The sequence below is a fragment of the Alligator mississippiensis genome, chromosome 3 (genome assembly GCF_030867095.1).
Source record: "Alligator mississippiensis isolate rAllMis1 chromosome 3, rAllMis1, whole genome shotgun sequence".
NCBI lineage: Eukaryota > Metazoa > Chordata > Crocodylia > Alligatoridae > Alligator > Alligator mississippiensis.
Window position 1 is genome coordinate 9,716,366 of NC_081826.1, and position 576,716 is coordinate 10,293,081.

Sequence of the window (576,716 nt, forward strand, 5' to 3'; positions counted from 1 at the left end):
GGTGAGCCCTGGGGAAGGGAGGTGGTGCGCAGGGGACATGGCACTTGGAAGTTGAGTTCTGGAGTCTGGGAGAAGGACAGGATTGAGCCTTGAGGGCCAGGGGTGGAGATTGGGGGTGGCAGGTGAGGACTGGGGTCAGCTAGGGGGAGTCCTCAGGGCTGTGGAGAAACTGGGCAAGTGGGGAGTGAGCCTTGAGCGTTAGGGGGGAGCTGATGGAGGGAAAGGGGGGACACGGCATCTCCTAGCCATCTCTTAGCCACATCCTTCCTCCCCAGCTCTCCAGCAACAAGTCTGAGCTGTGGGTAATGTGACCATCTGGACAACAGTCTAATTTTAACATCTCTGTGCCTTAGCAGGTCCTAACTATAAGGTGCAACAACATCCTTAGTCATGGCGGAAGTAGGTGTAAGACCCTTTAAACCTCAGAAGACTTTAGCATGGCATATAGGTTTTCTTTATGGATACCGCTGACTTTTCAATGGCTTTTCTTTTTAGTACGTGATGTCAAGCCATTTAATTCTTTTTTCATTGCAAAGCAAATAGCAAGTCTGACAAGACAGATGCTATATTTAAGGAAACCGGGGTTGGATACCTGGAACAAGTCCAGTCTGTTGTTTATTAGAAGTGGCCTTTAATTAAAGGTCTTCCTAAACTGGGCTGGAAAACCCAGGAGTGCAATAAAAGCACAGGTTAAAATATAACACTGCACACCGGAGATGGCGTTTGCGTTTACCTGAAGGCATACATAAAAGTGAGAGAATGCTTGTTGTTAACAGCAGTACAGTTTGTTTTAGAAGTGACTTGCATTATCCCAAATGCTATGTGAATGTCTTGGACTCCAATGTCTTGGGTGCAGACCGAAGGCTTGAAGACACCTATGTAAAACTGCCCCATTACAGGGTGGTAAAAGATAGCAGTAATAACGTAGGTGTTTTGGTCATAACTTCTTGATGGCTGTAGCAATGGGGAACAAAACCCAAGCATCACTGAAGAGACGTTAGGATTATGCAGGTTTGAGATGATGTAGAGTGCTCAATGAGCTGGGAAAGTGATATGCTGCCTGCAAACAAGTCTGGGAACCTTTCTGTCTCACGGTGATGACTTCAGGAAATTGTTTTTAACTCCAGGTACCTTAGTCTACCATTATAAATGGGGATAACAGTCCTTGCATCATAAGAATATTGTGAAGATGATTGTCTTGGCATGTGTGAAACCACTTGGAACTCGAAAATAAATGCCATCAAGCCTGCAAGATGCTTCCACAGAGGCAATGGACTTCTGGAAAATTAGTTATATTTCAGTTTGGTTTTTCTGGGATGCTTCACCTGTCTAGAAATTGGGTTGCTCTACCTCTTCTCTGAGCCATTTTTTTTTTCTGTCAAGACAGCAAAAGTGGTCCAGGAATGACTCACTGCTTATTAAATTAAGCACTGTTGTAACAGATTGCATTAGGCAGGACTGGAGAGTAGGGTGAGGAGAGGGGAAGGAAGGGGAGGTACAGGCTGGAGAGAATAAATGAAGTGGAGGAGGTGGATGGGGAAGGGAATAGAAGATACTATTTCATTAAAGTAAAATCAGTCTTTCATTGACCTTCTGAATTCATGCCAGGTTATAGCTTGAGCTGTTGGAGAGGAGTGCAAAGGGTCACACAAGAGCAGGAACCTCTTATACAAATTGCTGGGTGTCCCCCAGGCAAGTCTTACTGGAATCAAGTTCAGCTCTAATCTATATTTTACAGGGATTATTTTTATATAGGAAATTGTGTTTTCCCACATAGTTGATTTCTCCCCTCCCGCCCACCCATTTCCCCCCCTTTTTTTTTTTTTAAAGATATGAGTAGTAAGATGGTTTCCAACATAGGAGTACTGATGTCTAATGTCATTAGAGCTGGTTTGGGAACAAAGGTATTATCCTGCCAAAAATGTCACTGAAAAAAGTCAACTGAAATTTTCAATAGGAATCTAAAACATTTTAACAAAAAATGGAAAAATGTACCATGAAAATAGCTACTTAGCTATAATGCCATCTTCGATGGAAAATGTTTTTGTGTTGTGACTTTTCACCATCCACTTTATGGCCAAGGATTTAAGAAGCGACTCCAGAAAGGGAACAGATGAATTGTTTCATTATACGCGTCTATTTTCCACTCCCTTCTGCTCCTTATCTTTTATTTCTCTGTGGAATGGGTAAAACGGTGCTGACACACACAATACAAATCTTATCACAAACAGATACGTAATGGTTCTAGGCTACGGGCAGCTCTTAGGAGGTGGTTGCCTGCAGTAAGTGCTATTACAGCATCTAACCTCACTAGGGGTAGAGAAGTAGGAAATTGTGTTGGACAAAGGCTAACTCAGAATGAAGCTGATGAGAGCTGTCAAGGCAGGATGTGAACACTGGGGTAATCCACTTGGGTGTACACTTACTCCTGACTTCGATGGGTGACTTTACCCTGCAGCAGAGGGCAATGGTGGCCTTAGGGCTGTTGGGGCCCTGGGCAAGAAAGTCATTTGAGTCCCCTTACAGGTGCTCAGGTAAATATTAACCTACCACAGTTGTATAGTAGATCTTTCTAATATTCTTTGGATGCATTTGATAAATAGTCGAGTGTTAAAATGCAAACAGAGCCACTTCCTTGAAAAAATGTCACCCCCCCCCCCAAAAAAACCCCACATTGTTGCAAAATTTTGGGGCCCCCTAATGTGTAGGGCCCCAAGTGGTCGCCCAGTTTGCCCTCCCCTAAGGTTGCTATTGCAGAGGGACTCATTTATGGTTGCATGTTGTGTGCCTGTTTATACTGCTATAAAGGCAGTTGACACTGATGTAAAGTGTCATATGTCTGCACCCTTAGATTCCTACTATCTACAGTCTTGTAATGCTACTCCTTGCCTCCCTTATTCTCCTCTTTTCATGAGATCGTTGCCAGGGAAGGGGGATATTATGGGCCCTGGGTACTAGTGTCCCATGGTGACACTTGACTGTAGGTCATTAATTCCAGTGATGCAATCCTTGTGAGGGTATCCCAAAGCAGGAAGCAATTAGGAGACTTAAGCACAGTTCATAGTTAACCCAAGAAAAATGTAAGCGATCTACGGGAGAAGTTCTAGGAAACTGGACTTGAACTTGCTGTGCTAATGACTGAGAATATCAATGTGCCAGCTAGGACCCTGGACTGTGTCCACAAAGTACCTTCCACAGAAGGCACTGAAAACTATTAAACAGCAATGTCTTTCTGTTGCCATCTACCTGGACTTAGATATGAACTAGCATCCTCATTCCAAATCCTTCCCTTCCACAGATTTACTCTCAGCCTGTACGCTGCTGTGTCTTTTGGTGCCTGGCTCCAGCACTGATCTTTTTTTAGTTCAAGGGCTGTAGCTCAATGCAGAAGAGTCGCTGATATAGTGGGGAGCACTGTTCACATGAAAATGCATACTAGCATTATCTGGTAACACTAAAAACACCCACAAAAGCACAGGCATCTAGATCCCACCCCTGTTTTGGCTCAGACAAATATGTCCGTGGGTATTATTGTGGCTCTTAATGAATCAGCTACTTCTTCCGGTATAGGGAAAGGGCCAGGACTCACTCTTTCCTGGGGAGAAGCAGCATGGAGAAACCTGAGGAGCTGATGTTGAGACAGCAGGATTGTGGTTAGATTAAGGGCTACTACACCCTTGCTCAAGTGGCACAGAAGGAGGATGTTTCTCTTCAGCTGAAGCAGAGGAATTGTTGTGTAATTGCTGCCTAACCGCAATTCTTTTTTCATTTTATTTTATTTTGTCCTGCCCTGGAATAAATCGCAAATGTGTGCGTGCATGCAGATTCAGGATTTTTTTTGTCCAGATGCACGGCGATCCCAACTTGATCTACAATGGCAGATTTTAAAATAACCATAGCTGCATTTACTCTTACAATTCCTCATGTATTGCACACTTAGAGTAACTGTTCGTAAATAATTAAAAAACCCAAAGACATGGCCCAGAGAAACCATTTAAAAATATTTTTTTAGGGAAATAATATAAGCCTCAAATATATTTTGAATCCATTCAGAAATGCATCCAGCATTTGTTATTTGTGTCATGGTGATGTCTAGGCACCCCATTTGAGGACCAGAGCCTCATTTTGCTGGGTGCTATAAGAGAAGACAAAGCAACTAAAGCAAAAAGCCCTGCACTCTTTAAGGGAACTGGGGTTGTTTGTAGACTAGAGGATGAACGGCCATGTGGAGTGAAACTGCCTCTAAGTCTTTGCTTAGGGAGGCAGGACATATAGGAACAGGCTCAGATAAGGGAATTGGCTAAATTTATCTAGGTCGCTCTGAATCCTAGCCCTACCCTCCAGCGTATCTACCACTCCTCCCAGCTTGGTGTCATCTGCAAACTTGCTGAGGGTGCGCTCTGTGCCATCTTCCAGGTTGCTGATGAAGACATTGAACAAAACTGGCCCCAGGATGGATCTCTAGGGCACTCCACTTGATACAGGCTGCCAACTAGGCATCAAACCATTGATTATGACCCTTTGAGCCTGAAGATCCAGCCAGTTTTACTTTCTACCTTACATTTCCATTGTACAATCCATACTCCCTTAGCTTTCTTGTGAGAAGGCTGTGGGAGACTGTGTCAAAAGCCTTGCTAAAGTCAAGGTAGATCACATGCACTGGTCTCCCAGCATCTGCAGAGCCAGTCACCTCATCATAGTCTGGTTGGTCAGGCATGACTTGCCCTTGGTGAATCCATGCTGACTGTTCCTAATCACCTTCTTCTCCTCCAAGTGCTTAGAAATGGATTGTTTGAGCACCTGGTCCATGATTTTTCCAGAGGCTGACAGGTCTATACTTCTCTGTATCCTCCTTTTTCCCTTTCTTGAAGATTTGCCCTTTTCTAAACACCCTGGACTTCTCCAAACCACCACAAGTTTGCAAAGATAATGGCCAGTGGCTCTGCTCTGCAATCCCATCTGCAAACTCCCTCAGTCCCCTTGGGTGCACCACATCTGGCCCCATGGACTTGTATACATCCCATTTTTCTAAATAGTCCCTAACCTGTTCTTTTACCACTGCTGGCTGCTCACCTCCTTACCAAACTGTAGTCTGGGAGCTGACCTTGCCTGTGAAAATTGAGGTAAAAAAGTACTTTGAGTACTTCAGCCTTTTTTTCACATCATGTATCACTAGGTTGCCTCCCCCAACTCAGTGAGGGACCCACACTTTCCCTGAGCTTTCTCTCGTTGCTGACATACTTGTAGAAACCTGTGTTACTCTTCATGTCCCTTGCTAGATGCAACTCCAGTTGTTGTCCTGCCTGATTTCATTCCTGCATGCCTGAGTACTACTCTTATCCTCTTCCCTAGTTGTTTGTTCAAGTTTCCTTTTGGTGTTTTAGCTAACTGAAGACTTCCCCGCTAAGCCAAGCTGGTCTTCTGTTATACTTGCTAGTTTTCCTGTGCTTCAGGATGGCTTGTTCCTGTGCCCCCAGTAAGGTCTCTTTAAAGCATAACCAGCTCCCCTGGGCAATATCCTCGCCCTCAGACTGGCCTCCCAGGGATTCCTGCCCATCAGTGCCTTGAGTATTTTTCTGTGCTCAGAAAAGTCTGTTTTTCTGAAGTCCAGAGTCCTTACTCTGCTGTTCTCCTTCCTTCCTTTCATCAGGATCATGGATTCAATCATCTTGTAGTTGCTGCTGCCCAAGTTGCCAACTACTACTACAAATATTTCCTTGTTTGTGAGCGGCAGGTCAAGAAGAGCACAGCTCCTAGTTGGCCTCTCCAACATTTGCACCAGGAAGTTGTCCCCAACTCTCTTAAATAATTTCCTGGGGTGCCTGTGCCTGGATTGGCTCTGCTCTTTGTTGGGGCTTTTATCAGGCACAGGCAGCAATCACTCGGCTAGCAGCGCACCCCATTTCTCAGAGCACAAGCCCAAATGCACAGCCCACCAAAGAGACACTGAGCAAGCCAAACACATACGCAGTCCTGGAAAGGAGGTTGCTTTGTTTTTCTGATGGCTTTTACTAGTTACTGATGTTAAAAATGATCCTGCAGCAATGTTATTTGACTCGCCTGGTTTCAGAGACTAGTCAGTGCAACCAGGAATCAAATGCGGCACCTAATAGATGCCTCTAATTCTTAAATGTTCAAAAACCTCATTTCATTTTGAGAGCTTTTGGTGGCCATTTCCTTTTTTTTCCCTTCCTTTTTGCCTTGCTGTATAATATTGAAACCTACTTCTGCACCTATCTAGCAAGTTTTCCCAACCTTCCAAGCCCAAACATCAAGGGCATTTTTTATACACTCATTTGGGCTCTGCAGATCACACCCAACGTTAAAAGGGTCATCAAGCAAAGGGGTCTTGTGAAACAAGCATCTGTCGTATTGTGTGATCACAGGCTGTTGGATTGTCATCCCCTGGGGCTGATTCTCCCCTGAGTTGCATGGTGCGTGCACTTAGTATAACACATAGTAATTATATAATAATTGCTGCATTACAGCCGTGACAGGGGAATTAGGTCTGACTCTTTCCATTCATTTGTTAACAAGAGGAAAGACAGAGCAACCTCTTTTTTTTTTTCTTTAATCTTAGGACGAAACCCCATAATGTTATATTAATTTATCATACTGAAGCTCAGGTAGTGTCCATGTCCAATTATATTTTCATCACTTCTGAAGACTTAGGGTTTTTTTATGAGTCTAATTTGATACAAGCTCTAGGCTGTGTTCAGCTGGAGGCTTACCCAACTTGACTTGTAAGAGACCTGGAGACCAGGTGTATGATATCCTGTGGTGGTTCCCAAAATGGTGATCCTGTGGATTACTGCTGGTCTGTGAGTCTGTGAGAATTGCTCCTCAAGTTACCTCTGATTCTTTCCTTCCCTTTTCAATTAAATGATTTCAAGTGTCCATGGTTGTCTGTGAAGAGCTTTGAGGGTTGACCGTGGGGTCTTGATCCCAAATGTTTGGGAAGTAGGGATCCATTGACTTCACCTCCTTGTCATTCTAGTAAATTGCCCCCCCCCCCCCAGCTTTCTGTGCTATCTTTCTCGTGTGGTTTTGAGGAGTTGGGGCTGTGACCATGCTAAAATTCCCAGTGTGGCCTCTCCTGGCTAGAAAGAAATAAGGAATCACTAACACACCACTCATGAGAGTTAGTTGGCATCAGTTTTTCCTTCTCTTGACTCCAAGGCCCTCAGTTTAGAAATGTTAATAGCACTTGACTGCCCTGTTTGTTGACCATTTAATATTTTTGCCACTTTAATTGCATCTTGATTGGTGTGGAATACAAATCTTTTACTGTGGAAAACATAAATCTATACATAATTTAATCTCCTGATACTAAATTGCCTATAAATAAGTCGCCTTGTCCAGTGGCAAAAAACCAGAAATGCCGATACCAGGTTTCCTTCCTGTTGCAATATTTAGCATCTGGTTTTCTCAAAAGAGGTGCTCATTTTCATGAATAAATGCATGACACTGAGCATCTTTCTACACACCTTGAATTCCAGTTTTGTCTTGGTTGTTTGCCACAAACCTACCTGGGAATCTGAACAGTGCAGGGATGACTGGCGGCTAATTAATGTATCATTGCATGAGATTTCCAAGTGCTCTGTTGCCATGATCTTTTTTCTGCCTTTAACGTAGTCTTTTCAGGTGACCAAAACAAGTTGGTTAACTAACTTACCTGTGTTCTACTCTAAATGGTTCTCCATAGCCATGCGTTGTGAGACTTAATGAGCTAATGTAGACCAAGTGCTTTTGAAAACTTTATGTGCAAACATGTGTTTGAAGGCAAAGTGGTATAGTTATAGACATGCCAACTGAGATCTTAGATTACCGACTATAAAAAGTGGTTATCTTCCCCCCATCCCTCCATTTGTTCTTTAAAAAGCAGTACATTTGGCTTCTCAGTAAATGAATAAGTATTGCAGGAGGGGCTGGTAGCAATGTCCGTTATTTTGCCCCTCGCTTCGATTAAAATATTCCATTTTTAGTTGTTTCTGTAAATTTGCAAAACTAACTGTTAGGGTTGGAATCCAGCATTCAAGATACATGTCTCAGACCCAATTTAGTTTTGGTAATTGGACAAAGCATGTCAGGTGTTTCCAAGAAATGAGGCTAAGGAAAAGAATACATTTGTTTTGCTCCTAGTATAAAAAAATAATAATTCTGATTGCTCTTACATTGGGTGGTCCTCTGTGCTCAGAAGCAGAGTTGAAATTTGGTGAAAGGGGGTGACCTTTGCATGGGGAGATATGGGATTTTGAAAAGGGAGTGGTCACATATAACAAAACACTTTTTTTCCTCCGGTTAAAGAGAAACTAGAAGATGTACCAATATACTGGGGGCTTGATGCTATATTATCCAGATGAAGATCCATGCAAAAATAAAAGTAACTATTGGAAAGTGCACTCATATGCTAGCTTAATATATTAAGTTTAAAGACACAAACTAGACAATGATTATCTAAAGATGTTGTTTTATTAGTCTTGTACTCTTTGTATTTAAATGTACACCTTATTCAGAGTCATAAAAGAAAATCTAGTCATTTTGAACATCTCGACAGTGCATCCGACACTTCACAGTCATTTCCATACCTGAGTTGATGTTCATCTGAGTTAATAATATCACCTTTGAGCCAAGGTTTTTATCTAGAACTAAAAAAAAATTCGGCATGGCTGTGAAACAGAAAAGAGAGAGTACCAGGGATAGCTAACAGGCAGCAAAATTACAGAAGAGTATGTAGTTTGATTAATGGAACATCAAGACCATTAAAAAAAGAAAGAGGGTCATTAACACCTGTGGTATGAAAAGCAATTAGAGGGAATTGGGTGCATTATAATGAGCCATGAATTCAATGGACTCCCTCAGTGTTGCTTGCATAGAAATCCTGCTGCCTCTCCTGGGCAATTGGTTTTAATGTTTGGGTGGAACAGGAATCAAAGGGGTGGAGGTTGCAACCACACCTCTGCACACCCCTCCACCTCTGCTCCTGGGCCTGTGTTAAGGATGCACGGTTTGCCATCCTCATCAAAATCTACCTTGGGTTGGCTGAGCTGCAAGTCTATGAAAAATTGAAGTTGCAAAAAATTACTAGAGATTTCCATGGATTATAGCACTCAGTTTCCCAAAGACTCCAGCCATACTGGGTATGCTGTAGTTCAGGGTTTAGCTCAACTTTCTCCCCATTTGCTGCTCTTGACTGCTTCCGGTTGTCAAATCTGGGTACACAAAATAGTGCAATGCGCTGCCGCCCAGTGATGACCCCAAGCAGTATGGGTGGAAGAAGTCTCCTCATTTGGAAGGCAAAGGAGATGAGAGCTGGACCTGAAAGGAAAGGGAGGGAGGGAGGAGATGGGGACATGAAGTACGTTTGGTGGTAGACTGAGCTGGACGGCTGCTAGGGTAGGGTGAGGGACAGTTGGACTAGGAATTGGGATAGACTGCAGGGGAGGAACTGATTTGAGAGAGAGACTGGGACTGGAAGCTGTGCATAGAAAGGGTGGACAGGGAGCCAACAGAGAGGAGAGAGGATTGGAAAGGATGAGGAGCCTGGGGGGAGATGGAGACTGCCTAGATAAGAGAACGGGGATTGAAAGCCTGTAGAAAAAGGAGGCGGCTGATCTAATTTCAGCACGCGGTAGGTACCTAGGATCTTATAGGCATCTCCAAAGGATCCTGTCTGCATCCTTAGGCACATACATACCTTTTAAAATCTCTGCCTCAGTTTTCCATACATAAAATCAAGATAATAAATAGCCTCTTATCTCAAAGGAGTATTGGGGAAATAAATTAATGGACATCTGTGGAGCACTTGGATCCTGCCCTGAGGAACACCCTCAGAAAGTCCTTGAGGAGCTAATAATTCTGTCTTCACAGTGAGGTCTAAATCACCGCCATCATCATTCTTCATGTCCTATCTCCAGAAATAAGGCAGGAGTTGTGACACCAACCATTCCTATCCTAGATTCATTTCCCCAACCCCATGTCTTTTATGTTCAGATATAATTATGGCCTTTTATTCATATACTAAGAACGGGGCCTTTTACTTTGTTTAAATGACCTATTATCAGGTGGTCTTAAACAATACCCCAAATATGTTCATGCCTCTCTACTATTCATATTAGGGTAGCTGTTCTCATTTGAGGACCTTTGCATTACTTATTCTATCAGTCCATTTTACCTTGAATATTTCAGGTAGGCTTCTGTATGGAAAGCTGTTAAATTTGCATTTGGGTAGATTTATTATCTTATTATTTTCCCAGGACTCTGTTCTGCATAGGAGGATGCTTAAGACGTTGTTGTTAAGATCTTCATTTTATTTTTTGGTTATTCCCACTGGACTTCCTATAGTGTGTTAAGCGTTTGAAATACCGCACCAAACATGCAACCTCCAGCATTGTGAATTTCATGCATTTATTAATGGTTTTCAAGGCTTCTCTATCCAAGCAAATTAAATTATTGGGAGGTAAATGAATGCCCCTACTTCTTCCTATGTTTTATTAAAGCTGGGACCCGTCTCTGCATAATGAAGAAGGCATGAATCCATGTGTTGAACATTGAGGAGGATGGATAAAAAAAACAAGCACCTGCTTCGTAGGTGAGTGCTGAATAAGACAGGGCATCTGTGAGGATACATTATGAGACTGCATAATTAAAAATTGTATCATGAGGCATATATGCAGGGAGGGCTACCTTAAGGTCACATGGCCAGCTTTCAATTTAGCTTCTGAGTGCTTATTTGCCATCTGAATTCTGTCTTGGGTGTAATAATAATATAGGTTGTCAAATGGTAATTTGTTGTTACTCTTCCCTTTGGTAGCAATGGGGCCAAGTGGTTCAAGCACCTGTTTTTGCCTACCAGAAGTGAACAAATAACAGTAGTGCGGCAGACACCTGGCTTTCTGGTTGCTGTGACCCCTCCTGTCCCATTCTTTCCTACTGTTTAAGGGTTTCTTTGCTGTATCAGGTGTGAAATGAGATTGGGTCAGAGACCAGGTGATTATTTTTCGGCACTACAAGTTGCTTGGCTATACAGGATGCTTTAAAACTATTCTGGGCTTTTGAAGCTTTAATTTACCTAAGCCTGTGGCTGAGTAACGGTGTGTATATCTGTTGGAGTAGCACACAGAGAAACCAGCTCAGACCAAGGCTCTGTGATCCTAGGTGCTGGACATTAGGGCTGTGCAAAACAGCACCATTTTCATTTCGACTTCTGTTTCGACATTTTGACAGGACAGTGTTTCGTTTTGAAAGCGCTATTCTGTTTTGTTTAGTCGAAACTGTTTCGCTGTTTCGACATTTTGCCCAAAGGCTGTAATGGGGAGGCACAAAACTGCCTATAATTTTGTCATTTCTTGCCTGATATGGATGAAACTTGCCGGGGTGATGGCCCCTACTGAGGCCGCAAAGCCTGCCAAGTGTCAAGGAGATCAGTGCAGGGGTTTCTGGGAAACTGCACCTCAGGCTGCTGACAGGCAGAACTCATGACACGGGTGACTGTGTCTGTGTGTCTGACTGTTAAGGCACAGGGAGGTAAAAAGTGCAGGGATGGTAGCTCTTGCTGAGGCCACAAAGCCTGCACAGTTTCAAGGAGATAGAGCCCTTCATTTCACTTCAATTTTGCTGTTTCAAGCTCAAAACAAGTTGAAACAAAACAGCTGCAAAATTTCGCACAGCCCTATGGACATGCCTCAAGCAGGCTGCAGCCTAGCAGAACTTACCATCCGAATAAGGTGAAGGAAATGAATATCCCACTAAGTACCAGAAGTAGGAAAGCAGAGGATTAAGGCAGAGCCAGGAACAAGACTCAAATTCAGTTGACCCACTGTTGATGCATGTTTCTTTGGGCCTTGCTAGACGTTCATTTTGGTGGCTCCTGGAGCTCTTAACCACTGGATTGCCTGTATAGTAACAAGTTTAAGTGGTTTAAAATGCCTGTTATACAGCTCAAAATAATGCCAGTCCAGGGCAGGATTATCTCTGGATCTGCACAACCCAGCTCCTGATCCATTAGGGTGTGGGCGCTCCCCCCAGATGTGCCGCTCAACGTGAAGGCATGACTGCAAGCTAGCACTAAGCCATTCAACTTCCCATGAAGTCTCTTGTTAACTATCCTCAGTGCTTCTGATCGGTTTTAGTGTCTGTGTTTTATCCTGATCTCCAGGTAGGTTTTTCTACCCTCTGTAATACCTGCTCCTGAAGGTTAATGCTATGCTGTGGATGTACTGCTAAGCACTGACAAGTCTGTTGAGGACTAGAGCCCTAACCCAAAAGCTACCCAAGTCCCTGTTGATTTTGATGAGAGTTTAGGCACTGTAACTAGGGGTTAGACACCTAAATGTACGGTTTGGTGTTGGCCGTAGAATTGCAGAAAGACTCAGTGCTGCAGTGTCTAGTTCCTGGGCATCTGATGAACGCCAAGGGAAAGACAGCCATGATGATGGGATTCATAAATATCAGGAGGTTAAGCAGGGGCCCAGCTAAGGCATCCCATAGTGCAAAGGAAATCAACCTTTTTTGGAAGGTATGCCACAAATTAAGCCCTGCACCCTCCTGGAGCACCACTCAAATCTCCTTCCTTTGCCTGCTCTGCTGCTTTGCTTTCTGTTCCCTGCCCTATCTGTCCATCTCCAATCTGCGGCATGCCATGCTCAGAGGCTGTGTGCACCCCATAGGAAATACCGAGGAGACGGCTGTAACCTATGCTTGATCTCTCAGAGCGATTTACTCACCGCTCTCTGCTCAGCAGTTACAGCACTAAAGTGTCTCCTGGACGTAGATGTGAAAGGCAGGTCCATGCTCTCTTCCACAAGATGCAGCTGGAGGAGAAGCTTATTCCAAACCTAGTGGATAAAGTACTCATTTAGGATGTGAAGGGCATGGGGTCCAATCCCTCTTCTCCCTGCAGTGTTCAAACACCCTATTTGAGAAGAGTGCCCTGACCATCAGACTACAGGCAGTGGTGGTATAGAGTGAGGTTCTCATCATCTGCCCTATTGAAGTGGTTTCATTTTTCATGGGAAATTGAAGTGATCAATGGAAGAGAGAGCTGTGAACTGACTAGGCTGCAGTCATCTGCTGCAGTTCTGGCTGGGAACTATTTCATCAGCCTATGCAAATAGAGCAGCTCCAACACCCAGAAAAGAAAACCCCACCCAGAAAAGTTTATGGCCAGTGGGTTAGGGCACGTGTCTGAGATATGGGAAATAAGTCTACAGAAGGCAAGACTGAGGGGGGATTTAATAGGAGCCTTCAACTCCCTGCAGGGGGGTTGCAAAGAGGATGGAGCTGGACTGTTCTCCGTGGTGGCAGATGACAGAACAAGGAGCAGTGGTCTCGATGTGCAGCTAGGGAAGTTTAGGTTAGATATTAGGATGAACCTTCTCACTAGGAGGGTAGTAAAACACTGGACAGGTTACCCAGAGAGGTGGTGGAAGCTCCATCCTTAAAGGTTTTCAGAACGTGGCTAGACAAAGCTTTGGTTGGGATGATTTAGTTGGAGATGATCCTGCTCTGATCAGGAGGTTGGACTAGATGACCTCCTGAGGTCTCTTCAAACCCTAACTTTCTATGACACTAAATGTGGGCTCTAATCTCTGGAAAGAGAGGAGGGATTTGATCCTGAGCTTCCTGAATCCCAGGTGAGTGCAGAAATCATGCCCCTTTTCAGTAGAAGAGGGGATGCTCTTCCCTGGTTTTGTGTTTGTGTGAGGCATGATCTGATGGGCATGGCCTAAGCATTGCCATTGCATTGTGCCCTGCAAATGACCTAGGAAGGGGAAGAGCTGGTTTGTGGTTCCCAATGAGGCTTTAAGCACCTGGCTGTTTGACATGGTCACTATACAAGCAGAAGTTTAGGCACCTTAAACTGGCAAAATCTAAGGCTTCTGGGGCAGTCAGTTGTGACTAAGTGGGGATTCTCAGCATCTACATTTTGGATATAGATGCCCAAAGCAGCAGCAAGGTGCTTAGACCTGAAATGTAGGTGCCTAAAGCAGTGGGAGTTGGCAACTGAATATCTTGAGGACCTAGGTCCAAAGTCCTTTTGCAAATCTAGCCCAGTTCTAACACTTAATTCGACTCCTCCCTCAACTCTTCCCTCTGGGGGACAATTTTGGATTATGGGGTCATATGCTACTTCTCAAATACAGCTAGTGTGCGAATTTTGTTCAAAGCACAGAAACAGAGGCCTGGTTTTGTTTTGTTTTTTCACTCCTTTTTAACTTTGTGGAGATTCATTTACACCTGTGATATAAACTGCTGCCACCAGTGTGATTGAGGAAAGCTGCTTTCCTCACATTTTGCTCCCTGAACACAGGCAAGCGGGGTCATGTAGAAAATGAGATGCCTTGACATCAGTGGGATTGCTTGTATCAATAAAAGCAGAAGAATTTGCCTTGCACACTTGGGAGGGAATGGAGGAGGCAAACTTTCAGCTGCTTGATATTGTGGCACTATTGAAGCCAATGGATTCAATATTCATCAAGGCACCCCCGGGGGTTACAAGAAATAATGGCCACAAGCTAGCAGACAGCAGATTTAGATTGGACATTAGGAAGAACTTCTTCACAGTTCGAGTGGCCAAGGTCTGGAACGAGCTCCCAAGGGAGGTGGTGCTCTCCCCTACCCTGGGGGTCTTCAAGAGGAGGTTGGATATCCATCTAGCTGGGGTCATCTAGACCCAGCGCTCTTTCCTGCCTATGCAGGGGGTCGGGCTCGATGATCTATTGAGGTCCCTTCCAGCCCTAACATCTATGTATCTATGGATCTACAATTATTGAAATCAGCTGAGGTCACCTGGGTGAAGGTGCTGTGTTCAGGAGCTTCTTCCTATTCCCCCAAATGTTCCCGTGTCCTTCAAGGATGCAAGTTAAGATAAAGCTCATCTGAACAGTCTTGAAGTATGTCCTTCACTTGTTCTCTGCACCTGGTCTCTCTCTCTTTCTCCCTCCCTCTCAACACTCTTGACTTTAGGCAAAATAAGAATCATGCTGTCCATTGATACCCTTCTTTGAGAAATTGCTCTTGATGTTGTGGGTGCTCACACAGGATATCAACCTTTTAAAAACACAGCCTAGAAGGCATATTTCTTGAAAAGGCTTGATACTGGGCCAGAGCAAATGGCTGTACACAGAAGTCTCTTGGTTTTATAGCTGTGTCCTCTCTCCAGGTCCTTAATACTTTACAGCAGTTGCTGCAGGTTTCTGATGCATGCAGCAGTCCCGCAGCTTCAAGGGGGCTCCAGTCGCTGTGTGTGTGTCTGAGCTGAGGACACTAGAAAGCCTATGTGGTTCTCTGCAAAGTCTTCACAAAGCCTTCAATGGCAACCACACTCACCTGGGCTGGCTCAGGTGACGGGGAATGCTAACCTGGCCTTGTTCTAATCTAAGTCTCCTTGAGCCACAAGCCCTGTCTGCATGTATGGGGATGGGGGCTAAATACAGACCATCAAAGAACCTGAGGCTGAATTGTTTCAGTCTTCACATGTTAGTCTAAGCTGCATACATTTGTCTGCTTTAAGCAAGTGAACAGACATTCACTTTTGATTCAGGAAATGCAGTCAGATGCCTGCAGTGGCTCAGGCCAGCCGCCAGGTGGTGCTAGAGCACGGCTCTGTAGTCTGCTGGAGCAGACGGCTGGGGCCAAGGCTAGCTGTCCCACCCTGCGAGCGGGGGTGGTTTGCAGGACAGATGCCAGGGGACTGAGAGTTGACATGAATCTGGAGGGGATCCGGGACAGAAGTTCATAAAGTGATTCAATCTTTCTCTGTCTCCCCATGGATGTTCCTTTCTCTTCTTTCTTTCCCTTGTTCGTGAGACTGGCAAAATCACCTTCTTTCTGCGCTCTCTGAGTTTGTGCCTGTTTAAGATCTTAAAATGTGAGGAAGGTCATAGATCTTAATAGTAATAATATCAGCATGTGTTAATGCAACTTGCTTGACTCACCCAGGTTTTTCCATGGCTACAGATGACAGTGCAGTCTAGTGGTCAGGGAAGGGTACAAGGACTCATGAGACCTGGCTTTAATTTCCAGCTCTGCTACTGACCTTCTCTCTGACCACGACAAGTCTCTTCATTGCACTATTCCCTTTTACACCCTTTGCATGTCTACCTAGAATGGAAAGTCTTTTGAGGCAGGGGCTGTTTCTTACTATGCATGTCTACTTGAGGCAGGGGCTATGCATGTCTCAAGACATGCATGTCTACTTGAGGCAGGGGCTGTTTCTTACTATGTGTGTAGGTGCAGTAATGAGTGAGCATGCCACAGGCTCGGTTTTATTCAGAGTCTAGGTCCTGCCTAAGAATACAAAATAAAGGCTGGTGGAAATGTGTTCTGTGCACCACCGTACAAAATAGTAAAGCAGACAATAAGAAAACAGGGATGCTCTAGAGGCTAGTCTGGGTCTCAAAAACCTGGGGCATTTGTACGTGCAACATTTTTTGCCCTTTCCTGTGCTTTAACTGCATGACTGTGTACACAGACGGGATTTCCTAATACTTTAAAAGTAAAACTCCTTGGCTGGAGTCAATTCCTTGCTCTGCTCAAGGTTTCTGGCAAGATACTTCGCTTTCCTGTGCCTCGCTGGAGTGCTGTGAGGACAAATGCACTAGTAACTGGGTCTCGCACAGATATTAATGTGTACCCTACTGGAAGACAAATTCTAGATAGCACATTTTTAAGAGCTTCTGTAACTTAAAACCTTGGGGTTTTTTTTGTTTTTTGTTGTTGTTTTTTTTGTCTCCACCCCGACAAGCTGACTATTAATGACTTCTGTTCTTACCTTTCTGCAACTCTCTGAGGCCACAATAACCTTTCTTTGAGAAGTAATCTCCCTGGACTCTGGCACTGCAGTTTCAGAGTTCATTATGAAGTGATACAAAGTACTTCCAGTCTTCCTGCCGCGGGTGATTGCTGCTCCCTCAACTTCTGAGCCAATCTGTTCTTCTCCCTACAAAGAGATTTTATGCTCAGGAGGATGGCCACCTGATGGTTTAAGACTCGGTCCTGAGGACAGGTCTTTCTTATGCCACCAGTCCCTGTCACTCCAACACAGAGTAAAGCCTATTCAGCGATTTGCTTTTTTTTTTCCAGCAGGGTTACCCAGCGGGGAGGGTTTTGCAGGATTGCCTGTTTAGATTGGCTACAAGAGAATTCGATTTTTGTTTTTGGAATAAGTTTTTTTCCTGAATACAATTTAGGATGTGATCTTACTGTTTTTTGACCAATTTAGGTTTAAAAAATGGTTAAGGCTTAAAAGATTTAGGTTTAAAAGATCACACCCTCTACTTAGAGGGGAGTTGCCCTCAATCTAGGCACTCCCTCCCAGGGCTCCTGAAGGCTTAGTAACGTCAATAGACACAACCCCATGCACGTCCTCCTTGGACCTTGTGCTTCTTGATCCAATCATAGCTTCAGGACTGTTGGAGAGAGGAGTGTAAATCCCCCCCTTAGAGTTCCTCCCAGCAACTTTCCTTTTTCAACAGGATTTTCTCAGATACTTCCCACATGGTGCAAATACCACCAGGTCTTTTAAGGACAGCTTACAAGTCTTGTGAGTCATCACATTGACCTCTTTTGATGCATTTGATTGCTGTGACCTTGCCTCGTTTTGGGATGTTCTTTTCTTTTTGTGACGGAGCTCCATAATATGTGTGTAGTATAGGGAAACAGCAACCGGTTGGCCTGATGCCATGCTCCCCTTGCATTTCAGACCTCCGTCTTGCTAAGGAAGTCTCCAATAGGTTGTCCAGCCAATTGAGTGCTTTTCCCACTTTGTTCTTGTGATTTCTGGAAGAGAGCAAAAGCACACTGTTTGACTGAAATCTTATGTAAGCATTTTAGTGTTTGGTTCTACAAAAAAAAGATCACTCCAGACACCCCCAAATGCTCTGGCCCCTGTTTTATGGAAGAAAGCGGTTACTTCTTTCATAAGGAGCCTGCAAGACTTCTTTTTGGGCAAAGTCAGTCTTCAGTGTCATTGCCTTCCTTATTTTGGCCGCGTCCACTTGGAAAAACTGGTCTGTTTTTGCACTGAAGCACGACCCTTCTTTTAGGACAGGTCCATTTTTTAATTGATTACAATGACACAGAAACCCCCCAGAAGAGAAATCCTGGCCTTGAAGACTATAGCAGAGTTTCACTGACTTCAGTGGAGCTGAGGTTTCTCCCTTGAAGTCGAAAAGGCTTTGCATTGGGGAACAAATATTTCGGGCATCCTCAACCCTCCCGTTTGTTCCCTGCTGTCGGACCCTCCGTAATGCATCATCAGGGCTCGGAGAAATTCTCCCTGATGCTCTTCACTGCCGTCTCTCTGGGAAGCTGCTGGAGATGCATTGCTCTTGGGTCTTTTTTTTTTTGAGTCTCCCTTCTGCTCCGTCCCCACCTGCGGCTGCTGCCACTGTTGCTTTAATCCACGTAGTGCCTTGCCGAAACATGGGCTGGCTCAAGCATGGCAATCATTAACCTGATCACAGAGCCAGAGTGCTGGGCCCCGCTCCACGCAAGTGGTGGCAGCGGCATCATAACGAGGAGAGCAGAGAAGGTGAGCGGTGGAGAAAAAAGGAGGGAGAAGGGTACATTTATTATTGTTGTTGTTCCCAGCTCTGCCACAGCCTGTGTCTGAAAGAATCGGGAGCTGGAGCAGCTGTTGCACTGAGCGGTGCTGCTGCTGATTTTGGTCACCATAGCAACAGCATCACCACCAGCATCCTCCTCCTCTTCACTCACTCTCCTCCTCCTTAGCATCATCAGTACCAGGAGCAGCAGCAGCAGCCCTGCCAGGAGCCAGAGCCCAGCCGTGGGGACTGCAATCAGCTAGCTGCTTTTCTGTCCCTGCTCTCACCACCACCACCACCGGACCAGCAGCCACCACAGCCTCACTTCTTACTGGGGGAAGGAGCGGCAGCAAGTTGAGGGAGGTGCACTGCAGAGGGACCCAGAAAGACCCAGGTAAGATCGGCCGCGCTGCTTGCAAACTCTCCCCTCGATCGATGCAGTTTGGAGATGTGTGTGTTGCTAGTTTGCTGGCTCTCTTCTTCCAAAGGCATTCAAATGACATTTCAACCCTGCATGTTTCCCAAGGTATTTCTGGCCATCTCTGCCATCTGGCCCCTCTCTCCCACCCTGGCAGGAGCAAAATAACACATCCTTGCCATAGACCAGCGAGACTGCTTAGAAATGGGGTGATCAGGGGAGCCCAACGTGATCAGAGTACGAATGACTTGAGCTGTGGACTTCCAAATAAAAGTGAAAAGTAGCGACGAAGCAACGGCTGACATCATTTGTAACCCTTAAAAAAAAAAAAATCAAGAAAATCCATACAACAGTGCATTTCCTTCTGCCCACTCGAGAAAACACATCTCTAATCCGATCCAGGAGGGAGATAGAGGTTTGTACACAGTCTGGAGAGGAAACCTCCTTGTCATTTGTAGCTGAAAGGCTACTGGTCTGTGCTTTCGAACAGCAATACATACAGCAGCTACAGTTCATTTAATGGCTCTTTAATTATCATTTAGAAATATTTACAGAGTTATACATTCTTTAAAAAAAAAATCTCTGGTTATACTGATAGTAACAGCTGAGAGATTAGGGAAACTCACTTTCTCGGTGTCTAGGAAAAACATTGTGGGTTCATTTAAAGGCTGTAAAGAGCATCAGAAATGCAAAGGTGGATATGCATAAGAATCATTTAAAACTAAGTGAGCTGTACGTTGTCCATGTAAAAGGCTCTGTGTGTGTGTGTGTGTGTGTGTGTGTGTGGAGCCGGTAGAAGTAAGTTGAAGCCAAGTGGTAACTGTTCGCTATGTAATCACTGCAGAGAACTCCTTCTCTCGTAACGTAACTAGTATCTTTTCTCAGCAGTAGAGACGTCAGCAGCAGCTATCTCCTTCCTCAACCTCCCTCCCCCCAGTGATCGTTGCCTGCATGGCTGGAAATGCACCTAGCTGTAATGGCAATCAGCATTTCAATAAAAAGGGTTCCAGATGCTGCTGAATCTCGCCCTGTGCAAAGTCAAAATGATAACCCTGTTTCTGTTCGGGTTTACTTTGCGGAGGCAGTCTGGATGTGGCTGACTTTGGGTGTTGTACCCTAGACTAATGGGCATAATTGTTTCTGTTGCAAGATGACCCAAAATGAGTGCCCTGGGCCCAATCCACTGGAGCTGGAAGATGCTGTCACCCGTCAGAAGGTGCTGCACATGTTGCAGGATCAGGCTCCTTATTTCTCTGAAATGAAATACACTTACTGTTCATACAAGCTACAGGGAAACAGCATATTTGCAGGCAGTATTGTACAGCTCTTCCGTATGGAAGAGTAGTAGAGTAATGAAGAGAACTGCATCCCTCGTATAGAAGTCGACTGGAAAGGTTTAAAAAATGTCATAGGAAGATGAACACCGCATTCATAGATTAGTGGAACAATTTCCCAAGACCCTGTTTGGTATTCTCTTTACTAAAATCTCTAAAACTTCCCCAGACAAGGTTGCCTGGCCTATATTAAGATCCTTTCCAAATGTGAAAGGGGAATTGGAAGGGGCTCTTTTCTGGTCTTGATTCCCCATAAGCCTAAGCACCACAAGACCATGTTTTCCCAAAAGATGTACACTGCACAATCCTGGTCATGTGCATAATATAACTTTGGGTAGGTTCACTTTTTCCTGCTTTAATGCTAGAGAAACATCTACAATTTGGAAATCCTTTTTGGAAATCTTGTAGGGCAGGGCAGGGCAATTCAGTCAAAGGAATTTGAAGCTGATAATCAGCGCTGATCAGTCAATCGCAGCATTTTAATTTGTTTTGTACATGGTGCAGGGATATTAAGCACATAATCAAGGGCCACTGTTGGAAAAAAAATAGAGCAGAGAAGCTTTCATCAGTACAAACAAATGATTAAAGGTCAAGGGGCTTTGGGATTACACACACATAACATCTCCCAAATATTATTGTGAATTATTACTTTGCTGTTGGCTGGAGGCGTATGCTTGCCTAGAAGCTAATACAATATATTCACTGGCTTGATTATGACGGGGCTGCAAAAGTCCCCTAAAATGGCTCTGGGAAAGTCAGGAAATTAGTGTGTGTTTCATAAAATAGTTTAGCAGAATGAGGGATGCCACTTCATGTAAAGGCTGTCCAGTGGTGGTAGCTGTCGTGGGATTATCACACATGTAAAACAACTGATTTTGAATGTTCAATGCCACTAACTTTCACCAGCATCTGCATCCGGGTTCAAAAAGGGCTTGGACAAATTCTTGAAGGAAAGGGGCAGCAGTAGCTATTGAGCATGGGAGTTAGCAGGGCAGTCTCTGAATCAGAACTTCCTAGACCTGAAATGCTGGAGGCTGCAAGTAAGAGAGGAAGAGTAGGGAAAACCCCCCAAACCCTGGCTGTACCCAGTTTGTTCTCCCTTTCAGTGCCCACTCTCTGCCATTATGTGATGCATGATACTAGGCAAGATGGACCCATGGTCTGACCCACTCAATGGCAATTCTTACCTTCTTAGCCAACAACGATCTCCCCTGCACACAAAATTAAAGCTTAAGAAGTCCTCCCCCCCCCCCCCCCAAATTCATCCAATGGCTTTATTATATTGTCATTTCAAATTAATTTGAAAGATCACAATCTCTTTCACTTTGAGCTACAGTCGATGGTTTTTCTCTTGCTGTCTATTTAGTATTGGAGAGTGGAAGTAGAGGAAACAAAAACACTAGTTTTGTACCTGAAGCTATGAAATATCATTTAAGAATGCAGCTGCTTACTTTTACTGGTCACCCCCTGTGTGTCTCTCTGCTTAAAAAAAAAAATGAAGCTTGCATGGTATTAGTTGGCCATTTCAAAGTCTACACTTGCCAACAGGTTGAACCTAGAGTTCAGGACACTGCAGCTCAGCTCCTATCAGCATAGGTGAAGCTGCAGTCTTCTTGAGCTCGCTGTGCAACCAGCATGGACAAGTGAAGCTTTGTTGATGGCAAACACTGTATCATATTAATTTAGATATTGAAAATTTATCTTCACTTTACTGAGAGGCTTTGTGGTTGTTTTTTTAACTCAATAGAATAGCCCTGTGTGTTTTCTTTCTCTTCTCACAATAGCATTAAAGTTAAAGTTCCTTCACTATATCCTTCAATTAGGTAACAGTTGACATCTTAATAAAATGTTGCAATTAGTCGGGGAGGAAGCTTGCAAGAAGTGATCTTACGGAAGATCTTGGCAGATGCTGAGCATTACAGCAGTGCCTTGGGAAGCGATGGGAGCTGCAAACGCTCAGCACCTCGGGAGATCAACAGCCCCCTGCCCCTGCAATCTGTCTTCCCGCTAAGGGATGGGTGCTCCCCACAAGATCGGAGACCCAACCACGTATTCTTTAGTGAAGTATGACCCGTGGTAGTGCAACACTGATCTGTCTTCCTCTAGTGAGCATCTGGGACAGGTTTTGAGGGATGTAGCTGCTCACACTTCTAGCTGTGTAGAGTCCTCAGTTTTGCCCCAGTGGCTCCAACCCATTTGCAGCTAATAACAAAACCCCTTCTCCCAGCGCCAGGTGAATTTGGATCTGGACCTATGCTTCATGGCCAGAGCTCACCCCTTTTCTTTTGCTGTATATACTGCCATGCTTGCCCTGATCTATACAGCCTGTGAATGACCCACCTTTTATATCTGTTGTTTCGCATGTATTTCCTGCAGTCTAACTGGAACGGGGTCCCCTGTCCCAGCTCTCCCCTCCCTGTCTTGTCCACTGGTACTTCACAATATACCCTTCATGGAGAAGCAGGGCCCACTTTCCAGAGAGACCTTTTATGATGCTGCTCCAGGAAGGTAATGCACCTTGGCTACTCGAAGGGTGGTTGCAGTTGCTAGGCTGATTTGAGCCCTGGCGCAGAAGGTCAACTCCATCAGCTCGGTGACATGTCTGATTCTCAACCAGCCCAGCGAGTGAGTCACAGGTTGGCTTCTTCCAAACATAAATCCAAAGGATATAATTTTATTCTCTCTCTTATCCTATCATTAGTGCCTGCAATGTTAGTGAGACTATTATGCAGCAGTTTTACTTCTCTGCTGTCTGACTGCAGCAGGCTATGCTTCCTAAGGAAGTGGAAGGAGGGCAATCCTGTTCCTTTCTTTGGGCCATGCTGCTGATGTTGATTAGCTCAAGTTAGGGTTGGAGTCATCTTTTTTTTTCTTTTTTTTAAAACTGGGTTTCACCACAAAGGTTACATGGTCATGGCTAAATACTGTCTGAACTTAGTGGCTCATCTGGCTAAATGTTATGCCATTGCTTTAGCCAGCAGCACGTTGTATCGTGTCCCTGCATCACTGACTCCCGAGTCTGTTTTTCCAGGTATCCATTTAGCTTTCAGCCCATGTGTGGAGCAGGGCTTATGGTCACACCTGTGAAGCAGTGCTGAGATGCTTTAGTCACTCTGCTATCACATCCCTTCCACAGTGAAGCCACTTACAAAAGTCTTCTCTTGTGCACTTCCTTCCCAGGAGGTGCATCTTCCACCTGGTTACCGCTCTCCCATTCCAGAGGCGCCCGGGGTTCAGTACTGAACTGATTGCTTTCTGTATACATAGAGCACAATCTCTCTTCTGTTAAGATCTGCAGCAGCAGCCTTGTTCATTAAAAACACACTGAGCCTGATAACTGGTAAAGCAGTCAAGACTTGCTCAGGTGACAGGCACTAGATATACAAATGCACAAGCCAGGGGTTTGGGTTTTTTTGGTGGTTTTCTACGTCTGGCATCTGGTTGAGTCGACTAATCCCTGAAACCTTAGGATTGTAGGTTTAGGATGGTAGGGTGTGCCTCAGCTGGGCTTTTGGACAGTAGTGGGGTTTGTTCTTGTAATTCTTGCATCAATACTTTTTAATATGTTCGCTGTCAACAAAGACACAAATAAGTATATATTATTTTTATTAGTTACTGATGACAGAGGTTGCAATGGACTGGCTATTGTGTATGTGTATAATGGCTGTATAATGCTCATCTGTATGACGCAGCTAAGGGTTAACAAAGCCTCCTTATCTGAAGTGGTACAGATCTCTGCTTCTGTTACTCGAGGATCATAGCTCTATCCCTTCTGTGCCCATGAGATTTCCAAGAAGTTGTTGCATGCAGTGAAATGGAGACGTGAAGTTCTTCTCCAGCTTGATCTTGGGAGGGACAAAGTGTTCCCTGCATTCTCTCAGTCCGTTGCATGCTAAAACTATTACGTTGTTCATCTTGTTGCCTCACTGAACTCCTGTGTGATCTTTCCATTGAAACCGCTCATGCATGACTTGGGAAAGGCTAGCTTTTGCTAGATTGTTTTAAGCACGTCCTTGCTGTTTAACCTGCAGCTTTCACTGACTGCTATGTATGCAGCAAGAAACAGGTTGCTCTGCTTTGCTGCTGCATAGAAGGAGCTGCATATTTATCGGGTGCGATGCATCAAGCATAACACTCTTCTGAGTCCGTGTCAATATATTGTCACAGACTGTCATAAATGTGTATTTGCAAAGTGTGAATGATAGGAAAATCAAGCTTCCTTCCAAGAGCTGTTTTGTAAAGAGCCAGAGCTAACGTACTGGAATTTGCTGCTTCTGAGTCTTCGACACTATTACCTTGTCGTCTTCTGCATTTTGTTTATATCCTTCTGTCACCTCTCATCATATGCTAAGATGGCATGCTCTTTGAGTAGAGGCTGTTTTAGTTTATTGCAAGGAGCTAGGATCCCTAGCTACAGATTGAGGGTTGTAGAGTCTATCCTGGTATATACTGTAATATGTATGAAATGCGATACAAGAAAGATGTCATAGGATTAATTTTATTCTGGCCTTCGTGGTTTGGAATCGGGTCCCAATAAAAGTGATCGTAGAATCGTAGGGTTGGCATGTCCCTCAAGGGTTGTCTGGTGCAACCCCCTGCATGAATACAGGAATTAAGCTGGTATCACAATTCATTAAGTTCAGGAAGCATTTAATTCCTCACAAGTGGCTATGGGAAAATCATATGATTAATCCCATTTCGGATATTAAGCTTGCATTCCCTGAATGCCATGCTGGGCTTATTTGGGCGTACTTGTTTTCTTTAGCTAAATGGACCAGGACAGTGATTCTGGAGGCGGGTAGACATTTTCAAGCTATATTGTCTCGATGAATTCTCTCTGATAACAGTGACAAAGACATAGGCAGGAAGATGAAGTGAGTCTGGTCATGCCCACTGGAATAGGGTGGGGCGTCATCAGCTTTCCTCTTTATATGCACTCCTCTGCAGAACGGTACACGATTGTCTTGTGGGGTTGATGCCCACATGGAGGAAAGTCAGGGACTGGGGAAGTCCAAAGGGCCTCGTATACTATCTGACAATCCTGTGGAGACGTGTTAGAAAGCAATTCAGTCTTGGGCTGTAGTGTGTTCCCCTAGTTGGTCCTTTTATACTAAGAGTCGACTGTTAAGGAAAATCTCAGAGCCAGTAGCATTAGAGAGACCAAATGTGTGTGGAGGCTAGGGCCTCTCCAAGCCCCCAAAGTAAGGATGGTTTTGATAGGCCTGCATTATGGCAATGATTTCGGCAAGCTCAGGGGTTGAATCTCATGCTTCCAAAGACGCTTGAGCTGAAGAGTTGGATTTCATAAATGATAGCCATAAAAGACTCGCTTCCTTTATGGGCTGAGCATGGAGTAGGAGAAGTTACATGTACCACCTGGAAATTACACCTGTACAAATCACGTCCTTCCTTCATCGCAGGAAGGGAGCCACAATTACGAAGTCAAATGGACTCAGATCTTCCTCATCCGACTGACTTGGATAGGGCCATGGAGGTCGATTGAGCTGCACAGACGTTTGTGCTCCCTGTCAGCAGGACTTGTCACAGAAGTTTATGGTCTGTATTGTATTGTGTAAATGTATTTTGCATCAAGAAAAAATAGTCACATTTATTTCCTTTGTCTCACCATCTCAGTTGCAAAACATCCCTTTTGTCTCTCTCTCAGCATTATTTTCTCTTCAGTTCTCTTCCCCTTTGCAGCTGTGTTTAAGCAAAACTCAGTGTAAGGGTGCAGTTTTGCTGGACAGAAGCTACAGAAAATAAAGTGACAATGTGTCAGGTCTCATACTTGCCTTCATGCACAATGGGCATGACCTTGCACTGCTACAATTAATAGGGTGCTTGCCACTGACAGGATTGAGTTGAGTATTGCTAAAGATTTAGGGGAAAAGGCACAATTAAGGAGCAAAAATAGTTTGGAAAGTGACTCTGTTTATAGGGGGAGGACTAGGGAAGCCCTGTCCAAAATCCATTCAGTCACTGGAAAAGCTTCCATAGGCTGCAGTGGACAGGGGAACCAGCCTACAAGAGTTGGGTGGCAAGTTCACCCGGCAGCTGGTGCAGCGTGGTGGCCAGAGTGATCTCTCAACTTTGTGCGGAGAGATGAGTCGGCAGGGTCTACAGGTCAGAGAGGTGGTGTGAAGTGACTTTAATTAGGCTATTTTTGCTTGTGCATGACCAACTATTACTAAGCAACTATCAGAGGGTAAAAAAGGGAGTACAGTAATTAAAATTGACTTTGCTGAAAAAAAATCTTTAGCTCTACTCTGCAATGGGGGCCAGGGAACAAGAACCCAGAATGCTTTGATAAGTTGGACGTATTTTTTTCTGTTTATGGAAGGAATAAGAGATCTTTGGAGCCAACTACTGGGAAATTAGTAGCATGGCTCCTGCTGCTTTTTTGCCAATACTACCGTAGCCAAGCATTGTTTCACCGTAGGTGACTTGCGTTGGTAGCGAGTGACATTAGCACTTTAATAAACTTGCATTGCTGAATGCATTGTCTCTGCTCAGCTAATAATAACACCTTAAATGAGAGACAGAAGGTGGGATAAATCAGCATCGCAATTCAGAATGCAGAAATAGTTGCTGCTAGAGGAACTAAAAATATACAGCTGTATAACCCTCCCACCTACAGCAGCATGTGCTCAGTTGAAAATGTGCTGGACTTGGCAGGGGAAAAAGGTGACTTGTCTTACCGTCTTCAGCACCCACTGGGTCAGCCGCAGCATGCAGTCATGTGAGGATGCATGAACTTACTTTCAAGAAGGCTGGTATACAAAGTCTGAATAGCAGATAAACTGGCATACAAAGTCTGAATAGCAGATAAACAGCGGTCACAGGGCAGCTCTGAGAATCGCAGTGCCTCTCGGGGCAGTGCTACTCGACTGTCCTCACAACACATGATGAGAATGATCCAGCTGAGAAGCAAAATCGTAATCTGGTAGGTCCATAACCACACAGATCTACTACCTGACTCTTTCTGGGTTAAGTACTGGCAGTCAAAAAGCCTGAGGCTGAATCGATTCAAACTTTGCAGGTTAATTTAAACTGTGCAGATGGAACCAATTAGCAAATGAACAGACATTCACTTTTGAATCTGGAAATGCAATCGCTTGCCTGCAGTGGCCCAGGCCAGCAGCCGGGGGCGCTGGGTACACTTCCCCGCTCGGCCGGAGCAGACAGGCTGGGCCAAGGCTAGCCTGCCCACCGTGTGAGGGGCGGTGGGGTGGGGGGTGTTTGCAGGGGAGGTGCAAAACATCCTGGGATGCTGGGAGACGGAGTTAACTCAAATCTGGGGGGGATCTGGGACAGATGTTCAATTAACTTAAATCAATGAAGTCTGATACTGCATCCAGCCAGGTTTATCTTAAATCAGTTTATTAGAAAGCAGTTTGTGTCCTGATCTTCTGTTGTGTTACTGATCTGAACCAGTTTCCGATCTCATACTGGTTTATGCGTAATGTCTACCCCTAGCCCTGTAGGCCAGAAGCTTGTGGTTTACAGCAGGGGTTGTCAACCGGGGATATACATACCCCCCAGGGGTAGTTGGGAAGGCCTTAGTGGATGGGCAGGCAGGGAAGGAGTGCCTCCGCACTATCCCACCCTGCCATGAAGGTGCCACCTGCTCGGCCGGATGCAGGGGGCAGGGGAAGGTTGCACATGGCGGCCACTCCTGGTCTGCATTTGACCGCATACCCCACCCTCCCCAAACTCAGTGTCTGGCTGCATGCCACCCCTCCCCTCTTGCTTGATGGCTGGGGGTTTCAAAAAGGATGAAAATCTCTGGTTTATAGGTTGAGGTAGTATATGGTTGAAGTGATGCTCCCAGTGAGGGGCTTCTGGCTTTATCCAGGGGAGAAAGATTTAATGCATACACAACTCTGTAAACATACTTTTGTTTAAAAACAAATTAAAAAAAATTAAAAAAAAAGCAAGGGCCTGGCCTGGAACAGCTAAGACCTATTGAACTACAAAGGTGATGAATGCTCCAGGAGTACATGAGCTAGCCGTCCATGGAAAGTTTCGGTGTCTGGAAAACACCAGCATGAGAGTTTGCTGCAGTCCCAGGAAATACATCAGGGGAGGGAAGGCTTTGCCAAGGAGGAAGGAATCTGGGGGAGGAGTGCGAGGGTGCTCAGCACAGGGAATATTCCTGGCAGAGGGAACAGGGTGGAAAACTGAAAGAGTAGACATGAGACAAAAGTGGCTGATTGCAACGGGATGAATTCTGAGACCAAACTTTTGCGAAGCCTTGACCCTTATGAAAGTATCTAGCAGGACAAGGGGGTGAAGGTGCTGGTGACTGTGTGAAAAGGGCTACCTCGCTACATCCAGACCTGGGGCTAGTCTGTCTCTGCTATTCGGGAGGTGGTGAGACAAAGATCCTCCATACGTTGAGAGCCTGTTTACAGGATCGGGCTCTACTAAGCCGTGCAAACTGTACTTGGAAATGTCAGGAGCTGGTGAAGAGCACAGAGCTGTATCTGTACAAGTCTACATGTCCAGGGATGTGTCCCATTCTCCAGTGCCAGGCTAATTGCAAATGGCTCTGGACTGAAGGAAGGCCCTGACTTTGTGTAGCCTGGAATCTATTCCTCTGTGCACACCCATTCATCCCTCCAAACAGTCTGCCTTTTTGACTACTGTAGTGCTAACCAATCCAGAAAAGTGTGAATATGGGGGGCCTGAGCAATGGTCTTTTTAGACTCAAGGCACCCCTCAGTTCTGAGCTTTTATCCAGTCCTTGATTGTGGAAAAATAAGAGCTACTCTTCTGTTGCAAAGAACTTGAAACGTCCGGACCAGGTCAGAGTGGTTTTTTGGCACTTTGGATAGCTATTTAAAATTTCTGATTTGATCTTGTGAATCGTGTGCAGGTGTTTGCATACCTAACTGTACTAGTATTGTGCAGCGTCCTATGGCATCCTTAAAAGGATCTCTCAGCACCCCAGGCTGCTGTGACCACCCAATTTTTTTTTATTTTTTTTTAAGAATTGCTGCTTTATACATTGAAGTCGCAGAGTTCAGCGTTGGACCCATGGCAGGGAAGGCACAGGGCTTGATTTTCCTGCCACAGTTACCTCTCAGTGGGGTGCTAACAGCCATCTAAGGGGAGAACTGGACCCACTGAGTTTCCTTTTCCTTTCCCTTCTTTAAGTAGAGTTCATCTCCTTCCTTCTCTCTGCTGTGTTGAAAAAAATAAAAAAGCCCAAATCCTTTCACTGATGTAATGCAGAGCAGGGTTGTCCCATAAGAGCTGCTGCTGCGTGCGAAGCCAGTGTCAGTAGGGACAGCAAGGGGGGAGCATACAGGGTCTATACGGAGGCAGGGAGAGCATTGCTGTGGAAAGCCTTGAAGAGGAGGGCAAGCAGTGACACTGGAGAGGCAGGCACGAAGCCATCGAAAAGCTTCTTGGAGGTGTACAGTGCTTGGAGCATGCTGGGATAGGAAAATAAGTGTAGAGATATAGTGTTGAGAAGTGGAACGAAGGCAGAGAGGCCTGCTAAGATGGGCTCTCTGAGCGTGAATAGTTTCCTCTGGGCAGATAAGTGTAGGATGATGAGTGTGTGCTCTCTCCTGGCTTGATTAATGCTGCACAATTAGATTAGATCTGTCCCATTTGATGCCTGACAGGTGCACTCTCTACAAGGAGATGCTGCTTGGTTGTCCCTTACAGTCGGCTGAAGGATAGCTATGGCTCCTCTCACCTTACCCGAGAGGCCTCTGGTTCACAAAGCGTGAAGGGTGGCCTTTGAAATTTTGACCCAGTGGAAACAAATGATGACTGATTTCAGAAAAGGGCTTTTGTGTTGGCATTAACCTAACTGGCTCTCACTCTCCAGTCCTAGGCTGTCTTCCTGCACACAATGCAAGGGCTGTGCTCTTTTAGATGAGAGCAAATGACATTTAGTCCATTTGGATCATAATCACAAGCTAGGGACTCTGCCTTCTACTGCAAGAAATAATGTCAAATAATAATTAATCCAGAGTCTAGCAAAATAGTGTTTAGCAAGCCAAAATCCATCTTGGTCTCAGAGGGATCTATCTTGTAAAATTTCCTGTGATAGGCGCTGTTAAAATAGCTGCCATGTTGCATCCCTGAGCTGGCTGTAGTTCAGAGGTGTATAATATAGACTCGATTTATTGATAGGCTCCTGATCCATATTGAAGTTGATGAAAAATACCGTCTCGACTTCTTTTCTCTCTGGCATATTCTCCATTCATCAGGACTTTTTATTGCCAGTCCCAGTTTTCCACCATCTCCCTGCCTGCACCCCTGTCACTGCCACAAACCCATTTCACATGTGCTTGGGCACACATTAAGCAATATTGTTGGCTCAGGACTACATTGAATGTCTGCTGAGCTTCAGCCAGCAAAGATTGTTCTAAGGTCTCCAAATTAGCCAAATGTGTGTGGCTTGTCATGGGGATGACGCAAGACGCATCCATAACCAAAGGCCATCTCCTGCCAAATTTCATGTTGCTTTCCAAAGCATGAAGGGTACTCATGCCCCTCAAAGAAAAGGTTTTCACAAGTGGCTTTTAATTTTTTTTTTTTAATATTGCATGACAGTATGGTTTTCTGTAGCTGGAAATGGTTGAACTCTTTTGGCAGTGAAATGATCAAAAAATAATAATAATAAAAAGGGAAAAAAATTACCCCGAGGCAAAAATGTTGCAAGTAAATTTCTGCCAAAATTATTAAAATTAGCAAAGATTAAGCAACTGAAAAAGGAGCCGTATAATGGGAAGCGATGAGCAATTTTAATACCCTGTGCTCCCAGCCCTGTCAGTAGTCCAAGTCCCTTAATCATCTGCCTATTTAAAATGAATTCAAAAGGAGCAGTATTGTGACTGAAGGGGTAGCCCTGTGTTTGTGGCGTGCTCTGATCATTATGGGGAGAGGCTTTATATCAATGCATTTTTTTTTTAATAAATTATTTAAGCTTCAAGGGAAATATTTTTTCTGTATCTGAATAAAGCACCAAATAGGCTCTCGGTGATTTCCAAGGAAATAAGCTCAGTTGTGTTTATTTGCTTTCTCCCAATGTTGGGATTGAATTTTTTGGGTTGTCACAAGGGGAGGGTCCTTCAGGACTGGACTATACCAGACAAATAGTATGTCAAGGTGGCTTCTGCAGTGACAAAAAAAGCATTTTGAAAAAATGTAGGTAGTCGGTAATAAAACAGTTTACTCTCTGATGGAGACATGCAGAAGGAAGGTTTTATATTCTTGCACTTTTTTTCCCCATGAGGGTTCAGAGAGGACTGCTTTCATGGCACGGAAGGAGCAAATGCAGAAGCTCGTGCTGCGTGGACCAGGCTCTCGGAGACCACGTCTTGCATTTTGCTGCTAGACTCTCTGGAGGCTGGCTTGCTTTCTGTGTTCAGATAACTCTCTTTCCGATTCTGTTGAAGATGTGACTTCCAGAACAACACAAAACAACAAGCTGGCATGGTCTAGCTGATTTTCCTGTCAAGATAAACATCAAGTCAAACCCGAGACATATGCCTTGGGCGTGTGTGTGTAATTTTATAGGAACTACTGTATGTTGCAGTTGGCAATCGAATCCCAGTTTATCCTGACTGCAAAGCTGGAGAGAGACGTGATTCTTCACAGCCCAAAGACATGCACAGGCTCATTTCAATACGTATCTTTAGACTGGGTGAATCTTTATTATTGAGTAGTTTCTATCGAGTTTTTTCTTCTTCTTATCAGTCTCTTTAGTGGTCATTTAAATGCTTTGTCTTAGACTTCTTCATCTGCTTGTTGAATCTGCAGTTTCTGTGTCCAGACTGTCTGCAGGGCAGTGCGGTCCTGTCCCTGTCTGCGTAGACAATACGGGAGAAAGCAGCTATATAGTTACCGTGCGCTAGTAATAATGAAGTGGCATTGCTTGAACAAGTGGTGTGGATTGGGTTGCGATTGCTTGGTATTCTCCGGTTACTGGATGCATTGCGAGGAGTCGGCTTTACAGGTGAAGCCGTTTTCGTGACACGCGGCTCTGCGGTTATCTCTGTTCCATGTCTGGGTTGCATTGCCGACAGGGCGCAGGACACGGACACCTTCTGTGCAAATAAAACAGTCCCAGATTGTGACCTGCATGATGTGTCTGCACTGGGACAGCAAGCTGTCCTCTTCCCCTCCTGTTCCACCCTGCCCTACCATATTGTTGGAGGGAGAAAGCCGCCTCCATGGGGCTATAATATCCTCTTCAGTCCATAATACCTCCCTGCTCCATTCCCACAACTGCGTCGGCTAGTACAGCAAAGCCGTTGAGGAGGAGGAATGAAATGTTCTATCAGAGATGGGGCTGATGAGATGACAACCTGCCCTAGACCCAAGGGAGGAGGGAGATGCCATCTGACTGTAGCTCACAGATGTGCCATCTAGCCTCATTTCTGTTTCTGGGGCAAAAGTATCCTATCGTGTTAGGGACTTGTGGCAGTGCTGCTATCTAGCTGGTTCATCCATCTCCAAGGATCTCGGAGTGTTTTACAAAGGCAGGAAAATGTAATGATCACTAGTCTGTGCTAGAGGAAATGGAGACACAAGGAATCTGAGTGACCTGCCTAAGGCCAGCACTGAATCATTGCCAGGGGCAGGATCTGAGGGCTGGTTTCCTGACTGCTGCAGACATTGCTGCCTCTTCTTCCGTAGGATGTCTTGGATGCTTAGAGCCGGTGAATCATCCTGCTGAAGGAGTATAGTTTATATTCAGGGAGATTTGGAGGGAAGTGTAGGTTTCTATCATTTGTCTTTTAATATTTCCCTTTTGTTCTGGCATGGCACAACAGCCTTTCCACTGATCTAGTGACCAACTTCTTCTCTCATTTGTCTTTTGATATTTCCCTTTTGTTCTGGCATGGCATAACGCAGTGATCTAGTGACCAAATTATTGAGTTAACTTACAGTCTAATGTTGACTGCCGCATTACCATGGAGAGCTATAGAATAGACGAGCTCTTTTACGTGGTTAAATTGAATTTCTGCACTGTGAGAATGGCACTTTAATCCTATCCCAATTATTGAGAGAGAACTGCATTCTGGATAGTTATGCTATATTTCATAGCAAAGCTATATATTTTGTTTTGGCCAGAGTTCAGCATGTGTTCAAAACAAGACATGCTCTCCCAATAGAGAGATCTCTGTGGATACTGTACTCCACATAGCTTTCCTTAGTATTAGTAACAGTTGCACACATGCCATTAAGATAGAGATTTTGCATGGCATATTTCTGGTATCCACTTGTTTGTGTGTGTTCTCTGGAGACTCTGCGCTCTAAAGTTGTGAATAGCATATTTTTGCTATGATGATTTTGGGTTTCTTTCTAAGGCTCTGATTCCCAAAGGGATGGGATTTTACCTGCAAATAATACATAAACTTCCTTGTGAGAGGATTTAACTCTCAAGGCCCAACTCCTACAGTGTGAGCAGTCTGTGCCCAGACTGAGCCCCTCTGACTTCAGTGAAGTTCCAGTTGGTTGAATCGCTCCGTCTGCCGCGCACGGACGGCTGCCAGGTTTGGGTGCTTCTGTTTTCCCAGTTTGGGATATATGGAGGCCAAGTATCTCTGACCCCGAGTGAATTCAGTGAGAGTTTTGGATGCTCGGCAACACAATGTTGCAAGTAGAACACTGAAAATATGAAGTGCACCAAAACTATAAGTACTTCTGAAAATCATGTAGTCCTATATTTTTCAAATATCCAGTACTTCTGAAAACCATATAGTCCTATATTTTTGTCAAATATCCAGTACTACTAATACTAATGGTGCTCCTTGAATTTTCAAGGATTACAGTATGCTAGCGGTCATCCGGTGTGCAGGATGCTAGATTGCTGCATAGATTCAGGCAGATTATGGTACTAGAGTGATGCCATTTTTTTGAAGCCAATGTCATTGGTATTTGAAATGAGACTATTTTTTGTTCCTAGGTTAGGACGTTGGGAAGTTCATTTAAACAGTTGCTTCCTTTTCATATAATGCCATGTATGGTGTCTCGTCTTGCACAACTGCTTTACTGCATGAGCAATCATATTCACTTCAGTGGCTATCTTAGGGTTTGGGTGCATGGCATATTTACTCTGCTATAAGCAACCTTAGCACAATGGATGTATGATGCACACCCGTACCTATGGACATATGATGCACACCCATACACGAAAAACGGTTAGAATCTAGTATAGAGTCACCCCAGGAAAAATAAGCATCAAACTACATCAGTACATGTGACACTGGTACAGGCATCGTGTGTGCATTTCTATCCTGTGAAAGCTGTTGGTTCCCTGCTACCAGTAGTGAGGGGCTATACCTGTATCTACCATAGTAGCTACCCAAGGAGAGCCGGTCCTTTGTCTGCTCTGTATACCAGTATGGTTCATATCAATGCATAAAACCAGTGCAAGTTATACCAGTATTAGTTGGTCATGTGTCCAGGCCCTTACTCTTGAAAAGAAGGTTGCAGGATGAGGCACAGGAATGAGTGCCAGTAGCTGAAAAACCAATATTTCTCCAGAAATGAATCTCTGTTCCCTCCACTTGTAGCATGTAATACTACAACCAGTTGCAGAACAGTCAGCTTCTTTTAATTTTCTTCAATGTTGCGTGTCGCATGCAATGAATCATTTTTTATCCAATTCCAGCCAATCTGGTACTAGATCAAAAATGCTCTTAAATATATTAAGCAACCATCTGGAGGATGGCTGAAGAACAAGGGGGTACGCAATGGGAGACAGCAACATGATTTAGTTTAGTCAAGGCTGCAGGAGCCTAGCAAAGGGAGATGAAGGAAAAGGGAATGCTTTGTTGACGACTGCAAAGGAATATACGATGAAAGGAATAATCGAATAACTCGTAGCCATGGTTCGGGTCTACAGAACTGCTGATGCTCAGAAGAAACCACTGGCTGTATTACAGTTAGAGCCAGAAGTGGAACTGGCTGGGCAGTGGTAGGGCACAGTGCAGGAAAAGCAGCTGGGGGGTTGCTGCTGCAGGGGAGGAGGCAGCCTTTTTTTTCCCACTGACATGCATCGAGTTGCCATTTAAGCAGTGATTTTCGGTGGCAAAAAAGGAGGTGAAATCTACCCCTGCAGCAGTGAACCTCTGGCTCCTGCTCATACATTATGCACCACTGCTGCTTTGCTGCCATCTCTGCTGCTGACCCTGGAGTTGGACTTGCTGCAGGAAAGGTGCAGGGTGTGCGATTGGGGGAGTGAGGTCTTTCTCCCTTTGGATTCTTTCCCCCGCCAATTGTAGTGATCCCTTCTCAGTATTGCAATCAGAAATGTTGTCAGAATATGTCAGAAAACGGTGATTCATCAACATTGGCACATTCCCATGGAAAAAAAGTTTTATTTCAATGACATTTTGCTTTTGCAGTGGGGAGGGGATTGAAACGAACTATTTCTATGGTAAATCGGAACGTGACAATTTTTGTTAGTTTTGAAATGACTTTTCCTGCTGAATTTTATTTTTTATTACAAATTGTATTATAAATTGCAAAGAGGAGGAAAACGATAGCATCAAATAGAACAATATAAAAGGCTAAATCCCTATGAAACGTTTTGATTTATTGAAATAAATTGTTTCTGTTCACCTCAAACTTTAAAGCCAGAATTCATCTATTCTCCCCCCCCCCCCCCCCAAAATACTTATTGGGAAGAAAAACAATTTCAAAAGTGTGAAATTTTCCCCCCACCAGGGAATCTCCCCAGCCCCAGGGAAACAATGTTATCATGCCTTTGTACTGATCAGAGGTGAGGCCTTGCTTAGAAAAGTGTACTTGGCTCTGGTCACTGGGGGCACTTACAGAAGCTGTTGATCACATTGTAACTTGAAGCACTTTACAGAAAGTGCTTGAAGTCACGGCAGGCTCCTATAGAGGTGCAGCGAGGATGCTCCGACATGCTGTAAATGCAGTGCGTTAGAGCAGACCTGATTTAATTAATGCGCTCCAGCAGCCGCCAGCATCATGTGCATCAGTGTCTCGGGGCTGAAAAATGAGGTGGGGCACTTTGAACTAAAGCTGGTTCGATGAGCTTTAGTTCAAAGTGCCCCACTGCCATTTTTCAGCTTGATGCTCTGGATGCTTTTAATTAGCGCAGCTTGCTAATTAAAGACCCCCCCCCCTCCCTCCACCACCCAGAGCATGTCTATAAATGCCTGACATTGTCAAAACCTAATGCAGGGGTGGCTCCTGTGCATGGGGGCTCAGTGCCTCCAAGCACTGACAGAGGCCAGGTGGCAGGGGGTGCGGTTGCCTGCTTTGTTGGCTGGCCAGGTGGAGGCCATTTGGGGGCCTCTGCACCCCTAGAGCTGGTGCCAGTGGGCACTGGGGACCCTCTCCCTAGGGTGGGGACCCTGCCAGGGCCCTCTGTTCTGATCGCTGACTTGATCGCCACCCCCTTCTGTCCGCATGGATGCAGGCAGCCAGCCAAAGAGCCAGTCCACTCCTTCCCTGGCTGCACGGGGAGGAGACTCTCTGCCTCCTCTCCATGGCAGACCAGGGGCATAGCAGATAACCCTGGTGGGGAACTGTACACAAGTTCCCCAAAGTGCTCTAATTTAGCACACATTGTTAAGACCTGTTACGTTGCGAATACTTCTGGAAAGCAGAAGAGACAGTTCTTGGTTGTTCCTTTGCTCTTTTTCTTCCTTCATTTTCTCTCGATTTCAAATGGCCTCCTTAGGGTTTTTCTCTTCCACCCCCTTGATTCTGTACCCTCTCTGACCTTGCTGTCACCAGACTAGACCACCTGAAGGATGACTGAGGATTATGTAAAAGTAGCTCTCAATATAATGGCCTCTTAATAGCTCTCAGGTCTGCTTCTTATCTTCCGATTTGCATTCTGCAGAGCACCTCAGAAATGAGTAGACGAGGCTGTTTCAGAAATGAGTCACACTACCAGGGGTTGGTAACCGTTTCCAGGCTAATTTTCCAAATTGCCTTACTTTTTCAGACAAATAGATCAAGTAGGGAAGGGTCAGCATTCTCCAGGAGTGCTCAGCACCTACTGAGGCCTGGTGCCTTGCTCTCTAAATCCTCAGGCACCCAACTGGCCTTCGCTTGGTCCCAAATTTCCCTTTGCTCCTCTTGTCTTGTCACTTAGCATAACTCCTCCAGCAGAGGTGGGAACATTTCTGTTTGCTCACTGCCAATAGCAGACATCATCGTTTGGATTTTGGAGGTCTCTATGTACTCTGCTTCACACTTCTAGCTCTCTCTTAGATGCCTTTCTCAAAGGGTTTACTAGCCTCTTTTCTCTCCTTGGGTTTTGAAGTATGGAAGGAATTGAGGTTGATGCATAGCCTTGTGTGTCTGTTCATTTTGGATGGGCGACTGGATCATTGAAAATAGGAAATGAATTGGCACAGTATACTTTGTTCCATAGCTTACCGTTAAAACAGGACTGGGGTTCAGGGTTTTCAGTGCTCAGTGTGCTTGGTCAGATGGGATGGGCCAAATGGAAATGCAATAAGTCCCTTTTTGGGGGTAATTGGCTTCTCTTCCAACAACAGTGATGTCCTTCTCTTCACCCTACAACCAGTTGCTCCAGACTCCTCTTTTTCTTCATTCTACCCCAAACTTGGGACCATTCCTATAGGACCATCTTCCTTTCTGTTCACTTCCTGGATTCTTTAATGCTGTCTTGGGTCATTCACAATATCTAGGATTTGGAAGAAGGCTCCCAGGAGGAGGAGGTTCCCTGCCCAAATTCCCACCCCTTTATGTAAAAGACTGGGGATTGGACTACTGCAGGGAGGTAAGAAGAGGAAATGGTTCTCTCTAAAATAAATACTTTCTAAATGGTATCAACTAATTATTAGGGCTGCCACTGCCATGCGACAGTTAATAAACTCCATGAACTGGTCTCTGAAGCTTGTCTTAGGGAATGAGTCATAGGTTACACTGGCTGATTGAATGCCAATGAGTGGATGGCTGGGAGGGGCACAGGCCTCCTACTTTGTACTGGAAAGGTATGGCTACCGAGCTAGCAACAGGCATTCAGAGTGGACCCTGATGAATTTGGGCTTATAGCATTTTGGCATGGGAAAGCAGATGCATTGTGTGGGGAGTAAAACCCTGAGCTTTTTAAGTTAAGTCCTTTTAAAAATGACCTAGCCTAGCTGGTGGTAGTAAGGGATCATCGGTTAGGTTGTGAGAGTCCCCAGTTTACTTCACAGCATTGAGTTTATAGTGCTATGCCTTGTGGGCAAGCAGCTGTGCACAGACAGCTCCTGGAACAGGGATGTTTTCAAGTGGAATTCACCCAAGTGCTGAGCAAATCTAGGAACTAGTTCAAGCTGCCAACTTCGAGTCTGGAGTAAGAGCTTCTCCAAAATCAGCTCTTTTGGATTCCTTGTTTATTTTGGCCTGTTACAGACAGAGACCCAAGCTGTGAAATTTAGATGCAGATCTAAATTTTGCTGAGACTTGGAGTTAGGGGTTTGGACCATTTCCTAGTACAAAAGCATGCTGAATCAGGAATATAGCATTATAGGACAGTAGAGCTGGAAGGGACCTCATGAGGTCATTTAGTTCAACCCCTTGCTCAGAGCAGCATCGTCCCTGACTAACTCATCAGACTGAATTAATTCATCGTTTTTGTATGAGATTTGCTGCAGACCTGCACTTTTGGTTTTATTTGTTTTTTGAGTTTGGCTTTGCTTGAACACAGAGTTCAACATGAAGGTTGTGGCATTGGGGGTGTGGAACCACATGGACTGAAACCAAGGAAATGATTGCACACACCCCACTGGAGCAAAACAACTGTGTTTCTGCTCTGCTGCCGCTCTGCCCTCCATGAGGCTGTGAGCACCTTGGAAGTAGGGCGGAATGGGATTGTCAATATGATAGGGCTGAGTTACGTATGCTGTTACTTTCAGGGCCTCTAGGAGAAATGCCATCTGCTCTGGTGACAACTTCTGCAAGGATTTTTCAAGTGATGGATGAAGCTGTTCCTAGGTCACAAAAGCATTCATTGGCACTACATAGTCCACTGCAAAAAAAATCTCTCTTTTTTTGTTTTGTTTTGAAAGATTTAGGAGTATATGGATATGTGCGGCCAAAAAAAACCCAAAAAGTTTTAGGTTTATGGGCAGTTATTTTAGTAGCAAGAGCACAATCTGAATGTTAAAGCATGCGAGTGGGATTCAGTAGTTTCAGGTCTTAGACAGTGTCTCTGATGCACAGAGTATGATCCGAGATAAGTCACTCATCCGCTCTGTGACCCGGTTTCCCAACTAGATACTGGTACTATGGTAAGAAAAAAATTCTTACCATACAGATTGCATACAGTTCCTTTAGGGTTCCTTGAAGTAATGGTATGCTTTCCCTTCCTACCCACTGCCCCATCTGGCTTGGGGTTTTAAAGACACCATTTAGCAGTGTATGCGCATGTGGGCATTCTTGCCCGACGGTGGTACTGTACTGCATCATGTACAGAGCAGGATGCTGCGGTGATGAGGTGGGCAGTACTAGAGGGGGACTATAATTGGCCATGGTGTGGCACTGGCTGTACCTCTGCTACAAAAGAAATGTGAAGACACCCTAATAGCAATTACCCTTTCTACTCTGAGACCGAGTACAACTACTGTTTCTATGCCAGGGTCTGTTCCTGCTTCCAGGCATCCAGCTGCTTCTCTCCCGAGGGCCCAATGCCATCCCAGCTGTGTCAACAAAGCGTAAGGACTTTTGTGCTGCCAAGAAAGAAGTCTGATAACACCTGTGCAGAGTCCAGGCTTTGTTTTTCTGGGTTGCATCAGGGAGGTTGTTCCGCTGTCAAACAATTATGGTAGGGCTCTGACTTAACTCTTCCACTACCAAAAGACTTTCAAAATATCAGCTTCCACTCTCCTCTTCTGTTTGGAGGGGAAGGGGAGCAAAAGGGAAATTATCTTTGAGGATAGGTTTATACCATGCTTTTAAATGCTTTTGTATGGTCCCCTTTGGTGGCGGATTGAGGAGGAGGCCTAATGTGCCAGAATGCGTTGTTGTTTTCATTCTAATGCCCTCAGTAAAAGGAGGGAAATAGTCTTCAGAAATGGGCTGCATGTTAAATAAATTCATGTTATTAGTACTGCATGCTCTATAATAGCTTTTGCTTAAAAACAATCCCATAGACAAGGAATAAAGCATTCAAAGTCCAAGCTAATTGAAATGTTTTGGTTCAAAACTTTCTACAGGAAAATGCAAGTATTTAGTCAAACTTGAACAAAGACATTTGAGTAAAATCTCTCTCGAGTGTCGGCTCCTAAATTCCACCCCTACATACAGCACACAAGACTGAAACGTGGTCCCTTGGGACATGGGCTACCACAACATCCTATGTGCTGTGTATAGCTTGTGGCTGCAGAGAGTCCAGGAAGACTCCAAGTGGCCTGTTTGGAGAAACAAAAAAGCCCCAATGAAGATATTACAAATTCAGCCAAGCGCATCATCAATAGCTGATTATTTGCAGCTCAATTCCAGACTTTTGACTGGTGCTTTGTACTTTAATTAAAACAAAGGTATCTTTATCAATAAACTATGGCAAGTATGTGCCGGCATATTTTGCAAACATAATCCCTGACTCCCTTTTGATTTAGTAAATGGGCTTACGTTAACATTGATCCTCCTCCCATGGTCCATTTGTGCTCAGTTTCTGCATTGAATTACATATCTGGCCCTGTGCCAAGCAGTGCTCCCCCATCGGGATGATGAAATCTCAGCTGCAGTGATGCTCATTTATGTTTTACAGTGTGCCATCTACTTATTACAATGGGCTCAGGAGACTTAACGCTTTGGTGAGATGTTATCTGAGGATTCAGATTGCTGTCAAACCCTATTATGCTGTCTTTGGTTCACTTCTCACATGGCTGGCTTTTGAAGGGACAATGGTAAGGGGAACCAATCCAGGTTAAATGGTGCAAGCCAGTTATGATGAGAGATTTCCCCAAGCATTGGGCTCAATTTTAGGATGAGATTCACCTGGAATTTGTCAGCTTGATCCTGTCAGATAACTTCAGGGTAAGAATTCAGAGTGGTTGGCGTTTTACCCATTCCTCTCCAAATCAGCCCCCCCTGTATCCCATTTGTGTTTTTGGGAAGTTGATTTCTGAATGAGGGCTTTTTTCATTTTGTTGAACGTCCATTCAGGGCACTAACAGATGTGCAGCTCCCTGTTGTAACTCATGGTGCTTTACACGAAGTGCCATGAGTTACAGCAATTCCCCTGACGCAACAGAAGTTCTCTTTTGGGTCCAGGGGGTTGGGGGATCAAGCTCCAGTTTGGAGCCAACTGTGTATTTGCAACCTCTCTCCCCTATCCTCCCCCCAGCTCTGGTGCTATCTTCAGGAGGGGAGGGGTGGGGAGGGAAGGGAGGGAGCTTGGTTTGGGGTTTTTCCAGCCTGTGCTGGATTGGGGGGGGGAGGGGGTGTTCAATCCACCCCACCCCACCCCACCCCACTCCAGCACAGGGTGGGCAAACCACAGATGGAAGTCCCTCCCCTCATACCTCTCCTCCCATCCTGAACACAGCACCCGCTCACCGTGCGAATTAACTGCAGTTAATTAAAGCAGTTTACTTCTGCAGCACTTTCATCTGAACCCTCATAAAATGAGGGTTCATTTGTTGAATGATCGGTCACCTTTAAAGCATTCTGCAGCCATTCCCTTCTGTCAGGGCATAGCTGTAGAGTCCTTTTGGGGCCAATCACGTGACAAAACGTCACTTCTGTCAGCGCCCTCGTTGCTAGACTGCATCAAAGAGCGAATAGACTGGGAGTAGGCCCAAACCAAAAGAAAAATAAAACTGAACCAAGAGAATTTGCTTTGTTTGTTTTTTATATCATGATTTATAAATCAAGAGTAATTAAAGTCAGGAATAATCCTTCTTGGGAAGAACGAGAGGGCTGCATACAAAGGATCGGTGAAGTGCCACTGACATTTTGAGAAGCATGTGAGCTGGGCTGCTCTCTGTTTAATTCCCTCCCACCTTCTCCATCTGTAGATCTTGTTATCAGTCAGCAAGCCAGGCAGGAGTGTGTGATAGCTAAGTGGCATGCAATCCCTCTAGGTTCACGATTACATCTTCCGTTTTCATCCGAGGTACTTTAACAGACAATTGCTTTACAAAGTGCACTGTGTTCTCTAGCTTAGGTAGTGGGGATCTGGAAACTATATCCCAACACCTGACCTGTTTGGTGGCTTTTAGAGATATGAGGCTGCTCATGAGCGTGTGATCTGATCTCTTGACTTGCTGTGTGCATGTGAGACTGCCAAGAGCCTAACGTGTGATAGAAAAATATCGTTCAGGCAAAAAACATAAAGCATTCTGGGGGCGCGTCCACATGTGCAGTTAATGTGACTGAATAAACTCCGGTGCAGTTTGTACTGGAGTTTATTGCTCCCGAGTGCTTCATTTACATGTGCACCCGGGACTGCAGCATGTTGAGCTGGGTCGAAGCAGCTTGAGCTGGCAGTGGACCCAGGGGGCCTGGGGCTGCTCCGATCTGGCTCAGCAGGTTGCAGAAGGGTTGGATGGGGCATGAGAGTGTTTCATTGCTGGGCTAGCTGGCAGGCAGCCAGTGTCTACACATGCATTACGGCGCACTAAATAGTGCCGCTGTAGGATAGTACTTGCATTGCCAAATACTATCTTACGGCAGCTTTTATTAGTTTACTGTGGTCTAATAGGACTGCATGTGTAGACACTGAGACTTTACGGCAGAGCTAATTAAACGTCTCCTGTAGACATGACCTAGGACTCCTTCCTGTGGTGGAAATAACATTCAGTTTTGCCTCACTCCCATGATTCTGCATGCCTGGCATAAATAGCATTGAACAACGACAGAAGTGAGGGGATGCCACCTCTGTGTGCGGTGTGGTAAGACAGGAGCTAAGATGAGGAAGATTCTTTGAAAGGAGGGACTTAAAAATGAGATAACTTGCTGGGTGGTGTGGTAGCCCATTGTCCTTCTTTTCTGAAAACAGCCCAAAGTTCCCCGACAGGCTTTGAACAAAGAAGAGGCATCTTGCTGTTCTCTTCTTTCAACACCTGGTCATTTTTCCCTGCAAAAAAGTCATTAGTCGGCTTTATTTTGTATCCTTTATTCTTCAAATACCTTGGAGCAGGCCGTACCTGAGAAGGGGGACAGAAGCAGCTTCGGTGTCCCCCACTGCAGTGAGCTCGGTGTAGTTAAGTGTCACCTTGACTGCAAAAGCAAAAAGGTTTTTTCTGCCAGTGATATCCAGCTCAGGCAGCTGATTATCTGTGATCCATATGCTGTATCTAGCTGTTCAGCTGCAAAACCTGCCTGCCCAAGTGCATTAACTGTTAGGCAACCCAAGTAAATTAGGAGCTAAACAAACTGTATGTGTCAAGGTTTGCAGATGCTAAATTTTTGTTGTATTCAGGATGCTTCCACTTGTGGGAAAAAAAAAAACCACAGCATTAATTAGGTCGGTAGTCTGAGCGTTGAGCTTTTGCTAAATTGATAAAAAGAAAAGAATAATCCAACCACAGCAAAATTATGTTAATTGCTATTGTAACTAGTTTAGAGCAAAGAATGTAGTGGAGGGCATAATATATCGGAACTTGAACTGTATCAAAAGCCTTTCTTGCTATTTTCCTATGCATAAGCTGTGTGAGAGAATTACCATTGGCTGGGGACATCATTGGTTGAACAGCCACAAGAAAGGGTGACTGGAAATGGATCTGTGTAAAAATGGCAGGAGGGCTAGGATCCCATGGAGTCTCTTCTGGGGCTAATGGTACTTAATATTTTTTATCAGTGCAGGACTAGGGAGCTTCCTGACCAAGTTTGCAGGTGGCACAACCCTGGGAGGATTTGAAAGCACCTTGGAGAACAGAGGCAGAGTTCAACAGTGTCTTAAGAAATCGGAGACGTGAGCTGTAGATGACAATAGGAAGTTCAGCAAAGGCAAAGGTGAAGTGCTGCAGCTGCATGTAAAATAAATGCATTTGTACAGAACGGGGGTTAACTGGCTAGACACTAGCACTGCCGAGGAGGGTCTGGGGGTTATGGTGGATAACAAAGTCAAGATGACTCAACAGTGCAATGCTTACCTCTACATGTGCACACATAGCAAAGGCGCTTTGGGACTATATTACCAGAGGTATTGTGTGCAAGACAGGGGAAATGCTAGAGTTGGTCTACTCGGTGTCAGTTGAGCTTTAGCTGGAATACTTTGTCCAGTTCTGGGTAGAAACTGGATGATTTAGGGACAGTACGGGGTGGGGTGGGAGGAACCTGTAGCACACGTGCCTCAAGTGTCACGAGCAGCATCTGTATTGCACACGGCAGATTGGGGAAGAGACACAAGGCACAGTGGCAGCCAGGGCAGGGAACACAACGCAGAGCAGGAGATCAGACAGAGGCCATGGGGCAGAAAGCAGATGGCAGAGCAGGTAGAGGAATGGGATCAGAGTGGCACTTGGTGTAAAGGGCAGTTTGTGGCATGCTTGCCAAAAAGCATGGCCCTGACTGGGATAGCACACCCTACAACCATATGATTGTATGAATATTCAGCCAGGTTTTCTACTTTAATGTATAGAAAGCAGAAAAAAGGCATTTCTGGCAAAAACATACAAATCTGATACAAACAAGGTGAACCTTCAGCGCTGAACCCCCTCCAACCCCCCACAGTTGGCTTCCTTATTGCAATGCGTGTAGAAAGCTCTGGGGACCTCAAATGATTTGGCTTTCTTGGTTTCACATGGACACCTGCAGGGTTGAAATCTGATTCCCCCCCCCCCCCCCATTTATTTATTCTTTTTTGTTGTGTTTTTTTTTTTTTTTTTTGCTAAATCAGGCCCTTTGCAGTATATCCAGAGTCTCCAAAGAGTCCTGTAAGGTAGATGTGGCTTCTCTCTGGCACAACATCACCTGACTGTGCAGGATATTTCTCTTAGTTTCCTATTGCCTGACAGTAGAGGACAGGGCAGAGCGCGGAGAAAGGAACCTTTCTCTCGCCTTCTTAAATGTTCTCTTGCATTTTGAAGTGACACTCAGGCTTGATTTGGCTGAATCTCTGTATGAAAATCACCTTTTTCACTGTTTCTGATGAGACCCATACAGTCGTCTCCAGACTAATACAAGAAGAGTGTCCCTTTATTTCTCATTTTGCATTTGTTTAGCAGCCCATCCTGCCCCAAGCAATAGAAGGTAGCTCTCTGTTCTGGTCTCTTTGAGGTCTCTGTATTTTTTCACGTACCCTAAGGCTCCACACACTTTGTGTTGGAAGGCATAATAAAAAGTATTTTTCCAGTCATGGCTGACTGCCGGTTACATGGAGCAGAAGCAGACTTTCAAAGCCCCTTGTCCCTTGCCAAAAGCTGGAGTTTTAACCCCGCAGGAGCCACTGCCGAATTGGGAGCAACTTTTGGCTGAGCACCTACTACAGAAATCCCTTGTGTTGTAAACTTGGGTGGCAGCTGTGTCAGGATTCAACTTCTAGTATTTGTCTGAGCAGCGAGGGGAGTGTGAATGATGCTGAGGAGTGAACTCCACCCCTCCTGCATGCAACTAGGAGGGCAATACAGTGCCCAGAAGCCCCTCCAGCATCCCAATGCTTTCGTTCTGGGACAGACATCCCTTTCATTTCCCTCCTACCACCCCTGATTTGGGACGGCTATTTTGGGGGGGAAGACGTGAGTGGGGTTTGTGAGTAGAAATGGTAATTGAAGTCTACTGAGGTGAGAATTCAATGCAATTCTATACAGTTACTCAGAGGGCTGGATCCTACCCCACCTATGAAGCCTAAATGCAATGCTGCTGTCTTATTTTTGAGTCCCTGAACATCCATTAAAATCCATCTATTTTTGCATTGTGCTTTCATCTTAGCCTTAAGGCTAAGACGTAGAGGAGCCACAAAGAGAATAAGGACTCGCCCACCCTTCTGTATTTCCAGATATTCAGAGACTCCAGCTAAGTGGAGTGGAGTTGCGTTTAGGTGCCTAACTGGTGGAACAGGATCTGGCCTGTAGTATTCAAAGGCTAAAACACTGAGCGTTTTAAGTCTCAGGTGCGTAATACTTGTAGGAAATTTTTGTCCTGTGGCCACTGACTTTAGGGGAACCATATTTTCATGGCCCAGGTCTTGAAAAGCAAGTCTTTTCAGATATGTCTGGTTCAGTATTACCAGTCATCCACAGATGCAAGCCTCATTCTCTATAAAAAATGCAGAAGTGACATTTATTTTTTAATTGGTTCATTATCAGTTACCAGTAGTTACTTACCTAATTGTATTATATGGCAGTTAGAGCTCATCAAAGCATTGGACAATTATTAACTAATTAGTTGAAGTCTTATTGTCATGTGAAAGGTCCTGTTGGTTTTCCTATTACCTAGGCTTTATTATCTGGGAAGAGTTGTATTGGTTACAGACTAGAAAACTCAGATAATATGTAGCTAGCCAGCATATTGTGGACACCCATGCTGAAGCTTTGTATGGCACAACCTATAAAATTTTATTTTCTGATTCTTGCATCAAGCCCTATAACTTGGGGAGGGTAGAAAAGAAAAAAAAAAAAACCTCGATGATCAGCATTTTCCTATATCTGTCCAAATCAAGGGAGGAGACTTCTGTGCATATGAGACTGGGTTGGTTGTGAGGTTTAGGAATGGTGTTTTTTGTAACCTCATCCAGATTGTGAGAATGGAAAGAGTACTGATAAACGACTCTGAGTTACATGTAAGTGTTATGTACTGCTTACAAAGTCTACCAATTTCAAATGCAGATGCTGTTCACGTTTAAACGTATTTATCATTTTTGGCCTTTTTAAGGGTTTCCCCAGGTGATCTGCCTGAGTTCTTCTAGGGGTGTGTGTTTTGTATGGGGTGCTAAGCTTTGTGGGAAACTGCACAGGTTGGTGGAATGAATGGGCAGTGTTCCCACTGGTCGCTCTCTATACGTCCCTTTGTGTATGGGGTATGCATGGGTGGTGTGCAATTTAAATTCCCAAGGGCTTGGGCTGTAATTAATGACTGCTTTGGGGAAGTTGTTCCTGCACACCTGAGATACAGAGTTCCCTTAAAACTTGTTGGCTGCAGTGGCAATGGAAGAGCATAGTACAGCCTGGGCTGAGCCCCTTCCAGAGCAGTCTGTTGCATTGGACCCAAGCCTTGGCTCCTGTACAGTGCCAAACCAACTGGGCCTGAGTTGTGCCCAGACACTGTTTCTCATCCAAGCCTCTCAAGAACACTTTTTGGGGGCAGTTTCTCTGTCTGGCACCTCTCTGTCAATCATGGGCCTGGCTGCCCCATGGCCAGTGCTGAACCCCCGCATTTCCTTAATAGCTTATGCATATTCTTCTAAAAACTCCACCCTCATGGGCACTCCAGGTTACCTTTTTACCCTTCAGACAGACACCATGTGGTGGTTGAATCAAGGAAAACATTGGCTGGGCAAAAGACCTTCTTAGAGATGTGTTTGCAATGGTAAAAAGCATAAGAGAAGTACAGACGTGGGTTAAAAATAAACACCTGCATATGCAGTTCTCTCCTTTTGGCTTCCCAACACTCTTGAGAGCCCATGGGGTCTTAGTTCATGCCCTTGAAGGACTACAGGTCCCTTTTGCCTCTCCTGATGAATGCTCTGGTTCTGTGGTGGTGGTTCCCATTGCTGGAAAGCGTCTCTTTAAAAATGGGCTGTAATACTTCTGCTGTCTTCTCTATGGGGGGTTCCCATGCCCTAGCCCTGCCTTGAGGGGTCTCTGAAACAGAACTGTTATTTCCTGGAGCACCTCGGTCAGCAGCCCCTTTTTCAGGACAGTGGGAGGCTAGTCCATGGTGGCAGGCCTCGACCGCAATTCAGCACGATGGCTACAGCTCAGGAGAAAAAGTCGGCCTCATGGATGTGCTCAGCAGGGAAGTGGAGATGCACTGGGTTCTTTCACAATACAACAATGGTGGGCATGGACATAACCCTAAAATTGGCCCAGATGTACTTATTATCACCTTACAGAATTGAGCCATACAGTATGGAAAGGCTCAGGAAAATGCAGCGGTCAGACAAGAAGGGTGTGTTTTGAGTCATTGTTTTGGATTCTCCCACAGATGCATCCTGGCCCCTGGTGCAAAGCACGTGGATGTTTTTTTTGCCGATCCAGTCATGCTGCAAAGTATAAGAGCCATTTCGGCATCTGCTTGAGTTGGAGAGCTTCCCAGGGCAGGGCAGGGCAGGGCAGGGCAGGGCAGGGCAGAGTTCAAGGTCGCGAAAGGCCGTAGAGATTTACTTTCAAAGGTGCTAAACACTAAGAGCTCCAAAGGAAGTCACAGGGAACTGCATAAGCTCAGCTTCTCTGAATATTAGATGCACTGGTTGATGTGCAAAGTTTGTTCACATGCAATGCAAAGATCATACATGAAAAATAAAGCATAGACTTTGCATGATCTGGTTATTAAGCCTTGCTCACTGAGCATTTTGTCTCATTCACTGGTGACTCCTAGGCACTGTTGCTGGTCTGGGGGTTCATTCATGTTGCGATCTGCGTTTCAGAGCATCTATGCCCCTGCAGCCAGCAATATCTAGGCTAATAGGTGGGGAAGAAGATCGTGAAATCATAGAGAAGCAGGGCTGGACGGGTACTCCCTAGGTCATCTAGTCCAACTGCTCTTGATCATTCCTATCCCATCCAAACCATCTCAGTCAAATCCATAATCTAAACTCTTAGTAAAACCATAGTCAACCCTGACACACTACAGGACATAACACCCTAACCTCCCATAGGTAAAGCAGGGGGACTATGGCAGCCAACATCCTGCTTCTGTAAAAGGTTGTTAATATTTGCTGAAGAAATCCCAGGAAGAGGGCTACAGAGGAAGGCAAAACCTCCCACAGTCCACACCAGTCTGAGGATGGGTAAAATTCCTTCTTGACCCCAAATATTGGGATCTGTTCGATCCTGAGCAGAGGGGCAAGACATGGATTAGCATGTGACCCTTTAGTAGTATGGCTTATGATATCATGTAGTCACTGTTATATCAAGCCTTGGGATCTCAAGGACTGAAAGTATAAAGGGTTTCAGCTAAAGGAGTAAGCTTTCCTGCTTGGTAGCTGTGGTTGTCTTATAATCTTTGTGGATCAGCCAACAGAGAGAATGGGTTGTATATAGTAAACAGCAGTTATTTGCCTAAGTACAAATAACAGTGCTCATTTGGTGTGTACGATTCAGGACCCAATTTTAGGGGAGGAGAGAAAAAGCCCCTGAACTCTGAGTTTGCCCTAAAATATTTGAACAGATCATTTAGATGTTGTTTTTTTTTGTTATTTTCTTCTCCAAGAGATGAGTGTGGAGCTGTTGATTAAATGGTGCAGAATATCCTCCTTATATAACCCTTCTGCTGGGCTGGGTTCCAGCTTTTCTTGATTTCCTATGTTTCGTACCTCTGCAAAAGATATTAATTCCATGTTAATTATCATATTGGGGTCAACTGAGACAACAGATTTGCTGTGTGATTTTTATATGACTTTTATAGCACATTCCCTGCTACTCATTTAATATTTAATACTTATTTCTACAAATCCAGAAGGAACGAAGGCTAACCTGGTTACACTTATGTCTATAAAATTAAATACCTTAATAAGTGGCTTCGTTTTCAGCTGGACAACATAAGCAGAAACTAGAGAATATCAATAGGGAGGAAGGGTTAAGTCGTTGTACAGCCTTATTGAGTTTATTACCGGATCCTGGGTCCAGACTTCAAAAAGGTGGTTGCAGAATTGGAAAGGTTAGAAAATTGCTGCAGAATTATTCAAGGTGTGGAAAATAGTGAACAGCTTAAACTCCATCTCTTTCATTTATTGAAGAAGAGGTTAAGAGGGAATTGGGTCATGGCTCTACTGTCTGAAAGAAGGTATAAAAATGAGATTGCACTGAAATCATTTCATAAAAGAAGTGTAACCCAGCAGCTAGGTATCTGGGGCAGCAGTGATGCATAGTGTGGTGGTGACTGGGGTGCTGGTGGTGAGGCCATTTGGCAGCACTGGCAGGTGTTGTTTTTCTCCACAACCCCCAATACCCCTAAGTCATCACTGGGGTTTGCTTCCCCAGTTACCCTGCCTTAGTTATGCCACTGTGTTACACCATACCATGAATGATCAGTGGCCTGGGAGATGAGTCTTATGAGGAAAGGCTCAAAGAAGTTGGATTATTTAGCCTGCAGAAGACTAATGGAGGATTTGATAACAGTCTTCAAATACCTTAAGAATTAAATACAGGATGGAGATGGGCTTTGCTCTATGGCTGTAGGGGACAGGGATCAGTGACAGCCTCAAGCTGAAGCAGGGGAAATTCAGGCTGGAGATTAGGGGGAATTTTTTGGCTATCAGGCATTGGAACAGGCTCCCTGGAGAAGCAGTGGAGTCTCCATGCTTGACAACTTTCAAAAGCAGGTTAGACAGACACTTGGCTGGGATGGTTTAGTTGCGGATGCTCCTAACTTGAGCAGGTGGCTGGGTTAGATGACTTTGAGGTCCCTTCTAGCCCTACTTTCCTATGGTCCTATGAAAACTGCATTGAAGGAAACAACGCTGGTAAAATCTGCCCCAGACCCACCCCTTCTGTAAGCAACCATCACCCCATCTCTTTAACCCCCTGAAAACATTTCTTTTTACACCACCATTTTTTTTTTTACAGCCTTGGTAAGAACATACAAATTTGGTACCAATTTCTTGAAATTCAGGAGGATTTGACCAACCTTTCATTTTTATATGGCACTACTCCTAGTGAGGTATTTTTGGACGCATGTAGGGAGAGAGCACGTTCTCTACCTGGACCAGTGTGATGAGAGCATGAGATTAAATGGTGATGGTGGAGAGAGTTGCAACATAGCAGCGAAGAAGTTGGGCTCTTCAGTCTGGCATGCGTCTTGCTAATTCCACGGGTGCCCATTTAGTGAATTAATATAGGAGAGATAAAGGGTATGTGAGTGAGGTTGGGAAGGTTTGGATGGCATGTAAGCCACTGCAGATCTTCCCCTCCACCCTATGACCTACAGGCCAGATCTGGGCATGAAGAGATTGGATCCATCCCACAGCATCAGGGATCAGTGGCATGCAGTAGCAGAGGCACCTTCTCCACCCTATGCTGTGCATCTCTCTGCTGCATACTGCTCTCTCACCTCCCTATTTCAGACCTCATTTACTCCTACTGCTGAATTTTCCATTCCTCATCAGTGCTGCTGCCAGAACTCAGTTGCATTTGATGGTGAGAGTAAGCAGGGCAGCAGTAGGGGCCATGAGAGTGAGAGAGCAGCCCTCAGCATGGAGCAGGAAGGGCTTGGCAGCTTACAGCAGCTGCTGGGTTGCAAGGCCTGCTGTTCTTAAAGGTTACCTTTTCATTGACTTGCCCCAGATCACAGGGGAGATCTGTGCCACAAGATGAGTTTTCTGCATCTGGAGATCTCTGGCTAGTCATCCTTGCATCCTGGCATGTGAGCCCAGTTTAACGCCCCCAGAACCAACTCTGGTCTGGTCTCACTCATAACCTTGAGGAAGTCAAGCTTCCCAAGGAATGAGATTGGAAATGCATGGAAGATAAACTTGAGAGCTGGGTGAGGGCGCTGAGCTTAGAAAACAGCCCAGCTGCAGCCCAAGCCGGGGAGATGAGTTGAGCGGTGCTAGCAGTAACATCTGCTTTTTCCTTGGCTGGTTGGGGCCCGCTCATTTTGTATACCCCCTGGGCTCTGACTCTTGTCTGACACCTCTTCAGCAGCTGGGGTCTGAGCACTTTCTGAGCCATGCTCTGTTGTGCTGTTTTTGTCCTGGCTAGTGCTTTCCAGTCTCGGTGAAAAGGGTGCAATGACCTACATAGAGAAGACTAATTTTAGCAGCTTGCTTCCAGGCACTGGGTGACAGGCTGAATCCACAGGCTGAATCTTTGGTACTTCTTGGTGAGCCACATGCATTTTCCTCCTGTACTGAGACTCCAGGCCAATCATGAAGGGGACAGTGCACCTGTAGTGGGCTTTTCCATTACTCTGGCTCCCATAGTTTTTCTCCTATATGCTGGCATAAGACATTAAAATGCATGTTGGCATTATTAGCATTATCCAAAACAACATCCATAGCAATATTCCGGATAAAACCAAGTCTTAGGATATGGTCATGGACTTCATGGTTTAAGCTCTACAAATGAGCTCGTAGTCTAATGGAGCAATCTAACAACTCACTGCCATATCAAGGGTTCCTGTCCTTCCCTTGAATATCTTCCCCTGAATATCTTTTACCAGCTACAATGGGAGAGGGGTATCAGCTCATTTGTCTAAACAGACAGGGTCCAGATCCGTTTTCTCCAGCCAAAGGTAGAATTGAAAAATCCTTTGGGAGTTACCTACTGTGTTTGGTTTTAGTAATTCTAAACCAAAAACCATGAGGCAGCTACTTTTGTTACCTAGTAGAGAGCTCTGGTGCCCACACCTGACTGAAAGCTAGTGAAAATGGGCTTGTTTGCTATTCATGTTATGTGATTCCAGCATACTGCCGAGATTGTTAAGGGAACCAGATATAACCCTAATGAAATGCCTCCAGATAGCAAAGCAAAGGGTAGGCTTCTCGGCCAAAAGGATCAATTCTTTTCTCCAGTCTTTTATTATAGCTACATACAACCATGAGATGAACTGGCCAGGTGATGTGGGCCCGAATGCCAACAACAGGCATATCCGATACGATTCTACCAATTCTTCTTTGCACCCAGCCACACCACCATTGCTACAGCACTACCATTATCAGTGGATTCATTCAGATCATTGGTGGAAAATAGATGGTAGTAAATGAACTAGAGAATTTGGAACAACTTGAATTTGTGCTTTGACTTCCTTTCCCATTTCCTTTGATTAAAAGTATGTACCTCCAGCTGGTCAGTTTGGTGACTACTTTGGGATGACTCTTTGATTCCTTGCTAATGCTCAGTTCTCACATAGCATCATCTGTGAGCAAAGCATAATCCTTTCTGGCTGGCTAAGAGAATCCCTCCTATCCTGGCAGGTGATGGCCTCACCTCAGTTACTTAAGCCCTTGGCACTTCCCAGTAGGACTATGGCAAGGAAATGTAATGCCTGAATGCATAGGAATAAATAGCTTGTATAAAATGCTGTAGTATGCCTCCTCCATGGCAAATGCAAGCAAATGAAATCTATCCTTTGCTTGAGGAAAAACAAATTGTGCTTAACATTTCAGTCTTTATCTGCAAAGCTCTCTGTAGCTTTGGCTCAGGATATCAGAGAGTTTGCCTGAAGGTCCAGGGTGAAGAGCATGGTTGGTGGATTGATTCTGTGAAAAAAGGGTTGGACCTCTTCTGTGTGGGCACCAGAGGAGGAAGGCCAGCCCAAGACTTGGACATGAAGCTGGGGTGGGGAGGAGGCAGCAATGTTGAACAGTTACAAATGTCCAACTCGGGATCCTTAAAATTCTAGTTTATTAGGCGGATTGAAACACTGTAATCATAAACCTTGGGGCTGGTCCATACACACACACACACACAGTAGCAGGCTACAGAGTCAGGTATACCTATCCTACAAGCGCTGGAGTCTGTCGTTGAGGCTTCTTTCAGTGTGGTGTTATCTTCCAGAAGGGGGTCGCTGGCTGGTCCTTCTGGCTGGACAGGTCTGGTCGAGTTGGAGATCAAGAGGGCACCACTGAGGGTCACTTTTCACTGCCTTTTATCTGTCCCTGGCAGACTTTGGTGACTCCCCAGTTTTGTGGTTTGCCCAATCCAGGGGTCATTGACCCTCGTGGGACTTCCCCTCCCCGGTGGCTACCGGACAGCATCTGTCATCCCCAGAGGTCGTCCGCATGTACGTGCAGGTTTTGGAGTCCGTTGATGAATTTAGAATAGGGCTCTGGGAGTGGTCAATCTGGAGATATTCAGCCCAAAAGTTGGTCTCTGGTGTTGATTAAGTCAGGCCAGGGCTTCTAGCCCTTGATCAGTGAGGTATAGAGATTTCCGGGTTGTTACACTGTCTTCTATTGAGTTCAGCTTCCAGGTGATAATTGTTGCCTGCTTCCATGTTACACAGTCAACCACTGATTCACTCACTCTTTCAGAGGCCAGCCTGATACAGGGAAGGGCAGTTTGATTCCTGCCTTTGTTAACAATGTTACAATGTATAACTTACTAAAACACATTTAGTTCAAAGTTGAAAGGTGAGGAGTATAAAATATAAGCTACAAATGCCATGGCACACAAATAGATAAAAATACCAAACTACAAGGGGAGATACAAAATGCACACATACAAATTTTAAAATACAATTCCTTATCTTAAAGTGAAAGAGAGAGGAAGGAAGAAAAGGTAGAAAAAGAGAAACATATCCAAAGAGGGGAAAGCAAATGCAGGCAAGAGGAAAAGGGGGCTTTCTGCTACATTAGAGGAAAAGGGGGCTTTCTGCTACAGCAAGAGATGGCCAATGGGCATGGACATGCATAACACTTCAAAAAGCCTAAATGTAGTTTAAACCTGAAAAGGACTGATGTACAAGCCTGTTAAACCTACTAAAAGCTGCCTGGCAGGGTTCAAAAGTGGGGATGGGAAATCAAGTACTGTTTTGAATCAGTTCACTGTGAATCCATTTAGTATTATGTGCAGCCACCAAGCATTCTGCAACTTGGGTCTAGCTGGCTCCTCAGGCCTCCATGCTGTATTGCACCTTGCCCCATGAACAACTGGTGCCTCCCAAGACTGGGGGGGGGGGGGGGTACCATTTGTAGGCAGCAGCATTGGTGGCAAGTGGCAACCACCTGCAGACACCGGTGGTGGCAAGGGGAGGTGGGGGTGGTGAGCAGGCACCACCCTTAGATGCCAGTGGTGGTGACCAGTGACTGCCTGCAGAAGCTGGCAGCAGTGTTGGCTAATCTCAGGGCGGGGCATGTGCCCCACCATGCCTCCCCTATGAGTCACCTATGCCTCACCCCTCTTCCCCAATAGCTATACGTATCCTCTCTGGTATTCAGCCAGAACCTGCATGCTCCCCCTTACACTCCTTTTACCTTTTGTTGGCACTTTTTATCAATGAACTCCCTTGCTCAATAACAGTTATCTTTCTAATAACCAGCTGTGTCCATGTTCTCTACTTGACCACAGACTTCATCATGCATCCCCCACCCTCATAAGCCCAAAAGTGTGAGTCCAAATTGTCCCTCCCCCTCACCAGAAAGTCAGACAAGCACACTACAGACTTCGGTCAATTGGAGACTTGGCATTTACTGAATTCATGTTCAGGAGAGAAGGGAGATCCCCAAGCCAAAGATCACCCACCCCCTGGGACGTCCAAAGCATGGGGGCAAACACCCCCCCACCCCACCCCCTATCTCGTACCCTGCAAGGTATGCTGGGCTGGGTGTTCGCTCCCCACAGGGGCATGAGAGCCAGGGCACTTCTCACAACTGTGAACCACTTCCAATCAGTGACATCTGGGAACAGTTCAGTTGCATCCATCCATCCCCAGGTGTGTGTGTGACTGAACCACTAGCTGCAGCACCTCTGCAAAGAGTTCTCCTAATAAGGAGCCTGTTTCATGTTGCTGGAGTCCTGCCTGTTATCATCCAACACACAGCTCATGAAAAAAATGGTCAGGGCTGAAGCCAGGCAATGCAAGTTTTTCTCTCATCCCTTTGCAGGGGATGTTTTGTGCCCTGAAGAGCTCTTAGGGCTTTATGTAGGTTAGCACTGTGCCAGCATTTGTATGTGGACCCCCAAATATGCATGGGACTGCAGAAAAGCAGTCCTTGCTTATTTTAAAGTCCATTCACTCACGGCTCCAGCAGGATTGGACATTTGAAGCCATATTTAACATTGATTTTGCCCTGACTCAGAAGCTCAGGTCTTTGACCTTTTCCAGTTGCAGAGTGGAGAGATCCCTAGCTCAAAATTCATCTCTGCACTTTTTATTCTGCATTACAGTTTGAGTTTAGAAATGGCCATTCCTAAGAGCTTTCTACTGGTTGGAACCTAGTCTCATGTCTCTTTGGTTATGTTAAATTATCATATTCTGGCCCTGATTGGGCCTCTTTCCAGAACTTAAAACGGAGCAGAAATGTAAGGTGATGCTACAGACCTCCTCCTTGATCCATGTTTTTACATTCCTTGTTTTGGCACCGTTCCCCTTTGCCAGGATTGTGCCGTTATTAAACGGGAAGATGCCCACCTTTTTTTCCCCTATGCCACCTGTTCACAACAGTGCTATCCAGGTGCAAGCACCAAAACCTGATGCACCGAGAGACGAGACGACGACAGCAGAGAAGAGTGGCTGCAATTTGAAGCACTTTCAGCACAAATGACAAAAACAGTTTTAAAACTGCAGGGTCTGCTTTTCAATGTTGACATGCAGTTGGCATGTTTGTACAAGTCTTCATTCACCCTCTTGCTGCTTAGATTAAGCACTCAGGATATTTTCAGACACTGTTTGCTAGAGGATGTGCCGGGATATGAAAAGACGGACTATTTTCAGCCTTGTTGCTGGGCTTGCTAGCCAGATACATGAGTGAGAGGAATAGTCACCTCTCAGGGCTCAAGACTTTTGGCTTTCCTATCAGGCTTCGTTGTCTTAGGGACAAGGGACTCGGAATTTAAATAATCAGGGTTTGAATTATAGGGGAGCTTGGGGGCGCTGAGGCTCCCCATAAAAGATGAGAAACCCCCCTGCAGACCAGTCAACACCCTTCCTCCCACCCCCAGCAACAGCCACTGTGCATGGCCCCCGGCTCACCCTGTGCCTTTCTAAGCTGCCACCATCTCTGGCCCCAGCCCCGCGGTACTGGTGGAGACCCATGTGCCCAGTCCTGACCCCTGCCAATTTTTTTGCAGACCCACCCCCCATGAGTCAAAGTGTCATTCAAACCCTGTAAATAATAGAATTATTTGCTATGTGCTTGTGGTGCATAATACACTGTGTATATATTTGTCATCATAGCTCCTATAATGAGTCAAATTTTGATGGAGTGTGGGACTTAATGGGGTAGAGCGTGCATGCATTTGCACGTGTCCCTCTGTGTCCGCACTTACGACAGACAGCGTGTTGTTTTTGCAACTCCTTAAAACTTTCTCTTTTTTTTTTCCTTCAGGCACGAATGACAAAATACTGTTTCTCCTTCAGTGGTTGAGCCAGCTTTTTGTCATGACAAAACATTTTTTGCTCTTGAGAATTAGAGTGGAATTGAGGACAAGCTGACTTCATGAGATGCACATCTCTTATGTGCGCTCCTTGGCGCAATAAAGTGCAACAAAGCATTTGAAATGCTTGCATGGCTCAAATGGGACTTTTTTTATCTCAGCAAAAGGGGAGGCCTGTATTACAGTTTGTAAAAGCTGCCCGCACATAGATTAAGAATTAATCGAATTCTTAAGGTAGCTAAAATAGAATGACTTTCCGACCTCATATTTAAGGTTGCTTCCCAGTCTCCAGGGTTGTGGCTGTGATGGATAACATTGTAAGTATAGTTGGCTATGTTAACGTTAGGTGACATAATGGTAAAACCTCCAGAACCCTTTACAAGCTGCATCTTTCATTGCTACCCGGCTACAGCTATACTGGTGGTGGTTTTATTTTTCGGGATTCATGTTTGAAGATTGCTATGATCGATGATATTGGCCTCTTTTGTCCAAAATTAAACATTGGGTGAACAAATTCATCCAGAAATGCTTTGTGTAGGGAGTGCTTTCAATAGCTTATGGACGCCACCAAAAATTGCATTTACTTATAGGGTTTTATCATGAAAAATCGTTGGGGGTTTATCATAGCTTTTAATCCTGGTCTCCTTTAACCAGAAGGCTGCTGGATGAGCAGAAAGCCAATAATGCAACTTGCGGGTAGGCTGACTCCCTCAATACCCAGGTGAAAGAGGCACAATACCTCCTAGGCGTGCACTTAAACTTTGAATCTGGCCAGCCTTACATCTATAAACTCATCTTTGCCTTACTTGAAGCTGTGGGTTGATATCTCTTGACCGTGAGCTTTTGAAATGGGCTATAGAAAGGGGCCTGTTAACTTAAAAGTCATACTTCTACCTGAAATGAATGTCCCTGTTGAGGTGACAAGTAGCAATCTAATGACCAGAACTGAAGCATGCAATCTTGGTGACTTTGTGCTCGGTTTGTACAATCTGCTTCACTGTTTCCCCTCGGTAGTCAGCCATGCAATCAGTTCCTTGCTTGGGTAGCTGGGTCTCTGCCAGCGTAACAGAGGAGGGGAAGAGAAGCATCTTGTAAAAAAACAGTTTTCTTCTACTGCCAATCCACAAAGTTTGGCAGAGGCACTCAAAGGTAGCTGTTATACTTGAAAAAGAATCTCTTTCATTAATGGACTAGATTCCCAGTTGTTCTCTCTTCAGAGAGCTAAGAAAAAAAAATCTTCTCTCTTTAATTCTATACTTATTCATTTTGTTATCATAATACATAGACATAATGTTCATTCTGTAGGCTTCCAATAATTTATATCCGAAACCAGGTCTTGGAAGCACGTAACTCCTGTATTGACCTCAGTGGGTGTCGCATTCAGTATCAGATTGCAAAATCTGTCTCTGAACCTGAGCGTGGGGGGGGAAGGTCTTATGTGTTTTAATGGTATCTACTAAAGTTTCATCCATTTCTTTTTTATTCATTAAATGGGAGAACAAAAAAAAAAAAAAAAAAAAAAAAAAGATAAAAATCCTCTGTTTAAAAGCTTTTTAACTGAATGTGGTCTGACTGGAATGCCAGGTTAGCATTTTTCTAGGATATAAAATATATATATAGATTCTGATTTGATTAAAAAGGTAGCTTTCAAATATTGGCACGTGGCACAATGTTTGATCTGTGTGAGAAGAAGCAGTTTCAGCACTTTGCTCAGCAGTCTCCAGCTATTAGCACTTTGGTGTCCAATAATGATTGTTAATAAGCAAGAAGCAGACTGCTTACATATCCCGAGGGAAGGCTTGGCTTTCTGACCACAGCCCGGGTACATTAGATACAGGTAAATGAATAAACACCTTAGCATTCAGACCTCTTTTATGGAGACTTCTCTTTCAATAGCCATCAAAATATGTTAGGAAATAAATAACGCAGGTGGAGAATTTATGGGATATAACTTTAAACTACAAGATTTTGAAAATGTGGCCTGTCTTGTTACGTGGGCAGATTGAACCAGTCCAAAGTACACAGATAAACTGTTACTCCGCACGTAGTCATGCCATGTTTAAGACGGAACTACTGTGACTGCATATGAATTAGGCCAGCAGCTGCCCATGCCCATGTTGGCACCCGTTTAAAAATGATTGCATATTAATTAGTTGATACTATTTGACACTGACTTACTAACTTCACTCTGAGGCTAGGGACAGAAGTTGCACACAAACCAGTTTAAGTGATCAGAAACTGGTTTAAAGCTGTAACAGAACAGAAGCTCAGTGCACATAAACCATTTTCAAAATGGCTGAAACTGGTTTAAGAAATACCTGGCTGAATATAGTATCGGACTTAACTGATTCGGGTCAAACTGGTTTATGAAACTTCTGTCCCAGACCCCTTCCTGGTTCAAGTTAAATCACAGTCCTCTGCAGCCCTGGGCTGGGCTGTGCTGTCCGCTCCAAAGAGCAGGGCTGGCCCTGCCCCTCTGCTCCCTAGCTGGAGCAGTGAGGGCTGGCTGACCAGGGGATGAGGGGGCAAGCCTGGCTGGGGATGCAACCTAGTCTGCAGGGAGTGGGTGGGTGAGGGTACTGCCTTCCCCCCCAGACAAACCCCAGCTGTGGTCTGGGGCAGGGGAGTGGGGGTTAAATCCTCCTTCTCTTGTTCAAACTTACTGCTGGCTGTGACTGTGGACTACAAATCTCAGAGACACCTAGAAGCAGGGAAAAAAAGGGATGAGTAATCCTGCAGAGTCCTGTTGTTGTGATTCTGGACTGCAAATCACAGAGCTTTAGGGCAGCAGGAGAAGGAAGCAAACGCACAGCCCATGCTGGCTATGTGGCAGAGCCATGCTCCAGCACCCCCCAGCTTCTGGTCTGAGCCACTGCAGGCATGTGGCTGCATTCCCTGGATCAAAGATAAAGGTGTGTTCACGTATGTCTCAATTTAATCTTTGTGGTTTAGACTAACCTGCAAAAATGGAATCAGTTCAGTCTCGGGCTTTTTGACTGTCTGTACTTAGCCTGACAGTGCGTTGATGTGATTGGTGGTGGCATACTTCACTGAAATGGACCAGGTGACTTTGAGTCATTGAAATAGGATTTGGAGGTCCTTTCCAGCTCTACTTCTCTATGATTCTGTGATTGATTTCACAATGACCAAAAGCTTCCATTGCATCCACTTGAGAGAATGGGCTTTCATTAAAATGCTAATCTCTATCATGTACACAACTGGCAACCAGCTCTGTTGAGCTCCTCTTAGCATCAGTGAACTATTTCTCAACTTACTCCAATACTTACTTTAACCTCTGCCTGTTACAAACATTCTTTCTTTTTTCTTTTTTTTTCCCTAAGTGGTATTTGTTCTGCAAATAGTCTTTGTGTGATAGTTGTCTGGAAAAAAAACAAATACACAGATGGTGCATTGAGCTAAACCAGGTGCTGAAAAGGTTAGGCAGTTGCTGCTTGGTACACACATAAGTTATTAATAAGCATTGCATGAAAGTTTTGTATAGGGAGTTTGCAAAGTTTAATAATAGACCATGAACCAAGTCACCATCATTAAAGGGTGCTTGTATATGTACAGGGAGGCTGCTGTGAGATGCTGTATTTATGTGTTGGAGCAGACTTGATTAACAGTCTGCTGGAGCGTGGTAATTACACTGCTCCAGCAGACTCCAGCATCGCTTGTATTAGTGTACCTGCACTGAAAAATGGCAGTGGGGGCACTTTAACTAAAGCTTATTCAACGTGATGCCTATACGTGTGATGCTGATACACATGATGCTCTGGGTGCTTTAATTAGAGCAGCTCTCACTGACACTCTAATTAAAGTGCCCCTCCCGCCCCAAGCAGATTTATACATGTCCAAAGTGAAACAGCAGCTCATTTTACTCTATTTTATGGTTTGGTGCCTTGATGAATGTTTTTGTAGCTGGGGGCAGGGGAAGGAACTAGATTCACAAGGGCAGTTGGTGACTCTTGACAAAATAGGAGGATGTGATAGAGTCTGTATGCTTTAAAGCCAGGTGATTCCTAATTCGGGGATGTGGGAAAGTGGAGTCTGTCACTTCTCCAGGGCAGGTGATAGGACAGCTTCAAAGAGCTGGACCAAGTGTGCTCCATGTAGGATGTAGCTAAGAACAAGTTCTGTATACCAATCTATGCCGCTGCTCTGACAGGGCACCAAAAACCTCAATCATAGGTGTTTCTAATCTAGAAAGGGTCCTAATGGATTAATCCCTGGAATTAAAGTTTTCTTATTTGAACAAGATTAGGCTTGGAAGCATTGCTAATGATTACTTCTGGTGCAGGTGTGTAGTAGCTCCAGACAAGACCAGAGCTCTGGTGTGTTAAGTGCTTTACAGCTAAGGTAGGTAGAACACAAAGCAGGTTGCATGTGAAGTTTCTAAGGGATCTGCAGTGCAGCTGTTAGCCTTACTGTCACTCCTTGTACGACCACAGGACATGTAAAAGGCAGTCCTTGCCTGAAAAGTGAATTCTTCCTCCAGAGAAGGCAGGCAAAATCATCAGCCACCTTGTCCTCCTCTGAGCCCAATAACTTCCTGCTCATGTCAGGGGACTGGACTTAATGATTTTGCGGGTCCCTTACAGTTCTATGATTCTATGATTCATTTTACCAATGGGAATTGAGGTGCACAGAATAGGGAGGGACTCAAAATTCATAGAAAGTTAGTGGAATTCTGTCCATTGCGAAATTTTGGCGGGTGTTTTGTTTCAAAGCTGTTTCGATGTGTTTCAAGCTTGGAACAGCAAAACGGAAATGAAACAAAAGCCTTTGAAACAGCTTCAAAATGAACCAAGGGCACTTGCAACATTTCAAATGTTTCAAAAGCAAGCTTATTTGGCTTCAGTGTTGGTCCCAGATGGCAGCAGCAGGCTCCTGTCATCCGGCACAGGTCCGGAAGCTGCGCCACCTGGGAGGATTCTGGCACAGCCCCCAGTCCTCCTGGGGTTGTGGGACCCCAGATCTGCATGCCGGATGACAGCATGCTGTCGCTGCTGGCTGGGGCCAGTGGCAGCACCAATCTTCCCAGTGCTCAGCATTGGTAGTGCCCAGTGCCAGTCCCAGCTGGCAGCAGCAGCCTCCTGTCATCCAGCAGGGGGATTGGGGGCCTGCCTGCACCCCCAGGAGTGCTACGGGGCTGTGCTGGATGCCTCCTGGGTGTGCAGGCCCCCAATCTGCCTGCCAGGTGACAGGAGGTTGGTGCTGTCACCTGGGAGCAGTGCTGGCTGCAGCCCACACCCAGTGCTGGGAAGATTGGTGCTGCTGCTGGCCCCAGGAGGCAGAACCAGGCTCCTGTCATCTGGCAGGCAGCGCGGGGGCCTGCAACCCTGGAAGGAATCCAGCACAGCCCCCATAGCACCTCCAGGGGTGCAGGCATGCCCCTGATTTGCCTGCTGGATGACAGGAGGCTGCTACTTCTGCCTGGGGTCAGCTGCAGCACCAGTCTTCCCGGCACTGGGTGCAGGCTGTGCCCATCACCGGTTCCAGCTGGCAGCAGCAGCCTTATGTCATCCAGCAGATCAGGGGCCCACCTGCACAGGAGGAGTCCACCACAACCCCACAGCCCTTCTGGGGGTACAGGCCCCCAGATCTGCAGGCTGGATGACAGGAGGCTGCAGCTGCCAGCAAGTGACAGGAGTTTTGCTTATCAAGAACATGAGGTGCACTTTCCCATAAACCTCTGCACCAATCTCCTTGAAACTTGGCTGGCTTCATGCCCTCAGAAGGGGCTACCATCCCGGAAAGTTTCATCTGAATCAGGCAAAAAATGCCAACGTTTTAGGCATTTTCATGATTCACCATTATAGCCTATGGGCAAAACGTTAAAACAGTGAAACAGTTTCGACTAAACAAAACGGAACAGTGCTTTTGAAATGAAACTCGAAATGAAACACTGTTCTGTTGAAATGGATGTCGAAGTGGAACGGTGCTGTTTTACAGAGCCCTATAAGCCAGATCTCTTCCCTGTGACTGTGAGGCTACTTTTTCTGCATGTAGTGCTTAAAGTGCGCCCAAGTTTAACTCCTGGAATTTTTCTGGTACACAATCTGCTATTGCTGTCTCTCCCCTCCTGCCCATGTGTAGAATAGTGTCTTGGTGCCTTGATGCAGTGAAAGGAACAGATTGACGCTGTTTTCCAGTCCTTATAAAGTGGTTAAATGTGCATAGTCATGGGTTCTTCTAAATTAGCATCTGCTTTGGTATTGATGTGAAGGCTCATCAAACACTGCAGAGCTGCAGCTGCCTTCTTCTCAAGCATCCACCTTAGCTGGCTATTGCTTCCCTAATTTGTTGCAGGTTCTAGACTGAACCTACTGTTCTGGTAGCTCCCAATTCTACGGAATTCATGGAGGTGAACTTTAACCCTCTAGGTTGTCATTTGGATGTCCTTTTGATGTGAATTGATTCCTAATGCTTCTAACCAACATGCTGGAGGAATCAGATCAAAATTGCTCAGAAATATTTCTGCTATTTAAACAAAACCCAAACACCTACAAACTTTCATAGCCTGTGGCCTAATTGTGATCATGCGCCAGATACAAATAGTACTGATGGGTTTGAAAATGTGCCTGGATCATTGCTTATACTGTGGCATGCTGGCCAGACAGCTGCTCTCCCCTTCCGCTCCTGTTTTGGCATCATAGGGAGTCTACAGATGTTTAGGGTCCTGCTCTAAGTTAATCATGCTTTATATAAAGCACCATGAGTTAGACCTCACCCAAGAAAACAGATGTTTGCCTGTTGGGGTGGGGTGGGGGGTGACTTAGCCTGCCTGCAGGGGTACTCTAGCAGCCTCCAAGGAGGCTGCTGAACCACCCCCTCTCCTCCCTGCCCCCCCCCCCCAGGTCTGGGGCTGTCATTGGGGGGGGGGGAGGGGAAGGGGAAGGGGAGGTAGCAGCCAGCACAGAGCTGCTAGCTACTTTGCCTGGGCAGACCTTGGGTTGGAAGGAGGGGGGGGAGGTATGTGCGTGGAATAAATCTCCCTTACCTTGTGCCCCCCCACCCCCCAGCTCCCCTGGCTGGGGTATTGGGTAAAGTCAGGCTGGGCCTGCTAGATGAGGAGGCTTTGTTCCACTCCCTTCCTCCCCACCCTCTCCAGCTGTAGCAAAGCAACTGGCAGCTCTGCTGTCAAGGAGCCTGTGTTGGGGGTGGGAAAGGCAGGAGGTCAAGAAGTTTTAATTTGGCTCTACTGCAACTCATCCATCCATATGTTAGAGGGATACTTCTTGAGCCTTTTTAAGGAGTCATGCTACCTGTCAACCTAAAATGACCACACTGTAGTGGACACTTGGCCACCTGAGCTGTACTGTGTAGATATTTTGATGAAATCAGTTAAGATGGGGGCTGTGATAAGGTGATTCTTGCATATTGCCTCAGACTTTCCAACAGATTGGGTAATACTTTCAGAGAGCTGAGGCTTGTAAGAAGGCTAAGGCTTCGGTATGGAGGATTTAAATGACCTAGTTTGTAATCCTGAGGATGCTGGACCACGCTTGTGGATGCTAGGCATGCTTGATTCTCATCAACTTCATGCGGAGTGTCAGTTGTTCAGCATCTCACAAGGTTTTGACCATGAGGGTCAGGGTAGCAACCAGTGAGAGGCTTTGAGTGTAGAATTGGTGCAGGATCACCCCTTATCACTTGTGCAGTGACTGATGCTATCAGAATCTATCCTGGTCTTAATTCCTAGACAATGAGCCAAGAAAGGCTAATAAATAGGGTTGCAATTGTGGGGCAGGAGGACTCTAGAGATTTAAAGTATCATGTAATCCAAAATACTCAGGTGAGCAGTGGGGGAATTGACCACAAATGTTTGACTTCCTGGAAGCTGGCCAAAGGAATGAAAAATCTCGCTGAAAAAGGTCACAGTGGGTGTTTTTTTTTTCTTTTTTAATAAATACAGCTGAACGATATCAAGAATGTCACATCATGTTACAGGCCAGATTCCTAGTTGATGTCAAGTGACATTGCTTCAGTGTAGCTCCACTACGTTGTGCTAGCGGGGAGGTGTATCCCTTTTGATTCAGTATTAGCTCTACAGCTGGGCAGGTGTCTCACGTGCGGTGCAGGAAACAAAATGAACGGAGCAAGTTTTTTTTATGGGGATATTTTTTTTTCCCACTGAAATCACTATTGTGGCCAGATCAAAGTTTTCTGTGAGAACCTGCTTGCTAGCATGACATTTTTTTTTTTTTTTCAGAATAAAATCAATAATGCCAAAAAATTCTGTTTTGGCATTTTTGGTATGGCTGCAGAGGGCAGGTTACAGAGCAGTGGCTTTAAATGGCAGCAAAGTAGATTTAGATTAAATTTTGGGGGAAAAAACCTTCTTTTCTGTTAGAAATGTAAGGCAGGAGAATAGGCCGCCCAGGGAAGCTGTAGAATGTCCTTTATTGGAGCCTTTCAAGAGGCGGGAGGGTGGGCATGCATGATTTAGGAGGGGATTTAGAAGAAGCAGGCCTTTGTTCAAGTAGGAAGTTGGGCTTGATGATCTCTGAGATCCTTTCCAACCCTTTAATTTGATGTTTCGGTTTGGGTTTGTTTCCACATGCCATTCCGTTTTGAAATGCTGTTATGTATTGTATTGTATTGTATTGTATTGTATTGTATTGTATTGTATTGTATTGTATTGTGCGTGTGTTGTTAAATGTTGGCGTTTAAAGCCAACATGTAAAGAAACTGTTACAGTTGCCCAGAAACATTTTCCTAACATTTGTTTGGTAGAAAATTTCAAAATGTAATGTTTTGTCAGGCTCAGAACAAGAGGTTTACCCAATTCCCTGCATGTGCTTTAATCAGGATTCATTCATGAATGGTGCAGTCTACAAGCATGTCCAGCACACCAAGCCAGAAAAGTATTGGAGGATTTCAGTGTGGCAACTTGTGTAAAAAGCAGTGGGTGAATAAGGGTTTGAAGAACACTCCCCATATTAATGTCCCACCTGAAGAATCACTCTTTACTTCATAATCTTATGCTGGAACCCGTAAAATACAAGATTGGCTTAAAGAAAAAAAAAAGATTTTTATGTGTAAGTGATGGCAAATGCAAGAAATCCAAATACATATGTCTGTGTCACATTATAGACGCACACCTTTTTTGAGTGTGTGTATCACACGTGCACTTTTTTGAGTGCCTAATTTTTGAGCCTTTGCAGACCACAGCTGTATGACGCATCTTTTTAATTGAAAACCACATTTTTTTTAATGGATTCACCTGACTCCAAAGCTGGAACTTAAATAAACCCACCAAATACTGGGAAACTGGATAAGAGAAAGATTTGACAAGGCTGCAACATTTCTTTTTCTTACAATCTGATGTGTACTGCTGGAATGTTTTCCACCTAGCAGTATAACAAGGGAAGTTAAATTTGTAAGTTAAAGATGTAGAAAGAAGACACTGCTAGTGCCCTTAGATCAGTGGTTGTTACAAGGAAAGACGAGCTAGCACTTTTCTTTAATTTTCAAACTCAAGCTCGGCATTAAATCAAGCAGGGCGGTTACAAAGCAGATTGGATCCTTCAGACTATTTGGCCAAGTACAGTCAGTCAAAAAGCCCAAGGATGAATTGATTCAGTCTTCCCAGGTTAGTCTAAGCTGAGTATATTGCACTGAGAAGCAAGTGAACAGACATTAATTTTTTGTTCTGGAAATGCAGCCACATTCCTGTAGTGGCTCAGGCCAGAAGTTGGAGGGTGCTAGAGCACGCTTCCCTGCTTGCCTGGAGCAGACGGCTTGGACCAAAGCTAGCCAACCCACCCTGCAAGGGGAAGGGGGGGATTTGCAGGGGAGGAGACAAAACATCCTGGGATTTTGGGGGACTATGTGTTAACTTGAATCTCAAGGGGATCTGGGACAGAAGTTCAATAAACTGATTTAACCTGAATAAGTGAAGTCTGATACTACATCCATCCAGGTTTACCTTAAACTGGTTTCAGCCATTTTGAAAGTGGTTTATGTGCACTGAACTTCTGTTGTGTTACAGATTTGAACTGGTTTCCAATCACCGATACTGGTTTGTGTAATTTCTGTCCCTAGTAGGGGTGTGCGAAGCAAGTGCAATTAAATTCGGATTCAGATTCGGCCCGGATCAGGGACAGTGAATCAATTTGTTGATTTGGATCACTGTCCCTGATTCGATTCAGCCAAATCCGAATCTGAAGATTTGATGCTGATTCAGAGAATCAGTGATTCGGCCATAGACAGAGCTGAATACTGCAATGGTGGGGCGGATGGAGCGTCCCACAGGAATGAGGGGGGGCTGGGGCAGTCTTCCGGGTCTGCCAGTGAGAACACTGCCCCTCACCCTCTGTGCGCCCCCAGCTCTGCAATCAGTCATGGGGAGACCCATAGTGCCCCCCTGAGACCCAGGAGGCACCACTCGCTGAGCCGGGGGGACGCCCCCCTTGTGCACTCTCTGGCAGACCCAATAGTGGACCGGAAGTGCGACCCAGCATCACAGCATTCACGAGCCACTTAGTACCTTGAGGTATGTAAAGAAAACATTTAAAGTTGTGTCTGTCCGAATCACCGAATCTCTCTGAATCGATTTCAGAGGGCTCAGATTTGATTCAAAGAGATTCAAGGGTCCTCTGATTAGATTTGGATTCGGAGAGTCAGTCACCGAATCAGGCCAAATATCCACTGAATTGAATCAGGGACCTAAGTTTCACACAGCCCTAGTCCATAGCCCTTGAGACAAAGGGTTTTGCTGTCTCATTATGGTTTTCTAACACCTTAGATAAATATTTAAAGCTACTTGATTAAAAATTAATATTGCATATACCCTTGGTGAAAATAAACCATTGGCACCTTAGATGCCATCATAATGGACCTAATTATAATAATATCAGAGAAATAGAGACAAAAGGGAAAAATAAAAGTTCTAATATTGGCTCCAAAGCACACTATAATCCATTGCTTTTGTGGCATTTTGATCTCTTTACTCTGCTACTCTACAAATCTAAAGAGCCAGTTGGATACTCGGGAAACAGCAGAGCTGATTGTCAATTTTTTATTGAAATCAGGTATTTGGTCAAAAGAAGTTTTTAATGGGAAGGGTATCATTTGTGGAGTGATTATCCTTTTTCCGTCAAAGAGGATGGATTTGGTATTGGTTTGGGGTGGTGGACTGTTTCTTTTGACAAGGCAGTTTTTCTCTGGGTTTGGAGGGAGCCGTTTTCCACATCTGAGGAGTTGGGCCTACGGGTTGTTTTATAGTTCTGTATGCCATCCATCCAACCTGGAAAACTTTGCACAGGTTATGGAAGACATCCAGCCCTTATTTCCAGTTCTATAAACCATGGACAACCCCCGAGCAGAGTAGATGATAAGTAGCCTTGTGTTCAGGTTTATAGATGCATAGTCGTCCAACATACTATCTGAGTCTCAACTTTAATTTCTCTAACCTCCGTCTCCGGTGAGCATTAGGACTGGCTTTACATCCCCTCTGAAATATTTCTGTGATGGTGTTACCCATTTTACACCACCAGCTGAAGATGTGTTGGCCTTGGTGTCCCCATTGTAACCGAAGAGTGTTATCTCTCAGGGGCGCCGTAGTCTCTCCTTCATCACATGCTACTACATGATAGTGCAAACCAGCAATTGCATTTGCCCTCTGGAGCAGTTTCAGTACAATGGATACTCTGCATTTTTAAATGCAACACTCCCGTCGTGTTTGGGAATGGGCGAGGCTAGGAAATGTCCAGTTAGAGGCTGAAACTTTTTCTTTAGTCTTTTTTTTCTCAGTTCGAAGGTCCCTCAACAATTGGTGCCCAACGTGAGTGAGAACTACTGAATGTCTTGCAAAACATAGCTCCGCAAGCTGCCCGTCTGTCACTGTAATGATTTCCTTTGGCTGCACTGTGGCAGTTTGGAGAGAGGCATCTCCCCCTCCTTGTGTAATTGGGGAAGATAGGAGAGTGACTTTAATCAGCGAGAGAGAGCTCTTGGCTCCCCTTCCTACCCTCTCAGCTTTTTCTGTGGTGGCAACAATCCAGCTAGACAATCTGTTAAATATAGTCTGGATATTGGAAGGATAATTGAACGTTGGTTATAGTGAATGAGGCAATAAACATCTGAGGCTTTGATGAGCAGAAAAGTCAAGATATTTATCAGATTGCCACAGGAAATGTCTTTGCCAAACGTTCAGTAATGAACTTCCAATGATCATTTTTCTGCTCTGTGTGTGTGGTGCTGAGGCAGCTCCTCCCGCCCCATCTGATTTCCTTGTTCAAGTCCGGTGAGAGGTGAAGCTTGCTGTGCAAAGTGTGTGTAAAGATACATGACCGGCGTGCTTTTTGTTTTCAAATTGAGAGATTTTCTTTTTTCCTAATCCAGGATTAGCTGACCTGTATACTGATATTGAGGATTTTAATATAATCCCCTATATAGCTCTTTGAAAAGTGATTACTTTGGGATTCGCAAATATGATTCAAGTGACTTTGTCTTCCTCTCCCAATACTATCCCTCTGCCACAGTCTGAATTCAGTGACGGTAGCCCTGCCACCTTCGTTGTCCTTGTCTTGCTGCCGCAAGAACTGTGCTCTTCCTGTGGCTGAATGCAAGTGTGCATCAAGAGTTGAAACACAAGTGCCACCCTCACCCAGGTCTCCCATATACAGTTTAAATACCCAAATTATAACCAGAGCTGTCTGGAAATAGTCATGTAAAGGGTACAACTACAGTAACATCTTTGACTTTAAAGCTGATTTATTTTAACCAGTTTAACGTCTATGAGCAGACAAGGCTTCATTGCACTGTGTGGTGCATTCATATTTGATTGCATGCAAGCTCCTTCACTTGCATGTCTCCCCACTCCAGACCTTATGGCCTCCTGTCTTGCTGTTTTATCCTTGAAGACCCTTAGCTACTGTCTCCCTTTTTCTCTTTTATAGCGTTTCCACTGCGTCCTTCTCCACCAGCAGTTTTGAATGAACACTGCTGATGTCACTGTGCTTTGAGGTGCTTGCTTCTGTTAGTGTGCGTTTGGTAGGCTGAGAGCACGCTTACTATATTGGACTCACCAGGGGACTTAAGTAGAGGAACAGCTAGGGTAAGGATCCCTGCGAGGTTCAGGCATGAGATGGATGCTGAGCCATCTGACCCACACATAGTGGCAGGAAGTCTGGGCTGGGAGGAGCAATTTTTTAGGTATATTGGTAATTTTACTTGGAAAAAAAAACAAACAAAAACTTAGGCACCTATGGACTTTAAGGGCATTTATAGACATGTACCAGGAGGCAGGGGTTGTGGGAGCACTTTAATTAGTGCAGCTCCACGAGCTGCGCTAATTAAAAGCACCCAGAGTGGCATGTGTATCAGCATCCCCATGCTGAAAAATGGTGGTGGAGCACTTTGAACTAAAGCTCATTGAACAAACTTTAGTTTAAAGCACCCTGCTGCCACTTTTTGGCACGAGGGGAGTGCTGATGCATGTGGCACTGGGCACTGCTGGAGCGCGGTAATTCCCATACTTCAACGGGCTCGATTAATCAAGTCTGCTCCCACACACTGGAATTACAGCATCTCAGAACAGCCTCCCTGATTGTGTGCAAGTGTGCAAGGGGTTGATCACATACTTTAACCATTACACTTGGATTTACCTAAGTTCTAGCTAAGCCTTAGATGCTCCCATGAGCCAACTTAGTCAGCAACCAGTCAGTGACTGGGGGGAAGGGGGTACCCCCATGGCCAATCTTGCGAAACTGGGCCAATCGCGCTGACCGGGAGGTGGCTCCCACTCCCTGGCCGGTGCCCCCTGCCCATTGCCTAAGCAGGGAGTGTGGCCTCTCAGGGGGTGCACCAGCACTCTCAGGGGGTGCATATGTACCCCCGTGCACCCTCTGTGCATCGCCGCTGGATGCTGCTGTGGATCTGGGCATAGATGCTCAAGAATTTTAAACATTTGATTAGGCATTAAAAAGCCTATTTGCAATTGGGGGGGTTGTTTGTTTGTTTGTAAAAGAAAACATCCCATAAATAGCCTGGAGTCCTGACTCTGAGCCAAGCGTGATTTCTTTTCTTCAAAGCAGGCTTGTAGATTAATACGGTTGTTAAAGCGTACTGATTGTTGAATGAAGTTCCCCGGTTTACCAGCATTGAGTGTCACCGTGTATCTGTACAAGGCTTACCAGAATGGGGTGTCAGCCTTGGTTTGAGGTTCGAGGCTTGTCAGAATACAAATGATTATCATTACAGCGAGGGATTGACAACTGGGAATACATCGACATTTTTGCAAAATAGGTATTTGAAACAAAACCTGGTCTCCTTTCTTCTATTTCTCGTGTAAGCTCCAGTGGACATAATCATCCATTGCTCTATTTTTAGGATGGTTTGGTCCCTTTGCTCTGCTGCACAGAACATGTAAACAGCCAAGGCAGGTTTGCTGTTTCTTCCAGCACACAATTTAAAACTTGCTTAGAGCTGAAAGGGTCAAAAATAAACTCTAGTTCCAACTGAATCCTTTGATGCTCTGCTAGTGAAATCCACTGGTATGTTGGAGATATTTTTATCTTGCAGAAACTTACTTTGCTGATATAATGATTTATAATATGAGGAAAAAAACAAGAGAAAAGGGTCTTTTAAAAAATCAACCGGGGAAGCTCTTTAGCTGGGATAGATTGGTAAAACCCAGTGAATGATCTCATTGGAGCTGCACCAGTTTACATCAGCGGAGGCTCTGGCTAAGATAAATATACCTAATATCTTGTTGTTCAAAATCCCTGCTGCTTTTTAATTAATGCTCCTGGTAGTATCAACCCACAAACACCTTCAGTTTGGCAGATTCGTGAGTGCAAGCTTTATCATTGTTCCCACGTGGTTTGCATGCTCTTTTCTGACACTGCCATGCATTTAAGCTTCTTAAACAGAAACCCTGTGTCTTTCACTGTGAACTGAAGCCTTTTTTGTGGTTGGCTGTGAACGGAAACCTTTTTTGTGTGTAGGTTTCAAATAGCCTTGGGTTTCCCTTGATGGTCTAAAAATGATGACCGTATTTGAATATTTTGGATTTGGTTGGTAGAGCTTGACCTATTTTTCACTTACATCAATGCAGACACATTCTTGGCTTTATGTGAACAATGATATGCACAACATTGGGATGTTAAGGTCAGTGAGCCGGTTTTGCTATGAATGCCCCCCTCTGGCTGAGCATATTGCTGTCTTGAACATAAAATTGGTGACACATGTATCTGCTAGCACACTTATAGGAAAGGCACTTCTCCACCCACAGCTTGCAAATTCACTGCAGCCAAATCAAATGAACCCAGCTGACATTGTTGCATTGTTCATACATACAGTAATGATCCGCCCTTCTGCTCCCTCATCATCCTAAAAAGATGAACTGTGTCAAACACATCATTTTGTCTGAAAATACCTTAATTCTACTAATATATAAAAACTGTTTGTGAATTGCACAAACACGATGCCACTTTTTTCCTGACATTTCAGACACCTTGAATCAAATTGATGCGAGGGGTTTGCCCCAGAACTGATAACCTTCCTTGTCATCCTTTTCATACAGTTTTGTCATTGATGAAATATTAACTTTGGCTTCAAACGTAGCATCTGATGATATGACAGAGCAGCTGAATAGAGTCCTATATACTTTCTCACTTCTATTGAATTTCTGTGGAGTCAAGTGTTTAGTGCTTACCAGTAGAGACAAAATAAGATCCTGATTCAACCAGTGCCAGTGGGAGGTTAGCTGTTGATGGGGGCAAGCATTTTACCCAGTCTGTTGCTCTTAGTAAGATGAATATTTTCCCACCAGTTAGGGAGATAGTAGCATTTGTGTGGAGCTATATTTGCTTCTGCGCAGAGTACGTAAGTGGACCATTTGTGCATTTAAACTTGGGGCCAGACATAATGGGTAGGGAGGAACCTGAGCAGCCTGCAACAGGCTGGGTCCTGCATTGTCAAGTAAGTAGAAAAAACTCCCATTGGCTCCAATTGTGATTGATGTATGGTGTATGATGTATGGTGGCCATGTTAGTCTACCTTGCAGCAGAAGTGAGGCCAAAGAGGCAGCATGTAACTAAGTGCCTTGTTTGCTTCCTGAGGATCTTTGTGCAGCCCATATGTCCCAAAATGAGCCTCACAAGGGTATTATGAATGCATCTCACTGCTTAAAAATAAGGACCTCCATGGCAGGATACAGAGGCTGTGTTGCCAGAACTAGCCACAGCCACCTGCTTGGAGAGCTGGCTTGAAGAAAAGCCCCAGGGCAAGGAAATACTCCAGCTCCATCCTCTCCAATGTGTTAGCCTTTCAAACCTTGTGTCTCACCTATTTTTATTCCATTTTATATGTATATGATCCCACTTCAGGATGACTTGGGTTTTGAAAGCATGGGAGCATATGGTTTCAAGCCAAGAAATGCATAAGCTACTAGGTTTTTCTTTTTAATTGTATGGCAGGAAGAGAAATGAAATGTCATGCAAAAAAAGGAATAATCAGGAAAAAAGAGGAAAGCACTCAGGAAACATGAAAATGAACATGGTAACCCTGATATTTTGTTAACTGATAATCATTTTGTTTAGCACGCTTAGAGACTGAATCATAGTGCGGGGGTGGAAGAGGTAGTCTTCCACAATCAGCCTTCCACATTACTCACAGCCTGAGATGCACCCTTCTGCATCTTCCTCATTTGTTTTCTGCGAACATGGAGCTTACCTAGATGTGCATTCATACTTCAGAAGGAAATTCTGCAACTTAATTTGCTTCAAATGCATCTGCATCCCAATTTTAGTCAGCAAATTTACTGACAGGGACGTGTGCTAAATCGTGAAATGTCAAGTGAATATTGAGGAATCTTTGCAGAAAGATTTTCACTTGTCAACACACAGAAATGTGATTCTAGGAGTGACTTATGTTCAGAAGACTGGCTCATCTGACCTATTCGTGTCCGCCAGAACAGTTGGAGTTTAGAAGCGTCAAACCTGAGCACTTGCCTGTGACTTCATATGATTAGCTGAACACACTTTTGAATAGCACATTTTAGAGAATCGTAATGCTTTGGGACAATATCCAAATAGAAGAAGGAGAGGGGCAAAGCAGCAAATACATTGTTACTTTTGTCTCTGCTCTGAAAATGGCCACATCTTGGTGGTGAACTTCAGTATTACCAGGCATTATGTGAGGTCAGTGGTCCCCAACTTTCTTAAGAGATTGTGCCAGTAGAATACTTGATCTTGCATACGCTAATGGATTTGCTTAACATTAACTGTATAATTAGCCCCACTGAAATCAGTGGGACTGTTCATGTGCTTGAATGTAAGCACGTAGTCAGCATCAACAAGATCACGGCCTTATATTTGGTTTTCCAATAGTGTTGCATATGGTCTAGCCGTCAATTCATTTTACAGCTGAATCGCAGAATCCTAGAAAAGTAGGGCAGGAACTGATGTTCAGAGGTCATCTAGTCCAAACCCCTGCTGGACGTAGGCCATCCCTATCTAAAGCATCCTATGCAAACTCGTTGTCTTACTTGTTAATAAAACTACAGTCAACACTGATACAACCACAAGGCATACCATCCTAGTCTGCTGTAGGTATGGCGAGGGGGCATGGTGGCCCATGTCTCGCTGCTGTGAGGTTTGTTAAAATATGTTCAAGAGATCCAGGGAAGAATCTCTGCACTATGAAGAAAGGCAGGAAGGCAGAAAACCCCACAGTCTGCATCAATCTGGCCAGGAGGGAAAATTCCTTCCTGACCCCAAAATATAGCAATCGGTCTGACCCTGAGCAGAGAGGCAAGACCCTCTCGCTGGGCTGCGGGCGCCTGTAGAGATGCTTATTCACGTTCTAATTGGAGTGTGTCGAAGCAGACTCAATTCATGACGTCCGCTCTGTGTTTTAATGAAAATGCTCCAGTGTTGCCTCACTGCCATGTGCATTAAGCCTCCATGCATTTCAAAATGATCGTGGGGTGCTTAATCTAAAATGCATCAAATGAGCTTTAGATAAAGCCTCCCACGGCCATTTTGAAACACGTGGGGGCTTAATACACATGACGGTGATCCGTTTGAATTCAAGCAGCTGTCTGGGAGCTGCTCTAATTAAAATGGCCCCACCCCCGAGCACATGTATAAGCAGCTCTCAAGTTTAAGGCTCACCAGGAGCACTGGCACACCCCAGTCAAAATCTACAGCACTGGTGGCAGCCAATATCCATGCCTGAATATGTAAATGTATGATCAAAACTCTACTTTTATGACTACAGTCTGTTTCCTGTTCAGGAGGATAAAAAAAAAATCTGTTCACCATTTTCTGTTTCTGCAATGAAAGACAGCTAAGGTATTTCTATGGTATGTTCTTTCTGCCAACAGGATGCAAGTAAATTTACCTCTCTCTCTCAGTCTGCTTTGCAGTGATATTTATTTCAGTTCAAAAGAACAGAACACTTTGCAATTCCCCTTTTTTGCCCTGCTGGAGTCCTGTGTTTGCCAACATAGTATTCTGCCTGTTTTGTTACAATTTTCACGTAGCGTTGAAGATTATTTCATAGACATCCAAGTCTCCTAAAAAGGGGCAAAAATCAGAAATCAAGGCGGTGCATTTGCTCTGTACAAATATGGTGACAATTCTGGGGGCTTTGGTGTGAGTTTACTCTTTGATTTTTCACTTCAGCAGTTTTTAGGGAAGGGCTTTTTGGCTCTGCTCTGTCAGTACCCAGCTTGTTTTTAGACACCGAGTATTGATTAGAATAATAGTAGGAAGTAGTAGTAGAAGGAATCTATCTGTCTTGCAACAATAGACTTGTGCTGAGTGAGGCATCAGCTTATTGAACATCTGCAGGTGTGACTGCAGAGCCCAACTCTTGAGTGATTTTTTTTCCTGGTGCAGTGATGCAATTGCTTTTTGAGTTTCTGCTTAGCTCCAAGTGCCCATTGGAGTAGGCAGACCATGGCAAATCACACCTTACTGGTTGGGGCTGCCCAGCTATAGGCGGGTGATAGCTAATCAATGAGTTGCAATCATTTCTCCCACAAGTAGAGGCAACCCATAGCACCCCTTTCTTCACTGAATAAGCTGGATGTATAACTTGTAAATTCTGCCTCCTGTGTTGAACCCTTGCTCAAAAGATCAAGTGAAGCTGGAATGACCTCTCTGGGGTGCAAAAGCCTGGGAAGTGTCTATGAAGACACTGAGCTGTCCACACACCAGTGTTCCCCTCCCAGCCTTGCTGGTTTAAGCCAAAGGAAAGGCAGCTGCCAGTATGTTTGGAACCTGTTTGGCTGCAGAAGCTGCCGACACAAAGGAGATCATCCATTTGTCCATCTATTGGGACTTCGTTCCTCCTGCGTTCGTAGACTGGTTGCCAACCAAGGTTAAAGAGTCCAGTCTACCCTATCATGCAGTGGACTTCAGTCCCACAACCATTTGTCTGCATTTCCTCTGCCAGGGATGAAAGTAGTACCTCCCTCTAAGATGTTCTTCTGCCCATAGCCATTGGCACCCTAGAGGTTATTTAACTGCTGCCCATCACACAGCATTGAGTCACAGGTAGTACTGTATCTACTGTAAATGATGGTAGCAGGTGAACTTGACCTGAGCTGGTTATAAAATTGAGAAAATAAGCTCTTTTAAATTTTCTGACCAAAAATAATGTGCCAGCTCTTGAAAGAAAAGTGATGGTGGCTTTGTTATAACCAAAATTTACTGTTCTAGTGCATCTTTCACCCCAAATGGGTACCAAGTGCTTTCCAGCTTATGCAATTGTCGAACCCTTGCTTACCAAGTGCTTTCCAGCTTATGCATTCATCATTTCACCTATGACAGAGGTGAAGCCACCCATGCACTAGAAGGGGAAACTGTCCTGGAGCAAGAGCACTGTGAAATAAGTTGTATTGGGAGAAGTGAAGAGTGACTTCAGAATATTTATTAAGGCCTGAGTGTAAAGGGCAGCGTTGCTGCCCTGGTGCTGTATGGCATCTTCACCCACGAGTCATCAAAGCCTCTGTTTCATCCCCTTTACTTCTACATAATACCTGTCCATCCCAGAGAGGTGCTGTGAGAAATAGTAAATGTTTTTGTGCTAGCACTAGAAGTGCAAAGCCGTACGTAAGTACAAATATTCCGTATTGGTAGGTGATCCAATTTTCATATTTGAGTACCTAAAATTAAGCTTCTAGATCCATATTTAGATTTAAACATCTTTTTCCCTTTCTTTAGATGCATAAAAGTTGTTTTAGTCCCTCAAACCTGCAATTTGTTGGCCAAATACGGAGTTAGGTACATACTATTAGACGTCCTATGCTACTCATTTATTGTGTGTTACTGTATTTCTTTCCAGAGGTGGATTTGTTGGAAGACTGGTTAGGTTTAACCATTTTAAGACCAGATTTTCAAAAGTAGGTAACCCGTTCTGGTGTTTCACCACCCTAGACTTTTTCCAGCCTAAACCTCCCTTGCAACTTGATGCTCCTGGGCAAACCTGTTCCAAGTCATTGACTTTAGATAGCACCTACGTGCAACAGAAGCGAAACAAGGAAGAGGGATTTTCTCGTCAGATTTTGGACATGGCATCGCAGCACTTAACACTGTATTGTCACATCGCATTGCATTGTGTGCTGGAGTTACACAGTGGTCTTTCCCAATGTCCTGTGGCAATAATTGCATTCCTAATGCCATGATTTTAAAACTGAAGCTGTTCTGTCTAGCAAGTGAAAAAAAGCTTTTTGCTTTGAAATACTAGAGGTGACTCATCAGTACAATTTCCAACAGCCAGACTACAAAAATTCCCCAGGAATCGGTCATTTCATTAAATGTGCCTGCCTTGAATCATGCGATGGAGACTTTTGCAGAGATGCTGATGAATTTATTTGGATTTGTAACTTTGCAAATGGATTCCTTTTGGGTATAACCTTATCCCTACCCGAGGCCATTCCTAGAGGAGAGAGGGAGTGTCTGGTCGTTGGAGGTGGATAATAAAGATGGGTCTTGCAGAACATGTTAACTTGTACTGTGAGAGCTGACAGGCTTCACACACTACCAGTGTAGTCATGTGTTGTTTCTGAGGTTTCATGTATGAAAATGACATTTTTGACTGGTTCATATTTTTAAGTACTAATTTTGCTGTGTGCAAAATGATAGTTTTTCAGTGCAACTCTTTCAAAGGTTAGCCTGAGCTGCTGGCTGTGATTAGCTGTATAGGTCATGCGGTATTGGTTCAGTTCCTGGATTTACCCTGGTATGGTCAGAGAGGTTATCAGGGTCATTTTGACTCCTTTTCTTTGGTAGAGTATGGCAGATACTTACTCTGCTTTGAGACTCTGAAATAACTTTGCCAACAGTAGGGAAGGTCATCCAGGATCTGAGGCTGAACAATGACTTTTTCTTCTGTATGCTTAGTTGGGCGACCAGGAAATCCACTAAGGATACCCAAAGGGGTAACAGGCTACCATGAACAGTACGGCTAAGGGACATTTCTCCCTAGCATCCAACCTTTTGATATTTGGCCAGTGTGGGTTTTTTTTTCCATGTCATTTGGCTGTGTTTGTGCTAGTGCTTATAATGAGATGAGTTTTTTGGTTCCTGCATATTGAGAGCGTACATCCTCAGCAATGCTTTGGATGCGCAGCCTGGTGTTCATCTGCTGGTGGAAATGGCGTGTGTATGCGTTTGTGTATGAAACAACTAGAGATCAGACGCTTCCAGTAGTGACCTCGGGTGAACCAGAAAAGTTGTGGCATTTAACATAATGCATTAAACTACCTGTGGCTTTACAGAAAATGGTTAGAGAACTGCAAGAGCACTCAGGCACTGACAAGGAGCATATGGCAGGGGCTGTTGAGCGTGCTAATGAAATGCTCCCCTGGCTTTCTAATGACAAGGCTTGCGTTGATGCGAGACACAATATGCCGTGCTGATGTATCTCTCTCCAGAGACGGGCAGCTTTAGTAGGAGGTTATTTAAAAAAAAAAAAAAAATGCCTCGCTCATCCTCCTGGTCAGGAACCACAGCGTAACGGCACGTGGGATGCCATGTGGTTAGAGAAAGACTCCACTGAGGCATCACAAAGGTGCTTGGAGGCCTCCATAGGTAAAAATGGCAATTGGGTCCATCTGTCAGCTGCTGCTCATGGAGATTTCTCTCCAGTTGTCCCACCAGGACATCAGTGGCCCTTGGTTAACAGGCCTCACAGATTGCTCTGCTCCTTGCCTGGGCTCTGCAGCCAACGGTGCCACAGGACCCCCCGCTCCCAAGGTGTAATCCCTGAATAGATGTATAATTGTTAGGTGCTGGAAGGGACCTCTCGAGATCATCCAGTCCAGCCCCTCCATGCTTGGGCAGGAAAGCCCGCTGGGGTCAGAGGATCCCAGCAAGGTGTGTGTCCAGATGTTTTTTGATGATATCCAGAGTAGGTGATTGTGCCACCTTTGTGGGGAGCTATTCCAGACACTGGGCACTTGAGTTGTAAAGAAGTTTTTCCTTAGGTCTAATCAAAAGTGATCTTCTAGCAATTTATGACCATTAGTCCTCGTCTTCCCCTGGGTTGCCCTGGTGAACAGGCGTTCTCCCAGTCCCTGTTGTGGGCCCCTAATGTACATATAGGCTGCCACCAAGTCCCCTCAATTGAAAGAGCGCAATGGAAAGATAATGGCCAGGGGTGTGATAGCTTTCTGCCCTGTTGCAGAGCCCATTGAAGGAAGACTGGATTCATGCCTCAAGTCCTTGCTCTGTCCCTGACCCCATTTCTCTCCTGATTCTCTCTCTCTCTCTCTCTTTGCATGGTCTTGAAGCCAGATGACCCACTGGGGAGGGAATAGTGCCTAGACAGGCCCCTCCATTCATTGATCTGTGAGAGGCAACAGGCATACAGTTAGCAAACAGCCCTCAATGTGGAAAACTGGCGGTGACAGTTCGGGGGCAGATTCTCATGCCTTTACTCCCTGTTGGTCCTACCGAAGTCTAATGGAGTGAGGCACTTCTTTACCAGAAGGGTATCAGATCTGGCCTGTAGGATTATTTACCGCTGCAGCAGAAGAACAGCTAGGCTCTGGGAGCAGCCGTCCTCAAATATAGCCAAATTCCCCTGCAAGAAATAACAGCCTCCAGAGTCTGCTTGAAAAGAGAACATTTCTATCTGGACCACGAGCCGCCCACAGCCAGGTTTGCAAGTCTTACATGGACGTATCTGTGTTCAGCAGTGCCCTTGTCTCTCCTGCTTTGGCAAGCAGTCACCTGTGATATTCTCCTCCTCCTGCCACCAGCTGGGTATGTTTTCCCTGCAGTCATGCCATGCTTTCCCTTGGAAGCCCCCTGCCCAAAGGCTGACCAGCCAGGCCCTGTGACCCCACATACCTACTCAGTTGTGGTAAGTGTTTGAAAAGGAGAGGGAAGTCAAGCATAGCTTTGTAGGAAGCAGTGCTACTGGCTGCTGGTGCTCACTCGCCGTGTGTGAACCATCCTGTTGGCCTCCTTGTGCTCACACCGGGTATTCCACAGGCTTTTGGGGAAGTGCTATTTTAAAACTGCGAGCAAATGAGTGAAACCACATAGAGGAAACAAAGGCAAGGGACATCTCTGCCAAGGGACTGCTGAGGTGCACAGACTCATCAACCAGCTTGGCTGGGTGTTATTGGGCTGTCTCTGAATAGGCAGGAAATTTGCAGACCCAGAGGGCAAACCCAGATGCCTGCACTCAGCTAGCTTAACAGGAACACTCCTCCAGCCCCGGCAATGCAGCTCTTTGCACCATACGTGCAGTGTTTGATGTGTCCATGTAACTCTTCCTGGGGAGATCAGCTTGCTTTTGTAGTGGATATAGTGTGAGTTCTCATGCAGAGAGGCCAGCGATGTAGGAGGAGATGGTTTCTCCTACAGTAGAAGTCGCATGCCAGCGAAGTGGAGTTGGACCTGCCTGTACTGATTAGGTGATTCCCCCAAAACACTGGGGATGGCTCCTGCAATCCAGTACTAGCTGAAGGAGTGGCATCCACTTTGTTGAATGATTAACCCTGGGTTGTAGAAGCTGACCTGGTGCCAACAAGCTGGCATTCTCCTGCCTAGAAAGGAAGCACCGGCCTTCAAGGTGCCTGTTTGTGATTACTATCTCTGGCAGTCCAATATGTTATGTCCCAAGCATGGGAAGTTAATACGGTTCTGAACTGATGCCCTGAAATCGAGTTGTTATAGCAATCAGCTGCACATCAGGACCTTGGTGTTGGTCCCAGGCCTAGCCACGGCCTCCTCTGAGCTGTTGCAGGCAGGGAAAGACGAAGAGGTGAGTATGCAAAATAGGTGTCAGCCGTTTATGTTGTTTGTAAACGATTTAATTTGCCCCTCACTACACAGAGCAATTATTTATGTCAGTGTGGTCCACAATCTGATTATGGCTCAGTATATGTTATTGCCTGAACTTGCATTGCAGCACTGAAAATGAAAATGGGTCTGTGAATTGTTTCCAGCGTCTGTGCAATTGAGTGCCATTTGGAACACCACTCGTGTTGCAAGGTGCAAAGGCTCTTTTCTCAAGTCTTTTCAAATCCATTTTCAGTTTCTTCTATTGATTCTCATGGCATCCTGAAAAGTGATCTTTCTCTGCATATGTGGTTCTTTCCCATTTCACAAATATTAATGCGGTTTACATTTAAGCACTAGCTACGCAGGACCCCAAAATAAAGGACAGCCCTTCCCTCAAATATCCCACAGTATTTCATGCTAGAAAGGTTGCAGTAATCTGGGTGACCACAGCTGGCTACTCATCTGAGTTCTCTTCTTATTCAGAGCCAGGGGACATAATATTGGTTGACATGCAAGATGCTTTACTTACTCAGATATTTTGGATAATGCATAAGTCAATGATACAACTCGTGGTCCAGATGTTGTCTATTGCTTACGTTACAGCAAAGTTGGTTATCTGCATATTAGTTAAGCAAATATACAGTATAGGAATTCTTTGGCCTTACTGTTTGCTTTATAATGCATTTTTATTCTGATCAACTGCTTTGTTGGTGAAATGGACTGGGGGAGATCAGCGTCAAGACATCTTAAAGGGATCTGGATCTGACAAGGTCTTGTCAATATTACACCTGCCATTGGAGGCATAAGGAGCCTGAATGAGATGCAGAGAACTTGATCAGTGCTGTTCCTGCAGTGAACAAGAGCTGCTTACACTGAATGTGGATAGGTGCGTGCTCCCCTACATGCACAGTCTCTTTAAGTCCTGAGGCTATGATCTTAAACGGGGTGCACTGTAGTATAATCGTTGGTTCCCATGCTGCAAACATGTCATGCTGGATAGGGGGCTCTCTGGAATTAGCCCCATTGGGCACAACCAGATAAGCACGGATGTGCACAATGTTGTGCTGCAGACCCACAATTATTAGTACTGCATGTGCAGGTGTTCCCTGCACTGCTGATTTGTAGCATGGGGAAGGGGAGGGAGTTTGACACCAGGATCCTGGTGTCAAAAAAAAACACCCCTTGAAGTGGAGTAGTGCATGTGGAGGCAGCATGCACCACTGGAAACTGGAGCCTGGCCAGCTAGAGCCACGCTCCAGCTGTCAGCCAGGCTTCATGCTGCCAGATTGCCACAGGGGCCCTCAGAACCCAAAGGTAAGGCTGCTAGGGCCAGCCTAGGTACTGGTTCTAGCCTCCTCTACCCCATCCAGGGCAGCATGCCATGCACTAGAGCACACATGCACAAGCGTTTCCTGGGAGACAAACAGCAGTGGCACATATTGTGCCGCTGCTGTTTGTCCCCAGGGAAATGCATGTTCCCTCTCTTGGGGATGCATCCACTGACTGCAAAGAAATCACTTGGCCTGAGTGCTGCAGGGTAGGCTGGGGTTAGTAAATATAAGATGCAGCTACTCCTTGCTTAACGTCATACTTCCATACTTGAAAATTGCGACTTCTAGCGAAATGATGTTAAGTAAATCCAATTACATCGTAGTAGTTACTAACTAGCAGGCAACAACCAAACAACGTGATAACCGAACATTGCATGACTTTAAACGAGCATGTTGGCAAAGCCAAGCGCACCTTGTCGTGCATCCATAGGTGCTTCACTAACAGGTCCAGGGAAGTGATTCTCCCCCTCTGTGCAGCACTGGTCAGACAGCAGCTGGAGTACTGTGTCTAGTTCTGGACGCCGCAGTTCAAGCGGGATGCGGACAACCTGGAGAGTGTACAAAGAAGGGCCACTTGCCTGATTAGAGGCCTGCAGGGAAGGCCCTATGAGGAAAGGCTAAGGGACCTTAACCTCTTCATCCTCTCCAAGAGAAGGCTGAGAGGGGACCTTGTGGCGGCGTACAAATTCACAAGGGGAGAGCAACACGAAGTAGGCGACGATCTGTTCACCAGGGCACCCCCTGGAACGACCAGGAACAATGGCCATAAGCTATCGGAGAGAAGGTTTAGGCTGGATATTAGGAGACAGTTCTTCATGGTCAGGGCTGCCAGAATCTGGAATGGGCTCCCAAGGGAGGTGGCGCTCACCCCATCCTTGGGGGTCTTCAAGAGGAGACTGGACAGGCACCAGGCTGGGATCACATGACCCCAGGGTTGGTGAATCTTTTCTTGCCTGCCAGGGGCAGGGTGTCAGACTAGATGCCCCACTGAGGTCTCTTCCGACTCTATGAATGTATGTTCTCTAATAGATCAGTGATGTATAGGGCTGTCCTGGATGGAGAAGAGCAGGGGGTGGAGAATCAGGGTGACTGCCCCGGGCCCCGCGCTTTGGGGGGCCCTGCAGAGCTGGGCAGAGTGGCCGTGGCGTCTCTGCGCTGCTGCCACCTGCTTAGTGTCTGGCTGCTTGCTACCTCTCCCCCTCCCCAATGGCAGGTGCTGGCAGCTTCTTTGCATCCAGGGCATACGGGATCGGGGCAGGAGTGAGTCCCTGCATGAGCTGATTTGCTCTGGGCCTCGCACCCTCCTCAGGTTGGCTCTGGCAATGTAATAATGAAAATGTTAACCGGGACAGCGTTAAGTGAGGAGTATGTGTAGACTGGCTGACTTGGATTGAGAGAAGTTTCCTTGTATTTACTGTGGGACAAGTGTGTGCACAAGAGCAATTACCACAGAGTAGCTGCTGCTCTGTAAGTTCATACCCTAGCTTATCTTGTGATGCCTTATTTATATGCCTATACCCCTAGACTAGTAAATAGAGCAATCAGTGGTAAATGTGTACTACATTTATCTCTCTATTAACTTATTTTGTGTGTATTAAGCATAAACGCCCCTGCATAAAATTGTTATTAGGATTGAAAAGGCAGGTATTAAAAAGATAAGAAAAAGCAAAGGCAGGGGAAATCTAATTCTCCATGAAAGCATTCACTGCCTTAGCCAAAAGACTGTCCTTTCTGCACCTGCAATTCCCTGCTTTATTCATTGTCCCCATCTCAATCCCAGAACCACTAAAACACTTGCTTTGCCAGAGATCTGTAATTCATTTCAGAGCAGATCCCATCTTACCCACTGGAAGAAATAAATGTTGTAAAAAAAAAAATAGTATGGATCTGTAATTGTGTAATTCAAGACTGTACTGTAATGTAGATGCAGAAGGAGAGAATTAGGGCTTTACAGGCAAATTCTGAATGGTTGACTTTGCCGCTTCTGTGGTCTCTTAACTCTTGCTTTGCATTTAGATGGCATGGGTTTTTAGATTTAGACAAACCAAGACAAACTGAAAAAAAGGCATCCCATCCTGTTTTGTATCTGTACTTAGATCTGGAATCTGTAGGTCCAGTAAGTAAATCTGTCTCTTGAGCTAATGGAGTAATGAACAGCCATTGTAGGCTGTGATTCTCCATGGATGAATGCTAACGGGGGCTGATAATTTGCCCTTAGGTTTTAGAGCTGTACTAATATTAGCATGTGGAAAGTGAAACTCAGAAATTGTGGATTCCATTCAAGGCTGTATTCCAGTAGCTGAATATTCCCATTCTCCTTTGTCTCCCTCTCTCCCTCCCCACCAAGGTTGACTTTCTTTTCTATACACTTCAACTATACCCATCTCTCCCAAGCCTCTGGCTGTTCTTCCCAGTGCCATTGACTTCATCTTGCAAAGCTCCAGATTTTTCTCATGCAAGTCCATCTTCCATGTCCAACTTTTCATCTGTATCATCCTGTGAGCCTACCCATTGGCTTACTAGCCACTCCTATTTTCTTCCTCATTTCTTTAAGTCCAAACCTCTTTCCCAGAACTCCAAATCCTTGCCCCCATCCCCAACCTTAGTTTCACTCTCAGTCCTATAGACTGTCTCAAACTGCTTCCCCATCTCTAAATCAGGTATTATTCTAAACCATAGGCACCTGGCAGGGTGATGCAACTGAATGTGCAAGAGCAGCTCTCTATTTTCTGTCCCAATGTTGAGCATCTCCCTGATATAGCCTGCAGCAACCTCGAGGAAGAACAGCATGGGTATTCTTACTCATGCTTGGACTCTGCTAAGTCCAGTGCTTATGTAACGCTGTCAACCTCACCTGTGATAACATATAACAATGATGTGCATACATGTGCGCACAAACACACACACGCACACTCATGAGTGTTTTTACAAATAAAGGAACGACGCTGGTGATGCCAACAAAATTGGTAGCATGAATTCTACTAGTGCTTGTAGGGAGGCAGTTAGGCAGGCCAAAGCTACCATGGAGCTGAGGATGGCAACCCAAGTAAAGGACAACAAGAAATTGTTTTTTAGATATATTGGGAGTAAAAAGAAGGCCCAGGGAGGAATAGGACCCCTGCTAAATGGGCAGCAGCAATTGGTGACAGATAGAGGGGACAAGGCTGAACTCCTCAACGAGTTCTTTGCCTCAGTGTTCCTAAGTGAGGGGCACGACAAGTCTCTCACTGGGGTTGTAGAGAGGCAGCAGTAAGGCGCCAGACTTCCATGCGTAGACCCTGAGGTGGTGCAGAGTCATTTGGAAGAACTGGATGCCTTTAAGTCGGCAGGCCCGGATGGGCTCCATCCGAGGGTGCTGAAGGCACTGGCCGACGTCATTGCAGAGCCACTGGCGGGAATATTCGAATGCTCGTGGCGCACGGGCCAAGTCCCGGAGGACTGGAAAAGGGCTAACGTGGTCCCCATTTTCAAAAAGGGGAGGAAGGAGGACCCGGGCAACTATAGGCCAGTCAGTCTCACCTCCATCCTTGGTAAAGTATTTGAAAAAATTATCAAGGCTCACATTTGTGAGAGCCCGGCAGGGCAAATTATGCTGAGGGGAAACCAGCATGGGTTTGTGGCGGGCAGATCGTGCCTGACCAACCTAGTCTCTTTCTATGACCAGGTTACGAAACGCCTGGACACAGGAGGAGGGGTGGATGTCGTATACCTGGACTTCAGGAAGGCCTTCGATACGGTATCCCACCCCATACTGGTGAACAAATTAAGAGGCTGTGATGTGGATGACTGCACAGTCCGGTGGGTGGCGAATTGGCTAGAGGGTCGCACCCAAAGAGTCGTGGTAGATGGGTCGGTCTCGACCTGGAAGGGTGTGGGCAGTGGGGTCCCGCAGGGTTCGGTCCTTGGACCGATACTCTTTAATGTCTTCATCAGCGACTTGGACGTGGGAGTCAAATGTACTCTGTCCAAGTTTGCAGATGACACAAAGCTGTGGGGAGAAGTGTACACGCCGGAGGGCAGGGAACAGCTGCAGGCAGACCTGGATAGGCTGGACAAGTGGGCAGAAAACAACAGGATGCAGTTCAACAAGGAGAAATGCAAAGTGCTGCACCTAGGGAGGAAAAATGTCCAGCACACCTACAGCCTAGGGAATGACCTGCTGGGTGGCACGGAGGTGGAAAGGGATCTTGGAGTCCTAGTGGACTCCAAGTTGAACATGAGCCGGCAGTGTGATGAAGCCATCAGAAAAGCCAATGGCACTTTATCATGCATCAGCAGATGCATGACAAATAGGTCCAGGGAGGTGATACTTCCCCTCTATCGGGCGCTGGTCAGACCGCAGTTGGAGTACTGCGTGCAATTCTGGGCGCCGCACTTCAAGAAGGATGCGGATAACCTGGAGAGGGTACAGCGAAGGGCAACTCGTATGGTCAAGGGCCTGCAGACCAAGCCCTACGAGGAGAGACTAGTGAAACTGGACCTTTTCAGCCTCCGCAAGAGAAGGTTGAGAGGCGACCTTGTGGCTGCCTATAAGTTCATCACGGGGGCACAGAAGGGAATTGGTGAGGATTTATTCACCAAGGCGCCCCCGGGGGTTACAAGAAACAATGGCCACAAGCTAGCAGAGAGCAGATTTAGGTTGGACATTAGGAAGAACTTCTTCACAGTTCGAGTGGCCAAGGTCTGGAACGGGCTCCCAAGGGAGGTGGTGCTCTCCCCTACCCTGGGGGTCTTCAAGAGGAGGTTAGACGAGTATCTAGCTGGGGTCATTTAGACCCAGCACTCTTTCCTGCTTATGCAGGGGGTCGGACTTGATGATCTATTGAGGTCCCTTCCGACCCTAACATCTATGAACCTATGAACTATGAACCTAGTTTACTTGGTGTCATCTAATATTACTTGGATGGCTGTATCTGCAGGGCCAGAGCCAAACCATCAGAGGGTCATATAAGAATTAAATCTGAGCCTTTTTCATTATTGACTGTCTGACTTGTCTTTTGAATATGCAGCGACAGAGCCTTGCTATTGAATATATTTCATAGATTTCATAGACATTAGGGCTGGAAGGGACCTCGGAAGATCATCAAGTCCAGCCCCCTGCCCCAGGGGCAGGAAGTCAGCTGGGGTCATGATCCCAGCAAGATAAACAACCAAATTTCAGTTGAAGACATTTGAAGTAGTTGCTTGAACCACCTCCTGCAGTAGGTTATTCCAGACCTTGGGGGCTTGGACAGTAAAGAAGTTCTTCCTCATGTGCAGCCTGAAACGGTCTTGCAGGAGCTTATAACCATTCGACCTTGTCATCCCTTGGGGCGCTCTGGTGAACAAACGTTCCACCAGATCCTGGTGGACACCCCTGATAAACTTATAGGTGGCCACCAGATCACCCCTGAGCCTGTGCTTTTCCAGGCTAAAGAGCCCCATAGCTCTCAGCCTGTCGTCATAAGATCTGTTTTCCTGACCTCTGATCATGCGCATGGATCTTCTCTGCACCCTTTCAAACTTCTCCACAACCTTTTTGAATTGTGGAGCCCAAAACTGGACGCAGTACTCCAGCTGCGGCCTCACCAAGGCCAAGTACAAGGGAGAATGACGTCCTGGGATTTTCTTGAGAAGCATCTATGGATGCAAGCCAGTGTCTTGTTTGCTTTACTAGCCGCAGCATCACATTGAAGGCTCATGTTCATCTTGTGGTCAATCCTGAACCCAAGTCCCTTTCATCCATAGTGCTAGACAGCGTAGCACTGCCAAGCCTATAAGGATGCTGCCTGTTTTTCCTCCCAAGGTGGAGAACCTTGCACTTTTTGGTGTTAAACACCATCAGGTTTTCATCTGCCCATTTCCTAAGCCTCTCAAGGTCAGCCTGGATTGCCCCCCTGTCCTGTATGGATGCTTTACCCCAAGGTTTGGTATCATCAGCAAACTTGGCCAGTCCACTTTTGACTCCAGTGTCCACATCATTAATAAAGAGGTTGAACAAAATAGGTCCAAGGACAGAGCCTTGGGGGATCCCACTGGTCACAGGGCACCATGACGATTGACTTCCATCAACCACCACCCTCTGGGTCCATCCATGGAGTCAATTCCCCAGCCAGCGGATCATGGTGGACCCAAGGCCACAGTTGGCCAGGTTTGCCAAGAGGTGATCAGGGATACCAGATGGAAGGCTTTTTTAAAGTCAAGATATATGACATCAATCTCTTCCCCCTAGTCCAGATGGTAGGTGCACAACATCATCTTCCTCTCATTTCATGCAATCCTATCAACATCATTACACCAAGACAAGAGAATTATTTAGAATCCAGGTGCATATTCCTCAAAATAGTTTAACAATTTAAAGCAGTTAACATGGTGAACCTAACCGTTTCACCTCCACTGTACTATATACATTGCAGATGCAACAGAGAGCCCTAAAAAGCTTACAATCTGTGTAGAAGATGAGGCAATTCATAAATGCAAAGAGCTGGATAGGAAGCACTGGGCTAAATCGAGGATAACTATTTCCTTCTTTGAGAAGTTCTCTTAGACGGTGTCCAAAATATACTGCAAATGATAGCAAACCTCTTGCTAATATATATTGCAGTCCTAAGATTGATCACAGGAATGCTAGAAAAAAGATACCCTTTCTATAGAGGTACAGCAAGAATGGGATATAGCGGTAAGTGAAGCTCTAGGATTAGGTCGCTCATTTTCTGAATTTAGAAAGGGACACTTCCACCTCTTCAGCACACTCAGCCATCTCTGAATTCAGATCCCAGCTAAGCATGCTGTATGGCTGTGTGGGCACGGGGACCTCTAGGATGCTAGAAGAACAACAACCCCCTATCATACCACCTGGCTGGAGAGCACTGCCTCCACTACTTCATTCCCGCTGAACATGGGACAAAAGTGACCAAACAGATGGGAAGCCAGGAACAAGCATTTAAAACTGGACTGACCCAGCAAACATGGGCTGTATATCCACCCTGTCTAGTATAGGCATGTGCTCAGCAGCTCTGAAAGTCGGACTTTGGATTTTCAAATATCACTTTGCACATAAAGGTTTGGGGGCGGGTTTTTAAGGGTATTTTCTTTTTCGGGGCAGGAAGAGGTATATAAGGGGAAGGGGAAGGCAAGGTCACATGGCAGTGGGGATCCTAGTCTAGGTGAAGGTTTGTGTTCTCTTTCTTCTCCTTAAGTTGCTCCATTGCCTCCTGCGGTGACTCTCCTGTCCCTGCCCATTCCACTATGTGAGCAATAGCAGCAGCCTATTAATATTCAGCTACTAGAAGAAGAGAGGGTCTTCTGCAGAGCTGATCTCAAGATTGCTGTCCTGACACGCACTAACTACAGCCAAACTAGATTTGGTATTTGCTCTTGATGGCCGGTGGTCTGGGCTCAATTTGCATGGCTCTGACTCTACTGAATCCTTCTAATATCGTTGGGGCTATGTATCTTGTAATAACCCAATACTGACTCTTGACAAACTCTGACACTGGTTCACAACTGATCTGCCAACCCTCTGGCAGAACCCTTGTTCTTGGAAATATGCCTCCTCCATCAGATTGCTGACCTTTTGGGATAATGCAGGTCATGGATTCTCAAGAAAAATGGTCCCAAGCAAGTTTCAGGACACCATGATCACCTTCCCTTGCTTTACTGCTAGATGCAAGCATTTGTTACATGCTAATGACATGGAATGGGTTGGCTGGGAACCTCTGACCCAGGCTGTAACTAGGATCTTGTGGATTCCAAATGGGTTGGGAGAGGCAAAAATTAGAGGAGTTTTTTAATAATGAAGGTAGACGTAGACCAAAAAAATGGCTTTCTTATAAAATAAATATACTTGTTGGCTTGTAAATCCCTATATCCTCTTTTCTCAGGGCTGTCTACAGATAGATATCAACAAACCTTGAAAAACTATTGAGTTATTTTTGCTATATATTATAGATATGGTTTCCATAGCAGTTTCCCAAGAAGGACAAAAAACCAAAACATTTGTTTAAAATATCTGAAATACTCCGAAGCTTATTTTGAAGGCTCACCTCTAGATTGCATTGGGCTTTAGGAATGCAAAAGCAAACCCCTTTTAATGTTAACTAAGCTGAAGCGCGCAAACGAGCATATTTCCTAAATGATACAGATGGTTAAAGACATGGTCTTTGCGTTCATTTATGCTTACAGTATTGCTCTACATCTTTGCTTGCAAATTAAGGAGAGAATTTAAGGGCGTATGATGAGATGGAAACTCAACCAAAGCGCTGCGATCACTGTAGGCAGCTTGTACTCTGAACCTGTTGCATTCACAAATCATGCGGGGTGATGCAAAGGGGCTGTAAGCAGAGTAGCCCTACAAGGTAATCCCCAGTGATTGAGAGACAGTGTTGAAAATTAGCAGGCACCTGGCAGCCAGGGAGATATAAAAGACCTAAATAGTTATGGAGATTTTTAAAAGAGTTATTTTTCTGTAAAGAGAAAAGTTGTTAAGTCTTCTATCTTTGATGCATTCTAAATTAACCCTGCCCCTCGTTGGTTTGATGGCAAAATTCATTTCTTCATCTCGATAATCATTGCTGTGTACTGTCAGACTGCTGCATTTCACCCAAAAGATGCCTGCATTTCAGTAGATACGTAAAACTGGATTTTCTGGTTTTTGCAACAGCGATGCCTGCAGTCAGAGTCCTGCCTAGACAATCCTCTGTTCTTAATGTTATTACTCAGGATTTCTAACTTAAAGGAGCCTGTAACTAAACCACCAGCTGCTGCCCAATCCACCATTGCATGGCCCAGCTCTTCTCCCTGTGCCTCCAAAGCAGCAATTTAGAGACTTCAGTACATGAATAAATCTCTTTGTGGGATTGGGACCCTAGGGTTCAGTGGCCATACCAGGGATGGCTCCTGAATTGAAGGGGAAATTGCTGATTCAATGCTTTACATTTACCTCTGGGCAGGAAACACCCTTTTGTGGGATGAAACTGAGATCTTTAAACATGACTGAGAGCAAGACAAGCCAATAGCTCAGGGGATAGGGCACTCTTATGGAGAGCCAGGTTCTGGACTCTTGTTCTGCTTGCTTTGGAGCAGGGCCTGGAGAATGGGGCTCTGACATCCCCAGTGAGCTTCTGGAAGAGGTACTCTGTCCTGTTTAAGCTTTGGGTTTGGGGACATCCCTCTCCTTGTCCCATGATGCGGCCCCTTTCAGTGACTTGAAGTCTGGATGAACAGTAGACAGCTAGAAAATAGAGACCAGGTGCAGATCAGTTTGCTGCCTGTATACCCTGACCCTTCCCACATGCGCACCTGTGAGCCGGCTCTCGGAAGAAAGTATTTGTCAGCTGCTGTTTGAGAGATAGCTGATAGGGGGAAAAGAATAAGAGGAGGGTTGGGCTGCAACAATCCTTAGGTTGTGAATGGAGGTCAGAGGGCAAAAGAACTAAAGGAATTAAAAGTAATACAGGACCACATCACTTCTCTACATAGTTGTAAGCAACGGGTGCATTCAGCAATGTCCATAATGTTCCCCACTGCTGTGTCATTCGCACCCATTGCACATACAATGGGTGTATTTCAAAGTTTCTGTTACTTTCTAAAATACCCTTAGACTTCACACTGAGATTCATAGATGTTTGGGTCAAAAGGGACCTCAGTAGGTCATCGAGTCTGACCCCCTGCCCTAGGCAGGTAAGAGCGCGGGGCTCAGACAACCCCTGCTAGGTGCTTGTCCAGTCTCCTCTTGAAGACCGCCAAGGTAGACTCTTAGATGGAGAGTTGCGGTGCCTTAGGCCTGGAGCACTTTACTTGTATTGACTTTTGTAATTAGTAAAATATGTGCCTTGGGGTGTTTCAGATCTTGAGAGTATAAGTACGTGCCCAGCATCTTTTGTAGCGGTAACATGGTATTTTACCAACAATAAATCACCACAGTATGAAAGGTCTCACCTTCTCCATTCTCTTAATGCCCTTGCAAAGCAAAGCGGCTGGACTCACAAAGAGGAGAATGGCTAAGAAGAGCGGTGCAATAAAAGCACCTCCTGTTCTTTGTGATTGCTTTGACTTAAGGGAGCTCACTTGCATTTAAGGCTTCTCAATGCAATTGTGATTTTAAGATTAAGTTGGATCTGTTTGGGCTCAAAAAAAGGCAAATTGCAGAAGCATTTCAAGGACCAAAAGAGATTTTTTTTTTTTTTATTAATAACTTAGCTCTCTTTCCATTCTAGCAGTTGCTTTCCCTCTGAATCTCCAATGCCGTTTCTTCAGACACTGGTTTTTATTTTGCTTCTCTACCCTGACTCTATTGATTGCTATGCTAGGAGCAGACAGGTATAGAGAAGAGAACAATGACATTTCATTGGGACTATGTTTTATACACGTAATTTGTGAATGTAAAAACAAAATTTACCCTCCCTCCCCCCCCAATTTAATAGCACGTTTTGGCCACCTAGAAAATCCACAGTAACATGCAGGCTGCTCTGTACGCAGGAATGGTGGGACTGCATTTCGGAGGCTCGTTTCCAAGATCTGTTTTGCTTCCTGAGAAACAGCTTGCTGCTTTTTTCTTATGCTTGTACTAAGTGAATGTTTCAAGGTTTTATGAGTCATTGTTCTTTAGCAAAGGATGTTTTATTTTCCTCCCTGGCTCCTGATTTTTTTTTTTTTTTTTTTTTGATGAAGTCTGTGATGGAAAACAGACATGTATGGCAAAAACACTGAGGCAATTCCAGGCTATGTACCCTTTGATTTATAGTCTGCTGGGGCAGGTAAACATGTTTTATATTACTGTAGAACAGCTTCTGAGAAGAAATCACAGCTGCCGAGCCCAAACCTGCTGCCCCAACCCCGGTGACCAACGCTGGCAGGTGAACTGAAATCTTGGTCATGTAAACCCTATGTGGCTTTACAGAGATATGGGACAACTTTGTTCTCATTTGCACTCAGTGTATCCCCTTTGGTTGCTAGAACATTGATTGTGAACTAGAAATTCAACTAGAAATGCAATAACCAGGTGATTTTCATAGTTTCTAGGGTCAGAAGGGATCTGAAGAGATCATCAAGTCTGTCTCCCTGTCCTGGGAGGAAAGAGTGCCGGGAGGTTTTGTTTTTTAATATCTCTGAGTGTACTTATGTGTGTAAGTACCAAATCGCCCCAATCATATGAAAGAGCACAGGTTAGCTGGTGAGTCGCCACTAAAATGAACTCCATTGACCCAAAGACAGTGAGCTATTGAAGGTGGTGCATGGCAGTAGCAAATGAAAATGAAGAGAAGCATCAAACTTTGGCCAAGAGGCTTCAGCTTAAACAACCACTCCATGCCCTATCGGCAGCAAAAGAAAATAACACAAGTACTATTTAACAAATGTAAATGAGGTAAACAAGGTTCTTTAGATAAATGTGATGTCTTTTATTAGACCAGCTAAAATAGTTGGAAAAAAATTCTTCTTTGCACGCTTTTGGGTACAAACACCCTTCTTCAGGCAAAGGGAGACTTCTTCAGGCAGATGCTCCCTCTCCCTGAAGAAGGGTGTTTGCACCCAAAAGCTTGCAAAGAAGAATTGTTTCCAACTATTTGAGTAGGTCTAATAAACGGTATCAGATTTATTCAAAGAAACTTGTCTGCCTACGTCCTTAGACCAACGCAGCTACCACCAGCACCTCTGATAAATGAGCTGTGCTCTGGATTCAGTCCATGGACCCAACCCCGTATCCTTCATGTGGCCCCAGCGCCAGAGGAGTTGAGCCGCACTGTATTCATCCAACAAGTGTGATTCAGCTGGGGGCCTGCAAGCCCTCTCACTTGGGGGAACTGCTCCTTTGTAAGGCAGCTAGTGTTTCTAAAGCTCCTTCTTCGAGCGGAAGCAGTATTTCATCACTCACTGACGGTACAAAAGGGACCAAAGAAAGGTAAATGAAATAAGGGCCTGTACACATTTTTCTCTTTACCTAACCCTTCACATTTCTTCAGCTTAACCTATCTCCACTTCTGGTTGGGAAAACCAGACTGTCTTCCTCTGCTGCTCCCATCCATTTGGATGTCAGCCCTGGTCTGCTGACAACCCGCTTATGCCCTTCTCCTTTATACCCACTATCTTTCACAGTTTAGTACCCACTTTGAACATAGTCTTTTATTCTGGGAAGCGTACTCCTCGCCAGATTGTGTAGCTGGCCAGCAGCAATTCCCGCAACTAATGGCTTCCCTATTATATCCTCAAGTTTATTATAGCAACTTATTATTGCCACTGCCTAGTTATTTTAGTGTATCCTTTCCCCGTTTATGGCCTCCTTTGACTTACCCTACTTGATTGCAGGGAGTTAGCATTGTGCAGATAACCTCAAGGGGGGAGGGAAATGGTACAAATGACATGAGCTTGGCCAGATAGCAGCATTTGAGTTTACCTTTGTCATTTCAGAATTGTAATAGAAATCATAACGGTGTGAAACCTGAATTCATTTTAACAAAAGTTTGGTTCCGTATATTAGAGTTCATGTATTTAATATGAATAAAACAAGTAGATCAGCAGTTATTTCCCATATATACAGTATCTGCATCTGTGCATTTTTCAACCTGTGTATGCATGCATGCACGCACGCATGCACATGTGAACAAATATATATATAAAAGGATGTGGCTTTATATATATATGTATGCATAAAGTATGTACATGTACTTGTGTATAAAAGGTATATATGTATGTATGCATAATATATGCATATACCTACAAGCACAGATGTATGGTATGGTGATAGATGTAGTATGGCTAATATATATAAAATATAAAAATACGCTTAAAACTTCATGCTGCAGAACCTGTCATTCTTGAATCCCAGTCTGCAATGCGTGCGTTTTCCATCAGTGGAAAAAAAAAAAGGGACGTGAGCTGCTTTTGAAAAATGAGACTGTATGAGAAGGACAACCATTAAAAAAAAGAAAGAAAAAAAAAAACACAACTGTGTTTAAATCTTGTGGAATAAATAAACCAGTCACTTGGGAAACGTATAGTCAGGAGTGGGCAAATAGACTTATCAGGCAGCTACAGTGCATTGCTTGTTTGACAAATGTGCATGTAATGAACCATCAGAATCCTGCTTTGCCTTGCACGGATGTCAAGCGCCTACCACACTTCTGGCTGTGACGGGAACAAGAGTCATGCGCAGGCATACCCTCTCCCATTGCAGAGGTAGGGCAGGATTGCAGATAAGAGCTGCTCTAACTTCTAAATGGGGAACTTGTTAATGCACTTGTTCACAGTCCATGGCCTCAGGGAATCGGGCACTCTTACCCTCGCTTCCCTGTCCTGTTAAGGAAGAAGAGCTCAAACGGAGGCTTTTGAGGCATCCTTCTCCACACTCATACAAGAGTTTTATATGGAGGGGAGTAGAGTGCATGATTCGATTAAATTGGGTCTGCCACGTTTTGTCTGCGATATCCTTGGTATCATTCAGACTGCCTCTAAGAGCTGGCAGTCCGTTACTGGCAGTCTTGGGAGGATGCAGGGAGTAATAAACTCTTAATTGGCCAAAGACCCTGATAAACCCTTAGCTTGGACCTGCTGCCACACTGCAGAATTGAAGAGCGCGGTTGTGGGTGTTGGGTTTTACTTCCTGAAATGAACACTGGCAGAGCTTTTTTGGGGAAGAGACAAAATATTATCACTCTCTAACCTTAGCCCCACCATAACCGTATCTGAGTGGCATTGAATCCCTTGCTGAGGGAAGTCAACATTACTGAAAGCAGCAATCCTTTCCTTTCATTATTTTGGAATTATTTCTCTTCCCAGAAAACCTTCCCTCTCTTTTCTTGGGTAAGTGTCTTGGTAGGAGAGGGTAAAGAAGACAGGGGGAAGAGAATCATATTATTCCACTGGCTTTTGGCTGGGAACTCCAGATTTTTGGCCTATATTTTATTCACTGTGTCAACCTCTGCTGTCTTTGGCCATCGGATTCTGTAAAATGGGAATAATATTGTCTATCTCCCTCACAGGACGGTGATTATAATAGTTAAGCAGAGTTTGGCTAGTGCTGTGAGAACTTGCACTAATTCTGGTATATGTTTCAATTATTATGATTCAGTCCTATGCAGCAGTGTTGTTCTGTCCTCAGGTCAAGTTTGACTTGAATGTATCATTATTGTCCTTTGGTACGATTCTTATCAAGTCCAAGTCGAGAAGACCCTTCTCCCAAAGAAAGGCTTCCATTGACTTCAGTGGGCTTTGTATGAATCCCAAAGTGCTGACCCAAAAAGGAGTGATTGATGTGAATTTGTTAAGCAAAATATTCAGAGTGCTTAAACTACCTATATATGTGTCGTTTAGGTGATGACCTGAAAAAATCATGTCTGAGGTACAGGGAACGGTCGAGTTTTCTGTGGAACTACACAAATTCCATAATGTGGATCTCTTCCAGCGAGGGTGAGTTTGGCATTTCTACTAGTTTTTAGCTGTTTTCCTAAGAACCATTTATGGAAAAGAGCTAGTTTTTAAAACAAGTTGCTTCCTGCCAAATGCATTTGTACTTCATCTCATCTCTTGAGGGGTGGCGGGAGGGAGATCATTCATCTTTCATTGCTGTTAAAGATGATGGGCATGTTATTTCCATTTATCGTTAAGTCAGAGGGACTGAATTATTCAAATGATGCCATATAAAATCAGACTAAAGGCATTTAACCACCTGCCTAGGCTTAGGCACAGTGACCGCTTTAACTCATCTGAGTTAGCAGTGTTGCTCTGATATGAAAGACAGCTGCTTTGCACTCCCTGTTAAACAATGTCTGTTTTGGGGTCAGTCAGAAGGCAAGGCAGATATGCATCTTTATAGACTAAGCAGATGAAGAATAGCGCATGTATATACACATGTACATGCATCTGTGTATGGGTATATGTAGAAAGAGTGAGTGTGCACAGGTGTGTATACACACACACACACACACACACACACACAAATGAAAGGAGGTGCATGCTGTCTCTCTCTCCCTCGCTTTCTCGTTATATATACAATTTATTTAGTCTATAAAGGTGCACATGTAACCTGTCTTCTAATTGACTTCAGGCTAACCCAGCTAATGTCCGGTCTATTTTGAGGTTATATTATATACATTTTCCTATTTAATGGACTTCTGTTGATTCAGAGACATTTAGAACTGAAACAATGAATATTATTTGCTACATCCGAAACCTGTGTTTAGAGCATCTGTGATTTTCTTAACCCCTGTATAATATATACTGAGGCCCAACCCCTATTGATTGTCTACTGTTGTTACTTCTAAGTGACAAATTCCACTTCCTTACCTAGTCCTTGCCTGGCAGTGAGGAGGTGCGACACTCCTGGGGTTATTAGATGAGGGGAGCCTTTAACAAAGTCGAATGAATGTTACTCTGTTTCTGTCGCTTTTTGACCCCAGGGATGTCCCGTGATTCTTGTAATCAAGGCAAGAACCTATTTTGATGGTCTACTCAAAGAGGCTGTGAAGGTGCATATGTTCAGGAGTCTTTGGGAGTGTATTTTTTTTGGCGTAGTCTGGTGGGATTTTGTCTTTTGTTCACAAGCATCCATTGGTTGATTCCTAAATACCCTCTATCCCATTTCACCCTGGCATCTCAGTTGTTAGAGATGTCTTGGATCTCCAGGTAACTGCTGCGTAAACTTTGGAACCGTTCGGGTGCTGGGATAATTCAGCGACTCCGAGCTGCCACCACTTGGAAATGGGGTGTAGTTTTTTGGGGGTTTTCTAACTGTGATGGACTGTGAAATGTATTGTGCATCTGGTGGGAAAAGGTCTGTGTTCATGAGACTGCTCTGAGAAGTGGAATGACCAAGTCTCGATGACAAAATTAAATGACAGCATGAAATAGGAGTGTAAGAGCTTCTAAAACAGAAACATGAACCCTGGGATTCGCATCTAGTTTAGATATGAACCAGAAATACTCTTCTTTTTAATTTGCTCCTCAGAAATGCTCCACCTCTCCAAAAGATGTAAGCCAAATGTAGATCCAATGACTTCAGGGAGATTGAGATGTGGACTAGACCCATGGCTTGTAGCTAAAATGATGACATATGATGTATTCTGTGAATGCAGTCATAGCTGAACTACTATATATGCGTGTCCATTGTTTCTATTTGCCGGTTGTAAATAAGCCTGTAACTCAACCTAATGTCTTGAATATGAATTAATTTTCCTAGGAGTAAAATATGATCATGAGAATGTGATTAAACAAACAGATTAAATAAATTTCCCATTTTACTATAAAGTCACTTATGTTTTTGTGGCATAGTAAATATTTAAATTGGTTTTGAGGTTTTTTAAAATTTATTTTCTTAAAAAAAAAAAAAAATTGGTACCTGGATTCAGAGAAGGCAACTACCTGTTGCTCTGTGTTGGTGCTACTACTTTTTTTTTTGATAAATACTCTCTAATAATTGTTCATATTGCCATAGTTTGGAACGAGGCTGTATGCCTGTTGTCTGCAAGGACTCTCAAGGAAACCAAATTGATACGTCGCAAGGTGCATGCATGTATTTAAATAAACAGAAACTTGGAATTATGGACCTTGCTGTGCCCACACAGAAAACAGTAACTATTCATACCACAATGAAGACACTGATGATGAAAAATGCAATATTTTGCTTGCCCATCCTCAAGGATTGTTTGTGCTGCGGATGAGTAGAAACTTTCACTGCTGATAGGTGAACGTCTCGAGCGGCGGTTCTCAACTGGGCTGCCGAGCCATCGTTTCATCGTTGCCACAGCCACGTGGAGCTGCCCTCTGTGCCTCTGTTTCCAGGTGGCCCAGGTTGGGGTGGATGCAGAAGTGGCTGCAAAAGGGACACTGCTTCCCAATCCAGCCTGACACGTGCCTCCTGGAAACAGTCACCTAGGGCAGGTACACCTGGCCATGGAGGCAGCGGCAGTGTGAGAACCACTTGCCAATGGATTTATCTCCAGGCTGCCATTCCCAGGTGGAGCTGACCTGTGCATCTCTGATTCAAGGAGGTGCTTGTGGGGCCAGACCAGGAAGTGGTTGTGGGAAGAGGGGTTGCTCCTGCTTGCATTACATTTACCTGGTCAATAGGCTGAGGCAGTACAAAAGTAGCTTTTAACTGGGATGTCATTAAACTCCAAATGGAGGCATGCTTTGAGCCTAAAATGGTTGAAAACTACTGGTCTCAACTTGATTTTCAAGCAATAGGTGATTTATTTGAAAATCCCAGCTGTGTGCTACCTAGAGCGACATGAAAAGAGTCCTTGGGCTGTGCAATAAAAGACCTGTTGTTACTGCCTGACAGAGTTGAAAGTACACAATATCCTGTATGATGGCTAACAGCATGAAGCTGTAGCCAGGTTTTCTGCATTTATTTCTGCAGCCATTCTGATTCAGTATAAAAACTGAGGAAGGGGGGAGCGGGGGATAAAAAGGGCCTTTATGCATCTTATAGATGGAGTTCAGATCCTAGAAAGCTCTGAAAAGGATGCAAAATTATTTGAACCCTACAGAAAGTTCCTATTGGCTTTTGTGGGTTTGGGATAAAGTTTTCTGAAAACCATTTTTTTTTCTTTTTAAATGAATGAGGAGGCATTATGGTTGCATTGGGTGCTTTAGTTGACTCTGAATTGGCTTTCTTCTTTAGTACAGGACAAATGCATTGCTTTCCTATAAAATAGATGCTTATTTCACCGGCCTGAGATCAGCCTCAGCCTCAATACATTGCAGGGACGGATGTGAAAGGAGAATTATGGCATTACTCAATCCAGTCCTCTCCACAGGATACAGAGAGCACAGTAATATTTCTTTCCGACCAGCTGACACCTGTCACTTTCTCTGTGGCCCAACAATTAATATCTAGCATCCTTAGTTTTGAAAGAAGCCTGGCTACACCATATAAAAATATTAGGAAGGCAGAGCACAAACCTTTAACAAAGGCACTTGATTCGTTTTATTGCCAGAAACAGTTGTAATTCCAAACAGAGAGCATTCTGACTTTTTCATCTCTTTCTATGGCAGGGATAGGCAATTCTTAGGGCTGGAGGGGCACTTGGGGAGTTTCGGTGAGCTGTTGCAATGCCAAGCCAGTGCCACTGCCCCTCTACCCACAACAGCTCATCAAAACTCCCAAAGTGGTAGATCACTAGACCGGTCTGGGGCATTGGGCAAACAAGGTCTTCATAGAGTGGGGAGGGCGTGCTCAGCCAGGTGGATGAAATGGGGCCATGGGTAGGCGGGGAGTGGCATCAGGGAACAGGGCAGGGCTGGGGCTGGGATGGCGTGGTGGTCACACCATGGGGGTGGGACTTGGAGCAGAGCTGTGATCTGCTCCCAGCACAGCCTCATGCTGTCACCGCCCAGTGATCCCAGCCCCTGCCCTGTCCCTGCACACCCATCCCACTCCTGGACGCTCCTTCTCACCTGCGGCCCCATCCCATCCATCCATCGGCCTGTGCCGATCTACTTGGAAACCCTGCCTGCCTGCCCGCTCTGTTCAGCACCCCAGTGGTGGGTGTGGGGCAGATGGGCTGGGGTGCCTGGGCAGCGGGATCGGGTATGGTGCAGCAATGACACTGGCAGTGGCAGCCAGAAGGAGCTGCCACCACTGAGACTGCAAGGAAGAAAGTCTGGCTGCCATGTCACCCCAGCCCTGCAGTGCTCCTGGGGCAGGGAGGACTGGCTGCATGTACCACAGCTCAAGGTGCTCCCTGCCACCACAGGCTGGATAAAATCCCTTAATGAGCTGGATCTGGCCCACAGGCTGTATTTTGCCCACCCCTGCTTTATGGAGACCCGGGGAGGCAGGCATTGCTCTGGAGGTTGGGCTTCTCCCTTTGAACACTTGCAGTAATACAGTAGAAAACTAACCAACCTCATCAGCTGGGACTAATCCCTGTGCGCTTGTTAAAATGTGTTGTTGATTGGGAACTGCCAGGCATAATTACTACAGTTGCATACAACAGCATTGCAGCTAAAATCCTGTTTTGTTCAGGATTAAATTTACAGGAACTCGGTTCATTTGCAGAGGTAACAGTTACAGTGTAAAAACTGATGCAGGCTCCCAAGCTACAAACCCTCATTCCCAAACACTGCATTTTCAAGAACTTGAACATATAAGAGCATCTAGGAAGATATTTGCTCAAGCATTCACAAATAGCAAAAGACGTCTCAATCAGAGGAGTAAGATCTCCTTAGAGAGCTGTAAAAGGAGGAAAAAAACTGGATTGTGGAAACTACTAGTCAGGCTGAGCTCGTCTGGAGTCTGGTTGTTCAGCCTTATATTGCTTAGGTTGCAAATGAGTTTGGGTGCAGGAAGCAGGAGTTTGTAAGGTGGTTCAGAAATCTTCCTGTTTCTTGAGGTGAGCGCAGAGGAGTTCTCACTTTGTCGCAGGAGACCGCCAGCCTAGTCTGAACTCGGTAATTTCTGCACAGCGCCTTGGCTCTGACATTCGCATCAGATCTTTTGGTGCGGGGGCAAATCTGCCGCTCCTTGTTACCGTAATGAGTTTCTAATTACCCTTGCATCTTTTTATTTTGGTGCTTATCCAGTTTTGCTGATTAATATTCCAAACATATGCTACCGATAGGTGATACTGAATTAATTTGTTTGCAGTCATTATTCTTCCTGTCTACACCCTGCATAATGATCTGAAGTTTCCTTCCCTTCCCCGATCTGGCATTTGTATCTTCACTTTTTAAACTCTTTATCCTTCCTATAGAGTTGGCATCCTTCTGGATGATTATATCTAGTTATTTAATGGCTTCTACCCTTGTGATAACTGATTATATATCAAGTATTAATGAATTAGCTCTCACACTCTCCTAGTGACGTTATGCCAGAATGGTGGGAAGTGGAACCAGAGAGGAGCTTGACTAAAAAGTGAAACTCTTCAAGAACATGAAATGTAAAAAGGAATCGTACAACATTAGAAACTTGCCCATGTTGCTAAGCATGAGTATTGGCAGTATAGGGCAGACATATAGGGAGAAAATCAGGAAGGTCAAGGCAAAAACTGAGATATAGGTAGAAAGGAATAAAAATGGTAACAAAACTCTTCCTGTCATAGTATTAGAAGTATTATGTCCCTTTCTATACAGGAAGAGGAAGCTAATAATTAATAATGAAATGCTTTAATGCCTTTTTTACTTCAGTCTTCTCAGAAAAGGTCAATTATCAGGTGAGAAGGACAGTTGCTGGCAAGGAAAGAGGAGCAGATATTTAGTCTTGGATAAAGATCATTTAGACAAGCTGGATGCTTTCAGTTCAGCAGGGCTGGATGGGGCACCGTATTTACTCGAATTGAAGATACCCCTGATTATAAGATGACCCTCCAATAATTAGATTCTATATAAGGAAAAATTATAAATTTGTTATAATTTTCAGGTAGAGAATCTAATTATTGCAGGTTTTGCCTTGAATTTGTCCCCTTCCCCTTGCTACAGCAGGGAAAGTAAATCTGGGAGGTCATGTAGCCCCTTTCTCTTTCTCCTGGTAGCACCTTCCCCCTCTCCTTACTATCAGATCCTGTTCTCCTGAGCACATAAAAGGGAGAAACAAAGAATAATCTTAAAATTAAAATACTGTAGCAATTTGCGTATAGTACCCATAAACTTAGTTCATCCCAAATTGATGTATACTATCTTTTTTTTAAACTGCTGCATGTTTTAGCACAGGTACTCCATAAGCACACTTTTGAGCAGCACATTTTACCTATGTTTGATAGTATGTGTGATATTAGTCCAAAGCCAAAGGAGGATTAAGCCAAAGCCAAGTAACCAGGAGGTGGAAAGTGAAATAAAGAGCCGAAAAGAAAGTCTAGAGATAGATACAGAGTGGACAAAGGTGGAGAAGCAGAGAAGAAAGATGACAAAGAAGATGGGAGCAACAATGGAGACAGATGAGTCAGCAAAGAAGATGGCAGGAAGAGAAACAAGGCCACTGATGGGATGCAAACGGGATCAATGATGGACAGATCTCAGTTCATAGAAAAAGTACTATTTGAGATATTGGAGGTGCGGGTGGAACATCTCACCAGCTTGATTGCTTTCCAAGGCAGAGAGACTTGGGGGTTTACTTACTGGAACAGTGAGTGTATGAAAACTACAGAAGATGATAGTCCTTGACTGTGTGGGATTGCCAAAGAGGAAGCCAGGAGTCCCTAAGATGCAGTAGCATTGGTGGGGAGAGACGCCTATTCTGCAAGGGTCCCAAAGCCTGTGCAAGAAAGGTCAGACCCCCTGAGGAACATTGTGCATCAGAAAGAGAGAGTGGGGAAGAAGAGGAGGGTGAGAGTGAAGGGGAAAGGATGGAGGAGACCCCACAGGAGGAAGGAAAGGAGAAAAAGGGGAGTACAACTAAGGAGTCTCAAGAAGAAAGAGGGGAAGGATAGTGGGGAGCAAGAGTGAGCTTAGACATAGAGGTGGGGGGGGGTAAGGAAGAAATCAAACAAGCAGAAGAAACAGAGATGGAACAAATAGAAGAGCCCAGGAGCTAGAGAGAGAAAAGGAAGAAAACACAAGGGAAGCAAATGAGGAAAAAGAAACCTGAAAAGGAGGGAATGAGCCAAAGTCAGTCAGAGAGCAACTTCCTGCCATTAACTTATTTGTGCTCCAGCCTGGAGGGGCAAGCTAGAGATGAGGAATAGTAGGAAGGTGGTAAAATGGCAGCCTTCCTGAATGCAATGGCAGTCAGGCAGCTTGCAGAAGTGAGGGGTATGAAAGCCGGGAGAGGGAGGAGTCTACCGCAGTACATGCCTATGGCTGCCAGGCAGCTTGGAGAGCAGCTTCTGCAAGTAAGTCTGGTGGGAGGGGAGGACGCAGGGATTGAGGCCCCTGTAGGGAGGGAGGGAGTTGGGCAGTGTTGGGGCTACTGCCCAGCTCAGGCACTGCTTGGGGCCTAAATGCATGGCCACAGGGCTCAGGAGGGGGAGTGGCACGGGGTGATGGGTAGCTCCCCTGGGGGGCTGAGTGTGGGCTGGCTCTTCACTGCTGTGCACACTCTTGGGGGGGAGGGCAGTGGAGGCACATGCACCCCAGATTTGATAGTGGATCTTGATTACATATTCAAAGTGCTAGGAAAAATAGGGTTCCTTGAAAAATACATATGTTGGATAAGGTTATTGTAGAGAGAAGCAGTCGAGTCCAAATTAATAGGCATCTAAGCAGGGCTTTAGAAAACCATATGGGGTGAGACAAGGGTGACCCCTGCCGCCACTGGTATTTATGTGCAGCATTGAACCATTAGCACAAAGAATAAGAAAAGACAAGGTCATAAACAGAGTAAAGATACTGGGAGGGGGAGAGGTAAAATGTGTATGATACATGGATGATATAAATGTAGTAACTGGAGATAGACTTTGAATGGTAAGGGTGCTAAAGCATATATCAGAGTATGGAAAAATGACAGGGACTAAACTAAATACATCAAAAAGCACCATAATGGGAGTGGGAAACTGGAGGCATTCGGAGAAGATGGGCCTTCAAATAAGAGAGAAATCAGGATGCTAGCAATCCAGATGGATGCCTAGGAGAAAGGTAATACAGCATGGGAAAAGGTGACAGAAAGGATGCAGCAAATACTTAGGTTATGATCTAGAAGGGCGCTGTCCTTTCCTGGAAAAGTGGCAGTAGTTAAAGTTATTCTATGTATGAGAATTGCCAATCCCATATATATCTATATCTGCCAATTTATTCTATATATAGGAATTGTATTCCCACCAACGTGGCACCAGATAGCTAGCAAAATTACAGAGGGAAATGTGTATTCTTCTGCAATGCTAAAAGAGAGCGGTTGGCTAGATCTGAACTCTACAAAGCTGGAGGGATGGGGAGTCTGCCGGACTTGGGATTGTTCATCTTTGTGAACTATGTAAGTGTGTTATGCAGACCATAACAGAAAGAGAGGAGAAAGCAGCATGTGGCACTTGATGTCCTGCAGCTGCAATTTTGAGGAAAAGGGGTCTATATCAGACTTCTTTGAAGGCTTCTTGGGCATGGCAACCGCCAGTTCATCGCATCAAGATAGAAGGTTTGATGCAGAGGTATAAAATAGGGAAGGTAGGGTTGGAGGTCCTGAAGGATGATAAGAAATTGAAGAGAGTGGGAAAGCAGAGAGACAGGATGGTGCCGGTGTGAAACGTCACAAGAGGACAAGTGAAGAAGGTGTGGGGAGCGGCTGGTGGGTAAACCATTAAAAGGGGAAACATGTCGATGTAGCATGTACGGTAGTAAGAAATATCTTGCCAGTGATCAAGGTGCAACACAGATGGAGCTTGCTTATCAAGGTGCCCAAGGGAGAGATGCAGGGGAGAAGAAATGGGATGTTTTGGGAGTGTACGTATATAAAATGGGTGCGGGAAAGGGTCTGCCACTTTCTGAGCATCACCAAAATAAACCTGTTATTCATGTGAGGGATGATACTATATGGACTCATACCAAAGGGACTGGAGTAAAAGTTAAGGACTTGACTAGCATGTGTTAAAACTAATTTATGGTGCGTAAGAAGCCTCTGGATTTTGAAAGGGTTGGCTTTCCCTGAAAGAGAGTGCCTGAACTTGGAGCTGCACAAACTGAAATACTACATTGAGTGGGACAAGGAAGAGATCGGAGAAGAAGAGGTGAAGGAGGAGTGGAGGAAAAAGGAAAGGACACGCTCATTTCACTGAACGAAGAGAGGACTGATGGGAGGGGTGGGGAGATTCTGGTGGTTGCTGAGATAATGGTTTTTCATCAGGTCCTGTATGAAGAAAAAGAGCTCTAAGGCTTTTTGTGGCAAGTTGATGTATGTTGTTTAAGGGTTTACTATATGTAGTTGTAAGTTTGGATATGTAGTTGATTTTGTGATAGGAAGTCTTGTTAAAACGAAGGTGCTCAATATGGGTGTCTGTACGTGAGCAGGGAGGCTGCTCTGACGCTCTGTAATTACAGCGTGTCGGAGCAGCCTCGATTATTAGAGTTTGCTGGGACATGGTAATTACCTCGCCCCAGCAGCCTCTTGGGTCTTGCGTATTGGCCTTCCCACACTTAAAAATGGTGGCAGGGGCACTTGAACAAAAGCTCATTTGACGAGCTTTAGTTCAAGCACATCCGCTGCTATTTTTAAGCACGGGGACACTGATACATGAGATGCTGCAGTGCTTTAATTGGAGCAGCTCTTGGAACCGCTCTAATTAAGGCACCACCCCCCTAATCTCAGCGCACGTGTAAAAGTGCCCTTTGTGAGGCTTTGTAAGTGTAGGGTGATGTGTGTTTTAAATAAATAAGGTTCTCATCTGCATTGTTGCCCACTATGGGCCATGTGTTTTATAGTCATGCTCGGTAGTGGCTGCATTTAATCCACTTCATCGTTGGTTTTCAGCGCTGAGCACGTGTTTAGTGATAGACAATGTATTGAATGAGATTTCCTTGCATGCAATTATGAGACAAGGAGCTTTCTCCACATTGCCAATTGTGGAAAACAACCTCGTCTTGTAGTTGAGTAAATATGTTACATGTAGTGGTAATTGGATGAAGTAATTGCAAAGCCATTGGCTACTACCTTTGAGAACTTGCAGAGATTGCATGAAGTCCTAGAAGACTGAACAAGGGGCAAATGCAGTACCTATCTATTTTTTATTTTATTTTTTTTGGTAATAGGAATAAGGAGGATACAGGAAATTACAAACCAGTCAGTCCAACCTAGGTAACCAGTGTGATTATTTAACATATCATCAAGGAATCTATCTCTTTAGTATCATGAGGACAAGATGATAAGGAAGTGCCAGAATAGATTTATCAAGAGCAAGCCTTGCTTCACACACCTGATTACCACCTCCCATGACAAAATGCCAGGCTTTGCAGATGCTGGGAGAGCGGTAGATGTGATGCAACTCAATTTTGGCCAGATTCAGAAGTGCCGTCTCCCATGACGTTTTCATAAGCAAGCTAAGGAAATGTGGTCTAGATGAAACTGCTATAAGATAGGTATATAACTGGTTGGAAAAATGATACTTCTAGTCTATTCAGCACTGGTAAAGCTTCACCAGACACGCTGTGTTCATTTTTCTACATCACACTTCGTGAAAGAAGTGGACCCATTGGAGACTCCAGAGGTGCAGAACAAAGAGTATTAAAAGTCTAGAAAATGTAACATCTAAGAAAAGATTGGAAGAACTGCAATGATATAGCTGAAGGAGGAGAAGACTAAAGAGGGTAGGGATGAGAGGGATTTCATATTTGTTTTCAAGTATGAGAAGGATGTGGATAAAAGAGGACAGTGATCTGCTGTTCAGCGCTTCCACAGGAGGCAGAATGAGTAATAGGCTGCAATTGCAACACGGGGAATTTAGTCTGACTGTTGGGAAGAACTTTAATTATGAGGGTAGTTAAAGACTGGGATGAGTTATCTAGAGAGGCTGTAGAGAACTTTTTAGAGTGCAGGTTAGGCAAATGCATATATTCTTAGGTGGTTTAGAAAGGGATGATCCTGTTTCGAGCAAGGGGTTGGATTAGATGACTGCCTGGGTTGCCCTCCAGTCTTCCCCCCCCCCCCACATCTATATGGGCAGGTAGTAATGATAAACAGTGTCAAGCTTTTATATAACTTTTGCCATCACTGGATCTCAACGCACTTAACAAAGAGAGAGTCAGTTTTAGTGTCTCTATTTTTGACTTTGGGAAACTGAGGCTGAGTGAGGTGAAATAGCTTGTCTAAGATGACACAGAAGGACCGTGGAGGGCAGGGAATAGACTGAGGCCTGAGTAAGCACCAAATATCCTATGGGTTTTTTTTTTTTACTTTTCATTCTGTTTTGGAACAAAACCCCCCCAGCAAAAGCTGTTCAATGTTTCTGGTTTGCAGGAAGTTTGTAAGAGGGAGTAGTGTGTGTTCAGCAAAATGGAAGCATTTCCTCTTCATTTCAACTTTTAAAGCCATTTTATTTAAAATGCTATTTTTGGTTGTTGTTTTTTTTTTTTTAATATTTTAAAACAACAGTAACATGAAGAAATGCTCCATCATGAGTACCTTAGAACAGATGATTTGCTGTTGTTATATGCATTTTTTTCCCAATCAGCTTTTAGGAGAATTAGTCTCTCCTCCATATTTTATACCCTATGCCTGGGTTAGAGATGGAGGAGAATAGAACTTAAATTATTTTGTAACGTATGTTTGTGCTTACAGTATGCACTGAAGAGAAGATTTTCAAAAACAAAAAGAGCAGTTAAGACTTATCAGAAGTTTTCCTATTGACTTGAGTAGCTTTGAATCAAGCGCTAAGGTCTTCTCTCGTTGAAAGTCATTGAACTAGGGGCTCTTTTCTGCGTGTGCTTTTGAAAATCCTTCTCATGCCGCAGTGTGGATGTCTCCTGATACGTACTCTGTAAATCTAAAGAAATAAGGGTGGGGTTTTCACAGTATGAGCAGAGTTAAGCCAGCAATGAGCATTTGGAAACCATACTCTAAGCACATAAAATAAAATAGACAAAGGGAAATGAGATGATCCTGGTAAAACCATTCGGAGAAGTTCTAAGGGATTCATTAACAAACCTGATTAATGGGCAATAAAAAAAAATGGATAATATTTATTAAATAATTTATTTATGATCATAGTGATGGGGATTGTTATATATTAAAGTTGTTCTATATTATAATTAAAGATTGATGAATGTATTGATCATATTCAAAATTGCCTCGTGGAGCTAAGACAATCGAGAGAATTTCTTTAAATGAAAAATATTTGGGTATTTTTTATTAATTTGCAGTCTTCATTCCAGGCCGGTGTAGTAGGAGTAGGTTCCAGTAACTTGCATGTTTCAAGCAGTGTTTCATGCTGGATAATTGTTATCAATGTTAACAAGTGCTTATTCTGAAGCGCAAACTCAACAGTGTCACTATTTATAGACATCAAAGGTTAAACGTTGTAGAAAATACGATAGGGACAAAAATAGCCATTTGAAAGCAGTGCAAGCGTGCTGCTATTTGATGCTCAAGTGCTAAGGGTTGAAAAATAAGTAATGCAATTTCTGGAAGGAAAAACAGTTTTCATTTGCTCCCTCCAAATTCTTTCCAACATGTGCAGCTTAATAACTGGTGACAGGTATTTTCTCTAGTGAAATTAGCTAACTGATCCTGATATTCTTTAATAGAGTAGGAAATAAAATTATCCCTGACTGTCAGAGATCAATTAATTGATTTGTCTGGCTCTGTCAGGAGCAATTCTTTGGCACCTTTATTCTTAAAATAGTTCAAAATACATTTGGTGGACTTCTATATTAAAAAAACAAACAAACAAAACCCACACAGATAATAGCAGCTAGCCGGCGCACGGGGTAAATAACTTTTTTGAGTGATTTGATCAGGAAGGTAAAGGTCACAAGAAAGGCAAATCAGTGCCCTAATAATAGGATTCTGACTTAGAGGTATTTTAAACACAGAGAACGTGGTGAGGAATAGGCAGAGGTGAATCTTGACACTCAGGAGAGATGAGTGAATTAATGCACAGTCAATCCCTTAGCTCCTAAACTTCAAAGTGAATGCCTCGGAAACAGAAAAAGTTTTGGCAATGTATTTAATTCTGCTTTCTGTGGAGCCAATGCAAAATGGTAGCCTTATATAATTACCGTGGTGACCTGTGAACTGCCGTCCTGGGTTAGACCCATGGGCCATCCTTTCAAGCGTCTTTCTCTTCAACAGTGGCAAGTACCAGACAACAGTAAGTCATTCCATCGTCTCTGGCTAGCTATATCCCATCTCAGACAATGACTTGGCAGTGTAACATTTGTCTTGGTAGTCTACCAGCCACACGGATGACTTGACAGGAAAGACTCCTAAACTTCCAAAGATCAGCAGCATTTTGCTTAGACACCAATGATTTAGGGAGGCTGTGAACTCTTATTGTTGTGAGTTGCATTTGATCATCCATAGTGGCTCCCAAATGGTCATCTGTCCCCCTGTCCCAATTGGCCACATACATCTCTGGTTTTTGGTCACTCTGTGCCAGATGGAGAGATGGAAACTTGAGTGCCAGTAATGGAAAATCAAAGGTTGTTACAGATGGGAGAAAGCACAAATTCATCTAAGCCTGCGGCAAGAAAACCTTTGGATTTAGCCTCCACTGAAGCTGTCAACTTGAGCCCAAAGGACTTATCCATGATTGTGAACAGCTTCAACAACTCTGGGTGCCAATATCCTGCATGAGAACAGAGATGTAAATGCTGTGAAGAACTCAACTTTTCTGAACAGCTTATATGCATTCAGGAAGGCTTCTCACTAGTCTACTTCCAGGCCTCCTAAACCCACCCCCAATAACCCACTGGCCTTCCTGCAGTTCAAACCATTTGTTCATCAAGATGATCTGTGCAATCCTGAAAGAGTCTCATCCCAAGACTTATGAACCCAGCTCAGGCCCTCCTCGCAAGTAGTACCACTCATGGCTGAACTCTTTACATCCTTTACTAGAGAAGGACCGTTCTTCAAATGAGCAATATTTCAACATGTAAGAAACCTTTCCTGGATCCATCAGTTCCAGCCGGCTACTGCCTACGGTCAAACCTTCTGTTCCTGAGCATAGTCATGGAGATGATAATCAAAGGCCAACTTCAAGTTCCTCTATTAGAAGTCAGTGTTGTAGACTGAAACATTCACAATTCAGGCCAGGTCAAGTATCTGAAGCCATTTTGATGGCACTGGATAATTGTCTGCTATTAGTGGACAGTGTTGACGTGTAGGATCATTGTCCTTGAGTTCTATGCAGCGTTCAACATTGTTCACCCTAAAATACTATTGTTTAATAGGATACTTGGAACACTTATAAAAGGTCTGGAGTGGTGTATCCAAAGAGAAGTAATTGAAAATTGCTCCTCCTCAGATAGCCTTCTTGCATGTAAAGTCCCCCAATAATCTTTTTTTTTTTCCTGTTCCTTTACAATGACTATATCAGGACTGATCAACCTGCAGCACGTGTGTCATTAATGGCACATAAGGTCTCTGTGTGTGGCAGGTAGCACAGGAAGCATGCTGGTGAGAGAAAGCAGTGCAGTAGATCTGGGAGGGGAAAGGGACCAGTGTGACACTCGGGCAGAGTGCAGGTCTAACTGGTGTCATGCCTGCCAAAAAGTTTGGCCCCCGCTGCTCTTTCTATAGCCACTTTTTGAGCTGGTCAGACAATTAAGTGCCAGCAATATGCAGATGACTAACACTTTGTACTTACCCGTCCCCACTTATGGCCGTATCACTGCCACTGAGATGACTCTTTACTGGGACAACATCACCTCCGGGGCGGAGAACTCGTCGTGCTCTGAATCTTTGTTAAGCAGACTAGTAAGGACTGATTCAAAACCCATTGGCTACAGTGAAAGATTTTCCAAAGACTAAATCAACTTCAGATCAGCCTCCTGGTTTAGGGGTCTGAGTAGCATGTCTGAACTTGAGTGCCTTCAAGTGACTAAGAAGTGGCTACAATGTAGCAAAGAGATGCTTGAGCAAACTTTTATTTTGATTTCCTGTATGATTTTGGGGTTGCCATAACTTGTCTGGGACCCTGCATTTCTATCTGTAAAATGGAAACAAGGCTTACTCTAGAGGCCTTCAAGCAGGTGGGAGGAGAGTGGCAGCATGGATACTGATGGCAATCTTGATAGGGCTGCAGGGAACTAAACTTTACCACGTCAAGTTTGAAGCTAGCTCCGTATCATACTGCAGTCACAGACATGACATCCCTAAACGCACAGCTGGGCAGCTGTACCTGGGCTCACCCATTTCAGTGGTATTGAATCTTAGATTTTGAATATAGGTCTTCCGACCTGTAGTACATTTCTTAAAGCCCCAGTGCTTGGAGTAAGGTGAATGTGTTAGAGCCTCAGCTTGCTTTCTCTTTTTTTTAAAGTAAATTTTTAACACTGCTGCAAAATGAGCCCTGAAAAGGTGAACCAGTCCACAATAAAATGAAAAGAACTCGAGATTTAATACTTAAAAAAATATATATTCCCTTCCTGCCCCCTCAAGAGAGTTTCATGATTTTTTTTTTTTTTTTTTTTTGAAGGCCTGGCTCTTGTGTTTGAACTTTTTGGACTGGTAGTAGTAGTGCCGGTTCGTGAGGCTGAATAAGTGGTTTGTGAAGTGTTTTCTGATCTTTTTCATGAAGTTTGCAAATTAATGTTTTTTTTGTTAAATATTCTCTCATTGGTAACAAATGCCTCCTGGAAAAGCTAAATGTTGTCTTACTGTCTTAAAGGCTCTTTGCTATGTATGCTCTCCTTTAAGAAAGCCAGATCACTGTTGTTATTGGCTGGCCAGAGGGCAAACCTCTGCTCCTTAAACAGCATGCATGCCCCTCTTCTAAAGAAAGAAAACGCCACACAACCTAAGTGACATTTGCATTGCTGCTGTGATGACCTTCCACATGAATTATGTCCAACGGCAGCTACAGATTCACCTAACATGATCTACATTTGTACAGTTGCACTTTGAACATTTGCTCTAGTTCCTAATTCACAGAGTTACAGGAGCAGAGATGTCCACAGCCGGCGATAGTTCTGCATGTATAAGGTAGTGGGGGAAAGTGAATTCAAGCAGTAGACTTATAATGTGACACGCATTTATGTGGTTTAGCATCTTGTTACTTAAAAAAAAATAAAATAAAATTGAATGAGCCTTTTTTTAAGCACTGGCTTTAATCGAGAACAAGCTGGAAATGCGACATCAGCACAAGCAGTTGATGCACTTCCTCTAAACGAAAAGAGAAATAGTACCAAGGATATATTAACTAAATGAGCATCTCTGATTGTGAAATAACGATGATATTCATCAGAGAACTCCTTGGTTCCTCATAAGTGACTGTGATGGGATTTGAGGCTATTCTTAGCATTTTCCTGCAATGGTAATAGTGCTGCCTAGCACTTTTTTTTTTTTTCTCCCTTTCCAAAGCACTTCAGCAAATGATAGCTAATTGAGGCACACGACGTTATCTGCCCTCGGAACGTGTTATCACGTTGTTGCACACTCTGTGCATCTCTAGAGGGAAAGGCATAACCACCCACAGCAAATACGACATTGAAATATAGGTTGAAGTGATAGGGAAAACAGCCAGCCAAGTCTTGAGTTGTGGATCCTTTATGTTCCTATAACCATACAAAGAGTACAGGGCTCATTCCTAGGAGAGCGTCCAAAGAGTGTCCCTGCACCGGGGAAATCTTGGGGGTAGCATGAAGCCAGCATAGACGCGCTATACGATCACTCTAACCCTATGGGTCTTGCCTATGTGGCCCAGGAGAACATGAGGCCAGTGCACTGTTTCATTCATCTACAGCCATTCAAGTGGTCACTAGGGATCCCCTCCAGCCTCCTCGAATGGCAGAGAGGCTTGGCAGAGGATGAGGGGAGCCAAAAGGTAGACAAGTCTTATCTTCTTCAACAAATACCCTGGTGATCCTGTACCAAGCACACCTTTATTCTTCCCTGGTCCCAGTTGTGGGTTGTGTGCATCCTTTTACATGTCCTGAAAGTAAATGCCGCCCTTAAAATACTTCTAGCATCCAGGAAAACAAAATCCAATTCTTTTGGTGATATTTTTCTTCCTCTATGGTATTTGATAACATGAATAACCCAAAGTCAAAATTGTATTAGGTGTCTGAAGACAGACGCCTAAAAATGTTGTGTTTGGTCCAAAGTAAAGTGCCTGATAAGCGGTATCTAAGAGCACCCATTAATTGCATAGATTCCCTTAATCTGTTCCAACTGAAACTTTCCCGAAAGGTGTACATTCTTGGTACATCAAATGAAAGCCTACGCTTTCTTGAATTGAAAGCTTGATCAACTTTTTGATAGTGATCAAAGCTACTCTGATATTCCTGAGCATAATAAGTTTAATTTAAAACCCTCTGCCTGCAATATTTTCAGAAAGCTTTTCATTTTCTGAATTGTATTAATAAGAAAGCATAAAACACCTTCCAATTAAATGCCAACTGCTTTGAAGAACGTCTTGTAATGATCAGTTGCTAGTGATATGGGCTGGTCGAATAAACTGATGTTTGGATGAATGACTAGCGAGCATTAAAAAGCTTTAGCTAAACTCCAAAGGGTGTTGTTTTTTCCTGTTTTGTTTTGTTTTTTTCCTAGGCCATATCCAAAAGTTATCATCCGATGGCTCTTACTTATCATTCCACTTCCTGAAAAGATCTGGTTCTTTGTGACCATTTGCCTTTTCCCTCACCTAACGTTGTCGATCTGGCTCTCCACAATCCAATGTACTGTATTTTAGTGTAGCTTTCCATAATGCACACAATTTCTTGACTCTTGCTGCCTTTGTAGCCTCAGTTCTGTGACTTCTGAAGCTTACTTGAAACATCCTCTAGGTAACATGAGAGCCCTTGGTATGAACTGAGCTCTGTAAGAGTGATCACACTTTTCCTCCTAGGAATTCAAATCTCTTCATATTTGCTACTTACTCTTCAAACTCTCCTCTCACACCCATGAGTGCCTGTAGTAAAACATTTTTTTTTCCCAATTTATACATGGAAAACCTGAGTCTGGGATGTTACAACAAGCCCAGAATAGCACAAAAAATCAAAATGAAAGTTTGGGGTACAGTTGATCCACTGGATCATGAGAGACAAGTGAAAATAAAGGAAAGCATTCTGCTGCTCTATTGAGCACCGGTGAGGCCTCACCTGGAGTCCTAGGTCCTGTTTTGGTCCCCACACTTTGGGAGATGTGGACAAATTAGAAAGAGTACAGCAAAAGAGGCCTGACAAACCCAAAGGAAATATGAAAGAAGAAGATTATTTAGTCTGGAGAAGAGAAGATTGAGTGTGGATTTGATACATTTCTTAAAATACCAGAAGGGCAATTATACAAAGGCTGGCGATAGCTAGCCTTTTCTCTGTGACCGTAAGGGACAGGATTAGAAACCATGGCCTTAAATTACAGCAGAGGATATGTCAGTTGGAGTTTAGGAAAGTGGTTAAGCAATGAAATATTATCCACCCCTGGACATTTTCAAGAGCAGGTTGGACAGCCGCTTGACTTGTATGGTTTGGTCAGGGTTGATCTTGTCTTGAGCACAAGGCTGGACTAGGTGACTTTGTGAGGTCCCTTCCCTGATGGTGCCTGCCATGCCTATTTTATACAGAGGATCAGAATCACTTGCCTGATTTGCCAGAGGTCACACTGGGTTTGCTGGGAGACAAATCCCAACTATCTCCTGTTTTAAAGGCTGCAGAGGACTCTAGTCTTTCTTTAATCACTCAACAACTCTCTAATAAACTTGCATGTTCAAGCAAAATGAGTTGAACATACTGATAGTCTGCAGTTCCTGCAGTGAGATGAGCAGATTTCTTTTCCTCACTCTGTCACTCAGCCCTGAGTCTTTGGTATATAGTCTTCCAGATCAAAAAGTCAGTGAAACTATACCAGCCCAGGGCTCAGGACTGGAGCAGGACAACTGTCTATGTGGCCCAGGTGGGTGAGGAGTAATATGACAATCCACCATGGTCTAAAGCTAACTTCCAATTTCTAAGCCACATGTGTGATTGAGATAACCGTGTTCTCCAAAAGTTTTCCCTTCTGCTATTACAGAAGCCTAATTTCAACCTTCTGCCCATCTTAAAGTTGTCTGGAACTGTTTCCAGTATGAATAAAAATGGCCTTTGTCCCTATATTGTGGAACTCATCTCATCTCTTCAACTTCACGGTAGGGTATGAACCAGAACTGAGGAGCCACCAAAAAACTCTCTCTCTCTCTCATGTACTCAAAACTATGATTTTGCTATTCAGAGAGGAAAGGATCATTTGGTGGTTGGAGTATTTATCTGAGATAGTGGACTTCTAGTCAAATCTCTTCAATAGATGTGAACTAATTAGTCTTTGCTTCAGTTCCCCCACTACAAAATGCCAAGCATGCCCCTACCTCAGAAAAGTGCTATGGAGAATAAATAGAGGTCTCCCTCACTTAATGCGGGTTCTGCATGTGCGAATTCACTCTTACACGATGACCCTTTTTATACCAAAAATTCATTGTATGCGAGGTAAATTCATTCTTATGTGATTGGTGTGGTGGAAGCCTGCAGTCAGCTGCTTTGTGCAGTGCATCGTGGGAGTGATATGTGCCAAAATATAGTCTTCTGCAAAGTATAGTCTCCAGTGTGGATCTGTGCTTCTTGGTCATTGTCTACGACGTTTTTCTGTAGTTGCTATCCCCATTATGGCATCTAAGTGCCCCATAGGTTTATCTCCTACCCCTCTCCCTGACCCTTCAATGAAGCCTTCACCACCCTCTCTTCACACCAGCTAAGCATTCACCACCACCCTGTGCTTGTGTGCTGCTGTAGGTGAGTACCAAAAATTGCCTTGTAAAAGTGGTAGAAACTTGTCTGGGGGTCAGTACAGTTGAGGTTTTGGAAGGTATCCCTATTTGTTACATTGTAAAATAGGTTCCCTTTATGCGAATTCGAGTTACGCGCCGTTTTCCAGGAACACATGTACAGCATAAAGCGAGGGGAAACCTGTACACTGAAAGATTGTGGGGTGCTTAGGCACAACCAGATATGTACAATAGATAATGCCTACCCAATGATGTCTTGGGTCCACATTGTCAAGAGTGAGCATGGCTCTTGGATAAGAGGTTACCTTGAAATTTGAGGCATGCTGGAGACTGACTTTACATTAAGTGATTTTTTTTTTTCAGGCCTTTTTGGAAATTGGATCCCTTGTAGGTATCTCAGGTTAGTCATTCAAAATCCCTACTCACTTCAGAAAATATATATTTTTTTTAGTTACGCTAGAGTGAAAACCTCTTGTGCAACAGTTAGAGTTTAATTTGAGGAGGCTTGAGAAGGAATCAAGCTGTTTGGTATGCATGCTGCAAGCAAAAATTGGAGGCACAAATGAAAAGAAAGGTCCTTTGTCCTTGTATTGTGGAGCTTGAATGTACAACATGTCTAGATAGAAGACCTCTTTTAGCAGTTTAATTACTTAAAGTGCTTGCTGCCGTGGCAGTACGTTAACAAATGCAGATCAGTTCTTCCATCAATCCATGTCTGTTTTGTTATTTGAGAACATCCATTCATCTGTGGGGATAACATCTGTCAAGAAAAGGTATTACACATAAAAAGCAACTGAAAAATGAATTGTTCTTGGTAATCTCATACCCATTTGGCTGTGCATGATAAATCTTTATGATGATGGTCTGGAAGAAATGAGAAGTTAGTTTACAATGGAACGGAAAATGTAACTCCCCAAGATTGCAGCCAGTCGGCAACAGAAATGCTGAGGATGTTACATTTTATTTTCATTTATTTTATTTTTTTTGCTGACTGGTTTGGTATCAGCTCCTTGGTTTCTTGGGGTGTACATTTTCCGCTCACGGACTAAACATTATAGAGCAGCAGAGGGAAGTACTTTCAATACGATTACTAAAAAACACAGTGAATTGAATTTATGGGAAGATTATGAGGATTAGGGCAGCCTTGCATAGACAGTGGGTGAGTAAGGAAAAAGGGTACATGTTTAAAGAAGACCAGCACTCGGGCTCTAACCAGTAATGGCGAAGTATTTAACATCATGTGCATAATTGAGAATTCAGTTTTGGTGGATATTGCTAAAAATTACACCTAACTAAAAATGATCTTGGTTCTGTTTGAATGCAGACTTCAGCCTTTATGCATGCTTGCCAGTATGTCTGCATGAACCAAATTGGAGCAATTCCCCTATCACAGGGGTGCTGTGAGGATATAGTCATTAGAAAACTGAGGTGCTCAGTTACTACAGTAATGGGAGCCATATAACAAGTTAATGAAGGGATAATAATCAAGAAAATTATTTTGGAGGAGCTAATTAATCAGCCTAATTTTCTCTTCATGGAATATCTGGTCTTGGACCGAGCTTTCTTAAATATTATCACTGAATTTTTTAACAAGTTTATTGCTCAGTCTCGCTGGTCCTTTTTTCACAGTCATTAGACTGTCTGAAATTTGGGCCACCCTCTGTATGGATATTGCTTGCAATATGTTGCATCTCTTCTCTGTGCAGAAGAATTTAGCTCTGATAATCAGTAAGTGTTGGAAAAAGCCACTGTAGCTATGACTTCAGGGAAAGGGCCTGGTTTAGGGAAGTGTAAGGGGAAATTAGATGATTTCTGTCTGGATAAAGTAACCCTTGAGACTCTAGTAGCCTAATAGATTAGACTAGGTTTTGAATCAGTGGCTAAATGAGGGTTTTAAAAGCAGCATTCTATTTGATCCTGCTCTTCTGTGGACCAAATAGATTTGGTCAAAATTGCCTCTGTCCAGTGATGTTAGCTCTGTGTTCAAATATGGCACAGGTATGCTGATTACTTTTATATCATCAGCATAGGAAGTCGTAGGGTTGGAAGGGACTTCAAGGGTAACCTAGATGAACTCCCAGTACTGATACAGTGTTTGTTAATCTGCTATAATCCTCAGACTGCCTTGGCAATGTGAGTATCTAGCCAGTTACTATGTAGTTTGCATTTGATTTTTCTTCCCTAGGTTTATCACCTTACATCTGTCCTTTGTGGAGTTTCAATTTGTCATCTGTATCTCAGTCGTCCAAAGCATAAACATTTCTTTGAATTTTTAAACTATCCTTCAAAGCATTCTCAGCCCTGCTTCCAGTTTGGGTTTTTTGTTTTGTTTTGTTTTGTTTTGTTTTATAAATTTGAACATTATATGTTCTATTTCTGCATCCAAATTATCAATAAATTATGAAACATTGGACCTGGAATAGACCCCACTTGAGACCTCCTCCAGTCTGATGTTGAGCTATTAGTAGTTAGTCTTTGCAGCTCCTAGCTGAGTGTCATAATCACAAGGCTACAAAGTGGTGTTCACTCTTTTCCTCTGCATATGTCTGTGTGTGTGTAGAGACAGAGAGAGACAGAGCAACCAGTTTAAACTTACATGTTTAGGGTATGTGTAACATTCATACATCTAACATATAGCTATATGCGTCTATCATATCTATCTGTATGTATTTAAGATAGATATGTGTTAAACACATATATTTATGTATGGTACAGCCGCATAGATAGATGGATAGATTCACTCTCTCCCCCCACCTCTCCATACACCAGTTAAAACATATAGATATGTTACACATGTATACATATGTAGCCCTGGTCCACCATGCCGGGGGCAGGCCCACTGCCTGTTTTGGATCCCTGGGGTGCCAATGGCATTGGTCTGTGTCCCAGTCCACCAAATAACTGGTAGTAGCCGAGCAGCAGGGTACTCTGAGATCCCTTCATCCAGTGGCAGATGAGATACAAACTGACATTCTCTATATATAAATGCTGTAGCCTGTCTGTCCCTAATGCTTTATTCACACTGATTAGCTGACTGAAGCAACCAATCAGAGTGCTCAGAGAGGGTTCAGACAGGAGGCTGCGGCGTAGTGGAGTGACATCATGATGGTGAGGACAAAGGGAATGGAGCAGGGGGGCGGCATGGCCAGCGCTGCTAGCCTTGCCCCTCTCCCCACCCCCATCGCCCCTGTTCCCTGCAGGCAGCAGTGATGGAGCAGTGGGGTGGGGAGGCAATGCCAGTGGTGCTGCCCTTGGCCCCACTCCCTCCCCCACCCTGGTCCTGCTGCTTGCAGGCAGTGGTAATGGAACACAGGGCTGGACATGGGGTGTGGGAGGGTGCATGGATCTGGAGGTGGATCCTGCCTTGTCACCGTATCTCAGGGGAGAACAGGGCTGGATGCAAAGCGGGTTAAGGCTGGACACGGCTCCATCCTGGGCCAGTCCCAAACCCCAACCCCTGTGACAGTGAAGACTGAGGGCCTGGAGTGGGTGGGTGAGGCCAGTGCTGCTGGCCTCACTCCCCCCCCCCCCCCCCTGTTTTGGTGCATGGGTCTGAACACAGGGCATAGGGGAGGTACACAGGGATGAAGGAGGATCCAGCCCCACTGCAGCATCCAACAGATGCAAAAGGAAAAAAAAAAAAGCCAAAAGCACAAAAAAATACAACATTGGCCTTGCCCCTGCTCCTTAGAGGAAGAGGGGAGCAGTGGGGACAGACTGGTATGGTGGAGCACCTCCATGATCGCAGGGAATGGACAGGATAGAGCAATGAGGCAATGCCATCAGCAGATGGGAGGGGGGGTGCATGGAGCTGGATGCAGTGGGAGGGGTGTGGGGGAGCCCAAGGAAGAGCAGCAGCAGCATGGGGCATTGGGAGGCGGTGCTCCATCCCCGACCCCACCCCCCCAAATTCATTGTTGACTGGCAATTGGCTAGTGTGTGTGTGTGTGTGTGTGTGTGATATATAAACTGCAGTACAGAACAGATATATACCCAAGCGGGGAATAGGGGGAGGAAGGGGGGAGCAGAGTCAAACCTGATTTGGGGGGGAGGAAGGTGTGGCACAAGGCCAGAAGTGGCACTCCATCCCCGTCCGGTCCCCTGTTCCCCCGTCATTCTTGAAGGGCAATTTGCTAGTGTATATGTATACAGTAGGCCCCCAATTTAAGTGAGTATTGTGTTCCGAGGGAATTTCATGCAAGTCGAATTCACGTAAGTCGGGATGACTTTCCACATAGGAAATAATAATAGAATAGTGCAGGGTTGCGTACCCCAGACATACCGTAGCCATAGCTCTTATCCCCCTTTTCTCAGCAGTATCACCTTTAGGAGGCATGTCTAGCATCTCACTTATGCATCTTGAGATGTTGCTACCACAATGGTGGCACAGCTCTGCTTGATTCTACCTGCAAATCTTGTGAGGCGTTCACATACATACGTGAATTTCATGACCGTTCATGTAGATATTTGAATGATGTGCATCTCGAGGGGCATTTCCCAGTCTGGGCCCTAATAAAAAATTGCGTAAATGCAAGACACGTGCAAGTCAAAATCATGTAAATGGGGGGTCTACTGTATATAACTGGTCTATGGAGAGGGAAATATCACTTTTTAGCCTCATGATAGGTCACTTGGGTTAGCAAGATCAGGATTTTAGTCTTTGGCTCAACAATTGCTGAATATCAAATATGATATTATAAACTTATAATATGAAATGCTATTGACCCGCTGAAAATTAAATTATTCCATTTAGTGTAGAACAGCCTAAACAGGGAGAATTGAGAGAGCCAACCCAGAATACCCTGAAGCTTCATGGCTGGAACATTGATGTGGAAATGAAGCTTGCAGTTTCAGGCAAAAGAAGGAATTGAACTTGGGCCTTATAAATCCTGGGTATGGGGTGGACCACCCCGCTCCCCATTCTTTCCCTCCAATCCTATCTAGGTCACTTACTAGTATGTTTAAACCTCAGATTCTGTGAATAATTGTGCCTGTGAGTATGCAGTTCAGATATTTGTGGTTGCTCAGAAGCTCCAATATTTCAGGAAATGAAGCAGAAGGGGTGTGATCACAACCAACACAGACTAATTTTATGTGTGTGAGCAGATCTGTCACAAGGGGAGGTGTGGCATTCACCTAGTTCTGCTTTGGAAAACCATCTTTGTATTTCAATGACATTTGGTAGTGCCAGTCCGTAAAGGGCAACGGCCTGCCACTTTCAGTAAACGGAGCAGCGCTGAACTAGAACGAGCCTACTACAGAGTAAATGGGTTTGTCTGCAAAGTAAAGTACTGTACACTGTATGGGTGACTGGTGCCTCCTGAGTCTGGGGGGGCACTGGATAGCCGATGGGGGGGGGGGTGTCCCCCAGTGGCCGATCGCTGAGCCAGTGGCAAAGCTGGAATGCACTTCTTGTTTTGCCGCTGGTGCTTCCAGGGGTGCATGTGCACCCCCTATGCATTGCCAGTGGTCCACTGTGAGGAATGGAGGGGGAGAGAGGAAGCGGAAGAGTAGAACCGAACCCTGGGGATGCTGTTCTCTCTGAATTGAGGGGAATTCACCATGGGATGCCGTTCACTCCAGAGAGAAGACTTTTGATTATTGCTGGAGGTGGTTAGGTTCAGGAGTCTGTCTTGCACATAATCTTAGTTGCCAAAATGTCCCTCCTCACACCCATCAGCCATGCGTACTTAAACACCATCTTCTGCTCTTGGTTCTCAGTTACTTTTTTGAGAACGGCAGGAGAGGGGGAATATGAATGGAAAGCAGTGTGGAGCCATGCTCTATGCTACTCCGTAGGGTTGGGCGTTGAGAAAAGGGAACCCTGAACTCACTCAGAAGGCAATGGGCATGCACTGTAATGATCTTTGTGAAAGGGCTGGTGATGGGGTATCGTTCAACAGCCTGTGTAGAAGGGTCTTGTTTAGTGCTAGTCAGGGAGGGAGGTCACATGTCAGTCGTTTCCATTCATGTGTTACAAGTTCTTCTGTTTAAAACAAGTGACTTGTGGCCCTGTAAAATGGGGGCGGGATATTTTGTCTTATTTTATTACACTATTCTCTCTCTCCATCCCCCCTTTAATCAAGGGGCGATGTTAAAATTTTCTTTCTTGGTACTCCCAACGACATAGACTGAAAGAGATTTCAACATGTAAACTTGGGGAAGTGATATTTATTTATAAATAGAGAAGGTAAGAAATGCCATGGGATTAGACAAAACCTGCTGTTTCCCATTGCCTCACCTCTGCGTGAGGAATCTTAGGGGACATTTGGGAACAATATTAAACTCAGATTTGCTGCAATGAGCTCAATTACCATTAACACTCAATCGATTAGTTACCATGATGAAGGAAATGCAGAAAGACTTCCACTTGAGTCCGTTGTTGAGAATTGCTTCTTGTAGCTACTGGGGCCCTTTCACAGGAGCGATCTACAGATGTACAAATACAGCTTTAAGAATGGGTGATTAAATGAGTGGTGTCTGGGTGATAAAGGGAATTGTTTAATTGGACAGGCAGCTTGGTTATCTTTGAGTCCTTGGTTGGAATTGTATCTGTGTCATCGAGGCTGTATGATGGAGATTGAGGACATTTGAAATGGGGTGCTGATCTGTCTGTACTTGTACAAGGTCAGCCACATGACAGAAATGACACTCCCAGCTAGGCCACCATGCCAGGGATCTAAGTTTGGGCATAGAAAGAAAGAAATGTGATATCCTGTAGTTTCACCTGATGAGACCAGTCTTGCAGTGGGCACAGTACCAGACTCTGTGGATTTGGAACAGAGAAAGTGCAGGTAATACATGCTAACCACTAAGCATAACACAGTAACCTTAGTATAACACTCTAAGGGCAACACCAGATGTCACCAAACCAAGTGGATCAAACCTCCAAGCCCAGCTGATACCCTTTGTTGGGTGAAATGCATGTTGCCCATTGTCCCCCATTGGGTTGGGGCCTGATGTGGAACAGTGGGTGATGTGTTTCTCTTACCTGGGGATCCCTGCATCCCATGCCTCTTTGTCAGGACCTGCATCCTACACCAACCCATGCCTCATATGGAGGTGTGGGTTGGTGTGGGTCCTGACATAAGGCAATACAGGACCTGGGGGATCTCTGGCATCTTGTGCTTCCATGCTGGGACCCGCACTGCCCAATGCTTTTGTGCGAAGCACAGATTGGTGCAAATCTCAGCAAAGAGGAATGGGGTGGCATAGGACCTGGGGAATCTGTTGGATCCAAACCCATGCCTCTATGTGAAGCACAGGTCAGCATGGGACCCAGTGCAGGTTCCAGCATGGAGGTGCACAGGGCACCAGACCTTGGGAGACCTGATCATGTAAGGAGATTCCTGGGGGTGCCAGTGATGGCTCCTACCCTGGGGGTCTTTAAGAGGAGGCTTGATGTCTAGCTGACTGGGGTCATTTGAGCCAAGTTTTCTCTCTTGCCCAGGGCAGGGGGTTGGATTTGATGATCTACAAGGTCCCGTCTGACCCTACTTCTATGAATCTATGAGTGATACTGCCTAAAACATTTTTAATATCTCAGTAGAAGCCATGTGTTGAATAGGTCTCTGAGATGAAGTGCCTCTCTCAAATCCTTCAAAGGGACACCTGTAAATCAGAGCAAAGATCTGCTCCAAAACCCACTTGGAAAATGTCAGTTCTAATTAGAACTGGTAAGAAATTATACCAGGATGATTTCCTTTCTCTTTTTTTCTGTTTTTTTTTTTAATGGGAAATTTGCAGAAACTTCCTTTTTCCATTTAGGGACATTTCAGGTTTGCCATCTTTTCAATTTTTTTTCCCAAAAAATGGAACTGAAATGATTTTGCATAGGCTGACATGATCTGAACTGGACTATTTTGCTTCATTGAACAGACCCCACAAGATTCATTTTCTGTCAGTTAAAAAATAAAAGCAAACTTCATTTCCCCAGCACACGACCACATGGAGCTATAGTCTGGGCCCGCTTTGAATCCTCTGACCCAGGTGTCCTGGAAGACTGCATTGCCCTGATACATCTGTGCATATTGCACTGTGTATGAGGATCAGTCAGCTGGACCAACATCACACTCAAGGGCACGGGGACCTCCAGGGAGCTGGGCTCACAGAAGCTAATGGAAATCCCAACTAATGAGCAGTAAGCCAGGGAAATGCAGTTCAATGCTGATCTCATTCAAAAGAAAGAGAACTTTTCAGCTTAATTCAGTTAAATGACGCATTTTGATTGCAGGGAAGCCAGAATATTCGGTTTGAGTCCGAAATGCTGAAACACAATGTTTTGACATTTCTGAATTGAATTTTGCTTGGAATTTTCCTTTCATGACGAAAATTAATATTTCAATTGTATCCACCTTAGGATGAAAAAAAATGTTGGACTATGCCATGGGCTGCACATGGGAAATTGTGCTCTGCTCTAACAGGTCAGGTTGTTCTGATGTTCATTACCATTGCATCGAGACTTTGTAGGGTTACACTATGCACTCATGTCCCATATTCTGTTCTCCATCTATGTTTGAAACCTCCTGAGGCTCAGAGCCAGGCTGATGCCATTCAGTGGGATTTCACAGCTCTCGGTAGAGAAAAATGTATGCCTATGTAAGCGGCAAGTGCAGCAAGTCACATTTAGCTTTCAGCCCCTGGGACTCCAGTAAAAGCCTAGGCATTCTCCACATTTCACCAGGAGAACAGGAATTTCCTGATTATTGCTTTCCTTCAGAAACTGTCCCTTTGCTTCTGTGCCCATGAATGTGAAACTGTGGGCAAGCCTCCATCTGTTTGTTTGGATTTTTTTACTTCTGTATTGGTTTTAATGCATAAACATTTCAATAACACTATGGGAATCTAATAAGCCATCATACATATTGTCTTGTGACACAGGAGATCTATACATCTATTGATGAAAACAAACCATTAGAGCAAGGAAACTGAAGTGTGAAAATATGAATTGGGAGAAAAAAGAATTACTAACCTGCAGCATTATTTCAATCCCTTATGCATTTCATAGCTAACTGCTTTGCATTTCTTCAGACCAACTCATTGGTTAGAGATGATATCTTTTATTAGAACAAAATAGTTGCAGATAAGTTGTTAATAGAATCATAGCAATTAAGGGCTGGAAGGGACCTTAAAAGATTGAGTCCAACCCCCCTGGTCTGGGCAGGAATACTGCTGAGATCAAACAATCCCAGCAAGGTGTCTGTCCAGTCCCTTCTTGACCATTTCCAAGCTTGGGGACTGCACCACATCCTTGGGAAGTCTACTCCAGATTCTGGTCGCCCTTACTGTACAGAAGGTCTTCCTTACGTCCAACCTGAAACCACCCTCCAACAGTTTATGGCCATTGCTCCTTGTCAAGCACCTCTGCCTAACTGGCTGATTTCCCTGCTCTGCAATGGATAGCGAGTTCTATCATCTCACAATCAATCTTCCAGATTACCCTCAATCCTCAGATCCCCCACCACGTCATCCCATTTGGCTAGACCCAAATCCAACAAAGCCTTCCCCCGATCCTCCTGTTCACCTCTTCTACTAAACACAGTTCTTCCTCAGAGGTCAAAAACCTACGTGACTGGTCAGATCTGAAAAGAACAACTTTTTGCAACTATTTAGTGGTAGGGCTGTGCAGAACGGCACCGTTTCATTTCGACTTGCATTTTGCTGTTTTGATGGAACAGCATTTTATTTCGAATTTTGTTTTGATTCGAAACCACTGTTCCATTTAGTTTCGCTGTTTCGACACTGTTTCAATGTTTTGCCCATAGGCTATAATGGGGAAGTGCAAAACAGCCTATAACTTAGTCATTTCTGGCCTGATTTGGATGAACCATGCAAGAACGGTTGCCCTTTCTGAGGGCATGAAGCCTGACAAGTTTCATGAAGATAGGTGGAGGGGTTTTGGGAAAACTGCACCTCAAAATCTTGAAAGCAAAACTCATGTCATGTGTATATATATATTAAGCCATGGTGGGGTCAAAACTGGCTTGTGACTCTGCTGAGTCCACAAAGCCTGCCAAGTTTCAAGGAGATAGGTAGAGGGGTTTGGGGGAAATTGCACCTCAAGCTGTGGACAAGCAACACTTGTGACATGTGTGACACTGTGTGTGTTAAAACACAGCAGGGTGAAAGCTGCAGACCTGCTAGCCCCTGCTGCAGCCACGAAGCCTGCCAGCTGTCAAGGAGGTAGGTGCAGGGAGGTTCTGGGGCCCTGCACCTCTAGCTGCTGACAGACAACTCATAACATGGGTGGGTGACACTACGTGTGTGTTAAGGTGCGCCTTCACTCAACTGACACCAAGGCAGAAAGCAGGGCACTTCAAACAATGCTGCCTTTTATGCAGTTTTTCCATGCCTCCCCCAGAGCACTGGGATTGGAAGGGACCTCAGGGAAGGATGACAGTCATTGGTCAGCTACACAGTCAATAATGAGAGCACTCCTTCCACCTGCTTCCCCTCCCTCTCCTTACTTTAGCTATTTTGAAGCCCTCTGTTTCATTTCAATTTCGCTGTTTCGAGCTCGAAACAAGTCGAAACAAAACTGCTGGCGAAATTTCGCACATCCCTCTTAGTTGGTTTAATAAAAGATATCACCTCTACCCAAAGAGTGTGTCTGCCTTTGTGCTTAGGCCAATACGGCTATAGCCAAGAACCCTCAAACATGGAAGATACTGCATTTCTTCTAGTTTCTACACTACTGGAGAGTTAGGATTGCAACTCTTTTTCAAGTTTATAGTCCCCTATGACTTTAAGAGCCTTGGACTAGATGAACATGTGGGTCCCTTCTGGACCTCTATGACGTTGAGGCCCATATAATGGCAGAATGTATCTGATCCTTTCCTGCTTGTGTGTGAGACTGTTAGACTGTGTTACCAAGGTCAAGGTTATACGTTTCCTCCGAGTCAAGGGTTTTAGCATCTATGCCCAGGTCATACTGAGGTCCTCGTGTTTCTGTCCTTTCCTTTTATAATCCCTCTCTTGGCCCCGAATGTCTCTCCCAACAGTCACTCTGCTCTTCTGCTTCCCCTACTAACTTGACTTCTTTGTACATTCTGCCTTGCTAAGCAACCTGAAGGGGATGTAAAGGGCAAACTGCTTCAGGAGCATAGACGTGGGACCAAATAAAAGGCAGGCATTACTACCTTGGTGGGCAGAAAAGGGCAAGGGCTCCTGAGGAGAGCATAAAAGGAGATGTAAAGAGAGCCTGTCGGTATAATTGTCAGCAAGCGGCAGGAGATTAAAGGGCTGGTGTTTTTATAGCCTTCAGAATTGCAAGCTTCTGTGGGAGAGAGAAAAATTTGATGAAAAGGTGCAAGGGGTGGAAGAATAAAAATGATCAAGGTTGTGGTTACCTGGATCCAAATTAAAGCCTAGCCTCAAATGCACTAAGTGCTCTGCTACGAAGTGCCGAGCCCTGGCTCCGGTCCAGCAAAGCACTCAAGCAGAAGAGTTTTCCTGTTGCCTGCAGTGTTTGTGTGCTGAACATTGCTTAAATCTTTCCTGCACAACCAAAATGCTTAACAGGGCGCAGGAAATGAGCCTTCAGCCCTGGGCCCAATGCTCATCTCTCCAAGCACTTGTTCCTGTGCGGTGCCATGTGCCTGTCATTGCCAGTTCCTCTGTACGAGGATGGCAGTCTTCCTGTAAATTAAGGAAGGCATTGGTGAGTCCAGAGAAGGCTGAAGAGGCCACATGTTCAACTGCAAGTGCAAGCTCACCTGTAGCAATATGCTAAATACCCTCGAATCTGCTCGGTTGCAACATTTCTCAGAAAATTTTAGAAGAAAAATATAGCTGTAGGACTTCCCCTCGTTGCAAGAACAGCTAGCTTCAATGCTGCCGTTGCTTTTGGTGGTGCCTGCTTCTAGATCCTCCAGGGCAGGGAGTTGATTGCTTTAGGCCCATGAAGTTAATTTGCTAAAGACAAGAAACCTTAGTTTCTGCACTGCACAGAAACTACTGATAGCCATTTTCCCCTCCCATTAATCTTAGTGACACCTTCTTCAGAAGTTATTCAAGAGCTCTAGGAGAAATCTGGGGAGAGTCCTGGAAACACAGAGTGATCAATTATAATGACTATGGATTCCAGCGGAAGTGGTCATATTTAGCTAATCTGCTGTAGTTCTTGCACCAAGTAGCTGCAGGATATATGGAAAGCAATGAGTAGAATATACTTTCAAGTGTAACTTTTTCAAAGCATTATGGGGAAAAATTGTAACTAAAGAAAATCTTATTGATCTATTGTTATGCCCCGGTTCCTACATGATATCTCTGTGAGCTAGGGAAGTGCTATTACCCCACATCTACAGATGGTGAATTGAGGCTTAGAGAAATGATTTGCCCACAGTACCATGGGGAGCATGGAAGAGCCAGCCACTCAGAAGCTTTTCATTGAAATGTTTTCCCCTGCCCCCAATTTAAAATAGTTTTAATGTACCGAAAACAGTATTTAGAAATGCATGTGGATTTTAATCAGGGTTTTGAAATTAATAATAAAAAAAAGTCAGAAGACAACATTGGAATTTCACTTTTGAGTTTTGAAATAGATTTTTCTATTTTATTTTATTTTGTACTTTTACATTAGCTCATGACATGCAGCATAAGGAGTGCATGCACAGCATCCCAGTACACCAGGTAAAATACTCAAATTAGTTTCCTTTTCCAACTCATTAAGGGCAGCTACTATTCATGACTAATTGAAACATCTTTTTTCTCTCTTGTCACCTGTTGTCGTGGCACTGTTCGTCTCTGTGAGAAACTCCATGAAAATGTTTGAGAACCCCTGGTATAGTCATCAAAGAAATGCTTGGCTTGTTTGAAGGTTGGGAAAACATAAGATTGGAGAATAAATAGTTTGGAAAGGACTTCAATGGTCCTCTGGTCCAACCCCCTGAGGACCTTTGAAAGCCTCCGGTGAAGGGGAATTTGACATCTTTGATGGGCAATGCCTGTTGCAGTGCCTCACTTTTAACAACAAGGAAGCTTTTCCTGAGATAATCTAAATCTGCTTTGCTGAAAGATAAAAGCATTGCTTCATGCCCTGCCCTCTAAGCCAGTCTTTTCTTTATAGCAGTCTTTCAGATATTTGAAAACTACTATCATATCTCTTCTTCATCATTTTTTTTCTTTTTCGTCCAAGCTAATCGCACCTTGCTCTCTCAATCTTTCCTGGTATAGTTTGCCTTCTTATCCCTTTATCACTTTTGAACCCTTTCGATCTTCTCCACACCCTCCTTAAAATGTGGAGTCCAGAACTGAAAACACAGTACTCCTGATAAGGCCTAGCCAACAATGCATAAAGTGGTACTATCATCTCCAGACAAGGTTCTTTGGATGAATCTGATATTTTTTATTAGACCAACTTAAATAGTTGGGGGGAAAAAAAAACAACCTAGCAATTTAAAAACCCTTCGCCGGGCTGAGGAAGTCTCTGCAGTTGGTGTGTGCTTTTCCTGGATGGAATGAATAGTAAAGACGCCTAAAATTGCTTTAAAAAAAAGAAATTCCAACTATTTAAGTCGGTCTAACAAAAGATATCAGATTCACCCAAAGAACCTGGTCTGCTTGTGTTCTTGGATCAACACAGCTACAACCCCAACCTACACCCACTATCATATCCAGTGTCTTAAACCAAATACTCTTGTTGATACAGCCCAAAATTGCAGTTGCTTCTTTTTGTGACTATCACATTGCTGATGACTCATGTCCACCAAAATCCCTAGAACTTCTCAGTAATCCTACTGCCAGCCTGTTCTCCCCCATTCTGTATTTGGTTATTCTTCCCTAGGTCAGGGCTCCTCAATCTTTCTGGACTCAAGGCACCCCTTGGAAAATAGCTTTCAGTCATGTCTTGACTTTGGAAAAATAATAGAGCAATTCTTCAGCTGCAAAGAACTCAAAAAGGCCCAACAGTTTCAAATGCTTTTTATACTATGGTTTCCTATTTGAAATTTCTGGGTTCATCTTGTGAATCATGTGCACATATTTGCAGACCTAACAGTGCTACTATTGTGCAGCACCTTAGGGCACCCTTAGAAGATGTCATGGCACCCCCCCCCGGGCACCTAGTAGGGTGCAACTTGACCAATAAGCTCTCTAGATTCTGCTGTCATAGGCAACTCGTTGCCACGAGTGACAGCAATGCATTTCCAGTAGAGGTGGTCTACCTGTGTCAGAAAAGTAATGTTGCCTATCTGGCAAGTAGTGCATGTAGCTACCATATGAAGGGAGCTGCCGTGAATTCATGTTTTGGCCTCCAGTAGGGTTAGAAAATTAATTCCAGTGACAAAACCAACATTGTGTGAACTGCGGAGATCAGTCGTAACATTTTTGTCATCGTAGCCATATTGGATAGCAAGAAAGCTGACATGTGAGCATGTACATATCTAGTCAATATAATTAAAAAAACCTAGTAAGCAATACTTAGTACTAAAACCTGACAAATTCTATCACTACAAATTTCATAGCAGGCCTTCAATGCTGAAAACATAACTCAGGCTTGCCTACTTGTTCAAGTTGCACTGAATAAGATGATGCCATTTTTTTTTTTTTAAATTTCAGAATGTGGTGAAGCCACTTATTAATAATAAATAACTCAATGGCATAAAATCCACAGACATATGTTTGGCTTGAGGCAATAGGAAAATGTAACCGTCTAATTCAATGGTAATATAATGGTAATACAGTGGCATATATAAAACATTAATACAATGAGTACTTGCAGCTTTTCAAATTTCTTCATCGCTTGAATCCATTTCTGAATCCCTGTAGATATTATGTGGATTGTAAAATGCCGTCTCATAGCACTTGGAGCCAGGAATGCAGAGGACATTTACCTGCATGCTGGTCCCCACGTTTTGTTTTACAGTTGCAACTTGTCACCCGAAGCTATTCTGTGGGTAATGCGTCAAGCACATTTATGATAGGAACATAAGTGTCATGTTGGCAGAAGTTTATCCAGAGCTTTTCCTTAATTTAGTCATTTCACCCTAACATCCAGAAAGGTCATCAGAGATGTTGATGGCAAATGCAGCAACACAACATACTTTTCTACACAACTGTATGAACCTTATTGTCATCAGGCCTACTTTGGAAACCTGCCAATAGAAGTGAATGCTGAATGGACACTTTCCAAGCAGTTTTCTTTGTGTGGCCACTGAACGTGGTGGTGGTGTCATAACCAGTGACATTGTGGAATCCAATTAGAGATGCAGGGACTGGCTCAGGCAATTTTAACACACTATCATGACCTGGTATGAATTTTACTGGGTTGCTTGTCTTCATCCAAACCTTAAGCGCAAGATTATGCCATAGAAGAATGGCCAGCATGGCTATGCTGTCACAGGAGAATACTGGAAAGGAGCATCCCTGACTGACTTCATGTTTGCTGTGTAAAAGCACTCTTGTGTCTGCCTCTTCTTGCTGCAAATGCAGTTGTGAAACGTCACATGAACAGGAGTCCTCTGCTTTTCCATTGTTGGAACCAACAATGAGCACTCATTCACTTTGGAAACATCAGTGTCATTCCTTAAGAAGCTCCTTGCTTAGAAAATTAACTAGGTTTTCTTTATTTGCTGGTATGGATATGAAACTACTCCATGATCCCTGTGCCTGCCTCTGCTCTATCAGGTGTTCTTGTGCAGCCCTAGCCTTGATTATTGATCTTGCCTGTCCTGGGCCTGCGAGTGGACCCCAAAGGCTACCCCGGCTGACTTCCGGGGATCCCCTAAACTCACCTGCCACGACTTTGAATGGAACCTCAGTGGAGGGATTCCCCTTTGAGGCAGCCTCCAAGGTCGCCACGCCTCTCGACAGGCACTCACGGGGCTCTGACCTCCTCTACACCCCGGCCACTTGCCACTTTCGGTCGTGGGTCTTCTGGCCCTTTGGCATCCCTGGTTCCACTCAGTTTCTTCCCCGGCCTCCCGTGGCCCTCCAGCCACGATCCCCAGTGTCCCTGGGCCGCGGCTCAGGCTTTAAGGCTTCGAGGCCCTTGGTCCTAGATCCAACTATCCCATATCCCTAGTGCTCTATTCCAACCACCCCGTGATGTAATGTTGGATCCCCACCACTGCGACTGCCGGAGAGATGTAAGCAGAGGACCAGGACGCCACAAAGGAATAAAGAGTGACCCTTAGCCTAAGGGGCCTGTGTTTTCCCAGTGCCTCAGTGACCCAGCCCTGGTTGCTTGCCCCACTTGGGGCTCCTATCTCTCCCCTAGGCTTGACCCTGCTCCGGGGATGGCGTCCCGGTTGGCTCTTCTTGGGGATGCTGTGCGCCCATCTGCTGGCTCCCTTACTTAGTTAACCATCCCTGCTTGGGGTCTTCTGCTGCACCCCGCGGCTATCCCCGTTGGGGTTCTTGTCGGCCCTGCCCTCATTACCTCCTCACCGGGCTTCCCTGTAGTTGCTCCAGCTTCCTCGGCACTCGTCTCCTCCTCTGCTCTTCCCACTCACCACTGCTCCCTTTGTCAGCTTCCCTGCTGGCTCTTCTGCTGGCATCGCTGCCGGCTTGCCAGTCGGTGTCCCTGCCGGCGCCGCTCCCAGCTCCACTGCTGGCGCCGCTCCCAGCTCTGCTGCCAGTGCCGCTGCCAGTGCCTCCGCCAGCTCTGCTGCCGGCTCTGCTGCCAGCTTCTCTGCTGGTGCCACTGCCGGCTCCACTGCCTGTGCCTCCGCCGGCTCTGCCCACGTCGTCCTGGGCTGCCCGATGCACCGGCTCCACCCTTTGGGGTGTGGGCTTCCCCGTGGAGCCTCCACTCATCGGCCACCCTCCTGTGCCTTCAGGGCAGCCTTTTGTTTCTGCCAGGTGGCGTCTCCAGCTGACGTTACCTGGCTCCAGCTGAATATGAACGCAGCTGACGAGCCGCATGGGCGGTTTCTCTGCACACGCCTTCTCACTTCTTTTGGCCCCTGCAGATGGTAAGTTGGGGCTTTCTTCTATTTTGGGTTGGGGTTCTCCTGTAACCCTGGCACCCCTGGGACAATCCCAGTATCAGAAGAGATGCTAAGGTTTCTGCAAATTGGCCTAGTAGTTTGATACATATCACCTCCCATAAAGGCAGGCACAAGGATATTAAGGACTCAATTGAAGATAACGTTGACTTGATCACACACATTGCAATAGTTGGCAAATGCTTGTTGCATGAAGGAATCGGCCGAGTCTTCAAATGTTTGTGCAGTGTTTGGTTTTCCTGTTCTTTGTACAAGAGCCATGCTGTTGATGATAACACCTGATTTCTCAGAAGTAACAGTCAGAAGAACAGTTATTGTTTTATCTCCAGTCAAGATGTGGGACAAGGCTGCTTTGTCAGCCATATTGAGCAATTTGTCAGGTTTAAAAAGTGACGGAGGTTATCCAGCCAGTTTGTGCAATAGGGGAGAGTGCATGTTGGACCTCCTAGCTGCATGTGACGAGCCTTTGCTACATCTCCTTTGCATTCTGTGGCTGTTTCATTTTGCTGCGCTGTCCCATAGCTGACTTCACATCTTTGAGGGTTTTCAATTTTGATTTGGGTGTTTCTATAGAAGCTCTCAGTAGCATCTGCAGTAAGATATTTCTGAAGACTGTTGTTCAGAAACTAGTCTGCCTTTGTCATGTGCATCCAGAACGTCTAATGTAATATCTTGCAGCACAACATCTTCTGTAATAATAGATAACAGCTCATTGTTGGAAACCTTAAACAAGTGGAACTTTTCAAACTGCTCCAACATCATTGTAACCTCGCTTCAGTCGTGTCCTTTGTCTTTTGTTACGATTGAAATATGTTGTATTGATCCCAAACTTTGATTTGCCTTCTCAATTCAGTGACCTCCTTCATTGTAGTTCAGCTCCCGTTCTTGTCTGGCTGACTTGTTGTATGTTATATTTACTATGCCATCAGCAATATTGCAAGCCTTATTAACGTGCTCTATTGCTTCAGTTGAAATTATTGCAAATGGAAGTTTAGTTGTTTTACTGCCAAATCCTCCTTCTCCAAACTCAGCATCCATCGTAGTAGCTAAATTCAGAAAATCCTTCATGCATTCAAAATATGCCGGACCTTATCTTGTGTAGTTGGTATGATCATGCACAGCTGTCAGTGGAAGCATTTCTTCATAATTGCTTCATCACTGAGCTGTGATGGCCGAGAGGTTAAGGCGTTGGACTTGAAATCCAATAGGGTTTCCCTTCGCAGGTTCAAATCCTGCTCACAGCGTTTGTCTTTTCATCAGTCTTAAAAGGCAAGCCATACGAGAAAAAGGCTGAGGGATCTGGGACTCTTCAGCCTCAAGAAAAGAAGGCTGAGGGATGACTTGGTATCAGTTTACTGCTACACTAGGGGAGTGCCTCAAGGGCTGGGTGAGCAACTGTTCAACAGGGCACCTGAAGGGAAAACCAGGAGTAATGACCACAAACTCCTGGAAGACAAATTCAGGCTCAACATTAGGAGAAACTTTTTCACAGTCAGGGTGTCCAGACTATGGAATAATCTCCCTCCAGAGGTGGTGCAATTGCCTACTCTAAAAATCTTCAAGAGGAGATTAGGTAGTCAACTTGCTGGGGTCACCTGACCCCCAGTTATCTTCCCTGTCTAGTGCAGGGGGCTGGACCTGATGATCTTCCAAGGTCCCTTCTGGCCTCACAATCTATGAATTCAGAGGCACATAAATGTGCGTGCCAGTTGCCTTCATGTTCAGCCCTGATGAAGCACAAGCGAGTTTTGACTGCTTCCAAATCATCTAGAACTTGACTGTACCTTGTGAAAGTGTTCTTTCACAAATTCTTCCAGTAGTGACAGTTGTAGGCAGATGCCCTAATACTTCTTCCACCGCATTCCTTCCTACTTCACAGTCATGGTTTCTGAACACAACAGCTATGCTACTGAAAAGTTGGTTAATGACCTCATCATCTAATCCTTTGCTGGAAATGGATAACCACACAAGGACTTTTTTTATCAAATTATTCCATATTGCTTTAAATGCTATTTTGCATCCTCTGATAGCGCATCTAAGTTGTCATTGTCATCTTCCAAAATCAAATGGATCACCGTGTAAAGGATATCAAGGACACGTTTTTGAGTTTGCTTTTCATTCAAGTTGCTGTATCCCTTCATGCTGCTATAGCTTTCAAGTCTGATTTGATTTTGAGAGCAGCATAGTACAAGTTTCATGTGTCTGAGAACTCTTCCTTGAACTTCAGGTCAATGCCTTCATCCTCCTTTATATGCAGAGTTACAACTGCTTGTATATCTTTACCAGTTGTCATGGTTTGGAAGACAGAGTGGAAGATTTGTATTTCTTTGGTGCTAAAACTGAATGGCTGTCTTTTAGTAAGTCTGAAGTTCATAGATTCATAGATTCATAGATGTTAGGGTCAGAAGGGACCTCAATAGATCATCGAGTCTGACCCCCTGCATAAGCAGGAAAGAATGCTGGGTCTAGATGACCCCAGCTAGATGCTCATCTAACGTCCTCTTGAAGACCCCCAGGGTAGGGAAGAGCACCACCTGCCTTGGGAGCCTGTTCCAGACCCTGGCCACTCGAACTGTGAAGAAGTTCTTCCTAATGTCTAGTCTAAATCTGCTCTCTGCTAGCTTGTGGCCATTATTTCTTGTAACCCCCAGGGGCGCCTTGGTGAGTAAATACTCACCAATACCCTTCTGTGCCCCTGTGATGAACTTATAGGCGGCCACAAGGTCGCCTCTCAACCTTCTCTTGTGGAGGCTGAAAAGGTCCAGTTTCTCTAGTCTCTCCTCGTAGGGCTTGGTCTGCAGGCCCTTAACCATACGAGTGGCCCTTCTCTGGACCCTCTCCAGGTTATCCACATCCCTCTTGAATTGCGGCGCCCAGAATTGCACACAGTACTCCAACTGCGGTCTGACCAGCGCCCGATAGAGGGGAAGTATCACCTCCTTGGACCTATTTGTCATGCATCTGCTGATGCATGATAAAGTGCCATTGGCTTTTTTGATGGCTTCGTCACACTGCCAACTCATGTTCATCTTGGAGTCCGCTAGGACATGTTCTTGCTCCATTTGGTTTGGCATGGTGAGAAGTACATCACCTTCAGCTTCTGCTATATTACAATATCTTTTAAGTGTATCTGTCAGACTGTACACTTTTTTTTTCTATGCAAAATCAGCATCTAGTTCATCAGTCACTTGATACCATGCTCTCGCTTCAGGAGAAAGAAGAGTATTTTCCTCCACAATCTCCACAGGTAAATGGGAATGAGAGACTTATTGCTTCCATTGTGCCTCTTGCCTGCATTCAGGATCAGAACATACTGCAGCAACTATTAGATTTTCAACATCAATTTGGCAATACAACACTTCATTCTTCTTTGCCAGCTTGTGTATTTGCCGATTGAATTGTGTATTGCAGATTGCCTGATGGAAAAAGAAAAGACTTGTCTCAGTCTCTTCTTATTACAATGTTTCTGGCAGAATATGCATATCCTCCATTGAACTGCTGGAGTAGATGATTTGTTTGTCCTAGTGTGCTCATCACTTGAGTTGTTCGTAGGGTTTCCCTTTCACCTTCCACCTTGCACAACTTTCTTAAGGATCTCACAATATGTCCTTTGTGTGCAAAGGAACTGTAGCAAGAACAGTGCCAATTGAGGCTTTTGAGATGTTTCATAGATTTCATAGACATTAGGGCTGGAAGGGACCTCGGAAGATCATCGAGTCCAGCCCCCTGCCCAAAGGGCAGGAAGTCAGCTGGGGTCATAGGATCCCAGCAAGATGAGCATCCAGTTTTCTCTTGAAGGTGTTCAATGTAAATGCTTGAACCACCTCCAGTGGCAGGCTGTTCCAGACCTTGCACAGGGCAACGTGATAGTCTATCAAGAAAACTGCCAGAGTGTCTAATTCGGCAACTGTCCTACATTGATTGAGTGCCTAATTTAGTGCAGTTCCCACAGGTGTACTTTGGCTAATTGTTATCTGCAAACCTACTTTGAGACTGAGACAGGAGGCTGTCTCAAGGCTGGCCCACCCACCTGTCTAGGGCAGTCCTCCAACCTGACTTTTTTGCTATGCCTTTGATGTAACTGATAAGTTGTTCCTAGGCAGGAGGCTGCCCATTTAATGCCCCAATGCCAACAGTGTAATACACGGCTCCATACCATCCCTACACCGTGTCCCATGCCTTACCAATTGTATGGTTAAGGGCTTGCAGGCCAAGCCCTATGAGAAGAGACTGGGGCACCTGGACCTCTTCAGCCTCCACAAGAGAAGGTTGAGAGGCGACTTTGTGGCTGCCTATAAGTTCATCACAGGGGCACAGAAGGGAATTGGTGAGGTTTTATTCACCAAGTCGCCGCCAGGGGTTACAAGAAATAATGGCCACAAGCTAACAGAGAGCAGATTTAGATTGGACTTTAGGAAGAACTTCTTCACAGTTCGAGTGGCCAAGGTCTGGAATGGGCTCCCAAGGCAGGTGGTGCTCTCCCCTACCCTGGGGGTCTTCAAGAGGAGGTTAGATAGGCATCTAGCTGGGGTCATCTGAACCCAACACTCTTTCCTGCCTATGCAGGGGGTCGGACTCGATGATCTATTGAGGTCCCTTCCGACTCTAACATCTATGAATCTATGAATGGATCACTATATGGCTCTGGCTCCACACAGGGCCTCACTATATTCTGATATTTGCACCCCAACCTGGATGCTTCCTACTCAGGCAACCTAACCTCTACCATCATCCTGGGATGCAACCCCTCCACCCTCACCCCCTAGACCTCTCCCTCTTGGCAATGGCCCCCTCCAGGACCTTTGGCTTCACAGGCCCTGGTCTCACCTCTAGGCAAATCAGGACTCTAAGCCTCTAGCTCTGACTATCCCTTGCAATGGGAGCTTAGGCGCTTCTACCATCCTGGTCCTTGGCCCCAGCATTGACCAGTGTAGATTGTATGGGTAGGTTCTTGGCAGCTAACCCTCTCCCATATAGAGCCATCTTCTGAACTCATGGACCACATAGTTACTCTGGACCCCTCCTGGGCCTGCTGTTCCACCCTCACCAGGCTCTGTCTCTCTCTCTCTCTCTCTCTCTGTCCCTCACTGTGCCTCTACCCTGGCCAGCCTATACAAAGTTCTTCAGGGCCCCTATGGACCCTACTCTGTGACCTCTGGCTCTCATTCCACCCTCTCACTTGGGCTACTACACGTCCCCCTCACTGGAGCTTCAGGGCTTTATGCCCCATGGGCCTCAGGCCCCAATCTGTGGACATTGGCCCTATGCTTTTTTTGGGGGGTATGCTTCCTTAGCCTTTCCCCTCCGTGGGGTTGCTCACAAAGCAGCAGGGGGCTGAGACTTTGTGTTGCTCCATACTCACATTTCACTATGGAGGCACAGATGTAGCATTTCCTGAAGACTGCCTTGCCACAGGCAGCCCCACCATACCATCCAGCCCTGGCAGGGTGTGGTTTTAGGTCATTCCCCAGGACCAGGTATTCTGGGAGCAGCAGTACTCTGGCTGGGAGATGTTCACCCTTCGGCTCCCCGGTTGCACCTGCCAGCTCAGCTCTTAGAGCTGGGGCTTATACTCAAGTTCCCTAGTCCTCCTCCAATCCAGGGCTCTCTTGCAGTCATGTGACTGCCTAATTGGGCCTCACCACATCTGCCAGCTGCTCTATAGCCTGCTCAAACCTCTTAAAGTAGCAGGCACCAAAGGAGCCCTGCCACAGAGACGCATGATACATCTTGTAAATTTTGAGTCATACCTCTTGCACTTTGCTATCAGCTCCATTGTAACACTCCCTTAAGGATGATACGGGTGAGTCTCTTGTTGACAGTCTCCACTGGAGGTTTTCATGTCATGGTAATCTGAAATGGAACAGTCGATGTAGCAATTTTTCAAACCTTTGGGGTATGTAATAACGAACAAAACTAAATTTGCAGCAACCATCTTGGAATCCAATATGACAACTATGATAGAAATGTTATGATTGATCTCTTTAATTCACACAGTGTTGGTTTCTTCATTGGAATTAATTTTCTAATGCTACTGGGAGCTGTGTAAATTCACAGCAGTCATCTTGGATTCCAATATGGCAGATACACGCAGTACTTACCATACTGACCACGTGATTTTTCTGACAGGGGTAGACCCTGCCTACTTGAAACACACTGTTGCCACTTGTGGCAATAAGTTGCCTATGGGGTAATACCTTTACCCTTCTTTTTTACCCTAACTAACCATGACACCCTGCTTGAGAATCACTGCCCTGGGTGTAGCACCTTACACTTGTGTGCATTCAACTAATCCTGTTGTCTCTAGCCCAGATCTCTGATCTACCGAGACTCCTTGAATTCGACTTCAATCCTCCAGAGTGTTGGCACCACCTCCTAGTTTCATGTCACCTGCAAATTTGATCAAGAGGAGCTCTGTTTTGGCTTCAAATTGTTAATAAAATAAATGTGTCTGAACCAAGGGCAGATTCCTGTAGAACTGAACTTGTAACCTATTGCTGTTGTGACATTGATCCATTTATAATTATCCTTTGCTTGAAGTTGTTGAGCCAATTATATATCCATATTGCAGTAATTTTATCAAGCCCACTTTTCTCTAGTTTAGTTATGAGAATGTCATGTGAAATTATATCAAAAGTCTTCCTAAAGTCTAAGTACGATATTTACTCACATCCCGCATGCACTTTCTCCCCCTAAAATCAGACCTCCAAAATCGAGGTGCACATGTGAAACAGGGAAGCTGATTTTTCTTTGCTGAAGTACAAACAGGGACACACGTAAGTGAGCAGATGCTGTGACTCATAGCTGTCATCCTGGCTGCTTCTCCCTGGGGCTGCACAGAGCAGTGTTAAACCTCTCCCAGCCTGAGCACTTCGGTCTGGCTCAGAGCAACGGAGCTGCTGCATGCCGTCTGTCCTATCTTGACGAATCTTGTGGTGTGGAAACAGCACTTTATTTAAGTTCCTGTAAATAATACTGTACAGAAAAGAAGTAACACTCTTGCTACTGTCCTTGCAAGAATTTGGTGCTCAGTTTTGGTGCTGTCCTGCCAGACCAGGCAGTTCATGCTGTCTCAACCAGAATGTTGTCTGGGATGCTGCATTCCTGGGCACTCTGTTTCCAGGGGGACTTGCTCTATGCCATGACACTGGAAAAAAATCTTATATTTTTTTTAAAGTCTACCTTCCAAATACAAGATGTGTGTTTTATTTAAAGGCATGTGGTATGTGAAAAAATACACTATAGTACATCCATTACATTTCCTTCATCCACCCAGCTAGTCACTTTATCAAAGAAGGAGGTCAAGTTGGTCTGGCCTGGCTTGTTCTGAACAAATCCATCCTGGGTGCTAATGGTTAGCTTTTATACCTTCAGGTGTTTACAGAGTCACTTCTTTATCATTTACTCCAGTAATGTCCCAAGTATTGAAACTAGTGAAATGCTGGCATTATTGCTGCCATTTCCATGTGCATTATTAAAACATGCTGTTTTAATGATAGAATGGCACTGTGTTTCTCAAGTCAGGGTGAGCATTTTTGTTCCCCTTTGTGACAGTAAGTGCTAATTTCTAACATCTTGTTGAACTGCGTTTTGCTTGCCATGTGCCAGACAGTGTCTGCTGAAATCAGGTGTGTGCAAGATGGGCCACAAATGAAAGAAAGAATAAAGGGCTGCCACTTTTAATGTGTGCTTTCCAATCTTGTATCAAAAAAATTAACAGCATGAGGTGTTGCTATGCTATCTGAGGTTATGTAGTTAAAGTCGCATCATAATGCACTTGGTAAGTCCTCTTAAATTGATTAAATGGTGGGAAATATAGTGGTACAATGGGTTGTTTATATTTGCAATCTGGGAAAATAAATGTTTTGTGTCTGTTCATTAAAAAAAAAGGAAGCTTGAAAGAGTTATTCCCAGAGGCGGCTTGAAAATGTCTTAGCTTGTTCTCTGGCCATAATAAATGGATTGTGTGTATATTAATGCTAATTAAATCAGGCTGTTTTGGAAGACACAGTTGGTTCTTTGCTAATTCCTTTGGTTTAGTTTTGAGGCTGAGGTTAAGGCACTCTAAGGCACATTTACACATGCTCCAGGGGTGGGGGGGTGTGCTTTAATTAGAGCTGCTCCAAGAGCCACTCTAATTAAAGTGCCATAGCATCTCGTGCATCAGCGTCCCTATACTTAAACATGGTGGCAGGGGCACTGGAGCTAAAGCTTATGGAATTAGATTTATTTCCAGTGCCTCTGCTGATTTTTTTTTTTTAAATGCGTAGACACTGATACACGAGATGCAGGAGGCTGCTGAAGTGCAGTAATTACCACGTTCCAGCAGACTCAGTTAATTAAATATGCTCCAACACGTCGCAATTACAGTGCGTCGGAGCAGCCTCCGTGCTCTTGTACAGGCAACCTGCGTTGTGAGGTACTAGGAAAATGTGCATTTGCCTGTCTGAATGTGCATTAACTAAAGAGCACACTTTTCAGTGATGCTTAATGCACATTAGCCTATTTTAATGTGCATTAAGTAAAAAGCATGTTTTTTTAACATGATGCTTTAATGCACATTGAAATAGGCTAATGCACATTAAAGTGCATGTGTAGATGTGCCCCTAGTGGCAATCAGATTTGGTTTCAATGACTGACTGCCATAGACTTCCCACGTGACTTTGGGTAATTTGTAGGGTGTGAGAAACTTTGGTCACTGATTCGATTTGGTGAAGATTCGGCCCAATTTGGTGGCCGAACCTCCAAATCCAAATTGAATCAGGAGACCTTTTAATCTCTCCAAATTGATTCGGAGAGATTTGGAAAGATTCAAAAATAGACACAGCTTTAAATGTTTTTTTTTTACATACCTCAAGGTACCAGGCGGCTTATGAATGCTGCGATGCTGGGGTGGATGAAGCATCCCACAGGAGAGTGGGGGGGTCCCCAGTGTGCTCAGCAACAGACCCACAAGTGGACCAGAAGCACTTCTGGTCCACTGCTGGGTCTTCCAGGGAGCATGCTGCCCCCCCCCCCCCATCCCTCTGGCTTGGCAATTGGTGTCTCCTGGGTCTGGGGGGCACCCATGGCCCCCCGTGACCAATCGCTGATCGCTGGTATGTCCAATCCACCTCCAGGTTCACTGCTGAGCATGCAGGGGGGGCCCCCCGTGCTCCTGTGGGATGCTCCATCTGCCCCACCATCGCAGCATTCACAAGCTGCCTGGTACCTCGAGGTATGCAGAAAAAAAACACTTAAAGCTGTGCCTGTGGTGGAGTCGCTGATTCTCCAAATCAGTGTTGAATCTTCAGGTTCGGATTTGGCCAAATCGAATCAGGGTTAGTGATCCATATCAACTAATCAAATCTCTGTCCCTGATTTGAGCCGAATCTGAATCAAATAGGGCCAGTTTCACACACCCCAAGACACTTGTTTATTTTCTCTGGGTCCAAGTTCATCAGACAGGGGATAATACTGGTTCCCTTGTCCCATCCTTTCCCTGTCTCTAAAATGTATGTAATAGGCTTCTGAATCCATCTGGCACCAGGGACCAGTTCTTTACTATAAATAATAATACTGGAACAATGTTGTTCTCTGAAGCATCTCTGTATGACACTCGCACTAGACTTCGGTTGCTTTGACATACTTCCTGTGATCAGCTCCGCTTTGGGAACTAGAAATACCTTTTAAGTTCTTAGCACACATTCTTTTTTCAAGCACTCAGAAGCCAGGTCACCAGAATCAGGTATTCCAGCCATAGTAAGCATGTTTAATTGTAATTAGTCTCTGGATGAAATTCTGTGACCTGTTTTTTTGCAGGAAGTCAGACCAGACGATAATGTTTCATTTGGGCTTTGAAAGATAGATAGCAATTACAACATAATTGGACACTGTTTGAATTTGCACCGCCTGTTTCACGTCCCTCCCTAATCACGAAGGTGCTAGTCCTCGTAGATTAAAATTCTGTTATTGCCACATAACAAAGTTTTCAAGGGATGGACATTTGTTCTTCCTTGCAGAAGATTCAGGGTTGAAACTCTATCGATGAACCAGCTCTCATGGTTGGAGCTTCTTCTCATATTCTTTCTATGGAATACTTTTGCTCTTCTTCTGCCAATTTTTTTATTTATTTATTTATTTGTTTTTTGCTTCATCTTCTAGTATAATGCATAATCTCAGCTATATGCAAAACAATCATTCAGGTGAGAGGTTTTTTTCTGATGCATGTTGCTGGCACACTGCCCCTTTAGTTGTACAAAAGGGCTCCGGCCATTCTCGATGGAATTAGGGTGCTAGCGTAGATTTGGTTTGTCGATGGCGTGCATTATGCTGGTGTTTGTTTAGTACAATTAACAAGGCCCAAACTAAAAGTTGAGCCTTTCAGCTTGTCAGGAGTTATCCAAAGCAGTAGGCTGTTTCTGTGTAGTTCATGATGACATGCACAGGCACGCAGGCTATTCATCATAACTGGATGTGTGGTATTTTAGAGTACTGTGTACCATGATGTCTGATTGTGAACAGAAGCTGTAAGAAATAGTACAATGCATGCATGAATGTTTCATTAGTGCTACTGGTAACACACGAGGAGCACCTTTGATGGAACACAAATCTACCTCTACCATGGGTACATCTACACGAGGCACTTTACTATGCATTAGACTAATCTACTGCTTAGCAAAATATCACGTTGTACAGGTACGCAGCAATTACTGCACAGTGGATTAGTCTAATGTGCCATTTTTTAGTGCCTGTATATACAGGTAGTAGAAATCCATGCATATACAACAATGTGCTGAAGTCCAAATGTAGATGCTGACCGAGAACATATTGTTCCTGGTCAGTCCAGGATCACAGGGGTGGGGAGAGCTGCTGCAGCTCAACAGGACATTGTCTCCCAGCCACGTGGAGATTGGGACACATCTTGCTAGCTCTGAGCTAGCACCCAAGGGAGCCTGGAGCTCCCCCTGGCTGATGGGAGTGGGGAGGTGAGCAGGGCAGGATCAGCCCTGGAGTGAACTGCTCTCTTTGGGAGCAAATTTGGTTGGGGACTGCATGACCTTGGGAAGTCTGTTCCAGATTAAAGGTGCCCAGAAGGCTTCAAGAGCAGATTGGATAGACACATTGCTGGGATCATTTGATCTCAACTGTGTTCCTGCCTAGCGCAGGGTGGGACTGGACCCGATGATCTTTCAAGGTCCCTTCCAGGGCTTCATTTGCATGATTTGCTCCCGACAGGCATACACTCAGATGGATGCAGGGCCACAGCTTTTAACGTGCATGGATTTTCTGCACAGAAAATCCAGGCACATTCATTGTATGTGTAGATGCACCCTCTGTTGATAAAGAGAGCAGTGTCTTACCAGAATTGATTTATCTATTAGCCAGTGCTTCCCCAGAAAGTAGAAACCTCTCATAGCCAATTCATCATTATTTTTTGGGTACGGTGGACTCATTCCATTATTAAAAGGAAGTCAGTATAAGGACACTTATTTTTACTATGCCGATTGCCATGGAACAGAGCAAAGGAAAAAGAAAAGCAAATAGCTACAACAGACAACTATTTAAGATACTTTAACATCTGTTGCTTATAGTGTCGAGGAGTTTAGAAACAGAACAGACTGTTAATCCAGTTCCCTGTTAGTTCAGGAATCAACAGAGCTGTGTATTCTTCTGGCTTGGGCACTGGTATGCCTATAGAAAACCCAAATTTTGTTCCTGGCTCTGCCGACAATATGTTATATATGACTGTAGGCAAGTTGTATCACTCCTCCGTTTCCCCCTCCCATTGTTTTTCTTTCCTTTCCATATAGGCTGTGAATTCTTTGGAATAAGGCCTGTCCTTGATTTGATGTATGTGCTGTGCAAGGTGTGATGGGGCAGCTTTCCACATAGTGTCTGAAGTTTCGACTGTGGTAGCATTGCATGTATGGTTATTTGATAGTCAAAAGCCCAGCTAGGCCTGAAAACTCAAGGGGATAAACCTCATGAACTCTTGAGTGGGAGCTAACAACTGATAAGAGTCCTTGGATTAGGACTAGCCTATCAAAAGATGAGGCAGTGCCAAGAATACAGCCACCTTGTGTGCTGGAGCAGGGTTTCTGCTAGTTTGTACGTCCCAGCTCTCCCAAAGCATCCACCAGAATCAGGCAGTGCCTTTAGGAGATCCATACTCTGCAGCTTGATGTACCACAGAAGGCAAAACCAATGGAAAAACAAGGGATAAATATTTCCACCTATCTGTGTCAAGGCAGGCTGTCAAGGAACAACTGGCTCCTGGACTTGGATGAACAGAATTTAAAATTCAAATTGTTTTAGGAACATAGGAAGCAGTGACCGCAGCATGTGATAATCCACTTCAAACTGCGTTTTAACACCCTAGTCAATACTTTTGGAAGGCTACTCCAGAACCACTGTCCTCTGGTGGTTAGCAACCATCTTATTTCCTGCTAAAACATACCCTTGGCCAGTTTAATACCTATTTTGTTTTTGGGCTAATGTCACCCTTTATCTTAAGTAACCCTTTCCCCTCCCTGATATTTATTCTTGAAATATTTTTTAAGAGAGCAGTAATTTCTCTTTGATTCTTCTCACCAAGAGGAATAAGCCAAGCCCTTTTAGTTTTCTCTTGTAAAACAGGATCTCCTTCCTGGTCACTCCATTTGTGCATCTGGTTTGGTTTAACTAGTAAAGACCAGATTCTGTTCCACCAATTAGGTACAGAAGTGTGTTTGGGTGCTTAAATGTGATTTTATTCCACTCTGCTTGAGACCTTGAAAACCAGCCAATATAGAAGTGGTGGGGGGAAGGGGGAGTGTATCCCTCATTGCTGTTTTACATCATAGTATTGTGCGTTTCAAAAGTAGTGTTTTTCAGGATTTAAACTAGGTGGGATAAAATAATATTAAGTCCTAAATCCAATTGGATGTCAAGTAGGTGGAATAGGATCTGCCCTACATTCTCACATGGCACTGCATTAGATGTTCTGCTGAAGTCCAGAGAAATCAAAGCTATTGTAGTTTATCTTGTGTGTAAAACCACCTATTTTAGCAAAGAATAGTATCAGATTAGCTTGGAATGATCCACCTTTGCTAAACTCATGTTTCATCTCCTGTTTTTCATTTACCTCCATGTATTTTTATTATTCTTTCCTTCCAGTCTCATTCTAAAGCTTGGCAGGCTGTTGAAGCCTTCACACTGCCTCCATGTTACCATAGTCTTCATTTATGAGTTGAAATGGATTTAATTAGTTGACGGTCATGTGCTGGCCTTCTGCAGAAGGGTGCGTTTTAGAGGAGCCGGTCTGTCTTCAGTACTGCTAGTCTGGCATCCTTCAATGTACAGGCAGTCCTCAGACTTACGACACAATTAGTTCCTGAAAACCGCGTCTTAAGTCAAAACGTTGTAACTCGGAACCAATTTTCTCATAAGAAACAAGGCTATAAATGGGGGATTGGTTCCTGAACCAAGTCCCGATACCCTATTTTCACCAAAAATACCCCAGAATTTTGTACTCGATCAACTATAGATGAGTAAAATAGCTACATGAATGTATTTATATTGTAAATAGCAATCATATTGATTTGGAAGGACTTCTTTGAGGTGACTTTGCTGGACTTTTTGAAGGGCTCTTGGTTGGATTTTTGGAAGGGTTCTTGGCTGGAGTCTTCTCAGGAGTCTTGGCTGCAGGTTTTTCTGGAGTCTTGTCTGCTTTCTTAAAGAAAATGTCCAAGGACGTTTGGACAGATGCTCTCCAAGGAGATGAGCGATGTGGTGAACTTGTTCGCTGGCATAGCATCGCATCGGATCAAGCGTTGTAAAGTCAAAACTGACATCATAAAGTTGAAACAGGGTATCAATTTATAAACGTTGTAAGTGTGATATGTTGTAAGTTGAGGACTGCCTGTAATACGTTTCTAATGATGCTGCAGTGAACTTTAAAAACATTTTCCAGTGCATGCATCTGTTCAAATTCATAGACATTTACTTGAAGCAAAGGATGTATACAAATCTCCATGCTATTTTTGCCAGTGTTGTATGCCCTATATAATATACGGGCGGGATCAAAGGTCTGTGCAAGTCGATGGGAAGAATCCCTATAGATTATAGCCATCCGTATAGAGCATCCTTTCCATTTGTTGCATTGCTGATCCAAGCTCTCTTCCATTCCATGCATCTTAAGAAATAGAAGCACGGTGAAATCCTTTTACATTTACGACATCCATCAATAAGTCCGATAAAAGCCGCATGGCTATGTGGTCTGGGCGAATACCACTGTACATAGTCATGCAACAGAATCTCTGTGCAAGGAATTCCTTCCAGGTTTACCATTTTCTTTTCCTCTTCCAGTTCTGGTTGTTTATAAGCCCTCGTTATAAGCTGTTGGTTGTTTAGAAGCCCTCGTTGCTGATTTTATTAGTCTCTGTTACATTCCCCTGCTCCTCTTGGATGAAGCTATTGTTCTGCATGTTCTGGGAATACAGATGAGTACTCTTGAATAATTTGCCATTGGGAAAAAAAAAAGCAAGGATTGCTGTCAAAGTGGTATCGTACTGTACTGTCAGGGTGATGACACGGTGTGATCACAACTGTGTTTCACATGGTGCCTGCTGGTTGATAAATTATTTTAGGGTCAAGAAAAAAAAAAAGTTCAGTTTTATCCTCAGTTACTTTTGCCCTATTTAAATGTCAGTTCATTTAATCCCGGTAGTAACAAATGTGAAGCAAACAAACAGAGTTTTTGTGATTTAAATACTTTATTGGGTAGAACTGCTGATTAGTTACTATGTTTGCTGAATGCTTGCCTACTTTATACATTCAGTAATTATTTTATTAGGAGTGAATATATAAAGTAGGTAAGCATTCAGCAAACAAAAAAAAAATGTGGAGTCTGTAATGGCATCACTTAGTACTGATGCCAGCTGTACACAGCTTCTCTCCATAGGGCAAGCAAACCTCCTAAGTCTTCTTTTTCCTTTAATAGCAGGAAATCTGAATCTCAATGAGGAGTACTTAAAAGTATCATGAATATAGGACTTACTTGTCTTATTTATTAGATTTATACCCTGCCCTATCTGATAGGCTCAGAACAGCTTGCTAAAAAAAATGACCCTAGTCAAAGAAGCAGTCTCCTTGCAGAAGGGCCAGCATCCTTCCTACTCTAGTCCTTCCATCAGCTTTTGAGATGGCAGCCAATAATAGTTTATCATTGTTTGCCTTGTTAGAAGTTCCCAGTGCTTTCTCTCAGCCCCAAAATATTAAGCAAGTGGTAGAAGCAGTGACACAGACTGGCAGATACTCTACAAAGTTTAGAAGAGCTAGATGCCAGCGTTGCTTTGTTTGGGACACTTGGATTCACACTTCCAAGTCTCTTTAAAAGCCAAGTAGTTAAGGAACCCCACGAGGTATAAACAGACTCCACGACTAACTTACTCAGTTGTCCAAGAACGAACCAGATGCCTGGCTTCTCCAAAATCAATAGATTGGGTAAATTTTCCATTATCATGGGCTCCAAATGTAGCTATTTCAAGATAGAACTCTTTTAAATCTTTTTCCACCTCAAATTTATTGTGGTTTTATTTGTATTGCTTGGTGGTCCCAGTTGAGGGTCATAGGGCACCTATACATGTGCAGTGAGGCTGCGCCGTACAGCGCATCAGAGCAGCCTCAGTTAATCCATCAGAATCCAGTATCATGTGTATCAGCTTCACCGTGCTGAAAAATGGCAGTGGGGGCTGTTTAGTTAAAGTGCCCCTGTTGCCATTTTCAGCATAGGGACGCTGCTGCATGTGATGCTCGGGGTACTTTAATTAAAGTTCCCCTCCCTCCCCACCGCTCCAGAGCATGTGTATAAATGCCCATAGTGGCAGAGTGGTTAAGATACCTCACATGGCTCTGAGGCACGAGTCTGAGCCTTGCTCTGCATTCATGGCAAGGGCTGCCTTTGGCCATCTCAGCTGTAAGCAGGGAGATGAAGGCAACTGGATCCAATACTTGCCACATTGCTCCCTTGGGCATTGGTTGGCCATAGACACTGATAGGCCTTAACCGTGCTAACCCAATGGGCTGAATTGTATCAGATCCAATGAAACAGTCATTTGGAAAGGTGATTTAGGTCCAGGGTGGATTTTTCAGTCAAAACCAGAACCTCCCACTCGAGAATAGCCGGTTCTTAATTGGACACACACAAACTATGGGAGAATAGTAGAAGTGGAAAAATGAACTTGGGTTGTCCCCAGTCCAGATGAGTGCCCTGACCATTGATTCTCCTCTCCTCTCCTTTCCTCTGCTCTCCTCTTTCAGGACTTTTAGCCTTGGCTTCCCTCCTGTGCAGAATGAGAACATGTTTGAAATCCCCAAATTTCATGGGATTTGGAAATGATTTCCACCCAACTCTCACCCAGTTTTGCTAGTAAATGATAGGTGCTGGCCCTGAAGAGTTTGTGTTGTTCATTATGACTAAGCAGAGTTAGCTGGTTTATTGATGCCAGAATTTAGGCGAGGGGGTCAAAGTGTGTTTGAGAGGTAGCTGCTTGATGCGTCATGCTGTCACTGCAAGAGCAAGTCACTGCTACTCTGGTACGATTGCCTTGTTCTTCTCTTCTGCTCTCATTTGGGACAAGTGTAAATGACTGCATGAGGTGCAGATTATAACAGGGATAAATAACATGGCAAGCTAGCTTTAGCCTGAAAGGGGGCAAACCTCCCTACTTGATACAATAGACTTAGGTCATTCTTTGGGAGCCTTAGAAGAAGGGCTCTGCCTCCAAGAGCGCTTTGAACTCTCAAGTGGTGCAATCGTATAATTTTAGACTGCTGTATTCTTTGTCATGCTGCAGACCAGGAACAGAGCTCAAATGCCATCCTGGGGTAAAATGACATTGAGAGTGCCCTGCCTTCCAGCTGAACAGTCAGCCAGCATTTTGTCCCTCCTTCCAGTACTACTTATCCTCTTATCTCTCAGCATAGAGGAATAAAACAGAGAGCCAGATGTTCTAGGATTTTATTTTCCCTATGAAAGATGCACATGTAGTCAGCAGCAGCCACCGGGAATAAGTCTATTATGACAGGAACTCGTGATACAAATGTTACTGGCTGAGGTCTGCTCGTATTAAGCATTCTCCTGTTCCTTATTTATGCCAATCTTCATGTGTATGTAGTCAGATATTGGTATTCTCCCACAAAGGCAGTTTCAAATGTGCCGACAGTGTAAGCAGGCTGCTTCTGCCCGTGTGAATCCATGGTACTACTTCGTACTTGTATTCTGAAAAAATATCTTGGGCTTGATTTTTCCCCTCCCCACTGCCCCACAGTAAATCAGGACTAACGCTGCTGAACTCAGTGCCCTCTCAGCTGTGCAAAACCAAGCAAGGGAGAGAAAAATGAGGCCCTTGGGTTCCTGCTGCACTCCCTTCCCAAAAATGCATAAAGAAAAGCTGTGTGCAGGGATATTAAGTTAATTTATGACCAATAAAAGGAAGCAGTGGCTTTTCACAAACAGGATCCTGGAGAAGGCAGTGTCCTAGCCTCTATGTTTTCTCCTTATTCCTTGTTATAACGGATCTTGTTTGGGAATATTCTTGCCTTTTTATATACTTGGGTTGTGTGCATAGGCGTGCAAACATTATGGAAAGTTCTGCAGCGTACTTTGCTTTCACACCGGCAGCATTTTCATTGGCGTCATCTCTCGCTCAGTAGCTAGATACTATTCCAATAGATGCAATGCAGGGTTTGCTTACCGACAGCAAACCGACCTAGAATGGAGATTGCTTATGAAATGTAGGATTGCCTTCTTGTTAAAAATCAACCTAATCACAAGTTTAGGAAAAAAGCTTTCTTGGGAATAGGGGGATTCATTAATTTATTTTGACAAAATTCCATCTTCCCTTTCTTCGCTGTTCTGACTTGTGGCACGTTTGCTTGAGTACACTGCACTGCATCATGGAGACTTCCTTACTTTTGTTTTCAAGCAGGGAGAACTTTCTCGGTGCTTATTTGTCAGGCAGGTATTAGTCTGGATTTGTGTTTGATGGTGGTGTAAATCAGGAATTAACTGCACTGAAATCAGTGGAATTAAAAAAAAATCATTAAAACTGAGTAGGAAAGAACAAGGGCCTCAGCATTTAAATCCTGTTCTTCATATTATATCTGCAGTAGTATGTGGCCACCCACTCTGTTCTGTTTTTCTCAGGTTGAATAGAGTAGCTGTCTGTGTAACAGCATTTTTTTTTCTTTTGATCCTCTCTTTAGGTATTACCAGATAAGAGCAGGATTGAAAATCCCCTCCAGGATTCCCCATAGACTGTATGCTACAATTGCTGGACAAACAGGTGAGAGACTCAGAGAGGAAAGTGACCTGATAAAAGGTGGGTTTAACATGGCCAGACTGGAGGAAAACAGGGTAAGGGAGGGATAATTGTGATTTATAATCTCGGAACTGGGATTCAGATCTAGAGCTCAACTTTTTCTGAGTTTCTGGGTACTCAGGCTGTGTCTAGACACGCGTGGATGTTTGGTTCCCTAGGGACAAGAAGTGGTGGTGCACCTTGTGCTACTGCCAATTGTCCCGCTAGTTGACAAGGAATGGTGGCTCACCTTGTGCTACCACTACTTGTCTGTGCCATGTGTGCGCTGGTGTGTGGCAAGTTACCCCTGGTGGAGTAGGAGAGGCTGGAGCCATCACTGGCCTGGTTCCAGCAACCTTACTTGGAGGCCTGGGGACCTCCTGGGGCTGCTGCTGCATGGAGCCTGTCCAGCAGCTGAGTGCAGGTCTGGCCAGCCAGGCTCCGGCCTCAGGTGGTGCACGCTGTCTCCACATGTGCAGCTCTGCTTTTTCTCTCTGCAGGTTTTTTTTGACCCCCTGGATATCCAGGGGGTCAAAAAACCCTCTATGCTGCTCCCTTGCAGTGCAGAGCACAATGGAAAGTGCACGTTGGGGTGCCGCAGACGTGCCCACGGTGCCACACGCTGCACAGCTATGCTCGTCTGGACGCAGCCTTAGGTGCTGTGCTCTGGCATTAGACTGTTTTGGAGGTGGACGCAGGTTATGAAATCTGAATAAGGTGCCATACTTCATCAGGAGAGAATGGGGGTGAGAGAGAGAGATGTGGAGCTATAGATTTGTAGCGGGCCAATTTTTTGAATGAACAAATGTAAATATAACAACTATCTGGCTATAAGGCAGGGAAATGAACAAAAGAACATTTTTTTTAATAACTTGCTAGGATTGGTTCAGGCATGCCTCTGAGGTACATGTTTTTATTTGGGGCTGCTGAACCTCAGGATTCTGTACTGCTGCATTGAGAATGATTGAACAGCAATGAAATAACCTCGTTAAGGTATAGGCTTTCCCCTTACATATATATATAAAATTTGGATAAAATAATGCTTCATTTCCTGCCCTAAACTGCTGGGTAATATTTAACAGTGCCTTGTCACACACACTGTGCTACAGAAGGGACAGCATCTGAGCAGCTCTTAATGCAACTTGTATTTTTTTTCTATAAAGCAGGATTAGTTCTGCTCCAAGGTATCAGCTGAAGGAAGCCGATATGGCTTTCACTCCATGTCCCCTAACTAGAGCATTTGCTCAGGGAGGACTAGGGTAGCTTAAGGAAGCTAGTGCCAGGCAATCTTGTAATTATTCAGCAAAGTGTCCAAAATGGATTGCATTGGTTGATGAGAGAACATGGTCTGGGACGCAGAGAAGGTTGTTTTAGGACACCCTCACTGCAACTTTGACCAAAACACCATATGGAAAGCTTGAAGGTAGTAGAGCTTCTGTGGAGGCATATCATTGGGAGCAATGGGAATGCTCCCATTTTTGCTGGGGGGGCGTTGATCCCTATGGGATGCAACAACATTGCCAATGTGATGAAGTAATAAGTAAAGCTAACTGCACTCTTTCTTGCATATGTAGGCGTATCACAAACAAGTTTAGGGAGGTGATACTTCCCCTCTATGTGGCATTGGTAAGGCCGCAGCTGAAGTACTGCATCCAATTTTGGGTGCCGCATTTCAAGAGGGATGTATATAACCTGGAAAGGGTTCAGAGGAGAGCCACCCATCTGGTTAAAGGCCTACAGAAAAAAACCCTATGAGAACCAATTGAGGGACTTGAATCTCTTCAGCCGCTACAAGAGAAGGCTGAGAGGTGATCTTGTGGCCGTCTACAAACTCATAAGGAGGGGACAGCAGGGAATAGGGGATACAATGTTTCCCAGGGTGCCCCTCGGGGTAACTAGAAACAATGGCTACACACTGAAGGAAAGCAATTTTAGATTGGATATCAGGAAAACATTCTTTATAGTGAGGGTTGCCAAAATATGGAATAAGCTTCCAAGGGAGGTGGTGCTGTCCCCTTCCCTGGAGGTATTGAGGAGGAGACTGAGTAAACACCTGGCTTTTCCCTGCCCAGGTCAGGGGATCGGATTCGATGATGTAATAGGTCCCATTCCGACCCTAAAATCTATGAAACATCCATGCTGACACAGGAAGAAAAAATATGCAGTTTGTCCCAGAATTAGTATCATACTGTGGGCTTCTTCCAGATACCAGCATGAACTATTGAGTTGATGGGGATTTTTTTTTGGAGGAAAACTTGCTTTCTATAATTAAGCAAATGGGCCACCTTGTCAAAACTGAACCTCTTCTTGAAACAGCTTGCTTAATCTGCCCAGTCAGATCATTCTTCAGAAAAAAATAGTGCTGGACTTGTTATAAAATTGCTAGAAAATTTAGATTAAAATGGTTTTAAAATATAACTGATGTGAATTAAAGAGTTATCTGAACCAAAAAAACTGAAACATTTCAATTTTCTATTTTTTCTGATATGCTGGTGGGGGGTGGGGAGGAAAGGGGGTTGTGCTCCACCTTGGACTGAGAAAGTCTTTTGATGTCTTCAACATTTTCATAGAATGGGAAAACTCTTTCCACTCAGCTCTAGTGTACAGCACAATGGGCCTCATCCAGAATTTCCTGAGTTTATTTGGAGTCTTTCCAATTACATCAAGGGCCTCTGGTTTAGCCAAAGTGTTCTGCATAGGCAGTCTGGGCAGCATAGCCACATTTTAAACCCTAACTTCCTTTAATAATAATAATCATAATAATAATAATAATAGTAATAATATAATGCTGTTCTGCCCTTAAGCCAAAAGAATGATCACATTAGCCAGGAAGCGGATAAAACTACTTCCTTCATCTCCTTTGTCTTCATTTCATTGAAGGTGCTCTTCCCATTTCCTTCCTCCTAGCATTTATATATGCCTGTCATAAGTGGGATGTAGGCAAAACATGCTGTGTGGTTATAGGATTAACAACTGACTTGCATGGGGTTAATGCAATCCAGACAGGAGTCTGATAGCTTTACAGGGCTAACATCAAGGCAGGGGGTATTTAAGCTGCTAAGACTTCTTTAAAAGATTCCTCCTAAGATTTCCTTGGAAGTGTTTCATCATTAATTCCTACAGCCTATGGGGGAGCACCATGTAATGAGGCAAAAGTTTAAGCTTAAACAATTTGTGACGTTCCTTTTATTCTGTTGTCAGTGATCTGTCTGAGCAAATATGTTGATGGGGGAAGCGGAAACATTGCGTATTTTAATTATACAACATTATTTAAGATGGCATTACCAACCTAAAGGCTAAGTACAGACAGTCGAAAAGCCCAAGGCTGAATCAATTCAAGCTTTGCAGATTAGTTTAAGTTGCATAGACTGAACCAATAAGCAAGTGAACAGACATTCACTTTTGATTCTGGAAATGCAGCCACATGCCTGCAGTGGCCCAAGCAAATTGCTGGGCAGTGCTAGAGCACATCTCCCTGCTCTGTTGGAGCAGACAGCTTGAGCCAAAGCTAGCTCTCCCACCCTGCGAGAGGAGGAGGGGTTTGTAGGGGAGGTGCAAAGCATCCTGGGATGCTGGGGGACTGTGAGTTAATGTGAATCTGGAGGGGATCTGGGACAGAATTTCAATAAACTGATGTAACCTAAATCAGTGAAGGCTGATACTACATCCCTCCAGGTTCATCTTAAACTAGTTTTGGCCATTTTAAAAGCAGTTTATTTGCACTGAACTTGTGCTGTATTATAGATTCGAACTGGTTTCCAGTCACTTATACCAGTTTGTGTAATCTGTGTTCCTAGCCAAAGAGCCATAATGTTATAAGTTGAAATTCCCTCTCCATCTCACACCCTTTATATTATTTCCTTGAAACCTTTGGGTTTCCTTTTCTTTTCCTAATGGCTTTGAGACCTCCAGTATTCATGGATTTGTTTCAAGTTTTCTCCACAACCTTAAGGACTGAGGACTTGCATTTAAAAAAGAAAAACAAAACATGAATCTGTTACAAGCCAAGATTTTCACTCTAGCGGTGGGGACTTTGAGGAAAAAAAAAATCAGGCTTGTAATAAAACCATGTTAAATGATAACTCTAAAAATGCTTAGATTACTCCTAGCTGAGTATTTTTTGCTATAGAAATAGAGTGTTTTTTAGAACTCAGAAATACTTCACAAAAAACCCAGAGTCCAGCATAGGCAGCACATAGGGGACACGGGGGTGCACGTGCACCCTCTGAAAGTGCTGGTGCCCCTCCTGGGAGTGAGCACTCTTGGCTTACATGATGGGCGGGGGGCAGGCAGAGTGGTGGCGCCCCTCTTGAGAGGTGCTGCTGGCACTTCCAGGCTTGTCATCTGGCCACGGGGGGGACACCCCGACTGCCACCAACACCACCATAGCTGCCTGCAGATGGTCCCTGCTCGGCCCAACCCTTGCCGCTGACACCCTCGTCATCACTTGCAGGCAGTTGCTGTGCCCCCCTTAGCCTCAGGAGGCATGTATTGCCTATGGAGCCCAGTGAAAACTTGGGACTTTGAGACCCATCCTAGAGGCTTTCAGAAAGTTTGCCAGATGCACCCAAATGTTAATAAGATGTATATGCATCATGCAGTACAATACAGATGCCACTAAAGCACACTTACAAGAGGAATATTTATTTAGGATGGGGACTTACTGCATTGACCAGCACTGAATAGGAAACCAGGGTGCAATAGATCTGCGAAAGACGAGTGAGTGTCTAGAATCATTTTAGGATGGAAGCACACATTACCTTTTGTACCCTTTGTATTGCCATCTTTTTTTTTTTTTAGTTTTATGGTGGCCCAAAGGCTAAGCAAATGAGCATCCATGCCCATTGTGCCACAAATACCTAACGTTTGGGGCCATGACAAAGGTGGTCTTGATTTGTGCTCCTGTTTTTCAACAGACATCTGTTTGCTTTATGGCGTGAGGCTGTGGGCAGCCCAGAGATGTCCGTTCTCTCCACCCACCCTGGACAGGTGCTCCAGGGGCTTGATGGGCCCAGTCCTTCATGTTGCAGGAATCCCGATGCAGGATCAGGCCTCTAAACCTCCAGGAGTGCCTGCCTGGCTTCCCCTCTTTACCAGAGACATGCCACCAGGAATCTCTGCCATGTGTCTTTGCAAATAGGAAAACCCCAACTTTTCTACTTACGGAGACATGCCCCAGTGATCGCCTGGGGTGTGCCTCTGTAAGAAGAAGCCAGGCACATGACTCCAGGGAGTGAGTGGCCTTAACATGCATGGGAATTCCCATAGTATGCAGGACCAGGCTCCTTGAGACATGAGCACACATCACCTGTTATCCCACGGCATCAATGGGCAAGACAACGGCAACATGCATTTTGTCCAGTGGGCTGGATCAGCCGTGCTGTAAATGTCCCAGGGCAGCTGATCCATTAAATTTGACGGTGTTTATTTCTAGCCTTAATCACTGTGGGCTTTCCCTTCATATCTGCATGAGAGCGCTCTCTTTGATGGCAGTAGCAGATCTTCTAACCCAAGGGGCAAACCGAAATCTTAGTTACATCTGTGTAGCTGATAACAGAGTGCATCTCCAACGGTATTAATTACTGCTCTGGACTGAGCTAACTGTATCAATTTAAAGAACACTTTTGGGCTGGGTTCTCAAAATTTAGGTTCCTATATAGCAGCACACTTCATTCAAGTCAATGGTGTATTAGTGTACATCTAAACCAGAGACTGTAAATAGTAGAAGGTACTCAAGTGTTTTTTGTGCCATCTTCAAAAACGGCTCCTGTTCACATAAAAAAGGTTCCTGGGTGATAATGGGTGTCAAGCTACTGCAGGTCTTCCAGCACATTTTCAATAGGTTTAGGCCATTTAGTTGTTCATGCAGGAGCTTGACACCCACTATCACGTATAAATGCACTATAGATGTGCATTTTGGTGCTGTCATGCATATCTTGGGGTACTGATTATATGGAGTTAAGATCATCATGAGCTAGAATTGCCCACTTCCTTTTGATAAGCTGTTCAAACGCTTTGTTTTTGTTCTAACTTTTATTGAAAACTCTAGGGCTGGATCCTCGCATAAAGATGCAGAGCAATTACTGATGACTCATGCGAGCTGGAGGATCTTGTTAGTTCTGATCAGGAAATGAGAAGGATTGAATTTGCCTCTGGGATGGGGGATTTGCAGGAAAAGCCTGAGGAGACATGTCATCCTGGGAGATAACTTAGACTAAGGCTTACATGGTGGCTTACCTTACCACTTACACCCCCAGAAGGGGCTAACTTGCAACCTTACTTGGGGTACAGTGTGGGAGTATCACTTGCTTGCATTGTGTTAAGGAGGGAGCGTAATCTCCCTGCAGCTAAAGTGCCAGTCAGATGCTGTAAAACAACCGTGCCCACTCCCATGCACTATAACTTTGGATAATGACTTGTCAGGTTTACTCTGACACCAAGGGAAATTTGTCTGCAATCTGGGAAAAAAATGTTCCAACTGCCTTGGATACAATTAAAGAAATTACTTTGATTTTTTTTTCTATGCGTCTAATGTTTCTTTGTCTTTCCAGTTTAAAAAAAAAAAAAAAAGTTTTTTACCAGCCCTTGAAAACTTTTTACATAGATAAACCCCCTTGAAAGCTTGGGCCTAGGCTGTAATTGCAGAAAATTGGCTGTAATTAAGCAAAGTTAATAGCCAGAGTGTATTGTGTATCAAATTGTATGAGGGGTTGCACCTGCTTACTCCATTAAATGGTGTTAAGGCATTCATGAATGTGCTCCATAGCCAATTACTAGCCCATAGCCCATCTTCCTATTAATAAATGAGCTTTGGATCAAAACCTTGGTAGACAATTACCAGGTATGTGTCGGGGAGATTTTGACGTGATGTCTGTATAAACTAGCTGTCTTTGGCCTGTAGAAGAAACGGCAACTGTACATTGGCCAAATTAAAAGATGACATATGTTACTGTCGTATTTATACACTACCTGTTATAGTTTAAAAAAAACAGGTATTGCTGGACTCGATTGAGGTGAAGTACCAATCATGTCGGGCTCCATCAGTTTGGATTGTCAGGAAGAACTTTGTCAGGACACCATCAGTAGTGATACTATATGACCACTCCTAATGACCTTGTGTAATTATAATAAAGGGACCCCAGACTTTTATTCTTAGTAACAACTTTCTGAATTTTTTGTTCAGAAATGAGCCTAAGGACTAACGTCATGCCTAATACAAGCTTAGTGCTAGTCACGGTTATCTACCAGCATGCTATCAGTGTAAACCACAGCCTGTAGCTCATTGCAAAGTATTTCAGTTTCTCAGGCCTTTTATACATTGTTCAGACCAACTGCATGGCTTAATGCTTAATGTTTCCAGCATATGCATCTTCGTTCTCAGCAAACACTAAAACAACTTTAGGTGACATCATTTGCATTTGGTTCTCATCAGACATTGCAGCCTTCCTAGCAGATAAGGGAACCCATTTGGATGAGTGGATCTAGGACTGGGAAGAAAGAGTGCAGTTGGTATGGTGCATCAATGCATATAACATAGCACACGTTTTTCCTCCAGGTAAAATAAACTAGAAGCTTTACCAATATGTTAACAGCCTAGGGCTGCATTATTCAGTTTAAGATCAAAGCAAAAAAATATATAACTTTATTGGGATGTGCATTAGTTTAGTATATCATACATTATGTATTTAAAAATCGCAACAACCCAGGCAAAATAATTGAAAAAAATGTTGTTTCTTGTAGTCCTGTAGTCATTAGAATTAAAGGTACATCTCTTTCTAATTCATAAAACGAAATCTAATCTTCTTGAGCATCTTGCCAGTGCATCCATTGCTTCACTCGAAGTTATTTCCTTACCTGAGCCTGATGTTCGCCTGAGTTAACGCTTTTAGGTGTACTTGCAAACAGTCTGCAGGGCTGTGAAGTAGGAGCTAGTTTACCAGGAGCAGCTAGCAGAATTGCAAAAGAAAAAATAGCTGGATTAGTGGAACATTAAGAACATTAAAAAAGAGAGAGGGTTGTTAACACCTGTGGCACGAAGAGTTTAGGAGGAATCGGGCAAATGAAGTTGAGTGATTCCCGCCCTGCTGCCTGAATAGAAATGTTGCTGCCACTGCTAGGCAGTTTGTTATAAGTGTTTGGGTGGACCCGGAGCTAAAGGCGATATAACTGCACAATTACACCCCACCTTACATCCACCCCTGCCTGTTCACCAGGACACTCTCATCTTTGGTGTATTGTACCCATCTCATCCATTATTTTCCATCTGTTAAGCTTCTAATGTGCCCCAAAGCTCCTAACTTTCCCCACACTTCCACTTAGACCATGTATGGTCTGCTGCTTTCCGGTCACCGAGATCATTGCTCATGCTATTACTGAGGCCTACTGCGGCTCGTGATGTTAGCACGCCTCTGAATGATTTCTATATGTGCTGAGCAATAGTTGCATTAACCTGTGCTCCAGCAAGAACTATGGCTATATGTGGCTAAGTTGGGATGTACAATGAGCGCTGCTTATGTAGTGGCATTCCCAGAAAAGCAAATGCGAGTGGATAAGAAAAGAAGATTCCTAATACTGAAGCTTATGGCTGTGATATTCCAAAGGCATCGTCTCCCATTTACTCCAGTGAGGATTACACCAGTCCTGAAACCAGTCCTGACAGAATGCCATATTAATGTAAATTGACCCTTTTCCATGCTGAGTATCAAATGCATGCATTTCCCTGATTTTTGTGACTGCCTTGCAACTAGCACTGATTCATGAATTTACACGAATTGGGTTTCTAATATATATGGTGCATCACGAGCGACTCTTGATCCTGGGTTTTTAACAGATCATGAGTTAACGTGACCAAAATCTTGTTATTACCCTTTAAATATCTCAAAGCAGTTCTCCGAAAAGGAAGCTCACTTCCATTTTTAAAGCAAATAGGTTGCCGGTAAGCTCTTCCTAAACAAACCACAGCACCGTCAAAACAAGCAATTGCAGTTCATTGCTCATTAGAGCAAGAAGAAATAACATCACAAATTGTGGAATTGTATAAAATTGCAGTCATTAGTTTCAATAACTTTTTGAAAGGTAATTTCTGCCTCCATTAGGTAGAGATAAACTCAGTGCTCTTGAAGCATAGGAACGGTGAAACATTCATTTTTGAATGAATGCATCCTAATTGGTTTGCAGGGCTTATTAAACCACTTAAAAAATAAATATGCATGTTAGCATGCAAGGTAACAATTTCCAGGTAAATATTCATTATACCTACAGGGGCAGATCTATAATATAAATTGCTCTAGGGATGATCTGTACTAAAAATACTTGCTACTTGTGTTCGTGACATTCTCAGAAAAGCGGAGGTTGCATGTTTAGGATCTGAATAAACATGGCATCCGGTATTTTCTAAAACACAAGGGAGGAAAAATGAATGTGAAAATGCAGGCAAGGGGTGTGGGACAAAGAAGGGCAAAGGGCTCCTTTACTGACCCAGCCGTCTGTGGAAGGCACTCTCGCCCCCTGATCTGGATCCTTTGTTCAGCATAGAAGGGCAGGCACAGTATAGGAAGCAGATCTGGTTTGGGGTAGGATTGATGCAGGCACCATGCACGATAGCCATAAGGCTCTAGTGAAGACTTCTCTTACAGGCATCTTTGGATAGGCATCTAGCAGGGGTCATCTAGACCCAGCACTTTGGATATGCATCTAGCTGGGGTCATCCTGACCCAGCACTCTTTCCTGCCTATGCAGGGGGTCGGACTCGATGATCTATTGAGGTCCCTTCCGACCCTAACATCTATGAATCTAGGCCAAGGGCAGGGGGATCACGTTAGGGAGGAGCTGGGCTGTAGCATTTGAGATTCTTAGCAGCCATGTGCAGCTTAGCGGTAGCTGGGGATAGGCAGATGCAATTTGGACCGGTCTGTGGGATTGTTGATAGTTCACCAGGGAAAAATTCTTCCCAGGGCAGAAAGCCCACACAGAGCCAACTGTGTACCACCTCTGGTCATGCTGAAGACTTATCTTGCATCTAACTTGGTCACCGATCTTGTACTCACCTACTGCAAGCTATGCAATTACCCATCTCTTATTGTCTATTTGCACATCTGAGCTATTAAAGCCCAGGGTATTCTTCAAAGCTACTTCTCCAGATACTGAAGGACCTCTGGGAACCTAAATTCATAACAGCCTCAGATCTAATAATTACCGTAAAAATAGGAATTCTGTTTGGTTTACCAAAATGCCGAGAGTTTGAGAAAACACAGAGAACGTTTTCAGCAGCTATTAAGTAGGTCAGCTATCCCGTCATCTTGCATTTCGGCATGCCTGAAAAACAAACTTTGGCTTAGAAAGCATTGCTGTGATAAGAGACTGCATGTATATTAGGACCTTTCACACACAGAAATTAATAAGGTATCTTGCTTTTTATCGTCACAGAATCTCTGTATGGATAGAGAAGCAGTTTCATATAATCTTTCCACTGGGTTAATTGGAAATGTCAAAAGGCAAAATTAAGACAAAGGATTCACCTTAGACATGTGCGGCTTTAATCAAAAGTCAGACTTGGAGGAAGACGTTTTAGAAATGTTGATCAAGTTATTACAAAATCCATATTGTCTTTAAATGAATTGTTCTGAACATATGTACTGTGCAGTTTGTTAAATAGAGGATTTTGGCCACTGTTCCTTTTACACGATTCTTCATTTCAGGTATTAATTGTACATTTGTGCAGCTTCTTTATTAAGATTGTATATGTGGGTTAGCGGTATTCAATGGGCAGAACTGGCCACTGACTGAAATATTGAATATTCCTTGTTAAAGCAGTACTTTGGCCCAGATCCAGGAAGCCAAGGTGTTCAAAATCCAGGAGTTATTTGGGTTGCCTTAGATTTTTGCATTGTCAGATTTAGATGTCTCATTTTCATGAGCCAGAGACCTTCCAAAAGTGGGTCATTTTTAGTGTTTCAGGGCAGTTAAAATAAATCTTCCCTGGTTTATAATAAATCTTAGTCTGCATTAAGATTTGGGAGTTTTCTATGCTTGTTGAACCTGAGGGTCACAGATCAGTTGGAAGCCGACAGGCTCTGTGAAATCAGTGCTGCTCAGCCTTTTTAGATCAGACATACGCCTTTGGGATTGTTAGGAGTTTCTTCCTGCCTTCCTGTTTTAGTTAATGTCTTTTGAGAAGCCTTGTACTTTAAAAAAAGATGGGAGAGAAAAATTCAAAAACTAAAAATTGAATTCCAAACTAAAAAATGGAAATGAAAAAATCAGTGAACATATACTAGTTCTTTTGGGAAATGTCTCTATATAAAGGGCTTTGTCTGTCTGTCTGTGTCTGTCTTGTGTGTCTATCTGTCCGTAATGCTTTTGGCCAACTGCACATGCAGAGTGATTGGCTGCACGGGTCTGAGCTGCACAGCCCCAACTTTATGCTGCAGCTGGGGAAGTTTGCGGTGGCGGCGAACGTCCCCCAGCCACCCGAGCAGCAGGGCTTCCTCCCCATTTCCTTGCCTGAGGGTGAAGGGGGGGGATCACGGTGGTAGCACCCCCCCCCCCGCCATTGCCCGGTCCTGATGCCCCCAGATCAGCCAGCAGCAGGGAGGTGGTGGCAGGCAGGAGGAAGGCAGGCAGAGCGGGCCAGGTGGACGTGGAGCAGGAGCTGGGTAGCGGGGTGGTGTGGGATCGGACATGGAGTAGGGCTTGATGCGGAGCAGTGGATGGGGGGAACAGGGCTGAACATGGGGTGGGGGTTGCGCGGGGGGCGGATGTTGAGCTCTCCCCTCCCCATCATTCTTGACAGGCAATTTGCTAGTATATAATCTATTTCCTTGAAAAAAGTCCCCCTTGCCTTCCCCGTGCTCACCATTGCCCTTCAAATTATTTTGTTGAAACAAAACAACTGTGCCTTTCAGGGGGAAAAAAAATAATATCAACTGGTTTTATCACTGTCTTTTTTTCTATATATAACATTATTCTCATAATTTCAGAGGTTTAAGAAAAAGCGCAGGCTCCTTAATCAAAAGAATGGATTAGAAGTGTCCCTGGTAGTCAGCGTTGTTTGCTTAGCTTATTTTGATACAGTCTTTATTCAGACACCCAAGCATTTTAAAAATACTGCCAATACTCGAGAGTATACATCTTATCAAAGAGAGAGGTGCAATAAAGGGTCAGTATTCTGAAGTACCACCAAACTACCCTGAAAATATACTTTTATAAGAAATTTCTTAACAATATCATTGTTTTAAATGGTGCACTGTCCAGATGCTGTGTGTGACAGATGGTATTGTAGCTAAGTGATTACTAGGAGCAACTATGAGTATTAAAGGGCTTGTGCATGAGTTGGCTCTTTTATCCTGATGCTTGGGTATTAGCACACTGCTTTTTAGTTTATTAATGTGTGCTGTATCTCACAGAGTGGTGTAAACTGTTTTCTTGAAATTTGGAAGGGTAAAAAAGATTTGTTGAACAATCAAGCACTTTTAATGCATTACAAGTTGCCTCTGCCTTCTGTTGTTGTTGCTATATAGCTCAGCTTATAACAACCAGCCAGGATGCGGGTGATCTGAATCTATTTCCCTCCACCCTGTCTTGGACTAGCATCTCCCACCTGTCAGGAGAGCAACCAAACTGCTTTTGTGGATCTAGGCTTCAATCCTATAACCAAGGGTAATAAAGTCTAGTTAGTCATGGATCCCCCCCAAAATGGCTCATCTGAAAGGGTTTTTTTGTGGTGTTTACAAGAAATGACTAAAATTTCATTAGCATGTGGACAATATATTTTGTATGAGTCATGTGGCTTCAAAGGGTCTTTACTGGGTCTTTCATCATAGGTTGAATCATTCATCACCATTCTATTGGGTGGTTCATTGTAGACAGGTAGTTGGAACATGATGGTTTATTGAGAATACAGGTCAATGCCAGTAAAGAGATTTTTTTCATTTAATAATCAGTGGTGTGAACAGACTGAAGGCTCTTTTGAGTGAAGGTCATCTTTGTTGCATGCATACCTACCTGTTCAACAGTGCTGGTAGATGTTTTTACAATACCAGTGAGTTCTAGGGAATAGAAAACAGCACTATAGAATCAGAGAATCCTCAAAAATGAGGGTTGGAAGGGACCTCAGGGGGTCGGATCTAATTCAATCCCCTGCTCAAAGCAGGACCAGCCCCAACTACATCATCCCAGCCAAGGATTTGTCTCACCAGGTCTTAAAAACCTCCAAGGATGGAGAGTCTGCTACCTCTCTGGGTAACCTGGCCCAGTGCTTTACTACCCTCCTAGTGAGAAAATTCTTCCTAATATCTAACCTAAACTTCCCTTGCTGCAACTTGAGCCCATTGTTCCTTGTTCTATCATCTGCCATCACTGAGAACAGTCCAGCTCCGTCCTCTTTGGAGCCCACCTTCAGGTAGCTGAAGACTGCTATTAAATTCCCACTCAGTCTTCTCTTCTCCAGACTAAATAAGCTCAGTTCCCTCAGTCTCTCCTCATAAGTCCTGTCCCCCAGCCCCCTCACCATTTTCATTGCCCTCCACTGGACTTTCTTCAATCTGTCTACATCCTTTCTATAGTGGGAGGCCCAAAACTGAACATAAGACTCCAGATGTGACATCACCAGTGCAGAATAGAGGGGAATAATAACCCCCCTTGATCTGCTGGCAACACTCCTATCAATACAGCCCAGTAAACCATTAGCTTTCTTGGCAGCAAGCACACACGCTGGTTTATATTCGGCTTATTGTCCCCTGTAACCACTAGGTCCTTTTATGCAGAGCTGCTGCCCAGCCAGTTGGGATGGAGTCTGTACTGTTGCATGGGGTTGTTCAATCCTAAGTTCAGGACTTTGCACTTGTCCTTGTTGAACGTCATGATATTTCTTTTGGTCCGATCCTCCAATTTGTCAAGGTCTCTCTGAATCCTAGCCCTACTCTCCAGTGTAACTACTACTCCCCTGCTTAGTGCAATCTTCAAACTTGCTGAGGGTGCACTCTAATGCCAAATCTACTAATTCATCATCAACATCACCACAGTCAATTCTTCCTAAAGCTAAGCCATTGGGATCTAGGATCCTATCACAAAATATGAAAGCTTTCTTCCAGTGTACCAAATAGCCTCATGGAAATGGGAGGTGAAATGGAATAGCCACCATGCTCCATAATAAACTCTCCCAGAAAAATGATAAAGAACAAAAATGCCCAGTCACCTTTTCACAGGGAAATATCTGACCTCACAGTAATTATCCTCCATGGGAACCCAGAAAAAGATGGGCCTAGAAAAAAAAGAAATCATACTTTTACTGGACACCAAAACACAGACTTAACACCCTATGGTTTTTTGACTCATTGTAATGCACCTCTGCTAAATTTCAGCACTCCACAGGTGATAACAGCCCTCTTCCCTTTTGACTACCGCTATTTTTGTATTTAATTAGATTTATCTACTGCAACTGTTTTTTACATGGTCTATAAGTACTCCTGATTACTTTTTGCTCTATGGGTTTTCTGCTCTATCTGCTCCTTTCCTACATCAGAGGTGGTAAAGAAGCTCAGTTTCCTGATACATCATCAAGTTCCAGTTTAAATGGGTCAGGTACAAAATAATCTGTAAACTGTGCTGTGAGTACGGCAGGTGAATCAGTAGCTGGATGTCTTGGTATATCCCATGTAGTCATGTTGGATCATCTTCAGATAGCAGGGACCACTAGTGAATCGCATCCTTTCACTCCCAGAGTTGTCTTATGTGAACTCAAGCATACCAGCCATCTCCCCTTTCCCAATCCATAAGACGACGGGAATACTTCCTTTCTCTGTTACTGTCACTGTTTCACTATTTAGGGGAGATGTTAGGAAGGAGCCTTGATGTCTGGTATGCCTTTGTGCCCTTGTATTTAGTAAATATGTCATTATACAAGACAGTAATTATAAAAGGAATTATAAAAAGGTGGCCTTCTCAATGTGGAACACGTGCAATTCCGTGTCCAAAATGGTGAGTAACAAAGAATAGCATCTGAGTTTGTACAGTGCTTCATCCATAATATTTCAGAATAAAAACAAGATGATATCCGGGGAGGGTGGTGGTTCTACCTTGTTCTCCCTCAATGGGGAAAAAAAAAAAAAAGCTTGTTAAGTTATGTTCAATGATTTCTCAGAGAATTGTCCCTTGCTGATACTTGGACAGCTGCCTTGAGATGTAGTTGAGCACAAGAGTAATGAACGATGCAAAAAAAGGATTTCTTCCTCAGAATTATGTTGTAATTTATTCATTGGACATAAAATTGTGTAAATGGTTCAGGCTACACACCTATATATTTTTTAGATCTAACACTATGGTGGGGAAGATCTGTACCACCATCATATATTTGTCTGATTGGGGGAAAAAAAATTAAGAAATACTGGCATTTTTAAAATGTCAGTACTCCTGTAATGGAATATAGCACAGCCCAGCACTCTGTATTATTGGCCATTCTTGGGTTTGTTTTATAGTGGTTGATGGCTTTCAGGCTTCCTTGTCTTTTAATGTGCCTCTAAATTAGAAAGATGCGAAAATGTGCTATGCATTCAACCATGCATATAGAGACCCAGTAAGTTCAGGAAGCTTTTGATCACTTCACAGTTAGAGTACTGCAACTTTTAATGGGTTAGTTGCCACTGGGTAAGAGTGGGAACTAGGTAAGAGTGGTGAGGTGCCACTGGGTAAGAGTGGTAAGGTTTGATCGCTTGACTCTTACAGCTTGGTGGTTAAAACAGGCAGCTAGCCATTAGGAGAGCTTTGTTTTTTGGGGGTTTTTTTCTGACTGTATGACCTTGGATAAATCATATGACCTCTTTCTGTCTAATCTATAAAATAATAGTACCTACTTAAAGATGTTACATTCTTAAAAGAGACTGGTAAATAGCTTATATATAGTTCCTTAAAGTGCATGGCAGCACGTAAACTGAGATAAATTAGGTCAGATCCTCAGAATTTTTTATAGTGAGCGACTCAAAATCTTGAGTGAGCAGAAAATAACATATCCCAGCTAAGACAATGTTCCTGGGACAAAAGAAGAATCTTCTGGAAGATTTGGTCATTATACCCATTCTACCTTCTTACCCCCAAGTCATAGAATTTGGCCTTAGTAGTTACTTAAGGAAGGCTAGTGACTTGTGTTTAAATTAGAGCATAGTTTTTTAGGAAGCTAGCCAATATAAATTATTAAAGTGATGCAGAGAGAGAGGTTTGCATTGGACCTGGAAAGACTGGAGGTGCACCTTCTCTCTATTAGAATGAAGTGGGAGGTCCCTTGACTTCACAGCTGGTGAAACCAAAGGGAAAGCTGAGCTGTTGATGGGTTGCCCGTCATGTTGTAACTGAGCTGACCTTTATCTTTCTTCTGTTCTCCTTAATGCTGGATAGGAATTTGGACAGAATGAAGTTTGAGTCACCCTGAGCATGTGTTGAAGAGCCCAGGAGATGAACTCAATCCAGCTACTTGCTTTTCAGTTTTTCTACGGATTTCTTTGTGAAGCCCTGATCTGGTCTGCATGCTTCACTTTGAGCATAAAATGTGACTTGGCTTGTGTAAGCCAATTGTTTAGTTAGTTAAGCACCTATATAAATGCTTTGCTGGATTGAGAATTTAGGCCTTCACTTTGATTTCAAAGATTTTTTGCTGCTGTGCTGGACTAACCACAGAAGTGATGTGCATAGTGGTACAAATTATAACCTCCTGCAGAGTCTTATTATCTTGCAACAGCCTTGTTAAGCCAAGTCAGGACCTTGTTACACGTTACACTTGGCTTGTGTTAACGACACTTTAATGCCAGCATCCAACCGTTCAAGCAGGATGACACGTTAAGTGCTCTCATATTGTAGCAGTTGTCTCTTTCCATGTGAGGAGTATTTCCTGATTGTATTGAGTAGCAGCTAGTGCCGCAATGTGGGACTGCTCCAAGGAGACAATTCAATCAGTTGAAGTCCTGGGGCTGAATCCCAGCCCCGGGACTACATGGGATTCTTGAACTGGCTCTGGTGGGTCGCCAGGCTGAGACTGAATATCAGTTGATTTTGGTCTGAGCTCTGGGATTGTACCATAGCCAGTAGAAAGTGATATAGTAGTATGATCTATATTTAGTATCATATAGTACCAATCATAGTATCCATGATCTATATTTTTAGATCATAGTCATCATTAACATGTGACTGCTCGGAAAACATCCTAAGCTTATTACTGCTTACTATGTTGCAAATTTAGCATGTGCTAAGTGTAATGTATAAACAGGGCCTTACTGTTACAACCTTGGCCTTTCAGAGCTGAAGGAAAGGATTGAAACATATATATTTACAGGTCCAAGAGATGTGGGGTTATTTGGGTACAAAACAAATTAAAGCTGTGCAGTGCAGTTCTGCGCAATTTTTGGAAAATGCAGAAATACTTGCAAAACTGGAAATTATGGGCAGCTATTGTAAGCAGAGAGAAGCTGGACAGGCTTCTCATGCATGACGGAGTTGGTTGAGAAGTGTGCCAATTCTTAGGTGTTGATTCTGGTGCGTGCGTGTATTAGCCTGCCTCTTTCATGGCATTTACAAACAACTCGTCTAACTAACCAGACAAGCTAATGATTCAAGAACAATGTGCAAGTACGAGGATGACAAGTTGATTAAGACCATTAACAGGTCAGAAAAACAGTGTTTATTTATGAGGGTAAATAGCATTTGTTCACAATGGTAAGATACTGTTCATCTACAAACGATACATCTTAAGATATCTGACTGCTAATTATGGGGCTGGGTATTGTTTCAAGTCTTGTTGCTAAGATCAGCTCTAGGGCATGTTTACAGGCCCCATTCAGGGCCTAATACCTCTAATGTGTGTTAGACCCTGATCACAATAATGTATAATGTTCTCTCACTGGCAACATTGAGGTGTGGCAGCAAACCGACGTCCTCAGGCACTTTTATACATGCTCCGGGTTGGCGGGGGGGGGGAGTATCGCTTTAATTAGAGCAGCTCCAAGAGCCACTCTAATTAAAGTGCTGCAGCGTGTCCTGTATCAGCGTCCCCACACTTAAAAATGGCGGCAGGGGCACTTGAACTAAAGCTCATCCATCTAGCTTTAGTTCAAGTGCCCCTACTGTCATTTTTATGTGCGGGAACACTGATACGCAAGACACAGGAGGCTGCTGGAGCACAATAATTACCACGCTCCAACAGACTTGATTAATTGAGTCTACTCTGATGAACTGTAATTACAGCACATCAGAGGAGCCTCTGCGCTTGTGTACAGGCACCCCTAGTGCCCAGATCTGGTCCTAGTTTAGTGTCATTTACTGAAGTACTGGAACAAAGTGTGAGTATAAAATAGGGTCCGCATACTCCTTTAACTTGGACTCATTATTAACCATCTTCTCTTTCACTGAAGCTGAATTCTCTGCTAATATAACTGCATCCATTATATTAGCAAATTTGGTTCTGAGTCTTCTAGATTGCCCTTTCTTAGCAGTAAATGTATGCAGTGGTAAGGTGTATGCAGGTTAAAACTTTAATTATCTAGAACCTCTTACATTCCATTATTATCTATGCACTGCAGGTGTGAAGCACCGATGAATCAGAATGGGGAAGCATTTTGCAGAGGCCTTGAATGATTGCATGAGTGCGTGGCTGTGGAGAATCAGGCCCAAGGGGTTCAGACTACAGGTGATGTGGGGATGCCCTAATCTAGAATAGCAGGCCCCTGGTCTGTGACCCAGACTTGAAGGCAGTGTTGCAGCGCAAAATACTTCCACCACATTATACACTGTACTAGGAATCGGTCTGATAAATAAAGAGGACAAACCCTGTTCTCACCTTCTCTGATTGATTCTTCTTTACTATCTAAAAGACAAAAGATGTATAGTCAGTGGGTGCAGCTACATGTTCATTAATGTCTAGTAGTTACTGCGTATTAAGTTTAGTATTTGTATAACCAAATACTAAACCAATGCTCTGTAACTGGTGCTACTGCCTGGCATGCTACTGTGCAGTGTTATTAGGCCACTGTGCAGCAAGATGCACCCCGTATGGACTAATAAAGTTGAAAGATTTATCAGCAGGGGAAAACCCAACCATTTTCTAGAAGCAGGGATTTGTTGTTAAATCTCTCACTTGCAAAAGTGTAAATGAATTGTGATAAAACTTTGCTAAAAATATGCTACCACTGCACCCTCCGCTGGTGAGATTTCAGACTTACTGAAGCATGGGACTATCCATGTTCACGGGCCTCTGTTAAGTAAATGCCAGTAGCAGCAAGTGGATCAGTCAAGTAGCCAACCCGTTATAGCCTCCTGTGTCAAGGGAGGACAGCACAAAATCACTCGCTAGCTATGACACATTAACTCTTTCACTCTAGAATACTAGCTTCTAACTTTGCAGGATCTCCTTCATAAGGGTCTCTTTGTATAATGCTGGGAACACGCTACCAGGAACCAAGAAATACACATTACAAAAGAGAGCAGAGAGGAAGGATGGTAGATTAAAAAAATAAATAAATAAAAGGAAAGGGGAAAATCTAGTAATGATCCAGCTCTAAAAGAGATCAGCCCTAGTGAAATTATAAATGGGTCTAAAAACAGCAGCAAAAGTTCTTCTGTAGTAAAAATATTGTCACTTGAGTATAGGACAAAGGTAGTTCTTTTGTTCCAATGAGAGAAATAGCTAGGGATTTTATTGATTTATATGGACATATTCAGTTCAGTGAAAAGTATTTTAACATTACTGAGAGTGTGAATTCATTTAATTGCAGACTTACTGTAGAGAAGGTCCTAAATGGGCTGGCCTTTCATTGGGTTAGAAAATCTCATATCATGGGATGCCTACTGTCTAAAGCTATAGTCTGGAAGTTGAACTTGGGATGCCAGAAATAAAACAGTGAGCTACCTAGGGCTGTGACAAATTCCTGTCCTCTGATGACTGGATGCTTAAGGTTATGCATATATTAAAATATAAACTTGCTTATTTTGAATGCAGGTGCGTGGCACCTAATAGACTGCCATGTTTGGAGAGGCATGATCTTTTGTAGGTTACAGACTACTTCATCTCATGCCATCAATGGACTTTCAGAGAGCATGGGTACTAAATAGAAAGGATAAATAGAAAAGATAGGGCAGGGAAAGACAAAGGATAGTGGGATGTGGCACTGCTGAGAGGGGGGAAGAGGAGTTGAAGATATCTAAGGGGATAAAACAGTTAACCCATTGGAGGACAGAGGGGTTATGAGCGCAATTTCAGGCAATGGGATAAGAATCCAGTCTTTTCTGAGACCATACTTAATGCAACCCAGTCTGTGGATGATTGGCTCATTCCACAATTTTGCATTCAAGTTACTTTTTTAAAGCTTTGTACTTGACGAACAGTTGCTCTGAGATTAGTACAGGTGAGCCTCAGACTTATGACACAATTGGTTCCTGAAAACCGTGTCTTAAGTCGAAACGTTGCAACTTGGAACCAATTTTCTCATAAGAAACAATGTTATAAATGGGGGATTGGTTCCTGACCCAAGCCCGATACCCTATTTTCACCAAAAATACCCCAGAATTTTGTACTCAATCAATTATAGATGAATAATATAGCTGCATTAATATATTTATATTGTAAATAGAAATAATATTTATTTGGAAGGACTTGTTTGAGATGACTTTACTGTGCTTCTTGAAGGGCTCCTGCTTGGACTTTTTGGAGGGTTCTTGGCTGGAGTCTTCTCAGGAGTCTTGGCTGCAGGCTTTTCTGGAGTCTTGTCTGCTCCCTTAAAGGAAGTGGCCAAGGAAGTTTGGACAGACGTTCTCCAGGGAGATGAGCGATGCAGCAAACTTGTTCGCTGGCGTGGCATTGCATCGGATCAAGTGTTGTAAAGTCAACACTGACATCATAAAGTTGAAACAGTGTGTCAGTTTATGAATGCTGCAAGTGCGAAACGTTGTAACTCGAAACGTTGTAAGTCGAGGATTGCCTGTACTGGAATGGCCAGGAGATTGAAGTGCCCTGCTATGCGTTTTTGTGTCTTTTTACAACAGATGTCAGGTTGGTGTGCATTCATTTTTTTGTTTAGGGATCCCCAATGTTTGTCCAATGTTGACAGCAGAGGGGCATGGCAAGTAAATGATGGCTAATATTGGTAACACTTGGTAGAGGAGCATATGAACAAACCCAGATGTTATAGCCCATGTTGTTTGGTCCATTTGATGATGTGTTCATTGTTAATGAAGGGGCACAGCTGGAATCTGGGTCCCTTGCAAGGCCTGATGTAACAGTTCAAACGTGTGTCAGCTATCAGATAGCATATCCAAGCATTTATGTTAGGTTTACTGTATTAGAGATGTCACACTGGCGGTATTACCATAATTATTATTATTTTCTTGTTTATACCAAGTGGGACCCAGCAGATTAAATACGGATCAGAAGCTAGGCAATAGGCGCCCATGAAATCATGGGGCATACCCCACAGAGCTTCCAGTTCAATTCATAGATTCATAGACATTAGGGCTGGAAGGAACCTCATAAGTTCATCAGGTCCAGCCCCCTGCCCCAGGGGTGGGAAGTTAGCTGGGGTCAGCTGAATGATGTGTCACCATTACTGCATGTTGATAGCTTTATTCCGGGGAAGTCATTATCCAGAAGTGGAGCACAGGTGTTGAAGTCAGGACTGCAGGCGAGAAAGGAGAATGCTAATGCCATTGTGCAAGCAGTTGATAAGACCTCATTTAGTATATCAAGAGCAGTTGTGGTCACCCATGTTTGAGAGAAATGAATTCCAGCTGGAATTGGTGCAGAGAAAGGCTACTGGGATGATTAAGGGAAGGGAGAGCCTGTCTTGCAAGAAAAGACAGAAAGACCTTGGCTTGTTTAGCCTGGCATACTGAAGGCTCAGAGTGGATTTGATTTCTGTCTTTATCATGTTAGCACATACATGCCAGAGAGAGCAAAGGCGACAGATTTAAAACCAACAAGAGAAGGTATTATTTTATGCAACTCGTAGTTAACTTGTGGGCTTCATTGCTACAAGGAGTGATGGAGATGGATAACATAGCCAGGTTCAAAAAGGGACTGGATAAATTCACAGATAATAAATGTATTAATGGCTATTGAACAGATTGGTTAGAGATGTTTCTTCTGATATCTCTAAAGCTATAATGGTTGATGCTAAGGAGGGTATTGAATAGGGGATAGACCATTAGAGATATTTATGTCGGTGCTCTCCCTCTAGCACCTACTTCTGCTGATGTTGGAGACATGCAGTTGGACTAGATGGACCACGGGTCTGACCCAGAGTGGCACTTCATAGTCTTAGAAAAGTTGTCTAAATTAAAGGTCCATATTAATACATGACATAAAGGGGATCCTTTGGCTATGAATGCATTTGACTGAAAATAAGACAATAGCTCCTAACCATTAGAAGAGTGAGGTTTGCAAAAAACCTTTCAGTAGTGGGTGGTGGGGGTGGGGATAAGAAACCAAAGTGTTTTTAAGAGAGAGCTCAATCAGCTTATGGAAAGTCCTCTCCATGCTATGTTTCCCTGACTCCTGGGGTGTGTTCCCAGTTTTACTGCTAACTTTGATGCTGTTAAGCAAATCAACCTTTCTCTGTTTGTTTTCCTTTGGGTAACTGAGTTTAACTGTACCTGCATTATAAGAGTATTCCTGGGACCAATTACTGTCTGTAAAATGCTTGGAGGTCCTCAGATGGCAGACAGCATAGGAGTTCAGAGAATTATTTGCGATCTCAAATATTGCTTCCCATTTAAGGGATTAATAAAGTGGCTCAAGTGGGAACAGAACGTCTGACCCGAGTGACTTTGCCATGTGCTCTATAATGAGTTCCAGTAATAACTGTAATCTGTGAGTGTGTTAATATAATTAAAAGCATGGGCTCCTTCCTCTGTTGGAGATTGCTGAATATGCCTAATGTCCTAAAGGAAATTGTGCTTATACATCATCTTTGCTGCCGTGTTATGCCCACGTGCTGGGATCATTTTGTGCCTGCAAATAACACGCCCCACTCCTACCTCGAACACATGCACACACACGCTCCTGCATTTGGTCATAACGGCAGTTTTAAAGCCCAAGTCTGGCTCTCCAGTCGTCTTCTTCCAGCAACTACAAAAGCCACAGTTTATGCCATGACTTTAATACTGTAATCCATTTGAACTAAAAACTGTTGTAGTTATTGGGTCATTGCAAGGAAGCCTGGCTCATTTGGGGCAGATGGCTGTGCTGGAAGCTGACAGGCTGCTGGTTTATGAGATGTGTTGTCATCATGCTAGATATAGCATCTTGCTGATATTTAATCTCTACCTATAAATGAAAATATCAAGTATCTTCCTATATACTGATTAAGTTCACTCTGGGAATGGGTCAGGTTAGGTTATGCGTGGTATAAAGCACTCGGTACCGTCTTTTTTTATCTGGATGTCTTCTTGGCCCTGTGTTTGGTATATCTAGACAAATAGCAGGAGAAATTTGTCCTGCATGGCTTTGGGTCCTTTAAAGCTGATTATATGCAAAATTCTCTTTGTATGGTTGTGCCCTGCTGGAACCCACTATCTTCCATTAAATATAAGATGTCCTTGTATTTAAGATGCATCCACACTGATTCTCAGTTTGGGAGAGAAAAGAAAATGAAATAAAGACATGTTTATGAGGATACAGCCATTACAGCACATAGAACAGTTTTACTGGTTTTCTTCACTTTCATTTAAGACAGCCCATTTTAAGAAGAAATAAGTTCATTTTTAAAAGTTGAGAGGCATGTTTTTGTTTTTTTTTTGTGATATCTTTTATTGGACCAACTGTATGGACAAGCTTGGACAAAATTTCAGACGTCAAGTGCCTGTCCTTAGGTCACACTTAAATATCTTGTATTTGAAGGGATACAGCAGAGGTTCCCAAACCCTTTCTTACTGTGTACCCCCTTCCAGATTTACCAGCTGCCCACATACCCCTACCAGCATGCGTTTTATATTTTAACCCCTTAATTGCCAATTGCCATTATAATAATAATTAAATCTGCCCTTACACAATTTCTTCCACGTACCCCTCTGAGATGTCTGGTGTGCCCACAGGGGTACACTTACTGCACTTTGGGGATCCCTGGAATATGGTATTCTGCTGATTCCTATAGAACTTGACCTAGATTGATGACACCTCTTTGGGTAAGGGTGGAAGGGATTCATTTAAAGATGCAGGGGAAGTGGGGAGAGAGAAATAGATACTAAGACAATAATGCGAAAGACTAAAAGTGCAATGCAGAGGGAGAGGGGAGAGTCTACTGGCTTTTCTATAGCTCCAATAGTGTGATGAGTAAGTATGTCTTGGTACTTGCTCATTAACAAATATAGGGACTTGGCACTTCCATGTAGCATTTTCCATCTGTGCATTTCTACATGCTTTCCAAATGTGAATGTGCTGAGCTTCCTAACAGCACCCCAGCGAGAGAACTCAGCTTCTTCATCCCCATTTTGCAGAGGCATGGCTGAGGCAGGGAGAAACAAAGTGAACTGCCCCAAACCATAAACTGGTTGAATGGTAGAAGTAGGGCAGAAGCCAAGAATTGAGACCAAAGTTGTGTGAAATGTCCAGCTTCCACTGCAAACATCTCTCTCAGCCTGGCTTTGAGTTTGGCTCATGTTCAAACAGCAGCAGTGGGTCAAGAGATGCATATTTTGTCTGCAGACAGGCGATCAAATCTTCATAGAAATCTTTTTTTTTCTTGTTTGTGTTTTGGAGCGGTGGAGGTTGCGTTTGGTCCATAAGCACTGATAGGAGACGTTGTGGGGCATTTCTTCTCAGACCCTGATGGGATGAATCTCCTTTCTTCCCACTGCATATTACTCAGAAGGACCAGTGGAAATGTTGTTTCAGGTACGGTATTAGGAAGAAGGTCTTTATGGGGTCAGGTGGCCAATCCTGCTGACAGTCATCATCTGGTTGCTTCCTTCTTTTCCCATTTTTGTCCGTGTCCACCTGTTGTCCCTTATTTGCCATTTGGATTGTCAGCTTTTCAAGGCAAAGCCTGTCTTTGTTCTGTACAGAGCCTAGCAGAGTTTGCTGCTAATCCATGCCTGCATCTCCCAGGCACTGTAGCAATAAGAATAAGAAAAAAAAAAAAAAAGAATAACAATAGGGCATGTGAGAAAGGAGGTTGGATAATGTCTCTTCCACCTGCATCTCCCAGGCCCTGTAAAAAAAAAAATAATAAAAACAATTAATAACATATGGCATGTGAAAAGAGGTTGGAAAATGCCTCCTCCTTCACACCAGACAGGCCCTCATGCTCCAGGGAAGGGTTTTCATGCAGTCTAGGGAAGGAGGAAGCCAGCCCCCTTTGGTGGTACTTCATGCCTTTATAGCTTCCAGTGGCATTTCTGGAAGGAAAGGAGGAAAGGATGACTTCATCCTTGTTGGATATGCCTCATTTTTATCTTGTGGCCTTTATTGGTTTTCTAGGGAATTTCCAGGCAATCTGTCCTGTAGATCTGAGCCCCTCTCCCTACCCAGGGGTGGATCCAGAGGGAGCACAGCAGTGCAGCTGCACCCCTTCCCTTCCCCCGCCTTTGCATTAGATCCAGCCCGGGAGCTTCTGGAGACTTTTTTAAAGTTTCCCAAGTGCACAAGTGTCCCCTTTTCTTCCCCTTCATGCTCAGGCACATCCTCTTCCCCCCACCCCCTGTTGTTGCTGCTTTTCCCTGGTCTAGGGCAGGGTAAAGCTTCAAAGCAGGTCCTGGGCTGAGCTCTACTGGGAGCAGTGGAAGCAGGAGAGGTGATGAGAAGGGGGTTCTCCTTTCCTGCTCCTCACTCCCTGGGGACCAGGCAGGGAGGGGACACCCACTCCCCCACCCATCCTGCTGCTACAGCTCACACATACCGCAAGTGGAGCAGGCCAGAGCGGCTTTATACCTTCCAGGCCCCTAGGACAGCAGTAGCAGCAGGGATGGGAAAGGCGAGGGAAGCAGATGTGCCTCTAAGCATGGAGGGGAAGGTAGGGATTTCTGCATGCTTTGGTGACTTAAAAAAAATAAAAGGCCCTAGAGGCTGCAGCAGCACGGTGTGTCCCAAGCAGCTGAGTGCGGGGAGGCTGGGTGAGTGCTCCGGATCCGCCCCGGGTGTGAAAATATTAACTTTGATGTAGAAATGACTGCTAATGGAGACACTGGAGGAACAGTGAAGACACTCAAGAGGTTGGATTTTGTTTTGTGAATCTGAATAAGATATGCACATTTAACTCTAATGACTACAGGCCTAATGACACAATGTCTGTTGGCTATTTGGGCTATTTTTGTTGCCTGCTTTGTTGTGTTTTCTTAGCAAATTAGTGCACACTCCAATAGCTACGTTTGCATCTGCTCTGATCTTAAGGGTCTGCGGAGAGTCTGTTCATGAGTCAAAAAGAAGAATTTTTTTTCAGGCGAGGGGGGAAAGCTTGACATTTGCATTCACGTGTTAATTAATAGCTGAGTAGATTGCAAGTTGTGTAGGAGCAAGATGTCTCTGTTTATATAGCTGCGTACAGCACCGAGCACAATGGCTGCACATAATAGAAATGTGATTTAAGACCCCAAACCTCAAGGGTTAGATTAATGTTACAGGGAACTCAGAGCAAGGTCACCATCATTATGTGCAGTGCAGCATCAGTGCAGCACACACAGGGGTTAAAAACAAGAATTTATTCCTTAACTCTGAATAGCATTTTTTTGGCAGCTTGAATAAGCTGCTTATTGTTTATAGATAGGATTTGATTATTTTGCAAGCTAGGACTGCCTGCAAGGGGTATATAGTCATCTGACTCCCAGTGATATATGTTACTGGGGTAGAGAGGCAAGCATGCCCAGTGCTTAGGGTACCAATCCAAGACATTAAACCTGGGTTCAGTTCCTTGCTGCAGGTTTCTGGTGTCCCCTTCAGCAAATTCTTTAGGCTTAGCCCAAAGGTAGTTAGGCATCTCAATCAGTGGAAGTTGGGTTCTTAAATGTCTTGTGAGAATCTAGGGATCAAGTCTCCCCATGCTTGCCCTCCCCATCTATAAAATGAGGATAATGGCACTTATTATGGATATTGTGAGATAAAGAAGCTGAAAACCATGTGGTGCGCAGAAACTTTGATGATGGGACCCATTTCAGTACCTAAGCCAGATGGCTTTTTTGGAATTCAAGCAAGTTTGACAGCAGAAATCCTCCTACCGGATTTAGTTTGGAGCATTGCTTATTGTCTGCATGGCATAGCGGATGGGCTTGGGAAGTAGTTAGCTGCAGCATTAAATAACTGCAAATTGGGAGATCAGTGACTGAACACAATGAAACGATCTCTTTCTGCAGGCTCGTTTTGAAGTTGGCTTTTTCAGCCTGCTAGGGCTCTCATTTGGGGTAGAGCAGAGTCCCAAAAATGTGCTGCTCTTTCCGTTCGGGTGACCAGCTGTTCAGCCTGTCAATGGAAGTTATTCACATTGTTTGCCTCTCCAATCAGGGGATGGGGACATCCAATGGGAGTCATCTGGAAAGGCAGCCTCATTTCCGTAATTGCTATGTGGAAGGGGGAATTGGCTTACACAGGCTGGGAGCCTGCAGCTGATTAATGAAGATCACCTTCAGAGGAGAGGGAGCTCTCTCTGTTAGATCTCAGAAGAGAGCAGGTCTACAGGGGATACATTTCCCTTTAACCAAACCATTAGAAAATGAATTGGATTGAATTTAGCATCTGCCAGTGTCAGCAAGGGTGCATGCACAACAGTCGTGAACAGGAGCCAGCGAGGCTGTGAAGGCAGCTCAGGAGGCCAAGGCAAAGAACTGTTAAGCTCTGCCAGGCCCAAGCTAGATTTTGGCTTGGAGCTTGGGCATCAGCAAAGAGACTATAACAATTTCATTTGCTGTGCTCTTCTTGGCAGGAATCATTGGGGCTACTGGCTTATTCACTCCCTGGAGTAGGTGGGTAAGGCCTGGCAGAGGTCTTCCCTGTACCCTCTCCTGTTTTGAGGTCCGTACGTTTCTTTGTGAGCGGGAGAAGGGTGAGCAGTACTTTACTGCTGTCCGATACAAACCATAAATAATGCAACTCCAGCACATCCCCCTGCAAGAAGCCAAGGAGGATATGTGCATCCAAAGGGTGCAACACTTTTGTTCCACACCTTGCTCAGAACTGCAACTTTGTCACAGGTTAGCTCTAACTCATCTGCACATCAACCCGGCCATCCTTCTCTCAGGGGCAGTTGAGTATTATTACCTATATTTTACACATAGGAAGGCTGTAGCAAAAAGTTTCAAGACCAAATTATTGCTAAACTGATTGGGATGGAGTCATTATGCAGGGAGTTTCCTCCATATTACATTTCCTCCATATTCTTACAAGGCTTCACCATGGTCAGAGCTTTTAGGCTGACCCGAGTGCCCACTCTGGTCCAGGTTAAGTCTGCTAGTGGACTCTGCAAGAGGAATTTGAGTGGGATAATTTCCCTTTCTCATGCACTGGTTGAAAGATCTAAGCTGGCATCCTAGCCCTTGTGGACCAGAGACGATTCCAAAATGGTCTTACATAAATTACTCTTAAACCCCTAAATTACATAGAGTTTGATTTATTTTCCTTATTCCGGAGCTTTTTCATAGCAAAGATCTAATTTTCTGTGAAGTTACATAGTTAGGGGGTATCCCCACAATTTGTAAAGAGTTGTCATTGTATAGTTTCATAGTTGGTAGGGTCGGAAGGGACCTGAGGAGATCATCTAGTCCGACCCCCTGCCGTGGCAGGAAAGAGTACTGGGGTCAAATGACCCCGGTCAGATGTTTGTCCAGCCTCCTTTTAAAGACCCCCACAGTAGAAGCCAGCACTTCTTTTGGAAGTTGGTTCCAGGTCCTAGCCGCACTGGCACTGAAATAGCGCTTCCTGATGTCTAGCCTGAAACTACCCTCCACTACCTTGTGTCCATTGTTTCTTGTAACTCCCGGGAGTGCTTGGAGGAACAGGGACTGTCCCAATGCCTGCTGGTCCCCCTTGACTAGTTTGTAGACTGCCACTAGATTCCCTCTCAGCCGTCTCTTTTGGAAGCTGAACAGGTTCAGGTCCCTCAGCCTCTCCTCGTAGGGCCTGCCCTGCTGACCCCTGATCATGCGGGTGGCCCTCCTTTGGACCCCCTCCATATTGGCTACATCCCTCCTGAAGTGCGGCGCCCAGAACTGGATGCAGGACTCCAGTTGCTGCCTGACCAGTGTCACATAGAGGGGGAGGATCACCTCTTTGGACCTGCTTGAGATGTATTTGTAGATACACAACAAGGTACAGTTGGCCTTCCTGACCGTGTCTCCACTGTCGGCCCATGTTCATTGTGGCATCAATGATGACTCCAAGATCCTTTTCTGTCTCAACACTGGTGAGAAGGGAGTTCCCCAGCCTGTAGATGTGCCGCTGGTTCTTCCTCCCCAGGTGCATTACCCTGCACTTGTCAGTGTTGAATCCCATCCTGTTCTCATCGGCCCACCCCTGTAACCTGTCTAGATCCGCTTGCAGCCTGTTCCTTCCTACTAGCGTGTCCACACCCACCCACATCTTAGTGTCATCTGCGAACTTGAACGGGGTACTTTCTACCCCCTCGCCGAAGTCACTGATAAAGATGTTGAATATTGCGGGCCTGAGGACCAAGCCCTGGGGAACCCCATTGCCCACATCCTTCCAGGTCGAACAAGACCTGTCCACCATCACCCTCTGGGTGCGGCTCTCCAACCAGTTAGTGACCCATCTGACTGTGTAGGCATCAACACCACTGTCTCCTAGTTTCTTACTGAGAATGGGGTGAGAGACCGTGTTGGAGGCCTTCCTGAAGTCCAGAAAGACTATATCCGATGCTACACCTGCATCCAAGCACTTGGTGACCTGGTCATAGAAGGCCACCAGGTTGGTTTGACAAGACCTGCCCCTAATGAACACATGCTGGTTGCCCCTGAGCATAACCTCCCCTGCTGGCCCTTCCTGGACATGTGCCAGGATAATTCTTTCAAAAAGCTTCCCCAGGACCGAGTTAAGACTCACGGGCCTATAGTTTTCTGGGTCCTTCTTCCTCTCTGTTTTGAAGATGGGGACCACATTGGCCCTTTTCCAGTCCTCTGTCACATCACCCAAGTGCCATGAGTGCTTGTAGAGCTGTTCCAGAGGTCCCGCAATGACCCCTGCTAGTTCCTTCAGCACTCTGGGGTGGAGATCATCAGGACCTGCGGATTTAAATACATCTAGTCCCTACAGAAGTTCCCTGACAAGGTCCTCATTAACCCTAGGTCTGGGTGTGCCACCCACAGGGCCTTCGCAGGGTCCAGTGGGAGAGATATCCGGGTCCCTCCTCAGAAATACAGAGGCAATGAAATTGTTGAATATGTCAGCTTTACCGTCAGGTGAGATGACCAGATTTCCTAGCGTGTCCTGCAGAGGCCCCACGTTACTTGGCACCTTCTTTTGCCCCCCTATGTATTGGGGAAAGGACTTCTTGTTGTTCTTGATCTGGGTCGCTAGTCCCAGCTCCATTTCCGTCTTGGCCTTCCTGACTGCTCGCCTACATTCCCGAGCTATCGAGATATAGTCCTCTCTTGTGTTGGTCCCTCTCTTCCAATGGGTGTATGCCTCCTTTTTTGTTTGGAGACGTTCCCAGATGCTTTTGGTGAGCCATGGGGGCCTTTGTGTCTTGCCCCTTTGACTCATGTAATGTTTACTTCCCTTTGAGCTTGGATGATCATATCCTTAAAGAACAACCACTTCTCCTGGACACTTAACTCCCCCCTGCTCTGGGATCTCAGTGCTTCCCCCACTAGTTTTCTCACCTCGTTAAAGTCCAGCCTCCTGAAGTGGAGGGCTGCTGCCTTGCTGGAGGCTTTCACCACCTTGCCCTGGAAGGTGAATTCCAGCAGACGATGATCGCTATTGCCCAGGTGGTCGAGCATCCACAGACCCCGTACCAGGTTTTCGCCCGTGGCCAGGACCAAATCCAACAAGGTGTCTCCCCTGGTGGGGCTGTGTACCTCCTGGGTTAGATGGAGGTCCTGTATGTCAGTTAAGAACCTGCTTGAGCAGTTAGGCCTGGCTGTCTGCTCCTCCCAGCACATGTCTGGCAAGTTTAGGTCACCCATGACGACCACATCCTTGGACCTAACTATCTCTGTGAGCTGACTTAAGAATTCCTGGTCTCGATCTTCTCCTTGGTTGGGTGGTCTGTAGTAGACCCCCACTGGTAAGTCCCTTTCTCCCCGACCCCCTTGTATTCTAACCCAGAGCACTTCCATTTGCTCCTCCTCTGACCCTGTATTACTCGCTGTGGATGTGTGTTGCTCCTTGACATAGAGCGCCACACCCCCACCCTTCCTGCCTGTCCTATCTTTCCTGTAGTACAAGTTCTTTTTGGAGCTGCTGCCCCAGCCCTAAAATTTGGCTGGACCTGGTTATAAGTGGTTCATTTGCCACTCTCCTCTTTCCCTCCCCCCCACTGTATTTTTTCCTGTCCCAAAATGATAGAATCATATGAAAAAAAAAGGCTAGAAAGTCACTTAGTTTAACCCCCGCTCAAGACAGGATCATCCCTGTCTAAGCATCCCAGGCAACTGTTTCTCTAATCTACACTTAAACTTCTAAGGGCAAAGGTTTGACAGCCTTTCTGAGTAGCGTCTCCCAAGTTTAAACACCATCATAGTGAGGGAAACCATCCTAATATCTAACCTAAATTCCCCGGTGGCCACACAGAATAGGGGATCCTCATTCTCATGCTAACCATCCTTTTTTGTCTTTGAAGACTGCCATCAAATCCCCATTCAGTCTTCTTTTCTTCTTCCATCCTTTTTTCATATGCCATGTTTTCTAGACTTCTAATTATTTTTGTACTATGTATTAATGACTTCAGTTTTAATTTTGATGAATTGTTTATTTTGGGAGGAAAATGTACTTCAGAGAGTGATTCTCAGAGCTCCTGGAGAAGTGGTGAAGAGTACTCACGCTTTAGCTCGGAGTGGCAGGATTGCTGCTGCTGCAGCCCCAGGAGGACCCCAGGACCCCAAGTAAGGCTGCTGAGGCCAGCCCAGTGCTGGTCCCAGTCTCCCCTACCCCACCCAGGGTAGCGTGCCATGTCCCAGAGGACACGTGGCACAGGCATTCCCCAAGGAACAACTAGCAGTGGCACAAGGTGTGCCGCTGCTAATTGTGCCCGGGGAACCACAGAAATGACATTTGTTGCACAATTAGCCCCATGAAAGCACTATAAAGCCATGTCCAAACAGGAGAGCATGGCTGCAGAGCACTCCGATCATACAACAAATGAGCCCTTGTATGAAGGTTCAAATGAAGATGCTCCAAAGCAGAGTGCCTTCATTAATTTCTGTCTGCTCTGGCTGCAGACCAGCCTGGCCCCAGATGCCGTCTTCGCATCAAAGGGGAAACGACAGGGGAGGGAGGTCTGTTCTAGGGTTTTCTCAGCCCCACTGGAGTTGTGGGGGGGATGCATGGATTGAAGCCCCTCACCTCAGGGGGGCTCCAATCTACCAACCCCACACTCCTGCAGGGCTGAGAGATCCGCAGAATGGACCTCCCTCCTCTGTCTTCTCCCCCCTCTGATGGGGAAGGGGCTGTGTGGGGTGGAGCTAGGGGGAGAGGCAGCATAGATACAGACTGTCTGCTTGGTTTGGCTCCAAATTGGAGCTGACCCTCCACCTTCCTAAGCCAACAGCTAATGTGTGTTGGATCAGGAGATCAGTCAAACTTGTGGTGCTTTCTATGAATTTCCATGAGTTAGACCTGGGAGCTGCACTTCTGTCTGCACCCTAAATGAATGCTGAAATGCCTATACAAAAGAGCAGCGTCTCTCTTGGGAGAAGCTGAAGGGTTTCTCCCACAGAATAGCCTTTAGCCTCATGTCTGGGCCACTCTTCTGAGGAGCAGGTAGAGAGGGAATTGTAGCTCGTGCCCCCACATAATGGGCAAATGCCTTAATCCCAGGCCTGTTTGAATACCTGCCACTCCCCACCTTCTGACTCTAGTCCCATGTTTCCTTTGCTTTCTTTTTAACTTCTTGAAACACTGTTGGATGGAATTTCCACTAAAAAAGAAACTTTTGTTTCATTTTTTTTATATTAACAAGAACTCCCTCCCCCAACCCCCCCCCCACCAAAACGGTTCCTTTGGTTGATCTGAATCGTTTTTAATTAAAATGATTTTTCAGTTTTCTTTCACAGCATTTGACGAAATAAGTCGCTGCTTACAAACGCTTATGCTATGCATCTCTGATTTGGTCTATAAGGTGCAATTCTGACCTTTTGAAATCTACTCTATCTTCTACTTTTCAGTTTTCCTGCCAAACTCAAAAATACAACTAATATCTATATAATCAAAACAGCTTGAATGCAATTCCTGTAAATTTGCACTTCCAGGTGGTGCTTCCTCATCCCCCTGTAACTTCAGGTAGAGGGAGGTGTCATCCACAGACTGGAATGTGTTAAGTATGATCTAAAAGGGGCTGTGGAGTCTTATCCTATTACTTGGATTACTTTTTGTGTCCCCTTTGCTTCTATGGGTTCTTTGCTTGTTTGCTTTTCCCCGCACTGTCCCTTCCCTCCCCACCTCCCATTCATCTCCCTCTCCATTTCCTATCTTTTGTGTTCAAATCGCTTGTTCCACTTGATACCCTGTTCTGTGCTGTCCTTTCACAGCATGTTATGAAGTGAGTTCACAAAAGCGTGATCTCTATAAGTATTTTAGTTAGTCCAGGTGCAAATCTACTCTCACTTCAGATACAGGCAACGTTTCTCAAACTGGGCATCTATCTCTTAGATCTGACCTCTGTGCTGGAGAATTTAAACACTGGCCTAATTTTCCTTGGCTTCAGCTATGATCTGCTCAGAAATCCAGAAATTCAGAGCGCTCGCTCTGTGCGTGGATGTGGGAATCTGACTTCGGGCTGTAGATTTTAAACTTTTGGCCCATGGTTTGAAGCCACAATCTAGTCGCAAGCAACCTATGCAGGATCACAGAGAAAAATTCTTATTCAAGCTGTGGCAGGAGCTTCTTGTCCTTCAACCTGTCTTCAGATAGCTAGGCAAGGACTCTCTTTTGTACCATGAATAGTTTTCTAGATAGCATTATCTTGTGTCAGGCTTATTGCATTCAGAAATGTCAGAGTCCTTCCCACTCCACAAGGCAACGTTATTCCATTCTGCAAAATTTTCAGAGTGCAACACTTGGTTAGTTAGCTAATTAGAATAAAACAACATGGCAGGAATGCATGAATAAGCTACCGGAGGAACAGTTGCATACAATATTTTTATCGGCACCCTAAACAGCTTGGCCTCTGTTTACTTGCTGAAAATTGGCAATCCAGACTGATAACATATGATTTGAAATGTAACAAAAGTGTCTGATGGTAGAACATGTGGAGGCTAGTACAAGGTTTCAAGGTCCAGAAAAAAATGAGAGAAGCAACAAGGAAAGACTAATGTGACAGGTGACAAGAAAAGCAGTGAAAATGAATTTCTGGTTTCAGAAATATTTGTCCAGACATGCTGTAGTATTTAAATATTAATTGCTGCATGGAAATAGTGGTCTTCTAAGATTTACCGTCACTCTGTAGATATGTGTAGGACCTGATCGTTCAAAGTCCTTGTCATCCACACCGCTTGATTGATTTTTAGCATCTGAACTTTGAACAATCAAAACCCAGCAGAAAACAATCAGATGTAATACTGGGCATTATTTGACCTTCCTTATTTATTGATGTGATTTATATGCCACCCTTCCCCAAAAAAGGTTCAGGACAGCTTACAGTAAGAGAAATGGAACAACTCAAAAGGGCAAATATAAGGAATAGAACAAAATACAATAAAGCAGAGATCCACTAAGAAATATCTCAGCCAAGCTTTGGTTGCTAAATGCCTGGACAAATAGAAAGGTCTTGTGTGTCCAAAACTGTCCAGACTCAGGCTCCACAGGCCTCAAGAGGGAGGAAGATCCAGAGCTGAGCAACTGCCCAGGACAACTTCTTATATGTTTGCATCAAGCAAACTTGGCATGCTGATAGTATCGATAGCAAATATTGCAGGTGACCAGCTTGGTTTAGCAGAGACATCTTCAGTGAGCTTAAACAAAAAAAGGAGGCTTCCAAGAAGTTAAAGCTTGGACAGATGAGTAGGGAGGAGTATAAGAAGATTGCTTGGGCATGCACGGATAAAATCAGGGGGCTCCTATACATGTGTAGGGAGGCTGGTCCAATGGGCTGTAAATACAGTGCGTTGGAGCAGCCTTGGTTTAATCGAGTCTGCTGCAGCATGGTAATTACCACACTCGAGCAGACTCCAGCGTCACGTGTATCGGTGTCCCTGCACTGAAAAATGGCAGTAGGGCACTTTAACTAAAGTTTGTTCAACGAGCTTTAGTTAAAGCGCCTCTGCCACCATTTTTCAGCACGGGAATGCTAATACATGGGATGCTCTGGCCGCTTTAATTAGCATGGCTCCTGGAGCCTTGCTAATTAAAATTAGCTGGCAGCAGCTCTGCAGAAAAGACTGGACATTAGGAATAACTTCTTCACAGTTAGAGTGGCCAAGGTGTGGAACGGGCTCCCAAGGGAGGTGGTGCTCTCCCCTAACCTGGGGGTCTTCAAGTGGAGGTTGGATATGCATCTATCTGGGGTCATCTAGACCCAGCACTCTTTCCTGCCTATGCAGGGGGTCGGACACAATGATCTATTGAGGTCCCTTCCGACCTTAACATCTATGAATCTATAAGTTGAAGAGAGTCCAACGGAGGGCAATGAAAATGGTTTGTGGGCTGGGGAACATGGCTTGTGAAGAGAGGCTGAAGGACCTGGGCTTGTTTAGTCTGCAGAAGAGAAGACTGGGTATGTCTACACAAGATGCTATGTTGCTGTAGTGGTGAGCTATGGTGACATAGCTCATTACTACAGTGGTGTAGTATCTAAAAAGCATCATGCACCACTGGGACTGTGCAGTACCTGCCAGTACTGCACACACTTATTTTTAAATGCTATGCCTGCCAGCTTGGCAGTACCAAATGCTCAGTCAGGGGCACATGTAGATGCACCGACTGAGGTGGGATTTGATAGTAGCCTTGAACTACCTGAAGTGGGTTTCCCAAGAGGATGGAGCTGGACTGTTCTCAGTGGTGGCAGACAATAGAGCAAGGGGCAATGGGTCAAGTTGCAGCAAGGGAGGTTTAGGTTAGAAATTAGGAAAAGTTTTCTCACTAGGAGGGTGATGAAGCACTGGAACAGGTAACCTAGAGAGGTGGTGCAATCTCCATCCTTGGACGGTTTTGAGGCCCGGCTTGGCAAAGCCTTGGCTGGGATGATGTAGTTGGGGCTGGTCCTGCTTTGAGCATGGGGGTTGGACTAGATGTGACCTCCCTAGGTCCTTCCCAACTTTCATTTTCTATGATTCTTGATTCTTTGATTCTTGTAGGAGGTTGTGCTCAGCTGACTTTAGAGATCACGATGAACCATAGAGAAGGCAGTCCATTAGGTATGCAGAGATCAGGCCCTTTAGAACCTTATAAGTCAAAACCAGCACAACGGGGAAACGAGGTGACACTGAGAAAACTAATATATAGCAACAATTAAGCCTGATGAAAGGAGATTGTTTTCCCTACAAAGTTGGTTGAACACGTTTTCACTATTGTGGTCAGCAGTAATGAAAACTTAGTTATAAAAACTTCCAGAATTGTTATAGCAAGGATGTTAAGAGGAAGATTTGTGGGCAGAATATCATTCATCCTTCATGGTTTCCAGCAAGCCAGCTGCTAAGGGAGGACTTGTGAAGAAACCTCTTCTGTGGATGGGTTGCTCCACAGCTGCCTACACTAGTGTGCTGTGCCTCTTCCTCTGAAGCCACCAGTAGTGCCCTGTCTGAAACTTGCTATGCTAGGGCTGAACAAACCCTGGTGTGGTGAAGCATGGCAATTCCTGTATTTCTATGACAGGGAGTAATTGGCCCTAGCAAGTGTCAGTTCCCTTGTTTCCATCACTCCCTCCCGGTGTCTTTGCCTTATTATAATTTATGAAGGTTTATTAACCTTCTCTTCTAGATTCTCACTAAGCCTCTTTTGGACACTTTCCAGTTTCACTCAGTTTTTCATTCTTTTGCCGATATGAAAAGTTCCAATCAAATCTTTAAATCCCCTCCATCAATTTTAAATAAGAACAAGCAAAACTCTTACCCTTTTCCCATCATTCAAATTTACAAGCTCATGTATGATTTTCACCGCTCTCATTTCAAGGACAGCATCCTTTCAAGGACAGTGGTGCATGAAAGATCTTCATGCAAAATGAGCAGTGATCTGTATGGCAGTAGAACTGTCTTTATCTAATTTTCTGTTCCCTGGAGACTGGAAACCAAAATCCAGTTTTTCATCATTTATAAAAGCACAGGGGAAAAAAAGAGGGAGCTGATGTGTTTCTGAAATGTGAATTCCCCTTTTGTTTTACAGTGCTTGGATTTCTTTCCTGGTCATTATGTTGTGATATGCTTTCAGTTTGCCATGTCCAGCAGTTCTTGCACAACAGTATCCTGGTGTAATCCTTTGTTGCATTCAAGTGGAGATTTTGTAAGGCAAGATAAGTGCATTGGGGGTGGAGGGAAGAAAGGAGGCCCTTTCCAAGGAAACACACACACATACCCCCCCCCCCTGGAAATGCTACTTTTCCCAAGCTAACTGGAGGCTTATATGTTTAGATCCAGAAAGTTCAGGTTCAAGTCTGGGATACATCAAGGGAGGCCTCTCAATTATTAGAGCTGGCAAAGCCAAGGTCAGTGATTAACTTATGGATCCAGCATGTCTGAATCTATACAGCGTAAGAGCTGCTGTTGACTGATCTTAAGTTATTAGGTGAAATCAGAGTTTCATTGAAATTGCATCAAAGCTCCCACTGACTTCAGTGGGGCTAGGATTTGACCACTAGATAGGTTTAGTTTGGAGACAGTGACAAGCTTCACCACTTTGATATAGTCCAGCCACTTGGGGTGAGGGGTAAGAGATGTTAAGTTGACTCACAAAATCAAAGTATTCTGAAGTTTCTAGGATATTTTTTTTTTTACACGAAACTCGTTGTCTCACTTGGACTAAATAGCTACCTGAAACTAGAAAGCCATGATGTTAGCCTGGGATAAGTCGCACCTGCTTCTGTAGCCAGCCCCAACAGAGTGGTGTAGCTAGCATCACATCTGGCAGCCTGAATAGCTGTCTCCCCATTTATAGGACACAGAGACATTTGACAGGACTTGGCATTTTTAAACAGAAGGCTGGAGCAAAGCTTAATTCAGACTTTTGGATCTGTAGTAAAATGCCTTAAGTACTCTACTACCACATCCCCTTGAGGTTAACTGGTAAAGGCATGCTACTGAAAATGGGTCAGCAACGATCATCATAGATCTGCAAAAGTTTCTCTTGGTAAGACTAGATACTATCACTACCGTCATTTTTTTTTGTATAACAATTAAACCTAAAAGCCCAAACAGATGGAAGGCCCGTTGAGCTCTTTGCTGTAGGGAAGCATGGTAAAAGAGAGTCTCTGCCCCTAAAATCTTGCACAATAAGGAGAGAAGAGAGAAGTTGCATTATCCTTCTGTTACCCCTGAGAAACTGAGGCACTAAATTATTTCATGACTAGCTCAGGCTATAGGTAGAGATAACAAATATCCTGATATCATCTGATACCAATATAAGCTGTTACAATGTATCTATTGCATCCTCATGCTCCTGTAGTGAGATAGATATATAGATATGTATCGCAAAATTGCTGCAGCTTTAACCCTGTTTCATTTGGATTTAAAGTTGCAGACATTTAGGATCATAAAATACTAGGGCAAGAAGGGGTCTCACCAGGTCATCTAGTCCAGATCCCTATGCAAGACAAAATGCTCCCTTACTAAACCATCCCAGCCAAGTGTCTGTCCAACCTGCTTTGGAAAATTTCCAGGGATGGAGATTCCACTTCTCTAGGAAGCCTGTGCCAATACTTAACCGCTCTCATAGTTAGCAAGTTCCTCCTAATTGCCAACTTAAGTGTCCTCTGCTACAGCTCGAGTCTGTTGCTCCTAGTTGGTCCCCTACAGCCACGGAGAAAAGCCCATCTCCAGCCTCTCTGTAATTACCCTACACGTATCCTTCTCTTCTGCAGACTAACTAACACTGGCTCTTCCAGCCTTTTCTCATCAGTCATTCTTCCTAGGCCTCGAATCATTTCTGTCACTCTCTACTAGACTCTTTCCAAATTGTCCACATCTGTCTTAAAATATGAGGCCCAAAACTGGACACAGTACTCCGGGTGTGGTCTCACCAGCACTGAATGGAACAGAATAATCAGTTATCTTGATTTGCGAGTGCACTCCTGTTAATACAACTCTCTATGGTGTTGGCCACTTTTTTTTTTGGCAACAAGAGCAAGCTGCTGGCTCGTATTGAGTGTATGGTTTACCGTAACCCCCAAGTCCTCATCTGCAGTACTACAGCCTACCTACTCATCCCCTTGTCTGTATTTATGCATGCAGTTATTCTGTCCCAAGTGCAGGACTCTGCACTTGCCCTTGTTGGATCTCATCTGATTGACTGATCCTCGGAGGTTTTTCAGGCCTGACTCAACAAAGCCCTGGCTGGGATGATGTAGTTGGGGCTGCTCTTGCTTTGAGCAGGGGGTTGGACTCGATGACCTCCTGAGGTCCCTTCCAACCCTCCTTTTCTATAATTCTGTGACTGTGGAATATTTCTCTGATCTATTTAGGTTATTGTACGTCCTAGCCCTACCCCTTGCAACTCCACCTAACTTGGTGTCATCTGCATATCTGTTAAGCTTGCACCTGATCCTATGGTCCAAATCATTAATGAAAATATTAAAACATGCCAGATCCAGGATAGGCCCTGATTTAGGAACAACCCATTCTGTATCTGTGCAGGAGTTGGACTGGGTGACCATGGAGATCCCTTTCAACCTTATAATTTAATCTATTTGAGCAGACATTTTATGTGTAAAATGGTGTTAGCAGGACTTCTCAACTGCACAACAGCATTGTGAGGAGAGATATGTTAAGCACTGTGACATATTCAGATGCCATCTTGATAGGTACTGTATAGGAATTTTGGAAAGCTAGATACTTGCTCGAATAGACTTTCCCGAAGGGTTCAATACGTCAGGGGACTCTGCTAGGGAAATCTGCTGTGAAGCTTGGATGTAGTGTGTCCTCCCTTAATGTGATGCTGGTAGTTAGCCAATAAACATGCCTCAAAGTTTCTGGTGCACCCTGGAACCCCATTAAGAACTGCTACATTGTGGCTTTCAGAGGATAATGTACCTGAAGTGGGCATAATTGTGCTTCATTGCAGTGCATCCTGTTGTGGTTCTTCAATGGCGTTGGGCTGGATGCCTTCTGTGCTCCTTTCTGTGGTTGTGAAGTCATAGGACAGTTTTAATTTAAGTGAGGCAGGTAGTTTTGCACCTCATCCATATGCTGTCTAGTCTCTGCAGAGCTTATTCTTGTGTTATAACATTCACGAGACCTTAATTCCAAATAAGAGCCAGACATTTCAGGACGGGATAACAGCTACTCTTCTTGAATGACCCTTAATGCAGGCCGAGAGGGGCCAATAGTTTTACCAGAAACTGGTCCAAAGAAAAAGCAGCTAATGACCCCCTTGGCATGGCACAGGGAGAAGATTAATGCGGCTAAATGAAATCCCAGGCAAAAAGGCAAATGGCTTGTGCCTGTCACGCACTGACAAAGCATGAGAGGCCTCTCGCTGATTTATGTGCATGCGTGATCCAGACGAAGCTGCAGGATTTCGATTGAAATAATGTGCGTAATTAAAAAGAAAAAAAAATGTACCAGCCTTATGGAAGAGGTTGATGGAATCTAATTGGAGAAGCAAATGAATTAGAAACATTTTTTATTGCATTTTTGTTCTGAGTTTTATAGGCAGCTCGGACATCAGAAACTAATCGTACATGAGAGCTCAGCTGATGTATGAGGGGGGGATCATACATCACAGTTGGCTGGGAGGATTTAAAGTTTCTGTTCAAAGCAAACAAGAAGCTGGAACGACACAAAATATGAAAATGTGTGTTTCGGGCTTCATTAAGCTCGTGTCATATGCTCATAATGATTCCTCCTGTGATACTCAGCACTGCTATAATTGAAACTTCTTTATTATGGCCCCGTTTTTGTTAGACACTGAACCATTTTTGCCATAGCTGGAATTGCCATTTATTTAATTTTTTTTTGTGTTGGTAACATGCTGCATTTAGTTATTTCAGCCTCTGAGGCAGGCAGGCACATTTACTTCTTTAGAAAGTTGCCATAGTGTAGGAGCGCTGAGTTGTATAGAAGAGCTGCAGTGACACAATAGGAATGTCGGTGCCAACCTGCTCATTTGGGGCCTTGTTCTGTCAGTGGTAATTGCATTGATTGCCCCGTTGGGTAGGCTGGTTCCCTGTCTCTGCAGTTTGTCCTCTGTAATGGGTGGTGCTGTGTCACTGAACAGTCCCCAGAGCAAAAAAAGAGTCCTCAGCTCAGGGAGTCGCAGCTCATCGCCTTGTTTTGGGTAAGTGGTGAGTTATTTTATGCCATTTTGCAGAACGGTTTATTATCCTCTCTGGAAGGGCATGGGAGGGGGCCAGTTGTGCACACTCGCTTGTGCACAGAAAAAGCAACAGGTGAGTTGTCCCTCCTTCTCAGCCCTATGTCCAGTGTCTCATCTGATTAAGGGGGCGGATAAAGGGTAGCTCAGTCCTCTGAGTGCCCACCTAAGAACCGACGTGTCTGGTACCCCTGGAACCAATAAGGCTATGCCCTCATAGTAAACTGATATTACTTGTCAGCCTCCTGGCCAATGCTTGGGCCAAGTCGGGACCCACCAAAGCTCAAACGCAGGCCATTACACCTTAGATAATGTGCTGTAACAACTGGTACAATTACAGTTCCAAGTTACAATGACAGTATCAAATGAGCTTCCCCCTGTGCCTGTCCTACGTCTGATGTTGTTCCACATCTTCATTAATGATTTGGATGATTGGATCGAGTACACACTTAAGCACATTTGCAGATGATGCCACACTGGGTGGAGTTGAAGACATTCTGGAGGGTAGGGCTAGAATTCAGACTGACCTGGATAGACTAGAGAAATGGTCCGCGATCATTTGAGATTCATTAAGGACAAGCAGAAAGTCCTACCTTTTGGAACAAAATAATTGCATGCACAAATATAGGCAGAGAATGAGTGGCCAGGCTGAAGTGTTGCAGAGAAGGACTTGGGGTTTACAGGAGATCATCAAATTAATATGAGATAAGTGTGCTCTTGTTGGGGGGAAAAAAGAGCCAACTGCATACTGGGTTGTATTAGTAGGAGTATGTCTTGCAAATCAAAGGCAGTGATTCTTCCACCCTATTCAGTGCTGGTGAAGCCCTGCCTGGAGGACTGTATTCAGTTTTGGTTCCCACCCTTTAAGAGAGATATGGACTGGTCCAGTGCAAAGCAACAACAATTATTAGGGGCCTTGGAGGCAAGACTTATAAGGAAAGGCTTAAAGAACTAAGTTATTTAGTTTGGAGGAGAGAAGACTAAGGAGGTTTTGATAACAGTCTTCAAATACCTGAAGAGCAATTACAGAGAGGATGGAGATGGGTTTTCTCTGAGGTCATAAGGGACAGGACTAGGAGTAACGGCCTCAAACTTCAGCAAGGAAAATGTAGATTAGAGATTAGGGAAAACTTTCTGACTATGAAGGTAGTTGAGCATTGGGACAGGCCTCCTAGACAACTTGTGGGATCTCCATCCCTGGAAATTTTCAAGAGCGGGTTAGATGGACACTTAGCTCAGATGGTCTAGACAGGGGCGCTCCTGCCTTGAGCAGGGGGCTGGACTAGATGATTTGTGATGCCCCTTCCAGCTCTACTTTCCTATGATATTACCCACACTCTGCATGCATTGATAGTATACATCGTGTGTTTTATGTATGCCAGAACTATTTTAACTTTGCATTTTTCAGTAATTATAGAGTTCCACCCCTCAAATGGCTTATTAGCAGAGGTGACAGGCCCATCAGAAACTGGTGACCACCCACACTGCTCATGGTTAACCTTTTTTCCAGCAATGTGAGATGGAATAAGGTATTTTTGTCTGGATTTCAACTACTGCCTGCACATTTCTTTGCAACTGAGATCTAGCTTTTCCTTTCCAATGAGATTTCTAAAGTCACCTTTTTAATGCCTGGACTTCATTGCTGTCACCCTCCCACCCACTCACGCACAAACAGTAGTAGAAGTGGGAAATGACAGGCTGGTTCATAGCAGGAAAGAACCAAGGAGAAACAATTGTTTTCCTTTACTGGAAAAGAAAATTGAAGTCTAGATAAAACATGTCTAAGCTGACTCAGAAGATAGCATAAGAGACTGAACACAGTCTTCTTGTGAAGCCAGAGACACAAACTGCATGGGGGATGGGTCAAGTATCTAGTGGTTTTGGGTTTTCTTTTTCCAGGGACTTCAAGTCTACATTCAAAAATATCTTTCAGGTCTCATTCACATCTGCCCTAAGTTGTGCAATGTAAAATGTCCATAAAGCATGTGTAAATTAAGCTTATGGCTACTTTCCGCTACCTGAAGTATGTAAGGGTGGTGTGAAACATTCAAAATATTGAAAGTAAATGAGAATCTTTTGCCTTTTGTATTAAAATTCAAGCCAGTGGGAAATTTGCCACTGACAGCAATGGACCCACAAAGTCAATATAACACTTGCAAAAGAGACCAAATTATGTGCTCCCACCCTCTCCATCCCCCAGTTTCAGGATGGAGAGAAACTAAAAGTCCTAGAGACATGCAACGAGATGCTAGTTTGGGATGCTTGTGTGTCAGGAAAGGCTGAGGAAAGGAGATTAAGGTTAAGACATGATGCTTTTGAAAATTTGGAAGGCTTTCAGAAAGATGGAGAAACATTGATCTTGCTTGCTGTAGAGGATGAGGCATAGGGCTATGAGTGAAACAGCAGTTTAGGAGATTAAATCTCAGTAAAAAAATCTAACTTTAAGAACAAAAGAAGAGCAGAACAATTTGGCAAGGGAGGTCCTGGACTGCCCTTCACTGGTGATTTGGAAGAAAGACTGAATACAGGTCTGTCTGGGATGAACTGGGAGGAACACATCCTGCATCTTTGTAGGGGACTGGACTAGATGGCAGCTGGACTTCTATCCATTTCACTGTTAGGGTGCAGACAGAAGTGACAATGTTTGCCCAATGTGGCCAGAGAAAGTAGTGACCAGACACAATTACACAACTGCAGACAGCTTCAAAAATGGCCTATCGGGTGAAAATTTAAACCCCCATTGCATGAGGAGTCAGCTGAAGATGTTTCAAAACACAGTGTCTTCTGTAACTTCTGTCTGCGCTGCCTGCCAGCCTCGAGCTGTTTTTAGAATGGGAGGGGGGAGTGGGAGTAGAGGGAGTTGTGTTGGGGGGGGGGGGTTCAGCCCCCACTGGAGGGTGGGGATGGGTAAATTGGAGCCCTCCAAGGTGGGGGGCTCCAATTCACCCCTCCCTCTCCAGAGCTGGCTGGGAAATGCCTCGAATGAGCTCCCTCTGCATCCTCCCTCCACTCCTTTTCTGAAACAGGGATAGGCTGGGAGAGAGGAGGGGCTTTGCTAGGGGAAACCAGCTGCAGGCTTCCAGCCAGCAACTAGATTCCCCTCCCCAGGAACCGACCGTGAACTTCTGTTTGGTCTGTAACTCAGAGCACTTCCTGAAAAGTGTTCTCAGTTACAGCGGGGAGCTGCACTTCTGTCTGCACCCTTAGTTTCAGAATAGCATCCTATTCTTTTCACCAACCACGGTTATAATGAGAAACGGTATTTTTGCTGTCAGAAATGATCATGGATTATGTATTGTTATGTCAGAAAGGAAAGCAGTGGAAATGGGATTTACCTTTGGGGACTAGGTGAACAGTTCTGTTTCCTGCAGATGTGAATTCTGCGGTTTTGAGGAGAGTGCATCCCATCGTGCACTTGGTTTATTCAGCATCATCTTTGAAGTCAGCATTAACTCATGGAGGATCCCATTCTGCATTGACTATTGGTAGTCACAAGTGTCAGCAGGCAGGGTTAAGATGAGCACTGGAGCATAGCAGGGCTCTCCCTGCTCTCCCCCTCTCTTTTTCCTTGGGGATTATGGGACATCTTCAAAGTGATGGGTCCTAGTTGTACCTTCAAAACCCTTCGCTCTTCTCTGAAATTCCAGGCACATTGTGTTGAATTTCCAAGGTGCTTTTGAGACTCTTTTTTTCATGGAAATAGTATGATCTATTCCAAAATGTGTTTCCAGTTGGTTTGATGAGGAGAGGACCACTTCAGTTCTTATTTGGCACATCCCTAATGTTTAAAAAAACAGCAACTACATTTCCTAGCACATATTCCTGCTTAGATCCAATGTGGTATTGTCATAAAGGCCAGGACTGTATTAATACACAGAGCAGCGGATCTTTATTCTACTCCATCACTGTCTCAAGGTCGCCTCTTACAGTGTACTTGGCAACTGTACCTTGGCTCTCATCTCCATTGCAGCAAGTCATAAATTTGTCCTGCCTCTTTGTGTGTGTGTACTCTCTCTCTTTCTCTCTCTCTCTATTATACCCCAAAACCCCTAAAAAGGGGGATTTGTTTGTTTGCTTATTATTTTCTTTTTTTTTTAAATACTGTAACGGAGACATGAAATCTCCAGGAGAAGGGTGCAATAGTTCCAACTATTTGATTTGCTGCAATAGGACTATATTTAGCACTTATTTAAGAAGGCATATGGCTTCAACAGATGGCAAAGGGAAAGTGAGTCAGAAAAACAAAACTATTCGTATTGATTTCTCTGGTCTCTCTTGGTGATATTTTTCGCATTATAATGCTTGGGTTTTAGTATGATGCTGTTCTGTTCATTCAAGGAATGTCTGTGCCTTACTTTTCAGTAATGGAAAGCAAAATTAGCAGGAACTGAGAGTGCCTGTAAATTTTGGCAAGGGCAAGAGAAGCTGAAGGAAATAGAGGACACATACGGTTTAGCAAGTGAACAACCTGGCCGTGACTTCTGAAGACACCAGCTCCACCAAAATCAAGAGGAGTTTGAGACGCTGCATAGCAAAAGAGGAAGGATGGCACAAGGCTCAGGGTGCCAGTCCAGGCACTTGAGAGACCTGGAGTCAGACCTGACTCTGACACAGACGTCTAGAGTGACCATAGGAAAATCACTTTGCACGTTGTCTGTCCTCATTTTTTATTTGTGTATTTATTATTTTTTGTAGCATGAATTTAATAGAGATGAAAGGAACCTCACAAGCCATATAACCCAACCCTCGGCATTGAATGTAGGGTGACGGCCCTAACCTGTCCCACACAAATGCCTCTTCAGACTCTTTTGGAAAATCTCCAGTGAAATAAATTTCCAAACTCCCCTTGGCAACTCCTTCCATTGTCCTAAGGTTTGCCCACTTAGTTCATTCCCCCCGTCCGAGATTTAACTTCAATCTGCTTTGCTTTGTTCCCTGCCTGTGGTGACAAAGGAGAATGATTGTTCTTCCTCCTTCTTATGACAGCCTTTGAAAACTGCCTTAATTTCCATTTTCCAAACTAAGGAAACTTAGTTTCTTCAACCTTTTTCGTTTATGGCTTCAACCTTTTCATCACTGTCACTTGCCTCTGGATCCTCTCTAGTCTCTCTGCTTGCTTCTCAAAATGTTGTGCCCAGAACTGGACACACTAAAGCTTAACCAGTGCCTAGTATAGAAGTAGTCTCACTTTCCACGTCTTGTATACACAATTTCTGCAGCACTCCTCTTCCTTTCTTAGGATGGCAAGGCTCTGAGATGCCATGTAAATGCCATAAATGGGAACCGTATAAGTACCCGAAGCCAACAGGGGTTTCCTAGAACTGGGTGTTTACTCAGAAAAAAACCCCAAGTACTTAAGTCTGCATTACTATTCAGACAGAAATAGCTTTAAGGCAGAAACCAGGCTTACTAATATTGCAGCTTTCTTTTATAGATGTTCTTTCGTGGTAGCGGTTTCATTAAAGCAAGGCTTGGCACAATCCAGTGTCTTCATTTATTTGAGCTATAACGTAATTGTATTATTTTTTTCTTAGACATTGAGAGGGTCAGGGGGTCATTATCGTTTAAATAATCATCTTATTTCAGTGCTGGGTACTAAAGGAATAGTAATAGGCTTGTTTTTTTGGACTGTTTTTTTTTTTTCTTCAAGATTATGCAATCCCAAGATCGCGTAATTTTTTTTTTCTCTAGTATTATGTATATGCATTTCACACGTGCCTTTTCACACTGATCCTGAAAATGCAATCACTGCTGTACTGGGTCAGGACTATGATCGAACGAGTAGGCTACTGCCCCGGGTCCAACCATGGCAAGCGTCTGAGGAAGAGTATGAGAAACCAGGGGTGTGTAGAGTGGCTATCCCTGGTTGTACCCTCCCAGCAAGCAGCAGTCACGGAGTTAGGGATGTACTGAAACTGAGGCCCCATCCCTGGGACTGGTATTTAACACCTCCGGGACATCTTTTCCAAAAAATATTTCTCCCCCGTGGGTTTATGCTCCACTGTAGCATCGATGGTATTATAATTGTATGTGTAGGGTTGCATTTAAAAGAAAATAAAAAAAAATGTTGGTGCCTATACAGTTATTGTCTAGGATACTAGAACTGGCTTGATTGCATTGCTGCACCCTGACCTGAAGAAGGAATGGGACAATTTTCACCAACTTATTTGAGCAGGTCAGAACAGAACGAATGAGTCAGTCCCCATTCCTCCTCTTTTCTGATGGAAGAATAAATTATTTTGGCCCTCCTTGGAGCTGCTTATCCCCCTACAGGGCTTTTAGCCACTCTGAGCAGTGAGTAGGTGGCAGAGACAAGGTAAAGGCATTTCCCATCAACCCTTGCTCTTCCTTGTTCCCTGCCGTTAAAGTTAGTATATAAGCAGGACCAATGGAGGTAGAGAAGGGTGGGGAGAAATTAGGACTGTCTTCTTCCTGAACAGTTGAAAAAGGGCTGAGACAATCTAGTCTCCTGCGATTAAGAGCCATGCTGTACAGAGCAGAATTTGCTTGGGGGGGGGATGTCTTAATTCATTTTGTCTGGAGGAAATGCATATTTTCCACACTTTTTAACATTTTCATTGCTGAGTTTTGCTGTCTGTTTTGTAGGCAAAACTGGCATTGGTATTTCCAGCTGGATTTGTTTCCATCATTGAATGCAACATTTATGCTAGATGAACTAGTCCATTTTAAGACGACTAACCATGGGATAAATCGCAAGCGTTTCTTGATAACCTCTGGTATCTTGTGAGAAATGTTAGAGTCAAAGGGTAGGGGCATTCGAGATGTGTATTATTGCTTATTGCAGGAGCGCTTTAGTTGGGCTGTAGTTAAGGTTGAGAAGATTTTTATCCTTTTTTTTTACTGTTCAAAGGTCAAATTTTCTTCCAACTGCTCAAAAATTTGCTTGCTAACTCAGACTGGCTCAACATTTGTTTTGCCTTGTGGACATGCTATGTAAAATGGCAGCCTGAATTTGGGGCCATAAGAGCAAAGGCAGGCTCCCCCGTGCCCTGAAAAACATGTTCCATAAAGCCCAGGTTCTACCCACTTCTTTTGTGCTTGCCTGAGACTCAAGCAGTGGCTCTGGCTGTCTCCCACCAGATCAGCGCTGATCCCAGCTCGTGCCCAGCACCTGCTGATTTGTTGGAGAAGTCATATTAAAAAGGTTAAAGGAAGAATTTAGCTTTCTAGACGGTGGGGTTCTTGAACATCCGTGCGCCAAAGAGATTGTGGTGTGTAGATGGATAGAGACCGTCCGATAGGTATTCTAGCCAGCTAGCATTCGTGTGACCTGGGTGACTCAAAAGGGCGTTCTCCGGTCTTTGAATCTCTGCACTACCCAGGCATTGCAAATGTGAAACCTGTCCCAGAGAGCAGTCAGAGAAGGAGCTGTAGGTATGTCTCCATGATGCGATGCTGGTGAAAGATTTTTATGGCGCGGGAATCTGGGCACAGAAGGGAATTTGGCGACTCTCAAACTCTTTTTAAGAGGAAACAAGTGACATGTCTGAATGCTGGCTGGAGGGGGGGGGTCTATAGGAGAAAGGACTTATAGCAGGGGGCTATAGAAGAAAGGGATTTGGGGTTGCAGTGAAGGGAGGGGGGATGAATGGAGATAGGTAGTTGGCAAGCTAAGATTTGGATCGAGGGGAGGACAGGTGCATAGGAGGAAGCAGGGTTGAGTGACAGTGGTGAGTGAAAATTCGGGGAACTGTAAATCCCATATTTCTACATATACACTGGGATTTGGGAGTAGAGTCTGAGCCCCTCTATCTGCCTGCCACCACACCCCCCCCCCATGTTAGTTAGGATCAGGGCACCCCCAAAAGTGGTGTTAGATGTAAGACACTGGAAATGAAGAAATGCAAAATTAAGGCACTTGTGTAGGGGAGAGGAGAGAAAGTAGAGGCATGGCAGCGGTGCTGGGACCCAGCTCTTTGTGCACTTTATCCTACAGGACCAGTAGCTGGGTGACCCTCCAGTCAGGTGTTGCATGTGAGATGGGTACTTAAAAATGAAAGGTTCAGCTACCATGGGGCATATTTTTTTTATATGGCCATAGCTGCAAAAGTACCAGTGGTTTCATGGGAATACAAGTCAGAAGGGCAGTCTCAGTCACAGGAAAGGGAGAAATAAGCCAGTCTTCATTCACATCAAGTCATTGCAAGCAGCATAGAAAGACATTTCCAAGCTTCTTAGACACAGAACATGTCAGTGAGGACCCTCATCCCTGAGAGCAACTCTACATTATCATCACTCCAGTGGACACATATTTGGAAGGGCTCTTCGGAAATGGCTTTTATTGACCCTCCAGCACCCCAGCTGCAAATACAGAGGACTGGGACTGCTCCCTCCCCATGAGCTGGCAGTAGCCACCCATGCTCCAGTGGCAATTGCTGCTAGGAGTAGCTGTCTTCAGTGGTGGAAGGTGTAGCAGGAGCATCATGGCAGAGTTGAAGTGGTGGTAGTCATACCCCCACCCAATGAAGGGGAAGTGATGGGTCCCTAGCAGGATATAGTTAGTTTGTCTTGCTTCAGTGGGGAGTGATGAAGTTCAGGTCTTTAATAGCTCACATGTGTCTTCTCATTATTGGGCTAATTGACATTGAGGTGGGAGATGAAGGTCAGTCGGTTTAAGGCGAGGTGGGTAGAAGTGTTTGATGGCACTCTGTTCCTAAGGGTGAAGGCAGTTTTGAAAGCAGAGGGAAGGAGTTATAACATTTACCCAACGTATAATGATTTCTCTGGGGCTGGTACAGTGAATTTAAGGCTGGCATAGGCAGGTCCTGTTTAATAACATCTGATGGAGCCTAACCTGTCTTTCACATATGATGAGCGAGTCTTTGTAGGCTGTAATGCAATGACAGCTGTCTACATTTTAAAAGATAGGAGAAAATTGAAAATTCCGACCAGAGAAAAAGATTCTGAAATTTCAAACTACAGAAGAAGTCTTTTGAATAAGGATGAGGTGAATCCACCTTGTATTTTAATGTCTTATCACAGGATTGCTGACCCCACGATTTAATTGTGAGACAAGGTGGGGGGAAAAGAGCATGTGGTTGTTTGAAATCCCGTGATCTTCCAGTAATACCTTCCCCTGCCAAAGGGGAAAAAAGAGGGCTTTGGCGATCCGTTTCCTGATTTCTGTTTTAATTTGGGAGGAGAGAAGGTGGAGTGGGTGAATGGTACCAGAATTCGCAAAGAAACTGGGGACAGCTGTATCACTAGAATGGCTGCGGGTGATCAAAATTGTCCTATTTGCACAGAGAAATTGGCAACTGAAACCTTAAAAAATAAGTGGTGTGTGTGTACATATGTGTTATGCATTAACCCAAAGTATCACTAGCCTCTCAATATAGCAGGCACTTGCAAAGGATGAGCTGCCAACAGGGACATTCACTCTTGCAGAGGAAATGAAGAGCCCTGAGTGTCTGGAGTAGCCATCGATTCACTCTTAAAGCAGTGTACATGTGTTCAACTAAACCCCAGCCTTTATATAGTAGGAACACAGAAGTCCCTTGACACCGCAAAGCTGTTGCTATTCCACTGTGCCCAGAGGGGCAGGTTGCCAGCATCCAGTCTAAGAGCCCTGCTCTCTGCAAAGGACCAAGCACTGCTTTCAAGCCTTGTGTAGCAGTGTCTAGGGGCAGACGCAGAAGTGAAGGCTGCATTCTTCACAATATTGTGAGCGAGTAGGGCTCAGCATTAGGCATGATTAGGCAGCTAGCGTGCTGCAGCGGTTTGCTCTGGAGCTCCGCAGACCACTGCGAGCGCAGATCTCTGTGCATCAAGACAATGCCAAATTGCAAAGCTGCTGCGGGTTTGAGAAGGGACTTTGCACCATGGCACTGTATTAATTCACATGGATACATAACATCTTGGGGATTGTTGGCTGTCTTTGTCTTTGACCTTCTCAACAAAAAATGGTGGCTATTACACCACCTTGCAAATCTAGCTTTTAAACCAATTACGTGTTGGCAGTGGTCCGGGTAGGAGTGTGTTTAAGATGAAAATCACATTAAACTTTCCATCTCCAAAGAGAGTCAGTATATCAATATCCAAATCAAATAACGTAAAGCTCCTTTTGTCCGCCAGAAAGGAATGAGAATACATTATATCGGTAATATCATTTCCTTGGTATCTTGCAAATGATGAGGTTTAAATTAAAATAAATATGACTGCGTGCCGTTGAAGAGCTAATCAGGCTCAAGTCTTCTAACTGAAGCACAAGAAAGTAAAAGTGTATTTCTATGGACTGTCTACACTGCATGTGCAGGAGGAGTTGGGTGGAGGAAACGTTTTGTGTGGTCCTCAGTTTGCCGGATACAAATCAGCGTTAAGAGAAATGACATGAATTGTTTTGAGTTTCAGCCGTACGGACTGTGTCATTAATGTCCCCAGGTCTGATCTTATTTTTTCTCATAATATATCTCCTGTTAGACGGCAGACTTTTGCAGGGTCACCTTTGCCTGACCCTAGCAGACAGGTGATAGATAAGTATATATATATATGTATATTATTATGGAAGCTCAATTTATCTGCCAGCCATGGCCTATAAGTCAGTCCCAGCTTCTCCTTTTTAAGTGTTACAAATAAAATTCACAGTTGGAAGTCTTCCACGCTGCTTCATTAATAATATACTCAGCCAGGGCTCCTAGTTGTAAATAATATGAGAAGAGCAAAGCCAAAGCAAAGGTTTTCATATAGCAAGATTGCCTCCTTTTGACCTGTGTGTGTGTCAGTAATCAGCGATCACTCAGACCTCCTGAACAGCACTGTGCCCTTGCCAAAGATGTAGAATAAAAGCCACTGTATACAGACCCCCATGCAAGAAAGCACGCAGTGAATGTGCATTCCTGTTTATAAAAGAATGGGTCTAATGACCTGTTCGAGTAGGGATCACAGCATTACCTCTTTTCCAAGACAGCGAACCCTGCACTTTTACAGATTTGTGTTAAAGTCAGGGATGTATTTGGTAGCTGTGTTGGTCTGAGACGAAAAGAAACTACCTATGGGGACTTTCTACCATCTTTAACTTTCCCTGAGCCTGCTGAAGGGTGTGTGAGCCCGAAAGCTTACAGAAAAAGGTAGGGGTTTTTTTGCAATTTCTTAGTTGATCTAATAAAAGGTCTCATCTCTGAACAAAGGTTTTGGTTAAGGACAGGAGCACTCTCATATCACCGGGTTCATAGAACTGAATTCCAGCAAAGCATCAGCCAACCTCTGCTTGTGCATCATACTCCAAAAATTGGGGCTCCTTCAGGATTCAAGTAGGGCTCTGGTTAGGCCTAGCTTCGAGGAAACTTTGAAGGAATGTTATTCCTCTGAAGTAATAATGTTATTTCCTGGATTTCCTGTTAAGTACTTATAGTGCAACCTGAGAGTTTCGGAGACTCTTAGGTCATTTATGGATACAGTTGGGGCCAGATTAACCCTTTAGTGGGCCTAGGCAAACAAACTCATGGGACCCTAGCTGAAGGTGATTTTTTTTTTATATTACTTTTTTCACTCAATAATTATAATATGTAAAATAAGCACAATTAGGCCCCTTCACTTAGGGCCCTAGGCCTGGGCCTGGTTTGCCAATGTGTATCCAGGGCCGGATTAACAATGGCACTGAAAGCTGGTGAATCCATAGCTAGTGTAATCCACCATTTGAAGATCAAACAAATCTGCTTGCACCCACTCCCAGCTGTGTCTGGGCATGAGTCTATTTATCCCGATCTAAAAGAGCTTGGCTCGTTAGGTCAAGCTGTAGCAGCTCGTGGTTTTAGAGCTGGAGATCTCCACTATTGTCTCATCTGTGTAAGCCAAAATGGCAGCTGTCTCTTTCTCCAGATCCGAAGGAGGCTTAGAAAAGTTTTTTTCAGGCTTTTTCTCCATTGAGTTTCATTTTCAGGCTCCTTTGCACATTTGCATTTCACCTTACAGCAGAGAGGGGCGGTTCTGTTAGCATTTCCAACCTAGTAATGGGGCTTCCTAGAAGTGTCAGAAATCCCAAGATCCTTCTCTTGTTAAGATTTGCAGCCAAATTTTGCAGATCCAAGTCATTCTGATAGACACCAGAAATCTACAGTCTTGTGTATTAAGCCTCCTAGGAGAACAATTCAAGGCTTATCCTTCATTAGGAGAAAATGTCACCAAAATTAATGCTGTTGCAAGGTCAGCAACTCCCACTTGGAAATCCAGTCTGTCTGCTTTAGTTTAACAGTTGTTTTCATGAAATGCCTCAGCAGGGGACCTTTATCCTGCAATAACATTCTGACTCATTAACATCAATTATCGGGAATGCAAGTGTTTAATTACAAGTACAGATACAATGGGCCTGGTTAATCGGGGAAGTCAACATGTACAATAGAACATGATCTCATTGCAGTAATCAAATCAATGCTCTGTTGTTTTGCACAGGTGACTCCAGCCTCTGCTCAGCCTGTGTTCATGAGAACAACGTCTACAGCAGAGTGTTTCAGATCTTGTACAGGAACGAAGAGATTGTTCTTAACGAATCGATGAACTTCAGGGTTCACCTCCTACTAGATGGCGAGAGGGTAAGTTCTTCTGAGAGGTAAATAAAGCAGGTGAGATAGGCCATAAGTGCTGATCCCAAGCTTTCCACTGGGTTCTGAGACTGAGTTGAAACTGAGGACCAGGCCAGGGTCATCTGTCCTCTGACTTCACTGGGTTCATGTGGACTTGTCCCTGTGCTCTCTCTTGGTGCTTGTTGGAGCACAGGAGAAGTGTTCAGTCTGCAGGTGGACTTCATTTCTCTAGCCGGTACCTCAATGGTGGTTGTTCTCATAAGGATGAGGATTCTGGAGCCACCTTCCCTCTGAGCTAATGAGGAGGAGGAGGAGGGAGGATCAGTAGTGCATGTCCCTCTGCAATGTAGGGAAAGGTGTTGGTGCCATACATGGACTGTGCTCACACTAGCATCCTGGTGCATTCTGCCTTCCAACGCTCCACCTGCACTAAAGCCAGCTGCAACACTAACAATGGCTCTCCATTAGGGTGCCAGTCTCATGGTATCCGCTGTTCTTGCAAAGTTTCCCCAGCTTCAAAAATAAGGCCCTGGTTTGGCCTTCAGGAAAGCACAGGGCACGGAATGGTTTGGATTAGGGCTGGAGATGTAAACCCCCCTCCTTGTCCGGACCTGAATTGCAAAGCGGACCAGATGCAGAGTTCCCGCGTTAGCTCGCTTCAACCCCCGTGCAAGTGATAGAGTTAAAACTGCTGAAAAATCAAGTTTCAGCTCACTGCATGAGCTTTCCCTCTCCTTTTCTTCCATATGGTGTGATCGATCTCCTACTTTGTCTGCATAAATGTTTAGTTCCAATTTAATTTGTGCTCCCATTAAGAGATCGATCATTGCAACCTTATCGGGGATTGTTAGAAAACCATTCTAACAGCTTACTAGAGATTAGTTTTCTCTTTACCCTGTGCAATGTGCCCACTGGAAGGCCCTCTCCATTCAGGGTCCAGGGGCTTTCAAGAGGGCTGAATGGCTATGAGCTGAGATGATTTTATATTCATATTCAGGACAGTGCTGCTCCTGTTGGAAATAAAAGAAAACCTGCAAGATTCCCCTCCGACCAGCTAAAATTCATTCCTATGAATGATGCATCTCAGCCTGGCTTGAGTAATAAGCTCCTTGGGGAAATAACAATGGCCTGATTTTCCATTGTCATGCAGATTTGACACAAAACCTCCTGATTTGCACTGGTTTAAAATGGAAGGAGAGTCAGCCCCCTGTCACTGCATGTATTTACACAGCTCCAAATGCAATTAGTGAGCCCCTGGAAAATATGAAATAACAAGCAATGCTAATGTTGTGTCACTCAGAAATAGCAGCACATTTTCTTCCAATATTTGCAGCCTTTATTTGTCACATAGCTGTATCCCTACATTGCCTCTCTTCCCCAGAGGTGAGAAGCACCTACTTAGGTAAGTAGCAGGGTCAGGTGCTTCTTGGTCTGACTATGAATAGAGGACCCTCCACTTGTGTCTCTTGCCTATAAAAGGAAGAGATGGTAAATGAGTAATAAAGTTAGACTGGGTGATATGAGCTTTTGAATTAATACCCTCTGTGCATTTTGGCTGTCGGAGCTCAATTTAAGGAATATTGCAGTAAATAAGCTATATGCATTGCTACCTAGTACTCACAAGATTTGGATGGGGGGGAGGGGAAGAAGCTGTCGACAAAGACCTTGGTATGAAAAAAGTAACAACACAGACTTGGGTGAGATTCTCCCCTCCTGCTCTACTGACATAGCCCTAGAAAAGCTTAAATATGGAAACAGATCTCTTTAGTAGTGCACTACAAGTAGATGTGCCTGATCATCAGTCCAGAGGAGTGGTGAAACCACGCCTGCAGCACTGGTCACTGATCCTGCACCCCCCTTTATAAAACCCTGGATCTACCCATTTGTTTTATTTATTTTAAACAGTGCTTTGACTTCTCAATTCTTTCTTTCTTTCACAAATCGAGCCCGGGAAGTGGTGGGGGGAAACTTTCCTCCTGTTTAAGAAGTGGTGCGATTCTTTATTATGGCAAGATGCAAGGTCTTGTACCATACCCAACATTGGGGTCTCCAAACAGACTTTGAATTGGAGCTGTTCTCTGTTACATGGGAACCTTTAGTCCAAGTGTCTTCCACCCCCAAATCTCCCAGCACTGACGGACCTGAGCCCCTCACTAAACTGGGCTCTTAATAAGCTTCCCCATCCATAACTTCTGTTGATTTTTCTCCAGCATTATCGATACTTAACACCATTCAGGGTCTGGACCCAAGTTTCTTCCACATCTCTCAGGGATGTGTCTGGCTTAAGGCACTATGCATGGATTGCATTCTCAATTTCCATTCAGACCATAATTCCAAGGGGCTTATTTGTTACTATGATTTTCAGGTTTTTTTAGTCGCAATGAATTAAAGCAACAAATCCCTTCTTATTTTGATAAATCTGCTCCCGGACGTTTCAGGAAACGCACACAAACAAGGAGAGACGTTCAGTACGCCAAGACCGGAGTTCTTTCTTTGTTCCCACCATGAGCTGTCATGTCCTTCCTTGCAGAAGACCTGATTCTTTTGGAAGAGGCAAGATGCCTCTTTGATTATTTATGACAAAGCAACCTCCTTGTGGAATGCTAAATGATCTTCCCCCTCAAAAAATCAACTGGGTAAAGTTTTACCTTTGCCAAATTCAGCTGAAGCATGTTTTGCACGCTGTTGTTTGAATCATGCTTGCCTAAGTAGGCTTGATGCTATTGGTATAGCTGTAATGAGTTACTGATACAAGGCCTCTCGTGGCGGGGTGCAAAATACTTCCTCTAAGTGGTAGGGTAGCTGTAGGGGTACCTGATATGCTGCTAAACAGATCCTTGTCTATCCAAGAGGGCAGTGCTCACGTTCTGATACAACTTCTCCTTGCTTAACGTCATAGTTACGTTCTTGAAAAATGCAACTTTAAGCAAAATGATGTTAAGCAAATGCAGTTGCGTCACAGCAGTCACCTACTAGCAGGCGGCAGCCAAAGAACGTCATAACCAAACAACGCGCACCTTTAAATGAGTATCTTCTCTAATAGATCAGCGACGTAATAATGAAACAACATGGACCGGGACAACGTTAAGTGAGGGGTGCCTGTACTACCTTCTTCAATTTCTGTCCTCCAGTATTGTACAGCTCTGTCGTACTATATTAAACCTCCCTCCAAAATGGGTGGGTTTCGCTAGCAAATGAACTGGTTTTAAATTCTACTAGGTTTGCATTGCTGCCTGAGAAAAAGGATTCAGGAAACACGAACCAGACAGCGGTTGGGTGACATGGTTCTGTTTCCATTCTTCAAATTGTATTTTCGGCACTTATAATTGCTTATAATTGTATTAAACCGTAAGGCGTTTCATGAAACCCATCCTTTCTATGGAGAATTGACAATAACTGACAGCTCACTTTGTGTCCTAGCATATAAGACTGAATTAAACTATTTTCCGTAATAATAACATGAGGAAAATTTCCCTGACGGTGAGCCCGGTTTACCAGGGAACCGATTAGTATGCAAATAGGCCAGATCTGGCCTCTTTGCTGTTTCTTTTTTGGTCCAATCACGTGGTACATGAAGATTTTACAGATTCTAACCTTTCACTTAAAAAAAAAAAAAAAAAAGAAAAGAAAAAGACACGGCTTATCCTTCACGTTTTGTTTGAGGGGGAAAATCCAAACGTGATCCAAAAAAGTGCTTTCCTCCTCAGATTCCAAAGAGACTCAGTGGCTCTGAGCAATATGAGTCTTCCTGCTCTCCATTTGGGTCCCAGGCATATTACCTCTGAAGCCGAACCATGATGGTTTAATTGGCAGCAATAACCTCTTAACTTCTGGTTGTTTCAGCTCAAATAATTGATCTCTGCAATAGTTCTTGGCTGAGCACCACAAGTCCATATGAACACAGATGGAAATGTAGCCATTGCTTTCCCCAAACTTAACTGTAGTGAAACAATTGGGCTTCCCTTTATTTGGGACATCTGAAGTTAAATATGAGACTGTATTTAAAAAGTTTTCTGGGAAGCAATCTTTCCCTAAAAGGATTTGGACTTAAGGAGATAACAGAGCTTTTTCTGTCTCTAACTTGTATAGACGGTTAGGTCTTTGGGCAGAGCCTGTATCTTTGTTACACATTACAGGCTGATCCCTGCTGGAAGGTCATAGGTACTATCTCGGTATGAGTAAACAATAATTATTTTATCTAATAAAGACCGTGGTTTCCCATGCTTCTCAAATTTCTGGATACTGGAGAATAAGTATGCCTGGACTAAGTTTTTAGTATGATGGACTTCAGCCAAAGCGTTAGATCTCGAAACACCTCTGAGCTGGTTCAGAGTCCAGAAGTGATGTCTGTGACATGTTCAAAAATGTGTCCCATTTAGTGATGTTGAATGATGTTTCTCCTGCTCTGAAACCCAACTCATTTCAGTTTCATCCCAAAGTGAATTTGTATTGAGATTTCTCAACCCAAGCAGGGGCTCTCCCATCTTTTGTGCCAGAAAAATAGTTCTCTTGCCCAGATGTCTTATTTACACAGTTCATCAGGGTTTGTTTTGGGTTGTTGTTTTTTGTTTTTTTTTTTCTGCTGTATTTCTTTGCATTTGCTTTGTCAGGGAAAATGTATATAATTCCTTTGCATTTGGGCTTTGTGTGATTTATGACATTGACTCAGCTCAGCTTTCCTTTTGTAGGTGGAAGATGCGTTAAGCGAAGCCGATTTTCAGCTCAAGTTGGACCTGCACTTTACCGATAGTGAGCAGCTGTAAGTACCATTGAAAAGTTCAGTTGATATTGTAGGGGCTTTCTTTTTTCCCCCCATATTGGTAACATGAATTTGATAGAAGTTAAAGGATCTTATGGAAAAATGGATATCTTTGATTTGCTTTCATGCTCCCTCGGAGGAGGGACCGCTGCCTGTTCTTTCCATCTCTTGCTCCTCTCTCTGCAATAAGACGTTCTGCATTTGCAGTACACTGTCCCAACTTTGCTACCTTTCAACTCAGTGGGAGGCAAGTCTGTGACTGAGCAAAGCAATCCTGTACACCAGATACTTAAGTGCAATCGCTGCAGGGGTCTCTCACCTCTTAGAAAGAAATGGTTTGTCTCATGCATTATTTTGGAGCCTTACCATTTCGTCTCCTCTTTGAGAGCTGAAACCATTGCAATTCAATGTAAATCTCCCTGAATGGTACGAGGGCTGTGGAAGAACAGGTGGAAATGTTAGGTCCTAAATCTGTGCATCATTTCCATGTAGCAGATACTTCTGCTTGGTATGTGTTAATTGGCTGCACATCAGAAAAACCTGTTAAAACTTGATGGTTCTAACTTTAAATGTTACTAAGTCAGAGATGCAGAGGTGTGAAGGGGCAGTCCCTTCATGGCATCTGATGAAACGGCTGTTTGCGAAAGCTTATACATCTCTGATTTAGTCTATGAGGTTCAGATCGACTTTGCCTTCTGCCTGACTTCAGACTAACAGCTCTCTCTAAATTTAAATGTCAGTCTTCGTTTTCTTCTAAAGGAGGAGTGGAGAATGGCCAGGTTTGTACTACTTCAGTGTCCGAAACACCAGTTCATTCAAATAAAAACGCACCTTCTAGTGTGAAATCCTCCACTGAAGCTGGGGCTTGTGCACCACTGAGGTCAAACTTCAATGCTCTTTTCAAGGCTAAACTGAGAGCGAAGAGAAATGCACCCAGAGGGGTTTCACTGGGTCTGTGAGGGTAGCGAATATTGCATTAAAAGAAAATAGCAGAAAGGACAAAAAAAGTATGTGCCCCTGCCAACTCCAGCTCTCAGCCTGCAAGTGTCCCTATTTATCCAGACTGCTGTTTTAGATATTGCACTGGAATGAAAATCAGATATAATAACCGCAGGAGGCCAATGCACAAAGTGGTTTTTGCAGGCGTGGATTATTTATCTTCACAAGCAGGCTGAAAACTACTAATTATTGTCTTCTCTCCACATGAAGAGCCACTCGAGTTATTTCCCAGGTCAGACGGTCTGTTCTAGGGAGAGTGTCTTGACCCCAGGAGAGGTGTCCAGGTTGTACCTGTACCGGTCTAGAGGAAAAAGCAATCGGGACTTGTAGTAGACGTAGTATCTTTTTATTAGACCAACAAGATGTTTGCAGAAAGAAAAAAGTTTTTTTGGGTTTTTTTGTCTAATAAAAGATATCATCTCTACTACAAGAGTGCTGATTGCTTTTGACCCCAGGAGAGTGTCAGTCATTTCCAAGGATGCTCTGGGTGGTTTTCAACGCCCTGCAATAACAAGCCTACCCCTTAGTTGCCCTGAGGAAAAGCAGGCTGTTTTGTGCTAGACTTCACTTTTGGTATTAAATTCTGGTTAGTGCCATTTAAATTGCCTGCACACTCTGATATGCACTTCTTCCCACTGGTCTTAAACACCCCCAAGCACTTTCCTCTGGTGTGATTAGGAGTTGAAGGAAGAAGTGAACTGTTTGTCAAGGAAACCCAAATGGGGCCCCTCTTTTCTATCATCTCCTGTGATTTGTTGCCTTTCAGTAGCTTCATAATCTTTACATTTCTACTGGTTACAAGTACAATGGAGAGATAAGCACATCAATGGAGTAAGCACTCTGGTGTCTGGGAGGGCTACCAGGAAGTACTCACGTTCAGTGCATGCTGCCATCTCCCCATTTTGCTGCTTTGAATGATGTTATAAATGATGACCCCTTCAGGCTTTGCTGACCCCTGCAAACCTCTCCTTCAGGCTGAGAGATGTTCCTGCCATCCCGGTGATAAGCAGCCGCACTCTGTGTCTTCACTTCCACCCAAAGAGAGGCCTGCACCACCACGTTCCCGTCATGTTCGACTATTTCCACCTGTCAGTGATCTCCGTTACCGTGCATGCCTCGCTGGTAGCATTACACCAACCGCTGATCAGGTAAAAGGCAGAGGGGATGGGGATGGCTGTATCGGTAGGCGTGTGCTCTTGCAAATGTTTGCTAGTAGCCAGCGTGGCTAAGGAAGGATAGATGGCCAAGGTCTGGAACGGGCTCCCAAGGGAGGTGGTGCTCTCCCCTACCCTGGGGGTCTTCAAGAGGAGGTTAGATAAGCATCTAGCTGGGGTCATCTAGACCCAGCACTCTTTCCTGCCTATGCAGGGGGTGGGACTCAATGACCTATTGAGGTCCTTTCCGACCCTAACATCTATGAATCTATGGTCTTGTGCTTTTTTGGGTTCAGGACTAAGATTCAGGAGATTTGGGTTCAGATCTTGGCTTTGCAACAGACATCCTGCATGAACTATGGCAAGTCACTCAGGGCCTTATTCAAAGCTCATGGATGGGCTCACTTGGGCTTCAGTGGTATTTGGAGTAAGTTTACTACTTTCTCTTCCCCATATTTTGTCCGATTTATCTCCCTGAACTGAAAGCAATGCAGAGCTCACACTGTCTTTCACTATTGGTTTATAATTACTGAGCATGGTGGAGTCCTGCTCTCCAGTAGACCCCCATTCAGCACCGCTTTGATTAGTAACATGATATTCTGGTGGGGAGGACGTGAGAGAGTGTTAGTTCAGTTCAGCCGATGAATGTGATGTTCCTTCCTGGCAGAATCTGAGTTTTACTATGTCGCGAGTGATAACGACTGCTGGAGGGGAGATCTAGCTACAATGTAACACCTGCTTCAAAATTAGAAGAAAATAATTCAGAAGTCTTTCAAATCAAGTAGGGCTGGTTGTGCTGTGATTTGTTCTCTATTCTGGCCAGGTTCAAATAATGGTACAATTGAGTCAGGAGACTGTTCCCTCCTACGGTGCTTGCACTTGGTCAGTAGTTACTGTCTGGACAGAGAAAAGCTTAAGGCATGGGTGATCCAAGTTTAGTTCTTTTCTCTGCCACAAGCTTCCTGGGGAACTCTGGGAAAATCACGTATTCCCAGCCTCTACTCACTGTCATTGAAACTAATTGGTTAGATGCCTAAGTAGGGGTCATACCTACAAAATACCTTCGTAGAAATGGCCTTTATGCCATCTGTGTTCCACCTTTAAATGGAGGCAATAATGCTGCCCATCAGTAGGTGTTGTGATAACAAATGCTGATTGAGGTTGAGGCGCTCATACACCACAGTGACAGGGACCATATCGCTCGTATGGTTAAGGGCCTGCAGACCAAGCCCTACGAGGAGAGACTAGAGAAACTGGACCTTTTCAGCCTCCGCAAGAGAAGGTTGAGAGGCGACCTTGTGACTGCCTATAAGTTCATCACGGGGGCACAGAAGGGAATTGGTGAGGATTTATTCACCAAGGCGCCCCCGGGGGTTACAAGAAATAATGGCCACAAGCTAGCAGAGAGCAGATTTAGACTGGACATTAGGAAGAACTTCTTCACAGTTCGAGTGGCCAAGGTCTGAACGGGCTCCCAAGGGAGGTGGTGCTCTCCCCTACCCTGGCAGTCTTCAAGAAGAGGTTAGATGAGTATCTAGCTGGGGTCATCTAGACCCAGCACTCTTTCCTGCTATGCAGGGGGTTGGACTCGATGATCTATTGAGGTCCCTTCCGATCCTAACATCTATGAATCTATGAATATAAGTACCATAGAAAATTATGCAGGGGTGTAGGTTGTAGCCGTGTTGGTCTAAGGACATAGGCAGACAAGGTTCCTTGGGTGAATCTGATATCTTTTATTAGACCAATCATATGAGTTAGTTATGGGTAGTTGCTAGCTCTGCTGGTAGGTAACTGCTGGTGTATGTTGGCTTTTCAATGGTGAACTATGATATCACACAGTATCCTCTTCTGATCCTTCTGCTAGGATGACTTTAATGCCTGTGTGCCCCATTATTTGAAAGTGGACAGAACAGCACTAGTTATCAGGCTTATTGGTGTGTTATCTTCTAATGAAAGGAGCTTTCAAAGTGGGATTATTACTATTAGAGAAAAAACACATGAGGAACAACTGTTCTATAGCTGGATTATTACCTCCACCCTTACAATATGATTGTTTGGACATTTATGAAGACCGCAGTGTTTCTGCGTTGGGTTTTCTTGATGCAGTGAAATGGAAATGTTTGACAGCACGATATAAAGCCCCATTTGATTATGTCAATAATAACAATAATTTCAAAGTGCAATATTGTAGATTTATCTCCCTCTTGATAAACATCCAGAAACCCAATCATAAATTCTTCAACCATAAATCAGGGTAAATTGCATGAAAGCACCTCCTTTGCCTGGTGTATTTGCAGACAGAAGCATCCTATTAAGATCAGTATTCTTTCCCAGTGGCTCAGACCTCTTCTGTGTCGGCAGGTTCAGCTTTGCAGGTCACTGGGGGAAGCTGGGGATGATTGCAAAAAAAGCTGGATAGCACGAGTTTTGGTCTAAAAGCAGGGCATTCTCTTTACAAAGCCCCAGAAACTTTTTGATCATAAATTCCATCTTGTCACAGCGTACTTAAAAAACAAAAAACAAACAAACAAACAAACAAAAACCCAGCAAAAAATAAAATAAAAAGCAAAACCTTTAATTTGCCAAAGCTGGAATGCATGTCAGCTTTTTTGTTGTCTATTCATATTTAGTTTGCTAGCGATCTCAAGTTTTCTTAACAGCGTCTGCACGTTACCTTTTATATTGCTTATCTGAATATATGCATGCAGTTGATTGCACACAGTGCTGATCTGGAAACCAATTCTCACTCTTCCAAATGTGTTTTGCAAGCTCTATTCACGTGCTGTATCAAGTCCAAACTCACTGTCATCCTAAAGTCTTTTTGTCCAAGAATGGAAGAAATAACAGTATCTGTCCACAATCCTTCCCCACCCCCCACCCCGCACTCGGCTTTTCCTATGCTACCTTGCCCAGGACTCCTCTGGCTCCCAAAATCCATCCTCTCTTGCCTTAGTTATAACTCAGGAAATACTACCTTTCTCCCTCCATCAGCCAGCAGAAGTCAGGGAAGGATCAGTATGTCCTAAAAGGGCACAGTAGTTCAGCCAAAGGTCTTCCACTGTTAGCTTTTGACATTAGGGTAGGCATAAGCAAAGGACTGTAGGCTCTCAGCTGGAGAGCAGCTCAGGCCTTTCAAAACATTACTTTGGCCTGGCGAAGTCCTGATTTATTAATTACCGGATCGGATTTAATACTTTGAGATGCCCTCTCGGTTACTGAAGGAAGTGTGGGATTCATGTCTTTGGCATCTCTGGCAGTAACAAAGGTTCAATAACCTCAAGTTAGTAGAAGTTGTGTTCAGTTTGGAGTATTATTGTAGCCACGATGGTCCAGGAAGTTGAGGAGCAAGGTGGTTTATATTGATTGATTGATTGATTGATTGATTTGGTAATATCTTTGGACCACCAGAATAATTGGAAGAAATGTTAGACAAATTGCTGGGCACAATGGGCACCTATACACACACACTGAGGCTGTTCCGATGCTCTGTAATTGGAACACATCAGAGCAAACTCGATTAATCATGTTATATAACGTCAGAGCAGACATGATGAATTATGTTATTTAACTTTGGAGCAGACTCGATTAATCGCAAGATTACCACGCTCCAGCAGACTCCAGCATCACGCGTATCAGCAACCTTGGGTTGAAAAGTGGCAGCAGGGATGATTTAACTAATGCTCATTTGAGCCTTCATTAAGGCACCCATGCCATCATTTTTTCAGCATGGGGATACTGATACATGCGACTCTCTGGGCACTTTCATAGATTCATAGATTGTAATGGCTGGAAGGGACCTTCCACGATCATGGGGGCCAGTCCCCCTACGCCAAGTAGGAAAGGCAACTGGGGTCAAGTGACCCCAGCAAGGCGACCATCCAGTCTCCTCTTGAAGATCTCCAGGGTAGGCCATTGCACCACCTCTGGAGGGAGCTTACTCCACAGTCTGGACACCCCTGCTGTGAAGAAGTTTATCCTAATGTTGAGGTTGAAACAATCTTCCAGGAGTTTGTGACCATTAGGAAAAGGGAAAACTCTAAGGGAAAACCAGTCTAATTAAAGCCAGAGTAATTAAAGCGCCCCCCGCCACCACCCAGCCTCCCAGAGCACATGCATAAATGCCCAAAGTGCCCTCCCTCAGGTCTGGGAAAGAAGCAGAGACAGCTGGAGCTAAACGCTGGATAAAACAATGTTCAATTGTATAAATGAAAAGTCACTCAAACGGGGAAAATGGCTATAAAAATGTGGAGCAAAGAGAAATTATTAGAAACAGCTACAAAACAGGTGAAGGGCAGTTGAGCCAGATAAATTAATTATGTGAAAGAATAAAACATTCAAAAGGGAAGTGGGTTGCTATTACCCGTGACACCTAAGAGGTAGCAAAGAGCAGGTAAACTGTAATGAGCCATAAAACCACTGTCTGGGTTCAGTCTGTGGTTTGTAATATCCAGTAAGATGATTTTTGTTCACAGGCCCATGTGAAGGATGGACATTTGGAGTCGCTGGGGAGTGGATGTATTTAGTGAAGAGTCTGAGGAAATAGGATATAAAGCTGGTCTTGCATTCAAGTGGACCAAAGGGTCAATTCTCCACAGTGACCTATGGAAACAAATATAGACCTGGACTGTCACCTGATTCTCTGTGACCTTAAATCAGCTCTCCACGCAGCCCTTTAAAGCTAAACAGCAGGTTCCCTTTGAAGCAGCACAAAAGGATCAAGGCTCACATGGGCCCTTCCAAGCAAAACTACTGCTTCTCCCTAGCCGTGGCACTCAATAACACAGGAGAAAGCGGCTGGGTTGTGTTTCTTTTCATTTATCTTTAAAGAGCTGAGCCAAACGCTGGTGAAGAGCTGCTGCTTCCAGGTTTACACTAACGAGGCTTCTTTCAAGGGGCCCTAGGGAGTGTTGCCCCTGAGGGAGGGCTTAGAAATGCTGGGTGAGAGACGCAAGTTACACATCAACCAGTTTAAGTGATCCGAAACTGGTTTAAACCTGTGCTCAACGCCCATAAACCACTTTCAGAATGGCTGAAACTGGTTTAAAATAAACCTGCTCAAATGCAGTATCAGACTGAACTGATTTGGGTCAAACTGGGTAACGCAACTTCTGTCCCAGACCCCTGTGTTACACACAGGAAGAAATGTAGGATCGTAGCACATGTGGTTTTTTGTGACGGCTTATTGACCCAGGCCACGGCACCTCCCGATGTCCACCTTAGCATCCAGCTCCTTCCCACTGGTCCCCAGAAGCGTTTGCCTGACCATCACTTGCAAACAATCGGGGCTTCAGGCTCTGCTCCGCAGATGTAAACTCTTCGTCTCCTGCAGTCACTGCTGCATTGCAGCGAGGCGCTGCCAGCGCTGAATTCTTTTGCCAACAGCAATTCGAGGGGAGGGAGGGAAGGGGGAATGGGGGAAGAGGAATGCAAATCGGGGTTTGATTGGCCAGGTGTTCTGGAGCACTGCAGAAGTTACAGCTGAGCGTAGAAAGCAAAAGGGACTTGTCTGTGGGGACCTGACTGCCTTGCACGGCTGGAAGGAAAATACCCTCATCCTCATTGTTCCATCTGGGGATGGAAAGAGGTGGGGGGGGTGGGGATATGTGGTATTGGTGTTGTGTCCACAATGGAGGTATAAAAGAAACCACCCACCCACACATGTGTGAGCACATGTGCGTGCATGCACACCCACACTCCCTGTCTGTTTTGCAGAGAATCTAAAAGCAGGAAAAGAGGCCATTTGGTTTTTAGGCTGTCCTGGTTCCTTGTGCCGTGCCACCTGAACAGGAGTAAGCATGTGCTGCTGTTTATAAGACAAAACAGCAGCATGCAATTAACCTTTGACATGCAAGCCTGAATCCCGTGCCCCCTCCTCCTCCAGGCACGCTGGGCAGCCCCATGTGCTCGACTGGCCTGTAAATAGAGCAGGCGGCAGGATCAAGTGGGTTTACCTTCCAGTGAAAGCTTATGCCCTAACTTCAGTTGATTTATGCTTTCAAACCTCCAGGAGCTCTACAGACATCTGAGAGCCGTTACTCTTTGTCAAATTGCCATCGTCCATAAAAATAAGACTCATAAAAGGCACACGTCCCCTAGCACGGAGCTGAAATCCGGTGCCGTAGCTGGCAGCGCAGTCTCTTGAATCATATATTCAACAATTCCTGGAATTCATTTGAACACATTTGTAACCCAACCGAAAACAAACAAGCAACCATTGAAATGACTATAAATACATCGAGAGCCTCCCCAGCTCACAGCTGGCAATCCTGTGTTCTCCTTTGGGTTTTTATTTTTTTCAAGGAAGGAGATTTTTATTTTTCAGCTTGCCACTTTCTACCCGGGGCCTTCCTTCCACCCCCATAGCGCTATTAAAACAATGGAAATGAAGAGAAATCTTGTAGGCCTCTATTCAGGCACAGCTCCCACTGCCTTTGCCAGGAGCGTTAACCCACATCCGGGGTGAGGATTACAGAATCGTATGGAGGTAGGGCTGCAAGGTACCTGACAAGGTCATCTGATCCTGCTCAGGGCAAGATCATCCTTGACTAAACCATCCCAGCCACGTCTGTCAAATCTCCTCTGGAAAGTTTCTGAGCACGTGGATTCCTCAACTTCTCTAAGTAGCCTGTTCCTGTGTTCGAGCACCCTCCTAGGCAGAAAGGTCTACCTAATCTCCAACCTCAAATTCCCTGCTGAAGCTTGAGGCTGTGTTCCTAGTCCTGTCCCCTATGTCCTCAGAGAAAAGCATATCTCCATCTTGTGTGTAATCGCTCTTCTGGTATTTGAAGACTGTAATCAAATCCCACCTCACTTTATGTTCTCCAGACTAAATAACCCAAACTCCTGTAGCCTTTCCATTTTCAGCCCCAGGCCTCAAATCATATTTGTTGTTCTGTACTAGACTCTTTCCAGTCTGTCTTCATGGAGTCGGCGGCCCGAGCTGGACACAGTTCTCCAGGTGAGGCCTCATCAGTATTGAATGGAGTGGAAGAATCACTGCCTTTGATTTGCAAGAGATATTCCTGTTAATACAACCCAGTATTTGGTTGACTTTTCTTGCAACAATAGCACACTGCTGACTCATATTGAGTTTATGGTCTACTGTAACCCCCAGGTCCTTCTCTGCAGTACTGCAGCCTACCCACTCATTCCCCAGCCTGTATTTGTGCATGCAGTTATCTTGTCCCATGTGCAGGCCTATGCATTTGTCCTTGTTGAATTTCATCTGGGTTTTTTTGGATCACTTTTCCAGTCCATCCAGGTCATTCTGGATCCTAGAGTGTCTGAAACTCCACCCAACTTGATGTTATCCATAGATTTGCTTAGCATGCACTCTGTCCATTGGCCAAATCATTAATGAAGAAGGTGAATAATACCAGACCTAGGACAGACCCCAGGAGACTCTATTTGATGCCACCTCCCAACTACATATCAAGCTGTAGAGCATGATGACCCAAATAGTTCTGCGTCTACCTTACAGTACTTTCATCTAGCCTGTCTGACCCACTCATACTTAGCACTGGACCCTTGACACTTCTTATATCTCAAAGCAGCATAGAGTAACTAAGAAATAATCTTTACACCACTGGAAGCAGGTAAATAGTATAGGGAACAGATCAAGCTGCTCAAAAACATAACCAGCTAGTCAATGAGTGTGGTGAGAGTAGATGAGACGCAAATAGAACAGTTCAGAAGCAAGACAAGGATGCACAGCTTCTTTAGATTAGTACTAGGAGCAGTAATACCTTTAGTGCTGAGGGGTGAAATAGGAGGAAGCAACGTTATGCAGAAAGGTAGTGAAACTTCTTCATTATGCAATAACATTAACTTAATAGGACTGACAGAATAAGTTTCAGAGCACATCTGACTAGGAAGCTAGGTAATAAGAAAATTCAGACCAAGGATTAGCACAGAGAAGACAAAAATTAGGGGAACTGGAAACCAAGAGTAAGAGGGCAAAGATGGACAAGAACCAGAATATATGGAAACAATATATGAATTAAAAAAAAACAAAGGTGTCAAGGAATGGAAATTGTAAAGACAGCATAAAAATAAGAATTAGATAAGCTGCTAATGCATTTTGGATGTGCATTACAATATGGATGGTGAAAGTCATTTAGATTTAAAAAAAAAGAAAGAAAGAAAGAAGGAAAAAATTTGATGCGTTCGGAAAAATCTTATCCTTATGATTTATAGAGACTGCTGAAGTATGAAGAAAGCTAATGAAAAAAAGACTAAAAATACTGCAGAATGAATTGGTTGATGGGAATACGATAAAGAAGTAATAAGAAATGTCTAGAACAAGAAATAATTTTGTTACAAAAATTCAAGGAAGATGGTGCAATGATTTGGATATGTGTTGAGAAGGGATGCAGAAAGGGTAGACTATTTGATGATATGTACCAAAGCAATTGGGACAAAGAGTAGAGGAAGACCAAGAAAATGTTAGATGGGTTCACTAGAAAAGGACAGAGGACACAACGATTTAAAGATGAAGAAACCATGAAGCAAGTTTGAGATAAAAGGAGTGGAAATGCATTAATGAGTGGCCCCGTCATTGCACTTGAATAAAAAAAGAAGGAAAATGGAAGCTAGGAAAACTGATGTCTGTAGAGGTTGAATGACTTATCCAGTGTCATCTTCTGAGTTTGCTAGCGGTGGCACAAGATGCAGTGCCACTAGCTGTCCCCAGGGAACCAAAAATCCACACATGTGGATGTGCCCGAATGTCTTCAGTAGGTACAGAATTAGGCCAAAGTTGAATATTCTGGACAAATCTTATGTCGGAGTTCCTAATTCCTAGACTTATCTATTGGCACTGGATTTATGACCCAGATACCTTGTTCTGGGCAGACCCGAACCCTCCGACTGACCATAACTTCTTCCATTTGGTAATAGGCAAATTTTATTGATACAAAGTGATAGCAGATAAGAGTAATGCAGGCAAGGCAAGAAAAATACGTTCCCCCTCCCTCCTCCCGATTTCTTTTTATCTACCATTTTCTAAGGCTTCACAAGGAGAATGGTAAACCTAGCCAGCACACAGCGCTATCCTGTGGTTTTTGCTTGAATGTCATGCGTCAGCAGCCTTGGAGGTCAAGGGCCGAGGCCCATCCTCCCCCTACTCCCCCCCTCCCCTCCCCTTGGGGTAAGTGAGATAGGTGGGTGGCGTGCCCTCTGTCCATGGTGGCTTCAGGTTCCCCCCTCGGGGACCTCCTGCTGATCTGAAATCCCTCGTTTTCTATTTTGTATTCTTTCTCCTCTGATGACTCTTCATTTCTGGGTACCGGTTTCCTTCGGGCGTCATACTGTCAGCATATTTCTTTGTTTCCACAAACCCATCAAGGGTTAAGATGTATACATCTTAACTTGGTCATTTACCAATGTCTTAATTTGGACATGCCCAGCTTCCTAATTTGGTCCATCCATGAGAACCGGAAATCCCAGGGGCTTTGCAGCTGGTCACAGAGACCTAATGCCACCTTTATCTCATGTTTTGGGTAAACTGTTCACATTTTTAATTTCCCCAGCTGGTTTGTCTTCTAGCTCCAGACAGGTGGGCCTTAAAGGCTGAGACCATGAAACTTTGTTACAGACAGGCTTTTAGAAACTAATTAACTGTTGCTGTTCTCCTGGATCATTGTTCTAATGCAATATCTACTTTACCTATAAGCCAATTCCTAAACCAGATCTCTAAATATCATTTTCTAGCCCTCATTACCTTCATTCCTCCAAATTACTTTATTCTGCTTTTTATTGCCAGGTACACCTTGAATTTTGGCAGAGAATCAGCCTGTGCATATCAGAGAGTAATGATGATCCTCTTGTTTGAAGTGACCATAGAGAGAAGTCTGGGAAGCAGTGGGCCTGCATAGGTGAAATGGGGGCCCTAAATTGAAATGGTGGGGTTTTAAAAACACCGTTTCAATTTAGGGCTGATTTAAACCCCTGTGTCATGCACACACCCAACTTACCTGCCTCTCTGGTGGGAGGGAGGTGAGGGTGAGCTGCCAGAGTTTGGAGTGGTCCTTGGGCTGCGGGGGGGCTGGTGCTTTGCTTTAAAGTGTTGTGCACACACCCTCTTGTCTCGTCTACACATGGCCAGTGTTACTAAGTCGATGATTTCTTTTTCTCTTTCTATGGACAAATTTAACACACAAAAAAGTATTCTTAAAATGAACAGTATTTAAATAGAGCATGGAATATGTATACAGGTAAGACCTTAACTTCTCTGAAAAAATATTGAAAGAAGCCCTTCATTAATTAAAAAAAAAAATGTAAATTGTAGAGTTTCTGCTCCTTACAGATATTTGCAGGGAAAAGAAATCATTTTTGTTCTGGATTATCTTTCTTTCTCCTTTTTACTCATACTCTGAAATAATAAACTCTTTTTTATATAGAAACCCACCAAGCTGCTAACCTAAAAAGTCACACAATAGCAAGTTGACTGGTCCTGTGTCAAGCTTTCATTTAAAAAACTAAACAATTCTGTTGTCTCCACCCACTTTCCTACTTTCAGATTTCATTATAGGTTTAAGATTTAGCCAGGATTGGGGGAAAGGGAAGGGAAGTTCCCTGACAAACACATTCATTTTGAAGAACTCAGGTTGACTTTAACCCCTGATGCTCAAGGTCAAAGGGAATAATTTATTCGATTTCTTAAGAAAACATATACAGTATATATAAAATAAAAATGTTGGTTGCTCCTATCCAGGGATCTCAAAGCACTTTATAGATATTAATTGCCATCTCCTTACACCTTCGCAGAGGCATAACAGAGGCACAGCAATGTACCATGAATCTTAAAATTGTAATAAAATAAAAGCCGTAGCACTTCCGGCCATGTGTCCAAAATGCTCTGGGCCAACTGTGCATGTGCCACCCAAAGCCTTATTGACAGACAGACACACAGGTGAAGTGGAGGCGGAAGTGGTGGGGACCAGGGTATGCTCTGCCACGTGGGGGGAAGGAGAGGCAAGGGGTTTGGCTTGCGGCCCTGCGGTGGGGGCATGGCATGTGGCCATGTGGGGGCATGGCACATGGTAGGACCTGGTGCATGACTGCAGGGTGTGCAGGCCACACCCACTGGCTGCAGCACATGGCTGCGGGGCTGGGCATGCCCCCTACATGTGCTCCCTGTATGACATCCTGAGGCCACGCCCCCCCACGGAGAGTGACTGCCAGCTGTGGCTGTGGAGTGCATTAGGCAGGGGGGGATGGTTCACAGCATGTGGCCACAGGGGCTGGGAAGGGGAGGAGGGTCACAGTGCCCCATCACCATCACTGCCAGAAGGGCCGGGGGACTGCTCTGGGCTGATCCCAGCTGGGGAGAGCAAGGGGGTGGAGGGGGCTGTGCTCAGGCCAAGCCAGGCTGTGGGGCCATGGGAGCTGGGTGGCCCCTCCAGAAGTGGTGTCAGGAGCCCAGGGGGGCATGTGGCCCCTGGTTTGTGCACAGGGCAGGGGTGGTTGCAGCTGCAGCCTCTGCTCCACCTCTGCTCCTTGCCTCCCTGCCCCTGCTTTGACAGTGGTGCGGCACCATGTGAGTTCCACCACGATGCAGGCTGGGCTGAGCAGTGAGGCACATGTGTGTGGCATGTGGCTGTGGCTATGTGTGTGGCTGGGTGTGGTTGGGTGGGTGTGTGGCATATGGCTGGGTAGGTGAGTGTGTGTGGCATGTGGCACGTGGCTGGGTGGGTGTGGCATTGGCTACGTATGTGTGAGTGCGTGTGTGTGTGTGTGTCAAGTGTGGGGAGGCACACAGGGCCAGACACAGAGTGGGGTGGGGGGTGGGATGCAGAGTGGCAGCAATGCAGGGCAGTGGGGCTCTGTTCCCGCTGCCCGCCCCTCATTCTTGATGGGCACTTCGCTAGTGCTCTCATTTCCCCCCACAAATACATGTTGGACTGGTCTTTCAACCTGTACACGTATGTCAATAATAATCCAGCTGAGGATGGCATTAAAGATGTTCTTAGGCTGTCAGTGAATTACTGTATTGTGCATATAGCGGGTTTCCTTTTCTGCTGGACATAGAAGAGGTTGCATGAAGCTGCTAGTAAAAATGCGGAATCTGTTTCTGCCCGTGAAATTGTGCTAACTATGTGTTAGCATTTTACTACGAGGTATTTGGGTGTTTATTTGTACGAATTGGTATTGTGGGGAGGCTCTTGCTGAACAATTGTCAATACTTTTCAGTAGTGGGTTCTATTTGTAGGATGTATTACTCTCCACATTTCACAGAGGAGAATGTGGCACACAAAGGGATACAGGGATCTGTCTCTACATTATGGCTGGTCAACCCATGATCCCTCACCTTCCTATCATCTGCTGCAGCCACGAAATTCTCTTTCTACCTGCATACAGGATGCACTGACTTCACCCAAGTTTTTCCTTTGCTTTCAGTCACTGTTTAATCTGATCTTAAAAGCAGAACTCAGACCATACAAACTGGACCTCGTTAGGAACTTTCCATCAAAATGTGTTTTTTGTTGTTTTTTTTCTTTAACACGGGTCTCTGAACAACTCCACTGGGAAGTTTTCATTTTGTTGAGAATTTTCAGCTTTCTGTTGGAGAAAACTGACATGAAATGGTTCATACTGAGGCATTGTGACCCCCCAGTGTATGATTTTGTTTTGTTGGACTGGCCTAAAAGAATGGGATCAGTTCAATGAAATATTGAAATGTATTTATCAGAGCTTTCCCTCATGGATGTTTTAGTTCAGGTCCTCTCCTCTGGGACAGTATAACTTTTGTGCTTAGTTTATCCCTTGTTTTTGCAGTTGATTTTTTTTTTTTTAGACTAAATTTTGCAAGTGATAAATAATATATTGATGTGCTGGCTGCTGCTTAGAAGCAGTCTCCTGAAAAACAGATTGATTTGCATTGTTTAAAACATAGGAACACAAGGCCAGCTGAGATGAAATTTATTCTAAGCTTTCCTCCTCCTTATGGAGTATCATTCTTGGCAATATATTGGAGCTTCAGGAGATGTAGTAAGCATCACTGCAGCTCCTGGAGGACAAAAGCGAGTTGGAGTTAAGACACTGATTCTAGCTTCAGTTCTTGGCTTTGCTACCATTTCCCTGAGTGATCTGATACAAATCACTCCACTTCTCTCTGCTTCAGATCTTCATCTGTAAAAACTGGAGACCAGAGAAGTTCTCTTCACCTACTTCCAGCCTCTTCTCCTGCAGGTGCAAGCTCTTTCTTTCCCCGTGTGTTTCTGCAGTGCCTAGCACCTGTGGAGTGAGTGGTCCCCCAAACCTGATAGCCTAGGAGAAGGGGAAGCGTAACAGGTGTAGATCCAGCATTGCACTCTTCTGCTACTGAGCTCCCTCGGGTGACAAAATTGGACTCGGAGGTGACTTGGGATGCCTAAATTACAGCAGTCCTCTAGGCAAGATGTTCCCATGTAAGAGGTGCTGCAACCCCCCCAACATGAAGGTGAATGATGAGTATGATTTTCTTTGGCTCAGTTATTTTCATCCCACTTTTGGCTTCACAGAATCAAAGGAAAGTAGGGTCAAAAGGACCTCGGGAAGTCATCTAATCGAGCCTCCTGCTCAAGGTAGGATCATCCCTGTCTAAACCATTCCAGGCAAGTGCTTGTCTAACTCAGGACAAGGTGCTAAGGCACCACGGGGTGCTTCAAAATCCTTTGAGGCTGCTTCAAGGTATGAGGAAATAAGCACATAATTATAGGCAAAGGGTCATCCCTGGCTGACCGTTTCCTTGCCCCTACTGCCTAGCCCCATGATGGAGGTAAGCGCTGTAAGAAATAAGTTATTTTTTTAATTGAATGCCATTCAATTATGGCACGGTGCCTTGAGTCTGAGGGATGCCTTGAGTCTAAAAGGTTGGAGAACCACTGGTCTGACCTGCTTATAAAAACTTGGAGATGCTTCTCTAGGTAATTTGTTCCAGTGCTTAACCACCCTCATAGTGAGAAAGTTCTTCCTGATATCCAAACTAAGTCACCCTTGTTGTAATTTAAAGCTATTGCATTGTGTCCTGTCCCCTGCAGCCACACTGAACAGTAAATCACATTTTTATAATCACCCTTCAGATGTTTAAAGACGGCTATGAAAGGTCTCTTCAGTCTTCTTTTCTCTAGACTAAATACCAATTCTTCCAACCTAATCAGTTCTTCTAACCTTTTCTTGTAAGTCAAGTTTCCCAGACCTTTAATCATTTCTGTTGCTCCGCACTGGACTCTTTCCAATCTGTCCACATCTTTCTTGAAGTACAGTTTCCAAAAGTGGGACTTCAAAATGTTCTTATTAATACTTAGCCATCTTAAGCACCTGGAATGGCTCCATCAGCCTTGCCTCAGGAAGATCCTTTGTATTAGATGGGAAGACCCCAGCACCAATGCCAGCATCCTCTCTGCAGCTAACATAACTAGCATCGTGAAACATCAACTCTGCTAGGCTGGTCACTATGTGCAGGTGGCTAATACTCATCTCCTGAAACAAGTCCTCTTCTCTCAACTCACTCATGGTAAGAAGACTTGCAGAGGACAGAGGAAGCTCTACAAGGACACCCTGAAAGCATACCTTAAGAAGGGTGGTGTTAACCTTACACACCGGGAAGTGCTGGGTGGTCACAGTTCTCAATGGCGCTACACCATACACCAAGCTGCAGCCTACTTTGTTGAGAACTGTCTTGCTCTGGAAGCTGAGAAATGGCAGAGGAGGAAGGAAAGCTCACAATATCCTGCCCAACAGCTGTGCCCCGCACAAGGCACCACTTGTCATATCTGTGGAAAAACTTGCAGAGCACGACTGGACTCTTCAGCCACCTTAAAACTCATCAATAATCCCCCACCCCAGCAGACATCATCCTCGTATCAAGGGATAGCTGAAGAAGATTAATATTTAGACCTTGCCTTTTTGGTCATCTTGTTAGACCTGTGTAACTTGCTTTTAACCTATAAACCCGTCCACAATTCATTTACTTTTTGCATTTTCATTCCATCTAAGAAGCTTGTCATGTGTCAGGACACCACTGTGCCAAGTGCTGAACAAGGCCAGAACAGAGGCATCCCCTTCCCTAATAGTTCATAAGGTAGAGAGATGCATTATGAACACTGAGAGGTGGGCAAGTATAAAGAAGCAGTGAAGCAATACTGGCCATCTTGGGAGGCTGTAATCTCAGTACTCTACCAGCCAAAGTTTTGTTGGGTTTTTTGTAAGCACCATGGTCAAGGAAATCATTCTGAGGATTTAAAGCAGAGTAATGAAGGGGCTTTGCAGTGTTCACAGGGAGCTCCTCTGGCTGGAAGGGGGCACCAAGGGAGCAAGTGCAAAGGTGCTGGCTTCAAAATCTTAGTGGGAGGCTGCTTCATAGGGGCCAGTCAGAGGCAGGGTTTGAATTCTCAAGGCAGCATGAGAGATGCTGAAGGAGGTGAGAGGAGAGTTCATGAGAGGCCTTGATAATGGAAACAGATAGTTCTCTTTGATGTGATAGTGAAAGGAGAGCCAGTGAATGCAAAGAGAGTGGCAAAAACAGGCGGAAGGGTAGGAGCATGGTCTTTGCAGCAGTATTTTGAACGGAGCAAGGCAAGACTGCTTGTTAGACCTTGTTTCATAGATGCTAGGGTTAGACCTTATTTCATAGATGCACAACGTTAGCCTTTTTTAAAGAATGGTATCATTTTTAAAGACCCTGAGAGTGCAACAACTCTTGGCAAAGTTAATGGCAGCTGTTGGATCCTCAGTATATGCTGATTGATTCTTTTCATTGGCTGCCTTAATGCAGATTTGGAAATTGAACTCTGGTCTCCTGTGTTTGAAGATCTATACCTAGTAACTTTATTTAGAGACACTAAATCCTAGATGTTCTCCATGCCTCATGGAGTTTTTTCACCCTTGTGACACATGCAGTGTTGACATGTTGCATTGATTTAAAAGAAAACTTTAAACATCTTATTACCCTTGTTCTTTCAGAATGCCATATGATATGATGATATTTTAATGCTGATGAAAAAAGCTGTACTTGCTTAAATCATCAGTAGCATCTGCCTGGGGAGAGTCAGCTGTCAGGGGGCATAACTCTGATTTTTCCATCATCTCAGTTTTTAATAAGTGTCTTTCTTTAATTTCCTTGTCCTTAGCTTTGCTCGTCCAGGGAAAGGATCATGGCTTGGAAAAGGCAGTCCAGAGATGGGACCAGACCAGACCAGTATGTCATTAGAGAACCTTGTGTTTGGAGCCAGCTACTGCAAACCTCCTTCTTCGGAGGTGAGTGAAGTCAATCCATGGTAGCATGGTTGAATTTTGATTCTCATTTTATAAAAGTAATCTGGGAGAGTCTGTGACTGGGATTATGTATTTGTGGAGTAAATGAATGAACTCTCCAAACACCCATGTATGAGCTGTCCACAATTTGGGGCTGGATGTGCAGCCCATATCTATATGCCTTGCTGGATCAGATAGGCAAGGCATGTTAGACAACAGACAGAGGCTTATCTCCACCTCCAGTACCCAGAGTAGCTGAGAAGAGACACATGTGGCTGAGCCAGCATGGAGGGAGTTGTCATTTGCTGTGGGGAGAAAGACAGCAGCAAATCAACATCTTCCCCTCATCCCCAAACATGGAGGAAACCACAGGGGAATTGTGCCTTGGATCATTGATGAATGATGGCACCTTCTAGGTTATTGCAGGTTATGCTTATTTTCTTGCTCAATACAGTTCCTCAAGTCATCCTAGGACTCTTGAGTTTCTCTTTACACCCGGGACAAACAGAGCTAGCTGTGAATGTTTTGGTTACGTGATTTTTTCAGTGGAAAATGTTGATTTTTTTTTTTTTTTTTGAAGGACTGTAGCAGTTTGGGGGGAAAATTGTTGGAACACTTTATTTTTCCAAAACAAGGGTCCCCAGTGGAGAATTAGTCCAGGGGTTAGGGCATTTTTTGGGAGCATGGGAGACGATAATGTCCCTGCTCTGACTCACCCAGCTATGGTCAGTCTCTCGATCGCTCTCGCTGGAACGCTTCCTCTTTGAATAAATGGTCATGTGTGTGTTGGCCCAGAAGATGGGCCTTACTGCGACGTGCGCCGATCAGGGAACTCGCCTGCCATGTCAGAGAATGGCAGCCCAGAGACTTGAGCATGGATCTCCCACATCTAAGGGAAATGAGTTACCTACCCAGAGGGCTGGCAGCTCGCAGATGCAGACTTCTCTCTTCCTCCTGTTTTACATGAATGATGTCATGAAAGATCTTGTTTTGATCCTGGTGCAGAATAAGTGACTTTTTGAAATCTCAAACATTTTTTACGGGGCAGGAGAAACAGTTGGTATATATCTCTAGTGAGAAATCTTTCTGTTTTGCTAGTGAACATGTAAAACCCAGCAGGATAGCAAGGCTGTTGTATTCTAGAAAGGCATGTGCCAAGGGATAAAGTAAACTCTTTCATTCCTTCTCCATCATGCATTTCTTATTTTAGCACTTTGTACGCCAGTTAGCCAGTCAAGCCAAACAGTTCTCAACTGGCTCCGTCTTGTCCTGGCTGATCAAACACATTTTTTTTTCCCCCTTAGCTTTGGGAATGTTTGTTTAGGACATGGGATTTATTTTTGACTGGAACATGCACCTCCCATCGGGAATAGTGGACATTATGCACATGTTAGCATACAATGTATTGTTAATAAGTCAAGAATGGTCTGCTCGGTGGGGAGTAGAAAGCACAAGCAACGCAGATCACACTCCAGACACTCTGGCACATGGATGCAAAGAGTTCAGTGGGAGGTAGCCTATTTAGAGATTGAAGAAAATGGAATAAAAACCCAGTAAGGATTTGATGCTGTGTGTGTGTGCGTGTGTGTGTGCATTTTATTGATGCTTTCAGTTTTTATTCATTGTTAGATTTTAAGGCCCATAGCATTGGCAGTATAAATTGGTGCATCTCTGAAGTCCCTGTATGTATTCCAGCTGAGGAGCTGAGCTATGCAATTAAACTCCCCATGCAGAACAGCACAGATGCTCTGCTGCTCTACATGGGACTGAGCAAGCATCCTTCTTCCAAGCTGGTAAATTCTGTAATGGACTTTCTAAATCTGAGTGCCAGTGGACCTGCTGCTATGCTGCACTCAGAGGACTTGTCCCTGTCATCCTAAATAATCCCAGACCTCTCCCCCAACTAGACATACAGGCCCTCTGAGTTGGTCATTATCTACAGTCTATGGAATAGCTAGGATCCAGAGTAACATGCCATGCATATTGATTTTTTTTTTTTGTTACTGTGTACAAACTACATCAGTCTTGGAAGAGTAGGTTTTTGGGTGTAGGTAAAACCTCAGAGGTCAGTAGTGTATTGGAGTGAGAGAAAAAAAAAAACAACCTCAAAACAATTCCACATCCCAAAATTGAAATATATAAATGCCAAAGTCTCCTGGTCATTCTGGGTAAGATAATCATCCTGTACCTTACTGCTCTTGAGCATACTTCATATTTTGTAAATGTCTTCTAGGATCCTAGTTCTTTTCTTCAGGACTTCACTTCTGTGACTTGGCTGTCTTTTTGATCACGGGATTTCTTTTCATGCTTGCAGAATAGCTCTTTAGATTTGTTGACTTAAAATAGTCAAAAAGTTCTGCCCAGCTCAACAAGCGCATCCCTTTTCACCAGCAGCTTTTAATGCCATTTTGTCTTTCTTCTTTGCATTATTTTCTGTTAGGGATTTCCCTTTGCTCAGCTCCCAAACCTGGCAGGTAAGTCACAGGGAATAGGTTTAGCTATCTCATTGCTCTATGGGACTCTTCCTGTAGATGGAAGGCTGCTTACGGAAACGACAGTCGTTTCTGTTGCCCCTCCCTTGCCTACATCAGGGAGATGTGTGATGCAACCCCTATAGCAAATGGTTGAAGTATTCAATAATATAGCAATTTTATTAAATCAACCAGGATTCCTGAGTTCAACCTAGAAGAACTTTCCAAACTCCTGTTGAGCAGATAGCCCAGCTGACAGATTGCATTGAACTCAGTGGGTCGAAGCGATCAGCCAGCCATCAAGGGATTTAAAGCTGTAGCTTGAGGTACACGAGTGCCCTAATTTTCAGAGAGGTTGAGCCCGTAATGAGTACATAATTGTGATGATGTCAGACGTGGCTATCACTCGCTCATTCTTTCCAGGCTTCTGACGAGTAGTCAGTAAATAATTCTTAAAGTGACAAACTGTGCCTCGATCTCACATCCGTACATACCGTTTAATTCTTTCCTGTAAAAAAAAACAAAACAACCCACATATGCGTGCACTAAAACCTATAGGAGTGCTGACCTCTGATTGTCCACCAAGGCCCAAAAGATCACTTATGGAAGCTTATGGGTAAAGTCTTTTTCTTACTGAATTACTGAACGTATCAGTTGCTGCCTCCAGTTGGGGAAAAAAAAAAGGCTTTTTGGGTTTTTTTTTTAATCAGTGGTCCTTCTCAACTGCTTTTTATGTTAACATTGCCCCCCCGTGGGAGGCTGAAGTGCTGCCGCCAGTGACAGACAGCAAAGATTCCTCATCCTGAGCTTCTGACTTCTCAATATGGAGGCTAATTAAATGTCAGCACCGTCAGATTGTACACGTCCAATTTCCCCAGCTCTCTCCAAGTGACCTCTGAACACCACTGACAGTTCCCTCATCTCACAGCCCAGCATAGTCATACTAATCATTCACACTGTGATTAAAACCCCATCAGAGTCCTGTTATTCCTTTCACTTTCTTCCAAATTGTATGCCCAGGCAATTAGGATTTGGGGGTTGTTTTTTTTCTCTGCACTCCCATGGAAGCACTGACTTGTACCACGATTCACTGCAGGACAAGGTGCCATTCTTTTTCTTTTCACCGGTAGTTTTATTTCAAACAAAACCGAAACTTCATGGCTACATTAGAGTGAATCTCAGATTTTGCTTTCAACTAATGTACAGGCTTATTCTGTTGAGGTAGAGACACTTGCACAGATCGTGTTGATTAGGCTATAAAACAAGGTGTGTGTCCTTTTTTTAAGCCCTCATCGTGGCATGAGCTCTGGCAGTTGCACTGCATTGTGCAGATATTCATGCTTGCTAGGCCTTTTGAGCTTGACTTGATGTGAGAGGGTTAGTCTGGCTTGTCGGCAGTCAGGGAGAAGGTAGGGAGGGGGAGGGTGGCACCTTAAAGACTAACGAGTTTAGAAAAAGCTGAGCTTCCATCTCCAACCACCTAACTCGTCAGCCAGCAGTCCAGCCATAGGATCTGATGAAGCAGGCTGTTGCTCATGAAAACTCATACCTCTGATCCAGTTAGTCTCTAAGGTGCCACCCTGACCTAACTTCTGCCTAAGCACTGAGTGCATGCACTGCTGGGCTACTTCCCATCCTGCAAGCCCAGGCAGAGGTCCCTTCATGATATGGATGGCCCAGATTTTTTAGGTGCTTTCAGTAGCTGTAAGAGCAACATGTGCCCTCATTGACCTCTGGCCTTTTGGACCCACATTTTCCAAACCTGGGTGTGCCTCAGTCTTGCCTCACTTTATGATCAGAGCGTGACATACACATAGCATGACCTTCCATAAACACTATACTCACCGTGGCCTTCTTTAGTTCCCCTACAGATAATCAACCTCTGGTTTGACTGAGTATAATGGGTGTAACGTTGGTGTCTCATCCGTGGGGCCTAATACAGCTTCAGCTGGAGAGCTGTGGCTCTGCAACTTAAGCTGCTGCAGCTCATATTTTCAGCTTGGAAGGTCCAATCTGAGGCATATAGGTCCAGATGGAGGCTGTTATTCCATCTCAAAGTCCCCCCATGGTAGCAAATCCTTCCTCCACCAGGGTCCTGTGGTAGTGTTATGTTTCAGAGTGCATATCCCATTTAGACATACAAAAAAATAGAACTCTTGGTTCCAAAATGATACCTTTTATTAGACCAACTGGAAAACGACAAGAAAATTGTCCTTTTCTGCAAGCTTTCAGGTTCAAAGTCCCTTCGTTGGGCTCTGGAAAAAGCGTAGATGGTACACGATGGTAAAAAGTCCCCATAAGCAGGAAATAAACTTCATTTTTGCACAGAGGGAGCTGAAGATGGAAGGCTGTCCCCCTGGGTCCATGAGTGTCTTTGTGAGCTGAGTTGAGTAGCTCACAAGATGGAAGAAACAGCACCTATATTTGATATATATCAAAATAGAATTAAAGAAGGTATCAGCTTTGCAAAAGGAGGACTAAAATCCAGCTGTTCCCCTCTTAAAGGAGGAATCTGTATACCTATTCTTTTTCCCTTTGAAACTAGCAGAGAGCTTGCAGGTTTAATATGCCCTGCTGAATAAAGAAAACTTTATCTAACTCGAAAGGAAGCTAAGTTTTTTTTTTTGGTTTTTTTTTGGTTTTTTCTCTCCAGAGCTCTGAAGTGCCTTGCAGCATGTAAAAACATGTGCCTTTTGCATTAAGTCCTACATTAGATTAAGTATGTTTAAAACAATGGCTGTTTACCAAGGGCACAGTTCTGACCTTGATGATGTTGTGCAAAGTTTGAATAGTCTCAATCTAGATTTTACACTGGGTAACGCACTGATTCTCAACCGCAGTGCCATAGCACCTTGGGGCCCCATGGGATTCTTTTAGGGGTGCAGCACAACCTTAGCACTGACAGGTGTGCAAGCACCTACACATGATTCACAAGATCAACCCTGAGACTTCAAAGAGGAATTCCTAAAATCAAAAGCATGCTGACCTGCTGTGGTCTTTGTGAGTTCTTTGCAACAGAAGAATTGCTCTATTATATGTCCATGATCACAGTGAGCAAAGAGCTGGCGCTTTCTGAGAGGTGCCTTGACTCTGAGATCTTGAGTCCAACAAGGTTGGCTGATATAACTGAGCAGAATCTAGATCTGACTGAAATGCAGTGATGCACCAGAGCAGAATTGGAGCCCTGAATGGTAATTCTAGATGGGAACCGTTCAATTTTTTTTTTTCTCTTGCAGCTCTCTGTTTAACATCAGTCTAAAACCATGCATGCAGCATTTGCATATTAACAGTGTGTTTTAAGTAATGTTGTATTAGGTGGTATTAAATGAACAGGACTCTTGTGTGTGCTGCTAATGTGGGTTTTAATTAATAGAGAAAGGGAACCTAACGAATGTCCATTCCATATGTACTTTGCAACGAGTGACAATAGGCCTTTCCAGTGCCATGCTGGTTCATCAGCTGGGTGTGGAGACCATTTGGGATAATTGCTATTATTATTGATCATTTTCAATTAAGCAAGGATTGGTTAATGTTTGCAAAGAACTGTTATGGCTTCCTAAGCGATCGGGATCATGGGAATCTAACAGTAAGATAATGGGGATGGTATCTGTTTTTTTAGCATCTATGCCAGTTCTTTCGACAGCTTTTTCTTACAGCTGTAGCATAGGCAGAGGGTGACAGTGTTATGATTGGGACTAGGTTTAGGGGATGAAGCTGGGGCTAGAGCAGGACTATGGATCTTATCCAATAGGGAGGAAGTCCTGCAGCCTTTTCTGCGCTTACCTTTGATTCCAAATGGGGGCATTATCATGAGATCAAGGGTTAATTCCCATGATATTTCAGCTGTGTAAAAACCAAGAATTCTTGCTCTGCTTCTGAATGAGAGTCTTCAGGGTAAAGTTAAGTGCTGGGGTTGACTCTGGTCCCATCTGTATGGAAGTGGCTGCATATGACGGTCCATGTTAGGTTCATGTTTGGTGTCTCTTTTAAAGGCTAATAGAAAGAGGAGTTCAGGCTCTTTGCTTCTGTTCCCAGCTTTTCCTCTAACCTATTGATGCTCAACCTACAGCCTACAGGCTGGCTGGAGCCTACAAAGCCCCTGCAAACAGCCTGTTGCTGGCATGAGATCAGCTCCTGTCCTGACCCCATCATGGCAGTGCAGGCTCTGGCTGGGGCTGCCACTTTTGTGCAGCTCCAGAGCCCAGGGGGTGAAGGACATCATTGCGTGTCCCCTGCTGCTAAATTCAGAGGGATGGAAGGGAGGTGAAGGGGCAGATGGCAGGGAATGGTCACCCCCTGGACTGCAATGCCATGCAAAACAAGGGCCCTGGCCAAAGCCCACGCTGACATGGCAGTGAACTCGGAGTGCTCACTGTGCATATATCACCCAGCCAAAGGGGTATGGCCATACCACCCTCTCCCCTATATAGTCACCCAGAGCTATGTTTGCCACAGGTGGCTTATGATTTTTGCCTCTGTGTTCGATTACCCAGCTTTCAAGATCTAAATTATGCTCATTGTGTTAACAAGGTCAATAGGTGGACAAATGCCTGGTTTAATGAGAAGATGGACTACTCTTCTACAGCTACAGTTGAAATTCTCTATCTCGGTGCCTGTTCTTCTTCCGTCGCTATAATATCTGAACCCAGGGCTGAAATCTTTTGAAGAGGGCTTATACTGCAGAAGTTCAGGCTGTTCCTATTCCCCAGTATTATTTTTGCACCTTTAAAATGGACTGATTAGAATAGCATGAACTTCAAAGCAAAGTTTCATGTTTTAGAAATTCTGGTTTGTGAGGCTTTAATGGGTCTATAACACTAATTAGAAAAAAAAATCCTTTATGTCAATCATACTTTATCACCTGGTCAGATGAATCACAGCTAGAGATGCCAATGAAAGAAAGGTTGAAAGAGAAGTAATTTTCCACCTGACTTAATTCTGAGCTTCATTATATTTCGACTGTGTTACTTTCTGGGCTCTTCCATCAGTGCTGATGTATATTTTTGTATACATTTAAAGTTTTGCCTGTTCGTTGAAGTTCAGCCTTGGTTCCTTAGGCAGCTTCAAGTGGGTGGATGTAGAAGTTATCTCCTTCCTGGTTGAAGATGGTTTAAACTGCAGGGGTATGTCTTTATCTTCAGCTTCCATCGATGGAAAATGCTAATCTCTGCCCGTTAATGTACTGAACCGTTGTACAGTTTCTCTGTTTCTGGAATATTTTTTCCTCCATCATATCTTGTTGAAATAATGTGTTCACACACCCTTAAGAACACTACAATAATTCCCACTGACTGATGGCAACAGAGTTTTTGAAAGGAGACCTAATCAACTCTTAAAGCTTATAAGCTGACTGCCTTCCTGACAGGAGCACAGATGCCAACAACAGCACAGTTGAAATACATCATCTAGAAGCTAACTCTTGCTTACTGGCAAGTGTCCCAGACGGCAGCACTGAGATTGAGAAATGAGAGGCAAGTATCCCTGTTTCTTCTGCCACTTTGTCTTGTTTAGCAGAAACAGACCGTCACGTGATGTCAAGTGTCACATCCCTCTTAGACGCCTCCAGGCCCATCACAGTTGGGCAGAGTGAATGGGGATGAGTTATTCTGTTACTGTTAATCAAGGTAATGCAGTATTTTCTGGACATGCCAATTAGGAAGGAGGCTCTTCATTGCGACATGCAACCGCCCAAGGCAAAGTGCTCTTGTCGCAAGGAACTTGCAATCCATAACACGAGCTGCCAAAAGAGATAATGATCTGGAAGACAGGTTAAAAGTTAAAATGGGTGCATTTGCCCACATTATGTATCTTGATGGCCATAGTCATCACAGGTGGGTGACAGCCTAAGCAATACACATAGCAGAAGTTTGTGAGTATTGTAGCTAAGATTGGAAGGATGTAAAACCCAACTCCAGATCGCGTCCTGTTGAAGTCAGTCGAACACAAATACGTGTTTGGAGTTGGTACTGCATTTCTAGCAAATCTGTAAGAAGATGCATATAGCGCTGCTTCAAACTAAGCTAATGCTAGAAATGTTTTTAATACAATCCTTGAATACTGTGCAAGTAGTTGCACCCCTTTTCATCTCAATGGTTGCTTTGCTTTTGTTTTATGAGAGTTAGAAGCCAAGTGAAGAGGTATGTTAGTCATGTGACTGACTTGACATCTCTTTGTTTACCTTCCCTTGTATAAAGGTTTTAGTTATCCTGTTGGGCAACAGGGACAAACATTGCTCTTGGTAACCTTCTCTGAACAGATCCAGCCTAATCTGTAGGTTTTCCTTGGTGTGCTCAAAGACGATGCAGTCATTGTCATACTGAAGGTCATGGATGGTTATTTTGAGAACTTTGGTCTTTGAGCAAAAACATCTCAGATTGAAAAGCCCTCCATTCATTCAGTATTCAGTGGCATTTCCAGAAGAAAGACAGTCCTTAATAAGAATCATGATGATTGTCAGAAAAATGGAGAACAGTGTTGGGAAGATGACGCATCGTATCTTGATCCAAATTCAGATGACAAATGGATCTGCTACATAAAATGATCACAGTTATCTAGTCGCAGAGATGCCTCAGGACCTTGATGTACTTTTCAGGACATCCAAGTCTGGCCATAACTTTCCACAAAGCTTTGTGATTGATGGAATGAAAGGCATTAATAAAGTCAATAAAAGCCATGTGTAGAGGTCCTAATGTTCCTGAAAACTTTCTTGGACCTGGCGAGCAACAAAGATCATGTCAATTGGCCCAAGGAATGGCATGAAACCACACTGAGATTCCAGCTGGACTTTCTCAGAAGGAGAGAGATGACAGTTCAGGAGAATGCAGGAAAGGGTTTCCCTGCTGTGCAAATGAAGGTAACACCTCAATAGTTCCCAGACTTATCTTCTTTCTTGAAGATAGTCACAGTGTTGGCATTCCTCACACCCCCCAGGGATCTCTTCATTATTCCAAATTCAGAGCATAAATTTGTGGAGTCTCAGAACGAGTTCCTCAATGCCAGTCTGGTAGCTTTCAGTAGCAAGTAGCCTTGTTATTCTTGGTTTCCTTGATGGCACACTCAACTTCTAGGAAAGGAGAGTTGGTGAGCAATGTTTCTTTGGGACATTAGGGATGAACTCAATGACGGTGTCCATCACAATTGACTCATGGTTTTGGAGTGCCTCAAAGTGCTCTTTCCCTCTAGCTTGGATAGACTTATTGTCTTTGAGGAGTGTCAAGCCATCCAACGATCACAGGACAGTTAGGATCTTGGGAAGTTGAGCTGTGGATGGATTTTTGTTGCCTGGAAGAAGTTATGCATGTCACCATACAGCTGGATCACCTTAGCTTTACCATGCCACCACTGATTTTTGATTTCCCAGATCCTTCTTTGGGCCTTGGCTTCGAGGAGCTGATATGTCTCCTTCTGCTAACATGAGGTGTCACCTTGTCAAGTAGAATGAGCCCTTCTTTTCTGGTTGAGTAGGATCTGAATCTTGGCATCACTCTCATCGAAACAGTCTCCTCAATGTTGCTTCTTTTATGGACACGGCAAGGAACTTTTCACAGAGACATTGGTGAAAATCCTTATGGACCTTCAGGTCTTGAAGATATTTGATGTTGAGAGTCCTTTACATTTTTATTGGCTGTTTCCAGTGTTCTGGAGCAAGCCAGATGTTCATAATGGATCTGTCCAGCAGTCATTGGTTCATTGTGTGGCTCATGTGATATGAACATCACAGGCTCTAACAATAACATAGTTGAGGAGGTGCCAGTGCTTAGAGGTAGGGTGTCTCCAGATGCCCTTGTATTTGTTTCTTTGTCTGAAGATGGTGTTCAGATGACAAGACCATGCAGTGTGCATTTGATCTGGAAATGATGCCATTGGAGTTGGTTTCCCTTGCTCCTTCCTGCCCAGCAGTGCCACTTCAGAGTGCCAGGTCATGTCTGACTGGCAGTGAAGTCAGCAGGGAGAATGATCTTATCCTCCTTGTGACTATCTGTCAGTACGTAGTCATAGTTGGAGCAGAACTGTCCTTTGACATCATCATCAACATCTAGTGTTGGAGCATACATGTTGATGATGGTGGAGTACTGGTTGTTGCCCATGTATGACTGTAATGTAAGGAAGCTGGTGAGTGGAAACAGTAACTACACAATCTTGACAAGGTGAGGATCTGGGTCCAGTGGCAAGGGAGAACCCTAGATGACAGGAAACCTCCATCTTGCAACAGCCTCCTTCCATCTTTACAACCATTGAAAGCTTCACATCTTCTGCCTGATCCACCACTGGTGACTTAGGGTTGGACCGTGGTTTGTTTGGAGCCTCTCCTCCTGCCTGTTTGCCATAGATGACCCTGCCAGGAGTGTAATACTCCAGGTGACATAGCTATGAGGGCCATTGGGACACACAAGCCTGTCTACCACTACAAGGTCTTGGTCCATGGAGGGGCACTTTTAGCTTCTTTCATTCCTTGGAGTCTCAAAGCAGCAGAGCCTCCTCATGCCTGAAGAAGGGCGATTGCACCCAAAAGCTTGTAAAACATTAGCATCAGGTAAAACCAAAGGGACTAAGTGCAATGCAAGAGCGGTGAACAACATGTTAAAAAAAAACAAAAACAAAAAAGAAACATAAACCCTAATCACTCCTCCCCCCCAAAAAATCCCAACCCCTACAGCTCAAGTCCTCTTACTATCTGAGCAATGCATGAAATCCTCTGGCCAGTGATACCCTAAGAGAAAATTTGAGCCTAAAATATTACACAGGCTAAGGCAAGAGTACACAGGTATCATCTGTGCATGCTGTGAAATGGTGTCCATCTAAAGGACTGGAGCCAACCGATGGAGTGTGGAGAAGCTGCGTCACAACCACGTCATGACTGGGAAGTGACCCTCTCAGCAGCACAGAAGCGGAAAGGGATCTCGGGGTCATAGTGGACTCCAAGATGAACATGAGTCATCAGTGTGACAAAATGATCAGCAAAGCTAACCGCACTTTATCAGGCATCAGCAGATGCATGACAAACAGATCCAAGGAGGTGATATTTCCCCTCTATGTGGCATTGGTCTGACCACAGTTGGAGTACTGCGTCCAGTTTTGGGTGCCATACTTTAAGAAGGATGTGGATAACCTCAAGAGGGTCCAGAGGAAGGCCACTTGTATGGTTAAGGGTTTGCAGGCCAAGCCCTATGAGGAGAGACTGAGGGACCTGGACCTCTTCAGCCTCCGCCAGAGAAGGCTGAGAGGTGATCTTGTGGCTGCCTACAAATTCATTAGGGGGATGCAGCAAGGAATCGGAGAGGCTCTGTTCACCAGGGCGCCTGTTGGGGTAACAAGGAACAATGGTCACAAACTGACAGAGAGCAGATTTAAGCTAGATATCAGGAAAAACTTCTTCACGGTAAGGGTGGCCAAAATTTGGAATAGGCTTCCAAGGGAAGTGGTGCTCTCTCCTGCCTTGGGGGTCTTCAAGAGAAGGCTGGATAGGCATCTGGCTTCAGGTTGTTGTGGGGCACAGGATGACCCTGAGGAAGGTATTTTACCTAGTAGGTCCCCTGTTTACACCAATAATATGCTCTCTGTATTCCCTTTCCTGAGAGGAAATAACATTTCTGTGGTTGCCATACTATGCTCTTTTCTAGGTTGGCCCTAGCCTAAAATGAACTGCCACTTGCCGATGGAAATGGTTCACAGGAGAGAGTCTGTCTCACCCAAGAAAATTTGTGCAACCTATACTATTTGGCTCCCTTCTTGGCTGCTTCAGCCAAAAATCCAAGGAAGTAAATGGGACAGGAGTTATTTTCCACCACCTAAGGTGGGTCCTCCAAAACAGGCATAGGCAAAAGATGGGCCATAGGCCAGATCTGGCCTGACAAGCAATTCTGTCCAGCCCATGGGGGGTCCCTTGGCCATGTGTGGCCCAGGTGCTGGGGACAGCCTGGGCTGTGGGGCTGTGGCTAGTCCTGCTGCCCCTAGGTGCATGATGGGATGGGGGCAGTGTGGTGGCTGGACTCAGCTTTGCTGCAGTCCCTGTAGTAGCAGGTTGCTCTGCCTGGCTGCTGCTGCCAGTGTCTCAGCCACGGCCACCGCCAGACCTGGCCCTACTGCCTGGGCACCCCAGGCTTCCTGACCTGCAATCAATGCCAGAGCAGCGGATGGAGCAGGCAGGCAGGGTTTCCATGAAGACTGGCCCAGGACCACCCCGGGCAGGATGCACTCAGCTGGGCAGATGGGATGAGGCCATGGACAGGTGGGGAGTGGTGTATGGGAGTGGGACAGGTGAATGGAGCAGAGGTTGGGGTCACAGGGTGGTGACAGCACAGGGGCAGGATGCAGGGCAGAGCTGAGATCTGCTTCCTGCATGTTCCTGCCCTGCATGTCCCTGCCTGGTTGCAGGGACGTGTAGGGAGAAAATCGTGGCTCTGCCCTGGGCCCCAGCCCTGCACGGTCACTGCCTCACTGTCACTGCCCTGCTATCCTGGCCCAATCTAAACCTCCTGCTCCCAGATGCTGGTCCTTGCCCATCCTATCCCATCCCATCCCCCTGGCTGACCACACCCTGCCTGTGGGGGTCCCAGATAGGATCAGCTGCCTCCCCCAGGCTCCCCTGCAGTCCTGGGCTGCATCACCCCTCCCCCCCCCCCCGGCCTGCAACAGCTCTGAATAACTCCTTAAGCGGCCCTCTGGTGCAAACAATTTTCCACCCCTGCTCCAGAACAAATTGTTGTCATCTTTGGGGGGTGAGATCAAGGAAGCATTAATTTTGCTGAATATTTTGTGCCTTTCCTGTGAATAAATAGTTCTCCTGTCTCCAAACCTTGTCAATCCAGCATCTTTCCCTCAGTGCAAAGCTCACTAGAAATATTTTATTTATAAACATAATATAATGACCTGCAGAAGAAATGGTAAACTACTCTATGGCTCATAAAATGTGATTGCCTTTGGCTGTAAATTATGTGAAGGCTGGTGTTTGAACTGTGCCTAATGCAGTAGAAGTCTGCTGGGGTAGGGAAACGAATAGGTGAAAATGGAATATTTATGCAGATTTGTATAGCTGCAGCTATTCAGAAGTTCCTTGTTACATTGCTGTAAATTGCAGCAAATGAATGTAATTTGCCTTAAAGTAAAATACCCAGGAAAGTTTCTGATTAGTCATTACCACTGAACCAGAGATGAACTAGAAATTCTGGATGTTTTAAACAAGAAAACAGGCCTTTATTTACTTATAATTGGCTTCATGCTTTATTGTCTGGGCTGTGGTTGCATATAAGCCAAACACCGTCTGTGGACAGTTGCTCAGGACTGGGGGCAGATCCAGGAGGTTCAGCAGTGTGGTCGCACACCCACTTCTTCTGCAGCTGCTTCCCCCCAGCTCACCCTGATGCATGGGACCCCCTAGAACCACTTCAGCTCCACTCCAGCTGTTGGCTGCAGGGAGCAGCTGTGCAGGGAGCCGGGATGGGCCGGGGACAGGGGCAGGTTCCTCCTTGCTCCCAGGGAGTAGGGGGTATCTTGTGAGGGGTGTGGCATGGTGGAAGGAGGAATGAATGTGTGTGCTGGTGACACTATCCCCAGCCTGCACCTGGAGGAGAGCAGGAGTGGCGGTAGAGATTCCCTATGTCCAAATCAACTGGGAGCAGCAGCAATAGTAGCGGTGGGCAGCTACCCCTGCTTTATGTACCTGCTTCTTGTGTGTCCAGCCAGTCCAGGAGCCCTGGGTACACCACACATCCGTTTCCCTGGGGCAGTCTCAGGGGCAGTGTGCTTCACCCCTTTTTAGGAAATCCTGGATCTGCCCAGCCCCAGAACTGTGGCAAGGTAGGACTCTGGGGGTGAAGCATGACAAAACAATGAATTCAAAAGCTTCTTCACAGCGTCAAGGACAGATACTGCATCTTCCTGCATTAAAAATCATAGGCCCCCTATTCCTTAACCTAACGGGGAAAGTGTCCATTCAGCATCTCTAAGATGATTCCCATCTGTAGTGTAACTAGGCATGCTAGAGAGGGGCACCTACCTTACATGCCAAGTTAGTGGGGGTGCTAGAATCACCCTCCGCTCTGCAGAGTCTGTGCCTTGGCAACTCCAAAATAGTCTCTGGATCCTGCTGCTACTTTAGGAGCAACGGATAGGGCCGGAAAAGCACGGGGCAGCAGCAGCAGTTCATGTAGGGACTATTTAGGAGTTTGCACCATGGGTAAGACAGCTGCCCCCCCACAAAACCTGCAGCATGAGCCCCAGCTCACAAAGCACATCCCCTGCTCTGCCGCAGGATCTGCCACGGGTCCCAACTCTGCTCGTTGCACCCCTAGGTCTAGTGCTGTCTTTGAGCAGCTCAGGTTTTATTCAGCAGAGGACAGGTGTAAGTGTATAGACCGTTACCAGAGCTGTAAGTAATGTTCCTTGGAAGTCACTGCTTGCTGTAGTGTAGTATTTCAAGAGATTTTGAAAAATGACTGTCATCTGGATGCAACTGTAGAGCACACCCAACTGATCCAGCCTGCTTCCCTGGGTGTGTTCCATTGCCAGCATAAGATTTTCTTCTGCTACAAAATGAAGCTAACTTAAACATCAAGCGATTGAAATAAGTGATTTTTTTTTCCAGTTGTGGGTCCTGCAGTCCAATCAGTTTTGTGAATCCTGATAACGGGGTAAAAATTCCCAAAGTACCTACATGACTTAATGCCCTGATTTTCATTGACTTTCACTGAGTTTTGGGCTCCTAGCTACTAAAGTCACCTTTGAAAATAAAATTTAAGTTCTTAAATCACTTGAGTGCTTGTCAGAAACCCCCAATTCTCTTTCTTTTTTTTTTAACCCCCAACCTCCCAGAACTCTAATGACATGGGAATCTTAGCTTTCATTTGTAAAAGGTGGGTACAAGGGAAGTGAGATTCCAATATTTATGCTTTAGGAGAAGAGCATGCAAACCTAAGTCCTAAAGATGATGATGATAAAAAGAAGACAAAAAGCCCTAATTTATTATTTAAATAATCTCACAATTTTTTAGATCAGTTTCATAATTCTTTGTGCGTGCGCTTATCTTCATACAAAAGTGTGCATCCATGCAATAGGCCTCTGACACATACCTTTAAAAAGCACAAGTAGACGTTCTTGGGTTTTACAAGCTAGTGCTCCTTTCTTCAATACCAGATAAATAAAAACAACACAGGATGATCGGATTGGCATTGCAAAATGTGCGGCTAGGAGAAATAGGAGCTTGATGTTATAGGCTTAGTTGGACTTGTCTTACCATGTCAACAAAATGGCTGATAAGGGGCAGTCAACTGGTTTAATTAGTTTTTGCCTGCAAAAAATCTTTGATCATGTGCCTTACTTAAATTTTATATTTATTTTTCCTCCTAATCAGTGCACATGCAACCCCTGTGAGCACTGGTGCACCCCCTGACTAGGCATGCTTGCCACTCAGGCGGGAGCGCTGGTACCCCCCCCCCCCCCCCCAAGCACCGGCTGATCGCTGAGTTGCTCCCAGAAGCACCGGTGCCCCCCACTGGGCAGCGAGACTAGCCATGTGGGGAACACCCCCCAGGCAACAAGATCAGCCATGGAGGACCCCCCTGTCCTCCCCAGTCAGCAGGACTGGTCGCTGGGGGGTCACGTGCCCCCACCCTGACTAAGGCAGCTCCAGTCTTCCATGCTCCTAAAAAAAAATAATAAAATAAATTCCAATGAAATTGCAATTGTGACAAATTTAAAATTTTTCTCGGCTTAAAGGTTTAGTCCGTGCATCTTACCGCTACCTAATTTTACGGAAGTCAAGAATGAAGTAGCATTCCAAAATGGCTTGGATAGCGCATAATGAAAACTTTCACGGTCATGATAGAACGGATCATTGTACATGTTTATTGCTCTCATAGTTTATGGTGGACAAACCCGTGGGGCGGAGGCAATTAATTTTGCAAATTGGCAGAAGCATCTGGTAATGCCTGTGATCAGAAGCAGAATGCCAGCCTTGATAGATTGCTGATCCAGACTGACAATTCCCAAGCTAAGTAATTTGTCTTACCCACACCTTTGGGAAATGCAAGCGGCTCATGCTGAACCCAGTAAAAAGAAAGTGAGAGAGATGTGTGAGAACACATACAAATAATACAAAATAATAACACTATCAATAGCGGCATGATTGCCTCCCACCTGGTTCTGACTCACCAGAACCTGGTTGGTAGCTGTGTGGTTGCATGTGACAGACTGAAAGGAAGAATAAAACAAACAAAAAAGTCAGCTCTTGTAATAAAATGTCAAGACTATTAAAAGAAAAGCCCACCATAAAGGTTGAAGTCATTTATCATTGCCAGATGACAACTAAATATTTCCTCTTTAGGAATTGTTTGACACCTCTGCTAATGTTTAAATTTGCCAGGTTTAGGAACAATTTGAAAACTGCATTATGATCAGTCTTGTTTTTCTCTCTTTTCTTCTTGAGAAGAGATGTATCTCATTAGCTGACATGTGGCAACTTCTGTCATTGCACGGTATCTCCCTTCTCCAAGTTGGGGAAAGGCTTTTGAGTAAACAGGATGCATGGACATGGTTGGAAATGTCCCTTCCTTCTCACCTTTGAAGTTCTGTGAAATAACAGAGGAAAATGAGCAGTCGAGACACGACCTTCAGCTGATGACAGGCAAAAAGGTCACGCCCGGCCAAAGGCAATGCATTATCACTGTGGGAAGTGTTCATGAAAGCACTTTCTTAAGTTTTACAATATTATTGGAATTCATGCATTTTACTGGGTACATGAGGCCGAGTGCTTCTGTGGACAAGGCATCCCTTCTGCGATGGGAGGCAGGAGTTATCGACAATAGCTTCTGTCTATAACTGTCACAGATGTTTGCTCTTTGACCTGAGGAAAGTCACTGTGCTTCTCTGTGCTTTTGCTTCCCCTCCTACAAGTCATCTCTTCTATCTGTTTAGATCCTAACTCCTTGGGACAGGGAGCTGTTCCCTACATTGATAACAATAAGGGCTGATGTAGATTGAGAAGCCAAAGGAGTTGAGGCTGAGCACCTTGTGCAAATGCTCCATAAGGAGCATCGTGCTATTCTCTCCTTTTAGTGCTCTGCCAGTCTCTCCTTCATCTTTTCCCCTCATTACAACCAAAGAATTACACTGCTTGCTTTCAATTTGTATGGTTTTCCAGGGCAAATTGCAGTTTTGGAATTTGATTGAATGCTGAATTGAAAAGAAACCCATGACTTCACAATTCTTCCCTAAATATTTTTTTTTTTAAACAAATAACTGTGGTTCTACAGCAGTGGTGGGCAAAATACACTTCTGTTTTGAATGGGTTCACCTCCATGTTAGCCGAATGCCAAAGACTTCTTCCCAAAACCTATCGCTATTAATCCCCTACAGAAAGGACTGATGAAGAACAGACTGAGCAACCACTGTGCAGTGAGTGTGCATGCATGTTCGGAGCCTATGGTGAAGGGCCTAGCACAACAATCTGAGCAGAAAAGGACCAGTTCTCCAATTTAGATTGTAGGAACGTTCTTGGATTAGACAATGAGCCAAGTTTTACATTTGGTACAGCAGGAAATTCAGAGTGCCAGTGCAACCTAGTGTCAAGGATCTCTAAGTACATGTAGGGCCTTTGGTCATTGGACTTTGCTGGCCTGGGTAGGATTAAAAATGCAGCTGAAGGGAAGAGTCTCTTAACATAAAAGATCATGTTGCTGGTTTCATTTTAAATTAGCTTAAGCATCTATTGTTCCAGGTGGGAGTTTATTAGTTCCTCTTCTTCAGCGGCCCAAGTTTGTGTTCAACACAATGCAATGCATTTTTTCCTGATTCAACTTTGTGGTTGAATCTGATTCCATAACTTAAACTGAGTGTGTTTCTGAGCCATGCCAAGTTTGGGTTTAATTTAAGAGGTGGGAAGTTGGGGCACCCAAGCAGGATGTGAAATATGGCATGATTTAGGCTTAAAGTACCATGCGTGCTGATGATTCTCCAAGCTTTGATCGTACTTCAAGCCAAACAGTTTCACTGGGCCTGAGTTAAAGTCACTGCAGTGGTACCCTCTGCAGTGAAGTGATCTACAGAACTCTGAGGCAGCAATCACGGGAGAAATGCTGATCTGAAGGAGAGTTTGTGTTGATCTAATTAATCCTTAATTGAACTCAAGGGAAAACAAGGGAGTTACACTATGGGATAAATTTGGCTTTGTAGCTCAAAGACAATGCTTGCTGCCTGCTTTCTTGCCAGGCTTTTGAGCACGGTTCAGCCAGGGGTTCTGTAGAGTTGGAGGCAGTTCTGGGAAAGGTTCCCCTGGCTTCTGCCAGATGTATACCAGCCAGGTTGGACAGGGTCATCATGTGACACTGCATTTATATCAGTCATCCAGCCAGACAATGCACCTGTTTTTCACCTGGCTTCAGCAGCCAAATCAACCAGTCCTTGGGAAAGATGTAGGGCTCATCTGCAGCTTTGTGATCTCCTGCTTCTAAATATATGTGTCAAAGCTGAAAGATAGCTTAAAAGCAGTTTCAGGGTCCTTTCTATCCCTTAGAAATTGTTCTAGGGTCTCCTGAGCTGCAAAAAATCTTATAGTTGACCCTTCTTACCTATGTACAATGATGTGGGTAACCCCTTCCTGCAAGAGCTTCCTACTAGGCTTGCATGAAGCGGCTAGTATTCGCTTCAGATTTGGATTTGGCCGATTCAGTGAACAGTGATTTTAATCACTACCCCGAATCAATTCAGCTGAATCTGATTCAGAAATTCGGCTGTTGCTGAATCAGCCAAATCTCTGACTCACACAGCCTCCCCCGCACCCCTCTCCCCCTGCCCCCCCCCCCGCTCTCAATGGCTGTCCCACCCAGCCCCAGCTCTTTGAATTGATTCAGAGAGCTTTGAATTGGTTCGGACCTTTTAATTGGTCCCCGGATTCCGCCGTCAAATTGGGCCGAATCTCCTCCAAATTGAATCAGCACCCGAAGCTTCGCACAGCCCTACTTCCTACCGGGTAGTTTGAAGATCTGTAGCGTGCATCCACCTTTATCTTGAAGGAGTCTAGAGTCTGTATGCTGGCTGAGTCTCCCTGAAATTACTTTGGACTAATTATCTAGGGGTCAGTCCTGGAGACAGTTTTGTTCAATGTCTTCATCAGTGACCTGGAAGATGGCATCGAGTGCATGCTCAGCAAGTCTGCAGATGACACCAACCTGGGAGGAGTAGTAGACAAACTGGAGGGTAGGGCTAGGATGTAGAGTGACCTCAATAAATTGAAGGATTGGGACAAAATAAAGCTCATGAGGTTCAATAAGGACAAGTGAAACATCCTGCATTTAGGATTGAACAGCCCCATGTAACAGTACAGACTGGGGACCAACTGGCTAAACAGCAGCTCTGCAGAAAAGGACTTGTGGGTTACAGTGGACAGTAAGCCACATGTGAGCCAACAGGAGGGTAATAAAACACAGGAACAGGACACAGAGAGAGGTTGTGGACTCTCCATCCTCCATAACTCTCCAATAGTTATTTCATACATTGTGAGTGTGTAAGAAATATCAGTGAAATGTAAGTATGACTGAGGAAAACTGGCTTCTGTACCTGGCTGTGCCATTGGTTTGCTGGGAGAGCTGGGAAAAATCACACTGCTGTTCTGTGCCTCAGTTTCTCTCTCATAAAATAGGGGATAATCATACTGAACTCCACTGTAAAGTACTTTGAGATTCTTTCATCTACTACCAAGAAGCACTAATAAGAATAAGAAAGGCTGGGGAACTCCCTTCTCGTCAGCACAGAGGCAGAAAAGGATCTTGGAGTCATTGATTACAAAATGAACATGGGCCAACAGTGTGGGGACGCAGTCAGGAAGGCCAACCATACCTTGTCATGCTTCCACAGATACATCTCAAGCAGGTCCAAGGAGGTGATCCTCCCCCTCTATGCGACACTGATCAGGCCCCAGTTGGAGTACTGCATCCAGTTCTGGGCGCAGCACTTCAGGAGGGATGTGGCCAGCATCGAGAGGGTCCAGAGGAGGGCCACTCATATGATCGGGGGCAGCAAGGCAGGCCCTACGAGCAGAGGCTATGGGACCTAATCTTGTTCAGCCTTCACAAAAGAAGGCTGAGAGGGGATCTGGTGGCTGTCTACAAACTGGCCAAGGGGGACCAGCAGGCTATGGGAGAGTCCCTGGTCCCCCAAGCACTACCGGGAGTAATGAGGAATAACGGGCATAAGTTGATCGAGAGTAGATTCAGGCTAGATATCAGGAAACACTACTTCACAGTCAGGGTGGCTAGGAGCTGGAACCAACTTCCAAGGGAAGTAGTCTTCGTTTCTACTGTGGGGGTCTTCAAAAAGAGGCTAGATAATCACCTAGCCGGGGTCATTTGACCCCAGCATTCTTTCCTGCCCATGGCAGGGGGTCGGACTTGATGATCTATTTAGGTCCCTTCCGACCCTACCAACTATGAAACTAGGAAATATATGCATACATACTTGCATGTGTGTGTGTGTGTGTGTGTGTGCCTATTCCTATTTTGTTTAGACATTTGCAAGAGAGTCCATACTGTTTCTAAGCACTAAAACAGAGCATCTTATGGAAAGGGCCAAATATTTTTTTTAAAGAAATAGCTGTGAATCTAAAGAAATATTAGGTTTCAATTTGACCTTTTTAATTGTCGCATTATGGAAAAGGCCAGTTGTAAATTCTGCTATTCTAATATTATAAAAGCCATAGTCTGGCTGTCTGTCTGTCCATAATGCACTGGGTGAACTGTGCGTGCACCATCCAGAGGACGGGGAGCAATTGGCTGGCCCAGACTGTTGCAGACAAACAGACAGGAGGAGGCAATGGCAGTCAAGGGTGCGGCACAGCATGTTGCATTGCCTGCTGCAAGGCATGGCTGTGTGATGTGCTGAATGCTGCAGGGCGCTGCCTACTGTAGGGTGCAGCATGCTCCCTGCTGTGGGCTGTGGCTGCATGGCACACTGCTGTGGGCCACTGTTACATGCTGCATCACACCTGCTCCCCTCCCTGCGACCCTCCATTCCCTGCTGCCTGTTGTCAGGAGGTACGGCACGGTGTACCCCCAGACCACAGCCGACAGGGAGTAGGAGGCAGCAGGGTGGAAGAGGAGGGGAGCGGCCATGTGATGCAACCCACAGCAGGGCACCCCATCCCACACTGCTCCACTGCACCACGCTATGCCCCTGACTTGCTCCTTGGCCCCTGATCACATCTGCCCAGGGAGGGTGAGCAGGGCAGAGGGGTGGTTGCATGCAGCCAAGCACTGAGCGGGGACAATGTGGGAGGGCAGCTACAGCTGCCACATGCAAGTTCCCCCCACACTTCTTGGGAGGCAACACAGAGTACAGTGGTGGGAGGTTGGGTGGGTGCACAGGGCTGGATGTGGGAGGAGCCAGGGGAGTGGGGCAATGTGACACGCCCCTTTCACAGTGACTGGGCCCCAGCCGGGCCCGGTCATGAGGCAATCAGAGCCTGGCAGCTCCTTCAGGGGCACAGTGTTGGGGAGCCAAGGGGCGTGAGGGGGGGTGCGTGGCACCCTGGTCTGTGGATGGGACAGGGGCAGACTGCAGCTGCAGGCTTTACTCGGCCTCTGCTCCATGCCTCACTGCCGCTGCTTTGGCAGCAGTGTGGCATGATGCGATGCAAAACCATGTGAGTCCTGCTGCTGGGCGGGTTGGGCAGCAAGGCACATGGCACCACGCCACTGTCAATTTAGTGGCAGTGGTGCAGGGAGTAGAGACTGAACACAGCCTGCAGCTGGAGCCCACCCTTGCCCTGTGCACAGACCAAGGGGCCATGGGCTGTGCCCCTGGACAAGCCACGGGGCTCTAATTACCCCACAACCCGGCCCAGCTGGAGCCCAAATTCACAGTGACTGGCCAGGTTGTGGGACAATTGGAGCCTGGTGGCTCCTTCAGAGTCACAGCCCAGGGGAGGGGGAGAATGAGCTCAGACCCAAACCAGTTAATGGACCCAGACATGAACTGGTGGGGAATGGGCCTGTACCCAAACCAGAGGGGTGGGAAGAAGGAAACGGGCCCAGACCTGAACCCATACCAGTGGGGGGGGAAGGGAGGTAATGGGCCAGGACCCAAACCAGGTTGGGGAGGGAACAAGCCCATACCCAAACGGGCCGGGGGGGGGGGGGGATGGGGAGGGGACCAAACTTCTTGGGCCTGTGTCCCTGCCCGCCCTTCATTCTTGAGCATTTTTAACAATAAGCACTTGCTGTGTAAGAAGACCAGTGAAACCATAAAGTGAGATCAGAGTCACAAAAGCTGATGCTATACAGCTCTCATTTACTTAGTCTATAAGGTGGAAATGTACCTTGCCTCAGTTTAATAATTGCCATCTAAATAACTTCCCAAACTTTTTTGCCTGAAGTATGATGATGCCATAAAACACAGACTTATTTTTTTGCTTCAGTCAACTAATGGGGATGATGCAGTGAGTAGAAATCTCTACCAGCTGGTGATCTTCATTACACCAAGCCACTGGCTATGTATGCTAGTCTGAGAACTTCGAAGCCTCCTTTCCTCTTGATGTAGTTAATAGTATTTAGAGCATTTTAGGTGCTGCCAATAGCCTTTAAAGTGATTCAGAGCTCATTATGTCTCACAACAAACCCTTTTTGGAGGGGAGAAAAAATGTGGCAGAAGTGATAATGAGTTTCCTTTTAAAACCTGACTGGTTTTTATGTCTCCTGCCTGTGGTGAAGTCTAATAACAAAGAAGGTTTTCAGCTCAGGGGTTCTTGTTTGATCACAGCGATGGGAGTGGGTCTGCCTTTTCTAACCTGCAGGTAAATGTTCTGGATTATAATTAAGCAGGAAGCACCCATGTTCGATTATCCTTTTTGAAACATTCCCATTCATTAACTTGTTTTGCAGGTCTGACTATATGCCTGGTGTTCATTTCTTTTAATTTCATTTTAAACTTGTGCTTGTGCATGGGAAGCATTTTGTTCTATTCAGTTTGGGCATCTCAAAATTATTAAATTGCTAATATAATAAGATAAATATTCAGCCTATCCACATCATCTTTTTTCCAAAGGATCTCAGTGCACTTTGCAAACATCATTTGCATCCTCAGTACTCACAATATAGATACCATTTGTGTATATAAAGTAAATGAAAGAAATAAGTGCTTTTCACCTGTCCTTCATTGTATAGTTAGTGTGGAGTCTGGTGTGCCTATGGCCAGGGCCTTTAGTGCCCACAATATATTTAATATAGAGCTAACAATAAAAATTATTTTTTTCTGTTAGCTTTACAAAACCAACACAACTAAGTTGGAGGGGACTGGCTTCTACTCCTTCACATGCATCAGCCACAGAACTATTAGTTGAGTTCCAGTCTGGTAGATATCCATGTAGAAACTTAATTACTGGCAGTGATATGTGCCAGGGCAACATGACTTTAGATCTGAGGGCCAGGACTAGAGCGATGGACAATGGAAGTTTCATTATTATGGGGACATTGCAGTTTTGGAACTTGATTGAATGCTGAATTGAAAAGAAACCCATGATTTCAAAATTCCTCCCCAAATAATTTTTTAAAGAAATAATTGTGGTTCTACAGCAGTGGTGGCCAAAATATGGCCCATGGGCCGCATCCAGCCCACCAGGTCGTTGGGGCCCCTAACAAAAATAGAAAATATATATTTATTTACTTCTGGCTGCCTGTCAAAGATGACAGGAGCCAGGGGCAGTAGGACCCACAGGGAGCCAGCAGGAGCCAGCAACAAAGCCAGCCTGGCCCCGCCCTGCCCCCAATCCCCTCCTACCCTATCCCTCCCAACTGGAAGTCTCTGCCTGCCACAGCTTTCAAGCTGCTTCAGCACTACGTGGCTGCATCGCCAGACCACGGGAGCATGGAGCCTGTGTTGGTACCCCAGGGGCAGGATCAGGAGGGTGGGTGTGTGTGTTCATAGGATGAGTCCCACATGCACATCCCACCATATACATGGACTCACACCCCCTTCCCACTACCATACATGCAGGCCAACACTCCCTCACACCCCAGCCACTCACCGCTGCACACAGGCCGCAACAAACCCTGTACCTATCCACACCCATACCCACATGCTCCCTCACCTCTCACTCGCACCCTCCTCCACCCCTCACATACCCACACTTAACAGCCCCCCACAAACCTATCCCCATGCCCGCCCCCCTACAAACTACAAGAGTAGACTTCATTTTAAGCTATTGTGCAATCACCTCTGTGTACACTACATAAATGCATGTAAATCAGGACAAAAATATTTTTTGAAATTAAATCAATGAATGTTGTAGATGTTTGATTTTTAGAATATAATTTGGTATATTTCTGGTTCTGAGATGGCAAAACCCCTTGATGAAAGGAGTATTTCCAGGGCAAGGGGAGGGACTTCTGGTGGCAAAGGTCATGGATTAGGGAGTGGAACTTCTAGTCACAAGATGGTAACCAGGGGGCGGGGCACCTGTCAAGGGGCAGGTATACCAATGCGGCCCTTGACAGCTTGCCTAAATGCAGTAAGCGGCCCTCTGCCTGAAATAATTGCCTGCCTCTGGTCTACAGACATATTTTGTTTCAGTCTGATTTATTTAATCCTTGCATTGCATTGTAATAGAGTATAAATTAGAAACATTGACTGGAACAGTTACTTTGACTTTTCCTTCCACAGTATTTTGGTGCAAAAATGTCAAAATGAGACATTTCAGAAAAAAAAAATCCTCCTAAATGAAATTTCAGCAATAACAACCTGATTTTGTGAAATGTTCTAGTTTTGCTGCACTTTTATAGATGGAAAAATTCATCTGTCAAGGCTTTTCTGGCCAGCTCCAGCTGGATAGAAAACCACATCTTTACCCACAAACAGAGCACTTCAAAGGAGAACTATTGAGACACATACTATTATACTATTTTGATACTATTTCCTTATTAAGATCAGAGGAGCATAAAAAATGCCATAGTGGGTGCATCTAGCCCTTATCAAGTCTCTGATAGTGGCAGGAATTGGAGGAGAGGATATGAACAGGCAGTAGCATAACAGGGGTGGATGCATGGGACACATGCATTGGGCACTGCCTTAAGGGGAGGTGCACCCGAAGGACACAGAAGGGGTGTCTCACTCTCTGTCCCATGCTCTGCTTGCACTTTCTGATTTGCCAGGAAGCAGCTGGCACACACAATGTATCATAGAGTACAAGGGGTCGGGGAATCAGTCTTGCAGAATGGCAATGGAGCTCAGTGCCGCTGCGAGGGAGAATCAGACCCATTTTTTAACTGCTTAAATCACCATTTTTCCCCTCTAGACATGGGTTCCAGTAGCAAAAAACTTGGGGTGAAAGCTTCCCCCTGCCCCAGTAGTAGCAAATTTCACAGTCTCTCTGGAGAACTACAATTCCCATCATACCTTGCACCCTGTGATACTGCTAGTCCACTGCTTGTTGCTCTTCCTGCATCTGCAAGCCCTAAGGCATGGGAGGAAAGGGGGAAAGGGGCAGGGGAGGAAAGGATGAGAGAGGAGTGCCTGGGGTGCATTTTTTCCCATGTTACTTTGCTTCTGTGAACATAGTATATCAAGAGTGATTTCCCTCTTGCCATACCCTCGCTGGCATCCACCACCATGGCTTTAGAGATTCCAGGGGCTATATTACTTTCTTTTCTGTTTAATGGGTATTAATGGATCTATTATCTATGTCTACTCCGTTTTTGAACCCAGCTATGCTGTCTAGCCCTCCAACTTCCTGTGGTAGAGTTCCACAAGGTGATTTCACACTGCATTATCTAGTGTTTCCTCTTGTCAGGTTTAAACCTGTCTCTAGCTAATTTCAATGGGTCCCTCCAGCTTTAGTATTCTGGGACATGGAGAATAACAGTTCCTTATTCACTTATTCCTCCATTTTCATGACTGTGTTAGGCCTCTATCACATCTCCCCTCAGCTTTCTCCTTTCCTTTCCCAGCCTTTTTAGTTTCTCCTAGTATGGCAACTACTTCATACCCCTGATCATCTTGATTGCCCTTCTCTGTACCTTTTCTAATGCTAATACATCTTTATTTATGGTACAGCTGCTTGTTTAAGCTTGAAGGATCTTATGTTCCTGGTATTTCATTCAATATCTTTAATTTGATTGATTTCCCCTTGCTGAAATGTTCCAACTAGTTTTGTACAAATTATTAGGCGACCCTAAGTCTGACTCTGACTCCCAGTTCATTTTTATAGTGCCATAACTCCATTGACTTTAATGGAGTTATTTCTGATTTATACAACCCATACAAATGATGTCAAAGTCAGGCCCTCTATTTATAAAATGAATAGGTAAGGTTTCTCACAGGTCAGATGTAGTGGAAGACCAAGAATAAACAAGATAATATATTGTTAATTATCTCTTCCTAATTATTTCCTTTATTGACAGCACTGGATTTACTGATGGCAAAAGCAAATAGCTCAAAAGTAAATTCAGGATAGTGGCTTTATTTCTCTGTCACTAATTTTATAGGTTTAGATTATGTACCATCATATGATTTAGAAGGCCAGTAAATCAATACATACAAGGCAATTTGCTAATTAAATTGATAGAATGTTCTCATTAAAAAATGTAGTTTCTAGTCCTATAAAGCCATATACTTGAGGTGTTTGGATCTATGTTTCATAGTACACAATAAAAGTAAACCATTCCTTAATTTTGTAAAGTCACTTTTGCTACAAAAGTCTTGTTTTCAGATTTCTGGAGAAAAGCAATGTCTGCAGGAATTCTCATTTTGTGGTCTTGGTCCTGCTTTGAAGAAAATTTTGTCTTACAAGGACACATAGAATGGCTAATGTCTTGATAACACACATGTTGTTGTTTTTATGTGGGATTGGACCTCATGTATCATGTTGGTTACATGGTCTTAGAAGAAAAAATGAGGTGAACTACACAGTAACACATAAAGCTACACAGTAACATAACAAACATAGGCACATTACAGGTTAAGCACGTGAAAATTTGTGCGGGGGGGGGGGGGGGTCAAATTTTTTGAATGATGGCAAACTTCCACACTTGCTAAATACATTTTCCTGGTTAGGGCAGTGCAAAACATTGACTGGCCAAACTGGGAAGTTTATATATATACATATACGTGTGTGTGTGTGTGTGTGTGTGTGTGTGTATCTATGTGCCTGTTAGGGGTGTAAGAAATGAGCCCTATTCAATTTGAATTTGAATTCGGCCTGAATTGGGGAAGGTGATTTGATTCATTGATTCAGATCACAGTCCCCAATTTCGATTCGACCGAATCCAAATCTTAAGTTTTGATGCTGAATTGGAGAATCAGTGATTCGCACATAGACACAGATTTTTCTACATACCTCAAGGTACCAGGCATAGCTTGTGAATACTGCAATGCTGGAGCAGATGAAGAAGCATGGGGGGGGAGGGACCCCCATGTGCTCAATGGTGAACCTGGAAATCGACCAGAAGTACTTCCAGTCCACTTCTGGGTCCACCTGGGGGCACACGGCATCCCCTCCTACCCCCCGTGCCCCCACCCAATTCTGTGATCGGCTGTGGGGGGACCCCAGGTGCCCCCTAGACCCAGGAGGCACCAGTCACTGAGCCGGGAGGTGTGGAGGGAGGGCCCACACTCTCCCCAGCAGACCTGGAAGCAGACCAGAATTGCTTCTGGTTCATTCTGGGACTGCTGCCAAGTGTGCTGGAGACCGCTCTGCACTCCTGTGGGACATTCCATGCACCCCAGCACTGCAACATTCATGAGCTGCTTGCTACCTAGAGGCACATAGAAAAAACATTTAATCGTGTGTCTATGTCCGAATCACTGTGTCGCAGGGTACCTCGGTGCCCTGCTCCTGGAAAGGAGAAACTGCCAGGGAGTGAGTGAGCGCGCCCTGGCCTGACATAACGAGTCCAGCTGAGAGTTGCTCAGGTAATGAGCACAGCTGCGGGTTGCCAGAGCAACCAAGGGGAGCCAGCTGGCCAGAAGGGGGCAGGGCCTGGCCCTTATAAAGCTCAGGGCTGAGGCCAGGCTGACAGTTTTCTGCCAGCAGCTAGAGAGGCAGGAGCTCCCTCGGCCGAGATATGGGGAGAAGCCCGGCGTGCAAGTACAGCTCGTGATAGCCCTGAGAGGATGGGGCACTATGGTTTAGCCAGGGGGCTTTATGTTTGCGTTACAGCCAGGAGGCTTGTGTTTGTTTGGCTCTGTTATTACACCCGGAGGCTTGGGTGAGGCTGTAGGGGTTGGAGGAGGCCTCAACTAAAGGGACCCCAGAGAGTGTGGGGTGCCCTAGCGCCAAGAGGGCGCATTATTTTCATAGCGCCAGGGAAGGCGCAACTCGCACACCAGTGCGTGAGCAACTGGCAGCGAGGAGCGCGGCCAGTGGGTTGCAGACGGGGACCTAGACCCCGGATTGCATGTGGGGGAACATAGACCCTGGCCCAGGAAGAGGGGCGATCTGATTGAGAAGCCCTGTGGGGGCGCGGCGAGCCCCAAAGAGGGGGAGCGCCATACTGAGGAGCCCTAGAGAGAGGGGCAATTACTGAGAAGCCCGAGACGGGCATAGCGAGCCCGGCCGCAGGCTAGTGTGGTAACACCCCTCAGACCGAGGCAGGGCGCTGCGGTTGCCCCGAGAAGACAGGGAGTAGCAGCGCGGTGAGCCAGGGTCAGTGAGGGTCCCCGTGCGGTTGGCCCATAGGACCGGAGGCCCGCCAGAGAGTCCCTGAGCGGAACCACACCGGCAGGGGAGGCCCAGAGTGGGCTAGATAAGAGTCCCAGCAAGAGGCTGGGCATGAGAGAGGGAGCCCAGAGTGGGCCACAGTAAAGAGGAGGCCCGAGAAGCGGGCGTACAGACCGGACAACGTCTATTACATCTGCGAGGCTTGGGGCGTGGTATCAGGGGCTGGTAGGAGCCACGCATAGCCCATAAGGCTAGGGTGTCTGAGGAACACCCACCGTATCGGGAGACCCCCAGGGGGTCTGGAAGAACCGCAGGGACAGAGGTCCCGAGTGGCCATGCCCAGGGAAGACACAAGGCAGTCTCCCAACATTACATTGACCAACAAGACGTTTTGGTCTAGAATTAGAGGGTGTCTTGGGCCGGCCTGACACGGAGCAAGGGACCTCAAGGAGATCACGGCCCTCCGCGAGGACCCCACCGTGACACACTGAAACTTTCCGAATCTCTCCAAACCAATGTGCTGGGTTCCGATTCGATTCGGAGAGATTAAAGGGTCCTCTCGTTCAACTGGGATTCGGAGATTCAGCCACCAAATCGGACCAGATCTCCACCGAATCGAATAGGGGACTGAAGTTTTGCACAGCCCTAGTGTGTGTGTGTGTGTGTGTGTGTGTGTGTACACATATAACATTATTTTGTTTCTGCTCAAATTACTTTTAGATTTTCCAGGAAAATGATCCGTTTTAATGCAACAACAGCAATTTATGCTAGAAGTGCATCTTACATTACTTTGCTTTTCATTATAACTCCGGCTCTGAGCTTTGACATGACTGTAGGCAAATCAGTCGTGGCTTTGTGCCTTGGTGTTCTCTCTCACTCGTTCTGTTTGATTGTAAGCTCTTCAAGGAAGGAGCTAGGCACCCCACTGTATTCTTCATTGGTAACTCCAGGCACGTCCGCAGATTGTAGCCGTAATAATAATGTGCTTAAAGTTCAGTTTCAGGAGGCTTATTTAGATCAGGATCTTTTATAACGAGTGAGACTGACTGACTCAGATTTAAATATAACTTTTGGCGTTCTTGTCCGTGCATGTTTTTGTGGCAAAAAACTGCACACATCTTCTTTTCCATGTGTCATTATATATGTTCAAGACAATGTTCTACATCTAACTGCATTTTGATAGCAGCACTATGTGCAGAACTTGCCGTTCTCTTTTTGTCTTTCTTTTTCAAGAAGAATATGCACTCTTTACTGCTATGATTGCATAATTTCCTAGGAACCACTTAATGGCACTGGGGTCTCTTAGCTTATGAAATGGCCTCGTAAGAATCCCATAATCTCTATCGCTCAGCATGTTTGAAGCTAAATCATCTTGTAGTGGCAGATAGATGAGCTCCTTATCCTGAAATGTTTCTTCCATCTCCACCTACTGTGATTTTTTTTTTGTTCGTCTGTTCTGTACACGTGTGACTGGCTGCTCCTTTACTAAAGTTCCCCTAAAATGAGTACTGCCAGTTACTTATGGCTCTTTAATGAAAATAGGTTAGAACATGGCTGCCAAAATTGTGGTTTAAATTTGAAAGGGCTTGCTTAAATCTTAAAAACACTTGACTGTTATTGTGAGTTGTGTAAAGCTTTGCTGAATGAAATTAAATGATACGAGTTCAGTTTACCAACACTTAGCTCAGTTGTAGAACATTGTACCAAGTTAGCAGGATTTGTTAAATCACTTTAATACAAAATAAATACAAGAAAAGCTCAATATATTGCAAAGCATAAAATCCAATTGGTGCTTTTTGGTATTAGAAGGATTTGGTGTGTTGGAAGTGGATAGTTACAAATTGTTCTTTGCATTAGAATAATGGACCGGCATGGACCTCATTTAATTATAGCATTTGGTTGTTTTTTTTTTAAGTTATTTTGCTTCCCCTTGTTATAAATGGGGAAAAAAAAAAAACACTTATAAAGTAATATGCATCAATTATCAACAAAATCTGTTTACTGCAAATAAAAACACACAGAACATTTACTCATGTTAATGGGTCACTCATTTTGATGTATTTAGTAAGGCTTTAGTACAGCGGTTTTTTTCCCCCTCTGTCCTTCCTGCTATGCTTACTATTGTGGTCTACTGGGTAAATATAAGCAGCAGAACATTCAGTATTTTTCCATTGATGGGCGAGATTGAATTTGATCTCTCATCTGTAGAAATTAATTTAAGGTGAGTTCTAAGAAAAAAAAAATCTGAATGATAAGGCAGGCTGTGGGTTCTGGGTTATGTTCAGTGTATCTGATCATTCTGTTCAGTATTTAAAATTCCTAAAGTGATAGGTCATGATAATTACACATTTGAGACTAGGAAGGGGCATTCCTACTCGATTCAAGTTGTTGGTGAATTTCTGGTTGGTTTCAAGAAGATCAGGATCTATTCATGAAACCAAATCCTATAGATCAATTCTAAAGCTCCATGAACTTCTGAGTACTAGACTCTTACCCCCCTTTTACAGATAAGGCGCAAATGCTCAGGCTGTCCAGGGTGGTGGCATGCTTAGAAAGCACAATGATGAGCCAAGATCAAAATCCAGATGGAAGAATATGGGCAAACCCAAGCCCAAGGACTTGAGAAATGTTCTTATCTTATAATAAAAAGAGAAGAGCAGGAAAATATCTCGACTGCCCCCCCCCCCCCCCCCAAATGCGCGCGCGCGCGCGCGCACACACACACACACACACACACACACACACACACACAAGCCAAGAACAGGGAGATTAAAGCTATTTTTATCCTGCCTTCTACTCAGCCCTAGGACTGCTGCTGTGGAAATAAAAACTTGACTACCACTGCCTTGTTCTGATGCACTGATGTCGGGAGGTAAAGTATCAGAGATGGCTCAGAAACTCCTTGGTGTGGCCCTAAGTATGTGGCCCAGCGTGGCTCTTGGGTTCTCTGGAGACAGGGTGCCTGAACATGGTGGTCTGTTCCTCCTCATCCATATACTGTCTAATTGCTGGGCTTCACTATTCTGGAGTGGGTGTGAGTGGGTTGGACTTGCATCCTCAGCAGTGGTCCAGAGGTGAGCAGCAGGGCTGTGCAAAGCTTCAGTCCCTGATTCAATTTGATGGCTGAATCTCCAAATCCAAATCGAATCAGAGGACCCTTTAAGCGCTCCGAATCGAATCGGAACCCTCCAAATTGATTTGGAGAGGATTGGAAAGATTTGGAGATTTGGCTATAGACACAGTTTTAAATGTTTTTTTCTACATACCTCTAGGTAGCAGGTGACTCATGACTGCTGCAATGCTGGGTCGCATGACGTGTCCACAGAAGCACGGGCGGCTCCCCAGCACGCTTGGCATCAGGCCCCTAAGTGGATCAGAAGTACTTCCAGTCCACTTCCAGATCCACCAAAGAGTGCACTGGGCCCCGCTCCCCTGCACACCCCTGGCTCAGTGACTGGTACTTCCTGGGCCTGGAAGGAGGGCTTCTGGGCTGATCGCCGAGCCAGCCAGGGGGCATGGGAGCCAGTCAGAGGGCTGATCGCCAAGCCAGGGGGCATGGGAGACCCCCAGCACACGCCCTGGCAGACCAGGAAGTGGACCGGAAATACATGAAGGGTCCCCCCCGCACACTCCTGTGGGACGCTCCATCAGCTCCCGCATCGCAGCGTTCATGAGCTGCACCTGCTATCTCAAGGTAACAACATTAAACTTTTAAAGCTGTGTCTATGTCTGAATCGCCGATTCACCAAATAAGCATCAAATCTTCAGATTCGCATTTGGCTGAGTCATAATAAGCATCAAATCTTCAGATTCGCATTTGGCTGAGTCATATCATGGGCAGTGATCTGAATCAATTAATTGAATCACTGTCACTGATTTGGGCCGAATCTGAATGAAACAGGGCCCACTTCTTACACCCCTAGTGAGCAGGGAGTCAGTGAAGATGTGGCCTAAGTGACTTGGCTATTAAACAGATACTGTGTATACTTAGTGGCTTGACTGACTTCCTGGGAAAGGAAATCCTCTGTTTTCCCTCAGTGAGCAGCTCAGGAAAAGGAAACTTCTTTTCTTGCTCCCACAGCAACCTTTCTAACCTGGGATGCACATCTCACAAGGCCTGTTTTATACAGGAGATCAGACTAAGCCATCTAATGGTTTTTTATGGTTGTAAACTCTAGAACAAGATACTCCCCGAACAGACTAGTCTCCAGAGCTGTTTAACCTTGGATCTCCCTTGAAGTTCCTCATTAGCACCAGTGTGCGGTTTTGGTGATACCTTCCTTTATCTATAGGCAACTTGATTGACAAATACAGGCAAGGTTCTTTGGGTAAATCTGATATCTTTTATTAAACCAGCTCCAATAGCTGGAAAAATGCTTCTTTGCAAGCTTGCGGGTACAAATACCCTTTGCCAGGCTGAGGGAGCATCTGCAGTTGGTCTGTGCTCTTCCTGGATGGACAAATGGCATCTCATTTCATAGAGCTCAACAAGTACTCACCAGAAGTAACTCAGCAGAGGATGAATTCATCTCTCCCTCCAAGAGCAATATAGTTCGCCCACATACCATAGCAAGTAAAAGCACTGATTCATAAATAAACACATTTTGAAGTTTGTTTTTTTTTATCTCATCTCCTAAATCAACTTATTTTCTCATTTCCCATCTACTTTCCCCTTTTATTTTTGCCTTCAGGGTTGTTACTATAATAGCGCTATATTTATCTCTGGTGTAATGGTTGCATCCTGTGGTCTATCATTGTGCCATTGGAACACCTTCACAAAGCAACTCCATTGAAGTTTTGCAAGCCACAGATTTCCCCTAAATGTTTACAAATACAAAGAAACAAGAGCCAAGACGCACATTTGTGTTGCAGCCTTACAACTAAATGTCATTTTGGATGCATTTGTAGCAAATCTAGTAAGACCTGCTTGTGCCTACAAACTAAATGAATTAAAGCAAGCTGTGTACCAAACCCATTAATTGAAAAGAGGTCCTTGTCCAGAGACTAACATGCCATTTTACATTGGATGTCATAACCTGGTTCCCTGTTTGGGGTCTTAGTCTGAAAAACACCATGCAGCCTTAATGAGCACAATGAGGAAAATTCACACAAAATGGGGGCTGCAAATTTAAGCTACCTGCATGCAGAGGGACAGTGGCCACTTCTGTAGCCTATGGAGGTGGATATTGCTTGAAGTTTCCCAAAATATTGTTATCTGAGCATGGTGGATTCTTCTCTGCCAGCTGCTTGCGATGGAGCTTGAATGCTCTCCACCACAGCTAAATGGAGATGGGGATCTAATACATGAGGAGGCAGAGAAAGCTGAAATGTTTAACTCCTCTTTTCAGTTTAGTTTTTACAAAAACCCAAACTATCAGATGACAAGCACCATGAGCAGCAAGGATAGGGGAGTAGATATTTGACCTAGAGTGCAGAAAATAACAGGTTACCAATTACTTAAACTAACTCAGCGATTACTTAAACTAACTCAGTGTTTCCAAATGAGCAGGTTGGAAGCAACTCCCTGAGTATTCCAGGAACTTGGTGAGGGTAAAGGCAGATGCATTAGCAGTTATCTATAGGAATTTGTAAAGGTTGGGTAAAGTGCAGGAGGAATGGAAAAGACTAACATAATTCCCCATCTGGAGGTGTGTCGGGGGGAGGAACTAGGCATTTATTTGCAGGTTTCTCAGTCTAACTTCTATACCTAGAAATATACTGGAGTATATGATAAAAATATTAGTTTGTAAGCATCCAGGGCAGGGGCAGGCAATTATTTTGGGCGGAGGGCTGCTTACTGAGTTTTGGCAAGCCATCGAGGGCTGCATGACAGGCAGCCAGGGGCAGATAAATATTCATTTTCTAAATTTTTTAGGGGCCCCATGGGTCAGATAGAATGGCCTGGTGGGCTACATCCGGCGCGCAGGCCACATTTTGCCCATCCCTGCTCTAGGGTATAACAAGATGGTAAAGAACAGCCAACTTGGATCTGTTGGGAGCAAATCATGTTTGATCAACTGGATTTCCTCCATGACAAGGTGATGGGCTTTGTGGCTATGGGAAGAACAGTGAATGTTGTAGACCTTGATTTTAGTAAGGCTTTTTCCTGCCGTCTGCAGTGATATCCTCACAAGTAAGCTATGGAAATGGGGTTCCCCATCCCCATGCCTGCTCTCAGACTGGCAGGGAACACCCAGGGGACTGAAAAGGAAAGGGGAAACCCATCTGCTTTTGCAGCTGAGTGCAACTCCCCTCTCAGTACAGACAGAGTGGGGTAGGAGTGGCTCTGGAGCATCCCCTCTGGGGGCAGTGGCAGTGGTGAGTGGAGAAGGGAGAAAATGGGTGGTGAGGAAAATACTGTTGAGCATGGAGGGAACGGGAGATGGTGGCAAAACATGGGGGGATTCCTACCTTATTTGGGGACTTAAGCCCCCAACTGTTACTCCTGAAGTGTGGTCTAAAAGCTGGGTGCAACCAAACCAATGGAGACCCCCTCTGTACCTTCATTGATGATGTGGAGGATGTGATTGAATGTGCATTTATTACATTTTCAGAGGATGCAAACCTGGGTGGAGTAACAGACTCCTTGGAGGGCAGGATGAGGATTCCAAGTGGCCTTGATAAACTGGGAAAAAAGCCCTGAAAATAAATTAAATGAAATTCTGTAAGAGCAAGTGCAAAGTCCTACACTTGGTATGGAAGAAATGCATAAATAAAAAATGGGGACTGGCTGGTTAGGCTGCAGAAAGGAACCTGTGGGTTAGAGCAGACTGCAAGCTGAATGTTAACAGTATAACGTTGCAAAAACAAAAAGGTTATAGGATATTATGATCTAGTAACAGGAATGTCATGTGCAAGTCAAGGGAAATGATTCGCCTGTACTAGTCAGAACTGGTAAAGCCTCATCTGGAGTTTAGTAGACAGTTTTAGCTACTGCACCCCAAGAAGGCCGTGGAAAAGTCAGAAAGAGTGTATTGGAGAGCAATAATAATTATTAGAGGTCTAGAAAACATGGCACCTGAGGAACAATTGAAAGGACTGGGATTATTCAGTCAGGTAAAGCAAAAAGTGATGGGGGGAATTCAGTAGCAGTCTTTAATATGTAATGATTCATAGAAAATTAGGGTTGTAAAGGACCTCAGGAGGTCATCTAGTTCAACCTCCTGCTCAAAGCAGGACTAGCCCCAACTTGGATTATTCCAGCCAAGACCTTGTCAAGCCAGGCCTTGAAAACTTCCAAGGATGGAGATTGCACCACCTCTCTAGATTACCTAGTGCTTCACCACCCTCCCAGTGAGAGAGCTTTTCCTAATATCCAACCAAAACCTCCCTTGCTGCAACTGGAGACCACTGTTCCTTGTTCTGTCATCTGCCACCACTGAGAACAGTGAGATTTGAGCATAGACTATGTATTCAGGCAATCCTCAACAATGCTGGACACAGCTTTCTCCATCTGGTACGTCTGTTGTGGCGGGCGGAGGGGGGAGGGAAGGGGCATGGGGCAGATCAATGCTCCTGCAGCGAGGGAGGGATTAAGGCTGGGACAAGCTGCCCAGCCGGGGTGGAGGGGGCGCGGGACTCAGGTAAGGGAGTTCCCACTATTGAACACCGCTGCATGCCGCCAGTCCAGGAGATGCTGTTCTGGTGGCTCGCTGGTCCAGGAGGGCATGGGAGTGGACTTGTGCCCCTAGATCTGTGCAGGCTGGGCTGCTCTCCAGATGGGCAGTGGAAGGCACTGGGAGTGGGGGCTCTGCCCTCCTATTGCTAGCCCAACTGGGGTGGGGAGGCACACAATAGTGCTGCTGTGCTGCCTCGGACAAGCGGTGCGCAGCGGTGGGAGCCAGTCCGGCTTCCATCCTAAGTGCAGGACTTTGCACCTGTCCTTCTTGAACTTCATGAGATTTCTTGTGGCCCAATCCTCCAATTTATCTAGGTCCCTCTGAATCCTAGCCCTACCCGCTAGCTTATCTACTATTCCCCCCAGCTTGGTGTCATGTGTGAATTTGCTGAGGCTGCACTCTATGCCATCTTCCAGGTCGTTAATGAAGATGTTGAACAAAACTAGTCCTAGCACCAACCCCTGGGGCACTCCACTTAATACTGGCCATCAGCTAGACATTGAGCCATTGATTACTACCCTTTGAGCCTGACAATCCAGCCAGCTTTCTATCCATGTTTATCCAACCCATACTTCCTCAGCTTCCTTGCAAGAATGCTTTGGGAGATGGTATCAAAAGCCTTGCTAAAGTCAAGGTCTGTTACATCCACTGCTTTCCCCACTTCCTCAGAGCCAGTCATCTCACCATAGAAGGCAGTCAGGTTGGTCAGGCATGACTTGCTCTTGGTGAAATCCATGCTGACTGCTCCTAATCACCTTCTCCTCTAAGTGCTTAGAAATGGATTTCTTGAGGATCTGCTCCATGATTTTTCCAGGGACTAAGGTGAGGCTGATTGATCTGTAGTTCCTTAGATCCTCCTTCTTCCCATTCTTAAAAGTGGGCACAATATTTGTCCTTTTCCAATTGTATAGGACCTTCCCTGATCACCATGAGTTTTCAAAGATAATGCCCAGTGGGTCTGCAGTCACATCAGCCAACTCCCTCAGTACCCTTAGATGCATTTTATCTGGTCCCATGGACTTGAATACGTCCAGCTTTTCTAAATTGTCTCTAACCTATTCCTTCACCATCGAAGGCTGCTTACCTTCTCCCCAAACTGTGCTGCCCATTGCAGTAGTCTGGGAGCTGACCTTGACTGTGAAGACCAAGGTAAAAAAAAAACAAAACATTGAGTACTTCAGCCTTTTCCTCATCTTTTGTCACTAGGTTGCCTCCCCAATTCAGTAAGGGACCCACAGTTTCCCTGATCTTCCTCTTGTTGCTGATATACTTGTAGAAACCTTGTTGTTACCCTTCACGTCCCTTGCTTGCCGCAACTCCACTTGTACTTTGGCCTTCCTGGTTTCATCCCTGTACGTCCAAGCAATGCTCTTGTAGTCTTCCCTAATTCTTTGTCCAAGTTTCCACTTCTTATAAGCTTCCTTTTTGTGTTCAGGCTCACCAAAGAGTTCTCTGCTAAGGCAAACTGGTCACTTGCCACACTTGCTATTTTTCCTGAACATCTGGATGGCTTGTTCCTGTGCCCTCGGTAAGGTTTCTTTAAAATACAGCCAGCTGTCCTGGACTCCTTTCCCTCTTAGCCTGGCATCCCAGGGGATCCTGCCCATCAGTTCCTTGAGTGAGTCAGTCTGCTTTTCTGATGTTCAGGGTCTACAGTCTGTTGGTCTCCTTTCTTCCTTTCATCAGGATCCTGAACTTGATCATCTTGTGTTCACTGCTGCCCAGGTTGCCATCCACGTCTACATTCCCCACTAATCCTTCCTTATTCATATGCAGTAGGTCAAGAAGAGCATGGCCCCTAGCTGATCTCTCCAAGACTTGCACCAGGAATTTTTCTCCAGCACTCTCCAAAAACGTTCTGGATTGCCTGTGCCCTGCTGTATTGCCCTCCCAGCAGATGTCTGGGTGATTGAAGTCCCCCATAAGAACCAAGGATTATGATCTAGAAACTTCTGCTAGCTGTCTGAAGAAAGCCTCATCTACTTCATCTTCCTGGTCTGGTGGTCTATAGCAGATGCCGACCACAACATCACCTTTGTTATTCTCCCCTCTGACCTTTACCCAGAGACTCTCAACAGGCCTGTCTCCATCTTCATACTGGAGCTCAGAGCAATCACAGCTCTTTTACATAAAGTGCAACTCCTGCTCCTCTTCTCCCTTGCCTGTCCTTCCTGACCAGTTTGGACCCACCCATGACAGTGCTCCAGGCATGCGAGCTCCCACCACATCTCTGTTATTTCAACCACATCATAGTCCCTTGACTGTATGAGGACTTCCAATTCTTCCTGCTTGTTTCCCAGGCTCCGTGCATGGGCGTACACCTGAGGTGACTAGCCGATTGCTCTACTTTCTCAGGAAGAAGAATGAGATCTCCCCTGCTGCCCCTGATGGTGGCCAGTCATTCTTGGTAGCTGCTGGGGACAGGACAAGGACTCTGGGCTTTGAGGAGGGCATTTTAATTATACCGCAGCACCCAACAGTCGAAGGTAGGAAGATATTAAGACTTTAAGAAAGGATGGGAACAGCAGGGCCTGTCCGGGTGCTCAAGTTTCTGCAAGATGTGTGAACAAATTGGTCATTTTCATACAGATGCCCCTTTGGGTGAGCTCATCCTTGACTCTCACAGCCACGTTGGGCTTTCCACGTGGATGTAAGGGTGTTCAGTTCAGGCATTTCGCTCCGAGGTCTTGGCTGTATATGTTGCATAACGTACAGCCAGGATGTTTTCTAAATGATTAATTAGAGTCTTCTCTCCGGGGTTTTAGTTCAGTTACATTCATTACCTGACCTGTGACTGAGGAATTTTAATAATTCATCTGAAATTTAAATTGAATTAGGATTTTTAAAATACAGCACGGTATGCAAACTGTGCCAATGTGAATGCCATTATGACAAAGTTAATTGAAAACGAGTTTCTCTGTCTTTAGCTCTCAGATACGTGAATCCCACCTGCTGTTTCACTTTTCTGCTGCTTATTGTTTTTACTTTTTAAAGGTGATCCATGTCAAGGGAGGCTGCAAGCAAACCTGTTACAGCATTGCCTTGTTGCAGAACTAAACAAAACAGATTGTATAGAGAAGTTTCTAAAACACCCGTATCTTATGTGGCACAGATGGCAGCGGTGTATTAGACTCTCATAGGAGACAGCTTCACCGGGGGGAGTGCAAGGGGAACAGTCCAGCCAATGCTGTCTCCAGTACACACAGTCCCAGAAGGCATTTTTCTTGGTAGCCCTGGGCATAAGCAAGCTCAAGCCATGCAGTCTTGCTCAAAGCACTGAATTATCATTTTTAAGGAGTAGCCAGTGCAGCTGTACAATCCAAATTCCCTGCCAAAATGCAGAAGGCTTCCACTTTCTTATTGCCTAAGTCTTTCCCAAAATCAATGTCACCCATGGACTTCACAACATGAGCTGGTCCAACTCAATTCAGTTCACAGATTGAGCTAGCCATATGCGCAGGGCCAGAGACATGGGCAGAGGTCCAGAGTCTTAGTTCATAGATGAGACTCTGGTTCAGGGAGGAGAGGTTTAGATTTATCAGGAACTCAGGAACCTGTTGGGATAGGAGGAACATATACAGAAAAGGTGGGCTCCACCTGAACCAGACTGCTGCTACTAACAATTAAAAAGTTTGTAGAGCAATCTTTAAACTGAAAAGTGGGGGAAAGCCAATGTATGCACAAGAGCATGCAAGTTGGGTTGATGCAACCCCAAGGGGGGATGTCTTTCAAATTCCTTACCACCTTGAAGAGGCTTGCAGAGGAGTTGAGTATAACTGTAGATAACAGTGAGCATAAGTCAGAACATCTAGAGTTTCAAACAAATAGTATGAGCAGTAAAAGGCAGTTGAGGAAGGACACAATTTATAAGTGCCTCTGTACAAAGGTCAGAACCCTAAAAAATAAGAAGAGTGAACCAGAATGCATGGCATTAAATGGTGACTTTAACATAACAGGCATCTAAGAGACTTGGTGGAATGATGATAATCAACAGGATGCTGTTCTAACAGGTTACAAACGGTATGGGAATGGTGGAGGAGAATATGCAGGTGGAATAGCAGCACTGTGTTAGGGATAGTATAGATAATATTTTATGCTGTTACTATCTGATAAGAAAGCTACCATAGGATCCCTGTGAGTAGAAATGTCATACTTGAATAAAAAGAATATATTATAGAATATAGGACTGTGCTACAAACCACCTGATTGTGAAGGTGATTATTAAATACTCAGGGAGATCAGAGAAGCTGCTAAAATGGGACAAGCAATAGTAATGGGAGACTTCAACTATCCTCGCAGACTGGCTAAACACCTCTGCAGGGAGAAAAGTGGAAATAAAATTTCTGGATGTGATAAATGGCTACTTTCTAGAACAACTCGTCTTGCTACCAACAAGAAGAGACTCAATTCTAGACTTAATCTTGAGTAACACAGAGGACCTGGTTCAAGAGGTACCCATAGGTGAGCCAATCTGTAATAGGGACCATAAAATAATCACATTCAAAATCCTAGTAGGAGGGAGCAAGCCAAAAAAGTCCACTGTGCCAATATACAACTTTAGGAAGGGAAATTACACAAGAGGACATTAGATTGAAAGAAGTTTACAGGAGCAGGAAAACGTATAAAAACCCTACCGGCATTTTGGAAGCTGTTTAAAAATACTACATCAGAGGTTCAGGAAAAGAGCATGCTCCTAATCAAAAAGGGTACCAAGCAATATAGTACAACCCCTGAATAGTTTAATAGCAGAGTTAAGGAGGCCACTCAAAGCAGAAAGGCACCTTTCCAACAATGGATGGCAAATGAGGAAAACAAGAACATTGATCTTGGGTCACTTTTAAAAAAAACTTTTAAAAATACATCAGAAAACAGCTAGAGAATTGGTGGAACCATTAGATGGCAAGGTGTAACAGGTATCCAGGTTGTAGCCGTATTGGTTTAGAGGAAACGGCAATTGGGAATCATAGTAGAGATGATATCTTTTATTAGACCAACAAGATTTTTGCAAAAAAAAAAAAAAAAAAAAATCTTAATTGCAAGCTTTCGGGCACAAACACCCTTCATCAGGCATTGGAGAAAAGATTGTAAAAGTTTTCCTGGGTAGAAATGAAAGTTCATATTTCATAGGATTTCACAGGGTAGTCAATAGATGGAAAACTCCTCTGGGCAGGCAGTTCATAGCTGGTATGGAGGCTCTCACCTCCTGTGAGGATCTGTGATGATGCAAATGACCTTGAAACAAAGGCAGGAGCAGGAGCTCAGGTTTCAGGTGGTCACAGTTGCTTCCTGCCTGGGAAAATATGAATATTTCATTAAAAAAAAAATTGGCTAAAATTTGGTATCTTCCATGTGTCAGGTATCCAGGTTGTAGTTGTGTTGGTACAGAGGAAAAGGCAATCAAGACTCATAGTACAGATGATATATTTTATTAGACCAGGTGCACTCAGGGATGATACGGCCACAGCAGAGAAGATAAACCAGTTCTTTGCATCAGTGTTTGCGCAGAAGACACTGGGGAAATTCCCATGCCAGTTCAACCTGTCCTAACAGACAGGCATGAGGAGTTGGACCACCTTGAAGAGACAACAGACTAGCCAAGTCACAAGCTGGTGGAGGGAAGCTGCAGAAACATCTCACCCAGCTAAGTGAATGGGCAAAAATAAAAAGGCAGATGAACATGCCTGTTGACAAGTGCAAGGTAATGCACCTGAGAAAAAATAACCTCAGCTATACATACGCAATGCTGATCTAGCTGTTATGACTCGGGGGGGGGGGGGGGGGGGGAAAGACTTTGAAGTCATTGTAGATAATTCTCTAAAAAAAAACAGCTCAGTATGCATTGGTGACCAAAAAAACCAATAACATGTTAGTCATCATTAAGAACCAAATTGAAAACAAAACAGAGAACATCATCATGTCATTATGCAAACCAATGACGTGTGTGCCCACATGTTGAATAGTGCATGCGACTCTGGTCCCCACATTTCAAAAAGGATGTAGGAGGATTAGGAAAGATGCACAGAAGTGCTATCAAAATGATCAGAGACATGGAACAGTTGCCATACCAGGGGAGACTAAAAAGGCTAGGGCTCTTCAGATTGGAAAGAGAGCTGAGGGGGCATATGCTAGAAGTCTATAAAATCAGGAAGGGTGTGGACCAAATGAAAAGGGAACCACTGTTCACTAAGTCCCAGAATACTGGAACGAGGGGGCACCTACTGAAATTAGTAGGTGATTTCCCAGACACTGCTGAGTAGGGATTGGAAACCCAAAGTAGGGTCTTTGAGTCCACAGGGAATGCTGCAAGTGTGTAGTGCAAGTGTCTGGCAGGCGCTAATGGAGCTGGACTGGGCAATTTTTTTGCCAGCTGAAAGAGGCACCCACTGGTCTATTTGACTTATTCTACCCAGGTGTGGTAGGAATTTGCAAGTCTAATCCTGTGGTAGGAGCAAGGCTGTTGGCAATGTGTCTATCACAGGGATGGGCAATTATTTGGTCTGGAGGGCTACTTAGGGAGTTTTGGAAACATGGGGTGACCCGATCCGGGTATCAATCCATTGGGGCTGCACCACTCTGCAACAGTGCTGTATTGGGGCTGCCCTCCCGGGTTGGGTCGGTCACAATCTGTCATGCGGGGAGAGGACTTGTGGCTCTGCCCCAGACCCTGGCCCCATGCTGTCACCATCCTGTGATCCCAGTCTTGGCCCCATCTACTCATCCTGCTCCCTGCTCACCTGTCTCACTTGCAGATGATGCTCCCAGGTGCAACCCCATCTTGTATACCTGGCTGAACACGCCCTGTCCGTAGGAGTCCCAGACCAGTCTCAATAGAAATCCCACCCACCTGCTCTGTCCAATGCACCTGGTGGTGGGTGAGGGCAGACAAGCTGGGGTGCCTGGGCAGTGGAGTGTGGTCACTGCGCCACCCCAGCCCCACTGCATGCCTGGGGCAGTGGGACTGGCTGCACCCTCCTCTGCCTAAACTGTTGCTCAGGCAAGGCCAAGAGACCTGGTGAGCTGCATGAAATCCCTTGGTGGGCCAGATCTGGCTTAGGGGCTGTATTTTGCCCACTCCTGATCTATCAGCATCTGACTTCTCTTTGTGTTTCAGAATTATTTGGGTACAAGGCCTTAAATATGAGCCTGTTTCTTCTCTAGCTTAATGGCAGACCATCAATTTGAAATGTCATTAGATAACAGACACTTGCCTCTGAGCCCCACTGACAGATACTCCAGTCTCACCGTTGTGGTTCCCTGTTTTAAAGTATTTCTCTCCCACTTGTTGCTGGATAAAAGGAACATAAATGACAAGGGGAGGTGTTTTCGAGCCTCATACTAAAAACTAACTCCAGGATGCGAGTTTAATTCATTACCCAAGGGGGAAAAAAATGTTGGAATTGAAGCTTCGCTAAACGCGCCAAGTAAATACATTGAGAGAATAGCAAAACATGTTTTCCTTCTTCCCAGTTATTTTTAGGCATCAAGCGTAATAATTGCAGGCAGACATTTCTCCCAAATGATCTGTGGTTTTTAAATTGATGGTCCCTTTGACTTTGTAGCAATAATGCAAGCAACAGCTTGAGTGGTAAATGTAAAATACTATTTCTTTATTGTGACTATTTTTGGATGCTTTTTTGTTAAACATCTTTTTATCTGCCCAAATGCTTCCCACACATAGCAGATCCAATCCCCTGACTTCCTGAATTTGAAATCTAGAAAGAATTAAGGCTTCTGAAAAGAATAAAGAGCTGTTATACTGTGGATATTCTCCTATCAGGGTGCCCTGTGCTTTGGAAACTGAAGGTGAAGGGAAATCAAGAATTAAAGGTGGAAAAGGAAATGTCTTGTAAGTGGGATTGGGGAGGTTTAAATCTCTCCTCTGGTAGCATGCCCATTGGTTTGAAAGGAAAAGCACATGAACTGTCCACACTTGGATTTCGAAAACGGCACGAAAGAAGCATAAATGTCAATCCGCATCTTAGTTGCTCTTACCATTTTTCTTCTCCAGGGTAGCTTTTATGTTCCTTCTGAAAACTGCATGCAGCATGCATACAAATGGCATAAAGACTTGTGTCTGCTGCTCTTGAATGCTTACAGAGGACTTCAGATTTACTACACAGTCCTAATGAAGGAGATTCCAGATTTACCGCAGCTGAAGTTAGGTAAGTGAACAGACTTTTCAGTCATTTTGTGTTGATTGTGTGGGTTTTTTTTAATACACCCTGACATAAGAAAGCCTTGTTTCCTTAGGATTTTAGCAAGGGAAGGGCCTGGTTTTATTTTTGGCGTTTGTCAGGGTAATCATGAATGATTACCTACATATTTGTCTGTTATAAATCAGCTCTCTTGTAAGATCTCTACACCAACTGGAGATCTGGCCCTGGGTGTTTAGGGATGAAAAGATCTGAAGAACCACAAAAAAGCGTGTTTGGTCTTTGGATGATATCTGCAGGAAGTTCCATTTTAAAGACCTAAGCTTTTAGCATGGGAAAACTTCTGGAATTAACCACTCCATAAGCAACCGTCTTTTGATTTGGGAAACAAAAATCAGGATTTTGGGGAAAATTTTTTAAACCATGTTCTGATTTTGCATGTTTAAAAAAAATACATTCCAAAGCAAATCAGAAATTATTTAATAGCATGATTGTTGCAATGCATTCTGCTATTCGCCTGTGTTTATTTGCTTAATAGATGATCATACTCTGCATAAACCAATAGGGCTGTATAGACCTTTTACATTCCTACTAATAATTTTGAGGCCATACCTTTAGGGGAGGAGAGGGGAGGGTTGCAGGATATCACTGCTTAATTTCTGCTCATGTTTGCTGTGGCTTGAAAAAATTCCCTATAAACCAAGCAATCCCCAATCCATCGGCTGGGTTTTTTTGTTTTGTTTTGTTTTTTTTCCCTCTCCATTTTTTTCTTAGATTCAAGAAATATGGATGATGCTTTTATTTTTATTTAAAACTATGATCTGATTGCTATATTTACCATCCTGGAGATGAAACATATCTTACTCTGTGCATCGGTGGTTTTATAAATAGGAAATGTCTTCCTTTTTGACCGTGTAGGTACTATCAGGGCTGTCAAATGCAATGCATCGTGCTGCACTTCCCATGCTTGGGTGGTTCCCGCGTCCATGTCTCTCTGCATTCACGGTTACGGGATGCCTGGTCTCTTCCCTGAACCACCTGTCTCCAATTGAAAAACTTGTTTGTTCTGATTCAGCCCTGAGAAAACAGCCTTAAAAACAGACCTGAGACTTTCAAGTCAGGCCTTTCAGCCTGTCAGTTGTAATGAAGTGCACAGCAGAAGGTAGGCTGCATATGCCCTAGCAGCTGGTCACAGGTTTGGATAACGCATGTGTGTTGGTCACTCTAGAGACTGAGAAGAGCAAAGGCCATAGCTTCTTGTGTTCTTCATGGCTTGCAAATAGAAAATGGCCCCAAATACACATACATTTCTATATACATTTTAAGGCAATTTACAGTGGATAAATATATGCTTGGTTTGCACACAGATTTGATGTTCCACATGCAGCTTTGCCAACTGCAAATATTGTTATTTCACTACTTGTGTATGAAACTGTGCACACAAGGTTCTTTGGGTAAATGTGACGTCTTTTATTAGACCAACTAGTTGGGAAAATTGTCCTTTGCAAGCTTTGGAGCACAAACACCCTACTTCAGGCATAGGGAGAGTCTGCTGGTGTTTGTGTGCTCTCCTGGGTGGAATAGAAGCCAATCTGCAAAATGCAGGTCTGTGAAAATGCAAATGTGTGGCAGTGAAGATCAGAGGGTGGGAAACAATCAGTGCAAGACAGGTAGGTGAAAGGGAGAAAGAGGGGAATGTTGATCTGGTGCTAGAATGAAGCTGGTAAAAAGCAGAGAGGTTACTTGGAGTTATCACATGGTTTACCTAATAAAGGATATCGCATTTACCCAAAGAACCTTGTCTGCCTATGTCCTTAGACCAACACAACTACAACTAACACTCCTGAAACTGTGCACAGCATTTGCATTGCCTAAATGGTCTGCAAACCTAAGATGGATCTGATTGCTAGATCAACCATCAAGCTCAAGCCAGCAAACCTAGTGTTTCAGGAAGAGCTACAAGCCTGTCCTGACTCATCATTCAGATACCAAGGACCAGATGCAAGGAATGATGATTGGTAGAAGCACTTGCTTCTCTGGCAGGGTTTTGTCAGGGCACTGTGCTCTCTTTCTATTATGAAGTGAGCCAAGACCATAATCCCGGAAAGTATTGGACACTGCCTGTGCAGTTCAGGGCGCTCCCAACCACGGTTAAACCCTCTGGAAGTTGAACGTGCTGCAGCGGTGGTGTTCACAGAGTTGTGGGCTGGAAGAGGAGTAGGACATGTTGTAGTGCTGATGCTCCTTTTATATAATGAGCTGCTGCCACTAGCAGTTCTGTGTAGGGAGGACCAAAGCATGCCCCCTTTGCTTTGCGAAGAGTCGCATTGAACTCCAGCGGGGATAACTGAGTGAGACGAGCAGGACTCGGCTGTTAGGAAAAGCATCTGTTGGAAGGGAGACTCTGTGTTCAGGTGTAAAGAGACTCTTGCCCATGAAATGTGGACTGTTGAGTGAACAGATGCTCATTTTGATTGACAGTTATGAGTTAATGTGTGATGCCAACTCTTCTCCAGCTTGATTTCTTTCTTTTCTTTTCTTTTCTTTTTTTTTTTATTTCCCCCCTAGAGGAGCTGTCTGTGGAAGATACGTTATCTCAACTTTGTACAGAGCTGCAGGTATTTTCTTTAATGGAATCAATTCACGCTCTCAGCTTCTAAAGGCTCTGAGACAACTCAGTTGAAGGGAAGCAAATTCAGTGTCGGCAATAAGTTAAATGAATGTTTCTTGCACTTATTTTCACCCATATGAAGGTAAATTCACAAAAAGCCTCCGTCATTGCCACTTCATGGCTGGCCAGGGTGCTTTAACGAAGGCGGATGTTTCTTTTACTAAATCCAGTCCCAGAGGATACCTTGGTCCAGTGGACTGAGACTGAGGTTGGAGGCTACCACTTGGCAGTCATAATGACGGCTCCGCTGCTTATTGAATGCCTGGTGTGGGACTGATTATATGAGGCTAAATGTTCAAATGCGGGTGACTTGAGCTAAATGAGTGTACAAACAGGGAGAATGAGTAAAAGTAGGGAGGCCATTTTATTTCTGAACATGGCCTTCTCAAGTCCTGGTGTCCACATTTTGAGAGGGAGGGTGACAAATCAGATAGGGTGTAAAAAATGGTTTCAGACACCAGAGAAAATACATTACAGTGAGGAACTGAAAGAGCTCAATCTGTTTTGCTTTCCATGGATAGGATGCCATGGCAGGGTAGAAATATTTTCATAGGCAGAACACATTGGGTACGAAAAGTCTCTTTATTTAAAAAGGAAAAAAAAGTAATAAAAAACAAAACAAAACAATGACTGGAGGCTAAGGTTAAATTAATATTAAATAAAAGACACAACTGTTGTTTACAGTGAGGCTGATCAACACTGGAACAAATGGCCAAGAAAAGTAAAGGGTTGTCCACCTCTTGATTTCAGACCAGGATTAGTGACTTTCTTGGAAGTTATGGCAAACACGAGGTTGACGAGCTCAACGTGGGGATGAAATTTAGATATATAGGTGGTCAGACAAAAAGACTGAATGGCCTCTGGCTTTAAATTCCATGAGTATTAAAGATAGCACATGGGTTACGAAACATTGAACATCTCTGTAAAACATGGGAAGTTATGTACCTCTCGGGGGTGTTGTGAAGGATTACCTCGCTGGGGTTTGGCAGATGCTATACAAGCGTTCAAGATCGTAATCATGAGATGATAACGATTCATTCAGTCAACATTTTATAACAGAAGCCTTAAAGGTTAGGGGCAATGAATCGACAAAGGAACCTAAGCAAGCAAAGTACCCAGGTCCTGTTTAATTTTAAAGGGAAGGGTGGCCAGTTGGACCTCTTCTCGTGGTAGCACTGTGAGTACCATATAATAACCATACACCAGCATTTGGGGCTGCTAGTAGCAGGTAAGAAAACAGTTGCTTCAGGACTGACAAAACCCTTGATTTATAATCTTTACTTAGAAAGGGATAAAACCCACAAATGCAGGAGTTTGTGGTGATTATACCTCCTATCCCCATAGCATGACTGGCTGTCATGGCATTTGGTGCCTTTCTGCAGAGCCCCAACTTCAACCCCTCGATTTTAGGAAAGCCAACTTTCACAAGCTCAGGAGGCTGGTTGTTGTGGCCCTGGGAGGCCATAATCTGGATCATTTGACCCCAGCTGACTTCCCGCCCCTGGGGCAGGGGGCTGGACCCGATGATCTTGCAAGGTCCCTTCTAGCCCTAACATCTATGAAATCTATGAGTTCTATGATGACAGAATTGCAGATGGGATTTCAACCCTTAGGTTTTCTTTAAAAAAGGAAAGTAAGATTTTTTTTTTTTTTTTTATCCTTCCATTTAAAAAGAAAAGCTTTTAAAATGGTATTTGGAAACTAGAAGGTGAACAGAAAGAGCACCGGCATTGATTTATATCTTTTAATAGCTGATTTTTAAAACAGCCTCTGAAATGTCGGTGCCCTGGCTCATTATCTTTGAATGTGTGGCGTGGGCTCTTTTGGGCTCCTTTTGAAAGTCCCGGCAGGCATGGAAACTATGGTGATCAGATGCACCTGGAGCAATTAGAAGCTTGTGATCCTTTTCAGCCCTGCTCATGGAGCAAATCTGAGGAGGTCTGGATACCTGAGGACCAAGAGTTGCAGGCACTTTTTGAGTCTTGGTCTAATGCCTGCCAACTACTGAACTCTCCTTGTCTATGCCCCACTTTGTTATACTGAAGGGACATCATCATTAGTGCTTGACATTGACCTTTCACGCCTTTTTTTTCACTATAGATGATGAAAAGGTTAAAAGTCAATAAGCTGGGGAAAATAGCTATCATGCTATTTGAGTTTAATAAGCCACCTCTTTGAAGGCTGTACTGTAATGTCTGAGGTGAATAATAACTCGGGGGTTAATGTTTCAAATCAGTAGTAAATACTCTGATTAACAGTGCAGGGACTTTTCTCACACACGCAAGGACTAACTCAGCTGTCCAGATGCCCCTTTAATTTTACCGGTAGTCCAAATTAGTGCAGGGGCTTGTCCACACTGAACAATCAGCAGGATCGGGAACTTAACAGTCTAAGTACTGTTAAGTACAATATGGACATCCCCATTTATTGCATACATATTCCCGGGAAGGATTTACTTTGAATCCTGATCTATGGTTCGATGCTACCAGCCTTGGGCAGAGGCTTGTGTAACAATGTTGTACATGTCGAGCAGGATCCACGTGCTAGATGGAAAGGGATTGTCTAGCAAGGAGAATTTTTAAACAATTCCCACTATTAAAAAAGTTCATAGGGTCCCTAGACACGGATCAAAGCCCCATTGTGCAAGAGACATTGTACAAATCCATTTACTGTAGGGCACAAGTGCTGTAATTACTGTTTAGAGACCTATGGAAGACTTATTTAGGCTCCAGGAGCCAAAGATATGATTATTGTACTATGCTGCAGATGTTGGAGTTTATAAATAACAGTAGTTTTAGGAGCAGTACATCCTGTCCATGCAGGCAGGCGGTTGGACTAGGGGTCCATTGAGGTCCCTTTCAACCCTAAAACTAGGAAGGAAAACACACCAGCCTGGTACCCATTTCTCAATTTTGTACAAGTACAGCAGAGAAAGAAGGAAAATGCTTGTATGTGTTTGCAGTTGGTATTGTGGAGATACTTATATTTTTTAAGGAAAAGCCATACAAGTGATATAGTGTCCTGGCATGGATGGAAACGATGTGGTTCTCAAGGTAGATGGCTCATCACTCTACATTTGCAGAGTTAGCAGCACCATCAAGTGGATAGTTTGGAATCAACAACTATTTTCTGCAGTCACCTATTTCCACCTGCAATAAGAAATATCAATTATGTGTAGCACTCTGCCCACTTCCCACTCAGCTGTTTTGTACAGCCACTTCTGCCCAGCATGGCCATTTCTGTACTAAAAGAAATGCGTTGAAAGAAATAATTTTAGATTAACTTGCCTGCTCTGGAATAGTATTCACTGTTAGGAAAAATGAATCACTGTAGTTCATGGTTGAGATCCCTTTTATTTTTTAAAGGGAATCTTAACCTGATGTCTCAGTGGGCATGTCTACGTGTCCATGAATGTGCTGTGGTTACCAGTCATTAAGTTTAGTACCTGTAATAACAGGTACTAACTAAGTGTGCAGTAACCAGTGCTACTACTCTGTACCACCAGCACATGCCTTTTAACTGATGCTAATGCACAGTAGACGAATTCTGCTGTGCATTAGTGCCATAGCACGGCTTTTGCCATGACACACTAATGCACAGTAATTAGTCTCCTGAGCATTTAGCGTCTCATATAGACTTGCCCAGCTTCTTTCTGTTTCATATCACTGGCCTGATACCAAACATCCTCCTTCTTCTTTTCCAGCTGCTGAACAATCCGGAAAAGATAGCAGAACAGATAAGCAAGGACCTAACCTGGCTTTGCTCCCATCTTCTGGCATTATGGACTCAGTTCCTGGAGGTGGTGACACTCCATCCAGACATCACAGCCTATCTTACTCAGGAGCATCACACATTAAGGGTATGCAATATAATCCATTTTGGGTTTGGTGAGAACAACCTTACAGGAAGAAATCTGTCGAGCATTATATGCAATTCCTGTGTACTGCTCTAGTGATGCCTAAGGCCTCGTACTGGCCCCACATGTACAAGTGAATGATAACAAGTGGCATTTTTTGAATGCTTCTTCCAACTATCACATCACTGCTGTTGCCTTAACAAATAAGAGCAAGGAATGACCTTGCCTTTGCAGTAGCAACAGGTTTTCAGTTGGGTCACGGGAGCTGGGGTTGCATGGATGCTAAGGCACCTGGAGGACAGCAGTTGCAAACTTGAGGCTATAGCAGAAGTGGTCACAGTGCAGCCTGTCGGATTTCAACAAATCTGCAAATTCTGCCAAATATCTTGTTGCAAGCATATGAAAAAGTAATGGGAAAAAAGGAAGTTGGGTATTGTCATGGTTCCATCAGTGGGAAAACACAGCGAAGCCCATCTCGGAGAGAGGAAGGAAGATCTCTGCTGGGACTGATGTAACGGGGGCTGCTTCTGGGGCCAGGGGCTGCATTAATAATTTTGCGTCATAAACATTATAAACTTTTATCTGGGAAGGGGAAGACCTGGTCCAAGCCCCTGCTTTTGGGGTTATTTAAGATTTTTAATCAATAATTGGGTAATGTAAAATGCATAAACAGTCCTGGGAACAGAGATGAGAACTCAGGACTCTCATTCGTTAGGCGGTGCCTTCATCGCTAGGCTAGAAATGCACGTACCCCCGTTCCTTTTCTCTTCTTGATCCTTGCCCTCTGAATCATGGTTTTCTTGGTATGTATTACCTTCCTGTGGCCAGTGCCTAATTTTTAGCAGATGTAGCACTTAAGTGGAGGTACCTGTAGGACCAACTTGAAAGTAGTCACTACTGGCTTTTGTATATTTGATACTGAACATTGATAAGAGCACTGGACCTCTACTTTAAACATGCACTTAATTTAAGATTGAATTCAATGGAATTGCTTGCCTGCTTTGTTAAGCAGGTGCTTAAGTGCCTTGCTTTGCTGTAGTATCTTATGTAAGAACTCTAACCTCTTTATAGGGAAAGGTAAAAAGCAGAAATACCTTCTTTATGCAACCTTTATGCTGAAGAAGTGGCTTTGTCTCATGGTTACAGCAGATACCTAGAAGCGGAGTTTGGGTTTTTAGATGTGGCTGCTACTAACTTTCTATGTCACCATCATCCTCTATGTGCTACTGTTCTCCCATATATCAAGCAGGTGTGATTATGCTTGACCAGCTGTGGAAAGTGCTTTGAGAGATTCAAATAGAAAGTAATATTATTAAACTGCCTTTTTGCAAGGGACATTCATGTACTGAAAGAAAAACGGTTTGTCAGAAGACAGCTTGGGGATTGGGGTGGAGGAGGCTGCACCATTACGATGCATGTTTTTGGTGGTCACTCTAGGATACTGTAATACAAATTACTACAGTACATACTAGCACAGACTAGAATTTAGCAGCTTGATATGCTGGATTCCATATTATATTGGACTGAAATCCAAGGCCTGTTTCTGAGCAGATAGCAGTATTGATTTTTTATAACTTATTTCACACTTTGTGCTTTGCCAGCTACTTCCAACGATAGCTATTTCACAACTGGTTAAGAATTGCTGAGCTGATCTTAATGTCCATGCAAAGAGTTGGAGAGCTTTCAGTTGCAAAGATCGTGACACCGATGCATGCGTTTCTGGTCCTGTAGGGCTTATTCGCCCATGTGTCATGTACAAAGTGCCCATTATTCTCTGGGGAGGGACTGTAAATATTAATGTCAAAGATTACTGTGACTGTTAACTGTTCTCATTTAGTAAATTCACCATTGCTATGCAAGTTGCAGGGAAAAAGAAATATATTACCCTCATTTTAAAACCCGCAGGGAAAATTGTTGAGTTAAACAGCTGTGCAGCGTCGGAGCAAAGATATGGAGTGTGTGTTTGAGCAGAGTGATAGATTTCCAAGGGGCATTTCCTTCAGTCCCAACAATCCCCGAGCATCTTGAGGCATATTCGCCAGAGCACGCTGCTTGCTTTGTGCTACTCCAGTGAGGCAAAACAGCTTCAGCTCCCCTACAATGCTGCAAAACAGCTGCAACGCACCTGAAGCCTGATCCCTATGGTCACCACTTTCTTGCAGATGTGTGGACCCATCCTCTTTAAAAAGTCCTAACATTTAATCTGTGTGTTTTCTATCCAGGTAAGAAGATTCTCAGAAGCTTTCTTCTCTGCTGAGCACCAGAAGCCCGCTGTACTGACCTTTCAGGAAAGCCTGTAAGTCATTCCTTCATCTCCCTTCCCTGTCACTTGGGCACCAAAAGAAGGAAGTTCTTTCAAATTCATTGTGCAAGACCTCCTGCCAATGATATTTTTTTTTCCCTTCTTATGCTCCTGGGCCTGCACCTTTCTTCCTCAACCTGCTCAGTGGGCATTTGGGTTTCATACAGACAATGCTGGGCCTATTCTGATCTCACTGGGCATATCTACATGTGAATGTATTCATGTCTAAACTTAATGAGCCTTAGCCTAAGGTGCGTTAAGGTGATTTAGGTGCACGTCTACACATGGACACCTTAAGTCACCTTAAGGTGGCTCACTGGGCAGCCTGCCCTGGTCAGCACCCTGGACAGCCCCTGGAAGCCCAAGGCAGCGTAGACAGGCTGTGCAGCCCAGCGCCGGCCGAGGGGGTGGGAGCCTCCAGTCCCCTGGATGTAGTCACCCTGGCCCTGCTCCCAGCCCCGGCTCTAACCCCCTCCCTGTGTTCCTGCCTCCCCAACATCAGATAAAATTGGGCCAGAGCTGAACTCATGGCGTCCTGCGCTGCTGCCAGGTGCCCCCAAGAAGAAGATGCGGCGGGTGCTGTTCTGCAAGGTGCAGATGCTGGCGCTGGAGCAGTGGTTCTGGCAGCGGCAGTCTCTGCCAGCATGCAGTAAGTTGGCAGAGTGGGTAGGAGGCATGAAGGCTCCTGTCAAAGCAAAAGGGAAAGGCCCTGACATGACTCCCAGCAGGGGGGAAGTGGGGCCTTTGCTAGTGGCTCCCCTGTGCCTCCCTCGTGGCAGGTTTGCTGGCTGGGTTTTCACCTCTCCCACCTACAGCATGTGGTATGGAGGCCAGGAGCTTGCCTGGGATGGAGGTGGGTGGAGTAGGGAAAGTCGTCATGGGTGCTGTGGCAAGACACAGTCCAAAGGAAAGGCATGGGGAAGCCTCTAGCAAAGGCCCTGCCCATGCTGTGCTACCCCCTTCTCCTGCAGGGAGTCACGGGGGTTGGGGAGGCTTTCCCTTGTGCTTTGACAGGAGCCTTTGTGTCTTCTGCCCACTTTGCTGACTTATCGCATGCTGACAGGGACCACTGCTGCCAGAACTGCCGCTCCAGCATCTGCACCTTGCAGAAGCACCCACCAAGTCTTCTTGGCGGTGCCCGGCAGCAGCATGGGGTCCTGCGGGTTTGGCTCCAGCCCACTCAGTCATATAGCGTTAAGGTGCCTTATGGTATCTACACGTGGTTTAAGGTGCCTTATCAAATTTAGGCATGATTAGTTACCTGCTTCATGCAGGTATTAAATTTAGGTGTGATTAGCCTAAAATCACCATTTTTAAGGCACATTAAGGGCGCACATATGTAGACCTGTGCCTTTAATGTGCCTTAAAAATGGCTAATGTGCCTAAAATCACCATGTGTAGATGCACCCACTGTATTGTAAATCCATAGGTGCCTGTTTAAAATATTACAGTGTGCAGTCTCTCACTCAGGCTTTAGAGACCTGTGATCTCTAGTCTAGACACCGGTGATGTGTGTGTTGGTTCTGTTCAAAGAATTACGATCCATTCCAGCTGTTCCCAACCTCTGCTCTGTGGGCTGCTGGTGATGCACAAAACTCTGGAAACTTGTCCGGGGACAACAACAGGATGTTTTTCTTCCGATTACATATGTGATAATGGTCCACTGATCCATTGAATCATTGAGATAAAGCAAAAGGGGGGAATGGATTGAAATCTTGCATCATGTGTCCTATGTGGACTGGTCATAAGAAGCCTTTCCTCTCCTGTACTCTCTACAAACAGGTGAACTCTATTAGGAACTTAACTCTGTTTAGCACAGGGGGATCCATGAAGGCAGACAGGATCCTTGAAGCAAGAAGCAAATAGCTAGCAAAAGCCCCAGGATTTTAGAAGTATAGCTGAATAAAGTGGTTCAGGACCTGAAAACAGAAGAATAGGGAGAACGCCAGGCTGGCACTAATAACGATAGGACTGATTTGAGCTCAGAAAGGATGATAAATTGCGCAGGAGGCAACAGTGCAAGAGTGTCACAGCAAATAAATGCTCCGCTGGGCTGTACTCACAGAAGTGTGTTATGAAAGACAAGGCAGGCAATTATTTCCCTCTGCTTGACACTGTTGCTTAGGTCCCAGCTGGGGAATGGAATTGGAGCCTGCTGCATGTAAAAATACATAGGGACGTGTTTTTCCTTTGGATACAGCTGAGCAAGCCTGCTGTCCTCAGCCGGGGCACTTGGAGCTGTCTTGAGGGCAGGATTCACTGCTAGAATATTTAAATAGGTGTTCAGGGGAAAGCAGCAAATGTAGTAAAAGTTAAGGAAACTAGAAGGCACTGCCTGAGGATGGCATAGGAGGGCTACGCTTACTCTGCAGATGAGGAAACAACTGTTCACAGATACAGTTGTCATACAGGGGGTAACTGTCCTCTTCAATTAAGTGAAACAAAAGCACTTGCCAGAAGTGCTGGGCTGATGTGATTAGTGACAGGGAAAAGTCGAATTAAATATTAAGGGGAATTGCAAGCTCTTAGGAGACTTCTATAGTGCAACAGATTGGAAAAAAGAAAACAGGAACTGAAATCTGTAGCTGCCTCAGGTGTAAATAGAGATGCTGGTTCAGATTCAGTGCAGAGTCTAGCATGTTGTGAATAGATGTAGCACAAACCTGTAGCATTACTGGAACCTCAGTAGTGCTTGGACTGGTTGTATAGGGCTAGCCCAGGCCACAGGTGCCAGTAAAAGAGACATAGCCAGAAGGACCACAGATGGGCTTTTCTTTTCACCAGTGACTGCTGCCAGAGCGTATATATGGAACCCCAAATATAGGTTATGGATATGCAAACAAATTGCCCTAGGATATACGGGGGTGGAAAATTGCCATGTGTCAAGTCTTTTGTGGTAACTGCCTTTGTATGTGCTCTTACCCTGGATTAAGTGGTAGCCCCCTCTCATTGAGGGCTTAGTTATCACTGTTCAACTTCCACCCTTTAAGGGAAGCAATCTATCCCCGATATGAGACAAAGGGAACTTACTTTATCCCTGGAATAAAGAGAGAAAAAACCTGTTTCTTCTCAAGAGAATCACTTTATCGGAAAGTTAAACAGAAGTAAATACATCCACATTTCACAAAAAAAGTAGGACTCTTAGGGTTTTGAACTCTTAAACTAGGGTGTTTGGATGTAGGGGTTTGGCTTTACGTGACACGAGACCTACAGAGCCAGTCCATTTGACTCCAGATATTAGCATTCAGATCAAGCAATGGAAATGCAAAAAACATATGCCTGGGAGTATGGGTGCAGGCCTAACCCCAGGAACGCTGAGCTCTTGTTCAGTTATTCCAACAGCTCGGGTCTGTGATTTCCCACTTCCCCTGGGTTTATAATAGTACATATACAATTATTAATAACACGTAACTATCTACATCCTGAATGGGTATATGTTAATGAAGGGGTTGATCATGAAGACCCTCTCCTCAGCTAAGTGAAGAATTTGTGATAAATACTTAACAGCTGTTTAACTAGGATGTCCTCAAGATATCATGCAGTTTAGTGGCTAGGATTCAAGAGACTTTTCTTGAACAACTCCACCAAGGTGGGTGGATAGGCCAGAGTGCCTGGGCAGCAGGATGGGACTGGGGGCAGCAGCCAGGAGCCACAGCCACAGGGGCTGTTGGGAAATAGAGTCCATCATGGGGCCTGTCTGGCCTGTAGGCCAGACTTTGCCCACCCCTGCGATAGGGACTTTGCCTACCCATGTGCCAAGGCCTCTGTTGCATTCCTTATTCCCGTGGGTAACAATATGCTCAGGACCAGTTAGTGTGGAGCAGCTGATACATGATCAAGCCCTACCCTCCTTTTATCCTTCAGTAATTTATTTGTATATCTATACCAATGATTTTCAGCCAGGGTGCCCCAGGATATCGTGTAATGTTAGCACTCTTAGGTGTATAAACATGAGTCACGTGATAAACCCAGAAATTTCAAATGGGAATCCAGAACAGTCTGACTGCTGTGATCTTTCTGAGTTTTTTTTTGCAGCAGAAACAAACCTGCTGTATTTTTCCACAGTGAAAAAATGTGTGAAAACTAAGAGCTGGCATTTTCCAAGGAGTGTCTTGTGTCTAATGAGGGGTGCTTTGAGTCTGTAAGGGTTGAGAACAACTGATCTTTACTCCATAGTCTGAATCGCTCTGAGACCAGACCACTGCTTGTCCTCTTCCGAGTTGTACACAAACCTGGATCAAATTGGGGTTCGTACTCTTACCAAGAAGTTTAACTCGCAGTCCTCTGGACTGGCACTAGTAGCTACAGTTTTTCCATAAACTGGAATTAACCTTTTCTCCTTCAGTCCTGGGTGTGAGGCTGAGTGGAACAATCATTGGACCATAAATATTTGCAGTATTGTTTTAGTCTTCAAGTATTTCTGGGAACATCCTGTTTTTTGGTTTGTTTGTTTTTTTTCTATGTGTAGCATAGAATACAAAAAAGTTAGCTGGAAGAAGGTCATCTAGTCCAACCCATGCTCAAGGCAGGGTCATCCCTGACTAAACCCCAGCCAATTGCTTGTCTAACCTGCTCCAAAAAATATCCCAGATAGAGATCCCACAACCTCTCCAAGGAATCTCCTCCAGAGATTAACCGCACTTCTAGTGAGAAAGTGCTTCTAATGCCTCTTCTTAATTTCCCTTGTTGCAAGTTAAGACCATTAGTCTTGTCCTGTCCACTGCGGATACAGAGAATCGTTGACCTTTTTTTTTAAATGACCTTTTTTATTATTATTTGAGGCGTCTAACACAACTTGGGTGCCGTAGACATAAAAACTAATTAAGACCTGCCCGTCAGATTTTAATTAGCTTGGAGCGTATTTGTATTGTGATGCATCAAGAGGCAGCTGCCGGGATCGAGCCCTATTCTGCTAGAGTTTGCACAGAAAATATGCTCCGCGTACTTGCACCCACAGAAAGAGACTGTCCCTCCACTGGAAGTCCCAGGATGTAAATATACAAGAAAGGCGAAAGGTGGGAGAGGAGACAAAGGTACCTACTGAGGAAGTGGTTTGTCCAAACTCAACCAGCAATTCCCTAGCAGAGTTGTTCAAGAAAAGTCTCTTGAATCCTAGCCACTAAACTGCTCCTCTCCTCTCAGACGTAGATATGGCATTGGGGCCAGATCTCTTCTGCTCCCAGCTCTGGGACAGTCCTTGTAGCCAGGGGACAGCCCACAAGAGCTAGCAGTTGCATGTATTTCAGAAGTGTGGGTCTTCGGTGTCTTTCTTTTTTTTTTTTTCTATACAGAGTGGACTGTGCATTTTTTACTCAAGGAAGATGAAGAATGCTGAAAATTTCCAGCACTAGACCAAAGGCAATCAAGACTTGTAGTAGAGATGACATCTTTTATTAGGCCAACAAGATTTTTGCAAAAAAAAATCTTTAACTGCAAGCTTTCGGGATCAAATGTCCTTCATCAGGCATCAGAGAAAAGATTGTAAAAGTTCTCGTGGGTAGAAATGAAAGTTTGCATTTCATAGGATTTCACAGAGGAGTCAATAGATGGAAAACTCCTCTGGGCTATCAACTGACTGCAATTAAAGATTTTTTTTTTCCCAAAAAAATCTTGTTGGTCTAATAAACAATATCATCTCTGCAACGAGTGCCTTTTCCTCTAAACCAATACAGCTGCAACCTGGATACCTAGCACTAGACCAAAACATTGATGAAGTTCAATTTTAAAGTCTTTAAAAGACAAGTGCAAAGTGTGTTCTTTGAAAACACATATTAGCTGAGTTTATTTTTTCACAGTGTTAGGAGAGGTCAAACTGGACCTGACACCTGCACATAACAGTGATGTAAATACATCCACATCCCTCAGAAAAGTAGGACTCTTAGGGGTTTTGAACCTCTTAAACTAGGGTTTCGGATGTAGGGGTTTGGCTTTACACGACATGAGCTGTACAGAGAGAGTCCATTTGACTCCAGATATTTGTCTTGATGGGTATTGACTTGGGATCCTAGGCTGAAGACAACTATGAGAAACCTCAAGCAATATTATCCTTCATACAGAGGATGCTTTTATGTTAGTATTTTTACTAAATTTAATCCTTCCAGTCTTCTCCTTAGTTAAAAATTTCACGAGGGAATCGAATAAAGGAGTAGCAGTTCAAGGACTTCATCTGTAGTTAGTGATTTCTATTTGGAGGAAAAAGCTGTTTTTCTTTTTTTTTCCTTTAAAAGAACCTGAAAATGTAGAGTCACCTTGTATGTAGATTCAATTTGTAATCAGAACAATACAGCATGCCCAGGCAGGAGGGAAACAGGTTTCTGTGCATGTCCTTTATTTAATTATTCTGAAAGGATTTACGGTCAAACATTTGGACCAAGGTAACTGTGAAAGAGCAAAAGGGAGCTCGTGGGCGAGATGCCAGCGTTGACAAGATATGCATCCAGGATCCAGAAATGTGTATAAGCACAAGGAGCAAGTAATTGGATGCCAAGCCTCTTGTTTGAGTTAGGCCGATGCTTTTCTTTGTTCTGCCGTGTCCAAGGCTTGTCATTTCCAGTTATCACACAGCGAATAACTAGATCTGATGGCAAGACGTCTGACATCCGTGTGCTGCTACACTAGCTCCTTCCTGTGGAAAGCCTTCAATCCTGCTGCTGCCTGGCATGGTCTGTGGCCTGCATCTCTATCTGGTAGAAGAAAGGGATGAACTGAATAAAGATTTTGCTTTTGAAAGGCGCTTTTCCCCACAGGCTGGAGGAGAATTCGGGCTGGGGGACGTTTTAGCAAAAGTGAAAAGCACCATGGTTATAACGGACAAAAAAAAACTTTTGTTCACAATGCAGTGTTACCCAGTGCAACTCACCACTGTCTGATGTCACGAAGGCCCAAAGCTTAATAAACTCTAAAAAGAATTAGGCCTGTATGTGGCTAAGGAGAGCATTCACGTTTTTTATTAGAGACGGTGGAAATAGATGAGTGCTTTTTGGTAGAAACCAATCAGCAAAGCATGGGGGCTAGAAGAAACTTTGCTTACCGGCATATCGTTCCTAAAATGCTTTGCTATGTGGTTTCTTGATAGTTTTCAGAGGCATCTGGTAGTGGTTCCTGTCCGAGAGAGGATATTTCACTACATGGATCATGGGTGCAGCTGGTTTTATGTTAACATCTTCCTTTAATCCCATGCTGCTTTGTTATTCTGTTGTTTAGATAATGCGCACCTTCCACCCTCATCTGTTGTAGCCTGCTCTCCCTTTAACTGAAGCATGTGTGCTCCTTGCATCCTTTCCTGTATTTATTTCATATTTCCTCTGTGAAGTGAGACTTACTAGTAATGCTGTTTAGAGTGCATTATTGGCTAGTCCCTGTTCTGGCTGCATATCATTAGTATTTATTATTTGTACTAGTGGCACTTAGTAGGCCTAGCTGAGATATGGTCCACCATGTGCTAGTGTGGTGATTCAGCCATGTACTACACTTGCACTATAGCTTGAATAGGTTCATGTTTGTTCAAAACAATATGGGCCTGGGCCTCTCCCCTTGTCTGTCTGTGTAGACCTGCCGGTGGGGTTAGATCTTGTAACTGGGTGAAAAATGTTGCCCCCTCCTTAGAGAACCACAGAGTATGCCAGTCACGGGTTCTGGCTGGGCTCTCTCAGCATCATCTCTAGTTAATCTACATGACTAATGAAAACAGCCCCCCAACCTGCTCTCAAACATCCCTGTACTTCTAATTCAGATCCAAACCTAACTCTGAGCTTTGCATCACCCTCTTGCAGGGATGCTCTATTGCACCTGCTGTACTTCACTGCAGCTGAGCCAGTGTCCAAAGAAGAAGCAGCCAAAGACTGTCCCAGCTGAGGTGGCCCATCAATGTGGCTAGGGCATACCCATTTCTGTAGTTCTGTGGCCAGCATAAGAAAGGGATGTTGCTAGAAACACCCAGCTGCCTTTGATCCCCCAGCCTCAGTGACTTGGTATAGTTGGGCGTTACTGAGGCCAGCCTTTGGCATGAATATGGAGTGAGGTCCAGGCTTGTGTCCTTAGCTCCCTGGTGAGATGCCAGTGTCCTTTATCACCTTCAGTTCCTTCTTAATTCCCTATGTGGGTATAAAGGTCTTTGATGCAAGAAGCTGAGATGTTTTATCTCATCCTCTGCTTCAGTTCACTGGTGCTTGTCATGCAGTATAAAACAGGGATAAAAGCAGTTTGTGGGATGGTTGATTGACTGCATTTCTCCTGCCTTAAAAATGCCCTAAGAGTCAGTTTGCCATTCAACTGTGGAGCAGGGAGAGAGAAAAGACAAAACTGTGCCTCCTACTTATATCCATAAGGGCTGACAAAGGCCAAGATGTATGGGACGCAGATTCTCCCTCCCACCTCTAAGACCACTGCTTTATCTTACACTGCCTGTGGGTGATGGTGATATGCTGCAGTAGTGTTTTAGAGCATGATTGGGATGCAGGGGATGTGTACTTAGGGGAAGTTGAGGAGGAGGTTCAAATAGCATTCAGCCCTTTGGTGTCTCCTGGGCTGCAAAGCTTCTGAGTAGGGCTACTGCAAGGGAGAGCTGTTGCTGGAGCTTGGCATGCTGCAAAAAACCCAGGCATTGCAACAGCAGCATAAGGCCTCAGGAGATGCAGCACAGCATCTCTACTGTAATGCAGGGCACTGCCTGGCCCTGATCCTGTGATCCTGAATTAGGCCAAACTCCCACTGAGGATTGGGTCTTAGGATGAGAGAGAAAATCGCTTGCTTGTCATTTGCCTTCCTCCATCTTTTCACTTTGTGTAGTAAGCCTGCTTTCTCTACTTGTTTTTTCACCAAACTCTTTGAAAGGTAATTTTTTTAAAGAAGATGCTCAATTTAGGTTAAAACAATAAGGAATAATCTTCCAGGAGAAAAGCAGTTTGGCAGCCATATTATTTATGTCTGTATTTCTAGTGTTACAGAACAAAGGGCTGCCAAACACGACACGCTACACGGTGAAGTTGGTGACATTATAGCATGGTAGTGTGAAGGTCTTGGAAGGGAAGTGGTAGCTTTATATTAGAGAGGCAGCAATCTCTGGGGAGACGGAGAACATGTCTTGAGGATATCCTTCTTAAAAGTGAGTGGGCAACAAGTAATGGGTGGGTTTACTTATTCCATCTCTGTCGTGATGCCCCAGGGAAAAGCATCTCTGGAGAAGAGAAGACTAAGGTGGGATCTGATAGCAGTCTTCAAATACCTAAAGGTCAGTTATAGAGAGGATGGAGATGGGTTTTTGTTTGTGGGCATAAGAGCAATGGCCTCAAGCTGCAGCAGAGGAAATTTATATTAAGGATTGGGAGGAACTTTCTGACTGTGAGGGTGGCCAAGCATTGGGACACGTCAAAGTGGTGGCATTCTCTGTATCTGGAAGATATCAAAAGCAGCTTGGACAGACACTTAGATGGGATGGTTTAGGCAGAGACGATCCTACCTTGACCTGGACTAGATGGTCTTGTGAGGTCCCTTCCAGCCTTATCGTCCTATGATCACATGGAGATAATTCACATTTGCCATTGCAACATATTGGGCCAGATTTTCCAGGTCCATCACCATTCCAGTTCATGTCAGCAGGAATTATGGAGGATCAGCACCTCATCAAATCAAGCCCATAATGAGCTAATTTCCCATTAGCTACAGTCCTCCAAAGACGTTAGTGAAGAGCCACACCTGCCCAAAAGCGTGCAGCTTTATCCTTCCAGCTGTTTATTGCACCGAGAAGAGCATCCTTTTACAGTGTTAGGGTGTGTCTAGCCAACGATGAGCATGACCTCACCTTTCCCCCAACCATTCCCATCCTCTTTCTCATGTCTAGTTGTAATTGCTAGGATGACGAGAAATCCCTGCAGAAAGAATAGCAAAGAGATGGGAGGGGAGCGAGAATGCTCCTTGCAAATAGATACTAAAGGGGGGATGGAAATTCTCAGTGCTGGGATGGAGAAAGGTGAGAAGAGGCTATTTGGAGAGTCTTCATCTATGGAGGTGTTAAAGAACAGGTTTGACAGACATCTCTAAGGGATATTATAGGTATGCTCCATCTTACCACAGAGCAGGGGGTTGGCCTAGATGACCTCTTCAGTCCCTACCAGCCCTACTTTTCTATGATTCTTCTGCTTTCCCCTGATGAATATATCACGGTCCAACCCTGCCTACTTCTGAGAACCTCCTTCTTCCAACTCCTCTTGGAGTCATTGCTCAGCATTTGCAAATAAAGCCATTTCTTAGGGCCACACTATGGATCTAAATGCAATGCCTAACTTCAGGCTCCTGAGTTTCAAAATGTTGTCCTGCCTGCCAGGTTTGGTCCTCCCCTGATCTGTTCTGCTAAATAGCTGATATAAATGCTAGAGAAATCTGCATACATGCACTTCCTTTCTGTGTCTGGTGTCTCAGGATCCAAAATCACGGGCAGATTTCGACAGAAATTCGCAATTCGGACTACTTCAGCAGCATGCCCCCCCTGCCAGCTGAATGCCTCGACATAGACGGCGACTGGAACACGCTCCCTGTCATTTTTGAAGACAGATACGTAGACTTCCCTTACAAAGGTGAGTGATCCACCTCAGACTGTGGGTTCTAGATAGCTCGCACACCGTGCAGGGATGGGCTTGCCCCCAGATGATTGCAAGAAGTAGCCTTGGAGGGTGGATAGGTAGAGGAGCACTAAACCAGTGTGAGAGTACAAGCGGGCACCGTGGCTGCCAGGGGATCCTCTGTTACAGATGGGCTTAAAACCAAGGTGGTTCCAAGCACCTGTGATCATTAAAGGTCCTGGTGATCTTTCCATCAAGGATAGGGGCAGGATTTCTGATCACATTTCAATACGGAGGGATTGATTCTGCTCATACCTATTTTTCCCTTTTGTTTCAGCAGGGTGCAGAATATGTTACTTCCTGTTTTATAACTACTTTCTTTCTTTCTTTTTTCCCCCCCTTGGGATTAACCATTTAAATCCAAGGACTGGAGGTTAAACCTGAAGGAAAGAACTCCCTTGGAGTTTCACTCGGTGATTTTCATTTCTAGAGTGACATCTAGTGGTGGGAAAAACCTTGCATAAAGCTCCTTATCTCTAACTCTTCCAAGCCGGCAGCAGAAGGAAATGCATCAAGCCACATGTTAGCCCTTTTCCCTAGGATTAGGGGGCATGGGGGATTTTGTGTTTTGTTTTTAATTTCACCAATTCATACTGAAAAAAAAAATGCAGTTCTTAATTTCCTGTAATTTGCACCAAGTACTGGGGTTCCTCTCTGCATTTCCAACACTGGGGAGGAATCTTACAAAGCAAAGTGGTATCAGCACTGACCCCAGAGAAATCAGTGGTGCTTGTTTTAGACCATGAATGTAACTAAACTGCATAATTGTTGGAGATGCGGAGCGCACACAGCTCCAACAGACATTAAGAGGGGACCCTCTCAAGCCCACCCTGGCAACCCGGTCCCTCTTGCACACTGCAAACAAACCAAGAGACATCATTGAGGCAAGGCCAAGTTATTCTTTAGCATGTGTTCTCAAGCACAGCATACAGCAGCAGTTCCCAAACTCTGACAGGTTGTGCACCACTCATTTAAAAGGATATAAGTTTAGGTGCCACCAGCAAATTTTTATCATATGAAGTAATTATAATAAATCTGTTAATGCCTACTGGTTGCCTGCACACTGCCGGTGGTACCCGTACCACAGATTGGAAACCACTGTCATAGAGCGAGATCTTGAGAACAACTTGGGGTTGCTAGGACATCATCATGTTTGGGTCTGGAGTGCGTGTCTGGGAGCAAATGGCCACAATGTACTAGAATCATCCAATATTGGACATGCCCTCATTGTTTAGTGGTGTAACTCTTGGCCAACGCAATTAATGCTTGAAGAATATTTATTGGGGGTGTGTATGTAATAATAAATATGGGTGTTTTGAGCTCTTGTGTAGCCATGAATCCATATTGTATTGGGGTGGTTTGATATATCCTTATCAACACTAACTTTTTTTTTTTCTTTCAGGGGAGAGTTTGGGCATGTACCCAGCTTTTGAGGGTCCTGCTTTGGACAGCACGCCAATGGACTTAATAAATAACAAGGGGGATCTCACTACAGATGATGACATTGTATCACCAAAGGGGAAATTCAGGAGAGAGCCTCTGCTAATACACACGGATAAGATCAATGGGAATCCCACTTGCATCTATAGCGATACTGAAGCTTCTGCTTTTGCAGCTGAAGGCTTGACCCAGCACCCGTTATCTCAGGTATATACAGTGAACAAAGAAGGCCAAAGGAAAACCGATGTGTCCCAGGAAAACCTGTTTGTTTCTCGTGAGGAAACTGTTCCTAACTTGGGGCCAGCAGAAGACTATAAGGCATCAGCGGATGCTTCATTAGCAGCTGATAGACTTGCAACAAGTGTTACGCACACGATACCTAGCAATAAGGAATCCTGTAAAAGCGAACCTGTATTCGTCATTAGTGCTCAGTGTGAGAACGGGGCACGCGGGACTGATGATTTATTAGATGGGGCTGAATTAAGTAAAACGGCTACGTCTAAGGATGGTGATGATGATCTCACTTCAGATGAGCTTGCACTAAATCAACTCAACGGCCTTGGAAAACCAGGGGATCCAGAAAGCAAGACTCTGTTGCCCGCTTTGAAGGCACTCCCCATTGGTACTTTTGAAGTGAAGCCATTTCCAAAGGAGCAAAGAGCTGAGGAATGTGAGGAGTTTACCCTGAGTTCTGGAGCTATAAAGAGATCCTCATCCGTAATCTCGGACTCTGGCATTGAGAGCGAGCCGAGTTCGGTGGCCTGGTCTGATGCCCGTAGCAGGGCGTTGGACCTGCCCAGTGACCGCGAGATTCTGCACCAGCTCGTCCGGAGGCACGCCATACACAGGAACTCGCTGGAGGGAGGCCACACAGAAAGCAACACGAGCTTGCCCAGTGGGATTCAGGCCTCGCTGACCTCAATTAGCTCTTTGCCATTTGAGGAAGAAGAGAGGGAGGTAGAACTGACAAAGCTGACCAAATCGGTTTCCGCTCCCCAGATCAGTAGTCCAGAGGAGTCCATCGATGACAAGGATTTATGCAGAAATGATGATGCAGCCTTGGAGGTGGTGGAGGGGAACTTGCAAAGCTACTTGCATGCAGAATACAGAAGAACCGACTTAATGGGGGGCTTTGTTGACTCTCAAAATGCAACCCAAAGTGAGCGGTTGGACCCGGGCCCTGCCTCAGGAGAGCGTCCTAATGCCACTGTCAAACAGGGCATCTGCGGCACTGAGTTACCGGGGGAAGATGAAGATAAGGACATTTTCACTGAAACAGACTGTAGTTTGGGATATGCAGAACAAACCGTTAATGTAACGGAGCACCAAGACGATACCACTGAATGCCCAGCGGTGCAGAGAAAAGGCAAGCACGGCTTGAAAACGCCAAGCATCTGCACCTACCTGGACACAAATGTAGTTCCAGCTGATGCATATAGCAAGGACCCAAATGAGACACTTCAGTCTATGCCTGAGGGTTTGAAACTAGGTCAAGACTTTTATTCTATTGCTGGTATATCGGATGTGGAGAATTTCTCCCACTGCGTGAGCCAGGTGCCAGATTTCTGCTACACTCTTCCAGCTTCCTCGGAGGCGTCAGCCAGACTTGATTCAACGAGAGGAGAGTGCAGCAGTGAAGGCTTGGCGCCCTGTGAGGAAATGCAGGATTTACAAGAAATCGAACTCGGTGATGCACCTCCATTCGTGGGCCCTGCTTCAGGGCCCTCTCAGCGCGAGTATCCTCAGGATCCAGATGAGAGGGAGCACAAACTTGTGGCTAACGGCACTGGGTTTCATTCTGTGGCTACAGAGGGCTTAGCCCTGGAGAGCAGAAAGGCTGGCGATGTGGTTAACCTGTCTGTGTCTTGCACTGCCACGTGTCTTCCCTTTTCCTCTGTGCTCAAAGAGACTCCAGCTACGGCTGGCTTCTCTTCAAAGCAGGCTGCGTTCCCGATCACGCGCCAGCCCTTGGGCTCTTTCGGAGTTGTCTCTTCTCATTCAGACGACATGGATGAAGAGGCCAATGAAAGGATGCTGAAGTAAGAGCATGTAATTACTTCCTTTATTAGTGTTGTGATAATGCCTGGAGGGTCGAACAAGGGTTGAGGTTTCCAGTCTGCTAGTCTCTGTGCAACCGTCCCTGTCCTGGAAGCATTAAAGTAGAAATAATCTAAATAGACAAAATAAGGGGAATAAAACTAGACTGTAGCTCCCCTTTTACAGACAGAGAATTGAGACAGACACTGAGGTCCAGGTCCTTAAAGACAAATGGGCACCCAACTCCCATGGGGCTTGGTTGGAAAGGGTTCATGCAGGGAGTCTGTCACGAAGCTGGGAGCTGAACCCCCATCTCTTGACTCTCAGTGCAATGTCTTAGCATTTCCTTCCTTCCCTTCTGCCTCCTCTCCACTATTCTGCATTGACTTGCTCACTAACAGCGTATTACAGGATTTGACGTACTATAAATGCTTCTGTTAGTTTTGTCTTTGCTTCAATGCTGGGAGAATATGGAGACATAGTCTTTTAAACTAATTAGGTGGGTAAAATGATGGATCTTTAACTAAATTCTTTGCAAACTTCTATAATCCTGAGTGGCAGCATATAGTAGGGGTTCTGATTGAATACTTCCTCAGTTGATGCCCATCGCTTCTGCCATCTGCTGTTCTAGCCAAGATGCGGTTGGTAGGCTGCAGGCCCAAACTGAACAAAGCGCTTACGCTTGTCCTTGAAGTTAAGCGTGCGCTTAATTCCTCCGCTGTTTGACACAGCTCTTCACCAGCTTCTGTGCTTTGCTAAATCCGGGGCTTTCATGTCCAAAGATGATGTCATGGATTGTGACATCATCCTTCCTTATTAATGGACTGGTCGGAGGCATAATTGGGAACTTTGGTGCCCGGGGTAGAGAATGAGTGTTGAGCACAGGAGAGTTTTACCAGAGACCGAAAGACCCCAGCTGCTGTTGCAGCAAAGGCTCCTGTTATACTGGGGGATGCTGTCACAATGGCTCGCCGTATATGGGTGGCACTTGCTGCTGCTGCCCAGACTCTCCAGGGGGCATCCTTTTTGGCACCCCCTCTAAATTGGCACTCAGAGCTAGTGTCCCACTTGCCCACCCCTAGTTTGTGAGCTGGTATTGGTAAGCAGTTATGTACCTAATAGTCTACTCAAAGCAAAAGGATGGTTTACATGAGTAACTGCTCACCAGTGAGATGGCAGCAGTGGTCACAAGATTTGGGGTAAACTATTCTTATTTAGTTTATGGAGGTGAGAGACCAAACTCCACACTGAGGCACTTTCATGAGTGGAGGTGCCTCTTACTGCATCAGCAGGCATTTATCAACTTGGGTTGCCTCTATTGGCACATAAATCATTAATTGAAGTGCCAAACTTTAAACATCACGATGGAAACTGTTAGACCAAATTTGCAGGCAATGAACTGGTTCTTAACTTAGCTGCTAAGTGTCCATATAAAATTGAACATCTCCAGAACATCTGCACCAGGATCTGGGGGAATGCCTGTTCACCAGAGCACCCCAAGGGATGGCAAGGACCAATGGTCACAAATACCTCCTAGGCCATTTCAGGCTGGACATAAGGAAAAACTTCTTTACTGTCTGAGCCCCGAAGGCCTGGAACAGACTCCCCGCAGACGTGGTGCAAGCACCTACTCCAGACACTTTTAAGAAATGTTTAGATGGTTATTTTGCTGGGATCCTTTGACCCTAGCTGACTTCCTGGCCCTGGGGCAGGGGGCTGAACCTGATGATCTTCTGAGGTCCCTTCCAGCCCTAATGTCTATGAAATAACTACATTCAACTTTGCATTAACTTGTTTTAAGGTCTGAGGGAGAGGGCATGTCCTCTCTTTCCCCTTAATTTTGCTTAGATTTCTTTGCTAATGTATCTGTAATGTGTCCACCTGGATGTCAAACATTTCTCGGTGCTTAGCAGGTGAGCTGGTATAAGGGAAAGTGTTGTCCCCCTGGATATAACCCAGTCCCTTTTGGAACCAATATAGATATGTGTACCAAGCCCTCTGCCATCTCTCTCACTTCCCTCAGAGTTATCTTAACCTAGAAGATGCAGCATATGGACCTTTACCTTCAAAGCTGCAAATGGCACTTTTTTTTTGCTAGTGCTGTCCTGCTTTCCTAGTTTAAAGGTTTATTGTTGAACACCCAGTTCCTACTTGTGATTAATTAGTGTATTCTCCAGTTTTTATCAGGCCAAAGAAAAATTTAAAAAAGAAATGAAGATTGAAGGATTTCTGTACAGTGACTTATCTGTACTAGCTTCTGATATCCCATATTTTCCACCAGAGGAAGAGGAAGAAAATTTGGAAGATGGAATTCACCTGGTTGTCTGTGTCCATGGACTAGATGGTAAGACCAAACACAAAGGCAGTACAGAAACACAGCAAAGGTGTTGTTCAGATGGGGAAAAAAAGTCATAAGCCTAGATTTTCAATTACATTAAAATATCAGCCTCATAGAAATAATTTATGCTAGCTCATGCTCTGGCCTATAATATAATAGTTCATCTACTGTAGCTAGAAAGGGTTGGTGCAGAAATTTTGAGTATTTAGTGTATCAAGACTTGTTAGAAAAGGGAGAACGTTTATAAAATCAGACCTTTAAAAATCCCTCTCTGCCTGATAAAAATGCCCACATCCTCCTTACCATTTAAGCACGTAAGAATGACCAATTGCTGGGTCAGACCCATAGGTCCATCTTGCCCAGTATTGTGTGGCACACGGTGGCAGATGGGTGCTGAAAGGGAGAGTGAACCGAGTCTGATCAGGGTTTTCCCTGCTTTCTCTCTCTCACTTGCAGCCTCCAGCATTTAAAGTCTAAGAAGATCTTATTCAGAGGCTGTGCCCCTCACTCCCCCACTCAACAGCTACTGATGCCCCTTTCCTCCAAGAATTTGTCCAGTGTGTTTTTGAATCTGGCTGAACTTTTTGAATCTGGCTGAACTTTTTGAATCAGGCAAATCCGGTGGCAAGGAGTTCTGTGCTTTAATTAAACACGGTGTGAAAAAGAACGTCCTTTCGTTAGTTTTAAACTTACTACCGACTAGTTTCATTTTGTGTCCCCTAGCTCTTGAATTGAGAGTGGCAGTAAATAGTAAATCCCTATTTACTTTCTCTCTGGTGTTTAGTATTTTGTAAACCCTTATCGTGTCCCTCCTCAAGCATCTCTTTTCTAAACTGAATAGGCCTAGTGTAGTCTCTCCTCCCTATGGAAGCTCCTCCATATCGCTGATGTTGCTCTCCCCTGTACCTTCTCTAGTCCTCCTATATCCTTTTTGAGGTGTGGGGACCAGAACTGGGCACAGTATTCAAGTGGTGGCCATGCTGTGGATTTATAAAGGGGCACAGGACTTTCAAATTTGTTTACAGGTTTTGCCAGATGATGAACTGATTGTCACACCAAAAGCAAATTCATTTTTAAAGACACTGTAAAAATGTAATCTCAAAAAAATGTCATCAGAAGAGAAGGCAATTGGCTTTTGAGGAAAAGGGAGTGAGGAGTAGTATTGAGAGTAGCACAGAAAGCTAGGCTGTAGGTTTGTTTTTTTTTTCCAAATAAGTGGTGTTTAATTGGAAAATGCCAATCAACTGAAAGTGAAACTTTTTGCAGGAACGTACTGTTTTGGATAGAAACGGTTTCTTAGCCCCAGGATGCTGATCAAATAGAGAAGGGTGGGGGTGCTGGGGACGGGGTGGAAGAAACCCGGTGCTTGGAGCTGAGAAGCAGATGACCTGGAGTCAGATCAGGGACTCGAGGTTGTGTCTCTCACCTCATAGATTAAAAGCTGTCCTAGGAAAAGGCACCTTCTCATTTTGGAGATCTTGCTAATTTTTTTGTGAGCTAGGAAAGCTCTTTTTTTAAAGCCTGCCATTAATGGTAAATATATCAAGGGAAGGTGTGTTTGAGCTGGATTATAACTTTAGGCATAGTTCTGTATTATAGCACATAGAGAGATCTCCCCCAGAGGTACAGTGCACTTGGAGACACCATAGAGCAGATAAACCACTCAAGACCCCAGGGTACCCCTGTGTTTGGTTTGGGAGAGCAAGGCAAAGTCGATGTACTCCTGAACAGGCTACAGCCTGGTCACCTTAATCTCTGCTGGCTAGGTAGAAGGTGGAAGGACAGAGCCCCTATCTGTTGCCCTGTTGGGGAAAGCATCAGGCATGTTGCCCATGCACGCTGCAACACTTGGACTGAAAACCTGAGTGATCTGCATGCATCTGCTGGATGCATGGATTTAATTTCTCTTATTTGGCTCACTGTGAAATGAAAAGTTTTATGGAGTTCTCTGTGTTCCTAGGTAACAGTGCGGATCTGCGACTCGTAAAGACTTTTATAGAACTGGGACTCCCCGGTGGAAAACTGGACTTCCTGATGTCTGAAAGAAACCAGGTAGTATAGGACCCATTTGTGCCCTCACTTACATTCCCTGCAACCCCGCTCCCTCCCCTCCTCTCCAGAAGCCACTGAAATGTAGGTCTCAAGGGATGGTTGATCAGACAAAGGCCATCATAGTAAGGTAGCATTGAGGTAATGCTGTTGTGATGGTTCAGGAAATATGTGTTAGGCAATAATTCTTGTGGGTGATATCTCTTATCAAATCAACTGCATGGTTGGGATAGACATAGGCAAACATTCAGGTACCCATACTATTCTTAAAATCATAGAAAATCAGGGTTGGAAGGGACCTCACAAGGTCACATCTAGTCCAACGCCCTGCTCAAAGCAGGACCAGCCCCAAGTAGATAATCCCAGATGAAGCTTTGTCTACCCAGGTCTTAAAAGCCTCCAAGGATGGAGACTCCACAACCTTCCTTGGTAACCTGTTCCAGTGCTTCACCACACGCTTCTTGAGAGGTTTTTTCCTAATATCTAATCTAAACTTCCCTTGCTGCAACTTGAGACTGTTGCTCCTTGTCCTGTCATCTGCCACCACTGAGAACAGTCTAGCTCCATCCTCTTTGCAAACCCCTCTTCAGGGAGTTGAAGGCTGCTATTTAATCCCCCCTGTCTTCTCTTCTACAGACTAAATAAGCACCGCTCCCTCAGCATCCCCTCACAAGGCATGTGCCCCAGCTGCCTAACCATTTTTTGCTGCCCTCCGCTGGACTCTCTTCAATTTGTCCACATCCTTCCTGTAGTGGGGTATCCAAAACTGGATACAGTACTGCAGATGTGGCCTCACCCATGCCAAATAGAGGGGGGAAAGAGGAATAAAGTGGATCTCTTCCTGTGATGTATCTTGTGTTGGTTCCTGTGAGAGACCTGAGGAATGGTAATGTGGTCCTCAAAACCCTGTCTGTGTCTACCTGAACCATGCAATTGGTCTAATAAATATTATCACGCACAAGAAATCTTGCCTCTTTCATAGTAGCAGGGGACATTTCAATGCAAATAAGGTCTCATGACACCCTTTGGACAGATGTTGTAATTGTACCTACTTTTTGGGGCAAGTGGCTTTGTCCCTGCTCCTTACCACAGAGTGGGTGCGTCTACATGTTCATTAACGCACCTTAAGTACCACTCATTTAGTTCAGTACTTTCTTAGTAAAGTACTAACTAAATGCACAGTACCTAGAGTTACTGCACAGTAGCACAGCTGCATGGTTATTTAGTATTACCTACTAGGCAATAGCCTACTGCGCAGCGTTATTAAGTTAGTAGCTCGGTTCTTGCTGCAACACGTTACTACACAGTGTTATTCGGCGAATGTGCAGTAAACATCTTATGCAGACAGGCCCAATGAAATCTGGGGTAAAATACTCCATAGTAAATGTTTTGTGTGTCTGCACCCATCAAGAGAAATCCCATTAGGAGTTTTCTGCAGGGTCCTGAACAAGAATCCTGATTTAACTGTGCTTCAGGGCAACGAAAATCTTTCTCATTGAAGAATCTGGTACGCCGGGCCTAATCCTAATGCCATTGAATATGACTGTGAGCTGAGAAATAATGTCAGTGACCATCAGATCAAGACCTTGGGGAAAAGACACTGTTACAAGTATCATGGTCATTGCAAGTACAATGGCTTCATAAATCTATTGTCTGGTGTGCAGCATTACTCAGAACAGAAGGAAAGGAATGTACCTAATAATGCCAATTGTAAATGCTTAAGGGGGTGCAGTGCATCCATTAATGGAGAAAGGGAGAGGGTTGGTATTATTGGATTTGTTTGGTGTTTCTTCTGTTTAGTGGAGAGTGATTAATTTCCTTGAATGGTAAAGAAGGTGTTTTAATGTCTCTGTATGCAAAGTACTAACAATTCACGTTGGGCCTATGGTGTAATATAGAGCAACACATTTATTTAGTATAGAGAACACATAATGCACATTCATTCACAGAGTTAGGATTTCCAGTGCCAGTCCAAAACATTAACTTGCTTTAATGACAGTACTGGGAAAGAGGGACAGCATTTTCTGTTTCTTTGCATGGAAGATCTCTTTTCCAAAGGGAAGGCAGCTGTTGAATGGCCTGAACTCTTGCTGCCCTCAAGTGATATCAGTAGATGTCCTGTATTTAGAATGAATGCAAAATTATAGTAACAAGGAAAATGCCTTGCATTACAACCAAAGGCCTGATAGGGTTTTACAAGCATGAAAGAAATCAACCTTACCTTTACCTCCATAATCTAGAGCAGGGGTGTCCATCTCATCTGGCCCCAAAGGCTGGATGAAGACTGTGGCATGGTCTACAGGCTAGATCAGACCCACAGACTGGCCCCATCCCCGGAACCAGCATACAAGGTTGGTCTAGCACAGGCTGCTCATACAGCATGTGCCTCAAACCAACCCTGGGTGCTACATGTAATGTGTGCTTGCTAAGGCCTGGGGTTTATATGCAGAGCCTAAACTGCATGAGGTGCCTATCCTGGCGAGGCCAGTCTGTGGGCCCAAGACAAGCCCAGAGCCAGTGAGCAGGTCTGGTTCGATGGGGTGCTGCATACAGAGTGTACACTGGATCCAGCCCCATGCACCACATGCAGTATGCACTGGTCCTTGTCCAGGGTCACACCGCGTGCATACTGGACTAGTGCAGTGTGCTGGCTCTGGCTTTCAGGGATAGTCTGCGCACCTAATCCAGCCCCAGAGTGTATGCCAGACTGGCTGTGTGCACTGAATGCAGGATCAGGGCAAGCACGTGCCATTGCAGGATCAGTCCAAGACTCACAAGGCGAATCCAGCCTATGGACCACATCTCTGACACCGCTGATCAAGAGTGTGGTGAGCTGTTGTCCTCATTTTATTTTGTGGAAAATTAGAGTACGGAGAAGAAGAGCCGTTTGACTGAGGTCTTAGCAGCCCCCCAGTAGAGCTGGGACCTGAATTCATGTATCCCACCCTTGTGCCTATAGCTTCCATATTGCCTTGACCCCCTGCACTGAGAGAGTGATGACGTGACCATACAAGATCTGCAGTGTGGGCTGCCAAACTACATGTTGCATTCTCGGGGGAAAAAATGTAAATCTGTTCCATTTGGAAAATCATTTGTTAGACATTTGACACAATGCATCTGACTGAAAACAGTCCCTGAAATGATACTGAGGCATGCAAAACAGACAGGTGAGCTACGCCTCTGTTTGCCGTTTGTCTGTGATTTACACTTGGGATGGTATTTGTTTTCCAGTTTTAAATAGCCTACAAGATTCAAGATAATGAGCTCAGGAAAAAATCATTAATTATATTGATGCAGGCAGGAGGGTAGTGGACTGTTTTTAGTTTATGAGAACATTTATTTTAAGGCAGTATAGCAAATTGGATATGCTCATGTTTTCCTTTGCAAGGGCTGCAATTAGCAAGATGAATTTTGTCACAAAAGCATTAATTACTAAATATGTTTTCCCTGAATGTGTGTGACAACATTTGATGATTGTTTCCCTAGAATCTCATTAGTTTTGAATTTGATTTAGAGTCCTGTTGGTTCGCCAAATGACACAGTTCTAAAAAAAGGAGGTTCGCTTGCAGTCCTATTGACTTGGCAGTTTATTATTTATTTCCTTGCATAGTGAATGGCGGTATTGTCATGAGTCATAAATAACCTAGAACCTCTGCTAGAGCCTATCATCTTACTGATTAACTGTCAAATACCAAAAGGCAATTTATGATAACAGCACAATCATCCTGTGATAACTTTGTTAGAGCCCACAGTAACGGTGCACCGGTTTATAGTGCTATAACCTATTCTGTCCTGATAATGCACTACATCCTACACGCCCCCATTTCTTTTTCTGTATCTGAGTGGGCTGAAATTCAGTGTTGCCGAGCATCTCCAGTTTCCACTGATATCAAGCCAGGCCGCTTTAGGAACCCCATATTCATAATGTTGGCCTAAGCAATGTGAGCTCAGTGTGTGGTTCTGCTACATTAGTAACTTTGTGACTAAGAAGGGTATTCCTCATTCAGCAAAATACTGTCTGTCAAGCCTCATGTACATCAAGGTGAGAGGCTGCAATCATTTTGTTTGCCCGTTCCTGTAAACCCTGCAGCGGGAGTGCCTTTTAGAGATATTATAAGCTGGTTTGACCTCCTCCGTGTGCATTATCAACAGGCCTGTGAGGGTGCGACCAGTTGCATATTTGCGACATACCAGTAGCAGTGGGACACCCCAAGTGCCACCAAGGAAGAACCTCATGCTATGTGCCTTCATCACTATTGATGCTGCATGAGAAGCAGAGGCCCTATGAGGAAAGGCTGAGAAATATTGCAGCCTCCACAAGAAAAGGCTGTGGGGGGATCTTGTGGCTGCCTACAAATTCACCGGGGGACAGGGAGGTAGCAGGGAACAGGAGACGACCTGTTTACCAGAGCACCCTTGGGAAGAACCAGGAACAATTGCCACAAACTGATAGGGAGTAGATTTAGGTTGGACATCAGAAAGAACTTCTTCACAGTTAGGGTTGCCAGAATCTGGAATGGGTTTCCAAGGGAGGTGATGCTTTCCCCTACCTTGGGAGTCTTCAAGAAGAGACTGGATGAGCACCTGGATGGGGTCACATGACCCCAGCACTCTTTCCTGCCCAGGCAGGGGGTCAGACTTGACGATCCATTGAGGTCCCTTCCAACCCTAGCATCTATGAATCTATGAAACTTGGTTTGAGGGAGTCTATAGAGTTTACCAACAAGTGGGGGAGCCCTCGGATGATCTGTTTGTTTGTAAATGGATCATGTTTAATTGTGATGGAATCACTGAAAATCAATGAACAACAAACAGATTTATAAAGTCCATTCAGGGGGTTGAACCCAACTTAGAAGTGACTTGCAAGATGAGAAAAATAGGATTTGTGTTTTCTTCCTTTCCTAGCTCGTGCGATAAACTACAAAAAGGATGCTTGGGTGTTCTTATTTTCTTGCTTGTCTTTTACCTCAGAACTATAATTTGACCATTTTAATTTTTGGAAGGGCCATAAAAAATTGAGTGATGATTATTTTTTTCAGTTAATACCATTCTCTCTTCACCAGACTGATACTTTTGCTGATTTTGATACAATGACCGACCGATTGCTGGATGAAATTATTCAACACATCCAGTTATACAACCTCTCCATATCCCGAATAAGGTAAAACCCATGGATGTTTATCCGTGCTTGCCTATGATTGAGAGCAAATTTATGTTTAATCATCACCTCCACATAATTTGTGGTCTGGTTCAAAGCTCACTGAAATTATAGAGAGTCTTTCTAAGACTTTTGGTGGGCTTTGCAGTCTTTATTTACTTTATTTTGTGACTAAAGAGACTTTTTATACAGTACATACCTGGAAGAGGGAACGTTAAGTTAAAAATGCTATGGAAGAGAAAGTAAATGGGAAAGCATGCCCAAAGGCATCAAAGAAGAATCGATTTAGTGACATATTCCATCTATACGGAGGAAAGACGAGCAATGCATGCTACGTGCAATCAGGGTTGCCCATGAATGTAACTAGGGTCGCGACATGCAAGCAGGGTTGCAAGTCAATACTTTTGACTGATAATCTACAAACTTTTTTTACTGATGATAGTTATCTTTACTGATGTATTTACTGACATATGTTTTACATAATGTAAATGTAACCCTTCTGCCAGGCCAGTCCTTGGACAGGGACAGGTTCAAATGTAGGGCCCAATACTACCTATAGTAGAAATGTTCAGTTGTTAATAAAAAGTTTGCAAATATTTGTAAAAGAAACAAAGCTATTGGATTGTCAACCCTATTTGACTGCAGCAACGGTTCCACACTATGCTGCCTCCCACCCCCCCCCAGAGATAACCTCCTCACCCCCACTTCCTGATGCCCCTACAACTGCAGTTTAGACTATGTTGTCCCCATCCTCATCCTTCAGCTTTATGCCTACTGGCCCTGTCCCCCCATCCTGGCATGGATCTCCAAAGAAAGACTACAATCTTCCTACCTATAGCAGTGTATTACAGGAAGGCATGCAACAGGATCACCAATAGCACATGGCTAGAATGGGAGGGGTTAAGGGCTACAGAGCCCTGAGAGAATGCCTCCTGCAAGGTGCTGTGCTCATGCTGAAACAGCAGGTGATGCTACTGTGTCTTTCAACATTTGCCTTTGATGTGGGATCTTCAATCAAGCTCTAGTTGCTTAGTATTTTTGTGGATGGCTCAATTTTTTTTTGGCAGATTTTATGGACAGGCCATTTTACACTTTTTTTTAATGGCCTATCTATACATTTATGAACAGTTAGCCACCCTGCATGCAACTGTATTTAAAGGAATAGATAGATGGTTCTTCTGTGAGTGTCATTTTGTCTCTCCCAACAGTTTCATTGGTCATTCCCTTGGTAATGTCATCATCCGATCGGTACTAACCCGACCCAGATTTCGCTATTACCTCAACAAGCTCCACACCTTCCTGTCCCTCTCTGGGCCTCACCTGGGAACCCTCTACAACAACAGTACTTTGGTTAGTACAGGTAAGGGTTTGTGGAAAAAGCTGAGTTGCTTTTTATGTATGAAGGGTCCATTAGGAAGACTCTATCTGAATGAGATAACGGTACTGACTTGTGTTTTTTTGTTCTTAACTGAAGCTCTGGGGACTATTTCCACCAGACCTCAAGGCCCCTCAAATGTATCTTCGAGTTTTTGTTCATCAGCATTGAGGAATCTTAGCCTGTTTCATGAATTAGGAAAGCCTGCACACGTAGTCTGAAGTGTAGGTCCCATGTCTGTAAACTGGTTCTTGGCTCTAAAATCCCATTCTGTGTCCGTGAAAATGCAGTGTCTATATGAAATCCCAGCATCAGATAATTTTACTAACAGTAGCTGCCCCTCTATTCAGCATCACATTACCTGCAAAAACATGAGAATAGGATAATGCTCTGGGAAGTATAGTCCTTGCCCCATCTAGACTCCAAAGAGAGAAGCACCTCTAGGGCTGATGGACAAGGATTATGGTGCAGGATCTAGCTTTCTTGGGTACGTATGCCCTCTGCTCACAGCAGTAGAGAATCAGTAAGACCCTTAGACTTTCCTAGCTACTGGGCACCACCATAAGGAAAAAAGCAACATTTTATTTGTTTTGTAGATCTAGCACTGGTGTGTTGGTGCATACCTTTCTCTTAACCAGGGGAGTGTTTTTTTTTTCTAAGGTGAAGATATCTAGCCTGTTAACTGGCAAACAGGGTAAAAGCCCATGTCAACTGTCATTTCAGGCCTGTGGATCATGCAGAAGTTGAAAAAATCAGGATCCCTTTTGCAGCTTACCTTCAGGGACAACGCGGATCTTCGCAAGTGTTTCCTGTACCAGCTCAGCCAAAAAACAGGTGCGTAGTGTATGATGTGGCTGTCTAGAGAGATGGCGCACCTTCAGAAAGGTCCTATGTTGAGGTACTTGCAAGGTTTGGAAGAAGGTTTGGAGGGTGTTTTTAATTATCTGGGCAGCGTGATTTTGGGGTCTTTTTGTTGTGTGTGTGTTTTTTTTTTAACCACACCATGATATTCCACAGCCATGGCTGTGACAGGAGGAGGAAATTAATGAAAGTTTTGTCTTACTTGTGATTGGGTTTTCACCTGCAGGCTATGCTTTCTTTCATAGTACCATAATTGATCATATACCTTTCCCTTTCCTTCCTTCAGCTGTATTGCTTTCTGTACAAATCCCTGCGATAGCACTAATCTATACGTCCTGCAGACTGAAAGTCCAGCCCAGCTATTTGCGCTCCTAGTTACTTGAGTGATCTGTGGATCAGAGCCTAACTTCACTCATGTACTACTTCATGAGTCTTGCAGCATGGAGTGCTATATATGATGACTCCTTTCACAATGAAAGCAATGCACTCCATAGTTCACAGGCTTATAACCAGCTTATCTATTTTTCTATAGATCCTGTTTATGCATTGGGCTAAACAGTGATTGTTAAGGAAGTTTAAATTCATACATCTTAGCAGATCGGGGTGCATGAGCAATAAATTAACAAAGAAAAATAACCAGACAAGGTTCTTTGGGTGAATCTGATACCTTTTATTAGACCAACTTAACAAAGAGAAATAACACGTTTGGGGGATAAATTCCAAACGTCACGGGCTTTTAATCACCAGCTGGAAAGGAATGCCTGTACCCTATATTTAAAAAAACAAAACAAAACAAAAAAAAATGCTTCGGAGTCCATAGTAAGGATATCAGTCCAAGTATAGTCAAATCCCACTCCAGCCTGGTCATGTCTGTGTTGTGTATTTCTTTGAAAAAATTAAATGAATAAATTTCCTAAAGTAATAGAATATCATGCCTTCCTGAGTAGCCACATGACACCATTACTGGAAACCTCATCCTTCATCTCTGTTTTACCCACATATCTTGTTTGTTTATGACAGTCATTCGTTGCATCAGTCCTGAATCTAGGCCTCACTGCTGAGAACACGGACATACATGAGAGCCCCACTGAGCCTAATAGGCAATCTTCAGTGTGTGACATTACTCACATGCATGAGTTTCTTGATGGAGGCCATAGATCAAAAATTCTTCCAGGCAGAGACAGTGCTCTTACATTTTTCTGCTCAGCATCTTAGTGTGCTCAGGGATTAAGAAGAAATGAGCATTGGCAGCCATTTGCCTCCCAGCAATGACATCCATTTATTGGGCTGCAATAACCTTTACAAATATATGCCACAGATATTCTTCATATGACATTGTATCATGAGATTTAGAACAAGTAAACATGACATAATCCTGGCAACATTGTGCAGGTTGTTGTTGTTATATACTATGTGATGGATTTCTTTGTTCCAGGCCTTCAGTACTTTAAAAATGTTGTGCTGGTGGCGTCTCCCCAAGACCGATATGTCCCATTTCATTCAGCAAGAATAGAAATGTGCAAAAACGCACTTAAAGACAGACACACAGGTACGTTAACATCCTTTTCATGTTTCCTGTGCCATTTGCTAGCTTTGTTGATGAGCAAGGTCTTTAGTTTAACCGAGGATGTAGCATCACCATGATTCATTAGCACAAGAAAAAAATTAAAACTCAAGTGTTAATTTGATAAGCAGAACTGTGTTTTCTTCCCACAGGAAGCTACTGACATCAATTCAGGAGCAACCTATGGAACTCTTTGATAAAAATATGTTTCAAGTTGGTTTCAAAGGGTTCTCCTTTCTTACCAGTTTCTTTTAAGAAATGTGCTCATAACAATAGAATCCATTCCTAGCAATGTTACCAACAATTACTAACATTTGATCACCTTTTCTTTGATGTAATGAGCCTTGTCTAAAGACCATCAAAGTCTTGTCTTTCATTTCAGTAGACTTTGATTATGCCCTGCATGATTTAAGTGTTGGTGACATGGGAAATCATGTCTCTGTGAATAAAATTCATGAGATGCATTCATGACTAGGTGCAAATCCCTCAACTTCCAGACCTGCTTACACCTAAATTGTACTTGACTATGATTGTCTTTATGATCAGCATATCGACTGTTTCTTTAGAAGGTAAAGCCATTCTGTTTTTCTACAGCTCTCAGAAAATATAAAATATGGTATATACAGAGTCATTCTTTTTGCATCAATTTCACACGAACAAATAGGGTTACTCCTGGTAAGTGGGAAGAGAAAGCCAGGTCTAAAGGGTTAGACAGTTTGGTGTAGTGCATCATCAGGATCTGAACTAAAGCACAGCTCCATTGCTTTCCAAACCCAGATGCAAGCTGAAGAGAGAAGAGCACAAAGGTGTAACTAGCAACTTCGGCACCCTGAGCAGACATGCTGTTGAGCACTGGAGAGCAAGGAGGAGAGTGCTGAGCACTGTGGGGTGCTAGTGCCCCCCTCTCTAAATTGGCTAGTGTGCTAGTGTGCTTCTCATCCCACCCTAGTGCTGCTACCGCATCTTCTCACCAGTGTCTCAGACATACTCCTTTAGGGACAGCATAGTAAATCCAGATCCAGGTTTCATATACATCATTCAGGTCCCTACAGAGCACTTCCTGGTTTTCTAGACAGCTACCCATATCCCGTAGGCAGGTCAACTTAGTATTCAGGAATACTCTGCATAGTTTTTGGGCTCCTTTGCCAAGTCCTTGAGGACCTTCATACCCTTCTAGATTCTGCCTTGCAGAGAGATGTGGTTCCAAGTCTGTTTTCATTGAAGGGATGCATGGTTTTGCTCTTGACTTCAATGGGACCACATTGAGTTCTGACGTAGTTTATGAAGCCTACGTACAACCTACCTAGCAGATCCAGCAGGTTGCTTTGGGTCCATTTCTGATCAACTGAGTTATGACATTTGCTACACATTTATAATGGGCTGTTCTCTAGAGACTCGTGGTTTGCAATAACTTTCCGATTTCGTGGTCAGTTGTAATTACAGTGAAGCATCAACTCAGTGCAACACCTGATTGCCGGTATGACCACTGACTGCCTTTCAAACTCTTCTGCAGGTCCTGTTTATGCAGAGATGATAAACAACCTCCTCCAGCCTTTGATTGGAGCAAAGGACTGCACTTTAATAAGACACAACGTGTTCCATGCCCTGCCAAACACCGCCAACACACTGATCGGACGGGCGGCTCACATAGCAGTGCTGGACTCTGAACTCTTCCTGGAAAAGTTTTTCCTGGTGGCAGGACTCAACTACTTCAAATAGTGCCTGAAGGACTGGGTAAAACAAAGGGAAGCATTTTGTTCAGTGAAGTAGAATCCCTTAGCCAAACGAGCGCAGTATTAGCAATGAGAAATATGCACGTGATCAGGTGGGACATTACCACTCCCTCCATTTCCATTTATGTTTCAGAGAATAAAGTGCTATGGCTTTAAGGTATTCAAGCTTCCAAATATTGGTGCTTTTGGAAGACATAAGTATTCACAGTCAGTTTCTGTTCTTTGTTCTCATAATGACGAAAGCTACTTCGGATTTAGTGAAGCAAGCATAAGAAAGCCAACTCTTTAGGTGTGATTGGACCCGTATGATCTCCATTATTAACCCAGGAATGTAGTCACCCTTGGTCATTACTCACATACTTATTAACAGAGCTGTACATCTGTAGCATTTTTGTTGGAATAGTTAACACAAGAGGAAAGAAGCATATATGAACTCAGGTTAAAACCTCCTTTATGATGAACTGGAAAAAAATGAAATATATTTATGTGATCAGAATCCTTGATAGATGCAACAGTTGGGTTTGTCTAAAGAAAATACAGAGATGTTTCATTATCCTGACTAATCTGTAACATTCATACATTCAAAGCATGGGAAAGGGAAAAGAAATATTTTAAATAGAAGGAAAAAAAATCTTGAAAAGTCTCTTTATTTCTTGTTTACTTTTAATCCTTTAAGTCGAAAAAAAAATGAACTCAAGATAGAAGCGGCCAAGCCAAGAGGAAGATATTGGGGAAAAAAACATGGAATATTGTCATCTGTCAACATGTCTCCTGTTTATATTTAAAAAAAAAAAAACACACCTTGTTTTGCTTATCTTTATGACCTCAGAGGTACAGTTATTATTTTTTAAATTTGTACCTAAGTGCATTACCCCAAGGTGTAAAAGTTTTGTCACTCTGAGCTGGCATTCAAAGTCATTCCAATGACACCATGATCAAGTTAGTCAAAGGGAATAGGCTGGCAACTTTTCCACAGAAAGTACCTTAAAATATAGGACTCTTCCATTAGGTCCTTTCTGGAATACGTTAATCCCAAAGTGGAAAGCTATATAGCTTTCTAATTACTATCATTTAGAGCTGGTTGAAAGTCTGTGAAGGGAAATTCATGAAAAACAAATACCTACATTGCTTTTCCAGGTTTGAAAGACTCACTTTCCACTCTCTAATTTTTGGGGGGGGGGGTTTATAAAGGATTTTTATTAAAATGTTATCAACAGTTGAAATGGCAAAGTTCAATAACTTTCAATGAGTTTTTCATATCATTTTGATAATTTTTCAATAAAGTAGAATATAACAATTTTACAAAAAGAGACAAATTTTAGGGGAAAAAAAAAAGATCAAGGTCTTCATGCACCAAAAATGTTTTTGAAAAAAAAGACAGGGTTTTTTTTGTGTTTTTTTTATGATGACCATTTTTTTTTCCAAAAAAAATTTTGATCAGCTCTATATACAGTGTATTATCTTGCCGTGAAGAACACTATGGTGGCACTAGGTGTTAAGGAGCTAAACTTTATTAAGGTTAAGGGAATGACATTCTTTGAAAGAAGACATTTCCAATAAAGTTGCACTGGAAACTCTTAAACATTGTGAATGTTTTGGACAAGATGGGTTTTTTTCACACAAGGGTAGTTTAATAAAAAGGAAAGGTGATGGGGTAGAATTTGAGAAGAAATACTTCATGAAAAGGAGCACTGGAAAGTGGAATAACTGGCAAGTTAATACAACAACAAATAATAGATTTGGTATTTGCTTTTTGTAGATCAGAAGGGTGTGAGGAATAATATGAGAATAAGAGGTAGGTGGGATGGAGATTGTTCGTTTGAGAATAATCAGGAAGACTGGGCCTGAGGACCATTTTCTGCCCCCTCAAGGTCATGTTGAAATGAAATATTAATAGTTGCCACGTACACACCATGTTTCAACATCAGAATGCTTTGTAAGCATGAGCTATTCATGTAGTACCAGAGTGAATAGGTAGATAAATATTATCATCCTTATGTTAAAGAGGGGTATCCAAAATTTGAGAAATTCTGTCTTTCCATCAAGCTGCAAGGAGTGTTGAAGTCAATATTAAACTCAAGAAAGCCTAGAGTCCCTGTTCTCGGTGGAGATCAATAGATCACATCTTTGCCACTACAATTTTAGTGCCAGCCAAACCTGTTTACCACACTATTTAATTTCTTCTCAGTAAAATTTTATATTAAAGCTCCAACAATAATAAAACAGAGCATATAAGCTATGGTTTCACGTAGGTGGAGGGTAGTCTTTTGCATAATATATACCAAAAAGTGTGTCCATTCCCATTTTCTTACACTTGAATAATACTCTATTTGCTGGTACTTTCATGAGTCAGACAAAACCCTTGGGCAGTAGAGTCTTCTATTTTCAGACCAGCAGTCTTATCTTGTAATGGCTTTGCCTTGCATTTTTTGTTGGGTACCATTTCCAGCCTTTAATGTGTGTGTGCATGTATGTCTGAGTGTGCGTGAGAATGACAGGCCCTCCTATGCCAATGGGATTTTTGCATAAATGAAACGGCAGGATTTGTTCCTACAGGTATATGTAAATGTATCTTATTATGTGTGATGTTTACCTGGGGTCTGATCCAAAGCTCATGAAGTGGTTAGGAATCTTGCAGTAGATTTCAATGAGAGTTAATTTGGGCTTGTGCAGCCTGGGCTCGTCAAGGATGCTGCAAGCTGCTGTTGCAGAGTCCAAGATAAAGCCTAGTAAGGCCGTCTTTGGATAGGACCAGATGTAGATTTTTATCTCCCTTGTGCTGCCAGAATGGTGTGAGAAATATTGGCAATAACAGTCCAGTTTAGTGTTGACTTGAAGCTATCAGGTGTCTCCTTTTTTTATTGGGATGTTGTCTTTGTAAAGAGCCTGAGTATTGTAAAACCTATCTTACCTACAAATATTTGGTACGGTTGTGCAGAAACGACACGCCGTCGTTATATTGTAAATAACATCTAAATGTTTGAACATCATTAAACTAATCAATCTGGCCTCATTTGAATAGGCTTTTTTATGTTGATTTCTATTGGGCTATATGTAAATATTAAAACCTGATCTCATTGACAACTATTGTTGTTGTAAGCAAGCTATCTGCATAGCTGATTGTTTAGCATTTTGTTACACAGTAGGTCTTTGGGTTTGCTAGTCATTTCTCTTTTTTTCCCCTTTTTTTTAATGCAAAACCATTTTTAATGATAATGAACAGAACTGAATATCAGTATTACCAGTAGCAACTGACTTTTTTCGTACTAGACAATCCACATCCATATTAAATCAGTAATGCCAGTTGTCTAGTTCACAAGAGGTTAGGTGGAGGTTTTCAAGAACTGGAAAGAAGGTGGAAGCAAACATCAGCTCCGCAGTTGATGTGGGTCATCGTCACACCATTGAAATCTAAGGAAATGGTGTTGATTCATATCAGATTGGTGGCGCTGGATTAAAAAGTGATCTAGGACCTCAACCTTTAGTATTGACTGGGTACCTATGAGCACTGAATCGCATCCAGGTTGGGGGGATTCATCACATTGACCAAGCTAGTTCTCTTCCTTGATTGCTTATTTTAATTCTCCCTTGCCTTCCCAGCACTTTCATTGAAAGAGCTTGGTGAAGGTTTGAGACCTCTTTGTTTTGGAAGAGGAGCTAACTAAGAACCGCAGTGTTTGGCCCTACCTATTAATTACCAGACCACAATATAGACAAGTGGCATAGTTACCATTTCTTGAGAGCAATCCACACTATCTCGCAATCGACTTTCTAGACTTGCCATTATCGTAAGCTATATTCTATATCTCAAATGCATCACACATTACAGGGAATATTATTACCTTGAAGTGGCTTCTAAACCAGTTCAGCTAGCTCCTCTTCCATGACAGGTCATCTAGTTCTGTAGGATGCCAGATTAGTTTTGAAAGCTAAATGAAACAAACTTAATAAAATGTTATTCACAGATTCATAAAAAAAGAACAAAATGAAAAGAAAGTGAAAGGTGTTGTGAATGTACTGATGGGTTTTCCAGCCATAAATGGCATTTCAGTGAAAAAATGATAACAGCTAAGCAGCCTGTGGGATGAAAGGTTTGCTTCTAAGTGTGTGAAAAATAGGAGGTATTTTAAAACAGGAGAATCATGGTGATAGCGTTTCAGTAGATATAATGCCCCATTAATAGCTTGGAGAAATTCTCTTAACTCAGGGCTCATAGGGTCTTGCTGACTGCTTTGAGTGCATTTTATCTCATTTGAAATTGCAGGCTACAAATCTTATTTCTTGTATTAGAATCGGGAGACTGAGACACCTAGGATACACAGCAGGAATATATTTCAGTACTGCAACTGGTCATGGGGAAGTTTGAATGCAAACTGCTCTGAGGGCTTATAGAAAGAAACATAAGCTGCACGCTAGTGAATGGTGAGTGTATCTCAAGAGAACAGCAGTGGTCTCTAGGGCTTGGTTAGATTAATTTTAAAAAGCTGCGTTTTCAATCAGACTTTTTTTTACCTGGAAATATTGGTGGGTGGTTCCATTAATGCATGGACAAATCTTTGCATGTGCACATTGTGGGCCTGTACACCTCTAATTGGTAGCAGTCCATTTTTAAATCAACTGCCGAATGTTGCATGTACAGTTGGATGCACTACCAGATATTAAAGGGGCAAATAAGCACTTGCTTTAAAAACTGCCCCTTGAGTGTGCCTGCCTTTGGCTTGTTATGCGTGCCCATTTTCTATCTGAAACGACAAGTTTCCTTCAGCATTAACAATGTGGGAAATTGTAATCCTCAGAAGAACCAGTACATCTACTAATGATTTTTGCTTCTTACAAAGGTTTATGCAAATATCCCCAATTTGGTTACACGGACGATAATGATGACTTGCAGTGGCATCAATCAAACTGTGCCAATATATTCCTGCTGAGGATCTTGCCTGCTGTTGGTATATTTTCTCTGTTAATTGAAATGTGCATTCAGGGACCAGTTCTAAAGCCTCATGTTTCATTAACTATATATTTTTTTTTCACTCTCCCCTTCCTCAGTGAATGTCAAATACCATTTTCCAAGGACATAGGTTCATTGTGTTTTATTATTTTATTCAGTGGTTTTGATATCAAATACTTTCCCTCACCTGCCGGGTGGTGTGGTGGCTCAAGAGGAGTGAGTTCAAACATTGCTCTGGACTCAGGGTGAAGGCAGTGCCCCGATGTGAATGGGCACCTGCTCATTTGAGATGGGGAGACAAAATCAGCCAGATATAACATTGATCACATAGCTCCTCTGTGTGTTTTTGGCCACTGAAATGGGTGTTCCTTATACATGCTCTCCCAGTGGGGAAGATGTGGGGCATTTCTTATCCATCTAATAATTCCTCTTCTAATATTTATCAGCTGTTTCCCCAATGCTTTGTTCAATGCATATAATAATCAGCCAGATCCCCAGCTGATGTAAAACAGCATAGGGCCTGGTGTGTTGAAATCAAAGATCAGCAATGTATTCATATGCTTGGATGTAATGGAGCTAGGTCAGTCACTCCAACTGAGGACTTGGCCCACAACATAGAAATGTAACAGGTAAGTATGTATCTAGCCGTTATGTGGTCTTTCTTTTTGAAGTAGGCAGCTGCACACTTGCTTAGAGGAAACATTTTGTCATACACCAAATCACTGCAATGCCAGTTATAGGCATCTCTTTAAATGACAGAGCCCTGTGAGTTGTCTCACAGTTTTAGAGAAAAAAACTTAATGAATTACCCAACAAAATCTAAGCAATGCTGCTGCTTCCTTTGATTTCCCCCTTACTTTTACCTATTTGTACACAGAGCACTGTAGTATCGGTGTAGTATCATGCAGTTGACAATGTTTGCTCAAGACAGCCCCTTTGGCACACCAGCGTACTGTTTGGGTCAAGACAGAAGGGCATGGGCAGATCTGATTGGGAACATCCCCCAGTACCAGGTGGGGAGCTTTGTCCATAATTTCACCTAGTTATTTTCTTTTAAGAAAGTTTTCCTTTTCTTTTTCTCCCCCTGCTCCTCCAATCCGCTATCCACCTGCTGCATTGGAATCACGTTTCGGGGTTATTATTGTTTCTGATAGTGCCAAGGATGTGCTCACTTTCCAAAAAGAAATAATGCACAATCTCTTGTGTCCGGAGTACCTATGAAAACAGAGTTCCATCGTGTACAATTAGTTTAAGTGAGAGGAGAATCGCATCCATTGATCAAATGAGGCAAAATTGAGCAAAATATTGAAGGCACAGAATCAATTTGATAAGTGTACAGAGAATAGTTGTGCACCAGGTGGAAAATATAAATTAGTTGCAGTAATCAAACTACATCAGATCAATAAGACCGTGCTGGCAACTTGATTTTTTTTTTTTCAGTGGAGCCCTGGCTCTATGTCCACTTCTGCAAATACAACTTAATGAGCCCACATACCTGCAAGCAGAGCTTAAGGATTCAACTCCTGCATACCCAGATGATAACATTTGCACCTGCAAACCTGTTGCCCACACACATGGACTGTGCACATCAACACGTCATCACCTGCAGTGCCACTTATCCTTTGGGTGCCAGTGGCCTCCAGAGCATGTGTACACGCAGACCTGAGCGTTTAGGAGTCTGATCTGTCTATAATTAAGACCTTCCGTAATGGATATAGCCAGAGGGAGAGAGAATAGGTCAAAAGGCCTAATAACTCCACTCACCAAGAGGAGTTCAGGCATAACTGATTTTTCAGGCTGTTCACGAAACCAGCTTCTACAATTTATTTTGTAATCATCCAAATAAAACACCAAACCACCATGTTTATGTTGTATGTCATTCACTCCATAGCTTCTGCTAACCTTCTGCTTTGTGTTGTAGTATATAGTGAAGCCTCCAGTAGTAGAAACCCTGAAATATCTACCTTTTGGTTTTTAGTAACCAGTTTTAGGAAGCTTTTATCCTTGCCTCAATGCTCAAGAACTGGCCAAAATATGGGTATCTCAATTCATGATAGAGGCTGGACCATGTAAAGGACACCTCTTTTATTCTTTCCTAACTTTTATGAATACCATGGTTCATAAAAAAATAAAATAAAAGAATGTATTTGCATAAGGTATAGACATATCTAGATATGAAGGGAAGAAAGATGAAGATGAGAGAAAGGAAGACACTTTGCCCTGACTTGTATCGTTGACAAAATTTGACTCCTGTATGCTTAGTGCCATTATTGAAGTCAGTGAATATTAGTGGGCCCAATAAATTCTTGAGCTGCCTGATCAGTAGTTACTTATTTTTCCCAATTCCCTTTTTAGTTTCTCATTGAGTAGCCATTGGAGCCAAGCAAATTACCTGCAGGGAGTACATTTGAGGCTTCCTCCACCTCCTCTGAGATGAGAGATTAGTCTGCACAGTGAATTCTGAATCACGTGGCACGGCAATGACAGGTTGATCTAAGCAGTCTGGAAACAGATGTGTTCAGGCTACAGCTTCTCCAGTTTATAATCGGCAATGCCAACTCTCAAATGGTGCGACCATATATCTGGGCACATCATGGATTTGTTTCTCTTGGCTTCTGTCCCCATCAGCCGACATTTTTTTAGCTTGGTAGAGCAATAGTATATTAGCTATACTTTATTTTCTGTAGCTATTTTAGTCTGGTTCACAGGGGCATATCAGGCCAATTTCATGTTCTGGGCAGCGGAGGTACATGGGGTAATACTGGGCCATGCTGCTGATGTCAGCAGCTATTTCTATGCCCCCAAAAAGGCAGCGTCTAGGCTGGTACCCTAGTTGCTCCGCTCAGTGATGCTACACTTGGCCTGTGTCAATGTCTGTCCAGTTTTGAAAAAAAAAAAAAAAAAAAAAGCCCTTTGTTATTGTTGCATTTCCTTATACACTAAGTATTTTGCTGGGTTTTTTTTTTTTTTCTTATAGAAATTTTTCTTTTTTCTTTAAATATTTTGTTCCTATGACTTGGCAGAGGGGAAAATGTTGACCTTCTTGTGCTGCTTTTATATTGTTCAATTGAATAGTTGTGGGATGCTTTGGAGAGGCTGCTAGGTAAGGATGGGGCCAAAACAGAAACCTGGACCCACGTGCTCCTGACAGTTCAGCCCCAAATTTGGATTTAGACCTTAACTTTGTGCCTTGAACTCAGCATTCAAGGTAAACCCATCTAGTCGCTGCAAAACCCCAGGTGGTAACTTCAAAGGCTAAACTGATGAATCATATTAAGGAAGCATTATCACCGATGAATTTAGTCTTTGAAAGTCTGTGTATAAAGCTGGTCTTTAGTTGTCGCAAGTGTTCTTTCCTTTCCATGTTGTGTTTTCTGATCAATGGCTGCAGTGGAGCATCATGAATGAGTTAGGTTGCAAAAATCCCTGACACAAGGGGAGAGATCCAGAGAGGAAACTTTGTTGCTTCAATGGGATGTGGGAAGAATTTAAGTGCCACGGCCAAAAGAGCAATCCATAAAAATCCTTGACTCCATCAATTGCAAAATGCATGAAACCTCTACCTGTTAGGCCTCATTTATTCAGTACACATATCCTGAACCTCTAGTTTCCCTGGAGCTTTCAACTTAGATGTCCAAATATGTACAACACCGTCCTGAGCAACTAGACACCTAGCTCACATCTAGAATCATTTGCCCTCCAAAAACAAGGCAGAGTGACACAAAACGGTTATCTAAGTACCTATCAAAATGATGGTAGTGTCCACAGTTTATGTAATAGCTTAGTGGTTAAAGCACACAGCCTGGAGGTGGAGACTTGACTTTGAACCCCTCTTCAGCCTGAGGGGATTTGAACCCACATTCTCTACTGCTCATTAGAGGGCCTTCACACCAGACTAGAAGCTAATTTGGATGGGGGCATCGTGTAGCCATGAATGCGAAAGTCATAGGGCCAGGAATGGTGCAAACGAGAAGGGACCCACCTGGTTAGGGCTGTCAGGTGGGAACGGGGAGAACTGGGTACTGATTTCTGGATTGTTCATACATTTTTCAGAGAAAGGTCACTGGATGGCTTACAACAATAATCCAGAGTATAGAGTCCAAAACGCCCCACCTCCCTGCGAACATTTATCACCTGCAGACTGTGGAGTGAAACTCTCTTGCTTGTTCTCCTTCTGGCTCAGTGACTCTTGCATTCCTGAATGCCTGCCTTCATCCAGAGTAGTGGACAACCTAGTGGGTAGGCACTCTACTGAGAGGTGGGGGTACAGGTTTGGATCCTGTCAGGTTGAGGAGGGCCTAGAAACAAGGTCTCATTTGCTGTCTGAGTGCTCTATCCAGGAAGGTTGATGCCAGTGGCACCCACTCTTCTACTTGTATGTTAAAAAGTTGAACCCTGATCCATCAGGTACCAACCTTCAAAATAGGACTCTGGGTTCTGGCCACTTACATAGATAAAGGCAGCCCTGAATCAGACACCCACACTCTGGAGAGGAGTAAAACTTAGGACTCACCCCTGTTTTCACCAATTCCCATTGACTGTCTCTTGATGACTCCCTTCTACCTGGGAGTTCCTGTGGATTAACCCTCAAAGGTACCTAACTGTCTACATTAACAACATAGGAAGACCTAACTTTGGCCTAGCCTTCTGGGGTCTGGGGCTTGGAGCCTACTTTTTACATGAACTGAAGCCTAATTTTAGTTGCCTAAGGTGCTTTTCTGGATCCCGCATAGCAATTCTGTATGGCTTCAGGCACATGGGGCTTTAAGGAAGAAAAAGCAGAAAGTAGAAATATTTTGCATGTGCTTTATGAGAGCTAAGCTAAAAGTGTGAATTTTTGATTTGCGCACAGAGCTCCTCCCAAGGCATGCTATGCTGAATTTTCACATGCTTCATTTGGACAACCAAAGGGGCACCAAGCAAGTCAGCCGTGTAAAAGAGTAGCTAAGGTCTGCACTGATAGCATCAGCCAAGTCATTTTTTTGATGTTCTCTAATAATGTTAGGAAAAATAGTTCTGGTTAGTGCTGGGACTTGCAGCCTTCCAAGTAGTCTTAGTCAGGCAATCTGTTGTTTCCGTTTAATATATCATTATATTACAGTAGCGCTCGCATTCCCCATCAGGAGAAGAGGCCTCGTTGGGCTACATTTTTTTAAAATTGAGATAGACAAGAGCTTGCCCCAAAATGCTTAGAACCATATCTGCATTGACCCACGAGGTGTCTAAAAGTCAGATATTTAATTCCCTGTTTATATATGCTTAGATAAATGGCCTGATTTTTCCATGCCCCCACTTATGGATCCTTTAGGTGTTTAGCACCTTAGGGAATTAGGACAGCTATGCTATTTAGTGCTGAAATATTTAGACATTCAAATTTTAAAAACTGTAACTTCCAAAGAACATACTGGTGTCAACGGGGTTCTTTCCTGCTATCAACAGTGGTCCACTATGTGTTTGACATGCAAGGAATGACTCTGCCTTTAATCCTGGATCCTTTAATTTTTGACTGAATCGTGAGATACATTCAGTCCCTGAAACTCCCATTAAAACTGGGTGGAATTGCAGGTTTTCAGCACCTCAACAATTCTGAGTTTGATAGTTCCTAGAAATGTTGATCGTGACCGTCAAGGTTTCAGCACTGATATATGGAATGCAATTAGGTCGCGGGGAACATTAGTATGTAAGTAGATTTTTACTTTGATACCCAACGATATTTCCCCAACACCTGAGACTTACCCCTAAATTTCAATACCCAGGCACTTTAACATGGTAGGTAGTTTAGTTTACAAGATTTGTCATTTAGGGAGGATGACCAAACCTAGGAGCTTCCAATCTAATTTTAAAACCAGAATTGGAAAAACAAACAAACAAACCTCCATCAAATTAAGGGGCTAAAATATCAGATCAGGACAAGGACTGCAGCAAATCTTGTCCTTGTGTTACTGTGATGACTTGAATGTCAGGAACCATAAAACACTTTGATTTTCCACTCTCTTGCACTCAGTGTGATGAGTAATACATGAGCAAAGGGAGTGTAAGCCACTTTCACCAGCAAGAACACATGGGTGTAAAAGACCAGCGGCTGGGCAACAAGGGAGTTATCTAGATTGATATTATGTATACATTCCCTTTTTGAGGCTGAATGGGAGCGGCAAGTAACATATGTTGTAACTGGTGCCTGTAACAGTAAAAATTTCTTTTTTTAATACAGAGTGAATAATTTAAGAGTGAAAGCCAACTCCAAAGGATGGAGATAATAGTGAGGTTGGAATGCATTTATAAACTAGTTTCAGGGATTTTCAAAAGTAGTCATTTTTTTGTCCTCTCTGATCTGAATATAGGTGCGTTTAAGGTAAAACTGCTTCTCACAAGTGGCAGCTGAGGTTATACTTCAACATGAAGTATTACCACCTTGGACTGAGGCTTTCATAATTTCTGAAAAGTATGCTTTAAATCAGAAAGAAGAGGCAATACAGATGGTTGGTGTTTGGATAAACTATTCATTCTTTTTTCTTAAAAGACGACACCAAGATTTGGAACGCGTGCTGTTTTCCATTGTCTCTCCCCGCGCCTTCCCAGACGGATGTTTGTCATGCCATGCACTTCACTTGCTTTATTCCTTCCTAACACGCTAACGCCCTTTGAAATTAGGTTTGCACAGAAAAATAAGAAGGACCTTGCAAAATGCAAAACGAATTGGAGTCGACTCCACTGTATTTCAGGGTAAAACCCAGCAGTAAGCTAATTTTCCAGCCTTTTTTGTTTTGACTTAGCAGTATTTACAAAATCTTGATCCTGGGAAGTTCAGCTCACCCTCAACTTACACTTGAATACAATGGACCAGATCAGTAAGTATTATAGATGGTCATCTTCTGTCTCAAAATGTCAATTTATCCCACCTTAAGACCTGGTAAATGGAGGATGAAAGAGTTTGCTGAATCTCATGATCAGACCATCATTAGGTAATAAATGCTCTGGGTTCTTTTTAAAGCCAATTTTCATATTGGTCAGTATTCTGTTTGTAACAGTAATGTCTTTCTAGACAAATTCAGACCTCTCTAAGGGATCAAGTCAATGGATTAGAGGGGGAAAATCCCGATTGGTTAAGGGAAAGGGCTTTTGAATTTTAAACATGTTGCTTTGAATTGTGATCAGATCCAAAGGGGTGAAAAAATTTGACAAGGTCCCTTGTATAAACCAGATCATGAATGTAAAGCTTATAATGTCACTGTGAAATTTTAATGTTTATTTATTATGGTTATGATTAAACCTGTATAATAATATGATGATGATAATAATGAATTAGACATCAGTGCCAATATGATTCTACTATTTTTCTACATATGCTTTATTGTGGCATTTTGTGTAGCTTGTGTTCTGTGTAAAGAAACGTCAATAAAATCTTTACTTCGTTTTGTCTGTACGCCGCATGGTTTCTGATACAGAGGTGCACACTGGATGTCCACATTAGTTGACAGTGCTAAGCAGATAATTCATAGTTATCCCAAAGCAAAAGAACAGGCAACCTGAAGTCCATTATTGGGGTCATGCTAACCTGGACTGAAGAAGCTCATGGGAAAATGATCAACCAGCTACTGAAATGTCTGAAATTGCAACCACCCCTGACATGGGTGCAGATATAGCATGTAAAATAGCAGAGGTAGGTGGATCGTTTTGGGGAGTGAGCAGTGTTCTGGTATTCATGAGGTCAGGGTCTGTTTTTTAGCTACGACACAGGCATGTGAACCTTGTCAAGTCGCATGATTTTGTGGGGCTTTAATTCCTTAACTCAGAAATCTTGACGAACGTGACTTAGGAGGAAAGGCTGAAAGAACAAGGAATACATATTATGGGGAAGAGATAAATGAGAGGAGGGACTTGATAATAATGTTCATATACGTGAAGGGCAGTTACAAAGAGGATGGCGATAGACTTTTCCCTATGACTGTAAGGCACAGAACCAGGATCAATGCTCTCAAACTGCAACAGAGGAAATTTAGGTTGGAGACTAGGAGGGATTTTCTGATTATAAGGGTGGTCAAGCATTGCAACAGGCTACCTAGAGAAGTTGTGGAATCTCCATCCCTGGACATTTTAAAGAGAAATTTAAACAGCAACTTCCTAACATGGTTTTAGTCAGGGATGATCCTGCCTTGAGAGGGGGGCTCAACCAGCTGACCTCCTGAGGTCCATTCTAGCCCTCTTCTTCTATAATTCTAACTAGAAGGTGGGAATAATATGTCCTTGCCGGGCAAGGATGCTGCGAGCATGAATAACATTACAATGGTCAAGGTGTTTCCGTCTTTTCATGACACACAGCCTATCTAAATAAATGGGCAGTCTCCTGAAGGTTCAAACACCGGCTCTACTCAAGGAAGAAATATAAGACCCTTCTCTAGGGTGTCACTTTACTTATCATCAAGTATAGGGGCCATATCTGAAGAGGTGCTGAGCACTTCAATTCTTACTGTCCACAATGGGACTTCCAAATGCTCAGCACTTCCCAGGATTTGCAATCAAGTAGAAGAAAGGAGCTGACCTAGAAATGTGTTCTGTGGGGAATAGAGATGGAGGCAAAGGGTTTTTTGAAGAGGGGAGGAGAAAAGAAGGGGCCTCCTTGGATAGACGTGATGGAAGCACCAACAGAAAAGTGAACGTACAGCCTTACCACAAGTGTTTGACCCCTAGTCCCCACTGGAGTGTGTTTGTCTAGCTCCAGACGACTTTGTGAGCTCTGTTGCATTTTCTATTTTCAAGTAACCAACCTCAAACAGAGGGCAAAGTTCCTTAAGGGGTGCCTCCGTGGATTTGGTTTGTCCAGTTCAATTCTTAGTTGCCTCAACTAGCAAAGTTGTTATCAGCAGGGAGAGGATAATTAGCTTATTAAGGAAATGCATTTACCTTTCATAGAATCATAGAAAGGGTTGGAAGGGACCTTGGGAGGTTACATCTACTTCAACACCCTGCTCAAAGTAGGACCAGCCCCAACTGCATCATCCCAGCAAAAGTTTTGCCTAGCTGTGTCTAAAAATACACCAAGGATGGAGCTCCCACCACCTCTCCGGGTAACCTGTTCCAGTGTTTTACTACCCTCCTAGTGAGAAAATTCTTCCTTCTATCTAGCCTAAACTTCCCTTGCTGCAACTTGAGACCATTGCTCTTTCTTCTGTCATCTGCCACTGCTGAAAACAGCCCAGCTGTATCCTCTTTTGAACCCCCCTTTAAGTAGCTGAAAGCTGTTATTAAATCATATTCTACCAATACAGTCCAGTTTGGCATTAGCCTTCTTGGCCACAAGGGCACACTGCTGGCTCATGTTCAACTTACTGTCCGCTCTCACCCCCAGGTCCTTTTCTGCAGAGCTGCTTCCCAGCCAGTCAGCCCCGAGCCTGTCCTGGTGCATGGGATTGTTCCATCCTAAGTGCAGTCCTTTGCACTTGTCCTTGTTGAACCGCATGAGATTTCTTTTGGCCCAATCCTCCAATTTGTCTAGGTCACTCTGAATCCTAGCCCTACCCTCCAGTGTATCTACTACTCACCCCAATGTGGTATGATCTGCAACCTTGCTGAGGGTGCACTCTCTGCCATCTTCTAGGTCATTAATGAAGACATTGAACAAAATCAGTCCCAGGGCCAACTCCTGGTGCACTCCACTTAATACCGACTGCCACCCAGACATCGAGCCATTGATTACTGCTCTCTGAGCCTAATGCTCCAGCCAGTTTTCTACCTTTCACTTGTGGAAATAATCACAGTCCTGCTTAGGCCACGAGGAAATAAGTTGACCTCACTTAGTCCATATGGGTCACTGGTCCATATTCGGAGCCTGATATATTTTCCATGCATTTAGCAGTTCCTTTTTAAAGGAACTTCAGATAAGCAAAGGTGTGGAGGGCAGGTGGGAGAAGCATTGACAGAACCATGAAGCTTGTCCAGAGCCAGGACCTTCTGTTTAAACAAGCTAGCTTGTCTAGGAAATGGAGACTGCATCTCTTGTGATACAGCTGTGATCCTCTGACCAAATGTCTTGCCCAGTCTGATGCTGATAGGGGTCTAACAGATGTGAAGCAGCAACTTGGCAAATCAGAACCAAGACTAGAAACATCATCTGCATGGTCTTGCTCCCTATTATTTTCAATGTCCTTTCATACGAGTTGGTCTCTTGTTTTCAAGAAAGGAACCTCTCCTAGCACTTCGCAAGCAATAACTGCCCCAATTCTGAATGGTCTCCTTCTGTCACTACCTTTTTTTTTCTTGTAATAGCTCCTGTTGATACCTTCTCATGCCAAGTTCAGAGCTCCCCCCAGCCCCCAAATCCCTCCAAGATGACTGTATGAGCATGGGGTCTTTTCTTTGATACTTAGTTCAGCTTGTGTCTGCTAGCCTTGTCACAAGTTCACTTGATTCACTTGGAAATCATTGGAGTATAGTGATCAATTAAAACTAATTTGTGCTATGAGATAACCCTCACTTGAAAGGGAACAACCTTGCAACTTAACATGGGCTAAACTGCTTGAATTTGCATCTGTTTGCATTTTAACTGCACTTAGCAAGTGGTAAGATGAACGATACTGCCCTGCTTCTTCTTCAGACCTGAGGAAAGGCACTTGATGTCTGAAATCTTGTCTAACAGTTGCTTCAATAAAAGATATTCCACAAAAGCTTGGCTTCCCAGACATTTCCTGGACCATTGCAGCTCCAACAACACCCCGACCCTACTGCTTTCCCAGGAGGCACACTCCAATGTGACCAAGAGTTGCAGCAACAGGAGCCCTACTCATCTCAGCTAGCTTAGCTTCTCCTCAGATGAAAAGTTCATGCCATCTTTAAAACCCTACCCATCTGGGGAGGGATTTTTACAAAATGCCCGTGTTGCTAAAGGGAAAAGGAAATAAGGAATGCTGTTCAAGTGAAAATCTTGCATAATGCTTTTCATTTCAGATGCTTCTGTTTTTCCTTCTCACCTTTCTAAAGCATTTTAAAGATTTTTGGTATTGATTGTTGTGAATGTATGAACTGTCACCCTCTGTTTCATTTTGATGCTGTTTTGACTCTTTTTGAGCCCATAACAGTGAAAATGAAATGAAACAAAGGGCTTCAAAATGGCCTTAAAATGAAATGAAGGCAGTTGAAATGGTTCGGAAGTTTTGAAATGGTTCGAAGTCGAAGCTGGGCTTGCCTGCAGGGAAACAGAAAGTAAGGAGAGGGAGGGGGGAAGAGGCGGAAAGGACACAGTGCAGGTGTGTCTTAACACATACACACACACACACACACACACACACACACTGATGACACACCTTAACACACATGCTGGAGAAGAAGTTCCTGCAGGAGAGGAAAGAAGGGCTCTGCCACAGTTTGGCTGCCTGAGATGCTGCTGGTGCTACTGTGCTAGTGCTGCTCACTCACTAAGTTATTTTATACCTGTTGCTATTTAAAATGGTGGACCAGTCTGAGGCTGTAGGGGAGGAGGAGGCCTCATTGGGGCACACTACCGTGTCATGTAGAAGCCCCAGTGCCAGTGAGGGTACAACTTAACATACACACAGTGTCACCCATGTCATGAGTTTTGCTTGTCAGCAGCCTGAGGTGCAGTTTCCCAGAAACCCATGCACCTATTTCCTTAAAACCTTCATGCCCTCAGAAGGGGCTACCATCCCTGCAGTTTTCACCCCCTTGTGCCTTCACACTTATAAGTGACACGAGTTTTGCTTTCAATCCTTTGAGATGCAGGTTCCCAGGAACCCCTGCACCTACCTCCTTGAAACTTGGCAGGCTTTATGCCCTCAGAAGGGGCTACCTTCCCTGCTGCCTTCATCCAAATCTGCATAAAACTGACAAAGTTATAGGCAGTTTTGTGCTTCCCCATTATAGCCAATGGGCGAAATGTTGAAACAGCATTGAAACAGCAAAATAGTTTTGATGAAACGAATCGGAACAGCGCTTTCAAAACAAAATGAAACTCAAAATGAAACACTGTCCTGTTAAGATATCAAAACAGAAGTTGAAACGAAATGGTGCTGTTTTGCACAGCCCTAATGATTGTTACAAAGTGAAAAAGGAGGAGGTGGCTCTGGTATTTGAAGCCCTCCCCATCCCACCTCACTTAACATTGTACAGTGAAGCACTCAACTCCTTTGAGACTATAAATCCATGATGTGCATTGGAGTTGCTGCAACTCCTCACTGTGGTTTCATATCCTACACTATCCTATTGTGGGAGCAGCTTTAGGATAGAATATCATAACATCTCATTCAACTTTGTTCCTACCAGGGACTGCAGAGCCCCCTGTGGACAATGGGACAGATTTTATTTCAGTAGAGGGCCTTTTCTATTAAAAAAAGCTTTTCAAAAGACTTATACAATTAGAATGTGCTTTTTTCCTCCCATCTGGGTGTGCAGGTGGCAATGGAGGAATGTGAAAGGTTCGACACGGTTGTGATGTTATAAGATAAAGCAAAGATCACTACCTGTTCAGCTTTTTCCCATCAGGGTCCTGTTTCCAGCTGGTGTGATCCTAGGCTGTACAGAGCCTGTTCTTTATAAAATAAAAAAGAGTTTGGGAAGATAAGTCTGTTCTCTAGTATGGAGCATGTGTTGAAAAAGCTCTCCACTGCTGTGCGGCACTGTGCTAAGAGCACAGGGGAAGCAGCAGGGGGTTCAGACGGATCAGTGTTAATAAGCTTTGATCAGTTGTAAAAGAAATCCCTATACACAAAGGGAGACAGTGTTAGGCAAAAATGGAAGCTATTTAGAGTCACTGGGAACAGCTGTGCCTGAACCTTAGACTCCTGTTAGCAGCTTGCTCGGGACTGCATACATAGTATTGTTCAGGGTATTGTCACTGGGCATTTCTTGGCAGATTTTACAGCCCTACTCATGCCTCCTGTGGTGCCCACCAATGATAACAAGCCTTTAGGCTGTGCTGCCAGTCCGTGAAATGCACACGGGGTTGATCCAAAAGGCAACCCCCTCTCTAACTAGTGTCCATCTCAAGCAGTCTAACACCTGAGGTACTGACAGTGAGGCAGGACAGCTTCATCCCCAACTGAAATGCAGCCATCTCTGGGGTGCAACATTTCTGCACTAAATAGTTTTACAAAGCAAAACCACTCTTCGCAAAGGAAAACCACTCTTTTACATTTGAAAGTAACAGGAGGAAGATCGGTGAATAGGAAATAGTGCCTGAGTTCATGATACAGAGGTTCACTACCCTCCGAGTGAGAAAATTCTTCTGAATATCTAACCTGAGTTAGGTGGGTGCCTACACAGTTGGATGGGTAAAAAATTGGCTGATGGGGCTCACCCAGAGTAGTGGTGGACGGGTTGTACTCAACCTGGCGAGATGTGAGCAGTGGGGTCCCCCAGGGCTCAGGCCTCGGGCCCGCACTGTTTAACATCTTTATCAGCAACTCGGATGAGGGGGTGGAAAACACATTGTCCAAGTTTGCTGATGACACTAAGATGTGGGGCGAGGTGGACACATTTGAAGGGAGAGAGAGGCTGCAACTAGATTTAGACAGACTACAAAAGTGGGCAGACGAGAATAGGATGGGGTTCAACGTAGACAAATGCCGGGTGCTGCATGCCTGTTTTGTAGTGATCACCTGATGACTGCAGATGACAGGAGCTGACCGAATCTCAAGACATTCACCGGGTGGGAGATCACGAACAAGGTTTTCTTTTCCTAACAACTGGCCACCAGATGTCAGCATTATTCCACAGAAGCACAATGCCTGGTACATTTACTTGGCAGTGGCTTGCAGTCACTGTGCATGGAAAATGGGTTTGTACTAAAGAACTGATACAATCCTGGGGGACAGGGCAATTTAGGATGCCCTTCCACTTCTGGGTTAGTAGTTCAGATCCAACCCTGGCTGCCACTGGCTCAGAGCTTGTAATTGCTATTTATTGTGTGTTTATAACAGTGGCTGGGAAGCTCAGACATGGACCGAGATCATCTTGCGCATGTACTAGAGCAACAGGGGGCAAAAAGATGATGGTCCCTGACCCACAAGTGCATAACATATGCAGATAGACTCAGGAAGAGGGATGAGTAGTGGTATTAGTGAAATGATTTGACCATCATGGCTAAAACCCTCCTACCCTGCTATTTAACTTAAACAGAGAGATCTATAGTGCTTGTCTAGAGCTCCGTGTCCATTTCTGGAAGCAGCAATTCAAGAAACTTAAAAGGATCCAGAAGTAAGCAACAAAGATGGTTAAGGGGTTGGAAAGCAACCTGTAAGAGAGGAGGTTGAAGAAACTGGGTGTATTTTTCCTGGAGGAAAGGAGATTTAAGTGGGAACATAATAGCCATATTCAAATATTGGAAAGGCCGTCTGCCATAATTCAGATGGAGAAACAGTTTTTCCGCATTGTACAGAGAGTAGAACACAAAGCAATGGCTGGAAACTGCAACTTCAGAAGAAATCCCAGGGAAAAACCCCCAGCAACCTGCTTGTATAACAACAGTAGGGCTATGGAAGAAGTCACAGAGGAATCTCCTTCACTGGTAGTTTCAAGAAAAGCTGGTGGAGACCTCTGTCTGGGAAGTTTAGGATCATCAAATTCTGCGTTTGTTCATGGCTTTGGACTGGATGATCTGCAATGCCTTCTGACCCTACGTTTTTTTGATAGCTAATATTATAGTTGCTATGATTATTGCCAGGACAAATTCTGAGCATTTTACAGACCCTATAGGCTCTTGGTGAAGAAGGTGCAAAGCACTCTTAGAAGAAGAGCGATTTGAAGGAAGATGGGTGGATGGGGCTTTTCCATCCAGTGCAATGCTTTTTCCAACAGGAAAGGAAAGTTGTCAGGAGTCAGATAAGCAAAGGTATTACTTATACCTTATAACCTCCCCCCAACCACTTCTACCTTTGGCCTTCAGCTCCCATTCTATCAAGTTGTCTTCACAGCTTTGCTTTAAATTAATTAAAGTAATTAAAGTGTGGGACTCGTAGCCAGGCGTTGTAGAAACTGGCAGTGTGGCCAGATTAAAAAAGGGGATTGGACAACATTCTTGGAGGAGAGGGGCATTGGTAGCTATTGAGCATGGGAGCAAGGGATACAGCTTCTGAATCAGCACTTCCTAGACCTTAAAAGGTAGAGGTTTTAACTGAGAGAAGCACAGTAGGGAAAACCTTGGGCATGCCCATTTTGCAGCATCCACTCTCTGTCACTGTAACGCAGGATACTGGGCAAGTTGGACCTGTGGTCTGACCAGTAAATGGCAATTCTTATAGTCTTATGATGCTGCCCTAAGAGGGCAGCAACTACTGTGTGGCGGTCTATTTGTTTTATCCATTGAATATTAAATGCAAGATGAAGAAAAGCCACCGAGAACAGGTGCCAGCACTCCAATCTGCTTCTGTCGCACTGAAGCATAGCCCTTCTGGCTTGCTCTCTTCCTACGAGGCCGCTCAATGTGCCAGCTTCAGTAGAAGAGACCCTTGGGCTTCCGTATTGCCACCCCCAGGGCCCAGTGGTTAAAACACTGTATTGGCAAGTAGGAGATACAAGTTCAAGCACCTTCTGGGCAAAGAGGATATAGAACTTGGGTTTATCGCTCTTTGGCCAAGTACCCTAAATACCAGGCAATTGGACAAATATACATATATCTTCATCTACCTAGTTCTTCCATGTTTCGGGGGTATAGGTTGTAGCCATGTTGATCTAAGGACATAGGCAAACAAGGGTCTTTGGGTAAATCCGGTATCTTTTATCAGACCAACTCAATTTCCAACTATTTGACTTGGTCTAATAAAAGATACCAGATTTACTCAGAGAACCGTGTCTGCATCTTTCTAAAATCTGCTGAAGTAGCATTTATATGCGTATGAATGTGGCATTTAGGTTCATAAAGGTGACATAATACTTCAGGCTTTCAGTAGCTCACTTTCCTCCTCCGTAGCATGGTAATAATACTTTTTCTGTAGCTTTTAGGAATGTGGTAAGCATAACGACAATGCATGACTGTGAGGTGCTTAAATCTTTTGACAGAGGTATAAGCACTTTAGAGGTAGATAAATAGACAGACAGACAGATAGGAGGTGCACAAAAAGTCCTCCAAAATACTGGGGACCAGCTGGTTGTTCTGGAGCGAGTGTACTAAGCCACCCCGAGATATTCCCCTCCTTTCTCTGCATGTCTCTGATATGCACTGTCAAATTCTAATGCTGGTTACATGGTGCTGGGAAAAGAGGTAGAAACCTCATGGTGAAAGTACATGGAAAACAAGTTTCTTTTTTCAGGGAAGTGTGGATATGCTAGATAGAGGAAAGAAGGCGAGAAGGTACAAAGGTGCTATAATAATAAAGCCAGGGATGATAAGTATGTTGCGGGGGTTAGGGGGGTGGAGAAGATGGTGAAGAAAGGATGACTAGTGGCTCTTCTAGGCTGAGGGACGCTCATGGTGCTTTGTGGAGAAGGGAAGTATTAGGATCACAGGAAAGCAGGCCTAAAGTGACTTCATGGGTGCATCCAGATGTGCAGACATGTGCGATTTGTAGTGCCACACAGCTCTTTGTGGCACCACAAACTGCATGTGTTGCAAATTAACCCATGAGCAGTGTAGCTAATTTTACAGTGAAGGGGCAAAACTTGCTACCAGGATTTTCCAGTAGCCAAAAAAACCCTGGAAAAAAGCGTGGTGGAAAGCATGCTGAAATAGCATACGCAGGGATGAATGCAGTTGGGGGAGCACACAGCACGCTGCAGAGCCCCTGTGCTGACACCCCTCTGCTGAGGCACACTGGTCTGCAGCTGTCTGGGGCACAGCGTGCCTTAGTGGAGGGGCTGCCCCATCTCTGTGTGCCTCAGCATGGGGGCTACGCAGTAGAGGCCCTGCACTGAGAGACGTGGAGGCAGGAGAGCACCAGCCTAGGGCTGCCTGCTCCATCACAAGGCACACTGCATCCCAGCCAGCAACCCCACAGCTGGGTATGGCCCACAATGAAAGGCATGTGCGGCACAAAGTAGTGGCACTCTAGTCGTGCCACTGCAAGTGCATGCCCCTGCTCATCTGGATGCGGCCTGTGAGATTATGTAGTTTAGGCCCCTGCTCAAGAAAGGCTCACCCCTGACTAAACCATCCCAGCCAAGTGCCTGCCTATCCCACCGGAAGATTTCCAAGGAAGGAGATTGCACATCTGCTCTAGGTAGCCAGTTCCAATGCTTGACCAGTCCTGTCTCCTACAGCCACAGAGAAACCATTATCTCCATCCTCTTTGTAATCACCCTTCAGGTATTTGACAATTGTTATCAAGTCCCACAGTTTCTTCTTCATACTAAATAACCCTAGTTCTTTTAGCTTTTCCCCATAAGTCATGTTTCCCAGCCCTCCAATCATTTTGTTGCTCTGCACTGGACTCTTTCTAATCTGTCCACATCCTTCATGAAGTGTGAGGCCTAAAACTGGACATAGTACTTCAGGTGAAGCCACACCAGTGCCGAATAGAGTACATGAATCATAGACCTTGATTTTTCAAGTGACACTTCTGTTCCTACAACCCAGGGTTCTGTTGGCTTGCTTTGCAACAGGAGCACGCTGCTGGCTTATTACCCACAAGTTCTCTTCTTGGTACTGCAGCCTAGCCAGTCATTTGCTAGTTTGTATTTGTGCATACAATCATTGCAACCCAAGTGCATAGGTTTGCACTTGACCTTACTGAATTCCACACTCCTGGCAGGGTTGCCCATGACCAAGTAACTAAATCCTTGGATGATGGTGTTGCCGTGGACGTAGTCTTTCTAGACTTTAGGAAGGCTTTTGACACTGTCTCTCACCCCATCCTCATCAATAATTAAGTGACTGTGGCATTGATGCCTGCACAGTTGGATGGGTAAAAAACTGGCTGATGGGGTGCACCCAGAGAGTAGTGGTGGATGGGTTGCACTCAACCTGGCGAGATGTGAGCAGTGGGGTACCCCAGGGCTCGGTCCCCGGGCCTACACTGTTTAACATCTTCATCAGTGACTTGGATGAGGGGGTGGAAAGCACACTGTCCAAGTTTGCTGATGCCACTGAGATGTGGGGAGAGGTGGACACACTTGAAGGGAGAGAGAGGCTGCAACTAGATTTAGACAGACTACAGAAGTGGACAGACCAGAATAGGCTGGGGTTCAACGCAGACAAGTGCAGGGTGCTGCACCTGGGGAGAAGGAATCCACAGCACGCATACAGGCTGGGGAGTTCCCCTCTTGAAAGCACAGAGGTGGAAAGGGATCTTGGAGTGATTATTGACTCCAAGATGAACATGAGCCACCAATGCCAGACCGCAGCCAGCAAGGCCAGCCATACCTTGTCATGCATCCAAAGGTGCATCTCAAGCCGGTCCAGAGAGGTGATCCTCCCCCTCGACGTGACTTTGGTCAGACCGCAGTTGGAGTACTGCATCCAGTATTGGGTGCCACACTTCGAAAGGGATGCGGCCAGCCTGGAGAGGGTTCAGAGGAGGACCACCTGCTTGGTGAGAGGGCAGCAGGACGGGCCCTACGAGAAGAGACTGAAGGACCTGAACCTGTTCAGCCTCAGCAAGAGGAGGTTGAGGGGGGACCTGGTGGCTGCCTACAAACTCATCAGGGGAGATCAACAGCAAATAGGCAGAGCCCTTTTCTTCCCAGCACCACCTGGGGTGACGAGGAACAATGGTAATAAGCTGATGGAGAATAGGTTTAGGTTAGAGATCAGAAGGCAATATTTTACAGTTAGGGTGGTCAAAATCTGGAACCAACTTCCCAGGGAAGTGGTCCTCGCCTCTACCTTGGGCAAATTCAAGAAGAGTTTGGACGATCACCTGTCTGGGGTCTTGTGAACCCAGCATTCATTCCTGCCTGTGGCAGGGGTCAGGCTAGATGATCTGTTCAGGTCCCTCCTGACCCTAGCTACTCTGAACCTATGAAACAGGTCTGAAGGATAGGTCCAGACCCCAAATCCTCAATGGTGGATCTGGTGGAAGAGGATGCAGAAAGAAGCGCAACTTCTGTTGATGGATCTGTGGACTATTAAGTCACCTCAAGACCCATTTGTGTGTTGTGGTAGACATCATCCTCCAATTGAGGGATTGCTAAAGAATTAATTTCATTACATGATTGTGGATCATTGCTCTGGGATCAAGTCATTCTGGATCTTATCCCTACCCTCCAGGGTGTCTACAAATCCATGCAATTTGGTTTTGCTAAGTGTGCAGTCAATCCCAACCTTTAAGTCATAAATGAAGATAACAATACCAGACCCTGGGTAGACCCCCTGGAGAACCCCACTTCATGTCTAGTTAAGAGGAGGTATCAAGCCATTAATGACTATACATTGAGCATGCCCATCCAACCAGTTATGTACCCATGTTACAGAACTTTTAGCTAGTTTGTATTTCCTTAGCTTGTTAATAAGAATATTAATGGAGGCGGTGTCAAAAGCCTTTTGGAAAGCCAGGTGTATCACAACCACTGCTCTCCCTGCACATATCCATACAGCCCACCACCTTATTATAGAAGGACATTAGGTTGGACAGGCATGACTTGCTCTTGGTGACACTTCTAATCCCCTTATTCTCTTCTCTGTGCTTCAAAGTAGATTCCTTGAGGATCTGTTCCCTGATCATTCCCTGCATTGAGTTGAAGCTGAGTGGTCTGTAAGTCCCCAGATCCTCCTTCTTCCCTTTCATAAAATGGGCACTATATTTGTCCTTTTACAGTCAACCATGATCTCGCCTGACTTCTGCAACTTCTCAAATGGCTTCAAAATTACCTGAGTCAATTCCTTCAGTACCCAAGGATGCATCCCATCTGACCCTGCCAAGCTGAAAACATCTAGCTTCTCCAAGCCTAACCTAACCTTTCCTTTCACTACTCTAGGGTGTTTGTCTCTTTCCCTATCTTTGCTTCCACTTTGCTCCTCATTTGGTAGTTGTCTGTATTTGTAAAAGACAGATGCAAAAAAACACATTAAATACTTTGGACTTGCCTGATAGTTATACGATTTAGATGCACAAACTGGCATTTTTTTAAAATTGGGACAAGAAATAAAACAGGCCTCTTGCTATCAGTAGATTACTCCAAGCTCATTCAGGGAACAGAAAGCTAGAAATGAGCAACTGTTGATGGACCTACAGTGGGTGGCCTATTTCCAAAAGCTAAATTCATCGCATTGGTAGCTCATGAAAGCTTAGCTGACAACATATGTTGGATGCGTTCTCTAAACCTTCTTAGGCTGGTGGCTTTTGGATGTTCTACATTTCCTTCTCTCCAAATGACTGAAAGAGAGAGAGAGGGGGGAGATTATCATTGTATTAGATCAGCTGCATTGTTAATGCTGATGTTTTCTCTCTCCCTGATTTTTTTTTCCATGATAGGAATTACTAACAAACAAGCAGAAAATGTCAAATCATAGCTAAATGCTGAAATCCTCTTAAACTCCTTCAGTAAGAAGCCAACTGCTAGAGTTATTATAGCCGAGTACTGAGTTTGTGTTGTATATTAATATCAGACTTTCTGGCCTGATAGTTGCATAAAAATTACCCTTCCAGCATAGTCCTCTTGGGAAGAGGGTGAATGCAGGGTTAGAAACAGCTCTCTGTTTGCTCTTCTGCCACCAACATCCACCACCCCGTGCCTTGGGCTTCTGTCCAAGGGCAGCAAAGCAGCTGCTTATGTGGTCAATGCCAGGACTTTATCTGATGCCTTTTTTTTTTTTTTTTATTGGAAGAGATGCTAATTAGATGGCTAGAAACACATGAGTACTGCCAAACTGGAACTGTGTTGAAACGATATGGAGTACTCCAGATGCCACTGCATCTTAATCTGAGATGGATCAAACCCATTCAGTCTAACCATTCAAAGCCATTCAGATCAAACATTTAGCTGTGATGTAAGGGTGGCATTGAGTTGCCTGAAGCAGCCCCAAGAAGGAAGGGTGGGGCGGGGAGAAAATAATACCTTTCCGCAGTCCTTGTAATGGTGCAGCGTTCTCCCTTTGCTTCTGCCTGCCATTGGTGGGGATGAAATCAAGTCTCTGTTTTCCCTCTTCTTCTCACTGGTATTATCCATAGAGGGATTATTCCAAGCACAGGGGTTACCTTCTGCATAAGACATGGCCTAGACATTCAGGTAGCAATTATTCATCTGAGCTGGAAGCACATGGGGCCTTATCTTCTCCTTAGAAAAGAAAGTCAAGAGCTTTGTTTAGCTCCCAACTGCAGTGGAAATGGAGAACAAAATTTCTGTCATGTTTTGCCAGTGTGAGTCCCTGTTCTGTTTTGGTCCTTATTAAACTCTCCTGATCATGATAATTAAGTGGTTTTCCTGCAGTGCATGTATGACATGACAAACACTCATTAGATATGCTCCATTTTCTCTCTCATCCTGTCTCCCAATTGTGTTTTCAGCCTGTTGTTTTATTTGGGTAGGGATCTATCCTATGTTTAACCTTGGCAGGGTCCAGGGGAGGGCCACTCATAGAGTTAGGGGCCTGCAGGCAAGACCCTATGAGGAGAGATTGAGGACCCTGGATCTCTTCAGCTTCTGCAAGAGAAGCCATTTACAAATTCATCAGTGGGGAAGGCAGCAAGAAATTGGAGATGCTCTGTTTACCAGGGCACCCCTTGGAGTAACTATGAACAATGGCCACCAACTGGCAGAGAGCAGATTTAGGTTAGACATCAGGAAGAACTTCTTCATGGTGAGGGTTGCCAGAATCTGGAATGGGTTTCCAAGGGAGGTGGTGCTCTCCCCTACCCTGGGGGTCTTTAGACTGGACAAGTACCAGGCTGGGGTCACATGACCCCAGCGCTCTTTCCTACCTGGGGCAGGGGGTCAGACTCAACCATTTATTGAAGTCCCTTCTGACCCTAAAAACTATAAAACTATGAAACCATGTATCAATCAGATTTGCCTATTATTGAATGTAAAGGTTGTGGTGGGTCTGAGGGTTTGGGTCTACCCGGATCAAGGTATCTGAGTCATAAATACAGTGTCAACAATTGTCAGGGCACCAGCTGATTAGGGCCAAGAGGTTGGGGTTAGAGAGAAGGCTAGAGGGATGATCTTTTTTTTCCTTTAAATGGAAAAGCATAAAAACTACAAAGAAGGAGGATCCAATGTAGAAACACCAGACAACTCCATTGCTGGGGCAAGGCCCTAGGAAAGTGTGCGTACATGCAGATTATAGCTTTCCCATCAAAGGCTTGTGTCTCCTATAGGTTGTCCCAGGTCAGAGAGAGGTAGTTAACCATGTTAGTCTGACATCAGGCAGAAAGTTAGCCTGTAGGGGCTCTTGTACATGTGATGGGGATTTAATCTCCTAAATTGAAATGATGGGATTTTAATTGCAATCATTAAAAACCCACCATTTCAATTTAGGGACTTCCATCATGGTTATACTGAGGTGTGTGATCATTTTGTGTGTGTGTGTGTGTGTGTGTGTGTGTGGAGTCTGCCTGCATCTCCTGGAGCTGCGTGGGGGGGAGCTACTGGCAGGCTGTGCAGTCCCTGAGACGCAAAGGGCCCCAGTTCTTCCCTCTGAGACAGCAGCATCCCCCAGGGCCAGCCAGGTAGGCTGCTAGTGTGCGGGTGATGCCCCAGCTTGGGCTTGGGGAACAGTTGGATTGGGCTGGGTGCTACCTCTGAACTGAGGCAGCACCTGCCCACTAGCCACCTGCCCAGTTGCTACTGTGGAGGGTCCCTGCAGTTCAGGGCCTGCTGGCAGATTGCCCCCTGGCCACAGGAGAAGTGGGCCTGTTCTGCAGGGAAAAAAAATAAAGGATCAGGCCCCTCACTGCTTTTTTTGTTCCTGGCAGAGCCTGCCCATGTGAGCTGCTGCCGGGCCATGCAGCTCCTGAGCTGTGGGAGGAACCTGGTCCTTCCCTCCACCATGGCAGTGCCCCTTAGGGCCACCTGGGCAGGGAGCTAGCTGTGTGGGTACTGCCCCAGCTCGGAGGCAGCATCTGCTGGATCCAACTCTTCCCCAAGCCTGCGCACTAGAAGTCCACCAGGTGATGCTCCCTGGGTGAGCTTGGGAACAGTTGGATCTGGTGGGTGCTGCCTCCAAGCTGGGGCAGCACTTGCACAGCTAGCACCTTGCCTGGGTGGCTCCAGGGAGTGCTGCTACCACAGAGAGAAGGACCAGGCTCCCCAGTAGTTCAGGGGCTGTGTGGCCCACTGGCAGCTTGTACAGGCAGGCTCCACTGGAAAGAAAGAAATAAAAAGGGACCTGACCCCTTTTTGTCCCCTGCAGAGCCTGCCCATGCCTCCTGTGGCTGGAGAGCGAGCTGCTGGGGGGTCCTGAGCTGCAGGGGACCCTAGTCTTTCCCTCCACAGCAGTGGTGACCCCCAGGGCCACCCAGGCACTGTGGAAGACTGGGCAGGATCCGCAAAAAAAAAAAAAAAATAAAGGGGGATCAAGCCCCTCACTGCTTTTGCCTTCAGCCTGCCTCTCCGATGGTGCTTACAAATTGCTACATTGCAAACTAAACTACATGCAAATGTGGTTTAGTTTGCAATATCACAAACTCATTTAAATTGTAAAAAAAAGCCTGCACATGTACAGCATGACACAATTAAATTACAAAAATGTCCAATTTTCATCCTGTGGACAAGCGCCCTAAGATGCAAATCTACCCTGCCATTCCTCAGGTTACCTGTATCACCACTGGGGAACTCTTTGGAGCGAGGTCAGGGCTGGGAATTAGCCATCTGCCAGGTGGTGTTGCAATGTACACTTCTGCCAATTAGTGCAGAAGACCTGGGTTCAAATTCTAGAGTTCCAGACCAGTTTATAACTTCATTGCCAGGTATGTATAGCTTTGGGGCAGTCCAGATGGGAGCTAGAAAAGAATATAATAGAATAAAAGAATTCTGTATAATAGAATGCAAATCATCATCCAACAACATGGGACACAGGTGCCAGCTATCTGAAGGTAGCTTCTTCATAGTAAGGGTGGCCATAGTTTGAAATGGGCTTCCAAGGGAGGTGGTGCACTCCCCTACCTTAGGCGTCTTCAAGAGAAGGCTGGATGGGCATCTGGCTGGGATCATCTCACCCCAGCACTCTTTCCTGCTTAGGCAGGGAGTCGAACTCAATGATCTGTTGAGGTCCCTTCTGACCTTAACATCTTTGAATCTATGAAAAGATGGGGGAGACATCACTTGTGCATTGGACTAGAACAGTTTCCTGTCAACAAAAATGGGGGGTTCGAAAGAGGATGGAGCTGGACGGTTCTCAGTGGCGGCAGATGACAAAACAAGGAGCAACGGTCTCAAGTTGCAGCAAGGAAAGTTAGGTTAGATATTGGGAAGAACTTTTTTACTAGGAGGGTGGTGAAGCACTGGAACAGGTCACCCAGAGAGGTGGTGGACTCTCCATCCTTGGAGGTTTTTAAGACCAGGCTAGACAAAGCTTTGGCTGGGATGATCTAGTTGGGGATGGTCCTGTTTTGAACAGGGGGTTGGACTAGATGTGACCTCCTGAGGTCCCCTCCGACTCTCATTTTCTATGATTCTGATTCCAAGAAGACGAGAACTCAAACCTTCTTGTGGAACAGGAATACAATCTTCCCCAGCCTTGTTTGTTGCAAGTTGATCTTCTGGTTCTCCTGACGTGAACAAAGAATTGACAACATATGTTGACTCTTATGTGGAGTGGAATGGATTGGAGGGAAACGTAATAAATAACAGTTTAAGTGGGGAAAAGCATTTCACACAAAAAACATAAATCTTTATATAGAGAGCACTCCATCAAGGCACTGTCAAAGGATTTAAAAGCCTCAGACACATTAGTCAAAGCTATTTCAGATACTGCTGCAGTGCTTACACTTCAGAGGAATGAAATATAATGTCAAAAAGAAGTAGGGAAAGAAATGAGATTGAGGGGGGTGGAAAAAAAAAAAAAAAAACCCTTGAAGACCGATATCGTTCATGTTGCTTTAACCATCTGATTAATCTTCCTCGGGCCTACTTTGAAATCCTTGTTTCTATTAGAGAGCAAAAGATGTCTTCCTTGTTTAATTGCTTATAACAGTATATCCTGGATGGTTCCCAGTCAATGAAAGTATTGACCTTCTACCCTTTGAATACAACCAAAGGGAAAGCTGGAATCAATTGGGCACATCCTTGTTGTGTCAATGGACATAGGAAAGGTTTTATTGCAATCAATGCCAGTGGACTAGTGAGAGTAGCAAGAATGGTGTTAAAAACATCACATACTCCCTTGGCTGCCTCGGTCAGCAAATGCTCCACATTTGTCTAATCTATTTTTGGCTATGAGATAATGCTTATCACTGCAGGATCTAAGCCGTACTTGGTGCCTTGCTTCTTGTGGTTAAACCCAGTGCAGTGTAGAAGGGGACTTGTATCCCCCCTGCAAAATTAAGGTGCATCTATGCAGATCTGCCATAAAAGTATTTAGTAAGACATTCTCTTAGATTACCTGCAGTAAACACAGTTTATCTAGCTATGAGCTTTTCAGTGATGCTCACTAATGAACAACTGATAGATTATCTTCTCTACCTGTATCATTTTCATTACTGGTACTGGGTTAAGTGAGGTTGCCTGCAGCTGTACTTCGGAGAGATCATTAGGAGAACATTTTGGCAGAAGTATGCACTGAAGGCCAGTCATTGATTTGGATTTATGTTGGTGGCCCTGGTCTCTGTGCATTTGACTTGGTCCTCATGCCTAAAAATATGGCACTTTCCAAATCCATTTCAGTCATCAGCCTGGATTATCCATACCCTGCACCTTACCCACACCTGTGAAATCGGGTAGAAAGGGCCAGTGCTCTAAGTGGGTAGCACTTCACACAGGTATAAATGACTATGCCAAATTATGGGGAATCATTGCATTTGCCCCCCTTCTTCCTAGCACGGGGCACATGCATGGCTGCTGCTGTACACGTTTACATGGCATTGGAGGCGGTATACTGCTGTTGTTGAACGGCCACTGCTCCATCTCACCATAAGTGTCAGCATCAGCAGCTCTTGAATCTGCAATCATTCAAGCCCGTACCTATTTCTTCTGCTCTTTCCTATTGTCCCTTCCCAGCTGGCTGAGGAGGTGCTGTTCTGGAGCCAACCTAAAGCTAATTGACAAGCCATTCTTTCTTTGTTATTTGTTGCAATCAAACTGGAACCAATGGCTTTTGACAGGAAGCCTGTTCCTATTAAGTCCTTTGGAAGAGACATAGCCTTGATGGGCTTGTAGCATTAGGACTTTGGTGTTTGTATAACAGACAGTTAGTTTTACATTCATGGCTATTACTCTCTAGAATATTGCATCATGATGAATGACAAACTGCCCCTATCATGGTATTTTTTTGTGCAACTGTTAATGCTGAAACAAAACAAAACAATGTACGGTATTTCTGAGCTGGCTAGGAGTCCTTGTGAATGAAAGGAAATATTATTCTAGGGGGGAACATGACTTGTTCAGTGATAGTTGTAAATTATGCAGAGTGTTTGCTCCGACAGAGCAGAATACAACTCTCTTCAGTCTGGGGCTGCCTTTTAAGGCCAGTAAACAGAGTAGTTTTAGTCCCACCCATGTTATTACAAAGAACAAATGACCATTGTGGCATCCATTTTTGCACTGCAGCCCCAGCTGGCTCTTGTCCTTATGTTGCTATCCATCTGTATGCTTGAAGTGGCATTGAAGGCAAGGAGAGTTTTGCATGGTGCTCAGTGTCAGGATATACAGAAGACAACCGGGCAGACCTCAGATCCCTTGCTGATCCTGTATCCCCCACTGTGATATCCATAATACCTACATGTGTTATTCCAAACACGATGGGTTTTCTACAACTGCAGAGGAGGTTATACAAGCCTTCCTTGAGGTTTCAGCTTCAGGAGACTTCCTTCTGGGTTTTGACTTTTGGGCTGAAACAGAATCCAGCGCTCCTGGGGTGCTGGAGATAGGACAGGAAGAGGGAGCATTTACCACAGTTGAAGCCACCAACTTTACCTGATTTTAGGACAGATCTGGAGGAAAGCAACAGCCCATCATCCTAAACCAGCTGGGAAGCTCTGCATGTAACCCAGGCCCAGAATGCTCAAAGCTTGGCCACAATTTATATTTTTCATAAAGATCGAATCAAAGCTTTGAAAGTGAGTTTGGCTTGATCCAGAACATATGGAAGCATGTAGGACTCTTTACTTCTATGAGTCCTGACCACTGAGCCGAACTGGGGTGGAACAAAGACAAATTAATGAGCAATTAATGGTAGGAAGGAACAGAAATGTGTCTCTGCCCCACTGCCCAAGTCAGTATATTGAGGGAAGAAATGCATGTTGCACTAGTGTCCCAAATCTGCCCACAGGGGACCCCTAGACCCCCAAGTTTCTCCCCACTGCATTGCCACTCACCCCAAGGAGCAGACTGAGATTGCCCTGTTACCCTGAGGTATCTCTCTTGCTCTGTCCTTACACTGGACTCGGCAGCTGCAGAGAGGGATCTGTGCAGGCCCCAAGTGTCCCTGTAGCCCCCACTTTTGGGTTATGGAAGAAATTATAGCTCCCTCTTTTCCTGGAGAGAGTCAACCTGGACTATCCCTCCCCCAGAAATCACTCTTTCCACCAGCAGTCAACAAGGAGACAAACAGCAAAAGGATTTATTACATAGGATTAATTATGCGAATTATGCGAACAAAACAGACCAGAGGTTTGGAGTCAGAAAAGCAAAACAGCAGAGTCTTACCTTCCCATTTAGGTTCTTACTTCATTTGGGTCTTTACTTTCTCATCTAGATGGGGCTGCCCTTAGCCTTCCTGGTAATCGTGGTTAGTGAACCACCCAAAAGCCTGAGAACCAGAGATGAATACTGTCGCCTAGTTAGCTCTAAAAAGCGTGCAAGCCAGCCCCTCAATTAGCATTATACTAATGAGCCACCAGAATCCCCCAGAAAGTGCTGGTGTGTTCCCAGGACATGAGGAAGTCTGCTGGCTTGATGGACCATTACTCCCAGATGCGTTGTCCATTGTGAAGTTGCTTGGCCGCATCATAAGCAGACAATGCGGAGTGCCACCCATCTAGCAATGGTCTTGGCCCTAGTGCATAATGACATGTAATATAATTAGCTGAGTTCCCTGACTAAACCATAGCCAAAACCATAAAGATATGCATAGCATAATCCATACAGTGATAACAAAGAAAAATGGCTACAGCGTCACATGGGCTTTCCAATGAGACTGAACATGCCATATCAGTACAATAAAACACAAGAAAACAGTCAGTTATGTCATGCTGCGACCCCAAAATATAATAGGGTTCGTGACAAGTAGGTGCAGAGCTAGTACATCACTTCTATTCCCCATAATGGGGCTAAGAGACGAGGCTAAGAAGTGACCTAGGTCATTACAGGGCCATTAGAGACAGAGCCTAATCTAACTCCAAGGCACCGCCACCCACGTATAGGTGCAGTGCACTAGAAGAGTGAAATGAGGTCAACAAGGTTAGATGCCCAGGCTTCCAGTTGACTATGTGGGGAGACTTAAGCGCCTCCAAAGGATGAGCCACGTCTTTTTATTGCTCAGCAGGGCAGCAGCTCAAGGAAGCCAAGGGAAACGTGGGCACAAGGGATTGTCTGAACTCCCACTTCTACTCCACCTCAAATGTTAGGTGCTTGACTTCAGCTGAAAGTGAAAGGTCTCTGCTAAGTCAGCATCCAGATCTCTCATGGAGAGGCGGTGGGATGCCTAGCTGAACCACAACACCTTAACACACTTATGTCTCCTGCACTGAGGTCTAGTTCAGGCCACAGCCCTAACAAAAACAAAGTGACTTGAAATATCCCCCGTCGTCTCCTCTTTTCCCCAGGCAGCTATTGCAACCTGCACAGGGTGACAACAGGCTACCCTAGTGAGCCCAACACATGGGTGAATGCTTCAACATGGACCAACTCCCTGGTGCTCAGAATGGAGGGGGCTAGAGCTAAAGCACATGAACGGTTGCAGCTTGAACTAAAGAGCAAGGGCTGTAGCCAAGGATGTATTTTATTAAAAGGCTTAGCTCCTCTGTGAATTGGGCACAGATGGGCTATAAAACACACACCCAGCAGTACGTTAAGCATGCAGCAAAGACAGGATATTCTCAGCATCCCTACCATGTGTTTATTGATTATTAGAGCTTAGTGACAATTGAGTTCAGAAGCAGAAACCACAGAATTGCACCCAGCCTTTATAGTGCGGGACTGCTGACCAACTGGCCTGGGACGTCCTCCCCATTGTGCTAAGCCTGGCACAACCACAGCAAGCACCAGTTTCAACCACAGAGCTCTTCCAGCCCTAAATTTTGATCAAGGGGCACTTGACACCCTTGGGGGAAAAAAAAAAAAATTGAACAGTCTATGCAGAAAAGCCATCAAGCCTCCAGGCAGGCAATAGCATTACCTGATTGGGTTTCATTTCACTGCAGCTGGACAAAAACAAGCTGCAATCTGTAGATGTTGAGAAAAGCCTCATCAGCACAGCTAAATGGGAAAATAACCCTAGAAATACTGCCGAGGTAAAAGCCTTTCCACTCGGGCTTATCTTTCCAATGACTGGGTGTGAGGAGAACATGTTGCTAACTGTGTAATGAAGCACAGATTGAAAATTGCTTAAAAGCCTGTGCACAGTAAAGAGGAAGATTTTACCCAATGGTACTCAGAGAAATTATTGTAATTGCACTTTTTAGTTATTACTAACTTGGTCTCCAGCACCTCAACAAGAGCCATTATACAACTGCTCTGGGACCATTATCAGTCAACAAAGGCGCTGCCAAATCTTTTTTAAAAACTGTATGTGTGGGGTGAGGGGAGACGTACGTTTAACATGATGTGTGTTATTGTTGTTCCTTTGACATAGTTAAAGATTGCTATTGGGGTAGATTGGCATATGCCATGAGATACTAATGGCTTGGTGTAGGAGAGAGAGAGACAGAGAGGACAGGTCAGGTAGGAGTAGCAAGAGGAGTGTTTAGAAACTGAAAGCAAAGAGCTGGTGTTTGATGCAGCAGACGGAGGCAGTGACAAGGGCAAATTTATGGACTAGGGAATATATTGTGGGTGTTTCAAGGGAGCTGCCTAAATCCAGGGCTGCCGAGTTCTCAGCACAGTTTGGAGGAGTTTCAGAGCTCCTGTAATTCCGGCCTCCAAGGAGCGGTGATGGCAGCAAGCCATTACCAAAGGACAGAGCTATCCCAGTCAAGTGCCTTAAGGTAGACAGAACAGAGGCCCTAAATTAAAGTACTGGGTTTTAAAAACCCCACCTCAATTTAGGGCTGAATAAACCCCCATGAGGTGCGCACACCCCACTGACTTACCTGCCTCTCCGGCGGGGAGGGGAGGGCGAGCTGCTGGTGGGCAGAGCAGTCCCTGGGCTGCGGGCTGGGGTGGCTGGTGCTTCCCCGCAGGTGGCACCCACCTGCAGGCACCTGTCTCGGGTGGTCCCAGGGGGCACTGAAGCTGCGGAGGGAAGCACTGGGCCCCTGTGCAGCTCAGGTAGGCAGGCTTGGGGGGTGGAGTGGGGATCAGGCTCGCTGCTTTTCTTGGGCAGAGCTGCTTTCCTGGGCTGCTGCCAGGCTGCCTACAGGGCTTTCTGCAGAGGCGCGGAGCTGCACAGAGCCCGGTGCTTTGCTCCGTGACTGTAGGGGCAGCAAACTAAAACTCCTCGAAAGAGTTTAGTTTGCTGCGCCCAAAGTCATTTAAGGCACATTACACCACCGAATTTCCTACAGTGGCTGGAATTAATACGCCTCCAAAGTCTGCAAACACCGACACCTTTAAAGCGGTGCAAAAGCATTTAGCCCACATTAAAGTGTCGTGCAAACACACCTCTTATTTCATCTACACATGGCCCTAGCTCCTAACTACAACCAGTGTGCTAGCAGCCTGTAAGGGTGTTGTACAGGAGCTCATATAGGGGCTCTATGGATCAATGAGGGCCATTTGGGATTACTCCAGGGAGGCATTGAGCTTGGAGGGGGAGAAAAAGAGTTGGTGAAAGCAGGGGGTCAGGATTTGAGATACGTTGCTTTTCAGTTTGCAGGAAGAAAAGCTGAGCTCTTAACATCATAGCTGGCTAGAGATCCAGCCATTCTCCCAGCAGAGGATAAATGGCCAATCTTGAGGATAAATGGCGCCTTGAAACAGTAGCACCTGCAGGTTGTTGTACTTCTGCTCTACGACTGGTACGGTTAAGAGGTAGTAATCTCCTCTCTCCCACTGCCTACAGGGTCTGCATCCCAGCCAGCAGGTCAGTTTGCATCCCGGATTCAGGTGGGAAAACAAAGAGATAACATACCTTGCCAAAGCTGTGGTCAGTGGGAGACCATGGATAAGTTTATCAGTGACTTGTGTAGCCAACAACTGCAAGGCAGGGGCTAGGGCCATGCAGGTAACTCTGGTGCGCTGCTCTGACACTTGTGTTTCAGAGCAGTGCCTGGGTCATGCTGGCACTGGACTATCTGCCACAAATGCTACCTTCACGGGTAAGTCTGAACATATATCTTGTTAATCTTCTGTGAAATATGAAATGTCATAACCAGAATGAAAGCTATCTCTACATCCTGCTCACTCCCAAACAACTTTGAGGTAAAGAGACTATTCCAACTTTCCTCTGAGCCTGATCTGCGTAAAATGAATTCTTTCAAACAGGAGATTTTCCCACACCTTCAACTCTCCTCTGAAATATGAACTTTCATTTCTACCTAGGAGAACTTTTACAATCTTTTCTCCTATGTCTGAAGAAGGGCGTCTGGGCCTGAAAACTTGTATTTGATTTTTTATTTATTTATTTATTTTTTGCAAACATCTAGCTGCTCTAATAAAAGATATCACCTCCACCATGAGTTTGGACTCCTTCCATCTGAACATGACACCGGAGAGCATCCCTTCAAATCCATAGCACTGACTGGGAGGTTCTCCTAAGGCAAACCTGCCTTTCAGGCACCACCGAGATGAGGGTCCTGGGAGGAAGAAATGCTCCTTCCTTCTTACCTGCCCTGTCCCTCTGAACTGAATCATTCACTCTTCTGATGAATGCCCGTGTTGCAGGATGGCATGTTCACAGTCAGGGTGGCTCTGTTGCCAGTGTGTCCCACTAAGCCACTTTGTCTAGGGAGGTCATTTCCTCCTGTCTCTTTAAAAGCAGCGGCAACAGAAATAATATTTAAAAAGAGATCCACTGATGTCCCCTTGCCTTCCCTTTCCAGGAGGTGCTGGCTGGGAATCAAAGCCAAAGATGCTCTTCTTTCAAGAGCAATAGGAAGCAAGGGAACCTTGAAAGGAAAGGTAACTGCAGAGGAGCAGGCAGCTATTCAGTTGCAAAGCAACCTGCCTGGGCTGTTTCCTGTGCTTTTCTCCTCACCTTCCACTTGATCAAAGGCCAATCTCCACCTCCTGCATAATACATGAAGCCCAGGCAACTAACAGCAAGCATCTCTTCTGAAAGGGAGTGTGTGCATGTGGCAGGGACTTTGATGTCTGCACTCCTTGAGTGGCCTAATGACTGCTCTTCCACTGTTTACCACCGCGCACAACACCCCCCGTAAAGAATTGCATTCGCCCACATTGTGTTCCCCTGATAAAAGAAGTTCCTGCCTTGTGTTTTGCAGGATTTCTTCACTTCACTGAGAAAGCCCTTATTTTTCTTTTTTTTTTTTTTTTTTATATCATCAGTCTGGCCAGGGCTATTTGAATTGAAGCAAAATAAAGGACCCAGCTCCCCATAGGCATTGTGACTAAAGGTTGTGCTAGCGGTGCAGATGGACGAGGGTAGGATAATATCACAGAGGAGAAGGAAACATCCCTGGCACTGTACGAAGAAAAACGATTAAACCTTGATATCATAGGAAACTCCCTTCTTAGAAGCAAAGACACAGGGAAATTGGTCCTTAATCCTTCTTTTATGACCATTTGATATACCGCCTCATTTCACAGCAATTTTGAGTGGTTCCTGGAGCTCTTCACACCTTGACTCTCCTTACATTAGCACCGTAATGTGCTTTTAAGCACTCCTTATGTGGCTCAAAGTAGCACCACTGCAGGACAGGATTATCTGTGCTACCCAGCTCCTGTGCCACGAAGGTGTGGCCACTCCCTACAGATGTGCCACCCAAGCTGAAATCCTCCAGTATTCTGGGATCTCTCAGACCCCCATAGAGCAGGGATAGAAACCTGTCCTGGCTCACCGGCCCTCTAGGGGCAACTTGCTGCTCAAGCTCCTAATCTGGCCCCTGCTCCCCAGGCCTCTCGTGGCAAGTCACAGCGATGCAGGTTGGGGAAGTTTTCTAGCCGAAGGGTGCGATTGCTCCATGCTCCAAGCTAGCGCTTACACGGATCAACATCTGTGCAGCTCGCAGCGTAAGGTGTAACAAGGCTCAAAGTCCAATCCACTTTAGTGTAAGCTGATTTGTAGAAGCCACGCTATTTCCTAAGCCACGAGGCTTTGCTTATATAAAAAGATTCCTGTTGTTCAGCCACGAGGGGTGATCACAGTGTGTGAGAGGTTTTAATGAATGATCTCTCAACATGGCAGCTGCCTCATTCCCCTCCCCTAAATCTGTCCGACCTGGCAAGGGGACTGAACAGAGTCGCATACTCATCCCAGTCTGCTTTGGTCTGCTGCTACTTGTAAGAAAACACCAGGCTACCTGGTGTGTTATCACCACTAAGTATTCCCTAAATCCCTGCTGATGGGTGTAATGCTTTTCTTCCCATTTTATGGCTACCCAGGGTTTTATTCAGAGAGAGCTCAGCCATTTCTCTCACAGCATATGAGTGATGCATGCTTAATTAATACATCTTCCTACTTAACCTTCTGCAAAAGAAAAAAAGCAAACCCCCTCAACCTTGTATTTACCATATAGCTCTTAGGCGCACAAAAGACACTCTGCTTCAATGAAAAATATATTCCAATAAGTAGAACTAATTGCAAAAGATGAGATGGCCATAAAACACATTATTATGCACCATAAATAAAATTAACAATAAACTGATCATTAAAAGAGGATGTTATCATCTAGCCACTCTGCTGATGTTAGCTATATTTCCTGTAACTTAACTAACAATTAACATGAAAGCGGGGAAAAAAAACAAAAAACCACGTGATAGATAGTCCTTACTTACACAAGCCAAGTCCGCTAAAATAAATCAGGATGTCAAAGAGAATCAAGACTATTGACTTCAGAGAGTTTTTGTATTAATTAAGCAATGCATGTTCTGTACCCAAAACATTTTAAAATTTAATTTAATACTCAGTATATAAAAGGTTTATTTTTTATGGTGTATTATTTTACTGCTCAGGAAGAATTCAAATTGGAAAGGAAGGAAAATGAGCAGGAATACAGAACCAAAAACAATCTCATACGTCCCCTTCTGGGGATGTGTTCATAGATTCATAGATGTTAGGGTGGGAAGGGAGTGAGTCCAACCCCCAGGCCTGGGCAGGAAAGAGCACTGGGGTCACACAACCCCAGCTAGATGCTTGTCCAGTCTCCTCTTGAAGACCCTCTGGTATGAAAAGACAAATGCAAACATTGTCAAAAGCATGCATTACAGAACTTGCTGTTTCTTTGTCACAAACCTGGGCTTTCACTCAGAAGTTATGAGGTTTAAACTTTTCTATGGTTTCAAAGTTAAATGATGCAGGAGTGATAACATTTATGGGGTTCTTAAACACCCAGGATGAAATGCTGGACCTTTGTACCTAACATGTCAAAGATAAAGATTTCTCACCAGAAAGAGCTCTAGTTCTCACCTTCTTTCTCCAGATATTTAGGTAATATCATAGGACAACTGTCCAGACAGCCAGCCCAATAGGATGGGACAAACTGGATAAATTATTCTCCTGCAAACCTTTCTGGGGATTCATCTGTGATAAGCAGGAAGGACATCTGCACACTCTCACTGGATGCTTGGTCAGTGCTGGAGTACTAAATAGGCTCTTCATTAAGCCTTTCTTTGCTGCTGCCATATGGGATGTGCATGTCCCATCACAAGCTACCTCAAAGCATCAACACCAGGATTCTTGCAGCAATACAGTAGACATGGTCAAACATGCTTATTAGTTGTATAACAATTGTACCTGAAGGCATAGGATCATAGGATTAAAGGACCTCAGAGATCATCCAGGCCACCCCCTGCCCCAGGAGACCTGGAAGGCTGCATTCCTGAATCATCCCAGATAGGTGCCTTTAAAAAAAATTGTCCAAGGAAGGAGATCCCACACTCTCCCTTGGCTGCTTGCTCCTTGGTCCTCCTGTTTTTAAAGTTAAGAAGCTTTTCCTGAAATTTGTTCTACATTTTCTTTGCTGCAATTTAAACCCATTGCCTTAAGTTTGCCCCATGGGGCACGGAGGAATCATTTTTCTCCCACTTCTAAGGGCAGCATTGGAAAATTGCTGTCACAAGATCTCTTTTGTGCTGGACTAAACCTACCTACCTCTCAACCTTTTCTCGTGTGGTTTGCTTTCTAACCCCTCCAACATCTTTGTGGCTGTCTTGTGGATCCTCTCTGGTTTCTCTACACGTTTCTTAAAATCAGGCATCCAGAATTAGACAACAGGCTCCAACAGAGGGCAAACCAGCCCATAGTAGGGTGGTACTATCCACTGACATCCCTGGTATACAGTGCTTCTGTTAATGCAACCCAAAGCTGCATTCGCTTTCCTTGTGACATCATTGCATTTCTGACTCATATAACCCACAATAACCCCCAAATCCTTACCAGCGGTTCTACTTTCAAGCCAATTATTCCCCAATCAGTATTTGTACATTTAGGGTGTTTTCCCTTCCTAGGTATAGCACCTTGTGTTTATCTTCACTGAATTTCAAATGGTTGCATATTGTATAGTTTCCAATTTATCCTGAATGCTTTGCATTTTAATTTGGTCTTTCAAAAGTAATTGCGCCCCCTTCCCTGTTTTGTGTCATCTCCAAATTATAACAGTGATATCAATGGTGTTACATTAACTCTGAACTTGACTTGTATTTTTTTTTCTTTTTTTAATTAAGGGAGGTATTTGGGCTTGTGGAAGTGCTCACACAAGAAGGTACATCTAGGAGCATTTTTTGGAGATCTTTTTATTTTTAGGGTTTGCTTGATACCAGTCAGCATTATCATTTTTTTATTGTAAGTATTATGGAGATACCAAGGGTCCCATTCAGGGCTCTACATCCTATCTTGCTGGGTGCCGTACTTACAAACAATAGTCGTTGTCCCAAGGGGCTTACAATCTTAGCTCGTGAGATGTTAGGAGCACAAGCAACACACCTGGAGAGCGCAGTGGGCACACTTGAAAAATCCAAGTGAGCAGTTAAAACCCCAGTGACTTATAACATGCTCTTCCCCCCCCCCCCCCCCAGGGATATGATAATGAAAGAATAGGGAATGAAATGTTTCTTATCCCTGAGGACCCCTCTTGCTGATTCACCACATTAGTTTAGCAGCTCACACAACAATGAAAAGCCAAAACACCCTCTTTTCGGTAGGTGGGCTGATGGCTAGAGGGGAAAGTGTTTCCCAAGGGATTTGCAGGGTGGTATTGAACAATTAACAGGCTCAAGGAAGACATTGGAAAAGCTCATAGGAGGAGTTCTTACATAATTAAAACAAATAAATAATTAATGCAGAACCACTCACTAAAAGCGAGATCATAAAAGAAGTCGTTCTGGAGCTTAATTTATCTGAAAAAGGTCCTTCCATTTTTAAGTCCTAAGCACTCCATGAAGATCAGTCAATAGCTTGATGGAGGGACTGAGTGAAATAATAACAACGACAATCATAATTGTCATCCTCATCATCATCATCATCATCATCATCATCATCATACAAGTCGGAGAGCTCCAGTGGGATCCTGGGAAGCAAGTCAATGCAAAGTTAGAAGGAAAGGAGACATCCTTTCTTCTCCAGCATTTCCTTCTCTAACTCTTCACGTTCCTCCTTTCATTCTACCTCACTCCTATGTGAATACAGAGCAAAATCACATAAAAGAACACAGCCTTTTATCCTGGGATCTCACATACGTACAAGCCCATTGTCCCTCTTTATGTACCTGGGAAGTATCTGGAACAACCATTTCCTGTGGCACATCTGCAATTAAATCAAGGTAATTGGCATTCATCACTTGTCAGGGACAAGCTATGTTTGAAAAGAGTTAGGCAGCTTCCAGTTTTTGACACTGCCTCAAATATGATACCTTTTTTCCCCATGCTGAACAGAGGCCAACGACCCCTCCACCTGTGTCCAATCCATGGGAGCCACTACTCAATGGCAACTTGGGCCAGATCCAACACCTTCTGTCGTCAGTGGAAGTCTTTCTTTGGTGCTGCGGTCTTGGATTCAGACAGTAATTCCCTTTTTTGTTCTCTATGTTAACCTGCCTTTTTCTGTCCTGACATCCTTATTGACTCTTCTCCCAGTCAGTCAGGACATAGCAATACAAGAAGGGCATGGTGGCCACAACTCCTGACATCTGCCGGAAGACCTACTAGGGGCACCAATCCCCATGTCAAATATCCTTGTATTGAGGCCACAAGCGTTTCATCCATACTCTCGTTCCAGGCAGTCCAGAAACAGCTGGGTGTGCTCCTGCTCACAGGTTACACTTCTGCTCTGGAACCAGAGGTAGAAGGTAGGACTGGAAAGAACCTGCCATGTCAGAGAGGGCAGTCCTTGCTGCCACAGGGAACCACACCAGAAAATCCCTCTCATGAGCTGTCCAGCTCCAATGCAGTCAGGTGGCCCGCAGGGCTGATAGAAGGGCCAGGCTTTTGGAGGGGGGCAAGTGGGTGCGGACCCCATTTCTTCAATCCAGGACATGGAGCCCCTTTGGCATGCCTGTCAGTGGTGGTGGAGGGGTGGGGGGGGCACAGGGTGAGTTTGACACCTGGACTTAACACAAGACACATAGGGGAAATAGAGTGTAAAATCTTTAGGTCAAGGCTGATTGTACTGAATGCAAATGCAATAATAAGCAATCATTTATGTGATCACAGACTTTGTGAGCCAACCTCTTACTTGTGAAAGGCATTTATAGGCTGTTGATTAGAACAAATGTGAATATCCAGCCCTTACGTAGCACTCTTGGCTCTTCGATTGCAGAATGCTTTCCAAAGGGAATTGCCATCATTATTACAGTTGGGGAAACTGAGTCACAGGGCATTACAGTAACCTGTCTGAGCTCTCATAGCAGGGTAGTGGCAGAACCGGGACTAGAAAGAAGGTCCCTAGATAAGACTGCCTTTCTTTCAGCTGAAAAAAAGAATTGCTTTGCTACATTAAGGGAGAAAGAAAGATCTTCATTATGAAATGTTTTACTTAGTCAGGCGTCAATTCTGTGAAATGTCAAAGTCTTTATTATTTTTTCTCTTAAGTCTCCTAAGCTTTTAAATATAATCACAGCAAAATTACTGTTTAATTGTCACTGCTTTTGCTGTCACTCAGACAAATGGAAGGATTAAAACATCAATTAAATGGTGATTATGACATGGTACTCTTTTGCAGAATCTGAAATTAAATGTTTAATAATAAACTTAGTTGTTGAGAAGTTGATGACGAACTGTATGGGGAAGCGTGTTTCAGAGTGAATACCCAAAATATTTACTTTTAAAATAAGTTTAAATCAGTTTGAATATAGAAAATGAGTCATTCACCGATCTCATGAAAACCCTGTGAGAGTTCCCTTGGGTATTTCTCAAAGGTGGGCTAAGAGTCATGTTACACCATAACTAATAAAATGAACAAGGACCAAGCCCAGAAGAACCTATTCCTCTCAGCTATATGGAAGATCAGGAACTCGGCATCGTAACATCTCCTACATGCAGCTACAGTGCATAGGTACGAATTCTGGATATTCATTTTACCAACACAAATAGCGCCATGAAGTGAAATCCCTGCACCTCTTAAGTGCCTTAACTCCAGTCCTGGGCATGCCCCTGTCACTGTACAATCTCTCACTAATGCAAGGTACTACCCATTGGGAGGAATAATCAAAAACACAAATAGAAAATGGGTGACAGCTGGCTTGACCATCTGTGGCAGTCTACCCAACCCTGAAAGCTCTGCTGAATTTCTCAACGTGAGGTTGACTTTTGTTTCTTCAAGCTTCCAGGTCCATCTTGTTCTGCATTGTGCTTATAACAGACCTGGGCATGTGGGCATCAGGGATAGCAGTAAACCCCAGCTTCCCTATTTCTAACTTCTGGAACTTCTGCACCTTATTTGCTTTCTCTGCCACCCCTGCAGAGAGATAAGAATGGAAGAGACAAAATGTCCACAGGCTAATTCCTAAAAGGGCTTTACGAAGGTACCATACTATAAGGTTCCATTATACAAGATATGATTGAAAGGAAAAATAGTGCTTATGTGGCTTGGATTGTATGAGGATGAACTCAAGGTCAATGCTAAATATGATTGTAGACATATTCTAAATGGCTATGAATGCATGGTGGCATTCTGAGGCCAAAAGGAAATGTTTCAACCTTTCCCATGGCAGGTTCATCACATCAACAGAACTCAGTCAAAGGAATTCCCTTTGGCATCTATGATGGATCTATTTTCTTCCCTATCTGAAGCATGTTCTAGGTACCATGAAGGAGAAGGGCATAAGCATGGTGCAGGAACTTATTGCTGTGGCACTTGGAGTATGGGATCCAAGCAACAAGAGCAACCTGAAAGCCTGCAGAGTACCCTACCACTACATGAAACCTCAGAGTATCTAATATTACCCAATAGTCAAGGGACATCTACATCAAGCACATCATGGGTCATCGCCAATATGAAGACAGCTGAAGGAGATCATCAGCCAGAAACGAGACCAAGGAAGCAGACTGAACCCCTCTCACACATGCTATTAACCAACAAAGACTTTTAATGCCTTTGACAGGGTACTCAGAAACCTTACTGAGGGCACATGAACAAACCATCCCGATATGCAGGAAGAATAGCAAATGTGGCAAGTAATCACAGAACACTTTGGTCAGCTTAAACACAAACAGGAAGCTTACAAGAAGTGGCAGCTTGGACAAACAACTTGGGAGGAGTATAAGAATATTGCTCGGGCATGCAGGGATGAATTCAGAGAGGCCAAAGCACAATTGGAGTTGCAGCTAGCAAGGGACATGAAAGGTAACAAGAAGGGTTTCTATTAGTATGTCACCAACAAGAGGAAGGTCAGGGAAAGTGCGGGTCCCTCACTGAATGGGGGAGGCAACCTAGTGACAGATAATGAGGAAAAGGCGAAAGTATTCAATGCTTTATTTACTTCAATCGTCACAGGCAAGGTCAGCTCCTAGACTACTGCACTGGGTAACATAGTTTGGGAAGAAGATGAGCAGCAGGGTTGTGTGAAATCACACCATTCCATTTTGACTTGTATTTCTATGGAAAGAGTGTTTTTTTTAATTTAGTTTCGATTCGAAACCGCTGTTCCATTTTGTTTCGTCGAAACAGTGACACTGTTTCAATGCTGTTTCAATGTTTCGCCCATAGGCTATAATGGGGAAGCTCAAAACAGCCTCTCTCATCTGGCAGGCAGATCGGGGGCCCACAACCCCAGGAGGGCTGCAGGGGCTGTGCCAGTCTCCGCAGCCCTCTTGGGGTTGCGGTCCCTGATCTGCCTGCCTAATGAAGGAGGGAAGCCAGGTGCTGCCAGTCCCAGGTAGGAGCACCCGGCTTCTCTCATCCAGCAGGCAGATCGGGGGCTGCAACCCTGAGAGGGCTGTGGGGGCTGTGTGATCATGCTTAGGTCCCTTCTCCAGCCTGATCGTAGCACTGAGGAGGGGAACTCAGCTCAGCTGGGCTGAATGCCCTTCCTCAGCCCGATCATAATGCTGGGGAGGGGAATTCAGCCGGACTGCTTCAAAAGTTGAAACGTTTCAAAAATTTCAAAATGTTTCAACTGCCATCATTTCATTTCACAGCCCTTTGTTTTGTTTCGATGTTGCTGTTTTGAGTTTGAAATGATTCAAAATGGTGTCAAAAGGAAACAGTCGGCAGAATTTTTCACAGCCCTAATGAGGAGCGCTCAGTGGTGAAAGAACAAGTTAGGGACTATTTAGAAAAGCTGGATGTGCACAAGTCCATGGAGCTGGATGCAATGCATCTCAGGGTGCTGAGATAGCTGGCTGATGTGATTGCAGAGCTATACTGTACAGTTCACAGACTGTTTTCTGCGTCCAGTGGGCCATTGTCTTTGAAAACTCATGGCAATGGGGAGAGACCCTGAATGACTTTAAAAGGGCAAATATAGTGCCTGTCTTCAAAAATGGGAAGAAGGAGGATCCAGGGAACTACAGACCAGCCAGTCTCACAGAAAAATCATGGGAAAGGTTCTCAAATAATTCATTTATGTCCTTGGAGGAGAAAAATGTGATTAGGAACAGTCAGCATGGATTCACCAAGGGTAAGTCATGTCTGACCAACCTGATTGCCTTCTAGGATGAGATAACTGGCTCTTTGGATACGGGGAAAGCAGTGGGCATAATATACTTGACTTTAGCAAGGCTTTTGATACCATCTCCCACAGCATTCTTGCAAGCAAGCCTAGGAATTATGGGTTGGATGAATGGTCTATAAGGTGGATGAAAAACCAATGGGATTATTGGGCTCATTGGGTAGTAATCAATGGCGGAATGTATAGCTGACAGCAGGTATCAAGTGGAGTTCCCCAGGAGCCATTCCTGGGGCTGGTTTTGTTTAATATCTTCATTAATGATCTGGAAGATGGGATGGATTGCACTCTGAGCAAGTTTGCGGATGACACCAAGCTGGGAGGTGTAGTAGGTATGTTGGAGGATTGAGCCAAAAGAAATCTCATCAGACTCAACAAATCTCAAAGGACAATTGCAAATTCCTGCATGTGGGATGAAACAATGTCATGCATCAGTACATCAGTACAGGCTGGGGGCTGACTACAGCTCTGCAGAAAAAGACCTGTGCGTGACAGTGGACAATAAGCTGGATATAAGTCAGCAGCGTGCTCTTGTTGCCAAGAAGGCTAATGGCGTACTGGGCTGCATTGGTAGGTGTGTTGCCAGCTGATCAAGTCAAATAATTATTCCCCTCTATTCAGCACCAGTCAGGGCACATCTGGAGTACTGTGTCCATTTTTGGGCCCCCACTATAGAAAGGATGTGGACAAGTTGGAGAGAGTCCAGCAGAGATTAACAAAAATGATTCAGGGGCTGGGGCACATGACTTGTAGTCAGAGGCTGAGATAACTGGGTTTATTTAGTTTGTGGAAGAGAAGACTGAGCAGCGATTTGATAGGAGCCTTTAACTACCTGAAGTGGGGCTCCAAAGAGGATGGAGCTGGACTGTTCCCAGTGGGGGCAGATGACAGAACAAGGAGCAATGGGTTCAAGTTGCAACAAAGCAAGTTTAGGTTGGATATGAGGAAAATCTTTCTCAGTAGGAGGGTGGTGCAGCACTGGAACAAGTTACGTAGAGAGGTGCTGGAATCTCAATCCTTGGAGGTGTTTAAGGCGCGGTTTGACAGAGCTCTGTATGGGATGATCTAGTTGGGGCTGGTCCTGCTTTGAGCTGGGGGTTGGACTAGATGACCTCCTGAGGTCCCTTCCAACCATAATTTTCTGTGCTTCTATGATTCTATAACTATTCCCCACCCCACCAACTGTACACCACAAGTTAAAATAATTTTCTAAGAATGTCTCATCATTACAACGCCATACTAATGTGGTTACCATGCACAATGTCTTACTTTTCTCCTCGTTGGTACCATGCCGTTAGAAATTCTTAACTCCCTATGCTCCAAGATAACATAGGCTGCTTGACTAATTTAATATTTTAGATTACATTAGCATATGCCAACTATGTACCCTGATACAACCCCACATGTGGAATTATATATTATCTCACAACTGTACAAAGCCATGTAAATAACCATAATTTCTCATGTTTTCTAATAAAAGTTTAAGTCTATTTTCATAAATATACTTTTATCTCATGGGGAGACTTGAAAAGATGGAGATTGACATGTGGACACCTCAGGTCTGGTTGCTTTAAGCAGATAATTGCATGTGCTGCCCAACATCCATGCCATGAATTGTATGATCCAGCTGTATAATGAGATGGAAGAGCAACAGGCAAATGCAGACATTACCAATGTCAGCCTCTCAACAAGACCTTTCATATGAGATAGTTGTGGTATGTCTGACTGAGAGACCTTCTCGCACTTGCAGCAATCACCTCTTGTAGCCAGTTATGAAACATTTACTATAGCAACCCCCAAAGACCCCCCCCCCCCCAGTCTAATCAAAGTATTGGCCACCGTGCAAACATTTAAGACAACAGAACCCCACCCAGAAGGGTGTGGAAAGCTGGTTTTGACTAAGTCAAAGACCACATCTTGAAGTCTCGTATACTTAATAACATTGTTTTTTTTACAGTCTGTGTATGTATTTGTACTCCCACACAAGACAGCTGCAGAAAGAGAGAGCACACACCAGGAAAAAAAGGACAATATGGATGATGTCCTGCTTAGTAACAATATGTGTCGTGCTAGATAGAGTCATTGAACATAAAAATGAGGGACGCGCAGAGGGGAAAGGAGAACTGAGACCTAGGCAGGCTATACCTTGCTCCCTCAGCATCCCTATACCCAGAAAGAAATGATTGTTTAATTATCTGTTATGCCTGTATACACTCATTTTTTACTAGCTTGGGGTAGCCCCTTGAGGAAAAGGGCTCAACTGTCAGTTGTAAAAGAAAAAGGGCCCGAAGGCAAAATCTCTATTGTTCCACAGGAAAAGTAGTTAAGAAAGCCAGCTCAAACAACAAACATTCATCTGCATCTTTCCATCAGATTCAAACCTTGGAGCTAATTTGATTTCAGCACAGCAGTACCGGGCACTACATGTGATGGAGTTCATTGCACAACAGCAGAGATGGATCCAGAGGCAGTGCAGGAGTGCAGTCACTCCCACCTTTTGCTGCTACCACCTCTGTCTCTGGTGGAGCCCAGCACTTCACACAAACTTTCCCTGCAGCTGGAGCTCCTAAACCCATCAGAGACACTGGGGGACTGGGCAGGGAGCAGGCACAGGAAAAGGGTACCTGCTCAGTGCTTCCACTGTCCCCAACTGACCCAGGCATAGGGGCCGGGGGAGCCCATGCAGCCCCACTCCAGTCATAGGGAGCAGTTTTGCAGGGAGCCATGCTCAGCAGGAGATGGGGGTGGGGGGGTGGGCAGGTTTTCTCTTCCTGCATCTACTCCCTGCTCCCCCACTGGGTCCCCAGATGGCAGGGGCAGGAGGAAGAACCTACCCCTCACTGCCACTGTCCCTTGCTGACACATGTGGAGGGGGGGGGGGGGGGGAGGCAGGGAAGTTCCTTCCCCACTCCAGCTGAGGGCTGTGGGGAATGTCTTTTTGGTTGAACGAGCTGGGCCAGGGACAGCGGTGGTAGCAATGGGCATTGGGTTCCTTCTTCTAGCACCTGGGCCCCTGGCCAGCAGGGACACATGGAGAGAGAGGCAAGCACAAAACAGGTGCAGGAAAGAATGCACCAACCACCACTGCTGTCCCTGGCTGAGCCCAGCACCCTGCAGAGCTGGTCCCCATGGCCCCAGGATTCATGAGGTAAGAGGGGTGGCTTTAGGACTTCTGCCCCACACCTAGGTCAGGCAGTGGTGACAGGGGACAGCCTGCCCCCCCCCCCCACACACGCTTCCTGCACCTGCCCATGCTATGCCCTCTTTAGTGGCCAGGTGCTCCAATCACACTTTCTTCTCATTCCCCATCATGGTCTGAGACAGCATGCTGCACTGCCCCTTTACCGAGTGCTAGAGCCATCTATGCATGACAGCGTGATGCTGGTTTTAGTGCCAACAGCACCTCGCTATGAGGAAACGGAGTCAAAATGTCAACCCATTGTACAGTCAGTCTCTGGTATGGGTTTGGGGGTGGGCGGTTGGTAGATATTGTGGAAAGGATAAATTATTAACAGGGTTGGTAGGATTTTATTTGATAAGTGGTAAAGTCACTGATTGCTTTTCCCCTGTTCCTCTAATACCATGACTTGTCCTTTAATTCTTTGCATTATTCACACAGTTCATTTTCATTCCTGATGTGACTCCACTGACTCATACCAAGCACAAATTTCACTGCATAGCACTTTAACTCTTCTGCCATGTGCCAATGGCATTGACAATGACCAATTGCAATCTGTCTTCAAGTCCTTTTATAAACTAAAAATGAAAGCTCAAGGCACCATCCAGAGTCAGTCACTTATTTCTGTCCTTTATTTCTCCGTTTGGCAGTCCAAAGCTGTCTTACCCAAAAACTTCATCACCTAAACAGTTTTCAGAGGTCAAATGAACTTTAGTAGCATTTGAGAGGGTGTGTTTCTGAGAAACGTGTTATGCTAGCTTGCACTCCAACCAGTGCCTCTTTCTCATGTAATCAGACAGTGGCCTCCTCAGCTTGGGTATATTTTGCTCAGTTACTTTATCTTTTAGAGTGCAGTGCTGTTAGTACCCTATTGCCACAAGTGCTTTTCAAAATCAAGAAATAATTCAAAAAAGAAAAGGCCGAGTAGCTGGAATTATGGGTAAACCATTTAAAAAATAATGTAAATCGACCTGACCAGAATTGACATTACTCCAACTCTCCATTAGGGGAAGCAGGCAACATAATTCTTAAGGTCTTCTAGCCCTGGGATTTTCATAATTAACTTATTATTAGGGCTGTGCGAAATTTCGTCAAGTGTTTCATTTCAAAGCTGTTTTGACACTTTTCGAACTTGAAACAACAAAATCGAAATGAAATAAAAATCATCAAAACAGCTTCAAAATGAAATAAGGGCACTCACAATTTTTGACGCATTTTTGAGTTTCAAAGCAGCCCAATGGTGGGAGGCAGGGGAGAGCCAGGGCTGTGGTCTGAGCGGCTCTGTAGCCCCATGTAGCGCAGCCCCAGCTCTCCCCACCTCCCACCACTGTGCTGCACTCTGTGGGGCTGGTGGAAATGATCGGGGTGCAGCCCCAGCTCTGCCCACCTCCTTCCACCAGGCTGTGCTCCATGGGAATGGTGGAGCCTGAGTGCAGCCCCGGCTCTGCCCACCTCCTGCTGCTGGGCTGCACGCAGCACTGGTCCCAGGTGGCAGCGGTAGTCTCCTGTCATCCAGAGCAGAACCAGGGGCCCGTACCCCTGGGAGGAGTCCAGCACAGCCATGCAGCCCTCCCAGGGGTGCGGGCCCCTGGATGTGCACCCGGATGTAGGAGGCTAGTGCTGCTGCCTGGGGCCAGTGGCAGAATCAGTCTTTCCCGGAGCTGGGTGCAGCCCTCACCCATTGCTGGTCCCAGGCGGCAGCAACAGCACCGTCATCCGGCGGAGATCCAGGGGCCCACACCCCTGGGAGGAGTCTGGCACAACCCTGCAGCCCTCCTGGGGGTGCAAGCCCCCGGATCTGCATGCCATATGACAGGAGGTTACTGCTCCCAACAAGTGTCATGAATTTTGCTTTCAAGATTTTGAGGTGCATTTTCCAAGAAACCTCTACACCTATCTCCTCAAACCTTGGCAGGCTTCATGCCCTCAGAAGGGACTACCATCTCTGCAAGTTTCATCTGGATCAGGTAACAAATGACAACATTTTAGACATTTTCATGATTCCCCATTATAGCCTATGGGCAAAACATCAAAACGAGTCAAAACAGTTTTGACAAAATGAAATGGGACAGTGCTTCAAAACCAAACCAAACGATGAAACAAAACACCGTCCCTTCGAAATGGCAAAATGGATGTCAAAATGAAACAGTGGTGTTTCGCACAGCCCTACTTATTATTACTCTTGAATGTGTAGTTTTATTCCCATTGAGCAGAGGTGAAATTAGCTGTTGTGGTCAATGGGGAAAAAAAAAAAAATCATGGTTAAGTTCCTGATCTCACTGAAGTAAAATTAATAGTTGAATTCCTGGTCCCACTTATAGTAAAATTCCTATGTGCATCAATGTGGGCAGAATTTCACCCTGGGTCTTCTGATCAAGGCAGGGGACTAGCCGTTCTATGGCCTGTTCCCACATACGCTTCAGATTTCCTGGGGCAGTCACTTATTCTGTCATCTCTTCTCTTTCCCATCTACAAAACAGGACTAATAATATTTCCCTTCTCCCATTATTTTTCTATCTTTAAATTGTATTTTGTGCATTCAGCATTTATATACAGCAAAGGATCCTCCTGACCTGTAGGGTTTAGTTTCTGTAGCCAATATCACATAAGAACTACCACCTACTGGATCAGGCCATAGGTCCAGCTATTCCACTACCCTATTTCACACAGTGGCTGGGAGCAGATGCTGATGGAGAGGGTGACCAGGGCACCACAATTTTCTACCCCATGCAACCTCCAGCGGTTAGTGAAGTGAAATAGATAACGTCCCATCCATCTGCCTTTGCCTCACCACTCAAATGACCAGCTTTCCATTTCCAGCTGGGTTGAAAACTAAGCTGAGACAAGAACTTGAGTTCACAACTAGAATTGTATGGATCAGCAAATCCCATCTATCGCAATGTAGATGTGATAGATGACTCCGATTTAGTTGGGATCATCAGGGTTCACTCGGGGCGCATCTATAGGTGCATTGATGTGCTTTGGTTAATGCACATTAAATCTAGTACCTCTGGGTGCCTGTATACAAGCCAGGAGGCTGCTCTGACGTGCTGTAATTACAGCACGTCAGAGCAGACTCAATTAATCGCGTCTGCTAGAGTGTGGGAATTACCGTGCTCCAGATAGTCTCCGCATCTTGTGAATCAGCGGCCTCACATTTCAAAATGTCAGTGGGAGCGCTTTAACTAAAGCTTGTTCAATAAGCTTTAGATAAAGTGCCTCCACTGCCATTATGAAGTGCAGGGACGCTGATACATGCAACGCTCTGGGCACTTTAATTAGAGCAGCTCTAATTAGAGCGCCTGCTCCCCACACCCCCAGAGCACATGTAAAATTGCCCTCTAGTGTGAGTTACTAGGAAAATGTGCATTAGCCTATCTTAATGTACATTAACTAAAGAGCATGGGTTTTTAGTGGTGCTTTAATGAGCATTAGCTTATTTTAATGCACATTAACTAAAGAGCATGCTTTTTAAATGAAGCTTTAATGCACATTAAAATAGGCTAATGCACATTAAAGTACGCATGTAGACATGCCCTCTGATATATAAGAAATTTTCTACATTTCATCTAAAAAAAAAAGGAGTAAAAATAGAAGAAGTTACAGAAGAGAAAGGCTGATGTGAGTTTTTTGAATTTTTGCTCATGTTTCAGTTTAAAAATGTCACTAAGTTAAGGCACAGAGAAAATGATACTTGCCATCACTGACTGTAAGCTCTGCTCTTTTGTTGTGCTCTTTATCTGTATCAATTTATGCTGCTGCCTTCCATTACCTCCCATGTAACTGCCTCCAAACGGTTAGGGAACAAGTTAAATTAAGGAAGGTTGCATCGCATTTGACTGTAATTCAATTTGACCACACAGCTGAAAAATGTGGATGAGGTTTTTATTAAAGAATGGCAAGATTTACACTGATCAAAATACATCGCTTTTATGAACTGGTTAAATGTAAAGTAACTGTAGCATTATAGTATGATTTTGCTAGCTCTCATTTTTTCAGGCTGAATGGCATAATGTGTTTCCTCTAAAAAGAGATATTTCAGTAGAACAAATTGGATAAGTTATTGATGGCCTCAATGCACAAAATAATGTATTTATTTAGCTGAATAAGGTTTGGGCACAGAGGCTGTTTTAAGCCAATCTCCTAGGGGGTTTTTTTCAAAGTAAGCAACATTACAGGTATCATGTAACTGTAATGGCACATGCAATCTTAATGAGCTCAAATTGAGGTAGCACCATTTCAGAATTTATTCTGTAAATGAATACGCCAGAAATGTGACAACCATGTTGCTAATTAGACAAGCAGCATTCATCTGAAATGATTCCAAAGAGGTTTCTCTTTATTTTTCTGATTCAGTGATACAAACAGAGTGCATTATTAATGGTGCCTTTCTTGTATAAATCATGGGGATGTGTTTTGTTCTTACTTGGGTTTTTATTATTTCTACTTTTTATTTTATGCTCTGATTGATGCCAGCTGGTTTTGGTCTGAGTGATGATCCGCCCATCTACACGTGCATTAATGCACCATAATTACAGCACATTTAGTTTAGTACCTGTAATAACATGTACTAATTGTGTTATAATCGGTGCTACTGTGCATTAACACAGGCACATGCTTTTTAAGTAATGCTAATGCGCAGTAGACTAATTCTACTGTGCATTAGTGCATTAGCATGCTTTTTTCATGCCGCGGTAATGCTCAATAGAATTGGTCTTCTGTGCCATTAGTGTCTCATGTAGATGTGCCCTGTAACTCACTGGGTATGTCTCCATGAGACTACGCATGTGCTTTACTGTGCAGTAAACTAATGTACTGCACACTAAACTGTCACCGTGTACATGTGTGACACAATTAGGGCACAGTAGATTAATTTACTTTGGTGTAGGATAGTCCCATCAGAAACAGGTGCTATCTAACAGCGGAATAAACTACTGCACTTAAACGCACTGCATCAAATCTCTCCCAAAATCTTTCTGAAAATGGGGGAAATGTAACACAGCAGGGGCAGGCAAAATCTGGCCCACGGGCCGGATTGGGCCTCGGGCCAACTCCATTTCTCAGCAGCCTCTGCCCACATCACTGTGGCTGGTTTCCATGGAGACAGTGCAGGGCCAGGGTTTCCAAGGAGACCGGCCCCAGCAGCGCTGGCAGCACACATGGCAGGGTTGAGAGCTGCTCCAGGGTTGGATTCTTGCAGCCTGGTCCAGAGCCAGGTCAGAGCTTCTCTCTGCTGCCTGCATACCCCAGGCAGAGGTGTGCAGGCAGAGGATCATGGTTTTGCCCCAGTTTTTGGCCATGCTGTTACCACTGCAAGAGCCCAGCCATGCTCCCTGCCCAGCTGTGCACCTTGCCAGCACTGCTGGGGCTGGTCTCTATGGAAACCCTGACCCTATGCTGTCATGGTGCCACCGCTGCTGGGGTCTCCATGGAAACTGGCTGCAGTGATGTGGGCAGGGGCTCTTGGGAAATGGAGTCCAGCCACTGGATGGATCTACCATTTTGCCTGCTCCTGTAATATAGCCTCTGAATGTATGACATTCCCTAAGAATCTTTGGTTTGCAGGGGTTGGGAAGGGTCTGTAGGGTGGGATAGCTGCAGGAGGAAGCAGGGAGGCCTGCATTGGAACTAATGGATCCTTTTCTGCCTAGTTACTCTGGCTATGAGCAGTTTTATTTATACTCCTAGCTTGGACTACATGGCATCATGCTGGATTCACAAAGGTGTGTTGGTAGCTCATAATTCAAGCAAGCAGCTTCTCCTATGCACCTTTAACCATCCATTTACTCATGGGCAGCATGTGCTCTGAGCAGATTTTTCACTTAACGACTTACAGAGTTAATCAGGAGATGGTGGCAGGGCCAAAAAAGAGCTCTAAATTCATTGAAGAAATCAGAGAAGGAAGAGGTCCATAGTACCCAAAGTCCTCAGTCAATAGGCAAAATCAAATGCAGTCAGGACCAAGTGCTGCTTTTCATTCCAACTAGGAAGAGCACACACCGACTGCTGAAACTTCCTTAGCCTGATGAAGGGTTTTTGAACCCACAAGCTTGCTTAATAACTATTCTCCAACTATTTGGGTTGGTCTAATAAAAGATATCAGATTCACCCAAGGAACCTTGTCTGTAATTATAGACCGGCATCTGTTTTAACTAATAAAGCTATACATTTGCTACTTAAAATACAACTGCTAGGGCCATTCTAGCTACATGACACTGCATTCCTGTTTCAAAAACCTGATGTCTGTGCAGTTGGGAAAACAGTCTGTGCACTTATGGCACGCATGATTACACTCAGACACAGATCTATGCGATCGCATACATGTAGGCACCGGTCTATCTACACACTCTGTCTCTCAGATGTATTTGCTGAGTGAATAGGATATAGCATCCAAACCAAAAACCCTGTATCTGCTAGGCAGATGATGTATTTATTACTGACCTTGAGGAACCAGGTAGGGATCTGGGGATGAAGGGAGCATGAAATAGGATGACGGGAGCAGGACAATTTATTTTAAGGAAGGAAGGTTGACTGGAAAAATCTTTACAAAAGGCAAACCAACATTTAAGTGTATTTGGGTATAAACATACATTTGAGGCACGTATCAGTTGGACAACTTCCCTTTAAAGAATCATCCTCATCGAGATCCAGGCAGCTATGAGCTTTCCATATCAGACACATCCAGAGAAACAACATTTCCATTTTGCCAAGGCAGAGTACATTCAGCCTGACACTGCAGTGTCATGGCAGGTCAGTCAGCTTATAATTGAGTCTAATTGGCACCGGGACATGCTTTACCTGCAGAAAAAGTCCACTCAGAGAGGTGTGAATACTTTCCCTCCTTTGAAAAACAGCAGGATAATGCTGCCTCTGATCAGCATAATTAAGAGGCAGGGTTTCTTGACCTACATAGTCACTAAATCCAAATTTCATTGTTTAATAAATTATATGTGCCTGTGTTTAGGAAGGGTCTTCTAAAGCATCGTTAGAGTATGGAGGTTTTCGGTTTGCCTGTATGTCTCTCACATACACATAATTTCCTTGCCTGATTCATGCTAATACCTGTTATCTCACTTTAACTATGTGCTATTTCTTAGATGAGTCTCTCTCCTTGTTTCCCATAAGTACATTTACTTTCTGCATTCCTGGCCAGCAAATAGGGAACAGAAAGACAGGTTGATAATCTCTGGACATAGTTCTCTATTTCTTTAATTGTGTCCTACTTTTTCAGCTTGATTTCAAGCTTGACTCTGCGGCTATTTTAAGATGTAAAGAAATGCAAAAGTAATAGGCAGAAAAAAAACAGTATTCTTTGAAATTTCCTCAGAGGCCTTGTTTGTCTAGCTTTTACTCAGAAAAGGCAGAAAGCCTTTGGTTCCCTGCGTCACTTCCATGGCTATAGGATTGTGCATCAATTTGTGACATTCTGGTGTCCCGCTGAATAGTCTGAATCATTATAATGATATTTGGTTTCCAAAAAACATGGATTATTATCTTTGTTAAAACAACCAGATAATGCAACTCCATGAGACATTCCAGACATAAATACTCAGAGGGTACGTCTACATGTGCAATTAGTTCAAAACAATGAACTAAACTACTCCCAGGTACAGAGTCTACACTTGTGCCTGGGTCAGCAGCAATTTGAGCCAGGGTACAGCAGTTTATACCAGGCCCTCTCCTGCCTTGTTCTGTCCTGGGCTAAGGGTGGCAGCTTTGGGTGGTAGAAGGGCTGGCTGGGGCACATGGGTGCTTGAGGTGCAGAGCCATGTGGCTAGACAGCAAGCAGAAGTCTGGCCCACTGCTGGCTGGGCTGACCAGATACAATTTATGCTTGCAGCCAGCATCTACACACGTATGTAATCACAGGTAATTACTCTGCTGTAAAACAGTACTGTTGCTGGCAGTGTTATCTTAGTGCAGTGTTAATTAATTTACTGCGGCCTAATACCGTCGCATGCATAGATTGTGACAATGTATTCTGCAGCTAAATAATCTACTCAGCAGTAAAATGCATGTGTAGACGTGACCAGAGAGGAGTTATAAAGTACCCCAAGTGACACGGATTGAATGGGCCACAGAGGGAGAAACTGTTTAGAACAAATTTGGATCACATCATGGAAAGCACTGGGAAAACTTCCCGTGCACTCACTATTGAGGAGTCATTTCTCCTTCAAATTTTCTGAAGAAATCCTTCACATTTAAATATGTATGGTGATTACTTCTCTATGGTGAAATATGCCTCTGTGTGTGTGTGTGCACGCGCTCACATGCACGCAGGGGCGTATGGGTGCACGCATCTATTGTATAATAACCATTTTTTTTTTTCCCATTGCTTAAAAAGAAAAATAAATGAATGGCATATAGTGTCAGGAAGCTGTGATTCAGAATTTTGCAGTCGTCTTTATCCAGGCAAATTCATTCAAAGGACAGGAGAAACAGAATGAGTACGCAGCCTGGGATCCACAAAATTAGATAACCTTATATAAGCAGCTGTATAAATATAAAGGGCCTATTTTCCAAAAGAGCCAAGCCTTCACTGATCACCCACTGTTCCCACTGCATACGGTGACAATCATGAAGGTATGTTTATTATTCTTTCTATCTGCCTGCCCAAGGGTATAACTATAATGCCACAACAGGAGAGTAAAATGTATTTGATTCTCAAGGCAATAATGATCATCCAGGTCTGGCAACAAGAAAAAAAGTCCTGTTATGAGCAGTAGATGGTGCTCTTAACTTACAATCCTTCCAGAGTTTCTCCCACGAGCTGGATCAATGCAGAATGTCAACACATCCAAATCTCAAGTAGGTTACGAAGAGGAATAACTAATCTTTGACAGCTATGGACAAGAAATGGGACAGGTTACATTTCAGGAGTGCCGAGTTGAGGGCAGTATCAAAATGATCTATATTTTTAATATCGCCAGGTTTTTAAACAGGTACCAATTTTAAAAGACCCCTAAAAGCTGTAACCAAAACAGAAAAGCCTCAGGCTTATTTAGCTCCAGTTTGGACTCTGATCACAGGAATGGTCTGAGATGAATCTTGAGTCCAAGGTGGGATGGCTTGATTCGACAGTAATGCCTGAGCGCCGATTGAGTGTTTGTGCCTGAGGCAGGGGATAAACAGAACATACATTGTCTCATTAAATGGCTATTGTCCTTAAAGCTTTGAAGCCCGGGGATTTCCCCTGGGTCTGTTTCTCGAAAACTAATGAAAAAGTGCACGTTCAGAAAATCAGAGTTAATTAAATCACAGCCTGAATGACACAGCAGTTCCCTTCTTTTCATCAGTGAATATTAACCATCCTGTAGAGTAGATTAGAAAGGGAACTGAGGTGCTGGCCATTTAAGAGCACTTGCCAGGCTTTGGAAAAGCTGAGCAGCACTAGGTATAATTTCATTGCTGGTTGTGCACCCATAGCAGAGGCGACCACCCACTGCTCTAAGTTCGGAGACAAGCAGTGAGATTCCTCTCCACCCACGTGCACTTGTCGGTGGTATGTGGGTATCAGCTGTGGACTAAAGGCCTAGCACCCAAAACTTCCTTCCAGGAATAACTGGACAGAGAATAGGCCCAAGAACATGACTCCGCCCCTTCTCCCATCAGCCAGCAGAGCGCACTGCAGCTTAACAAAAGATGTTTTAAATCACTTCCTGCTCCCTCCCCACAGCTGAGCAGAATGCCCCCTAGGGGGGCACTTATGCACCGCTCTTTAACGGTAACACAAGTTCTTGCAGGAGTTGGGTTAAACTGGCAATTGTTTCTGCTGCCCTGACCACCCACATTTCCTCTGCAGTCAAGGGGCGACTTAGCCTGATCTGCTGTCTGAGAAAGGACTAAGCCAGCATGAAATAAAGACCTCAGGACTCAGCACTATGGGAGTGGTGGAGACTCAGGGCTACATTCACCAAGGCCACTTAGTGCATGTTCATAATGCTTTGCTGGTACGCCTGAATGTACTGCCAACAATTAGAATTCCTACCATCCCATGTTTCCTCTTGGCAAGTAAAAAGAAGGTGGTTAAGCCACCCTGGGGATGGGCCTGCTGCCACTGCTCTAAGCTGTCTGTCTCCCAGGGTGGGGAGAGCAGGAGGGGGCTCCCAGGGCAGCATCCCTATGCCATTTCCAGATTTACAATGTGTGGAGTGGGAATGGGCAAACAAGGCCATGCAGCTTTGCATCACATTCAGGAGCAGTGGGGAAGCAGTATGGACATAGTATTAGGTGCCCCTCAGCCTGCTGGAATTCATGACTGTAATTTAGAAACATAAAATCATAGAAAATTAGGATTGGAGGGGAACTCAGGAGATCATCTAGTCCAACCCCCTGCTCAAAGCAGAACCATCCTCAACTAGATCATCCCAGCTAAGGCTTTGTCTATCAAGGTCTTAAAAATCTCCAAGGATGGAGATGCCACCACATCTCTGGGTAGCCTGTTGCAGTGTTTCACTACCTTCCTCGTGAGAAAGCTTTTTCCTGATAACTGACTTAAACTTCCCTTGCTGCAACTTGAGACCATTGTCCTTCGCTCTGTCATCTGCCATTACTGGGAACAGTCCAGCTCCATCCTCTTTGGAACCAACTTTTTGGCAATTGAAGGCTGTAATTAAATCTCCCCTCAATCTTCTCTTCTCCATTTCCATTAGACTTTCCTCATTACTCATGTGCCTCAGCCCTTAACTATTTTTGCTGCCCTCCCCTGGACTCTCTCCAATCCTTTCTGTACTGGGAGATCCAAAACTGGACCTAGTACTCCAGATGTGACCTTACCAGTGCCAGATAGAGGGGAATAATCACTTCCCTTGATCTGCTGGCAACCCTTGTACTAATGCAGCCATTATGCCATTAGTCTTCTGGGTACACTGTTGGCTCATATTCAGCTTATTTCCATTGTAACCCCACAGGTCCTTTTCTGAAGAGCTGCTGTTTAGCCAGTCAAGCCCCAGTCCATAGTGGAGCATGGGATTATTCTGTTTTAAATGCAAGACTTTGCATGTGCCCTTATTGAACTTCATGAGATTTCTCTCTTAGTCTAATCCTCCAATTTATCTAGGTCTCTCTGGGAGCATCTACATATGCCTCTGACTGTGCAGTTGGTACTGTGCCAGTGGCGCATGGGTCATTTCCAACCCTACTGCACAGTAGCATCAGCATCACAGTTTGTGCCTACTGACATTACATCGCCATAGTTATGAGATACATCACCATAGCTTGTTGCTATGGCTACATAGCATCTTGTGTCGACCCGCCCTCTGAATCCTAGCTCTACCCTCCAGCGTATCTATTACTCCATTCAGCTTGGTGCCATCCGCAGACTTGCTGAAGGTTTACTCCTTCCCATCTTTTACATCATTGATAAAGATATTGAAGAAAACCAGCCCCACCCCTGGGGCACTCCACTGGTTACTACCCGCCATCTCGACATCAAGCCATTGATTACTTGGCTGCAGCCCCTTGGGGCAGGAGGGCTCCTCATATAATGCCTGGGAGAATGTGGGCAAATAAGAGAAAGATTCCCAACATCCAAGATGCTGATCAGGGTGCTGCCAAAGCCAGCCAACAGTCAATGCAGAGAAGAGGGGTGCAGCTTAAACACCACCTGCTTGAGGACTTGGGCACTTTGCCATGCTCAGGATTCATCACCTTACCTGATCTCAGACACCAGGCTGGGTTCAGACTGCAGCTGTTGGAGGAAGAGATGGTAGTCTCTTATTCTACTAAATGAGCCAGGGATTAGAGAACTCACCCAGGATTGGGGAGAGCATCCTAACTGCATGCTCCTGGTGTATTCTGGAGAGGTGACCAACTTATTCACAACTTCAGCTGAATATTTGGCTGTTCAGTAGGCCACAGAGAGCGTGCACATACCAAAATGAGAGTGACTTTGTAGCTTAGTGACTGGGACACTTCCCAAAGTGGAAGGACACCTCGGGTCCAGTCCCTGCTCCAAGGAGTCTATTAGTGTTTGTACAAAGGCGGAGCAGCTGCAACAGGGAAAGCCCTCACCCGAGAATACTCTACAGCTTGCTGGCAGAGGCTTTCTAGTGGGCAGTGAGTGATGGGATTTTAAGTATCCTCAATCTTCCTCCATCCAAAATGCATAAGGCCAGAAGGAAGAGCAAAGCACAATTGTTCATATCTTATGGAGACAGAGGCAAAAAAACCCCCAAATTTTCTTAGAGTGAAAGGGAAAAAAACATGCTTTTTGATGCTGAAATGCTCTAAAAGTTTCTGTGCTATTTCTGTTGAATGCTGCCGACCGTTACTGTAATGAACTGTGGATAAGTGTGTGTGTGTGTGTGTGTGTGGGAATGAATAATAAGGTATCAAGTGGGTTTAACAAGATGCAAAAATATTGGTGGGGCAAAGGCATTAGCACAATAGAAAGTGGACAATGTGTGATGAGTGCTGCGGTAGTAATAACCAAAGTTGAAATATGGCTTTTCTTACAACATATGAGGGGGAGCTCTTACCTTACAAGAGACACGGTTAAAAAAAGAAAGGCTTTGAGCAGCAGGAGGGGAAAGCAACACACACACAAAAGCCACTCCACTGTGTGTAAAAATACCAAACGTCTCTATTTTCTGTCTGTTAATTCCCTGACAAATTCTCCCATTTCTTCCCACCCTGCTGCTGGAGAGGCAGCCCCAGGGCACTCTGGTGTGGTCACGACATCTGCCAGAAATGGGGAAAGTGGAGCAAACCTCGAGCCCCATCCTTTATACATGTCAAATGCTTGCTGTTAATTCAGGAGCGTGCATTTGATGCAGGGATAGCAGGACAAATCATCCTGGTTTACTTGCCTCTCCAAGGAGCGATTGCCCTTATCAGAGCCACTGCGGCTGGCCTCGAGATGAGGCGGACTGGTGGGTACATTTGTCTTTGATTCAGGTCAGGTCAGGGTTGAAACTTTCAAGAGCAGAAAGCACCGCGCAGCGATGGTGAATCTGCTACAGTGGAATGCATTAACGCTCTGGGATAGTGCAGAGCCCTGAATAGTTTCTTGAACAATCATTTCTATCTCAAGAGGTTGAATTACATTTCACTTTTGTGGTTGATTGAAGATTGATTTAATAAAGCAGCTACTTCTTCGAAGGGACCAGGTTATTTTTTTGCAGTCTTCAGAGAAAGTCTTCACTGAAATGCTGGAAAAAATGGTGGTGGGGGAAGGGAAGACTTTTGTATGTCAACAGTTGCATCTCTCTCCCCAAGAATCGCCTTTCTAGCGTGGCTGTCATTAGTCATCTTTCCTTGTAGGGCTGGATAATTGCTCAGCAATAAGTGCGGCTCTGCATACTACAGCTGTCTATCTATGATGGCTTGCAAAAGACCAGATAGTAGTTAACAATGGATTGTACATGTTGAATTGAGCTTGTGACCTTAAAACGTCGCAAGAAAAAAAAAGCCTCAACCCAGTGAGTTAACAGAGCAGCTGGATAGAAAAGGATAGTCTCTTGTAACAAATTTGAAATCTGGAAAAAGAAGTCATTGGTTCATGCCTGTTGGTATAGCTCTGGAGCTGGAGGCCTGGGTTTAATTCCCACAATTTTTGCAAATGTTACTTTCTCTGGAGCTGTAGAATAGGGAGAATAGCACTTCCCTACCTCACAGGGCTGTTCTGTGGATACAGCAATGCTTTGTGTGGTGCTCAGAAACTGTGGAGAAGGGGCCCCATATAAATTGAGAGAGAGATTTAAATATTGTTATGCAGCACAAAGGCCGTTAAGGACATGGCAGCAAGAGCGATGTTCACTGCCTCCTTTGGAAGCAAAACTTCCAACTACTCAAATAGCAGCACAACCGGTTCTCAGTACAGGGCTGATGGGAGACACAGGGCACATCTACATGAGAATTTACTGCAGAGTTGCCTAATTAGTTCTACAGTAAAAAGTCAGTGTTTACACATTCGGTACTATGAGGATGAAGTAAAATAATTAACTCCACCATAATGCTACTAGACACAAGTATTATCCTACGGTGCAGTTACTTACTTTGCCACAACGCACGTGTAGATGCTGACATAGTACTGCCCCAGCCAGCCCCTCTGCAGCGCTTTGAGCCAGGTCAGAGCAGGCCTGGGCTGGCAGGCTGGCATCCCGGACCTCCTGCCAGCTGGGGTTTCTTCGACTTGGCTGAACATGCTGCAGTCCTGGGCACATGTTTAAACACAGCACCTGGGAGCAATAAACCCTGGCATGATAAGCCATGAACAGCACATGTAGATGTGCCCACAGTGAAGTAGGTTGAATTCCTTTCCACAGGTAGGCAGCGAGTGCACAGGTCTGTTCATTATATTCCATGCTCATGAAAACACGCAAGAACACTCCTACTAGTTGAATGGCGTTTTACATACTGATTGCCACTGACTCAGTCTCTCTGCTACAAGCACGGTGCTTTTCTATTGAAAAGAATGTTTTAGTTGATTCTAGATCTGGTGCAAGGTTGACAGCAGGGTTCTCCCCTTGACATGAGTCTGAGAGAGAATGAATGACATGACAGCTGTTAATGCACTACTGGAAGGCATCCAGATGCTGCACAGTGAGGAGGGCAGCATAAGAACTGGGATAGAATTAAAGAAAATAGCCCAAGCGACTCAGTACCCATTGAATGGAAAGCAGTAACTATTCAGCTTCCCAACATGCCTCAACTACTGAAAGGCAATTCTTTTTACTTCCACCTGTATCATTAACTTCTGTTGTGGCAAGGGGACTTTGTTTACTGTGCTTTGTTTTTGGTATGACTCTAACTTAGATATGGAGTTAGGCCTTCCAGCAACTATAATTAATCAAAGAATAGGCACCTTTGTGGTTCTCTGGTAATCTTGCAGTCAACGCAGTCATTACTAGCAGCAGTAACCATTTGAAGTTCAGTAATGCTGTTTCTCTTCTCCTCTCAGCATCTCAAAGGATGTTGAACCTCTTCCAGTAAGTAACTAAGCCTCAAACACAATAGTGCTGTAAAATATTGATTGCTTTATAAAGATTTGCATTGCAGTCAGTTCTGGGATTGAAAGAAGCAATATTTTGCCTGCATTCAGTTTTCTTTGGCTATCTCTTGCAGTCAAGGATGATTGTCTTCTATGACTGTGTATCCAAAGATGCTTGATAAGGCATATCCAGGTTCAACAGACTCTACTGAAGCTTGGACATGTGTTTTTGTGAAAGCTCATTGATGCTGGATTCTCGATTTGGTCCACAACACACTGCTTCTGCTGCTCCAGCTTTTCCATCTCCTGTTGTTGTGAGGTTTAAAAGTACTGAGATTTTTGCAGGAGACTCTGCCTCCATTTGAAGTGGTCCTGGGTGATAGTTTCCCACAAGTTGACATCGATTTGCATTTTTAAAGTTGGCCTTGAGGACGTCCCTGAAGTACTTTCTCTGCCCTCCTCTTGAGTGTACACCGTGACTGAGCTGAGAGAAAAACACTTCCTTCAGGAGTCAGGAGTCAGACATCTGGATGATATGGCCAGCTCAAAAAAGTTTATGTTGGATGAATATTGCCTCAAAACTCATGGTGTTTGCTTGCAGCAGGATGCTAACATTGGTGCTTCTGTCTTCCCACTAGATTCAGAGGATCTTCCCCAGGCATTGCTGACGGCACTTCTCCAGCAACCTCTCCTGTACATTGTCCATGTCTCAGCTCAGTACAACAAGGTGGGGATCCCGACTTGATAAACCATGAGCTTGGTTTTGGATCTAATACCATGATCTTTGAACAGCTGTTTATTTGGGTGTACTTGCACATTTGAGGCGATGTTGGATTTCTTTGTTGAAGTCAGCCTGCTGCAAGAGCTGGCTTCCGAGGCTCAGGAAATACTCAACATTATCCAGACTTTCACGGTGGATCTGGATTACCAGAGCTGGGGACTATTCATTAGGATCTTGTTGGTAGAGGACCTCAGTCTTCCGAACATTAAGCATTAGTCCCATTTTCTTGTATTCCTGCATTCAGTACCCCTACAAAGGCACCTCAGGGACAAGAATAATTGCCCTGGTGAAATTACAGAGTGGGGGTTAGATAAGAATAATGCTAACTAAACTGACCAGAAAACTGGCTCTAACATCTCATTATAAAGAAATGGCTCTCTAACAACACAGAAACTCGTCACATCATACTGAAGCATCATGCCTGCCTTGACTTACAAATAATTCTTCTAACGGCATATCACAATTTGGTTTTCCTTGAAATCTTCCAATTAGGGATAGGCACAGTCCAACCCAGGTTTTCTTGAAAGAGATACGGTCAAATACAAGTTGCTATGGCTATAGTCATAGAGTCATACTGTCTTCATGCATAGAATGGTCAGTGACCATTAGTACAGGGCTTATTATTATGCATATGCTTTAATGACTCCATAGATATGGTAAATTATGGCACATTTTCAAACCTGAGTGCACGGCAAGGATGCTAAATGAAGCTTCAGACTCAGCAGGATGTTAAAAAGCTGCAATATCTATTGCCAGCAGAGGTGATCATCTGCATTTCAGCATTCACATTAAAAGCCCGTGATGTTTTAGAAACATTATCAACTTATTTTACTTTTGAACAAAATGACTTAACAGATTTCTTTTTATTTGTAAACGACTGTTTATATTTTTGGAAGATTTTTCAAGTGCATAGAATCTAATATAAGATTAAGAGATTATTGTTGGAGGGAACAGATGGATTGGTTTTATTCACCAGCCAGGAATGGCTCAGCTTTCCTAGCCTACCCAGGCAATGACCTCAATCCCAGTATGGAGTGAGCCCATCTGCATGGGAGTTTGATTCCATTCTTGTACCTATCTTTCAGGGTTTCTTTTCCTTTTATATTAACCTGCATTTTTCCAACTTCTGGCCCTGACCCAGAAATATGCTTATTTAGACAACACCTGAGTAGTCACATTCATTTCTCTTTCTGCCTCTCTTCACTATGTCCCAGCTGTTACTAAATCCTGCCTTTACCTTTGCTCTCAAATTTCAACCTTTCCTCCCCATTCCCCATGCAAAATCCTTCTTTTTTTTTTTTTTTACCTTTCACCTGGACTTGCACACTTTCCTTTTCTGGCCTCCTTGCATCTTGCCTTGTTTATGGAGAGATAGGACCACAAGGGGATTTTTTTTTAGTGCAGAGTTTACCTTGCATACATGTTGTGATGTTGTATCTATCTGTGTCAAATTGTGAAGTCCACTTTGTTTCAGGAAGGCCATTGTCATCACAAATGTCACTGAAACATCCATATTGGCAAGGAAGGTGGCAAACCAGGCTAACCTCAACTCATTTGGTTTGTTCTAGACATGGCTCTTTTTATGAGATGGTTATGGGACACGTTGGAGAAAACTTTCCAGGAGAGAGCCATCAAGAATGATCTACTCCTGTGGGTAGGCTAGTCATCCAGAAACAACCATAATGACCTCTCTGCACAGGAGGCTGGTTGAAGAAAGGGCTGTAATTCCTCAGCCTGTGCTTCTGGCCAGAGAAAGGGTGAGAGTACTTTTAAAAAGGTTGCTATTTCTTTCAGCAAGAAGCCAAATCAACACCCCACCCAAGAGCACCAAGTCAAGAAGGCAGGACAGTCTGCCTAGCCTGCAAATTCTGACTACGTATCAGACTCCTAGAAGAAGAGACAGATGAAGAAGTTGATTTTCAAAGATCGGTATCTCTCTAGGGTGCTTTGTTCAAAGCAAAGCATCTGTGCTTGGGTAATTCCTTTGCTAAACATGTGGCATTTTCTTTGCAGCCACCTGAAAAAGTCAGTAAGACACCAGAATTCCCACAGCCAGGTGGATTGTGGAGCAAAATGAACACCTGGAGACTGGGGGGTGGGCTATGCACTGGTTTTGGGGTGCATGTTTCCTGGGCTCAGTAGAGTCACTCAGTGGAGTCTACACATGGGAATGTTCTTGGGATGCAAGTCACTGACTTCTAAACCCCTGAAGTCAGGGCATGGGGAATCCAGTGATGGGGTCCACTCAGAGCAGATCGGTATCCTTGCAGAGATGGGAATGAAGCCAGGATGTGATACACCCAATTTACAGAAAGGTTTAACTTTCAGAGTTCATCTTTTAATGAGCCATTAAAACCGCACTGGCCCTGATCCAGTAAAGAACTTAAAACCAAGCCTGGCAATGTGCATTCTAGTGGTTTCACTGATTTCAGTGCTTCTAAATATAGCAATATAGGTGCCCATGACATATAGACCTAGCTACTGTGTATCCTGCTGGAACAAACAGGGCTCCTGCATATCAGTGGGAATTTAATACTTGAACAAAGATGAAAGGAAATGAGCATCTGCAAACAGCAGAGCGAAGTGATGGCAGCTTTAATAAGAGAGTGTAATGGGATCACGGGAGTGCAGATGCCAGCATCTCTCTGCAGCAACACATCAAAACCACACATTTAAATGAGGAATATCAATAATACTGTGAAGAGCAAAGCGGCACCTAAGGTCAGAGCAGAACAGTGTCAGACAATCAGTCCCAATGCACAGGATGCCGTCGGTGGTGTTGCAAGGAAATGAGTCCACAGGCGCGCTAAGCTCAGTTCCGGCAAACCATAGCCTGCCGTCTGCCCACGTGTTTTAGCTTTCTGCTGAACTGATGCAACATTATTGACAAAGGACCAAAGCTATTTCAACATATAAGGCTTCAAAGAGGTGTTTAACAAGATTTCAGGAAGTTCCCAAGTATGTACAACACCTAATTCCCATTGAAAGTCCATAGGAGTTATATATTTAATGCACACACTTTTGTAAATGCCAGGGACCAGGTCTAGATTGTCACATTGGCCTCTCCACTTAGACCCCTTGGCATCAAGATCAAAACTGTGATGGTTATTCCCGTCTCTTCCATCACAGCCCGGTTTTAGGGCATCCATCTTGGCAGTGGGAGATATGAGTTCTTGGACCTCCTAAACATGCAGTATACCACACCATATATCCCATGTGCCAAAATAGTGCCCTTACTACCAAGGCTTACAATAATCTGCCGGGGAAACCTATACTTCTGTTGAAATGCAAGAGTAATGGGGCCAGAGAGTGAGCGAGCGTAAATAAAGAGAAAGACTGAGCCTTGAGCTTATGGGTTAGGATACTCAGCAGAGAGGAGGATGCCTGGGTTGCAAATCTCTGTTTCCAAGGTTACTTCAGTTCTGTATCTGATGATTGTCTACTATAAAACACACAGACAGTCCTGGGCTACCACTTGCTTGTTCTTCTGGCCCTGTAATGGAACAAGGTATGGGCAGTCTATCCTAATGGTTAGACCACTGAGGAAAAGCAAGCACCCGGGGCTGGGTCAGAGCATGGAAGCCATAGTAGCAAATCCAGAGGGAAATCCAGGGGCAGAGTCCACAACACAGTCCAGGGGCAGGATCCAGGGATCAGACACTGAGTACCAATCTGAGGAAATAATCCACAGGGTGAAGTCCAAGAGCAGAGCCAAACTGGGGTCAGGAACTAGGAAAGCCAGACTGCAGGGACCAAGGGGCTTGCTATTTAATGAACTGGGCCAGAACTGTTGGCTGGACTGCAAACCCAATGCCCCAGATGGTGCTAAAAGGACAGGCGGTACTGCCAGCAGTTAATCAAGATGCTCTCGGTTCCTAAATTGGGGCAGAGTCCAATAGCTGAGATTTACTGCTGGTGCGGCTGCTGTAGTACATGGCCTGGCTGGCCCGTCTGCTCCGAGTCCCTGACAGGTCCTACAGCTTTTGCACTCTTGTCTGCAAAGAGGTCTAACAGGGGAGCTCCGCTGCCCAGGCAGAATGAGCCATGGTGCAGGCAGCTGCCAGCTATGGGGGCAGCTAGTTTTGTGCCCCCTTCCCCTCATGTGACACTTGGGGTTGCTGCCCTGGTTGCTTTCCTTGAGTTATGCTATGGCTCACAGTGACCTGGCTTGCACAGGAGGAATCGAAGGTCCCCCATCTCGGGTACTGGGGTCACGGCACTTGCTAAGGAAATGGGAGATGTGTGTTTGAATCCCTTCACTCTGAGGAAGGCAGAGGACCCAGGTCTCCCATTTCATGGCATGTGCTTCAGGGCTGAGAAAGTATGCAGATGCAAGAGGAGGCATCTATTGAGAGTCAGGCCTCCAAGCAGAGCTCTGTGAGCAGCCCAGTTGAGAAACCCCAGTGTTGTCCCTCCAGTAATTTCTCGAAGGAAAACCACTTCGTTTGACGCTTTATAACTAGAGCATGTTTCAAAGGGTTTTTATTTTATTTTATTTAAAAACAACAACAACAACAACATCTTTTCCAAACTAGAGACTTGGGTTTATGCAGTTTCCACTTTATTGGAGGTTAATACTGAAAGCACCTTGGCTAGCACGAGGCACTGGTTCCAGAACTGGAGTGATTTTTTTACTTCAATGGAGCCACGCTGATCACAGCAGCCATTTGTGCTTTATCATGAGAATTTCTAAAGCTGTTGGTTGGCGAAGTTACTTTCTAAACTGGCAAGCAGAATAACCATTTCCCATACAATTTTATAAGCCTTGCACTAAGTGAAATAGTTGTCCCATATGCAGGAATCTTGTCCTTGTGCAAAGGTACACAGTTTTTCCCCCAACAAGGAAACTGTAAGTCAGGCAGTGAAGGAAGTGTGAAGATGCTAAACTTTCTCCTCTCTCCTGGCCCTTCTCCCATTATCTGCCTCTCCTTCTATCTTCCCCCATGCACATAGCTGGAGACCATTGGAAATGTTTAGCATTTATAGAGCATTGAGTAGAGAGAATTGTGAACTGGATGTTGGCAAATCCATTGAGACTTGACGCAGTTTCCCGCTTTTGAAATCCTAGAGGAGATGGGATTTGGGAAGGAGGTGAGCTAATTTGCTATGCCAGTAGTTTCCAGTTGGGATTGCAAAGCTCCTGTTTGATTAACAATTAATTCTTGTAAGTCCTCAGCCTGGAGGACTGTTTTTCCTGACAGTCGGCGCAGTGCTTCCCTAGCACAATTGCTAGCTGCTACTCTGCACCCATGCATTGTTAGGGATGGACCTCAAAATCCTTGATCCCTAAAGCAAAGATGTCAGCATTCACAGAGTTACTTACAGGGAGAGAGTGAGAAAAAGTGATCATGGCTTAGATTGTGCACTCTTTGGAGCAGGGACTACCTTTTTGTTATGAGTTCATACAGCCTTTACAACAGTGGAGGCCCTGACTGGGGACCTCTCAGTACTCTCGCAACACCAATAAACTGTATGAGCAGCGTGTTGTTATTACAGGAGTGAGTAATGCCATTGCCCTTAAGCTGCTGAGCATGCCCGATGTGAAAGACGAGGTCCCAGAAGTCGGAGTAGACTCCATCTGAGCTGAATGCTTATTCGCTCCATGAGAAGAACTGGGCACTCGCTCTGACAGACTGAACTTCTGCGTGCCTAATAAACGCAGCACGTGGTACGGAAACCATAGGAAAGTCTGCAGGTCCTTGCAGGGTGAGTGCCTGTGCAGATCGTATCTTCTGTCGCACAGAGGGCAGTGATACACTCAGCAGCACTTTAGAGGTAAAGAGGTGTGATGAGCTTGCCAGGTGATATCTAAATGGCAATGCTGGGGAAAAAAACACAACTCCTTGTCTGGATGGTTCCCACTACTTTGAGACTCAGGGCACATTGACCATGGAGATGAGTTTAATTAGAGCTTAGGGTTAGCTATGAACAAAAGTCATGTTGCCTTACTTATACAAATGTAGCTGAAATTATATATTTTCCCTTCATGTATAAGGCTACTAAATATCATAATAGCTTAATTTCATATGGGAAAGGGAATAAACCATAAAGGTATAAGTGGAGCCATGCTATGACTTTCACTAGTATGCATATTTCAAAAGCAATCGGGACTCATGGTAGAGGTGGTATCTTTTATTAGACTAAGTCGATTATTGCAAAAACAACAACAAAAAAAAATAAAGAACTTTTTTGCCAAAATCAACTTGGTCTAACAAAAGATATCACCTCTACCATGAGTCCTGATTGCTGTTTCTTCTAGACCATTATGGCTACAACCTGGACACCTGACATATTTTAAAACACACCCCTAAGTGAAAAAGTTAGGCTATCTGTTGCCTGAGGTGGCAACGGTGCAGAGAACCGTGCACGGTGACTCACGTGGAAAAGGGTGGGTTTTCTCTTCCATGTGAATCAACTCCTGCATAGAAAGCATTGTGGGGAGGTGATTTTTTTATCTGTGTGAATCAGCCTGTAAAATAATGCTCTGATTTTTCACTAGGCTGTTGTTAGGAGCCTCGCAAGACTGCAGCCGCGAGACTGAAAACCCGTTGTAATGACTATTTAAAGAAGCCAGACAATAGCCCAGGGAAAGGTCAGTGCAATACTCAACGCAGTTTCAATTTATAGTTAGCCAGAGACTTCAATGAGGCAGCACTGATTTTTACCATTTTCAAAGATGAAAGAAAAAAATAACCCTTGAAACCACACTCTGAAATTTCCCCATATGAGACCTCCCAGGTGCACCCTGCAAACACAGATACTATCTCCTCCTGCCGTGCAAAGATCCACTCTTTGTGAGCGGGCTGGCATGGCTCTCTGTCAGTCTTGGCAGATGGGCTCTCTCTTGCTGCAATGGGGAAAAAGGCTTTGTGGTGTGGGCACCACCCCCAGGTACCGGGCACCGATCACCGAGTGGCAACCTCTTTTGGCCCTTATGACACTGTTCTCCGTTTGATTAAAAAGCTGAGAGCACTCCAGTCTTCCCGATCAAGCTGCTGAGCCTCTAGTTTTAATAGTCATTTTGATCTGCAATCCCAACTGCCGCAAACTACCCTAAAACAATGATATTGAGTGGTCTGGGTCATGTTGGCAGGGAGAAAAAGAGGGAGAAATTGGCCACCTTTAGGATTTTAGGTTTGCTCTGAAAATCCTAGCTGAAGGGGAGGAATCTTTGAGCAGTCCAACCGCGGTCAGAAAACAGCTTTCCTATTCATCGGTGCCCAGGATGTGGCAATTCACTGCTGGCATGGGCAGTACCCTGAGACAGCCGGTAGATGGTACTGTTTGTCTCAACTTTCAGCAAGGCCACACCTGCTGTGCTTTCACTAAGTGGGTCAAGGCACAAGGTGCTTCTTACACACACAGAGCAGACACACCCCGAGCCTGTCCTACGTATGTGTGGTTGTGCGTGAGTGTGAGCGATTCGAGACAGTAACTCCGGGTATGCCCCATTCTTGAGGATGCCAAGCCCTCTTTGAGTGCAGCTGGAGCTGTGAGTGACCAGCGTGATTATCAAGCCCCTGGATTATCCAGGTCTGTCCTGACAGTCATGCTGTCCTAGAGCTGAGCACTACATTTATGGAGACCGGGTGCATCCGAAATACGGGCCCTGTTGCTTGCAGGTGTTCAGTATGTCAGATCACCTGCCCAATCTGGACAGGACAGCCCGAATAATATGAGCAAAGCAGTGCTCACTTTTCCTTCTGTCTCCTTCCAAAAACACTCTCGCGCACCAGGATTTAATGTTACACAGTTGATGCTTATATTTTTCTTTTCCTACCCATATTTTCCTATTGTCCAAGTAACAGAAAGGTTTGAGGCATTCATATTACCCTAAAGCAATTCAAATACAGAGATTACCAGCAGCTGTGTGAATGATAATGCAGCTCCATTACAGTTAGTCAAAATATTCTCTGCTTGACAAAGAAACCCTGAGTGCCTCAAAAAGAAACTGTTTAGTTCAAACTGCTTCTGGGGGGGGGGGTTGTGGTTTGTTTTTTTTTCCTCATAGGAAACTAAATGTCCTTCTCTCATATTTTAATCACCTTTCTCTCCATGTTCCATGGTCCCTGCCTTATTTTTATAACATGAAAAAAGCAGAGAAAGGAAAAGCCACTGAATTAAATTGCTTTTCATCAACATCATCATCCTCATTATTATTATAATCATTATTACTACTATTCTTGCTATTATTATATCAGAAAAGGAATGAAACAAAATTAAAAAAAAATTCCTTTAGTTAGAAAATGTCTACTGCTCAATTAACACCTCCTGGTGGATTCCTTCCTTCTTAAGGTCACATCACACTTCCATGCTATGCGGATGAGAACTAGAATTATCACTACATACTTATCACTAACATGGCTCACGCTGTCTCTGGTGTCAGCAGAGTTATTTGCAGAATATATGGAGACTTTTCTGGATTTTGTCTGGGAAAAGCCAGCAGTGAATGGAGTCTAGAAATCATAGAAAATCATAGAAAATTTGGGTTGGAAGGGACCTCCGGAGGTCACCTAGTCTACTTGCAAGTGCTTCACATATATAATTACTACAGGCTTTCAGGGGTCTTCTGGGTACATAACAGCTTCAGAATCCAACTCAAGACCCTTGATGTTGTTTAAATGGGAGAGTGGGAATTGGTCAAGTAGTAACCCTGAGATCACCGCTTGCAGGGTGTTAATAGAGAATACCCCCAGAACAAAATTCACTCTAGCCATGGAGGTGAAATCTGATGCCTATGTGCCCTTTCTGTGCTTGGTTAGTTCAGGGCCCATGCTGGTCATCAGCAGAGGTTAGTGATGGGCACTAGGGCTGTGCAAAGCTTTGGTCCCTGATTCGATTCGGCAGAGATTTGGCCTGATTGAGTGGCCGAATCTCCGAATCGAGACCCTTTAATCTCTCTCAATTGAATTGGAACTCTCCAAATCAATTCACAGAGATTTGGAAAGATTCAGCGATTTGGACATAGAGACAGCTTTAAATATTTTTTCTACATACCTCTAGGTAGCATGCAGCTCGTGATTGCTGCAATGCTGGGGTGCATGTAGTGTCCCACAGGAGGCTCCCCAGTGTGCTCGGCTGCAGACCCTGAAGTGGACCAGAAGCACTGGCTTGGCAACTGGTGCCTCCTGGGTCTGGAAGGCGGTACCTGGGGTCCTCCTGCAGCCGATTGCCAAGCTGGGGGGAAGCGGGGTCCCAGTACACTCCCTGGCAGACTCAGAAGTGGACCAGAAGTACTTCTACTCCACTTCCAGGTTAGCCACTGAGCATGTGGGGGGCTCCCCCCGTACTCCTGTGGGATGCTCCATCCACCGCAGCATTGCAGCGTACACAAGCTGCACTGATTCCTTGAGGTATGTAGAAAAAACATTTAAAGCTGTCTCTATGTGAGAATCACTGATTCTCTGAATCAGCATCGAATCTTCAGATTTGGATTTGGCTGAATTGACTCAGGGACTGTGATCTGAATCAACAGATTGAATCACTAGCCCTGATCTGGGCCAAATCCAAATCGAATAGGGCCCATTTTGCACATCCATAATGGGTACACTAACATATGCCTGGATACCAGGGACTCCTTGGCAAAATGAAATATCCGAGATAAAGTAGCATCCCAATCATGATACAGTTGGGGATGGTCCTGATTTGACCAGGACTAGATGACCTACTGAGGGTCCTTTCAACCCTATTTTTTTATAATTTTATGGTCCCTTAGCTCTCCAATATGGTCTCTGAGCCAGGGGGTCTAGTCAGGAGCAACTGACTGTGCAGACTTCCACCTCCACGACAAAGAAGGGGCAGCCTTTATGCTGGCTCCAGGGAACTGTCAGGGATCGGTGAACTGAAACCAATATTTCTGAGCCCAGTTCAACTTCAAGTTATAATCATAACCTGGGAGCTGGATACGTCACAAAGTGGAAATGTTTACTATGCAAATGGTATGTAAAAATAAATCCAATGCATTTCTATTTACTAGTATCTCAAAGAGTTAATATAACCAATACTAGCTGCTCTGGGAGTAGGGGAAATATTCACTATAATTGCTCCTCACAAGAGCTTCATTTCAGGAAGAGGAGGAGATTGAAATAAACTGCTCTTGTAAGAGGCTATTCACTGGGAGTGAAAGAGCTAATTTTCTGATACGAGTAGCTGTCTCATCACCAGACTTTCTGTCTTTCATTTCATTTTTTTCTCCCCTTGACTGTGGCAAATGTATTGAAAAATCCCAGAGCAATCTCACAGTGCAGTTCCTTCTGGGGTAAGCATATAGGCTCTGTATTAACTGGGTATGTCACAGAGCAGTAGGAGGGATGAAAACTATAGACCTCTCTAAAACCAGTGAAAATAAGTACCATACATGTTCTGCCAATTGACAGCCAGATCTGAGATTATTCAGCATCTTTTCCTTTTGTTCCTAAATCTTATCTTCAGAATATGATGGGGTAGTTCCTAATGTAGCTCTCATAAGGCCGAGACGTACAATGATAGAATTACATGGACTATAATCGCGGTGGCCATTGTATACATTTCTACAATTCCTAGATTACAGTACAATCTTTGAAGTCATCTAAACTAACTTGAAATTTTGGAAGTCAACCTTTACTCATGCCATCATGATGACTAATAGAATAAAGCCTTCAGTTCAGGAAAACACATGCCTTACGTTAACCATGCACTGTCCTCTTGAACCTGGAGGATCTCATGCAACCATTTCCAAACTTTCTTGAATCATGACCTGTTTGAATAGAAGGGAAGAAGTAAAGTCACTTAGCAAAAATCTCTCCATTTTGGACATTGAAGGGAGCAACACTTGACAGAGGTCAAGATGGAGTCTGGGAAGGAATGCATAAAGCAAAGGAGGTTGTATTGATAACAGGGCCTTTGGGCCCTAATCCTACTAATTTTTGTTCAATGGCTATGTGCTGCCCCAGGAACTCAAAGGAGAGGACCTTTGGGGTGTAAGATTTAAATTAGACCAAAACTCCTATATGAACTTAATTAAAAAGCTTGCCATCCTAGCTCTCCTCTTGACTCATGGAATGTCCCTGGGGCAGTTGCAATGTTTCTTCAAATGAATTTGTCATGTAGATTTTTTCTAGGTGCTTTTTTCTTCTCCGGTCTGGACTGAGTCAGGCATTTGAAATGCAAGTGTTGTTAGTCAGTTGGAATTGCTCTCATAAGCCACTTGGCATCACTTCTCTCTCTCGACAGAAAAGGTAGAAGTGCCTCAGGTAATAGTATTCTATTAGTAAATCGTGCGTCAGCAGATTGCGCGGTGCCTTATTGAATGTGGAATATTATTATTATTTTTTATTTGTTTTGCAGCATAAGAGCACCAGTGACAGACAGGATCCCAGTATGTTAGGCACTGTACAAACACACATGGCTTCTCAGTTGCCAGACATGACCCATGTTTTTACTTCAAAGTTCATTAAAGTGTTATACAGCAGAGTACTGTGCTTAAGTGTTTTGCACAAGGGGGGAGATTGTTCAGCACCTTGAAAACCTCAGGCCAAAAATCAAAATCTCCCTTTAGAGATTTTGTAAGATTTAAAATCTCATTTCTGTAAATTACTATTCCGCAAAATATATAGTTGAATATGTGCATGCGTGTGACTTTGTGTGTACGTGTGTGTGTGCACAGACTCTCACACACAGAGAGACACAATCACATGCACACACAGAGCCACATGCACACCTATGATCAGAATAATTTGGAACATGGAAGACAGTCTCATTTGAACTTGGACTCTTGTACACTGCTTTATCCACACAATGTGGCTGTGAAATGGGAGTGAGATTCTCCAAGTCTACCCTGTGGAAGCAGGGCCCTATATTTCTTTCGTAGAGTGGCTGATCAGTAACTGAAAGAAAACCATACAAGCCGATGCTGAATAAGACTAATAATAGACATGTATACCTCTAAATTCTTGCAGTCTCAAATCTTCAATGTGATTTTTCCTATCTAGAAAGGAATGGCATATTAATAGCATGCCCATAATTCAAGCATGCAACTCTCATTGATGGCAATGGAGAGCTAGACGCCAGCAAACCGAAGGGTTGAGGACAACTTGGTGACTATGACCATTTTTTAAGGAGACTGACAAGCAGATAGATTACAGAAAATTACAGGTTCCATTTTCACAGTAAGACTGCAATTTTCCAGTGGCTTCTGGAGAGATCCCTTGTGGTGTGGAGATATTTAAATAATTACACGTATGAATGTTAGCATCATTCTGTTAACATACTTCATCTAATTATTTGTTTTAATTTTGGCTTTTGTGAAGGTGTAAGGGCAAATTCTGCTCCATGAGGTACCATCACTCTTACTTGAATACTGTTGTGAGCAATGGAAGTCAAAGGGCAACAAGTGCCGTCTAATGCCTCACTTTTGGGGGCTAGGATAGAGCAATGGGAGACATTTTCTTGTTTTCAGTTTAGGCAACTTTGCTTCCGTCAAGTGATGGCATTCAGTTTCATCTTCCAACAAAACTCAAAATAAAACTAAGCCAAGTCTTGGGAGGTGTTTCCTCTGAATTAAAACATTGGGCAACATTCACTCAAAACATGAAATGCTTCCTGCCCACCCAGCGTTGCGGGACTACAGTTGTGCATAGCTCTGATATTACATGTGTTCAATGGCAGATTCAGGGAGATGCAGTGGTGCAGCTGCACCCCTTTTCATTCCTCCTCCACCCAACTATCCAGGACAGGCGACAGTGTTTCTATTCAGGCAGCACAGAGGGAGTCAACTGACTTCATGATTCATTATAAGCTACCCAGTTCCTGCTAATCTCTCCTCACTCCACACGTGTTAACAAGCCCCTTTCCTTTTTAATGGTCTTGATGTTCCATTAATCAAGTTACCTGTTCTTCTGCAATTTTGCTGTCTGTTAGCTATTCCTGATTAGACCTCTCTTCTATTCCACAGCCCTGCAGAAGGTGCGGTAAATTAACTTAGGGGAACATGAACTCAGGGGTGGAACTGACTGACAGTGAAATGCTGGATGCACTGTCAAGATGCTAGATCTTGTTTTATGAATCTGAGCAAGAGTTGCACAATTGACTGTAAAAAGTACAGGATGGATAAAATAATATCTTTGGACTATTTTTGCCTTGTTTGTTGTGCTTTTAAAACTTAATATATAAGCTAGCATGTGAGTGCACATTCTAGTAAAGTTATATTTGTTTTTGCTTTGATCTTAAACTGCGTATTATAGCACTGGGCCCCTAGCATATGAGTAAATCTTCTAGTTTCTCCTTAAATGGAGAAAAATGTGCTGTGTTATATGGGATGATGGACCATATCACCTGCTCCTGTCTTTTCAAAATCCCAGATCTGCCGATGCATGTGCTAGAGTCCAATCAGTGTCTGTCAAGCTTCTTATGCGGGCTATGGTTCAACAAGACACCGGATCATGCAAGCACACAAATAAATCTCACAAAGTCAATATGCTGAAACACTTTGCTGAATCAAGGGCTCTTGAAAAGGGCTCATGGGGTGTAGCAAAATGGGCAGGAAATGCATGACATGATCCAAAGCCTTTTGAAGGCAAAGAGAGTCTTTCAGTTGACTCCAAACTCAATTCAAAGCCCAGGCAGAAAGCAGAGGCATGCGTATAAGCCCCCAGGACCAACAGTATCTGCTCTGCCACTTGCAATTGCATATATTAGATATCCCTATTCTTAGCAATAACGCATGAAGAGAGCTGTGTGCGGAGGTTGCTGTCATCGCCAAAATACAAATGCCATTTTTGCAGCCTCTCGGTACATCCAAGTACAGGTTCATTACTCTTGCTTCCAGTTGCCAGAGAGAATTTGGATTTATGTTTTTTTTTTAATATAAAATGTTTGCAACACAGCTGTAGCAAAATCAATTTACTGGTATCGTTTTGCAGTAAAAATCTAAAAGCCTTGCTGGAAAGTGTGGTAGGAGCTTGCCATGTTTCTCACTAGCAAAAAACAAACCCCTTGTTACAAGGAAATGTGGCTTAATTCTGCTGTCAGGTACATCCTTGCAATTCCAGAGTAATGGGGAGCAGAATATATCCCACTACCATTAAAATCCTACATGCTGGACAGTACAATTACACTATCATTACGTGCTCTACTGGAATGGTTCAATGCTGGCCTGATTCAGAGTTAACAACCAATGATAGATTGTGTTTATTTGCTTGTAAAGCTTCTAGCACATTTCAGGCACTGTGTAAATAAGACCCACCACCAATTCTTACAGCAAAAGAACTCGGTGCAAATTGAAAGTGATATGATTGCTACAGCACTCGGTTGTTCCAGATTCCACCAATATATCTACAAAAAAAATTTAAAAAAAGGAAAAAAAATCAATAATGAAACGGACCTCGAGCCCTTAGAGACCCTGTTTACAAAGCCATGTTGTACACACAAGCCTTGTTAAAGGAAAAGAGGATGCGAAAAGCACAAAATTATGATGTGTCAGTTTATCTGCCTAACAAACAGCTGTGCGTAGCGGGCACTCAAACAGAACGCATACAGATTTCGAAGCCGGAAACGAAGGCAAACAAAGAGCATCAGGAACAGAGCGGGCACTGGCGTGTCTTAACGAGAGAGGGAAATGTTTGCAACAACAACAACAACAAAAATGTGGTCGCGTTCAAACTGGTGAACACTCATTCTTAAACGGTTAAAAGGGAAGACAGGGACATTTGCAAAGGATGGAAACACTGGCAGGTTGATAAGCTTTGAAAAGACATATGCCAGTGATGAACTGTTGGATTGGGGTGGCTAAGATATATGACAGAGATTTTTTTCGAGATTTTTTTTCCCTCCTATTGAAAGTTGTCGATCCACACTTTTCAATTATTTGCCGTTATGTTGTCATTTTATGTGTCCAGATTTGCCTTCTGAGTTTTAATGTTCTACCTATGGCTTTAGAAATACTGACAAAATATTCTGTCTAGATTTTGACAGCACGGGAATATTCTCACCACAGGGAGCAAAACCATGGCAGCTTGTTCATTCTTCTCGTGCCTTTATTGAGTACCTTCAAGTCTTCAAATTGCCAACCTATTTCTCAGAAGATCTCATGGATTTGCTTCAGCTACTGCCCTTGCTTTGACACACATCCTTGAACTACTCTATCTGAACTCCATGTCTCATGAGAAGACTTCCCCCTTGCTTCCGGCCACCACATTTTGGGATGTTCGGGTACCGTCAGCTGATATATTAAGTTCTGCTAAGCAGGATAATGGTCTGAACCAGTTTATTGGTGTTCCAGACAATTTACACTTGCAATATGCTCCCTTTCTAACTAGATACATGTGGTAATAAAGTAGCTTAGTGCTTTTCCAGTGGTAGTATCCAAAATCCACTTGATACTAACATTTCTTAAATCCCCATGGAAAGTCTGAGTGGTCTGGTACAAATTTCTTTGAAGAAAAACTCTCAGTTCTTTGCAATCCTTTTCCCACTACATCAAGAACAGACTTTTCTCATCCTCTGGATGAAAAGAAAAAAAGGCAATTATTATTTTACCTATGCATCCTGCTGTGGTAGAGTAATTTTGTGCTTGTGGGTAGTGCCAGCTCTCAGTGCAAACTCGTTTGGTTTCTTTGCCCTACACAGCTAATTACTACAGAATGCAGAGGATCCTGCTTAGCTTTCTAGGCAGGATACCTTTCCCCGGCACCCCCTCTGCCTGGAGATTTCCTGGTGCTCTCAGTTCATATGTCCATCAGTTGCTATGTGACGAAACAGCTCAATGGCCTAGATAGACAGTTTGGTCAGGGGCCTAGAAAGCCATTGTGATCAGAGGCCTAGAACAACTGTTCTTTTCATCACTAAGAGATATCAACAAGTTGACACCTTCCAAGGCCAACATAGCTCAAAATAAAATTAAAACCTCATTGCCATAAGGCCCCTGGTCTGTTCCCTCTATAAATGAAGTCCTTGTCATTGTGCTGATGAGAAGAAACCATGGTGGAGTTGTTTAAGAACATGAGCATAGAGAGGGAAGTGAATGCATGCCAAGGGGATATACATTGAAACTTCCCCTTAGCTGTGATGGAGAATGGTTACAAGGAAAATGCTTTCCATTTGTTTTCTTTTACACTGACACTCTACATGTCATTTTCTTGCTTTTCAGGGAGAAGAAGAAACCCACCTGGGGAAAGCGGCACTGACTGTCATTGGGAGGGTGAAGATCGTCCATCAGAAATGTAAGCAAGCCAGTGACCACCTGCTGTAGGAGGTGAAAAAAGACTTGCAACTTCATTACTTATAGAGTGGATTAATCCTTCTGCAGGTATTGGAGGAAGACTGCCAGAACCAGGCTATAGTGCAGACTGTGGTGGAAGGTGGAAGAGAAAATGTGTTGGTAGACCATATCAAGCATGACTAGACCCTAAAGGCATAGGACTCTATCGCTTTCTGCAGCCATGGGACCATTCTGGGTGGACATTAATGGTGATCATTAATGGAAGTAAACCTGGTTAGCTATCACCAATACACTTCAGTGTTGGAAAAGGAGATGCTATTCGATTCCATTTCGTGGCATACTGCAATGTTTGGTTGGCTGGTTTTCATATTGTTGTCTTTGCACTTCAGTTCTGTTTGCACTCCTTAGCTTGGCAGACAGCTTGCCTGTTGTTGACTTATTACATTTTGCTGTTCAATCCCTCTGTGTGGGAGGGCTTGGGAAACAAAGAGATGGGAAGTTCATTCCAAAGATTTTACAAGCCTCAGATAAACAAGACATACGACTTATTAACTCAGAGGTAAAATGATGGGGGTATATTAAGACTCTCCTCACAAAATCCTTCATTTCTCCTTCCCAGAAAAGATGGGAAGTCCTTATTTCCCTTGATCCCCAGGACACACCTGCCAGGGCTTGTAGCAGCCAATCTGATCAGGACAGGATTAATAATAGTCAAAATGCCTCCCCAGCTAGGACACTGCACTAATGGGTTTTCTGAGTCTGTAAACCCATTACCTGCAGTTACCCTTCGGCTGGTCAACAGGGAAGACCCTTAGCTCTAGACCTTTAGCTCCCTAACTTTGGCTTCTGGCCCTTTAAGTCCTGATTCCTGTACCGCCTTGTCACAGAGCAATCAGAGGCTCTGTGCCTGAAGAGGTAAAAACTGTTAGAGAAGGAGCTCTAGCAGTGGCTAAGGAGCGCAGCTGTGGGTTGCCGGGGTAACCAGGGAAGGTCAGCTGACCAGAGGGGGCAGGGCCTGGCCCTTATAAAGCCCAAGGAGCTGAGACCAGAGGCAGTTTCCTGCCAGCAGCCAGAGACAGGAGCTCCTAGAGTAGGGATTCGAGAAGCAACCACAGGTACTGCTTGAGCCAGATAACAGAAGGTGGCTCCAAGATGTCGGAGCAATGTGGTTGTAGCCAGGCGGCTTATAGTTATGTTGCAGCCTAGGGGCTTGGGTTTTGTTTTGTTTATTACACTGGTGGCTTGGGTGAGGCTATTAGGGGTTGGAGGAGGCCTCATAAAGGGACCCACAGTGGTGTGGGGGCCCTAGCGCCAGTGAGGGCGCAGTGTACTCAGGGGGTATCTCACAGCGGAGTGCGAGGACCCCGGCACCAGTGAAGGTACAGTATCCTTAAAGGGGCCTCACAGTAGTGTGAGGACCCTGGCGCCCAGGAGGGCGCAGCTTACAGGGTGCTTAGACCCCGCCCCAGAGAGGGGGCATTTGAGATGCCCAAGTGTGGGCGTGGCAAGACCCAAGAAGGGGGCAGCCCTGAGAGGCCCAAGGTGGGCACGGCGAACCCAGAGAGGGGGCAGAGAAGCCCAAGGGTGGGCGTAGAGGTCCCCAAAGACAGTGATTACATCTGTGAGGCTTGGGCTGTGGTATTGGGGAGGAAAGGAGCCGCAGATAACGCCCCCTGGCAACAGGGCAGAAGACTGGCAGCCTCCCGCTAATTAATATCAACTAATTAATTAACACCGAGGCGTGGCAGGCGAGAAGGCGGGCGGTTGCCGCAGAAACAGGTGAGCGGGTCACAGTTTGGCTCGGCTCAGAAATGGTACCTGTTACACGCCCCTTCCTTAGCTTCTGGTTTTCCGTTCCCAGTCCCCATTGTCAGATCATCTCCTGGCTCTCTCATTCTGGTTTCTGAATGTGACATGGCTCCCAGTTGTAAAATATAGATATGGCACTAAGCACCAAAATGGACCACTTTTTTCTCATTTCTTTCCAGTCTCCATTAGCCAAGGTGACTAACAATCCCATATGTTCTGGGACAGTTCAGAATTTTGGGATGTATCTTCAAATCCGTGAAATGTGAGTTTTCTTCTGAATTTTACACCATCCATAATGTATCAAAGCTCCATTCATATAGCAGGGGTTCATGGACTACTATTGGGTTATTGAGGTGTAGGTTAGAGAAGAATGGGGATCAGCCAAGCACATCTAATGTTCCCATGGTGCCAGGCATCATTGTTCTGAGATGGTGCGCTGTTCCATTTGGTCTAATTACTTTATCACAATGCTGCACTAAGGTGGAAGCACATACCTCTTGCATACATTGTGCAGATAAATGAGGTTACTTCCCCTGCCAATACATCATGGCAACACTAGTGTCCAGAATGGATGTGTAGGCAGCAATTCTTGCCTTCTACCTTTCACACATGCATCCTATCACTACCTTGCAGCTGCTCATTGTTTGAGCCAAGACAGAAAAGGATAGGCTGTGTCTTCCAAAGTAACTGGTGGCACAGAAAGCCCCATACATATCCAGATCATTGAGTAGGAATGCTTCCCTCCAAAATGCACTGTATCCAAATAGCTGGCATACACAAGAATCTATACGTGCATCCCATCTTGCTGCCATAGATCCCTCTCTATGGTTGACCAAGCTCTGCATGTTGAGTAACCATGTTATAAACCTGCAAGAATACTAACATGCGTATTATGTAGTGCAAAGTGATGGTCAAAGCACAGTTCAGGAAGTCCATATGCTCAAAGCATGTTATTATTTTGGGCACATTAACAATCTTTGCTTCCTGTATGTAAGCTACAGCAATAGTTGTCTCACAACCCTTCATCCTTACAACACCAATAGTGGACTTGCCAAGATAAAACTGATAACCCACCACTCTCTATCAGTGGGTTGACAGGTAACTGTCATCTGGTAGGACCATTCCCACTTGTGTCCTGACACTGAGGAGCTAAGAAATCTCTAGAGATGGCCTTCTTTATGAAGTGGTGCTGGAGACATTACTGGTCAACCCAGATGTGCCCATCCTTTTGTGTTTGTGGTCCTGTTCCAGAAATGCCACTCAGTGTAAGCAGAGTCTACAGTGATTGACACCATCATCTTCTCCTCCCAGTGCTCCATACCTCCATTCAGCCTATGCAATCTCCTTACCATTGCCTTCTCCCCCATCTCACGCCCTGTATCTCAGATCTGAAATAAGATCTCTTAGATCTTCTATGAGAGCTTCAGTAGTGACAGAGGTCATTTTCCCATGAAGCTATCATGTCTTATCACTACCTGGAACAAAGGTCATAGACAGACATTTAGAGTGTGCCAAAAGAAACGTCTAAATGAGTGGATTAAGAACATCACTATACAGAGGCTCAAGATGGACACAGATGAATTTGCCCAGGACACACTGTGGAGGAATTCATAAGTAGCGACCACTGTAATTCAGGTTCTCATGAGGGAAAATGCAGGCTGCCTTCAGGCTTGCCACAGCCAATTGCAGGCACGTTTCAGGGTGGGCTCTCCCACACTGCTGATTGGCTGAGGGAGCCCATCATGGGGTTGATTACCACTGAACAACAGCACACAGGTCATTATAGAATCACAGAAATTTAGAGTTGTAAGGGACCTCAGGAGGTCATCTAGTCCAATCTCCTGCTCACAGCAGGCCTAATCCCAACTAGATCATCCCAGCCAAGGCTTTGCTTAACTGGCTGGATGTGGAGTGAATGGATTGAGGCTGGGAGAGAGGTGGGGAGGCTTCCCCCCTTCTGGATGCCTGCCCTCAACAGCTGGGTGTGTGGCAGAGGTTTCCCCTGGCCCACAGCAGGGTCTCCTGAGCCCTGTTGTGCTCTGCTGCCACATAGGAGAAGAGGGCAATTTCTCCCTCCCCTTCTCTGCACAGTGGGGCAGAGTGAGGCTTGGGAGACCCATGCTGGGTGCCTACCTGCACAGCCGGGCATGAGGCACAAAGTTCCCCCAGAACAAGGGCTTCCCCACACCTGGCATGGGCTTCCTGAGCCCTGCTCTGCACCACCACATAGGAGGATATACCCTTCCACTCCTGTATGGCAACAAAACAATGTGGGGCTCCAGAAAGCCATGCTGGGTGGGAGGAAGCCCCTGGACCCCATGCCCGGCTGTTGGGGCAGGCATGCCTATGGACGCATCTTCTAAGGCAGGGGGTACTTACCTGCTCCACTCTGGGCAGGGCTTTTAATCTCCCTGCCAAAGCGGGAAATTGAACAATCTGATTGGCTGAGCCCCTGCCGGGCTGTACTAGGCTGCCCCTGGAAACACATGGGCTTCCGTAGTGTTTCTGGTGCTCTGTTGCCTTCCTCCTCTGCACTTCAGGTCTTTTTTTTTTTTTTTTAACTTTTCCCCCCACCCTCTCTCTTTCCTGTGGCTTCAGGCCATTTCCAGCCAAATCACAATTTTCCAGGGATTTGGGAGAAACATGAAATTTTGGGCTTTCCCCTGGAATCCCCATGCAACCTAAATTACGGTGATCCCTGTTGATAAACCAGTGCAGTTTGCTGCAATACTCAGATTAACAGGATTTGCCTTCCAAAGTCCTGCCATCTCATGATCGTGACCAGCATCAGTGAGGTACTGTACCCATGAATACAGCTATACATTGTGGGTATTTGCACCTGAGACATAGCCAGCCTTGGCTCTCAGACTCTGGAGCAGATCACCCAGACTTACAATGCAGTGACGACATAAATATGGAGGCGGTCAAGGTGTTTTGTCATGAACTGGTTCATCTTTTATTCTTCCTGTTAGGCAGTACTCTGGTGAGGGCCGTCCCACCATGTTTGGGGTGGGGGGTGAGGGGTGGAGAACAAACCTACAGACAATTATAGCACTAATCTGTAATTATGTAGATCATAGTAATAGAAAATTAGAAATATCTGAATATAATTAATGCCAGTCAGCATGCTTTTATGGAAAATAAGTCCTGTCAAACCAGTTTCCATTCTTTGATGGGATTATAAATGCAGTCGATAAAAGTAGCTGTGTAGATGTGATGCATTTAGTTTTTGTAAGAGGCGGGAATCAGTAGTGGAAAATGCCCTGATTAATAAGAATTAAATGCAATACAACATCAACAGAGCTCACATTAAATGGATTAAGAACTGGCTAACTGACATCTCAAAATGTAGTCATCAGCAGGAGTCAGCATCAAAGCATCCATCTCTAGTAGACTTTTGAAGGGATCCATTCAAGGCATAATGCCATTCTTCTGTAATGTGGAAATGAATGTAAAAATGACAGCTGATAACATTTGCAAAATGACACAACAATTGGTGGAATGGAAAATAAGGAGGACAAGCAGTCAAACTGAGCTGGCCCACTTGCAAAGCTAGGCCCATTCAAACAAAGTTGTTTTTTTTTTTTACTTTGGCCAAATGCAAACTTATACATTTAGAAACAATGGGCACATTTACACATGCTCTGGGGGCAAGGAGGGCAGTGCTTTAATTAAAGCACCACTGCATCTTGTGTATTGGTGTCCCATCCTTAAAAAAATGGTGGCTAAAGCTTGTTCAATGAGATTTCATTCAAGCGCCCCTCCCTGCCATTTTTAAGTTCAGGGCTGCTGATACACGATATGCAGGAGGCTGCAGGAGTGCAGCAATTCCTATGATCCAGCAGACTCAATTAATTGCCTCTCTGCTCATGTATAGGTGCCCAAGGAATACAGGTCATCTTGGGACAGAGTCCTAGGAAACAATTTTCCTGAAGATAATTTTAAGGGAGGTAATTTTTACTATTTTATTTGATAAAAAAAAAAATCCATGTGGGCTTTCAGGGCAAAATAACAACAACAAAAAAGAAAAAGTAGGGCTGAAGGCATCTCAGGAGGTTTATTCCAACCACCTGCTCAAGTCAGGATCATCCTGGACAAGGACCATAGTGCAGGATGAGTACAGTGAGGGGAGTAGGGAAGGAGAAGCAGAGCGGTGACACACAACATTGTATGGAAGTGTGTATAGAACTGCACAACAGCACTGTAATATTGCACACGGTTTGGATGGAAACATTTTTTAAAGATTTCAAAATTGTAGAGCATTAAAATGGGTTGTAGGCATCTGACCACAGTGAATACAAAACCAACCGTATAGTAAGGAGGCAAGCTCTGGAAATGAAAAATATGTCCCAAAGTGTCTTTAAAGAATTGACAACTGACAGAGGTGTGCTGGAGAGAAAGCAACAAGATTTGATTGCCCCTTAATTAAACAGAAACTATCAGGGTTTCTACTGGGCAAGTAGATGAAGGTTTATGGCCTGTGATAGATAGTTAGTCCACTCTGGTCTTAAATGCTGAATATTCATCAAAGACAGACATCCCACCTGAATGGATTCAAAGACCAAAACAACCCCAATTTTCTGCATTGTGAACTGGCCGGTATACCACGTTTAAGTTCTCATTCAGTTGCATACACTTTGCTCCTCTCTATTTACTCAAAGACTCACATTAATATTTTTGTTCCTGTCTGTCTGGCACCCGCGGTACAAAAATCAATGTTCTACTTAGGGAAATTGTTCAGCGGGTATTAATTCTTCTACATGCAGCTCCATATCCATTTTGTATTTTTCTTCAATTGCAAATTGAAATCCAGTATCAAAGTGCTATTGCTGTAATCACAGTTAAGTCTGAGTTCATGAAAAAAAAGAACTGAATTACAATAATACACACAAGAATGCATAAAGAACTGCATGCAGAATTGGGGAGGGTGTGTGCAGGCGTGCGTCAGAAATCAAACTAATATTGTATGAGGGCTACTCATTTTCTACTTTGCCTCTTCGTCATGTAAACCATATTATGCTGGAAGAAGAAACAAATAAGGTAGGAGTTAGATCCTACTCCTTTATTTAGCACAGATGCCCAGCCTGATCCCAAGCCTACCAAATTCAATAGGGGCCATCTACTTGATTTAATCTGCTTGGCTCAGACCCTTGCACAGTGAACTCAGATCATTTTTATCTAGGTGGTTCTCAAGCCACTTAGATCACAACAGATTGCCAGGATAAAGATAAGCCATTCAGCTACTTACTGTAGCTTTTGCTTCCAAATTTCTCCAATTAGCTGGAGCTCATCAATGGTCCCACACAGATGATCGGATAAGCCGTGCCTTTTGAAATAAAAGCTGAAGAAAACAACTGAAGGACCTCCATGATCTGTTTCCTGTGGTTTATATGTATATCCCTAAATTCATTCCTTAGGTGTATAGGCTCTCTCTGGTCATTCTTTCTAGAAATTAAATCCTTTGGTCCAATTACCTTAGCCTTGAAGTTTATTGCTGGCTCCTTGTCTTCCACTCCAAGATGGGCCAGCAATTTAAGCAGATGCTTTTCTGGAGCTTCATCCTTGTCGGCACTCTGATTTAGAGTTTACTCTTCATGGATATGTGTGCTTGACTTTGGGTGTCACCTGCCCAAACTAGTAAGGAGGGCTTTATACTAGTTCCCTGGGGAATGGTGAGCTAAACCCTCCAGCAACCGAGCACACAGTCCAGAGGGGAAAGGACTCAAACAAGCAGCTTAACTCTGGGAAAGGGTGAAAGAGCTACAAGACAGCAAAAAGTGATGCAAAAGGGAAGGAAGTAGGTTAAAATGCAAAATGCATCTGATGGATGTATGCAAATGTGAGAAGTACGGGGACAAAGCAGGATGAGCTGGAAGCTGCAGCCTGTGAAGAGAATGATGATGTTGACTGGGATCACCAAGACTTATGAATGTGAATTCACTTATGAATGTCAACACTGGGGGTTATACACTGTTTAAGAGGAGGGAGAAAAGGTGGTATAATAAATCCCTACCATTATATTGGTGCTGCACCTTTCATGTTTATCTTCACCCAAATGCATTCTGCTTTGCTGTCTTCATCCTCCTGGTATGCTTCAGGAGGAAACAGACATCAAAGCAGAATGCATTTAGGTAAAGATAAAAGGTGAAAGATGGAGCACCAATATAATGGCAGGGATTTATTATAGGCCACCAAGTCAGGAAGAGGAGGCCTATGACGCATTCATGAAACACGTGACAAATCTATCGAAAAGCTATGGGATGGTACTGATGGGAGACTTCAATTGTCTGGACATCCGCTGGAAGAACAATGCATCGAAACATAAAATGTCAAGCTGGTTCCTAACTTGTGTGCAGGACAACTTTCTGTTCCAGAAAGAGGAGGATATAACTAGAGGATCATCTATCTTGGATTTTGTCCTGCCCAACAGGGAAGAACTGGTGAAGTGATGGGTAACTTGGGAGAACAAAATCTCCTTCTTTGACAAACTAGCTGGGTGGAGGAAAGGAATGCTGTGGATATAGTGTATCAGGGCTTCCGCAAGGCTTTTAACAAGGCCCCGCACAAACTTCTCTTAAACAAATTGGAGAAATGTGGGCTGGACAAAACTCCTGTGAGCTGGATAGATAACTGCCCCAATAGCCATAAGCAAAGGGTAATTATTAAAGAGTCCATGTCAGAATGCGAAGAGGTTTTGAGTGGAGTCCCACAGGGATTTGTCCTGGGCTTGCTGCTGTTCATTATGTTTGTTAACTATTTGGATGCTGGCACAGAAAGCTTGTTGAGCAAGTCTGTGGACGACAAAACTGGGAAGGATTGTGAACAGGCTGGAGGACATGAGCACAACTCAGAAGAATCTCAACAGATTGGACAAATGGGCTAGAGCTAACAGGATGAACTTCAGTGTGGACAAATGAAAGTGCTACCCCTTGGAAGGAAAAATCAAAAACGCAAATATAAAAGGGGTGGATGGATGGCAGCTCTATGGAAAAGGATTTGGAAGTCTTGGTAGTCCACAGACTCAATACGAGCCCGTAGCATGATGCAGCCACATAAAAAGTGAATGTGGTTTTGAGCTGCATCAACTAAAGCACTAGGTGTGAGACACAGGAGGTGATAGTGCCTCTCTACTCAGCACCAGTTAGGCCTCTTCTGCAGTACTGTGTGCAGTTCTGGGCCTCATATTTTAAGAGAGACATGGAGAAATTAGAGAGGGTCCAGATATGGAGACAACAAAGATGATCAAGGGTAAGGGTTTGGACAGCAAGTCATACAAGGAGAGGCTGAAGGAGCCAGGTATGTTCAACTTGTGGAAAAGGTGCTTAAGAGGGAACATAATAACAGTCCTCTGTAGGGCTGCCATAAAGAAGAGGGAAAGTACCTTTTCTCTCCTGCTGCAAAGAAGAGGATGCAGAGCAATCACCTCAAGTTGCAGCAAATTAAGTTCAGATTGGATATCAAGAAAAACTTCTTCATTTTTACAATGGGGAAACAGTGAACTGACCGCTTGGGGAAGCTGTCGACATGTTCATTGGAAGTGTCCACTGAAACCTCAGACAGCCACTGGTCAGGGATGATCTAGGCACAGTTATGCCTGTTCTACTATGCATATTCCCCATGCTTCTAGGCTTTGCTGGTTGCTTCCTTACCCCCTTTTTCTGTTACATGTGTCAGGGGTTTTTTTAAACCTTCCTCAGAGGCGTTGGGTATTGGCTACAGCCAAGACTGAGGACTTTGACTGGAGTATGCCAATGCTCCTGCTGGGACCAAAGCCAGAAGCTCCTGGCTAGAGAGTCTTGCCCCTCCACTTAGGGTCAGACTGACTGCCATATTTGGGGTCAGAAAGGAATTTTACTCCATGGCCAGATTGGCATGGACTGCGAGAGTTTTTGCTTTCCTCTGTAGTGGGGGAGTGGCCCTCTACCCAGGACCTCGTGGCTGTATACTGACAGCATTTCATTTGAGTAGGACATTGGCTGCCATGGTTCCTCTGCTTTACCTGTGTCAGGCTAGGGTGCTAGATCTGTGTTGTGTCAGGGTTGACAGTAGTCTTATGTAGAGTTTAGATAATGGATTTTATAGGATAGTTTGGATAGAGACAATCCTGCATCAGGGGTAGGACTAGATGACCTCTGGAGGTCCCTTCCAGCCCTACTTCTCTATGATTCTATGATGACTCAATTGTCAGACTTTGCAGGATTTCTAAACTAATCAGCCTTTAGTGTAGAGAGCACAAGAGGGGCACAAATCCATAAGAAACAGGAAGAAACCTATGGTAAAAAAATAGAGACAAGGAATTGCATGCTGTTACATATTCATTGCTATCTGATCTAAATTTTCCATCAAACCCAACATATTACTTCTCTTTCTGCTCTTCCCACACAGCCCTTCTCTGGTTCTGGGGTTTTTCTCTAAAATGGACACAAGGTGACCATTCCTTGTACAGGCTTTTAGTCCCCACTGTCAGGTAACATCCCTGAGCAATCGCAAAACTCTGTCGCAATCTCTCACCTGGTTATTACTGGGCTCATCTATATGTGTGATTAATGCAGCTGAATACACTGGTGCAATTTGCTCTGGAGCTTATTGGTCCCGGGTGCTGCGTTTGGATGTGTGCCCAGGACAACAGCATGTTGAGACTGGCAGAGCAGCCCCAGCTGGCAGGGGGCCCAGGAGCTCAACCTGGCTCAGGGTGCTGTGAAGGGGCTGGCTGGGGCACAAGGGTGCTTGAGTGTGGGGCTAACCAGTAGGCAGCCCTTGCACTGAAGCACCCTCATGCCTCAGACAGCCTCATCAACGTCTACATGTGCATTGTGGCGGAGTAAATAACTCTGCCATAGGAGAGTGCTTGTGCCTGGTAGTACTGCCCTACAGTGAGTTAATTAGTTTACTTCATCTTAATAACACCACACTTGTAAATGGTGATGTTTTACTGTGGAGCTAATTAGTTTACTCTGCAGTAAACATCTATGCACCCACTAAGTCTGCAGTGTGGGCTTGACAGAGCAGTCTGCCCTGGGAAGTAACCATGTCTTTGTCCAAGGGGTGCTTCCATGCAAGTGGTTGATCTTCATGGTTTAACATGAACAGCCTCCATTGTCAGCCCTCTGCTAGGTACACGAATGTAATCTAAAGATCTTCTGCCGGGGGCGGGTTTCAGCTCTGTATGGAGGTCACTGAGCCAAAGAGAAAGCCCAGAGCAGGTCTTATGAACAAAATGCTGATCAGCAACCCAAACAAAGTTTAGGGTTTAAAGTAGCTTGATATAGATGCACTGATTATACAGGATCAAACAGAGTATATATAAGCAGGACTCTTCAATGGTCACAGTAGCTCATATAGAAGAGATTGCTGTTGCTTCCCAAAGGGCCACATCATGGCTGCGGATGGGAATTCACAAAAAACCTTAACTGGCTCTCTGAAAAAAGGGCCCATGCAAAACATGGCTGGGAAGTACAGAAACTAGATGATATGAAGGGGAATCCAGGCACCTGCAAATCCCTCTGAGCAGAAGTGAGGCTGTGGAGATGACTTTAAATTTTGGTAGGAGACCACAGTTTCTGAACATCTACCCAGCAACAGGGAAGCAGGGCAGGATCACAGAGCATCTCAGGCCTCTTCTTCTAGTGTCCAATATTGTGCTTGACCTTGGCTGCCACTACCAAGCCGTTCTCAGAAACAGAGCCCCTCATGCCCTGACGAAATCTTGCACAGGATGAGATGAAATCTTGGGATTTTTTTTGCCTGGATTTTTATTCTTAATCCACTTATAAACTTTCCTTTCATAAAGGCAAAACATTATATTTCCCTCTCTCATTGTCAGAAACGTGTCATTTTTTCTTGAAACGCTCGAAAAAAAATTGGCCCCCGATAGAAGCTCAGACTGGAAAATTTGAGCCAAGGCAACTTAGTTTAGCAAAGTCATAATCAACAGGAAACAAGGTCTTATAATAGGAAGCATCAGGCAACCTTAACCATAGATGGCGCTGCCTGCTCTGCTTTACAGTATGCCGAGATCCCATTCAACTGATATTAGAGCAATGGTTTGTATGCTAGCATATGCATCCATGGAGGGACAGAAAAAGATATGGTCACAGCTGTGTTGGGTCCAACAGTGACCCACTTTTTGGAGTTATGAATGATTCCCAGTTACCCCTAAATCTATGACTTTTCCTTTAAGCCCAGCAGTTTGGGAAACATGGTCCATGTTTACAGGTACAGAATTATATGTGCAGCATTAAAATAAAATGAGTGACCAGCACCCAGCCTTTTAGAGGGAAGTGTTGATCGGATTGCTAGTGTAGCATACAGCACATACGTATGACTACAGTGAATGATTGATTTTTCTAAGTCAGTAGCTGCTAGTAGCAAATTACAGGTCTTTTATTCTAACAGACAGAAAACTCCAGGCATGAAAAACCCATGGATTTTACAGATTTTGCTGTGTTTCTCAAAATCTGAGCCTTCATTAGGAACTGAAATGCTGCTCCCAGCTACTCATTAACCTGTTTAATTTCCTCAATGGAAGACAGACTAAAACAAAATAGCACCAGTCAAGGCAAAAATTCTTGATCATCCATCTAAATGGTGCTAAAGTTGAAACCTAGCCTTCGCCATTCAAATGCTAAAAGACGAGCTAATTTGTCCATAACAGGCACTTAGCTCTTGTGACTGAAAATGAATGATGAAACAATTACCTCTGCTAGACTACAAAACACCTCGTAAATACACAAAGTTCAGTACGTGGGGACTAAACATTAAGAGCTAAATTCGACTTTGCTGCTTAGACATATGAGTGGCACTTACTCCACTTGTAGGCATCTAAACCATGAGATGACTTTGTTCTTCACCCGCCTGTATTACTTTAAGACATCTATGTTTCTTCTGCTTCTCTATTTTTGTGCTATGCAACTATGTCTGACCTACTGCACATGCTCAGCAGTGACTCAATATGGCCACCAAGATGTCCAGCTCCATTTATCCTCTACGGTGGTTCAGTGTTGCTGTGGATGAATATAATTGCTGAGCAAAACTGCTCAAGTATAGTTTGTCAAAACTTGCTGCTGGCAAAGGGTTGATGGTGCTGCCCGTGCCCTGGTGGTGGTGTTACTCACCTTTTGCCCTACAGGCCACGGTAGAGGCAGCAGCTCAGAACATGAGAGTATCTGGTTCTAGGCTCACCTCCTAACCCTGATCTCCCACATTTCAGCACTGTGTCCCCTTAACTGCCAGTCCACATGGTAGAAAAAGCTTGGGGTGCCAGAAAAAGCTGGGATCAGAAGGAGAATAAGCAAGTGGGAACTGACCTTATGCCTCTCGGGGGTAGACACTGGCTAGGGAGGGAATAAATCAGCTCACCAGGCCTTTCTTCCAGTGCTGTCTGTGCATTTTGTATTAGCCATTATGTACAATACATAAAAAGCTGTGAGAGCAGAAAGACGGCTTCTTCACATAGTGCTCTACCTGCTTGAACTCCTTACCAGTGGACTGAAATATATATATCTATATATCTCTATATATCTAATATAGATAGCTATATATCTATATATCTATGCTGTACTGATTGGAAAGTCTTGAAGTGAGAGTCCTCATTTACAACAGTTGATGCAAGAAAGGCCTGTTTGAAGATATTCTTTAGAACCCTTAGCAAGCAAGAGTGCAAGGAAAAGAAATCTGGTAGGCTGGCTTGTAGCAGTTCTCAGGGCACAGACAGAAGTGCAGCTCCTCGCTGTAACCAAGAACACTTTGCATGGAGCATTCTGAGTTATGATGATGCCCCGGAGCAAACAGAAGTTCACTGTTGGTTCCAGGGGGAGGGGCATCTAGTTGCTGGCTGCCTACCAACAGGCCATCCCCCTTGCAGTTTCCCTGCCAGCCCCGGATGTTTTCAGAATGGGAGGGGGAAAAGAAGCAGAGGGAGCTCATTTTAGAGGTTCCTCAGTCGGTGCCAGTGGGTGGGGTAGGTAAATTGAAGACTCTCCCCACTTTTTTTTTTGGGGGGGGGGGTCCAATACACCTGCCCTACCCTCCAGCAGGGGCTGACAACCGCCCAGACTGACCTCCCTCCATTCCCTTCCCCCCTTCCCATACTGAGACCAGTGAGAAGCTGGGAACCTGCTCAGACAACTTATAGAAGATGCTTTGTTTTGAAACGTCTTCATCTGACGCCTCATGGAATGAGGGTTCCGATTTTTGCCCAATTGGCCATTTTTGTAGTGGTGTGCTGCTGCGCACTTGTGTATGGTCATGGCTACAGACCACTTCCTGTGGCTGGATCAGGAAACAATTGCCACTTCTGTCTGTGCTCTCAAAGTCTTAGCCGTTTCTTTCAGGAAAATCAAGTTGATGCATACAATAAACAGCATTTTCTAGCCCTTTTGCACTAGCCCTGGGACACCAGCCTAATCTTTGCACTGTGAAATCTCTTCTGAAAATACTCTTCTCTTTTGACGCCTCACCATGCATCTACCTGGGGCAGAAAGTCAGAGTGGGCAAATTACTTATTAGCAGGATGCTTGTTTTTAGGTCAGCCTATACACAACAGGCCAGAGTACCCATTCCCCTCCAGTGCCCACAGCACACAGTGCCCACTCCCCTCCATTGAGGCAAACCCAGATCCTGCTCTCTTTTCCTAGAATGTAATCCAGAATACTTCGGTGACTTACTCTACATATGACTCTGGTTTTACAGCAGTGTGACACACATTTAGCATGAATTAATACTTGGGCAAAATGTATAAACTGTATTGGGAGTAGTGGCTAGAACAGGGTTTCCTCTCTAACACAGTGGTGCCCTCTTTCCAGGACCTCATAGTTAGGCTCCCTGCTGCTTTTTCTCCTAGTCCCACAACTCTTGGCTTTCCCTTTTGGCTGCCCAGATGGCCAGCATTAAGGGGAAAGGGTTCAAGATGATCTCAGCCTCGGTGCTGAGGACATTCTGCTATGACACCGGACGTCTGGGTTCAAAACCATTGAGGATGAGGGCCACATGTCATGGACAGCTAGCTTATTTATGGAGGAGGACATCAATGCCATCTGTTAGGAAGATGTGGGTATCTTGCTGCTCAGATCATAAGTCCTACTAGGTGACAGAGCTTCCTTTTCTGGAGGCATCTAATTGTTGCCCATTGAAATCCAATTTTGGGCTCCACAATTTAAAAAGGATGTGGAGAAGCTTGAGAGAGTCTAGAGGAGAGCTACGTGCATGATCAGGGGGCAGGAGAACAGGTCTTATGATGAGAGGCTGAGAGCCATGGGACTCTTCAGCCTGGAAAAGCACAGGCTCAGGAGTGACCTGGTGGCAGCCGATAAGTTTATAAGGGGTGTACATCAGGATCTGGGGGGAAACTAGTTCATCAGAGCACCCCATGGGATAACACGGTCAAACAGTCACAAACTCTTTCAAGACCATTTTAGGCTGGACATAAGGAAGAGCTTCTTTACTGTCTGAGCCCCCAAGGCTTGGAACAGCTTGCCACCAGAGGTGGTTCAAGCATCTATTCTGGACTACTTTAACAGACATTTGGACATTTATCTTGCTCAGATCCTTTGACCCCAGCTGACTTCCTGCTCCTGGGGCAGGGGCTGGACTCAATGATTTCCTGAGGTCCCTTCCAGCCTGAATGTCTATGAAATCTGTGAAATCTATGAATGGTAAAACTGTAAGATTCTGCTGCACAAAGTAGACTGTGTTCCAGGGAGAGAACAGGGAGTGGACAGAAGCAGTTCACTGGAGCCTAGGAGAGCCATGCATCTCATATGCCTATCTGTCTTAGCCTGAAAACAGGAGATTGGACACATCTATGCGAGCTGCCCACTGTGCAGTTGTTACTGTGCAGTCATTTAGTACTTGCATAACCAAGTATTAAATGACTGCACAGTAACCAGTGTTACTGCGCAGTAGTGTCCTGGCACGGTTGCCCAGTGATCCTTACTGTGCAGTAGCTCATTATTACTGCACAGTAGCTTGTTACTACTCTGCAATAGTGTTGCATCACAATTTGTGCCCAGCAATGCTACTACGCAGTAGTAACAAGCTACTGCACAATAGTAATGAGCTACTGTGCAGTAAGAGTCTTGTGTAGATGCTTCCACTAAGTTGGAGACATCTTAGCAACAAAGCAGAATTTAGCCCTAAGTGGTTAATCGCTAGCAATACAAAGCAAAGGTTTTGGCAATAACGTTACATTATTGTAACCATTGTTCTTAACTATTTCAACTGTCTCCATTTTGCACATGTGAAGTACACCTGCAAATAAGAATAGACACTTCTATTTATATAGTCCCAAAGCACTTAATGTACCTGTATCACACTGGGTAAATGTGTAGTGTCTTTCTTCTGTGCATGCAGGTAGACATAGGAGCAATTTTTTCTAGCATTAGCATTTGAGACCTTTCTTTAGAGTCTAGATTCAGCCTTTGATGATGATCAGTGCTGTGTAGTGCTGCAAAGTGGGTGTTTAAACTCCTGTGAGCATCAAATGTGCAGGGAATGCTTCCCTAAGCAATTTGTTAGGAAAATGTGGCTTCTATCTTCTCCTAGTGTTCAGGTCATATAGTACATAGTGGCCATGAGTACAGAATTTGCAACCATATTATAATACAGCATGATCTGTGGATTCCTATTACCTAATGAATTTACTTTCTTAGTTCCAGTCAGAGACTTGTATTTTGCTAAAATTCCCAATGATGCAGAGATCTCTGTGTGTAATGTATACCAAACTGGTGATAGATAAATCAAAGGTTAAATAATATTTAGTATATATAGGTTTATTGTAACAATCTAATACTTCTGCGTGTAGCAAAACCCCCAGTTTTTCTTTTTTTATTTACTTTAAAATGCATTCCCTCCCCTTCCCCAACCATTTCTGACTTTTTCTCTCCCTCTCTATTCCCTATAGATAAGTATAAGTAAGCTAAGATGTAGGATAAGCTTTAACATTTTATTTTAGGTAGTAAGTTTTCTTTTTCTCTCCCCTCTTTGCAAATAAGTTCCCTACTATTTTGATATTGATACCCACTGTTTTATAAGTGATAATTATTATGTTGGTTCTGCTTTTATATTGTGTGATTAGTGTTTTAGGCCTGTATATGTAAGTTAGCATAAGTCATGTCAAGTTTCCATTTTGTATGTCATGCCTCCATCTTGTGTCCTCTGCCCAGGCATCCCGTGTTGCAACTGTATGATTCATGTACCCTTCCCATGTAAACTGGATCCCGGATAGATGAGAGTGATTGGGAATGACTGAAATACAATGGTAGCAGGCCTCTACTGAATGGCCTGTAACAACCAGGCCATCACCTCTCATTGATTCATCCAGGAATCATGGACCTCACCCAGGAACAGATACAAGAACCCAGCATTTGAAAGACAAAAGATCCTGCAGAACAAGCAACTCTGCCTTTGTACCCCACCATTACAGGCACCCGAAACTGTACATCCCTGCATGAAGCACACATGCTCAGTACGCCGGGGCTGACCCTTGCCTGGGCATGCCTCCTGTCACTAGGGTCACACAAGGTCTGCCCCTATAAAAAGGGGCAGTGAAGACAGACCCAGTGGGACGCCCTCTCCATCTGGACCAGCACCATGCCACACCACCTATCCACCCAGAGGCCCTGCTGGCGACCCCCCTCTGGACAACAGCTACTGCACAAGGACCCCTTTCCAGCCTGGATAGGTTGCTATCACCCCCACCCCATCTCAACCAAGGACTTGGACTCTGCTTCTCTTCCCTACCTGGACTCCAGCCCTTCCCCTGAGTCTCTTTCTCCTGCTGCCATTGTGAGTGTTTGTGTGTGTGTGTGTGTGTGTGTGTGTGTGTGTGTGTGTGTGTGTGAACCAATAACTTCATGGGGCTGTGTAGTGTGTTGTCTGTTTAATAAAACTGTTATTTGGACCCCTAAGTTGGGTTTTGTGTTACTATGGTTTGGCCCTGCTCCTCACCCCTGTAACTGCTGTCTCATTTCTCCCTCTCCTGATTCTGGCTCAGTGTCCCCTCCAACACCTGTCCTGAGCTCCTCTCTGCCTCCAAACCCCCTGTTTCTTTGCCACTGTCTTATCCCCACTGCCTTTTTGTTTTCCCCTGAGCAACCAGGTTTCTGCCTCAGTTTCTTTCCTGGCTGTCTGCTTGCCACCACTTATCTGTCCCCACCCCCTCCAATATCTCAGCTGTCTGCCTCAGTTTCCAGCCCCAGTCTACCTTAAGTAAACCTAAGCCTCAGTTCCTCAGCCAGCTTCTCTGTAGTCCACTGGTTCTAATCCTGGTTCTGGCAACCTTCACTCCCTATACTTAGTAACTCTCTCTCTCGCCTGAACCTTCCCCCAAGTATCCCAGGTACCCCAAGCACACACATACACACTGTACCATCCAAGTTAGGAACTTACATGTGTGTATGTGTAGGTGGGTTGTATGTGTGTGAACTGGTGAGTGTGTGTATATATATAAATGTCACTGTGTGCATGATATATGAATTAGTGATCTGTGTCTAACTTTTGGGGTGTATAGTATATGTGCTTGAATTGGTGATATGTATACATGTGCCTAGGCTGTTTTGAATGTATATGTGCCTGAGCTGGTAGTGTGTGTGTGTGTGTGTGTGTGCACCTAATTGATTTGTATGTTTGTATATGTGCAATTGTGTCACACCCTCCTGTCTAACAGCACAATACTGAGATCCTGAGAGTTGGCCTGATCCCACAGGGCAACATGTGGTGACAAGTCCAGTCATACAACCAGATCTAACCATACTAACAGGCCCTGCTATCACATCAACACTAGCAATCCACTATACTAGTTCAGCATCTATGCCTTCTTCTCCCTTTGGAGTCACTGGTATCTCAAAGGTCTTCAGAGGTGACTAGATTGTCCTATACTCAAGCAACATCCTCCGTACCTGTTATTTTTTCTGGAAATGGACTGGAGGTCACTGGCTATCCCAATACCCAATGCTACAGCAGCAGCATATCAAAAGTTATAATTGAAGAGTTAGAACAACTTATAGGGGAAGTCCCATTCATGGTGATCTTCACACCATTAGAATACATTTTTAAAAAAGTGGTGAGTGTCCAAGAGAAGACTAAATGAGAAATGTTGATGAGGGTAGAGCTATGAGATGAACCAAGAAGGTGAGAACATACTAGATTCAAATGCGTCAGAGGGAGAGAGAGAGAAATGTTAAAGAAATAGTTGGATCAGGCTAGAATGAAGGAAGAGAAGGATAGTTTTAGCATGAGTAGGGTTTTTTTTTAATTGATTGAAAGCCTTCATTTATTAAATATTTATACACTGGTTTTAGCTGGGGCTGGTAACAGAAGAACTTCATGAACAGAAGACCCCCTGTTTTATGAAGTAAAGGTGAGGGTAATTTTTATTCTCCTAAAGATCAGCTACATGTCTAAAGTCAACTCCTATATTATATTTATAGGTGCAGACAAAACTTTACATTATGTTATTGTCATGGGAGGCCAGAAGTGACAGGTCTTGGCAAAGTCTTATCTGGGGAATGCTATGGGAAAATCTTGCATCTTGGCCAGCAGATTTTGGCCCACTGTTTACTGATAAAATCAAGGAGAGGGGCTTTATTAAATCTAGCATGGTCATTTATTCTTACTATATTTTTTCACATCCCCCAGATCAGGGGTGGGCAAATTGCGGCCCAGCGGCCAGATGTTGCCTGGCAGGCCATTCTATGTGATCTGCAGGGCCCCTCAAAATTTAGAAAATTAATATTAATCTGCCCTGGGCTGCCTGTCATGTGCCCCTTGATGGCTTGCCGAATCTCAGTAAGCGGCCCTCTGCCCAAAATAATTGCCCGCCCCTGCCCCAGATAAAACACATACATCTTGCTTTTGGAAAGCAGAACATAGTAAAAATGATTTTCCCAGTGTCATGACTGACTGTGTAACACTGATTAAGTTGTCCTGGAAATAGGACAAGGACACCAGGCGACAGTCTGGATGAGGAAGCAGGAACAACCTGGTGTGGCAGGGCAGCAACAAGGCTGGGCCCCAGGCCCTTGCAAGGGCAGTAGCAAGATTGTTACTTCTTTACTGTAAATAGTTCTTTATATTAATTCCTGTAAAAAAAAATAATTTATGTTTACAAACCACAAGATAACTATAGACTGCGTGCAGCAGCTCACTTACCCTGAGCAGCTCAGTGGCTGCTTCAAGCAGAAACTACAGGCCACAGAACAGTGGCTGCTCAGCCAATAGATCCTGCATATTCCCTAGTGACTATGACAGGGGGTGGGGTTTGCATTGGACTCCACCCCTTCCCCCTGCTAGGCCACGGAAGTGGCAGACGCCTTGGCAGCTATTAGGATCACGGTGTCTGCTTGCTTCTAGTCCTTCATGCTCTTATTCCAGTGAAGAAAACTTAGCTTTCCTGCTGAAGACATGCACCCCAATGTCAGAGGTCTGATTTGGGGGGAAAGGTGCAGGTGGGATTCAAGTAACTGCAGTAGTTGCTGTTATGCACATTATCAAATAATAAGAAAACCTGTACCTTTCTGTAAATTGAGTCCACAATATTTTGTAATGTTTCATCCACATGCAGTATATAAACAGTTTATAATAATCATCCTGTCCTTTAAGGGATGCAATGGAATTCAACCTCTACATGAAGACCCGCAGCTTTCTCGAATTTCTAGATCCACCATGGGTCCTAGATGTCCCAGAGCCAGTGTGGTTTGACTGGGCATGCCAACACCATACTGGGGCAGTTACACACCTTGTCATTATGGGGCAGCTTGCACTGCTATCTCTTTGTGGTCTGAGAGTAGCCCTCAGGTATTAGGCTCCGTGGACTTGGGAGAGAACCAAGCAGGTCTCCCTCTTTTGCACAAGGATCCAGGAACAACAACTCATCAATACCAACCATTTATTATTCAGAACCCCCCCCCCCCGCTTTTTTTTTTCCTTTTAAAAGTTGGTGACTAGTGCTATAGGGTGACAGCCTTCTTAAAACAAAGAAGCACCATCCAAACAAATAATGAGGGGACCGTGATCCGGAATATTTTTTCAAGAAAAAGGGGAGAGGGGGAGGCTTTGTTTTGTTTTTTCCCCATTCTTTACCAATGTAAAGAACATTGTATCAAGATGTGCAAGACAACAAACAGCCCATTTGCCACTTAACTGCGTGACCGTCCCAAGAGCAAACTTGGAGCCATCAACAAACCTCCGCTGGATGCATCCCATTGGTTTGCTTTAGTCCAGTCACATTGCATTAGCCATGTCACCTAATGCATTACAGCAGGACAGACAAGGCCTGATGGTTTGTGTCACAGGGAAAAGCAAAAAGAAAAACTGCTCTGTGAAAAAGCAGGGATTCTTTTTTCCTTGCTCTTCTTTTTTAAATAATTCAAACACAAATATTGTCCTGTGTATGGCACCTTTTCTCCCAAAGATTTGCATGGCATTTATTAGCTGCATTTATGAAAGAGTCACTTCACTCATCCACTGACTGCCACCAGCTTTGGAAAAGAGGGTGGTACCTAGCAGACAACAATACTACACACTTGTTTGGGATAAGGTAGGGAGGCAAAGTAAATCCTGGGTCAAGGACACTGGGACAGCCATCTACATAGTCGCATTTTTTATGTCTATGCAGAGCAGGGATGCATCGGGTTTTATAAGTCCTTGCAAAACACTGCATGAAACTCTTTGCTACAGGACCTCCAGGCTCGGTGAGTCTAGCAGCTATTCATACCTTTGCTTTCATAGAGTTTAGTAGAGGTGTGTGAAGCAGTCCCTATTCAATTTGGATTTGGCCCAAATGAGGGACAATGATTCGATTAGTTGATTCGGATCACTGTCCTTGATTCAATTTGGCTGAATCCAAATCTGAAGATCCCATGCTGATCGGAGAATCAGTAATTTGGACATAGACACAGCTTAAAATTTTTTCTATGTACCTTGAGGTAACAGGATGGCTTGTGATTGCTGCGTTGCTGGGGAGCATGGAGAATCCCATAGGAGTGGGAGGGAGGATCGGGGCGGGGGGCTCCTCCATGTGTGAACCTGAAAGTTGACTGGAAGTACTCCCGGTCCACTTCTGAGTCTACTGGGGAGTGTGTTGCCTGCCCCCCCACACACCTCCCTGGCTCAGCGACTGGCATCAGGGGGACCATGGGTGCCTCCCCAGACCCAGGAGGCACTAATTGCCAACCTAGGCAGGGCACGTGGGGAGGCCCCCAGTGCACTCCCCAGTGGACCCAGAAGTGGATCAAAAGTGCATCTGGTCCACTTCCGGGTCTTCTGCACAGGGGACCCGCCCCCCCCCCCCCCCCCCCCCCCCCGTGCTCCTGTGGGATGCTCTGTGCATCCCAGTGTCACAGTATTCATAAGCTGCCTGGAACCTAGAGGTATGTAGCAAAAACATTTAAGGCTGTCTCTATGTCCAAATCACTGAATCTTGCTGAATCTGTCAGAATTGATTCAGAGGGTTCTGATTCATTTTGAAGAGATTAAAGGGTTCTCTGATTTGATTCAGATTCAGAGGTTGAGCCACCGAATTGGGATGAATCTCCACCAAATCAAATCAGGAACTGATGCTTCACACAGCCCTAGAGTTTTGGTATTTTTAGGACATCATGGCCTCCCATCACCATCCAGCCTTTTAGGATTGCTTCCTAATTCAGGTGTGTTCATAGGACACAATTTTGAGCCTAGGTACTTAAATCTTGATTTAGCAGCTAAATACTTGATAAGCTATACTACCACAAATAAATAAGTAAATAAATAAATAAAAAGAAAGAAGGAAAAAGAAATCAGTGGGAGTTACTAGAAGCTCACTTTCTGAAATCCAGGCCACCTACTGAGTTACTTGGATGTATTTGCTCAACTTTAGAAGCCTAGATTTTTAATTATCTTCCCCAGCTACCTGTTCTTGTAACCTAAATGCCCACTTATTCTAATGTAGTTTGACCGCAGCTCTCTTGTGGCCAACAGTAATAGCAATGTCTGCTTAAGTTTTTGCAGCATGAAGGACTTTGGTGGTTAACTCTTTGAGGCAGGTAACTCCTTTTTGTGTGTGCACACGTGTTCATGTGTACAGCACCCCACACAACGGGGTCCTAGTCTCTTATCAGAGCCTTTAACAATAAATAAGAATAAGGGCAAGAGATCCAGGTACATGAGGCTTCTGTCCTGTGCAAAACCAGTGACCTTAATAGATTAAGACTCATTTATCTGTGCATCATCTGAAAAGATTTTGCCTAGCATTGTTGTCAAGCAGTGCTCTATAAACATTCAGAACACAAGAATACATTCTTCAGGAATTGCCATAAATCCCCAGGGTGTACATTACTGCAAACCTCTCTTCCAAAGGGAAAGCCACAAGATTTCTATCTTAAATTAACAGCATATTCCCCTGTGTTACCAGCCTACCAAGTATAAACAACAACAAAACTGGAGCAATATGAACAGATAGAAACAGCTGAAATTATTAAGAGCCAAGATTTATGGGGAGAAAAAAAGAACATAGTTTCTGTTTTCTCCTTCAATTCTCCTACATAATTATCATAAACCCATCCACTGGATAGTTCCAGAGCCCAGAATTTCTTCCTGCTGTCCAACTTCTTGTCCCAAGGAACAGCCCAAGGAACAGCCATGCCTTATCTTTGCAAGCCTCAGCCCCACTGCCCTTATACTAGATGAGGGGCCAGGAACGTGTTTGGGCAGAGTGCCAAAAACACCAGCAACCTCAATTTGTAAGATGTTGGCATGCCAGGGGCAGACAGAGGAGGAGCTGCAAGGGGCCTGATAGACCCTACAGCTGCAGCAAGGGAATTTCTGCCAGCTCTAGGTGGCCTCCCTTTGGGTTGCAAAAGAATGAATGTCCCCTTTTCCATAGAATGGGTTAGCTTAGGATATTACTCACTCAGTGATCACTTCACCACATGCAGTCAGTAAGGAGAGAAAACCGCAAAAGGATTTATTATATAGGGAAAAAAGTTAATTATAAAAGGCAAGCTGACCATAAGTTTTTAGGCAGGACAAAATGGCAATGAAAGTTTCTTGCCCTTTCATTTGACTAGTCTTTCAGAGAGACCTGCCAGTAGTTTCAAAAGGTGCAGACAGAAGTGACAATTTTTGCCTAATCTGAAAGCGCTCTACAGCTATGACCAAACACAAGTGCAGAGTCCTTTAAAAGTGCCCAATTCTGTGACAGTCTACACCTTCATTACATGAGGATGCATTCATTGTTGTCTGCGTGCACTGGGAGCAGGGCTAACCTGAAGTAGCCCAGCTGTGCTCTTGGCTCTGTTTTTGGAATGGGGGGGGGGGGGGGGGGGCTAGGGGAAGACGCTCCAGAAACAGAGCCTCTCTTCCTAGATCGACTCCAAATTGGAGCTCAATCCCACACCCTTCCAACCCAACAGCTAACATCAATTGGATCAGGAGGATCAGTCTAATTCATGGTGCTTTCTCTGAAACACTATGACTTCGATTGGAGAACTGTATTCCTGTCTCCACTAAAAGATTAGCTTTCCTCTTGATTCTACCAGCCTTGACTGCTGGGGACCTGAATTCTTCCCAAGCCTGGAATAAGCCAAAGACTCTGACCACCTCACAGATAGCCTTTAAAAATACCTCCAAACCATCACACCCTCCATCCCCCACTTGCATTGCACCTATTCTGCATGGGTCTCTGGATCCTCTAGAAATCTCTGTCCCTGGGACTTCTGGCATTCTTTTTGCTAACAGACCATTTCATTATTGTGCCTCTGCTATTGTGCAGTTTGTTTGTTTTTTCACATTACAAGCAGGCCATAACTTGGGTGCTGTGGCAGGGCACTGTTTGTGCCTTCCACTTTAAGGGTCAGAAGACAGCAGCTGGCAGGTGCCTAATTAGGGCAGCCATTTTAGATTCAGGGCTGCCCATATAAACAGGGCATTTTTCTGCTGGGAGGTCAGGCAGCAGCATTGCCTGGCTGGAGGGCTGTTGGTATCATCTGGAGGTAAGGGAGGAGCTGTAAGGGATGGTCAGGAGGCTCCTGGTCCTGGGCATGACCTAAAACTTCACCCTGCTGGGAGTGTGTGGCCTGGTGGGGCTCTCAGTGGTATGGGAGCCCCCAGGAAATACCAGGCCAGTTATCACCCTGGTTGGTTGGGGTGCCTTAACCCCTAACCCCCCACAACTGGGTGGGTTACCCCCTTTGTAGGGTCTGGAAGGTGGACCCCAGAAAGAGAGCCAGGCCATAGACTCAACCTGTCTTGACATCCCCTGACTGGTCTAAGCTGGGGCCAGGACTGGAAGGGTCAAAGGGCCAGGGGCCCACCGTGAGGAACACCCAAGAGCAGAGGGCCTGGGGTACTGACTGGCCTGGAGGTGGGCCAGGGCTAGTGGAGCCAAAGGTCCTGGGGGCCCATACCTGTAAGCTCAGGAAGCTATGCAGCTAGGAATGAAGGCTGAATAGGCTGCCAGAATGGAAGGATCTAAGTGGGGTTCAACTAGTAGGATTCTGGGACCCAGTGTGGGGCCGGTGATATTGATAACATCCGGATGCCATCTGTGAGGCTTGGGCTGTGGTGTAGGGGAGGAACAGAGCTGCAGATAGCACCCGCTGGCATTGGGGCAAGAAGTGGGCAGCCTTCTGCTTAATCAACATTAATTAATTGATTAACAACAAGGTGTGACGGGTGAGAAGGTGGGAGGGTAGCCCAGAAACCAGTGGGCAGGCCACTGGGAAATTGGCCCTGAGAAGGCCCCCTGTTACAGGTGCCCATCCCACTAGTAGCACCTTCTGTCTGCAATTAGGAATGTCAATAGTCCTTAGCCCAGAACACAATGGCTAGAAATACTTAGCAGTTTTGTTTACTACCTTTGCCTGAAGCATGCATCCCTCAATTCCGTTGACTAAACCATGTTCAAAACCATAAGTACAGACATAACACAAATGCTACAGTGATAAAAGCAGGATAAATGGATACAGCATGATATGGGCTTTTCAACAAGACCACACACACCATTTCAGTACAACAAACACAAGAAAACCCACAAGACACACAACAAACTCCTTAAGATCTGGTGGGGTCCATGACCATAATAATGATGCCAAAATTGTAACTGTCTCCATGGCTTTGAGGCTTGAATTGTTATCATGGAAAGATGTACAGTTAGACCCACTAATTTCAAAGCACATCAGAATTTGTAATTGTGTATCAATTTTCCATCCAGGAAATGAAAGCTAGGTTTTTCTTTTCTCTTTTTTTCTTTCTCTGTCCAGAATCTCTTGGCTGCCATGCTAATGCTATTATAAATAAACTAATTCTACAAGGGAAAGTGTCTGTGCTTGTTGTCATCTTGGATTTATGTCATGGGTTGCATCACCTTGATAGATAGAGGCAGTTCTGTGCTAGGCTTCAGCAGAGACTTTGACTTTCAAGCTAAACCCTCAACCAGAAGAATTTTTTTTTTAAAAAAGTTATTTTTTCCATGTTTTTTTTTTCCCCTCATTGTTCAAATGAAACAGAAAACAATGGAGCAAAACAAGAGGGATATGTACAGGAAGATAATTCTCATCTTGATTTAACAATCGATGCATGTTTTCACACCTGACAGAGCTAGACATTTATAGCCCTTTCCTCCTATCTCTCTTTTCCTATTCATTCCAGCTGGAACAACCAGGGCTGAACACCCAGGAAAGGTTCAGCTGACACTCCTCATGCCCAGCTGATCATTGAAGGCACAGACAGAAATGGAGCTCCAGAGTCTAACTTATAGTGCTCTACAAAAAGCACCATGAGTTAAACCAATCCTCCCAAGCCAACAGACATTTGCTGTTGGGTCAGAAAGGCAGAGGATTGGCTCTAATTTGGACCTGATCCAGGAAGAGAGGCACCCTACCTCCCCTAGCCTTGCCCCCATCCCTGCAGCTCTGCTGCTGTCTCAGGATGGGCGAGGGAGAAGGCAGGGGAGGGAGATCCCTTCTGGGGATTCCTGAGCTGTGCTGGAGTAGGGGGATGGGTGTATTAGAGCCTCCCCGAGGTGAAGGGCTACAATTCACCTGCCCCTCTTCTCCAGCATGGATAGGGATCCCCCAGAATGGACTTCTCTCCCCTCCCATTCTGGAAAAAACTACTGGAGCAGTGCTGGGCTATGTCAGCTGAGCCCTTCTCCTGGAGTGCGCAGGCAAAAATTAATGAAGGTGCTCTGCTTTTAAAGCAGTCTGTAGCCATGCACTTGTGCTTGGTCACAGCTGTAGACTGCTTCTCCAGCCAGATAGGGCAAAAAGTGTCACATCTGTCTTTGCCTTAAGTGCTAGGGAAGTGATCATCTTAAGAGATCTCTCTACTGTGCTAAGAATAAGTGACTTATGATATTTCATATCTGGAACATGGTAGTACTAATGGTAGTTCCTCAGTCACCTTCTGCTCAGAATTGCTGTTAGAAGCTTCCTTTGAATCCAGCTTTTCAACCATATTGCTATAGAAAACACACTTCTGTAGCATGGTAGATTGGTTTCCTGCTGGTTCCTGAAAGCATAATTTCCCCTACATACATAGCCCTTCCTTTTGACATAATATGCACTCACTGTTATCAGGGCCAGAAAATTTGGTGGTACATCTTTTTGCTTAAAGCAAACAAGGCTATGACAAAAACCTGTCCATTTTCTACACAGTTTGTACTCTGTCTTCAGGCACCTTTCACACATCAGAGTGAGAAATGAATGCAGAGGGTCACCTGTGTCTGCGACTTATGCCTGCAGAGTTGTGGAGACAAGTTCTTTGGCACTGTAAGAGCTGGTTGCAGATTCAGTCCATGTGCTTGGGGGAAGATGCTTCCAGGACCTTGTAATTAATTAGAAATGAAAAGACAAGGCTATATTATCTCAACTTCTGTTGTCCTTCAGTGCAGATTGCAGGCCTAGCTATCCTCTGGCATGAATGTTGGCACTAATTAGCAGCCTTGCTGGAAGTCTTAGCTGTAGGCAAAGGACTGACTAGAAGAGACCATTCACCCCTGGGGTGGGGGTGGGGGGGAAGCGGTTCTCATCCTAGGCAGGGTTGATTTGAATGGAGAGTGAAGTAGTGGAGGGGTATAGTATAGGGAAGCAATTATTGGCCATCCTGTGTTACATGCCTTACTGTGTCAGTTCTAGAGGGGATGTGAATCTATTACAGCACCAGCACCAGCACCAGATTGTGACTCTCTAGTTCAAGCTGTAGGCTCGTCCTTTTACATCTAAATTTGCCTGATTCAGTCACTAGCATTGGACAAGATGGTAATTATACTTGCAACCCATCCCAAGTAAGTTCCCATTGATTTTACAACAAGGAGGTATGAGCTATGAAGTGTTCACATCACCTGTGCTATATAAATAAATGCCCTCTCCATGGACTGCCATCCTGATGGGGTGGGGAGGCTTGTGTGTACCAATGATCCTAAGAGCAATAGCATCAGGACTCTTGTACTCCCGATAGAGTCATCCATGGCAGTAAGGTCAAAGACGAGGTATCAGATGAAGAGCAGCCCAATGAAACACAAATAACTCAAGGGTGCAGTAGGCAGATGAAGAAGGCATACTTCTTAACATCTCTGAAAGTGGATGAAGGCTGCAGTGGAAGAGTAACCCCAGTCATCTTGGATCTCCTTGCCACTGGACACAGGTTTCCTCTCCACCGATATCCATGCAGCTGTCAACGCACAACAGCTGTTTCATGTAAAACCAGTCATGCACAGGCTTCTTCCACTGGATCCAATGCCTATCCTTTACTTGACCCATGGGAGTGATCATCCTCAACCATGAGGGTTTGCCACCAAGACTAAATAAATACACATGGCCAGTTTTGAAAGTAATATAGCTCCCCAATTGAGTACGTTTTTAACCATCAGATTGTGCTGTCTGTATGAGAAACTGCTATTTTATGAATGAACAACTCATAACACCTGAGTTGTAAACAGAGTTTATATGCTGAAGAAGTGATGCATCCTATTAATACAGTGTGAGCTTGTAGATGGGGTTTGCATGCCTGTTTGGGCAAACTTGGCTTTCCTTTGAGGCCAGTGTGGTTCTTCAGTGTTTCATTTATCATGGTCTCTAGATTATGGATTGCATAAAATGGTTTGGATTGGGATGATCCTGCCTCTGGCAGGGGGTTGACTAGATGACTTCTGGAGGTTCCTTCTAGGACAACTTCTCCATGTTTCTGATTCTATTCTGCCATTCTCTCTGTAGCAGTTCTCCTCTTAGCACCTCATCAGCATCCAACCATCTTAAATACTGCCTCACACTCTTAGGGTGCATCTACACAGGAAATTAATACAAGACAATAAACTCCAGATGAGGTAGCACTGGAGTAAACAGCTTCCAAGCACAGCATCTACATGTGTGCCTGGGGCAACAGCAACTTAACTGGGTGGGGAGCAGGCCCCCGAATGGCAGGGCTGACTGGGCACAATTTACACCCCCAATTACCATCTAAACATGCGTTTCAGTGAAGCAAAGCACTCTTCTGTAAGATAGCACTAGCCCCAACAGTACTCTCCTATGGCAGAGTTAATTAATTTACTGCCCCCTAATACCAGCTCATGTATAGAGGGTGATGCTTTACTGAGGAGTGAATTACTCCACTCTGCAGTAAAGAGCACATATAGATGCAGCCTGAAGCCTATAGACAGATTAGTGGTTAATTTGATGTCACTTGGGTGGCTCCATTCTAACCCAAAGGCAGTGAAGCTCTCTTTTTGTGATTCTGGTGATATCTATGTGCCCTCTGGAGCAAGCCCATCAGGGACACTGAGAGGACATATGACTTGGGCCCAATCTTCAAATGCTCAAGCTATAAATTAGGTAGCAGAGATGGTATGGGAGCACACACCTAAGTGGCTTGGAGTAGTCTGACAAGATATGGGCAGTACTTCCTGTTCGTGCTGACAATGCCCAGCCCATGGAAGTACATCTCCCTGCTAGAAAGGGCAGGAATTCAGCCTTAGCTCTGCATTAAAAGTCTGAATTATTGGCTCCTCAGCTTACAGGCTATTTGAACGACCCCTCTGAGACGCCTGATTCTTCCCAAGTAATGTACAGGGAGCCCAGGATCTGACTCATGCTTCTGGACTCCAGTCAAGCAGCCAAGCCCCGACAACTTAGGTACCTGCAAGTTAGGTGACACAGTGCCCAAGTCCTTTATTTGACCCTGCCCTAAAAGCTTAATTCTTTTTTCACTTTGCTCTAGTATAAATCCTAGCCCTAGCAGAGGTGAAGGAACAGTCAGTAGTTCTGGTCTTTCACCTGCTAATGCTGAAAGCAGCACAAAGCTGAAAATGCAATCTCACATCCTTTTCTTGTTATGTCTCCAGCTGTTTCCTTGGGGAAAATTCAAAGCCCTGACCTCAGGATTTAGGGCTCAGACCTGAAAATCTGTACACAAATATGTAATCTCATTGACCTCCTTATGATAACTCAGGAGACCAGTTACCCCTTACCACCTCAACAGGGGTTTGTGGGACCAGACACTAAGTGAATGATGGCAGAACTGACTTCAGACTACAGAGCAGATCCTGAATTGATATAAAGCATTAAGCCCTATTTACAACAGCTGAGGATCAAAGTTTTTATTCATATATAGAATTGTCCATATATACATGCACACCCTGTTTATATGTTATCTATATATCATGATTTTAGTTACCCAGAGTTCCCTTTTTTTCCACCCAGTTCATCAGTAAAAGAAGAAATATATCGAACGAGCAGGTCTAAGAATGCCGAACACATAACAGCTTATCTGGCAACTGTTCCTAATACATTGCAATAGTTTTTCAGCCCTGCATAAATATTGCTCTTGCAGTCTTGAGAAGCAAACATGGAGTGGGGATTTGAGAGACAAGAGCATTTGCCTTAGGGGCTTGGTAAGAGCTGCTTGCTAATTTTACTTTTCATTTGTTTCATTACTGGCAGAGCTGAAAGTGGGTCACGGACTGCATGTCGGTACAGTGCACCAGAGGCACTTTAATTCAGCTTTGCTTTGCTTTCTCCTTCTATCCCCTTCACTCACCGTTGTCCCTCTCCATTCAGCATTCAGGTAGGCCAGAACAGTGGCACAGAAGATGAGCAAGATGGAGGTCCAGAAATGGGGAATACTGCCAGTGTGGAATGCATCCACCTCCTCCCATTGTACAAAACTGCTTAATCCTGCAAATGGAGTTAAACACCTTTCAGAAAGAATCCAGACAGCACTCAGTGAAATTCCTCATCCTGACTGTGGCAAGCAGTTCAACCTTACACTGGGGAAAGAGAAAATCACCATGGTTCAGTGATTCCATTCTTCATAAATCCAGGCTTTCATGATGTCCAAGTTCAGTAAAAAGCCAGTTTCCAGAATCCTAGCAATTCAGAGATTTATAAATGTCAAGGCCAGAAGGGAAAATTATGATTATGTAGTCTAATCTCCTGCATAATGCAGGACAGACTTTCACCTGAATTACAACTCTGAGCTCAGAATTTGAAGCTTGTTTTAGGGGCGGGGGCGGGCGGGCGGGGGGGGGGGCCGAAATGACTCTATAGCCTTCATGATCTTGCTGGCTACAGAATTCCAACATCTGTCCATCCCTGTGGGAGAAAAGCCCCTACTTGTATCTAATCTAACAGGCACTTTCCAAACATGGCCACAGGTTACAGGGTGTATAACTAATCTGCTGAAGTGCTGCTGCCGATGCTTTGGAGAACTGTGATTTCTATTACCTATTTTTATTGAGTATTATACTTATTATAGAAGCTCCTAGGAAACTAATCACTATAAACATGGTGATAGCCTCTGTTCCAAAGAATAAAACATCCAGTATCTACCTCTACATGAACATCTAATTCCCTCCCCCCCACCTCCAAGCATTAAACAGTGGCATTGCCACACCATACATTTTGTAATTTTGAATGCATGAATGACTGCTGTCTCCCAAGACTAGGGGGGCACAATTTGTAAGCAGTGGAGGTGGGGTGGCAAGCAGCGACCATGTGCAGAAGCCGGTGGCAATAGCAGAGGGCAAGGTTTGCAAGCGGTGATCAGCAACTGCCCACAGATGATAGCAGCGGTGAGCAGCGACCGCCCACAGAAGCCGGTGGTGGATGTCAATCTCAGGGGGGGCACCTGCCCCACCCCGTGCCCCTCTACAAGTTGCCTATGTTTGATTATGTTGAGTAGATGCATGCAGAGACCTAGCTTTCCTGCCAAGTTGCTTCCAGAGGGATTCAATGAAAAGCTCAGGGAGCCCACAGTGGAGCTCTAGTGCCTGGAGAGGATTCATGAGTTCTTCAATGCTGTTTTCAGTTCTAGAGCAGCTGGATGCCAGAGCTTTATTGACCATGGGAGGATGTCAAACAAAAGGGTTGAGATTGGGCCCGTGCCCTAGTGCTTCCGAATAAGAAATAGTGACTCTATTCTACCCAGACCCATAGGCTTTGAAAAACATGGAACCCAAAAACTGGTTACACTTAGAAAGGTAACCATGCTGTCTTCTAAGTATAACCACAGACCAGTTTGGAACAATAGTTATTATATCAAAACTTGTGGCCTAATTTGTTGAAGTCCTGAGAACTCTTTGCTTCCACTGAAGTCAGTGAGGCCTGCAAGTGCCTTCTGAAAAAGTGGGGGAAAAGTGCTTTTGTTTGGGTACATAAATATGAATTTGGATGCCTCAGTTTAGACACTCATATTTAAGTGCCCTTCCCAGTGTCACATAATGTATCAGCAGAAAAAGCCACAAGAATCATTTTCTCCTGGGAAAAGAATATGATTATTTGCATTATTGTACTACTGAAAGCCTGAGCTATGGACCATGAATCCATGGCACTAGGTGTTGTATAAACACAGAACAAAAAACAGTCTGACCCCAAGACTTACCTTCCTGTGCCCACAATATCACTTAGCATATGACTGTAACTTCCTTGGAAATATTTCCCCTCCCCCTTACTCTTTCCGTGTGCTAAGTCATTGGCTGTATAGGGAAAGAGAGGGAGTTATTGGTACCTTTTGAAAAAGTAGCAAGATCATCTCAACAACCCCCCTGCTGTCATTTAGAGATAATTGCATGATGTCGATGCTAATTCATTCCTAGTTCCAACTGCATATCATGTTTTCCTTCACGTCCTGGCCTAAACTGCTAGGTAGGATGGTAAGACACTGCAGAATATCTGTAGGCTTTCACTGCAGAGCTGGATGTATAGCCAAGATTAATGCAACAATATTAAAAATAGAAAACAGTGGGATGAATAACTAGGAAAGAAAATCATGAGAAGAGGTTCTTTGTGGAGAGGTTCCCGAAAAAAAAGTGGTAGAAGCCTCTTGACTTAGCATAACCTTGATTGGGCCAAGCATGGCCTAGCTAGTCATCTTCATTTTGTACCTCTAGCCCGCTGCTAGTTTTTTAAAAAAACAAGTAGCTAAAGCAATACCCCCTCACCCCCACACTGAAGTACTGTTGGGAAATATATTTACTAGTAGTGAATAAGTTTGTATCCAACCCAGATGCACTTTTCAGATGCTCTTGCCGCTTGTAACGACCTATGACCATTACTCACAGGGGCGATCCTTATTCTTGTGACTAGTCCTCTTACATCAGAACAGAGAACTGGATCTGGCTGTACTACCAGGTTTCTGACCCCTATGCAGATGATCCTGAAACCCCTTGCGGAGCCAAACAACACTGCTGTACTGCACATATGGTCCCAAAAGGATTATTTATAGTGTAAAGCATGATTCAGCATGCAGAAGCTACTAAAATATCTAGTCTCATGACTCTCAGATTTGTGTAAACACAGGCTGACTGCTGTATACTTATCTACATGTGCATCTATGTGTATATGCGTGTGTGTATACACACATATACATACACACAACTACATCCCCATATATATACATACACACACATACATATATACACACATATCTATTTTTAAACATATCTATACCTATATATCTATATCAATATTTATAGATATTGTTATAAATATATTTATATAGATATAGAGATATATAGATATATATACACACACACACACAAGCACACACACATATGTTTGCATGTGTGTATGGAGGCTTCTGCATATATGTGTGTATATATATTATTTATCATATTATATATATGCATGCATACACATATTTATATAACAAGATATATATAAAATATATACCTAATATACATATATCCATATACAGCTATGTATATATATAGCCATATATGTATATATATATAATATTATATACAATATTATATATATATTATATAATATATTACATATTAAATATTATATAATATATTATATATTATATTATATAATATATGCTATATATATATATATATATATATATATATATATATTAGGTTCCTGTGTGTGTGTGTGTGTGCACACACACCGATATATACCTACACACACGCAGACGCATGCTGAAAAATATTTTAGGATCCTTTGAAATAAAAAGAATAAATGTTATATAATGTTTTATACTGTATTCTATTATTTGTGAATAGCATATCTAACCTAGCATTTCTGTATTAAATGCATGTGGGAATTAAGCTTTACATACTGTCTAAGATTACACACACACACCCTGTCCCCCAAAGACCTGAATAAAGTGTATTGCCCCTCACTTTGGGGATTTAAATGTCAACAACAAATAGAAATGCATTTATTAGCATGCAGATAAATTTCCCTAAATTACACCTTTCCCCATTTTTATGACAAAGCTGACAGTGTTATTACCGAGCAGAAGAGAAAAACCTGCTCAACAGTATTTTCCTGCTCTTGGTATAAAACAAAGGAAAAAGTGAAAAAAAAAAATTGAGCTTTTTTGTACAACTCTTTGGGTGATGTGCTTTTTATGCAAATACCTCATAGTTTTCTACAGTAATGGTGCCATTAAATGACTTGAGATTATTTGTAAGAGAAAAGTGTTACCTTGAGATTAAGACATAAAGTACTAAGTGCATTTTTAGGACCAGAGAAGATTTCTCTGTAAAGAAGTTAATGTTCCAAAGAAAGCTTTGTTTATTCGAAAGGTTTTATAGCTGTGCTGTTTTCTTCGCTCAGCACCTTAATTCTCACGAACCATAAGGCTGTCCAGATGTTTAAAATAAAAAGCCCATTTGGGTATTATCAGAGATTACTGGGAAAAGATATACAGACATGATGTTTAGCTATGCAACATAAATTCCCAGAGTATATAGTACCCAATAAACTCTATATTCTAGCCCTGATGAAAGACTGAATCCATAAATCATAAAAACTAGACAAAGGTCCCTGAATACAATTTACTTCTAGCCAGCTGCTATTTAAAATAATCCAGTAGCCAGAGCAATAATCCTGCCCATCCCCCCCCCCTTCTCCCCCCCATTGAAGTATTATTGGGAAATGTGTTTACTAGTTGTGAATATGTTTGCATCCAACCCAGATGCACTTTTCAGATGCTCTTGCTGCTTGTAATATCTTGAGACTAGAGTTACCTCGCATCTGAAATACCTGCATTCTCCTTATTACCTGAACCTTTTATCTGCTCTCCTCTTGGGTTGCGTAATACGCTCCCCATGCTATTACTGTTCTTTCACATAGTCCGGCCCACTCACCAGTTTTCATTTGCTGCCACACAGCCAGAAATTACAGCATTTGCTGCCGACTACCTCCAGTTTCAAGTATCTGTTTGCGCTGGCTGAAGTGGAGAAAGGAGTGATGGATCAATGTGCATTTGGACTAATCCATCACAACTTGATTCTCCAAAAAAAGCAGCGCGGTAGTAGCCTGCTGCCATTTCTCTTTGTTCTAATTTGCTTATGTTGCTTTCTGGAAATTATTTGCCATGTGAGGCTTTATTTTCATGGTAGGAGTTCACAGTCACTTTTCTTCTCTGAACTTGCAAAGACCTTTAAAAAAAAGCAACATCATTTTGCATTCTTAAAACTTTCAAGCTGGCCAGATATTCAGCAGGTAGCAGTGGCTGTTGCTTCATTAGCAATTATACCTTCCAGACCAGTATTACTACAGGTGTCAGAGATGATAGGTTTGTCTAGACTTGAATTTTCAGTTGGGCTCTAAAAGGGCTTGTTGACTGATTGATTGACCTGTGCTGTCTGGGTTAACTTGACACAATATGAATGGAGCTCTATCCCCCCAAATCTGCTATACATGTTAAGGCAGACCTTACACGTACGCTCCTAGGTGTGTGAAGGGTCACCAAGAAAACAGGCAAACCTGTTTGTTGCCATATGCTAATTGACAATTGATTAACATGTGCTAGTACGTAAGAACCAAAGGCAAATCAAGTCTGTACACATCCTAACTAGAAGGGCTGGCATGCATCATTGTCATTTGTATTGCTGTAATATCTTGGAGCTCCGGGCATGGACCAGCACCCCATTGCCCTGGATGCTAAGCAAGTATAGAAAACTAAAAACACATGGCATGCCTCAGAGACCTGACTCTCTAAGATTTAACTTAACGATTCCTCATTCAAAATAACTCTTACCAAGAAATGCAAATCTTAGGTGTAAAATGCAGTTATTTGTTACAGTAGTGAAAAAAACTGGAACAACTTAGTTAAAATAAGTGGTGTTTGCTCCATTTGGTTTTCAATTTTTGCATGGGTTATTTTTGGTTTGGTTTGGTTTTGATTGGAGGGGAATGGGAGGGGTACATTTAAGGCCCAATTTCCCATTGACTTCAATGCTTCACATTTTTCAAGCAAAAATCAACCAACGATCAAATGTATACAAATGAGTTGGACTTTTTATTTTTAACAGAAGACGGGAGGAAAGCAGGAGAATCTAGCCTGATATATTAGCAGGAGAATCAGTTGTCTGTCTGAATTCAGCAGGGAGTGCCTCTTTCAGGAGACAGGAGGATGCATGCTAAACTAAGCATAAACGGTAAACTTCTGTAACACCAGAAAAAATGTCCCAGCCCTTTGGCCAGCACAGGGTGATCTCCTGGGAGATGCTGCACACAGGTACCATGTGGATTGAGTACAGAAATACTCTGCCCCTGGATGGCAGATCTCAAGGAAGTGCAGAAGAGTGCTCTGTCAGACTTCCAAAAAGGGCGCTGGACTTAAAAGACTAGAGCGTCATAGAAAACTAGGGTGTGAAGGGACCTCGGGAGGTTGCATCTAGTCCAACCCCCTGCTTAAAGCAGGACCAGCCCCAAGTACATCATCCCAGCAATACTTTGTCGATCCAGGTCTTAAAAACCTCCAAGGATGGAGAGTATACCACCTCTCTAGGTAACCTGTCCCAGTGTGTTACTACCCTCCTAGTGAGAAAGTACTTCCTAATATCTAAACTTCCCTTGCTGCAACTTGAGACTCTTGCTCCTTGCTGTCACCTGCCACCACTGAGAACAGCTCCATCCTCGTTGGAAACCCCCTGTGCCCCAGGCCCCAAACCATTTTCATTGTCCACTGCTGGACTTTCCCCAATTTGTCCATATACAGTAAAAACTTTGTTATCTGGCATGAGTGGGGGAAGGAAGGCACCATTTATATAAAAATTCTGGCAAGGGGGGGTTTGGCCAGACACAGAGCGGGGGACGTGGGGGGGGGGGGCAGCGGCCCCACATGGAGTGGAGGAGGGGCATTTGGAACGGCAGCAGTGCAGGGTGGTAGGGGGTGGAGGCAGTGAGCTTTCCCCGTTGTGTGTGAGCTTCCCTCCCCTGTGTCCAGCTGGTGGCAATTCTGGTTAATACAGTGTTCTGGTTACTTAAATGCCAGTTAATACAGCTTTTACTGCACTTTCTGTAGTGGGGGCCCAAAACTAGACACAGTACTCCAGATATGGCCTCACCAGTGCTGAATAGAGGGGAATAATCACTTCCCCTAACCTGCTGGCAATGCTCCTACCAATGCAGCCTAGTATGGCATTGGCCCTCTTTGCAACATGGGTATACTGTTGGTTCATATTCAGCTTATTGTCCACTGTAATTTCAAGGTCCTTTTCTGCAGAGTTGCTGCCCAAACAGTCACCCCCAGCCTGTCCCGGTACATGGGATTGTTCCATCCTAAGCCCAGGACTTTGCACTTGTCCTTGTTGAACCTCATGATATTCTTTTTCGCCCACTCCTCCAATTTGTCTAATTCTCTCTGAATCCTAGTCCTACTCTCCAGTGTATCTACTACTCCCCCCAGCTTGGTGTCATCTGCAAACTTGCTAGGGTGCACTTTATGCCATCTTCCGAGTTGTTGATGAAGACATTGAACAAAACTGTCCCCAGGAGCAACTCCTGGGGCACTCCACTAGATACCGGCTGCCAACTAGACATTAAGTCATTGATTACTACCCTCTGACCCTGATACTTCAGCCAGTTTTCTATCCACCTTCATTCATGCAGCTCATTCATGCAGCCCGTATTTCATTCATGCAGCCCATTCATGCAGCCCATACTTCTGTAGCTTGCCTGCAAGAATGTTGTGGGGAACCATATCAAAAGCCTTTCTAAAATCAAGTTGTACCACATCCACTGGTCTCCCCGCATCCACAGAGCCAGTCACTTCATCATAAAAGGCAATCAGGTTGGTTAGGCATGACTCGCCCCTAGGGAATCCATGCTGAATCTTCCTAATCACCTTCTTCTCCTGCAAGCAGCAGACTTCCCAAGACAACAGGCCAGGTTGACAGAGGGCTCCCTCTGTCCCCTGCAGAAGGGAGTCTCCAAATGCCACCACCCGATGCTTCTTCTTCGTACCGGTTCTCTTCCCACCTCGGGGTGGCCTGGCCTGTCCTCCTCCACCAATGGAACATGCTCCTCCCTCTCACTGCTAGGACTGCACATCTTTTCTCCAGACGAGCCGCTGAAGGTGGAGATGAAGATTTCTGCTTGCTACCACAGGTCACATGCTTCCAACTTCCATCCTCCTGGGAGTCCACGTCATCTCTCTTCTCTGGTGCTGCCTCTGGTGATTTTTCCTCCGCAGGTCTGCAGGTCTCCTTCAGCATCAAATCAATGAATTCCTCATGGTGGGGGATGCTTTGGAGCCTTGCCACCTCCTCCTGTAGTTCTCGTCTGCTCCCTGAGAGACAGCACCAGGAGGCACTGCTCACACCGCAGGCACCCCCCGACCTGGCCAGCACTAGAAGGAACCTGCAAGCCGCAGTCCCCGCAGTACCAAACCCGGACATGGGTGGAAGCCTCGATGGTGAGAGGTCCTGCCTGGACAGACACCTCACACGTGCAAGCAGAGACAGTGGCAGTGGCTCCGGCATCGTGACATCCTCCAGTCGTTTACCTGGGTGTCTTAATCTGCCTTCTCTCTCTTACTGCTGTTCTTCCAAGCACCCCTTCCCTAATGAACTTGCTCGGAAGCTGGCCCAATAACTACTCTTTGGCTCCTAAGGGTTCCTTTTGTCCTGCTTCCTCACTTGATGCTGAAAGGGTCTCCCCTCAAAAGGGGGTAGCAAACTGACCCATGAACTGATTTGAAAACTCATCTGCAAACTACTTACCCTGTTTGCAGCCCCTGATCGTACAGGGAGTCTTCTTTTATACCCTGCTGGGCCTGGACTGGCTCTGTCTGCTCATTAGGCCTTCTTTCAGGCACAGGCAGCAATCACTCAGCTAGCAACACTCCCCGCTTCTCAGAGCACATGCCTCAAACACACACAGCAAGCCAAAGGCACAGGTAGCCCTGGATCACTTACCTTCCCGGGGCAGGATCTGGTGCCTGGCTTCTTCCTTTTGCTCCCAGCAAATTGTCTGCAAGCTGCTTACCCTGTTTGCAGCCCCTGTTTGTTGGACTTTGTGAGGAGTAGCTTAATGAGGTCGGGTTTACTGGTCAAATCCAGACTAGGACATGAGCATCAGCAGCAAGATGTAAGCTGAATGTAGGGGCTTACATCCAAAAGTTTGACCTTAAAAATTCCCAGCTAAACTGCTGCCTGATTCGGGAAATTGCCAAACATATTAAGCACTTTATGTTTTGATCTTCTGTTTTTGGTCACATACCAAGCAGTGAGTTGGTCTCATGAAGCTGAATAGTTCAGATCCTAGCTCTGACTTGAGGCTAAATTAGAAACTAGGCTCTCCCTCTGCCCAAGTCACTGAAAAACCTTGATCCAAGTTCTTGGAACACACCGCATGCACTGATAGGCTTTTCACTGGGTAGTGTGATGACCAACAGGTTCATTTTATAGACTTCACTAGTGCTCCTTGGGCATTAGAGCATCCCCTTCCTGTACCCTGACTCCCCTCCTCCCGACACACACAATGTGAAACACTTGGATTCAGCTCCCTCCTTTAAAGATGATCCACACCGACATCTCTGACCTTGCAATATAACTAGAAAGTTGAAGACCGGTCTGTCTTCAAGCAGAGGTGTGTGTGTGTGATTTTTCCATTTTTTTCTGTTAAAATTGTACCACCATACAGAAAATAATTCGAGAATAAAAGGGGCTAGAAAGACAACATAAAAGCAGGCACAACTGTCTCCTACCAGTTAAGGCACTGATCTGGAAAGGGTTGATCGGGATTGGAGTCTCAACAGCTCTTTACACATTTTACACATAAGAGACATTGATAAAATGCAGGTGCTAAACCTGTTTTTTCTGTTGTTGTTCTCATTTAGGTCTATGCATTTACACATGATCATCTACTTACCTTAACCAGGCAATGACTCATGCATACAGTAACTAACCCAGATGGCCCCTAGCAGCAAATTCCTTCCAGGGTTAGCTCCCCATATAATTTTTACAACTGAAATACTGAAGCATATTACTGCTTCTTTTGCAGTACATAGTGGTTGGCATCAGTCTGGCTGCTACTTGTGCCATGTTCTCAGCTCAGAAACAGCTAGTTCTGTATTCTCTTTCCATTCTCGAAACTATTGCTGCTATCATGATTCACCCAAAAGAGATAGAACAGTGAGGAGTTGCCAAATTTCCTGTTCTGCTCAAGGGATGACATAGGATTCAGTTAGGTGAGTTAATAGGCAGATAATTGCTGCAGCGCACAGTGGGCTCCATTAAAAGGTGATCCTTACTGTGATATATCTGTCTCCCATTCCAGCAAGTCAAATATCATTGTGTGGCATCATTTTATGCTTTCCAAATAGTTTATAAATGGATTTAGCTTCTTGATCATCTGAATTTGCTTTTGGAATAGAGTTCATCCCTTCAGGGTAAGTTGGGCATTTGGTCATTCCCCAAAATTGCAAACAACTGCCTCATTAAATCTTTATTCATCAAGCCACATCTATGGGGTTCATCCGTTGCATAGCTCGCCACCCTGATATCAGTACAGTATCTGCTCCCCATAGCTCTGCAGTCTTTGATTTATCTGTTCAGCAGCATTCATTTTTTTTTTCCACCAGGAGAAAATCAAGCTTCTGCCACTTAAGCATGTGCTTAACTTTAAGTACATGAGGAATTCTACTGATTCACTGATGCCAAATCATTTGCTTAATTTCAAATTATGGATAGTATTTATTATATTTTATTAGCATCTGGACAGCAAATATAACACCTGGTCCTCTTCATGGTAGATCCTATACACAGGGGATGTGTCTACAAGTGCAGTCAATGGGTCTGAATGTTACTGTACAGTAAATGTGGGTACATTAAGCTTTGGCTGGGAACACATCTACGTGTGTGTTCATCAGGAGCAAATTTGCTCCCATTGGGAGCAGTTCAATATGGGGCTACATCTACCCTGCTCTGCCCCCGCTAAAATAGCCAGGGGTAGCTCCAGGCTCTCTTGGGTGCTAGTCCTAGGCTGGTAGGGGGCATGGGAATCAGACCTGGACTCCAAGGGGTCACGGGGAGCTGTCCCACCTCCAGATAATTTTCCTCCCAGCTCCGTGACCCAATTTGCATGGGGCAATGGGTAGGAAGCAGGAGGCAGGGACCTATCCTATCTCAGAGGCAGCTGCCTGCCAGCCCCATGCTCTAATCTGCACCAGGCAGGGGGCAGGGAACGTGACAGATGTCACACAGATCAGGGTGTGGGGCTGGGAAGCAGCTGCCCGGGAGATGGGAAAGGTCACCTGCCCCCTACTGCCTGGGCTGACCAGGAGCAATTTGCTCCCAGGCAGCTCTCTGCATGTGTGTTTCAACACATTAACTGATGCATCATTTTTTCAGTACCTGCATGTATTAGCACTAGCAAATGGCACATTAGAGTAATTTAATGTGCAATAATTGCTGTGCACATGTAGATGGTGATGCTTTATTGTGCATTATTAGACTAGTCTAATGTGAAGTAAAGCATCTCGTGTAGACACATCCAGTACTAAGCAGTGATTGCTTGGAAGAATATATGATCAAAATGGGTACAAGAAAGAGAAGTGAAAAGATTTGCCCCAGGTCAGTGACAAAGCCGGAGGCACACCCCAAATATTCTCTGTGCCATACCCATGTCCTCTTCAGACTTCACCACATTGGTGGTTCTGCAATATGCACTGAAGTACTTTGTTGGATCTGGGCCTTGGTGGTGACTGTACACAAATGTAGCAAATCATCAAATCCCCATGGTGCCATTATGATGATGTCCATAACTAGGTTAGAAGCACCCCCACTCCTTGCCTGCTGAACTTGTGTTCCTTTGCTAATCCATCATTTCTTCCAAGTGCCCAAGTCCTCTCGCATATTGTTTACATTCCTATGTGTTCTTTAAACAATTTGTTCGCATTTTTCAGACCAACAGCTCAGTAAAAATCATTTAAAATGATGTCAAAATGAACATTATACCCATGTTAATGAGACTTTAACGTTTAATGCTAGCAGAGTGGTACTCAATATAAATAGATTCATCCTCAGAGATGTGAAACATCAGTATTATTGCTGTACATATATTAGCTTACAGACAGTCTTCTGAGCTCTGCATGCATGCAAATAGTCTCAACTCTACAGGATTTATTAGGTGAATTAAAGGAAAACTTAAATACTATAAGTGACAGCAGAAATACCAATAGTTGATTAAATTGGTAACCACCTCTGGCCAATATTATAATTGACAAACCTATTCCATTTTGCCTGTGTCCCAGAAAAAAACAAAAAACAAAAAAAAACAAACAACCCATTAACATGCCTACTTTTTCATGTGCCATCAATTTAGCCTTATAATTAATAGATGCTCATGTGTTTACTGTTACTCTGTTCACTCATCCCATTCAACCCCATCCTCCTTGGACTACTTGTTCACCTGCTTCACTTTATCATAAGCCTAGATGTTGATCTCTGGGGACAAGGATTGTCTGTGCTATACTCATATGTACAACTCTTAATAAAATAGGGTTTCATAATCCTTGATTGCAGCCTTTAGACAGTACCTTCTTTAGACATTGTTACAAAAGTGTAACAATGTAATAAGTAGTATGTGTAATAATATGAAGTAGATATGTTCTGGACACGTCTACACATTCATTAACATGCAGTAGTTACTGCACATTTAGTTTAGTACTTGCTTAATGAAGTACTAACTAAGTGCATAGTAACTACAATTACTGTGCAGTAGTATCGGTGCACGGGTTTTTTGTGATGCTTACTGTGCAGTAGCCTAATAACCTTGTGCAGTAGCGTACTAGCACAGTTTTTGACTGGCACACTACTGCTCAGTGTTATTAGGCTACTGCACAGTAAACATCTCCTGTAGATGTGCCCTTTAAGTAGTTTGGAGTTTTGTCCTTATTCAGATTTACTGTTTCTGTACAGAAGCAGGCCTCAGAGGGCTCCTTCACAAGACTTCCTGCACTAATGTTCCAGATTGATATGGATCAAGCAATACATGACTATCAACAAAGAGTTTTAAAATAAGGTAAAAAAGGTGCCTAAGCCTTATGAAACCTCTAAAGATTCTACAAGAGCTTGGGGGAACTTTCAGCATGTTTTTTTTGTCCAAATTGTTTTTTCCCTCTTCAACACAGAGGCTATTATAGAAGAAGTTGACTGCTGTCCATCAGTCTCAATGGGGAACCTATAGTTTTATTTTCCTTCACTTTCAGTGGAAGTTTCTCAAAGTGCACACAGCCCTGTTTGGAAAAAAATAAAGCAACATCAATGGACTTGCCTCCCCATTGCATGTGCATTCCCAACTGTTCCTTTAATGGGATAGCTCTTCCAGATCCAGAATCCATAGGGAACTGGTGGGAACCAGAAGCAGGAGTGACAGCATTATTTTAATAGTAGGATCCAAAGCAGAGAAGCAACACTCTCAGGACCACATCCAACAGGGAAAGCAGAGCTAATGGCCAATTAAAAAATATTATGGATTACTTGAAGCATGTCAAAACTATCTAGCTGCCTATGCTCTTAAATAGTGTTGCCTGCTTTAGAGTTTTAAATTTATTGGACTTACCTTCTGTAAAACAGGAATGCATTATTATCCTCACTTCTACGCATGAGGTCTTCCCCAGGTCTCATATGGAGCCTTTGGGAAATCTGAGCGTTTCATCTAATTCACTTGAGTCCTACTTCAGTGCTATGAGCTTAATCTAGGATTGTCCTAGGATTAATCTAGAATTGTCCAGTAGATTTATAACTAACAGGGATTTTGCCTACACTAGAAGATTCCTTTCCAGCTATGTACAACCAGAATCTAGCCAACTGGTCTAAATGGGGAAGTGCTTTGACTAGGGTGGCCATTAGGGTCGTGCAAGGCTTCGAACCATGCTTCAGATCTGGAGAAGATTCAGATGCTTTGGACACTGAAGCAACATGTCTGGATTGAAGTGCTGGCTTCCTTAGGCTTTCTAAAGTGGTCAGAGCTTCCGAACCACTTTGGAAAAGCTTCTGAGCCGGTTTGGAGATCCGGCCATAGGGTATAATGGGGAATCAATGAAATATCTATAATGTTTGTTGTTTTGTGTCTGATTTGGATGAAACTTGCAGGGGTGGTAGTCTCTGCTGAGAGCATGAAGCCTGCCAAGATTCAAGAAGATAGGTGCAGGGTTTGGGGAGGAACTGCACCCCAAATTATTGAAAGCAAAATTCATGTCATGTGTCTGTCTTATGCCACAGAAGGAGGTCAAAACTGCAGGGGAAGCCACAAAGCCTGCCAAGTTTCAAGGAGATAAGTGCAGGGGTTTTGGGGAAACTGCACCTCAAGATGTGGACAAGCAAAACTCGTGACATGGGTGACAGTGTGTGTGTTAAGGTGCAGCAGGGTGAAAGCTGCAGGCCTGCTAGTCCCTGCTGAGGCCACAAAGCCTGCCAGCTGTCAAGGAGATAGGTGCAGGGGGCTTCCGGGTTCTGGAGCCCTGCACCTCTGGCTGTTGACAGGCAAAACTCATGACATAGGTGCTTGTGCAACTGTGTCTGTCTTGGGGGGTGGGAGGGACTACTGCAGGCCTGGCTGCTAATCTACTCTGTTATGAGTTACCAATCAATCGTGATTCACTCAGGGACCAGCTCAATACACAGTAGCTAGCTAGTGTTAATGAGTTAATTAGCAAGGATTAACACCTACAAAACCACAGAATAAGGAGAGGAAATAATGAATACAGACAGTCAACTGCCCCAACACGGAGACAGTCAGTTGAACAAGCACCCATGTCATGAGTTTTGTCTGTCAGCAGCTAGGGGTGCAGGGCCCCAGAACCCCTGCTCCTATCTCCTTGACAGCTGACAGGCTTCATGGCCTCTACAGGGGCTACCAGGCCTTCAGCTTTCACCCTGCTGCGCCTTAACACACAGTGTGACTCATGTCATGAGTTTTGCTTGTCCACAGCTTGAGGTGCATTTCCCCCAAAACCCCTGCACCTATCTCCTTGAAACTTGGCAGGCTTTGTGGCCTCATCAGGGGTGACCACCCCTGCAGTTTTTACCCCCCAGTGGTGTAACACATACACGTGATGTGAGTTTTGCTTTCAAGAATTTGGGGTGCAGTTCCCCCCAAACTCCTGCACCTATTTTCTTGTACCTTGGGAGATTTCATGCACTCAGCAGAAGCTACCATCTCAGTAAGTTTCATCCAAATCAGACAAACAACAACAAAGTTATAGATATTTCATTGATTCCCCGTTATACCCTGTGGCCAGATCTCAGAAGCGGCTCCGAAGCTTCAGAGCTGCTTCAGCCGAATCAAAGTGGGAAACTGATCTGGAGCACTGGATCAGATCACTGGCATCCAAAGTGGCCGTATTCTGAAGTCAAATCAAATAGCTGCCTATTGGCACAGACCTAGTGGCCGTGTTCCAGTTTTGCCAAGACAGGCTCAGATTTTGGAGGCTGGTCCTGGCTGGCCAGAGACAAGTAAAATGAGCATGTGACATAGTCCAGTGGGGAGTTAAAGCAGCATGAGCTGTGAAATATGAAGCCGTAATAGACAGCAACATTTCCCTAAAATAGATTAGCTTGGTTAGTGGAATGACCATTAAAAAGGGGAGATGATTGTTAATTACTTGTGAAATAAAGAACAACGGGTTGTTAACAGGCCATTGACTCCCTTACCTGCTTGAATAGTAATACCAGAGCTGCTCCGTGCTTCCCCCCCACCGTCCCATGGCTACAGCAGTGCCACTGACTTGGGGTGGGGGGAGCAGTGTCATGGATTTTACATTGTCCCATATGGTCACCCTAGTTTTGATCCACACATTTCTTCCCAAGGGGCTATAGTGACGGAAAGGATGTCTCGCTGTGTCTATCACAAATGAAAAGTTGTTCAGGAAGAGGTGGGGCACTTGGGACAGAAGTTACACATAAACCTGTTTAAGTCATCAGAAACTGGTTTAAACCTGTAACAGAACATAAATTCAATTTCAAAATGGCTGAAAATGGTTTAAGATAAACCTGGTTGAGCATAGTATCAACTTAACTAATTTGGCTCAACCCAGTTTATGAAACTTCTGTCCCCAACCCCTTCCTGGTTCATGTTAAATAAGTCCCCCAGCATGCTTTCCAGCTCTGGTCTGGCCTGTGCTGTCTGCTCCATCAGAAAAGGGTTGGGCGGGGGGGGGGGGGGGGAGGGGAGGGGAGGCTAGAGAGGCAGGGACTTCCTTTCCTCCAGGCAAACCCTGGCTATAATCTGGGCCCAGAGAGGGGGGTTAAACATCCCTTCCCCTGACCAAACTTACTGCTGGCTGTGACTGTCGACTACAAATCATAGAGGCACCTGAAAGCAGCTCCTGTCTGTGTTTGGAATCAGGAAGAGTCCTGCTGCTGTGAGTCTGGACTGCAAATCCCAGAGACCTTGTAGAGAGCAGGAAGAGGAATTGAACACCTAGCCTGTGCTGGCTACCCACCATAGAGCCATCCTCTAGCAAATCTCTGGCTTCTGATCTGATCCACTGCAGGCATGTGGCTGCATTTGCTGAATGAAAAGTAAATGTGTGTCCAGTTGTTTCTCAGTTTAATCTCTTCATTTTAGACTAACCTGCAGAGACTGAATCAGTTCAGCCTCAGGCTTTTTGACTGTCTGTATTTAGCCTTGCAGCCCTGTACTCTACTTTATGGAGGAGAGTAGCTGCAGACACAGTAAAGGAACACAGAAAACAAACTGCCAGCTGTTATAGGAAGGCTAATAACAACTTAACTGAAACCAATGTGAACACATTTTTCTTTCCTCATTCCCACAAGAGTTTTGGAGCTGAAGTACTCTAAACAAGGAAGAGGACTGTCTCACACTAAGGTCAAGTCAGTCCTGTTCAGTACCAATTCTTAGCATTCAATTTAAAGCCAGACATATCTCCTTTTTGAGTTTGGCCTCTTACTCAAATAGCTGGAACCAGTAAGAACGTGTAAATTGTCTTCTGTAGCTTAGAAGCAAGGATATTTGGTGGGTGGGCAATACCTCATGGCAATATACATTTGGTCCAATAAAAGATGCCACCACCCCAAAAATATCTTTACCCATTGCATATTTCCTGGATCATCTTGGTTATATCACTGCACTATTATTTATGTAGCTCAGGTATTTGAGCAGAACAAAGACACATACTCTATTATCATCACATCTGCTTGCTATATGCTACCTTAGCCTCACAGGATCTCTAACCAGCCATTAGTTTCCTGCCTTGATCTCAGAATTGTCTCTAGCACTGGGTTCACTAACAAGCGTGCCCTCCCTACAACAGCTGAGGCCATTTCCTTGCACCACAGGGCGTATTGCCACCATAGGTTTCTCTCTGAAATAGTCAAATTTAGGTGACAAGAATGGAAAATAGAAACCTTTATTAAATATTCAAGATAGTGAACAAAAAAAGACAAGTTTCAGAAAGGATGATGTAGGAGGTCCAAAACTTGTTCAATTTCTGCCTAACACCTACAGAATGCTAAAAGGGGATTTAAAAGGAAAAAAAAAACACAATTAGAAATGTCAAAATTATCTCAGAATAACAGATGGGTTTTATATTTATTTATATCCAAAAATTTGCTAAAGTAGTAGAGATATGCAAAGCCAAAATGTAAGATTGAAAAAGAAAACAATGAGATAAGAAAGGATATCTTTTAATATTTCCAGAGGGCAGATGATTTACTTATTTATTTATATTTTGTTCAACAAGAATTTAAAAAAAAAATCACCCTTGGAGAGGAATAAGTCTTTTTTATGTCGTCCAAGTCCTGATAGAAGCAGTTTTTAAATTATCTCTGTTTGAAATAAAGCATTCCATGAATACAAGACAGCTGGGAAATTCTAGTAAAATAATAGAATTCTTTGAAAAGAGATTCTGCATAAGGGCTCCTCTGCGTCATATTGCTTGACTTGTTTTCAACAGAGAAATGCACTAACCACAGTCACAATGTATTTATGATTTAGTTTTATAGTGTTCTTACGCACTGATGTCACTGATAGACTAGTGTGTTTCCAGGGGGGGGGGGGGGATTCTTGTTGTTTATATATATAGGCTTATAGGTTTTCTGTAGTTTCATAGTTAGTAGGGTTGGAAGGGACCTGAGGAGATCATCTAGTGCGACCCCCTGCCATGGCAGGAAAGAGCACTGGGGTCAAATGACCCCGGCCAGATGTTCATCCAGACTTTATTTAAAGACCCCAAGGTAGGAGCCAGCACCACTTCTTTTGGAAGTTGGTTCCAGGTCCTAGCTGCCCAGACAGTGAAATAGCGCCTCCTAATGTCTAGCGTGAAACTACCCTCTGCTAGCTTGTGGCCATTGTTTCTTGTAACTCCCAGGAGTCCTCGGGGGAACAGGGACCCTCCCAATGCCTGCTGGTCCCCCTTGACTAGTTTGTAGACTGCCATTAGATCCCCTCTCAGCCATCTCTTTTGGAGGCTGAACAGGTTTTGGTCCCTCAGCCTCTCCTCGTAGGTCCTGCCCTGCTGATCCCTGATCATGTGGGTGGCCCTCCTTTGGACCCTCTCCATGTTGTCCACATCCCTCCTGAAGTGCGGTGCCCAGAACTGGACACAGGAGTCCAGCTGCAGCCTGACCAGTGCCGCACAGAGGGGGAGGATCACCTCCTTGGACCTGCTTGAAATGCATCTGTGGATGCACGACAAGGTACGGTTGGCCCTCCTGACCATGTCCCCACACTGTCGGCCCATGTTCATTGTGGCATCAATGATGACTCCATGATTCTCTTATCCTCGACACTGGTGAGAAGGGAGTTCCCCAGCCTGTAGGTGTGCCGCTGGTTCTTCCTCCTCAGGTGCATTACCCTGCACTTGTCAGTGTTGAACCCCATCCTGTTCTCATCGGCCCACCCCTGTAACCTTTCTAGATCTTCTTGCAGCCTGTTCCTTCCTACTAGCGTGCCCACATCCCCCCACATGTTAGTGTCATCTGTGAATTTGAACAGGGTGCTTTCTATCCCCTTGCCCAAGCTACTGATGAAGATGTTGAACAGTGAGAGCCCGAGGACCGAGCCCTGGGGGACCCTACTGCCCACATCCCTCCAGGTCGAATAAGACCTGTCCACCACCACCCTCTCAGTATGGCCCTCCAGCCAGTTAGTGACCCATCTGACTGTGTAGGCATCAACACCACTGTCTCCTAGTTTCTTACTGAGAATGGGGTGAGAGACCATGTAGAAGGCCTTCCTGAAGTCCAGAAAGACTATATCCACTGCGACACCTGCATCCAAGCACTTGGTGACCTGTTCATAGAAGGCCACCAGTTTGGTTTGACATGACCTGCCCCTAATGAACACATGTTGGTTGCTCCTGAGCATAACTTCCCCTGCTGGCCCTTCCTGGACATGTGCCAGGATAATTCTTTCGAAAAGCTTCCCTAGGACCAAGGTAAGACTCATGGGCCTATAGTTTCCTGGGTCCTCATTCCTCCCTTTTTTGAAGATGGGGACCACATTGGCCCTTTTCCAGTCCTCTGGCACATTGCCTGAGCACCATGAATGCTCACAGAGCTGTACCAGAGGTCCCGCAATGACCCCTGCTAGTTCCTTCAGCACTCTGGGGTGGAGATCATCAGTACCTGTGGATTTAAATACATCTAGTCCCTCCAGAAGTTCCCTGATGAGGTCTTCATTAACTCTCGGCCTGGGTGTGCCACCCACAGGGCCCTCAGGGGGGGCAGTGGGGGAGATATCTGGGTCCCTCCTCAGAAATACGGAGGCAAAGAAATTGTTGAATATGTCAGCTTTACCATCAGGTGAGATGACCAAATTTCCTAGCTTGTCCTCAAGAGGCCCATGTTACTTGGCACGTTCTTTTGCCCCACTATGTACTTGAAAAAGGACTTCTTGTTGTCCTTGATCTGGGTCACTAGTCCCAGCTCCATTTCTGCCTTGCTTGTAGTTGCTCAAGACCATAGTTCCTGTGTTTCTTCAATAACTAACCCTCTTCTTCAAAAAAAGATGACATTTTCTTCCTGACTCTTGGAGAAAACTGCTGTGCTAGGGGAGAAAAAAAAAATATCAGTGGACATATCTACATGAGCTATTAATGCTATAAAGGCTGACTTCATAGTAAAATAATGTGCAGTAAGCCTTCTCTGGGAGTACATCTATACATGCTCCCTGTTGGGTGCAAATCTACTCCCAACAGGAGCAGTCTGCTATAGGGCTGCTCCAACCCCATTCTGGCCCCCTGCAGCAGCTAGAAGGAAGTCTGGGCTCCCATGGGGTGTTAGTTTGGGGGTTGTCAGGCAGCATAGGTCCAGTCCCAATGTGCACAGGGTCAGGGGAGCTCTGTTGGCTTTAGTAGCAGTTGTCTCCTTGCCTGCCCCTGGTACACATCAGGATGGGTCCTGATGTGCAGGGGGCTGGGAAACCACTCCCACTGCAGAGCTCTCACACCCTTAAGTACATGGAGAAAAGCCCCATGCACAGCAAGGCTTCCTGTCATACCCAGGGGCTTCCTTCTGGGGCAACTCCCAGCCAGCTGCAGGCTGCACAGAGATTTCTCTGAGTAGCCTGGGGCTGGCTGGGAACCATCCGGCTTCTGTATTTCCATACACAGCCAAGAGCTGACGGGAAGCTGCTTCAGGAGCATGACAGCTTCTGGCCAGTCTTTGGCTGCATGGGGAAGCAAAGAGATCCTGAGTCCTGGCACTGCTCAGCTCCTGGTAGCCAGGAGCTGAGCAGCACTGAGATGGGAGAAGGGGGCAGGTGGGGAGGGGGGTGGGCAGATAACTATTCCATCCAGGCACTGCTCAGCTCCCAGATCTTGCAGGGGAGCCTGGAGTTGAGTAGCACCAGGACCAGGGGAGTTCCTCTTCTCCTGTGGTCCCATAGTGTTAAGGCTGACTGGGAGTGAATTTGCTCCTGGTCAGTGTCTTCACATGTGTAATTGCACAGTATCTACTGAGCAGTTGGTTGACCACCTATATTTACATGTAGTAGCTAACTGCACAATGGGTGCGTCTACATGAGACACTTTACAGTAGCATAGTTTACTGTGCATTAAGAGTGCATATCTACACGTGCACATGCTTACTGTGCAGTAAACTTATCTGCTCACAAGTAAATTTGCTCCATGCCAATGTAAGAAGCAAATTTACTGCTGAATACCTATAGTGCGGTAACACTCATGTAAATGCCATCTTGGAGCAGATTTGCTCCCAGCCAGCCCTGTCACTAGGGGGTGCATCCAGGCCAGTGCCGGATTTAGGCAGAAACTAAGAAAGCTGCAACTTAAGGCCTCACATCATGAGGGGCCTCTAAGCCAGCCCCCAGACCAGAAGTGACCACGGACAGGCAAACCATGGCCCCACAGAGCCTGGTGGAGAGGCCATGACTCCTCCCGCAGGGCCTGCAGCAACTGCAGTTGAGGTTTGGGCCCCCACCCAGGGTGTGGAGCTATCTTTACCCGTGTTCTGGCCAGAAATTCTGCCCACAGGACTCCATGCCACGGTCCACAGTTTGCCAGGCCACAGCATAGAAAGGTTGGGCCCCACCCTGTCATAATCCGGCCCTGGTCTAGAAAAGTGCAGCTGTACAGTATGTGGTGCTGCAAACAGATTTGCTGTGCCACATACTGCGCAGTCTGGTGTTTTCCATGCTGAAAGGGTGAGTGGCTGAAGCATGCATTGTGCCAGTTTGTTTGTATTTTTTTTTTTCTGAGGGTTTTTTGACACCTGGATATCTGGAGGGTAAACTGGAGCAATGCACACTCAGCCAGTGCACACTGATGAAAAACAGAGCTGAACCACCCAGAGCCATGCTCTGCTGCCAGCCTGGCTCTGCACAGCAGCATCACCACTGCTGCACCCCTAAAGATCCCCAGGATCCCAGGTAAGGCTGCTGGGACCAGCACAGTGCTGCCAGCCCCTGTGCAGCATGTTGAACTAGATCATAGTAGCCCCAGGCTGGCAGACTGACTCCCAGGGGCCCTGCCAGCAAGGCTGCTCTGCTCTGGCTCAGCGTGCTGCGGTCCCAGGAACGTATATAAAGGTGGTGCCCAGGAAAAAAACTCTGGTGTGATATGTGCTGGAGTTTATTTCCCTATGCTAACAGCATGTGTATATTCCCTCGGTTACTTATAAGAAGGAAAGAGTGCTTTTCCCCTTCATTTTGCCTTTCAAACCAAGGTTTATATGTTCATAGTTTCATAGTTAGTAGGGTCAGAAGGGACCTGAGCAGATCATCAAGTCTGACCCCCTGCCATGGCAGGAAAGAGGACATGGGTCAAATGACCCTGGTGAGGTGTTCATCCAGCCTCCTCTTAAAGACCCCCAGGGTAGGAGCCAGCACCACTTCTCTCGGGAGTTGATTCCAGATCCTAGCCACCCTGACCTTGAAATAGCGTCTCCTGATAGATTAGCCTAAATCTACCCTCTTCTAGCCTAAATCTACCCTCTAATTTGATACTGGGATGTGTTGTATACAAGAAAATATGGTATTAAAATGTGGTTCTAGATATGCCCAGTGTATGTTCAAGGTGGATAAAATCATATCAACAGATTTAATAAATCAGACAGTTATGAATCTAGGTGATCAAAAATTTGCCACCAGTTGTTTTGCTATGAGAAAATGCTGATTCAATGAAACAGAACTGCTCATAAATGCAATTCACTTTGCTGAAAGGTTTTCCTGAAAAAAATATTTAAACTGTTGGTTTTTTAATTAAGATGTACATGCTTCCTTTTACTTTACCATTATGACTTTAGAATGGAATACAGAATAATGTTGAAGCAAAGTAAAAATATGAATGAAGTACTTAAAGTGGTTTAACGTTACAGAAAGTACCGATTCAATATTTCCAAAATAATTTGTGGGAAACTTTATTCCATAGAAAACTAAAAATTAATGTTTCCTTCTGTGTTAGGATAAAGGGAAATTTCAAAATGCCAGGATTTCCTGTTGTACAGCAAATGCTCTCTGCAATGAAAACAGTTCTCTGCAGGCTGGCAGATTTCCAGCCTGCAAGGGGCTGGAGGGAGTGGGAGAAGGGCAGTCAGACAAGGGACGAGATATCCATGTATGTACTCACACCTGTGCATGGCCACCAGACAGCCTGGAAAGCAGCTCCTGCAGGTAAGGTGGTGGTGGTGGCGAGCGGGGGGGGGGGGAGGGTGTTGAGGCCCCCATAGGGAGGGAGAGATTTGGGCAGAGCTGGGGCTAGGGCTGCTGTCCAGCTGGGGTGGTGTGTGAGGCTTGGGGTTCAGGACCTGAATGTGCGGCTTCAGGGCCCCAGCAGGGAGCAGGATGGAGCTGTGGGTGGCTCATCCAGTGGGGTGGGGCTGGATGGGAGGGGCACATACCCCCCAGATCTGTGTGTGGGGTGGGGGTGGATGCAGGCTGCCCACTGTGGGCTTGGGCTTCCTGTCTTGCTGCCGTCCCATTAGGGTTTCTGCAGCCCAGCAGGTGGGACCCAGAACAGTAGGGTAGAGCAGGGCCAGGCAGGGAAGTTCCTTGCTGCTGTGAGCCCCACACCACCCTGGAAAGGTGTCCCCTGCCCGCCTGGCAGTAGCAGGGCAGTGGTGTGGATTTGTGCCCTTTGCTGCTACCAGGCGGGCAGGGGACACCTTACTATGGCAGCGGAGAGCTTTCAGCAGTGATATGAACCTCCTTGCCCAGCGCCAATCTGCCCTGCTGAGCCGTGGAAGCCCCAGGGGGAAGGCAGCAGGGCAGGCAGCCTGAGCCTGCAGTGGGCAGCCCCGCAGGGCTCAGGTGCTGCTGCAGGGGGTTTTGGATAAGGGTCCCTGGCCCTGTAACCCTGGCAGCTGGGGACCCCGTCCAGCAGGACTGTGGGGGGTGGGGGAGCTGTGGATAGGGAGTGAGGGGCACCAGCAGGGATGGGGGGGGGAGGGGCCTGGCCCTGCATCCTAGTGACCTAACGGGGTGAAGGGAGCTCTGACTTTCCATGATAAAAAACCCGAAATCAAATACCAACATTTATAGGTACTTAGTATGTCTTGTATTATAGTGATTGAGGCACTGGTGGGCTTCCAAATGGCTTTAAAATTGTAAATATATCATTAAAACATTGGCAGGAAAGGTTCTTTGGGTAGATGTGATATCTTTTATTAGACCAACTAAACAGTTGGAAAAAAAGTTCTTTGCAAGCTTTTTGGCACAAACACCCTTGTTCAGGCATAGGGAAACTCTGTTGGTGTCAACCGATGGAAGAAAAAGCTGCTTTTCCCTTTTAACCAAGAGAAAAGCAGATTTTTCATTTTACTGGAGAAACACACAGATATTCCACTTTTGAAAAGAGCTCTTCAATTGATACTTATATATAGTGGCATTTAATTTTAATTGTAAATTCTGGGTTTTTAAATCAGAGATTTTGTGATTTTTTTATCAGAGAATTGGTGATCCTTAAACTGAGTAAACCAGGATCCATGATTATAAGCATCATCTTGGCCAGCTGGACTATTTAACAATTGATATTTTTAAAAGATCTGTTAATTTTTTAGGAGCAAATTGTGATATATGCATTTTGTTAAATTCCCATATCATCTTACTACCTAGGCAACATTTATTATTTTCATTAAATATAATTTATGTGCCTTGAAGCCAGCACGTCCAACATCTCTTAATCCTGACAGAGAATTAGTGAGTAGTTACGATTTTGCTCTTGGCAAAGTTTAATTCATTGCTCTTCTGAAGGCTATCACAAGGACTATTAACTCTCATTCCCTATTTTGAGGGCAATGATGGGAGAGAGATGTGAATACATCTTTTGTTGCCCTTTGTCTCCAAAGTGACTAGTTGTTGATAGCACTTATTTAAGAAATGGAGTATTTTTCCCCCCATGAATTGGTTTTTGTCACCAGAGCACCCAAAAAAATGTTTTTGATATCTTAGCAGTTAAAATGGAAAGTGAAAAGGTCAACAGTTCATTTTTCAGGGTTTGGTTATCTAACAAAAAAATTAGAGTTTTTTTTTATCACTTCTAGTTACTATGTAATATTTTTGGTGCATGGCACTCCTGCCCTGCTCCAGCTCAGCTGCACATGGGGCCAGGCTCAGAGGCGGCAGTGGATGGGCTCAATTGCCCACACGCCTGCTTCCAGGCTGGCAAGGAACAGTGAGGAGGACTGGGCAGGAAGGAGGGACCACCTAAGCCTGCCTCCTTGCAGAGCCCCACTGGAGTGGGTGAGGGTGGTTTGGGAGCCTCCTACTTCCCCTGGGCCTAAGGCAGGGGTGCAGGGGCAAGGGTGGGAGAAGGGAAGAATTGTTACCCAATTCAGGGACTTAAAAATCCCTGGCAGCTGCTCCTGCAGCACTGTCAACTGAAAGGGAGGGTGTATCCACACCACCGCACACCCTCTGGATCCTCTCACCCCTGCCTATTACCAAAGACAGCAAACCCTCCAGCGTTTCCCAACCTTGTTTCCCATAATGCAACTCTCTGGTGCATTTGTTATTGGTGCTTTTTTGTGCCTAATTATTATAACCGCAGCTACTGATCCTCTCTTAGGATGCCGTAGCTCGTTTTAGGGACCTTTGTTCCTACCCCCAGTTAGCTGGTCTACATAGTAACTATCACAATAATTGTGTTTTTTACCTCCTCAGAGCTTGAATTAATGTATCAGGGAGGCAGAAAAAAAAAAAGTAAGAGCTAACAGAAGCAGCAAATTAAGCAAAGTGGGAAGGGGGAGAGGTAAAGTAGGATCAATTGGCAGTATTGATAAGGCCTGCATCATGGAGTCCACTAATTACAGAACAGAAAGAAATTGTTTTGTAAAAATCTATTGGAGTAGCAGAAAGAACAGGGAGAGAGGCCTTAGCTTCATCTATCAGACTTAATAGTGGCAACCTCTGACATGTCAAAAAGTTAATGTCACTTTAATAGGTTGTAATCAGACTAATAAAGGTTGTAGCCATCGCCTTAGTATCTAGAGTCATTCAATAAAACTATAATTTTCTTTTCTAGAACTGAAGCAGATTTCAAACCAAACTAACTTTTAGAGGTGATAGGGCCTCAACCACAAAGGATTTCCAAAATAGCAGACCCCTTGCCATACCCTTCAAATTCACCAAGACCCACAAGCTGGGAAAGCAAGGGGTTGCCAGACAATTTATAATTGAGCAGATGGCTTTATTGGATCGGATGATGACCTGATCCAATGCATGTCTCGAAGTATGGACCAAGATCCAAAGCTCAAAGTCAAGTAGAAAACTGCCATTGGCTGCAACAAGGTCTGATCAAAATTTTTAAACATTACTTTTACCTTTGCCAGTAGATGAACTAGCTGCATTATAATATTGACTTCACCCCCATCCTGAGAAGAGCTCGGGAGGCTGCAGCTTCCGATTATTTACGTTGTTTTGTTTGCACAGACTTTCATTCCTTGCTTTTGACACTTTCTAATGTGATGAGTAGCAATTACTAGCTAGCAGGACTCTCCAACAAAAAAAAACCTCTAGCTGATCAACATCTGTTTGCTTGTCTGCCTGATTAACTGATACATCTAGTGGGTGTTGGTATGACTAGATTCTAGGGGGAAGCCCTTGGCCTGCTTTTACTTGCAACAAATTACAGGTATGCTCAGGAAAAAAACATGTTTACTGTAATACTCAGGGCCTGCTTTGATTTCTGAGATGGAAAAGTGCCTTTTTGGGGTTATTTCACTTCAAGAAGGCTCCTGCCAGGGTGCCTAATGACGTGCAGCTGACCCACCACTTTTTTATAGCCCAGTGGTTAGGATGCTCGCCCAAGAATGGGATAACTAGTTTCTAGCTTCCTGCTTGCAGTGCCAGTTATCCATTTAATTGAAGGATCATAGAATCATAGAAGTAGGGTCGGAAGAGACCTTCTAGATCTTCAACACCTGGGGTGGAGAGCATCTGGACCTACTGACTTGAACACGTCCAGTGCCTCCAGTTCCAGTTCCCCTGCCCTCGAGAACCCCAGCACCTCTCCCACTAATCTCCTCAACTCGTTGACGTTGGCCTTCTTGAAGTCTAGGGCTACCACTTTGCTGCGGGCCCTTGACGCCCTGCGCTGGATGATGAATTCCAGCAAGTGATGATCACTATTACCCGGGGCTCCAGGTCCTTGACCACCTCTTACCAGATCATCGCCTGTGGCCAGGACCAGGTGCAACTGGGCATTTCCTGTGGTGGGACTGTGCACCTCCTGGGTTAAGTGGAGGTCCTGTATCTTGGCCAGGAACCTCCTGGAACGGTCCGACCTGGCTGACTGCTCCTCCCAGCAGATGTCCAGGTAATTTAGATCACCCATGACAACTACATCCCTTGCCTTAAGTGCCTCTGCAAGCTGGCCTGAAAATTCCTGGTCCACCTCCTCCCCTTGCTCCTCCCCTTGGTCTGGAGGTGTTCCTGATGGTCTGGAGGATGCTCAACCCCAGACCCCGCTGCCAGATCTAGGTCATGAACCCATGTCATCTGGCCCACACGGCTTCCCAAACGTCTGAAAATATGGTCATAGGGGTGGAAGTACTGGTGGTGTTAATTGCCTCTTCCCTGCAGCCAAATTTCCAGATCCATGATGAGCTTCATGGGCTGGATAGTGTACCCCTGAGTGTTAGATTAGGCATGCAGGACTGAGCAGAGCTGGTGTGGGCACTAAGGGGTTGCACAGAGGTGGAAGGGGGCCAATCCAGGTACACTGGGGCCAGACAGAGTTGGGGCAGGGCCTGATCTGGGCACACAGGGGCTGGTTGAGGCAGTATGGAGCTTTGCAGAGGCCACATAGTGCCCAATTCAAACACACAGGGGCCAGTTAAAGAAGTGTAGGGCCCAATATGGCCTGAGGACCAGCCCTGTGCCACTCACCTGGTTCACATGACCAAAAGATTGAGTGCCACTGATTTAATCCAGTCACTATGCAATGCAAAATGCATGAACAGTTTTGGCAGCAGGGGGGCACCACCCAGCACTCCTTCCTCCCAGCTGAGTGCCCTAGCATATATGCTAGACACACAGATGTGTCTGCTTGCACTCATGAGGTGTCTGTCCAGGCATGACCACTCACCATCAAGGCTTCTACTCAGCTCCTGGCTTGGCACTGTGAAGACTGTGGCTTGCACAGGTGGGGGAGTGCCTGTGATGTGAGCAGTGTCTCTTGGTCATGTTCTTCAGGGAGCCGGCAAGAGAGCTACAGAAGGAGGTGGCAAGGCTCCTAAGCATCCTCTGCCACAAGGACTTCATTGATTTAGTGCTGGAGAAGACCTCTAGGACTGCAAAAGAAGGACCTCCAGAGATGGAAGAAGATATGGACACTAGGGAGGTGGAGGCTTGAAGCTTGTGACTTCTGGCAAGAAGTAGAAGGCTTCATCTCCACCTGCAGAACAACTGAGGGGGAAAAGAGTTCAGAACAGCTGGTTTTCCTTTAACAAACCATCTTGATGTGCAGAAAGACTAGCAAGTAAGGCAGAAAGTTAGCTTGGCTTAGCAGGCTACTCTTCAATGATGCTTACAAGAAGTGAAAACCTGGACAAACAACTAGGGAGCAGTATTACCAGTATTAGTTGGGCATGCCAGGTTGAAATCAGGAAGGCCAAAGTGCAACTGAACTTACAGCTAGCAAGGGATATGAAGGATAAAAAGCAGGGTTTCTACAAGTATGTGAGGAACAAGATGAAGATCAGGGAAAGTGTGGGTCCCTTACTGAATGGGGGAGGCAACCTTGTGACAGAGGATGTGGAAAAGGCTGAGGTGCTCAATGCCTTTTTCACCTCAGTCTTCACAGGCAAGGTCAGCTCCCAGACTCCTGCACCTGGCAGCCCAGTTTGTGGAGAAGGCACTATATTTGCCCTTTTCCAATTCTCTTGGACCTCTTAGTGAGCAGCCAACAGTGGCAAAAGAACAGGTTAGGGGCTATTTAGAAAAGCTGGATGCGTACGGGTCCATGGGGCTGGATATGATGTGCCCGAGGGTGCTGAGGAAGTTACCCAATGTGGTTATAGAGCCACTGACCTTCATCTTTGAAAACTTCTGGTGATTGGGAGAGGTCCCAGACAGTTTCTAGCTCCCACTCAGCCACCGGTGACCCAAGTTTGGTCATTCTGGCCCACAGACTGTAAAAGTTGCTGACTGGTGATTCAGAGTTTTATCCTGAGAAGTAGCAGTTTTGGCTTGAGCTCTACAGAATGAACTGGACCTTCCACTTTCTGGGCAAATACCATAACCATGAGGATCTTGGGCAAAATGGCCCCATCCCAATCCCGGGGCACTTTGAGTGTGAAACACTCTGTGCACATGATAATTTTGCAGTTTGAGTGTCAGGCAATGTACGTAGAGTTTAGGCACTTTCTACATGAACAGGATTGGACAAGAGTGTAAGTACAGTTAGAAACCCAGGTGGCCACCATTGGATTGTTTCTTAGCATGAGCAACAACCAAGACTAGGCACATAGGGATTTAAAAGAGAATTTTAGATTAAGACTAAGGCATTTAAGAGACAGATAAGAAATTTAGCCACCTTGGGATGCAATGCAGGGTGTTCCACGGGGTGGCATAAAAATCACAGTTAGTGATTTAAATTATCTCTCTGCGACATATCTCCAGTGTGATAGCATGGTCTCAAGTACATTGGAGATCTAGGACTTCAGAATGGCTGCAGAGGGACATCCTGAACACCTATTTTTACTTGAGGGCATTCCTGCAAAATGGAAAAAGCCCATTGTGTTGCCACAGCCGTATAGAAACTACCTTAAATCCCTAAAAATTGCTGAGAGAGAGAAGAGATGCCATAGGGGTGGGAAGAAAAAAAAAATGGAGGATACAGACTTTCATATTTAGAAGACCCACTGTTTTTCATGGGAATTCAGTGCATATAAATATTTCAGTATGAAATCTTCTATCACTCCGTTGTCGATACCAGAGAGCTACGCAGAGACAATTCGAAGAGACTTGAGATCTCAAGATGAGCTGTGCTCTGATTAGCAACCTAACTCCAAAGATGTTGAAAATTTTACCGAAAAAGAGAATTCTGAAACAAATTCACTTTACATGATGCAAAATGTTTTGCTTTAACATCATTCTAATTTCAGGGTCATGGTTTTAGATTAGCCCCTAGATTAACGCACATGAAACACGCATTTTAAACAAAAGAAAAAGGAAAACTTTTCCTGAAAAAAGCACACGTCTCAACATTTTTGGTACTTTCTTTCCCCTTTTTCTTCTTGAAATGAAATTTTAGTGAAAGCAATGTGATTTCAAGGAATGTTAAAGGATCAACAGAACTGTATTCATTTACCTAACAGAAAATGTTTCTGTCAAAGTTTTTTCTGACCTGCTTTAGTTAATACCTCTACCTTCAGTGAGGACCAAGGTTCATTCACATAAATTCTGTCTGATAGACAATAATTTGCATGGCCATTTCTTTGGCATTTCAGAAAAACATAATAATGATCCACCCTACACTAAAATGATGGTGATCTCTCTAAAGAGATCTTAGCAGGTATTTTGAAAAACCCTAAAGCTAAAAAAAAAAAAGTTCAATAATATTACACTTTCCTTTGATGCATACTGGGCACTTGACCACAGCAGAAATGTTTATCCTTGAGTAAAGTTGGCAGAACAAAGGTAGACAAATCCCACATCACCGCACAAAGAATGTGACAGCAATCCTCAGCTCTTAGAAAGGGCTGTATTGCATGCAAAAACGTCAGGGGACTGGAAGCCTTTGAAAGGCAAAAGAGTTCCACTCATTTGAACTTTAGTTTATCTGATAGAAACACTAGCTGTCAGCTATATTCAGGCTCTCTTTCTTCCTTTCAGTGGCTCCGAGACAGGCCTTATTGAGATAAGCCTAAGAAAGAAGAGGAAAGGGCAGATAGTCAGCATAAAGCAGATGTATTGTGTAAAGTGACAGAAAAGAAAAGCTGGAGAGCTCAGCTGGAAGTCAGTAGTTAATGTTTTAAATATTACCCTATTGTGCTTAAGTGCCAGCCACAGCGATTTCACTTTAATGATGATTCTGCTTCAAAGACACTCCACATACATGGAAGGCAAAATCTTCACTGGTACATTCAGCTCTGCTCAAGACTAGTCCATGCCTCTGGCAGGGAAGGTGATCAGCTAGGTCCTAATCCACTGCCCGCTGAACCTAGTGGGAGTCATTCCATTGAACCCAAGAGGAGATTTTCCAGTCCATAAAATGGGTGCTAGCTTAGGGAGGAAAGCAAACACTACATTCTTTTTTAGTTCTTCTCTGTTCATCACCGTTGGATCTGAACACCGAGCAGAAGTCATTGCCATTTTTCCCCAATAGCCTTAATAAAATATAAATGATAGTAAAGGAGAAAGGAAGAATTGTCAGGGGAGGCAGTATGTTCATTGGATCAACTTTAGACTTGGGAGGAGAAAGATATTAGACAAGTTTCTGGACATAAAATGTTCCTCCTTAGGAGGTAGGGAAAGACACTGTATGGCTAAAAACTTCTCACATCTCTCCTAACTCTAAAGTTAGTCCAAGGAAAAATATTACCCCACTTCACAATTCTTCTTTCTCATCCTCCTTACACTATGATGCCTACAACTGCCCTACAACATGGAAGATACAAGAGAAAGGGCTAGGGATTACTAATTGTGAGCTTATACTTTTTGTCATTTATTTTTTTAAGGATTGGGACAGAATGAAAAGGCCTGCATCCGTGACTATGGTTGGAGAGGTATTCTAAACCTATCGATGTTTGTCATCCCCACAGGCAACACGACATAAAAAGTCTGCATGTCCTGTTGCGAGTTACAGCCCAACATACCATGTTTTTCTTCCAGCCTTTACACTTCCTCCCCTGCTGTACTTCAGGCCACCGACAACAGCATGCAGGACGGCATGTCTCAACTCAAGCACTGGTAATTCCATCTCTTTTGTCCTCTTACCTTCAAGTTTTGGAATATTTCACACTGACCCAAAGTGCTGACAAAAGGGTAACTGGCCAATACTGTGCTCCCTGCCCTGTGCCTTCTGACCCAAAGTGCTGACAAAAGGGTAACTGGCCAATACTGTGCTCCCTGCCCTGTGCCTTCCTTGCTTTGGCTTCATCTTGACATTGAGGGTTTTCAGCAGTAAAAAAGGGAGGCAACATCTCCCTGAGCTGCAGCAAATCCGCAGCTGCTCTTCACCATGTGCCTCCAGTGCTTCTTTGCCCTCCACTTGGCTGGAACCAGAGCTGGAGACTCTGCAGGGAGATGCAAGGTGCAGGGAATAGAGGGAGAATGAGAGATCCTCACTGTGAAGAAATCCCTTTCTCTCTCTGCCCTGCCTTGGGACAGCCCACTCACTCCACCTCTTTCAAACTGTGTGCTATTAGGCTTCAACCTGGTCAGCTAGGCAACCAGGCTTTCAAAATTCATGAGAGGAAGGGAGCTTGCTCTCTTCCTCTTCTGGTGCCAGTCATTTTGGGGGACACATAATCTTGGACCTCTGGAAAGAGACTGAGATAGTCTCTTTGGATGATTTTACTGTGAGTAGATTTGGAAACTTAGCTAATAGATTACATCTAAGTAATTCAGATGCATATTAAAAGGGCCACCAAGCCCATTTTTGTATGACTCAGTTTATTAGAAATTGCTCAAAGTGCTTTCTCTTAACTTCCTTTGTTCTACTTCCCTTCCCTACACCCCCCGCCCCCTTAATAAAAAGCTACCTGAATACAGTGTGCCTGGCTGTGAATTCCTAAGGGGAGAGACAGGCCTTTTTGCTCCCTTGGCTCAGCTGGCTAACATGGATTTAGTTATTTACTTTCCTCTGGGACAGGAGGCTATCTTTGGAGACTTCAGTCTACAAGAATCACCCAGAAATATTATCAGGTGGCAAAGTACCCCCAGGCCTGCAGGGTCTGTGTACCCCAGGCTGCACAGAGCCCTAACAGAGACCTGTGCCCAGGTGGTGGCAGCATTACCCCAGGCTTGTGGGAGTGCTCCAGGAAGGGGGATGGCCAGACATAGGGTCCCCAGGGGAGACTCCCAAAGCCTGGTTTTGGTCCTGGCACAGTGAGGTGGCTGGCTCTGCATAGTAGTGCCCCCAACTGTCCTGCCACACTCACTATCTCCATTCCAGTGCCCTGACCTTCAACAACATGCAGGGTTCCTGCCCCCTTCACCACCTATCCTTATGCTACTGATGCTGAGCTTGTTTAGAAATCTGGCTTTGCTCATGTCTGCCGATTCCTTCTGGAAGCTCTGGAGTTAGTCTCAGTGCTTCAGCTCCCCTTCTGTTAAGCAGCAGCTGGGGATACTTCCTTTCATCTTATCGTTTCCCTGTCAAGTCAGATGTAAGCTCTTTGGGATGTTATGTATTTCTGCAGTAACTAGCACAATGGGGCACTGGTTGGTTGTGGCCTTGGGGCACTATTGTACTGTTATTAATAATACTAATAAAAGAGAAGCCATTTCCCTCCATTACACAAAAGCAAAGGGAGAGGGAACAGGGTTTGTGTCAGTCCGATTAGCAGCACTTGCAGCACAAGCATATAAATGACAAAACAAGCAAACTTTGGAAAGGAAAGCCAAGATACTTTATTCACTCGGCTTGTCTCTGGCATATGATGATGGCTCAGGCAACAAAGCTTCCAAAAAACTAGGGAAAAACAAATAATGGTGTATGAGGCAAGCCTCTCTCTTCACTGCTTTCATTTCCAAAGAGACAGATGCAAGATCAGTTGGCAACCTGGTATCCATCAACATGCTTTGTTTTAAAGGACTACTTAGTTCATAGTATGGAATGAGTTCGGTTTCTCCACAGATGTGTAAGACAGTTTTGTACGGCATCAATTTAACGACAATGCCTGAAAGTTTCAGAAGACCTCTCGTTGCGGCACCTCATTATATCCAAGTATCACATGCAAAGTCAGAGGGGAAATGACAGAGGGGCAAGGAAAAAATACCAGCAACTAATAAGGCTCAGAAACTGTACGAATGAACCAGTGATGTTTGCTGCTGATTAAATTTGCTGTTCATGTAAATCAAAATAAGGCCAGCCTGAAGCAGCAACGTGGTTGTCAGAGCTCTTCTGCTTGAGAATTATTTGACACTTTCATCATTCCTGCTTTGTTTGCCTTACCTTTGCAGGTCATTAAAATGGGCTATTAAAATAATAATTAACGAAAGGCAGGCTGGCACAGAACATCAGTGATTCAGTACAAAACCTTTCTGTGCACGTACAAAATTTGCTCAAGACCATTAAGGATTACAAATAATTTGTCTCTGAAGGGCTGTTCAGTGGCATGTGTGTAATGAGTTGGTTCCCTGCATCTAACAAACAGGAGCCTTCCTCAGAATCTCATGCTCTGAATTGGTGATAGCGTAGGATGGCAAGGGCTGAATGTGTATGGAGACTGGACTGTCCCCTCAAATATCTGAAAAAAAAGTCAGCATCTATCAGTGTGGGTGAAGGAAACCTTTCCTCAGCCACTGCCCAGGCTGTATGTGTTTGCTACTTAAATAATTGCCTGCAGCCTCAGTGCTCCGCAGTTCAGAACATTTTAAGGGCAGGGGAAACAAGGTATTAAGTAATGAACAGAGAATGCTATTGAGGCCAATAATTGACTAAAGCATAACATGTGTCAGGGTAAAGCCTTTACTTTAATGACATGTCCAAGGTTATAAAGGGATTCAACTTGCTTGGTAGTGACCGAGAAGAAATGAAACTCGGGATCTCCCAGTGCCTGTACCTACATTCAGGTACGTAGAGCACACTTGTCTCTCTATTGCTTCTCATTAAAGATGGTGTCTGTAGCTGGGTCACCCTTTTCTCAGCTGTTATGTTGCTAATTATTAGAACTGTGCAAAATGTCAAGCACCATTTCATTTCGGCAGTGTTTCGAGCATTTTGACACTTGAAACTCTGAATCTGAAACAAAAGGGGAGACATGTTGAAACGTTCAAAATAAAACAAAACAAGTCAAAATGTTTTGAAGATGCTTTGGTGTTTCAAAGGAGTTTCGAAGTTGGGCTTGCAGGGGAAGAGAAAGTAAGGAGAAAGAGAGGGGAAAGAGTGGGGAACAGATTAACATCTGTAGCTGGCCAGTGTCTGCCATCTGTCCCTGAGGTCCCTTCCAATCCCAGTGGTCTGGGGGGTGAGGAGGCAGGATCTAAAAAGTTTTAAATCAGAATATAAGCCTGTGAGTGCCTAAGCTGTCGGCTTTGTTAGCCTGTTTCTCACCAGAGAGCAGCATCTGAAAGGCACTGACTCTGACTGCTTCCTAGCTGCTACTGTCTAGCTGGGGAGTGTGTCTTCTACTTGCAAAGGATTGGATAGGATACATCTTACACTGACAGCTTAGCTATACTAGCCTAACTTCAATACTAGTATTGTTACCCCTATATCACTTCTTTTTTTCCTCCCTATATCCATTCCTTTGAAATTCTTCTCTCTCTCTCTTTTTTTTTCTTTTTTTTTTTAACCTGAAAAAAAAGAAATCTGTGTTTTGCCTGACAGTGTGATTTCTGGGCACTGTTCAGGAAAGCACAGAATAGATTAGATAGATTGCACACACAGACACCTACATATACACACACTACACACAGTCAGACACCTTTCCAAGCACAGGAAAACATGAAGTGTGCTGAAAAGGCTGGTGCTGCCAAGCCTAGGATGGGAGTGAGAGGGGGCAGAGGGAGAGAGCTCAGTTCCCTGCTGCCCAAGCTGAGATACAGCCTCTTTTCAACCAGTCATGAGACTTCTGCTGGTACTGGGAGAAAGGAGGTCACAGCAGTGCCTGCAGCTGCATTCGCTCTGACACCAGCTGTGATAATAAACCCCATCACTAGCAGCAAAGTCTTCTCTACCCCAATTGCAGGTCCCAGCATGAACTTCCCACTTCCAGTCTTAGAGGAGCTTAATCATGAAGTAGGGGACCTCAGCTTGATAGCACAAGAAATTCTGGGGCAGGAGCAGGAAGCAGAGATTGTGCTTCACACCCCTCAAAGTTCCCCTAGAGCCAGGTCCCAGAGGAAGGTCTGCGGAGGAGGCCGTGGGGGCAGCTGGTTCATCTCCTCCCATTGCTGTGCTACTGCCTGCTGAGGAGGGGGATAAGGCAGGAGCCCCACCCACACCCCAGAAGCAAGTGGATAGTGTGGTCTGGGATGTGGTTTTGAGCTGCAAGATGATCCCACATCTGCTACCTGCCTACACTGCCAAGTTAAAACCAGCCGGGGCAAGGGAACAAAACATACGAGCACCACGGGGATGTTGATGCATCTCCACAGGCACCACTCCCTTGCCCTGGCTCCTCCTCAGCCTGGCACGAGTGGGAGTGTGCCCAAAGGGAAGTTCCCCTCTTGCTCCAAAGCCCCCATCCCCCCAAAGCAGAGACAAGCCACCCTGGATAGTGGGAGAAAAGTGGGCAGAAAGGGGCAGGGGGTGTTGCAAAAGTGAGCGAGATCACCCAGAGCATTGGCAGGCTTCATAGCCTCAGCAGGGGCCAGCATGCCCGCTCTCTTCACCCCACTGTGCCTTAACACACACACACAGTTACACATCAGGAGTTTTGCTTGTCATCAACTGGAGGTGCAGTTTCCCAGAAACCCCTGCACCTATCTCCTTGAAAGCTGGCAGGCTTCATAGCTTCAGCAAGGGATAGCACACCTGCAGTTTTCACCCTGCTATACCTTAACACACACATGTGACATGAGGTTTGCTTGTCAGCAGCTTGAGGTGCAGTTTCCCAGAAACCCCTGCACCTATCTCCTTGAAACCTGGCATAGCCTCGGCAGGGGCTACCATCCCTGCTGTTATCACCCCGCTCTGCCTTAACACACACACGACACGTTTTGCTCTCAGCACCTTGAGGTGCCATTTCCCAGAATCCACTGGACCTATCTACTTGAAACCTGGCAGGCTTCATGCCATCCAAAGGGGCTATCAATCCTGCGATTATTATGACAATCAGACAAGACAGGACAAAGTTATAGGCATTGTAGTCATTCCCCATTATAGCCAATGGCTGAAACAGCGTTGAAACTCGAAACAGTTTTGGTTGAAACAAAACAGTGATTTGAAACGCCGAAGTGAATCGCTGTCATCTCAAAACGCCGAATCTGAAACCAAAATGAAACACAGATGCTTTGCACAGCCCTAATGATTTATTTTTGTATATTTTGCAAACCTGAGGCCACTGTCTACACAAATGACAACATGATTCTTTGGTTTGCTGCTTCTATCTCTATATTCCTAGTGAATCTGCACATATGGGATAATAATGACATCTTTCATTTTATTCTTTGTATTTTCTTTACACCAAACTAATTAGTCCTAGCACTTCCATATGTCTCCATTTAGACAGAAGACTGCATAGTATAGATTCTTGCCTACATTTAGATGGAAACAGACAGGCTTTCCCATCGTGTAACAGAGCAAGCATTCCCTATTCTGCTTCTGTACGCTCACCTCAAGGACAAAGCTGGCTGCCTTTGACAGCCAAGGCAGTGTATGAGCAAGGCCTGTAGAATCAAATCCCCTCCTGACTAGCGATTTTTGTCAGGCCAGCTCAGTAGTTTAAGACCCTTTGAGGTTTGCTTTAAATTGTGAGGATGGACAAAATGAGAAATCATTCATCCAGTACTGTATCCCCACCCTCCCCCGCACACACCCCCTCCCAAAAAACAGAGTTTACATATCCTAGTTGTGATCACTTGGTACCTCAAAGAAAAAAGGGAAACCTAATTCAGATCTACATTGTCCTCTGCTTTGGGATTTGAAAACTAAAAACAGAGCTGATGGGGTTTTGCTAATAACCACTTCAGAGAGAGATAAAGTGAGAGACCTCAAACGACTGAACGAACGGAGTCTGAAGAAACGAGGGGTTTTCCCAGAGGACAACCACTTGAAGATTGTTTTTTGTTTTCATTTTAACTTCACTTCCAGGAAGTTTTTGAAAATCTCCAGGCAAAACAGGTGGGGCACACGGCACCCTGCCAGCTTTTCTGTTATGCTCAGTGAACATCTGTAATACATGTTTCATCTTCACCTTGCATCTTGCAGGGAAGAAGCTCTAAGGGATGGATCTAAAGAATAAAGAAAAGTATTTTGTTACTGGAATGTCGAGCATTGTAACACCAAAGTTTTAGGGGCCCAGCATCAAAACAAATCCATAACCCTGTGTTAGACACGAAAACACCTTATACAGAACAAAGATAAGAATTAGGAACCAGAGGATGAAATGCAGAAGAAATCAGGACAGCAACAGGGCACTGCCTGATGTCAGCACAGCAAGCAGGCACTAGCTACCAAGAAATGCCGAGGACAGGCATGGGTGGACCCAGGATCAGAGCAAACCCCTTTGGCTGTGTGGTGCATGCACCGTGAAGACAGCTCATTGTGCACAAGTCACAGAGTAAAATAGGTGTGGCTGCAGCACCTCATCATGATCCTGGATGCTCCCAGTGCTCCTGGTAGGAGCTCCACATGTGCTGGAAGCTGTATAAACTCACTGCCAGGGTTTGCCCAGTGGTGCCAGGGCATGCTGCTGCTCACTCTTCCCCTCTCTCCTCTGCCAGAATCCAGCATCCGGGAAAGGAGAAGAGAGCAACAGTGAAGCTGAATGTCTGGAGCTGTGTAAAAGCAAGAGCTGAGCATTGCTGTTTGCTCCTCATTTCCTCTGGGGCTGAATGCTGGGCAGACCCTGCATGGACCCGCTGGTGAGCTCTGTGCACAGTCAAAGCTGTGGTTAGGTTACCCATACTGAGAACAGGATGGGATTCAATGCTGATAAGTGCAAGGTGCTGCACCTGGGGGGAAGAACCAGCAGCATACCCACAGGCTGGGGAACGCCCCTCTCTCAGTGCAGAGGCAGAAAAGGATCTTGGAGTCATTATTGATTCCAAGAAGAACATGGGCCAACAATGTGGGGACGCGGTCAGGAAGGCCAACCGCACCTTGTCATGCATGCACAGGTGCATTATGAGCCGGTCAAAGAAGGCGATCCTCCCCCTCTATGCAGCACTGGTCAGGCCACAGTTGGAGTACTGCATCCAGTTCTGGGCGCCGCACTTTAGGAGGGATGCAGACAGCATGGAGAGGGTCCAGAGGAGGGTCACTGGCATGATCAGGGGGCAGCAAGGCAGGCCCTACGAGCGGTGGCCATGGGACCTGAACCTATTCAGCCTCCACAAGAGAAGGCTGAGAGGGGATCTGGTGACCATCTACAAACTGGCCAAGGGGCACCAGCAGGCATTGGGAGAGTCCCTGTTTCCCCCAAGCACTACCGGGAGTAACAAGGGATAACGGCCATAAGTTGATCGAGAGTAGATTCAGGCTAGACATCAGGAGGCGCTACTTCACAGTCAGGGTGGCTAGGATCTGGAACCAACTTCCAAGGGAAGTGGTGCTTGCTTCTACCCTGGGGGTCTTCAAAAAGAGACTAGACAATCACCTAGCCAGGGGTGTTTACCCCCGTGTCCTTTCCCAACCATGACAGGGGGTTGGACTTGATGATCTGCTCAGGTCCCTTCCAACCCTACCAACTATGAAACTATGAAAGCAGGGTGCATCCAGGCTCCTGCACCCCCACGCCCCCACCTAGATCTGCACCTGAGGATGGGGGGATTTCTGTGGATCTTTGGCCCTGAGGGATCCAGAGAGGGACTATCTCCATTTGAGAGCCATGTGGGGAGAGGCCTTTGCTTTTTCTTCTGAACAGAGCAGGGGTCTTCCTTCACTCAGAGACCCCTGCTCTGTTGTGCAGCAGTACAACTATGTGCCAGCGGTACTTTTCCCCAGGAAAACACACATGCATGCTCATGGGGATGCACCCTCTCTGTCCAGCCTAACCACCCTTGAACTATTTATGGATTAGAGCACTCTTCTGGAAGATGTGGATCTCCTCTGGCAGAAGAGAGCATAAAACATGTCTCCCACATCCTGGATATGTGCTGTAGGTATGAGGAAGACCACTGTCAAGCCGTCCAGCAACTGTGCTTTAAATTGGTGTAAGTGACCACCAGCCATACTCTGAGAATGCCTGATGGATCAAGTCCCTGAAATGGGACAAGGAGTGAAATATTTCTGGATCCTGACTGACTGACTTAATCTCATACTTAAATCCCAGTCAAATTTCTCAATACTTACGTCAGGGACAATTCTGAGTTCACTCAGAAGCTGAACGCTAGGCTCTTGTGACATTTATTATCAAGAACTGAGGCATGTAGGCATTTCAGGATTAGGGAGCAGCTCAGCATGGGGTTCAGGACCACGGGTTTGGACTCATGTGAATTTTAAGCATTTCCACAATGAAGGTCTGGATTGGGCCCAAAGTGCTTTTCAGGCATGTGATTAATGAGGGCTCTATTTGCCTCTCTATTGTGCATTCACAGCTCATATTGACTTCAGCTGAGCTGCAGATGATGCCGCAGCTGGAATCCTGCACCCAGTTCTGGTGCCTGCAATTGAAATATAATGATAATTTGGAGAAGAGTTTAGAGAAGAGCTACCGAAATGATTAAAGGATTGGAAAACAGGTCAGATGTGAACAAGCTTGATCTGTTTATTTGAAGGGAGAGAAGGTTAAGGAACAAGGTGATGATGGCCTAAAAGCACTTACGTGCAAAGGTAGAAATTTAATAAGGCACTCTTGAGAGAATGGTCTAATCAGAGACAAAGGCTGGAATTGGAAGCATGACCAATTCAGAATACTAATAAGACCCAGATTGTTAACAGGGGGAGCAGGTATCTTATTTACCAAAGCCTATGATGACTTCTTCATCACTGGAAATTTTTAAGTTAACTTGGTTTGTCTTAAAGATACTGCTGTTTGAATGGTAATTAGTTCAGAGAAATCCTATGCCTTGTGTTATACAGGAGGTCAGGCAAGAGGATTGGCAGTCTGTTCTATATTACAATCCATTTGGATTTCCTGGTCTATGAAAGTATGCAAAGGGAAGAAGAGCTGTGCGAAAGAAGGGAGCAGGTGCTAGCAGTGGGAAAGGCCAAAGTTAGAAAAGCTAAGCTTCAAAAGGTTTGGTTCTGGCTTCTGATTTTCTGATGAATCCCTTAAATGAGCTTCTCAGTCCCAGATCCTTTTGAAGTTTTTGCCCATCATTATATACAGCCACACAGATAAGACAAGGTAAATACACTGTGCAAATATTATTCAAGTGAAATTATGAAAAGATTGGAAGGGCTTTGCAACAGATGTGAATCTCAGTGCAGATATTTTATGCAGACAGGTGGCAAGACAGGGATCAATGATGCCTAAAGAAGCCCTGAGTAATACAATCAGGATGAGACAAACAAATGAGATTTACCCCTAATGGGAAAAAATGATTTCTTCTTGTCCTATTTGTTTTCCAAAGGAAAGAGAGAGAGAAAGGGCTGATTTTCTACTTGCAAAAACCCAAGGTGAGCATTTAGATTTGAAAAAGATATTTTCCTCATGCAATAGTAGGACAGCTGATAAATGTAGCCAGTGTACACCATGGTGATGGGATCCCCCTAAAATGTGTACAAGATACATAAAAAAAAATTAAAAAAAAAAACAAAAATAACCCCTCAACTACCTGGGTTTCAAATCACTTCTAGTACTGGGATGAACAGGAGTAAGTATGTCAAACACTGTTAATCTGGAGGATGAGGAAGAAGATGACCATTGAGACATAGGAACAAGGCAGGTGGAATACAAGGAGCACTAGAACCACCCAGGGAGAGCTTGGGTTTTCTCTCAAGGAACAATATCCTATGTCTTCTGGTAAGTGGAGGGTTTCAGTACTCACTAGTAAGGGGGGAGGGGGGTCTCTATTTCAGCTAAAGGAGCATAGGCTTTCTCTGGAGGGAAGATTTTTCAGCCTAGCTGAGTTCCCCTCCCCAGCCTGATCTAGCCCTGCGGAGGGGAAGTCAGCTGGGCTGAGTTCCTTTCTGCAGCCCGATTGTAGCGCTGGCGAGGGGAACTGAGCGATCGGGCTCAGTTCCCTTTCCCTGCGTTGTGATCGGCTTCCTGCAGCCCGGCCATGGGAGGCAGGGGGAGCCAGGCCTGTGCTCCTGGCTGAGCCACATGGGGCTGCAGAGCCACTGAGAGTGCAGCCTGGTTCTCCCGTCTCCCACCACCTGGCTGCTGGCTGCTTCGAAACTCAAAATATTTTGAAACTTTTGAAATGTTTCGACTAGCCTTGTTTTGTTTCAAGGCTGTTTCGAAGCCCTTCGTTTTAATTCAATTTTGCTATTTCAAGCTCAAAATGAGTCAAAACTGTTGAATCAAAATAGCCTGTAAAATTTCACACAGCCCTAATGGACATCACCAGGGCCTTTCATATTCCTCCTTTTCCCAAGGTGATTAAAAGCTCCATTTCTTGATCCCAGGGTGAATACTCAACTACAGTTTATACTACAATAGGGTGGGAGCAAAAGGACTCTCGCTCTCTCCCTTTGGAGCAGGGACTGGAAGCTAGCTCTCAAACCATGATGAGTATGTTGTCTATGGGAGTCATTTCCCCTACCTTTTTCTCTTTGGTCCAAAGAATGTCGTTGCTTCACACAAATAGAACAAATCCAAAATAGGAGACTGAGCAAGGTGCTCAGGTGCTGAGGCTGTGGGTTCAGATCTCTGGGATCCAAGCCTTTCCCTCCCTTTGCTCCCATGTTCCCTGTCCTAACCACCAGACAGTTGGGTGATAGGGGAAGGTGTGTGGTCACTAAAGGAGCTGTAGTCTTTGGAAAGAAATCACTGATTCTCTCCTTTTGTCTTATTTAAATGTCCAAAATGCTTGGTCACTTCTCATTCCTACGAATTCTCAGCTAGAGAAAGGCACCTTCCCAAAGGAAGTCCTACTGGACAGTTCAGCCAGCACGTTGCTCATTTTGTTGGCTTCTGGGAATCCCATTCTTAGACATCTCATTCTCCACATGCATTTTGGAGGTCAGCCAAGATGCCCAACTCAGAGTTCAAAATGTCATTACATAGTGACAGTGTAAAAGTGATGTTGTAGTTATGATTGTTCAGAAATTATGTAAGAAGCAAGGATTTTCTAGGTTGATCCGATAGCAGATATCACCCTAAGAAATCCTTGCCTCTCACATCATTTCTGGACCTTCACAGCTACAACATCACTCTTACATTACTGTAATATACGGAAATCCACCACTTACAATGGGAAATCTACAGCCTAAATAAATCTAACTTTATCCTAACTACATAGATGGCCCAAGAAAAGATACCACCATAAGAAAGCCTGGTCTCATTGCATAGTGGAGCACCTAAAGCATATACATCACCGTGTCAAGTACTGTACTGCCAAATTCCACCACTGCAACTCAGGTGATCCACAAATGTGGATTCCTTCCTGCACACGGATGAATGTCACCCTTGGAGAAGACAGGCCAGAGTCCTGTTTCCTCCACCACCTGGAAGCAACAACTGTAGTATGAGAACGAGAGCTGGTTGCATCGACCAATGCTAGCCCTCAATTTTGGCCATCCAGGTAAGCCACTAGATTAGAGCAGGCAAGCAGCAAGCTATACTTACAGAAGGCTCTGGTTTCTGGGCTGTGTAATGTTTGATTAAAAATAATGCATTTTTTAAATCAAAGCTCTCATGAAACCCCCTGTAGCGACTGTGCTCTGTAAGCCTGTGTACAGCCATGGATCAATACATTGTACAGCCTCTCCACAGCTTCAGACCATATTCCATATTATGTAGTCCACTCTGGGGCTGCAAACTGCCTCTTAGCATGCCTCTGAGTACTGCAGTTGTCAGCTGTTTTATTTACTACCCTCCGAGATCTCAAATGATTCAGAGAGTCCCTTGCAGAAGTATAGCATGTTTATACAGTTCCCTTGAGGCTGTAGACTGGTTTCCCAGAGTTCCCCCAGGACTGTAGTTTGACTAATGCTATCTCCGTAGCCTAGGGGCAACTACACAACAGCAGTTAGGGCTCTATTTTCATTAACGGTGGTTAATAGGTTGATGCTGAGTAAGGTAATTTGACAAACTTTGAGAAGTTATAGTTTCTGTTTAAAAAAATGTTGTTTATGTAGTCTCACTGGCCTGATAGAGTTAGAAACCAAGATACTTGCATACGAGAACAGAGACAGTCTCCCTGCTGCCCTACTAATGCCTTTACCTGACCATGGAATGAACCATTTCTGTGATGGCAGCAGGTCAGTTATTGGTTATTCCCATCAATCCTTGACCGTGGTATTAAATAGCTGCCACTATTGGTTCCAAATACAAAGATGCTTGTATGTTCAGTTTGATGCAACACCTGTGATATGGTCCGTGACTACTACTGGCAGACTCATTTGAGGTTGGTTTGTGAATCACCATCAGGTAGGAACTGCTTTGGATCACCACTACCTTACTCTAGATTTGGAGATAGTAGGAATTATACCTAGTGGCAGGTAGGAACTATTTACTTGACTTTCCCTTTTATCTGTTTGGGGAGGAAGAGATCTTCCATTTCCTACAAAACTCATAGCATTAGAGTTTACAATAATTGCCAGTATTAGGAGTGTAGTGAGATGTGGAGATGCAGCATCATTAATCAAATGTATTCTGTAGAACCAATAGTAGAGGAAGCACCAAAATTAAGATTACCCCAGGGGTTTTCAAAAACATCTGATATGGTTGATGTAAAATATGTGAACCCATAGTTATAAAGATGGGATCAGTATTTTGTCATTAAATAGTACCTGTTGCCGTGCTGTTACTCATTTAAAGCTAGGATAGTTTTACAGTACTGGGGACATAGCCTCACATTTGCAGTTATATACTTTAGAAAGTTAGAGAAGCTGGCAATTAAACTTGACACATACACAATCAACATCACATTTTGATAATTTTAGTCAAAAGAAAATTGTCAGAAAATGCCTTTCTGTAGGAAATGTTCATCTGTTTTTACACACCCATGCACATGGCTCTTGAAAAGTAAACCCTTTGCATTTTCAGACAACTCTCTCTTTCCTTCCCCTCCCTTTTGAAAGCCCTATTTTGGAAATACTACTGAAATGCCTCATGGGAGTGGTAGGAAGCCATATTTTCTGTATTGTGCAACTTGACCAGAAAGTCCCCAGAATGTATTGTAATGGTCTAGGCAGAAGGGGCAGTCTCTCTCTCCAGTGGACACCAGAATGAAAGTAGGGTGATTGGGCCCATAGAAAATGGAAGTACATAGAGTCACTTGTCATAAGACACCATGGAAACATTTCCAACCTAAAAAGAAAAAAAGGATGACAGGTTTGTGGTTGCAGTTTTTCAATGAAATGTTCTGCCTGGAGACGGGGGGCAGGGGTAGATTCTGACTGACTCTGTCAATCTCATACTTTCCTCTTAATAAAATAGAGATCTTTATATGATGCCATTTCTTATGGAGCAAGGCAAATTTAGCATGTTAAAATGAACTGTCTTTGTGTATTACCTTTTGTTCCTGGACAAAGTGACTTCAATCACTTTGAAATTGTATGACATAATCTACTTCAATAACAAAATGTTGACCTTGCTACCACTAGAGAACAATAACCCACTTACGCTATTTTCATTTCACCCATTTTAAAATGCATCTTTGTTCTATTAGGCCTCGCATCTGAAAAGGTAGATAGCGTAGCAACCTGCATGGAGGATGGATGAAAGAGAGCTATTTCTAGGAAGTACCAGAAAGTCAGCGTGTGTGTCGCTAGTGTTCAAGCCATGAATAGTTATAGCATTTTTCTCACTACTTCATTAAAACATTTTAGTTTCAGAAAGAGGAGTCCTTTCACATTACACTCAGCATGCAACGCATAAAATATGGAGGCAAGCTCAAATCCAAAACCACTACAGGGAAGTGTGCACAATTAATAGGAGAAACAAAGATAATAGGCTATTTGAAGTTACTCAAACCATGGAAATACTGGATTTCCAGCCCCCCCTCCCCCCCCCCACACACACACATACTTGTACAAGTCTACTGTAGAAATTAAGCCTTTGTATGGAACTGGCCATGAGGGGTAGAGATGATAAAATTGAAGCTAAACTTTTTTTTTTATTTCACTGGGGAGAAATGATAAGAAGCAAGCAGCCAGAATAAGACCTGTGAAAAATCCTTGTGTTGCTAACTTATTTGCAGGGAGTGGGGGAATGGTTTTGGAACAGCCAAGTCTATTCTTGAATTCAGGCCAGACTCAATGAATTGTTTTGGCTGAAACAAAGATGACTGACAAAGTGTTTTGGAAACGGGGGGGGGGGGGGGGGGGACCAATTCATTTAGAAAGCGCCTTAATGTTTTGACATTTTTAACCTGAGCCTTTATAATAGAAGGGAATGGCAAGATTTGCAAAATGGAGGAAATAATGGTGGCAATGCCCCTTTATCTAAACTTCCCTTGTTAGGACATTCACCCAAGATACAAGAACCTTGTAGAGGCACAGGCACTGAAAAAAAGGAATGCCATCCTGATGGGCACTACCTGGGAGCTGGCCTATATTCTGTTATTCTTTGAATACTTAAGCATTTCAGCATTTCATATTACAGTGGAATAAATTCTGCAGGACATCCTGAGAAGAATGTACCCTAGAATTCAATGTAGAATGGGCCTGTGGGTATTCTCTCTGAGGCAGATAATATGGGCTCAAGACAGAAGAGGATTTGAACTGACTCATCTCACATCCCGAGTAACAGAGCCAGCTCGGCCACTGGACAAAAGGCACCTTCTCAGGCTACTGTGGGAATTTAGTCCTTATTTTTATTAGAAGTCCACCCCCCACTCCACCTCCCAAATGAAGCACTTCAGAAATGTCACAAGAGTTTGACATATTTTCTTATATTCTGTTCAATTTAAAACTGAAATTTTTACTTTTGCATGGCAAGATTAACCAAAAGATATCATTTAGGTTGTTCCAAAAACATAAGCAAAAAACCCCCAAAACCGCAGTTAATCATACAGGCCTATGAGGCATGACAACTTAAATGCTGGAAGAGCTGTTAAAATGTTTTCAAGTACAGACAAAATGAGAACATAGAAAAATGTGTTTTTTTTCTTTTTTTTAATCCACATTCAACCCACAGAAAAAGGAAAGATACTTCAGTTACAGGTGAGAATTTTATAATCAGTGCATGACTTTGGAGAAATTAGAAGATTTCTAATTAGAGGCAGGATCATATGCAATGCATCTGATCCTTAGATTTCAAGAGATATTGTTGAGATAAAAAGTAGGGCTGTACGAAGCGGGCCCTATTTGATTTGGATTTGGATTCGGCCTGAATCAGGGACAGTGACTCGATTCGTTGATTCGGATCACTGTCCCTGATTTGGTTAGGCCGAATCTGAAGACTCGCTGCTGATTCGGAGAATCAGTGATTCGGACATAGATGCAACTTTAATTTTTTTTTTCTACATACCTTGAGGTACCAGACAAGGCTTGTGAATGCTGAGATGCTGGGGCAGGTGGAGCATCCCACAGGAGTGCGGGATGGCCTTCCATATGCTCGGCAGTGAACCCGGAAGTGGACCGGAAGTACTTCCAATTCACATGTGGGTCCACTGGGGAGCATGGGGTTGAGGGGGGGCTGCAACCCCCCCCCCCGGCTTGGTGATTGGCTGTGGGGGGAGCCTGGGTGCCCCCTCAGACCCAGGAGGCCGATCCGGGGGACCCCCATTGTGCTCCCTGGAAGACCCAAAAGTGGACCAGAAGTGCTTCTGGCCCACTTCCAGATCTGCTCCCAAGCATGCTGGGGACTGCGCCCCCCCACCCCATGATCCTATAGGACACTTCATGAGCCCCAGCATCGCAGCATTCACGAGACACCTGCTACCTAGAGGTGTAGAAAAATATTTAAAGCTGTCTCTATGTCCGAATCGCCGAATCTTTCCGAATCGATTCGGAGGTTTCCAATTCAATTCAGAGAGATTAAAGGATCCTCTGATTCGATTCAGATTTGGAGATTCAGCCACAGAATTGGGCTGAATCTTCATCAAATCGAATCAGGGACTGAAGCTTTGTGCAGCCCTAGTGAAAAGCTGTAAACACAGGTGGAAAAAAATGCCTCCAAGTATCAAGTATATTTGAACGATCAGGAGTGATCAATCCAGTAGCAGGCAATAATACAGAACAAGTACATAACCCAAGAAATGGGATAGTAATAGGTTTCTTGGTGCCTCCTACAAACTCTCCTCCTACAACATATTTTTGTACATCAGTTCCACATTGTCCAATTGAACAATTATTACTTTAAATTGTATATCTTTATCTGCCATGTATTGTGACCATTATATTTCATTTACAGTTCTTAGCAGTGAAGCCTAATGTTTATCTTTTAAAAAAGGAAAAAAAAGAAAAAAATCAACTTGCCCATATATGCTAACATGATCATATTATTGTTTCTCTTCTTTTGGCAGATAGCAGGCTCGTTACAGCATGACAGAACTGCAGTAGATTGGAAGAAATGTATTAATAATGTGACATAAAGAGTCAATAGTAAGAAAAAAGTGTCAGGCGTACTATATAGCTTTAAAGCAGGAACAAAATTCCTGAAAGGCAGAACAACTGAGGCACAAATTGTCTCTTAATACGTGCTAAAATGGTTTCCCCTCCAATCACCACATTATCTTGGAACTCTTCTCTCTCACCTGCAATAGCAGGGACGGTTTTTTTTTTAAACAAGAGCAACAAAAAAACTCCATCATCAACAAAAAGCCTACCCACAGCTGTATAGGCTTAGAGGGTTTTTCTTCCAAGGTCTTCCCGAGTGAGATTTGAGCTAACTGCGAATTTTGGGCATATACCATAATAGCGTACATCAAATACTTACTGCTCTTTTCAAGTCTTTCTGAAATGCTACATGCTTTTGTTCCTCCTAAGAAGATATTCTAAAATACAGAAAATCCTTGAAAAGGATTGGGCACGTATGCTATGAATGCAACTCCATGGATGTCATTCCAGGAACTTCAGGAGGCTTTTGCTACAAAGTCCATTTTTACAAAGTCAATCAAGTGACCTCCATCTTTGCTCCTATTCCAACACACCAATTTGGTACTGACCATTATGAGCAAATGGGCCCAGGGTTGCTTTATAGTCAGTAAGCTTTAAGTGCACGCTAACGGCTAAGCACAGGCTTGAGAGTCAAGCTGGATTTATTCTCTTTTGCAGTTGTCACTCTGCTGAAGTCAGAAGGACAGAATAAAGGATTTGGTTCGTGTTTCTCTCCCCATATTTCTTTCATGTTTTCATCAAATGGGAGGTCCAGTGTTAGCCCACTGCATATAAAGAGAGACTGCAGGAAAATAAAGTGACAATGAAGAGGAGTAAATGAGGCAATGCAACGTGCGTCTAAATTTAGGGGTATTTGTAGAAAACAAATCCAATACAACTGCAACAGTTTTAAGTCCACAAGATTTCCATGGTTGCAGAAATAATCTTCATAGGCTATATTCAATCCATTCTGGATCCCCCCCGTCCCACCCCCACAGCTATTTCTCATCAGTATAAATCCTTCCTTGGGGGTTTGGAGTGAGCATCCAATTATAAATGTGCATTTCCGAATGAAAGATTTTTAAAGGGGTAAAAGATGTCCAAATCAAGTTTTATTTTTATTTTTTTTTTAATATCTAATGAGACATGGTGGGGGATGGGAGAAGAGAGAAAGACAAAAAAAAATCACAATCCTGAAGCTGCAAAAACAGACAAACTAAACAAACAGTGAATTCTGCATATATGTAATCGATTCCATAAATGTACTTTGTTTTAAAATGTAAATGAGATGTGCTTCATCTCACCATTCAGTACTGCTGTGTAAATTTGCATATCATCTCCTCCTTCCTTTTCAGGATCCTCGATGAACAGCTGTGACTTGTCAAGACATGCCAGGGAGGGAGGAAAAGGCGAAGGGGGCATACTGGAAAAAGCGTCAGCTTATCTCTCGCTTTCAGTAAAATGTAATTGCTGAGCATGCCATTAAGAGGTGCCTGAAAAGATGTGCTAAGGCTGCTTAAATTGCATTGGCATGATATCTGGGAAGGGCAAAAGCAACAAAACAGAACGTTTTGTATTCTCCTCTCCCAGTTCACCTCCTCTTGATGTAGAATTGCTGGAGCTGATGCTCTCTTGGTTGTAGTGACAGGGTCCTTCACTATGGTAATTTTGTAGCAATGTTCACTGTTCTCTTATTCTACCCCTTTAGTTCTTCTCAGTCGTCTTCTTCCAATACGGTCCCTTCACCCTGTCCGTCTTTGCACAGAACACAAGGTTTTTGTGTTCACATGCAAGTATGCATGAAGGACTGGTGCAAGTACCAATAAAGGTGAGGTCTGATAAAAGAATGATCAAGTACTTGTAATAATGCAGAGCAGAGGACTATGGGTATGCAAGAGAGCGGGAACAGGAGTTAAGGCTCTTCACCCATACACAACTAGCACAAGAGTGATGGTCCAGGGGTTATGATGCTAGCCTAGGATATTGGTTACCAGAGCTCAAGTCCTTGCTCTTCCTCCATTAGCCTGGGCAAGTCATTTATCCTCTCTCTTTATCTCAAATTCCTACCAGAAAATGGTGATTATAGTACTTTATCTCACAAAGCTGAGAGAGGACTATGAGGAGCTATGGCATTGGGGCCCATACGTATTTAATGTGGCTAGAAGCATAGATTATTTGCCTATCATTGTGACCTTGTGCTTTTAAAGGAAAAGCATCGGGGCTGTGAAACTGGGACTGGGTTATAAATGAAGGACTCTGGTGAGAGAGCTGTGGGGTAAAATACCCATTCTGTTGGAATAAAAGCTGCTTATAGGCATCAATGAAGCTTAGTCTCTGAAGCAGAGACATGCTCCTTCTCTACTGCCATTCTGGCTTAAAAGTTCTCCAAAGAGAGTAAATGGGAAGGGAAGCCCCTGAACTGCTATAGGGTGACTCGAGTAATCGATTCCTGAGGGGAGATCAGACTAGAACAGGGGCAGGCAATTATTTTGGACAGAGGACCACTTACTGAGTTTTGGCAAGCCATGCAGGGCTACATGACAGGCAGCCAGAACAGATAAATATTAATTTACTAAATTTTTTAGGGACCTTGTGGGCTGGATAGAATGGCCTGGCAGGCTGCATCCAGCCCCTGGGCCGCATTTTGCCCACCCTTGGACTAGAAGCTAAGCGTAGGCTGAGTTACACTAAATTAGCTGTGCTTTTCTAATAAGCAGACCACGATCTTGTGTTGCTTTTGGGCTAGCCTCATTAAGCTTTTATAATTATCATATTATTGATAAAGCACTGCCCTCCACCATGCTCAGGGGAGGCTGCACAATTAAAAACAACAGATAATGTGAAAGTCAGATAATATACTAACAGCAAGAACCAAATTGGTATCATGAAAAGGGTAGGTATCCTCTAGAACTAGGATTGAAATGGGAAATGCCTTGTTGGCAATGAATGATGCAGCAGGAAGGCAAGCATATTTACAAAGAAAAACAAAGGCTACAGAAACCTGGCACTGGCTCCAATTTCCAGGTATCCACCGTATTAAGTCCTATCTGACCTCTGCCCGCATCCCATTCAACTCTGCTTATCACACTACAGAGATCATGTGATACAAAAAGTTTTTTTTTCTAGCTGCCTTTAAAAAAGTGGGTGAAGATTATGCCAAGACAGATGCCTGTGGGCAGCTACAGATGTGTTCAAGGAGACCCCATCAGTAGAAGGGGACGTAGACGGTGGAATCCCTACAAAGTTTGGATGGTGTCAGACTGCAAATGCAGAATAAGAAATCATCCAGACTAGACTGTGTTAAATATGGTCTAAATCAGAGGGGCTCAAACCCCAGCCCATGAGCTAGATCTGGCCCATAGAGCCATGTAACCTAGGCAGGGAGGCTTCCCATGGGTTTGGAAATTTGGCTGCAGGGGAATGGTGACTGGGCCATTTCCATGAAGCTACACTGGGCCCCAGCCGGCCCAGCACTGCATGCTGGATCAAGCCCATGGATGGGATCTGGCCTGCAAACCAGCCTAACACTTCTCATCTGGCCCATGAACCTGTTACGTTGATCACCACTGGTCTAAACCAAGACTACAGGGTTTTACCCCATTACCTGGATTAGCTTTTATAACCCCTATGTCCCCCAGTGGGTTAACCACTTTGTTTTTCTCTCTTGTAGCCTCTCTTTTTTCCTCCCCCTTCCCTGCCCTTTATATTCTAATGACTGCTTTTTATTTAGCAGCTCTCCTTCCTGCAATCTCTTTGCAGCATCTAATGAAGCAAGCCCTCTTCTTACAGAAGTGTATGCTTTACATATCTGATTTAGTTCATTTAAAGGGGTAAAGCTACCCTGCCTTCTGCCTGACTTTCGGCTAACATGGTAAACTACCCCTCCCAGACTGCAGATAATCACAAGGACAAGGCTCAAACCTGCGGTCCCAAAAGCTGGACAGAACCTTGCCATGAAAGGCTGACTTTTAAAACAAGTATTAAAAAAATAAATAAATCAACCCGCCACAGGTTACATACTTAGAATACAGAATGCAAGCTGGAGTCATCACCACTATTCAGTCCAGAGAAATAGCACCAAGAAGCTCCCAACTGAGGCTCTACTGCACATGATGTAGGTGATGTTTACTATCCCAAAGAGCTTTAAAAAAAGTGTGATACACCAATGCTCTCACAGTTAACAGGGAGCTGGCAACATTAGCTAATAGGCAATGCTGAGAACAGGGGTGCACCAATCTCTGCCCCTCTTCATGAGGTGGGTACTAAGGCTGTGCGAAGCAATTGTCCCTGATTTGATTCAGTGGAGATTCAGCCCAATTCAGTGGACAAATCTCCAAATCCAAATTGAAGCAGGAGACCCTTAAATTCTCTGAATTGAATCGGAAGACTTCAAACCGATTAGAAAGAGATTCGGGAAGATTTGGCGATTTTTTTTTTCTACATACCTTTAGGTAGCAGGTGGCTCATGAATGCTGTGATGCTGGGGCACATGGAGCGTCCCACAGGAGTGCGGGGGGGTCCCCAGCGTGCTCTGCAGCAGACCCGAAAGTGGACCAGGAGCACTTCCAGTCCACTTCCAGGTTCACCAGGTAATGCGTGTCTGTCCCCCCACTTCCTCCTGGCTCAGCAGTCAGTGCCTCCTGGGTCTGGGAGGGCACCCGGGTTCCCCCCACAGCTGATTGCTAAGCTTGGGGGGCCGGGGGGCCCAACACACTCCCTGGCATACCCAAAAGTGGACCGGAAGTATTTCATTTGGCAAGAGGTGTTCTGCCTAGAATCTATCCAGAATAATTAGATTCATTACGGGGAGGGGGAAAGACAGAATGATTGAGCATGATGCTAACTGGAAGCGGATGTTGGCCCTTGTTCCACTCTATGTTTAGCTCATTTACATGGAGCAAGGCTTGAAATCTATATCTGCCACCACCTGGCATGACTCTCTAGCCCTAAGTACTAGGCCAGAGTCATGCTCTAAGTCTCTTAAGTAATGAGCATTTCATGCAAAGTGGACCAGCCAGATTCATTAGCAAGGACTGAGAGTTCCCTTCCCTAATGGGGATGAGACTAGAGCCAGGAAATTTTAGCAGTCTTTGGGTAGAGGAAGGAATTAAACCCAGCTCTACCTCATCCCAGAGGAATGCTCTAAGCCATCTTGCTCCACCAAGATATGAAGGGAGCACCAATCACTACCTTCTCTTTTGACTGCTTTGTATTGAGCCTCATCAGTTATGCTTGCTTTGTGAATACCTCAGGGATTAAACCCCACTAGTAAAACAGACAGAGGATCTACTTGCCTGATGAATAGTGATGGGATTTAGACCTATACTAGGTGCCTGTATGCTCAGCCTTGTTAAAGCTGAGGCTGTTCAAGCATGTCCTGAAGACAACCATTAGGCACTTGGGAAAACTTAACGAATGCAAACTTGGGCATGTACAGGCTTCAGGTGCCTCCAAGGTTAGACACCAGGTGAGTGAGGAGTTTCAAGGTCAGCACTGGATATTAGGCAACAAAGTTCCTCTTAGGACCTAGCCCTGAGCAAAAGGCAAGAGAGACAAAGATGCTCAATACTTTTCTGGCTAATTATAGTCCAATAATGCCATATAAAAAGGATCACTGAAATTAGCTGGACTGCCTAAAGTATGAAAAAGTTAGTACTGAATATTCATATTTGTTTATTATTTTTAAATTATAAAGGTGCTTATCCAAGGCCATAGCATAATTAGACAGAAGATACAATTGTAGGGTTTTTGGTTTTTTGTTTTTTGTTTTTCTCATATTTGCATAGATGTTAAGGCCACAAGGGCCCATTATGATAATTTGATCTGCTGCATTTTACTAGTCACACAGTTTCACCCAGCAAGCCCTTCCAATAAGCCCTTATGCTGTAATTCAATCATGTTATTTTTTATAAGACAAGCTTTCTTGCTGTAAAGGTTTCAAAAGATGGAGAATCCACTTTCGCATGTGGTTAGTGGCTAGTGATTAATGGCCTTCATTCTTAATGTGTGAACCTTTTGTCTGAGTTTGTCCTCGTTCACCTACCAGCCACTTGATCCGGTTATAAAGTCATAATAAAAAGCAGAGCTAAGAGGGACCTTAAGAGACCAGTTGGAATAGCCCCCTGCTCAAGCCAGGATCATCCCAATTTAAGCCATGGCAGGCAAATGTTTACAAGTGCTTAAGTGCAGATAAGATGCATTGCACCACCTCCCCAGGTGGTCTCTTCCAGTACTTGTTTACCTCATAATTAAGTAGAACTTTCTAATAGCCAACCTTAACTATCCCTTGATTCAATTCAAGCCTGATACTTGTCTTGTCCTCACCCATATAGTGCTCAACTCTTCTGTCTTCTTAGGCAGCCTTTTTGTATCTGAAAATTTAACAAGTCTCTTGCCGTCTCATCTGCTGAAGTACTCATGCCAGTTCTTCCAATCTTTCCTCCCTAAATTAGATTTCTTAGGTGGAAAGGATCTCCATGTAGGTTCAGAGTAGCCATGATTAACTCACCTCTTCATTTTTTTCCTGAAAAAAATAAATTGAGCTTTTTTAATGCCATACTGCCTGCCAGAATTTTTCAGATCTCAAATCATAGCTCTTTTCTGAATTCTTTCCAGTTTGTTAGCCTCTACTGGTTCTTAGTGATGTTGCTATTTCCAGGACCTCAAGTGGTAAAGAAAGATGAGGTCCATGAATCTTGCACAGCAAAAGCATCCTTTTCATTCCATGTCTGGCATGGGGCTGAAAAGAGGAAGCTTAGCTGATAATGACAGAAAGATTTCTTATCATTCAGCTGTTCAATGGTCTGTCAGGTGACTACTTCAAAAGAAATCCATGACTGCTATATGCACCCTTGTTACCAGTTATAGAAAAGAAGCATTCACTTAATGAGTACATACCTACTTGTCTTTCTACTTTCTACAAGTCCTTCCTTCATGTCAGGTGCAACTAATATTATGTACAGTAAAGTATCACCATCTACACATGCGCAGCAATTACTGTGCAGTAGATTAATAGAATGCGTCATTTTCTAGTACCTGTATATACAGGTACCTGTAAATACAGGTACCTGTAAATACAGGTACTAGAAAAATGGCACATTAACTAGTGTACCATACTGCACATGTAGATGTTAACTGGGAGCAAATTGTTCCCGGTCAGCCTAGGCATCTGGAAAAAAAAAAATCTTTTTTCCCCTCCCTCCATTCTGCCTTTCTAAAACATGGTGTGCATAATATTCTTGGGCGTAATGCATACAAGAAAATATAGCAGTTATTTAAAGACTCACTCCTTGTGGGCAATATCTTTCCCATTTTAATAAGGATATCTTAATAATGATACCACTTAACAAGCACTTTGCAAATATTAAGTAATTATCTGTCTCTGCCATATCATATTATGGTGTCATAGAAAATGTTAGGCATTTCTGGGGGAGGTTTTTATAACTTGGTACAGTGAAACTAAATGATGCAAATGAAGAGGAAGATAATTGAATACAGAGTTGACATTAGGTATATAGACACCCAGTCTTGGATTGGCGCTGCCCCACTTTACTGTGACAAAACTCTGCTGTATCCATTGACCTAAACACAATCCTTCCTTGTTCAGAGGCAGTGACCCACTTAGAAAGTGGAATAGAGCAAATGCATTTTAGCTGAGTCCCTGGTGGGTGGTAAACGGTTGCTTTTCTGACCTCAAAGCCACTGCTGTTCCCTTTAAAGAGGTCCTTCTAGAAGACTAATATCACTAATACCCACAGTCCCCACAAGTGTGGGACGTGAACTGTAGGTCACATGGGTTTTAGCTTCAATGGCTACAATTACCAGAGACTCACTGGCCTTATGTAAATGTTTGCCAATTTTGAAATCTTTTAACTCCCTCAATTATAATGGGCAGCTGTTTCAGTATTGTAGTCTTTCCGCAATTTTTTTTCTGTATTAGTTTCCTAAGCTTTACTAAGGAAGCTAAACATTTAAGGTTAGCGTGGAACACTTGCATCTCATTTCTAATCTCTGCTCTGGTTTATCATAAAACCCCCAAAAGGTAAGGAAGCCTTTTTTAGCCAAGAACCATTGTGCAGCTGTTGTTTCATGCCTTCAGCCTGAAAGGAAGGATGATACATGGCCCACACACCAGATGGCGAAGGCAGTTTAACTGGAAATAGCATTGGGGTTTTGCCATTGTGTGGCCTGCATTAGACAAAAGAGTGGCCCAGTAAAACAATGCTGTGTAACAGAACACAAGGTTACAGGTGATATTTCCACAGTAAAGTGATTTTTCTTCAGTGTAGCTGGCAAGAATATAAACTAGAAAGAATGGGGCACTGGTGAATGAAATGCAGGAGCGACTTTGAGGTGCCAAATCTGCAGGCCAAAAGGATGCAAGAAGCATTGACCCAGAGGCACTAGGCAAGCCAGAAACTAAATAAAATGTATGGGTACAATGGACATCTGAAGAGAACTGAAGGACAATAACTGGGAAATGCTAATAACAGGCAACTAAAGAGGGAGAATAAAGAGGAATTGAACACATGGAGACAAAAGGAAGATCATTACTATTGAAGGTACAGGTGGGCTTCCAGTTCTCGGCCTTTCAGTAGGTAGAAAAGCAAAACCTTTTTTGTGAAAAAAGGTTATCATAAGGACCTTAACTTGCAGGGTAAAGCTCATGCCATTAGCTTTTAATGACAGGAAATATTACAATGACTGCCCTGGAACAAGTCAGGAACCAGAATCCTGCTGTATTAGGTGCTATACAAGCGTAGACTGCCAAGACAGACATACAAATGACATTGGTCGGCTTGACAGACCTATGGTTTAGTAAGACCACCAGCTACTTCTAGACAGGTTTTTGTAGGCACTGCTACACAGAGAGCTTTTGAGAAACACAAGGCATATCAGGGTCAGCAGGCATATACCTCATTTGTGGATTGGCTGCCATGTGCCCAAAGTGGCTTGAGTTTGGTCAATATGAATATTCAATATTCTTTACAAAAGAGATCATTGGTGAGGTTACAGGCAACCTCCCAGCTCCCCTCATAGCCACCCCAAGCCATACAGCAATTAGTACAACATTGTGAAAATGAATCTGAGTACCACCAGATTTTACTCTTGACATCAGGGGACCCACAGTCTCTTAATAATCACTGTGTTTCTCTGTTGGGTCCATGACCCTCCCTGCCTTGGGAGCTCTAGTCCCTCGAATACCCGGGCTACAATCAAACCCTTCTCCCTGGCTCATTTTCTTATATATTTCAATATAGGCAGGCAAAGCATCTTAAAGAAGACTTACCCCACCTGATTGGCATTGTAGGGGCAGGATTCCCAGTCCTATGACAAGAAAAGTTCTGGAGAAGTCTTACATGTTAATGTTACAGTTGTTTGTAGGGGCCTCTTCCCAAGCATTACGGGTCAAATGGGAGAAAGTAAATGGAAATGCAATAAAGGGAAACAGGACAAAATTGCTAGAGGCGAGTCGACCACATGCCACTGCATGAGAGGTGATGACCAGGGAATGAAGAATTTTACTCATGAGAATAAGTAGTGTACTTGGAGGGTGTCAAGAGGAGCGGGTGATTTATACCTAGTGGTCGTTTATACATGAGTCATATGTAAATGGGTAACAGCACTCTTCCTCATTGCATCTCTCACAAACTAGCTCCCCCTACAAGGATGTGTGCAGTTGTTGGACATAGGAGGTCTGATGGGCTTCAGTGAAAAACACTTCCAGGGACTTTGCACTAGAACCTCCGAGTCCCACTGCTCTGCAGATGTGCTCTGAATGGAGATGAGGATGAACCAGAACCTCCGTGGCTGCACGGCAGAACACAAGATACATACCTCTGTGCAAGGCAGAGCAAGGAGCAATGGTTTCAAGTTGCAGAAAGGAAAGTTTAGGTTAAATATTAGGAAATATTTTCTCACTAGGAGGGCAGTAAAACACTGGAAGAGGTTATCCAGATAAGTTGTGGACTCTCCATCCTTGGTGGTTTTTAAGACTCGGGTAGACAAAGCCTTGTTTGGGATGACCTAGTTGGGGATGGTCCTCCTTTGAGTAGGGGGCTAGACTAGATGACCTCCTGAGGTCCCTTCCAAACCTACTTAATGAGGGGAGGGAGAAACAGCCAAACAACATGTCCCCTGAATTTAGGAAAAAAATAGGCACCAAAGTAAAATGACTTAATTCAGGAAAACAAAAGACAAAACAGATGTGGCAGAGAGTACAATCCCCTCTGTAGATAAATGCAATTAACGGTGTACAATGAAATGCACATAAAACTCTCCCGATAATGTAAAGCAGTGTATTTCCAGTGAACTACACTGGAACAGTTACGATTTATACATGTTGAAGAGCTGGCCTAAAAAATATAAATATGCTGTCGGACTTGGATGCCTCCAGAGTCTTCCCCAGGTAGAGAGGACTTGGCGATCACCGTCCATTTCTGCCCATGACTCTCAAAAGGCTCAGGTGGGTTCTGCACCAGGTGGCCGTTGGCTGTGACTTTCCACAGCGGAAAAGTTTAAGTTGCAACCTTAGTGTTGTTTACATGGTGATGCTGCTGCTGCTGTTTTGTCCCAGAATGGCAAATCTCATAGTTATGAGAATCAGCAAGAAAGAACAATCTCTCTTGTGGGCAAAACTAAAGATGTCAAAAGAATGGAAGAAAATGTCGCTGCCGGCATATTGGAGAAATGCCAAGCTAAACTACTACCAGATAAGTGGAAATTTCTCTCTGTAAACATTTGGCCTGAGACTTCATCCACCAAAATTACTGATTATTAGGCTTGATAAATGTCCCGCTATGCCTCCGAATATCTGCACATGGTTTATTTATCATAATGTATAATGTATTTTTAATGCTGAATGCCATCAGCATTGCTTATTATAACACTAGTGGATATTTTCCCCCTCATGCCTCTTATTGTTTCAAGTCATAAATACCTGACCTCATTCTTGTTCCTCCCCTTTTTTTTTTCCTTTTTCTTTTTTTTCCCTTAGCAGATACACATAAAGTGGGTCAGGCACTCACATGCTTGCTCTGATACTTTGCCGGTATGGAGCCCACAAAACATTCATGCTTTGGAGTCCTCTTGCCATTGGTACCCATTTGTTTTTTTTTTCTAGAAATGTCCTATAAACTTCCTATGTTTAATCCTATAAATGTTAGGTGTCATTTAGAATGAAATTGAGAACAAAATTGAAAGTGTCTTTATGTCACTGCATAAATCCATGGTGTGTCCACATATCTTGAATATTGCATGCTCTTTTGGTCTTTGCATCCCAAAAAGGATGTAGAAGAATTAGAAAAGGTTCAAAGAAGGGCAACAAAAATGACAGGGTATGGAATAGCTGCCATATCAGGAGCAAGTGAAAAAGGCTAGGACTCATTTTGGACAGAAGGCTGAGGGAGATATGATAGAAGCATATAAAATCATGAAGGGCGTGGACAAAGTGAATAGGAAACTGAAGGCAGGCAATATAACCAAGTAAGAAAAAGAGACAAATTCATGGAGGATCGGTCCATTGACAACTATGAAATAGAAGGGCCAGGGATATACCCTCCGGCAGCCGACTACTGGGCGAGACGGATCATTGATCTGACCCAATATGGCACTTCCTATGTTATTGATTCATTTGATTAAATACTTTGCTGGGGTGTCTGTCACAAACCGTCTGAGCACCATGTAATAAAGCTAAATTCCTGGTCAAGGTATTAATGAAGCAAGTAAACAGTGAAGACAAGTTGATGCCGTGCTCATTTTCATCGAGTTCTCAAATTTCAGAGAAAAAAAAAGGGTTTGTTTGTTTTCTCCTGAAAAGAAAGTTGCCTCACTTTTTGGCCAGTTCATCAACTGGGTAATATGAACAAATGGGAGAGTTATAAAGCCAGATGCAGCACCCAGAAGTAGGCCCAGAGAGTTGAGTCACGGGATGGCAGGGAGGTATAACAGGTGTTGCCATCCACAGGTGGCTATGGTGCCTCCAGGTGACCGCTATACTCCCATCTCCTCTCCTCTCTGGTTAATCAGGGCACCTCTGTGCATGCCTGCCACACCTCTGATATTATTTTAAATTTGGAAGGCTACCCCAGTCCACCAGAGTGATTCTTTCACCCCCCAGCTCTGTGTCTTTGAGCCCCTGGCTCCTCCAGCTCACTTTAGTTCACTGGGATTACAGGAGGATCCCCTAGCCTCTAAGGCCACATTCACACATGGTGTGGATGTTTTAATTCCCCAGGGACAACTAGTGGCATTGCACCTTGCACCACCGCTAGTTGTCCCTGGGGAACGCCTGTGCCACATGCACGGCAAGTTACACCAGGGGCAGTAGAGGAGACTGGGGCTGACACTGTGCTGGCCCCAGCAGCTTTACCCAGGGAGTCAAAAAAAAACAAACAAACCCTCTGCATCACTCTTTTGCAGCATGGAGAACAACTGAACGTGCGGTATGTGGTGCCACAGACATTTCTGCAGCACCACATACCGCACAGCTGCACTCATCTGGAAGTGGCCCGATAGCCCCTTGTCAACTGCCGCACCTTCCCCAGGTGCGCTCAGCCCCATCGGCCACTTCCGTGCTTCACGGCTATGCCAACAACATCATTCCCATCCCAAATGTGACCAATTGCAGGTGGAGTACCTTTCTGTACTAGCCCTATTCTCAGTAACAGGGCTTGGCCCCTGTTACAGGAAGCTGTTACGAAGGAGACAGGTATTCCATTTTCAATCCAAGAGACCTGCTTGTAGATCCCTTAGTGTTAAAGCCCATTTTGTCTTGCTAGGCTCCATTCCTGCACCTGGGATTATACAAGCCTTTGTTTTATGAAGGGCAAACACATCACTGAGTTTGTACTTAAGTCCCAGCTCTCACCTGAAAGACTTCCAGGTTGCCAATACCAACTGGGCCTGCTGAGTATCATGGCTGGCATGCAGGGTCATACACTGGATGCAGCTCTGAGAATGGTATTCCTGCCCAGCTAAAAGAACCAGGTCCATCATCTAAAGGGACCAGCTTGTGCTCACAGGAACCAGAACAGGATAAAAGGGGCAGATTTGTTTGTTTTTTTTAAGGAAAATTTTTTGTGTCCCAAGTCAGATCAGCCAAATCAATTCCAAATCCATGTGAATCATCCAAAAACCATATGTCACCCTGCTACCGGCAAGTATCGTCCACCCAAACCTGGGGCTTCAGATACTTCCAAATCCTTTGGTGGACATCCTACGTGCCAGCCCAAGCCCAGAGACTTGGGGTTCAGATGCCCTCAAGTTTCACTTGCCCTTGACCATATGGCCACAGGAGCAAGCTAGGGAGATATCTCCTATTTCTATACAGTTGGTGTGTAGCCAAGATCCTTCCAGTGGAAGCTGGCCAGTGGGAAGCTAACTATGAGGCTCTTGTAGGGAGTCCTGCCCACAAGCAGACAAAGATACAACTGTCTACTACACAGAGCCATTTAATTGCATTACGTCAGTCAGGGTATTTCCCCACCATCGTGGTCAAAGTATTTCCCCTGCCAGGTAAGTATTTCCTTGGGAAAACCACCTTCTAGATCATGGTATCTCCCCAGATTAAAGGGGCAGGTAACTGAAATGTTAATAGCCCAGATCTTTTGGGTTTTTTTCTCTGTGTGGCTTCAGTACATCAACCAGGATTTTCAAAGGAGCCTGAGGGAGCAAGGGTGGGATTTTCACAAACACTGAAGAGACTTGGGAATACAAATCATACTAAAGACCAATGGGAATTGTGCTCGTGAGTCATCTGCCTGCTTCCAAAATTCTTGCCATCATATTTTTCTGAAAGGATTTAATGGGATTTTTATATGTAATTCCTTGAAGCTTCTTTGAATATTCCAGCCATAAACCTGTTGCATGAATACAATCCCATGACTCTCCAGTAGTCGTGCTGATCAGAACAGGTGGAACACACACGCCAACCATTTTAAGCACCAATCCACCACGGGAAGTAACCTCAGTCCCATTGCCATCCAGAACCAAGTATTTACAGAATCATCTTCTAGCCACGTAGCCCACTCCTTCATCTGACATCGTAACAATGAAATTCTTTTCTTTGGATGCCAAAAAAGTCTTGTGCTCACAATACAGCAAATTGCATCCATTTTGTTCCATCCCATTACTTTGCGTCCATGATGATCATATGACACACTTCCCCTTTAACATCTGTGCCTGCCTATAAATAATAAACTAGGCTCCAGACCCAATTTCTGCAGGTAACCAGCTGTGATGCCCTGCAGTGATTCATAATACTATAGTGTTTATGGAGATTTTTGAATTTACATGTTTATGAAGTTTACAGTGTGACATAAGAGGAAATAATTTAATTGATGGTGTTTACTTTGCTGCAGCAAGTGTTCCAAGGTACAAAGTACAGTAAATTAATTTATTGCATACACCTTGCTGTATGGAAGCAAATATCAACCCAACAGGGCAGGACTGGGAGAAGGACAGAGGTGTGTGTATGCAATAAAGGGAATGGGAGAGAAACACAGCCATTGGGGAAGTCAACTAAGATGTACTGCCAGCTAATTTAGTCCAATTAAATGGTATAAATTAAACACTCATATAACATTTTTTTTGTTTAAAATAATGAAAACTATTAGTCAAAAATGCATGATTTCGTATCCAAGTATTTAAAAAGAATTTGTTGTTTGGATTTTAACATTCCCTTGAGGCATCTTGGAAACCAAACACCATGGTGTTGTGCTAGGGCGGGGCGGGCAATTATTCGGGGTGGAGGGCAACTTACTGAGTCTTGGCAAGCCATTGAGGGCCACATAATAGGCAGCCAGGAGCAGATAAATATTAATTTTCTAAATTTTCTAGGGGACTCATGAGCCGGATAGAATGACTTGGTGGGCCACATCTGGCCCGCGGGCCGCATTTTACCCAGTCCTGTGCTAGGGCATGACACTTGGAGCTGAAACAAAAGTGAAAGTTTCTACAGATGAACCCAAAACCAATGGTTGGATCTGCAATTGGATGCTCGTCAAAACCTCTTACAATACTCTGAGACTGCTCTTTAAAGAAGCTATATCTGTATACATAGATTCTTAGCTAATAGAAAGCCCGTGACTTTCTGGCACATAACGTAGACAGATTTAATGTAGTTGTTGTGATGTACTGCGAATTGCTTTCTGAGTCTGGGTCTTAAAAATATCTCTGCAATAGGCCAGACTGAAATATATTCAGCTTTAAACACACTTGTATTTGGGATGCTAAACGTCTGCATCAGAATCCAAACTTTCTGCAAACAGCTTAGTGTTCAAAGACCAGGGCAGACAGCTTCAAGCCCTGAACTCTGATCCAAACCCTGGTCCAGGGTTTTGGCTTGGATCCATCTTTGGGGTTGACCAATTTTGGTCATATTTTCAGATAATGAGGTAAATAGAGAGGAAACAAGAGTTAAAAGTGAATGAAATGAGATCCAATATGAAAAACCTGAAAAAGAAAATTATCAAAAATAGGAAGCAGAAATGCCAGACTTAATGCCACACAATAAAAGAAAATAGAGTATAATTCTCTTATTTTTCCTTTCTTCTGGTTTTGTTGTTTAAGAAAAGAGGCTGAGACTACAGCTGGATTATCAGTGGTGTATTGAGTTATTTTAGGCTTCCAATTAGGCAATTTATCTTACTTTGAACTCTAACCTGCCTTGTCTAGTTTTAGAATATCTTACCTAGAATAGTTAGTTAACAGCCTGCCTTGAAATCATAATCAAGACAAACCTATTTAGATACCAGGATCAAATTCTAGCAGCCTAACTAAACTCAATATATTGTCACCTTCATGGGAGTTAGGGAAAAAAATCAGGATTAGAACAGGATCTGCTGATATATTATCTTGATTTCCTCTACCTTTGACCTCCTTTTTTCTAATTTAAGGAAGCTCCTGTGTCTGCCTGTTATTCAATAAAGTCCTAAATTCTTCTGCCTAAGGAATTTTCCTTGTATTTGTCTGCTGTGTGCTGCACACTGCAAGGGGGGTACAGCAATTAAGTAAGTAAGAGGAATTAAGGGGGAGGGGGAAGATGGTTGTTTGCTTTTATAAATGAAGCCAATAAAGTAAACCATGTGCCTGTGAATCCTTGCTGTGATTATGGAAACCTGTTTGAACTGTGAATCACATGGGATTCACCTGGAAACTGCCTTTGTGGGCGGTGCAAAAATAGCCACTCCAGCTGTTGGTGGCCGGCCGTACGACCTCCGCTGGCAGTACAGCTGGTAGCGTTGCCCCGTGCATTGCAGTTGTCCAGGGCAGAGAGGTACCTAACGCGAGGCATTTAACTGAGCCTTCTGGCAAAAAAGATTATGTTTTATAGCTGTGTCCTGAAAAGTTTGAATAATTTGCTGCTGAGAAGAGTGTCTCAGTAACCCCTTCCATTATCAAAGTGGCTGACCACTAAAAAGCCTCTTCCCTTTAACCCAGTGGTTCTCAGTCTTCCTAGAGTCAAGGCACTCTGTGTTAAGCTCAAGACACCATTGCTTAGACTCAAGGCACCCCTCAGAAAATGCCAGATCTTTCCTTTCACTCATTTTTTGAATATGGAAAAATAATACAGCAATGTTCCTGTTGGAAAAAAAAACCTCAAAAAGACCACGACAGGTCTGTTTTATTTTATTTTTTTACACTATGGGTTCCAATCCAAAATCATTCAGTTCAAATTGTGAATCCTTCTTGCATGCCTAACAGCTCATGGCACCCCTACAGGATTTCAAGGCAGCCCAGGGTGTCACGGCACTCTGGTGGAGAATGACTGCTCTAATCAAACGCGTTTCCTTTAAGATGACAAAGCCTTTTGAATATATTTTTCCTCCTGGTTTATCCTTTTGCCCCTAGAGGAATTGCTGCAGGAAATTCCTAGGCAATTTAATAGAAAATGGCAAACACTGCACTTGGGGGGGGGGGGGGGGGGGACACTATTTGTTTTCCAAACAAATGTATTGAATTTAATAAAGGACCGGATGGCTGGACTTTTATAAGCCTGTTCAAAAGCTCTACAGTAAAGAGACTTTTTTCTATTAAACGCCATAGATTTTTAGGCTAATTTCTAAAGAACCTTATTGATTGCATCCCTACTTAAATTTTAAGACTTTTCCACCGAGACAGACAATTAACATGGCCCTGCATTTTCCTTGCTTGGCATCTTGTGCAGACAGAGTGTAGAAACTCTATAATTTACTATCATTTTATAGTCACTTTCAACTGACTCTGCACTTGTGTAAATGACTGTACAAAATTCCGGAGAATTATCTCCCATCTCTCTCCCATCTGAAAAGCTCCATGTTTGAAGTCCCCTTAAGAGAGCCTCACAAATGCTGCGCAGTAATCCTTTTAGCATTTCAGTTGTGCTTCGCTGGGTTTTTTAAATAGTTTATCGACGTCTTCTGTATGCTGCAGGGACCAAAACTGGGACCATTTCTTGACAAATAGAAGGAAGGAAGCAATGGGGCAGTACTTACTGCAGGCCATACATAATTTGCCTCTCCTTACAAGAAAAGTTACTATCAAGTTTTTTCAGCCACATGCCCCCCTGAAAAAGATGGGCTGACAACCACCATCTCTAATGGGTTTCAGAGGGTTCAATCAGATCTCATCTTTGGAGTGAGGTCAGTTGTGTGGGGATCACTTGACCCACAGGAGGCTTCCAGGGCTTCAGGGGCCTGATCCTGATAGACAACAGCCCCAGGAGCTGCACCCCAACACAGGGCACAGCAGCCTGCTACACATGCCATAGGAAACCAATGGGTTTTCCCCCACCCTGCACATTTGCGGAGAGCATCCCAACCTACGGTGTAGTGGTATGTGATATACTCCCTGGTGAACTCCCTTGCAGGTAATTCCCGGGATTTATTTCACACTGCTGCAGCCCCCAAGTCTATGCGGGGGAGCCCCTTGGGAGTTCCCCCCTCCATGCTTATAGACCTGCACCTCAGTAATCTCCCTACAGGATCCCAAATCCCCAGGAGTACCTGTCCGGGGTGGCCAGAGAGCACAGGCAGTCCTGGGCTGCCCGCACTCTGGTGCCATTAGCAAATAGAAGTCCGTCACAAAAGATGACCCAAACTATTACTACAAATGATCACAACCACAATTTTGGGCATTTGTGGTGCAACAGTGGGGTTGGACTAGATGACCTCCTGAGGCCCCTTCTAACCCTAATTTTCTGTGATTCTATGACAAAAGGCAGGGGTACCTGTCCACTTGGATTTTGTGCCACCATAAGCATTTTTATGGCAGCAGTCTATTTGCAGCCTCTGAGTGAGAAATTCATGTGACATCCAAATCCGTGTGAAGTTCATTGTAGCCAAAGTGTTTTAATACAGGAAACAGTATAAATCATGAGCAAATCTAACGGAGCAATATCATATTTGGCCAATACAGTGTCATCAATCCCAAATGTTCAAAAATCAGGGAATTCAGACCCAGAAAGTCCTGAAATTGGCCTTAGAAATCAGGAGGTTTCTTAAATTAATAAGAGTTACCCTTTATATTTGCCTTGTGACTTTTGTGCCTTTAGAGATCACACAAATATGACAGAGAGAAGCTTTATTTCTTTAAATAAAATGCGAAAGTTAAGATTCCAGGAGCTGAGTTTTCAAGGAAAAAAACCAACACATATGGCCATGTTGTTAGCTTTGTGATACAATAGCAATAATAGGTAATACTGTCAAGAAGGTAGCGTACTGAGAGTCAATTTTGATGATTAATTTCCAGGAATTAGATCTTTACTTGCGCTTTGGCTTTTCTGTACTGGCCCAGTGGCCAAAGGCCTGGAATATTGATTTCAGTGGAAATCTGATAATTTATCTGAGAAAAGTAGACAATAATTACAAGCAGCTATTTTTTTCTTTGTAGAATACTATCCATCCTTCCATCTTTCTAAATTCTAATAACTGGTAGAAATACATCAGTAATAGGTTCCTTATGTCCTATTAATCTGTTTTCTGAAAAGGCCCAATTCAAGACGTGATGTATAATCCTCCAGGTATGTTTTCTTATGTATCTTAAGAAAAGATTTCCTGCACAACGTATTTTAAGAGGTATTAAAAAAAACCCCAAAAAACTTGCAAATATAATATATCATTCAAAAGAAACTGCTGTTAAAGGTTGGACCAGGGTTAAAAAGCTTTCTTTACAAGTGACCACTATGCTTGTAAACACAGAGATGAAATGCAAAGCCTACTTTTGTGCATAGATTTCCAAATATAGTCTAACAAACAGTTGTACGGACAGAAATGGATGGAACTGTAAATCTCTGTCTCTGCTAAAGATGGAGGGAAAATAACTGAAAAGTCAAATAGCTTTGCTAGACCTATCTGATAAAGGGTACTCTTGCGATGTGATAAATTTGGGCTGGATAGTTGATGGAACCTGGGATGAAAAACATACAGGCTGAAGGGCCTTGCAAAGTCTTGTTTCTTTAAATTAAGCCAAAGCAATTCTCTTGGAGCATTTATTTATTTATTTATTTATTTATTTATTGCTTAGATTACCTCTCCTATTTATTGAATTCTGCCCTAATCCTCATTTCTTGCTGAAAAACACAGAAGTGCTAATTTTCTTAGGAGTGGAAAGGTTATGAGCAATCTGGTTAGAGATAGCAGTCATTTCCCCATGGCCTGTTGTTGAATTCAAAGGAACTGGTGGACCACCGAGTATATATTCTAGTACTTGAAATACATGTTTTATTCAGGAACAGTAAATTACACACAGAAATAAACATGTATTTACTGTACCGGATCATACTGTACCGTGTGCATGGAGAAGAGCGATGAAGGATTCTGACCTGTATCAGCCTAAGCAAAAAACTAACATCAATTAGGAGGAAACAGACCTAGTTAAAATTCTGTCACCAAAAATTCTTCATTCTGATGCAGCCCGGCTAGTACTCGACTATGTACTTCCCTCTCCAGTTGAAGGGAATATTAGCAGGGCAGGTGCACTGCGGGTGAAACTGCCTACTACATGTAGTTCCCTCCTTCCCCTATAGTGTCAAGCCGAGACACGTTTTAAGGCTTAACTGTATACACAGTATATATTAATAAATGGTGCATATATATAAGAGACACGGGAATTATGTGCAATATATATACACACACACACACACACACACACACACACACATCTCTATGCGAATACTCTGGATGTAGGTGAGGGATCTGGAAAGCAAAGGCCTCAGTAAACATCATATAAGTTTATACTCTAATAAAATACTAATCTACAAAGCATGAGGCGCAAGTTCACAAAATATAAAGCACAAGTTCACAAAATATAAGATGTAGGGCAATGGATGCGCAAATTCAGATTCTCAAGAAAACCAACAGAATAATCCGTGTTGCCCTGGAACTATAGTGGGACCCCCCCGAAGATGCAATCCAGCTTGAATAGCCCCCAAAGAAAACCTCCAATAACCCAGTGAGCCCTTCCCCCTTTGGGCACCTTCTTCCTGAGAAGGGGGTCCTCAGCTGATTTGGGCTCTCCCAGCCTCCGGCCCACTTGGGACCCTGTGCACTGCTCCATGCACTGGTGGTCTTGCCTTGCATCAGTGGTTGGAGCCCTGAACCACTTAGTGTAGCACTGGGGTCTCGGTCTTTTCCTGGACCCTCTGTGTACTGCCTGTGCACCGTGTTCCCAGCCCTGTGCTGGGGATCAGAGGCCTGAGCCACCTCGAGCAGCTCCGGGATCCTGGTCGGCTCCTGGACCCTTCATGCACTGGCTGTGCACTGATTGCATGGCCTCATGCCAGGGGTTGGAGATCTGAGCCACCTTGTGCAGCTCCCAGGGTCTGGCCCTTCTTGGATCCTCCATGCACTGACCCGTGCACAGGTTGCCATGTTCCCTCACACCAGGACTGGGGGGACACGGCCACTTCACCACTCCCGTCCCGACAAGGAGGATTCAGGCTCTTCTGGGGCAAAAGCTCCACCCTGCTGGCCAGCTCTGCCAGCTCTTCTTTGCCCTTTTCTCTGTCCTTCAACACATCTGCCCATGTGCCGGGAATGCTGCTCTTTTATCCTTTTCAGGGGCTCTGCCCCTAGATTAAAAACAGAGCAATCAAGGGTGCTAGTCCCCTTCAGGCCCTGCTCTTTGCTTCTCCCCTGGGTAGGGGTGAGGCAAGCCTCTCACCTGCTATCACCTGATTGGTGGGAATGCTCCATCAATCGCTCGGATCCCTATGGAGCCAGCAAGCCAGGCTGCTACCGGCAATCCCACCACACTGATATGCCCTGCAGATATTTTGAACTGGAAGCTGTTAGAAAACCATTTTTTTTTATGACCAGGTCCAGCTTAGAAACTGCCATAAATTTGAAAAGAAAGGATCAGCTGATGCTATTTAGTAAACTACAGAGGCTTGGGTGGTTCAGATAAGCTCAGATAAGCATCTGACCTTTGCAGAGTTTATCCAAAGTGAGCAAGCCCCATTGAAGTTCACCCTATCACTAATTCTGCACTTGTTCCAAGTGAAGAGTTTTCATTGATGTTAATGGGAAGTCTGTGCTCAGAATGAGAAAAGATTATCCAACAGATACTCTCACAGAAGATAAGATCCCAATGGTATACACGAGATTGGAAAAAGTCGTCAGTGTATTTGTACTTTGGACGTGCCAGATAGCTTTCACAATAGCATAGCAGTATTACCATATTAAACTAAATTAAATAAATCATGGATTAAAAACACTGAACAACTCTTAGCTTTCAGCAGATGGTTGGTGTTTCCGAGACACTTCCATATCTGTGTGCTTGCAAGATCTAAGAGATTAAAACTGTTTTGAACCACTGAAAAAGTCTGTGTTTTATGCAAATGAAACTGACAGGTTTTATTCCCTTTGATGTTCAAAAGTAAAGCTAGTTGTGTCTTGATTTCATTTCATTGCTACCAAGTCAAAATAGCAACACAGCACTTGCATATTCCAGCCTTTTTAGTATTTAATTAAGCCAATAGTTAAAAAAAATAAGCAAATGACCGTCAGAGTATACTTGGAAAATAATTCAATAGTCCTAATTCAGGGGTGTCAAACATAAGACCTGTGGAGCCATGTCATCCAGGAATTTGGGGGCCAGGAAATTAGGGGTGGTGCTTGTTGCTGAACTCCAGGGTACAGATCCCCATTGGGGATGTGTGTCAGTGGCTGAGTGATAGCTGTATTGACCCATATAGTTCCCTGATACTATTTGTCCTGATATTGTCACTGGAGGTTGATCCAGAAACAGCTCCAAAGGGATGTAGTTATCCATATCCAGCTTGGAGCACTGGTGATTTTGGTATGTCTGCCCTAAACTAAAGGTGGCATGTATAAAACATACTGTGCCATGGAAATTACAAAAGTGTTGAATGCTATTGATGTTACTCACTTTGCAAACTTGTCAGGCTTTCAATAAGAGAAAGGCACGGATCTTTGTTTCTTGACTCCAGCAAGGTTCCTATGATTTTTTACTTTGCACTACTGCTTTTCAGATCAACAATCAGAACTGGAGGACTGGACTTCATGTAGAAAACTGTCTGTCCATAGGCAGAAACATGTTGGCATTGTGCATGGATTCCCATCTTAGGGTTCACAACTCCCTCAATATGTGGCATGCTTTGCAATGATCCTGCCGTTCTCACACTGCTAAGTAGAAGAGGCATCATAGCTAAATGGGAGTGGGCCCTGGTGGAAAGGTCCCAGAATGAGGGAAAAGGGGGGTCACAGTACTTGAGAACCACTGCCATTAATTATCTGTTGAAGAATTATGAGTGACAAACAGATCCTTAAAGAATGGTTAGGCATTTATGAATGTCTATGATCCAGGGGTGTACTTGGTAGCCGTGTTGATCTGGGACAAAAAGACATACAAAAACTAGAACTTTTGGTTCCAAAATGATACCTTTTATTAGACCGACTGGAAAATGGCAAGAAAATTGTCCTTTTCTGCATGCTTTTGGGATCAAAGTTCCTTTGTCAGGCTCTGGGAAAAGTGTAGATGGTACACGATGGTAAAAAGTCCCCATAGGTAGGAAATCAAATTCATTTTTGCACAGAGAGAGCTGAAGATGGAAGTTTGTCCCTCTGGGTCCATGAGAGTGTCTTTGTGAGCTGAAACACGAAGATGATGAATTTCAGCCAATTTTGGATTTTAAACTTCATTGCAGAACAAGGAAGATTTTTTACATCCCTACCTACCATCTGACACCTTCAGGGAAGGAATTTTACCTGATCAATGCATCAAAGAGCTACTCAACACAGCTCACAAAGACACTCTCATGGACCCAGAGGGACAGACTTCCATCTTCAGCTCTCTCTGTGCAAAAATGAAGTTTATTTCCTACCTATGGGGACCATCTTGTACCATCTACACTTTTCCCAGAGCCTGACGAAGCGACTTTGATCCCGAAAGCTTGCAGAAAGGGACAATTTTCTTGCCATTTTCCAGTTGGCCTAATAAAAGATATCATTTTGGAACCAAGAGTTCTAGTTTTTTGTATGTCTGTGTGTCTATGAAGCATTCACCAACACACAAAAAAGCTAAAACATACTGAATGGTTTGCCAGAAACAGTTCCACTAGCTGTAATGGCTATTTTATTGGTAGAAGTTCCCATTATAGGCCTTATCTATAGTGGGCTTCTTTTTCTGAATCATTTCCCTCACCATTAGGGGTGTGCAAAATGGGCCATATTCATTTTGGATTCAGATTCAGCCTGAATTGGGGACAGTGATTTGATTAGTTGATTCAGATATCTGTCCCCAATTCAATTCAGCTGAATCTGAATCTGAAGATTTGATGCTGATTCGTAGAATCAGAGATTTGGCCATAGACACAGCTTTAAATGTTTTTTCTTTATACCTTGTGGTATGAGGCACGGCTTGTGAATGCTGCAATGCTGGGGTGGATAGAGCATCCCACAGGAGTGGGGGGGGGGGTGCGGGAGGGATGCATGCTTGGCAGAGAACCTGGAAGTAGACTGGATATACTTCCGGTCCACTTCCAGGTCTACCAGGGAGCACCACTGGGGGCTCCCCCCCATGCCCTCCCAGCTCAGCAATCAGCCACGGGGGGACTCTGGCTGTCCCCCTAGACCCAGGAGGCACCAGTTGCCGAGCTGGGGGGGCAAGCACATGCTCCCTGGTGGACCCGGAAGTGAACCAGAAGTGCTTCTGGTCCACTTCCGGGTCTGCTGCCGAGCATGCTGGGGAGCCCCCCATGCTCCTGTGGGATGCTCCATCTGCCCCAGCATCTCAGCATTCATGAGCCGCCTGCTACCTAGAGGTATGTAGAAAAAATATTTAAAGCCATGTCTATGTCTGAATCATCAAATCTTTCTGAATCTCTCTGAATCGTTTCGGAGGATTCTGATTCGACTTGGAGAGATTAAAGGGTGTCCTGATTTGATTCAGATTCGAAGATTTGGCCACCAACTTGGGCTGAAGCTCTGCAAAATCAAATCAGGGACTGAAGCTTTGCCCAGCTGTACTCACCATTACTAACACAAGGTTAAGCCTGTGTGTGTGTTGGGATTGGGGGATGGGGAGCACTATTGTGAATGAGATGCTCAGATCATTAAAAAACTGATCACTGTCCTACAGGTCAGCTTTGTGTTGGGCTGGACAATATTCTGGTTGCCAATGGAGGAGTTGTTCATGCTGAGGTGCTTAACTTGGCTGCCAAGTGTTTGTCTGCACTTGTGTTAGTGCGCCCAGGGTATGTTTGCAGGGAGGGGAAAAAATGTAGCCATGGCCATAACAGGGAATTCTGCAGTCCCAGAGGAAACATCACACTGACCATATTCTCAGCTGATGCAGGTCCTTTGTTGAGGTCAGTGAATTGCAATTTACTTCTCCGTAACATCAAGGAAGCTCCAGTGTGCATGGGACTTGAAGACAGCAACTTACTCACAGCAGAGCCTCCAGACCAAATAAAAGTCCTATGAGGACTGCAACAAAGTGAAGGACAAAGGCTTTGGAGAGAGAAGAGAGATAGAAGAAGGAACTATCCAACATCAGCAGTGGAGCTGTACTGATTCACACCACTTGAGTGGTTAACCTCATATCCTTATTTTCCCTCAGTAAACACAAGCGTCTATTTAAAAATCAGATGACTGGTTTTATAGCTCTTCATCATTAATGGATTAGCCGTTTGTTGGAAATCATCTGAATACATAAAGAGTGGGTCTCAGCTGTAAGTTCATTGAACCTATGCACCATACAGCAATGCTCGTCACATCTGAGCCCCATCAAAAAGCTCCTGACCTCTGTACTCTTGGTGGCCCCAGTGCCGTGGATTATAGTCATCATATTTTTGACACAACACAGAGGAAGAACAATGTTGGAGATGCAAATAGATTTCATTTCTCCCTCAAGCAAAACAAAAACCTAGCATCACCCAAGCCTCCCTAAATGGAAACGAGTTAATGCATTATACATAGGACATACAACAGAATTTTAATAGGATCTTTAATCCGTGGAGTTTGGAAATGTAATTGTTAACACTTTGGTTTTCATTAATGGCATTTTTTGTGTTTGGGGTACTCCAAGAAACGAACATCTGGTATTAATAACTTCTCAACATAAAGAGCTCAACAAAATTACAACCTATTGTAGTTGGCAGATGGGTTGCAAAGCAGGAAGGAAAAAAAATATCCACAAGACACCAGCTAGATTAATCCACTGCAATATAGATCCTGATTTAATTCAAACAATGCATAATGCATTGACTTCTAACAATAGGCAGCTATTGTGAGCATTCTTTTCTTATTCAGACATATCCGGTAATGATTATTCATGTAAACAGGCCTTTTGTTTAAAATTAATCACCAAATTGTTTTGACTGGTGTAATAGCTCCAACTTTGATGGGAGATAGCGCATGCATATTGCAGCACTAAAAGTCCAAGCCAAAGCAGAAATGAAAGCTCTCTCCCAGCTCTATTCCATAAACTCCTCAACCCTGAATTTTTGCATTGTCTTTGAGAGTCAGAGGACAAGAAATTGTCTGGTCTCTGCCCCTGGGACTGCTTATGGATTTTGCCTTGAAAAGCCCTTGGATAAAATGGTCCTAGCATAAATGTATAAATGGTCCAAGCATCCAAGAGGGGAACTCAGGACTCCTCACTCCCAGGGGAGTGTCCTTCTTGTATGATTACCAGGTTCAATAAAACAGGTATATGTGAATTAAAAAACAAACAAACAAATAATAAACTTTATTGATGTAGCAACAGGCAACTTTTGCAGACCCTTTGTCTGTCTCTTACATTAACTAAAATGACTCAGGGACCATCTCCGAATACCCAACTTCAGTAGTCTTCTAAGTAAAGAAGTCTCTAAATTATAATGTCTATCATTGCACCCCTCACTGGGCAAGGATTAGGCTGCTGCTTGCTTGCAGTCTTTCTGGCCCCTTGCTTCCTATCTTCCTTTCTGTACAATGTCCCAGATTCAGTAGGAACAGCTCACCCAAGACCTGTGGTTTGGAATCAGCCCTAAAAAGGGAAGTGAGCTCACATCTCCTACTCCCTAGGTGGGCACTCTATCAACTAGACTATTGTGCAAATAGTCAAACTCCTTCCCCACTACTATTGGTTAAATAAATGGGCTTCTCAACTATTTGGAAAACAAGAACTTAGGCACTTACTTTGATGGGGGAGACAGGCTGTGAAACCCAATTTCATACAGATGACTCACTCTGGACTGTGGGTATGTAGGTGCCAGAGTCTGGGGGAGAGGTAAGATTTAAGAAAAAAAAAAGCCTCTCCCTAGCATTGCATATGGGCTGGCCTAGGCATTCCCCTACTTTGTATGACAAGTATTGGGACTCCCACTTCTGTGGTGTATATACACAAGATGCTGTGAGCGCAGTAGACAAAGTCTACAGTGCATGAGTGTGGTGGGCAAAATTAGTCTGCTACGCAGTAGTGTCACCTAAAATGTATGCGCTGTCAGTACTGCGCAGTAGCACTGTTATTACAGGTACTAAACAAAATGTGCAATAACCACTGCACATCAATGTACATGCAGATGTGCTCCTAGGCACCCAACTGTCTCCATTTAAGGCACAGGGAACTTTAGTTGTGGATGACGGTTGTGTGGGAAAGCTCAACAACTTTTCTGTGTTTATTGTATCTATATTTTTCTTCTTGATATTGAACTAGAAGATGTGGAGGATGCTTGATCTATGGCTTTGAAGTGTCCTTTGCTGTTTGCTCACTAACTACCCTCCCCCCACCCCACCTCCGCACCCCCAAACACACACTTTGTTTCCAAGAACAGACTGAACTAAGTGGCTACGGACCAGTGCATTATCTCTTCCACCAAAGCACTGGGGCTGAAGTGAGAGAAGAGTTGGACAGAGATGCAGTCATAGCATCTCTGAGTATGACCCTGTGAGATGTCATCTACTGAGCTAGGTAAGGAGTGAATGGAGCAACTTTTGGGAAATACTGTAGGACTTACAATTCATGATGTTGAAGCCTCTTGCCTGAGTCAGACCCCCAAAATATAGTTGTAGACTCTATGTTCTTGAAATTGTTGGTTTTCCAGGCAATGCAAAACTTGGGCTGTTGCCACTTGTGACCATGCAAAATCCTTTAGGATTTTGCAAGAGTCCTGAGCAGACAGTTCTGGGGAGAGAAGGAGCTTCCAATTGACTTAGACTTTTTTCAGTACTTTTGCACGTAGGTAAAACCAACCTCCCAAATCTAAACTTCAAATCCAACAGTGGCCAAAGGAAAGAACCAGCCAGGGTGCCCTGATTAATTCTTCTTTCAGGTTATTATATTCTTTCCACATTAATTATCCCTGTGGTTTAAAGCGGACACAGCATTGTTCTTCCCAGCTGTGCAGTGCTGCTGAGCATGTTCCCTCAGAATTGGTTCTGTGCACTGAAGTGTGAAATGACCTCCAGCAGCTCCACTGAATTCCTTCGGGGCACGATTTGGCCCACTGAGTTTATGCTGTGGGTTGAAAAAGCCTACAAGGATTTTCTTCCCTGAAGTGTGAATTCAACTGAATAACAATTACTTCCTATAAAAAAAAAAATACAGACTCTCCCATTCTGCCAAAGCGAGGTTGTAACAAGCTGTGCATGCATTAAACCTGCTCTGACATTGCTTCCTCCCTTAAATCCCATATTCCCTTAGTATGTGCAAGCTGCTTGTCCTTGCCTTCAGACCTCAGCACAAACCCTGCCCTGTCGGCAGCTAAACTTCTACTTCCCTGCCATCTCTTTTACGCATTCCTCCAATTCTTGGTTTTGTACCCCTTCCTTCCCTGCTCCCTCCTATGCTTGAAGCCCCCTTCCATCTCCTCTATGCAAATGGCTCTCCTCTCTTCCTCCATGCTTTTCTTTTAAAACACAGTTCTTCTATGATAACTTTATTGATGACAACTCAATAGCTGTCTGGGGCCAGTCCCTAAGATTCCTAGTGATAGGGTGTTCACGGTGTTTCAGGTGTTGGGTTGCATAGCTGAGAGTGGGGATTTGAAGTAGGAATTATAAGGATATCTGGAAACACAAAGGACTGACTCGATGGGTCATGAACTCCCTTCTGGTCTCCTGTCCCTCTATTCTTCACCATCTCAGTTTGATCTGAGATATTAGCTATGCACATCCTGGTTTGTATGCCTTTTGGAGCCTGTACATCCAAGGAGTCAGCATGTTCCATACGATGGGGGACTGGACTGGATAGAGGGGACTTGGGCTGGATTTATTCCTTTGACTTCGACTTTAAATGACTTCACCCCTGCCTGTTCCTCTTTCAATGCTTGTCTGATTTCTCCATGTAGAACACAAAGTCTTTGGGGTGGAGTTTCTCTCCTATCGATGTGTACAGCACTTTGCACAACGAAGACCTCATCTCAGCTGGGGCTTGATACTGCAACTCTCAAAATTAATAGAAACAGGTAAACCTAATTGGACATATTTGTTGAATTCCATGGTTTTCTCTCAGAAAAAGTAGATCCCTAGAAAGCAAAAAATGGTTATCATGCTGCTTTCAATATAATTTGTTGGGGGGGGGGGGGGCAAATTCCCCAGAATAAAATAGAATTTTAAAAAGTCGAAATGGGAATGAAACATTGCAATTTAGTCAAAAGAGGATATTCCATCAGTGCAAACAAGTTTTTTTTGGATTTTTTTGGAGGGGGGTGAAGGGGTGGGGGGGAGGTGAGGGGATGCAATGTCTTTGTTCCTGTTTTGTTTTGGGATAAAAGAAATCTTGAAACTGCAAAATTCCCCACACAAAATAAAACCTGGTTCCTACCCAGATCTAATAACAGTGTCTTGTCTCTCTATATATTTGCAAAGTGACAGACAAGCTGTCAGTGCCTGATACGTATATATTACTTGAGTGCTCCCCTTTTAGGAGGTTTGCTATTTGAGCCCTGCACAGTCATCTATTGGCATGGTTAAACTAATCTGCTGTGTAGCTGTTATAGTGAGTGTGTACTAGTCTGGAAGCCCAGCCTACAGTCGCCTAAATTAACATACTCTCCACCATATGCAAATATATGTAACTCACATAAACTTAGCTCCCAAGGGAATTTCTATTACAAGGATGAACTATATTGAGGGTGACAGTCTTTTTAGTGTCATTAGGGTAAATGAGGTGGTAATGGGAAGTGCAGATTATAGTAACTTCAATAATTTATTTCATGCTTCCCATCAGGGTAGCTTTTACAAACAGCCAGTGTCCTTAATTGAAATGTAAATGAATGATAAATTATGAAAAATGTATTATGAAAACGAAAACAGGGTAAAATAAAAGGAGCAAAAACAAGGATCATAAAGCAGAGGGGAAAATGAGCCTGAAATGTTAATTAGATAGCGCCAAAATGACAATAAAAGTAATAAAGTACACACAGGGAAGTCCATGAAAAATCACTGCAACACGTCTGTAGTTGTTCAGGCACATTTGCCATTTGTTGTTGAATGTGTATCGGCACTGGTGCAGTTTCTAACTGTTATTGTCTTATGCCTAGGTGATAAGGATTATATTATATAAGATGATAAGGAAATGCCTCTCTCTTCTACCTTTGCACAGTGCCTAGAACAATAGGGTTACAGTCCATGATTAGGGATCCCAGGTACTACATAGCTAGCACTAATATCAGCATGAGTATCTTGTGGTGCACATGTTGGACTAGAATATGTATGGTTAAAATCAGGAATATAAGTGGTCTCTCTCTGGCATGATTAGTTAGTGTGTCATCAGGTTCATGTATCTAAGAGCCAGATCCTATTCTAGGTACCTAATAGGGTGAAAGTAGAATTTAGGGGTTTACAACACACAAAGCATAGTCTCTTTGGTGCCTCAACTGGTCCTTCCATTATGGCCAAAAAGGTCCCTAAGGCAGAGTTGGTTTGTTAGAGCTCATGCCAGGGTCAAGATCTGAGAGTCATAGCCAGAAGCAAGATAAGGACCATAAGCCAGGTACAGACATTAGAAGTGCAGGAACAGGGAGCATGTGGAAGTCAAAGAATCAGCACAAAGTGCTGGGGACCAAGGCAGCCTATGTGCTTATCAGGAGACTTGCTGTGAAGGCAGCTCAGCATCCTTTGCTGGCTTTATGACTGCATTTAGGATGGGGTCAGTCATAGTGGCCAGTCATTGGCTAACAGAAGGGTGGACTCACCCCACAGGCAACTGGTAGGGGGGGCATGGGGGAGTCCATGCCCCCCTGACAGGGCTCTCCCCACTGCCGCCGGCATCTATGGGTGCTCGCCAGCTCCATCCCCACTGCCAACACTGCCAGGGGCGTCTGCGGGTGCTTGCCAGCCCCGTCCCCACCGCCAGTGCCAGTTTCTACAGGTGCACACCCCTCCCCAGACTCAGGACTCACCCTGCAGCAATATAACTGAGGCAGTATGAACTAGGTTGAATTGCACAGCTACCTTAAAGTTTTATTACCTTAGAATTCCCTATGTTATAGCCAGGGTTTCCAGGGAATATGCAGATATATAGATATTTTCAACGTATAGCTATCTAAAACTTCTGAAGGGGTCTTCCTGGGACTTCCAAACAGTCTGGTATATTAGTCCTTCATCAGGTCCGCAGTAGCTCATAAGGTAACAGGATACCCAGAAAACAATTGTTTGTCTTGTATTTCCCAAGTCACCAAAGTAACGTGCCTGTCAAGGTCCCCAGCAGGATATAACGTACTATGAAATCTGGCTGCAAATAAGGAGGAAAGAATGCACAAAAACAACAAAAAAAATCACAACAACAGATAGTGTTTAGATAAGATGCAATGAAACATATAACATGGATGGTTCTGTACAGACATAGGCTACAAAGGCTGTTGCAAGCTAAATAAGACTTTGCGCCATAGGACAGAGAAATTCAGGCATTGGGACTATAAAGAAAAGGTGATTCTCAAGGAGCCATAACTTGTTGGAAATATTCTGGGCAAGTATGGTCTCCAAACTTGCCTTGTAGAAAAATACAAAATCACCGAGAAGGTAGCAGCATCTAAACCACAAAAGCAAATGCCCTTATCAGACTCTCTAGACACAGTGACAATTATGATTGAGTTCAGAACATGGTAGAGGGACTCATGTTACTAGATGATTACACAGGGCCATGAAAAGAGACAAACATCTATATACATGTGGCTGGACTGATCAGCTTTTGAAACTGTTGATCACAAGATGCTTGTGTCACACTACACAATACAGCAGGGACCTCGGGGAAGCATTCAGGTGGCTCACATTTTCCTGTCCAACAGTTTCTGGAGAGTCATGATGAGCTACTGCTTGTCTTCTTATTTCACCTTCATAAAAAGGGGTGGACTGGCTGACTAGGCTATCTTCTCATTTTCAATAAATACACACAGTCTCTTGCAGAGGCTTTAAGATACTACAGGTTTCATTGATATTTGGATGCTGTCGGCATCCAGCTTCATATCTCATCAGTAAATCTGGCCAAGGCTGCGACACACATGTTAGAATGCCTACAGGAGACAAGCATGTAGATGAAGAGCAGATGCCTCAAGCTAAACCCAGGCAATCCAAAGGTGATACTTATTGGCAGAGGAACATATTTAGAGACGATAGACAGGACATTAACCTCATCTGACACTAAGGGCCACCATCCTCCTACTGTCAGTGCAGTAAGCAGTATCAAGGTCATGCGGACCTCCACTTTGCTTCTGGCAACATAAGTACAAACAGTAGAGACAAATTTTACCATGTGCAAGTGGACAGGAGGTTTTGACTAATCCCAAGGGACCTGGAAATCATGCTCTGGGTTGAGCTCCTGCAGCTCATTCTAGCTGAAGTTTAACATGACAACATGGCAGCAATGTGTAGGCACTTAAGGATGGTATGCTCACTTGCCTAGAAAAAAAATCAAGTATCACTGATCACTGGCACACCTCTGTCAGGGATGACTGGGAAATAGTGGCTGGGGCTTGACCTTGGAAGGTCACAATCGACAGGAGTAAGAATGGGCAGGAAAGCAAGGGACCCAGCCAGGCTCAAAAGGTCAGAAGCAGGTAGGTAATAGGCCTTTGCGAAGCGATTAGTATTTGCTTTGGATCTGGCCAATTTGGGGAACAGTGATTCAATTCGGTGATTTGAATTACTGTCTCGATTCGATTTGGCTGAATCAGCCAGGCCCATCTCCCACCCCTCTTCCAGCCCGCAATGGCTGCCCTGCATGCCCCAGGTCCCAGCACTTGTAAAAAAAAAAAAAAAAAAAAGGCCCCGGTTCAGTGGGTGCTGCCAGGCAGGGAGGCAATCCCCGCTGCCCCCCACTACCCCCTACTTGCTCCCCCAGCCCCCCCACGGGTGCCCCACCCAGACCAGCTCTGGTCCTTTAAGAAAAAAAGAAAAACAAACACCCCAGACTCACCATTCCTGCTGGGGGGGGGGGGTGGAGATTCCCACTACCCCCCACTGCCCTGAACCATGTGGGGGCTCTGCATGAGCCCCTAAAGCCCTGAGGTCTCTGTAGGAGTGGCGAGTCCTGGGGCTTTTCTCAGGTTTTTTTGTCTTAAAGGGTGAGAGCTGGTGCTGGGGGAGCAATGGGGGGGTCGGAGGGATTGTGGCAGAGCCCCCCATGCAGCGTGGATTAGTGAGGGGCAGCAGGGATTTCCCCCCCCCACCCCGCCTGACAGCACCCAGTGAATACCTGGTCTTTATAGTACCAAGCTGTGGTGGGTGGGGGCAGCCATGGGGAGCCTGTGGGATTGGGGGGGCCAGGGGGGTGGCAGGGGTCCCCCCATGGTCCCCTCCCCCAGCTCCCCCTTCCCCACCCCCAGTACTTACCAGCTGGGAGTCAGCTGCAGCTCCCTGCTGCAGCCACCGGGGACTGCTCGAATCATCAGAGCTCTCCAAATCTTTTCCAAAGATTCAGAGAGCTTTGAATTGATTTGGATCTTTAAATTCATCCCCTGATTCAATTTGGATTCAGAGATTCGGCCACCAAATTGGGCTGAATCTCCTCCAAATCGAATCACCGCCCAAAGCTTCCCACAGCCCTAGTAGGTAAGAAGACTGGTCTGTAAGGATATAGAGGTCAGCCTGTGCAGAATCACAAGCTGGGAAAGGGGTGTGAGGAATAGGAAGCAGGAACCCAGACCGCACTTACTAGGCAGGGGTACCCTAGTAGGCAGCTATAACTATATGGGACAAGGACATGGGCACAGCCAAGAGAAGCCATAAATCAGAAGCCAACTGTCAGAGGACAAGGGTTTGAAGTCTGGGGGCCAGGGGGCCAAGGAGCTGCATCTGGAAGTACAGGGTACTGGACTGAGGTCTGGAATAAGGACAAGGAGAGCACAAGGAGTCTGGAATAAGGACAAGGAGAGCTAAGTGATAGGATACCTTGGCACTGTTCTTCAAATACAAGAATTAGGGTCAGAAGATAAACAGCTCAGCTCCTCACCAGCCATATTTATTTCCCATTAAAAGCAGAAAAAATCATCATGTTCCCTCTGCCATGCCAATACCAGTCTGTATATCAATATAACAATCCATCTCACCCGCACTCAATTTAATGCATCCAAAAATTGTTTTATCTAGATTTAATAAGACAGAGCAATAAATCTGATGAGATTTTTTCTATTAATTAAATACCAAGCATGAACTAGTTTCTCCTGCAATGAGCTTAATTTGCTGGGCTCTGTGGCAGGAGTTGGAATAGAGAAGAAACTGAAAAGGGGGTCATACCACCTCTGTTATGCCTGGTTGTTATTCTAGGTTCATTCCCTCTCATCAGTGAGTCTCTTCTCACACTAGTATTCTCCTCTGTGTATCAGTAGCTAACATTTGGGTCTTTGCAGATCAGATCTCCAGTGAAGGCCCTTCCTTCTCATGTCCATGTCCTTGTGACAAGGTATGTAGCAGAATTTGAAGATTTGTTGGACTCTGACATGGCTGCACCATAAAGCGCTTCTGCTATGTCCTTGAACTTGCAAACTCTGGTCCATTAACTGTGCACCTTTGGTACCCCTCCCTCAGCAAAGGTGAAATGAGTGATGTGAATTCTGGGGGTCCACACAGAAGAACAAGAGGCACATCTGTGGGGTCAGGGATCAGACCCCAATTACGTCCTCTTGCCAGTGGAGGGGGAGATCAGGATCATGATCATCCTGAGCTCCCCCTGCACTGGCAAGTAGCAAGCTAGGGGCCCAGTGTTCCCATGATTTTGAGCGCCAATCAACTGACCGTGGCTTAGAGCCTGCTCACTATTGACCAAGGCTGTGGTGCACTCCTAAGGCTAAAAGTGGCCACATGTTCAATTAAAGGCATAATGGGAACCAGCCACAAAGTTATTACACATATTTTATGTAATAACTTATAACTTTGTGTTTTATTTCTTGTTCTATTGCATCAGTAATTACTTGAACATGTGGTTGGTTTGCTACTTAAGACACAATTAACTGGTTACTCACGTCTTAAGTGTAATGCCTACCAAAGGCCTCAGCCTGACACCAAACCTGGTCTCCAGGGTACAAATCTGTATTTTAACCATTGAAATAAGGGGAGAGGCCAATTCTCTTGGTGTTTGCACAGTACTCTCTATACAGAAGCCTATGTTATTCAAGATAAACACCACCACAGTCCTTGCTTTCAGATCAAAAATCTTGCTCAAAACCTGACAAAAACAACTTGAAGAAGTGTGATAGCACCAGACAGTGATAGCTGCCATGGACTTATTTTTGTTTTCTTAAGATAGGACAGTCATATTCATCATGTCCACATATCCATCTAGGATATGCAAACAAAAGATGCCTCCTGAATCAAGCAAGCTATTGAGCTGTAGCATCTTTTGCAATGTGTGCAAGGCGTGGAGGGGATTGTATCTGAGGACACTGCTGGCTGGCTAGGGTGGAGAGTTTCTTCTGCACAAGCACCAAGAGAAATGAACGGAGAGGGCGTAGGAGTCACTTGTAAAAGTTGCAGAAAAGAATGCGAAGTCAGATACTCTTCATTAAGTTTTCCATTCTGTGTGACACTTGAAAGAGAACATCAATAAGTGACTAACGGACTCTTCCCACACTATTGTTAAATGCTCTCTCCTTTAATACTGAACCTTGTATTTAAAATGCATCCTCTATTATTATAACAAGTCATACAAGCCAAGTGATTTGTACTTTCCCCAGGGGGACATCTTTTTAAACACTTTCTGCATTTTGTATTCGATGTGAAAACTACAACTAATTAGAACAAAAACTAAGGAGAACATTTTCTCTCCTCTTTCGAGTCCCTTTGGCCTTCCTGTTCTACCTTGTATCTTTTGTTTCCTTTACCGTGGTCCTTGGATCTGCCTTTGCAGCTCTTACTTTTGGCTTTTCTGTGTCTTCAAGTATTTTTTTCTCTTTCATTTGATCTCTATGTTGCCTTTTTCAAAAATCCTCCTTTCTTTACTTTTAGTCCATTTATTTCACTTGTCTCCCCAATCAGAACAAGCAACAATATAGGGTTAGCTTGTTAAAAGTATCTAAGTGATTTGGAAGCAGTTTAATGGGACTCACATTTATAAATGCCTTATGGTGTGGCAACAGTGAAATCTAACTTTCCCAGACAGCAATACCTTCAAACATATTTCACTATTTTATCTCTCAAGTTGCAGCAAGGGAAGTTTAGTTGAATATTAGGAAAAACACTGTCAATAGGAGGCTGGTGAACCACCGGAATGGGTTACCTAGAAACATGGTGGAATCTCCATCCTTAGAGATTTTTAAGCCACTTTTAGACAAAGCCTTGGCTTTGGATGATCTCGTTGGGGCTAGTCCTGTTTTGAGCAGGGAGTTGGACGAGATGTGACCTCCTGAGGTCCTTTTCAACCCTAATTTTCTATGATTTCTATATGATTCTCTGATTTATATGGACTATGTCCTGAACTGGAAACAGTGTTTGAAACTTTGGGCAACCTAACTAGTGCTTAAGGGTGACTACGTTAAATAGTGCCCCCCCCCCCCCCCGCCGCCCCGAGTATTCTAATATAATAAAAGTCGTAGCACTTCCAGCTGTGTGTGTGTCTGTCTGTAACACTCCTGGTCAACTGTGCATGTGCTGCCCAGAGCCTTATTGACAGACAAAGACCATGGTGGTTGGGACCAAGGTGTGCTCCACCATGCAGGGGTTGGCAGGAGGGAAGGGGGAGTGAGGGGTACAGCTTGGGACCCTGGAGGGGGGCATGGCACATGGTGGGGCCTAGCACATAGCCGCAGGGTGCCACAGGGAGCATGCATGGGTTGCTTGGGCAGCACCCACTGGCTGCAGCACGTACCCATGGGGCAGAGCACGGTCCCTGCATCCACTCCCTATGTGGCACCCTGCAGCTACGCGTCAGCGCCCCCCATGTGGGGATCATCCTCTGGCTGTCACCACGGGATGCATGGTGCACAGGGTGCAGAGGGAGCTGGTGAAGGGTGTGCAGACAGCACCCACTGGCTGCAGCACATGGCCGTGGGATGGGGCACGCCCTCCACTCCCGCTCCCCACGTGGCACCCTGTGGGTGCACCCTCAACTCGCCATGTTGGGAGCAATTGTCAGTTGTGGCCGTGGGGCCCACTGGATTGGGGGGTAGCTGCAGGGCACCATGCAGGGAGCTGGTGTGAGAGGCAGGAAGAGGAGAGGTGTCACAGCAGCCTGTCACCACTGCTGCCACAAGGACCGGTGGGTACTGGGGTGAGGATGCACCAGGCTGATCCCAGCAGGGAGAGTGGGGGCTGCACTCAGGCTGGGCTGGGCTGTGGGGCCAGGGGAGCCCAGCAGCTCTGCCAGGTCTGGGGGTAGGTGGGTCCTGCCAATGCGCACACCACGGGGGACACAGGGGAGGGGCCTGCACCAGCCCCTGGGCTCCCCAGAACTGCACTTCAGCATGAGCTACTGGGCTCTGATGGCCCCATGACTTGGCCAGACCAAGTCCCCAGTCACATTGAATGAGACCCCAGCCAGGCTGGGCCATGGGGCACACGGAGCCCAGCAGCTCCTCCAGACACAGCACTGGGGAGCCCAGGGGGGCACTTGGCCCCAGTCTGTGCATGGGGCAGGAGCAGCTGCAGCTGTGGGCTCCAGTCTGCCTCTGCTTCCCACCTCACTGCCCCGGCTCTGACAGTGGCATGGTGCCATATACGAGGCATGTGTGTGTGACATGGGGCTGGGTGTGGGGGTGGCATATGGCTGTGACTGGGTGTGTGTGGTGCATGGCTTAGTGGGTCTGTGGTGCGTGGCTGGGCGAGCAGGTATGTGGCATGTGACTGGGTGTGGCATGTCACTGGGTGGGTGTGGCTGGGTGGCTGTCTGGCATGTGGCTGGGTGGGTGGATTTGGGTGGTTGTGGAATGTGGCTGCATGGGTGTGTGTTTGGGGTGGGGTATATGGCATTTCTCTGGGTGGATGGGTTGGCGTGTGGCTGGGGAGTGTGGCTGTGTGTAGCACATGGCTGGGTGTGTGTGGCATTTGGCATGTGGCTGGGTGGGTATGTGGCATGTGGGTGCATGTGGAGTGTGGGTGTGGTCAGGTGTGGGGGTGCATAGGGCCAGACAAAGAGTAGGAGCAGAGTCTCGTTGTGCATGGCCGGATGTGGAGCAGTGGCAGTGTGGGGCAGTGGGTGGTGGTACTCTGTCCCCGCCACCTGTCCATCATTCCTGATGGGCACTTTGCTAGTGTAACCTGGGCGGTACTCCAAAAGGTACCCCCTCTCCAACTGAAGGGGTCAAAGCAGGTGCACAAGCACTGTGGGAGGTGTAGGGAATCTCCTCCCCCTATAGAGCAGAGCCAGACCACCACTGGGACTTAATCATATACCTTTTAATGAGGGAACAATATTGGGAACATAACAGGCATAATCAGGGGGTATAGTGGACACTACAATGCCCCAAGGGGCAGGATTCAACAAAGGTTAGACACTTCCAATCATTGGCAAAAGACAGGGTTAACAAAATATATAAAACACAAACAGCAGAGCGAACAATACTGGTTGGGGAAATATAAAAAGGCACAAAATACAAAATGTCAAAGGGCAAAGAAATATAGGGCCTAGGTTCCTTCAAAGGGAAGAAAGGAGGAAAACACAATGGCCCCTTTCCACTGCAAGAGGAATTTCTTCTTTTTAGCTCACTCACCCCAAGTCACCAAAGCTTGGACTTGAATCTCTCGCATGGGAGGCAGGAAAACTGCTACACAGCCACCACTACTGGTACTGCTCCAAGCTGCTAGGGGTCTTGACCTTCCTGGAGCCCTGGCCTCACATTGAGCTGCCTGGCCTCTGATTGGAGGAGCTGGAAGCCGAGCTGGGAACCCCCCAGGTCGCTGCTCAGATCCTGGCTGGAGCAGGGAAGCCTCTCCTGCTGGCCACAGCCTCTCATAGGGGATCCTGGAGCCCAGCAGGAAGCCTCTCCTGCCTGCCACATGCCATGCTGCTGCGGGTCCAACTGCTGCCTGCAGGTCCTGCTCCTTCAGGCTCTTCTGGGGCAACTGCTCCCGCCCCACTGGCCCAGCTCTTGCCAGCTCTTTGAAACTCCTTCCTTGTGGTCCTTCACTGATCTGTCCCCTGAGTCAGCTGCTCTGCCCCTTTTATCCCCCTCCAGATGACGCAAAGGGCAAAGCAGGGGACATGAGGGGTGAGTCTCTGGGGCCTGATTGGTGAGGAAAGGGAATCTCAAGTCCTCCAATCATCTTTTACCCCTTCAAAACCCCTGGGCCAAATTGTTACCAGATTGGTGAGGAAAGGGAATCCCAAGTCCTCCAATCATCTTTTGCCCTTTCAAAACCCCTGGGCTAGGTCACTGCCAGCTAGCCCGTCACACTAGTCATGGCATAAACTTGCCTACATCGCTTCCAGGTCAGGAGGTAGCCTGAGGAGCACTGCAGCATGTTTGAAGATGCCGCTGCCTGGAACAATACATTTTTGTTTTACATATTCCTGGGGGTGTTTTAGCAATCTTTCCATGCAAGATTGATAAGTTGATTGATAAATTAAAAATGGGTGCCATTTTGAGCAGTTCTGTTTTTAACCTTAAGACACCTGCCCCTCTTCCATATAGTTTAAGTCAAGACCTCTGAAAAACAGGCAATTTTTTAAATGTCCGTATGTGGGTTTAGATGCCTGCCTTTACACATCTGATTTTGTAAATGTTAGATAATGGAGATAGCTAGTCAAATGTCACTTTAGAAAACATTTCTCCAAATGTTTTTCCTTTTTTTCCCTTTTCCTCTTTCTAGGGGGAAATAGGCAGTATCCACACAAATTTGGCAGTGCTGCAGGCAATAGGGATAGATGAATAACTGTGGAAACAGGAGCAGGCCTTTTGTGAGCACTTTGCTTTTCAGGATGGATTTTTTTCCCCTGTGGTTTTGTCAGCGCACTGCCTGACCTGGTCGATCTTTCTTTTTTTTACTATACAATGTTTTGTATATTTGATTTTATTGCCCAGAGCTTACACACTTCTCAACAGGTACCTTATAAATAGCTTAAGCAATAATCAGGGACAACCCTTAATTTTGCTCAGCTCTACTCAGTCTCCAAGGTTTTATCAGGCTTATGAGTAAATTGAGGCCTGACATAAGCACAAGTGAGTTAAGTGCATCGACTTTGGCTTTTAAAGTTTAATTAATTAATGTTCACAAGGCATTTTGTGATCCTCAAATTAAAAGGGCTATAACAACAACCCTGAGCAAAGTACTATTATTATTAATGCTCTAATCCACAGTGTGTGGGAGCAGGACAGAACTGCTTAACTCCAGGGCTGCATCACTGTATGAAGGCCAGATTCCCCTTCTGCTCAAACTCCATTGACTTCACTGGTGTTACACCTGGGATGAACTTAGACCCAAGAGGATCTGTGCGGAATGGAAATGAGGAGCAGTATAAGCTCTTTTACACTGGCATGCTTTGGACTCATGGGAATCACTCCACTTTCAGCAACAACACTGTGTGCAGTTCTGATGAAATAATGCTGCAGATCCTTAATAACAGGGAAGGAATGGATGCAACCTACAGGTGCAAATATGGTAATTGCACAACTCAAACACAATGATCTCATGTGCTAGCACTTGTAATGGGAGTGATATTTCTGAGCTCTGTTTTTCCAGAACCATTTGTAAAGCATTCACTTCTACCTGGTTCTCTCCTGGCAGGGATGCATCTCCCGCACAAAATTTCATTTGCTTTAATGAAGCTAAAAGCAATGCTGTTCGGTGACCTCAGCAGCTCCTTCACAGCAAGGTATCACTTCCACCATCTATCCACCTCTATCTGAACTACATGTCTCTGCTTTTACATCCTAATCAAGAAAAGACGGTTGTCCCCAAGTTGCACGTTACTGCATATTCAAGAACCAAAGCTGGCTTTCTCAGCTGTTAAATATTTCCCATTGCACTACATGACAATGGTTTTCTTTTAAGGACTGTTAGAGAAGTGACCTCAAATATTATCTCAAACACAGATCAACATTGTATTTTGCGTGGTTCAGAAAGCTAAGATGACTCCATGTCATTTTGTGTTTGGATCCTACTATGTCCCCAGACTGGAAGAAGGGTTGAAATACTGCCAGCTTCAGAGCAGCACCAACCTCTCAGAAGCAGGCTCACCCACACCAACTCTACCCCCAGAAGACCTCAGTTAGTTGCCATTGGACATCTGCAGTTTTAGTGAGATTCTCTAGTCATGCACCCCAGGTAAATACACATGGAGTAATGGATCAGGAACCATGTTGAAAGTCATAATTACACAACTTTAGATGGAACCAGGAACACAACCACAATTTATCTCATGCATATTTGCTAATGATTGTGAAGATCCATGTAGACCATTGACAAGTAAGTGGAATATCAGTAATTAGCAGAACATTTCTAATGGCAGGGATAACAGCATGGCTCCCCTGCTCCCATCAATCACAGCATAAAACCTGTTCCCTTCATAATGTCCCATTCCCATGTACCAATGGGTAGCTGTCACAGGCAACACCCCCATCACCACTAGAATATCATTAGAGCCCCACGCTGCCAACATGCCAGATCCAGGGGCCATATGTTGTAGACTCCTAAAACCCACAATGTAGCAATCCTATTCAAACCTTGAGAAGGGGGTGTAAATATTAAGTCCCTGAAATATTAATCTCCTAAAAACTACAACTAGCAAATGTTTGGTATAGGAGAAGGGCCTGTCCCATCTGCTGGTACAATATCCTGGTGGTTAGGGCACTTAGCTAAGGTATGGGAGACCCAGGTTTCTAGGTCTTCTCACTTTGAGCTAGGCTGAATCTACTCTCAAATTTCTCAGGAAAATGTCCCAACCACTAAGCCATAGACGAGGCATTAATAGGATCATCTTCAATCCCTCATTTTGAAGATGACCCTCTGGGTAGACAAGAGGGTAAAACAGGCCATTACTGGTAAAATCATCCTCAACATCACTGTAGAACATGATGCTTAAAGTTTAAATCATATAACGCTTTTCTCTCTTGATACCTACATTTAGTATCTCCTGGAATGTAGAAGGAAGCCAAGATATGAGTTGCTCAGTGAATGAAAAAACTGTGCTACTGACAAACTATCACATGTAAATATAATAATTTATCATATTTACAACTATTTTTAGGCCAAGCAGAGAAAAAGCACAACAGAAGGAACATTTTATCATAGTCCAGGCTTATGTTCTGCTGATCTAAGTCAATTGCTTTCAGTAGTGAAATTACACTACTGCAGAGTTGGCCCCAGTGTTTCACTGGAAAAATGAAAAACAAAGTTTAGGTTATGATCCTCTGGTTCAGGAACTAGCAGGGGGTAGCATGTCCCAGAATATCAGTGCCTCATGATTTATAAACGTATCTGCAGTATTGATGCATGCCAGGGTATTGTGGGCCCTGCTGGCTACAGCAGTGCACTGCTGGCTTGTGATCATACTGTGGACAATTAATACCCCCAGGTCTGTGGTGCCAAGTGATGGGGGATCTTCAGTCCTGTTGCCTGATGAGAGGCAGCATTTGCACAACCACCCATGACACGAGTTTTGTCTGTCATCAGCTAGAGGTGCAGGGCCCCAGAAGCCAGACCCCTGCACCGATCACCTTGACAGCTGACAGACTTCATGGTCGCAGCAGGGGCTACCATCCCTGCAGCTTTCACCCTGCTGCACCTTAACACACACAGTGTCACCCATGGCACGAGTTTTGATTGTCTGCAGCTTGAGGTGAAGTTTCCCCCAAACCCCTATACCTATCTCCTTGAAACTTGGCAAGCTTTGTGACCTCTGCAGGGGCTAGCAAGCCTGCAGTTTTGACATTGCTGTGGCTTAACATATATACATGACATGAATTTTGCTTTCACAATTTTGGGGTGTAGTTTCCCCAATTCCCCTGTACCTATCACCTTGAAACTTGGCAGGCTTCATGACCTCAGAAGGGGCTACCATTTCTGAAAACTTCATCCAAATCAGGCCAGAAATAACAAAGTTATAAGTTGTTTCAACCTTCCCCATTATAGCCTATGGGCAAAACAGCAAAACAACATCAAAACAGCGAAATGTTTCGACTTTCCTCATTTGTTTTGAGGCTGTTTTGATTATATCTGTTTCATTTCAATTGTGCTGTTTCAAACTGGAAATGGGTCGAAACAAAACTGGCTGCAAAATTTCTCACAGCCCTACTTATTACACTTCTATCAAAAGCTTCCACTCTTCAGCTTCTCTCTGTCACCCAGTTTAGAAGATACAGCTAGTGATTCACTTTCTCTTTTTTTGTCTCTGTAGAGCAGGGGTGGGCAAAATGCAGCCTGTGGGCTGGATGCGGCCCACAAAGCCATTCTATCCAGCCCGTAGGGTACCTAAAAAATTTAGAAAATTAATATTTATCTGCCCTGGGCTGCCTGTCATGTGGCCCTCGATGGCTTGCCAAAACTCTGTAAGCGGCTCTCCGCCCAAAATAATTGCCCGTCTCTGCTCTAGAGATTGAATACACTCAAACAACATGGGCTGAGGGGTTGGGAAGGGAAGAAGGGTTGGAAAGCAAAGAAATCCATGAGACCTCATAAGCCAAGCAAAGGCATGGCTAATTTCAACCTTTAAAAGTCAACTCAAGGATTCCCCCCCAGGAGTTCCACCTGGCGAAGCCTCATCCATACTGGAGCTACAGTCTAGGAGTGGAGGAGAACTGCTGAGGCAGAGCAGAAGCACAAACAGTGTAAATCGTGCAACAGCGGCACGTCCACTGTTGATGAAGCAACCCAAAGCAGCATCTCTTGCTCAGGTCCACAGATGGTTCAAAGCACAAGTTGGCCTGATCAGCCACTCATGTACTCACAAAAACCAAACCAACCAGCGATGCCAACAGCCATCTTTGAATTCAAAGGACAAACAACAACATTTTGGGAAGTAAAACAGAAATGTATATTACCTTTACAACTCCCCCCCCAAAATAGCATGAAGCTGTGTCATGTGGAAAATACCAAAACCCAAGATGGGAATGGCCATGTTTCTATTCATTTGCCTAAACTGTGAAGCACATTTGAAATTTAGAAGCGAGACCTGCTGCTGAGGCTGGACCCTCACTCTGGTTCTATATCCTGTTGCTCTTTTTATATGACTGGATTACTCTGATTATGTTTCTGTCAATTTGTCACTTGTGAAAATGTCCCGGGATGACATCCCTGAAGAATGAAGACCTCCTCTTTATCCACAGCTCAGAATGCAAGGGGAAGTTGTTCCACAACTGGACTAAACTCAGTTCTTCATAGACATGTGAAGTTAGATTGGAGACTATTGGTCCTTGGCTTTTCCACTAGAAATGATATCAAGAAGACTAGGTAGTACCATTCGGTTTTCATATTACAGTAGTGTATATGCCCCCGCAAGTGTTAATCTATCATTACACTAAATGTTGTACAAGCACAGTGAGAGATGGTCCTTATCATGACAGGACCGTTGTTTAGATAGACAAGGCAGATAAAGGGACCATCAGTATCTCAGTTTTTCTGCCTTCTATTCCTCTGTCAGTCGAGGAGCACGCATGGGTCTAATGACATCCTGCTCATTTGTTTTTTATTGTGATCTCGTATTCACCAGGGCCTTAATTCTAATTCACCCATTAGTCATCAAATTCATAGCTGCTGGCAAAGTTTTACTGTTTGTATACTATCAATGGGGAGCTAGTACACAGCTTGCGTGCTCCCAGAGGTGAACTCTACTTATCTAGCAGAAACACAAAACTCTCCCATTCATTACATCCCTCTGTTATGATATCATACAGCTCACAAGTGTTAGCAAAGGTTTTCACCTGAGTAGTCAACAGCATACAGGTGCAGATGATACACTTGCTCATAACATGGGGAGCTTGGATTATAGACACTGTTGCAAACTCAGGAGGTTTGAACCTGCATCTTCTCTGTCTCACCAGAGTGCCTTCCTCCCCATACTAAGGGATAGACCTGGATGAAAATATTCCCTGGTGGGAATATTTGAAAGCTCGTGGCACACGGGCCAAGTCCCGGAGGACTGGAAAAGGGCCAACATGGTCCCCATTTTCAAAAAGGGGAGGAAGGAGGACCCGGGCAACTATAGACCTGTCAGTCTCACCTCCATCCTTGGCAAAGTCTTTGAAAAAATTATCAAGGCTCACATTTGTGAGAGCCTGGCAGGACAAATTATGCTGAGGGGAAATCAGCACGGGTTCGTGGCAGGCAGATTGTGCCTGACCAATCTAGTTTCTTTTTATGACCAGGTTACGAAACGCCTGGACACAGGAGGAGGCGTGGATGTCGTATACTTAGACTTCAGGAAGGCCTTCAATACGATATCCCACCCCACACTGGTGAACAAGTTAAGAGGCTGTGACTTGGATGACTACACAGTCTGGTGGGTGGTGAATTGGCTGGAGGGTCACACCCAGAGAGTCATGGTGGATGGGTTGGTTTCGACCTGGAAGGGTGTGGGCAGTGGGGTCCCGCAGGGCTCGGTCCTTGGACCGATACTCTTTAATGTCTTCATCAGCGACTTGGACGAGGGAGTGAAATGTACTCTGTCCAAGTTTGCAGATGACACAAAGCTATGGGGAGATGTGGACACGCCAGAGGGCAGGTCACAGCTGCAAGCAGATCTGGACAGGTTGGACAAGTGGGCAGAAAACAACAGAATGCAGTTCAACAAGGAGAAATGCAAAGTGCTGCACCTAGGGAGGAAAAATGTCCAGCACACCTACAGCCTAGGGAATGACCTGCTGGGTGGCACGGAGGTGGAAAGGGATCTTGGAGTCCTAGTGGACTCCAAGATGAACATGAGCCGGCAGTGTGACGAAGCCATCAAAAAAGCCAATGGCACTTTATCGTGCATCAGCAGATGCATGACGAATAGGTCCAAGGAGGTGATACTTCCCCTCTATCGGGTGCTGGTCAGACCGCAGTTGGAGTACTGCGTGCATTTCTGGGCACCGCAATTCAAGAGGGATGTGGATAACCTGGAGAGGGTCCAGAGAAGGGCCACTCATATGGTTAAGGGCCTGCAGACCAAGCCCTACGAGGAGAGACTAGAGAAACTGGATCTTTTCAGCCTCCACAAGATAAGGTTGAGAGGTGACCTTGTGGCTGCCTATAAGTTCATCACGGGGGCACAGAAGGGAATTGGTGAGGATTTATTCACCAAGGTGCCCCCGGGGGTTACAAAAAATAATGGCCACAAGCTAGCAGAGAGCAGATTTAGACTGGACATTAGGAAGAACTTCTTCACAGTTCGAGTGGCCAGGGTCTGGAACGGGGTTCCAAGGGAGGTGGTGCTCTCCCCTACCCTGGGGGTCTTCAAGAGGAGGTTAGATAGGCATCTAGCTGGGGTCATCTAGACCCCGCACTCTTTCCTGCTTATGCAGGGGGTCGGACTCGATGATCTATTGAGGTCCCTTCCGACCCTAACATCTATGAATCTATGAAAACCTCTCCCCTCTACTTATTGAAGGTGGACTGCTGGAATCCAGGAGAAAAAGAGTCATGAGGCTAGGAGGAAAGAAGGTGAAAGGGAACCAAATTTGTATTCTAGGGAAGCGGACACTTCCTAGCAAAGGCAGATGTATGGGTTCTAGTCCCTGATCGCAAAACCACTTATGCATTTTAAAAAATGACCCTCTAATGCAAAATGCATCATGGACAGTGCCATATACAGGGAGTAAAGTCATTTTAAGCAATGGCATTATTCTCCTTTACTTTTTAGTAATACAAGGCAGGGTCCACTTCCTTGGAGTTACACCACTGTAAGTGAGAGGGGGCTTTGGCTTACAGTGTCCAGGGCAACCTGAAAACCAATGGATCTTCAATTATTAGCATGTCTGCTCATCTGTGGGAAAGGTAGTCAGGTAAGTCATTTAGGCGTGTAAGCTTGGTTCATCTCATTATGTGAGTCAAAGCAGAGTGGCACCAGCACCTACTACCAGAAAAAAACGACACACATGCATCTTAGCAGTGAAACAGCATTCTGTCCAAGGACTCAATGACCGAGCCATAAGATGGACCCAGGCCTCCTGGATCACAGTCCCTCGCCATATTGCATTACCATCCCCACGCATAAAATCTCACAGCAGTTTTTGTGATATAGCAACCTGCATAAATGAAAATAAAATGTTTACTTAGAAAGAGCTCTTTATCCATAGGCCACTGAACAGTTATTTGATAGCAACAATGCCTTTGTCACATTGGTTTGATTTGACATCCAACTGGGGAGTGCTTTACAAGCCGATGGCTTAGTCTTCTATTGACAGTTCCTTGAACCATCTAGTTTCCCTTATATAATTTCTACCTGCTGATGTAAATCTATAATTGTGTCCTTTGCCTTTCTTTATCTGATTGATTATTTTTTCTTCTCTCCATTAATAGATGTATTAGTCATTTTGGGGAGTGGAAAAAAAAAAAATATCCTAAACACATGTCACCATTGATTATACTTCTAAACTGACTACGAGGCATTGCTCCCAAATTTAGTACAATGCAGTAGATTACAAGACAGCAACGCACCATAAATTATTGTATTTATGACGTTCTCTGAAATATGGAAAGCATGGTGCCAAATTTCTGTGACAAGTGAACAAGAATTAGTCAAAAAATAGTGCTCCTCTCAGTGCCAGATTCGGTGTTAATTTATAGCCCTTTCAGTTCCCACACCTGCAGGAATTAGCGTCAGCTGTGCATTTCCCCCAGCCCCTTAACTTTTAATGACTCAGCCCCTGTAGTATTAGTGTAACATCATTCACCATACAGGCAATTAGTAAAACCTTTTGGTGTCACTCTCTCAGGCACTGTATGTTTACACAAATGATTCCTCTGGGACCATAGCGATGCAGAGGAGATTGGATGAGAGCATGAAATGCAGCTGAATGAGGGAACCGAACCCCCCCTCCCCGCCCCCCCTCCCAGCATGCAGCCAAAGCAGCAGGGAAAGCCATTTCAAAGGTGTACGGGAATGCTGGGTTCAGAGTAAACACCACTTGTAACAGAGATGGCTGACTTGCTCCATCTGTGTTTCCACTAGCATCTGAAATCATGTCATAAATAAGGTAACCCGTGTCTTTGCAAAACAATCTCAGTTCACAAAATCACAATTCATAAATTCACAAAACAGAAGGAAACAAGAGAAAAAAGTTAAAATGAGCAGCTAATTACTCTGGGGTGGATCCTCAGCTGGTATAGATGGACAGTGGGCAGGGTGCTAGCCTGGGATTTGGGAGAATCTCCCTGTGTGAGCATAGGTCATTCTAGTTCAGACCCTCAAAGGTGTTTAGTACCAGTATTAAAAGACACCATGGGTATGTCTACATGAGATGCTTTCCTGAGTACTAGCCACCACAGGTGTGTCTACGTGAAATGCTTTACTGAGCAGTAGACTAGTCAACTTCTCAGTAAAGCATCACCTAGTAACAATGCTAATAAGATGCTGCACAGTAAATTAGTCTACTGCACAGTTAGCTGGTACCTAAATTAGCTGGTACATAAATAGCTACCTAAATTAGCTGGTACATAAATGCAGGTACTAAACTAACTGCACAGTAGGTCTTGCGTAGACACTAACCAAAAACAAATTTGCTTCTGGTCAGCCACACCAGCAGGGGGCTTCATCCTGGTACTGCTCAGCTCTCCCCAGGAGGCATCAGATTGGGACATGGGGCTGGGAAAGAGCAGCAGGGTAGGGGCAGGTCCCAGCTAGCTCTGGTGCACAGCCTGGAGCTAGCTGGGACCTGCCTCAGATGGGGACAGTTCCTGGCCAGCCCAGGGCTGAGTGGGGAAGCCCCATTGGGCACAAGATTGTCCCCATGTACACAGGGCATGAGAGGTCTGCAGCAGCAGCTGTTTCCCAGTCTTGTGCACATCAGGACCCTTCACAATGTGCACAGGGCAAGGAGACAGCTGCGACTACAGCCAGCAGAGCTTTCCTGGCCCTGTGTGCATGGGGACTGGCCCGTGCTCCCTACCACCCCCAGACTAGCACCCAAGGGGAGTTCCCTCTGGATGCTGCAGGGGGGCAGAGCAGGGCAGGAGCAAATCTGCTCCCAAGAGAATTGCTCCCAGTTATGCTTACTGTGTAGTATTTTTAATGCACAGTAAGCACACTTTGAATTAATAGCAAACATAGGCATGCCCCAAATAACGCTGTATATGTTACTGACATGAAAACATTGGGTTTTCCTACAACCTAAAACCTACAAAGCTACTGAGATGCCCAAAGTCCCTAGAGGTTATAGGTAAATTCAAGGTCTGAGGGGCCTTAAGCAGGACCAAGGCAGAATTTGGGCACCAAAGTCCAAACTGTGATCCTGAAATTCCCCATGGAGAGTCACAGCAAAGTAAAGCTGGAAGGCGCCTCAAGAATTGAGTAGAATAAATTCACCCCTACTCAGGGTTGGGCCATCATTTTTTAAACATCCCAAACAAATATTAACTTGACTTTCATTTAAAAAAATATAACAATGAAGATCCAACAGCCTCAACTATACCTTCTGGCCCAGCAGTTAGCCAGCCTCAGAATGAATGTAATTTCTAATATCCAACCTAAAATGCCTTTGCTTCCTTTTATGCTCAGCTGTCTTTAAGCCATGAGGTGCTTTAACGCTATACGCAGTGCAAGTTTTGACCTTAAATGTCCTTATGCATCAAAAAAGTGTTGCTTCTGAACAAACACCTTGCTTTTAATCTGCCCCAGACTGGGACAGTTCCCAGCCAGCTCAGGGCTGCGAGGGGAACTCTTCATTCAGCCCAAAGCTGGTTTGGACCTGCCCCAGAAGTGGACAGGACTTACACCTCAGTGTGTAAATCATGCTTAAGCTTATCCAGATGTAGAAATTATATGTCTGTTGTCAAAGTTCTTCAAAGGGCTTTGTTGGTTGGTATCTTCAGAATCCTAGAATCATAGAAGTCGGGTCGGAAGGGACGCTGCAGATCTTCAGGTCCGACCCCCTGCCTGGGCAGGAAGAAAACTGGGCTCAAATGACCCCAGCCAGGTGGGCATCAAGCCGCTTCTTAAAGACCCCCAGGGTCTTAAAGACCCCCAAGACCCCCAGGGTAGGAGCCAGTACCACTTCCCTTGGAAGTTGGTTCCGGATCCTAGCCGCCCTGACTGTGAAGTAGTTCCTACGGATGTCTAATCTGAACCTACCCTCCAACAACTTGTGGCCATTATTCCTTGCTATCCTGGGGGTCACTAGGGGAAACAAGGTCTCCCTCAAACCCTTCTGGTCCCCCCTAGTGAGTTTAAAGATGGTCACCAGGTCCCCCCTCAGCCTTTTCTTGTGAAAGCTGAATAGGTTCAGGTCCCATAGCTTCTCATTGTAGGGTCTGCCCTGCTGTCCCCAGATCATGCAGGTGGCCCTCCTCTGGACCCTCTCAATGTTGTCCACATCCCTCTTGAAGTGGGGTGCCCAAAACTGGACACAGTACCCCATCTGGGGCCTGACCAGTGTCACGTAGAGGGGGAGGATCACCTCCTTGGACCTACTTGAGATGCACCTGTGCATGCACGATAGGGTCCGGTTAGCCCTGCCGACCATGACCTCGCATTGTTGGCCCACGTTCATCTTGGAGTCAATGATGACTCCAAGATCCCTTTCTGCCTCTGTGCTCTCAAGAAGGGAGTTTCCCATCTTATAAGTGTGCTGCTGGTTACTACTGCCCAAGTGCAGCACCCTGCACTTGTCCGTATTGAAACGCATCCTGTTTTTGTTAGCCCACCCCTGCAATCTCTCCAGGTCTTGCTGCAGTCTTTCCCTCCCTACTAACATGCCCACCTCACCGCAAATTTTAGTATAATCAGCAAATTTGAACAGGTTGCTTTTCACCCCGTCATCCAAATTGCTGATAAAGAAATTGAAAAGTGCAGGCCCAAGGACCGAGCCCTGGGGGACTCCGCTGCCCACTTCCCACCAGGTCAAATATGACCCATCCACCACCACCCTCTGAGTACGACCCTTCAGCCAATTCGCAATCCATCTGACCGTGTAATCATCGATGCCACAGTCACCTACTTTTTAATGAGGATGGGGTGGTCAACAGTGTCAAAGGTCTTGCTGAAGACCAGATAGACTACATCCATGGTGACACCTGCATCCAATGCTTTTGTGACCTGATCGTAAAAGGCAATCAGGTTGGTCTGACATGACCTGTCCCTAATGAAACCATGCCGGTTGCCCTTGAGCATCATCCTCGATGCCGGTCCATCACAGATGTGTTCCTTGATGATCTTCCCAAAGAGTTTCCCCAGGATTGAGGTAAGACTGACGGGCCTATAGTTGCCCAGGTCCTCCCTCCTCCCTTTTTTAAAGATGGGGACCACTTTGGCCATCTTCCAATCATCTGGCACCTGGCCCTAGCACCACGAGCGCTCGTGAAGCTGTGCCAAGGGCCCTGCAATAACCCCTGCTAGCTCCCTCAATACCCTGGGGTGGAGAGCATCTGGACCTGCTGATTTGAACACGTCCAGCCCCTCCAGAAGCACTCTAACCTGGTCCTCCTCAACCTTAGGTCTGGAGGTGTGCCCCTTGAGTCCATCTTGAATCACGGTGGGGGAGTCCTGGTCCCTGCACAAGAAAACGGAGGTGAAGAATTTGTTAAAGAGGTCTGCCTTTTCCTCTGGTGCAACCACTAGATTGCCCAGCATATCTTGCAGGGGCCCCACATTTCCCGGTGCCTTCTTCATCCTCCCTATATATTTGAAAAAGGACTTTTTATTATCTTTGATCTTGGATGCTAGTCCTAGCTCTATGTCCACATTAGCTTTCCTAACAGCCCCCCTACAGGCCCTAGCAGTGGATCTCCTCTTTGGAGATTGCCAAAAAGGCAGCGTACACCTGGTGGAAGTGGGGGGGGGGGGCAACCAGGCATTCCTGGACATCCTTGGTGAGCCAGGGAGGCTTTTGGGCACTCTTGCCCCCCTTGCTTCTTGTTGGGATCGTCACCCCTTGGGCCCTGAATATCTTCTCCTTAAAGAATGACCACTTATCTTGGGCACTGAGTTCCCCTGCCCTAAGGAAAGAAAATTCCTTACACACCCTCGCAAGATTGGGCTCCCCCAAAAATGTGGTTTCTATCTTTTTGCAAAAAGAATGGGCTTCATTGGTTAACTCCAGTTCAAGGTTGTAAAGCAAAGGGCTACTTTCAAGCCCAGAATTGGGTGTCCATGTCTATGAGAGAGATATTTCTATGACATACCTTTCCCTCAGTGTTTTCTGCTTCATGGCTTAGGTTCCTTTCTAACAAATGGGCTTCTGTAGTTCCCATGATTTGTCACTTAACTCTCCTTGATCCTTATCTGGGGAGCCCAAGCACCTAACTCAGGGCTGGGGACTCCACTAGACTGACAGACAACTAAAAGTTATAAGTAAAAAGTATGCATTTCATTGTTGACACCCTGTGGCACACAGGAGGGTTTTATTACACCAGGTATTTTCAGGTGGTATGGCGTGCTGGGGGTAACAAATTGTATATTTAGGTCCATAAATACATTTATAAATCAGCCCGTGGGGGACTGAATTTCACATCTTTAAGTGAAGAATAATAGGACTGGTTTATCTCACAAGGGTTTTTCAAGGAAATATATATTTAAGATGGTGAGATACTCCGAGTCGCTGGTAACATGGGCCATATAGTTATCTTAGACTGGTAGATAAGGTAGACAAAGTTCCACTGATTACATGGTTACATGGTACTGCACTAATTATTATATCCATGGATGTAAAGTCCTTTCACACAGCAGTGGTGGCATAGACACAAAGGGCCTGATTATCCATTGTTAACTGTAAAATCACTGGAGTCTGATTGATATGGATGGCATGTGAAAGAGATTGAGGCCACTTATTTTTTTCAGATTCAAATAAATGTATTGCATGTTTTCAGAGTATAAAGATTATGCCAGTAGCTCTTCTTTCTAACTTTTCTGAGCTGCAATTCAGGAAAAAAAAAAAAAACCCCTACTGCTAAGTTTCCCCCCACCTGCACTTGTAATCAAGGTGTACCATAAGGACATTGGTTCCAACTTCTATAATTTTATATTCTAGTGTAACATTAACTGTCAAGTCATTGTACCATGTATTGTTTAACATAACACTGCTACAAAATGATGTGTCTGGGGTCAGATGATCTGGACCTTTCCAGATGAATGTAATGGAAAGATGCAGATGTTAGCCCTAAGGGAAACATGTAACAATGAAAGGAAATTATATTAGCCAGAAAATCTGACATAATTTCTTTCCTCTGGAAAGTATGCTTTCAATGCAGATTTTATCCTACTAAAGTTGTCTCATACAAGATTTTCCAGGATTCCTTTCCACAAAACTTAAGATGTAAGGGGTGCTGGGATCTAAACAATGTTTGACCAAACTACTACTTGTAGTTAACACAGCAAAAGATGGGTTAGCAGCAGAAGGAAAAAGTTAAAGAAGTTGGGCGCTTGTACACATGACGCCATTACTATGTACACATGATGAACATGTCACTGTTTGGCTTAATGGCATCATGTTGTACACACTTGCAGGGTTTTAAGGTGTTTAAAATGAGTTTGCATCATTGCAAACTAAACTACAACCTGATGTGTTTAGTTAGCAATGATGCATTGCAGCTATTAGTCATCCTGCCCCCCAGCTGCAAGAGAGGTGGGCAAGCTCTGCTGAAAAAAAAAACCAAAAACAAGATTGGGCCTCCATCACTTCTACCTTTAGCAGGCACCTGCTGAAGACAGAAGCGGTGAGGGGCCCAGTCCTTTTTTAATTTTATTTTTTTTGGCAGAGCCTGCCTATCTCTCTTGCTACCAGGAGCTTCCCCTGAGCTGTGAGGTGCCGTGCCCCATGGGGCCACCCAGGTGTGCTGCCAGCAGGCTGGGTGCTGCCCCAGCTCAGGGTCAGGGAAGAGTTGGATCAGACCAGGTGCTGCCTCTGAGCTGGGGCATCACCTGGACTGCTTGCAGCCTGCCCAGGCAGCCCTGGGGACCAGGGTCCCCCACAGCTCAGGGGCTTCTTGGGCCACCAGCAGCTCATCCCCTGGCCATGGGCAGGCTCCTCTGGAAAAATTAAAATAAAAGCATCAGGTACGTTGCTGTAAGAGTGACAAAAGCCCCTAAATTGAAATGGCGGGTTTCAATTAGAAACCCACCATTTCAGTGTAAGGGGCACAGAATACAACCCCAAGGACTAAACCCCCATCACGTGCAAGCACCAGTTTCTACCAAATGTAGCATTAAGTAGACTACTTAAAATTTCTGCTTCAGTTTACACATCTATAAAATGAATTTATAACCCTTTGTAGAGGCAGTTTGAATGCAAACACAACTATGTTGATGTGCATCCATGAACTCATAAGCCAGGCTATACTTGGAGCCTGAATTTAGGGTTCCCTAAATGGTCTGAAAGATTTGCCAGTGGTCAGGAAAAAAATGTGACTTATACACTATACACCACTAGTACTAGATCATGCAGAGGCACAAACAAAGATGGCTATACATTATATCTGCAGTTGGCAGTGAACAAAATGCTTTTCGAATAATTCTTGGGTAAAATTACCCTTGCTTTCAATATGGTCAGGGTTTCCCCTCAGTTTGATCAAGTGGGTATGAAAGAAACAAGATTTAGGTTGTGGGGTTTAGAGAGACAGGATAGCAAACATAAAGGGAGGAATACAATTTTTCATCAATGGGAGCAGTAACCCCCCTACTGATGCATCTCACAGACATCAAGGCATCTTCCAGACTTCATTTGCAGGAATTACTTCCCTTGGCCCTGAAACAGTCACTCTAGATGAAGAAAACTGTTGTAGGTAAAAGGATGCGTGCTCATTAGTCATTCCTGGGAATCTATTCACTGTTTTGAGCAACATTAATAATTGAACAAATAACTTCCTCTTTGGAGAGCATGACTTGACAGAGCATGAATGGCACTAAGCCCAACACAGAAAGAGCAGAAACAGCATGAAGATCAGCTTGACTCCTAGACCCACACTCACAAGAATGAGAGGGAAAGCACTGGCTTACAAATCAAAGATCCAAGAAGGACCAGAACGACTGACTTCTTCCTTCCCCTTTTATTTGCATCCGAACCAAATTTAGCAGAGAGAAATTAAACTGTGAGAGGAGAATCCCCATTAGCAACATAGCAGGCACTGCTCAGAATCTCAGATACCTTCTCTAGTTTCTAAGGAAAGAAATGCAGCTCAGGTCATGAGATCAGAGCCACGTGCATTTAGAAAGCTTGTATTTTTGCCAATGTGGACAATGCAAACACCTCCATTCAAGGATTCTGCAAGTCACACTTTCAGTGTGGCTGTAACATGCATCTTAGATCTCCTCTTCTTAAACTCTTGTTGGGTACCTTCCTTTTCTCCTTATTTGTTTGCAGGAGTGCAAGCCCCCTGTGATGTTCTTAGTCCTTTACTCATATGTTTTGTACCAACCTTCAAAGCATCCTTAGGTGTCCTGACTGCAAAGAGAATTTGAAGGAAGCCTATAAAATAAATATCTCTGGTATTTGCTGGGGTGGACTGTTAGAGATCATTGAAATGTGCAGTTGGAAGAGAAAATGAGCTAGGAAAAGAGGAAAGAGGAAGGGCTGTTTGAGACTAGATGCAAATTTTATCTTGAATAAAAGAAACAGATATGCCCTTGAACGGAATAATTCACTACAACAACTCAGTTTGACCTGAATAAGTTCCACAAATCAATCCCTCATTTCCAGGGAGAAACAAAAGAGATTTTGAGTTCATTGGGGTTACAGTATGGAAGGAGATGTGGCCATAATACGCCACACTTGCAGTTCTTATCACTAGAAAGACTTTAGGATGCTGTCAGAACCAGTAACAATTCATAGTAACTTCAGTTAAAATTTGATATACCACAGCAGGAAGTCATCTATATATTAGGGGTGTGCGAAACAGGCCCTATTCGATTTGGATTCAGCCTGAATTGGAGACAGTGATTCAATTCATTGATTCAGATCACTGTCCCTGATTCAATGAAGCTAAATCCAAATCTGAAGATTTGATGCTGATTTGGAGAATCAGTGATTCGGACATAGACACAGCGTTAAATATTTTTTCTATATACCTCGAGGTGTCAGGCACAGGTCATGAATGCTGCAATGCTGGGGCAGAAGGAGTGTCCCACAGGAGTGTGTTGCGGGGAGGTCCCCGTGTGCTTGGCAGTGAATCCAAAAGTGGACCAGAAGTACTTCCGGTCCACTTCTGGGTCCACTGGGGAGCATGCAGGGGGCCCCTCACACCTCCCCTAAGCTTGACAATCAGCCGCTGGGGGACCCTGGGTGTTTCCCCAGATCCAGAAGGCACCAGTCACCGAGCCAGGGGGCACAGGGGTGGGCCCTGCGCTCTCCCTGGCAGACCCAGAAGTGGACCAGAAGTGCTTCTGGTCCACTTCCAGGTCTGCTGCTGAGTGCGCTGGGGAGCCCCCCACATTCCTGTGGGACGCTCCATGCACCCCAGCATTGCAGCACTGAGGAGCCGCCTGCTACCTAGAGGTATGTAGAAAAAACATTTAAAGCTGTGTCTATGTCCGAATCACTGAATCTTTCAGAATCAATTCAGAGGGTTCTGATTTGATTCGAAGAGATGAAAGGGTCCTTTGATTCAATTTGGATTCAGAGATTTGACCACCAAAGCAGCTGAATCTCTGCCAAATCGAATCAGGGACTGAAGCTTCACACACCCCTACAGTATATCATTTTCAGCTGCATCTGGGGACCTGGCTGTTGCAAACAAAAGGAAGAGCATGTAGGTTTTGAGGAAGTTTATGACAAATGAACTACTGAAATGCCAGTCAGGCTTACCAATTTATTCTTGGTGGTATCCAGGAGTTTCAGTTATGAGTGGTACAAATTGTACAAATCACTGGACAAATCAAGAATGAAAGCTTTGCTCCTAACCCAGTTATCCCTCATACTCTTCTTTTCATCAGAGGCCTTACAAAAGATGGTAATGCTTCTACCCAAAGTAATTTATGCCAGGTAAAGTTAACCAAGTTTCTACATGGGGTTACTTATCATAGGAGAGAGAGACCTACTCCATAGTAAAGCTGTGTATTGTGCATCTGCTCCGTTTTTACTGTGGAGTAATGTCAAGTTACTCCACAGTAAATGCATCATGTACCCACTTCCATGATCCAGGGTTTTCCTTCTTACACATTTCATCTTCACTTCAAGCAACATTCAACCTTGGCTTAGCCCGACGTTGAAGCAACCCTTACATAACTGAGTGTGAGACTTCAGTGGCTCATAGGGCTTGTGTGGCCTCTTTGCACTGGAACAAATTTCACTCTTAGTTACTTATGTTTGGACTGTTCCCAATGATCTTCCTACATACAACCTCTTTTGCTTGTCCATCATTGTGGATTTTCTCATTAAACTCTTCCAGGATGATTGCTGCCAAAGCAAAAGAGGGGAAAGTTATTCTGCAACTGCTTTCAGCCTCCCTTGCATAGATGTGAAAGGTGTTGGTTAGACCTTTAAAATCCTGTGATTGGCTGGCACTGTAGAAACACATCTCTCCCCAAAGCAGGCATCTGTCAAGTTTGAAAATGGCAGCAGTGGCACCAATTAAAAGAAAAGCAACAAGCCCAGTTCTCTCGCTCTGTCAGTCTTGCTAATTGCCACCTTATTTAATACTTTCCTTTGCTGTTAAAGGTTATTATGAAGAAGGGTGAAGCCAGGCACACTTCCAAGCTGCTGTTTTGTTCAATATGCTGTGGTGGGCTTGCCGGGCTTTGCCTGGCTCTCTGGGTTTAGGAGACTGTGAATGAGATTGGTGGGGCAAACCCCACCAATCAGAGACAGGCAGGGAAGGAGCCAGGAGGAGAGTCTACTCCCCCTCGACTCCAAAGTGGGTGGCAGGGGTGGACTTAATTGGGAACTGCAATTGCAGCCCCCCTAATTGGTTCATTTCCAATCTGGGGGTGGAGCCTCAGAAGGGGATACAAGCAGCTACATGCCAAGCATATGGGGCAGTTGGCGAGGATGAAGAAGAAGGAAGAGGTCCTGGGGCCAAGAAGAGCTGGGAGAGCTGCCCAGTGGGTGTATCTGGCTGGTCAGAAGAGCCCAAAAGATTCCACCTCTGGACGGAAACGGTAAGCAGTGCAGGCGTCGCTGCTCAGAGGGTCCATGAGGGACCTGGACCTTGGGAGCTGCAGCAAGCTGGCTCGGGTCTCCTACCCCTGGCATGAGGCGAGGCTGCAGTGCAGGTATCACTGCACAGATAGTCCATGAGGGACCAGGACGCTGGGAGCCACAGTGAGGTGGCTCGGGTCTCCAATCATGGTATAAGGCCAGGCACAGGAGCCAGTGCTACTGTGGGGATGAGTCATTGTGGGATGGAGGGCTATAGAGATGGAGGGGCTGGGCGGTCTGGGACCCATTCCCTGCAGTGGGTCTGAAAGGGCACTGGGAATGGAGTGGTTCCCAAGTGCAGGGAGCAGCATTCAGAGCGGCACGGCCCCAGGCATGCATGACACGGCCCAGGCCCGCCATTTCCCCTGAGAATAATCGAGCCACTGGGACATGTGAGCAAGTCATGCTGCCCCCTGAGGCTAGGACCTGAGCTCTCCCTTGGAGAAACATTAGTCAGGCTAGGGAGCTTGTGAACATTGCCCCACCTGACTTCTTGGGACACGTGGGTCAGTGGGGAAACGGGTCTCCCACCGGGGAGTGACACTTAGGGAAGGTAGCCTCAATAAAGAAGCAGGAGGAAGAGATCCCCTAGAGGAGGAAGGCCACTAGAGAACTCTTGCATCGCTTATTTTGGAGTGTTTATTGGTTGTTTGATATATGCTGTGCATTTTTGGAGTGTTTATTAATTGTTAAGTGTATGCCTTGTATTTGAGAGTGCTATTTATTGTTGTATGTATCTGTTCATTTCATTTGAGATCATCACGCTTACCATTTTTTATTTGGGTGTGTATATAGTTATAGTTATATGCATTTAAAACTTGTAAATACTCACTTTAGTTCACTACCTTTATATATATATCTATATATATTAAATTTTGTGCCTGGTTAAGACATCACTCTCTGTCCCTCCTCTACTGGGACATGATCAGTGGGGGGGGACTGTGAGTGACTGCAGTTTCTACCCCAGCACGTGTGCCCTGCTGGTTTTCCCCTTCTATTGGTGGGGGGGAGGAGGAAGGACACACTCATTTCGGGGACACCTACGTTACAATGACCTATAGTATGTTATTTCCCCCCAGCTATTCACAGTCACTATTGTCCTTGTTTACTGGCCCACAGCGAGTTACCCACATACCTCTGCTGACCAGGCTTTTATGGCATCTTACTGTATCCAGCGTGTTCCTTTGTCATAGCAATTTAATGTGTGTTGACTCAAGTGCTAGACTCATCTGGGATTCTGGTGTATATATGATTTGTCCTTTTTTTCCCCCACAACTTGTTGCTAGAAACACGACTGTGTAAGGCAGGGGTGGTCAAGCTGTGGCATGCATGCCAGAACTAGCAGGCACAGTCCCAGCATGCGGCACATGGCAGATCAAAGAGAAAACAAGACGTGCAGCAGCAAACAAAGCAGAGAGCAGAAAGCAGAGCAGCAGATCAGACAGGGAAAGGGGATCTGAGTGCAATATTGCTAACTCTCGTGATTTTTGGCATTGTTCTTAAAGTCTACGCTTTGGGTATGTGAAAACCTTAGCTCTTCCCTCTATCTATCTATAACTATCAATATAGATAAAAGAAAGCTAAGTTTGTCACATTCCTGAAGCATAGCCTTTAAGAGCACCACCAAAAATCATGAGTTGGCAATACTCTCGGAGCACACCTATCGCATCAGGCTCTGTACAAAATGCAGTGGATGATTTCTTCTAAAACAAGGCTGCTGGAAGAGAAAGTAGCATCTCTTTCTCCTCTTCCTCCCCCTGGTTCATCACTTTGACAATAGCTCAGCAATCAGAACATTCACCAAGGAAGTGGAAGACAAGGCCTCAATTCCCTCCTTTGCTTGATGCGATTCAAACCCAAAATTTCTCTCCCTCTTAGTTGTCCCCACTCCCAGACTAGCTTGCAGCCTGACTGTCAGGTCATACTTCCAGGAAAGTGGAACAGTTTGAATGCCGTCAGGCGAAAGTCTCCCACAACTTGGGAAAGAGCTGACATCGCTGAGCTAGTGTAGAGTAAGTGGGAGGGGCTGCATCCTTGCAGCACTGCCATTGTCTGTGTGGAAACAGAAAACAGTGACCCCTGCTTGGTTCATAGAATAAATGGCAGGGAGGAAACCATAAAAGGAAGCAACCGTGCTTGGGCTGACTAAGCAAACCAAGCTGCTGAGAGAGGCAAGAGTTATGACATATTTGCCGTCAAGGTTTCCTCACTGGCTATTTGAATGTGGCTTTCTACTCGGTCTGCCGGCTATAGGCAGAAGCCTGCTCAGCGCACTTCATAGGTATCCTAGGGCATCTGTACACATTTTTAATGAGGATTAAAGCCACAGGTTTTAATCCTCATTAAATTAAATAGGTTTATAAAATTTAAACTTGTTTATTTTGGAGAGTCGCATCTGTGTTTACACGCACCAGGTTTTTAAATGAATTAAGCCTTTGAGCATTTCATCTGTGTTTATACATGCTAGGTTTTCAAATGAATCAAGCTGGGTCCCTTGCCGGTGCTGCAGGAGAGTGGGACGGTTCAGCACTGCCCCCCATCCCGGTACCCTCCATCCACCCCATGCCCATGCCCTGTCACGCAGCTGTGGACACAGGGAGTCGGCAAATAAGAAAAAAAAAATTAAGAAAAAGCCAAACAAGAAAAAAACAAAAAACGAAGTGGAAGCAACTGGAAGGGGTGAACTACAAAAATATAACAGCACCATCTGGTGGACAAAGAGGCTCATTACACATCTTTGAGTATCTTTGTGTTTACATGCAGCTAATCCATGGATATAATGCATTAATTCCTGGTGAGCGAAACTAAACTAAGCCCAAGGAGTTTTAGTTTAAGGCACAAGAAAGACTTTTAAAGCATCGAGGACCCCCACTCATGCAAGCAAGCACACAGTCGCAGCAGATAAAAAGGCAAAAATTGTGGCATGTACATGAGCCCCTAGGTACATAACTCAGGCTTCTGGATTGTACCACCGAGACCAGGTTCCTATGAGTTAAATGGTGGAAAGTTTCTCTTTGATATGGCCTGAAGGGTATAAATATGGATTCAGATTCCTAATGGTAGTCAGGAACTTAGAATAAGTTAGAATATGTTGACTTTAATCTCTCTGTTCCTTATTTTTCACACCCATAAAATGGAGATACAACTCACTTCTACTACATGGTGTCACTGTGAATCTTAATTCCTCAATGCTTGTTAAGTGCTTAGATGTGCCCAGATGGAAAATACCACACAAGTACGAAGACTGATAAAGGCATAGGCACTAAGACAAATACTTTGTTCTTCTCATTATGTGTATATATAATTTAGGGATAATGTTAGTGGAACTCAGTGCAGAAGATGCAGTAGCAGAAATACTAATCCATTTAAAACAACTCCTTTGTTTCGAGTCATGACAGTCTTAAGCATTTGGAAGCTACAGAAAACCCCACAAACCTGTCAAGAGGTACGTCATTTAGCTTTTTAAATGTGATTTTGGCTTTCAGAGCTCTACTCCTGAGTAATGTTCCTAATCCTCAGTGAAGGCTAAAAACGGCTACATTTAGATTTGAAAGTATATCTCTTAACGGGCTTGAATCATCCTTTTCCCAATAACAAACCCTAATGTCACTATAGACATGTGGGATAGAAGGAGAGCGGGGAGTGGTTTCCCTAGCAACATGCTCTTGAAAGGATTTGGAACTTCCCCCTCTACCGATGACTCTAGGTTTGGGTGGGTTAGGGTTTTTTTTTTTCTCCTGAGACACTTTGATTTGAGAAAAAGCAGGAATATGAATCAAGCAACTGAACCTGAGAGTTCACAGCTGCTAGTGACAGGTGCATGCATTAGATAAATTACTCGTGTTACCCATGTTCTGGTGTTTGGTCCTTCTTGGGGTGTTTGCCAATGTCCCTGGAGTGAACAAGCATCTCTAACTGGTTTTGGATCACAGCTGATAGGACTCATCATAGGAATGCATACAAGGGAGCACAAATGCTTGCCAAGGTTGTAGAGGGGAATGGATTAATGTATACACGCTCAATCCAAAGAGGCCGAGCATTGAACCTATTAGAAATGAGGGAGCCAAGAAGCTTGGAGGACACATCCGGCTCCCCAGGCAGAGGGGATGCATGCAAGTCTATTTTTAAGAGTGCTGGCTGGTTTCTGGGATAAAGGAGATGCCAACTGCTTGTTCTGTGGCAGTGCAGGGAGCCTTCAACAGAGATCCGGCCCTTTGGTTTGAGGTGATAAGGAAGGACTGGAAGAGCTCCTGTTGCAACAGTCAAGAGATAGGGGACTGGAGGCACCATCCCCATTTTGCAGAAAGGACGCATAGCACGAAATCCAGTTAGCACCTTAAGTGTGCAGAAGTCAAAATCAGACCCTTAGTGGCCATGGGCACATGGACATGTGATGGGAGTTTAGTCTATGCCCCCTAAATTGAAACGGTAGGTTTTTCTTTGAAAACCACTGTTTCGATTTAGGGGTTGTATTTTTCTGTCACGTTACTGTGAGGGGTCTAATCCTTTTATTTTTTATGATTTCCCTGCCCTTGGCTGGCGAGCAAGCTGCTGGCAGGCTGAGCAGCCCCAGTCCTTCCTTCTGCAAAGACAGTGCCCCCAAGGGCTGCCCAGGGGGGCTGCTAGTGGGCCGGGTGCTGCCCCAGGTCGGGGTTGGGGAAGAGTTGGATCAGGCTGGGTGTTGCCTCTAAGTTGGGGCAGCACCTGGTCCACTAGCACCCCAGCTGGGTGGCCCCAGGGGTCATGCTTCCACAGAGGAAAGGACCAGGCCTCCCCACAGCTCAGGGGCCACTTCGCCTGCCACCAGCTAGCTCCCCAGATGTGGGCAGGCTCCACCAAAAAAAAGGATCAGACCCCTCACCACTCTGCCTTCAGCAGACACCTGCTGGAAGCCGAAGTGGTGAGGGGCCTGATTCTTTTTTTTCCCCCCATGGAGCTTGCCAGCTTCTCATGCAGCCAGGGGGATGAGCTGAGTAATAGCTGCAATGGGGGGGGCAGAGATTGGGGGCCCTCACACCTGTCCAGCAGGTGCCCGTCTTAGGGCCCTGGAGGCGCAGGTGAGGGAGCTCCGGGAGGAGGTTAGCAGGCTGAGGGGGATCAGGGAGGCGGAGGATGAAATTGACAGTTATTTCCTTTCCCTGCAGGCCCAGGCACCAAAGGAAGAAGCACCCCGGGGAATACCCTCCACAGCAGAGTGGCAGACGGTCACAGCCAGGACCGGAGCGGCACGCAGAGAATCGGTACCAGCTTCTCCAGTCCGACTGGTGAACAGGTACGAGGCCCTGGCGACCCTGCAGGAGATGGAAGGGGAGGAGGACACCCTTGGGCAAGAAGAAACACCACGTTCTTCACACCCCAAACAGACCAAGAGATCCACGATGACCCAGAGGAAGAGGCGACGTGTGCTCGTCATAGGAGACTCCATCCTGAGAGGTACGGAAGGACCCATCTGTCGCCAGGACCCCTCGGCACGAGAGGTATGCTGCCTCCCTGGAGCAAAGATTCGGGATGTGACGGAGGTAATCCAGGCCAGGATCAAGCCCACTGATTATTACCCCATGGTCCTAGTCCATGTGGGTACTAATGATGCGGCCAGGAGAACCCCCGATCACTTGATGGCGGACTACTGTGCTCTGGGCGGCGTGCTGAAGGAGTTCGGTGCCCAGGTGGTTCTCTCTTCCATCCTACCAGTGACCGGACGAGGAAGACGGCAGGAGAACTGCATCCGAGAGACCAACTGGCGGCTTCGGCAGTGGTGTCTCGAGGCAGGCTTCGGCTTCCTGGACCATGACCCGCACATCACGACGAGGGACATGCTCAGCTGGGATGGGCTTCACCTGTCCCCCAAAGGTAAGCGTGTGTTTTCTTCTAGGTTGGCGGATCTCCTCCGGCGGGCTTTAAACTAGGCTCGTCGGGGGGAGGGGAGTACGAGGGCAGGGGAAGCTGTGGACCACCAAACCATGTGGCACCCACAAGGACAGCCCAGCCTGAAGAAGGAGAACATTGGGAAACTGAAAGCCATGGGGAGGCCAGCACAACAGAACAGGTAAGGAACAAGAAGGTAAGAAACAATGGGCCCCATGGGACTGGGAGCGGGGGGGCAACAAAGGCACCAGTCGCAGGGCTCAAGTGCCTATATACTAATGCTAGGAGCATGGGGAACAAGCAGGATGAACTAGCGCTCCTGCTTGCACTAAACACCTATGACTTAGTGGGGCTAACAGAGACCTGGTGGGATTCATCCCATGACTGGGCGGTACATATTGAGGGCTATAGATTGTACAGAAAGGACAGGTCGGGGAAGAAAGGGGGGGGGTTGCACTTTATGTCAGTGAGCAATATACATCAACCCTCATCAAGACAGAATCCGAGGCTGAGGAAGTAGAAGGATTGTGGGTTAGGCTACATGGGGGGCAAGGAGAAAGGGATTTGGTGGTAGGGGTCTGCTACAGACCCCCACACCAAGGGGAAGAAGTAGATGCGGGGCTCCTGAGGCAACTCTCGGAGACCATAAAAGCTAAAGAGGCGGTAGTCATGGGGGACCTAAACTACCCAGACATCTGCTGGGAGACGCAGACAGCAAGGTCCCATCGCTCACGCAGGTTTCTAACTTGTGTACAGGACCTCCACCTGACACAGGAGGTGTATGGTCCCACTAGGGGGAATGCCATACTGGATCTGGTATTGGCAACGGGAGATGACATGATAGGGGACCTCCAAATCGGTAGCTATCTGGGAGACAGTGATCACCTTATGATAGAATTCAACATAAGACGGCGAGTGGGTAAGGTAACTAGTAGGGTGAAAGTGCTAGACTTTAGGAAAGCTGATCTCATTGCACTCAGGCGATTAGTCAAGGAAGCACTGCAGAGTAGGAGTTTTGATGGGATGGGTGCCCAAGAAGGGTGGCTGTGCCTAAAGGAAACGATCCTTTGGGCACAAAGCAAGACGATCCCCGAGCGAGGCAAAAGAGGGAAAGGGGCCAGGAGGCTTCCATGGCTGACCAGAGAAATCCAGGGCAGCCTAAGGGCCAAAAGGGGAGCACATAAAAAGTGGAAAAAGGGTGAGATCACTAAAGATGAATATACCTCCTCTGCTCGTGCTTGTAGGGAGGCAGTTAGGCGGGCCAAAGCTACCATGGAGCTGAGGATGGCAACCCAAGTAAAGGACAACAAGAAATTGTTTTTTAGATATATTGGGAGTAAAAGGAAGGCCCAGGGAGGAATAGGACCCCTGCTAAATGGGCAGCAGCAATTGGTGACAGATAGAGGGGACAAGGCTGAACTCCTCAACGAGTTCTTTGCCTCAGTGTTCCTAAGCGAGGGACACGACAAGTCTCTCACTGGGGTTGTAGAGAGGCAGCAGCAAGGCGCCAGACTTCCATGCGTAGATCCTGAGGTGGTGCAGAGTCATTTGGAAGAACTGGATGCCTTTAAGTCGGCAGGCCCGGATGGGCTCCATCCGAGGGTGCTGAAGGCACTGGCCGACGTCACTGCAGAGCCACTGGCGGGAATATTCGAATGCTCGTGGCGCACGGGCCAAGTCCCGGAGGACTGGAAAAGGGCTAACGTGGTCCCCATTTTCAAAAAGGGGAGGAAGGAGGACCCGGGCAACTATAGGCCGGTCAGTCTCACCTCCATCCTTGGTAAAGTATTTGAAAAAATTATCAAGGCTCACATTTGTGAGAGCCCGGCAGGGCAAATTATGCTGAGGGGAAACCAGCATGGTTTTGTGGCGGGCAGATCGTGCCTGACCAACCTAGTCTCTTTCTATGACCAGGTTACGAAACGCCTGGACACAGGAGGAGGGGTGGATGTCGTATACCTGGACTTCAGGAAGGCCTTCGATACGGTATCCCACCCCATACTGGTGAACAAATTAAGAGGCTGTGATGTGGATGACTGCACAGTTCGGTGGGTGGCGAATTGGCTAGAGGGTCGCACCCAAAGAGTCGTGGTAGATGGGTCGGTCTCGACCTGGAAGGGTGTGGGCAGTGGGGTCCCGCAGGGTTCGGTCCTTGGACCGATACTCTTTAATGTCTTCATCAGTGACTTGGACGAGGGAGTCAAATGTACTCTGTCCAAGTTTGCAGATGACACAAAGCTATGGGGAGAAGTGGACACGCCGGAGGGCAGGGAACAGCTGCAAGCAGACCTGGATAGGCTGGACAAGTGGGCAGAAAACAACAGGATGCAGTTCAACAAGGAGAAATGCAAAGTGCTGCACCTAGGGAGGAAAAATGTCCAGCACACCTACAGCCTAGGGAATGACCTGCTGGGTGGCACGGAGGTGGAAAGGGATCTTGGAGTCCTAGTGGACTCCAAGTTGAACATGAGCCGGCAGTGTGACGAAGCCATCAGAAAAGCCAATGGCACTTTATCGTGCATCAGCAGATGCATGACAAATAGGTGCAGGGAGGTGATACTTCCCCTCTATAGGGCGTTGGTCAGACCGCAGTTGGAGTACTGCGTGCAATTCTGGGCGCCACACTTCAAGAAGGATGCGGATAACCTGGAGAGGGTACAGCGAAGGGCAACTCGTATGGTCAAGGGCCTGCAGACCAAGCCCTACGAGGAGAGACTAGAGAAACTGGACCTTTTCAGCCTCCGCAAGAGAAGGTTGAGAGGCGACCTTGTGGCTGCCTATAAGTTCATCACGGGGGCACAGAAGGGAATTGGTGAGGATTTATTCACCAAGGCGCCCCCGGGGGTTACAAGAAATAATGGCCACAAGCTAGCAGAGAGCAGATTTAGATTGGACATTAGGAAGAACTTCTTCACAGTTCGAGTGGCCAAGGTCTGGAACGGGCTCCCAAGGGAGGTGGTGCTCTCCCCTACCCTGGGGGTCTTCAAGAGGAGGTTAGACGAGTATCTAGCTGGGGTCATTTAGACCCAGCACTCTTTCCTGCTTATGCAGGGGGTCGGACTTGATGATCTATTGAGGTCCCTTCCGACCCTAACATCTATGAATCTATGAATCTATGTCAATGCAAACTAAACTACATCAGGATGTAGTTTAGTTTGCAACGATGCAGTCATCTAATCTCCCCAAAACTTGTGCATGACTAATGTGTGATGCCATTAAGCCACACAAAGTGACATTTTCATTACATGTTCATTGTGACATGGTCCTGTGTACAAGCACCCCACGTGTCTGCTGTTAGCCAAAACACAAGAAGGGCCTGAATTTGAGGGTTTTTCTTTCCATTCCTAACCTACTTATTCAGACCCAAGGAGGGGCCTATTCTGGTGATTTTGCAATGGGCCTCAAGCCTCTTCTGCACCATCAGAGGAAATGGGTGGAAAGTATTGGAAGACTAGAAGCACTAACCTGTGCTCACTGTGGTAATAATATGAGTTATTATAGATGTAAAGTAATAACAGTATAGTCCAGGTAGCCCATTAGCCCTTGTTACTCAATCCCTACAAAAGCATTTATACCACTAAAAGGAATTTAGGATAAAAGGCCAGTTTGAAATCATGAGCTTCATTTGAAACCTTAAAGTGAAGTCACCTTTAAGGGCAAAGGACAGGTGTCTCACAGAAGTGAGGCTGGGAGAAGCAATCTGAAGTTATTCTAATCTGATCAGCTCTCATCAATTGTCTGGACTAAGATATGTGAAACAGCGGGCACATCTATAGCTTTGCTGTGGAGCTGACTAATTAGCTACACAGTAAAGTGTCACCATCTACACATACACGTTACTGTCTGGGACAAGTGCTATCTTATGGTGGAGTTTATTGCCATGTGCTATTTGCACGTGTAGATGCACCCACTGGATACACTTCTATAACTGCTGTAGTATCAGTTTAGAGGATTGCGATTTCCCCCTCTGGCTTCTAAACTCTATTAAATGAAAAGGAAGTCTGTAAAGTCTTCTCTAGCCTCTTGTTGTACATCCACATTGAATGTACTATTTGTTTCCTACCAGTCATCCTATTGATCCCTTCTAATTTAATATGTGGGGGTATCATATAAAGCAATCTAGAGCTGACATCTACTTCTGGCTTATTTGGAAAAGCTTACTTGGCCTTTGGAAGTAATTAGGTTTTTGCTTTTTTTTCTTGTTTCTTTTTTTCTTTTCTAAACAGCTATTCTACAAATCCATTTGCTTTCACAATAATTAATTTGAACAAACTCCAGAAATATGCTTTAATTCATTTGCAACTCCCATTAGAGTACGGAAAATTGTGTCTTTTCATCAGAGGACCAGTCAGAGCCCCCTCTTCACCGAGGCACAGAAATCATGCAAATAGTAACCCCGTGGGAACCTTACAAATGTCCCAACTTCTTATTTGTTTAACCATTATTGCATATTTATAAATTATAACAGACTTTTCTAATTAATTTTGTATCATGCAAATAGCATTGCTTTGTAACAACCTGCAGTATTAGTAAAGCCATTGCCAGAGAAACCATAGCAGTCTGCAGTCACATTTGGTTTGAAAGGAAATGAAAAGCAACCAGAGCAGAGACTAGTTCTCTGCTCTGCTCATGAGAGGTAATTACCTACTCCAAAATATGAATAAAAAAAGGCTTTCAATAAACTGACACCTTCTGCACATTAAGTCCCTGCAATGTTTTTAATACTGTCAAACACAAAAGAGATGTACAAATAAAAACATGATCTAGAGACAAGCCAACCAAAGCTACAGCATTCAGAGTGGCCGCAAAGAGTTTTTCCTTCTGTACCTAAGGACTGCAACATTTATATCTGCTAAAACCAGGCCTGATCCCAGGAAGGGCTGAGCATCTGCAACTCTCTTGGGCTATACTGGGTACTCGATCCATCACAGGATCAGGGGCAAGAAAAATGTCTGTGATTTATAGCCTGGTATAATTGGACATTGGAGTAATACTCAGTTCGGCCACGTGACCATGGCTAATGGTTTCTGTTTTACCTCTTTCTCCACTTGCACAGAGGCTGTTTAAGGACTGGCAATATGGGGCAAGGGCTCTCTTTCTACAAATAGGGAGGCCCCATTTAGTTACTACGATAGATCATTTCAAGTTCAGAGAGGAAGATTGAGGTTGACAACTCTTCTCCCCAGATGCAACAGACTGTTTTACTATAAGGATAAAGTCTGTCTGGGCAAGAGGCAGACTTTTCTCAGGAGCTGGTCCAAAGCTGTGAAATGAAAGCTCAAAGGAGCTAGAGGCTCTCCAAGCACCAACCCTGCACTCAGGATGCCAGGCACATGTCTTCAACCCTGTCTTCTTTCAGACACACAGCGCAACCCGGACACACAAAAAATGAACACAAAGAAAACAATTTTCTCTTTGGAGAGATGATGAGGGAGGGAGTAAACCACACATGACCAATATAAGTTACTTTGTGTGCTACAGGAAGGCAGCCAGAGACTGCAGTGAAGAGGGCATTATAAAAGCTTATAACGATAGCATAGAATAATACAAATTAATCAAGAATAATGACTCACTATTTCAAAAATTCATATATAGGGTCAGATCAAGGGCCATTTATGATCTGCAGTGTGCTCAGCTGCCCAAGAAGCAACATTAGGGTTGCCATAGCAGCCTTAAAGGGACTTCATTAACCCTTCCAATACATGACTAACTGCTCCGGACCTTGGTAGAAAGAGTAATCTGGATTCTGAATATTTATAATCAGATTCTCAGCTAGTTGAAATCAGCATAGCTCCTTGAAAAGAAAAGGGCCCGCTCCCTTAGTGCAGTACTATTGGAGTCAGTAGACTCATTTGCACCCGTTTATACACTATCTGTACACTTTAAATTCATATTCTGTTGCTAACAATAGCATACGCTTATATTGTCTACTGCATATCTGACTTTGATGGCACAGTGATGGAAAAGGCATCCTTATTGCTTTGTGCATTTGAAGCTTTTCTGATGCATCCAGCCTGCTTTTGCATTCAGGATTAGCATTCTCAGTTTTAATATGTTTGCTTACATGAAATGCAGATTGTAATTAAATGTCAGGCTGTTTAATTGTGCCTTCATTTGTATAAATTAGAATGTTGCTGCAGCAAAAATGAAATAAAACACCTTTCATTTCCCTCACAATATTATAATTGAATTAATACTTAAATAAGGAGAGGGGAAAGATTATTTCGGGGAATCAGGGCTAATTAGCAGTTTATAGTCTGAAATCATCTCAAAAAGATATGATGCCACATAGTATGTACTGCAAAACAAAGCTCCAATAAAATGTCCTTTTGTGTACAGGGGGGAAGACAAGTCATGATTCTTTTGGGCAATGGGTTCAAAGACAGGAGTGTTTGCTGTGTACAACTCTAAATGGCCTCTTACGCTACGTCCAGATGAACGCAGACGTTTGGGTCAAGGGGGCAAGTAGCAGTGGCACACCTTGCACTGCAGATACTTGTCCCTGGGGAATACCTGTGCCCCATGTGCTTTGGCATGCATTGTTACCCCAGGGGTGCTAGGGGAGGCTGAGGCCAGAACTGTGCTGGCCTCAGCAGCTGTACCTGGGGTCCTGGGGGCCTCCTGGGGCTGCAGCAGCAGCAACTCTGCCAGTCGGAGCCTGGATGGCACCCGCAGCATGGCTCTGGCCAGCTCAGCTCTGCTTTCCAGCAGTGTGCTGCCTGTGCATGCATTGCTCTATTTTGTTTTGTTTTTTTCCCCCGTGGTTTTTTTTTTACCCCTGGATATAAAAAAAACAAAAAACAAAAAACCCCGGGGCAGCGCACGCACGGGTGGCGCACCCTTGCAGCGGGGAGAACAGCTGACTGTGCAGTATGTGGCACTGCAGATGTGCTTGCAGAGCCACATCCTGCATGGCCGTGCTCATCTGGATGCACCCTTAGATGCCTGATCCAAGAAAACAAATAGGCATCTAAATTCTAAACAGGATTTAAGCACCTAAAATCTAATTGTGTTAAAAATTGCATTTCTGAAAATCCCTGCTCAGCTGCTGTCTAGTTTTAGACCCCTTAAACTCCCACAGATTTTGGAGTCTTAACTTTACATAAGCCCAGAACTGTCTCCATCTTAATCATGCAAGAAGCAAGGCTTTTCTGGTGATATCTTTTATAAGACCAATTGTACATTTGGGAAAGAGGTTAAACAAACTTTTGGACACAAACTGCCCTTCCTTAGGTCTAGACCAGGCTTTTACAACATATGGCCCACAGGCCGCCATGTAGCCTGCCAAGCCATTTTATCTGGCCCACAGTGACGGAATGCAGAGCCATGGCGGCGGTGGTGGGGCTGCCGTGGAGCTGCAGTGGCGGTGGTGGAGCTCAGAGCCGTGGCAGCGGTGGAGCTCAGAGCCGTGGCAGCAGCGGAGTGCGGAGCCGGGGCAGCGGCGAGGCAGGCAGGTCCGGCCCATGGGCCCCAGCTGGCTGCCAGGGGAGGGGAGCTGCTTACCTCCGCGGGGCCCGGCTCATCAGTGAGAGGGGTCCTGCCACAGCTGCCCCGAGGGCTGCATGGAGTGGGGCTGCCCCAGCCGCGCCTGACTGGATGAGCTGGGGACGGGCTCTACCCCTTGCCCCGGCATGTGGCCAGCGGAGCTGCAGGTAAGTTGCCATTGCCCCCAGCATGAGGCAAGTTCTCATGCGGAGCTAGGGGCGCCTTGGGGCCAGCCAGGGCAGACGGAGGCACAGGGTAAGTTCCCGTGTGGAGCAGACCCATTTTATTATGGCTTGCCGGCCCACTGGGTGATAAAAAGTTCTTGATTTGGCCCCACATTCAAAAAGGTTGGACACCCCTGGCCTAGACAAATGCTCCAACCCTCAATCTTAACAAAGCTGAGCAGTTTGGCATGTAACTTATGCTTAACTGTAGAATCACAAAATTAGGGTTGGAATGGACCTCAAGAGGTAATTTAGTCCAATCCCCTGCTCAAAGAAGGGCCAGCTCCAACAACATCATTGCAGCCAAGGCTTTGTCTAGCTGGGCTTAAACACCTCCAAGGATGGAGATCCCACCACCACTCTGGGTAACTTGTTCCAGTGCTTTACTACCCTCCTCGTGGAAAGCTCTTCCTAATATCTAACCTAAACTTTCCTTGCTGCAACTTGAGACCATTTGTACTTGTTCTGCCATGTGCTACCACTGAGAACGGTCTTGCTTCATCCTTTTTGGAGCCCCCTCCAGGTATTTTTAAATGCTATTAAAATTCCATCTCAGTCTTCTCTTCTCCAGACTAAAGAAACCCAGTTCTTTCAGACTCTCCTCACAAGTCATGTGCCCCAACACCCTAACAATTCTTCCCGTCCTCCACTGGACTCTCCAATTTGCCCTCATACTTTCTGTAGTGGGGGGCCCAAAACTGGACACAGAACTCCAGATGTGGTCTCACCAGCGCTAACTAGAAGGGAATAAGCACCTCCCTCGACCTGCTGGCAACACACCTACCAATGCAGCCCAGTATGCTCTTAGTCTTCTTGGCAATGAGGGCACACTGCTGGCTCCCATTCAATTTATTTTCTACTGCAACCCCTGGATCCTTTTTTTGCAGGGCTTCTTCTTAGCCAGCTGGTCCCCAGCCTGGGGACCGATTGTGTATTTATAATAGATAAATAAAATTAATAAAGACTAGTTAGAAAATATATAGTGAAATTTAAAGTATAATGCTGATGGGATGAACATTAATAGCATAAATACCTTATGAGCATGGGAACTACCAGAATTAATCTTGTCCAGCAATAGCTACCTGGGAACAGCTTTAAAAATTTAGCAAGCGACTCTCAGCATGTCTACACATGCGGTTAGTGCAACTGAATAAATTCTGGCACAATCTGAGCCAGAATAAACTAAGCCCGATGTCATCATCTACACGTGCATTTAAAGCACAGTAATTTACTCCACCATTGGGTAGTTCCTGTGTCTGACAGAGCTATCCTACACCAGAGTATATTAATGTACTGCACCCTAATTGCAGTGCACATGTAGATGATGACACTTTACTGCACAGTAAATTTGTCTGCTCTGCAGTAAAGTATGGGTGTGGATGCTTTCGCTATAACATAATATAACATTGTCTTTATTTCTAACCTGGGTAACCAGTGGAAACTGGCTTAAACTTTAAAGTGTGAGATTTAATATAAAAGGCTAGGCATGCTTTTGTTAATGGTTAGTGGATTCACCAAAACATGGAGTTTTCCAGGAACTGAAACTATTTGCAAAGCTATTTTGAATTTGCTAAATAATTTCATCTGAAAATGTGGGAGTTTCCTCCCCCCCACCCCACCCCAGTCAAACATTTCTTTTTAATAGTTTTAAAACAAAACTTTCCAACATTGTTTCAAAACACCATTTTCTTTTCTATGGAATTCCACTTAAATTCATCAAAATATTTTTTATTTAAAAAATGAATTGGCCAAAGCTCCTGGAAAAGAAACAAAACATGCAATTGTTTGGTTGTGCAAAAACATTCAATTTAACCTGCAATGAAATATTTTGATTCCCTCCTGCCCCCTTCATTTCATTGTTCAACCAAGAATGTTTTCATTAAGTTTGGCTACCAAATCAAGAACTCCTTTATTCACCCACTTCTAGTTTAAGGTACTTTCATTTTCCCCACCAATCTGACTTCTCCTATGCAGGCTCTAGATATTCCAACTATCCACATAAATAGCCCATTCCTAATCAATGCAGGCCACACATTACCTGAGGAGCAGCTGCAGACTGGAAAGAAATTAGGAAGTGTTCAGCAGATTGTGACTTCCCGGCACTGGGGTCTGAGGAAAAAGGACTTGCTTTTTATTTTATTTTTTATTAGCTGCAACAGAACGTGTTATTGCCATTTCAGGTCGCTTGTAAGCATCAAGTTAGCACAGCAGAAGGGCCACACAGCAGTAAGGCATGCCTGGATCATGGTCATCATAGAAAGCAGTAAGCAGATGTCTCCCTGTGCTGCTGGGAATCTCCTAGGAATCAGATGTTGTCAAGATTAATGCTTTGCAACTAATGCTGGAGTGTGTACAGAGAAGTGGGGTTTCCTTGACTTAGTTCATTATATGGAAAATTAATGGGCACTCTTGATAGAAAGCAAGCACCATGCAAATAGCTACACTATTTACTCTAGAGGCAAAGCAAACAATGCTGAGTCTGTGTGTTCCTTTTTCATTATCACAAACCTGATTTATTGGAATGAGGTAAAATCCATTATACAGCATACAGGGCACATACAGCCATCAGCTGATGCTTTTCACAGAGAGACCAAGATGAGAAGCTTGAGTCAAGGGCCGCTGAATTGAATGTAAAACTAACTGCACCGGGCTCTGGAGAATGATACAAATAAGCTTTGCTCTTCCTTCTTGATATGATATTTTTCTAGGTTACAATGTGAAGCATAAGGGATAATTAAAGGTTTGAGGTTCTGTTGTCCTCAAATCAACGCCTGGCATGAGCACTGATGGTCAGTTTGTAAGGGAATTTAAATACCTAATGCAGTAGATAATCTATGGGCGTTTCTGGACCTGAATCAACAATGGAAAAAAAGAAAAAGGAAACGGTATTCATTTAACTGTTTGAGTCTCTTCATTTTGTTTGGTTTCTTTTTCCTTCTTTCGAGAGTATAAGAAGAGAGGGTCAGGACAGCTGTTAAAAAAGTCTGGTTGCAGAGAAGAGGAACAGGTGACCAGTATCTCTAGGGGAAATAAACAACCTCTTTCTATTTTCCCAGCATAATAAAATCCTCCTTAAAGAAGCTTCCTGGTATATGGGCTGGCTCATAGGGCCGGCTCTCGGGAAACCCAGATTGCTTTGCCAGCTTAACCCCCGTTTCACTGTGACCTTAAGATCATAGGAAAGTAGGGTTGAAAGGGATTTCATGAGGTCATTTCATTCCTGCTTAAGGGAGGATCATTCTGTCTAAGCTGTTCTTGAACATTTTTAAGGATGGAGAATCGTGACTTCTCTAGGTAGCCTGTTTCAACACTTAACCACTCTTATAATCAGATTTGGGATTTTTTAGTTCATTTCAATGTGTATCTGTTAGCTTGCTGTAATAAGGGGCCTGCTCGGGGCCAATCTCTGTGGCCCGCCCACCTGTTCTTGGGCCAACAACCCACCTTCTTGTCCGCCACGCCTTGATGTTAATTGATTAATTAATTGATGTCAATTAAGCAGGAGGCTACCCATTTTGCTGCCCCAATGCCAGGGGGTGCTCTCTGCAGCTCCTTTCCTCCCCTATACTGCAGCCCAAGCCTTGCAGATGGCATCTTGATGTTCACATCATCCCCGCCCCCACACTGGGCCCCAGAATCCTCTTAACAGGACCCCTCCACGATCCCTCCATTCAGGCAGCCTCTCCACCTTCATTCAGGCTACCTAGCCCCCCAAAACTATTTTCCCCTCTCAGGTGTGGTCCCCCTGGGACCTCTGGCTACCAGCCCTGGCCCACCTCCAGGCCCCCGGCTCTTGGGCATCCCTCACAGTGGGCCCCTGGCCCTTTTGACCGTCCTGGTTCTGGCCCCAGCAAGGGCCAGTCAAGGGTACTCTCTTGTTCAGGTTGAGCCTCTAGCCCCTCACTCTCTCCAGGGGTCTGCCCTCTGGGCCCTACAAACACAGGGGTTACCCACCCAGTGGTGGGGGCTAGAGGTTAAGGCACCCTGACCCACCTTTCACCAGGGAGGTAACTGGCCTGGCATTTCCTGGGGGCTCCCACACCACTGAGAGCCCTACTAGGCCACCCACTCCCAGCAGGGTGCAATTTTAGGTCATGCCCAGGGCCAGGAGCCTCCTTACTATCCCCTACAGCTCCTCCCTTACCTCCAGATATAGCTCTGCAGCCCTCTAGCCAGGCAATGCTGTTGCCTGTCCTCCAGCAGCCAAACTGCCCTGTTTATATGGACAGCCCCTTACTCCAAAATGGCTGCCCTCATCAGGCACCTGGTGGCTGCCAGCTCCAGGCCCTTAAAATGGCAGGCACACACAGTGCCCTGCCACACTTGCCTATGAAAGATAGCAGTAGCTGTAAGTCATGATGATGACTATGGCAGTGGGCATGTCTATATGAGATGCTAACAGCGCCGTAACCTAATTCTACTGTGCATTCACATGGCATGAAAAAAAAAAAAAAAGTGTGCTAATGCACTAATGCACAGTAGAATTAGGCTACTGCACATTAGCATCACTTTAAAAGCTTGATCCAGAGCTAATGCACAGTAACTCTGATTATAGTACATTTAGTTAGTACCCTTTATTACAGGTACTAAACTAAATGCACCATAATTATGGTGCATTAATGCATGTGTAGACATGCCCAGTAATGATGATGTACATCATGGTCAAGCTTAGAGGTCTGATCAGAATTCAGATCTCCATGGTTCAGGATGCTAAAGCAACACAGGCACACACATGCACAAAATGATCTTTGCTTCAGACAGTTAAACTATCAAAGTCCTAAGCATTCATATTGTGTCAGATGAAGTGGATGTTTAATAATATCATCTGTTTTTATACAGGGAAGAGGACCATGAATTCAGTGGCAATTTTGTTGAAACAGGGGCTGTGAGGATCAATTAGATTTGAGAACAGCAGTTTTAACGCCTAGTCAAATTGTTGATTGCTCTTTCAATTTAAGTGTCTCAATCAAACTGTTTCAAACCTTATTGTGCATGTTTAGCTCATCAATATTCATAGAGGTGAAGTTGTTCCACGTGCAAAATTAGAATGACCTAGTTGATAAGCGGGTGATAAAAATGTAGCTGACTTCAGCAATGAGTAGGCTGTTGAGTCTTGGAGATAAGTCAGATTAAATGAGGCAGTCCATTTGTGCTAGCTTGGAAGGTCACCAGACAGAAGTAGAAGTTGGATGCATAATACCCTTGTCTATAATGGAAGAATATAACTTGCTTTATTGAGGTAAGTAAAACTGGTGCAATAGCTGTGTTATAAATTATTTTTTTCCCATGCAATCTTTAGTATTTTAACCATTCAGTTGTGGTTTAACTTTTATTTTGTGCTTGCAGATTTCATGATTTGTTTCTTTCTTTCTTTCACTGGGTTTCACAGGGTCATACAGTGTCACTAAAATGTCCTTGTATGAAACATGCAGTTCTTCTATAGTAAAGTTTTAGCATACATTACACACTTACTTTCCATTGCTGCTGGAATTAGCATTGCACTGGTTAATGTTGGATAGTCTCATCTCAATGATTACCTACTAAAATTAAAAGCACCCTAAAATTTAAAAAGGTGCCTAATAAGAACATGCCTTTTTTTTTTCCCCCCTGATTGAAGGAGATAGAGTGAGGAACTCAACTTGCAACGTTGAAGTCCTGGGTTAGTTCAGAGGGTAGGCCTCTATCTCAGACTCTGTGTGTTACCACATCACTATTTGCGTATTGGATGAGCAAATCACAGTGGAAAAAGACTCAGAAGTGTTTGATTTGGACATTGGACCTGAGCAAATCACTTTGAATGTGCAAATGCTATTCTCAAAGCTTTTCTTCCTCCTGTAGATTCAGGAGTTTGCCTGTATGTCAATAATAGAGCTAGGCAAATAATGGGTTTTGCATGTTGGTGGCTGAACCTGGGGGTGGGGAATTCAGATCAAGTCTAACTGAATTAGATTGTTGCAAAATAGGGAATAGGAAAAGGAAAGGCCCAGCTTAAAAAGTGGAAAAAAAAAAAAAAGTCCTTTCAAAATGAAAAAGGTGAAACATTTTGTTTTGACATTTCTTAAATTAAAATGTTTCAGCATTTTTGAAGTGAAACTATTTTTCAGCAAATTTACTATTCACTGAAAAAAAAAATCAAAAAAAAAAAATCACACAACTTTAATCAAGTAACCCCCATGAAACCTGCATGACAGCTGTAGTTTATAAGCCCATAACCAGAACAAGATCTATAGCAATTCTCTTCGTATTCAGTCTCCTTTGGCTTCAATCCCCATTTGTAAAATGGAAGGAAAAGTATTACTGTACCTCACCAGTATGTTATAAGAATAAATATATTAAAAATTAAGAGGGTCCTTGCTAATTTGGTAACAAGGAACATGGAGCTATCAAAGTCAAAAGATAGACCAGTTGGTATTCTCAAAGACTTAATGCTTCAAAGCATAAATGTCCATATCTTTGAATAGAATAATTTGACTTTGAGCATTTCCATACATCACTACAATACATGCACTCACATATTGATGCATATAGAGAAACAATATTTGGCACAGAACGAAAGGAAGAAGAGGTGAAGTAATTTCTTTGTTTAAGGAGTGAAAAAGATATAAGCACTTTAATGTATGAAGCAGATGGCAAAAGCTAGCAAAGATTACTTCTGGAATGAAAATGCTTCTTCTCTTTGTACATATGAGGTGGTATCAGCATATCAAGAACTCCTGAAACCACTGTGAAGGTTGTGGTGCACTTAATTAGAATTGAATCTACAGTAGCTCCATTTTCACTTGCCACCTTTTATTGAAGTTTGAGCATCTCATATTTATTAGTAGATGTATAGAATCATAGAAAGAAGGACCAAAAGGGACCTGTAAGATCATCAAGTCCAGTGCCCTGCCATGGGCAGGAGGTAATTGGGCTCAAACAAGCTCAACAAGGTATTTGTCCAGTGTCCTTTTAAAGATCGCCAGAGATGGCAACTGCACCACCTCTGCTGGAAGCATGTTTCAGATCCTAGTTACTTGTATGGAAAAAATTTCCTTACATCCGGCCAAAACTTTTCCTCAACTAGCTTGTGTCCATTGATCCATGTCTTCCCAAGGCAGGGTTTCTGAAGAGTTCTTCTCCTATGTCCTGATATTCTTCCTTGACATATGTGTAGGCAGCTACATAATACCTTTCACTGCTAACAGCGAGATGAAAACCTAGAGGTAGTCAACTTCTTTGTTTGAACCTTCTTCTTTTTGACAGAAGAAATTGGTCTTCTGTTTTTTTGGTTTACATAGGATCATAGGAAATTAGGGGCAGGAGGGACCTGACAAGGTCATTTAGTCTACCTAAAGGCAAGATCAATTGATGTTTCTTCAGGAAATGCCTATTTTCAGGCTTTATTTTGTTTGAAAAATATTCTGAAGGAAAATGTTAATGAAGATGAAAAAAGCTTGATGAAATTTCCTATCATGGCATTTTCCCACCAACTTGAGCAAATCCCTGTTTCACAGATGTAGAATTGGGAAGAGAGAAAGTAAAGACTGGTTTGAAAAAGGCATCTAGTCACAGTGATCATGCATTATCAGATCTAAATTTAACACACACGTACCTCTGAGTGGGATTCAGAAAGAAGATCTGTGTGTCCTGAGTCTCCATATCTTAAATAGATATATCAAGGGATCTTTGGGTCAGGATTCACATCAGACAGAACAATATGGATAGCTAATAAGAAGTGCAGAAGGGGGCTGACTGTCCAGGAAAATGTTCCTCCTTGTCGGGGGTATTATAGGGACTTGGCCCCCATCTGGTTGGTGTCTTGCCTGCATGTAAGGTCTTACTTTGTCAATGCTGGTGTCCTCTCCCCAGCTATCTTCCACCTCAGTTGTTCTCATCCACCATGACTTAATGTTCCTCTACTGAGGAAGTTGGTTATTCAAGGAGGGTTTTGCCAGTCTGCTACAATGGGTTGAGGGTGCCACTTTGTCGGGCTGCTCCTCCCCTACACCCCACCCTTACCATACCTTATGGCTGTTTTGACCAGGTGCTTACATATTTTAAGAAAAAGGAACCAGACCCTTTGCTCCGTTGGCATGTGTTTGCTCCTGAGCAACTTGTCCCCCAATTAAGTGTCCCACAAAAGAATGCAGAAAATAAAGATATGCCAAAAAAAACTGTTCATTCAGTTCCACCCCCCCCGCCCACCTTCCCTGTCCACCCTGACCCCCCCCCCCAAGGCTCATGGGCAGTGGTAGGGATATTCAGGCTTCAGTGGGCCCACTGTCTTGTGGCCCTCTGTCCTCAGGGCTGTGTGCAGTCCATGCTTTTAGTGAGGCAATCATCAAAATGAAATAGCCAGGGTGAAAATGCCAAGGAAACAGAAACTATAATGAGAAAAATAAAAGGGGAAAAAAATAACCCTGTAAGGCTGTAAATCCCAGCACCTCAATAGTTCCAGGGCCATCATCCTCACATTGTCCTGGTTCTCACAATACCTTCCAAGCGTCAATCCTCTGGTAGCTCTGTACAGTTTCATGGGCATAGCCTTGAGCTCCTGTTGGCAATACTTTCTTCAGTGGTGGCCCTCTGACAGCCCATCCTTTCACTGAACACCTCTGTTCCATGTATGCTTGCGGACAGTCATGTCCAGGATACAGGGGAATTCCCAGGCTTCCCCTCTCTGGGGTCTGACGTACCGGTCGGGCTCACCTCCGACCAGTCATAAGGGAGCACTCACTCTGGAAGCGGCACTCGCCACTCCACATTCCTGTGGGCATTCTTCTCTCTCTCCGGGTAAGGACAAATTGCTTTATTCCCCATTCCAGGGCCTGCTCAGGCCCCTAAGTTTCCTCCTTCACACTTCCTTTGAATTAGTTACATGTTTCCCTGAAGCCTTGACTTGACTGTGGCTGGTAGGTCAAGATTCAATAGCATAAAGTCCTGCATTGGCATAACTTCACTCCTAGTTGTACTAGTCATGTTTGAAATAGTATGTGGTCTGAATGTCTATCAATGTGGTCAAAATGACACTGAATTTGATATGATGGCTATCCTTATAAATCCTATTGCAAAGAGTCATGTCTGGATGGGGTGGGGGTAGAAAGCAAACAAACAAATACCCCCCCCCCCCCATTAGTGGCCAAATCAAACTTACACATAATGAAAAAAATTCCCATGTTTCCCATGGAACTAAAAAAAGCAGCATATCACAAAGCTTGCAAGCGTACCACAAACTGCAAGAGCCCTTATATTCATCCTTATTTTTGGGTTGAATAGTAGGAACCAATCAGGTTTCTGGAATGCACATGCCTTACAATAAGGTCATGGGTGACTAGATTTAGGCTAGGTACAAACGGTCAGAAAGCTTCAGGTGGAATCAGTCTAAATTATGCAGTTTTCTGTAAATGCAAGTTTAGATTGGTGCAAACAGAACACACATCCACCTTTGGGGGGCGGGGGGGAGGAAGGGGCGTGAGTCTTAAACCAGGTTCTGCCATTTTTAAACCAGCCTGTGCATGCTGAACTTATGTTCCGTTACGGGTATAGACCAGTTTCCGATCACTTCTTATACCAGTAAAAGTATAATGTCTGCATCTGGCCTTACTTGTAAATTCACCCTCAAGTCATATTGCCTCTGATGGGAGTGGCTTTCACCTACATCAAGGAACTGTCATTCAATCTATATGAGCTAAGTTTTGCTTTTTTCCCCTCAATCTCAGGTACCATATAAAAAAAAAAAAAGTAAAAAAGAGCCCCTTCTTTGGGTTCTATTTCCTGTTTTTAAAGCTCCCTTAGCTCCTGGATCATGACACTTTCCCTGAGCCAATAATCTTAGATGTGGAACCTTATCAAAAGACTTTTGAAACTCAAAGTCTATAGAAACCCCTGCAGTTTCCATGTCTACCAAAGCAGGGAAAACTTCAAAAATGTGTTATCTGGCTCCTCTCTCTGCAAATTTTCCTCCTGCCGCAACTGGAAGTGAGATCCCCATCATTGGTTGTTTTTCATCTTCCTCTGCTGAAGAAGAGACAAACAAAACACCCTTGGTTTAATAACTGTACCAATGCCTTAGTCCCATCTCTGGGTCCCTATGCTCTTTTTTAGTGGGCTGGATTTTTCTTTTATCTACTGTTTACTGAAAATATCTTGAGAGAAGTTGCTTTTATTAGTTTTCCAAATGAAACTAAAAAGGGTATAGCTTGGTGATGGAGGTGTTGGTCACAAAGCTGTTCAGAGTACCTAATAGCATCAGTGAACAGAACAAGGATTTGGGGAAGGATTTAATTCAGAAGTTAGCATACAATGATGGTCTTGGTTTTTTGGGGGGCTTTTTAAGCAGAAAAAAAAAATGAACATTCTACTAATTCTAGTGGAAATCTCTCTGCATTTCCGTGACAAGAACATTTTTTGTTATTCTGTAGATTACCTACTTATTGTCAACTTCTTGCTTTTGCTTTTCTCGGGGAACTCTCCCACCCCTCCCTCACTTACTTACTTTTTCCACAGATTGCTTATGAACATGCATACTGTTAGGGCAACAATATTTGGATCTTAGGAAGCACTGGATTTCCAGCTGAATAAAGGCATGACCTGTGGCCTAGCAGAGCTGCTAACCACAAGGCAGAATGATAGCATAAGCAAATGGCTGGCTTAGCTAAGTAATCGTCTTAACTGTGTCAAGTAAGTCTGTGTGAGTTTGTGTGCTGTAAATGGAGGTAAAGCTTTAGGAATGTGCAGATGATACAAATTGGGACAGAAAAACAGGTTGGAATGTGGGAGCTAACACATAACTGAGATGAACATATGCAAAAGGGTGAATGCTGATTGGTAAAGAAGCCCCCAAAGTCCGCCCATTGACTGAAGAAGTGAGCTGAAGGCCTTAGACGTGTGCTCATAGCAAAAAGGCATGTAAATGAATGAAATGCATAGGCAATTCCATGCTAATGAAGCAAACAGTAAACAGGGTGGAGCTTGAGATAGGAAGAGAAATGGGTGGAACAGAAGGAGGGACAGGGTGGAATAAATCTTAATGAGTATAAACCAAACTGTATAAATGTGGAAAAAAACCTATTTTTCAGTGCAGGTCCCCGGTTTGCTGGGTTTTTTTGGGACCTGTGCCCGAACCTGTCTCCATTCTGAATCAAGCTGTTGAGAGCAATGTGTACAAGCAGTGTTTGCTCCCTGCTTCCTCTGGCTAATGAGTAACAGGATTCATGAGCAATTGAGTCGTCATCTCCCTAGTCATTTGGGCTCCGCATGGAGTCAAGGTCTAACACATGCCATCATACATCTACGCACCCACACAATCTCACACCTTTAAAACCTGCCAGATTTAACCTCTGTATCTCCATATACTCACCATGCCCTTGACTGTCTCTTTTAAGATTTACCTAGAATGAATTCAATTTTAGTCTTAGTTCCACTTTCTTACATCACTTATGCTTTACAGCATAGAATAGAAGTCACAATTAGACTGACTGTGCAGCAATTGTGCTTGGTACACTTGAGGGGAGAAAAAGTAACCTTACATCACCTCTCTCCAACTAAATTTAGTGATTGTTTGGGGGTGGGGAATCAAACCAAATCTCAGAGAAAGGAGGAAAGGCAAAAAAAACCAGAACTTATCTTCCAGCAGTGGCAGTAATTACTGGACCACCACTCACACTTCGACATGCTCTCTGCAAATACACCTTTTGCCTTTGTATATCCCCTGCTCCAGAGAACAGGAAGGAGATCTGGCAAAATTATTTTGTGATTGAAAGTCACTTGGGCCGGTATTTTCAAACCTGGGTGCCCAAGTCCATACATACAAACCCTCAAGAAATGCAGCCTGATTTTCAAAGGTGTAGCTGCTTTGCATTTAATCTGGCAGCCAACAGGTATATGAATGCACTGGAGGACTCAGTGGAAGAAGCTCTATGTTTAGTGTGAGATAGGCTTGAATCCAAGTGCTTGATGTAAAATATCACCCAATGCAGGGACATAGCAAGTGACATCCTAACACTAAAGCCAAGGAGAGTTTTGCCATTCACTTTGATGGGGCCAGAATTTAATCCCTCCCATTTGATAATCCCTAGGTGCATCTACACAAGATACTTTTCTGTGCAGTAGAGCAAATTACTGCATAGTAAATAGCATCATCTACATGTGCAGACTCTTACTGCACAGTAATTTGCTCCACATGGCAGTTAAATCACTACCCGCAAATGCAAGTAGAAAATTAACTGCTGAGTAGTTATTGCATACAGCAAGGCACATATAGATGGCTGACTGGGAACAAAATTACTCCCAGTCAGGCAGGCAGCAGGGGACAGGAGACTGCTGTCTGCCTCCAGGAGTTACCTGGGGTGTGGGAGAGTGGTTTCCCAGTCCCAGCCAGGAAACAGCTGTCCTGGCCCCATGCTCCATGCCAGTGCCTAGGCTAGCACCCAGGTGAGCCTAGACCTCCCCCTGCATGCTGCAAGGGTAGGGCAATATAGGGTGGGAGCAAATCTGCTCCCAGTGCATGCATATATAGACGCCTACCCAGGATGGATTTACTCCAAAATAAACCTATCCAGCAGCATTTGCACATGTAGATGCACTCCATCTTGCAAAACCTTACATATAACCACTCTGAAACTAAAGGTCTTGAAAGATTGGGTTCAGCTCAAATTTCAACCGCAAGCAGTTCAACCTCTTGAATGAGGGAACCAGTGAAATCAAACATGGCCACCATGCAAAAGAGAAGTACCCACGTTGATTTATTACAATCTGTCTTTCTTTTGCTAACCTATTCAATTGGAAACCACATCCTATTAAAAGTTTAAAGGCCTTCCTGATAACTTAATAAAAAAATATGGGAGCAGTTGCTCCCTGTCAGCAGGTATAATACAATAGTTTTCAGATTGCTTTAAAGGTTCCTCTTTGTGAAATTTGCCCCCTTAAATCCATTTGTTGTTGTAAGCAGGGGGTCTTAAGACATAGACATGGGATCATTTATAACAGGTCTGCAATTATTTGTTAGAATCCCTGCCCTAGAAAAACAGCTAGACTAATTCCTCTACAGCATATTTAGCCGTAATGGGCAACCAAGGTATAGCCTCAGGGTACCACATATCATCATCTATCATGACCAAGACAATTTATATCCAGATTTCTTGCGCTGCAGGAGCTCAGTATAGGAGCAATCTGGAGTGAGTGAAGGACTTTTGTTTGTGATGACTTTAATAAAAGCCCACGTTTCTTAATTCCCAAATTTTGGTGTTTTAACAGATGATTAGGCAACTGTGGATTACTTTAATAGAAAACCAAGTGTTGCCAAATCAAGAGCCCTGAATAACAGAAGTAGACATTGGTTTCAGTGGCCACCAGCTGCAGTGACTTTGAGATTTAGTTACTTTCACTTTTAGTAGTCCATATGTTGTGCAGCTAGCATAGTTACTTTAACTAGATCTCTGCTGAGGTGTGTAGTTATTTAGACTTTTTCCTCATCCAGCTTTTTCTCTTAGACCTTTTGTCATGAACTTCCAGTTCGTTACCCATTCCCCCCTCTTAACTTCTGTTTTTCTTATGTTTATTGTTCTGACATATCCTTAGAAGAATATCACAGTCCACCCATGTCTACCAGAGCACAGAGCTAACATGGTGAAGGCAAGACAGTTTCTGTACCCAAGAATACATATGGGTGTGATGTGGCTAGCACCACATCCAGCTGCATTTGATTCCCCAGTCTAAATAACCAGGTAAACATTTACGGCTTCATTGTCCAGAGGCAACCTGTAGTATAAGCCTGGAGCAGGACAAGAACATCCAGAAGTTTACCGTAGTTGCACGTCACATGACAGGTACAACACTAATGTTTGAATCGCCCCATAAAAGTGGGTGGCCCCTTTTGCTAGAAATAAGGGTATAGTTTCTTCCTTTTGTGGACAAATGCTGCAGTGTTAAGAAACCAAAATTCTTATTAGCTACAATTAGAGTTTAATATCCATAGAAGGAAGGCAGAATCAGGCCTTCTATTATGCCATCTAATTTTCCTGCTGGCTGAATTCTTGCCAAAACTTGTGACGCTATATCTCATGGGAAACGATTGGCCAACTAGAGAGGGCAGGGATCAATGCTATAATCACTGATGGATAGGGAGTGAGCTCAAAAGGGAGAACGTTGAAAGGTGAATTACCTGACTGCAGAGAAGCTACCACTGATCCTCATTAGGGATCTGTCTTGGGAGCCATAATGTCTGTCATCCTTTTTAGCAACCTGGAAGCAGGTGTGTCCTCATGAAAGCTGGGATGACACTGAGCTGGGATATATTGCTAATGTGGAAGAGGACTGGATTATTATATAGGAATATAATGATAATCTTGTGAAATGGAACATTAGAAAATTGAATGAAGTTTCATGGTCAGATGTGCAAAGTAGCGCACTGAGAGAGTAGTAACACACATTTTGGTTACAGGACGGAAGCACATAGACTTGATACAATTGGGGAACCAAGTGACTGGGATGATTGAACCAGATGGTTGACTTGGATGGCTGAATGTAGTATGACCAGGATGCACTAGTGTTTCATAAGTCACCAGCTGTGGAAGACAACAAATACTATCCTGGGTTAGCAGGCAGGGTATATTTGAGAGAACAGAAGATACCTGAACCATTGTACAAGGCATTAGTTTAAACCCACTTAGAATATTATATGCAATTCCAGTCACTAATATTAAAAAGAAAAACAACAACAGGTGAACTTGCACTGAAATGGGTTCAAGGAACACCACATTCAGATGGATAGCTTTTCTTATAAAAGATATTTAAAAATAAAGCTTCTTTCACTTAACAAAATGAAGATTAAGAGAGGATATGATTGCCATCTACTACAGTATTTTCTAGGTAAACATTAGGAGGTCAAGTTTAGGCTGATAAACAATACTGCACCAACATCAAATGGCTAAAACCTAGCTATCGTTATGTTTGGAGGAAAAATAAAAAGATTTCTGACCAGGAGAGGAGTGAAGTTTTGAAATGGTCTTCCCAGACAGCTTGGGGGTGGGGAGTGGGAGAGGCCCAGAAAACCTACATCCCTAAGATTGAACTGGACATGTTGATGGAAGAGATGGACTGACTGGGTAAGGTTTTTTGGCTCAGCAGTGAGTAGGCATGATGCATTGAATCATGTATTTGCAGTCAATGGTCGTGTCCACACGAGCGTGGCCAGTTGTTCTCTGTGCTGCAAGGCAATAGCAAAGAGATTTTCTGGACCACTGGATAGCCACTGAGATGTTTATATACACTGGGACATTGGTACAGCTGATGCCATTTTTCTTTTTAAATGGTGGTGCACTGATGCTTCTAGTGGGAGTTAGAAAACTCAAAGGTTTTTGGCTAGATGATCTCTCTTTTGCCCAGGGCCATACCAATTGCCAAAGCAGCTACAGTGGAGAACAGAGGGACCTGGCATATGAACATCTCAGAGGGCTCCCACTAGATTGACCTTGGGAAGTGTCTCACTTTGTGACTGGAAATATTGTCCCAAAGAGCCCCCTAAAGCATGGGCATTTTAATAAACAATAGCTTTAGTCATACTGTACTTGCATTTAAATGTTTAGATTAAAAAGACTTTTTAAATCTCAGAGCTGCTAAAGAAAAGTTATCATTTTAAACATTACCAAGCACTCTGTTAAATGCAATGACCTTCTGATTTAGATTTTCTGCATTCTTTATATTTGTATCATCAACAAAAAAAAAGAAAGAAAGAAGAAGCTGGAATTAAACAAAAAGGATGAAAATGTAAGGTGTGGGCTACAGTAATTTGCCTCCTCTTTTTTCAAGGAACCAATATTATAATTCAGCCAAATTGCATTCAGATCATCTATGAAAACAAATTCAGTTGCACAATGAGCTTAATTATGCCTTAGAAAATAAGAGCATTAATAGCAGAAGGGGGCACTCTCAACTAACTACTATATTTTCAGTGCGTCTCCATCTCTCTTAATTGTAATACAGCACAACTTCATTACAGCGAACTCTGGTTATAACAAACCCTGGTTTAACAATCCCAACAAGACGACCAATTTTTTTCATGAGTTTGATGCAGCAAATTGACTAACCTTGTAAGAATGAATAACCTTTTTTAATGATTTTTTCTCCTGATTCCATTAGGGTTTGTTATAATGGTGTTGTGCTGTTTATGTGCTGTAGATGCACAAAAACACAGACATACACACACACAATTAGTACAGCTGCCTTGTTCATAGACTCAGCAAGAGTAACCCTTACAGTTTTTAAGCTCTTGGCTTTTACCACTCCTGGACAGGAATACAGCAACAAGTCCATCTTTAGGCCAGAACCCAGGTTATAGTTGGCTGGTACAAGCTGTGACTATTTAAGCAGATCCAGATAAATGTTTGGACCTTACAGGAATTTCTCATGGGGAGACTGTGACAGCACACACTTGCAATGAGATATGAAACAGAAAGGTCATCTTCAAACAAAGCACATTTAGGTCTTCTTCCAAGGACAACGCATTTAGAGCAAAGCATTAAGTGTAAAAGCAAGCCCTATACCCATAAGTAAGTCCCACTCAGTCCAGCTAATTCCCTTTCCAGAAAAAACAAAACAAAAACACAACAGTTCACCTGGCTATCATCTGTCTCTTTGTGTAGCATTAAGACTATGAGCTTCTCTCTGGGTCTTAATTAGGCTGTTCCATCCCCACGTGTCAAATGATCTTAAGACAGGAACATCCAAAGGTAGAAAAATATCAACTAGATTCCCTCAGAGCATCTCAAACGTAGGCCTCTTTGGTTGAGAATCATCTCCAGTTGGCATTATGTAACTCATGTTGTAGGAACGTCAGTCTGCTCCATGGAGTCCTCCAGTCTCCCAGAATGCATTGCTTCCATCTCTCCCCTGGACAATCTATCATCCAGAACTCTACTGCCCTGGGCTGACTGAGGTAGGGAGAGCCTGGCAGCCACAGGGCAGACTTAGCATCCCCCAGCCATACCCCTGCTTGCCAGCTCTCTTGTGGCAAGTCAGAGCTGTGCATGTTGGAGAAGGCATTAAGCCATAACATGCGAGTGCTCATAGCACATGCTAAATTTGACACTGCCCGGAGATAGCACATGTGAATTGTAATGTGTAACAACACCCTCCGATTCACTCTGGTAGTCATGGCCAACTACCAAATCCCCTTGTTTAGGGTATTGGATCCTAGGCCAGAATTGGGAATAGTGTCCCCTTCTAGCTAGAGGATGTGATATGAAGATAAATGCCCTGCATTCAAAAGGCTTTTTTTTTAAACTAACCCAACTGTGCAGTTGACCCAACACACACCATCCATAAAAATACATAAATAAATAAATAGTAAAAGCATCTATCCATCTTTGCCATGGTTTCATTTCCCGTGGGTTTCCCCATTTTCCTTGATTTAGTGCTATAGTCAGCACTCCCTTACATTCAAAATACAGGGGCCTGACATCATATTCATGAATGGTATTTCTCAGTTCACTGTGCATAGGCGTGTGAAAAAAAAAAAAAAAGTGGCAGATGGGGGGGAAAGTTAAAATCCATCAAACATACTGGTGTTATAATGATACATCATTGGTTTAAGTCTCTCTCCAAAGATGGGCAAAACCCCACTGAATGAGGAGGATATAAAAACCAGCTGTGTACTCTACTTCAATTAGGAAAAATGTTTGAAAGTTAAATATAAAGAAATAAAGTTGCTGCCCTGTTTGGCTGAAAGATGTTCTCACAATTTCAATGTTAAACTGAAGCAGTTTACCTAAAGCAGCAACTTTCATCTGTAGCAGGAAATAAATCTTAGGCCTGTAGAAACAGAAGTGGGTTGTCTTCCCTGCTGCCATGCTCTTATATATATATATATATATTAGGACTTGTGCACTATATATAGATTAGGACTCGTTTCCCTACCTGTTTACTTTTAGAGGTCTAAAATTTCCTTGGATGCTATTCCATGGAGTTTTAGATCCTACAAATGGGAGAGTTTTCTTCCCAACCCTTTTTCTTTTAGTCCTTAAAAATAACAATTGCTGCTATTATAATACAACCAAATATGGTTTAACAGACAGTCTGTAATCTAAATCTCATCTGAAGGACTGCCCTGCCCATCTTAATTCAGCTCTATCATTCCTCTTACTAGGCTTAATGCATTACTATCCCCTTGGAAAGCCCTGAACCCTAGGAAGAAGCTACCCTTCCTCCCCACTATCCAGAAATGTAATAGGAAACTAGGGAAACTTCTTTCAATTGTGATGGTGAGAGGTTATATTGAATGGCCCTGCACTTAGACATTAATGAACCACTGAAGGCATGAAGTCCATTTATAACGGAGATTCTAATATGGATATTGCCATCAAGATTATTTTTTCCAGGGAAAAAGCAGGTAAGCGAGGACTTCAAAATGGATGCATGCAGTATCTAGTAAAAGTGTTTCTAATTGTCCGAGTTTAATAACTGATAATATAGACATAGCTTGCAAATTTTTCTTTCACATAAAAAGATAATTGTGCCCGAGCATTGCATAGTCTGAAATTAAATGTTAAGTGCTCCAGGGACTCGCATGTACGTGCTATGAAAGAGCGTTCTTCTTGATCAGTGTATTGTGCTGTGTGGTATGATGTTTAACAGTTTACTCTTATTTTGCATTTCAGCAACATCCAAAGGTCCAAGAGCAGATTCAGTGCTCCATTATGAGAGGTGCTGTACTATCCTTGCCTCTAGGGAGAAGCAACAAGGACTGCCCTCTCCTTTCACTACATGTGACAACACCCATGTCAGCTCAAAGAGCAAACAGAACCTCTGCTCTTTCAGGTCAATGGCTGTAGGGTAAGCTGTGCAGGTCAAGCAAGTGGTCTGTGGGTCATATATCTTTTCCCCAGCCAGATCCTATGTCCCAGAACTTCTGTGTCTCTGGGCACTGGTGAAGGGATAGGTTGGCAGCAAGACATGAGTCTTTGTTAGCTGCCTTGCATCACCCTCCCACCTCCAGGTGGAAAAAAGAGAGGGGTTTTCAAGGGTAAGAAACATGGGCTGTGTGTAGACAAAACAAGATGCATGTGTGCACGACACTTTAAATAGAGCTAAATGCTTTTGCACCGCTTTAAAGGTGTTGGTGCTGGCACACTTTGGAGGTGTATTGTGCATTAATTCCAGCCACTGTACGAAACTCAGTGGTATAATGTGCCTCAAATGACTTGGGGTGCAGTAACCTAAAAGTCCTTCAAGGAGTTTTAGTTTGCTGCCCCTACAGCTGCGGAGCGAAGCACCGGGCTCTATGCAGCTCCATGGCTCTGCAGCAAGCCCTGCAGGCAGCCTGGCAGCAGCCCAGGAAAGCAGGCTCTGCCCAAGAAAAGCGGCTAGCTTGATCTCCCCACACCCCACCCTTGGAGCCTGCCTGAGGTGTGTGGGGGCCTGGTGCTTCCCTCTGCAGATGCAGTGCCCCCTGGGACCAGCCAAGCCAGGCGCCTGTGGGCAGGTGCCACCTGGGGTGGGGCAGGCCGCCGCTGCCATGGACAAAAGCACCAGTCCCCCCTGCACCCCCCACAACAGCCAAAGGACTGCTCTGCCCTGGCAGCTTGCCCTCTCCAGCTGGAGAGGCAGGTGAGTCAGCGGGGTGCACGACATGGGGGTTTAAATCAGCCCTAAAATGAAGCGGTGTTTTTTAAAAACTCACTGCTTCAATTTAGGGCCCCCGTTTTGTCTACACATGCCCATGGTGGATAAGAAGTGATGAGAGATCCTTCTGGAGGCAGGAGGGACTAAGTGGTAGAGATTAAGGTCATGAAAAACGCAATGCTACAGGTGGGTAATAAAAAAAAGACAAGGGCTTCTGGAGTCAAGAGGAAGCTCTGAAAAGAAGTGAATGGGGAAGGATGCATCTGAAAGAGGACAAAGAGGGGTCGGCATTTTTATTAAAATAATCTGTCAGCATTGAGGGAGAGAGAACAGAAAGGTCAGGCCAGAAAGTGGGGGGGGGGGGGGCATCTATTTATGGAGTGTATATCACCCCCATTGACATAATATGGGCATGTAGAATACATATCTTTAAAGTATTTATAGAAAGAATGATGAGACTCACATGAGGAGGGAACGATGAAAGGTGCAGTCTGTAGGAGGGAGATGCAGGGAAGGGAACCACTGTCCCCTGCCAGACTTTGGTGGGACTGTGCATAGAAACAGGATTGGGACCTATTTAAGGCAAGATAATGCTCACACCTTTCATAAACTAGGGGACAAGGGGGTGGGCACAAGTCTTACCAATCATGATGCGTGTTTACATGGTCTAAAGCCCATCAAAATACAGGGGGATCTTTCCATCGGCCTCAATGCACTTTGGATCAGTGCTATGTGTACAACTCAATAAACTTTTTTTCCTGAACATCTGATGGCTCTGCCAGCTATGGAGAGGCTCATCGTAGCATCCAACTAACACACTCCATATACCCATGGGACAGACCGGAATCACTGTTCTGAGCAATCGGTTTTACAGAGGGACTCTCCAATTTGTTTAGGATAGAGGGAAGGGATTACATTTAGGATTTTCGAAAAACCCTCAGACTCATTGACAAACTGGTGCAACAAGGGGAGAAAATAAGAGTGGCCGGGACTTGCAAGTTCCTGCAAATACAATGCCAGGAATGGACATGGCTGCACAGGATTCACTCACTCTCTCCTATGCTCAGGAAGGCCCAAATTTCACCTTTGTTTGGGCTTCAGAGCTGACCTCTGCAAGGGGCAATCGCTGGGGATAAAACCCGAGTGCCACTGTGCAATCCCATTGCCATATGGGGCAGTGTTCATGATGGCTATCTATGCTCTAAGGATATCTTCCCCGTCTTTCTGAGCTGTGGATAAAATTGAAATTTTTGAGTAATGAATAAGAAAGCACCATCTTTAGCAGGGCTGAGTGCAGCTCATATACACCACTGTTCTGGTAAGGCTAAATGGTTTTCACTTTGGCCATATACAATATCTAAACAAGAAAGATCCAGCAGCTATTTTTATGCAATTTTTACCTGTTAGCATGGGGAGGATGGAGCAAGTATAAGCTTTGACCAACCCCCCCCCCCAAAAAAAAAACAACAAAAAACAAATGACCCCCCTCCACCCCATAACCACAATGTCATGGTTTACTCCAGTGTGCCCAAGTTAAAAGCTCTTGTGACTTCAAACACACAAAACCTCTACTTTTGTTATAAAGCCCAGCAGTCCCTAATGTGTGTGGTCAGGTGCTTACAATTGCTTTCTTTCAATAGAGAGAATCAGCACTCCAGAAAATTAGACATGAAATCTATATCCAAAAATAACTGTACAAAAATGACTCCACAATTGTATCTCTGAACTAAAACTGGCCTAATGTAAAGATTGAGTTTTTCTCCTGCAAACAAATCAAAGAAACTCAGTGAAGCAAAACAAGCCAAATGCCAAATAATAATAATAAAAAAAAATCTGTAATTTTAAAATCATGGGGAAAAACTAGCCATGAAATTAAGAAATTAAAATGAAGCAGAGGATGGTTAATTCAAACATAAAAACTGACTCGGGGAAAGCACTTTTCTTACAAATAACAAATATCTGTGTAATTAAAGGAAAGGAATGAAGAATACGGGTAACTGCATGGATTTGGGTGGTGTGGATAAATATCAAGGAGACACAGGATGGACCTGAAACCTGCATGAAAAGCTGTATTTATAAACAGGGAAAATAGATTTATATATCCCCTTGAGAGGGAAAATTATTGCATTACTTTTACAAGAATTTGTTGTTAAAAAAAAAAAAAAAAATCAGAGACAATATATAAAAGAGCTTTTTTACATTGCGGCCATATACAATTTATGGAGAGATAATAATGTTTCAATCAGTAGTTAATAATTTCTTGTAGATGGCAGACAGTCCAACAGGACAACTGTTTGTTATTATGGTTTGTGCTCATCTTGCAGCTATAAGTTTATAAACCAAGTCCTATATATTATTCAGACAGGTTCCAGATCAAAATATTATTAACTCTTTATAAGCTATGTACTTAATTCTATTTTACAGACATTTAATAGACGATGTCACCACAATATATTAAAAAAAATCCTGTGTAATAAAGCACCAAAAATATCCCCTGGGAGAGCTATGCAAGTGTACAGAAGACAAAGAAGGAAATTATTAATTAGAGGTGAACACACATTACACTTCATAGATTTTTTTTTTTTTCCATAGACATTAGGGCTGGAAGGGACCTCGGAAGATCATCCAGTCCAGCCCCCTGCCCAAAGGGCAGGAAGTCAGCTGGGGTCATAGGATCCCAGCAAGATAAGCATCCAGTTTCATCTTGAAGGTGTTCAATGAAGGCGCTTGAACAACCTCCGGTGGCAGGCTGTTCCAGACCTTGGGGGCTCAGACAGTAAAGAAATTCTTCCTTATGTCCAGCCTGAAACGATCTTGTAGTAGTTTGTGACCATTCGACCTCATCATCCCTTGGGGCGTTCTGGTGAACAAACGTTCCCCCAGATACTGGTGATCACCCCTGATAAACTTGTAGGTGGCCATTAGATCACCCCTGAGCCTGCGCTTTTCCAGGCTAAAGAGCCCCAGGGCTCTCAGCCTGTCATCGTAGGGTCTGCTTCCCTGACCTCTGATCATGCGCGTGGCTCTTCTCTGGACTCTCTCAAGCTTCTCCACATCCTTTTTGAATTGTGGAGCCCAAAACTGGACGCAGTACTCCAGCTGCGGCCTCACTAAGGCCGAGTACAAGGGGAGAATGACGTCCCGGGATTTGCTTGAGAAGCATCTATGGATGCAAGCCAGCGTTTTGGTCGCTTTACTAGCCACAGCATCGCATCGCACTTACACCTGCCACACATTACACTTAGTATACAATTAACCAACTGATCACATCTTATGACCCGGCCACATGTTCAATCAATTATTGGTGTCATAAAATGAGAAACAAGCCACAGAGTTAGTCCACAGAAGATACACAATAACTTTGTGGCTGTTTCCTATCATGCCATTAAATTGAATGTGTGTCCAGGGCTTGTGGAGCTCCCAGCTAGCGGGGTGCACTATAGGATAGGACCCGGGCAGCTGGGAGTCCTATCAACTGAACTGGGCTCCCAGCCACATGGAGCACCCCCACAGCTGGATGCCAGGAGCAACTGGCAGGACTCCCAGCCACAGAGGCACATGGCGTACTTCTGTGGCTGGGAGCCCCGTCAGATGACCCAGGCTCCCAGGCACAAAAGCATGCTATTTGCTAGTGCAGAGGAGCCCGGGATCATGATCCCAGACTCCCCCTGTACCAGCAATAAGGTGCTATGGGATATGATCTCACAATCACACCTCCTGCTTTGCATGTGTGGCATCACAAAAAGCATAACTGTGTGGAGTGGGCACCAGATCCCATCCTACCTTTACCTGCTTGTCTGGGAAAAGCCTTGGGGCTTCCTGTTTATTTATTTGGGATCCTTAGTTACAAAGAGTGATTCAGATCAACCCTGCTCCAGCATTCATGGAAAAAAACTACTGAGGCACTAAGACTTACTTCTGAGGGTGCTCAGACGTTTAAAGAGGCACCTGAATCCTGTAGTGATCACCGAGTTCAATAAATACAGGCATACATGAATGAGAAGAACTAAATGATAAGCTTCATTTGTGGAACAGAAGGAAATCTCTCTGCAGACCATTTGTCTAAATCACTAACTTAACTGAGGGAACAATTCCCAACCTCTGTAGTCCAAGTAAGGGAGCATCTCTAAATTATAACTTCTAATACAAAGCTCACCTAAACCTCCAATCTATTAAGAGCCCCCAAATCACACCTACCTCACAGCACCCATTATCACTCACTTAACACTGGGAGATATGCCGCCTACCTTTTCACAATAGCATAGGGACTAGCTCACTTGTCCAGAAAGCAAGAGACCTGGATTCTAGGCCCTTATTAGTTTGATTTTCAGATCCAAATTCACAACTCTCACTTCCTAGAAGCATAAAATGATCTGGATAAGAGAACACCTTGATTCCCCCTGTTAAAGTTAGGCCAGTGGTTTAGCAAGAATGCAAGATGTATGAGCCAGAAAAACAAGCAAAAAAGAGTGTAATTTGGTGGCCTAGTGATAATGCCCCACAAATGAAGGGCAGTGGCCCAGGAGGGGGCAAGCATGGGTTGTGATCACTGCTGCAAGGACTGTTCAAGCATTTTACATTAGACAATCATTAGCAAAAAACAGTAATTCTATGAACAAGGACCAGGTTTTCCTCCTCACCAGGGACTGCTCTCAGCACTGACAAGAGTCACATATTGCCAATTCTCTTGCTGCCCCATGATGCACTGCTGGCTGCCCAGTAAGCCAGCATCAACAGGAGGGTTTAGGGGACCCCAGTCATCCCACCCTATGTGCTGCTGGTTAGGGCACTGTCTGGGAAGTGAGGGACTTAGGCTTGAACCCCTTTTTAGTGACTGTCACAGATCAGTTAGCATGTTCTGGGTCCCAAATAAAAGGCAGCAACTAAGCTCAACTTCTTTTTTGCCACTTGGGCAATTAAGTCACCAAAGATAATCCTATTCTTCCCTGAATAGTGGCAAAAAAAAATTCTATAAAGGCACCTTACATGCCTTATAGACACCTCTATCTTAACTTTAAAAATAAACAAAGAAAAAGGCTTGCTATAGTTCCTTACATGACTAGACTTGCTCAGAGGTGATCCAGCGTGGCCCCCCGAGGCATCTAATTCAGTTTATATACTTGGTTCTATTGCACAAAGGAAAGCATATAGTATATTGACTCAAATAGACAATGACCCCCCCCATAATAATAATAATAATAAGAGTAGACTCAGAGGGGACTTGGTGGCAGTCTATACGTACAGCAGGGCAGCACATCAGGGCCTCGGGGAGAAACTATTCATCAAGGCTCCCCAGGGGAGGACAAGAAATAATGGACACAAAACTGATTGAAGACTGCTTAAGGCTAGACATAAGGAAAAACGTCTTTATAAGTCGAGTGCCAAGGGTTTGGAACAGACTCCCCCCGGAGGTGGTACAGTCACCCACCCTGGTGGTCTTCAAAAAGCATCTTGCCACCCACCTTGCTGGGGTCATCTGACCCCAGTGCTCTTTCCTGCCCAAGTGCAGTGGGGGGCAAACCCAATGATCTGTAAGGTTACTTCCAGCCCCTACCATCTATGAAACTATGAATTAGATTCTATATATGGAAAAAAAAAATGTATAAATTTGTTATAATTTTCCTGGTATAGAATCTAATTACTAGAAGTTTGCCTTGAATTTGTCCCCCTCCCATTGCACCAGCAGGGAAAATAAATTTGGGGGATCAGATAGTCCTTTGCTCTCTGCTTCCCAACTTTTTCCCCTGGCAGCTCCTTCCTTTTCTCCTTGCCGTCAGACTTTACTCTCCCTGAGTGTGTGGAGGTGAGGAGCCAAATTGAAAGCAATAACCCTGAAATTAAACATGAATGTAGCAATTTAAATATTGTACCCATGCACTTTATCCAAAATTGATGCATGTTACCTTGTTTAGAACCTGCTTCGAGTTTTAGCACAGGTACTTCATAAACAGGCTCTTGAGCTGCACTTTGGCACATACTTATATATAGTACAAATTATGCATATTAGTCCAAAGCCAAAGGCTTGCGATTTATCACACACAGTTCATTGTGCCAGGCCCCACCAGCGTCAACATTTTGAGTCACAGTGACTCCACAACTCAGTGTGTGTGTGTGTACTCCAGATATCCCCTGACAAAAGATCCAGATCCTAATTAGGCCCACTCATGGGATGGGTTCTTGTTGCAAGTCTTGACATGTTCCTAAAAGGTATATGCTGATGAGTGCAGGGCAACCTGTTCTGGCTTTACTTCATGAGAGGGTGAGGCCACACTAACATGCCAAACTTAGAGATGGCCCAATAGAGGGAGTTTGGTTATGCAACGTTGTGGCTCACCATGACTTGAAAGAGTTGGCAGCAAGGAGACTACACTTAATGGGTGCTACCACATGTGTTATTCAGATGGGCTACACTAACCTATTATTGTGGTAGGTTCCTATCAGCATGCTTTATCCAAGTTTGACCAATGTAGGCCATGTGTGGTTTATTGTCATGCTCAATCCTGGCTATGTTTAATTAGCTTCACAGTTGTTTCCATTGCTGTGCACATGCTGCTTTTGGCAGCAGTTTGATGATAGAAAATCCATTTAGTGAGATTTTGTTGTATAGAATTATAAGATGAAGGACTTCCCCTCCCCCCCCCATGCCAATTGGGCGTGAAAAAAAAATCTCATTTTGTATTCAAGTAAATGCAATACATTCTATCCAAGTCCTCAGATTCTTGAGTGGAAAATAATTACACAAACCACAACTGTTTGATGCTGAAAAGAGGATAGGGCCTCACTTTTTGTCCACCCACCTAGTAGTTAGGGCACTTGAACAAGAGTTGGAGATATTGCTTCTAGGCCTACCTCAGGCTCAGGAAGTTACAGCTCACACATCTTTCTTCCAAGGATGGTACCCTAACTACACCAAAGCATTAGGCAGGGCTGGAGATAGACTTTACCTCTCCTCCTGTATCACTGTGAAGTCAACAGTGAAAGAGCTAGCAGGTCAGAAAAATACTGGCAAGTAGCAGTGTGATTCTGTGCTCCAGGGAGGTGGCCACTGCTCTTGGAAGAAGGGTGCCTTGTTGCTGGCCCTAGCTACATGGGACTGGGAGCAATTTTAGATAATAACGCAAAATGCAGGCGCAGTCCATGAAGCAAGGAAGAAGGATAACATTCAACTGCAAAAGGAGAGTCTAATGTTTCCATCCCTGCTGCCAGGAACATTTATCTGTTCCACATTACATAGGTATTGGATAAAATAGATAATTAGCCTTGAGTTCAGGATGGAATGCACTCAAGTCAACTGCAATGTTGAGTGTGTTAAGAAGCAGTGCAAAGTTTTCAGAAATTATGAGGATGTTTTTAAATAGTGGCTGCAAGAGAACAACATCCATCCTCCAGGTATAACTTCCTTATATCCGGAGGATTTAAATGTTCAAGATTCATCTTTCTCTAGCTGTATCCAATAGTCTCTCTACCAGTTGCCACTACTGAAATTTCATTGAAAAACTTTAATGTTCGGTGCTGCATGAAGTCAATGAGGTTTATTCACATGGACAAAGTTAGCCATCTGTGTAAGGGGTTTTAGGATCCTAGCCTATATGGGTGCAAACTGAAGTGCAGGTCCCTGCTGTAACTGTGAACACTTTGCAGGAAGTGTTCTGAGTTGCAATCACCCCCTGGAACAAACAGAAGTTCACTGTTGGTTCCAGGGAGGATGGTTTCCCCTAGCAACAGCCTGCTCCCTGCAAGGCTACAAAGTGTTCAAATTGGGAGGAGGGGAAAAGGAGCAGAGGGAGCTTATTCTAGGGGTTCCCCAGCTGGCTCTGGAGGGTGGGGTGGGCAAATTGGGCCAATACACCCAACCCACCCTCTAGTGGGGGCTGAAAAACTCCAGACTGAACTCCCTCTGCTCCCTTACCCCGGTCCCCTTCTAAAAACAGTGACAGGCTGTCAAGTAACACAGACACAAGCTACAGAAAATGCTGGTTTGAAATATCTTCACCTGAAAGGCCACTTCTGAAGCAGTCTGCAACTGTGTACTTACGTTTAGTCATGGCTATAAACTGCTTTCTGTGGCCAGCTTGGGCAAAAGTGTCACTTCTGTCTGTGCCCTATGTCTTAACTGAGTGCTATAATAGGCTCAAGAGAGGGTGCCTAACCCCTCTTCCCTGAGCAGTAAATAACACTTTCAAGGTGGGATAAGTCCTATATTTTTGTGGTAGGTTCCCATCAGCATGTTTTATCCAAGTTTGACCAATGCAGGCCATGTGTGTTTTATTGTCATGTTCAGTGCTGGTTACACTTAATCAACTTCATAGCTGTTTCCATTGCTGTGCACATGCTGCTTTTGGCAGCAGTTTAATGATAGGCAATCCATTTAGTGAGCTTTTCTAGCCAACTTTCTTTTGGTGCAACACCATTAGAACTGTAAGATTGCATTTGTACTATTTCTCAATAAAGCACAACCCTTAGGCAGAAAAATGAGAAGCATCTTTATAAACTAAATCACCCAACAGCTGAACATAATTTGCAAGTCAGGTGTAAACACCTTTTTTTGAAATGTGTTTTAATAATCAGCATCTTCTGCTAGACTCAATAACTTTTCAGCAGGCACTCCTCAGCAGCATAGGAGTCGTATTAGAAGCAATAGCTAGCTTTTTTGTTCATTTCAGTGAACACTATTCACTTCAATGGGTTTCAGTTCAATCCAATTAGACAGTGCAATTTAGCCTGTTCAATGCAGATTACTGGGTTTTAATTGAATCCAATTAGACACAAATCAATAAAAGTCAATTCGAACTAATTAGCCTCCATATAAATCAATGGGATTCAATTAAAATCAATGAGGATCTTATTTACTGTAATGACTGACCTGCTCCACTCTTCAGTTGTTATAAAGAGAGCCTACACTTTGCTCAACTTGATAGCTTTTGGCAAGTGCATCTTGACTAAAACAGATTTCTACACTAACATCAAGCATTGATAGAAAAAGGAGTATCTGGAGGGTACCCTCCCAGATTAGTCTTTACATTTTTTTTTATTTTTTTTACCATATCCCACTTCCTAATTTGCCTGGGTCCTACAATAAATCTGTAATCTATCCACAAGAGTGAGCAACCGTGTGTGTGTGTGCGTGCACGTGTGATATATGTATTTGAAGACTAGGCTTTGCAACCGAAGCAAAATTTACAATCCCCAGTTCCCTATCAAAACTCAAAAGCCTGCTGATATCAGCAAGGAATTTAAAACTTGATACACTTTTATATATTAAAAAAAAGAGTCAGAGTAGTTTAAATTTCAAGTATATTTGCAAAGTGAATTGCAACAAAAATCTGGAGCATAGCAACTGTTTGTATTGACCTCTAGAAACTTGCCAGAAGATTTGCAAAAACTGCCCAAGACAATGCTGGGGTTGCCTCTTGTGAGCCAGTTTTTATGTGGGGAAATGAAGAGTCTAATATTGACCGTTTTTATCAGCACTGCTAACCACGAATAGTGAAGTGGAGTTCAATAAGATTCACAGTATTTTGAAAGGATTTTTTTTTTTGGAAAAAGACTTGCACTGCAGTCACATCTCTTTCAATTATTACAGACTCGTTCTGTTGGTTTACTTTATGCATAAAGCAAACCAGCAGAAAGCCATCTTTCTGCTAAAATGTAAAGTAAGCATAGTGCAAGACAGTAAAGGTTTTTCTAGCAAAACTCCCACCCAACAAATGCAAAAACCAAACAAACTAAAACCCCATATGTTCAGTCTTCCAAAACATACCTTGGAGGCTCAGAACTTTGTAGGAAAAATAAAATAATATTACAGATTTCAGTTTACCAACATATTGTTTTGACAGCATTCAATTTTCTGAGATTATGCTACACTTGGACTGTTCACTATTTACAGATAGCAGGATGCTTGAACTTAGCTACTTGCTCTCTTCATTTTTGTTCCTTCTCAGAAAGAAGGTGTTATATGTGATACTTTTTTGTTCCATAAACATTTAACCGGCAAGAACAGCTTCAAGGGGTGGTACAAGATCAATGCTGGGCCCCGGAGCAGGTAAATTGTGGCAAGGGACTCACAAAGGTATTCAAAATTTTGCTAACATTATAATGGATGGTCACTGGCAATAGGGTTTAACTTGTAAAGACAAAATGGACAAATAAGAAAAACATCTTTCTAAGGACATCGGGTTCCGATGTTCTTTAACCCAAATTTACCAGTACCTACCAGCCTGATCACCACATAAGACATGGGGCCTGGATGGTAGAAATACAGAGACCATCAAGAGAAAGTTGAGACTTTCTTTCCTTGTACTTATTGTACCATAGAGCAGAAGCCAGGCAAAAGAGAGCTGAAAAAAAAAAAAAGTGTCATGCTGCAGGAAGGAATTATCCCCATTGTTAGGGTAACACTATGTGGATTTTCGGGGAGCATTAGATCTGCAGCTGGAACAAGGCTTTAATCTGTGTCTCAGCAGAGCTGCTGGTCAGAAGGCAGAATGATGTATTAAAATCACCTTGCAGATGCAGAGGCAAGCAGTTTTCTAAACAAAGTCGTAGTGTTGAAGCCCATTGTGTAAGAAGAATAAGATGCAGCTCACCAGCTATCATCAGGAGATAAAGCAGAAGCAAGGCCTTGGAGACAGTGCTGAAGTCAGCAAAGGACCAGAAAGAACCAGTGACTGACCAAGAGTACCTGAGTACACATCCTTATGCATGTGCTCTTAGCAGAGAGACATGTAAATGAAGGAAATGCATAGGCAATCCCGTGCTAATGAAGTAAACCATAAACAAAAGCGGCACTTAAGATGGGGGGAGAAATGGGTGGAACAGGAGGAGGAACGAAGGTGAAGTGAATATTAATAAACCTGAACTAAAGTGTATAAATATGGGAAAGAACTATTGTTCGGGGCGGCTCCTCTGTTTGTTGTTTTTTTTGGGAGCTAGTCCAAAGCGGTCTCCATTCTGAATAAAGCTGTTGCGAGCAATGCGTGCTGGTGTTTGCTCCCTGCCTGCTCTAGCTAATGAGTAACAGAATCCACGAGCAATTAGATCACTATCTCCCTAGTCATTGGGTGCTGCATAGAATCAAGATCTAACACCAATGTGAAAACCAGCATCTGTAATGCAAACTGAAGCCAGTCTGCCAGAACACCATCCCTACACTGAATGTGTAACAATATTCTATTTCCTGTGACTTAACATGCGTTTCCTGTATCCTACAATATGCAGCCATTGTGAACTCTTTTTAGACCAGATTCTTCTTGCCTATTCCATCTAATAATTCAGTCTCAAGCAGCTCCATTGATTTCAGTGGGACAATTCCTAGGGTAAATTTGTACTCAGTGTTGGTAAGGTTGTCACAATCTGGGCTGTTATGCAACTTGAGAACCAGCTTTGATATTAAGAGGACCCAAGGCCTTCCATAGCAATGGATACAGACCCCTTTGTGAGTTTCTATTGAGGAGACATATTTATTAAGGAAAGGGAAGGAGTAATACTCTCCTGTGAGTGAGCATGCAACACAATAAAAGAGATATGGTCAACCTTAAATATCAAAAGCCTTCTCCTTTTCAAGCAGTCAAGATTGCTGAGAATTTATTGCCAGCTTGCAATACTCCTGTTACAAAGGACAACCAAATACACAGGCCAGCACAGATAAATAGACTTGGGGGAAATAATCTTCCTAAATATTATTTGTAATGACAGCTGGACTGGAGATAAAACAAATCACCCGTTAATATTTTATTCACAGAATGCATATACATTTGCAAATGTGTGTGTGCAACTGCGGAGCAAATAATACATTAAGTTTATTTTATTTCCTAAAATATCATGAAACTCAACGCTATGCTTGCTGGGTCTGAGAAGAGTTTAGGAGCGATTCCTGGTTTGGGGCACTCCCAGGGTACAACTCACACCTGAAACTCCTCATAGTCATTACCCTGGATTTAGCAGTGTCCAGTTCAGCTGTTCTCAGCAGCTTCTGTCTATTCCCAGGATCATAATGGATCATAAATTCCCAGACACATCATAATATGACCACAAGGCTCATAATAAGGGCTCTTTGGTTTAGTTTACCAGTTTATCACCATGTGGTATGTAGCACATAACACATGAACAAAAGCTATATATAAAGACCCTATAAGACCCTAAAACAGCATTTGCTCTTCAGTGAGAAACAAGAGAAATAAATAGATCTAAACCAATGGTTCTCAAACTTTAAAATTCAAACCAGCCCTCATTAGACAAAAAGGCACATCTTAGAAATGCTTCCATAACTTTTGTGATTTGAGTTGTACCCCATTTCAAAACCTATTTATTACACTGCTTCCCTCTGTGCAGAGGGGCCAAAGAGTTGGGGTGATGGAATGGAAACGTATCTCCTTATACCTCATGGCATCTTTCAAAGGACCTCATGGTATACCTGGGTGCCTGTGTACCTTAGTTGAATATCACCGATCTAAACAAGATAAAGGTGTAATAAAGTTTTTTTCTTGTTTGCTTTGTCT

General features: G+C 44.5%; 1 protein-coding gene and 1 non-coding gene across 2 annotated transcripts; both read left to right on the top strand.

Annotated features, from left to right (window-relative positions):
* Positions 1–18,739: 18,739 nt before the first annotated feature.
* On the top strand, positions 18,740–315,690 carry FAM135B (family with sequence similarity 135 member B). The gene is made up of 20 exons (XM_014611456.3): positions 18,740–18,942; positions 97,293–97,388; positions 152,428–152,507; positions 206,515–206,654; positions 211,334–211,404; positions 213,378–213,551; positions 229,673–229,799; positions 274,533–274,686; positions 277,246–277,295; positions 281,052–281,207; positions 283,427–283,500; positions 293,923–294,077; positions 295,525–297,601; positions 299,777–299,943; positions 301,898–301,989; positions 307,050–307,147; positions 308,353–308,504; positions 309,243–309,353; positions 310,816–310,929; positions 312,458–315,690. The coding sequence occupies exons 2-20, from the start codon at positions 97,312–97,314 to the stop codon at positions 312,661–312,663; spliced, it is 4,275 nt and encodes a 1,424-aa protein (XP_014466942.2). The 5' UTR covers positions 18,740–18,942; positions 97,293–97,311; the 3' UTR covers positions 312,664–315,690.
* TRNAS-UGA (transfer RNA serine (anticodon UGA)) lies at positions 135,362–135,443 on the top strand. Its single transcript has one exon. It is a non-coding gene; the product is annotated as a tRNA-Ser (tRNA).
* Positions 315,691–576,716: the final 261,026 nt, after the last annotated feature.

Coding starts and splice junctions, on each gene's coding strand:
- FAM135B (XM_014611456.3), top strand. CDS start 97,312: ATGTCTGAGGTACAGGGAACGGTCGAGTTTTCTGTGGAACTACACAAA. Junction 211,405..213,377: donor TTTACCGATAGTGAGCAGCT/GTAAGTACCATT, acceptor CCTCTCCTTCAG/GCTGAGAGATGTTCCTGCCA. Junction 308,505..309,242: donor CAGTACTTTGGTTAGTACAG/GTAAGGGTTTGT, acceptor CTGTCATTTCAG/GCCTGTGGATCATGCAGAAG.